Source organism: Lissotriton helveticus, chromosome 2_1 (genome assembly GCF_964261635.1).
Source record: "Lissotriton helveticus chromosome 2_1, aLisHel1.1, whole genome shotgun sequence".
In the NCBI taxonomy this organism is placed as follows: domain Eukaryota; kingdom Metazoa; phylum Chordata; class Amphibia; order Caudata; family Salamandridae; genus Lissotriton; species Lissotriton helveticus.
The window spans coordinates 537,654,253-538,230,968 of NC_136059.1; the positions used below are offsets into that span (position 1 = coordinate 537,654,253).

Consider the following 576,716-nt stretch of genomic DNA (forward strand, 5'->3'; position numbering starts at 1 on the left):
TTCATGCTCTGCATCTGAAGGTCCAGAAAGGTAAAACATAAGAAATTGCATTAGCAGGCAGGGGTTGCTTATAGTCGGCTCTGCTTCATCACTTCCGGGGCGATATAGAGTAAATGAGGAACTGCATAACACTACCTAACAGTATGCGGAAGTACTGCTGAAGTAAAGATTCCAAATCTAGGGGCCCATTAGGATGGCGGGCGCCCGCCATCCATGCCAGAAAGACGCCCCACTATATTAAGATGGGTGGGGGGTCCGTGGCGGACAGAAAGACCGTCCACCGGTTTTCCGCAGGTCAACTCGTCGACCGGGTGGAAAACATGCATATTATGGTGGCAGTGTCTGGAAGACACCGCCATATACCCATGGTACCCCCCAACGTTTGCATGCACAAGGTGGCAGGTACTGCGCGGTGCCGGTCACGTTGTGCGTGCAAATACGCAACATGCTGTTTGTACATTGCGGCGGGTGCTGCTTCCAGCACCACCTGCCACAATGTAAATTATGCGAGTTGCGCTTGCCAGTGTGGCGGGCGCATCATAATGTGCACAGCGGACCGCCTCACCCCTGGTGGGCGGCTCCGCATACCGTTACGGTGGCAGGCGGAATTTGTCCCCTATTTTGGTGCCTGGGAAGTATCACAAGCTGAGGAATCCTTGGTTAGATAGAGTATCCACCAGAGAGAGTGTTACCGAAGTAAATAACAAGTTCGTTGGGTTAGCCATGTTCATCCAATGGTCTGTTCAAATATCATTCACATTTTGACTCCGAACACTTCCGCAACTGGCTCTCTTTCACTGTGAGTGATGATATTTTGCCTGATTACTGTTATATTTATGTTGAAGAAAGAGGCAGGAGTTTACTAGAAGCCTCGTGCAGGGCACAATTCATTTTTGCAAGTAACACATTTTGAGATGCTATATTCAGAGCATTACCTGGCATCTATGTCATCTGGTCGGCTTCGAGGCCTCAGTGCTCTTGGTCACCTGGAGGGTTTTCCCATATGCTATCTGTAGCGTGGAGTGGGAACGGGGTATTTAGACAAAATATTGAAATGTCGACTGACACAAATATTGAGTTTTAAATATCGTGACACAGAAATATTGACAGCAAGAATATCGAGGTCAAGAATATCGAATTTAAGGTAAGAAGTATCAATAAAAAATATATAGAAGTCATTAATATTGTTTGCAAAAATATAGTTGTTTAAAAAATCAATTTCTTTAAATTAATGTTATGTATTTTAATATATATTTTAAATGTATGTGATGTCTTTTTTGTATAAGTATTGTTTATGTTTTTTAATATATGTGTTAAATTTTTTGTAGTTATGAATTTTATTTTAATTACATTTTGCGTTTTTTTGCTCTGTAGCGGGTTGTGGGTTTAGAGGAAAATAGGGTGGGAAGTAATTGAATTATAATAAAGGAAGAACATTTTTTATTTATTCATATTTATTTAATTGAGATTTTATAGTGTTAATTGTGTTTTTTATTTTTGGGGGAAAAGTTTATGTGTTTGTTATGGGGTTTATAGGAGTAAAAGGTAGGAAGTAATTTGTTTTTAATTGATTATTAATTAGTAGTTAATTAATATTAACTAATGGATAATTATGGTAAAAACTAAATTTTAGGTGCAAGTTGTGGGGTGTACAGGGGTAAAGGGTGGAAAGTAATTTATTTAATTAAGTAATAATTAGTTGATAATTAATAATTGATCATTTATTTTGTTAATTGTTTCATTTTATTTTTTTCGGGTGTGGGTTTTGTGTTTATAGGGGTAAAAGTTCGGAAGTTATTTATTTTTATTTAATTAATAATTAGTAGTTAATTATTATCATTTTGTACTTAATTGACAATTAAACATGGAAATTGTGTAATTAATTTTAGGTGTGCGTTGTGGAGTTTATAGAGGTAAAGGGTGGGAAGTAATTTGGTTTAATTAATTATTAATTAGTTGATAATTATGATTATTTAATTGATCATTAATTAGGGTAATTGTTTATTTGTGTGTGTTTGTGGGTTTTGGGTTTGTAGGAGTAAAGAATCGGAGTAAATACATTTTACTTACTTAATAATTAGGTAGTCCTTGTAGCTGGTGCGTGTTACCGGGGTTCAATACTTAATAATTAGTTGTTAAATACTCTTAGTTATTTAATTGAAAATACATTTTAATTGTGTAAATAATATTTTATGTCTTTTAATTTGTTTTTTGATTAATAGGTGTTTAATTGAAAATTAATTATGTTAATTATTCAAAATTTTATTTTATTTTAGATGTGGGTTGTGAGGTGTGTGGGATTATAGGATAGGAAGTAAATAAACTACATTTATGTAATAATTATTGTTTTTGTTATAAAATTATTTCTAAATAAAAAAAAATTGTTTGAAAATTATTTCTTATTTTATTTAACAGAATATAGGTATTTGTGATATGTATTTAACATGATAATATGTTTTAATTTTTTTAATTTGTCATATTAAATATATTCTTATTTTTAACATATTTATATATTTTTTTAATTACAATTTAAAAAAATGTTTTATTTTGTTGATGATAATTTGTTTGTTTTGTATTTTGAACTGACTGGAGTGGGAATAATAAATTGTATCCCTTTTCAATACAACACTTTCCCTATTGTTGCACTGACTGGAGTGGGAATAGTAAATGTTATCCCTCGCTATTCAACACTTTCTCTCCTGTTACACTCACTGAAGTGGGAATAGTAATTTTTACACCCCACCCCCCACTATCCAACACTTTCTCTACTGTTGCACTCATTGGAGTAGGAATAGTAATTTTTACCCTGTGCAATCCAACACTTTGCCTACTGTTGCACTGACTGGAGTGGGAATAGTACATTTTATCCCTCGCTATTCAACACTTTCTCTCCTGTTACACTCACTGGAGTGGGAATAGTCATTTTTACCCCTGAGCAATCCAAAAGTTTGTCTACGGTTGTATTGAGTGGAGTGGGAATAGTATATTTTATTTCTCCGCTATCCAACACTTTCTCTACTGTTAGACTGACTGAATGGGAATATTACATTTTACCTCTCTGCTCTTTAACAGTTTCCTTGGTGTTGTATTGGCTGGAATGGGTGCAGTAAATAATTTCTAAGTGTAATTTATTACTTTTACTACTGTTGCATATTTTGGAGGGAGATTTGGAAATGCTATTTTTAGCTAGTCTTAATTTTATTTGTTGTGCTAAATGGGAGTGGTAAATTATTTATATATTTACTTTAATAGTTTGTGTAAATTGTAGTGGGAATAGTATGTATATTAAAAGTTATAATTAATTTTGTATTGTTAGAATTTATATTATGTTTTGCGTATTTGAAATGATAATATTTTAATTAATTAGAAAATCCTTTTTACTTTAAGTTTTAAGATTTTGAAATAGTTTAATGTTTTAATTTAATTGTTTTAAAGTAAATATATATTTTTATCTATTAATTATTATATGTGTGTTTGACTTTTTAAAAGTAAGTTTGTTATATTTTTTTATGTAAATTAAATCTAATTAATATTTTTTTAAAAACTTGATGTTATTTAATATTTAATATTTATTATTTTATTTTATGTGCATATAAAAAACAATAGTTTGTACAACTATATTAATGACCGATATTTTTTTCTGATAATTTTGAACTTACCATTATCAATATAGGATGTCAATATTTTTGACATCGATATTTATAACTCGATATTGTGCTTTGGGGATATTTTAGGTGTCGATATTCTGTCAGTGAACTGTGGGAACGGCCCATGTGGTACCATCATGAATACAGTGCTGTGCCAAGGATTTTAAACTTGGGCTTCTTTTTCATTTACCAGGAACACATTATGATTTCCTGGGTAGAGGTTGTAAAGCGCCTTATCAGCTGCACGTCTCAAGAAGGTGGTCAGATCATAGGATGTTGGCTCCAGTTGCCAATCCAAGATGAAGAAGGACCTGTTCCATTGCTGGCAGCTCCTTTTAGAACTATATATAAGAAGGCTTATCCAGGAATAAGAGGCATCACAACATATTTGTTCTTTTTTTCGTTGTGATGTTTGCTCCATGCTTACATTTTTGGCACAGATTTTTTGTTCTTCACAGTGTCACCTGTGGCTGGATTCAACCTATGGATTTCGTTCCAGGCTCTTTTCTCCTTTCTGATGTCAGCAGTAGTTTGCTTCCTAATACATTTCTTCAATATTGTTATTCATCTTCAATTCAGTCTTATAATATTGTTAAGGGGGTTTCCCCTTCTTAAGTTTGTCATCCTGTAACACCATTCACATATACAAGGAGTAGGTGTGGCGCAGCAGCCAGAGTGGCTGACTGAGGAGCGCTTGGCTCACGGTTCGATCATCGGCAGAGGGACACATCAGACCACCCAGTCTTTCACAATGATTTGCACATCTGACTAAAAGAAATTACACTTCAGTCAGTGCCAGAGCTAGTTGGCCAATACTTTACTTTGCCAGTGTTTTTTCCCATTACATTCTTTATCATTTTTATTTTCTTCATCTGCCTTGTGTTTAAAATATGCCTGCTAGCTATAGTTCCTTCTTTCCTGTGAGCTAAGAAGAGTAAGATTTTCCTGTGATGAGTATTAAAACTAAACATTGATTTCTATCTCTTTTCTAAATACATCTCTCTCACTGTATTAAATTATTAGTTAATTCCAAGCATATGGCCACCACGTTAAAGCAGTGGAATATTTTATTCTAATTTATGGAGCATATGCTTGCAATAAAAATAAAACAACCATCGCACCAGCTGCTCATGGTTAGATCTACTGGCTTGGCCTATGCTTGTTGACTTGCACTTAGATTTATCAGACAGTATGACTTTCTGTCGCAGATGCGGTCTTTTTTGCAGAGTTCAATTGCGATGCTAATAAAGTATGAGGAGATGAAAGTAGCTTGCTTTACAAAAGTCTTGAGGCATCTAGGCGGCTGGAGGCACTTGTATTCTTCAATAGAGTCATGCCCATTTCATAACCCCTCTACAGATATTTCTGTCGAAATAATCACACATATTTAGCACACAATAAGGAGGCAGTGCACTTGTTTTTCTCAGTTTTATTTGAACATTTATATTCTGATGAGGTGACATCAACCAGAATATAATGCAATATTTTGTTTTATGAGCAAGTAAAAAAATGAAATATATTTAATCATAGTAAAAAAGAGAAACGTGTTTATTTGTTTTCACTTCCAAATTGCTGTGCTTGAAACGTTTGAAAATCTTCTGGGATGGTATCTGAAAAAAAGAAAGTACAGCATCTCACACCATTGAATTAAAGGCAGTCATTACACCTTTTATAGAAATTCCACACCTCGATAGACAATAAACAAAAAGGCTGTCTTTCTATCTTTATATTTTCAAAATACATAGGTAATTTATTCTAGATTGTGTACAGTACAGCAATACAGTATGGGGTGTCTAGCCTGCCCTGCACTAACTGCACTGTATGCAACAGGTGACATGCACAGATTTGTTTGTGTTCACCTGCCTGGGGCCTGGCTCCTGGCTCTGTGTTCACTCTTGTGGGTAGCAGGAGCGGCTCCTCTGTTGAATCGGAGGAGCGTTGCTCCACTTAAATTACCCCCAAAGATGAAAAATAAAATGGTTATTCAGGACCATTTTTTTTTCATCCTCAGAGTGTCAGGACGGGGGCATGACCGCTGCTGAATGACAGCAGCAGGGAGAAGGGTGGGCTGTTTGTGCACCTTTCAAAGTGCGCATGTCCTTTTGGCAAGCTAACTTGAGACGGCCATCCAGACATGCACAGTTATAAACCTCTAAACCAGCTGTCTTAAGACAGAGTAAGTGCAGACCTCCAGGGCGCTGGGGAGCGCCGAGTGAAGCCGCTCCCTCCAATCAGGGCGCTGCTCTCACAGCGACATCCAGTTCCTTTGAAGGGGTCTGGAGCGCTGGACATCGAATTCAGTTCAGGTACATTTTGTTTTTAGTATTACTATTTGCCCCTAACTTCCTGTAGATGCCAGCCGCCACTGGTGGGTAGGTGGGGTGTTCTCAGGGGTACAGAGAGCGAGACAATGAATCAGGCACAACTCACCCCTTGTTATTCAACTAAAAAGTAGCCATGTTCAAGCTCGTACACGCCCGAAGCACAGAGGAGAAGGACTCACTACTTATACTACGCATGCCAGGCCCACCAAAAGATACTTATACCTGTGCAGAGGGCATTTACCTCACTGCCCCGTGGTCGTGCTGTTATTTTGGTGACACACTGTGAGGGAATGAGGTGCTTGGTTCTGATATAGTTGTGAGCGGACAGGAATGTCAGCACTGGCATCATGTTATGGTGAGAATTGTAGCTGGTGTCACTGTAAAGAGCAAGCAATGGCAAAGCTAGTAGGTCTTGTCTTTGTGATGTCCTGGCTTTGCCAGAGCCTTTTATCAATGCTGTACAGCAGCGGCTCCTAACCTGAGGTCCGTAGACCCCTGCGGTCAGCAGCAGCAATTCAGGACGTCTGCGGACCCTTGTGACGTCTGACCATCATTTCTGTCAATAATCGCAAGCACTTTCAGCTACTTGATTGTATGAAGATGATTCCTTCTAAGAGGATTACAGTTATATCAAGTTACAATAATACTTACTTGATAATCGCTGTATTGCCTTCTAATTGTGATGGATATATGTATTCATCAAATCAATGAAGATATGTTTACTTAGAAGCGGATTTCTAGTTCAGGACAGAGCAGGTGTGAATGCACACAAGGGAGAGAAACACAGGAGGGCGAAGGGAGACGCACATGAGCCCGAAAGCACCAAGAACTAGAGGAAAGGAGGCAAGAGACAGGAGGAATGGGTCCTAAAAAATAAGGGAGAGACAGAGGGAAGGAAAGTGCAGAGGAATGGCAAGCGAAAGAAATACAAAGGCAGAGAGAAGAATAAGGAAAGAGAATTGGAGAGTAGCCTTAGGACCTTAGATAAAGAGAAGCTCAGGATGGCAGTAGAGATAGCTATGTCTGAGAAGGATGGTTCTCCCTCCAACACTGCAGGCGTGCCTCCTATACGGTTCAAAATATCTTGTGCACATAAATATAGAAGGCTAGGATAATTTGGAATGTTTTGTGAATTTTGAAATTACGAATAGTGCACAGCCTTTGAATGCTGTGTCCAAAACAGCCACTGTAACAAGTTGCTTCTCCAAGAAGAAAGACAGTCACTGGGAGAATACCTGCAGTAAATAAGAGGAACTATGAGCACATAAAGGAAGCTCAGATAAGACTGTTTAGGCTTTAGCCAGCTAAGCTCTTCAAAGATTTAAATAAAGCAAGAGAAGAGATATTGTTCCATTTGAAAACTAGATTCATGGTGTGTGGTACGTGACTGGAATTAGTGTATGAAAGGGAAGGAGGCGGAGCATTTTCATGCCCTTAAGCAATTGATGATAGCAATGTGACTCCAGGAGGAGTGATGCACCCCACTTACGCAATACTAGTCTGACTTGACAAAGAAGGGTCTAGATAGACATGCAGGGCTGTCTGACAAGGACCTAGCAGGGTTAACAAGAGTCTGCAGTAACATAGATCTGATTACCATATGTATCAAGGACACCCTGAATAGTCAATTCTAATAATTCCTAGGTCAGGGAAAAACAGCATATGAAAGATAACAACCTAGGCAATTACAACTGGCTTGTCATATACATTTAGCAGAGAGGAAAGAACAAGTTATATCTCACATTTAATTGTTTATTAATATATTCAATTTAAAACATATAATCCATATAAAGAGGTATATTTCTCAAATAACAGCATATCAATACAGTTCAACAATAGAATGGCATCACAAATTTACACAAACACAGAATAATTAAAAAAAAATGAGTTAAAAAGTGGCACAATTCACGACGCGCGTTTCGGCGACCAGCGCCTTCTTCAGGAGTAGGCACGTACTACAAAATCTCTAAGGGGTCGATTCCGATCCGGTAAAATCCCCGTCCGTACGATTCGTATCCGGAGCCGTTTCCGTACGACTCGTACGGACGCCGTACGACCGGACGATTCCGATCCCGATCGGCCGACCCGGGCGCGATTCGTACGGTACACGTCGATTCGTACGGAAAAGCGCACGATCACCTACACACCGTACGGCGCGTACCCCCCATGATCGCAGGGGTACGCGCCGTACCCCTGTGATCATGCGGGGTACGTGCCGTACACCCAGCGTACCTGGGGTACGTGCCGTACACCCACCGTACATGGGGTACGGTGCGTACCCCATGTACGCTGGGTGTACGGCACGTACCCCGCATGATCACAGGGGTACGGCGCGTACCCCTGCGATCATGGGGGGTACGTGCCGTACCCGGGGGGGGCGTTCCGTACCTGTTTCGGCGCAAACTCTGCGTTTACGACTGTTTTCAGCTCCCGTAGGAAAAGGGTCGTACGGCGCGTACCCGACACGAATCGTACTTGCTGGGTCGTACAAACCAGCCGCGAACCGTAGTGATGTCGCGTACAGCCGGTTCCGAGTGTAACTCGTACGGAGATCTGAGTCGTACGGAGTCCTGTACGACTCGTACGGAGTTTGGCACCTGGTACGAATCGTACTTCGTCGTACGTACGGGACGTCTACGGGTACGATTCGTATGGGGAAAAAACTCTCCGTACGACGATTCGGAGCGCATTTTACCGGATCGGAATCGACCTATAATGAATATGCTACTTACCAGTATGCATCTGTTCTTGGCATGTAGGGCTGCTAACATTCATATCTTAGCATTAGATCGCCGCCTAGTGTTGGATCCGGATGATCGCACATTGTTGTCCTGGAAGAGTCTTCGAAGTATCCTGAGATAGGTGGCTCCTCCCCTGGACTACAGTGCGCATGGGCATCGGCTCCATCCCCAGATTGTTTTTCGCCATTGTGGCAGAAGATGGAGTGAAAAGTGTAAAGGATGTCCATGCTAATGACTGAATACAATAGTATATCTGCAGCTGCGACAGGCACCGGGGAGGAGGGTGGGCGATATGAATGTTAGCAGCCCTACATGCCAAGAACAGATGCATACTGGTAAGTAGCATATTCAGTTCGAGGCATGTGGGCTGCTAAATTCATATCTTAGCATAGAATACATAGCAGTCCCTCCATCAGCGGCGGTTGCCCGTGCCAGCTGCAGAAACCTGAAAGAGAGTTTTGAGAACAGCCTGTCCTACAGCAGCTTGCTGCTTGGAATGCACATCAACACAGTAGTGTTTTGTAAAGGTATGTGGTGTAACCCACGTGGCTGCTCTGCAAATGTCCTCTAAAGAAATGTTCCCTAGGAAAGCCATGGATGCCCCCAATTTGCGTGTGGAGTGCGCCCTTGGGGGTATCGTTAGAGTGCGTTTGGCCTTTTGATAACATATTTGGATGCACTTAACAATCCACCTGGCTATTCCTGCTTTGGAAATAGGGTTGCCTTTGTGTTGTGGTGCGAAGGCAACAAAAAGTTGTTTTGTCTTTCTAAAGGGTTGTGTCCTGTCTATGTAGTACATCAACGCCCTCCGTACATCTATGGTATGGAGCATTCTTTCCGCCACCGTTTGTGGGTTTTGAAAGAATGCCGGCAAGTCAATAGTTTGGTTGAGATGAAACTGTGACACCACCTTCGGAAGGAATTTGGGGTTAGTGCGTAGCACTACCCTATTTGGATGAATCTGAATGAAAGGCTCTTGGATTGTGAGCGCTTGTAGCTCACTAACACGCCTCAGTGACGTAATAGCTATTAGGAAAGCTACTTTCCACGTTAGGAACTGGAGTTCACACGAGTGCAGTGGCTCAAAAGGTGGTCCCATCAGTCTGGTGAGGACCACATTGAGGTTCCACACCGGAGCTGGTGGTGTTCTTGGGGGAATGACTCGTTTCAGACCTTCAAGGAAAGCTTTAATGGCAGGCACTTTGAAGACAGAGAGATGCTGCCTGTTCTGAAGATAAGCCGCTATGGCGGATAGATGTATCCGAATGGAAGTGTACGCTAGATTGCACTTGTACAGATGTAGCAGATAACAAATGATGTTAGGGATAGATGCATCTAGCGGGGTGATGTCATTAGCCGTACAGTAAATGACAAAACGCTTCCATTTTGCAGCATAGCATGCTCTGGTAGTTGGCTTCCTTGCCTCCTTGATGATGTTCATGCATTCTGGAGGTAAGTTAAGGTATCCGAACTCTAGGACTTCAGGAGCCAGATCGGCAGGTTGAGCTGTTGCGGATCTGGATGCTGAATTTCTCCATGGTTCTGCGTCAAAAGTCTGGGCGTGAGGCGCAGTCTTTGATGCGGCACCACTGAGAGTTCGAGGAACGTGGTGTACCATGCTTGGCGCGCCCACGTTGGAGCAACTAGGATGAGAGTCATCGCGTGCTGCCTTAGCTTTCTTGCCACCAGCGGTATCAGAGGGGCTGGCGGAAAAGCGTACGCAAATTTGCCTGACCAGTTCATCCATATCGCATTCCCCTGCGACTGTGGGTGAGGGAACCTGGCGGCAAAGTGTTGGCATTTTGCGTTTTCTCTTGTTGCAAACAGGTCTATCTCCGGATGACCCCACTGCTGGAAGTACGGGTGGAGTACAGATGGGTGTAACTCCCACTCGTGCATTTGATGGCTGTGTCTGCTGAGCAGATCCGCCATTAGATTGTCCTTGCCCGGGAGGTGTTCTGCCATGAGGAAGATGTTCCTCTGAATGGCCCACTTCCACATGCCCTGAGCCAGATGAGACAGCTGTGGCGAGTGGGTGCCCCCCTGCTTTTGAATGTAGTACATCGCGGTCATGTTGTCCGTTCGGACCAACACTACCTTGTTGCACAGATGTACAATGAAGGACTTGAGTGCCATGAAGATTGCCATCAGTTCCAGATAGTTGATGTGCATCTTCTGTTGCTGCGTCGTCCATAGTCCCTGCACAGTGTAATTGAGCAGATGAGCTCCCCATCCCTGAAGAGATGCGTCCGTTGTCAGGGTAATCTGTGGCACTGGCTCCTGGAACAGTCGGCCCTTGCAAAGGTTGTGTGGAGTCCACCAATGCAGAGAGTCGTATGCCCGACTGGTAACCAACACTAGGTCTGTTAATTGTCCTTGAGCCTGTGTCCACTGATTTGCTAAGCACTCCTGGAGCGGGCGCATATGTAGCCGTGCGTGAGGGACTATGAAGATGCAGGAGGCCATCATGCCTATCAACTGCATGAACACTCTCGCTGGAAGTGAGTGTTGTGATCTGAACTTCAGGATCAGAGACTGCATGCTGTCTATCCTGACTTGGTTTGGTTGAGCCACGGCTGTCAGGGTATTGATCGTCGCGCCTAGAAACTGCCGGACATGCGCCGGTTGAAGGTGTGACTTTGGGTAGTTCAACGAGAAACCTAGATCGTGAAGGAGGTGAATGGTAGTCGACATGTCCGCGGCACACTGTTGTTCTGACTTGGCTTGAACGAGCCAGTCGTCCAGGTAGGGGTAGACATGGATGCCCTGCCTCCTGAGGTGCGCCGCTACTGTCGCCAGACACTTTGTAAACACCCTTGGGGCTGTGGTGACTCCGAAGGGTAGGACTTTGAACTGATAATGTTTGCCTTGGATAGTGAACCTGAGGTATTTTCTGTGGGACGGGTGTAGTGGTATGTGGAAATAAGCATCCTTGAGGTCTAAGGTTGCTAAGAAGTCCCCCTGGTTTAATAAGGGAAGAATCTGTTGCAGTGTGAGCATATGGAAATGTTCTGACAGTATATACAGGTTTAGGGGACGTAGATCCAGAATGGGTCTGAGAGATCCGTCCTTCTTTGGGATAAGGAAGTACAGGGAATACACCCCTGTGCCTTCCTCCTCCACTGGCACGAGCTCGATTGCGCCTTTTTGCAGCATCACCACTACCTCCTGCTGCAATAAGTGCAAGTGCTCTGCGGACATAGGCCTTTGCCTTGGCGGGATGTTGGGTGGAGTGGATTTCAACTCTAGGCAATAACCATACTGGACTAGTTGACGCACCCACCTGTCTGTGGTGATGTTTCTCCAGACGGGCAGGAACTGCTGCAGTCTCCCCCCGACAGGTGTTAAGTGGTCGGGGGGCAGTGACAGAGAGTCACTGTTTGCTTGGGGTAGAGGAGCGGGAGCTGTTGTTTCCTCTGCCGCGACCTCTGTTGCTGTTATTTCTGTAACCTCCCTTGTTCTGTTTTGTGAACGAGGATTGTGCTCCACCTTTTGAGAATTGAGATTGTTGACCCATTTGTCCTCTGGTGACTCCACGTGCACCTGAGCGACGAAAATTGTTGCCACGAAACTGTTGTGACTGTAGGGCCCCCATGGACTTAGCAGTTTCTGTGTCCTTTTTTATCTTTTCGAGGGTGGTGTCAACATCTGGACCAAACAGTCGATCAGGATTGACTGGCTGATTAAGGATGGTTGTCTGAATATCAGGTTTAAACCCAGATATGCGGAGCCAAGCCTGTCGTCTCAGCATGACGCTAGTGTTGATCGCCCTAGCTGCTGTGTCTGCGGCGTCAAGTGCACACTTGATGGCTGCGTTGGAGATCAACTTTCCTTCCTCTATAAGCAGTTTTGTGCCCTCTTGAAACTTTGGAGGCAGGTGTTGTACAATCTGTTCTAGGGTGTCATAATGCGCCCTATCGTAACGTGCTAAGAGTGCTTGTGTATTAGAAATACGCCAAAAGTTGGCAGCTTGTGCAGCTACTCTTTTGCCCCCTGCCTCTAGCACTTTGCACTCCTTATCCGGGGGAGGAGCTTCACCCGTTGTTTGGGAGTTGGCCCGTTTGCGGGCATTGGCGACCACCAGGGAGTCTAGCGGCAACTGTCCCCGAATGTATGCAGGGTCTGCAGGTGCTGGTCTGTACTTTTTTTCAATACGTGGATTGACCACTCTCGCCCTAGTGGGTTCCTTAAAGATGTCCGCAGCATGTTTGAGGACTCCCTTGAGCATAGGCAGTGTCTTTACAGTCCTCTCAGAAACTGAAAACGTGTCAAAGAGAAAGTCTTCTTCAACCGGGTCAGCATGCATGTCCACATCATGATTAGCAGCTGCCCTCTCAATTAGTGCATGAAAACCTGCAGAATCCTCTGTTGGGGATGCACGTGCACTGAAAGGCTGTGGGTCTTGCCCCACACCTTGGGTGCCTTGGTCACCAATGTCATCATATGCATCTGTGTGTGCATCTGGTTCATTTACTGGGAAGGTGTATTGGTCATCCTCATTGTAACCCTCACCATCAGAATGGTCTGGTGAGGGAGTAGGGCTTCTTCTTGGAGGAGGCTGGATAGGCTCTATGAGGTTAGAAGCGTCCAGAGGAACTTTTTTCTTCTTTAGTGGAATAACATAGGAGTCTAGAGGCTCTGATGTGATCCTTCTTTTGTATATTGTCAATTTGCCTGTGTTGGCGTCGATGAAGTGCTCAGAATCGTCCTCGGATCCGAGTTCTCGACTTGAAGGTACCCCTGCCGTAGAAGAATCCGCCTTCTTTGGAGTCGATTTTGTAGAAAAAGCCTTCGGAGCCTCTTTCGGCGGCAGAAGGAAGAGAAGCTTGCTTTTAGGCTTGGCCGGAGCATCCTTCGGCGTCTGAGGCGACGGCAACGGAGCCGACGTAGCAGCGGCCTTTTCCCTGATTCTCTGCAGCGAAGCGGCGATGGGAGATGCTTCATCCACAGTGTCTTTTGGCGCTGACGAGGACGTCTTGACCTTCCCCTCGGATCCGACGTGATGGTGGCCCTTCTGAGGTTTGGGCGCCGATGTCGTCGACGCCGACCCAGAGTCCTTGGACCGATGCGCAGACGTGCCAGCAGTTGATCCGTGCGCTTGAGTCGGTTCCGTATTCACTACGCTGCTGGCCTTGGCGTGCTTCGACGGTGTCGCAGCGGTTGATCCGTGCCGACCACCCTTTTTAGAGGATCCCTCCTCCGGCGACGATTTCGTTCCAGCGGAATCGATCGACTTCTTCGGCTTCTGCGGACCGGAGCCCGACGGAGCCGATGCGGCAGCGGGTGCAGTATGTTTTTGTGGGCCGGCCGCCATTTTAGGGACGCTCGAGTCCATAAGTTTCGGTTTCGTTTTCGGGTCGACCATTTTAGGTGTCGTCGACACCGCAGGTTTCGGTTTCGGTTTCGATCCGGCTTGCCCAGCAAGTACGTCCGTGGCCGGGCCTGATGGCGGGGCCGTGGCTTGCGGCACTGGGTCTTGGGTAAGGCCACTTGGCGATCCCGTGACCCGATCTTGATCTTCGAAACCTTCGGGGCATAGCTCGTCTCCAGAGCTATCTGCCGCGGCCCCATAAATCTCTTCGACGTCCCCTACCTCGTCGACGTATTGAAGGTCTTGACCCGCGACTCCGTCGTCGTCTTCCGGATCCGCCTCGACCTCCGTTTCGGGTGGGGAGATTTGGAGAAGATGACCCTGTTCATCTTCTTCCTGGTCGCCGAAGATGTTTTCTGGATCGGGGGCCGCTTGTCTGGCCTCCAGGCGCACCGCGCGCCGAAGCTTGAGAGTCTTTTTCGACCTGAATTGAGCGCAAGCCTTACACTTGCCGTCGTCATGGTCCGGTGAAAGGCATTTGTTACAGACCGGGTGGAGGTCTATATGTGGGTACTTGGACCCACAGAGCGGACAGTACTTAAACGGACTCCGCTCCATGCTGTAAAGTTGTCGTCGTGTCGCGATGAGAAGGCCTCGATGTTCGAAGAGTGTAGACTCCGTTGAATCCGACTTCAAGAGTTGGAAGAACCCGAGACCGTGCGCGAACAATACCGACGCTAGAAAATACAAGGCCTTTTGGCCTGAAAAAGTTAGTTTTTCTCGGTTCCGACAAAGAGAAGTCGGGACCACATCCGAACCCAATGGCGGAAAAAAACAATCTGGGGATGGAGCCGATGCCCATGCGCACTGTAGTCCAGGGGAGGAGCCACCTATCTCAGGATACTTCGAAGACTCTTCCAGGACAACAATGTGCGATCATCCGGACCCAACACTAGGCGGCGATCTAATGCTAAGATATGAATTTAGCAGCCCACATGCCTCGAACATGTTATCAGCTTAACAGGATATGGAGCCAATAGTCTTTCATTCACGAGCAATTAAAATAGGTAATATCCTAATTTTTAATGTTTGTAATTCATCCACGAGACTTCAGATATATTGATTTTTCATGATCACAAACGTTTCTATTTTTATTCCTTGTGACAGTATTCTTATATAGACGATGTTACAGTATCTTCTGTCAAATTTTCTTTGGACAAGTTCACGATTGAATTTTGGTTTGCAAAGCTTTTCCGACCATGGGGATTACCTGACAATTTTCAAAATTATGATATACCTCCGGAATAGGGTGTTGATAAAATGCGCTCTGCGCCGTAACAAATAAAAGAGGAAAAACCTCCTGATGTGAGGACAATTTCCAATGTTCAACCGCCAGTTAAAAGAAGCGGTTCGAATGGACCGGAGGCGGGAAACTGCTAGCGTCTTCGTTCAAAAGGGGATAACATAGATCTGAGCCAAAGAGGGAGAGGAATTCTCAACAGACTGGTTCCAAAACAGAGTGTAAGAGCAAAGGCAATTCCCCACAGGCAGAAAGGGAATTTGGTTCTGAGTTAGGAACACAAGGTTAAAGTAGGACAGGGAGGACTGCCCAAGCTCAAAGTGATTACCTGTTGTAGGTGTTACAAGGAGGGTCACTAAAAAATGGGCTGATAGGTGAAAGACCCTGTACCAGCTACACCAATTATAGCAAGCATATTGACTATGGGGAGGAGACCTCAGAGGGCCACTTTCAACTCAGCATAGTGGCAAAGGGCATTTGGTCTGGAGACCCAATTGCCCTTGAGCATATCCATCCAAATACCATGGGACTTGAGATGGAAGCAGGCATCACTGGGAGGAATGTTCCTGCCCTGAGGGACACAGGTGCCTATAGGACTATAGTTGAGGAGAAGTATACCAAACCAGAGAAAATCACCCTTGTGCCAATGGCACTGGCTTGGTAACCAGTGGGAAAGACATGGTCTACCTAATTTTTGCTAGATGACATTGAAATGATGGAAAGGCACCATATCGGAGTTAGGGGTGAGACGGTAGCAAGCTGAGGGATGTCTCTTGAGCGGTAATTTGACTGTCCCTGATTTTAGTGCCAGCACCAGAGCCTATGTAGCTTGGACCACATCAGCAGTGTTGCCCAAAGCACAGACTGCATGTCAGTCACAGGAAGAGACTTGGTCCATTCCCAGGTTTGCAAGGACAAAACAAAGGTAGAGAGATGGCCACTGGCAGACTCTGGAAAAGTACAGGCAGTAGTATCCATTGCCGGTGCTGCACAGTGAGAGGAGGCTAACACCCTTTAAGCAGACCAGATATTGGAGTACAGGTCACTACCAGAGCTGTGAGGTTTACAAGTTCTTGAAAGAAATTCCTGGGAGAAGTTCCACTGGCTGCTAGCTGAGTGCCCTATACTTGTGAGACAATGGATGGATGTCCAGAAATAGATGAGCGAGGGGGAATGGCTAGAACACATTATGTTGGCTGGGGGGATGGGCTGCTATATAGTGAACACAAGAATCCTGAGTCAAGAGCTAGCAACAGGCTAATGATTACCCTGGAGCATAGTAACTTCTTTTTGTCACAGGTCCACAAAGTGTCTTTAGCAGCTCACTTGGGCATAAAGAAGACCGAGGATAGGTTGGACTCTTTGTTCTATTGGCCAGAGAGTGCATAGAGACACAAATATATTCTGTATAACCTGTCCAGCTTGCCAACTGAGTGTAAGCAGAGAGTAGGACCAAGGAGCCATTGGTGCTACTTGCAGTAGTAGGCGTTCCATTAAAGCAGCATTAAAATTGTTAGTCCGTTGGTCTGTTTGACCCCATCCTCAATATCAGACAAAAAGTAGATCTTGGTTGCAATGGATCACGCCACCAGGAATCCATATGTGGTGTCTCTCGGGAGCATGACTGCTAGGGTAGTAGCCAGGGAACTCCTAGAGAATTTCCTATGACTGTGTATTCCGACCAGGTAATACCTGTTATGTCCTCTTATATGAGAAAGATGTCGGTAGTGCTTAATTTGAGCACGTTGGGCCCACCAGCACTCATTTTTAGGGACCAGCACTTAGTTTCCCTCATTAGACTTTGACCCAGAGCAAAACAGAAAAAACTCAAAGAGAGAAAGCAGAAGCCTGCAAGAGTGAGACAAAAGGTCAGAGTCTCAGGTGGTGAATTGAATTTTCTTGATGTAGAATCAAAACTACTCAACCATAGTGTTCTGCACCCTTACATGCAACAGTGCCGGCCGGGGGCTTTGGAACAAAACTTTGGGCTCTGGCACTCGTTCCATTACATATTAGGCACTTGATGTGAGCACAGCTAGTGTGAAATACCACTTCTCCACAACATACCACCTGCAAACCAATGGGTCAATGCAAATGTTAAACAAGACCCATAAGAGCAAGATGGAAACTTTGCTGGAAAAAGTAGGAAGTAGGATCTTCCCCTACCATGTCTCTTGTTCACCTACAGAGAAATTCCACAAAAATATATGTGTTCTCTTTGGGCACCCACTTCGATTAGTCAGAGAAGGCTATGTAGGAACTTCAGGGTCACCCCAGAGGCTATGGTGGACTATGTGACTGGCCTTAGGAGATCGATGGCACAATACATCAACCAGGCAAAGTAATTCAGGCAAGCCAAGAGCTGATGAAGGATTGGTATGACCAGAAAGCAACACTGACTGGGTGCCAGGAGGGTAGATAGGTGGTGATGCTGAAGCTTATTTGTCCTAGTGGTATGGGCCACACAAAGTAGTGCAGCATTTTCTTTAGGTGATGTACTTGATGGACAGCATGTTCCACATGAACCAGCTGAAGTCATACCTCTGGAGAAACTATACAGTGAACATTCTAGCAATGACAGACGGGGTTGCGTAGAACAGTGAACCAAGCCCTGACCTGTTGCACAGTGATGAGAAGGATGGTCCTGTCAAACGGGTACAACTTGCCCTTGATTGACCTTTGAACAGCAAGAATAATGTAAGGAGTTCCCTGGATGATTTTCCCATCCGTTTTCTCTAGCACCAGTGTTGACACCAGTCTGTGTACATGACATGAATACAGGGATAGGTTGCCAGTGAAGAGCAAGGTTCACAGTATGGGCAAGGGTACTTAAAGCAACAATTAAGTGATAAATCGAATAAAGAAGTGGGGCTGGTTCACTTTAAAGGCTTCATCCTTAGAAGTTCCTGGAAATTTCAATGCTTTTACTATTCAAACAACATTGTCCAAATTAAACATGCTATACAAAGAACACTTGTGGTGTTTGCCCCTTGTGGGTCAAGTATTATTCTTTTCTGATTGTGTATGTTAGTATAGTATGGCCCTATCCCTGTCGTTACATACCATTCTGTGCTCACCTGCGAAGTGTGATACTCAACTTGTTAGTGATGTGTGATCCTATCCCTCTGTGTGTGTATTCATGTGAACAATGGTTGATCCTATTAAAGTGTGTGATATGTGACCTTATTCTCATTAGTAATGTGTGACACTCTTTGTACATGTAATGCTTGATTATATGTTACCAACCTCCACTGCTTGGGCCCATACCCACATTTTATACATATTTACACCCAGAATGGCATTGTGGTAATCTCCACCAAGCAGCATGAGCATGTAATGAACAATTAAAGCATGAAAGGTAAAGACAGGACACAGGAATAAGAAACAACAGTTGATTCCAAGATACACCACAGAAACCTTACCGTTACAGCGATATTTTAAGTTCGACCAAATGATGTTCTCTTGGGAGAAGCAGAAAACTCCAAGTCTCCCTCCACGCATAGTTGTGTCCACAGTAACCCCTGAGTCAGCTACCAGATCAGGGCCTTCATAGAATCTTGCCCTTTAAGAAACAAAAGTAGTAGAGCATACTTTAGTTACTCTATACAGCCAAGTGTTTTCCCACTTATTCCTACTTGTAGAGCTGCTCATCATTAAGATGACCTTCCTTAGACGCGCATGCAAATTCATACCTCACACTGGGCATGTACTTCCCCTATTGCATTGTTGGAATCTAAACAACATGTGAAGAAATGCGTAATATGTATGAAACAAATGTGATGCACATTTACAAATGTACGATCTGAATAAAGATACAAAATGTTAATAAAATCATTTACCCAAAAAAATAAGCTGACCTAGCCAAGGATAAAGGGCAACTTATTTTCACACATTTGTGACTTGTATGGTTTTCACACTTCTTATTGTAAATAAATTGTAGCAAACACCACTTCGAGAATACTTTCAACAAAGCCTACTATAGATGTAACTGTGTTTAATCACGAAATTATTTTCACATCATTGGTTGTGAAATATCTAGTGCAAGACACTTAAAGTCACTGAGGAACAAGGGCGTACTTTGACACTTCAACCACAAAACGTAAGAATTTGTGGAATCAATTTAGTAAAGCCCACAATGTATCAATCCCAGAGTACGCTTCATTTTCTCTTGCAGTCCAAAAGATTGCCCATGCCCACTTCCATCTGATGACTATTTCATCTTTTGTCTCTAATTCCCCTTATTCAATATATGGGAAAACTAAGATCTCCTTCATCCATGATTTTGATGAGACGTGTGTGGGAGGATCAGTGTCATTGTGCTAATCTCTATAAACCCAAGGCTCATGGGGAAAAATCTCATGACATTGCAACATTCTGAAATGTTTTCTACATATGTCTGGTGCTCTGATTCCCACCGAATATCCAATGGGCCCAGGGCATGGTACAAGACATGGCATTCACCTACACCTTGTTCTCTTTGGCCTTAACCCCAATATCGCATGGGCTGTGCCACAGGCACAGATTGTGGGGGGATGTTCAAAACGTAGATGTTTTGATGTGGTTAGGGTTTGTTAACATCACTCTAATTAATTCCTTCTCCCTTTTGTTTCACTTGTGAAACACGAGGTGACTGGCTAGAGGTTTGTCTGAGGCCTCTTCAGATTACTTTTATACTGAGGATTCGAATGTTTTCAATCCCCATGTAAGCCTTGGAAAGGTACAGGTGGCCAAACTTTTAGTTGATTTCAAACACAAGGTCCAAAAAGCAAAGAAGACTTGGGGAACTTGGAGAACATAGGGGGCCTATTCATAAAGGCATTTTAGAGCATGTTTAGTAGTACTCCTGTAGTACTCTTTTATGTACTCTGTCATGCCTTTACAAATTGGCCCCAAAACATCTAAAGTCAGAGTATAATAGGGATATAAGGGGATATTAATATTCATACAGAATTAGTTCAGATAGAAAGGACTGCACCCTCTTTGCACTTTCACTCATAAGCAGTTGGCGTTTCATGGCTGATTCACAAAGGCACGTAAGACTATGGTTAATATTAATCCTGTGGAACTAATTCCTGTACTCATTAATGCTTTTGTGAATTGATCCCAAAGAATATGAATGACTCAAGAGATGATCGTGTCTGATGACTTAGATAATATATATCTAGGTCAATTTTTTTTAAACTGCTTTTGTGTGGAATCTATATGAAGATATCAAAAACATAATTTCAAAATGACAAATTACAAAATAATATGCCAAAAATACAAATGCTCAATTAAAAGTTTTTTTTTAATGTAGCTATGTTTTAACCACTCACATTTCTTTCTATTTCACAATTAGCTTTCTTATCCAAAACTGCGTTTTAACTTTCTTTTTTGAAATTCTCTATCTACTTTCAGTGCAGGCACACTAATCTCCTTTTCCTTTATGCGATTTGAAACCCAATTTTCCTTGCTACCCTGCTCTTCCCACGTTAGTGCATCCCCCTTGCTTCACTAGTACTAAACAGGTTTGTGAACATTTAAATGTTATTATTTTAAATGTTCCCCTTTCGTCTGTTTCTCGATATGCTGACTGAATACTGAGTGAAGCCAATAATCCTAGAAGAAGTTGACTCTAGGTTTGAAAACACATTCCATTGAATTGAATTGTATGGAACATTTATATAGTGTGAACAACACAATATCACCTCGGGTCTTGTCAATGCACCATAAGCCTATAGGCTATATACAGCCGTTTTTCAAGCCTCTCTCAAAAAAGATCAAACAGATACTAGTAATTTAAAGAGAATAAACAATAAGGTGAATTTATCCCTTAAGGACTAGAACCCTCACTCACCCGTGGGTGACATGCTTCATCATATGGGTTCCTCCTTACCAGTAGGAAAACCTAGTTCCACTGGGAGCTACAACTTCTTCACTGTGATGAAAGAGCTCAGAGATGTTTTATTGCGGTTATTCCAAGGGATGGATACTAAATCCCATATGTGAGTCTTAAGGGGTAGTGAGGGTGCAGCACAAAAAAAGGGGAAATGATTTTATAGTTAAGAAAAAAGTGTGAGAAGGAAGATAAAACTGCCTAGGTAAGATGCACAACCTCGAATTTATTCACGTGCTCTACCTGACAGGATTAAAACGCAATGCAAATCAGTAGTATAGATTTAAAACTACTATTAGGACGAGGCCATTTATATAGTGCCATGCTACCACTATTGAGGTCAACAAAGCGCTGTGTCGCTCCTGTCTGGTTTGTGCAAGCTGTATTTTGTGCATGGTTGAAGATTCTTAGTGATCTTCATCAGAGTATCATTCATAAGGGTCAGATGGGAGTCCAATTTTGCAACTTATTATTTACTGTAAGGCACGCTGGGCACCTCCATCTAAGAGGTCTGGAATGTATTGTTCTTACAAAGTTTCTCTAGTTGACTATGTTCATGGTCAGGTTACTACGTTTTGCTATATTAATTGCACATTCCAAATACTGATTTGCTAGCAGAGATGAGGAGATGCTCACATGACGGGAGCAGCAGCCAAGTTTCAACTATTCCTCTGAATTCTACATAATTAGAGTGCTTTCAAATTCCAGAAATAGGCCAAAATTCAGTAGTCTGAACTGAAAAAATTGTGTCTGAATTTTAATGTCAATCTTGATCAGAAGGCCCTCTGAGGGTGAAATCAGTGCAGCTGGAGTTGTCCAAGGGCTGGCTCTGCACCCTGAATGGATTGATGGGCTATTCAGAAGGCCTTGGAGAAGACACACTTTCCAACAGGCAGTCAGTGAAGTGCTTATACAGCTGAAGTGATGTGATATTCTTGTCAAAGATGTATAGTAGTCATCTGGGAGCAAACGTCTGAAGTCTGCAAAGCAGGGTGGTTGGAACTCCTAAGTCCTCTATTGACATTATTTAAGTGGAAGAGTAGTGGTATGTTTTCGAAGGCAGATTTGAGTACTTAGTTTACCTGAGGTATTAGCAGAGATCGTTTTACAGATTCACTCTAAGGTACGTATGTACCTTAGTGGATGGAGACATTTTATTTGTCTCTGGTTTGCAAACAACATTATAGGATAATCGAAGTGTTAGAAGAGACAAATGGAGTAATACTGTGGAGCAGGACATTTCCTTTATCAGATAAGCACCTACATTGAGCCAAATGTGTTGATAAGTGTTGACAAAAGTGATAAAATAAAGAGACCAGAGATTTAGGTCTGGGTATCCCTTCTGCTTTATTACAAGTGCCATAGGACAGAATGCACTTGTAATAAAGTGGACAGGATATTTGTCATGTTTGTGATGGAGTAAGTAACCCATCCGACAAACTCTAAATTAGTGCCATAGTCTTTTTAAGCTGATAACGATAATTACAATTTTCTGAAGTTTCGAGATTACAAAAATGGCCTGATTTCACGGTTTATCATAAACATTGGGCCTTATTACAGGACTACTCTGGGCGCACAACAGGTCATTGGACCTATTTTTTTGTTCCATATAGAAGAAGAGGTTACAGATGATTGTGGGGCCCCTTCTGCAATAACACATTTGTGGGAGGACATTCTTTCATCTCAAGGTGGGAGACATTTGCTCCTTCATTATCACCCTATTACAGACAAGGGCACTGGAGCAAACCACTTAGGGAGTGACACACGATTAGTAAGCACAACAAATCTTTTGAGAGGAGATAGGGGGCCCCTGGAACCATTCTGCATACGTGAGTTGCATCATAATCGGGTCCTTTTGCACTTAATGACATAGAGGCTTTTAAAATCGATGGTCCATCTTTCAATACTGCTTTGTCCCCATAGCAGGAGTGAGTGTGCGCCGGTCTGGGGACAGCACATTATTTGCAATATGTTGATTGGTCCTGGTCTGTGCCGAGTAAATCCATAATGTAGTACGGACCCGAAGGCCATGTCAGCGAAAGAGTGCATCATTGCCGGAAAGTAGGTCAATGCTCTCTACAAGGGTTTTTGTTGTTTTTGTAACACATAATGGAGTAAAACATGGAGCAAATTCATTTCAAACTGTTCCTCTGTTTTATATATTAAGAGGCGAAAATAAATGTTCTCTATTTTTCAAATGCAATATATGTGGCTCAGTTTAAGGCAAAATAATTTTGTAAATTTTTTGTTGAATTCACAGCACAAATAGTGCAAAGACATTGTCTTATATTTTCTCAAAAAAATGTTGTTTGTGAATTGATTTATTTCTTTAAATCACCATGTATCATTTAAAGTGTTAATTCTTGGTTTACATGGTTTCATAATCTGTTGACTATTTTTGCCCAGATGCAAAAATCTTTTATATGGATTATTTGCTTCATTTCATACTAGACATGCAGCCCAAATGGCGTAAAGAGACACCACCTGTTTAAAGTGTTTTGTGATCTTGTCCCCAGGTGTGAATTATAAGTGCAGCCATCTCTCTTGACTCATTTTGTGAAGGAAGAAATGTGGTAGCAAATATTAGCAACTAGATACATTTAATGCAATAAAGTAATCATAAGATCCAATCACAATTGGAGTTGATGGGGAAAAGGTATTTACCGCACCTGGTAAATTAAGACACCGCAAGGTGAGGTATTTACCTTCTGTGGTAAACGGCTCCTATTTTGATTATTCATTTGGAAGCATGGCAGGAGCATTTGCAGCCTTCTGCACTAAATGACATCTGTATCTGTGTTTCCCGTGCATTTTTCCTAGGTAAATTCTATCAGTAATTATCTTATTATTCGGATCTTAGTAATACGTGTTACCACACATACCAGTGTTCTCAGGACCTTAAAATCTAAAATTAATAATAAACTCCAAAGAGGGAGAGGAACTAAAGTTTAAAAAGTCAGTTAGAGAGAGCAGAGGAAATGTTTGAGAAGCTGAGTGACAGTGGGTGATTTATATCATCTGAACGATCTAATTCCAGAATGAGCATAGAGTGAATTTCATGTTTACAATGAAGGCCAGCCTACCCAGATGCAGCACAAAATAATGCAATAATATACTTGTGATTATCGGATGGGAATATGTTACACTCCACTACCTGGGGATACAAGCATATCATGCACAGCCTGATGTAATACAAGGTAATTTTGCCTGAGTTTTCAGAGCACTGAAGGGCTGTGTCAATTTGTGAAAGTCTAATACAAGGAGAAGCTCATTAAGATGATAATGCTACCTTGCTTACTGCACTTAAGAAAGCTAATTAACAAAATAAAAATATGCATGACATTATTTGTAATTGTTTACACAGTAGGTCTTTAAAAGTGCACGACAAAAAAATGTGCATGTGTTCCTTACTCTGTAAAATATTGTGTGGAATTAGTTTTAAACTGCTGGCTGGCCGTTTGTATCTTTCCTTATCTAACAAGATTTAACATTACAAGGACGAAATCTGCTGTGTGTGTTTTGTTAGAAGTCCAAATATTCTCAAGTTGTTATATTTATGCAATACTTCCTTCCGGCATTACAATGCATGCAGGGAAATATTGTACAAAGAAATACATGAATGCATTATATTTCAAAGTTTTTATTTTACTTCTGGTGGAAAAGATTATGTGAATCCAAGGAAAGCTCACTAGGAAAATTGTGTTTATTTGTATTTTGAAGATGCATGTGTGGGACAGAAAAAAAGAGAGATAAAAAAAATTGTGTAATATCTCGGTTGTGTTGTGTTGACAGACTGTTATCTATCAAAAAGTGTCACTTTCATTTTTTTATCTCTATACAGAAATTATTTGCATTGTTTAAAATCCAATAAGAAGACTCAAATTCATTGGCTAGTAGCTCATCAAGCTCATTTCAAACAGAATATTTTAGCAGAGCACACTTGGACTCATTTTAGAAAAGCATATTTTGTGGGTAAACTTTGGTCTTGTGGTGCAGAACACTGTGTTCTTCAATCTAATAATTTGACTATTTGATTATACTCTTTTGATTTCACTTGCATTATGTGTTTTTTAGGAACATTATTAGCATACTATTAGAAAAGAATCCAGACGGGGAGAGGGATGAAGACCTAGCAGAGAAGGCCCCTGAAGGCGAAGGTTGATCCCCACACTCTAAATCAAGTCATATGCCGAATACTAGTGCAGACAAACCCTCTTGGCACACCCTCTAGAGCCTTTTTAGTGATTATGTTAACATGAAGTTTGCCGTAGTACAATGGATATACTCTCTCTCGCTCCTGCACCAGGAATACTCCTTCCTTAGATGACCACAACAACAACTACTTCTCTATATAGACTGTGATCACAGGTCTCCAGAACAGCAGCGCACACCAGAGACAACAGTTCACCACTTCACCATGGAACTATGTAACAGGTCTCAGTGCTCAACCCATCGCCCAAAATGACAATGGGGTAAAATCAAACTTTTCAAGTGCCCTGGTCAATGCTAGACTACCAATTGAAAATGCGAAAAGTATCTGAGATGCTATTACTAACAACTTACTGTAAATCCTACCTACCATCAAGATATGGAACAATGATGTCAGTACAGCAGCCCTAATGGAACTCATTCCTGCAAAAGAGAACATTCTGTGCAGGGAACTTGACCAAGTAAGGTGACGTTGCATCGCACTTACTTATAACATATTCTATGCACCCATAGAGTGACCTAAGGCGAACTCCTTTCAATAACGTGGAGTAAAGTGCATCCCAGTCTCCTCCTTCCTCTGTGTAGTCATCTACCTTCCTCATAAGAAAGCATCACTCTCCACTTTCCCCTATTGTATTTCCTTGTCTCTCAGAGTTGCTTCCATGGGTTCTATTAACACTGCATGAGATGACTCATTGAACAGCTATGCTATGCTGAAAGCTTTGTGGCAAACATGGATAAACTCAGCTTTGTTCATCTTGTTGGCAGTCCAACTAAAATATTTAGTCATTGCCCTGACCTGATATTGTCTTTTTTACCTAACCTTTTAAGTTACCATTTAATGGTCTGATCATGTCCTCATAGCATTCAACATCCTTGTCGCAATTACTACCAGTAATATTAAATCTTAGTACTACTTGTGCTTGTCCCAGTCATTCATTACTTCATTAGATGTATTCGACTATCAGAGAAAGGAAAACTTTAAGAAATACTGTTAATGCAAACCCCACCTACCCTAGGTTCCATAAGAGAGCTGAAATCTTCCTTCACCAACTAACCATCTTTTGATGGTTTGGGCGTGGGCAGATGCTGCACAATGACTGGGACATGGACAAGTAGCACTCAGAGTGACGACAATTACCAGTAAGTAATCATGATATTCCCTTGGCATCTCTCATCCCTGTCATTACTTCCTGAGCTGTATCAAAGCTGAGAGGCCTTCAGTAGAAATTAAACAAGAGACACCAAATACAACACCCACCAAAGCGACATGAAATAAACATGAATATCACATTCATTATGAAAACAAAAGGATTTTCTTCAGGTTTAACACATCTCAAGAAATCTGAATCAAAATTTTCATTGTAGAGGAATATCTCTAGCAAACGTTAACCCCTTCCACGCTCATGACGAGCTCAGCTCGTCATGAGGTACGCCTGTCGTACGCTCATGACGAGCTGAGCTCGTCATGATACGCGGGATTTGCGAATCTTTAGCGCACAGCCGGAAAACACTTAGCGCGGATGGGGTTAATGTTTATTGAATGTGTGACGAGAAGCACAAGTCCTGGCACTACATATCTCTCTCAGAGAAAAACTTAGAATCTCCCTTCATGATGCAGTCATAGTTCTTGTTGACCGACCTTGAATCTTTTCAGGAAGAGGAACATCTTGCTTTGAGGAAGCCCACAAAATGGTATATTTAATTCATCTGCTTGTGATCATAGATGAAACTTTCCTACCTTGATCAGGCTACAAAGAAATTGTTTGATTTTGTAATGGAGCTGGACTAGTCAAGATATATTAACAAACCACCAAGGTTAAGATGAAAGCTAACCCGAAATAATTGGAAGAATGGAAGGGCTAGAGTAGTCTAATACAGAGATACCATTCTTGAAAAGAGACACAGTTTCTGTGATATGATTTCAGAGAAGAAGGCCAACTAAAACTCTGAATTGCCTGAGCTAGATGGAACGGAAGCCTTTTAGGATAGGATAAAAATGTATAAAGCGTGCTAACTCCAAATAGGTGTCAAGGCGCTAAGCAGGACTACAGGGAGGCAGACAATCACAAATTATGATACAAAAAGCCAGGTCTTTAACATCTTCTTAAAGGAGGCAAGTGATTTAGCCGAGGTGATAGAAAGAGGTAGAGTGTTCCAGAGTTTGGCGGCCGCAACGCCCCCCCCATTTGGAATGATAAAATCTAGGCAGGACAAGCTTTTTCTGAGTGGAGGACCTCAAGGATCTGCCTGGGGTGTATCAGTGGAATAAGGTTGCAAGGTGTGATGATTCAATACCATGCATAGACTTGTACACCAAATTCAGAGCCTTAAAGATGATGTACTTCCTATTTGGAAGCCAATGTAGATGGAGTGATATTTGGGAATGTTCAGGATAAGTCTTGCCGCAGTGTTTTGAACAACCTGCAGCTTGTTCAGTGAGCCTTTACTGATATTAAGATATAAGGCATTGCAGTAGTCAAGCCGTGAGGTGACTAGGGCAATGATGGTAGGTCGATGAAGCTCTTGGGGAATATAAGTCAACACTTTCTTTTTTTTTTTTTTTTTTAAAGGACCTTTATTGTTTCAGCAAGGAAATACAAACATGGGCCTACAACCATTCTGGCCGGCCGCTAATCAAGTCGGTAATAGAGCAATACATTATAAAAAAAGACAGCGGCACGGAAATCAAGGTCTGAAGCGTCCAGGATAGAAGACACGCGTAAACTTACAATGTGAGAGCAAGGATCCAAGAAGGTCCATTTTACAACAAAGAAAAATAAAAATAAAATCAATACCGTACAGTCATACACGCTCCTACGATAGCGAACAAAAAGCAGAAAGCCCGCCAGCAGTGCAAATGCATTCAAAGTAACAGGGGATAGGGCCTTTGGGTCAGGATAGTTATAAAAAACACATACAGTTCAGTGCGAGCTATGCCCCATCCCTCAAAGCGAAACACACTGTAGGAAACATAAAAGATGACGACATCGAAAAGAGAAAGACAAAGGGCCATAAAGACAAAGAAAGGACAAATTAACAATCCCATCCCCCTACCCCCCACCCTGCACCCCTGCAGAAGGTTACGGCCTACCCCCCCCCCCCCCAGCAGCGTGCCTGTCGCCCTAATTAAGAAACCCGAAATATAGAGAAGAAGAGAGAAAAAAGAAGAATAAATGTTGGAGAAGGACCATAGACCCGGCCACCCGCCCCCCCCCCCACCCACACCGCGTGCAATAATCGTCAGACAGCAATGGCAGAAGGACTACAAAAAAAAGTAATCATGTATAGCACAATCAATTATATCCCCGCTGAGTGTCCCTTAAATCACCGTCAAACAACAATAAGTCCCACCTTGTCCCAAAAGATCTCACCCCTGGCCTCTTCTATCCATAGTACCAATGTATATCTCGCTCTCAACCGGCATACAAAATAGCATGAAGGGTTCAAATGTTCCAGGAGGATCGGGAAGTGTCGTTGCTCCATAGGACGTTAGCCACCAGTACCCCGCCGAAGACGCATGGCGGAAATCTGTTTGTATCAATATCAACACCGATAACAACCTCCAGTCCGAACACAATTTCGCCAGCCATGGAAAAGGAATCACACGATGCGGCAAGCACTGAAACACCGCCGGGGCAGTCCAAAACACGGATCGACGTCGTTCTGTCACTCGCCAAGCAGACAAGGGCCCCAATGAGTCAATCACAGGTGCAACAGGTGTACCCACAGCAGTCTCATGAACCAAGGCTATCAGTGACTCTACGGACTTAAACGTAGCGGAGGCATTCGTCAGTGACACAGAGGCAGGCAGAGCGGCGCCTACACGAGAATGAACCAAGCCTACGTGGAACGGCGGAACAACAATGGCGGCCATCCTTCTTCCCAGTTCCTGGGCCTCCCGGATCAGGGTCATTTGCAGGGTTGTTAATGCAGCCAGTACATCTCTGGACGTGGGCCCTTTCTCATGATGCCAACCCCAGGGACTCTCTTGTACAGCGGTTTCTCTGCCCGGATGAAGGGTGCGGAAAAGGGTGCCATCCGCCATCTTAGCCGTTACGGCCTCCTCCTTCTCCATCTCACCTCAGGACCGGGCCCCACACCAGGATGCAACAGGAGTCACAGGAGGACCCCAAAAATGAAAGCAGGCATCTCAACGGAGGGTCACCAAAGGGCTAAAGAAATTCCGTGTCGCTCCCCGGGAGGCACCCGTCAGTCCCGGGAGAAGTTGTTAATGCCCTGGCCTCACACCGAGGGGGGCCGAGGATCATGGTTTCCCTCCGGTCCTGCTGTAGCGCACTTCCCGCAGAGCAATCTGCTATTCGGAGGAGGTCGGCACTGTCGCCTTTGGCCAGCAGACCCCAGGTTCCCTCCGACCGACTCCCCTCCGCAGCCAGAGGCCGCTGTTGTTGCAGTCGCGGCCGGACACTCCTCTCACTCGAGATCCCGGTCCCGACACAATGAAGGCCGCCAAACAGTCGGGGGCATTTCTTCGGGTCTACCGCATGGAGAAGCCTCAGGAGTAGACGGTAAGTGAACGGTGTCCTTCGCCCACTTAGATATGCAATTATTGCACCAGATAATTGCCAGGATATATGTGCGGGGTGAGAGGGCTCACGGAGCCGAGCGTTTATGCAGCCATCTCGATCGCCATCTTGGCTCCTCCCCCCAAGTCAACACTTTCTTAACCATTTTAAGGATATAAAAACAGGTGCTAACCGTACGGTGCACCTGGACGTCGAAGGCCAGCCCCTTGTCAAAAATAACACCTAGGTTTTTGGCAGTTGTTACCAGAACAGGAAGAGGGCCACAGGTATCAGGCCACTAGACGGCAGACCAGATTAGGGGCTGAGTGCCGAAAACCAAAACTTCAGTTTTCTCCATGTTGATTTTAATAGAGTTGTCCTGCATCCAGTGTATTATGCTGGTCATGCAGGTACTAAACCTTTGAGCTACCAGCTGCAAATCATCAGAGATTGAAATCATGATTTGCGTGTCGTCCACATAGGAAAGGACTTGGAAGCCAAAAGATCTCACCAATGAAGCCAAGGGGGTCACATAAAGATTGAAAAGAATAGGGCTAAGCGAGGAGCCCTGGGGACCCCACAAGGAAGTCTGAAGTATTTGGCTTTGAACCCTCCGCAGCTGACTACATTAGTCCTGTCGTGCATAAAAGATTGAAGGAGCTGTAAGGCCTTCCCCGTGACACCAACATCCCGCAACCGCTGAATCATGCGAACTGGGTATATTGTGTCAAATGCTGCCGAAAGGTTGAGCAGGACCAGCACTGCTGACCCGTCCTGATAGACCTGCATGCGGATACAGTCAGAAGCTGCAATCAAGGCGGACTCAGTGCTGTGTCCTGCCGGAACCCATTCTGGGAGCTATCCAGAATGTCGTGTGTTTCGATAAATTTAATGAGTTCCAAATTAATACATTTTTCCAACATTTTGGCAGGGGCGGGGAGAAGAGAAATAGGCCTATAGCTCTTCAATTCTAAGGGGTCAGCATTAGGTTTCTTAAGGAGGGGTGAGACAGTGGCTTCCTTCCAGATGACTGGATAATGTACAGATACAAGAATGTTATTATAAATTTTAAACAAAGACTCTGCTATAGGATCGGGCCCCAGCTTAAGTGTGGAAACTACAAGGATCAGTAGGAGACCCAGATTTGAGACCAAGAAGGAGTTCCATAATACGCGGAACTGTAATAGCTGGGAACAGTACCAGGTTATGCATAGTAGGCAGGACTGCCAGAGTGCTACCCGTAGCAGGCTTAGTTTCCTCAGAGGAGGGAAATTCGTGAAACATTTTCAGGAATTTCTGCTGAAAGTGGAGGGCTATGTCATCGCAGAGGTCTTGAGTAGGATTAAGGAGTGAAGCTCCTGGGGGTTCGGTAATTTCTTTAATGATTTTAAAAAGCATGCTAGATGAATTATCAGCAGACCTGATTTTATCAGTAAAATACTGGGATTTCGCCTGTAAAATGGCATGTTTATAATCCTTCAGCAAGGACCTCTATCAGTTTTTCTTGTGATCTTCCGTTCTTGTTTGCGACAGAGCTGCCTAAGAGTTCTAAGTTCATTTGAAAACCACGGGACTGAAGGTTTTATTCTCTTAGTGGTACAGCATTTGATAGGAGCGACAGTGTCAAATGCATTGGTAATCCAATCACGAAGTCTTTAGCCGTTATAGGATAAACATTAAAACTGCTGGCTAAGGTTAAAGTCAGAGCCTTCCTCCAGTCCGTGGCTGTAACCTTTTGCATTTTTCTACTGAAGATATTTTTGGAAGCCAGATTGGATGTGATATTAGTACAGGAGGGAAAGGTGATAACGAACTCAACCAGCCCGTGGTCAGCCCAGCTAAGAGGCAAAACGGTTTTGACCTTAAGATAGCTGTGATTGATAAAAATTCTGTTCACAGTGTGGCCGGCCCTATGTGTAAGGGAATGAATAAGTTGCTCGAAACCCATGGACTCATTAGGTCAAGAAGGTATGCTGAGTCAGTATTCAGGTTACAATCAAGATGAAAGTTGAAATCCCCAAGAATTGTATAATGTGTCATAATAGCATATGGTTCTAAGATCTGACCCCATATTTCAAGAAAGTTTGCCCTAGACGGCGATAGACCAAAAGCCCTGAGAAGCCGCCGGCTCCTCCGGATTTGATGCAAAAAGTGGCTGCTTCAAGAGGTGAACCCGGAGCTCCCATTAGCGGGGTGAGGGTACAGTTGAGAAAATCTTTAGCCACAAGGGCTAGGCCACCACCCATTCTGCGGGGACGGTCATAAGGATTGTATAGCCTGGGGGAACAGCATCGGTCAGGTCAGGCCCGAGTGTTCCTTAGCCCAGGTTTCAGTAATAAAGAGACAGTCCAGATCAGGCGTAGTGAAGCAATTTCTGTCTTCTGCTTGATCATAGAGCGGGCATTAATAAGTGCTGGAAATCGGAGGTTCAAGAGTATGCATCTTTGCAGCTCCCAACACCTGCGACCAGTCTAAGGGAGCCAGAGAGGAAGCCAAACCATTAATGGGATGAAAATTGCACAAATGGCAATCGTTTACACTGTATGCCTTTCTTATCAGACTCCACACACATGGAAATAATACAATCAGTAGAGGAGGTTGTGAAGGATGAAGAGGAGGGACTAACAGATGGAGAACTCATGGATGAGGAACCACCAGAGATTTTCAGGGAGGCCAACACAAAACGACCATAGTAATCGCTATTACCAACTGGACAGGACTCATGAGATCTAGAGATTGGGGGAAAGGCATACATAAACTTCTTGGAGCAGCTCACAGAACGAGCATTTGAACACTACCTTTCCTTCTCTGGATTGAGTGAGCAAAGCATGGGGAGATAAGCATTGATTCTCCAGTACTGCATCTTTTATAGATTCACATGCTTGAATCTTCCCCGTCGTCATGGTAGGAGTTCCATGGTAACAGTAATAAAGTGTACCATTCAATGGCCATAGAAATTCAATAGCCTTTAGCAACCTTTTATCATTGTTTAAAACATCCAAATTTCAGCCTATCAGAGCATATACCATAGAGTCTCCATCCCCTGCAGGGCCACCATATCTCAGATTTCTTACCGCACGTTGTGTGTTAGGGAGTCTCCCTGAGCTCTGCTCCCTAACAGTATTTCTAATTTGCCTTTCCAGCTTGCAGTTCATTTCTTTGCTACATCTCTTCTTCTGAGGTACAGTTCAGGAGTGTGAGTACCTATTTTTCTTCATTATGTCTGAGTCTAAAAAAGGGTTGTTTAGGCCTTGCAAGACTTGTGGAAGGTCCAGACTTTATTCCGAAGGCCCACATAACAAGTGCCTTTACTGCCTGTATCCTGACCACAAGCCCAGAGAATCGAAGCACTATCATACTTTTTCCACACAAACCCTCAAGGATTGTGAGGGTAGGCTGCCTCTCTAGCTGTAAAGAAGAAAAGGCTGCTAAGGACTCTGACTCTGAAGGGGTGGAGAAGCCCCATACCTCCTCCAAGAAAAGAAAGGAAAAAATGTCTTCCTCTTTGCATAGAGCTCCTAAAAATTCTAGATCTTAAATTAAAGAGAGGCCTGAAGAAAAGAGGGTTAAAAAGATCAGCTTGCTCCCTCTTCCTCTGCTCCACCATCAGCGCCTTATACTCCTTCAGGAATTCTTCATTTGCGAAAATCTGCGCGTCAACGACACCGTCGATGAAGAAATTGCAGTCTACAGCCTCCGATTGCAGTACTCTGGCCAGGCCTTTCATCAAACCTCCACACCAGCCAGAAATGAGGATTCACAGACCCCTGCTACGGTGGTCCCACTTAAATTCGTCCCCACTTGCTCCAAATACTTCTATCAATGGAAGTCATATCTTCCAACAAATGGGTGTTAGACATATTCCACCATGGTCACACCCTAGAATTTGTTCAACAGCCTCCGGATTTACCTCTGCGAAGAACTTCTCATCGTCATCTGCAAGTTCTCAAGAGGGAAACCAGATTCCTCCTCTCCATCTAAGCAAGCAATCAAAGAAGTGCCGTGCAGTCAGCACAATCTAAGTTTCTACTCTCATGTCTTTTTAATAAAGAAAAAGACAGGAAAATAGAGGCAGATAATGGCCCTCAGGTGGCTGAACAAGTCCATCAAAGGTCAAATCTTCTTGATGTTGTCACTCCAGGAGATTTTGCTTCTCAAGGATGTGAGGGATTATATGTGCTCCCTTGATCTTTCTGGCCGCGTATTTCCATATTCCCATACATCCGAAACATCGACGGTTTCTCAGGTTCGAAGTGGCAGTGTGACATTACCAATTCAAAGTGCTACCCTTTGGGTTAAAATCATCTCCAAGTGCTTGGCGCCAGTGGAGGTCTTTCTCCGGCGATCTGGTCACCAGGTATTCCCTTACCTGGACAACTGGTTGGTTACGGCTCCATCCTTCCAAGCCACCAGAATATCTACAATTGCCTGTGTTCGGCTCTTTCGCTCCCTAGGTCTCAAACTCAACGGGGAAAAGTCCTCTCTCATTTCTTCCAGGTCGCTAGTTTTCCTAGGAGCAACTCTGGATACCACGCTTTCAAAACCCTTTCCCACGAATGAGAGGATTTCATGCCCCCAAAAGACAGTGCAATCCCTATCTGCAAAAAACTGTGTTTCAGTAAGGACGTACAAATCAATGCTAGGGATTATGTCATCCTACATCCCGCTCATCCCACACTGCAACCTATGGATGAGACCTCTCCAGAAGTAGCCTGATGCTCTATGTACTCAATCTCAGGGCTCATTCGCAGACATTGTTTCAATCACACCAGAGATTACCTAGGCGATATCCAGGTGGGCAGTCAGTGACAACCTTTCTCAAGGTCTATCATTTCTTACGGCAAAATCGAAGTTGGTAATGACGTCAGATGCTTCCATGGACGGGTAGCCAGCCTACACACAGGAGTTGAAGATTGATGGGAAGTGATCAGCTCAGAAAGTGCAGTGTCGCATAAATCTGTTGGGACTAAAAGCAGTCTTTTGGGGCCTTCAGGCTTTCTTGCCAAGGATCAATGCAAATATCTCCTTCCATATGTAGGCTGATGAGACTCAGATCTACATAAAAATCTCATCTCTTGCAGAGATCCTCACCATGAATGAAGCCCTGAAACTGACCGTCAGATGGCTCTCCTCCAATCAACTAAAATTAATTGCCAAGAAAACTGAGTTCCTCCTAATCTCCCCACCCAAGAACAACCCCGACATCCAGGCATGGATTAATGCCATCACAGCCTTAAACTGTTCCCCGACCATTGTGGATTCAGCCAAATCTCTGGGAATTACCTTGGATTATAACCTAAATATGCGAGATCACATCAACACAATGGTGAAATCGGCCAGATTCCACCGGAGCTACCTATGGAAATTGAAAGCATTTCTAGATGCTGCGGACCTAAAACTCGCTGTCCAATCATTAGTCATCTCTCGACTAGAATACGGTTGCTCCACCCTCTCTGGCTTACCTAAGATCTCGCTGGCTCCCTTAAAAGCCTGCCTTAACGCAGCAGCCAGACTACTTACAGGCTCAAAAAAATTCAACCACATCACTCCTCACTTGAAAGCGTTAAACTGGCTCCCTTTCAAGGCGAGGATTCACTTCAAGCTAGCATGCATCACGCACAAGGCCCTTCACTCTAACTCCCCTGCGTATCTGGCTCAGAAGCTTGTGTTATCGGGAGGAAACAGAAACTCAAGATCGACCAAGGCCCTCCTACTCCGGCCTGCACGTTTTAGGAGAATAAAAACTTACAATCGAGCTTTCACCGGAACTGCACCAAGAATATGGAACTCCCTCCCTCCCGACATTAGGAAAATCTCTTCCTTTGCTCGCTTCAAAAAAGAGGCCAAGGCCTTTCTTATGGGTAAATTCCTTGGATAATCTCGTTTCCCTTAGCCACCTGAGAGACTATTGCTTTATCATGTGTCTTTGTACATTACCTCTCTTGTTCATTGTATTATTCTTGTCCTGATGTACAGACTATTTATTTCCCCAGGTACATTACCTGTTTGCTACCCTCTCCCACCTTTCACCCCCCTGATTTTCTGTAAACTCTCCTATGTACTAATTTATTATTGTTTTACCTGTTTTTTTTTTGTTGTGCTATGACCCACCATGACCCTGTATTACTCTACTTGTGTCTGTGAAGTGCTCTGATACCCTCACGGGTCATGTTCGCGCTCTATAAAACCTTAAAATAAAATAAAAATCAGGAAATTTCAATCCTTGTTCGCATGGACAACACCACCACCAAGTTCTATATGCTGAAACAAGGTGGGACAACATCTCATGCCCTCTTAGTTCTGGCTAAGCAGATCTGGGAATGACTGATAGCCCATGAGATATCAATACAAGTTCAACATGTTCCAGGAGTCCAAAATTAATGGGCCAACTCCCTCAGCAGAGACATGTCACGAGTGGGAGCTAAAGGAGGATCAACTACAAGGGGTTTTTCGCCATTGGGGGTTTCCAACCCTAGATCTGTTCCCTACGTCTCAACAGAAAATGCAGGTTCTATGACCGTAGATTTCCTCAGCCAGGTTCTCTAGGAAACACCTTCCATTTCTCTTGGGAGGGAACGTTTGCTTACACATTTCCTCCATTTCCTCTCATTCCAAAGGATCTGCAGAAGATCAAACAGGAGCCTTGGCACTTCATCCTCATTGCCCCAACGTGGGTGCGACAGTATTGGTTCACAGAGCTGTACCGCCTAACAGAGCCCTCTCCATTCCTGTTCTAGCCAAAGGAGAATCTCCTCTCCATGAACTAGGGCCAAGTAGTTCATCCACAAATTCACACGCTTCGCTTGCCGGCTTGGCTTATTATCACACGGAATTCAGGGCCCTACCAATTTCTGAAGAATGTCAAACAATACTGCAGAAAGACCGTGCTCCTTCCACAATCAAGTGCTAATCGGCCAAATAGAAACGATTTTGCTCATGGCGTGTCGTGCACTTTTGTGATCCTCTCTCATCGCATCTGGAGGACGTTTTGCCCTGTCTATTGTCTCTCGCCAAATCTGTCCTGGCACATACCTCCATCAGGGTGCACTGGTGGCAATATCCAGATACTTGTCCTTGTGGTATAACAGGCTGGTGAAGGAGTTTATGAAAGGTCTCTTCAGGGTGTACCCCTCTGATACGACCTCCTCCGGTGCAAGCACAACTAAACCTCATCCTGTCACAGCTTATAAGGTCTCCCTTTGAACTGATACACAAATGCGATTTAAAACACCTTTCGTGGAAAGTTGCGTTACTGTTGGCCATCACGTCAGCTAGACGCATTATTGAAATCCAGGCCTTTACTGCAACAGAGCCTTACCTGCAGTTTCATAAGGATAGAGTAATTCTTTGTACCAATCCTTCTTGTATTCCTAAGGTACCTTCCATGTTTCATCTACATAAACCAATGATTCTGCCTTACTTCTTTCCTGCTCCATCTTCGCCTGGTGAATAAGCCCTCCATTCACTGGACATTAAACGTTTATAGTTCTACTTGCAAAGGACTCAGTCTTTCTGAAAATCTACATAGTTGCTCATCAACTTCTCTACCCCCAGGAAATGCCAGGCTTGAACACGGGCATAGATTCCTTGATGGGTCTCATCGACTATAGTCTTCTGTCATGAGAGGGCAGGCCGCCCTCTGGCTACCAAGGTCACAGCTCATTCCACGCGCAAGATGGCAGCTTCCTCAGTCCTGTTCTCCGAAGTGTCCTTGTCTGACAGGGCTTTGACATGGATCAATGTCCATACCTATACAAAGCATTACTGCCTGGATGCATGGCAGAAGGTGGATGTATCGGTTGGGCAAGCTGCTCTGCGACGTCTGTCGCATAAGCTATGAACTTCTTAGTATCTATTTCATCAAATACTATTATTTTGTGATCAGTGATTAGTAATTTTCGAATACCTTATGATTTAGGCATATATATATATATATATATATATATATATAATGTTGACAATGACTATTGTTTATATTTTCTGCTTTGGGTCGCATGGTGGGATGATTCACCTTACCCGTAGACCTTTGATAACTGCTTACTATTCTGATTGAAGCATGTGCATCTATAAAAGATACAATACTGGAGAAGTTACCTGTACACTGTGGTTCTTCAGTATTGATCTATTTTATAGATTCACATGCAGCCCACACTCCTCCTCTTTCAGCTTCAACCTCCATACCTATTTTGTACCTCTAATTGTAGCCATGCTCGAAATCTGAAGTATGGGGGCCCTGAGGGGAATGAAGACTCTATGATCTATGCTCTGATTGGCTGAAATTTGGATGTTTTAAAACAATGATAATAGGTTGGGGCGGGATCATGACGGCCCCCAACCGTCATCAGCACGCGCCCACCGTGATGCATGACGGACGGGGGCCGTCATCAGCATAGAAGGGGTTTTTGCAAATTACCATGAAGTTGTACCTCATGGTAATTTGCGAGCCCTATTAGCGAAATCGCTATTTTTTAAACTTTAATGTATTGCATTTAAGGAATCTCAATTTGAGATTCCTTAAATGCAAGTAATCGCAATTTAGCGAATTCTCAATTTGCGATTTTTGCATTTGGGATGATGCATCCCAAATGCAAAAATACCGGTCGCAAAGGGGCAGATTCTGAAAATCTGCCCCTTTGCGAGCGTTTTTTAGCTTCATGCATCTGGGCCTGAGTTCCTAAATAGCCATGTTTTAAGATTTTTTCTAAACTCCATCAGAGTAGGTATCTTTCTAAGAGAAAGCGGGAGAGAATTCCAGAGACTAATGGTGCTATGAATGAAACTCCTGCCACCCCAATTGGTTGTCCTAATTCTGTAGGTAGGCATTAAGAAGGCAGTAGCCGAACGAAGTTGTCTCGAAGGGGAATACCAGTTAAAAATCTGCCAAAGAAAACGTGGGCCCACTTTGTATAGGGCCTTGTGTGCTAAACACACAGCTTTACATTTTATGCGATGAGCAACTGGCAGCCAGTGCAGTTTTTGTATTCCAGCCCTAATGGACTGGTATTTAGGAACATTAAGTACCACTCAAGCAGCAGCATTCTGCACTGACTGCAGTCTTCTAAGTTGACTAGACTCTAAAGTAATAGATAAAGCATTACAATAATCGAATTTAGACAACACAAGGGAAGTTAAAACCGTTTTTCTAGCGTTTTCCGGAAAAAATGGAAGAATTTTGCGCACTGTTCTAATAGTAAGGAATGCAGAGGACACCACCTTGGAGACTTGGAATTTAAAATTCAGCTTTTCATCGATTATGACCCCCAAATCTACAGCTTTCACTACTGGCGTAGGAGGAGGGCCCAGAACACTTGGCCAACACACTGGGGACCAAAGGGGGCTAGTTTACCAAAAAGCACGACCTTGGTTTTACTCGAATTGAGCTTCAAACAATGTTTGCTCATCCAGGAACTCAAGGAAATCATGCATTCGTGCAGATTATTGGCATGATAGACCTCCTTATCAATGGTTGAAATAACCAATTGAGTGTCATCTGCATACGAAGTCGGAATCATGTTAAAACCTCTAATCAAAGGTGCAAGTTCCGACACATAAATATTAAAAAGAGTGGGGCTCAAAGAGGAGCCCTGAGGCATCCCACACGGCAATGTAAAAGGTAAAGATTTAAAATCCCCTAATTGCACTATCTGAGACCTATCCGATAAAAAAGATGTTAAAATCGACAGAGCCTTGCCTCCCAGGCCAATAGCTTTCAACCGTTCTGTCAGTAAAGTATGGTCCACGGTATCAAAAGCTGCAGACAAATCAAGGAGCATCAGAGCTGCTGATCCCCCGCCATCTAAAGCAGCACGAATCTCCTCAGTAGTCTTAACTAAGGCAGTTTCAGTGCTATGGCAAGTAAGCCAAATTGGCTATGATCCAGAACATCATTATTCAAAATATGAGTGGAGAGTTCCGTATTAAGAATCTTCTCAATTATTTTTGCAGGCAGCAGAAGTCTCGCAATAGACCTGTAGTTAGCGAGATCCGTTACATCAAGATTAGTCCTTTTTAATAATGGGAGTATACAGGCCTGTTTCCACAAGGTAGGAAAAGTACCTTGTGAAAGCATTTGATTATAAATGCCGATAACTGAGGACTAATAATGTGGCTGATAGTATGCAATAGTCTAGGATGACAGGGGTCATCCGGAGAACCCGATTTAGTTTTAAGGAGGAGGGAAGTGACCTGCTCTGGGGAGGTAGCAGTGAAGTTTAATAATGATGTTATGACTTTAGCTTCCTGATCTGGGTCAGGAATTTGAGAAATGTGTCCATCAAATTGATTAAAAATCTGATCTACCTTAGTTTTAAAAGTCTGGGCCAGTAGGTTACAAAAATCTTGTGTACAGATCGGACTACTATACTTTTTCGAGGTAGTCAGATCCGATATAACTGAAAAAAGTTCCTTGCTGGAGTTCCCTGCCCTTTCTATTTTCTTTTCTGCGTGTAGAAATCGCTCTTCTCGGTAATAATTTTATTTTTATATTTTGCTAACATAAGCTTATATTGTTCTTTTTCGACAGTGTCATAATTTTTTCGCCATAATCTTTCTTGTCTCCTACAAGCCTGTTTCTCAAGTCTTAAGGCTTCAGTAAACCATAGGGCCGAGGGTTTTTTCCTATTTCTATTGACCTTAGACATGGGAGCTGCTTTAGTGAAGTTAAGATCTAGCCAATAATTATAACTTCTTGCTGACCCGTCTATCTCCAACTCAAGGACCGGTGAACTTTGGATTAGCTGGATTTCTAATACCCCTGGGTCAATCTTATTCCATGTGTAATACACCCTGAAGCTGGCCAATATATAGATCAGATCTTGAGCTGGAGTTAGCTGACACTTTGAAAAATTGGCCTCTAATGGAGCATGGAGCAGCCAGTGTACGAGATATGGAAACACTATCACACTGTGAAAATGTTTTTTGTATGCATAGCATCTATGAGATAAAGCAGTGCTTTTTAACCTGTTGACTTTTGTGGACCCCACTTAATCATTAATGGAGCCTGGGTACCCCCACTGATTCATTATTGGAATCTAGGGATGGCCACCGAGTTATTATTGAAAGCCAGGGGCCCTGGGCTAATCATTTTTGATGATTTGAACCTCAAAACAATAGACACATATACAGAAATAAATATTGATCTAAGAAATACACAAATGATTAAATATGTTATTTCATTCACAAATGTAAAAAATCCAAATTTTAATTTTAATAGGAAGCTTGGAGCTTTTCTAAATTCAATTGAGGCCACTCATTGTCTATACTATATATTGTTTAATTCACTTGCATTACTACCATGAATCAATCTGAGAATACTAACTTACTTTTTAGCCTCAAATTTCAGATTCCTTTGCATTTAGATAACCCTTCCAAATTTGCAAATGTACATTTTGCTTCTTTATTTATATTCACTTTATATATCATTATTTCATTTTCTATGCAGTCACTGATCCCTTGAGTGGGCTTCGAGGACCCTCCAGCGGTCCCTGGTCCACAGACTAAGAACCACTGAGATAAGGAATTAAATGTGACAAAAACTGTGATGATTGAGTGCACTTTAACAATGTAAAATAGTTTATCTTGAATTGTAGAGGAGGTGAATGATACAACAAAAAGCCATTAGCAGGAGGTGGAGGATGCATATTCTTCTGGGTCATCCAAGATGTGTAGATAACATTTCCTAATGAGTTGAGCACTAAATGTTGAGATGTGTGTGTGTGACCTGCCAGTAATAGGTTCCAAGTCCAACAAGCATTTGTAATGCAATAGGTCTCGCATCAGGAAAGTTTGAACTATTGGTATTGTAAATGACACATTTTTTGCTTATGTGTTGGTTTTGAACATAGCAAAATTAATAGCTTTTTCATTTACAATGCCAATAGTTTTAACTTTCGCAAATGTGACACCTATAGCATTTGCAATGCAATATGTGTTGTATTTAAGTGACTTAGATGTATTGATATTACAAATAACAATGGCTTTTAATTTTTAAAATAATTAATACTTAAATAAAAGGTATTGTAATTTATAATGGCAATAGCTTAATAGCTTAAACTTTTGTAAATAACTTTTGTGAAGATTATGTTCAGTGTATTTTATTGTGACAAAATCCAAGAACAGAAGTGAAATATCAACATCTTTTTGTGACATTTGTAATAAAGCTTGAATCCTTGACAGAACATATTTGAATCAGTTGTTGTTGAATGGTTGCACAGATTGATGATGTGGTGGCTCTGAATGATGTTGTGGCGGCGACGAGTGATGCTGTGGTAGCGCATAGTGATGTTGTGGTGCCCCTGAGTGATGCTGTGGTGGTGCCGAGTGATGCTGTGGTGATGCGATAGATAGTGAGGGCAATAGATAGATAGAGGGAGGGCGAAAGATAGATAGAGGGAGGGCGAAAGATAGATAGAGGGAGGGCGGGAGATAGATAGAGGGGGAGAGAGAGATAGAGGGAGGGTGAGAGTGAGATAGAGGGAGGGCGAGAGATAGAGGGAGGGTGAAGGATCGAGGGTGGGCGAGGGATGGAATGTGGGGCGGGGGATGGAGTGTGTGGCGGGGGGATGGAGTGTGGGGTAGGGGAGGGATGGAGTGTGTGGCAGGGGAGGGATGGAGTGTGGGGCAGGGGAGGGATGGAGTGTGGGGCGGGGGTGGGATGTAGTGTGGGGCGAGGGAGGGATGTAGTGTGGGGCGGGGGAGGGATGGAGTGTGGGGCAGGGGAGGGATGGAGTGTGGGGCGGGGGAAGGATGGAGTGTGGGGCAAGGGAGGGATGGAAGGATGGATGGAGTCGGGGAATGGATGGATGGATGGATGGAGTGGGGGGATGGATGGATGGATGGAGTGGGGGGGATGGATGGATGGATGGAGTGGGAGGGATGGATGGATGGATGGAGTGGGGGGATGGATGGAGTGGGATGGATGGATGGAGTGGGATGGATGGATGGATGGATGGAGTGGGATGGATGGATGGAGTGGTGGGGATGGATGGATGGATGGAGTGGGATGGATGGAGTGGGATGGATGGAGTGGGGGGCATGGAGTGGGGGGATGGAGTGGGTGGATGGATGGATGGATGGAGTGGGGGGATGGATGGATGGAGTGGGGGGATGGATGGATGGATGGAGTGGGGGGATGGATGGATGGAGTGGGGGGATGGATAGAGTGGGGGGATGGATGGATGGATGGATGGAATGGGGGGGATGGATGGAGTGGGGGGATGGATGGATGGAGTGGGGGGAATGGATGGATGGATGGATGGAGTGGGGGGATGGATGGAGTGGGATGGATGGATGGAGTGGGGGGATGGATGGAGTGGGATGGATGGATGGAGTGGGGGGGATGGATGGATGGAGTGGGATGGATGAAGTGGGGGGGTGGAGTGGGGGGATGGATGGCTGGATGGAGTGGATGTACTGCATGTACCCTTGAAGGCGATTACTGTTCACAGATAGTGTTGGGTGCCGTGCAGGGGTGTAACGCAAACCCCTGCAGCCCCTACGTCGCAGGAAAGACCCCAAGCTTTCAGGGGGGCCCAACCGTCAGTGGGCCCCTATTCACCCCGAGGCCAATGAACATCTGTCTGTGAGATGCGGTAGACTAGGGGGTTCCCGATCACCTTCTGCACGGGCTCACGCGTGTGTCACGCCGCTGCTTGGTGTTTGCATCTTTACTAGTGCTACGATATCGACCGTTTACAGGTGTGTATCCTAACAAATATAATTGCATCCACTGAGATACCCCAAATATACCTGCGAATGGTATGTGGTGAGTCATAATAAGTAATAAGAGCTGCGTGGATCATTCTAGACGGAGTAGCGTGGCTGTTCCTGGTAAAGAGTGCTTGGTGCAAGATTTAATAGCGCCATTTTTATGGAGTGATATACCCTAAGTACCACGCACAGATCAGTGTAGAGGTTATGTAAACTGCAGAGATGGTGCCGCGTGCAATTATCTTCCGGGGCTACGATGTACCCTGAGCTAACGGAGCTGGCACATAAAGGATATACCCACGCCACGGGAGCAAGCGGTATCCAGCTGCATGAGTGCGCAGAGACAGAGTAGGTGAGGGCAGGCACTCTGCACAGCTGGCGTCTGCCTCCCCCTCCTTGCCCACCTCCGGAGATTGACAGCCAAGGAGCTGGCAGCGGACACACTCCCGATTGACATCTCGGCGGTGACGTCAACGCTGACTGTGGTCGCCATGGCGACGCCTTGGCAGTGAACTGTGAAAGTCTGCAGGCCCCGCCTCTGCTCTTCCCGGTGCCCTGACGTCAATTGACGTCACCGAGGGGCGGTGCCGGGTGCAGGCCCCGCCCCCGGCCGAGGCTGAGCTCTGCCACCGGAGCTGGAGCTGCCCGCGCCGCTTCCCCGGGCTCCCGCACCCCGGTGCTGCCTCCGCTGCTCCCAGGCCCCAGCATGGTCATGGCCAAGACCCCGGTACGGGTGGGCTACTACGACTTCGAGCGCACGCTGGGGAAGGGCAACTTCGCCGTTGTGAAGCTAGCGAGGCACCGCATCACCAAGAGCGAGGTGAGTGCCTGTGAGGACCTATAGAGGGATTCCTATAGATGATGCACATTCATCCGTAGACACAGATACATGCAAGCCGGGCCCCTGGATCACCGAGAGGGAGGTGAGTACACGTGGGGAGCGAAACAAACAAAAACAAGAGGGGAGGTAGAGCAGAGATAGGGAACAAAAGCGGAGATTTTGGGGGAAATTATGAAACGTGTGAAAGTTGCGGGAGATGTGTGTGCGCGCGTGTCTGTGCGTGTGTGTCTGTGTGCATGTACACGCGATAGGCTGACTTGCTGGGAATGTGGACAGGAGATGTGCACGGCGCCGGGCTGGACGTGCGCGCCCACGAGGTGAAATCGCCGAGGGTTTGCGCGTGCACATCCACTGTCTCAGATTCCCAGGAAGTGGCCACCAATAGATACTTCGCTGGACTACACCAGCTCGACCTTAAAAGGATGACAGACTTTCAGACTAGCTAGGTCAAAAAAATGTGTAACAATTTTGATTGGGTAACCACAATTGTATATACAATGTTCTATTTAGCGTTCTTTGGATACAAGTACCATACAAATGACAGATTATTAATATTATTACTGCTTGCCACCCACCCAACAACCCTTGGAACTTCTAATATCAGCCTGGGAGCCCGTGAGCTCGGCTGTTTGCCTACTTGGGAGACGCCGAGGGGAGAATCTGTGTGCTGACGCCGGGAACGGGACTGCGAGGACCAGAGGTGCTTGCGCCTGGAGAACGCGCGCACCTGGTGCCTCTTCCCGCACCCTCCTCCTACTTAGGTCAGCCCCCTGACGCGTACGCAGGACGCGCGCGGACGGAAGTGCGGGCGAAGCCCGGGCAAAGGGCGGGCCTTCTGTGGCCCTCAGAGGCACGAAAAGGCCAGGCAAGGCCATCCCCCTGATATCTCCATCATTGAGCAGCTAAGGTACTGTACCTTTTGTGGAAAAATATTGTGGATCATTGCTGTACATCGTCACTGAACATTCTTCGGCCAGTAATACCAGCCATCTTTACCCTCCATTTTCTCACCGGTCACCAGACGGGGGTCAGTAGGAAAACGGTTTTGACCCGTTGCTGAATTGCCCAGGAACCCGGATTGGTAGGAGGGGTTACTGTTAAAGAAGAGGACTGGATCTTCCTTACATAAACCTAAGTAGCGGAAAAGTTACTCTGATACACTGGTGACCCAATTGAGGTCAATGCGAACCTAGTGCTGGTTGTTTGAGAGGTTATCTCATATTTGATTTGGACCCTAGCTACTGTTTGCATTTGGTCTATGAACTGATTGGAGCAAGAATCTGCCTATCGTTGTATGGAAGTGTTTCTCCCCCGTCTTGTTAGTACTGTGTATTGCTTTCGTAGTCAATCCTTTGAGTGCCGTTTTAAACTCCTGATAGCATCTTTATCCTGCTGTAAACATGCCTAGAAAACTGGCACCTGTAGCTACAGAGTCGCTTAACACCTTAGATTCTTACTTAGTACAAGTGGTCAATAAAATAAATAATGAAAGAAGGCAATCCCTAGGTCTGAGCCAATCACCAATTCTGCTCCCAGCCAGTCCTCTCTCTAATGCACCAATGTCTGACACACCATCACTAGACCCCACTACATATATACCGGACCTTAATTCTCAAGACACTGGCAATGATGATGAAAATTCAGACCTGCTAGTTGACTTGTCAACAAATGCAGTGTTTGACCCTGACCAACAGCAAAATATTGTAGTTGAAGTTCCCTCACCCTCGTTGCCCGTAGCACGGGCTGTGAGAACTTGTAGAAAATCTCAGCCAAATCGTGGGGGGAAACAGCTAGGAAGAAAAAAGCCGATCACACCACCTAGGCGCAAAGGGAAAAATGTGGAGTGTGATGTTGACGATGAGTTAAGACATATCATTGACGACGACCTATTCAATAGGATCTCAGACATGATAGATATGAAAATCAGGACTATCATTAAGCCATTGATTGGGAAAATAGACAAATTAACTGCTGAGGTGAAAAAGATGGGTGGGTCGCAAAGTAAGTTGGCTGACGAATTGGAGAATCTAGTTACCCATGTCACTAAACCAGTAGCCATAGCTGAGGTGGACACTTGTGCGGACATGGGTCCTACGGAAGGCCCACTACAGTCTATACCGCTAGGGCAGCTACCACCACCTGCGCCTAGCCAGGAAGCAGTAAGAGAGTCCCCCACTTTACCATCTGTTGTGCCAGCACCACTGCATTCAGGGGATTACTCATCACAATTCATCATGGAAGCCTCACCAGTAGTACTTGTATTGGCCAATGTCCCTGCTCTATTACATGGCAAAATAGAATCTATTCAAGGACTAAAAGATAAAGCTTTACACTGGCTCACTAATAATATGCACATGGCATACCAGGGGTCTGACCAGCTAGCAGGGGAGATCGTAATGACAAGGAGGGTACCATGGATTTGGAACAAGCCAAAGAAGTTTAAGGGGGACTGCGTAATATTAAACTTTGCTAACGCAGAGGTACTCCCAAACGTCCTGGCCAACATCTTTCCCCCCCAACGAAGAAGTGGTTCCATAATCCCCCTTACCCTGAAATTCTTTTATAGTGAGGACCAGATTGCGACCTTCTCCAACAACCCTAGACCTAGAAGGAATACAAATGTCACTAACTGGGGAGGGGACACAAGATCCAGATATAACAATGACCGTTTCCATCCTATGATTAGTCTTGGGACAGGGCAATGTAATTATCCGACTGGGCCAACTGCCAGAACACCCAGGTTAAATTGGCCCATTATAAACAGGTGGGGACCAAGCACCCCGGGATATGATCATAGAGGTCAGGGAAATGGGTTTATAGCCCGGTCGGGAAATGAACAGCTCTCGATGCGTCCAAATACCCCACAACCCATGTGGAACACAACAGCTAGCGGATGGGGTCAGGCGGCCACCCCTTTTGACTGGGGATTTGGAATGGGGAATAGGTATGGAGTCTTATCCAATTTAAATGACTGCGACTGACATATGGAGGACATTGATTTGGTGAAAGATGCTTTAGATCAGTCACCAGTCCAGAGCAGTCAACTTATTAATGGCTTAGATCCCAGTGAGTTCATCTTTCAGACAGGGCAAGAAGACCAAGTCACATCAAAACATGAACATCTCCCCACTTTAAATCTGCCTGAGCACTGTGCGAATCAGAGCCTTGCCAGTGATAACCCACAGAGCTTTTCGAAAGTGGGAACTAATGAAGGGACCCAACTGTCACGAGCAGCTGAAGGGGTATTGGGGCGGTACTCAGAGCTTAAGACACCTATAGATTCTTGCAAGATGATAAGCTGGAACATAGCGGGGCTAAATGCCAAACGACAGGATAAGGCATGGTCAAGTTTTGTTTTAGGCCACCATATTATTGCTCTCCAGGAGACCTGGGACACATCCGCCAATATTTGGTGGGATGGGTTTATCAGCTTTACCAAAGCAGCTGTCCCCAGTCGCATGGGGAGAGCTAAGGGAGGCCTTTTAATTCTGTTCTCCTTAGACTTAAAGGGAAGTTGTAGGCAGATTATCACAGATGCTCATAACATCTTAATGGTAGAAAGAGTGACCAACAACACTAGCAGGACCATATATATAAACTTTTACAACTCAGGGAACAGTGACCATAGAGGATGTAACATCACTAATTTAGATAGCATTTTAAAATCAGCCAGCCAGAATACCAAGCATGACTTAGAGTATATTTTATTAGGCGATTTTAACATTCACCCATGTAACCTAGTCTGTAGGAGAAGTAGCGATGACGGGGAAGAAGGACTAGAGGGATCCCACTTCGAACATACTACCGAGGGAGAGGAGCTAGAAGAATTTCTTGCTAACTTCGATTTGCACGTAACCTGATGGTGGCCCCAGACTGCCAACTTTTACCGGTGCCCACCAAGGTACAATAATAGATTATATCTTTGTTTCCCAAGGTATTTTAAACCGGGTTATTGTCTATCGTACGGTACAAACACATTTTAGCGATCATAACCCGGTAGTACTCGAAGTGGCTTGGGGAGTTCATATGGGATTACCCCCAATGATAGCAAGGCCCGTTCACCCCCTGAGGACTTCTGACCAAGGCAGGCGAGTGAAATGGGCAAAGGTGGTCCCGGAAAAATTCTATGCAGAAAATTTCCTTAAGATCAAGGACCAGGTCGAGATTTGCAAAAATCCTTGTGCCCAGGGCCAAGAAATTGTAGAGGCATTTGAGGCAATATGTGGGCAGGTGTCACAGGATCTTTTAGTTAAGCCAAAAAAAGGAACCCCAGGAAACAAGCGCTGGTTTGACTCAGCATGTTCTAAAGCCCACAGATCACTACTGGCAGCCCTAAAAAATACTCCTAGGGTAAAAGATGAGATCACCAGACTAAGGAAAACTTATAAGCTAGCCGTAAAAAAACGAAAGGACACCATTAAACGTGAAGCGTGGGAAAATCTCCTCTCAGTGGCAGTCCTGAAGGGAGATTATTAAACAGCCCTTCTTCTCAGATGACAATAACGAATCCATGGACTGTGTTATCCCCGATGAAAAATGGTTGTCTCATTTTAAAAATGTATACGGGGATAATGACGAACCAATCAAAGGTGTTCCGTTGGTAACCTTAATCGCCCGTCCCATCCTTTTCAACCATCAAGAAGTGGAAAAAGCTATCTTGGCTACTACAAAGCATAAGGCACCTGGTCCCGATGGAGTCCCTGCTGACTTTTTTATGTATTCACCAAAATTGTGGGCAGAGGTTTTGACAAATGTGTTCAATGCAGTCAATGGCAACCCAGCACCTGCCTCATGGGACACCTCCACCATTGTCCATATTTTTAAAAAAGGCCAGCGGGATGATCCCGGCTGTTATAGGCCTATATCCCTCCTGGATTCATCTGTCAAAATCTTAGGTAGAGTCCTCTTATCTAGGATGAGGGAAAATGTTGAGAGCTGTGGTGGGTTGTCTGAGATCCAATATGGTTTTAGAGAAAGAAAAGTGACCATTGAACAGTGCGCTAACTTGCACTTGCTCATCTCCAAATATACCGTGGCCAAGGAGGGGTCCGTGTTTTTAGCATTCATGGATCTCTCCTCGGCTTTTGATTTGGTCAATAGGACAAAGTTGTGGGCCATCCTGTTGGAGATGGGCATTGACGAGGCAATGGTCACGTTTATGGCCACTCTGCACCAAGAGCTCTTTGCAGCCGTACGTGTAACGGATGAGGGTAGGTGTACCCCCCTCTTTAAATCATTAAAGGGGGTACGGCAAGGCTGTATATAGCCCCCTTGCTCTTCACCATTTATATCAACAGCCTGGGCGCACACCTAGGGGAGCAGGAAGCCGACGTCCCGCATGCAGGAGCCGTTAAAATCCCGGCGCTCCTGTATGCGGATGACGCGGTACTGATCGCTCGCACGGGTGTTGGCCTCCAGCACCTTTTGAATGCCTTTGGTTCGTTTATGGAGCGATTGGATCTTAAGGTAAACGTAACCAAGTCACATACAATGGTGGTGGGCCGTGAGTGTAGTAAGAAGAGAAATAAAACATTCACATGTAGGGGGGACACGGTTTCCAGGGTATCTACATTTCCCTATCTAGGCGTACTGTTTGATCAGAAAGGGACCTGGGGCCCGCAGGTAAGAGCAAAGAGGTTGGCTGTCATTAGAACATCATCAGCACTACTGGGCTTTGCTGGTAGGCTAGGGGCTAGGCCTATGGAAGCTCTGTTAAAAATCTATAAGAGTAAATCTGTGGCCATTGCGCTATATGGTTCCGCATTGTGGGGGTATGTAAACTTGGAACCAATCCAGAGAGCAGAGAATAGATTCATCAGAACCTTGCTTTCTGTACCACAGTCGACCCCAACCTACTCCATCCATAAAGAAGTGGGCCTATATTTCTTGTCTGACATGCTGAGCATGGCCCCTTTGATCTTTTGGTTAAAAACGTGGATGAACGAAGAACTCCCATTAAATCATAAGATCATGTCTGACGTCCTGTCTCTGGACAAATCTAATAAGATCCCCTGGTTGGCCTATTTGGCTAAGGCATTCTCAGATCTGGGACGTCCGGAGCTTTTTTCCTCCCCTGAGAACATCAAGGTACATGACATCGATTTTGTAAAAAAGTCCTTTATGGGAAGGAAGGAAGCATGCCGTGAAGAATGTGAACTGGCGAAACCGTCAGTGAGGGAACATTGTCTACTTGTTAACTCATTTTCACTAGCACCTTACCTTGGTTTTGTTACAATCCCCTTCCATAGGTTCCTTTTAACTAAGTTTAGATTTAATTTGTTACATTTTCATTTAGGCTCTTTTAAAAGTTGGCAGAGCCCGGAACTAGCCTTGCCCTGTAGCTGCGACCAGTTCTCTGTACAAGATACAATGCATTTTGTCATGTTTTGTGGGTTGTATTTAGAGCCAAGAAAAAAATACTTGTTGCCCATTCTTAAAGAGGCTGGCTCCACCCAAGTGAGACCGGCCCTGCTCTTTTTACAATTACTGCCGAATCCCCACATTACTTTTTGTATAGCTAAATTTCTGGTAGCCGCTTCAAGGGTGAAAGCTGTCTGCCTAGATTCGCCTTAAAGCAAATGTGTTACTATTTATACTCATCTTTGAATGTAATACTTTTTTAACCGTCTGTAATACTTTTTAATTGCCTGTCTGTATCTACCGTTTTTTAAGAAAAAGAAAAAAAAACCTTGTATGAAATGTTTTTAACTTTTCCCCCTCTTTGTATGGCTTTTAAATAAGCCGAATAAAGATATTCTGACTGACTGACAGATTATTAATATTATTACTGCTATAATTATGATTATTATTAATATTATGTGATTTATGTTGTTTCAAAACAATGGTTGATGGGGGCTGATTTATATTGTAAACTGCCTGTCTAGCAAACATCTGTTCTGGCAGGCTAGACATTATCTGCTGCCCATACAAGAGGCTGGACGTATTATGAAAGATTTTGTGGCCATACTTGGCATATAGGTCCCAGCAATGTTACAGAACAAAGCAGTGGTCTAAAGGAAGCTTAGACAAGTGGCACAACTAAAGGACAGTACAGTGGTAGCCTTATCTTAATTTAATTGTGTACAGGTTTGCCATTACCCCCCAAAGTGAGCCTGCATGTGCTGCACCTGTGAACAGAAGAACATAAGGAAAAGAGAAATACGCAGGCACCATTATTCGATCACTCACACATCCCTTGACGCCTCACTAGCTCTTCCCTTACTACTCTCTCCCGTTTCCCTGGCGTTACCCTGGCACAAGTCCTAATTGCCATTTGCAGGATTTACTACTTTAAAGCAAGGTGCCCTGCCCTTGCTTTGTATTTCCCTTTTGTACACAAAAGTAGTTTAGACTGAGTGCATGTAAAACTCAAGCACTCAGCATGTTGCTCTTCCTATGGTTAATCAAGATTTCTGCTTTGAATATTATACTGGGGTGTAACACACAACCTTGATGTTTTCTGCTGTACAAGATCAGAGAAGCTGAGTGGTCCCCAGGCAAACGAGTAAATTCAAAGTATTTATGTGGAGAAGGTACCATTGATATGATTTCCATTACTTTAATTGCTCATGAATTTTTAATAGGATTTCCATTATGATAATGTGGTATTTTATAGCCGCCTTTTCAAAATCAATTAGCGTCATCACAAGAGCAAATTTTAATTATAACTAAATAGAAATACACTACAGATAGAAAATGCACAACACTTCTCAAAACAAACAGCTTGATGTACAGCGTGAGAAAGTGTATTATTAGTTGGGATGGATGGTAGTCCACCACAAGTAATAATGGCACTTTGTTAGGTCCAGTAAAGGGTTCAGTAATTTAAATATGAGCTCAGTCCCTAGTAGCTCTGGCACAGAGCAGACAGGCTAAACTTAAAAAAATGTGTAAAGCATTTAGAAGTACCAAAACAATTAAAATGTTAAAAACACAAGAAAATAAAAATTAAATTAAATTTTATACAAATAGAGAATATATTAATGAACAACATGACACCAAAACAACAAAAAACCCAATAAGACGAACCAGATATATATATATTTTTCTTTTGTAATTAATAGAAGCACAAAAAGCGGAAAGCACCAACTGTGGGTAACTGGTTGCGCTTGATGGGAGAAGGGTAAGGTTTAAGGCCAACTGCAATAGAGCCTTGGTTGGATATGAGGACCTGCTTGGTTCCCCTCAAAGAGTTACCTTTGAAAATTATCAAAAAGGTACAGTCCTTAGTAGGGCAAGACTGCAGGCTGGATCCGAAGACGGGCTCACTGGCGATGGGATGATTAAGGGTGTAATCTTTGTGAAATCGTCGCGAGGCGGGGAAAGCTCAGAGTGGGAAAAATCCAGAGTTTGTTCCCAGAAAGCTGTTGATGTCGATTGGATGCTGCTTGGCTCTGGGCCTAGGGAAGTTTTCGACCTTAGGACTTAGACTCGTTTCTGGAAGTCATATGTCCTCAGCAGGGCAAAGCTGCAGGTTGTAACCAAAAAGGGAACAATGTCATTGGATGCTGGTTGGCATCAGGCCAGCTAGATCAGATTTGGGGCTGCAGAGAAGATTGTGGCGGGAGCTGCAGCAAAGTCGTGTTTTTCCAACCTTGCACCCTTGGCAGATTAGCTGGCAGGTTGGTCTGTGTCCCTCGATGGTTCTACAGGCAAAAACGTTAGCAAACCTTTCTAAGTTCCATCTTTAGAGGTTTGGGCGGGAGGAGTACACTCTGACACCAGCAAAGGGTTCTAGGATCTCAGGAACAGGAATTAGCAATCAGGAATCACTCCCAAAGAAACCACTGCCAGGGACCAGGACAGGCATAGTTGAAACTGGTCAGCTGGGCTCTTTCAAGAAAGTCAGCTTCTTGCAGCTTTCGTACCCCTGTAGCTCAACAGGAGGTCAGAGAACTGACTCATGGAGTCCACTTCGTTGTCCTGGGTACAAGTGGGAGCAGGTCCAGCCCATAGGGTTCGCCTCATGGTTGTATGTCGGAACGAGTTCCTATACAACGACTACCTTAACAACGCTGTCTCTACAACAACCACGTCTTAACCATTAATTGCTTTACCACGCATTCCTTTATCAAGAATTTTTGTGGTAAAGGCATGCATGGTTAACAGCTATCCATGGCTACGTTTACCACCCCACCCACCACCCCCTGAGCACTAAATGTCGGGACGAGTTCCTATACAAAGACCACCTTAACAACGCGGTCTCTACAACGACCGCATCTTAACCAAGAATTGCTTTACCACGCATTCCTTTACCATGAGTTTTTGTGGTAAAGCATGCATGGTAAACAGCTACCCGTGGCAAAGCTTACCACCCCCCTACCTCTCGCCCTGAGCACTAAATGTCAGAACGAGTTCCTATACAATGAATACCTTAACAACGTGGTCTCTACAACGACTGCGTCTTAACCACAAATTGCTTTACCACACATTCCTTTATCATGAATTTTTGTGGTAAAGGCATGCATGGTAAACAGCTATCCATGAATAAGCTTACCACCCTCTCCCTCTCCCCCTGAGCCCTAAATACACCCCCACCCCCTAAAAATTTGCCTGATCCCCCACCCCCTAAAAACTACCCGAACCCCAACCCCCTTAAAACTACCTCGAACCCTTCTTATCTTTCCTGTGCTCTTTCAATCAATCAATCAATCAATCAATCAATCACGGCATTTATAAAGCGCACTACTCACCCAAAGGGTCTCCAGGCGCTAGGGAGGGGGGGTCCGCTACTGCTCGAACAGCCAGGTCTTGAGTTGCTTCCTGAAGGCGAGGTGGTCCTGGGTCCGGCAGAGGTGGGTCGGGAGGGAGTTCCATGTCTTGGCGGCGAGGTAGGAGAAGGACCGTCCTCCTGTGGTGGCTCTTCGGATGCGGGGGACGGCGGCGAGGGCGTGGCCGGTCGATCGAAGCTGGCGTTTGGGAGCGTAGAATTTGAGGCGGCTGTTGAGGTATCCCGGGCCTTGGTTGTGTAGGGCTTTGTGTGCGTGGGTGAGGAGTCGGAAGGTGATTCTCTTGTTGACCGGGAGCCAGTGCAGGTCTCTCAGGTGTCCGGAGATGTGGCTGCGACGGGGGATGTCCAGGATGAGACGTGCTGAGGCGTTCTGGATCCGCTGGAGTCTCTTCTGGAGTTTGGCGGTGGTTCCGGCGTAAAGGGAGTTGCCGTAGTCCAGACGGCTGGTGACGAGGGCCTGGGTGACCGTCTTCCTGGTCTCGGTGGGGATCCACCGGAAGATCTTACGTAGCATGCGCAGGATGTTGAAGCACGACGAGGAGACGGCGTTGACTTGTCTGGTCATGGAGAGGGAGGAGTCCAGGATGAAGCCCAGGTTGCGTGCGTGGTCTGTAGGTTGGGGTGCGTTGCCCAGGGCGGGGGGCCACCAGGAGTCGTCCCAGGCGGAGGGTGAGGATCCCAGGATGAGGACTTCCGTCTTGTCCGAGTTCAGTTTCAGGCGGCTGTTCTTCATCCATTCGGCTACCTCTATCATCCCTTCGTGTAGGTTGTCTCTGGCGGTGGCGGGGTCGTTGGTGAGGGAGAGGATCAGCTGGGTGTCGTCGGCGTAGGAGATGATGTTGAGGTTGTGCTGGCGTGCGATGTCAGTGAGGGGGCCCATGTAGACGTTGAAGAGGGTTGGACTGAGCGAGGAGCCTTGATGGACGCCGCAGATGACTTCGGTGGCTTCCGATCTGAACGGAGGGAGGCGGACTCTTTGTGTTCTCCCGGCGAGGAAGGAGATGATCCACTCCAGTGCCTTCTCCTGGACTCCGACGTTGCTGAGGCGCTGTACTAGGGTACGGTGGCAGATAGTGTCGAAGGCCGCGTAGAGGTCTAGGAGGATGAGGGCCGCTGTTTCTCCTTTGTCGAGCAGGGCACGGATGTCATCGGTGGCTGCGATCAGGGCGGTCTCGGTGCTGTGGTTTGCCCGGAAGCCAGACTGCGAGGGGTCGAGGGATCCGTTCGTCTCGAGGAAGGCGGCCAGCTGCTTGTTGACGGTCTTCTCGATGACTTTTGCAGGAAACGGGAGCAGCGAGATGGGGCGGTAGTTCTTGAGGTCGGTGGGGTCGGCTGAAGGCTTCTTGAGTAGGGCGCTGAGTTCGGCGTGCTTCCAGCTCTCCGGGAAGGTAGCGGTGTCGAAGGAGGTGTTGATGATGTCCCGCAGGTGGGGTGCGATGACAGCGTCGGCCTTGTTGAAGACGTGGTGAGGGCAGGGGTCGGTCGGAGATCCGGAGTGGATGGAGTTCATCGTGCGGATGGTGTCTTCGGTGTTGATCGGGGTCCAGGCGCGGAGGGTGGTGGTGGGGGGCGGGGGTTCGGTTGTGGCGTGCGTCGGTTGAGTGCTGAAGCTGTTGTGTATGTCCGCGATCTTGTTGTGGAAGTAGGAGGCGAGGGAGTTGCAGAGGTCTTGCGAAGGGGTGATGTCGTTGTTTCCGGCGTTGGGGTTGGAGAGCTCTTTGACGATGTTGAAGAGTTCCTTGCTGTTGTGTGCGTTGTTGTCCAGTCGTTCCTTGAATGCGGTTTTCTTGGTGGCGCGGATGAGTTGGTGGTGCTTTCGAGTGGCGAGCTTGAGGGCAGCCATGTTGTCCGGAGTTGGGTCTCTGCGCCAGGTTCTCTCGAGGGCTCGGCAGTTCTTCTTGGAGTTCTTGAGTTCGTCGGTGAACCATGGGGCTTTCTTGCTGCCGGGTCTGCTAGGCGGGGTCCTCAGGGGGGCGAGGTCGTCTGCGCAGTCGCTGATCCACTTAGTGAGGTTGGTGGCCGCCTGGCTTGGGTTCAGTGTGCTGGTGGGAGGGTTCATGCTCAGGGAGGTCGCGAGTTGGTCGGCTGTGATCTTGTTCCAGCTTCTGCGTGCAACCTGTTGCTGGTGGTGGTGGATCGTGGTCCTTCTGAAGCTGAAGTGGACGCAGCTGTGATCCGTCCAGTGGAGTCCGGTGGCGTGGCTGAAGGCGATGTCCTTGCTGGATGAGAAGACGGGGTCGAGTGTGTGTCCGGCGTAGTGGGTGGGGGTGGTGACCAGCTGCTTGAGTCCCAGGTTAGGGAGGTTGTCCAGCAGGGTGGTGGTGTTGCGGTCGTTGTTGTTCTCCAGGTGGAAGTTGAGGTCCCCGAGGAGGATGTAGTCAGCAGAGCAGAGGGCGTGCGGGCTGATGAAGTCGGCGATGTCTTCGCTGAATTGTGTGCGTGGTCCCGGGGGTCTGTAGATGAGGGTGCCTCTGAGGGTGGTCTTGGGGTTGATGTGGACCTGGAAGTGAAGGTGCTCGGCGGGTGCGAGGGTGTCGTCGGTGTTGGTCGAGATGCGGATGGTGTTCCTGTGGATGATGGCGACGCCTCCTCCTGGGTTGTTGATGCGGTCCCTTTGGATGATCTTGTAGCCGTCTGGGATGGCGATGGCGATGTCGGGCGCTGAAGAGGCGTTCATCCAGGTTTCCGTGAGGAAGGCGACGTCCGGTGAAGTGGTGTCGAGCAGGTTCCAGAGCTCGACGGCGTGTCTGTGGACGGAGCGGGTGTTGAGCAGGATGCACTTCAGGTGGGTGCTGCTGGTGTTCGGCTTGGTCTTGGTCGGTGCTGGTGTAGCGGAGGTCTGGATGCAGGTGAACTTGCAGGAGTTGCAGCAGAAGGGTCCGTGGGTGCGTCTCGGGGTGGCTTGGTAGCACCCCGGGGTTCTTCCGGCGTTGAGTGCGTAGAGTTCTGTGGCGTCGTAGGTCCGTCGGGTCGGCTTCCGTCGGTGGGGGCCAGGGGTCCTGGCGCTGGGCGCGGTCCAGGCGCGGACGGGCGCAGACGGGCTTACCTTTGGCGCACCTTTCGGCGCTCAATCGGTGCTCCCGCTGCGCGCGTCCGCTGCGCGGTCGCTCTGGGGGCGTCATAAGAAGGGGGACGGGAGGGCGGGTCAGCTGGGCTGGGCTAGCGTCTGGGCCAATGGGCCGGTGGTGGGCGGGGCCGCAGGGGGCCAGCGGCGGGAAAAGTGGCGAGCGGCCGGCCCAGCAGTGGCTGGGCCGCACGGGGGCTGGGGGGCGACGGTGTCGGCGTCGGTGTCAAGGAGGCAAGGAGGCTGGCAAGGAGGCTGGCGATCAGCAGGCGTGGGGAGCAAGGGGGTGACCCGGCCTTGAGAAAGGCACAGCGGTCACTCCCGCGGTCACCAGGCTCTCCCCTTAAGAGGGGGACGGGAGGGCGGGTCAGCTGGGCTGGGCTAGCTGGGCTAGCTGACGCTCCTCTCTTCCCGAACCTCAGACCGACTTTGCCTTAACCACGCACATGCATGGTTAAGTCAAAGTCATTGTTCAGGCAAGAAATTGTTCGGCATGCGGACTTCCGGAACTCGTGGCTCCAGCCACGGTGTTCCCCTCGCCTCACAGGTCTCAACATCAGGTGCAGTTCTTTTTCTGTCTGGCGCAGGTCCCGTGTGGTTCTGAAGAGGGTACCCATGGGTCCTACATTTATGCCTGGAACTAGCCTGCGGGCGGAGGTGACTACTAACCCCTCCTTAACAAATAGATAAAAAGTCCCCAGCGGTAATTCTACCCGCTTTTGCAGGAGTTCTTTTGTGCCCTATCATCAACAATCCCACAGTGCCCCTCTCTACCTAAAAACAAAATGTCAGAACTTTTGTTTCCCTGTTCAGAGCTCCTGTGCCCACCATAGAGGTGTGGCCAGGGACATGAGCAACCCCTTCTCTGTGGTCACTCAAAACTGGTTCTCTGGAAGCTCCTCCTGGGCCTGATGCCTGACTGGCTAGGGGGAGAAAGAAAAGGGTAGACCCAGGTCTTATCTACATCTGCCTGTGACAGGGTAGGCCTCCTTGACATTAATTAAGTTCTTAGGTACAACCCAGAGGGTCATCCCGTCAGAGGATCAAAACACCTCACCACACCCAAGGCCTTTGTCTGAGGTCTTGGAGCAAGTTCACAACTCATCAAGGAGCTATTCAGCTCCTGGGTGACCATTTGGAATCTCATGCAAGTGGGATTCTAGAAGCTCTAGGCAGGCTAAAGGTGACTTTAATAGAACCTTTTTAAAATGTAGTACAAATCTGTCTTTACCCATTACATTAAAGCTTTTACATGTCCTATTTTTAAATATCATGCACCCTGCCTTATTGTGCATGAAGGCTGACTTAGCGGTGACTTAATATTTAAAAAGAGGTTTTAGGCTTGTCAAAGGGGGTTATTATGAATTTGCATAGCCAGGTTACTGGTGGCAGGCCTGTAGTCATGTTTTGCCTGTCATTTTAGAAGCAAAAGCCGGTGTAGGTAAATGCTGTGTAGAAGTAGAGCCTTTTTGGACATCTTTTTAGGGGTCAGTGCACATGCACTAGGGCCTGGTTAGCAGAGTCCCAGTGCACAGTTAAAAAAACCAGCAGCATTGATCTAATAAAATGGAGGGGGGTGGGGGGGTGATCATGCAGAAAAAGGCATTTTCTTACATAAAGAACAGTATCTCATAAAAATGCATCAATAAATAACACCGAGCAGAAATTATACTGCCATAACAAATTCATACAAGTGCTCCTAACTGTGATTTGTGCTATACCATATGTAGCCCAACAATTATCCTTTTTAAGTGACACTTCGTGACCCCTTTCACAGGTCAGATGCTCTTCTCTATCTGTGATTCTTCGTTACCTTTGGTTTCCTCTCCATATTATAAACGCTTTCCAAATGTTGCTTCCTGATTACTTCCCTGCGTCGTTGTTGACCATATGGAGACACTGGCCAGGGATTCCAAAAAAGAGTGTTTTATCCTTCTTGCCTTTGCACTTTATTAACATTTCGTGATGATCGCAAGCGCCCAGACACCTCTGCTGACCCCCGGACACTGTCCCTCGTTTGGATCTTCTTGCTGCACCATAGTTTCTCAAAGAGCCCACTCCATCCCACGCAGGGCACGAGTCGGGGTACCACGCGGGTGGACGGCATCCCCCTACTTATTTCCGAGGGTTTTTCAGGGTGGACGCCGTCCACCCTGCTAAATCAAAACCGCGTCCACTATTAAAAAACGGGAGCGCGGTGCGCACAAAGTAAATAAAGCATTTCCGGGTCGGCGAGTGGCTGGCTGAATCCGGAAGTTACCAAGCACGCCGGTGGTCACCACGCCCCTGCCATTTGTCCGTAATTTTAACCGGGCACAGCTTGCCCCCACCTCCCTTCTTCACTCCGATGCTGTATGAAAGGACAGACCCCCAGCAGCACCGTAGAGGCACAGCGGGATGGCAACCCTCACACCTCCAGCCCTTGATGAGCTGTTAAAAGGTGCTTGAAGGTGACAGAGGGGGGCTGCAGGTTCAGGAGCAGGAGGCATCCATTCACACGCAAACAACCCTGAATGCGTCTTGTATCTGCTATTTAGAGGGGGGCTCACACATTCCATTTCTACCCAGGGCCCCAAACATCCTAGACTCGGCCAGATTACACCCCTGATTACACCGAGGCAGCACCTGCTTCTCTTCACCAAGCTTAATTACTGTCACTAATTTGTAAGCAAACCTCGGTTCTTCAAACATGCATAATGTAATACAATAAAGAAATGGCACAATCGCACCCACACTGATTAACAAAGTATGGAGGACAATCAGTTCAATCAGTTCTCTCGGAGTATCTCCTGTAAGTACTGTATATCACAGTGGGGGATGGCATTTTGGACAGAGAGCCTGTCTTCTCGTTGTCTTGTGCAGGAGGGGGTGAGAAGCCCAAGATGATACTAGAATACTGCATGCCCACCCCTGTGCCCACCCTGGTGGATCATGTTCCCTCTCCTGTGATGACTCCTGCTCCTGTCCCCCCATGTTGTGGCTCCAGTCCACCCCCGCCTGTGATGGCTCTTGTCCCCCCCTGTGGTGGATCCTGTCTCCGCCCTGGGTGGCTTATGTCCCAGTCCTGGAACGGCCCCTGCAGCGAGGGTGAAGTTCTTGATGGGCCTCTTCTCAAAAGGGCTCAGCTCAAAATTAATATGGAAAGGTGGGCGTGTAAGTAAGTGAAGGGATGTGTGAATGGCTGGATGAATTAGTGAAAGGGTGAATGGATGAATGAAAGATTGAATAAATGGATAATGAGAGAGGATAGATGGATTGATGAGTGAGGGGAAGGATGGAGAGAAAATGTAAATAGCTGGATGTATGGGTGGAAGGGTAGCTGGATGATTGATGAGGGGAAAGATGGATGAGGGGAAGGATGAGGGATGGAGGGGAAGGATGGGTGGATGGATGGAGGGGATGGATGGATGAGGGGAAGGATACATGGATGTGAAGGATGGATGGGTGAGGGGGATGATGGATGAAAGGAAGGATGGATGAGGGGAAGGATGAGGGATGGAGGGGAAGGATGGATGAGGGGAAGGATAAATGGATGAGGGGAAGGATGGATGGATGGAGGGGAAGGATGGATGGATGAAGGGCAGGATAAATGGATGGGATGAATGGATGGGTGAGGGGAAGGATGGATGAAAGGAAGGATGGATGAGGGGAAGGATGAAGGATTGATGGATGAGGGGCAGGATAAATGGATGGGATGGATGGATGGGTGAGGGGAAGGATGATGGATGAGGAGAAGGATGGATGGATGGATGGAGGGGAAGGATGGATGGATGAGGGGCAGGATAAATGGATGGGATGGATGGATGGGTAAGGGGAAGGATGGATGGATGAAGGGCAGGATAAATGGATGGGATGGATGGATGGATGAGGGGAAGGATGGATGGATGACGGGAAAGGATGGATGATGAGGGGAAGGATGGATGGATGGATGGATGATGAGGGGAAGGATGGATGGATGGATGGATGAGGAGGGGAAGGATGGATGATGAGGGGGTGGGTGAAAGGATGGATGATGAGGGGAAGGGTGGATGGATGGATGGATGGATGGATGATGAGGGGATGGATGGATGATGAGGGAATGGATGGATGATGAGGGGGGGTGAAAGGATGGATGGGTGATGAGGGGAAGGATGGATGATGAGGGAATGGATGGATGATGAGGGGAAGGATGGATGGGTGATGAGGGGAAGGATGGATGGATGATGAGGGGGTGGGTGAAAGGATGGATGATGAGGGGAAGGGTGGATGGATGATGAGGGGGTGGGTGAAAGGATGGATGATGAGGGGAAGGGTGGATGGATGGATGATGAGGGGATGGATTGATGATGAGGGAATGGATGGATGATGAGGGGGTGGGTGAAAGGATGGATGGATGATGAGGGGAAGGATGGGTGGATGATGAGGGGAAGGATGGATGGATGATGAGGGGAAGGATGGGTGGATGATGAGGGGAAGGATGGATGGATGATGAGGGGAAGGATGGATGGATGGATGATGAGGGGAAAGGATGGATGGGTGATGAGGGAAAAGGATGGATGGATGATGAGGGGAAGGATGGATGGATCGATGGATGGATGATGAGGGGAAGGATGGATGGATGGATGATGAGGGGGTGGGTGAAAGGATGGATGGATGATGAGGGGAAGGATGGATGGATGATGAGGGGAAGGATGGATGGATGATGAGGGGAAGGATGTATGGATGGATGGATGATGAGGGGAAAGGATGGATGGGTGATGAGGGAAAAGGATGGATGGATGATGAGGGGAAGGATGGATGGATGATGAGAGGAAGGACAGATGGATGGATGGATAGATGATGAGGGAAAAGGATGGATGGATGATGAGGGGAAGGGTGGATGATGAGAGAAAAGGATGGATGGATGATGAGGGAAAAGGATGGACGGATGATGAGGGGAAGGATGGATGGATGATGAGGGGAAGGATGGATGGATGATGAGGGGATGGATGGATGGATGATGAGGGGAAGGACAGATGGATGGATGGATGGATGATGGGTGGGTGAAAGGATGAATGGATGGAGAGTGGGTGAAGGGATGGATGGATGGGTGGGTGAAAGGATGGATGGATGGAGAGTGGGTGAAGGGATGGATGGATGGATAAGTGGGTGGGTGAAAGGATGGATGGATGGATGATGAGTGGGTGGGTGAAAGGATGGATGGATGAGTGGGTGGGTAGATGGTGGATGGGTGAAAGGATGGATCAGTGGATTGGATGGTGGATGGGTGAAAGGATGGATGAGTGGGTGGGTGGATGATGGGGGGTAGGTGGATGAGTGAAATGATGGATGGATTGATAAGTGCAAGGGTGAATGAATGGACATATGAGTGAAAGGGTGGGTGTAAGTATGGATGAGTGAGTGAAAGGGAGGGTAGATGGACAAAAGGATGAATAGATGTGTGAAGGAGTGAAATGATAGATGGATGAGTGATAGGGGCAATGGATGGATTGATGAGTGGATGAGTAGATGGATGGATGGGTGGATGGATGGATGGAAGGAAGGCTAAGTGAAAGGGTCGATGGAGAGAGAAAGGGAGGATGGATGGATGACTAAAAGAGTGGATGGGTGGAAGGATTAGTAAGTAAAAGGATGGCTGGATTGGTGAAAGGGTAAATGGCTGAATGGATGAGTGAATGGATGGATGGGATGAAGAGTGGATGGATAAGTGTACAGATGGATAGGGTGAAAGGGTGGATGGATGGATGGATAATGGAGGATGAGTGAAAGGATGGATGAGGGGATGGATGAAGGAATGGATGAGTGAAATGATAGATGGAAGGATACATGATGGATAGGTTTGCAAATGGTTGAATACTTTTGGAAATGGCTGGGCTTACTTATATACTATTGCGCGACCTCTGATGTGTCTGTAAAACGTACCTATTGTCCTGAAGTTTTGTCCTGAATTTTGACCTCCTGTCCAGAATTTGTGTCCTGAATTTTGACCCTTTGTCCTGAATTTTTACACTCACCGTCCTGAATTTGCACCAATGCCAGTTGGTCACCCTAATTCTTTGTGCGGTAGAACCGAGGCTCTTTAACACAGCAGCATGAGAGTGACGAGAGAGAAACCTGGCAGAGTGCTGCCAAAGAGCTCTCCCACTCAGAATATTTCATTATTCAAGTGATCGTGAACAATTAAGGGTAAACTGAGATGTGAAAAACTAAACACAATGTGATGCGGCTGCACGAGACTTGAGGAGTTAATTAAGTATTAGTACTAGCAAGTGTGCTGTAAGTTAAATTAAAACATTTTACATGCACTGTGCGCCTCGTGCGTGTAGAATCAGAGTCCCACTAGACCCGGCCCTGCCAATTAAGTGCCGGCGCTAAGCACTGGCACAAATTAAGCCCTGCATTGAACAATTGACACCAGGCTACAAAATGTAAGTAGTATGATGGTGTACCCTTGTGTGTTCTTCCGTGTGTCGCTGTTTCCACATGGAATGTTTAATGATGACAGCAACGCCCCCTTCTAGTTTGTGTTGTTGGTCTGAATTGTATAATTTTGTGGAATGGGGAGGTGTAGGATGGCGCTGGATTGTTCATTTAAACATGACTCCATGATGACGTCTGACTTGGCATTACGTATGTCAGTATATTTTTAATTTAGGCTCAATCCTGTCAGTGTTTGGATAATTGCACTACTGGATAGGGGGCCCAAAGATTTGCAAAGGTTCTGCCCGCTTTCTTCAAGGGGTCCCCACAAAATGACATCATGAGCTAGGCCCACCCCGATTTTATAGTAAGTAGTCTCTGTAAAGGGGGAAACAACCATTACAATGCATGAGTCATAATAGGCCCTTTTTTTAGGAACTATCACAAAAATAAACAGTATTAACCCTTTAAGTGCTGCCGTCGGCCAACGGTCGTCACGGGCACTACCTCCCCAGTGCTGCGTGCGACCGTTGGACGTCCAGTTCAGCACTGGATAATGGACAGCGCAGCACTGGGGAGGTATGTTTACGAAGCTCCTAAGGTGTTAATACAAAGTAAAGCAATGTTTATATTTTGTTGCACTGAAGTAAATGAAGGCAAATAAGTCAAACTAAAATATACCAAAACTAAATACATTTCCTAAAATAAATAGAAATAAATAAATCTGCTAAAATAAATACAATGACCAGTTAATATATCTAAAATTTAGGCATTGACCCAAGTTAATGCCCTGGCAGCTCCATTGTCTTCAGCCAAGATTCCCAATGTTAGACTAATGTTCTGATTTGTTACCTTTGCTGCAAATTGTAAAGCGTTCTGATATCCTTCGGGATCAAGTTCGCGCTATATAAAACTTTATAAATAAAATAAATAAATCTAGCCACAGCTAGAGAGAGGCAGCTGGGACAAAACTATTTAATACAGAGTCGCTAGTTTCCAATAGGTGGGGAGATAACATATAACACTCATCGATAGAATAACGTGAATATGGAGCCCTACTGTGTGTAATAGTCATTGTCGAGTGTGGGAAGCAGCCTCTCTGGGAACCTGTAATGTACACAAAATCTTGCAGTCAAACTTTCCTGTAGCGTTTTGAAAATGTGTTCATGTCACCTTCGCCAAACTTCATCCACATTTGGGCTGCTAATTCCTCCATGCAGGGACCTTAAGTCACAGGCTTAAGTACCAAGCAGCTTCAATTGTTAAATCTTGCATTATATGCAAATGATAGATCTGCCTTACATGTGATGTCACTTCCTGTTGTGATGTCACTTCCTGTTGTGATGTCACTTCCTGTTGTGAAGTCACTTCCTGTTGTGATGTCACTTCCTGTGACCACACCTACCTTGGAGAGTCCCCCCACTTCTTTTTTTAGGACTTGTGCCCTGATCCCACGCAGTCCGATGCAGCCGGCCGCTTCGTCCCTTGTTCTGCTTTGCCGCTCTTCATTTCTTATTGGATTTGACCGGCGCGGCATCCGTTGTTTCTTCTTCTGCAAGCAGTTTCTCCCACCTCCTTCATAGGTCTCCTCTCGCAGTCACATGTTGGGCTCTTGTGCCACCTTCTGGTCATCATCTGAACTGCGGCCAACGTTTTGCCGTTTACTTATTTCTATTTTTTGTGTACCAATGATTTCAAAATGCAGTGCAATCCTGCTCCACTTGTCGGAAATGGGCTGCCTGGCCTAAATTTTACAAAAATTATCTGGGGGTCCTGAACAGAAAAACACAAGACAACGAAAGAAAAAAACCTTACTTTTAAATTTGCTGGAAAGGAGGGTCAAAAGATTTTTGAGCATTTACCTCACTCACCTTCTTCCCAAGGGTTAATTAATTGCAGGTAAATATGAAGCGCGCTGAGAGGCAATTGACAGATTGAGAGCACACTTTATTGATGCGGATTGTCATAGTGAGACATACGTTCTACACCAAGGTTCAATTGTCAAACAAACCAGTTGATTCCTATGTGGCAACACTAAGGATATTGGCTTCATAATGGGAGTTCGATGGCACTTTTAGCTTCACATTAGAGATCAAAGTGTCATCCTTGGTTTCAGTAAGATTCAAGAACAACTTCATGTCACAGAAATTTCACTCTTAAAGAACAGTGGAAGACTTTGGAAATATCAATGTGATCAGTCAAGAAATTATCCAGGACACAGTCATCTAGCACAGATATTTGTATCGTGCAACAGAGGGTATCATCAGAGATTATTGAGTATAAAATCAGGGGAAAATGTTTTGTCTGGAATTAATTTGAATCCTAAAAGTTTTCATCGTGGCTCACGCTCTCATTCTGCCAATTACAGCTCATGCACTTCTAAAGATCAATATAACCGTAGAGATCTGTTACTCTTCAAATATTAAAGTTTGGGACATTGGAAATATTGCTATAGTTCGAGAGGTTTAACAAGGCATTGATGATTTCCTCCTGTTTGTTGCATTTAAGTGAATGACATCGAAGTTGCCGTTTTGGCGCTCTCCGGATCTCCATATATTGTTGTTGATGAGTTGTTTTTTAAAGATAAATTAGGTGATAGAAGTCTACATGACCCTGATGTTAGAACATTGTTTCTACTGTGGTAACTCAATTCACATGTTTGGTTTCATGGTTTCCACTGTGGGGCACATTCTCAAGAACGTGTGATAACCAGCGCAAAAGTTACTTAACACAACTTCCAACATATCAGTGTATCGCGGGAAAATTACGCCGTGTTAACCAAGAATTCTCAACACGGCGGTACCATGCAATAGTCTCCAGATAACGTGTCAAATTACTGCATTAAAATCAACGCCACGCCGCAAAAATGCAAAACGTGAATGAAAAAAAAGCTGCGATGAGGCCAATCGCGATACTGAAATCAGCGAAAACCAGCTACAGTCCTGCAAATCCCACACATCTGGCGGGAAAATGCACTATAAAAGCTACAAATACAACACACCAGAAACAATCCAAAGTGCGTAGCAACATGGATGCACCCTGACCAAGCGCAGAGGCCGACGCGAACCCCCCAACCCCCACAGACCAACAGCAAGGAACAACGGGGTTGGAGAAGGCCAGGGAGAAGAGGGAGAGGGAGACGGGGTGCAGTCCGCAGGAAAACCACATCAGCGTCACAGAAGTGACCGAATATTACCATCAACTGGCCCACAATTAGACTACCAGGAATGCAGTCAGAGTGTCGTGGAGGCCAATGGAGGAGGCCATGAGGCGCTGGCATGATGTGAAAATCTAAACCAGGCACAAATCTGCTGCCAGCAGGAAGGCATCATTGGCGACAGGAGGCGGGAGTCCTGTGCCACAGGAGGAAACGGAGGCCACAGTCATCAGTGTGGAGACGTGCAAGGAGTCGGGAGTGTGGACACAGCTCAGGAGGACCTGACACAAGACCCACAGGGTGAGTAACGACCAAGGACTGGGGGGACGGTGTAAGATGGGCACAATGGTACACATGCATAACGAGGTCTAGCACACTGCACACCCACAAAGACCCAGGATCATGTCCATGTTCCCCACAGCACACTCCAGCACACACAAGTAGCATGAACAGCACACACACATTGACGACAATGTGGTACAATGCGCAAACATGACTCTGCATAACAGAGGACACAGCAGGGTCTGTACATGTGCCGAAACAGGCTTACTACACCTGACAGAGCTGGAAACTGTGAAATGGAAATGTACGCGTACAACCGCACATCCGTCATGTGGTCCAAATGTACATCTCCCGCATCCAAATCCTGCACCTCCCAAACAGTCACAATGTACATTGTCATACCGTCTGCATGTAAACAAGAACAATGTGACAATATACATGTCAACACAATGTCAACATGCATCTCTCCTTCACATTAAGAGGGACACACAACACCACCAGCAGAGCATACAGAAGACCACACATCAGTGATGCCAGAGAGGACCACAACATCTTCGACAATGACACCCTGCAACAGCCCAAGCACATCCCACACAGCCCACTACACAGCAGGAAGCACCTGCAAGCACGGCTGGCTCACACTTCACCGTGCCACACATGGCACCCCAATGCCAGGTGTCAGAATGCCGAAAGGAGGTGGCTGAACAGGTGCGGGTGGGGTCCGAACCAATGGAAGGCGAACTAGATCACAGACGTGGGTTTCCATTATCCTTCAGGGACCACCTACACCCCACAGAGGAGAACCACACTGCCATTGACACATGCAGATGCACATACCCAGTACATAACCACGCCCATGGGCATGCAAACATCAGTCACACAACCACGTTGGCTCTGCCTACGACGGCTCAGTCCACGGCACTTACGAACTGAGTGGTTATCGACAAAGCTATATCTCCAAGCTCCAACTCGCTGTCTGCGGTGACATGGTTGCATCCGCTGTACACAGCACATAGTTATGTGTTAGGGCCCGGGGCCTTCATGCATACAACAAGACCACAGGGACACACGCAGATGTCATGTCGAACTGGCTACGGGCATGCGCGCCCAGCCTCTTTATTGGCAGGTTCACATGTACAGTGATGCCTGTGCTGGATGTGTGTGGGGTGAGTGTAAGCCAGCCCGCATGGAGTGTTCGGTGCTAGCAACAACCTGAATAGTGGACACCAGTGCAACGGAAACATAGAAACCTGCATAACACAGTCAACTTCTGAGCAACATGGAGGGAGCCGGAGCAAGTACAGAGGTCACCCAACATACAAACAGAAGTGTCCATGAGTTGCAGTGCACTGAGGTAGGGGCACTAGAGCTGAGCGCACCCATGTGAAGAATATGTCTTGTATTGTGTCCCTTCGGGACATTCCTGATGTAGACGCAGTGGGGTGTGTTAGACCTGCATCATCTTCCACATCAACGTCCCAGGTCTCCCACACTGCCTGAGGTGACATTGCTGTGCAACCTATCCACAGCTCAAAACTCAATCAGTGACGGTCCATGGGTTGAGGTGCACTGAGTTAGTGGCACCTGGAGTGCTGAGTGAGTTACTTGCAGATGATGGCATCCACGACAGATGCGAGCAACTCCGTAGTCAGTGAGCCCTGGTGGACCACAGTTGAGGCCGGAGGCAGCAGACAGCGCAGGACCACAGACACATGTCATTGATGCCCCCAAGGCCATCGTCTCAGAGGCCCTCAAATATTGAATCAAACTGGCTCCCTGACTTGAGCTGCACAAGTTAGTGGCCCGGATGCACAGCGGCCGGCACAGGCACCCTGCCTCGGGACGGTGACTTGCGGTGTACTGAGGTAGGGCCACGCGGACTGGGCGGATCCTCATTGATGTCGAAGGTGAATGTACAGTGATGTAAAGTCTGCATTGCCATGTGTACCTGGCCATTGCATGATCAAGACTCAGTTCAAAATGTGTGACCTACTTGAGCTTAGTGTGGCCGGGAGCAGAAGTCCGTTTGGGCCCACAGACACGTGTGGTTGTGATGCCAAGCACAGACTTGGTGGCACCACGTCGAAGGGAGTATAGTGACTTAACCTCAGACTTAAATGATGTTCCCTGCCATGGTGTCATCAAGACTCAGTTCCAATTGTGTTTCCTACTTGTCCGCTGTGTATGTCGGTGGAGTACGTCAACGAGAATGGAGTTATGCGGGTCTGTGTCACGGAGGCCATGATGGTCTGAGGAGTCTGCCAAGGTCATGGGCCTCGGGCCTAGAGCTTACGTGGTGGGCCCTCTTCGACACACGCCGGTGTCTGCACCTGGGCATTGAGGCCTGGGTGCGAATGGGCGGGCAAAGAGGTTTCAGGGACCAGCGGCCCGGGGTGCAGCAGACGCATAGGATCACAGGCACCAGCGCTCATGGCGCCGGCATCGTGGCAGAGTGAGAGGCGCCGCCCTGGCAGAGACGTTGGGCATTCCGGAAGAGGACTACGCCAAGAGTTACGTGCCTTTTATTCACACACCTACGCTGGCCTGGGGTACGCCGGGCCAGCCTACTCTGCTCACGCTTACGGGGGGAACGTAACAAACTAGTTTTCCTTGATCACCCCCACTGGCTGGAGTGAGATTGTTGCGTCCACTGTCCACTGCACTGCATACACCAGCGGGGTCTGTCAACATGGATATGTGTGTGGTCTGCATACTAAGTCTGTCCAGCACAACCACGCCACACTTGGCATTGTGTACATTCATATTCAACAGTCACTTGCCTCCTTCACACATATCTGGTCCCCACCTCTTCCCACATCCTGCTATTGTGTGGCTGAGATGACATGCTGTTGGTGGCTAAAGTACATGGCTGGCCCAGGTTACAAGAGTAAGTTGTGCTGTCGTGTCTGGTGGGTGCATGTTGTATGTGAGGTGTGCATCCCCAGAGTTGTGAATTGCATGATTGTAGAGTTGAGGTGTGTGGTGTGTTCATTTGGTATTGGCCAACGAGCAGTGCATTTCCATGTGTGCCTTCCTGGTAGCGCAGGTTGATGATAGACTGTCAGAAGGTATAGGAATCATGCACACTGCCTGGGGTGTTGGCAGCGATGTTGGGGGGGATTCCTCTATGGTCCAATATGGCCTGGACATTGGTGGGATACGTGTTCTTTCTGTTGCACTTATTGTGTGCAGTGTTGCCAGGTGGCACAAGTAGGACATGTATGCAGTCAATTGCCCCTGACACGTTCGAGAAGCCAGCTGTGGCGTAGATGCCTTGCTTGGTCTCTGGCTGTTCCTGCGCAGTGTGTCGGAAGTATAGACAGTGGGGTACCAAGCTGATGGAGTCACCCATGATCATTGTGAGGGACTTGGATTGGGCTGGCTGTGTGACTCCTCCGACTCTGGCGGTTGTTGGTTGGGAGGTACCAGTGGCCAACAGGTGCATCACGGCAAGCAGCTTGGTCTGAGGTGGGATGTTGGTAGTCGGCTGTGTTGGTACCGTCCGCTTGTGTACAATGGTGGTCAGGATGTGGGTTGTCCTTTTGAGCCTTTAGTGGGCACTGACATTCTCTGGTGTTGGGTCTGTAAGGTTGGTGCGTTTTCGGAGGGTCGCTGTTTTTGTCTGCGCTGCCTCTGTGTTTGTCCGGGGGGGGGGTGTTGGGGATCCAGGGGGATGGGGCGTGGTCCTAGGGGTGGTGGAGGTGGGTGTTGTGGCACTCTTGGGTGTCCGGGCCGCATGTTCAGGAGCTACATGGCATCTGTTGTTCTTCAGGTGTGGCTCTGGCTTTGGCTCCCGTTTGTGGGACAGGCTGTGGTCCGACTTTACACCAGGTCAGAGCAGGTGTTAGTTTCCTGCTGCTAACGCATCTTATTTCCTGTTTTGTGATATTATTGATGATCTGGCTGGTCATTGAGAATGTTGCGGAGTGGTGTAGTCACAGCTTTTTGCTCAGGGACGCCTACTCTGCATCTCATTAGGGATAGTGGCGAGGGTCATTTGTGGCGATGATTTTTGCGGCTGCTATCGCAGGTAAACTGGTGCTATGGGCTGTTAGCACCAGCTTGTGAATGGGGTGATATGTTTATCGTGACTTTGGCTGCGATAAAGTGCTGTTAACTCGGCGATAGCTCCTTGAGAATATGGCTCTATTTGTTTAACAGTAACGTACATTTTGGCAATGTAAAGTTTACATTGCCAAAAAGGTCCGTATTTATTGTGTTGGTGTCACCAGGGCAATATCAGAATGATAGTTCGACCAGAAATGTACAACCCCATTTTATTATATTGAAAGGTCCTTATCTGATATTAGGAACATTCTTGCTGAATACTAATATCTGTTTAATTGCAAATTAAGGAAGGCTGAAGGTTTTCAGCTTCAAACTCAAGAACAAGAAAAACATCTACCACACTTAAACATCACAAAGACTTTGCCTGAGCACGTTCACCAAGAGTTTGGCCCTTTTTTGTGTGCTCCCAGATAAGCTGGGACTGGGGCAGTTAGGAAAGGAATTCTAAACACCCCTGGGAGTAGAAACCTCCAGAACCTTCTCCTACTTCAAAGCTGGCACCATGTACCAAATATAAATGTTGAATCCTCAGACCCAACACTTCAATACACCTCTGGACCTGTGGAGGACTCAGAAGGACTGTTGTGCTGCTCTGCAAGAAGAATTTCTACTCTGCTGCCTTTTTGCCCTGATGCCTGATAGAGAAGGCCTGGACTTGCATCTTGTACCCAGGATCACCAGAGTGGCTCCAAAGGCTAGCTGTCTTGGCTCCTGATCTGAGCCTCATGAACAGAAAAGGCTCTATCCACCTTGAACACAGCATCTGGACTCTGCCTGCTGTGAGTCTTGCCCTCTCCTACGTGGTGCCACTACAGTCCTGGACCCTAGGAAGTAGATCTGATGGTTCTCTGCCAGCCCATCTGTGGTTGCTTGGGCAGAACTGACGGAGTCGTAACCGCTTCTGCGCAACACACTCCCAATGCAGGACCTCGCATCACAAGCCCTCCTCAACGGCATCCTCAATGAAGACACAGTACCTTGCATAGCAAGCCCAGTGGATGGTCTAATTAGAACCAAAGCTGCACAGTGCATCTCCGATGCAGGACTTCCCATCAAAACCCGCTGCCTCGCGACGCATCCTCAACATGGGATCTCACAAATCTCTGCAGCCAGGATTTAAGTTACTTTGTTCAGCTGGGTTAACTTAGTCCCTGTATCTGGCCCGTGCTCCACTCAGTTGGCCTGAATACGTGACTTTGTCCCAGTCCAGCGCGACCAAATAACCACAGTTGGCACTATTTTTTATCTAAAACTTTAAAACTGCATACCTCCTGTTCTACTGATTGGATTTTTTTCTTTGGTGTCAACTAATTATTTCAATTTTACTCTATTTTTCTAAATTTATGTGGGATTTTTCTTGTGTTGTGATATCGCTTTATTACTGTCTGAAGTGCTGCATACATACTTTGAACATTGTCTCCAAGTTAAAGCTTACTGCTTTTTGCCAAGCTACCAGAGGGTAAAGTACAGGTTGATTTGGGGTTTGCTTCGGGACCATGAGAGGAGCTTAGGGTGTGAACCCAAGTACATAATCTTTGCCATCCTTTGGTCTAACAGGGATAAATGAAATCTGGGCCTGTTAAACATTGTGTAACTTCTGCTCAGAATTCTCTTCCATTTCTTTCCTTGGTTCAAGTTTGTTAGAAGTTAGTGTGAGACAAGGGGCCAAAGTTTGATGCAGGACCCTCTGGATGCTCCTTTCATTTTGGCCAGTATGATAAGCAGCACCTGTTTCTACATATTTAAAAGACTTACTTGGGGAAAGAAAAAACATGACATCTTCAAGTGTTCTGACCTAATAGGCCTTCTGTGGTTACCCCCATTTTTGGTGTACTCGCACCCAGCATTTCACTGCCCTTTAGGCTAGGTCAGTGCTGGCAAGGAGCCTATATGTTAAAGTACTAGCTATAATTAACATATATGCACCTATCTCTATCATCTCCTCCTCCATCACACTTCCAGGCACTGTGTCCTAAGACATGAGTCACTCATGCATGTCACTGAAATACTTCCCACATAGGATCGCAACAAATGCATCACTATGCAAACCATGCAGTCTCCCACGGCAAAGGGTGCTCACCACCCAAGTAGGTGCTTCTGTTCCCCACACTAGCGTCTGAAGTGCTATATAAATAGTATAATATCACTGGCATCAGGTATCGAAACCTAGTAAGGTGCCCCACCACCCTGCAATGGTAGACTGCCAGACAGCTGCCATATTACTGCAACAGACTTGTCTGGTGCCATCAGCGGCACAGAAGGTGACTGAGGATGGCACAAGTTGGCAAGGTGAAGTGTACGCATGGTGTATGGATGGCCTGCCACCCCAGCTAAGACAGTTCAACTGAACCTACAAACGCCAATGGCAGGAGGCTCATGCAGGTATGGGATGATGTCAGCACCACCGCTCAGTCTCTCTCCTGTGTAAGAGAAAGATCACATTCCAGCGCTGCCCAACCTCCAAAAATAAAACCTTAAATTCAGTTGGAGACTTCCTTTGTCTTGTGCTGCAATTAAGTGTGCAAACCATAGACAAAGAACGTGTCTCAGTTTCCAAGAAAGAGGGCTAGCTCTTACCAGTAGCAAACACCAGCACAAATTAACCACTGCTTCAGAAGTATAGCTTAAATTCATTGGCAGAACCCTTGTGAGGACACTGCCAGAATTATGGAAGGTCTGTTGGATCTCTCCAAAACACAAAACATGTTATAATTGCAATGAAGCTATCACATAGAGATTGACTGTGAACTTTGAATGGAAGCAACCTTCTGCTACATTAACTCCAGTGTCCATGAACTTACCTGATGTATCCAACCTGAGGCCTGTGCTGAAGAAACCATCTGTAAGACACCTTATCCTTCCAGCCCACATTTCTGGGGTCCTTCCATAGCAGCCTGACTTGATCAGTGCTGTCTCCAGTGTGCCACAAGGAGTTCCTTAAATGCTCGCCTGGTCCAGTTTTGGATTTAACAGCCTAGAGAAGAAGAGCCAAGCTTAGCAAGAACAACAAACCTGCTGAATTTCACTAGGTAATAACATGTTATTAATCATCAGTGTCTCAAGTACCCACTTCATCATAACTCTTCTCAAACTTTGACTCACAAGTCCAATGCTTTTGATTCCAGGAAGCACTGCCAACCTAAATGGTTCTGTATTCTGCCCAATAAATCATGCAGATTTTACTAATAAGTGACTTTTACTGAAAAATGACCAATGTTTATATTTTCATTCATTAAGGAAAATATTAATGTACGATTATGTTACATATCAAGCAGCAGCAGGATATTTTGCTACCCAAGCAGCAATGCCTGGTGTAGAAGACTTACATAGGGGCATATTTATGAAGGAGTGGGCATCGCGCTAGCACCACAGAACATGGTGCAAGCGAGACACAATCCCAAAATGTGCTTTATGAAGCCATGCAAGACCACATTGCGTGGCTCTGAGTGGATTCATAAAATGCAACATATTGCAAATTGTGTTACTCTGCCCTAGGTAAACATTCCATGGGAGTTGCATGAGTGTTCCCACGTGACTCCCATGGTTTTTGACGCATTCCCAAAATTATCAAAAGTGGTAGACCTGAAAAGGTGGCAAAAAGATATACCTTCCTAGGGGAGGTGTAATGTGGAGAAATATCTTTATTTCTACTTATTACTTCTTCTTTCTATGTGTGCTGCATTCTGCAGCACAATGCGAAAGAGGAATATGCCTCTCAGGATTGTTCCTGTGCAGGAAGGTGCCCCTTCCTGCACAAAAAGAAATCATGCATGCAACAACCACCCTCGCACCAGAGTGCAAGGGTGCCTGCATTGGAGCTAGACAGCCAACACAACGCCATTGCAGGGACAAACCCCCACATGCATCATTGTGACATTTTGCACTTCTTAATTTGCGAAAAATAAGGAATCGCAAATTAAGAAGTGCAAAATGCTATGCATCATTATTTTCGGTATTCATTTGTGATTCGGTAAAAATCGCAATTTTTACCGAATCCCAAATAAATACCGAATCCTTAAGTTAATTTTCGCAATTCCCATTGATTCCTATGGGCCAAAAGGCCCATAGGAGTCAATGCAAATTGCGAGTGGCACTTAGAAAATTTCATGGGTGCAGGGGGGGGGTCCAAAGGACCCCCCCATGCACCCCTGAAATGTATTTTTCGCATCATGTTTCACACACACATGTCCTAAGGACATGTGTGTGTGAAACATGAATGTTGAAAAAAAAACATTTTCAGCTTTTTAAACACTTTTTCCAAATTTACCGAGTGGTTCAACCACTCGGTAAATTTGGCACCCTAATTGCGATTTTACAGTTTTAAATTTAATGATGCATTGCTTTTAAGAAATCGCACATCTGCGACTTCTTAAAAGCACCCGCAATTTTAGAACTCGCAAACATGTTACGAATTCTAAAATTGCTTCATGCATCCCAAAAAGCACTTTTGCATTCGCAAACGGCCGATTTTAAGGAATCGCACCGTTTGCAACTACAAAAATGCTTGATGCATGTGGGGGAAAGTCAGGAATGAGCCATATTCTTTTAAATATAGCACATGTCTGCCCTTTCCCTATCACCCAGCCCAGCAAGGTGATTTGCTGTGCTGCACTATGTGACTATCTTATAAATATGACCCATAGTGTTCTATGATTTCTGCGGTTGTAGGTACTAGTACTGGAGTAACTCCGGCACACACTTAGAGGTACTGGAGGTACTTAGACCACCCAGTCGCCCAGCACTGGTTTTGCTTTGCTATACCAAGGCAGGTGTCCAAGGGACCTATAACTATCCCCAGTCTCTCCAGATGAGGTAATCGTTGAAGTATAGGGGCAGTTCCCATTCTCCTGGGGCAAATCCCTGTAAAATTGTCTCTGCAGTTCCCTCTGAGGTGTACACCACTGGCTGCATGGAAGTGTTGAAAATAGGGTGTGGTTCTCACTGCTGCTCTCTGCATACAGGGAAACTCACTTGGAGCTAGAGCTATATGGCTACCCGTGGTAAGCACGGCTGGTCTGGTAACCGAAAGCGGCCCTGGCAAACAGCTAGCCTGGCCCGGGGGTGGGGAGGTGCTGGATGGAAGCACCACTCCTCACTGCTGCACTTTTGTTATGGGGCCAATATTGCAGCAATGCTGCAAAACCGGCCCCGATAACAAAAACACCCCCCAGGGGGTCCAAAACCAGCCCCCGCCCAAGGAAACGTCCAGTGCCCGCTATGGCCAGTCCGGCCCTGGCGGTAAGTATAATACCTCCTCTTAGGTAATGGGCCCCTGTGTGGCGATCCAAAAACGTATACTCAGCAATATTAACATGTCCTTAAAAATCACACAAGATGAAATACAATACTTCAAATGTTCATATTGTGACTTAAAGCTCACAAACATATTCACCCCAGAATGCTTTAAAGAATATTGGACTTTTTTTGTTCAATATTTACCCTGTATGGGGCTATTTTCATTATGCATTGCATAGTCACCAAACATTGATTTTTGTCACCAGGATTTCTCATAATTTGTGAACAGGCCAAATTCTGGATGGGACATAAAAGGCAGAACATATAGCTTCAGTCCCCTCTATCGGTTTCTCCACACCTTCGTTGGGGTCTGCCCACATCTAATTCTCAAATGTATGTAGGCATTGGTATTTGTAGAGCGAAAACCTAGCTACAACAAGTAGCACCAAATCACTCTTAAAGTCATAAGCCCTAATTGCTAATCAACCAATTGTTAATTAAGCCAAATAACTCTGTTTCCAATTGACTTATTGGTAAGAAAAGTGATTTTTACTCAATTAAATCATCTATATAGATCTTAAGCAACCCCAGTAGCCACCTCTTTCCTTGCTAATTGAATGCTCTGGTCAACACTGAACATCAGCACTGACTGACTGCTCTAGTATACATATTTACAAGTAAAATAGAAAAGAGATCAGGTGGGTGGCATTATCACCTGACAAGACAGGTATTGCAGGTAGACCTGTACCTGTCTCTACCTTGGATGGACGATAAGCAAATAATTTTTCTATTCAACTACCTAAAACAAGATATAGGGCTCAATGCACCAACTTCCTTCATTCCAGGCAATGGAAATCCTTTTCAGTGGATGCACTGGCTAGAGCTGTATCTACACGAGCACAGCTAGGCAGAGCCAAAGGGAAGACTAAGCTCGATTGAGTTGCTACTCTGGCGCTCTCAGTGCCATGCCGTTGGAAACCATGGACCGAATGCTACCAGTACTGAATAATAAAATGAGAGCTACCAATATTGCTAGTAAGGCTAATCCATGGTTCTCCAAAAAGCTACAAGAAGATACATTGAGATCCAGAGAGGCAAAACACCGCTAGAGTGCCACCGATGATCCCAATTCTAGACCGTATTCACACATCAGCCTTGGCAGTCTATAGAAAGGAGATTCAAACAGCAAAATATAACTAGTTCTCTCCTCAGTTAGCTAAGGCAGCTAAGGCTCCCAGGAGTTTTTTGAGATGGTCAAGCAGCTTGGCAGTTCCATCAGCCAATCAGGAGGGCTGTGTTCCCTCGCACCTTCTATGCAGTGCACTCTCTAACTTCTTTGATGAGAAAACTTAGAGGTGGGATTTTGGCAGACTACATGGGCTCTGCAGGCCACAATTTCATAACTTTCTTTCCAATGAAGAATGGCCGAATCCTCACAACAACCTATCATTCCATTTCAATGAACTATCCAGCTCAGTCATGCCAGAAGCTATCCCCATGGCTAAGTCCTCAGGTTCACCTTCAGACCTTTGACACAGGTGGCATTAGGCATGGTGGAGGAAATCACTGAGATATTCAACCTCTATACACATATCGGTATGGTTCCAGGGGAATGAAAGGCTGCAAAATATCAGACCTCTGCTGAGAAAAATCTTCATTATTTCCTGTAGACCCAAATAACTATCGACCCATTTTGCTGCTGCCATTTCTTACAAAGGTCTTTGAGAAACTGTTATTCACTCAGCTGCAAACCTATGTGGAAGATATTAATCGGGTAAATCCCCTTAAAAGCTGGGTTTAGGGCCAGTCAGAGCACGGAGCTTCTAATCTTCTCAGACCAAGAAGATTTACAGCTCATGAAGGACAGGGGGGACTGCCACTGTGGCCCTATTGGACGTGTCGGCAGCATTGAGCACAATTGACCATGCCATATTAAGGCACATTTTAAGAAAGATGAGATGTGATCCATTGACTACGATGGTTCTGCTCATTCCTAATGGGCCATAGACAAGCCACAGTCATGCCACCTTAATGGCTCAAGACCTCCTTATGTGGTGTTCCTCAGAGGTCAATTTTGTTGCCATTTTTGTTCAACATCCGTATGGCACCCCTGGCGGTAGTACTAGAGAACCAGGGGTGCAGTTCTACATGTATGCTGGTGATACGCCACGTATATTTAGGCAAAAAGATGGAAAGAACGCTGAACAGTGTCAAACATTCACCCCTGTACCGAGATATGTGCCTCAATCCATCCTTTTGTTTGCTCCCAATGCCATTCCAGTTTAAACCCAGCCGTATGTAAATCAGTCTGGACACTACTCTCCATGGGAACAGTCCAGCCCGAACTGCCAGGCTAGTTCCTCCTTGGACCGAAACAAGCATCCTGAGACTGGTTAGTTTGACTCCCGTGGCATGAAGAGCATGAGACCCACGTTTGGGCATGCCAAACCCACTCTGGGTAACAAATGCAGAAAGAACAATTAATGGACAAAATGCTGAACAGTGTCAAACATTCACCCCAGTTCAGAGATCTGGGGCTAAATCCATCGTTTTTTGCTCCCCATGCCATTTCAGTTTAAACCCAGCCATTAGCAACTCGGTCTTGACTCTGCTCCTGGGGTGGCGTAGTGAGCGAAAGAACAATGGATTTATCCCAGATCTCTTGGCTGGGGGAGAATGTTTGATTTATTCAGCATTCCGTCCATCATTTGTTGCCGCAGCGTATATTTACGATGCACCCAAAGGAAAGAACCGATTTCAGTACCTCTGTATCTCAACCAACATTAGCACGCACGTTGGTGGGTATTCACACATGGATGTCTGCAATTGTTTAAACAGAACCCCACTAAAACAGAGGTGTTGGTAATTAGAAATTATATTGGTAAATTAGATCATTTGGCTTTGCCAGAGTCTATGTGGTCATGCCATTAGCCTGCCAGGATTATGCGCAGCCCTCGCTAGAACATTAGGTAACTCAGGTAGCGAGAACCTTCTTATGGCAGCACAGAATGGTGAAACAAATTCTCCCATTTATGGATCATACTAATCACATGCCAGTAACAAAAGCTCTAGTTATCTCACCTTGATTTTGCTAAAGCTTGTTATTTGGGGATTACAGAGAGGACTCTGTACCTGCTCTAGATGGTTCAGAATGCGGCGGCCCTCTTAATTCCGGGCAGCTCACGCCTTCAGCCCATCTCTCCAGTTTTAAACCAGTGTGAATGGATGCCAGTATGAAAAGGAGTTCCATTCAAGGCCATGGTCATCACCCATTGCATTCTCCACGGCCCAGCCCTGCAGATCTTAAAGTAAAAATTCATGCAGAACAGGCTCATTAGAAGCTGGCGAGCAAGAGGTCTTTAGCTATTCAGATGAAAACCTTCAGGACAGAGCTTACTCTGTCAGAGCTGCTAGGAAATGGAACTCTGTTCGACCCCCTACCTGTTTTCTCTTTGTAAGGAATCCACAACCTATTTATTTAAGCAGGTCTGATTCTAAGGCACTCAGCACACACGGATGGCCTGTGCCTAGCCTATTTATTTTATGTCTCTTCTGATGTTTTATCTTTCCAGTGCCATTAAGCCCATGTGTACATGTGCTTAATATTAATAAATACTAATATGTTACAAACATCCATGCAATGGTTTCTTATTTCCGATACAGTGTACAAATAAAGGCATCATGTTCACGTTACTCTTTTAGCACAAACCTTATTTCATGGAGCAAGATGCTAATTGTTCTGTTAATTTCGCTGCTTATAAACAGTGCTAGTAACCAGGTTTAAAATGTGTAAGGCAGTGAAATCCACTTACTTGAATTAGTTTATAATATTTACATTCTCATTGTTTACTCCAACTATTAATTCTTTAACTTCTATCTCAACCTCTTCGAAATTTACTTTAATTAAAGCTGAACAATACTGCCTATAATATCAGCTTCTGACGCATACTTGAAAAGACCTCTATTTTGTGACGCTTTTTAAGTCCAGCCTGGGCAGCGCATTTGCTGCTCTGCGAGCCATGCTGTATTGGAATATGTACTTGAAGCCCCGTCGACTCTTCAACCATATTTGTTATTGTGTTGTGTCATTGTCCTTTGTAAATGCTGGCTTCTGATTTGTTTTTAGGCTTGTTAGTTCCTCCTTAGTACCGCCTTGTCTTCATTTGTAACCTCCCATGAGGACTGGACCTTTTACTTCGGTTGTTACACAGTACGTCTTCTGTAGTATGTAAGCACTATTTTCTTTAATGAGTTTCTCTTACTGCAGGAGGGTCAAGCATTTGGAATGCAATAGGACTGCTATTTGTAAGAGTTTAAGCTATTGGCATTGTAAATGACAATGCCTTTTATTTATGTTTTAAAAACCAAAACATAAATAGAAGGCATTGTCATTTACAATGCCAATATCTCAAACTCACGTAAATGCAAAACCTATTGCATTGCAGATGCTTGCTTTATGAATAGGTCCCTCTCAGGTTCACACTACTGATATCTTTTTCTTGGTTCAGTTTCTTTGGAATTATTTTCCTAAGAAAAAAGTTAAGAGCAGATTTGATTTTTAACAAATTTAGCTAGCGATAATCACTAAAATGTGCACTTACCTTTAACTGAATGCCCGGCTCTGCAACTGCTCTGAAAGGCGTGGCCTGCCAGTAAGTCTGTTCAGTCTGTTTCCACATGACCACATAGAAGCTCGAGCTGTCTTGATAGCCAAATATAAAGCCAGCATAATCATCATCGGTCACCGTGTTGACATGGAACGTGCCTTCAAAATCGACCCCGTTGAACGCGGTGTAACCTGGGGAGTGTGACACACATTGAATTACTCATAGAATGTGTCATGAGTCTGGTCAAGTTTAGCTCTAATGTATATTGCACTATACGACTGCAGGGAATTTGAACATACCAACTGCCAGGCCGGGATCACTGTTCATAGTCTGGACAATTTCCATTCCCTGAAAGAGAAATTGGAGTTTTGCATAATATTGATAAAGTGATAACGTTTGAATGAGTAAGAGCCATGGACAGGCAGCGTAGCTTATTGTAACTTTCTCCATCAATTTGCCAATATAAGTCATCCACTGCAAATTTCTGTAGTAATGCGGCAAATAAGCAATTGAGCTCTCTTTGAAACTAATGCAATGTGGGTACCATTTAACCATTCGGCCAATGCCCGGTGGAGCTACCTGTTAGCTGAAGAGGAGACGGGCTGTGGATCCCCCCTCGGCCGTCACCTACCCAGCCGGACATTGGGCAGACGTTCTTTCGACTCTCTGTTGTACCCCCCTCCCACCCCTTCACCCTACCCTCTTCCCCCTTTAAGCTCCCTTCTTCTTGCTTTCTATCCCTTTAATGTGTTTCTGTTGAGACCTAGCTATTTGACCGATGCCCGGTGGAGCTACCTGATAGCTGAAGAGCAGATGGGCTGTAGATTCCCCCTCAGCCTTCACCTACCCAGCCAGATCTTGGGCAGACTTTCCCTTTGTCTCTCTGTCCTCTCTATTCCCTACCCCTTTTTCCCTTACCCCCTCTGCCTTCCCTTCCCCACTCCATTTTCCTTTTCTTCTATGCTCCTTAAATGTTTTTTCTGGTATCTTTGGTAACTTGTAACTGATGTAAGTTTGCAACTATGTGGAACCTCATGTAAAGCGCTCTGATACCTTTGGGTCTAGCCAGCGCTATATAAAACTCTTTAAATAAAAAAATAAATAAATAGAATAGTTAGAAGAGCTAACATAGTGAAGGCTGTGTTTGCACCTTACCGCAGGAATTGTTATACACATTTAGGTAATTGCATCCACATGGCGAAATCGATGTAGTCGATTACCAGTGGGGGGAACAGCGTTTATAACGCAACTTTTACCAAGCAGTACCTTTACCACGCAATTTTTCCAACGCAAGCGTTACAACGACTTGCGCGGGGGGCGCTGTAGGATAGGGAATAGTTTAATTTACTATCCAACTCCTTCCCTACTATCCATGGGGACTGGAGTTGGAATAGTAAATTAAACTATTCACTATCCAGCACCCCCCAACGCAAGTCGTTGTAACGACTTGCGTTGTAAAACTTGCGTGGTAAAGGCATGCGTTGTAAAAGCATGCGTAGTAACGACATACATCCACCAGTGGCGTCCAAGAGATATAGTGCAGAAATAAAGCAAAGCTTTACTTAAAACCCAATGTGATGGAACCTCTCAGGCTCATGCTTTTTGTATTTCAATTAAACATAACTGTATGACCAACAAGTTTTTTTAAAGAAAAAAAGTCAAAACTATATTCTTTAGTTTGCAACGCTATACTTTGCTTATGCTACACTAATCACCGAAACATAGAGTCAATATAATCTGTGCTAATTTAGTTTATATTGCGCTGTGAATAATCTTAGTATAGTTGGATATGATTAATGAAAATAAGTCACTTTCACACCCACAAATAGCGGAATTTGAATCAAATGTATACAAATTAAAGAGACTTTTTTTTAATCCCAAAAATGTGTCAAATTTGGCCAACAACTCATTCTCTAGTTCAATTAAACAAGTCAGAAAGTACATGTTTCATTTTGGGTAGTATCTGGCATAAAAGATTTACCCAAGCCCTCACTATCTAAATAGCTAAAAAAAATGAATTGCAGTAATACCTGGTTCAACACTATCCAATTTGGATCAATTTGGGCATCTCCTTCGGGATCGAGGACAACAGTCTGGTAGGCTCTGAAATCTGTTAAGGTAATTTCTGCATTTTCTGGGCACACATCAATTCGATCTATGACCGTGTCTTGGTCAAAATCTGATTCGCAGATATCACCCACACCATCACCTGGAATAGCAAAGCATCAAAAATCAGTATTGAGATGTATAAGCGACAGGGATGTGATCACCTGCCAGATTAGGAAAAGGCAGGAGGAGCAGCTATTATTTAGAAATATGCACCAATCTTTAACATTCCCAGTGATATATATATATATACAAATCTGAAATATAGGACGATAAGAGAACATGCTGAGAGCTCAGAACAAAGATGACTAATGGCATTAACGTGGAAGTTGCGAAGCACATTGGGCTAGATTTACTAAATTGTACTTCGAATGATACAGCCGGAAAGTGATAATTTTAGATGCCTAGTGTGAGCAACAATAAGGATGAAATTCCAAGATAATATGTGCAGCTGGTGCCCCTCCCATTTCTTATTTTTGCTCACTGTGGTTCCCCTTTGCTTTGATTTTTGGCAACAGTTTGAAAGGCCCCTAATCCCTAAATGAAGCCTCCATTGCTGTCCCAGTCCTAGTTATAAGGGGATACCCGCATCAACTAGCATAGACCAGCCAGTGGCGTAACAAAACTCAAGGGGGGGGGGTCCCCCTGCAAAGTGTATGGAGGGGGGCCCCACGCTCCGGACCCAGTCAGAAGCTCTCAGCTGCCCCTGGTGCACAGTACCTGAGGGGCCCCGTGGAGATTTAGCCCCCGCACAGTGGGGGCTGTTGTTACGCCACTGAGGCTGGCTGCAGCTTATTCTTAGTTTTTGGGTGCTGAGGTGCAGTGAGGGAGGTTGCTTCCACGCGTCGCCAGGCGAACTGAAGTTCAAAAGCCTGAGGTGGATAGCTGCCTAGTCATGTATGTTTTTCACAGGTATGTTTGTTAAAGTTAAGTATAATGTTATTGTTATGTAATGTTTGCAAATATCATACATGGTCAACACTGGCATAGCTCTTCATGGAAAATAGTGTGCCGAAGTTATAACCCCAAAATCGGTCCTAGGATGTTTGTTTCCGGTCCAAGGATGACCTGGCTTAGCAGTACGAGCTGGACCGTTCCCATGAGGCACAGGGTCAAGACTGATTTGCATATGGCTGGGTCTGAACTGGGGTGGCAAAGTTAGCCAAAGAACGATGATGGATTCAACCCAGATCTGTGACTTGGGGCGAGTATCTGAAAAGTTTCAGCGCTCCATCCATCATCTCCTTGTGTTTGCTTTTTTCGCCCTAAGTTGGCAGGGTATGCCCAGATGTGGATCCCTTGCTCACTTTGCCACTTGATTCAAGCAAGCCTGGCTGATGAGGGGTGATACCCCGAAACCGGTCCCAGGATGCTTGTTTCCGGTCCAGGAAAGACCTGGCTTGGCAGTTTGGGCTGGACTGTTCGCATGAGGCACAGGGTCAAGACTGATTTGCATAGGGCTCGGTCTGAACTGGGGTGGTGAAGTGAGCTAAAGAACGATGATGGATTCAACCCAGATCTGTGACTGGGGTGAGTGTCTGAAAAGTTTCAGCACTCCGTCCATCATCTTCTTGTGTTTGCTTTGTTTCCGGTCCAGGGAGGACCTGGCTTAGCAGTTTGGGCTGGACTGTTCCCATAGGGAGCAGGGTCAAGACTCATTTGCATATGGCTGGTTCAAACTAGTGTGGAGTGGTGAGCAAAAGAACGATGGATTAAACCAAGATCTTTGTGTCTGGGGGTGAATGTTTGCATTGTTCAGAATTCCATCCATTGTTTGTTACTTTTGCTTTTGTCACCCTAAGTGGGAATGTATGCCCAGACGTTGGTCCCTTGCTCATAGCGCCACTGGATTCAAGCTGACCGTGCTGATGAGGGGTGATGCGCTGTCTTGGGCCATCAAAACCATCATGTGCACTGTGCATGTTCTCCACAGGCTGTAGTATACAGCCTTAGTGGAGAACATGCCCAGCCTCCCAGTCCCCACCTGAGCGCCGAACCACGGCACTCAGACCAATCATAAACGCTGCTTAAGGCATTGATATGATCGGTCAGGGGAGTCTGCGAGCTTCCTGGTTTCTACTTGGAGGAGAGGCGGTGGCTGGCGATGGCTATCACCAGATAAGTTTACTTTTCTTTCTTTCTTTTTTCCTAACCCCCCCAAACCCTCCCCCGCCCACTGCCACTGTTCCCTGCCAGCCGCCACTGCAAATGTTTTATGATAAAGATGATTAATTCGGATTCTGTGGGTACATCCTTGATCCTGAGAGGATTTTAAGCTGTATAAAGATGAATGAAACAATGAAATCATTGTGGGAATTCTGCTTCCTGGGCATCAACGTGAATGGGACCGGGAAAGGGGTTACATAAGTGCTGCTAAGGGGTCCTTTGTTACTATTGTTATTTTGTTATTTTATTATTGTTATCTCTTATTGTAATGTACATTGGAAACACATATGTGTGTGGAGTAGTTCTGCACAGGGTAATAATTACCTACAAAAAATGTATCCACATATTAAGAAGCATTGATGTAATTCAAATGTGCTGGGCTCACAGGTTTCCAAAGTTTATGTGCACAAGACGCATTTTTGAATGGTATGTATCAATCTAGGCAACAAAAACAGTAAACATAGGTAGGGACTGAGCTACAACATTAGTTTTTGGTAAAAAATATACAATTTTATTCAAAGTTATTAACACACATATAATTTCATGTTATACAATCAATATCAATAGTGGCAAATGAAACACAATAAAAGTAAAAATTCAAAGCATCATTAAAAAATCACATTCAATTAAGTATATGAATATACATAAGATAGAAACAGAGTAAAAAAAGGAAATGTGGCAAATTATATCTCTACGCGCGTTTCGGCGGACCAGCGCCTTCTTCTGGAGCAACCACGATAGTTCTAAAAGGAAAATTTTGACATGTCTACATTTTTTCATTTCGTTTCCTTGCCTTATTGGCAGTCACAGATTGTAAAATATCTTTATATAAGTGGCCTACAACTATGAGATTTTTATTAGGAACTTTGAATTATATACCCTTTTTCAAGTTCCATGTCTCCAATCTGTGGAATCACTACCCTGACACAATATATCATACATGTGATTATACACCACAATGAATATGGATTGGATCTTCCACCATACTCCCCAAATTCGGTCACTTTCTAATTCCCGATATATGTTGGTCTTTTATCCCAAAATGTATTTTACAATCTGTGACTGCCAATAAGGCAAGGAAACGAAATGAAAAAATGTAGACATGTCAAAATGTTATGGAAAGATTGAGACTACTGTTAATAACATTAGTAATTAGAAATTTCATGTGTTAAAAACTAGGATCTAAAGAACATATATAATTTTATTGTATGGCATTTTCCTTTTAGAACTATCGTGGCTGCTCCAGAAGAAGGCGCTGGTCCGCCGAAACGCGCGTAGAGATATAATTTGCCACATTTCCTTTTTTTACTCTGTTTCTATCTTATGTATATTCATATACTTAATTGAATGTGATTTTTTAATGATGCTTTGAATTTTTACTTTTATTGTGTTTCATTTGCCACTATTGATATTGATTGTATAACATGAAATTATATGTGTGTTAATAACTTTGAATAAAATTGTATATTTTTTACCAAAAACTAATGTTGTAGCTCAGTCCCTTCCTATGTTTACTGTTTTTGTTGCCTAGATTGATACATACCATTCATTTGTTTTTCCCTGGTCTAGGAACTACATTTCTGTGTATTCAGGGGGTCCTTGTTAAATATATGCACAAGACGCATTTTTGCCACTGGTCAGTAATAGTGTAAAAAGGAAATCCCCAGCAACAGCCAAGCCGCTTCTCTTGATTCCTACCTCTGTTTAGTGCCATCGCTATTGGTTCACAGTGGACAGGAAGTTGTCCATTAAGACTCCATACTTAGGATGTCTTACGCTGCGCTCTGCTGCCACCGTTTAGCGGGCAGTCCTGTGCTCTACCCTAAAACTGGCAGGAGGTCTCTGACTGCACCCCCTCCCCCAGCCCCCCCATAACAGATCAGCAGAAAGCAATCACCTGAAATGCACTGTCTAAAGGGGTTGGATGGTATGGTAAACATACGTTAGTAGCATGGCATGGCATGGTTACTGAAACTCATTCCTGGAGGAAGGATGAAGTACCCAAGAAGCTTGCCCGAATGGCAGTCAGTCCAGAATGATGATGAATATAAGATAGCATTGCTGGTGCCAGCTCGCCCTGTCCCTGGTCTCATTTCAAATGCTGGGTAATGTAGATCAGCGGTGAATTTACAAAGTGCACATGTCTATGAATGAAGGCACAGTGTGGGGAGCTTACTGTTGTCATCCTCCTGCCCCGGGTTGGGCACCAGCCTGCAGTTGTCGGGGCCCGGTGGAATGATATCTGGAATCCCGTCGTTGTCATCGTCATCATCACACTCGTCGCCCAGTCCATCCTTGTCTGTGTCCAGCTGGGCGCTGTTGATGACGTTGGGGCAGTTGTCACTGCTGTCTTGGTGCCCATCACCATCGCTGCAGAGTGCAGAGAGAAGGAGCAATCAGTCCTGAGCCCAAAGAATGACATGAACGTGCCTGCAACCACAGCACCTTGTGCTACATGCTCACCCGTGTATGTCCCGCATCAATTCACAATTTATTATACACTGATTACTTAATAACTTAAATGTTTATGTGAAGGTTGACTTTATTAGTAGGAGTTTACAGTGAAACACTATGGGTAAGTGCACTTACTTTTATGGTCGGTTTTTCTAACTTTAAGCACATTTTCTAAACTGGAAAATTGCTACCATGATCAGATTTGGAAAAGTAACAGAAGTGGGGGCCTCGAAAATGCTTTATTGTGCATTACTGGCGCCCTCCAGTGGTCGTTGCAAAGAAAAACACAGATCAGAGAGGGGTCGACTTGAGAAGTGCATGGCGAGTGCTCGCGTCTCGCCAAGGGTGTGAAATGCTATTCAAATGCGACTGCAATCTGGATAATCGTTCTACTGAATTAGAGGGCCACAAGGGCTACTTAGGATGTGGAATCAATAAGGCGCCATGCATTATTGATTACAATGATCCCTAGTCCTACCCTCGGGACCTGCCTCTCATATGTATGTGAGTTTCCCTATAACCAGTGAGATAGGCAGTTTGGGCTACCACCATCATGCACTAATATGTCGAAAAAATACATGAGCGTATGACACCAAGGCCACTCTGTCAGATGGCCTATTAACACTTCCCGATGTATATGTAGGCACTGGAACAGCCATGGGTATGGCTCTCCTGCACAGAGACCATGGCCACCCCAGTGACCACAAGAAACAAAGGGATGCACCGGGAAAGCCACGAGGATGCCTCTCCTACACACAGGCCACGGCCATGCCAGTCACGTGACCTTACTGTTTGGTGTCCACAAACTCGAATCCCGTTACTATTTATTTATTTGCTTTGCATTTGTACATGACGATTCTGCCTTTCGGACTTGGAGCCCCCCTCCTGCTTCTGTCAATCAAGATGTTTGTTCAGCTGGTGGAACGGTTGCTCGCACAAACATCTGTTGATTATCCGTGTATGTCTGCATTATGACTATTTCTAGGACCAAATTTGGTGTTTGCGAAAGACAGGTATAAGAGGTATTTGTATATTTAGCTTGTGAGTTGTCCTACGCCTTTTGTATGTTTTTTCAAGCCCCCGAGTTTTACTCTATTGGAGAAAATGATACCACTTTTTTGCGCGTAAGACTTTTTTCAGATGGGGCAGGGTATTATTGCCTATTCTTCATGAAAATGTTTGTACCCATTATCTGGCCTTTCACTCTGCTTATCCTTTCATTATTTTGTAGTTTCGGGATGTTTTGTTGCAGGTGTTTGGGACACAGATAGGGGAATTCATTTACTCTTTCTTTGCTGAATTTGAGCTTTTTCTCTGTGAAGATTGTTTCTCTTGTGGGTCTTCAAATCTTAAGGGCTCATCCCAGAAAAAATCATCGAGCATAGAGAAGTATTGGAAGTTGTACTTTTTTCAGGTCATGGTTGATAGTGGGTGCTACAGAAGGTATTGGTATATAGACGAAAAGGAATCAATGACGGTGGGTGTCTTGCCACTAATATACTACATCACTGCAGTGGCTTAGAAGATTATCCCTGACTTTGAAGGCTTTGCCATAGAACTGTTTGATTATGTTAAGGAGGTGCCGGTTTTTATATTTTTCGTGGGAGGCATTTGTAACACTGTGCAATGCAGTCTAGTGCTTGGAGGGGTGGAGCTAGGAACAGGAATGGGAGGAGTCGGGGGACTGGCTAGAGGGACAGTTAGAGTAGGGACAGGGACCTGATAACACGTGAATAATAAAGCTCTTGAATAGTTACACACGTGTCTGTCTTCATTACAGGAGAGACACGACAGCTGGCGACGAGGGTGGGATTGGTGCATCTGCCACCCACAGAACCCTGAAGGAGTGCCCTGTCCCGAGCAGCGTGAGAAAAAGAAGAAACGCTGCTGTGGGAAGCGAGGCTGCCGCCTAGATCGAGAGGCCAGCAGCACATGCCCCTGCTCCACAGTTAGGCCACTGTGTAGAGCCCAGAAGGAGCGGAAAATAAGAAGCGCTGGGGCGCTGAGAAGAGGTGCGTCCGATTGCGCCAAAAACGCGACTCACCCCTGTCATGTACTGCTACCTCAGCTCGGCAATGAACACACAGGAGACCAGGTACAGGTTTACAGGTCTTTATTCTCATACATGCTCAGGGTGCATCGCACGTCTGTCCTCGTCGTCATACTGGTGTGGAATGCCCTCTTCCTGTCCGTCCACAGGAAGTCGTGTCCAGTGACCTGGACACTGCCCTGTGACCCACAGGGTCCTAGTGCCCTGCGTTGGTGGTCAGGTCACTACATCTCCCCCTTTGTCACAAACAGAACGTCTTTGTCACATGTACAAGTCCTTGGCACCGTTCCTCGTGACGATGCGATAATAGGCCGATGGTGCTGGAGAGAGGGAGAGAGAGAGAGAGAGAGAGAGAGAGAGAGAGAGAGAGAGAGAGAAAGAGAGAGAGAGAGAGAGAGAGAGAGAGAGAGAGAGTCTCTGCATTTCTTCTAGTAATCTTCTTGTCTTCTTGCACAGTCTCTACATTTCTTCTAGTAGTCTTCTTGTCTTCTTGCACTCCCTTTTTGGTCTTTGATCTCTGCTCTGTTCTTGTCCTCCGTTTTCTTCTTTTAGTGGTGTTGTCTCTCTTGTTGTCCCTTGCTCTCTTTCTTCTGTTGTTGTTATCCGTTCTTCCTCTTCCACTTTGAATTCCTTGAAATGGGAACTGTTTCTTGTTATTCTTCGGTTGTCAGAAGCTGCAGTCACCATTGACCCTTTTACATCAGTCACAACCAACGGCTCTATTGAGAATGGGCTGTCTGACTTCTTTTGTTGTTTCTGTCGCACTACCACCAGATCCCCTTCAGTCAGCTGGTGTTCAGATGCATTTCTCCTTTTGTCAGCATATTCTTTCATTTTCATTTTTGCTTGGTGATCTCTTTCTGCAATGTCACTTCTGTTCGTACCTTTCGTTGCATCTATCTGAGGTATCCTTGTTTTGCTTGATCTCCCTAACACCAGCTCTGCTGGGCACCTGCCAGTGGAGCTGTGAGGGGTATTCCTGTAGTCTCTGAGCACTTGACAAAGCGCTTGTCCAGTTGATATCTGTGTCAATTTTGCCCGCTGGATGGCTTTCTTGATAGTCCCCATGAATCGTTCTGCCATTCCGTTGGCCTGTGGCCACAAAGGAGTTATTCTTCGATGCTTGATCCCCAGATACTCCAAGAATCTACGGAATTCCTCTCCAGAAAATGGAGGACCATTGTCCGTTTTCAGTGACTGTGGTGAGCCCCAGGCAGCAAATATGTTGTCTAGCACTGGCAGCGTAGCACTTGCCGACGTCGACGATACTTCTCTCACTATTGGAAACCTTGAAAATTCGTCGATGACCACTAGCAGGTATTTTCCACTCTCCAGTGGCCCATAAAAGTCCGCTGCCAGCTCTGTCCATACTGCAGGTGGCAGTTCCGACATTTTCAATGGTGTCGGTTTGGCAGGAGGGCCTGTTATTTGACAGGTGTGACAGTGCGATATCTCTTCCTCCACCATGTTGTCCAATCCCGGGAACCACACTTTTTCTCTCAGCATCTTCTTTGTCGCTACAATGCCTCGATGCGACTCGTGTGCTAGCTCAACTGTTCTCTTTCTTAGCCGGCGTGGTATTACAATTCTTGAGCCCCTCATCAGAATTCCCTTTTCTGTTTCAGACAGCTCTTCACTTATCTTTTTGAATGCCAGTAGTTCCTCTTTATTGACTCCTTCTTCTGCGATGGTGTTGTTGTTGATGTGTCTCCATCTCTGCTGCCGTACCACCTTTCCAATGGCCTTCATTGTCGGGTCTCCTCTTGTTTCTCGCTCTAGTTCATCATTTGTTATTGATGCCGGAGTGTTCTGCCTCACGATGAAGTTTAGATATTCTTCTGCCATCGTGGGGCCACCTTTTTGATAGGGAAGCGGGTGCCGGGACATGTAGTCCGCTGGATTTTGATCTTTCCCTGGTTTGTGGACAATCGTGAAGTTGTAGTCCATCAGCCTGATCCCCCACCGTTCAATTCTTGGCGGTATCTTTGCGTTTGGGTTTCCGTATATTGTTACTAGGGCTTGATGATCTGTGATTATCGTGAATGGTTTTCCGTATATGAACATGTGATAGTGCTCACATGCCCACACTACTGCCAGACTCTCCTTTTCTGGTTGAGAGTATGCCCTCTCAATGTCCGACAAGCTCTTGCTTCCGTATGCCACTATCTGTCGAGGTGAATCTTTTCCGGGCTTATGTTGTGCTAGTATGGCGCCAAGGCCTACCGGGCTGGCGTCTACTGTCAATTCGGTGCATAGGCTCGGGTCAAAATAGGCTAGGTGGTCCACTGCCGTTACCGATGCCCTTATTTCTTCGAACGCCCTTTGGCACTCTGTGGTCCATTCAAATGTTTGGCCCTGCTTCGTTAATTCTCTCAGTGGCGTGCTCACTGTCGCGAAGTCCTTTATGTATCTCGTGCAGTAGCTGGCAAGGCCGAGGAATGAGCGCACGTCAGCGACATCTTTTGGTTCTTTTGTTTTTTCAAGGGTGTCTATTTTGCCACGATCTGGTCTCATCCCTCTCTTCGAAAAGATGTGTCCGAAGAGTACTAGTTCTTCTCTGCCCAGTTCGCATTTCTTCTCATTTACTGTTAGGCCCACCTCTACTAGCTGCGAGCACACTTCTCTCAGGGCCTTATCGTGTTCCTCATCACATTTCCCAAACACCAAGATATCATCACTATAGTTCAGACTGTTTTTGATCGGTCTGATGATCTGCCTGATCGTTTCCTGGAATATCTCTGCTGCTGATGATATTCCGAAGCTTAACCTCTTGTAGCGAAATAATCCGAGGTGCGTTGAGAAGGTCGTTATGTATCTGGACTGCTGGTCCAGCTCCAGTTGGTGGTACCCTTTGCATAAGTCGAGCTTGGAGAATTTCCTCATTCCGGTCAGGCAACTTATCATGTCATCTAGGTGCGGCCCTGGGTGTCGTTCTCGTTCGATGGCTGTGTTGGGTATTCTCATGTCCACACATATTCTAATTTGTGCGGCGTCCTTTTTTGGTACCGCCACTATTGGGGACACCCATGGCGTTGGCCCCTCTGCTGGCTCAATGATGTCCTGTTCTAGTAGTGCCTTTATTTCCTCCTCTACCTGAGGTTGTAGATGGATGGGCACCCTTCGGTGATGCTGGGCCACCGGCCTGATTGATTCATTTATGTGTAAAGTTATTTGTCTTCCTTTCAGCTTTCCAAGTCCGTTTGTTAGCTTTGGGTACTCTTGTAGTATGTTCTCTCTGTCCGACATGTGATACATCATCTTTAGTAGGCCCATGATCTTCGCCGTCACGTTGCTCAGTAGACATGGTGCGGGAATGTCTCCTCTTAGCACATGTATTTCTTCTGTGACAGTCTTGCCTTTGTGCGTCATGGTGTCCGTGAATTTTCCCATGTTCGTTACTGGATTCTGTGCACCCCAGGTGAATACTTTGACATTTGACGGTCTTAGTGGTGGTTTCTTCTTCATCTTATCATATTCCGTAGCACACATGATGTTACATTTGGCCCCACTGTCCAGCACAAATTCTGTTTGATGGGGCCCTACGTCGATGGTCACCCAATCCGTCTTTTTTATTGACTTCCTATCCACTAATCTGATGTGTTCCTCTTCATGCCCTTCATCCGTGGACATGAGGTAGAGGCGTTCTACCTTTCCAGCTGCTCTTTCCTCTTCTTCCTCGTCTCCCGACCCTGCCGACGAGCTTCTAGTTGTCGCTTCCATGTGCCGTACATGCCTGCTTGTTGTCGCTCTTGGTCTTCCTCTTTCAGTTTTGAAATGCGCCCCTTGGCACATGGTGGCAAAATGGCCGCTTTTGTTGCATTTCCTGCATGTCTGACCGAATGCCGGGCATGCTCCTCGGTGTGGAAAATCCAGACCGCATCGGTAGCATTGAGAACCTTCTTTCCTTGTCCCTTGTTCCTTTGATCCTTTCTTCCAGTTGCCCATCTTTCTTGTATCTGTCATTCGGTGTATCTGTTCTCCTCTCCGGTCCATCTGCCTGGCTTGCACCATTGCCCTTGCTTCCGCTCTCGCTAAATCTAGAATTTTTTCTACAGTGATAGGTTCTTTAAGTAGTCTCGTTCGAAAGTCTGTGTCACGACAGCCTTCTATCAGTCTTAGGCGAAGGGCCTGTTCATTGTCATATTTTCAAATTCACAGTGGGCCACTAGCTTTCTCAGCCTTGTTGCGAAGTCGTCCATTGACTCATCCAGCTGTTGAAATGCTATGTTGAAGTTATATCGTTCAAAATCGACATTCCTTTGGGGGTCGAACTTGGTCGTGAGACACTTTATCAATTTTTCGTATGTTTTTATCTCGCTCGGGGGCAGTGTTATGAGGAGGTCCTCCACCTCATCCCCCACTAGGTTTAGGAATAGTCCTAGTTTCTTTCCGTCCACTACATCGGTCGCCTCCATGTATCGCTCGAATTTCACAATCCACTTCTCCCATCGTATTCCCACTTGTGGCTCTGATGTGCTGAAAGGCAGTGGTGTGCGATACTGCGCACTTTGTTTTGTTTCTGGCATTTTCTCTCTTTTCTTGTTTCTTTTGATGCCTTTGTACTTTTATGTCTTTTCCTTGCCTTTCTGCTGGCTGCCTTTTGTTCCTTCTTATTATTTCTTTCGTAATTTCTTTGCCCTTTTATTTTCCTTCTTCTTTGACCTTTTTTCACTTAATTCGGGGCTTTTATCCCTTATTTATGCCCTTTTCCACTTTTTTGCCTGTTTCCAAGATGGCCACCCGTTTTTCTGCTCTTCCCATTGGCCCGGCCGCCTGACCTTAAGATGGCCGCCAAGTCTCGCGATCTTTCGAGCCCAATTCTCTTTGTGCCTGACTTCAAAATGGCCGCTCCGCTTTGCTGCTTTCCTATTGGTCCAGACCGCCTGACCCCAAAATGGCTGACGAGACTCTCGCGAGAGCTCGCGCCTATTTCTCTCGTTCGCGCGCTTCTCTTCAGCACTTACCCGATCAGGTGGGGGGCTCAGATGGCGATCTTTCCCTCAGTCCGCTGTCAGTCGGGGTGGGCTCCCGCTTCAACGAGGGGCTGCTCTTCCTTCTGTTTCGGCGATGCAGGGTGGGCTCCTGCTTTCCAGTTATTCTTTGTGCGAGGAACGCACACGCGTGGGATCGTCAAACACCTTCGTCGCCAGTTGTCATGTACTGCTACCTCAGCTCGGCAATGAACACACAGGAGACCAGGTACAGGTTTACAGGTCTTTATTCTCATACATGCTCAGGGTGCATCGCACGTCTGTCCTCGTCGTCATACTGGTGTGGAATGCCCTCTTCCTGTCCGTCCACAGGAAGTCGTGTCCAGTGACCTGGACACTGCCCTGTGACCCACAGGGTCCTAGTGCCCTGCGTTGGTGGTCAGGTCACTACATCCCCCGATGCGTGCAAGTTGGCACGCGCTGAACGAGCAGAGGTCGGGAGCCCACCCCAACTCTGCCTACCACCATAATCCACGAAGGATTGCCCCCTGATGCTGCCTGGTGCCCCCAAGAAAGCCCCGCTGATCAGCGCTACCGAGCGCCAGAAAGACGGAGTTGGAGCGGTACACGACATCGGGATCTCACCCCCGATGCGTGGGATTTGACAAGTTGTCGCCAAGTGAGCGCGGGACCCAGAGAAGCAAGGTGGGAGCCCACCCCCACCTCACCTGAAACTCCGCAGCTGGGAAAGCTGTGTGGAGCGCTGAGCTAGTGTGAAGCTCTGTGCCTGGAGGCCGTGTCGAACACAGTGCTGTCGGTGTTCGCGCGCTGGAGGTGGTTACGCCAGATGCGTGAGGAAGTGGAGATGTGGTAGCGACGTCGGGAGCTCACCCCGGTCCTACCTGCTGAGAAGACATCCTGATCGTGGAAAACGGAGGCCCCGACATCCTGCATGGACCTTGCCCGACCGGTGAGTGTCTGAAGCTGCCGGTGGTCGAATGCCCGGTGAAGGAGTTTCAAGTGCGTCGGCCATGTTAAAGTCAGGCTGTCCCCACCAATCCTCTGTTGAGGCCAAGGAGCGGCCATTTTGAAGTCAGGCAACTCCCAGTTGTGCCATCAAGCACAAGCAAGTGCAATACTTCACAAGAAATAAGCACAAGTATATGCACAAGGGTGATAAAGAAACGAGCACGAGCCAACGTAAGAGGCCAAACAAGCATAAGAATGCAAAGGGTGAAACAAATAATCAAGCACGAGCAAATGCAAGGAGTGGAATGAAAGAATAAGCATAAGCGAATGCGAGAGTTGAAATAAGTAACCAAGCACAGGCAAACACAAGAGATAAGTGACTGACAAACACTGACAAGTGCAAATCGACAGCAAACACAACAAGCACTGACAAATGCAAGAGCTGAACCTAAAACAAGCACAAGAAATAAGCAAAGATAGCATTAAAGACAAACAAGCATGAGCGCAAGTAACAAAAGATGCAGTGAATCAAATGTATCTTGACACCAAGCAAGAGCCAAAGCAACGGTAACACGCACCCAATACCGACACATGCGAAATTAAAGATAGACACCAGCAAAGACAATCAGAAAGGCAACAAGCAAGAGCCAAGACAAGACCGAACTAAATAAGCACAAGTAAATGCAAGTTTCACATGTAAACAAACACAAGCAAATGCAGGTCTAGAACGTAACAAGCACGAGCAAAGGCAAGTACCAAAGTAAACTTCAGCACCACGTGAAGACAAATAATTAAAAGTGGAAGAAACTAAGAAACAAATGATCCAGAAGTAAGAGTAAACAAATATCAAATAATCCTTCTCTCATCAACCCAGTGGCTGAACAACCTGCACTAGTCTGGAACGAAACGTAAGAAGAAGATATCGACGTTGCCATGTATCATTGCGGAAGCGCCACCGACCACTTGCAGTTAGCACGCAACACCAAAGAAAGCGGGAATTTGCAGAGCCACGAGTCACGCATGGTGCAGCTGAATGGTGACCAGTTGACCTCAGGAAATCCAGGCTTAACTCACTGAAGCATACCGAGACAGTCGCGCCAGGGGCGGACAACATACAGTAGTCACCCGGGAGCGGCGAATCTTAACAAAATCAAAGGAAACGACCAAACAAAGGCTATCGGCCGAGGAGGGTCAGCAAAAGAAGACAGGAAGCAAAGTGAACAGTCCTGTGACATTGTCATACCAGCACATTCCACCATCATGTCGGTAAGGAAAGAAACACATAAATCTAGCCCCTGCATTGGAGTACCACCCCCAGTGGCACAGATCGGCAACCAGAATTTGGGTCTCAAATGGAACTGGTGGTTGGAATCACTGGATGCATTTCTTGACATAAGCGGAGAGCGAAGAGATAGCAAACGTCTATTACTACTACTTCAACTGGTGGGTCACGATGGCCGACGCCTAATCAGAACCTTTTCAGCAAAGGACACAGAGACATATAGAAAACTCAAAAAGACGATACGTGCTCATTTCACCACAAAGGAAGATGTAGACCATGAACGCATCGTCTTCAATGCAGCACGGCGGGAACCAGGGGAATCATTACCAAACTTCATAACGAGGTTACAAAAGTTGGTACGATACTGTCAATTCAATACATTCACAAACGAGGAAGCGATTCGTCTCCGGGCTATTGAGAGCTGTTCAAAACCAGACGCACAGCGCAAGATACTTCAAAGGCAATTCTCGTTAAAGGAAACCATCAGGAGGGCTGAAGCTGGAGAGCGAGCCAAAACACGAGAAGTGTCAAAGGAATTGCATTTCAACGCAAGAAAGGAAGACAAGCGAAAGGAGACATCCCTCAAGTCATAGCATGAAAACCAAGAGGCAAATGAAACCATAAAGAGAGAGAGACCAAGGGACATGAAATACTCTGAGTCAACAACGCGAAGACAAAAGACTGGGATGATCCAGGATTATGACAGCCCCACTGACAGAACCTCAAGGAGTCATTCAACAAATGGTTCTGACTATTCTGAGGAAGAGTCAAGTGGGACAGATCACACGGATGAAACCGATGACCGCCTGCGCAACAAGTATGAAGGAAAGACAAGCTACAGAACACCGGACCAGTCATGTCAACTCTGGGAGCCGGTACACAAACACACCCGAGCAACCCGCGCTTCACCAATCTTCATAGACGAGTCAGAAGAAGTCTGTAGCCGTGGAAAACACCACTCTCATGACACAGACACCAGGGCCCCCAACAAGCGAGAAGAAGAAATAAACCGTATAAGATGGGGTGATTCACTCAGACACCAGAACGGGATGGACAAGCACACTCAGGACACTCGTGACAATGAGGGAAATGAGAGGAGACAAGTAACATCATACGAGTGGGGCAGAGACAAAAGACCTTGGGATCGAACAAAAGAAATAAACGCTTGGCTGTCAGACAATCTTTCCACTGCAACAGCGCGGAAGACATGTCGAGAGACATACCCCAAGAAATGTCCCAAAGACAGTTCTGACTCTCTGAGCAATTCGTCACAGCTTACCAGTTCAATAGGTGTATCAGTCAAAACACACTTGAAAGAATGGTCCCGAAGGAAATCCACAAGAGACTTCCCTAATTCAGAAGACATGTCGGTACGATCACTCGGGTCAACAGAATCAAGTTCACGACAACGCCCATGGCGCCGATCACCTGCCCGGACATTGGACTCAGAGAATGTTATACCGGTCCAAAGCAACTTATCTCACGCTGATGGCTCGGAACATTCAATCACCCTGTCAAGCAACCTGTCCTGTCAGTTGCAGTCATATCCAGACCTGAGTAGGGTACCGTCACCCCTGACAGGGTCTGCGAGGTTGACTCCAAGGGTTTTCAGAAGAAAGACAACCATATGGGACACTATACACTGGCTTGGGAAAGGACCGTCTCATCACTCCGTCAAGAAGGCAAGGAGTGTTGACAAAGATAGATCCTCACCACAAAGACAAAAGGGGACGAGAGCGGAACTTGCTCATGCCTCGATGTTCAAAGAGTTCCACATGTACAAACGCGAGCGGGAGCAGATAGGACAAATAGAGCCAGCAAACGAGTCCCAAAACCGAACCAGGACACTCAGTTCAGATAGTGCCTTATCGTCCCATACGCAGGACTGTGAACATGAGGGCATTGCTGCTCCTGACCGAAAGGACAAAAGAAGTGAGACCACAAGTGGATGCCTAGAAAAACAAGTGTCACAGAGGAGAACAGCCTGCCACTACCGAGCTGAGACATCAGCAGTCACACAACAAAAGGGAGCCATGCCAACTGCGGAATCCGAGAACAAGCTGTTCACGCACAATGTCTCGCATTTTCAAGGATGCACTCCTGTAGTCAAGGATGCTCGTGTTGAGATGACAGAAAGATCGACCAAAGACAGGCCCACCACGGATTCGACATTACTAATGTTTGAAGAACGGACTGAATCTGAGCTCATGCATGGAGACATATTCCTGCGGCCCAAACAGACTGCCGCCGATTCATGTGGCTGAGTGAAAAATGACGAACACAGTAGAAGTTAATTTCATTTTGTTAAGAAAGGGGGAGATGTAACACTGTGCAATGCAGTCTAGTGCTTGGAGGGGTGGAGCTAGGAACAGGAACGGGAGGAGTCGGGGGACTGGCTAGAGGGACAGTTAGAGTAGGGACAGGGACCTGATAACACGTGAATAATAAAGCTCTCGAATAGTTACACACGTGTCTGACTTCATTACATGAGAGACACGACAGCATTATGCTCTCGGTTGAATCAGAAGTTTGACTGGAGTCAAGAAAGGCAGTATACAACAGGGCCAACTTCTGAATGGTGTGTCAAAAGATGGATGTTTGATTTTTTTTTCCAAACAAAAGTTAAACAATGTTGGTCAACAGTCATCCTTGATAATGTTTATTGGACATAAAATAAACAGATAGTGCAGATGGAACAATTCTTCTGCAATCACATAATTTCACATTTCTGCAGCCTCTAATCTTTTCAGTCTATGCCATGCTGCAGTCTTAGACAAATAGGGTAATTGTCCTTTCACCACCTTGCCTGTTTTTTATCCTGAAATGTAATATTCTACTAATAATGAAGGTGGAAATTGTGGTAAAATTCCAGAAGGGCATGAGAATCTAAAAAGAGGAAGGGATCTAAGAAAAAGAATTGGGCTCCCTCAGAGGAGTAAGGGAAGACGAGTAACACTGGGTGGAACACTTTGTTCTTGAGATGTCTGAGGATTAATGTGGTAACTTAATTATCTTAATTGTATCTTCCCCTTAGCTGCTCAGCCAAGATGGATGTGGTGTATGTATGGAATGTGGAATGCCTGATAAGAGAGTGTGTAGAATGTTGGTGTGCCTGCTGGTTGGAGAGAATGACAGTTGGAGTGAGTGGGTTGAGTGGCTAAGATGCTGCTCCTGGTGGGATTCCCTTTGGACCTATTGAAACTTGTAACATCTTATGAATAAACCCTCTACATGAAAATATACCTCCTGGCTACCTCTGGTCATATGTACTATATACCTTACAACATTTTGGCGACAGTCTTGAAGAAACCCTACGTGCTACAGCCACAAGAATATAGGAGGTGAGGAAACTTACAATTTTTCTGAACTTTAATCGAACAAGAAACAAAGCAAAGCAATTTTTAAAATAAGTAAAAGGAAAAGAACGCCCTCCCGAGTCCCACCAGTGTCCTCTACCTCCTGGACAGCCTGCTCAGGGCGCTTCACGTTCCATTTAAATTCAAGTTTCCTGCTTGCTGTGGAAATGTATCTATTTGTTTAGTGCCAACCCAGCTATAATCTCTGCTATCAGGACTGGCAAACCACTTATCTATTTTGATCTGGAATTCGCCTCAGAGACTTGATTTATTATGCACCATGTGTATTTATATTTGAAGTAGTGCCATAACGGAGCCTGTGTCATAACAACGTGGTTATCTCTAGTACTCCAAGCTATTAACTGCCTGATTTCTTTTTGGAGCACAATTGGAAGAATGCAACCTGCCGAATACAATACTTCTGCGAGGGAAAAAACTGCCTGTTATGTGTTTCAATTGGTTTCGGCTAGCTGTGTGCACTAAATTGGTACTGTTAGGCAATGTCGTGTAAGATATTTTAATTTTATTCAAAATTAACTTTGCCTTAGTCCTTCGTGTCCAATTGTTGCTAACTGCTGTTTTTGAATTTCGAAACTCTGTCACGAGCTCAAGCACGCACTTACCGTTTTGAAGCTGTGAGATCCTTCGTCATTCGCAGTCACCTCTTCACTGATGACGTTGAAGAATTTCCAACTGCCTTGGTGGAAGGTTCAGTGTGCTCGCAGCGCTGTGGCAGCAGCAGACAGCATCAGAGGCTTTCAACCTCTGACCTGAGACGTCACTGCGCAACGGCACGCAACGTAGGTCGGACATTTTGTCATCTAGTTTCCATAAGTTATGGGAACACATCGCAACGACTCTGCTGTTTGGTTTCAAATTTTCTTCATCTTTGTGCGGCGCTTGGGGATTATTTACAGCAGCATTGCATAAGTATCTCGGAAGATTGGAACAGACTTAACTACGCTGTGTCATGGTGAGAGCCTCATTGTCATGTAATTTCCTCACTCGCTGTTGTGCTTGTCCCTGATCTCGTCACTAAGAAACAAGCAACAGTTTGGTAGGCGAGTGAGGAGTTAAACTGGTTTTCACAAATAAACGTTTTTTTATTCTTCGAAGATTCTTTGCCTCCGTTTTGGATCGGGTGAGACACCGCTCACCAGCACCTTCTGGCTTTTATGTGGAACTTCTACTTCAAACAGTTATGACATGTGGAACAGATAGTTTCGACACTAATTATTATATTGTTGAAATACTGTGTGTACTTATTTCTTATTTCAGCACCATTTAAATGCTCCCATGTCTTTACGTTATGCAATAATATTGATATTGATACCTTTCTATACAATGTTTAATGGTTTGCATACAGCTTACTTACTGTTTGGTTATTTGGCACCTGATTTACGTCTCATGTTATCTTGCACTTATGAGTGTCACGCATGGTTCTTTAGGTACATTGTGTGTTACGTCAAGCATACTGGGTCAGTTTTTACTTGTTCTATGTTTTTTCCAGGTTGTGGTGCCTTAGGGAGAGTTTAAGTCATGTTTAGTTTGCTCTTATGGCTAGTATTTTCTTGGCGCTAGGACTTCTACTTAGGGGATTTATTGTTTAGGAGCTGGACTTCTTATATTTATTACATTCTTCCAGTGAGGGTAGTGCACACCTTTTCACTGATTTCATTCCTTTTAGTTCTGTGTGTATAAGTAGCTTAAATGTAAATGTAAATGTAGTATACTTGTAAAGCGCACAGCTGCCCCAGCAACGGGGCGTCCCGGCGCTGTATAACTCTGGGGAACCCGTCCTGGCTTTCCCTGTGGGATGGTCCCTTGCTGGGAGTCCCCAAGGTGGAGCCAGGCATCCCCGGAATTGGTGGGGCCGTTGTGGAGATTAGGCAAGCTAATGCCCAGAGTTGCCGAGTGGAACCCCTGATTAGAGTAAGCACCGATGCGAGAATTATCGAGTCCGCTGACCAAGGTCCACGACCCTGCCGCGTCGGGAATTGAACCCTGGTCCCAGGCTGACTTCTGCTCTCAGGCCTGCCGCCTCTAACCAGTGAGCCACACTACTCCACTTACTTACTACTCTCTTTCACATCACCATTTACATGTGCTCATGTAGCAGTACGAGTTTTTTTTTTTTTTACGGTTTTTGAGTTCACTCTTTAGATAGTTGTACTCAGTGGGCAGTGAATCTTGTATTTTGCGCTATAAGCAGTGTACCTATCTCTGGTTTTGTGCGCTATGGGCTGTGTACCCACTTTTGGGTTTGTTGCGCTATGGGCAGTGTACCCATTTTTGGTTTTGTTGCGCTATGGGCAGTGTACCCATCTTGGTTTTGTTGAGTGAACCTATGATGCGCTGTAGGCTGTTTACTCATCTTCAAGTATGATGCGCAAAGGTTTTTAGTCCATAACTTATTCTGGAAATGTAATGTGCAATGGACAACTTTATTTGTACTTGCACGATGGGCACTGCACCCTACAAATGTTTGGGCGGTGTTTCCCATGAATTCAGGAATTTGTAGTGTTTATGCTACTGTCTTGCATCTTTCTTCTTATCAATTTCTTCTCCTCATGTATTACACTTTTTACGCTTTTTCTTCTGTTATCTCTTTTCTATGCATATTTCATGTTGTTTACTCAAAAGCTGTACACGCAATGTTTTACATGCAACGTTTTACATGCGATGTTTTAATGATTTCCATTAATTGTTTTTTTTTCCAAGGAAAGGGGATGTGCTATCTTGAAACTTCTTGCACTGTTTCACCCTCCCTTCATTCCAGTCTCTTCCTACTACTTAGTCATTTCTTTCTTCTCTGTCACAATACTTCCGTATTCCTTTTCTTACTGTGAGGTTACAAATTATTGTTGTTTATTGTTGTCTAAGGGAAGAGGATATGTGGTAACTTAATTATCTTAATTGTATCTTCCCCTTAGCTGCTCAGCCAAGATGGATGTGGTGTATGTATGGAATGTGGAATGCCTGATAAGAGAGTGTGTAGAATGTTGGTGTGCCTGCTGGTTGGAGAGAATGACAGTTGGAGTGAGTGGGTTGAATGGCTAAGATGCTGCTCCTGGTGGGATTCCCTTTGGACCTATTGAAACTTGTAACATCTTATGAATAAACCCTCTACATGAAATATACCTCCTGGCTACCTCTGGTCATATGTACTATATACCTTACAACAATTAACCTACCAAGTGCTTTGTATCTTACCCTCACCTGCATGTGCAAGGTTCCAGTTTGATTTGGGTTTTAGCCATGACCCGTCTAGTAACCGGTAAGTTGGGACTACAGTATCTACCCTATGGTTATCCATCGTGCAGCCCCTTTACTCGGGACCCCCGGGTGGGGAGGTCCTGCTGGGTCCACGGCGGACGAGGGACACATTTGCCCAGCCCCCATTGGTTATTGCTCCATTCAGTGGGTTGGCAGAGGCTTGTTAAGAGGTATGAAGTTAGTGCTACCACACCGCCTTATGCATTGGAATAGCATTTCACACCGCACTTTCATTACTGAAGGGCATTTTTGCACAGTTCCCCGCTGGAGTGGGCTGAAGGCATGTTATAGGCTCTCTTTAGGGTGGGAGGGTGCATCCCTTACCTCGTGTTTTTTAGTGTGAGGTAATTCTGTAACGTCAATGGAGTTTTCCATGTGATTGCCAATAAGGTTCGCTGTTATCATGAGATTGATGTGTTCCCACTCTCCGTTACCTTGGTGTGCCTCATGTATAGTTCAAAGAATCTGTTATCAGTCCAGTTGGATATAAGATTAACAGTGAGGCCATGTATGTGCGACTATTTCAAATGGATGATCCACATTTATGACAATTTCAAATGTAAGATCCATATCCATGCCACCTACACTATGCTGCCATTTCTTTATCTTTTTCGTTGTTTTCCAGCACTATAAGCTGATTGTAGCCGAGTGGTACCTTGTGGCAATAGAGAGGTGGGAATTTATCTCCACATGTAATAATTTTTTCTGACGTCTATTGACTGGTATGTTTGCTAATTAATTGCTAAAGAAACGAATTGTGTACCGTATGATACCTGTAGTACCTGTTTGGAGAACGTGATCCTTACATTTTACCCGCCATTCACGGTTTGTTTTTTCTTTTCAGATGGAGATGGTGTATTAACCACCCATCACTTCCATGACAACATAGGGACACAGTCAGTATAGACATCTGCTTGTTTTATTTTATTTCATTGTTGCATGCAGAGTCACTCGAACTTTGTTGATCCTGATGAATGCCTAAGAACTCCTGTAGGAGTCTGACACAGGCAGAAACATGTTGACCGCTATGGGGGTATATTTGCTCTGAACCCCCAGTCCTCTCAGTTTTTAACCCTATCCAAGGGTACCACCAAATAAAGTTATTGGGCCCCTGAGATAGTTTCAACCGGATCATTGATTTTTGTCTTTGCACTCTGTCCCTCACTCACCCATTTGCTTAGGGTTATCTCCCTCTCTAAAACACCTGGGCTCCTCTCCACCCACCCCCTTCTTTGGTGGAGAGTTGTAACCCACATCTGGGACCATGTGGGCCTGATGTGAGGAGGGAGCCCAATGATGAAGCATGTCACCTTTGGGTGAGTGAGGGTTCTTGTCCTTATAAAGGATCACTTTCTGCTTTCTTTTCTTTCCAATACATAACTTCCGATTCACAAGAGACATATTTTTTGTGAGTTCCATTTGTAGACAGGGAGTAGTAGATTCTCTTTTGGCATTGTCTCTCTTGGAGCCCTAGTGTGTTTTGGCCATCTAGAGCTTACCAAACTGGTGCTAATCAACCTTTGGATTTGCATTAACCACGATGAATGGCCACGATGTACCCCGAGACCTGAGGGTCACAATGGGTGTGGGAAACCCCAGCTACTCACAGGCGGTACACAGCCTTGGCAATATCACTGGCTAAGAGGCTGGTGCCATGTTGCTGTGCCGAGGGAGGTCCCTGAGCTGGGATCACGCTATTGTAGCCTATCACTAGATGGAGGCTGGTGCCATGTTACTGGGCCGAGGGAGGTCCCTGAGCTGGGATCATGCTACTGTAGTCTGTCACTAGATGGAGAAGGACAAAGATGTGAGGCCAAAGAGCCCGTGGATTACTGCTATTCTGGGATTCATCTGACAGAATCTTTCATATTACCACTCACATGAACTACAGCAGTGCTAGGCATGGCCCTTTATGTACTGTGACTGTTCTGTGGAACTGGAAATACCCTCTAACTGTAAATAGACTGGGGCAAAAAACAAAAGATTCGGGCCTCCTTTATGAAGTTTTGCCATAGGGAAGCACAGCAGGCCTTCCCTGTATCTATAAGATACAGCACATTCCTGTCCTTTTCCCCTGCGCCAGCGCACAATGGGAACACAGGCACCTTTGCACAATGGTGCAAGGGTGCCTACGTTGCGGGGATGATTATTTTTGTACAGGAAGGGAAACCTTTCTGTACAAAAATAATCACAAGAGGCTTTTCCTCTTTCTACGTATGCTGCAGATTGCAGCACACATAGAAAAAGGAAAAAACGAGGAGTAATAAAGGTATTTCTCCCCGTTGAGCCTCCCTAACGCCTCCCTGGGGAGGCGTAAACTTTTGCCATTGCCTCAGATTTACGATTTCTCGTAAATCTGGGGCAGTGTTAAAAGGACATGGATGTTGCTGGGATGTTGCCTCATAAAGAGGCCCTTGGGATTTTGCGTATAGCAGGGACACTGGTCTTTTCTTTCTATATTAATGTGGTCATGATGTGTCTTATGCTCAGATGTTGATTAGAAATAAAAATAAAAATGTACACCTTCTCTTTCCATTACACTGCTAGGAACTGTAGCCTAAGACAAGATATAAGAGCACCTCTCTGTGCACTCACACACAACTCAAAAATCTCCCCACATTGGAATACAACACTCTGCCAACCATGCACCGCCCTACGGTATAGCATGCTACCCATTAGATTAGGGGGCTCCGACTTTTCTGTAGTAACAACTACTTATGGTTGATGAAAATCATCCCAAGCTACTTATATTAATGCTGCAATAGTGACCACTTGAGGCAAGATTACATTTGTAGCCACCTCATGCAAGATTATCAGCAGAGATCACCTCATTGCATTAGACTCCCTAAAACTGTATAATTTATCACTCTAATAGTAGCTTAAAGTATATTTTGGAATTTCAGACATTTTTCTCCAAACATCAGTTCATGAACTCTGAAATCACACACATTTTCATATTTAAAATTTCCAAAACCTCTAATTTAGTAGACTGGGTGGCACACAAGAGCTACTTACAGGTAATTGGAGTATCCAGAGCTACTTATTGGAGAAGAATGTGTTCGATAATACTCTTCGGTGCCAAACAATGCGATATAAAGGCTACAATACAATCTTCCTGCGCCTCTCTCCCCCACTTTCTCTGTTACTGTTCCTATCTCTATTTTCTCTTTGGCCTCTATTTGTCAGATATTTTTCCCTCAGATGTCTCCTTCCTAATCATGTGCTCCTTTTTGTTCCATCCTTTCATTGCCCCAACCGAGGAGGAGATGCTTCACCACATATAGGACAGCCAGGAGGCAACTTTCCTGGCTGTCCTAGACAATATAAGATCATTACTGGACCAGGGAAAAGCCGTAGCCCTGATCCTGTTAGACCTATCTGCGGCTTTCGACATGGTCTCCACTAACTTTTATTGGAAAATCTGCATGAAAAAGGGATACATGTTAAGGCCCTTGAATGGCTGAGCTCATTCCAATGTAATAGAACTCAAACTGTACAGCTGGGTACCTTTTCTTCCACTCCAAAAAACCTCAACTGTGGAGTTCCGCAGGGAGCATCCCTGAGCCCCACAATATTCAATGCCTATGTTTCATCTTTGGCAAAAATTGGCATGAAATGGGGCTTCGGAATCTGCTCCTATGCGGATGACACCCAACTGACAATAGCCATCGGAAACAAGCATGATGACACCAGAGCCAAACTCAACAACTGCCTTACTGAGATGGCAAACTGGATGTCAGCTCACTGTCTAAAGCTCAATGCAGATAAACCTGAAATCCTGCTTCTTGGCGGCGCTAATTACATTTGGGACACATCCTGGTCGCCCCACTCTTTGGGCGGTGGCGCCGGCTTCAAAGCGGTGTGTAAAAAACTTGGGCATCATTGACAATACCTTATCGATGAAAGACCACGTGCGGATCCTGTGTGGTAGAAGCTTCGCTACCTTGAAGCTCCTAAAAAAGGCTATTCCCTTGGATCCCACTGGAAAGCAGGAGGACCATTACACAGGCACTGCTTGCTAGCAGGCTGGAAATGCACTTTTTGTTGGCATGCCAGATTACCTTTTTAAACGTCTGCAGGTCATACAGAATGCAGTGGCTAGACTAGTGTGCAATAAGGGCAGATACAGTTCTGCAACAAAATGCCTGAAGCAACTGCACTGGCTGCCCATGTGCCAAAGAGTGCGTTTCAAACTACTAGGATATGCCGACATGGCACTTTATCACACAGGCCCCAAGATTCTCCAGAACAGAATCAAATTTTACGTCCCATCCAGATGCCTAAGGTCACGCTCCTTAGCATTAGCTGAGACCAAAAGAATCAGTAAGAGCAGAACAGGTGGAGGCACTTTTTCGCACCTTGCAGCACTTTAATGGAATGAGGCTCCGCTGGAGTTACGACTAAGTGAAGAACACATGGCGTTCAGGAAAAAACTCAAAACCTACCTATTTCCCTAGCACTGCCATTTTTGCCCTCAATTAAAATAACCTGACTCATCACTCTCCAGCTACAGCCAGTGCCGTGATATCCCAGTGGGATGAATGTTGCGCTTTATAAAAAAATAAACATATGCATAAGCAGCTGTGAACAGGGGAAGAACAAACTGACTGTGAAAGCCACCAGAGCACCCCCCAGTCCTATTTTGGGATTGAATTTCTGTTACCATAGGATGATTTTGGCGAACAACTTTACACCTTTGCCAATGTGAATCATCGTCCTGTTTGCACATTCACTGTTTCCTGCACAATGACATTTGAATGTTGTAGTTTTGAGAATTTGGCCTCAAACGCAGGGACTTAAACATGTCTCCTTAGGTTTAGAATCCCCATTCTCAGTAGGTAATAGTTTCAGCTCAGGTTCTTTGCCGCTTTCACGTTCACCAAATTTAGCTCTTAAGCTCTCTCTCTGGAGAAGTCCTTGATGACTTTCTCTGCACCTTCCTGCCTGGCTGCAGCTATTAAATCTTTGTTGTCTCTGAAGATAAAAGGATCACAGAAAATGATGATACTTTTTCCTACTTTCTTTTTAAAATTCGACATCAATATTAGCAGTGAAGTGTGTGCTTATTGAATTAATAATTGAGAAAGAATTGATTTACACAGTTTTTTAAAATTTCTTTACAGTTATTTAATGCATTGAATGGCTTCCTTTTTCCTCCTGCAGAAGGTCTTAAACCACTGCCTAAGAAATTGAGTTTTCTCTGCTCGCTAAACTCCCAGCACGTGCACTGGAGGAACCGAGGAGTGGGGCAGTCAGAGGATAAAATGAGGGTGCGTCTAAATGAGCCTGTGTCTCCTCCATCCAAAGTTACAATCTCAACCCTTTCAACCGCGCTTTGATGTGAGCCTGTGATCCATGCCTTACCGAAGGTCCACTTTGATTCTCCTGACAGCTTTTCACTGCTATTTGAAAAAAGCATATTTACTTTTGCTGGTGTTCTAAATTCACATACCTGTCTTGGTTGGTATCGCAGGAGTCTCCAACAAGGTCGTTATCGATGTCCGACTAGAAACAGAAAGAGAACACAAGTCGTGATGCTCCTCATTAACAAGTTGAAACGAGTCTAAAGGTTTCAAAGGGTAACACCTTCTTGCCCTCATGATCAGCAGTGATGGGCCAGAAGTAGAAACTGAAGGCAGATATTCACAACCACCTTCAAAGGCATGTCTCGCCTTCGAAGGACAGTTCAGGGTATCTTGAATGCGACTGGAGGTTTTGCAGGTTAGCCATGCGCTGTGTTAGATGTGTTTATGCACGCCAGTTTGTAGACAATTGCAATTTATTTACCAAATGCATTGCACTGAGCACCCTCGATGCTGCAATAGCACGATGATAGATATTTTATTTCTACTGCAGTCACTTGTTTCAGTGCATCGCCTGGGGCCAGCCGCGGCCGGCAGTGGGAATAAATGCAGGGCGGTGAAGCCGCGGCCGGCAGTGGGACTAAATGCAGGGCGGTGACGTGGGGAGGAGGAGGGACAGGGTAGGGGGTAGTAATGTATGGATTACGGAGTTTTACAAGTAAGTAAACCTTTAAATAAATAAAACGAATTTCATTGAGTACACTGCATCCCAAAATGCGATGCAGTGCACGCAACAAAATTCGTTTTATTTATTTAAATGTTTACGTACCTGTAAAACTCTGTAATCCATACATTACTACCCCCCACCCTGCCCCTCCCCACATCACCGCTCTGCATTCACTCCCACTGCCGTCTGCGGCTGCCTGGAGCGTAGCTTGGTCAGTAAGACTGGGTGGTGTGAGCTTCAGATCTCCCAACAATCACCCTGGTTAAAATACCTTATACGAGAAGCAGGGCTGGTGGGGGCCTTAAGGAGCAGTAGGAAGAGAGAGGAGTGCGGATTGTGAGGGTTACTTAGAACTCAATGTTTTGTAAAATTATCATTTTGTTAAGACATTTGTAACAGAGACAGGTGTGTGTGTGTATGTTTGTCTGCATGTGTATGTAAAACTCCCAAGTGAAGTCTGACAAACACATCACCATAGTCAACTTAAAGCACCTGTACCAAACTAGCTACTTCTGACTATATTTATTAGAGGGGATTAGCACCCCAAACACCCCTCACCCGTGAAACTATGTTCCTTTGCATCGCAGAGGGTCTCACAGAATGTGTGCATATAACCTACAGGCACCCAAATATACTGTGAAATAGATGACCGTCAAAATGAAGAAAAGATCTCTGAAAAGCACCCCTCCCCTCTCTCCTGCTTCCTTCAACAGTTTGTGGCACTCCTGGCGGACCCTACCAGCACAGTCAGGTCAGCACTGTTGTTTTATCTAAGCCTTTCTGCTAAAAGGATCAGTTGATAACCAGCGCTCTGCATTCCTTCTTCCGGTCTCTTCTGATCAATTGATCATCAACTTCAAGGGCCCCCACAACACACAGATAAACAGAGGGCATTGGCCCCTCACTAGCTCATGCAAATATGTCACTCAAAGGTTTAAGACAGACAGCTACCCTCTCTATTGGATGAAAAGAGAGATTAAATGCATAAATGGTAATATCTAAGAAGACTCCTTTATGTTTTCTGTGAGAGGACTTTTTTCATTCTTCCGTGTAGATATTTTTGCAGTTGCAGCATTAATAACCCAAAGCACCAGTGATTCAGCCTGGATTATAAGCCAACCCTGTGCCTGACCACAAACACAGCCTATCATTAACCAATGACGCACTCAGACAACCACAGCTGTGAAGAAAAACAGAAGACCAGCCTTACATGAGATGAAGCACGCGGCACTGCGCACTCAGAGGCTCACGCCTGTGATGAATCTTGAGGATTGTAATGAAACAGCTATCACAAGGAGTGGTTGTGAGGGACATTTCCTACATTATAAGAAATCCCATTTACTTGTACTGTAAAGGATCATGACCATGGTTAGGGCCTCTCTGATGCCAGCCCTCTAACCAGTCCCTCTGTGAGAAGATGGAACCATGCAACGGCGTGGAGGGAGCAGCTACGTTCAGTGTCACGGAGGTGATGGTGCGGATTCTCGCTCGTGGCCTGGAAGAGACAATTCTTTCTGCCTACAGTTACCCTATGACTCCATGTTACAAGGACACATTGTTTCCAGGCCTAGACTTTCATTGACACGATAAGGGCATTCAGAACATGCAGCCCTAGCTCAGCTAAACTGAACTCTCTAAACTATCACAGCTAAGTATTTCAAAAGGAAGGGCTGATTGAGTAAGGTGTGTCCATGAGATGCGGTCCAATCCCACGAGGGCTGACCCAACCAAACATCCCTGGTGTGCGATCCATGGCCAGGAAACCCTTTTGGAAAAGCCTTGTTTGAAAGGAGGGACTCTCCCCTTTCAAATGAGGCCTTCCTGAATGCTGGGGAGGCCGTTTCCGGCTTCTTTTTCTCACTGGAGTCGAATGCGTCCTTACCTGCAGCTGCCCTCAGCTCTGGTGGGGATAACTGTGACATCAAAGCGCCTCACAGAGCTGACGTCACAGATGGACAGGAGATGTAGAATGCCTCCCGCATCTCCCCCATGGAAACAAAAAGAAACCTACAGTGCTTTACACCGAAGGATTTAGTGGGGCCCTCCCTGGTGTCGGTCAATGGACATGCGCTGCACCAGGGAGGTAGTGCGTCTGTCGACCATAGGCCGGTACACACACCTTAAGGGGTTAAGATTCTCATTCAATATTTTAGCAAACCAAAAGGTTCCTCTTTTGGTTTTGTTATCTTATATCTGGGGCAGCACAGTGCACACACCGACTACACTGTACCGCAGTGCCATTTAAATACTTCTACTTACCTGGTTAGGGTTGCTGATGTCAATGCAGCTGTCACAGGCATCACCGACACCATCATTATCTTTGTCCTTCTGATCCACGTTGGGAACCCTCTGGCAGTTGTCCAAGAAGTTCTTAATACCTGGATGTAAATAATGTATAGTTGGTTCTGGAACAATAGTAACACTTTCTTTTTTTGCACTTAATCAGATATGTACAGTTGCCACTGTTACTAGTGTTGCAGCCTCGGGGTACAGAGAGGTCCCCAAACATCTCCCCACTTGCTTAAAAACCATGCAAAGCATAGTACCTGAAGACATACAAACACAGCAAACAAATGCCCCTGGCAAGGCTATCCAATCAAGCTGCCCTTACACCATATCAAGACCAGATAGTCAAAGAGGCACTGCAGGAGATACATAGGAGTCAAGCACAGTCTGAACCTTCAATACAGAACAATGAATTGCTGATGACCACTTCCCTAGCATTACCCCTAGCACATGCTAAAGATACACTGCTAACATCAACAACAGGTCCAAATAAAGAAGAGGTGATCATTTGAATCTAAAATCTAAGAAAGCCAGAACTGTCCACACATCACATCTTGCACAATGAAATATTTCGCACTTCCATCTTACCACATTCCAAATGTGCCAGCGACTGATGTGCCACAGACTGCCCTAGACACAAAAATACAGCTAGCTTAATAAAGTCCTAAACACCGTCACATAGTAGTGTCCAGCAGGTGAATGTATGCTAGTTTGGGGGAGGTTCAACTCTGGGTGGTCCATAAAGCTCCAAAGCAATGACTTCATAAAGCACTTGAATGACTTGGACTTGATAAACCAATGGTAAATCTAACATGAGCAGATGTTTCACAGGTAAAACCTGTGAGTCCTCGTGCAATTGTGTCAGTGTCGGTGGGCTGAAAAAAAAGGCATCGGTTGTCAATAATTTTTTAACCAAAAACTAACTCCAAAATGTACAATACTCTAATGGACCTGACCTCACTAATTCTTCACCTCAATGACCCTTGAAACTTTCTTCACCTAAAGTGTTCAAAAGTTAATAAACTCCTGTCCTCAACCTAGTGCACACATAAGAACTTTAACATAAGTACCACAGTACTGGTAGCTCCCCTTCCCTTCTGAAAACAACTAATCAAAAGAGGAAATCATCATAGCTCCTTGCCAGCTCTCAATCTAGAAAGAGGAGAGGGGAGAAAAAGACAGTTTAAAAGTAAACTGCAAAGGGTTCCTTACTGCATCCAAGGCACAAACACAGATTTTCCCATCTGTCCACAATGCCTCCATATATCTCCAAATGCAGACATTTTAAGTCGGCACTGAAAAACACCCAATCGACCAAGAATCATCACCATTCTGCCAACATTTAAGAAAACAACATGAAAAGAATAGTTTCTCAATTCTTGTCACATCTAGCTATCAACAATCTTGTTGACACCACCCAATCAGATATGAGATCTGTCAATGGCACCAAATCCACCCTGTTTTGCTGATTTGCATTCAAGAGGATTTAGATTGAAGCCAGATCACGCTTCTCTTAAAACACAATCTACAAAACATATGGATGCCAATGGCTCAGCATTAGTTATGCACCACCCATAATATGGTTCCACTCAATATTTTCACTGCCATGGTATGAACTCATTTAGGCCATGCCGCTGAAAATAAATGTGGACCAATAGCACATTTCATATAGAGTTTCTGTATTAATAAATACATATTCACACATTTATTACTGCAGCGTAAAGATCAAATTCCGAGTTATTATCTCAGTAGAGAACAAGTGACAAGAGAAGAATACCCTTACCCTATCACAGACTGCATGTCACAATTACTATACACAACAAAACAACTCTCCTTAGAGTCCCAAGTTCTATTCAATGTGATTTCACTTTACTGCACAACTCATTCCCATTTACACAAAATTTCGTTCGCCAGAAGGGATACAGAAAAACAATTGTCATACCATCTCCATCCATGTCATCGTCACAGGAGTCTCCTTTTCCGTCCCCATCAGTGTCCCTCTGGTCGTTATTCAGTACCATGCGGCAATTGTCGCAAGCATCTCCAAAGATATCCTGGTCGCTATTCTTCTGGTCAACATTGGGAATGTATACACAGTTATCCTAGAAGAAAAGACAAGCACGTTTCCTTTGTGAGCACCAAGCCAAAGCCAAGCATTTAATCATCATTTTTTCTACTTGAGACACCATGAGAGGGCACCCATTACTAGTGGCGCTGGCATAATGTGAACCATTGTCCATGACCATACGTCTACATATGGTCTAGACCATAGACATGGCTATAGTGTGGCAGATCCTGGTACGTATGCACAATCCTTTTGTTGTCTGGGCTAACCTTATATGTAAACCCACATTGTCACCACAGCATCATGCATCAGTCTTTGCTGCAGCAATACTGTCCCTCACTACAAGAAGCCAGGTAAGGATGCCTGAGGAATGGACTAATGTCCATTCTCTGTTTTTGCGTGTGTGCGTGTGTCATGTCAGTGTTCCTATTGAATGGATAGAGATCTAACATTTGCTGACTGAGTCTCCACTCTAACAAACCTACATCTCTCATTGTACACATGGACATTTGTCTGACACGATCTGGAGCATCTCTTCATATCATCATGATATCGCCATGTGTATCCCTCCTTCCTATGGGCTCATGTCACACTAGGGATGAATCTAGATATGTGAGGTAATCAACAAGTCTTATTTCATACCTTCAACTACTAGATAACTCTACAATAACTACCTAGTCCCATCTTACAAACCATTCATTACTGGACACCTGGGGGCAAATTTACAAGCCCCTATCGCCACCACAATATCACTTTTCAGAAGTTGTAGTGGCGATAGAGGCCTCGCCTTATTCACAAGGCAGCGTTAAGCCACTTAACCTGGCTTAACGCCGCCTTGTAAATAAGGTCCCCTTTCCCGCTATACTTAGTGTGAAAGGGCTGGGGAATGGGTGTTGCGGTGGGCATTCCACCACAACACCCATTGATTTTGAAGCTGCCCCATATACACAAGGGCAGAGTAAATATGGGGCAGCACCAAAATTAAGACCAGGCAAAACCTGGTCTTAAACAGGCGCAACAAGAAGAAATGTTTTATTTTCCCTCGTTTATGCTGTTTCTATGTGAACTGCGCTGTGCAGCACACATAGAAACAGCAACAGGCATTGATTGTTAGTGTGCAGGAAGGTGACCCTTACTGTGCCTAAACAATTAAGAAAAAAAAAAGACTTTTTGCACCTTCTATGTGTGCTGCATTAAGCAGCACACATAGAAGTCACAAAACAGCATTCAAAGATTGTTCATTGTAAATATGCCCCTTGGTATCTGCTCTCATACTTATTAGATTTCAAGAGAGAGACGAGAACTGGGTGATGCTGACTTTGTTCTTGGCAGCAGGAAGAGGAAGGCATCCAGATCCTGGTTAACAAGAGAGGGGAGAGGTGCACCAGAAGGGCCTCAGCGGACTGTGGAGAGGGTTGAAGCTTTGTTCATTTTTCAAAAGGAGATGCCAGGTGGAGGACAAGAGACCAGTCTCTAAGGTAGATGTCAAATGTGTTTCAACAAGAGAAAATTAGACCAGCTCTATTCATGTGGAGTTACTGCCATTGCCAGCATATTCAGGAGACAGTGTTTGCTGCACAATTGCCAGTTGATTACGTCATTCGGCTCTGCAGTGACTCCATACCCCCAGGAAGTAACAGAGCAGAGCTGCATATAAGCACCACTTCTGCATGTTGCCAGTGTTGTCAACTTTGCCCTTCAGCACCCTCAAACTTGGAAAATTGGAAAAATTGGTCGGACAGTGTGCCAGATTCTCACTTGTGCCCTAAATGTTAGAGGCCACTCTACAAACCTGGAGGAATCTGCGGTTAAATACAGTATCCACCAGAAAGGCCATTACTGAAGGCATGTAATTTGTTCTTCTGATAGAAACACCTAACTGTAGATTCTTTACATCAACAACAGATGCCATATTAGTAACTGCCAAGGTGGAGGATCTGGGGAGTGGACTGAGGTGGTACGTGGTCTGGGGTGTTGGTAAGCTGATATGAAGAAAACGGATGGAGACTGGACCAACACCCGCAAGGTTTTCCAACCAAACCTCATTGGTGACCTGCATGCCAACATCAAAGTCATCAACAACTGGATCACTACTGGCGCAAACACCCTATCAATCAATCAATCAATCAATCAATCAATCAATCAATCAGTACATTTGTAAAGCGCACTACTTACCCGTGGAGGTCTCAAGGCGCTGGGGGGCTGCTACTGCTCGAAAACCCTAGCCCCCCTGAAAAATGTCAGACACTCAAGAACCAACGCAAAGCTGACTGGTACAACAAAGAACTTAGAAACCTCAAACACCACTGCAAACAGCTGGAGAGAAAATGGTGAACCAGTCGGGACACCACCACAAAAAACACTTACAAGTCCGCTCTCAGGAAATACCACACCCAACTCAACGAGGCAAGAAAAACCGCCCTAGCTCTCTGACTGGAAACCAGCTCCAGCAACTGATGCAATCGTCAAAGGTGCCAGAGGACACCATCAGTCAGACGAACTCCTCACCTCGGAGGCTGTCAAGATCTGCCGACAATTTGTCCCTTGACCACAGCCCCCCGGGACTTCGAACTTGGAGGCCATAGATTCTGATATTTCGCAGAGACCAGAGATTTGACCAACAGGGCTCCGCCGCGAAGCAGCATCACAAAGTTACTCAGCACTGAACTCTGGGATATTGGTCCCACTGAACCGCAGAATGTAGAAACTCTGCTGATACCGCAAATGTATCCGTCTCCACAGGAGGGGTCCATCACGCAACCTCTTAGCTAAATGCACTAGTTTGGCTTGTTACCTTCTAATTTAGGGCAACACATGCTTCAGTTTTAGAAGTATAGGGTGGGGGTGTTGGGTTGGGTGGGTTTAGACCGTTGACCATTGTTTAAATTTGTGTTTCCTACTATTTTATCTTTTGTTGAATACATGCAGCACACTACTAACATACTAATATACATGCTTCTTGACTCCCTGCACAATGCCACAGATGCTGGAGGCATGCTTTTCCAAAACTCCACACAAGTCCCGCACTGGTTCTGGGTCCTGTGACCCCAATGCTCGATTTGCCTCACATGGCACACACTTCTCCCGGGAATAGTTCCCTCTGCGTCCTATCATGGAACGTCAATGGACTGCTTGAATGCATTAAACACACTGCAGCGCTGAAATACGCCCAAATACATACCCCGAGGTTCTCCTGCTCCACGAGACCCATCTCTTGGGTACTCGATGTCCCTTTCTTGCACGCCATGGGTTCAACAGGGTGTGGCATTTGGGCTTTGAGAGAGGGTCAAGGGGGGTGGCTTTCCTGCTCCGAAGAGGCCTTCCATTCTTCCCCACTCATGTTAGAGGTGATCCACAGAGCCGATCCATCACCTTATCGGGGTCCTTGGAAGGGAGCTCTCTCAACTTGATCTCTATATATATCCTGCCAGCCTCAACCACACCAACACTGATCCACCTAACCAACATAATCTCTACTCTGCCCCCAGGCCAGGTAATATTGGGTGGCAACTTCAATGCTGTGATGCAGCCAACACTTGACTCTACCGGCGTTCCCTCTTCCGCTCGCATAGCCCATGCAAAAAGACTGACCAATTGGGCGACCATGTCGGGCCTCTGTGATGTGTGGAGAACATAGAACCCCCTGGCTCTCCACTACACTCATACTTCAGCAGCGCACCACACACAGGCAAGAATTGATATGATCTTCATGCCTTCCCCGACTGCCATAGAGTAACACACATAGTATTGTTCCCAGAGGAATCTCTGACCACTCACCTCTACTTATGCATCTGGGTGAACCTAATGGCGTACTCTGCCTGGTATGGCGCTTAAACGCCTGGTTTCTACAAAGCAAGGAGATTAAAAGAGATATTGGAAAAGAACTGCGTCAATACTTCCTCACTAATATCGGCTCGGTCCTGTCCCAAGGCACCCTCTGGAAGGTAGGTCAAGCCACCATTAGTGGAGTGGCCAAAGGTCGGACGCAGCACATAAATCAAAACTCCTGGCTGACTCTATTGGAGGCACAAGCAACCCGTCTGGAATCTGGCCTCGCGGGATCCCCAGATAAAACTCAAGACAGACAACTTGCGGCAATCAGAGAAGAAATCAAGCAAATCTTGCTGGAATCGGCTAAATTGCTTTGGCGCTCTTCCATCGCTCGTGTCTATGGGTGGGGGAGAAGAAAGGGAGGCTGCTGCACAGGGAGGCCTCCTACTCCTTGGCTAATCACATAGTCCCTGAGTTCCGCGACCCTACTGGAGCCATCCAGCGTATGTCCCCTGCAATCGCACAAACGTTCAATCAATCAATCAATCAAAGCATTTGTATAGCGCGCTACTCACCCGGAGGGTCTCAAGGCGCTTGGGGAGGGGGGGTCCGCTACTGCTCGAACAGCCAGGTCTTGAGCTGTTTCCTGAAGGCGAGGTGGTCCTGGGTCAGGCGGAGGTGGGTCGGGAGGGAGTTCCAGGTCTTGGCGGCGAGGTAGGAGAAGGACCTTCCCCCTGTGGTGGCTCTTCGGATGCGGGGGACGGCGGCGAGGCTGCTTATTATGCTGAACTGTACTCCTCCTCCAGGCCAGAGGCTTCCCATTCGGGCTGCTCGACCGCAAGAGCTTCCTTGATTAATACAGTCTGAGGCAGCTGACTTGGATCTCCCCTTTACCCCTGAAGAAGTCCCTGCTGCGATCTCATCACTGGGTGCCCACAAATCAGCGGGCCCAGATGGACTCTCCCAGAAGTATTACGCCGCAAACCGTGACCTTCTGGTTCCCCACCCCTCTGCCCTATTCCAGCATGCTGTTGACACCGGATCCTTTGCCCCCGAAATGGATATAGCCACAATTGTAGTTATCTCCAAAACCCAACCGCCCTCATCAACATGTACAGAATACCGTCCAATTTCTCAAATTAACACTGCACTCAAGATATACGCTACGATCTTTGCTCAACGCCTACGCCCTCTCTTAAATAAGCTGATCCACCCGGATCAATGCGGCTTAAAACCGGCGCGAAGTACCAGACATTGTTTGCGACGCCTCCACTTGGCCCTTGCTAACCACTAAAGGCTTAACCCTTATCTTGCACTCCTCTTAGTCGACTTCGAAAAGGCCTTTGACACAGTCCACTGGCTTTACCTGGAAGATGTGCTTATAAAGACGGGTCTGGGTCAACACTTCTGTGACACGATCCGAGTCCTGTACTCCCGCCCCAGAGCAAGAGCACTCATCAACAGGGCTCTTTCCGAGAGGTACAAGGCTCCCTCCTCTCACCTCTCCTTTTCTCTTTGGCGATGGAGCGTCTATGACAAGGTCCAGGGATGGGAATGGGGCAGTCACCACATAGATAAAATTGTGTTGTACGCGGATGATGTCCTGCTTTTCTTGGCGGACCCAGCCCGCTCAGGCCCTAGATGTCTCCAAATCCTCCAATCCTCTGAAAGGACCTCAGGCCTCCGGCTTAACCTAGCAAAATCGACTCTGGTCCCCCTCCACCTCTCCAGGGATTGTTTTGACTGGCAATCAGCCATCCCTATTAGCGACAATCACTTAAATATCTGGGCATACGGGTCTCACTGCTCCCTGAGCTAGAATGGGCACTAATATCAACCCCCTTGTTAAAAAAGACAAAAATGATCTCCGTCGCTGGCAAAATCTACCACTTAATCCGCTCGGGAAGGTCGCGCTGTTCAAGATGATGATCCTCCCTGCTTCTTATATATCATCCAAAACACCTGCTTCCATTTTCCGTGAAGTTGGTTCAAAGAAATGGACAGCATGGCTACCCGGTGTCTATGGGGAGGTGGGAGGCCACGCATGGCCATTGCCCGATGTTAAGTCCCTCCTTTCGATGGCGGCATGAGCATGACCAACCTCTACCTGTATTATTTAGCCACATGATTGCTCGTCATCCATGACTGGTTCACGGGGGGTTGGTCTGATACGGCCTGCAAAACTGGGCTAGGAGACATGGACTTCTCCCGCATTCAAGCCATCTTATGCGGCTGCCCAATACCCCAAACACTCCTAATGGTGACTCTGGCAGTGCTGCCGGCCTGGTGATCGGCCCCTCAACACACAGACTAGGATAACAAACAGACGCAACAGACAGCTCTTTGGCAGGGTACATGCCTGAGTGAGGTGGCGGCACTGGAGGGCTTCAGGAGTTGGGAGTCACATTGGTATATCACAACTGGGTGACATTTGGGCGAGTGGTCCCATCAGAACATTCCAAGACTTAAAAAAGCACTACACTCTCCACACCTCACAGTTCTATAAATATCTCCAGCTGCAACACACACATTTCAACAGGCAATGCACTCCCTGAGTTTAGCCCTCCAGAGGCGCAAATCATGATGGGTAACCTGCGTAAAGGTGGCATATGATGGATATACCGCACCCTCACTAACAACGGCCCCACATCACTCGACCTGCTCCGACTCAGATGGGAGCAATGGCTGGGCCCCTTAGAGAATGAAGATTGGCCAGGATGCACTTATGGCCCCCAAGACCATTACCACCTCTGCAAAACTCCAGCTGATTCAACTATACTACCTGCATACCGCCTATCTCACCCTGGAGCATCTCCATAAGGCAGGCCTGCCCGTCTCACCAGAGTGTACACGCTGTAGGCAAGCACCTGCCGATTTCTTCCTCATGACCTAGTTCTGTCTCCGAATTGCTGCGTACTGAGGTTAAATTGAATCTGAACTCATAAATGTCATAGCGTGGCAGGTGCCCCACAACCCACTGCACCTTATCTTGGGAGTCATGGAGGGCCTGGATGGGTCCCGGACAGACAAACTGTTTCTTGGAATGGCTACTATGGCGGCCAAACACGACATCGCATCGCTTTGGTCTCAACCTACCCCTCTGAGTATTGCCACATGGCGTCGTGGGATAGACTGGTGCGCTGCTCAGGAGAAACCCTTGTTCATAGCCAGAGGTTGCCCAAAGAAGTATGAAAAGATATGGGGCAAATGTTTGCATCAGTTAGATTGATATCATCTCAATGTTTGGGCATTCTATGTGGTCGCATTAGACAAGTGAATAGTCGTAATTTCCGTGCATGTATATGAACTGACCACATGGTCAGGATATTTGTAGTCAACTATGATGATTACCTGTGCTTCAATGTCCATTTTCCTTTTGTTTTGTGAATTTTAGAAATCAATAAAATTGATTATAAAAAAAACATCGTCAATGAAGTCTCCAACTCCTCAGATGTCATTGGGGTAACCACTGGCAGGTCCGAATCTTCTCCATCTCCTCCCCGTTCTGAGTCTCTGTCACCGGATTCCTCGGTCTCGCTCAGCACAGCTTCCCATCTGTTGGAGTTGGACTGTTGGACTTCTGAATGTCTCCACAATTTTGTTTTGACAGGGTTGTCTGCGAGTGGCTCTGCACCGTGCTTTGCCTCTTATGTGGCCACCATTTTGACAGATGTCCCATCTCTCTGTCCTTAGAGAGGTGGCGTCTGCGACTCTCTAACCAGTCCCACACCTCTCTTGTCATTGTGAACAGGTCGCCTGGTCAATGATGCAGAGTTTTGTGGAAAAAACAGTGCATATCTGAGGTACAGTTTCCTAAGGTGCTGTATAACTCCTATGAAGGTTTCCCGTTGGCGTTGGACTGCTGTGGCTTAGTACGGATAGATGTTAGCATGCTTTCATTCTATCTGCAGTGTCCTTGTATCCTTGCCGTTTGCAAGATGGTGCCCCAGTCTCAAATGTTTAACAGTATGGCAACTATTTCCCTTGGCGATGCCCCGGGAATCAGTGGCCTCCCAAGAACTGTATGTTTTCTCTCCATGGTGTGGAGAAGTGTGGCTCAATGGTTAGAGCGGCAGACCCTGATGCAGAGGTCTGGCCCGGGACCAGGGTTCGATTCCCGCCTTGGCTGGTCTCGGCGGATCTTGGGCTCATAATTCCTCGGACCTGATTTCTCGCCTCAGTGCCTACTCTAAGCATGGGTCCCACGCTGCAACTCTGGGCAATAGCTTGCTTAGTCTCCACAACGGCCCTCTACAGCGCTAGGGATGCCTGGTTGCACCATGGGGATGCCCAGGAGTGGACATTTCACGGGGAAAAACCAGGAAGGGTTCCCTAGTGGTATGAGTACAGTGCGAGGACACTCAGGAGTATCATTGCGCTTTACAAGTATGGCCACATTTACATTTAAACCACTTTGAGGTTTTCCCCTCCAACACCACTGAGGACAACCACTCTTCTAGGAACAATTCCATGCTTAGGCCTTCCCCATTTTCCGGGATACCCACTAGACTGATATTGTTGCAGTGGGATTTTCCCTCAGCATCGTTGAATTTGTCCATGAGATTGGCTACTTACAGTTCTTGTGGCTGTTTTGGTCTCTTTAAAAGCTGCCAGTATGGCAGCTGTGTGTGCCTCTAGCCTATTCTGCTCTCTGCTACCTGTGGTGAATCTTATTGTGTTGGGGTTTGGTAGGCTTTGGACAGACCATCTTGCATTCTCTCTCCTCCATAGTGGGTTCTGCTTTGACTTCCTCTTTGTTAGGGGAGTTTATCCAGCGAATGCTATCTCTTTCCCTCCTCGCCTACTCCAGATTGTTTTTTAACTGTTCGGGGCCACCACTGGCAGGGCAGGAGTGTCACTCAAGGAGTGATGTACCCCCCTTTGGGCACGTTCCATCCTGGGGACCTGCCATCCAGCGCCTGTGGAGGTCCTGCTCGGGGGGGACACACCCACCCCAGCTGTTCCAGCCACCCGCCGCGGACATGTGCACCCATCTCTCCTCACAATTGCTTGTTCACACATTCTGGTCGTTCAGGCTATCTCACACATGGCAGCATCCTGTCACAATGCCTCTCTGGGTTGTCTGTGTTTCCCCTCTGTTCAGTGACTTAACACAGGCCCCACAGCACCTGCGGTGCAGAGGGGCACAATCTCCAAGGGGACCCCTCAGCACAGTACCTTACAGTGCCACCCAACACCTACCTGATGAACGCCCAGAGGGGTCAGACAGCATGAGGACCAGAGCAGCTGTCCGTGTGGTTCCTGTGCTGCAACCCTCGGGAGTTTACTGTCTGTGTTTGTTCTGTTTGTTGAACGCAGTAGTTCACTAGTGGAAGCTAAATGGATTTGGTGTCATTTGCGGCGCAGGGAACCAATAATTGGCTGAATGTACAAATTCAGACCTGTCCTTGCTGTGCCTGAATTACAGCCTAGAAAGGCCAATGTGAAGGACTGTTTTGTCTTTGCAGAGAGCACACCTGACTTTATTGGCTTAAGGAGATGTAGATGCTTTACTGGATCGGTGACACATACACCTCCATACTGCGGCTCGGTTTTACTTTTGGGAAACCACAAACCCCTGTCACTTTTCAAACATGTAAAAAAAACATGTTTATCATGCAATGTTTGGTGACATACTGGTATAGAATTAAGTAATTGGGCAACCACAGTTTCAAAGGTAAAATATTAGGCTATTTCAGGGTCAGTTTTAGCAAGCCAAGGCTCTGCCTCACTGCATGGATGTAATCTGTTCTACTCACGTCTGTGGCTAAGTACTACTAAGCAGCACTGTATGTGGATACTTTTCTTTTTTTATTCTAGTCCGTTACTGTTGTGTGGGTGACGTCTAGACTGACATGGTGCTTCTAAACCATGGAAATCAACCCCTCTTGTTAGCAGTACAAAAGCACTACAAGCCAGTGGCAGAGAAACTCTCCCTCCACAAATAACCTGCTCCTAAAAGTGTGATGCTTATTTTGTTATCCGACCAAAGTACTAATATATCTATTTGTAAAATAAGGAAGCAGAGGGGCTAACAGAATGGCATGTCTAATTAATATTCAGTAGGCAGATTGCAAATCATGATTGAAATGAAATGAAAAAGAAACTTAATTAAGCGCACTGTGGCCAAGCGGCTTCCTGGCGCTGGGGGGGGGGAAACGGATTCTACACTGCAAACAGAGGGACTAACCGGGGAAGGCCTGGAGAAAAAGAAAAGTTTTTAATGCCTTTCGGAAAGCTGGGTAAGTAGGGATCGATCGGATAGATAATGGAAGACTATTCCAATACTGGGGGGCCAAAACCGAAAAATGGGTGCCACCGATACGGACTTTACGGTAGCGGGGAACTTGAAGAAGAAGTTGAGAGGATGAGCGAAGAGTGCGAGAAGGAGTATAGGGAGTGATCAAAGAAACGATAAAAAGAGGGGCAGAATGGGTGAAGGCTAAAAAGGCTAGACAGGCTAATTTAAAGGAAGAGCGAAAGCGTACAGGAAGCCAGTGAAGGGACTTAAGAACGGGTGTGACGTGGGAGAATTTGGGAAGGTGGAAAATGAGCCGGGTGGCCTGATTTTGGATGGCCTGAAGCCGGCGCATTTCAAAGGCGGGGATGCCGGAATAGAGGGCGTTCCCGTAATCGAGACGAGAGGTGATGAGGGCTGTAATGATGGATTTGAGGGCATCAGTGGAAAAGAAACGGGAAATTTTGCGAATGAGACGGAGGGATAAAAAACAAGATGAAATTACAGCACTGACTTGGGAGTGCATGGAGAGGTCATTGCTGACCTTAATGCCTAAAGTGCGAACAGAGGGGACTGGAAGAGGGAGAGTACCAAGAGAAAGGGGCCAATGGGAAGGGGACCAGGGATTAGAGGGACCACCAGTGAGGACAAGCTCCGTCTTGTCGGGATTTAATTTGAGGTGGTTCGTGATCATCCAGTCCGAAATAAAGACTAAGGAGGAACTAAAAAAGGAAGAGGAGTCAGGAGTAGAGAGATCAAAAATGAGCTGGAGGTCATCAGCGTAGTTGTACACGGAGACCCCCAGCTCACGGAGGGAAAAAATAAGAGGGTAGATATAAAGATTGAAGAGAAGAGGGGAAAGGGAGGAACCTTGGGGAACCCCACACACAAGAGGGCGGGGAGGAGCGGAAAAACCAGCAAACTGAACTGCTTGGGACCTATCCTGAAGGAAGGACTTCAGCCAGGAGAGTGTTACCCCCCTGATGCCGGCTGCGCTGACACGGTCGAGAAGGATGTCATGGTCAACCGTGTCAAACGCAACCGACAAATCGAGGAGCACCAACGCCTGGGGGAGATTGGAGTCGACCCTTCCCTTAAGCTCGTCCAAGACAGCAGTGACGACAGTCTCGGTAGAATGACCCGGGCGGAAACCCGCCTGGTGGGAAGCCAAGAGGCCATGCAATCATGATTGCCTTGGTTTGGCTACCTTCACAGTGATGGTGGCCTGCGAGGGAAAGCAGACCATAAGAGGTGTGCAAAATTTACTTCATTTGTTTATGTGTAATTACGAGAAATTTAGGAAAGATTACTCGAAATGCACAACTGGCATTTAGAGCTATATTTTAGTATGAATTCTGTTTTCATTTCCATTTTGGGCAAAAGGACATATTTGGTGCTAAAAATAGTGCAAAAAATGCAAGTGCTGCAAACAGCAGTGACTCACATTCTTGTTGCTCTTGTAGTTCCCATGTGTTTGCACTAAATGTTTCTCACAAATATTTTGAGTAACAAGCATTACATAAAAGTACTGAAATTATGTGATACTACACCCGCATAACAAACTTTAACCAACACCCCTGTGAGTTCAAAATGGATTTCTTTTTTCAAAGTAGCATGAGTTTCTTAAAGAAATGGGGCTGCTTTAAAAAAGTATGTTGTCCAATTTTTAAAAGCTTCTGTGAGAGTGGGCCTGGACCTCTGCCTACAGCTACTGACACTGCGACCATGATTTGCAAAGGGGAGAAGGATCCAAAGAGGACGACCCATTTGCTTTCCAAATCAGTTACTATGACTTGGGAGTCAGTAACTTGTCAGTGGTTTGTGACCAGAATTAGTGTTGCAAACTAGTGATACCTACGTTACTGATTCGCAGTTTGGAATGGATGCCTCAGACCCGCCCCTTCAAAATCTTAAATCTGTAATAATTTCTAAACCGCTAAATGGGTTTAGAAAATTAGAAAAACGTTTTTACCAGTCGCAAGCCCTCTGATTTAGTGAAAGGTTTATATGTCTGGCCCATTAAGACTTTAAAAATATGGATTCCCAAATATGTGATTTTAAAAGCTTGTGGGCAGTTTCTAGTCTCTAGGTCAGACATTGATTCCACCAACACTTTTCCAATTGACATGTATGGTGTTATTGATGTTGTCTATAAAATGTGAATCATATAGTTTAAATATTGTGGATGCTACTGCCATCTTGCTCTTTCAAACATTTTTTTTTTAATTAAGGGATCTGAGGTACAAAGAATGCTGGTTTAAGGAATTTGTCCCAAATCGCAGCAATTTGTCCATAATCTGCTTTCCTTAATAGACACGTAGAAGTCAGGTACCATCTTGTTGCAAATCTTCGCTTATTTTAGCATGGATAATATCTGATCTCAGTTTTCCAGTTGTATGTAATCTTGGCCAAATATTTTCTGTATCCCGTCCTAGTATTCTTACTTTACAAATCTGGGGCCACCCTCACTTCTATATTCCAAATCCCTGCTCTTGTGTCCGGGCACCCTCCCTTCCCATTCCAAATCCCTGCTCTTGTAAGCTTTTTTTGTCTTGCAGTGCTATAAATAATCCCACTACACTTGTCATGATGCGCGTCCACATAATACATCATGGCTGTTAATGGGGAGCGCCTCATTTTAGAACATCTGCACTTAAGCAGCTAGCTTTTATACTAAACACACATCGTTTCATAGGGTTTTCACATTACTATTCTCCAAGCAGTATGAGTTAGGAGCTATTTTTGCAATGAAATAGAAATTCAGTGAAGCCATATAATTACATTTTTATCTTCATTGTTTTATAAGGCTCCCCTAAAACGAGTTTCAGGTATTTTGGAGAGATATGTTACCCTGGTGATTGGTAGCACCTCAACCAGGTTCAGATATACTACTTTTCAATTGATAGTTGTGTTTTACTTAAGCATTAAGATCGTGTAAGAAGTGCTATGTAACAGTGTAATTTCAAAATCCAGTATTTCCCTGATATCACGGGTCCAGTAGTAGAGTGTAGCTGGCTTACCAGTATATAGATAAATATTTATTAATACCCTTTAAATGAAATGTTCCACTTCCTAAACTGCTTAAGTGTTTTGCAACTCACTCGTGAATCAAAATTAGTAATTTAAAATAAGCCTGTAGATATTTTTGTTATCTCAGTGCATTTGATGTCGGGGAGTACAGTGCAGGTAAGTATTTTGAATAGAAGTATGTCTAATCTTAGTAGCACTTTTTCTACACTAGGCTTTTCCAATCAGTGTAGACATTGGTCCTGTGAATTATGTTGGCATGGAAGAAGGCGACAGTAGTCCCGGGCCTGTCCTTTTCCTGCCATGAGATGTAGAACCTAAATCTTGGCCAGAAACTAGCCATCAGACTCAATACAGATATTTTTCCAATGAAAGAAAGATCCAAATGTGCGGGGAAAGCATTCTAGTACATTACACTGGCATCAAGATATTGGTAACTTGTGGGTGAACAAAAAGAGAAATCACCATCAGATTGGAAAAAAAATGCAAAATATTAATTTTTTTATCATAACCAGAGTAGAATGCTACAAAACCTTACAAACCATCACCCATCCACACACACATTGACTCTTGCTCTTCAGAGGGATCAGTGTGCTATGTAAAAGGATTCTTTTAGAATAGTACTTTTAGAATAGTGCTGCCTCGGGGTATTACAGCACCTGGTATCAGCGTGGCACAATTCATGTTAATAATTAAGTGATTGTATGATACCGGACAACCAGGCTTTTGCATCTGAAAATGGGCCAAGCATGGAACACCGCTGCAGCATGTCCTTCTGCTAGAGTGGTCTTCAGACATGGTACAATACAACCAAAGCCCTGGGGTGAAAACATAACTTACCAAAGAAGCACCTTAATGGATCGAAGACTGGCTCTGAGAAGCGGCGGAACTCTGGGGGTTCTGACAATGGGACACCATAGGGATCTCCAAACTGGCGATGCCATGGCCAGGACAGTAATAAAGTCCTTTTGCGACACTACAGTAAGAATTTGAACTACATCGCTCCCAATTTTTTAAATACTTACATTTGTGACATGCCCTGTGGCTCTAGTTTAGGAGCAGGGATGTCATTTAGGGATCACCAGGGGTCGCTGCTCCGACCACTGGCTAGCTCCTTGCGACCCCAGGCCCTGCCTTTGTGCACCCCAGGACTCAGAGGTGGCGAAATCAGTACACGGAACGCTGGGGCAGCTCGTCTTTATGGACGTCGGATGTGTCTCCACTTCCCTTGTTTTCTGTCAGTTTTTTTTTATTGTACTAATGGTGAATAATATTGCATAATTCCCTATTAGGGTTATAGAAAATGGAGTATAAATAGCAGTTATATGGCAACTGAGGTGATTAAAAAAACATTATTTTGAATGATTTTTTTTGTGTGTGCTTACGGGTGATTGTGTGTTTATGTGAGAGAGAATGTGCATTATTGAATGTATATGTGTAAGCAGAGTATGTTTAGTTGTGAATGTGTGTGTATGTGTAAGCATGTGTGTGTGAGTGAAAGTGAAGGTCAAAGGGCTTGTGATGTCACTTCCGCTACCCCTGGCATGTTGGTGAATTGGCGCCCATGATTTGGGACGACAGTAAGACCTCCATAACTTTGGCCCTTTGGAAGCTAAACTCCCGACAAAAGAGTTCCAGATGCAATTTTAGGAGCGGCTCCACACCTTAATGACGGGAATTAAATAATTAACAAATCAAAGAGATCTTGCAGCCCACACAGTTTGTTCCTCAGGTTACAGCGCTTCATGGAGACTAAGGCGATGTGCAACATGGCTTCAAAGGTTCATGTCATGTTCTGTCTGCCACTGTTTAATCTTCAGTTCTACTTAAAAATCTGGTTGTGATATTGTCCCTAGAGTCCCCCACTCCAAAATCTGAAGGGGTAAATCGCACCCATACCCCACATACGGTGTGCAAGACTGCCTTTCTAACATGCATGAGGTTAATCCAAGGGCGCCCTGCTATTAATATTCTGTGATAGACTGAGGTCCTTTACCTGCTCATTTACAATGCCGTCTCCGTCTGCGTCATCATCGCACGCGTCTCCAATACCGTCTCTGTCTGAGTCCTCTTGGCCAGAGTTTGGAACATTGACACAGTTATCCTACAGAGGGGCAAAGAAAGTGAAAGAACAGGACATCAATGCACGACACTCATCCATCTGCCCGGAAGATGTTTCCTCTTACATACATTTAACTACAACATTATAATGGCAGTATTTTTTTTAAACATTGTTGAACATTGAATCACTGCTACCCATTTCAAAGTTTATCAAGCGACTCACCTTTCGACAGTTTCTGGCCAGGCATTTTTGTTCTTGATCTGGATAACCATCAATATCAGTGTCTTTCCCGCAGATATATCCATCGCCTGCCCAGCCAATGGCGCACTGAAAGGATAATCAAAGTTATGTGCGGGTTTAATGTTTGGTTACACCTTGCAGCTGCACTTTGTAGTAGATTTAAGCAATGCCAGTCTACATATAAGAGCTTCCATGCAGCTATGTCTGGGCGTCTACAGACACATATATAGCACGTACAAACAGCACCAACATACTTACTACACCAACCTGTAGGAAACGGTATAGCATACCGGCAACTTTTCAGAACATCTTCTAACCCTATTGTATGGGATTCAATTTTGACAACATAGGGTCTTTATATAGGGCCAGATGTATCAAACTGTTTTACCCATTCTGTGTCCATAGGAAAATGTGTTCATACATCCTGCCCCGAGTCTTCTATTGGTGATTAGTCATTTTTTATCTTATGTGTATTTATTCTAATCATTTTATAATTAATACAATGAACTTTGCCCCTATAGTATGGCAAACCAAGCTTTAATCAACATGTATCCACCGATTTATGGGATTCCCAGCCCTGCAGAAATAAAAGTCAGTGTCTGCCAGCCTAGTCCCTATCACAGAAAAAAAACATCCTGTGCAGAACACTGAGGCCTTTGGTGATAGATGGAGACCTTTCCTTGAATGTAAACTATGCTTGACCTCCCCTGCTGTTTGCAAGCTCATTTTCTGGGGGCAAATGATTACGTTTGTGATAATGTAATTGATTTGAGGTAGAAAATGTATATGTAGATAGTGATACTTATTGCCGATAGTCACCTAGTACCAGCCAACACTTAGGGCCAGATGTAGGTAGGCTTTTACCGGGTGGTAACGGCCGAATTCGGCCGTTACCACCCGGTAAAAGCATTTTGACATGTAGGTCCCTGTAATTTACAGACTCGGTAAATTTACCGATAGGTAAATTTACCGAGTATGTAAAATACCGAGTCGGTATCATTACTGATTCCGGAAAATTGGTATGTAGGTGGGACTCTTCTGAGTCCCACAAGCAGTACAACATCGGTATTTTACCATCAAATACTACTTGATGGTAAAATACCGTTTCTGGTGTGCATGCACATGTGTGCATGCACACCTATGCCATATGACAGGCAGACCTGCCCTTAGGGCAGGTATGCCGGCCACATGGCACCCGAGCCTCTTTTGGGGGTGCTAGAGGGTGTCAAAGTGACACCCCCTGCACCCTTGTGACAGTCGGTATTTTCCGATGTGGTAAATACCGACCGGTATATGCCCAATCAATCCTATGGGCTTCAAAGCCAATAGGAATGCATGGGCATTAACTGGTCGGTATTTACCACATCGGAAATTACCGACTGTTTCCGATTCGGTAATTGCACATCTGCAATTACCTACATCTCGGTATTTTTATTTACCGACCTCTTAAATACCGAGTCGGTATGACTCGGTATTTAAGAGGTCGGTAAATAAAAATTACCTACATCTGGCCCTTAATGTCTTAGCTTCTATTTTTGACTAGTGGAAAGACCTGTAATTATCTGTATTGATAAAGTGTGTTGATCTCACCACAACTGCAGTCTGAGGGAGAAGTCTGTAAGAAATCTGCCTGCTTTATGAGCATGAAATGGCTTTCTAAATTGAGTATTAACCTACAACTAGGTTTTTCGTCCTAATCTAATTGATCTACTTGGAAGAGGCAGGGCGCACACTGTAGAAATGAAGAAAGACGATGAATAACTTTAAAATGATGTTTCACGTGAAATTGCACACTCAGATCTTTGGGATTGCCTATAGTACTTCTAGATTTGTAGTCAAGTGTTAGGGGAATTGTGCTAAAATATTCAATCTTTTGTGTCAATTGTTTCAAATTTGTCTTGAAGTGGGTGAGGCCCCACCGACTCTGGTAAGGGTAAAGCCTGTCTGGTACATGATAAAAGTAGTCGTATATGTCCATAGAGCCCGTTTAGAACAGCTAGAATTGTTAACCAATTTATGTGAAAATTGTGATGCAAAATTCACCATATAGACTCTTTTTTTAAACGGTTTTCGGTGGGGAACTGACCTCACCTCCATAAGTAGAAATTAGGCCTCTTTGCTTCACCCTCTCAATTATTGCATTTAGGGGTAGTTATGTACATTTCACTGGTTTCAAATTTCACCTATGGGAGAAATGCACCTTGTCCATCAAGCCCTTCCCCCCCCCACTGTGTGTTATTGCGGCGACTGCATCCACAAATCATACACTCCTTCTTGCGGACCTAGGAGGAAGGAGTGAAGTGATTGCACATTTATCTTTATGATAATGAGAGCCTCACATTGCTATTTAAAATCATAGTCCAATACAATAATATTCTGATGTGAGGGTTTACAAAGAAAGAATAGAGCTTGTAGTTACATTGATTCACCTTTCCAAAATGTATTATAAGTAGCACAATTTCCCCCATGCGATGTGGGGGACCTTGATCACCATCGGCCTTTCCCGTTAGGCAGTGGCATTAAAGCAAACGCATTGCCCTTCGAGACCTTCTGCTAAGATACCCTGAAAATGGGAATGGAATATTAAACCATCGACATAGACATGTAGGATGAGGGGTTCAACAAACTGAAATAAGAGTTGATATTGGAGTTCAGTAGATGGTATACAATGATGATGCGAGTTATACATGTTTGTTATTGTTTGTTCTTACCAATTGTGGCTCAGAACTGTAACCAGACATGAATGCTTAGTGTCCAGTTACCGCTGCACATATTTAGATGTCATTACTTACCTTGATGTATACATGTCAATGTCTATTGGTACTTTAAAAGAAATATGAACAAAGAGCTATTTAAAAAAGTAGGACAATTTCTTTTGTCAGTTGCAAGAGTTTCTGCTTTTTAAATCTGTAATTAAACTGTTTACAGAGTATGTGCTCTGATGTTTCATTTAAGTTCACATGGCACTTAAATTGGTTGAACTAGTTAAGTATTCAAATGGATGTAGCCAAACAATTCTTTAACTTAGGGAAGGGGCTTCATTTACCCCTACCAGAGATTCATAGAAGTATTCCTGACACACAAAAATGGTTTTACTATTGTGGACTTCTGTGCCACGAGCAAGGAGAAATCTGCCGTTGTAAACTTTACGATGGCCAGATTAAGGTGTAGTTTACCTAAAAACTTTGTAAACAAACTTGTGAAATTGTTGGCATTCACATAGTACAATCCAAACTTTCCTACCCTATAAATGGTTGAAATTGTACTTGACCAAAGGGCTGGAAGAATTCTCTTCCCAGGGTGGGAAGTGGGAATGGGTCACCTCCAAACTTAAAGGATGTGTAAGGCGTGTGTTTACAGGGAAAAATGTTCTTTGGGTTTATACAAAAAGTACATTTATGTATTGAGGAAACAGGAATGCAGGCAAGATGGTACTTTAGGTTCTCAGTAGTCCACTTGGAAACCTGCACCTGCTTACCTTTCCAGGTATTGTAAAGGGATTATTTGTGAATCCCTGTATTAGTAATGTTGCACCTGTTTACAGGGGTACTACTACAAGTGCTATGTTACTAATTTTCTTACTTAAGTAGGTCATATGTCTTTCTTTCATTACATTTCTGGTTTTCTGGTTTTCTGCCACTGGTGTGTGTTAGTTGAACCGGAGGCCAGAGTTCAAGGTAACTTTAATGCATAATACGATATAATCTGCAAAGAGATGATACCAACTCCTCAATTCAGTTAAAAGAGACCCAGTGGGTCAAACATAGATGTTATTCAGTAAGGTATTGAGGCTTGGGTACATCACAGTTAACAGGGATGGATTTGGAAAGAGATTCACCTGTTTTTATCCATTGGTGTCTGTAAGAAAAACAGGATTTAATCAGGTGAAGAGCAGCCTTAATTATTCCAAGTGTTTCTCGGATGGGATAAAAGAGATTTTCATTGCCCCCGCATCAAAGGCAGGATTTAAGTCTAAAAGAATTAATAGGCAAATGTTTTTGATTATAGAGTTTTAGGATGGCATCTATCACTGGCATCAACGATGCTTTAGAGCTCTCTCTCCTAAGTGAAAACCTAATTACAATTGATAAACAAGATTATTTATATTTAAATAAACTTTGAGCTGAAATGCAATACATTTTTTATCTTTTTCATAACAAATAGCAGTCTTGTGTTTTTTTCAGGTGTAAAATGCTCATTTTCAAGAGGTTAGGAATTGAAAGGTACCATCTTCCAGGGGTAAATCGATGATTTCAAGCCAGTTTGCTATCAGAGCAGGAAAGATTTTTTTGCCAGATTTGGAGGGGTAAGGGCTACATTATAACATGAGGGTTTCCAGTGAATCGCTATGTATTTGAGTGAATCTTCTGAAACTTGTCTGAAATGACCTCATGATGTATTTGTTTTCTTTGTGACAGTGACGTGGAGGAGCAAACTCCAGTGTGAACACAATAATTTTGCCTTAATTAAAGTGTATTCACTTAAGTGCATGATTTTTTCAACATTTAAATTAATTGTGCCTGTTTTTAGCCTCATTCAGTCGGTCATTAAAATGGTTTTGTTTGGCTAAAAGAACATTTTCTTCTAAGATGATTTTTAAGGTTTTAATGAATGTCTGTTGAAGGTTCTTTTTTGTGCGATTAGCAGAGTTTCTGGTGTCTGACCTTCTTACCTTCTTTTTCAGTTTCATGGGAGATAGGTAGTTGAGTGAGTATGAAGAAAGGTCTTTGGAAAAGAAGTAAGGATGTGTGAGCAAAAAGCATATCTGTTATCTTGGTTTAGGAGGAATTAATTTTACATTGGTTTCAAGCATTTTCTTTAGACCTTCAACATTTAGGCATTGTAAATCCATCCGTCTCAGTGCTTGAGCAATAGATTAGACATGCACATGTAATGGAGTGATTTGGATCCCAAGGTGGTTTGACTAGTTAACCTTCGGGAATTCATCAATGATCAGAGAGTCTGCTTTCCCAAAGAGGAACTTAAGCAGCCTTCTTTGGAATGTGTGACATTTTCAACAAATTATAGCAAACAATTTTTAACTAGGAAAGGATTTAAATTTGAGGTGGCTAGCTCTTTCTTGTAACCCCAGGGAGCTTAAAATATTCCAGAAAAAACTGTTAATTACTCAGATGTTGGCATTTGTCACTAAATCCTGCTTCAACAACCAGTGGATGGTATAATGTGAAGTCTTCAATACTTTTGACAGCGGACATATATTCTAGGTATTGAAAAACATTGAAACATGCTGTTAATTTTTGTGGAGGAAAGTCTAAAAAATGAAGGCAACATCACTAGCCAGTTGTCCAAAACTGTCATTTCTTGCTGTCTCATATCCAGGAGATATTTTCATTCATGCCTTTGAAAGGTATCTGAGCACCAAGTTCCAGTCAGTACTATAAGATTTGTTTTAGGTTCCAAGATGTAGTTTGCTATTTTCGTACTGTGTGCAATTGCAGTTCTATAGTTATAGAGGGCAATATAATTTTATTGAGAGTCTTTTTTCCACTTGTGCTAATAGGGAGGCTCTGATATGAAATAGGAATAGAGTTTTAGTTTGTCTTTGTACGTGTGACAACTGTGTGAGTTTGTGTGGTAGTTCTGAGGCTTGTAATGTCTACTATAGATTTGCCAGTGAAATTTATGATGTCCAAATATTTTGGTTTCTTATGTATTTTCTGGTGAAAGCGTGTATTTATTGCTAAGGTGGGATGAGGTGTTTTAAAAGCTACCACATCAGTTTTTGAGGTGTGTACCAAGAAGAGAGGTCCTTTTTTTGATCTATGTACAAAGCCAATTTGGATTCCATGGTATCTGTTTTTTTTAATTTTAATTTCTTTATGTGCATTTTTTTTCATTTACATGGGTACAGTATCCACGGGTTGTGTAATACAGGATATGCGGCGAGCTTCAACCAGCAGTCATCGTTTTACTTTAAGGAAGCATCACATTTTAAACATCTGTCTTGTACCAAATAATTTCTGCAGAACTTAATGCATCTACATCCGGTTCTATATAACATTATGTTTCGCAACAGGAAAAAAGATAAAGGGGGGTGACATAGATTATATCATATTTTCTTGAGCACCATTGTATTCCTGCAAACATATACATTGGCTGATCATCTGTAGTTTTCGCTGGACCTACATTGTCTGTAATCGATAGATTGGAGTAATTCATTGCTATCTCAAAAGCGAACTAACTTCAACAAACCAAAACACACACCACTATGGTCCAGGTTAACAACTGTATCTCGAAGGATTTCATAGTATCTGTTTGCGATACGTTTGTGAATTTGCTTATGGCACTTAAAGGGTTATTGGTGACTATTGTGCCATGCATAGTATTTGTGTTCTCTGGGTCCTTTGTTGCCAGGATAATATCCTCACAGAACTTGAGAAAGGGATCTCTGGTCTATTCAAGAGATATATTTTTTCCATTTGGAGGGAGTTGTGATTTTGTTTAAGGCTTGGTTGCTGCCTTGGCCTACAATTGTTTTTACAGCAAGAGAGGTACCGTTTCTGGTCAATGATTCTCGAAGTTTAATGAGTTGGTCGGAGCAATTTGGAGAAACAGTTCCATTTGCAAGTGATAATCTGACTGAGTCGTACAGTGGACTGACACAGCTTGGCTTGGCACCTTGAATTACAACATCAGACGCACAGGCACTTTGGATATGAGATATGGGCTACATGGGTTCCACAAACGGGTAGATCATTTCAGTTGGTCAACATGCTGGAATGAGGTTCAACATATAGAAGGGAGAACCTCTAGATTGGAATGCTCAGCAGCATTCAAGAGTCTTACCAGTGTGAATTGAGATGCTTCGTTTGATATCTTTGGGTGTAGTTTGCTTTGTTTGCATTTGGAAAAGATGACCGAATTATGTTTTCCCGAGTAAGTGTATTATGAGTGAAGAAAATATGTTTTTCTTGCCCTTTTGGTTGAACTCAAATATATTTCAGCAATGATCATTTTCGGGTTCTAATGCAATGTTGTATGCTTCTAAGGCCTCTATTATGAGTGCCCCAGAGGAAGGTGCAGTAGTTATCGCACCCAATGAAGTCTGACACCATAAATAGCAGCAATTATATGTTTTTCCCTAAAAATGGAGCACTCCATGCTGAGTTTAGTCTTTTCCACACTAAGATTTGCATGCTTTGGTATTTACCGGGCATCCCTCTCCCCAAGTGAATTTCCACAGGTTTTCCATGCCAAACGTTACCTTGGGAAAATTGCAGGGGTGCTTTGTTTGCCAACAAGAGTTATCAAGAGTTTCGGAATTGACTGTGACACTGAACGATGTGAACTAATTCCTTTTTTTGTCGCATTTTTGGACAGTTGTGAGAAAAACATGTTTTTATGTTAATGAAGCTTTGTGAACTTGATTTAGAGTCAGGAGAAAACCTGAATTGTGGCTAATTTCACAATTATCAGTTTGGAAGATATGAACAGTACCTGAAGAACATACATTTTCAGTAGTTATATAGGTCAAGATGAATTATAACATGTACATAAACCGAGATATAAATCAGCAAAAACTGGTCAATATTATAGATCTGGGTGCAACAGCGACATGAGTGCAAAGAATTAAACGCAAATTGGAAGAAATAAAATATTGTGCTCCATGGGGAGCAAACAATGAACCAGAGTACAAATTATTAAAAACTCCTATAAATCAGGCTGCATCAATGGCGTGATAACATTAATAAATGTGCAAAGAGCCTGAAGGCAAACAATAGTAAAATAGTAAAAGGCACAAAAATGATGAGTCGTAAGGAGCAGATTTCAGACCCAAGCTACGAATGAAGCATAATATGACAGGAGAAAAAAAGTAATTGATTTGCCACCTGCCCGTATTACAGTGGCAGAAAAACAGTGATGGTGCTCACCTTGGTCAATACTCTTGCCAGTCAAGATCAAAGTGAGCAATAGCTGAAGCGGATGGGTGAGCCTGTGGACCAAAGCCCCTATTATATGGCCGTGACAGGCACGCCTGTTAGAAATACGAACTGTGAAAGAACTCCCTACCAAGGACACTGAGTGAGGGCTCATCAAATAGAGCATGGAGTGTGTGTAACAAGGGGCAGTAACAGATTACTTCAGGTCACATCTAGCATCTTGAGGTCACCGCCAGATGGGTGGTGGGGGAGAAGGATCACAGCACTTGGTGAGGGGTGTAAGGCTGGTAAAATATTGCCCCAAGTAATACCCAGTGGCTGTGATTAATACAAGCATTCCATCTATAACTTTCTTCTTGTATTTTTCATTGTGGTGCACTTAATTTGATGGAACTGTTTGCTCATCAGGGCTGGCTTCAGCGCTAGTGGCGCCCCGTGTGACTACCATTATTTGTGCCACCCACAGACTTCCTTCTTTCACTTCCACCCTCCAACAGGGTCCCTTATCTATCCATAGCCTCTCTTTCACATGTATTTCATTTATTTTATAGCACTAATCATGCCAATGTTGGGTGTCAGAGCACTTTACATCACACACATTATTACAGAGACAATAAATCGTATGTGTGTAAAAATGTTACTTAAGGTAATGAGGAGTACAAGGTGTAGGAATCAAAGGCCACACATACTAGTAGGCAGTATGTTTTAAGAGTTATTTGGAGAAGCACATACTCTGGATTTAAAACATACCACAGGGGATGGGGTTGGTTTACTAATAAACATTTTTTCCTACTCAAACAAACCCTTTTAAGTGACATTAGAATAATGAAAGACTGGAGAAAAAGCACAGTGTTCTAAACCACACCATGCTGTTTGAATGCGGCTCTTTGATGACATTTAATAAGTCACTGTTCTATATTAGGATCAGTAATATTAATCACCAGAGATATCCTTGACACTTTTTATTGTTGGCTGAAAACTGAGGACACAAGAAACTCTGCAGCAGGTGCTTTTAAACCAATAAGTTATTTCTAAGCATAGCACTCCCTCTGAGCTCAGCACCAGGTGCAGCTGCACCGGTTGCACTGCCCTGAAGCCGGCCCTGCGCCCAAACGTGGGTCCCATGGCCACTGTGCCACAAAAACCAAGATGCACCGTACTGAAATTGGCTGAAACTTGTCTTGGATTGCTTGAGTTCTGCTTCCGAAAGGACCTGGGCTGGCAGTTCAGGGTGGACTGTTCCTACTGCAACAAGACCACAGCTGATTTGCATATGGCTGGGTTTAATCTCAGATGGCATGGTGGGTAAACGAAATGATGGATTGGGATGCATCCCTGAGTAATTACTAGTGGCTGAGGTCAATCCAGGCATTCCACCCATCACATTTTGTTTTCTTCTTGTTGTCAACTCCAGCAGGAACAGTGCTGCCAGACCCAAAATGGCGAGCTCGACCCCGATGTGCATAATATTGGGTCGTATTCCACATAAGTGTGCCTGGTGGGGAGAGAGCAAGGTTAGGCAAGTAGCAGCTGGTGCCTGGATGCTGCCGTCTGATGGATGGTGAGATGCAGGCTCACAACGTTGGGGGGGAGCGCCATCTGAGAGACTCTAATGGCCCTGCAGGTTGTTCAGGATTACAGGAGACATGTCGTATGAGAGCTCACTGTTTCCACTTCGCAAGATACGAGACGTCAGGTGGAATGTCATTACATCTTCTTACTGTCTCACAATGTATCAGAGGTCACCTAGACTGCACCACCCAACAACGTTGAAACATCAAAGGCACGATTCACAAATAGCCTCTGCACTTGTGGCAGAGTCCCCGCAGTCATGGTGGGTTGTCCGCACTCGTTACAGGATGTCCGCAATGAGACAGTGTATTTTGGTGGTCCCACCATGACTGCGATGCCTCCACCATTAGTGCAGAGACCCTTTGTGAATCATGCCCTAAGTTTATAGAAAGAGTAATCTAATTATCCACTTGGAGTGCCGTAGAACCTAAGGCCCCGGACACCATTAGTAAAGTACAGCACCCATTGTGTACACTGCTCAGTAACCACTGACTGCCCTATGACCAGGGAAAAGGTTGTGCATGAAACATTGAGACAAACTCTGCTCTGACATGACCTGAGCAGAGACAGCACTGTATTACTTCAATTCGTTAGCAGACCCCAACATTAGAATTGGCCACGATATGGGACTGCGGTCTCATGTATGCATTGAAGAAGAGTGCTGACCTTTGGAGAACTAACCATATTATGTTTGTAATGTTTGAGAGGAAAGAAGTAAGTCTTCTTTGGTGGATCCAGATTTCCAGGAATGACGTTGGCGCCATGTTCTTGCAGTTATTTTAGCAGCACCATACATTTGACCCTGCTCGAGACCAAGGTGAAGGGAAGCTGTATGCCACCCGACATTCAATGAGGATGGACATTTTCCTCTGAAGTCTAGAAGGGTTGCTGAAATCCCTCAGTAGGAGCAAAACTAAAGTTGCTGAGATGATTGCTGGTTTCCATATTTTAAAAGAACTGCTATGTGTAATTGCTTGTGACTGTCATTTACAATGCCTTTGAAATGTTAAACAGACCAGAGATATTTCACTAATTCGACATAATCATAATGCATGAGACAGACTTAAATTTTGCCTGAGGCAAAGGAGGCTTCGACGACAGAGATGACATGGAGAGATGAGAATAAGAAGTCCAAGTCGTGAATCCTGATGTTACTGGAGGAGCCACCTGACATCGAACTCAAAAACTGCAATTTCAAACCCAGCTCCTCTTTCCAGTATCAAAGCTTTCCTGAATATGTCTCAGACTTAATCTATTTCCAGGGGGCTGGAATATCCATGACAGACTGGGCAATCTATGAAGCACAGATCGGAATATCTCTATTGATCCCTGATTTTTTCCAGGATATGGTTTCGTATGAGACCAACTCGGGGAAGTCCTTGTAAAGGTGCTGTGGTCTGACCAAAGCAATCAACACCTCCCACACTGACCTTTACCACACACATCTGCTTCTGCTACCTGTTGAGTGGAGCACTAACGAATCGCCTAGTAATCTAATTTCTTCAACAGGTGAAAGTCCAACATGTACACCTCCTAGCTGTGGTTTTTACTGCAGTGGCTATAAGAACTGCGGGTTACGCTGAAAAGGGCATGATATGCAGAAGTGACTGCTCAAGTACATGCGCACTGGGAGCCTTAAGTATTTTTTAAATTTGATTGATAGCAAACCTACACAGCCCAAATGTGGCAACCGCGCCATGAAGCACTGCTCACATAATTAAAATAAGAAAACGACATCAAACATGACAATGCATTTATAAAGCAAAAATTGGTGGGTGAATCCTAAAATGGAAAGTTGAGACAAGGAGGCACCAAAGTTGGAATTAATATCTAAAATACTGCCGAATAAACGTTTTCAAGTCTAATAAAAACTGCAGCAACGACGCCTATATAAGGAAATGATGGTGCACTTACCACACAGGTAATATCCCCGCTCCTCTCCTCTATGCACTGAGCATGGATGCTGCAGGGGTTCAGGGTCCTGTCTTTGCAGCTTTTGTTCGGCTTGCACCCTCTGACCTGGTCACCGGTGTACCCCGGTTTGCAGCTACCACAACGGAAGGAGCCCTAAATGGGACAAAAAGCAAACCAGCGTCACCAATTGTATTTACAAATAAAGGAAGTGGATCATCACAATTGGAAAAATCAAATGATGCTATACTATCAGCTTGTTTGAAAAATGATAGTTAAGCCTGTTAGGTCACACAGAGGCTGGAGGAATGTACCGTGCACTAAGAGTAACATACAAAACGCCATACCAGAGATCCACAAGAAAAACCAGCATCACACATAATGGTAGAATTAGTGCATGATGGCACATGCCTTCACAGTCTTACATATCTCATCGTAAAATATACACAACGTACACATTTTAAAACATTTAACATTAATGATAAATATATATGTTGCTGTCCCTTAAAGCTAGTCAATATTGATTTCAAGGGCATAAATAGCAAAGTGCACCCTTACACCTGTGGCCATCAAGCTATCTGTCTCTTAATTCTTCTGAGGATGAACATGGTATATTGCACAAGTGATCTGCTTTAGTTAACTGGTTATCTAAGGCATTCCTGAAGAAGGACTTTGTGCAGCCCTCTCTCCCGACACTTTAGACAGGCTAGCACAAGCAGCAGTGGGGTTTGTTTGGTGTCTTTTTACTGGGCGGATTAGTGTGTCCAGTAAGTATGTTGTGTACAGAAGAGACAATGATCATATCATAGCAGCTTAGGTTGAACTGCACCGGACAACAGAGGCGGACCACACTAGCGGCAATGGGGGGTCCCTTCAATATCTGAGATATTGTTACTCATTTGTCTGTGCCATTTCCCTATAAAACTCCTTTGATAATAAAATCCCCTCTCATGTGCTGGCCACTCCCTTAAAATCAAGCCTGAACATTCGAGGTGCTCTCTTTGCTGCAGCCATGCAACAGCCCATCACTGCACCTTTGTTTTTTTCTTTTTTTATGCTCTATCTCTTTAATTACATTATTCCAGCATTAGTTACAGAGTTTCCACTTGACAAAAAGTATCAGCATTATAATCTTTTTGCTCAAACCAAACTATAATTAAAAAATAACAACCAAATCTGTTGAAATTGTCTTTTGAATTGTTAGCTATGCCCAGTAATAAGGTGGATGGGTTTATAAATCTCCATATTGTCACATACCTATAAACTCATTCATTGTTCCCTCAATATCTCCCCATAGAATAAATAGTTTATAGAAAAGCTATCCATTAATGCATATTCTTAAACTACACCATTATTCATCCAGTTGTTTGATTTTAGACTCGCCCCCACCGTTCTGAGCAATTTCTCTTTATCGCCTATGGAGTATGAGCATCTCCTTCAGGAAATTGTACAACTGGCGCATCCGATGCTTGTGCAGCACTTATATCCCTGGTTCTTTGGTAGCCCTTTCACATACATCCCTCTACATCCTTCATAGCCTCAGGTCAAGATTAAGTGTTACTCAGGACACTGTGGACTTTAGTTACAGTTTGACTTATGGGATATTCTGTCAAAGTGTGGTGGACAAGTACCATAGGCTATAATGGTTGTGTAATACCGCAGGAGGGACATCTGCCACGTTTGTGACGAGGATCCAGTCTGTTAAGCTCTGAATAAGAACCTATGATTTTTTAAGAAGATATTTATGCCTCAACATTCTGGGACCATACCCCACAAAGAGCTTCATTCTACAGCTCCTTGCAGGGGAGCGAACCTATGCTCCCGCAAGCATTCATGCTGATGACCATCATGCGGCACTCACTGCACTAGGCACATGGGTTGGAATCCAATCCAATCCTAACTATGAGAAGTTCTTCTTGCATCTGGTGACGCAAGGGGCAAAGCAACATAATGATATCCTTCACGCACGTCTGTATAAACTAACTAGGACCTGTGCGTTCAGTGTTAGCCTCTTGGCTCTGGAATCGTCTTCCCTTCCACCTGCTGCAGTTATTGAACCATATGGCCATCAAGAAGGTAAATAGAAAGTAAATAGAGTGCGACTCTAAAAGCTTGGGCTGAGGCTTGCAGACTTTGCTTGAATCATAATCCAATAGAAGTACAAAAAATCTACTCCTGAAACCTCGTAGATTCCGGAAAGAGAAAACATACAAGCCTCCTTTTCAGGAATGGCACCCAGGATCTGGAATGCGCTCCCCCCTGAAACCAGGCTTATCTCCTCCACTGCACTCTTCAAGAAAGAGGTGAAAACCATCCTTCTGGCCAAGATCTCCTGAACCTCATAGGTGCTGGATCAGAGACTCTGCATTGCTTTGTACCACTGTTCACATTGTCCTTTGGCACTATACTTCTACTTGATGGGGACACTACTACGCTACTCTCGTCTACCGACCAATATAGGATACACGCTGGTTTACTGATCCACTCTCCCGTTGCCCTCACTCAGTGTTCTCTCTATACTATAACACTGGTATAAGCCATCCACACACCCAAGGTGTACCTGAACACCCCTGTAGTGGGATCAATGACTTGTGCTGTCTTATATTACTTGTTTACCTGATTGTATATTGATATGTTTTATGTATGTTATTATTATTACCATGTTAATGACTATTACACTGCTCCCATTATCTCTGTTCATTCCTACTGCCCCTACCCTGTCTATGTGAAGCGCTCTGATATCTGTAAGGATCTTGTTCGCGCTATATAAAACTTTGAATAAATAAATAAATAAATAAGAACACTCTGCAAACCCGTCTCTTTTGCTAACGCTTGCTTTCTTTATCTGTTCCTTGATTTGCTGTTCTCTTGGTTCACTAGGTTGCAGCGCCATGAAGCCAGTGATGACGGTGTGCTATGCAAATTCAATTCATTGATTTTATTTATAAACTTCAATGAGGCCACTTGAGAAAGTCAATTACTGCACCTAGTGTGTTTCACGGGGGGGAGTTGAACTAACTCCAAATGTTTTTCCCTGGCGAGTAAGGCCGGTTATTAATTACTACCAGTTGTATTTTGTGACACAGTCAAATATGTCTCCCCTTGTAACACATGTGAAGATCTCAACCATAAGCCTCATTGTTCATCAATATATATCAATAAGGATATTAAGAGACCCACTCATTCAGTTTCAACATTGAACCTGAATTTGAACTATCTCTTTCAATGTGTCCCAATGAATTCAATTGTGGGGTTGAGGTCTGCCTTTCATTGTGTTTGGATGCATTTTAAGGGACAAGCCACAGGGGTGTAGTGACTAAGGCCCTGCATGTTGACCTCCACAGGTCTTTGGGCAGTAAATGGTTACTAGGAATTTATTTGGTGAGTAACGTAATTTACTACTGATGTTTCAGAGCCATTAGCTCTATTCCGCTGCTCCCTAAAGACCAGATATTGCTAGTTGTGTCTTCGGGGGTCATTATGATGGCAGAGAAACCCCCCTTCACTGGCACCCTGCCAGTGGTGGGTTCACCGCCATCGTGCAGCCATTCTCCGCCCACCAGATAAGGATGGTGGGCGTTGTGCTGGCGGAAGAAAAGCCCGTCCACCACGGGTCCATCACAGGCAATGGTTATGTTTGCCTGTCAGACCTACCCTGCATCCACAAAATGGTGGCGGTGCCTAGCAGGCACAGCCTGCCAGATTTGGATGCTGCATCCCTGCCAGCTTGTGTATGGTAGTTCAACCCCCATTCAAAGGCTGGTGGTAATGTACTTTGGGGGCCATTGTGGGCCCCCCTTTTTGCTGGGGCTTGTTACTTATGAACTTTGGGGGCACCTTTGGTGCCCCACTGCAGTTTCCTACACCAGGTGGCAGGCACCGTGTGGCGCCTACCACGTAGTGCAGGGATTTATTTATTTTATTTATTTACAGACTTATAACGCGCTAGGAACTCGACTCCCTAAGGAGTATCTCCGCGCCTTTGGCATCATCTGTGAACAAAAACCCAACCGATTGTGTAACAAATGCCCTAGAGAGCTAATAGTTAAACAGGAACGTTTTTAATTTTTTCCTAACAGGAAGATGTTCCTTACACACTCTGATGTCATAGGGAAGATCATTCCACAGCTTTGGTCCAGCTACTGACAGACTGACGGATATCCATGACATGCATTTTTATCATCAGCACCCGTCTCATTGGTAAACATGCACAATGCGACCACTACAGTGGCGGTCGCATTGTAATTACATGTAGGCGACCGGTACCAATTCCTGGGTTGATGGTGGATGGAGATAAGTCCGTCTGCCAACGTAATCACCCCCTTCGGCAAAGGGTAGAAGGGTGGTGCAGGCCAGGTTACCCTGTGATGAGGTTTGGGAACTCAGATGAGGCATGACACAAAGTAATAAATGTTACAACCTGGCCTGTTTGGCACTGCCCCACAGCCCAGTCCACACAAGTAAACAGATTTCACTGTGTCTAAAATCCAAGATGGGTGAGTGCTGTTTTGAAATGACACCATCTCCGGGCAACAAGAAGTATATCAAGATATTGTATCGCGTAATGAAGACAGGGAGTCCTTCCTTTGACCAAAGCTGTGTGATCAGGAATATTTGGTCAGATTTGCAGGCAGGGCGCCTAGGACAGCTTCCCTGCACATTTGTGACCATTGTATGAATTGTATACATTGACTCTGTTGTTTCAATAGACGATTTCTTTCAGCTACCATCTCATTAGATCATAGCTGTTGGATGAGGCAGACAGTATCCTAAGTCTCAAAATTCATAAAACCAGCAGCAGCAAGTCATATTAAAGACCCTCTGCGTCAGGTGGAAGCTGCATGGCATACGTCATCACCTAAGCGCAGAACAGAGCTGTTCGCAGAGGACAAAGCGCGAAGAAACCTACACTCTAAGAAGGACTCCACGCTTCCTATGACCAAAGGGAGAAGAAGAAGTCCAAGAGGAAAACAACTCATGACAGCGTTTACAGAATCAGAGGACGCAGGATCACTTTCGTGCAAAACACCTAACTCTAAAGACCTTCGAAGCAATTAAAAAAGCACTTAATGAACAGCCTCTCTCCTGACGTCTAATGAACTCTGAATCCGAGTATGTCCCCACGTTCATTCCATCTCCCCCCAAATGTGCCCTTTCCTCCCTCTGCCCTCATTCCTCCCCCCGGCATCTTGAAACTGGGTTGTTTTGGCATATGTTGCGCATAGTGAGTAAATACATTTAAATACATGGTGCTGGGGTCGGTTTGGTGAATCTTAGCTAACAACAGAGAGAAAACAATGAAGGTAAATGTTCAGACTGAGCTGCATCATAAAAAAACTATAGTATCAGAAACGTTGAGGGACATTAGAACTGCCCCAACCCTCATGCAATATAGAACGAAGCTTTAGACTCCTCTTTCCACAGGACACTGTCCTACAGGCTATAGGAACGCAGCAATGACATGCTTCTTTGTAAACTACAATAACTTCCCCCCTGGGCCCTTGCACATTGATCAGCACTCTGTGGCTGGGATCTATGTCTGAAAATCCAAAACTCACACTTCGGACGGGCCAGTAATTTCCATTTCTGTGGCCATTGGAGTTTACAGGCCACTTGTAATCGTGGCCATTGTCTGATCAAATGTTAGCGCGCTCGGCTTCGCTCACTTTTCGTATTAATTACACGATAGTGGTGTAAAAGATTCATAGGTGAGTACATCTTTCTGCAAGTCTACATTCAGGCTTGGTTGAAGCCAAACGTGAGTCTGCTTTCATAAACCAAGTTCATTATGTTGAATAACTAAGTCAAGTTCAAGTTTATTTTACGTTTATTCGGACCGTTGGTCCACAAACAATACATGTCGATAAAAGGTTCATCCAACAAATAAAACAAAGCATTTCATTAACACACATAAAACCTCCTAAACATATTTAGTCTAAAAACCTACAATTATCTGATCTGAAAATTACTATTTATTAAAACTCGTTAAAAAGATATAAAACTGCCTTCACTTTTTGCATATATTTCCCCATAGCCACAGCAATATCTAAGTGGGCCATTTCTGTCATCAGTGTCACAGCCTGGGTCCTAGTTTAATATCATATTTCATAAAAATTGGTTTTAAAAATGTAATACGTAAGTCCAAAAATTTCAAGCAATCAAATAAGATGTGTAGCATATCACATTTGGGCCCCAAAGAGCAAAAGCAGATTCCCTCCTCATTGATCATAGCCCGCTTTACAGAATTGTTCATGTAACAAGGGTTTACCCCAATTCTTACCCTCCTAACCTCATTCCGTAATTTGCGGTCCGGTAACTTATCAGTGTAGGGGAAACATTTATCATTATTCCATGCGTCAATCATAAAACAGATCGAAGTTTTACTAGCGAGATAGTTTTTGTCCTGTGCATGCGATAGTTCTTTCCCCGCTGACCTGAGTAACTTTTTATCAATATTAGCCACGGAGACAGTAGGGCCTATATTAACGCTCATCTTCTTACATAACTTTGTTAATTTCCCCCTGATCTCTCTTGCCCACTTTAGTTCACTATCCTGAATTTCATTTTTGCACCATTGTGAAATTTTGGTAATTGCGCCTATTTCTAGTCGTTGCCAAAATCGCAAGAGAGCCATACCAACTTGCGTACCCCATGAAGTCAGGCCTAGTTCCAATCTTACTGCCTGAACCATTGCTGACCGGGGGAGCATAAATAACTTTTTTAGGTTTTTACCTTCTTCCACATCCCCGTTTTCCTTACCACTTAGGAACAGCATTTCAGCACCATACAAAAATTGCGGGGGTACAATAGCAGCATAAGCTTTTAGCACTGGATTGTCGGTCATAGCACCATAGGTTTTGTTAAACAATATCAGACCGCTAATCGAGGCAGAGGTTCTTAATTTAGCTGCCTCTAAGTGGGTATTCCATTTCAGATTCTGCTTGAACCATAACCCCAGATATCTATACTCTGTTACTGATTCCACTTTTTGTGACCCGATCTACCATGAGAACTCAGTTTTCCTCCGGCCAAAGCTCAATGTTTTAGTCTTGTCCATATTTATCACAAGTTTTTTCCTTAAACAGTAGTCGTTAAATACATTTAGTTTCCTTTGCAAGCCAACCTCGGTCTGGTCCATAATCACCAGATCATCAGCATAGAGTAAACATGCTATCTGCTTGCCATTTTGTTTCGGGCTTGCCCCAGTTGTATTTCCCAAAATTAACGGTAGGTCAGCTAGGAACAGGGAGAACAACAGGGGAGCTAATACGCATCCCTGACGCAGGCCATTTCCAATTTCTATTTTCCCTGATAGACTACCATCCAAGTCCAAAATGATCTGTGCCCAGTTTTTAGTATGGAGCATTTGTAGCAGCCGCAGTATATCATTAGGAATTCCCTGACTAATTAAAGCCTCCCATAGCAGCTCCCGGTCCACTAGATCGAAAGCTGCACGGAAGTCAACAAAACAACAGAATAACCTACCCCGAGATTCCATTGACTTCCGTGCTATGGCCCAAAGGGCAAAGCAGTGATCGATTGTAGAATGGCCGGATTTAAACCCACCCTGTTCCGAGGGAATGATTTGGTTTTCCTCTGCCCAATCTTTAAATAAGTTTAATATTATTTTTGCAAAGAGTTTTTCCCCAATATCCAGGAGATTTATCAGCCTATAGTTTTTTGGTAATTTATGGCTGCCCTTTTTATGAATAGGCCTTATAATTGCGCCCTTCCAACTTTCTGGAATAATTCCCGTGTCCAGGATTACCAGAAACATTTTAGCAAAAAACTCTGCCCACCATTCTGGACTTGTTTTAATTATCACTGCCGGGAGGTTGTCTGGTCCTGCAGCGCGGGTAAGTTTCAAGCTAGCTATAATCTCCGTTATATATCTTGGGGTAAAGTAGTCCTTTATATCGTCCCTCACCCGTGACCAAGCTAAGGTTCTTGGTATTGATTGTGTCGGCCATCTTCCATAGATTTCTTCCAGATAGCCAACCCAATCATCTTCGGGGACCATACAGGCCATGGAACCAGATTTCCCGCCCACACTCTCTTGAACTAATTTCCAGAAACCTCTTGCATCCTTGGTTTCAATCACCTCCAACATTTTTGCCCAACATTTCTCTTCATACCTTCTTTTTTTATTCCGAATTAATGTTTTATACTTTAACCTTAATTTCTGAAGTGTTTGGTATAGATCCACTTTGAACGTGGCTCTTACTCTTCTCTCCTTCTGTCTTATCAGTGCCTTAGCTACCCTGCATTCTTCGTCAAACCAGGGTTTCCTATTTTTATTATCAACATAGCTACCCAATCCTGACTTTTTTGACTTGAATTCCTTCTTGAGGGAATTTGCCAGCTTACCTATGGTTAATTCAAACCATGGGATTCCTGCATTAGGATGAATACCTTCAGTTGGATTTGACCTTTGAATTTGCTTAAGCTTTTCCATCTGTTCATCTGATATGCAGGTTGTTAATCGTTTCGGGTAGTCCACATTGACCTGTAGAGCCCTATCTCTACTTTTACATTTCGGCATAAGTATTTCTAGCTTCAAAGTGAAGTGGTCGCTACCTGTCATATTCACCACCTCGAAATGTCTTATTTTGTCAAAACACCAGGCCTGACAAAACATGTAGTCAATTGGGCACAGTTGCTGGCCCCTCATAAAAGTCCTTCCCGCTGGCCGGTCTTGTTGAAATCTTCCATTTGCACATACCATGCCCAAGGACCCCATTAGCTGACTAAATGACTCATCCTGCTGTGAGAGTTCCCCCCTTGGAAAGAGTGCTACTTCGATATTGTGGGCTTCTAACAGTTGTTTGTGCCAACTATCAATCTTTCTGGGGTCTAATCTATGATTAAAATTGCCTACTACTAGTACTAAATCCTTCTGATACTTAACGCTAGTTGACTCTAGATCTTCTTTCAGTTTACCCAGAATCTCCTTATAATCATGAGCCTTTCCCTTCTGTGTATACATATTTATGATGCATATTCCTTCATATCGGGGATCTACCTTCTGCAATAAGATTCTGCAACCTAGTGCCCACTCACAAAGTAAAGTTAGCATTTCAACCCGTCTAACTATCTGTGTGGAGATTAGCGTTAATTGACCCCCTGATGGCCTCCCCATATTATTTTTCTTTGCTGCTTTAGAATATTGGGAAAATCCTTTTGTAACTAAGGATTTTAGGGTATCGTCACACAGTCATGTCTCCTGAAGGCACACAATATCGTTATTCTTTATAATTTTGTCAAACTCTGTCTGTGCCGAAATTTTCTTATAACCATTTATATTCCATGATAGGACTGAAAGGCTGTGTGACGACCCAGACTCCTAATCGATTTCACTAAGGAATCCCTCCTCATCATACTCCCTTGGTTCTGGGGATGCTAGGGCTTCATATCTATTTCTACTTAATACACCTTCACCGTACCCTGCAGCTTCACAGTTGGTTACAGTAATTGCAATATCCTCCTTATTATTCCAGTTCGAGTTAATTAGCCTTATCTGCCGTACCCCTAGGCCAGCGTGGTTCGTCAGGAAATACTGTCCCTGTATTTCCTCCTTCCTTACCAGTCTGACGCCCTCATTTTGTAGCTCATTTTTCGCTTTTTCCACTGCTTCTTTCACCCAGGTAGAGTGAAATAGGACCTTTGTCACCTCCCCTCCTGTACTACATTCAACAAACCCTACTTCTTTGAGGTCCTTTATCCCAATACTCCTAAGACTTGCACATTTTCCCATTATAAGTAAAAGTTGAGATCGATTTAATGGGTTTAGTTTCCTAGCTTTTTTCCCCCCTTTGCCACCATTTTCGGGTTTTAGAAAAATCCATAGGTCATTAGTGGTTGTTTGCCTGGCCCCATATTTAACCCCCTTTGAGCTAGCTTCCCTGATCATTGATATTTGATCTCTCATGTCATCTTCCATCGCCACCCTACTACACCTTGGTTTTCCTCGAGATCCTGATGGCTTTCTTTTCACACTTTTCTCCTCTCTATCCTCTCTATCCTCTAACTCTCTTATTATTTTCCATTGTTCTTCCTGTTCCATATGTGGCTTTACTTTATTCACCTCTGATCTTTGAGTTTTTTCCCTCTTATTAGCTCCTACTTCCATCATTTCTCTTTTCCTTCTTCTCATGTTCCTAGTAGGGTTTTTTTCAAGGCAGCTTTTTTTACCGGTAGCCTCCCTTCGCTGAGATCTACCCGTATGATATCTCGTTTCCCCCCATTTTTTCACAATCATTGGCTGCCTGGATATATATACTGAGGGTTCCTCTTTCATTACGTTTGGAGCCCCTAACACATCTTCCTCCACCTCATTACTACCTTCCCCCTCCTGGCTTCCACCTATCGGTCCAACCAGAGCCGGCATTAAACCTCTGATTTGGGTCAACTCACCCGAATAACTAGATTTATGACTCAGGCACGTAGTTCCTCTTTAGTCAGTCTGAGAAATGGAAGAAGTGTATTTCATGTGGGATCTCTTTGATTATTTGTCAAAATATGATGGATAGCCATAGGATTTAATACAATTGTAACACAGGGGATGGGACATGTACCTCATCTGTGACAGAGTATTCTGTATGTCAAACTCTAAGCAAGACCCGAAGTTCCTCTTGTATTTCACCAGGTGTTTTCAGCAGACATCCAGGGCCTCATTTATGAGGTTTTGCCATAGGGAAGAGCCGCAGGCCTTCCTGCTGCGCTTCCCTATGGCAAAAGAAAAGGGGAGGAATGCGCCGTATCTATAAGATACAGTGAATTCCTGTCCTTTTCCCCTGTGCCGGCGCACAATGGGCTGCGGTGTGCGCCATCGCAGGCACCTTTGCACCATGGTGCAAGGGTGCCTGCATTGCGTGGATGATTATTTTTGTACAGGAAGGGAAACCTTTCTGTACAAAAACAATCACAAGAGGCTTTTTACTCTTTCTATGTGTGCTGCAGGATGCAGCACACATAGAAAAAGGAAAAACGAGGAGAAATAAAGACATTTCTCCTCGTTGTGCCTCCCTTACGCCTCCCCTGGGGAGGCGTAAGCTTCTGGTGCTGCCTCAGATTTATGATTTCTCGTGAATCTGAGGAAGTGTCAAAAGGCCATGGATGTTACTGGGAACGCCCCCAGCAACACCCATTGCACGTCCCTTTAACGCGGAACACTGTGTTAAAGGGACTGATGTTTATCAGGCAGAATTAAGACAAAAAAAGTGGCTTAGTGCTGGCTGATAAATATCGCGCAGGCTTCTGCGCCACGGAACATACTAAAAAAGTGACGTTCAGGAGGCGCAAAGAGTCTCATAAATGAGGCCCTCAGTTCCTCTGTCTCTCACTGAGATAGTTATTTAGAGTTTGATGGATGCAGGAGTCTCGCCAAAGACTGGCAGATGTCCAGTTCTCCCTTTTTACATTCATTACCCTTTTAGCGAGGACAGCCGCCAGACTTTAAATCACCCTCTAAATTATTTTCATTCACTTTTGGCATTTCCCAAATAAAAGCTTTCAGTCAAACCTGCACCTTATGGTATTCACAATGTTTGTTTTATACATTTTGCAATCGTTCAATCTTTCAGTCCTACAGCCCCCCTTGGTCAGGTCCGCTCGTTGTGAATAACTAAAACAGAATCACAGATGGCGATCACAAACAATGCTTCTTTTTACTGATCATATTGTTGACAAAGATTGCAGCTGTTCTGTTTGTGTCCTGCACGTTGATTCTTAAGTCAAGCAATTGCAGTCTGCACTTACCATGGTGTTTATGCATTGAGAATTCGGATCACAGCCGCCGTTTCGCCCATTTTCACACTCATTAATGTCTGTGCACACCTAATAGGAGGACGAGATGGAAAAAAGGGTTTATAGCAGGAAGAAACAGAAGAGTCCATTGTTTTAAGGAAGGAAGGTGGTGCCCCTCCCCCCACTGTTTGCTCCTGTTGGTAGATCTGCGGTGCAGACTGTGGGTGCGCACAATGGAGTCTGCTGAAAGGGATGGGTGCTTGCGGCATCCTTTCACCCACCTGAGCCTGATTACAAGTACCCAGGGACCAGATGCAATGATAACCACACCTGATAAAATCCAACACCAAGATGTTCGTAATTCATTGTGTCCAATCACCTTCATCTAGTGCAAGTTTAGTCTGCAAAAATGGGCCATAAAATGTGTATTTTCAATCATACCACCCAAAATCCACACGTCCTGGTATTACCTGGGCATTTTTTCCCCTTACATTCTCGCAGGTTTCACATGCCAGGATTTAACATGGACTGAAGACTTTATCTCACCTGGTAATAGAAGGGGTGATAAGCATTTTATTATTTATATTTAAGATTCCCTTCTCAATCAATGTACCTGAGCCCTGGTAGTCCGGCCCTCCGTCTGCTGCTACAAGAGGAGCTGTGGATGCTCCATCTTTGAGGTGTAGCTGTTGAAAAGTCTGCTTCTACTCTTGTGACACCGGGTAGTATTGGGACCCCCAATGTGGACCTACTGTTCCTCTTCCTTTCTGAAAGTGTTTTCTTTTTGGCCTTATAATAAGCATGCCAACATGCTTAGCGTAACATAAATTCATTTCTTCATGGCATTGACTATGGAATGGAGACCCTTCAGTACTCGGGTGAAGTTTTACCCGGCTTTAGAGCAGTGCTCTTCAAGCTTCTTAATGCCAAACCCCCCATGTTAAAAACAAAAATCATTGGGTCCCCCCTCAATTGATCACAATGAACTATGCAAAATTGGCAATTTTTATATATGTCTAAACATATTTAAACATTGCAATTATGTTCTGATACCCCTTTCACACACACTCCCGGTCAGGATATATATGACAAAAGTTGTTAGTGGTGGCCCATTACAAAGTGACTTTCTGAAGCTTGTGAATTAAAACATGGCATGATGCTTCTCTTGGCCAGAGCCTGGTGCCACCCCCCAGACTTCTTAAGACCCCCACCCCCCAAGACCACAACCCCCAGTTTGAAGACCTCTGCTTTAGAGGGAATTATCAAATAAAGAACAAGGGGCTAGATGTAGGTAAATCATTTTTACCGATTCTAAAATACTGAATTTTACCGATTCGGTATTTTAGAATCGGTAAATCTGATGTAGGTAAATTTTCGGTATTTTTTACCGAATCGGTATGATTCAGTAATTACCGAATCGGTTTTTACCGATTCGGTAATTGCCCTTCATTCCTATGGGCCTGGAGGCCCATAGGAATGAATGTCAATTACCGAATCGGTAATTACCGATTCGGTAAATACTGAATAATTCAAGGGTGGCAGGGTGTCACTTTGACACCCTGTTGCACCCCTGATTAGGGCTTGTGTGCCACGTGGCACACATACATGCCATTAGGGCATGTATGTGTGCCACATGGCACACAAGCCATGTGTGCACAGGTGTACATGCACAGATTTGCATATACACAGGTATTTGTTATTTACCACCAACTAATAGTTGGTGGTAAATAACGAATCTTTAAAGCCCTGTGGCACTGTTTACAGTGCCACCTACATCTCAGAATACAGATTCGGTCGGTAACAGCTGAAAATCGGTATTTTCGGCCGTTACTGACCGGTATTTGGATACCTACATCTGGCCCAAGGTGAGTGGGGGCAGCAACCAATGAAGGTAGTGCTTGAGGTTCCAGCTTCCTCCTTCAAGGAGGAGTGGGCTTAAGCTACTTGCTGATTGGATGGTGAAACATAACAATACCTCACCTGCTTATTGGTCCTCGCATAGGTTGTCCCGACGCCCTGTGTAGCTGGTCCGGTGTATCCTGGTGGGCAGGCTTCACATTTGAAACCTGGGGACGTGTTCAGACAACGAACTCCAGGAAAGCAGGGTTGAAACCGGCACTTAAAACAAGGAAAACAGGTTATTACACTGCTGACTTTATGACAGGTAACTGGATGTCGCAGCGTTCATGGCAATAACACACCGACACGGAGGTAGGCTTTCTGCTTCTTACTTTATTCCCTGCCAGCCTCACACTGGCTTACAGACTACTCGTTTCCTGTGACGTCCCTTCCTCTTCCTGCTTGCCTGTCCTGTCTCGGACAAGGGTCAGGCGGAACGATGCGACATCTCCCCTGTTTTGCAAAGTCTCACTTCCTCTATATCTCTTCAACCAGACGTCGAGGTTTTCTTATTAGACGTTGCGGCCGTTCTCTGTGTCTTGGTGCTGGACTGTGGTGATTTGTGATTTCCACCATTTGCATGGGACTGTGGTGGCTCTGGTCACTACTGTCACTCTGATTGGAGGAGTCACCTGAGGGTTGATTCGACATGGTCTCATGTCGGCTGCGCCGGTTACATTTTTTAAAGTGTGAGATGTTTCTCGTTATTTGCTTGTGGTCAGCTTTGGCTGTGACCATGGTTCCTTTCCTCTTAGTGACTTGCATGGGAGTGTCGAGATATCGACTGTCTGCCTTGGCTCGTCGATCACCTCGCACTATCACCCAATCTCCTTCTTGTATGTCAGAGTCTTTGGCGTGTCTGCGTTGGTCGGCATATGTCTTCATTCTGTGCTTTTTGTTGTGATCTATTTCCACGAGGGTGTTATGATCAACCGTGACATTTCGTTGTTGAGGAGTTTCATTCAGCATGGGCAGTCTTGTTCGAGGTGTCCTTCCCAGCATCACAGTGGCTGGGCACTGGTCGGTGGTGTTGTGCGGCGTGTTTCGATACGCTCTTAGTACTTCATTCAATGTCTGTTGGATGTCTCGGTGAGTTGACTCTGCTTGCTGGATTGCCCTCTTTAGTGTCCCCATAAATCGCTCCACCATGCCATTTGCCTGTGGCCACAGCGGAGTGATTTTCTGGTGTTTGAAATTAAGATGGGTTGCAAAGTTTGTAAACTCATGGCCGTTGAAGGGAGGTCCATTGTCTGTCTTTACTCGCAGTGGGAGGCCCCAGGCAGCAAATATCTCATCAAGCACTGGGATCACTGTCGTTGCTCGGGTAGATGATATTAGTTGTGCGAATGGGAATCGGGAGTATTCATCCATGGCAACAATGATGTACTGTCCTGATTGTAGTGGTCCAAAGAAGTCGACCGCAATTTGTTGCCATACTCCTTCCGGCAGCTCTGACATTTGTAACGGTGCTGGCGGTTCTTCTCGGCTGACCACTTGGCATGTGATGCAGTCTTTCAGGGTTGTCTCTACCATGTAATCAAGGGTGGGGAACCAGACTCGTTCTCTCAGAGCTTTCTTGGTTGCATTGATGCCTCTGTGTCCTTCATGTGCCAGGTTGATGACCCCTTGGCGTAGTTTAAGTGGAATCACGATTCTCCCCCCTCTTAAGAGGAGACCATTGTCACTGATGGAGAGTTCATCACGTACGCGTTGAAATGCGGCCAGATCTTGTCGAAGTTGAGCTGAGTCAGGGGATGACTGTTTCATGTCCCTCCATGAGTTTGTGCGGATGCGGGTCATCACGGCCTGTACGAGGGGGTCAAGTGCAGATGCCTCCTGGATGGCTTCAACAGGAACGGAGGGAGGACATGCTGCGTCAACAACAAAGTGGAGATATTCGTCAGCCACAGAGAGTGCAGTGCGGGCACCAGCCAGCGGATGTCTTGACATGAAGTCAGCTGGGTTATCAGCTTTTCCAGGTTTGTGGACGATGGAGAAGACGTAGTCTTGGAGGCGCAGGCCCCACCGCTCAATGCGTGGTGGCATTTTTGCATTGGGGTTTCCAAAGATTGTAATAAGTGCCTGATGGTCCGTGATGATCATAAAATGTTTGCCGTAGACAAAAAGGTGGAAATGTTCGGACGCCCACACCACAGCTAGGCTTTCTTTCTCCGGCTGGGAGTACGCTTTTTCGGTATCCGTGAGACTGCGGCTTGCATAGGCGATGATGTGTCGCTGGTCTGAGTCTTCGCGGTATTGGGCTAGAATGGCACCCAGGCCCACCGGACTGGCGTCCACCGTGATTTCAGTCTTCTTTTTCGTGTCAAAGTACGCCAAGTTGATGGCTGACCCCACAGCTTGTTTGATCACAGAGAATGCTTGCTGGCACGCGTCCGTCCATTCGAATGGCTGACCTTGACGAGTAAGTTCCCGCAGCGGGTAGCTGATCGTGGCGTAGTCGCGGATGTAGCGTGCGCAATAGCTTGCCATGCCAAGGAAGGAGCGTAGGTCAGTGACGTCTCGGGGCTTCTGAGTGTCAGCCAGGGCCGCTACTTTTTCCGGGTCTGGTCTCATGCCCTCCTTTGAGAATATGTGTCCATAAAAGTTTAAGGTGTCTTTGTGGAATTCACACTTGCTGGCATTAAGTGTTAGGTTCGCGGTCATCAGTGCATGGCAGACTCTGTCCAGGGCAGTGTCGTGTTCTGTTTGGTCTTTCCCAAATACCAGCAGATCGCCACTGTAGTTGAAGGCATTTGGGATGCCTTGAATGACTCGCCTGATGGCTTCCTGGAAGATCTCGGCGGCCGAGGAAATGCCAAAGTTCAGGCGTTTGTAGCGGAATAGGCCTTGATGCGTGGTAAAGGTCGTGATATATCTCGACTTGTCGTGGAGCTCCAGCTGGTGGTAACCTTTATTTAGGTCGAGTTTGGAGAATACTGTGGCGCCATTGAGTTTGGTAATCATGTCGCTGATGTGCGGCCCGGGATGGCGTTCTCGCTCGATGGCGGTGTTGGGTGCGCACATGTCGACACATAGCCTGACTTTGTTATCTTGCCCCTTTTTGGGGACCACCACGACTGGCGATACCCATGGGGTGGGTCCCGTCGTGCGTTCTATGATGTCTGTTCGGAGGAGATCTTGGAGTTCGTCGTCGACGGCTTTTTGTAGATGGAATGGCACCTTCCTATGATGTTGAGCAATGGGTGTCACATTTTCATTGATGTGGAGTTTTACCTTGAAGTGGTTAAGCTTCCCGAGTCCTTTGAATAGGTTGGGAAATTGCAACAATGTCAGGAGCGTCCTCCGTCATGTAGAGGAGCTCTACGAGTTTGAGTAGACAGTCTGCCAGATCTGGTCCTTCCACAACATGGATGTAGGCATCGATTGTCCGGTCCTTGAACGTGAGAGTGGTGCGGAAGCGGCCTAGGCAGGGTAGTGGCTTGCGTGACATCCACGTAAATATGCGGACGGCTGCCGGTTCCAATTTGGGTTTGTGTTTCATATTTTGATGTTCTAAGGCACAGATGTAGTTTAGAGAGGCTCCAGAGTCCAGGACAAATTTGGCTGGATGGTCTCCTATCAGGATGTCGAGTTTTGGATATCGCTTCAGTCGGTCCGGGTCTGCTACCATACATATGTACTCATCACGGTCTGGGACTGTTACCATACATATATATTCATCACTGTCTTGTGATGTGGGGGTGCGTGATGGTGATTCACTGGAGGTGTCTCTGCGTGACCGATAGGATTCTGTCACTTGACGCCTGGTGCGGTGACCACTTCCGGAGCGACCTCTTGATTGATGTGAGTAGGCTGACTGGGTGCTGGAGTTTGATGAGCTGGAAGACCGTCTTCCCCTCTCTTTTATGGCTCGGGCGTGATGACGTGCCTCATGTCCTTTGGTCGATGATCTGTGACTTGGTTGTTTGGCTTGACATGCAATCTCAAAATGGTTGTCTCTCCCACAACGGTGACATCGTTGCCCGATTGCTGGGCATTGTCCTGAGTGCGGGTAGTCCTGTCCACATCTATAGCAGGTGGGCGTGGCTTTCACGGACCTCGTGTGTCGCGAGCTTCGTCTTGAAGGTTGGGACCTGTGAGATTTGGATGTGGACTTGGTAGTCTTGGAGGACCTGTGTGCCTTGAATTCGCAGAGCGTGGTCCTTGTGATCAGATGATTTCTGTGTCCCCATTCGCTTCGCGTAGTCCTCCGCTTGATCATTGATTCTTGTCAGTTCTTCAATTTCTTCCAGTGTATACGGTTTTTTAGGAGTCTCCGGCGTAAGGTTTCAGATTGGCATCCGTCAATGATGCGGAGTCTCAGAGCATCTTCCGTTTTGAAGTTGTCGAAGTCGCAATATCGTGCTAGTCTTCGTATGCGCATGATGAAGTCGCTCATGCATTCATCTTTCTCCTGCGTGGCAAGGTTGAACGTGTGGCGCTCATAGTCTATGTTGCGTTTGTGAAGAAAACGTCTGTCGAGGGCAGCTTTGGTTTCGTCATAGGTAGCCGTTGCTGCGTTGGGCAGTTCTTTGATAATTTGTGCAATGTCTGGGCCAATCAGGTTTCTCAGAGCCACAAGTTTTTGCTTATTGTCTTGCACTAGGGATCCGACCATATAGTCTTCGAAATCTTCACTCCAAGTTTTCCACGATGGACCCATACTGTTGCCTGGCGTCAGTGGTAGTGGCTGTGGTTGGCGCATGAATGAGGCTCCGATGGGGTTATTTGCCATTGTGGGCACGTTGGTTGGGGAAGCTGGGCCTCCTGTACTTGGAGCTGGGCTTCCTGAACTTGCTGTGCCTGATGTATTTGGAGCTGTGCTAGCAGTGCCTGAGGAGCTATCAGGGCCCTGATCGGACATCTGCAAATGATTGGCTCTGAATGGCTGGGTGAAGCGTTGTCCGGGCTTTATTTACGTATTGCTGGCTTCACACAGTTCTTTATTTAGTATTATTCAGCTCCTTGAGCTTGTATGTGTCTTGGCTGCCTTTTTATTTTAGCAATGTCCTCGAAACCGAGTGGCGCCTGACTTTAAGATGGCCGCCATGGAGGGTGCGTGAGTTTGTTTGTAGGCGGGCGCCTGACCCCAAAATGGCCGCCGCGCGGGACAGTGTGCCTCGTGTCTCTGTCTCTCTGTAGACGGCGCGCGTGAGGGAGACGGCGGGGTTTGGACTCACCCTCGCTCCACGCGCTGTATCCGGCTCTGACTCCTCACTCCTCGCTCGCGCCTGGGATCGGGCACTGCTCTCCGGTGCTGCGCAAGCCCGACTGCTCACTTCTGGGAGCACGTGGTGATCGCGCTCTGACACACGCGCTTCTCTCTCCCTGGGCAGCGGTTGGGGTGCTTGGGGTGCCGTTCCGGCACATGCACTCTGGCTTCTTCGCGCCTCTCTCTCCTGGGGCAGCGGCGGTGAGCGCTTCACTCTGGCAGCAGTTTGGTGCTTCGTGGCTTTGGCGGTGTTTTGATTTCCGCTGCAGGGTTCGGTGGTCGGCCACGTTGGGTGGCTGAGCGATGTGCTGCTTGTGGGCTTTACAGATATCCCATCCTCGTCGCCATTGTCGCAGCGCTCATGGCAATAACACACCGACACGGAGGTAGGCTTTATTCCCTGCCAGCCTCACACTGGCTTACAGACTACTCGTTTCCTGTGACGTCCCTTCCTCTTCCTGCTTGCCTGTCCTGTCTCGGACAAGGGTCAGGCGGGACGATGCGACATTCAGTGGGCAAGTCTACTGCTGATTGAACAGAAGGTGCCATGTAATATTCGAAGCATTCGTGTTTAGTCCTGACGTCACTTTTATCAAGTATCGCATCATAAAATGGTAATATTAGACCACTGGGTCGATTGTCAAAAAACACAGCACCTGGGCCATTTACAAGCACTAGGTGTGCCAGACATAAGGATACAGACAAAGAAGTGTAGTTTCTTCTGCTCAGCGCTGCCTTTGATTGACTTCAGATAACAAAGACAAGTTTTCATGACCAAGTTTGTGAAATGATAATGTATCCTTTGGAAGTCAAGTTATGCTACTGTCACTCTGTCAGAATGTTTTTGTTAAAGTTATCACCAATGTCGGAACTTTGGTCATGGAAAAATGGGAACTTTAAATGAGCTAATGAGAAGTATCAAGGGCATTGGTAGGATGATTTAAAAACATTTATTCAAAAAGAGAGGGGAACACCATGGTATTAGCAGCACTCACACCCACCCAGCTGACGGCACCTACAGGCCATTCTGTCACAGTGCCTGGAGGTCTGACCGGGAGGAGTGGATGCACGGAGGTGAGCGTTGGATTTCTAAATTTCTACTGAAGTTGCCTAAGCAACCAGAAACCTGAAGAGTGCTGTACACTAAACTTCTCATTAGCATACATGAGTCTGTTGATTTATTTCACTATTTCTTTTCTCACTGAGGAACAAAGCTAATATTACTACACCTATGCAAGTGGGCCACTAATCTTATTTTACCTTTAAAAGCCTTATTTGATTTTGGTGACAGTCCGGGGCACAACACACATGTTTTTTGCTCCTGTCACACCAGCTGTTTGGGTATAATGCTTGGGCTTACCTGTGAAGATCACGTGGTTTAAGCGAAGAAAATTGTGAATTTGTGAGTCCTACGGCTGAAACTTTGAACACACCAAGTTCAAATGGATCACTAGAAAGTACATCAGTGCATTCTACAAAGGTGAACATGTACATCACCTTCTGACTACTCACTTGGTGGATGCAGTATAGCTGGGAGGGCCTAAACACCAGATCTTCTGATATGTAATTCATGTTTTATCATCAGAGACAACCCAATGACTACATTGACGAGGCACAACAATACTGTTTGCACCTTGGAAAACTGGTTTTAAATTACGTCCCGCTGGACAAATGAATGACCAGGCACAAAGTCCCCCCTCTCTGTTCAAGATATTACTGGAGACCATAGTGTAGGGTGAGAATTTGTGAAATATGGATTCAAAGCCACAACAATCACCAGTTAAGGGTCAACTTAGAGCACGCAGTGACTACACATTTCTGGCATTGGTGCATGCAGTTCTTTTACTTGACCCTGCCACACCTCCACAGAAGCAGCAGAGCTGGTGACTTGATGTGCTTCACTCTTTGTGGGAAATAAATTACTTTACTGTTGAGCCGGGCTGGAAACATTTGAGATTCCCCAGTCACTTCATTGCAGGCATGAACCACCTCTGCATGGCCACCACTAGCTTACCGTGGAGCAAACATGAACATCAAAATACATCCACTGTTCAGTACCTCATCGACATCTGTGCACGTAACTCCATTCCCTGAGTAGCCATCCGGGCAAGGGCCACATTGATACCCATCTGCTGTGTTTATGCACTGCACCCCTCGGAAGCAAGAGCTGGCGTCGCATTTGGGTTTCGGGGGCTCTGTCGGAATTGGATAATTTGGACTTAAACCTGAAAGCACAGAAATAAGCAAAATGAATTTAAAGCACACACCAATCATTTATTTTAGTGTTTTATTTAGTGCCACACATGATGCCTTACAAGCCCTATAGAGTGGTTTGATTGGTTAGTAAATAATATTGAAAAACCAGGAACTCTTGAAAGAAGCTATTTGTCTTCTGGAGGTCTAATTTCTCCCGTTTGGCGCATTATTGATGCTCTGTTGTGTGTATGAGTACCACGCCTGAGTGGTGGCGGGTGAGCATGGAGGGCCTCAGTCTGGTGAGTAGCACTGTTTTATATGCTATACAACATGTTAACATAGAGCGTGACCAGCGATTTCAAGGTATCCTCTAATGTGTGTTAATCTATTGCTGTTCCGTGTTGATGATTTTCAGTTAAAGGGTTGATTAAACAAGCTGCTCTGTTACAGTTTTCTCAAAACCAGATTAGATAGTTTACATCTATCCTCCGGACTGAGCTGAGAGGAATCTTAGGGCATTTAACCCTCAACTCCAGAGGACATCTGCCATATTAGTATGATCTGAACAGCGCGTTCGAACCTTGTAAGCAGGGCTTAATTTGAGCCAGTGGTTTCCGGTGCTTGGCACCAGCACTTAATTGTCAGCATCGGCACTTATGACAGCCTGCCACATGGTGGTGTTGTCTGTCTAATTTAGAGAGGAGCACAACCACAGTTGTTTATTCATTCAATGTACATTAAAAATGACTAATACCAAAACCCAAGCCATTCGTATAGCTTTGGGGGCCTGGAATAGTCAGAATTGTCCCACTTTCAGGAGTCTGATGGTTAGCACTAAGCACTGCTTGTAAGCCAAAAAGAGCTTGCTTCTTGGTGCATAGTAAGAGAAAGATTTACATGACTCGAAGAGGGGTCAAGGCTCAATCCAGAAGTTTTATTTTGAAATTGTTGAAGCCTGTCTATGAGCTTTGGGAGATAAATCAATCCTGCATTATGTGTGCCCAGTTGTGTCACAACTAGAGCTCTGTCAGCTTTACTCCTTTGGTATCATGGCTAGGACTGAGTGGTGCTTGGAAGGTGGAATAGAAACATCCTTTACAACGCAACTGTTACAACGCACTACCATTACGACGCAACCATTACAACGCAAGTCATTACAACAAATTGCGCTGGGGGCGCTCTAGGATAGGGAATAGTTTTAATTTACTATCCAACACCTTCCCTACTATCCAAGGGGACTGGAGTTGGAATAGTAAATTAAACTATTCACTATCCAGCGCCCCGCAACGCAAGTCGTTGTAACGACTTGCGTTGTAAAACTTGCGTCATAAAGGCATGCGTTGTAATAGCATGCATTGTAACGTCATACGTCCAAGGTGGAAAGTGTAATATTTTTTAACACAAACTGTGCAGCAGCCATTGATATACACGCATCCTATGCACAACATCCGTTGGTTGCCCTGAGGCAACAATCTCCCGATGGTTGAAAGTTGGATAATTTGACCACTTATTTTGTTTGGGGTGTGATGCTTACATCTGAATCATGGTTATGGCTTTTGTTTTGGGGCACAAACTGTATGGAAGTGAGTGTTTTCAGCTCTGTGCAGTACTGCGGTACTGTTTTGCAACATGAAACCGAGGACATTTTCCTAAATACTCTGGTATTTATGGTTCATGAACTTGGTGATAATTTCCTCGCTAAAAGTGTATTTTTTTCAGGTGGATCTGGGTATTGTCTGAGAACTGGCCATTACAGTTGAATTCATGAGCGTTTGTCAATTGCAACTGGAAACAGTAAAAGAAAGGCTCGCAGAGAAACTGTGCATAACGCCTTTAACTTAGAGCATGGGTACTCACAAACATTTTCTCAAGGGCCATAAAGATTGGACTATGATGGGACAAGAGCCGCATCTATGTGAGCAAGGTAGCAATCTGGAGGTTATAGGGGGGCGGTAAGGTGGATATAGGGGAAGCTAAACAGATACATCTTTTGGCTGAATTGCACAATGTGAGCACAGAAAACCTGGGATTAATCCCAGCTTCTCCAGTTTACCAAATTGTGTGATCCTAGGCACTAGTTTTATTTAACTTTCCCTCCTTTTTCTTTTATTATCACTTATAAGAGGTCCTCAAAATACATGACTTCAAGATGTGCACTGTACAACACCTTCTCCTGTGTTTTATTTAATAAACTATAATGTTGTTTATGTATAATGGGAACCGAAACCACCCAAAGAGTGCACATAATAACTGACTTGCCTCTTAGTTCACTATTGCATTGTAGTCAGTGTGGGAGGAAGAATTAATATTTCTAGATTCATATTTGAAAACCATCACTTAAAAACATACTTCTCAATGCACTGATATAATCTGATATACTATGGTGAAATGGTTCTGCATGTTAATGAAATACACTTTTCAATTTTGATGAAACCTTATCATATTTTTACACTTTTGCTGCAAAATCGCTTAGAAAATGAAGATATTCCTGAAGTTAAGCATGGCAGAAGAACCTAGTTTGTAGTGAGGGCTGGGCCTTGTTACTCACATTGCTACGTTAGCATAGGCTTATTAGAAGTTTAAACGCCATTTTACCTTTTTGCTGCTTTTGCACACAACACTGCATATAACTGTTGATGTAAGTTAGGCTGCGTGAAATGCTTCACATGAGAATGGCTTGTTTTCAGCATCTCTAGACTTACATTGTGACTCTAGTCTGCACACTGAGTGCTAAAGCCTCCAAAGTTATCATAACAAGGTAGCTGTTGTTCGGGCTGATCGGCTCACGTTTTAGCCATAACATACATGCAGCTGCAGCCAACGTGATTCTGGCGCCTTTAATAATGATTTCAGACACTTGGAAGAATCCAGTTTTTCCAGAGCGACAGAGAGCTTTTGCAGATTCTAGAGGTATGGAGTCTCCCACACAAGCCTAAGAGACCTTCTATATTTTATAAAACATACAGCCAGATTCATGAAAGCAAAATCGGCACGCAAAGGGCCAGATTCTGAGAATCTGGCCCCTTGCGAGCGCTATTTTTGCATTTGGGATTCATCTTCCCAAATGCAAAAATCGCAATTCTAGAAATCGCTAAATTGCGATTAATTGCATTTAAGGAATCTCAATTTGAGATTCCTTAAATGCAATTCATGAACCATTTTAAAATTGCGAATTCGCAATCTGGGGCCGCTATTTACCGCGAAGTCTAACTACGTGGTAAATAGCAAAAACTTTAGTGCATTTTTCTAAGTTGTATGTTACACACACACACATGTCCTTTGGACATGTGTGTGCGCAACACCAGTGTACATTTCCATTTCAGGGGTGCTACAGGGTGTCCTTTGGACACCCTGGCACCCTTGAAATTGCTTCCTTATTTGCGATTCGCTAATTGCTAATCGCAAATAAGGAATGAATGGGAAAGCCATTCCTTATTTGCGATTAGCAATTAGAGAATCGCAAATAAGGAAGCAGTAGAAATCACTAAAAATATTGCGATTTCTACATGAATCCCGTTTTACGAGTCTTTAATAGCGATTCCTTAAAAATCGCTATTAAGGACTCACAAAACATGACAATGATGAATCTGGGGGATAGTTCCTAGCTAGGGAGGGTGATTTACTAGGGGCTATAGGACCTATTTTCACCATCATTGTAATATGATTTCTCCCTTTGTGTTTTATGGAATTGTAACAATGCTGATCATAATATTTCTAATCATATGTCTGCTTATGTTAGCAAAGATGCTGCATCTTAGAGCACGTCATTAAAATAAATATTTTAACCTTACCGTGGACTGGTATGAGAGTATAACAAAAGAGTGTTCTTGCTTCCCACCATTCCTGAGTATAACCTAAGTCGCATGTTCTTGGGTTGTCTAATCATTGGTTCCTTTGCTATAGGACGAAGAGGTAATGTGACACTGATGCTAGCTGGTCAGGGTTTCTAGGCACTAAGGTGAATTTTTTGGTACACCACAATTCACAGAGGTCCTGGGTCTCTGTGCACAGTTCTGTGTAGGAGCAGAATCCCTGCGACAAGTTACTTCCTTTCTTTAACTTCTATTAATCTTTAAATACAGGTTTTCCTGCATATTTCACATCATTTTAGTGTTTTTGCTGAGTCGAGTGAACAGCAGCCCAGTGCTGCTGTTGATCAGGGGGCTGCATGGAAAAGTCAGGAGGGCTGCATGCGGCCCCCGGGCTGTAGTTTGAGTATCACTGCCTTAGACGATACATTTGACCAAGTTTATATTGGCTTGAAACAGTCATGAAAGGTCTGTTGCAGTCCATCAGCCTTTAAAGCACTCTAATCAATGTAAGTTATGCGCCATGTCATATGGTGCAGAGAAATTCAGGAAAATTGATACAGCCTACCTATCTTTATCTTGAGTGATGGGAAAAACATCCCTGATATTCGCAAGTGTAGCTTCAGTCCATCTCCCTTTGGAGGCTTTGAATCCTGAACCGTGGTCATGGAGCAGATGGAAGTACCGTTTCAGGGTTACATTTCAAAATGTGATGGCCTTGCGACACGAGGGCTTCAAGCCAGCTTCAGTAATCAGTATACCATAGACATTTGATGTGGTTGCCACCACAATACCTTTTTTAAAGGTACATTTCTATATAGGGCTGCTGAGATTGGTAGGCTACTTTTTGATTCGAGAAGGAGAAGAACGTGGCAGAGGCGATAACAGAATCTCGAGTAGAACATATCCAGTTCCCAAGCCAAGATATACTGATACATGCCCGTTCATGAGAACGTTTTAATTCCTATAAAGATATTAATACAAATCAAAAAGAGGAGGGGATCGACGCCCACCTGATCATAAAACAAGGGAAAGACCTTGTGTAATTGATGAGCTATATCACCCCCTGAGGTATATCAAAACCTAAAACAACAGTGATCGTCTGGAGGAGGCCTCCCCGATGGCTGTTTCCCCTGGGAGACTCCTACAATACCCATAGGAGACTTGTAACTATAAATCTAGAAGCCGGTGACCCCAAAGAGATGGCATGTTCTGATGAAGGTGTTACAACATCAAGTGATATAACACCAAAACGCGTCGACGCATTTTTACTGTATTAGAATCCAAACAAGGTCGAGGGAGTAACAGATATTCATGCATTATTGTTACTGTTTACTGCACCACCAATATTTAAGAAAGACCAGTGGATCTAGAATAACAGGGGCTGGAGAATCCAAAGGCCACAGTGGTAGGGGGTTTGTGAAAAGGATCCAATTGTATTTTTTGTAGGGTATTTGTACTGATTGTTTCTCCTTTTTATCTCATGTTATATAATTCTAATGAATGTGATATTGTTTCTGATCATGTATGTAATGATTTGTTATTAACTGTTTATTTAACTATATGGTATCTGTTCAAAGAGTTTTCTTTGAAATTTTAACCCATTCTTGTGTGAAGAGGAGTCTTCACTTTTTATAATAATAAAAAGATTGTGAACGTTCATTTTTAGTGTGGAAATCTATTTTTAATTCTCATATATTTTTCCCGTGAGTTCTGTAGAAGAAAAGTGTGCATGACTGGGTAGAACCTATATAGCAGCACAATACGTACTTGCTTTAACGTACACCCAGGGATTTCCCTTTGACTACTTTTTGATTCTGCCTGCACTTTATCATACACAGTTTTGACATGGTACAGCAGATGTGACGTCCTCTGTAACCCGCCCAATAGTGCCACACATTCTCTGCCCACTGAATGTTTGATTTGTCAGGATATGATGAGGGCCTTAAGATGAGTGTTGTCTCACCCACCTCATTACCTGTCTGTCCAACAAATGTGGTGCCCTAATTGTGTTTTCAATTAAACACATCTGTTTTGAATGAATGAATGAATGAATGAATGAATGAATAAGCATTTCTTAAGCGCGTAGCTACCTGAAGGCATCCCAGCGCTGATAGCAGTACATTCAAGAACTCCGAGCGGCATTAGGGAAAAAGTAAGGTTTTAATTTGTTTCCAGAAGGTCAGGTGGTTAGCCTCAAGGTGGACCTGGAGGGGAAGAGAGTTCCATAACCTGGAGGCATTATAAGAAAAAAGACGGCCTCCACTTCTTGACTTTCTTATTTTAGGGACTGCAGCCAAATGTTTACTATCCGAACGCAGGGCCCTGTTTGAACACTAAGACAGAATGATGGATCGATTAATGGGCGGTCCTTCACCTGCTAATGTCTTGTGTACAATATACAGAGCCTTAAACTTGATTCTCTCTTGTATGGGAAGCCAGTGGAGAGTGGCAAGGGCAAGGCTTTGCCGATTGGCGGTTAGGATTCCTCACATGCTGCACAGGTTTCGACAATCTGTATTTTTGTAATGGTAGGGCGTGGTGCTCCTAAATAGAAGGCATTACCATAGTCCAGCTGGGAGAGAATAAATGCCGGACCATGAGTCTTCTGGCAGGGAAAGGTAGGAGAGGAAGAACTTTTCGCGGCATCCTAAGGATTCCATAACAACTCACTGCCACCTTCTGTGCCTGCTCCTTAAAGTAAAGATTGCGGTCAAACCAAATGCCTAAACTCTTAATCTGGCCCTTGGGAATAGGTGCAGGACCAAGGCAGATTGGCCACAGTGATCGCTCATTAAAAGCAGGATACTTGCCAAGGAGCATCAGCTTCATTTTAGCCCCATTCAGTTTCAAATATGAGCGCTCCATCCAGATTGCTACTGTTTCCAAGTACAAGTCTAGACCAGGCAATGTGTTTTCAGGATGATTGAGAGACAACCAGCTGTGTATCATCAGTGTAGGTAACAATCTGAACTCCAAAAGGCTTCACTATCTCTGCCAACGGGCTCATACAAACATTAAATAAAGTGGGGCTCAAGGAAGACCCCTGTGGGACAACGCATCTGAGGGGCATATGTTCTGAGATAGTATCATCTTCAAAAATTTGAAAAGACCTACCCTCGAGAAAATATTGCAGCCAGTTTAAAGCCCCCCTGTAACTCCCACAACCCTAAGTCTCTGGATCAGCAGCTGGTGATTAACAGTGTCAAAAGCTGCACTAAGATCTACTAGAATAATAGCAGCACAGCCTCCGCCATCTAAAATGTTCCTAGTTTCTTCAACCACTGCCAAGAAGACAGTCTCGGCGTCTTGCTGGGGTCTGAATCCAATCTGTGAGGGATGTAGGCAGCTATGTCTCTCCAAAAGTACAGAGAGAGCTGAGTTGACATGCTTCCCCGCAATCTTACTGATCCCTGGCAATAATAAAATAGGACGGTAATTCCCCAGCAGGTCTGGGTCAAGATTGTTTTTTTTAACAATGCTTTTACCATAGCGCATTCTCAAGGGGGAAGGGACAACTCCCGTCAAAAATTAGGTATTAATCAATGCTCGTATAACTGGGGACACCGTGTCAAAAACTTGATTTAAAATGGCCGGGGTAACAGAGTCTGTGGGAGAGCCAGCTTTTAATCGGTCTAAAATGCTTTGAAGTGATATCAGGTTCAAAGGAGGGATTTCCTCCAAAGAGTGTTCAAAAGTTTGAGACCCATTATCCATTGGAGGTGAATTTTGCTTGGCCACGACCTGAGGGAAAGAGATATAAATATCTTGTATTTTGTTAAGAAAAAACTCTGCCAGTTGGTTACAGCAAGATGAGGCATCATCAGAGATTTTGCAATACGAAAACATTTGCGGGGTAGTTAGATGCCAGCGTAATTCTCTCTTCATAATATAGAGCTTGAGCAGATTTAATTTCTTCTTTGTAGATTTTGATCGCTTACCTGTATTTAACTTTATTGACGAGTCAGAAGTCCTTTCTCCATATACTCATCAATTTTTTGCAGGTTTGCTTAAGCTCATGGAGCTTAGGGGAATACCAAGCAGTTTGATTAGCACCAACCTTATTACAATTCAATTTTCTTGGAAGAACAAGGTCTAGCAATGAATCAAGCCATTCATGAAGCTTGTCATTGGCACTAATAGGATTAGAATCAGGTATTGGTCTGGTGTTTTTAAAGGTTGACACCCAAGATTCAATTGGAAATTTAGACCATGGACGAATCTGTCTTCTGGCCTTTGAGGACGGCATAATGGCCGCCTGATGAGCCCAAGTGAATGGAATCAAGAAATGATCTGACCAGGGCACCGGTATAGGGTCCCTGACCAGAAGATTCTTCCTATTTGAAAAAATGGGGTCAAGTAAATGGACTTTCGAATAGGTGAGACCAATAACTTTTTGATTAAATTGGAATTCCCCCAAGCCATCAACCAACTCACAAGTGGCTGGGTGTGAGAGGGGTCATCTAAATGAAAGTTAAAATCCCCTAACAAAGTAAAATAAGGGAGTGAGCTAGCTAGATAGCTAGATTGGCTGCCACATCAGGGAGGACCTTCCAAATTGTCCATAGGCACCTGGGGGTCGATACATTAAAATCCCAGAAAGAGTGTAAACATGGGATAGACCGATAGCAAAAAGAAGGCTCTCGCAGTCAGGTAGCAGGCCTGCAGAATGTGGCAATTTAATTTGGTTTCTAAATATGATAGCAATGCCGCCTCATCTGCCTGATTCCCAAACTTGCCTCTGAATAGCATACCGAGGGGGAGTGCCTGAACGATGTCAGGGTCTGCATCACTATTCAGCCATGTCTCTGTTAAAAACAAAACATCAGGGCCTCCTGTTCCTCCAGAAATAGCCGGATTTCTGCCGAGTGTTTAGGAATTGATCTGTAGTTGAGTAAGAACATTTTAAGTGCATTCTGAGAAGGTCTAGCAGTTGGAGGTTTGATAAAAGAACAAAATTTAATAGGACAGTGGCGGCAGTAGTTGACATGGCTAGCAGGCGAAATAGAGTGAAAACACTTACTCAAGATTGTCCCTCTTAGGTGATTGAGCTGGTCCGTGGTATATGTATACTTTTCCCTGGAAAAACCAGCAGGGGGTATGGCCCATGGTCCCGGTCAGGCGCTGACGGGTGCGGACGGGTGCAGACAAGCTTGCCTTTGGTGCACTAGTTTTGTTCCCGCTGCACGTGTCCGCTCCGTGGTCATTTAATTGGAACTCGGGCGTACGCGTCGGTGTCCAAGAGTGGATCGCTGACCTAAAGTGTGCCTCCCTGTGCAAAAATGCAATTACAATGCCCCCCCGGAGCTATGACACAGCTCCGACAGCAAACATTTAAAGCAAATAAAATTAGCTCCCGAGCCTAAAACAGCTCGCGTTCAGTCAAATGCGCCATGTTGAAAAATATCTTTATGAAGTTATGTGCCAGTAAGCAAATTTTGCATGCACTACTATTAAATTGCTCTTTGACAAAATTCGTATTAAGTATAGATTCTAACAAATAAGAGCATACACTTCAGTCTTTGTGGTAAATAAAGTGTCTGGCCCTAACACCTTTCCTTGAAGTATAAGACCTTTTCCCACTAATGACCACCACTAATAACACTAGTTTTCCACCTCCATCCCAAGTGTTTCCCAGCCAGCAGCAGCTTTGGTGTTCTAAACCTTCAAAAACAGCTGTTCACCCATTTGAATATTTGAAAGGTTCAACAATAAAGGATCTGTTGTTAATTGAAGAAGTGCAGGAATTGTCTGTCATTTATTGGTAAAAACACATTTATTCCCAATCGTATACTTACCGCAGGCCTGGCATTCAGCAAGGGTGTTCCGCAAAAACACTGTCTCTTTCACCTTAAAGCACAAAGCATGGCAACATATTTTTATGGATTTACTACACTTCATTTGGACACATTATCTCAAGAAATATCATGCTAATTCGGATATAATTTTAGAAAAATACTTTTTTCACCGTGTTGGTGTACTCTGCTGAGGTAAGATGAATATTACATGACATCCTGTTTTTGTTAATTTCTTACCATGTTTCATTTGTCTCCCATTCATTTTCATCTCTTTTTTTCTCAATATTATAGGGTTGTTAAAGAGTTGATTGAAGGGGAACACTTTCACCATAAAACAATGAATAATTGAACTCTTGGTGGATTTTAGACTTAGTGTGGGTCTCCGGTCCCGCTCTATCGCTGCCTTATTTTTCCTTAGTGGAGTCAGTTAATAATTTTCTACTTAAAATTTAAAATGTTCTTTATAGCCAAGGGACTAGTTGTATGACACTTAAAATACAAAAGGGCCTCACCTGCTGTGACATTAGTTCCTTCATATCTCCCAGAAGTTGGTTAAGTTGCGTCATTTGAACAAGTAGCAGCCTGTTCGTGTCACCTGTGGAAGACATCCATATAAGAACCAATAAACAGCGTGCGTGTACAGACGCCATTTTGAACATTCATATACCAGTAAAGAGTAGCTAAGATAATTTGTTAATGCACACCGTAAATATCGTCCCTACTGTCACATAGCTGCCAAGGTTTCAGATTGCTTATGAGTGACTTTTTCATAATTTCATTGTAATTATGAGTGACATTCAAAGACTATGAGCGACATTTTCTCGCAAGCAAAATCAAGCAATTTATATCTGCTACATTTTCGGACTCCTTAAGTGTATCATTTCTGTGTTTATGTGTGATATTTGATTGCCTTATGTGTCACACTTTGAGTGATATTTGATGGTGAGTGCATGTCCCTGGCACCACCAGTTGCGGTCTGCATAGCTCGTGGGTGTGGGTGTGCAGGGTTTAATTTAAAAATACTTATTTAAAAACATTAAACTTACATTTCTTCCGGCTGGCTACCGCGTCTTCACTGCTCCTGCTCTCCGGCTTTCCTGCTTCTGGCAGGAACAGGAAGCTGGCAGCCAGGCAGCCAGGCTCCCTCCCCAAGTCCAATCACAACGCTGCAATCAGCGTTGTGATTGGTCGGGACGCCGCCCAGCCAGCGGCTTATGAGGTGGACATCTTCTCCATGCAGGCTGCAATTCAGCCTACATGGAGAAGGGCAGAGTGCGCATGAATGGTTTGGGTGACCCTAGGGGGCTGACCAAACAGTCTTTACGCACTTAGGAGTGGGTAGGCACACCACTCTTCCCCTGCCCTAGTTGCAGAGCAGCCCTGCTCACCCTCCCGCCCTCAACCAAACAAAATGGTAATAACCGCAAGTTATTACCATTTTATGTTTATGCTTCTCGCACTGTGAGAAAGCAGTGGGGTGACGCTCCTCTGCCCTAGTGGAGGAGCCGCCCCTGAACACCACCCTCTACACACACTGAACACAAGTGCGAGCCTCCAATGCCACAAAAAGACCACAAAAATGCCACAAAAAGACTTAAACCTGCTCCTTGGTTCACTCCTAACCTCAAATCTAGGAAACTACTTTGTCGCAAATATGAAAGAGCCTGGAGACAAGATTACTCCCAAGACAGGAAGGCCAGTTATAGAGCGGCTATTAGGCTCTATAAACAGGAGCAAAAAACAGCACAAGCCTCCTACTATGGCAGTAAAATTGAGGCAGCCGCAAATGCCCCAAGGGAAATTTTTAAAATCGTTAAATCCCTTATCTCTCCCCCAACGGAATGCCCCTCCGTGGAGGGTGCCCAGGATCGCTGCAACAACTTGGCTAACTTTTTCTCCCAAAAGATTCAGACTATATACTGTTCTTTTGGAGAAGCTGACAGCACCCCGGACCCCTCTTCCTTTCCCTTCCTATCCACTGCTACTCCTGGCCAGCTAAATACCATTCCTCTCTTAGATCTGCCTACTCTGGATAGACTTATCCCTCAGATCACTTCTGGCTCACCTAGTGACTCAGCATCCCCCCAGACCCTTCTTAAGGTAGTGGACATAATTCGCCCGGTCATATTGGACGTCCTCAACACCTCTATCACCACAAAATCCGTACCTCCGTCATGGAAGTGCGCAATGGTGAGGGCTCTGTTGAAGAAGCCCAACCTGGACCAGAACAACCTAGCGAATTACCGCTCTATCTCTTTGCTCCCTTGGCTGAGTAAACTACTGGAGAGGCACGTAAACGACATCTTGATGAGCCATTTGGAATCAAATGGTCTCCTGCGTGCCTCCCAAACAGGGTTTCGCCCTCGACATGGAACTGAAACCGTTCTCTTAGCGGTAACGGAGGAAGCTAGAACTGTGTTGGACCAGGGTGGAAAGGTCGCCATTATCTTATTAGATCTAAGCGCTGCGTTCGACACAGTTAACCATGTCACGCTTTTACAACGTCTGGCGGACATGGGTGTGTCGGACGCAGCCCTAGAATGGCTGACATCCTTCCTGGCTGACCGTTTCTTTCAGGTCTTCGAGGGCGAGGTGGCATCTCCTAAACACCCTCTCAGATGTGGGGTTCCTCAGGGCTCCTCCCTGAGCCCCACTCTGTTCAATGTTTACATGGAGCCTCTAGACAGGATAGTCCACCCCTTTGGTGTGCGTATTGTCACCTACGCAGATGACACCCAACTGGTGGTCTCCTTAGACCACCAGGAGGGATCGTCTAACACCCTAGGCTCCTGTCTGGAGGCGGTCTCCAGATGGATGCAATCCTCATGCCTAAAACTTAACGGGGAGAAGACAGAGGTCATCCTGTTGGGCAATCCCTCCCTCTCGGGCTTTGCATCCTCCTGGCCTCCATGTCTAGGCCCACCCCCTACGCCCAAACCTCAAATAAAAAGCCTGGGGATTTGGCTTGACACCGACCTGAACTTTTCGGTACAAGCTACGAAGACTGCGGCTACCTGTTTTGGGTTGATGAGGATGCTACGGAGGGTGCTCCCTCTGCTCCCATTTCAGGCGAGGAGGATCCTGGTCCAGGCCCTTATACTATCTCGCCTGGACTACGGGAATGTCCTCTACATGGGAGCTCCTGCCTATACCATCCAGAGGCTCCAAGTCACCCAAAACAGTGCAGCCCGTCTACTTTACAACCTTCCCCGATGGCAGTCAGCGAGGAATGCTTTGAGGGAACTTCACTGGCTTCCTATTGCTGGAAGAATACAATTTAAGGCCATGTGTATTTTACACAAGGCCTTCCATCGCACTGGCCCTGCAATTCTTCAGTCCCTGGTCATTCCCTATGCGCCATCTCGTCCTCTTCGTTCTAGCTCCTCCCAGCTGGCTACTCCCATCAGAGTCAAGAAGGCTCGTTGGGGTGGCCGCTCCTTTTCACATACTGCGGCAAAACTCTGGAACACTCTTCCTCTGCCTTTGCGGGAAACTTTAAACCATCTCTCTTTTAGGAAAATTCTAAAAACACACCTGTATGCTACCCTCTGCTGACCTGCCTTGAGCCCCTGCTAATTAAGTTTCTGTCATAAGCGCTACGAGGCCTCCGGGTAGTTAGCGCTATACAAGTGCTGTTTCAATTCAATTCAATTCAGCTCAGCTAAGTTGTGTTGATGTGCCAAAATGTATTGACTGTAGTGTTGGATATACCAGCTCCTGCACAGTAATGCAATTCACAAAGTTGTTTTAAGACATGTTTATATTCATTGACACTACTAAGGCATGTGATCTCATGCAGTGACAGTGTTCTAAAACCAGCATTTAAAGTAGCCAACTGACACAGTTAATAGGTAATCAATCGGACTGCAAAGTCAGAACTGGCAGAACGTGTAAATCACATGGCAACCACTGCTTGGCCTTCAAAAATATAAATAGTGTTTCTCATTCAGTGGCAGGAGGAGGAATTGCAGATATATCATTTGTTTTATGTACTTAAATTGGATCTGCAAACATCAATGTATTGGATTTATTTTGGACGCACTACAGTCAGCAAGTGTTAAGCCGCCCCATCTACTGGGCCCAATTCTGGAACACTCTCAGGCCTGGTCGGTTAAGAGCACCGCTTGCCTATTCAGCAGAGCTCATACAGCTGTGTTGACCAACAGAGCTGGCTGCCACTAGGTGTCACTCTCTGATAGCTAATTAAAAAGAGTTGAGCCATCCACAACAAGGAAGGGACTTACAGCTAGATTCATCAAAGTGAAATCGGCTCGCAAAGTGCCAGATTCTGAGAATCTGGCCCTTTGCAAGCGCAATTTTTGCATTTGGGATTCATCATCCCAAATGCAAAAATCGCAATTATAGAATTCGCAAATTTGCGAGGAATTGCATTTAAGGAATCTCTATTTGAGATTCCTTAAATGCAATTCATGAAACATTTAAAAATTGCGATTTTGCAAATTTGGGCCGCTATTTAAGGCGAAGTCAAACCTCGTGGTAAATAGCGGAAACTTAGAAAAAATGCACTTAAGTGCATTTTTCTAAGTTGTATGTTACACACACACATGTCCCAAGGACATGTGTGTGCGTAACACCAGCATCCAATGTCATTTCAGGGGTGCAACAGGGTTTCCATTGGACACCCCTGCACCCTTGAAATCGCAAAATCAAAATGCGAATCGCTAATAGCGATTCGCACATTGATATGTCTTCCCATTCATTCCTATGGGCCTTTAGGCCCATAGGAATGAATGGGGAGTTGTTCCTTATTTGCGATTAGCAATTAACTAATCGCAAATAAGGAAGCTGTAGGTATCGCAATAAATATTGCAATTCCTACATGAAACCCGTTTTGCGAGTCTATAATAGCGATTCCTTATTATTCGCTATTACAGACTCGTAAAACATGCCAATGATGAATCTGGCTGATAGAGACATCCCGCTTAGCTGTCTCTTCATCTTGTTTGCGTGACCTGCAGCTGTTGCCACGTGTCCTCAGCCTTGTGCTGCAAGGGTTGTCTGTCAGAGCGAAGAGCCCGGTATAAACGGGCGATGAGTCTGCGTCCCCGCCATACCCAAAAGCGTCACCAGGGTGTGCGAGGGTTCTGGAGCCTCTTGGAACGTGGGTGGGCCACAGCTAAGGGGCCCTTGCAGCTTACTTAGCATATTGCAGCAACTGTCCACTTCTCAAATGATATGCTGCAATAGCGTCTCTGAGAGAGACAAAGGGGCCCTCGGTATACAAATCTGACAGCACAATACAGCCGCCGCCTGCCATTTCTCTATTTACATCACCGAGGCCACCTGCGCAAATGGGTAAATTAGCAAAAAGTCGGGATCAGGGGCAAACGGCGCCCTTCTAAGAACGTGCTTCTCACGTTATTGATCTATATCACCACTGGGTACGTTTTTACATCTGCCCTAAAGGATAGTTATATGGTGCCATAATATCCCTGGCACCGTACTGGGTCCAATTGAAAAAGTCCTCTCAAAACGTTCTAAATCTACTCCCAAAAGGGTGTCACCTAATCTTAAAGTAACTTTCTGACTAAAGATTCCTAAACTCCCTTGCAGTATTCTTGGAACTACATAAAGTCATACATTTGCAGCAGTACTCCTTCTCCCCCATACATACAGACAGATTCTAACTAGGGCGACAGTTTGGCGGCGAGGTGCATTTTTCTTTTTGCTCCACAGGAAAAAATAATGTCCCACTGAAGAAACCCCTGCTCTAAACAAACCCCCATGAAATGTGGGGGTGTTCACGTCCAACAGTTACTGCCCACCTTTTTTGGAAATAGCTTTGCTAGTGTTTAGGTTGTAAAAGGTCATGCACAATGCTTCTGAAGGCCCAGAAACCTGCAGCTTCATGGGTGTGCATTTTACAAACATCTAAAGGAAAAGCCACCCTTCCCCCCTCGTAACTCCATGCCCTGCAACTAGATTCTTCCTTGGATCACAGCTCCCATCTGGACTAAGTCTTGGAAGGGGACTGAGAAGTTTTTTTGCAAAATTGGACTTCACTATCTCTAACCCTGCCTATTTTTATATGAACAATATGAGCCTGGCCCAGATACCGAACCTGTGTTCCTGAATCTAACAAATTCAGGGGAGGGCTCTCCTGATGGTATCTTTGAATGTAAAGGAGTGCCTCAGCCATAGAGTGATTTTGCCCTTAGGATACTAAAAATCGTATTGAAGGACAACTGGAAAAATACACTGGAGCCTTAGGATGGATTTCAAAAGTATACAACAATAGCATCTGGTGGACCTTCGCTGACGGGACAAAGAAGGGGGTGAGGAGGTTTACGAGACTACGTACTATCATATAAACCAATGACCATTCATTGCACATTCCAAAACATATATAACATATGGGGCCATATGTAGGTAATATGTGTTTTGAGATTCTCAAATTGCGATTTTTAGGGAATCGCAATTGGAGAATCGCAAAACGCAATGTAGGTAGGATTAGCAAAATATTTTGCGAATCCTACCTATTCCTTATTTGCGAATCGCAAATTGAGATTCGCAAATAAGGAGTACCTTCCCATTCATTCCTCTGGGCAAGAAGGCCCATAGGAATGAATGGGAAGACATTCTCAGTGTGAGATTCTCAATTAGAGAATCGCAAATTGAGAATGCAATTTCAAGGTTGCAAGGGTGTCAATAGGACACCCTTTTCCACCCCTGAAATAAACATGTGTGCACATGTGGCACACATACATGCGCTAAGGGCATGTATGTGCGCCACATGGCACTTTGAAAAATGCAAAAAAGTGCATTTTTCAAAGGAATTGCAAATTACCACCAACTTGAAGTTGGTGGTAATTTGCGATTCCTTAAGCCAAAATCCCACAACTTGGGTGCTTCCTACATTGCATTTAAGGAATCACAATTTGGGATTCCTTAAATGCATTCGCAACATATGAAATCACAAATTTTGCAATTCCTTATTTTGCGTGTGGGTTTTTGTGTGCTACAAAGCACACTGCCCAAATTGCGATCGCAAACGCAGAAATTCTGCAAATTTCCGCATTTGCGATAGTAATTGGGCTACCTACATATGGCCCATGGACTCCACACTGCTGTGATGCTTATATCATTTCATGTAGTGTTGAGTATCTTTTGGGTGAGAGTAATACATCTCGAGCGGTAATTGGCTGTGCACCATTGCATTACGCTTGCTGAGGACGGTTGCGATACCTGAACTCTGTACGGGCTCGCTCTGCTGCAGGAGGCAGTCTTGAAGGGAAGCCACCTGGGAGAGGGATCCACCGATCACCAGCTTCAGCTCCTCCATTGAGTCCTGCAGATCAAGAACAGAATCCAAGAATGTCAGCAGTTACAAGAACTTGTGTCCATGTGGCTATGAAAGTATCACATGCATTGCACCCACAAGAACTAAGTCATGCCTGCTTGTGTAAGCCTGAGCCCACGCCAGCCCCTCCATGAGCCACAGTGGTGCTTGGTGGCTTCCAAAGTAAAGAGGGCGACGACCTTCTATGGTTATGTTAACAATATGACCTGGGAGAAGAGTTTAAACTATAAGCAGGGCCATTTCATTGGAATTATGCGACAGGAAAGTGACAAATTATGCAGCAGGGATGAATAAATTATGCGGCAAGAAAAGCCAAATTATGCGGCACAATGCAGCACATTTCGTAATAGTGTTACTTCATTATTTCATAATTTTTAAACTTGGTAATATTGTATGGGCCTTGGTTGCGCTTCAGTACCAGTTTAAAACCCAAATATAGCAATAAGCAACAGAAAGGTGACCAGTCCAGCTTTGCAAAGGGCATTCCACTGCGCTCAACACGTGTCTCTGCATTTTTAATAACTTATAAGGTAGAAACTATTTTTTTGTTAAAAATCAGATTATGCGGCAGATGGTGGAATATGTGGTAAATGCAGCAAATCTATAGTTATTCGAAAATCGCTGCAGTCGCAAAATCGCATAATTCCCGTGGCCCTGACTATAAGGTTGTGATATGCAGACTATGAAGAAGTAGCAAGTCCTCTAACAACTGTGTTCCTCCTCTATTCTGGAGCACAGATCAATCTTAAGTCAGTCATTGTACCAAACACAATTACAAATTCTGTCAAAAAAACTATTGCTCTAGATAGTAATCTATTAGTCGAGGGAAAGACGCTAAGGGATTTTGGAACTTGGTGTGCTCCAGGAACCGTCCTGATGACACACTGAGGACATGTACGATTCCAGCCCAGACGTGGTTTAACCACTTTAGGGCCCTATATTCAGCAGTAGAAGGGCCTCTTAATGAGCCTTTTTCCCTTCCCCCACTCTCATTGGATAGAGCCACAGACCTCTTTACTGCACGAGAGGTTATGAACGTTATTAAATCCCTGGTACCCTTGAAAGCAGCTGGCCCTGACGGGCTTCCAGGGGACCTACTCCGAGCCTACCCGAGCGAATGGGGTAAACTGGTTTCTGTGCTTCTGAATGCCATCCTAGAGGGAGGCCCTGTCCCTGAGTCCTGGAAAGGGGCAGAGGTTGTTCCAATTTTTAAAAAGGGCTGTCGGGATTATCCAGCGAACTACAGGCCGATAAGCCTGATAGACTCAACTCAGAAGGTGGCGGGAAAAGCGATCCTGGGGAGGCTTCTTCATTGGGTGGACGAAAACCACATATTGTCTGACTATCAGGCAGGCTTTCGTTCCGGTACGGGAACTATCGAGCAAGTGTTCAGATTGATGCTTCTACATTGGAAGGTGGTGGAGCTGGGCAAAGGCAGTCTTTACTTGGCTTTTATTGACTTAAAGACTGCCTTTGACCTGGTTCCTAGGGAGGAACTCTGGAGGGTTCTGCAGGGTCTTGGGCTGTCCCCCTATATTCTGTCGCTCCTTATTAAATTACATACTGATAATTATGCACAGGTACGGTGGGGCCAGAACGGGGAAAAGACCGATAGGATCCCGGTCCTTAGGGGTGTCCGACAGGGATGCGTTTTAGCTCCCACACTATTTTCCTTGTACGTAAATGGTGTGGTAGAGCACCTGCTTGACGAACCAGCAGATGCACCCTCCCTGGGGGGCGTGCGGATTCCTACCCTGTTGTTCGCAGACGACACCCTCCTCATCTCTAAAACTCCCCAAGGTCTGCAGAATCTCTTGAACCGCTTCCAGGACTTTTGCTCAAAAAGAGGGCTGGTCATAAATGTGGATAAGACGAAATATTTGATCATGCACCCTCCACGGAAACTTGGTCGTCACCCAGTCCTGAACTCTGTTCCTCTTGAAAGAGCTTCCGAATTTGATTATTTGGGAATTCGTATGAGTGATGCCATGAGCTGGTCACCCCACATTAACAAAACGATCCTTAGTCACAAAAGGGTGGGGGGAGCATTGCTAAGGGAGTATCGTAATTCATCAAAACAATGTGTAGCTCCCGTAATCGACATTTATAAAGCCAGAGCCGTCACGGCATCATTATATGGGGCGGAGTTATGGGGCCTTGGAAATTTGGAGGCTCTATCCAAGGCAGAGAACAAATTTCTGAAGGATATTCTGGCCATTCCCCTCAGTACCCCAACAGTCCCGGTGCTACTGGATGTGGGATGCAAACCTATCATGGACCAGGCTCGCCTCCGGCCCCTCCTTCTATGGGCACGTCTGTGGAGAGTCCCCGAACTGAAAACCTATGCGGATGGATTGTCAGAGGTGATGGAAATGGGTGGTTGGCACAAGATCAAGTGGTTAAGGGACATTAAAAAACTTTTGGGGGAATTGGGTTTGGGGTCTTGTTGGACTACAAAATCTGCCCCACCGAAGGCAACCCTAAAAAAACTATACTGGGAGTGGGTCTCTGCCCAGCTCATCGGCAATCCACGTCACTGCAACTCCACCGCAGCATATTTGAAAATCAGAGACGTGGTTGCCTTTGAGCCCTATCTGGACTTGATTACAATTCCTGCAGATCGGGCACTTTACATCAAATTCAGAGTGGGTACCTTACCCCTAGGTGACCTACTCTCAAGATGGAACATGCCTGCGCAGGCATCACCCTATTGTGCCCTCTGCTCCACTAGGCGTGAAACTGTGGCACATTTCCTTTTTGAGTGCCCCGATTATTCCCGTCCAAGAAATCACTGGCTTAAACCTCTTTGTAGACAACTGGGAACTCGCCAGCATATGGTGGCGCTACGCATTTTATTATCTGACACTTCTTCCCTCATAGTCTGTGGCGTTTCCAAATTTTTAAAATGGGCCTGGTTGATCCGCTTGAAGAGACTTTCCATTGCAATTTAATTCTTTTTTAACTAATATATTCTGTGTACTAATGGTACCTCCTTTTTTTTACTTGTTCTTAACTTGAATCAGTTTTTTATATTTACGATGTGCTGTTTTATACATGTAATGCTTTTATGATATATGCATATCGAAATAAAGCTATCAACCAACCAACCAGTAATCTATTAGTCTCTTGCTGTTTTCAGAGCGGCACAAATGAACACATAATAAATCATATTTGACCAGCTACCCATATCTTAAAAGAAGCTACAAAATCTTTCAGTATTATCACTGTACCATCAGGACATTTTCAGAAAGTGTGCTACTTACTTGCCTATCCTCTGGACACATCATTTCCAGTCCCTGGGCTTGCAATTGACAACATCACACGTTCTGAGAATTGTAGTTATATTTTATTCCAATGAACCCTACTGACACACCTGATAGAAAGGATGTTATCAGAAAAGCCTAGGATTGGTAAAGGGATTGTCTGATGACCTAGTGCAACATTCATCCCTGCTAAACATATGCCTATCAGGGAGCCCAACTTTATGGAAGAAGTACTTGTGCACGCCTTCAGGGCCTCTAGCTTCTTTAAAGAACTCTTCTATGAGAGTTTGTACGTATTCATGCACTTTGTCTCACCTGCCCCACAAGCCCCTCTGTTTCCTCACTTACCATGGGCTTTTTTTGAAACGTCCTTAACTCCACGGAGTCCGAGCTCAGCGGCAGGCCAGAGAACGCGCGTGGAAGGTCGCGAACGGCGTCCACCTGCATGCAGTCCAGGTACATCTCAGCAGTGCTGGACCGCTGCTGGAGGCCACTGAGGCGCAGAAGGAGGCTGTGGCGCTTCCCATCAGCCAGCTGGATGTTGCTGAAGATGACGGAGTTCAGCTTGCCATCGCTCTTCAAGTAGCGAAGGGAGGCTGATGGATACAAAGACATGATTGGCTAACACCAGGTGTAGTCCACAGTGCGAATACACAAGATTAAAGAGTTGGATTTCTCTTGGAGTTCACCTCATGGATGCAAGAATTCACTTAAAACAGCAAACTCTACCTACTAGCCCTATAACTATTTCTGTTCTTTTAATATTCCGTTGACTTTGTTTACTCCATGAGAGCTGATACTCAAAAATTAAATGTTATATTATCTGTTTCTGATCAACTATGCACCACCATGCATTCTCTGGGCTTCTCAAAGCTGTGTGGATCACAGGGCCGGATGTATGACATTACAACGCATGCTTTTACATCGCATGCTTTTACAACGCGTTTTTTACAACGCATACCATTACAACCCATAGTGCTTTTAGGCGCTGGATAGTGAATTGGTTAATTTACTATTCCAACTCCAGTCCCCGTGGATAGTAGGGAAGGTGTTGGATAGTACATTAAACCTATTCCCTATCCTAGAGCACCCCCAGCGCAATGCGTTGTAATGGTTTGCGTTGTAAAAGTTGCGTTGTAAAGGCACTGCGTGGTAAAAGTTGCGTTGTAAAGGTTGTTTACCCACAGGCCCGAATCCCACTGACCTGTAAGTGCAGCAAGCGCATATGAAGCCTATAGGGAGAAATCTTTTAATAAATCTGCAACACTTCCGCAGAACATTCTCCAAAGAGGTCACTCTGTAGTGCTTTTCTGGAGCAAGTGTGCTCTCTAGTGTTGCACAGATCAGTTTGGAGAGCATTCCAAAGCTTGGCTCAGAGGACCTGAACCGTGCATCACCGAGCACACATCTTCCTGAATCCAAGCAAACTGATGGTAGGAGCAGCCATCATCCCAAGCTGTGAGCAGCTGTGTAGGATATTTGGGAAGCACTTCATTTACTTTGGTCTCTTGGTTCAAATAATTATCAGTAATCGTCATTACTCCGAGAAGAAGACTTCCTCATCACAGCCCTACGTTCAAGCCCTTAAGGATTGGCCCGCTTCCAATGTGCAAATTATCTTGTTTCTATACCGTAAGAGGATGGGGAAGGAGACCTTGTTATTTATAGGCAAGTTGACAAATAAATACATCTGCTGTTTCAGGATTCTAAGAGAAGAACTTCCTTGTTTGGAGAAATGAAACAGTCGAAGGTGAGGACTCGGTCAGGATTTGTAGAGCGCGGCTGCTTCACCCGTCAGTGTCTTGTAGGATCACTGACATAATATCGACGACACAAATATCGAGATACACAAATATCGAGTCAAAAATATCGATTGACAAAATATCGACTCCCTATCTTCAAACAGGTAAGTACCAAAATATCGACTCCAAAATATCGACTTACAAAAATATAGACTGTCAAAATATCGATTTTTTAAAATGTCTTAAAAGTAAGTTAAAACTAATATAGTAATAAATATATTTAATATAAACTTAGAAATAATTATTAAAAAAATATAATTTTAATAAATAATTTATATAATTAAAAAAATTATATCACCAAAAATTACACACACACACATATATATATATATATATATATATCCGCTTCGCAGTCCCTCCCCACAATCTTGGGAATTAGGTAGCAGCACTCCGGGGTTAGTTCACAGTTTCAGGTTTTATTGATCAAAACGCGCTTTCGGCACTCGGCCTTCGTCAGTGTTCAGAGTGACAGTGCCGCGCAAGGTTTACAAATGCTTTGCATGCAACACGTGATGTTAACTTAGACACAAAGATAGGACCAAAATAATCCTCATGGTCGCCATCTTTGAATGGGTAAAGTAAAGTCAATGTAGATTACCGCTCTATATTACCAGCAGTACGCAGCTACATATATGTAGATAAATTCAATTAAAGCATATAAAGAGTCAGAAAATTCATCCCTCATTATCTGCTTATAACATAATGCCCACAAATGGGCTTTGCATATGTACAATGTTCACAACTTCCCCATTCTCATTCGATGAAATTGCGCCCTGAATGGGCTATACGAAGTTCTAAATATAGATACAGTAACGTGTTGAGAAGTGCATCTCCAAGGCAATGCATTATTAACATATATAAACAGATTAGAGCAATTTCAGGCCAACCAAACAATATTTACAACTATACAGATCAGTCCACTTCATACTTGTTTCAGATCAAATGGACTGCCAAGTCCTCATGTATATTCAACCCTGTTGGTATCTTGCTTTGTAGATCGATAATGTAGCGCGACTCTAGTCGTCTTAGTTTGCGTAACCTATCACCTCCTCTTACATGGGCAGGGACTGAATCCAGACAAAAATACTTCAACAGATCCCTGTTGCGTTTATGCTCTTGATCAAAATGTCTGGCCACGGGGTAGTTCACATCTGCATTTTGTATGGCCCTTTGATGCTCAAGTATCCTCAATTTAACAGGATTCGTTGTACTGCCAACATACCTTCTGCCACAAGGACATGTTAGACAGTACACGGCATAGGGTGTTGTGCAGGTGAGGAATTTACCTATTTTTTTGGGTTGTTTGACCCCGGGTACAGAGTACTGTGTCACGCGTCTACTTCCTTTACAGGCCTTACATTTCCCGCATGGGAAAAACCCTTTTAAAGGTTCTGACTTGGGTTTGGATGCTGTGCCTTCATGATGACTATGCACCAGATAGTCCTTAAGTGCTCGTGCCTTTCTAAAAGTTACTAGAGGGTAACATGGTAAATCTTGCTTGATTGTGTTATCAGTGAGCAAGATGCTCCAATGCCTCCGCATGATGCGTTTTAATTCAGAGGCATTGCGTGAAAAGGTGGTAATCATTCTAAACGTACCCCCACCCGTCTTTGTACTCTCAATGTTCTCAGGTTTTTCTTTTTTTAATAGATCACCACGATCCAGTTCACATACTTTCTTCATAGCCTGTGTGAGAACGCCCTCTTTGTAACCTCTAGTCCTAAATCTCTGGATGCTACTCTTGGCTGCACTGTTGAAATCCTGTTCCTTAGTGTTGTTCCTCCGTATCCTTAATAGTTCCCCATAGGGTATACTATTCACTAAGCTTTTCGGGTGACTGCTGGTCGCGTATAGAGTCGAATTCCCAGCAGTCTCCTTACGGTAAAGCCTTGTGTGTAGTCTGCCTTCCTCTACAAAAACTGTTAGGTCCAAATAATTTACCTCAGTTTGGCTACAGGTACCGGAAAACTTCAAGTTATTACTGTTGTTATTAAGCACCGTAATATACTCTTTCGCTACCTCAACCGACCCCCTTATGATGATAAAGAGGTCGTCAATGTAGCGGTGCCAACACTTGACAAGTTCATTCCACTTCTTATTGGCTGGAGACCAGGCCACCTGCTCCTCCCACCACCCCACGAATAAATTCGCGAAGCTGGGGGCGGAGCAGGTACCCATCGCCACGCCAGTAAGCTGTTTGTACAATTCCTGGCCGAAGAGAAAAATGTTATTGTAGTTTTTGTAGAGGAAGGCAGACTACACACAAGGCTTTACCGTAAGGAGACTGCTGGGAATTCGACTCTATACGCAGCCAAGAGTAGCATCCAGAGATTTAGGACTAGAGGTTACAAAGAGGGCGTTCTCACACAGGCTATGAAGAAAGTATGTGAACTGGATCGTGGTGATCTATTAAAAAAAGAAAAACCTGAGAACATTGAGAGTACAAAGACGGGTGGGGGTACGTTTAGAATGATTACCACCTTTTCACGCAATGCCTCTGAATTAAAACGCATCATGCGGAGGCATTGGAGCATCTTGCTCACTGATAACACAATCAAGCAAGATTTACCATGTTACCCTCTAGTAACTTTTAGAAAGGCACGAGCACTTAAGGACTATCTGGTGCATAGTCATCATGAAGGCACAGCATCCAAACCCAAGTCAGAACCTTTAAAAGGGTTTTTCCCATGCGGGAAATGTAAGGCCTGTAAAGGAAGTAGACGCGTGACACAGTACTCTGTACCCGGGGTCAAACAACCCAAAAAAATAGGTAAATTCCTCACCTGCACAACACCCTATGCCGTGTACTGTCTAACATGTCCTTGTGGCAGAAGGTATGTTGGCAGTACAACGAATCCTGTTAAATTGAGGATACTTGAGCATCAAAGGGCCATACAAAATGCAGATGTGAACTACCCCGTGGCCAGACATTTTGATCAAGAGCATAAACGCAACAGGGATCTGTTGAAGTATTTTTGTCTGGATTCAGTCCCTGCCCATGTAAGAGGAGGTGATAGGTTACGCAAACTAAGACGACTAGAGTCGCGCTACATTATCGATCTACAAAGCAAGATACCAACAGGGTTGAATATACATGAGGACTTGGCAGTCCATTTGATCTGAAACAAGTATGAAGTGGACTGATCTGTATAGTTGTAAATATTGTTTGGTTGGCCTGAAATTGCTCTAATCTGTTTATATATGTTAATAATGCATTGCCTTGGAGATGCACTTCTCAACACGTTACTGTATCTATATTTAGAACTTCGTATAGCCCATTCAGGGCGCAATTTCATCGAATGAGAATGGGGAAGTTGTGAACATTGTACATATGCAAAGCCCATTTGTGGGCATTATGTTATAAGCAGATAATGAGGGATGAATTTTCTGACTCTTTATATGCTTTAATTGAATTTATCTACATATATGTAGCTGCGTACTGCTGGTAATATAGAGCGGTAATCTACATTGACTTTACTTTACCCATTCAAAGATGGCGACCATGAGGATTATTTTGGTCCTATCTTTGTGTCTAAGTTAACATCACGTGTTGCATGCAAAGCATTTGTAAACCTTGCGCGGCACTGTCACTCTGAACACTGACGAAGGCCGAGTGCCGAAAGCGCGTTTTGATCAATAAAACCTGAAACTGTGAACTAACCCCGGAGTGCTGCTACCTAATTCCCAAGATTGTGGGGAGGGACTGCGAAGCGGATATTATGGTCGGGTGCACCCCCGACGAGCAGGCACCAGCCTGGGAGTGCGTCTGGCAGGTGCAAGTGTAGCTGTGATATATATATATATATATATATATATATATATATATATATATATATATATATATATATATATATATATTTAAACATATTATTAAATAAACATATATAACATTTTAGAAAATGTTTAAAATTTATTGTTACAACTATAGTGAGTTCAACATTAGCAAAAGTGTTGGATAGCGTAGAGGTAAAATTTACTACTCCCACTCCAGTGGGTGCAACAGTAGGGAAAGCGCTGGATAGCGTAGAGGTTAAAATTACTATTCCCACTCCAGGGATGTATGACGTTACAACGCATACTTTTACAACGCCTACCATTACAACAAAACTTTTACAACGCAAAAACTTTTACAACGCATACATTTACAACGCAAGATTTTACAACGCATATACCTTTACAACGCATACCATTACAACATAAGTATTGGTAAGTATATAATAATTTTTTGAATATAAATTAATAAAAAATATTATAATATAATTTAATATAATTTAATTTTATTAAATAAATGTAATTTAAATGTAATTTTACTTTATTTTTACAAAGTACCCCTGTACCCCAAAAACCCAAAACTGACCCTGAACCCTAAAAATACCCCTTTACCCATAAACTGAAAACTGACCCTGAACCCTAAAAATACCCCTTTACCCGAAAACTGAAAACTGACCCTGAACCCTAAAAATACCCCTTTACCCAAAAACTGAAAACTGACCCTGAACCCTAAAAATACCCCTTTACCTACAAACTGAAAACTGACCCTGAACCCTAAAAATACCCCTTTACCCCAAAAACTGAAAACTGACCCTGAACCCTAAAAATACCCCTTTACCCAAAAACTGAAAACTGACCCTGAACCCTAAAAATACCCCTTTACCTACAAACTGAAAACTGACCCTGAACCCTAAAAATACCCCTTTACCCCAAAAACTGAAAACTGACCTGAACCCTAAAAATACCCCTTTACCCAAAAACTGAAAACTGACCCTGAACCCTAAAAATACCCCTTTACCCAAAAACTGAAAACTGACCCTGAACCCTAAAAATACCCCTTTACCCAAAAACTGAAAACTGACCCTGAACCCTAAAAATACCCCTTTACCTACAAACTGAAAACTGACCCTGAACCCTAAAAATACCCCTTTACCCCAAAAACTGAAAACTGACCCTGAACCCTAAAAATACCCCTTTACCCAAAAACTGAAAACTGACCCTGAACCCTAAAAATACCCCTTTACCCAAAAACTGAAAACTGACCCTGAACCCTAAAATTAAAATATTTATCAATTAATCAATTATAATTAATTACCAATTATATTTTAATTAATTAACAATTAATAATTAATTAACAATTAATTTTTAAAAAATATCAATAAATAAATTAACATATTTAATTAATTATAATTAAATTACTTCCCACCCTATTCCCCTATAAACCCACAACCCACTACAGAAAATAAATTACTAAAATTAAAATATTTATCAATTAATCAATTATAATTAATTACCAATTATATTTTAATTAATTACCAATTAATAATTAATTAACAATTAATTCTAAATTATTATCAATAAATAAATTAACATATTTAATTAATTATAATTAAATTACTTCCCACCCTATTCCCCTATAAACCCACAACCCGCTACAGAAAATAAATTACTAAAATTAAAATATTTATCAATTAATCAATTATAATTAATTACCAATTATATTTTAATTAATTACCAATTAATAATTAATTAACAATTAATTCTAAATATATATCAATAAATAAATTAACATATTTAATTAATTAGAATTAAATTACTTCCCACCCTATTCCCCTATAAACCCACAACCCGCTACAGACTTATATTACACAAAAAATAAAAATTATTATTAACTTACCTTAAATTCGATATTTTTGTTGTCTATATTATGTCTAGTCGATATTATGTCCATTCTATATTTTTGATTCGATATTATGTCCATTCTATTCGATATTAATTTTCTCTAGTCGATATTTTTGTTGTCTATATTATGTCTAGTCGATATTTTGTCCATTCTATATTTTTTACTCGATATTCTGTCCAGTCGAAATAATTGACTCGATATTATGACTGTACACCGTCTTGAGGCGCTGTCGGATCACGCTGCTTGTTCTCCTATTGGTTGAACATCCAGGTCGTGAGGTCCTTTCTGAAGTGCTGGAGCGATGGTGAGCTCTGAGGTGCAGGAGGAGGTCGTTCCAGGTCTTGGCCGCCAGATGGGGAAGGAGCAGCCTTCACTGTTTGTCCAGCGGATGCGACGGGTGGCAGGTAGGGCGAGGACTCGTCACCGTAGCATAAGAACTGTGACAAGGAAGGTTGGTGGCACAGCAGATGTGGATCAAGCTGGTGGTGGCTGCAACTGAGACCTTAAACACTTCAGGGCAACTTTGGGTTCTACATTAAACTTTCACAGCTTCCAACCGTGTGCATCAGCAACAAAATACTGTAACCTGGGGTTTAATTCACTGGCTGCTTCAAGTGTGAGTGACCTCAATCAGATAAAGGTTTACTATATTTGAAATAATTGTGTTATCTTTCTGGAAATATTGCTTGACATAGTCTGAGTGTGCTTTCTCGATTTCCTTTCTATTTCCATTGAAACAAAGGCAAACTTTATTTTTCTGGTTGAGAAAACAAATAATTCATTCGGATCAATGTGATAAGGACAAAATTCTTTGTTCCCAATTTTAGGAACATATTTTGTATAGTCTAATGATAAAAAATGTGTTTTTGGATAGATATTACTTGACACTTAGAAACAGTGAAGCTAATTATTCTGTACATGAAGTACAAGTGGGCAGTTTGTGCTAGAACATGCCCCCCACATTCTTCACATTTTATCGACTAATAACCTAGAAGCCATGTTTCTGACAGCATCCTAGCAATAGTGCATCCAGGTTTGGATGAAAAGGTTTCTCTATAATATCTGAGGCAGTGTCTGGGCCCTCAAATAGACTAGCAAACTGGCAAACCCCTCTGTCAATAAATGAGACATTGATAAATCCAACACGTATTTCTATTTATAAGTGAAAGTGCATTTTCAATGATTGGCGCCTTTTTGTGTGTGGGTATCTAGATGAGTGGGTAAATGTGAAAATGAGTCAAAACAAGGAGGAAAGTATGGATGAGTGAGTAAGTAAGTGTACAGGTGGATGAAAGTATGGAGGCTGGATCATCCATGAATAGATTAATAGGTAAATGAGGGCTTGGATAAATGCCTCCTTTGTATAGGGTGTGACAGTATCTCAACAGAGTAAGATGAAAGGGCCATAGTGGCTCAACCTGTTCAACTCACTATCAACAGGTTTACTTACATGTATCTAGCATTACGGGCAATCTTATGCACACAATATACAAAGAATTTACTTTGTGGTGTCTGGGCCAGAATTAGGCAAAAAAATCGTTATCATGCTGTGTACTCTATGACCAATATTATGCCAATGTGGGTGCCGTCATTCCAGGAATGCCCTCATATGCCAGGAATTTCCACCATTAAGTGAGGGCCAACATTAGGCTACAAGTAATCACCATCATGACTTGGATTGCCATGGTATGCTAAGAAACAAGGCCATTATGCCTGGCATAATCAGAATAGGGTGTCATTGTTAACGTTTTTTCTGAAGTGTAATTTCGGATGACAAAGAATTTGTGTGAATTATTCATTTTAATGATGCATGTGAGCGTAAAAGATGCATTCATGATTTTGCACTTAAAACAACATGGTTATCTCATTTAGAAGTGTGATTAATATTGTAGTATAATTATGCCACATTTTTGTGTAAGACACCCTTATTTAAAATGGATGCCGCTTCACATGTCCTGCCCATCTTGCTCCTGCTTATCCCCCTCCCAATTGCGCGCCTCCTCTCCCCAGTTTCCGCAGAGCGCAGTGCGCTATGACGTAAGTGGAGTGTAGTGTTAAAGAGCATTTATTTTTCATGAAATCTTCCATCGTATGACTGATGTGTAATTTTGAAGGGTTTCTATTGCTAGTTCCGATGCAGGCACTTCGAAGAACATAAGTCTATGAGCTATTGTTGAGAAAATGTTTTATATTGTGTTGTATGTCTCTGGAGTGCAGTTGCTGAGGAAGCAAGCGAAAGATTTCTCTTACCTTAAGAAATGGGTTAGTGTTAAGAACCTTTCAGATTTAAGAAATTGTTTTTGATTTGCCAATGTGACCTAACTGACCATGCCATGCTGAGTTTGCAGTTTTGTTAATTAATATTAGGGCTCCCGGTTTTCTGTTTTTACGGATTTTTACATATAAATACAGACGGAAATGTATATTTCCTTTGTCTGTATTTATATTTAAAAACGGCAAAATACTAGCAAAGTCTGCCGCGCTGCCGTCGGGTATTTTGCTACCGACGATGCTGCTGTCCCGTGTAACAGGTGTCTTATTTTTGTAACAACAAAGCCACCCCTTAAACTTCGTTTGTCAAATGAAATCAAAGCATAATTGGAGAGTGCAAGAGGCCCCGCCGGAGGACATCCAATCTCGTTCACAGAAACAGCCATCAAGAAAAGAAGACCCGGGTGTTTTCTGCTGACCTCAAAAAGCTGTGAGTCTACATGGTTGTAGTTGCTTAAACAGAGAGATAAACAGACAGACTTCTGCACCAAAGACAGCTAAGGGGTTGTCTACGGTGCTGAAACACCACCACAAAGTAACACAAGTCCACGAGATACCATTAGGCAAGAGAGAATATTTCATTTTGTATACAAATTTATATAAAAAAATAGGCTAAAAAAGTCTATTAGTTTATTTATGTGAATATTGCAGGTGCCTTTACACCATATTACAATATTTAAAAGCTTAAAAATGTCTCCTTTTGGAACCCCGACTTTTTTTATTGTATATCCCCAATTCCCATACTTTATAGTACTGTGTCAGCTGTCTTCTGTAAGAACGTGCGTTTTGCCTAGATTGTAAAGACCGCTGAGTGGCTTTACTCAATCACATCAATATAAGATTTAGACTATGGGGGTTTGCCATGCCTCTTGTGGTAATGTTTGCTTGTGGAAAAAATTCTGCCGATGGCATAACCAAGATGTGAACAAGGAGGAGAGGGTACTGGGTGTGCCACTGGAGGTGTGAGAATTTGTGAGGGAAGAAAGCATGTTTAGGATATGACTCGGTTGTCTGTCTGTGGGGCTGTTTAGGTGTGAGGAAGGTTAGAGGGGGAAGATTTACTAGGGATATAGAACGTTTTTTTTCTTTTTGCATTTTTATCTCGCGTGAACTTTATTCAAAGGTACTGAGCACTTTAAATTAGTACCAGTTACATTACACAAGGACACATAGGTGGCATGGACTAGGATTGGGGAGGTTAAGGATAACGCTGCAGAAGTGAAAGATGAACCCGAAAGGAAAGTCTTGGAGCGAGGCCTGGAGAGAGGAGGCATGCCCAGGGAGGCAGCCTCCTAGATCAGCATAGGTGATCCTTCTGCATAAACCTCCGCAGTCCTGCAGGCAGCAGACAGAGGGTGCAGGCGCTTTGAAGATGGATAACGTAATCGCACACGAGGCACTTTGGCAGCCTAGAGAACAGGCACAGTGTCAGGGCGCCCCAGCAGAGCTGACCCAGATTTCACATGGCATAGTCAGTGGTGCTCGGATGCTCAAGGGCCCTGAACGCCACCAGGCACACCTACACTGCATTTCTCGGCCCACTGCAGACCCTACTTCATCCTTAGCAATGACATAACTCATTTATCACTCCACCCTGCCTGTCCCAGCCCTTCTGGGTTATGTTACTGGTCCTGAATGCACCACAAACTGCGAGACTGAAAACGGGGGAGTGTCTTACAGCAGCAGATCAGCGAGTAACGTGATTAATTGGGTGATAACGACCTGAAGGCCTATCTGTCCCCAACCCTAACACTCAGTGCGCCACTTATTCGGTCCCTGATTTACCCAACTATTGTGTGTTCGAGCACCTGCCTGATGAACAGGTCCAACTCTCACTGGCTGTCCAATACACCTTCCTCCCTTTCCATCGAAGGCCAGCTGCGTCATATCACGACAGACTGGGCGCACAAGCTGCCAGTCACATGATCAGTTCTAGTTGTGCCCGCCCACGACCCATCGCAAAGCCCTAGGGAAGGATGGTGAGTTCCGGATGCACTGGGCTGTGTTTAAAGAGTGCACAGTGTTCATTGCATCTCTTCTGACTCAGACTTAACTCATTCTGGGGGACCAGGCGGGGAGAGACCGGACTCGTAAGTGGGTTCCACCGCACAGGAAGGGCTGCAGAAAAGACACGCGAGGCATGTGCTTTTACAAGTGGGTAATATAATTACGTAGAGAAAGAGAAACATATCCTTTATTTTAAAATATCAAAATAGGACTATAGCCTCCAATTTTAGATTTTATTTTGTGGACAATTTGGGTGACATGGCCTTGGCAGCTATGGGTTAGCCAACTCTGCTTCCAGTAAAAACAATTGGGCTCACTCAAGCCACGTTAGAGCTAACGTTTAGCATGGGGCTCACTCTGTCACAACCAGTATGTATGTCCTACAGCCTCCTTCCTGTGTCAATTTAAATAAATGTGGAAAAATACTAGCTGTTGCGTCGTCTTTTGCTTGTCGCAAAAATAAATGTGGATAAATACAGATAAAATGCCCAAAAAATAAATATGGATAAATACAGACGGAAATGGCAAAAAAATAAATACCATAAAACCGGGAGTCCTAATTAATATGCATCAACTGTGTATAAAAACCCCTGGTCCAGATAGATCGGGGCACCTTTCCATTTTCCTTCTGAAACTGTCAGATTATTTAGGATTCTGTCAGTACTCTTTATGAGTTTTACACTTAGAACATAGATGCAATGTGAGGAGGAGCACACACTTCGGGATGCTGAGGATTCCAGTGGATATACTAGAATTTCTGGTCAGCTTTTGTCCGCGCTCTTTGGTTCGCAGCAGGAAGCAGATCACAGAGTGATTATTCAGGCATTTAGACTCTCTCCAAATTCAGCTGCATCTGGACTGAAATCTCTGTTCAGCTGAGTGGTGAGATGGAATCCTCTGAGCTGTTCTGCAAAAGAAGATGGTTCTGATGTAGGAAGACTGCTCGCTTTCTCCTCGTTTCTAAACCCTGCTTCCTTAGCCAGAGAAAAAAAATCCTTGTTGAACTTTAAGGAAGAGTGGCTGGTGACATGTTGTCAGGCACTGGTGAGATTCCCATATGTCTGAAAGTAGAACACCAAGCAAAGAAATTCCAGCTTTCACAGGTTGATTTGGCAAAGGCTTTCCTGCAGACCCTGGATAAAGACCCAGGCTGACAGACTGAGTTGTCCTGCTAAGGAATCTTCTGGAGTGTGATGGGGATGAAGCCACCGTTTATCCCTCAGCCAGCCCCTGCAGGACTGGGGATTGTCTCCCTGAGGATGAGGTCAGGAAAACACATTTTTGTTTCTCTGTTGTCCTTGTCTCTCCTTAAACTCATCTTTGAACCACTGGATGTGTTGCCTTGATGACAAATGCTGAGAAATCCCTAATCGGAATTTCTAGAAATTGGTTTGTTTTCAATACATCTGACCATCTGGCATCTAGGAGGTGTGATTATCTGCTTTGCCCCGATTAATACCCATATTTTTATATCTATAACATTTTCAATGTGTTCTCTACTACTAAAAAAGAATTAAAAATGTGTAAATTGCAACCACGAGTAGGCAGAGACTATGCATATGTCTTTTTTTGTTTTATTTTACTTTTCAGCAGGCCTCAACAATCAGTTTCCAAGAGGCTCAGTCAAAGTGAGGTTCACAAGGATTAGCTTCACCTGCTAATTTTACCATACATTACCAAGAACACAACTGTGGCATAGCCATTTTAGACTAAGAATGGCTGTAGGCCAATGTGTTGTTCTTAAGGTATTCCCTGCAGTTTAAGCATTAATGCATAAATGGTTCAGCACCAGAAACTCACCTTTATTCAATCTCCCCATTACGGCAAATTCAAAAAACCTGCTATTATCCACCGGAGAGTAGAGCCCAAAGATGGTGGCGGTTGTCTTGGGCTGCAGTTTGAACGTTGACAGCACATATATTTCACTTAAAGTTGGATCTCTCATTTCTTTTTGCAGAAACTGTGTCACTTGCCTCTGGGCTGGAGCAGAGAGAAGATCCAGAACTGAAAGGCAAAAATGGAGAGACATAAGCAACTGCCTAATCTGTAGGTACCACAATCATGAACTGGTTAAACGTAATATAACCTAGAGCTCAGGTTCAAGAACAACGTGCATATCAGCGAAGAGATAAAAACCAAGCTGCTCCATGGCACTGGTCTCTTCAGTGGGTCCAGTAAATATCAACAGGAGACTTTCAGTGATGACCGCGTGTGCGCTTGTCTGCTGTATAGCTGCATGTGTGTTGAGCGGGGCCGTGTGTGTTCTTTGTCTCTGTGACTCTCTGTGTGGTGTCTCTGGGCATGGACACCCCTATGTCTGTTTCCTGTGCACAAGGGAGGCTACACGTCCCTGTGCACTGGTGCCTGTAAGTGCATTGCTGCGTGTGTACAAGGATGGGTGTGTTCGATGCAGTGGTTGTCATGGAAATAACAAGGTGCAGGTACACCTTATCGCAGAGTACCTGTTTGTTGCTGAGAAGTGCCACTACTCGCCCATTAAAAGCACTGAAGCAGAGCTGAGAAGTGCCTGTACTATCCCTTCAAAAATAAAGAATGTCAGGTACTCAGTACCTGACAGTACCTGCCCATATAAAGCTCTGAATTTATGTCTACGCGTGCATTAAGGCTTTGTGCCTCTTTTGTCAGTACAAAGGCCAGATCTATTGCCGATAAGTGTTTTAAAGACCATGCTTTGGTGCCAGAGTGAAAGGAGGGCATTCCATGTATAATCACTGTCCTGAGGCAATAAAGAGCAGTGGTTGACTTACTAGAGTCAAAGAGCAAACAGCACATCCACAAAAGTGGCAGGATTCTCACACAGTCAAGGCGCAGGTAGAAACTCAGCAGTGTGTACAGTGGTCTGCCAGGGCAGTCAATGCGTCTCCACCAACAGGGCTGTTTCTACCACTGGAGAAAAGGTCTAGGAGCATATCTATCAGTGACCGTCACTGATGGTGTAATATCTACCATCAAAATGTAGGCACTGAAATGTACCATAAAAGGTCCAGGCGGATTCCACCTACTCCTGCTAGGCCAAAGGAGGCCAGCCTTTTGAGAGGGGTTCACTCCCGAACCCCTCTCAGGCTCCTGAAGGCTCTCAAAGGCCGCAGTACCCAGGCCGGGCGTGGGTCAGACCCTAGCCAGACTGGCACCCTGCACATGTAAGGGTGAGAGACAAAAGCCAAGGTAGGTTGCTGCCCTCGCAGCACAAGAGCGAATCTTCCTGCCTCGTATTACCCGGATGGCCTCACCTCTCTATGCAGGCCCACAGGCCCATCACTTTTCCTTAAACATCAGAGACACAATTTTGGCAGATTCTCTGTTGCCACCTTCTTTGAATCAAGTGACAAGACATTATATTCTGGAAACACAAGTCCGGTTTGACTCACATTTTCCTGTGGAAACAATTTTAGGAGGTGCCGTCAAGGTGGGTTTCTCCTCGTTAGACCAACTTGCCAAACAGTTGGTTATTTCATAAAGAAAATAACACAACGTGGGTAGGTAGGTTAGGTAGTGCGCTAAGCAGTTGAGTGACTGGCTTTAAATATAATACAACATCAAATTTTTAAGTATGACAAGGCACAGTCACCTCAAGTGCAGCAGTAAAAGTTGGCGCAAGCTTTTTGCAGCAGTTGTTATCGCTGTACTTTTTATCAGGGTGAACACTTTTAATCTACTTTACCACCACTGTCTGATGTTAACACCATGTTCAAAAAGCAATAAATGTGGGAAAATGGTGCTCAAAACTGTTTGCACCTATGATGCCACGTTTTCTACAGTGTGCCTTTAAAGGGGGGCAAATCTACAAAGCCATAAGGTAGAACATCAGGAATTTACTCCTGCAGAATTATGTGTAGTTTTACAGCAAATGTTTGACTTTTTAGGGATACATAACGAACAAACCCCTTCCCTGGAGGCACTATAGAAGAGTGTGATGTAAGAGGGCGTACGTCCACAACTGAGGCACCCCGAGGCAGACGTAAGAAACCCACTTTATCAAAGGGCTCTGCCAAGGCTACACAATACTGTGTGAAGAAAATCCAGAATTTCCACCAAAATGCCAGACTAAATAGGGTGGTTTACGAAAATAGAATCTGTGGATTTTTGGCAGATTTTCCATTAGTGCCCAATGACCAGCCCCTAAACCAGGCCAAAATAATTTTAACTTGTGATGACTCAGGTCCCCGTAAATCCTGTTGAAAGTCACCACCGCTCGGAAGCCTTTGCAGGGGGTGAGGTGGAGTTCAGGGGCGCATGGTAAGAGGATAATCCTGTTTGTGACACCTCGCCAAAATACTGGCTACCTGAATAGTGGGTTTTCAAAAAAACAACTACTCTTGGCAATTATCTAATAGATCTATATGTGAACTACTTCTGCAAATAATCAAACGATAGTACTTCACCAGTCCTGAAAAGAAAAAAAACAAAAGAATGTGTGTGTGTGTATATATATATATATATATATATATATATAAAACCCGATGGTTTCGTGTCTGTTTCTTTTCTGAGAGCAAGCTAATTTGTGGATTGCTGTTATAATATATATATATATATATATCTTTAATTAATTAAAACATCATCAGAATGTACATTGCTTGATTCTCAATAATAAAAAAACAATATATCAGACAGTGATTCAAAATATTAAAAAGACATCAAAGAGAGATAAATTGAATCACTGTCTGATATGTTGTTTTTTATTATTGAGAATCATGCAATGTACATTCTGATGATGTTTAAATTAATTAACGATATAAATATAATACACATTCCTTGTTTTTTTCCTTTTCAGAAATGGTGAAGTACCATGGTTTGATTGTTTGCAGAAGTAGTGCACATGTAGATCTATTAGACAATTGGCAAGAGTAGTTGTTTTTTTTATACTTATTTTAGTACCCAAGCTCTTGGCTATAAGGGGTCGCACTCGTATTTTTACACTTATACCTGAATAGTGGAACAAAATATGAGTGGGGATTGGTGGGTGGGGGTAGAATTCGGATTAAACTATCGCAAGGCTTATATATTGAAAACTGAATATGAAGTTGGCCTTTGAACCGCTGAGTTTAAAAAAGTACATTTTAATTTGTACAAGTTAGTTCCTCAGAACCCGGGATTGAGCAAGCAAAGTAAAGTAAAACTATTTGAACATTCGCCAAGTAAAGCAAGGTCGCCAAAAGATTTACTAAAGTGAAGCTGACAATTTGACCCTCATTTGTAACTCGTCAGCTTGCTTTCGAAATATCTCTCTCCTGCAGCAGCATTGCATCAGCACCAAGAGGCCACTAGATGGCGATAGTGGCTGTCTGTAAATACCCCAATAATATAACTGAACATGGCTAAACAAAGACTCCGATTTCGAAGGAAATTACTGCGTACTGTAAGGCGCCACTACACAGGTGTAGCAGGTTAGCTGTCCTGCTTAATAGAAGCCACCTGGATGTGCATCCACTGAATCTTGAAGCCAGGCGTGGCCAGAGCCCATCCGCTCCCCGACAGCAACCAGCGCCAGAGACCCTCTCCGACCATCCACCGCTACGACTCAGTTGCGCTCCTCGCACTCAATTCCAGAATGAACAACAACTGCCAGCTGTCCACGCCGAACATCACCCATGGCCAGTTCTTCTGCCGCCACTGCAGTCAAACCTTCACCACCCTCCGCGCCCCCACGCAGGACGTCAACACCACCAAAGGCCTGAATTGCATCCTCCTCAATGTGCGCTCCCTGCCTGACATGCTGTAGAAATATGGGACCTCCTCAACAATCTCTCACCAGACGTCACCTTCTTCACAGCAACCTGGACAAATGCCTCCTCCGCCCCCGACATCGACACCACCAGCCCTGACGGATACAAGATCCAGAGGAAGGACCGCCCCAACCGCCCAGGAGAAGGACTCACCATTGCACACAAGAGCTTCCTCCAACTCTCCACCTCCAGCATGAGTGACTCCCCCTCCCCTTCCACCACCGAACACCTTCACTTCCAGATCCAGACCACCCCTATTTTATTTATTTATTTGTAGAGCGCAACACTCATCCCAGAGGATATCACAGCGTCATGTAGCGAGAAGTTGTGGGTGGACTGCCAGTCTGATCACATGATCTGTTGGGGGTTCCCCTGGGACTACGCTTCACTGCACCCTCGCCTACAGGCCCCCCAGGCCTGGCACTTCGTTCACCACTACCATCGCTGACCTCATCACACCCCACGCCATCGCCTCCATGGACTACATACTCATCGGAGACCTGAACTTCCACCTCAGCGACCCCAACTCCACCGTCCTCCTGGACAACTTTGTCAATAACAGACTGAAACAGCTTGTCACCACCCCTACCCACAAGGCAGGACACACCCTCGACCCCATCTTCGCAGGAGGGAACGACATCCACTTCAGCCACACCACACAGCCCCTCTGGACGGACCACTACTTCTCTTTCAACACTGCCACCGCTCACAAACCCACTCCACGCTCTCCACGAAGGAACTGGAGCAAGGTCCCAGATGAGCACCTTAACTCCACCCTCATCCACGACCCCCTCCCCGCATCGACCAACGTCAACTCTGCAGTGAAGGAACTACACCGCTGGATCACCAACTGTGCAGACAAGCTCGCCCCCTCTGACCCCAGACAGACAATGCCCCTTGTAGGCCACCTGGTTCACCACCGACCTCCAAGAAGCCAAACGCTCCTGTAGACATCTCAAAAAACGATGGAGAAGCAGCAGAACCATTGAATACCTGACGAAGTACAAGAACGCCATGACAGAATACCACCAACTCATAAGATCCACCAAGAGGACCGTCATCCGAAATAAAATCCTCACCCCAGCAACTCAAATGAACTCTTCAGTATCATCCAGCAATTCACCAAACCCTCCCAGCGAAGCAGTAGACATCACACCCACCCAGGACCTCTGCAACAAGCTCAGCTCCTACTTACACCTGAAAATCAAGGCCTTATACGACAACTTTAGCAAACAGACTCCAGAAACCGCCCATCCCTCCAGCGACAACAGCCAGCCCACCATCACCACCTGGACGCCGGTCACCACCGAAGATACCATCACAACCATGAAGGGCACTCACTGAGGAGCCCCCACGGACCCTTAACTGCCGCACATCTTCCACAGAGCCGCTGCCACCATAGAACCCTAGCTACGACGGACCATTAATGCCTCCTTCGAATCTGGCACTTTCCCCTATGTCTGGAAACGTGCAGAAGTCAAGCCCCTCCTCAAGAAACCCTCGGCAGACCTGATGGACATGTCAAACTACCGACCCATCTCTCTCCTTCCCTTCACAGCTAAAGTCACTGGGAAGATCGTCAACGCCCAGCTGACAAACTTCATCGAAGAGAACACCATTCTCGACTCTTCCCAATCCAGATTCTGCAGTAACTACAGCACCAAGACCGCCCTCCTCGCTGCCACAGACGACATCTGCACCCTCTTCGACCAAGGCCACACCACGGCCCACATCCTGCTGGACCTCTCCGCAGCCATCGACACCATCTCCCACAGCACTCATGCAGCCTGACTCCATAACGCCTGCATACAGGGAACTACCCTCGACTGGTTCCGCTCCTTCCTTGCCGGCAGAACTCAAAGTATCAGACTCGTACTGTTCCTCTTCGAACCCACAGAGATCAACTACGGAGTACCCCAAGGTCATCGCTCAGTCCCACAGTCTTCAACATCTACAAGGCCCCCCTAGCCGCCATGGTCAGACAGCATGGACTCAGCATAGTATCCTACGCCGATGACACACAGCTCATCCTCTCGCTCACGAAGGACCGGAAACCACCAGACTCAGTTTCCAAGAAGGAATGAAAGATGTCGCAGCTTGGATGAGCAGCAGCTGTCTGAAACTCAACTTGGAGAAGACAGAAGTCCTTGTCCTTGGACCCATCCCCTCAGCTTGGGACAACACCTGGTGGCCTGCCACTCTTGGCCACCCCCACCCCCATGGACAACGCCCAGAACCTCAGCATCAAACTCGACTCCTTCCTCACCATGACCTGCCAGATGAACGCCGCCGCCTCCAACTGCTTCAACACCCTCCGCATCCTCTGCAAGACCTTGATGTGGATCTCCCCAAAGCCAGAAAGACCGTTACCCACGCACTCATAACAAGGAGACTGGATTTCGGAAAAACCCTCTATGCTGGAATTAACAAATCCCTGCTACGCAAACTCCAGACCATCCAGAACACTGCGGCCACACTTGTCCTCGGCATCCCATGACATGAGCACATCACCCAACACCTCTGAGACCTCCACTGGCTCCCCGTAGAGAAGAAAGTAACCTGAAAGCTACTCACCCACGCCTATAAATCCCTCCACAACATCGGACGCAAATAACTCAACGAACCAGTCCCTTTCCACATACCCAATAGAAACCTCTGCTCCACCGACTTCGCCCTAGCAGAAACCCAGCGCATCCACAGAACCAGAGCAGGTGGAAGAGCCTTCTCATACATCGCAGCCAAAGCCTGGAATGAGCTCCCGGCCAACATCAGATGCACCCCTACACTGCACAGCTTCAGGAAGAGCCTCGGCTGACTAGAAACTGCAGGCCCCCCCCGCTGCTTGAGATCCTCATGGGTGGGTAGCGTGCTATAAACTCCCTGAATGATTGAATAAAGAGGAGTAGACTGCTCCTGGTCTCTTACACCCATATTGCATTCCTGTATGTGTGTCGGTCATTGTGGTCGAGGTGTGGGGCCTACACAACTCACCGGGTACCTATTGAAGTGAAAGGTACCCCCACAACACTGGCGACAAGGGTGGGATGCGCCCTCATGCACCCTGAAGCCACTGCACAGTGAATCAAAGGCCATTGTGATGCCCCACAGCCACAAAGAGCCATCCCTTGCCTTCCCACGGCTCCTGCCCGAGTACACGAGGAGCCGCAGCACCTACAGCCAGCACAGAAGCCGGAGTGCTGCACCAGCTGTCGGCGTACCTTTCTCCCCCTTCACCACACGCCAGAAGTCTAGCCATGCTGTGGCATGAGGAGACAGCAGGCCATCCCAGGATAACACGCTGGCAAAGCCCTGCCTTTCACCAGCAGAGCCCGCAGCATGAAGGCCTGCTTACAGCCCAGTCATCCCCAGCTCATTCGCATTCGCCCACACCACTTTAGCAGATAAGAAGCGAGCTGGCAAACAAGCATTGGCTCAAACAGTCTACTGGAAGAGAAGGGAAAAAAAAGGGAATCAGAGGCAAATAACAAAAATTACAATAACTTATAACAATACAATACAATACAATACAATACAATAACGGGATACAGCTTGGAACACGCTGACAACCAAGCAAGAGAGTCTCCAATATCATAACAGATGAGGCAGTTTGTCCAAAGACCACATGTCAAACTCCAAATACAGGCCGACATGGCAGAAGAAGCGAAGGCAGCTCAACCCCGAGACAAGCCACCACACAACATGCACTCACTGGGGTATTACCACCATTCAGTGAACTTGCAGACCCGGCGATTGCATCCCCTGAATGGAAGACGTGGATAGGGCGGCTTGACAACTATTTCATCGCCACGCGAGAAATTAATGGCGCCATTAAAAGATCCATGCTATTCCACCAAGCTGGAGAGGAAATCTACAAATCGTTCTAACATTTACCTGACACTGGTCCAGACACAGACTATGACGCAGCTGTGAGAGCACTCAATGCTCATTTTGATCTGCAATTGAACCTGGACTTTGAGAGATTTAAACTACGCCAAGCCCGCCAGTAGGAAGGATAGTCAATAAATGCGTTCTACGCCAGACTGCATGAGCTGGCAAGTACCTGCACAGCAGATGACCAATTCAAAGAAATTCAGACCCAACTGATTCAAGGATGCTGCAACAAGACACTGCGCAGCTTAATCTTGAGGCCACCAAACATCAGTCTAGACAATATCTTAATCTTAGCAAGGTCACACAATTTGTCGGCAGCCTGAGCCAAAGAGAAGGATCTAGCCATTACACAAACGCCTGAGAAGGCCACAACCATCAAGGTCAAATAAGTTGATGCCATCCGGACAAAGGGCAAGAGTGACGCCACCAAGGGGTGAAGATTCCAGCCCACAAGGCGAAGAATAGCACCCTGTCAGCGAGTGCCTGGACCAAGGCTGCATGTGCTCCAATTGAGGGATCAGCAACCACTTCACATCAGTCTGCCGGAGAAAGCCCAGGAACAAGAACTCCAGGGAAAGCAAGCGATCCCTGACTTACCTAGCACACCAGGATGAAACAAAGACTCTGTCAAGAGTCGCCGTCTAAAAGATTCCTCTCCCAGAGAAAGAAGAGACATTCCTCAACTCATTCACGAGAGAACTAAACATCACTGGAGACCACAACCCATGTGTGTCGTTCGTGTTGATGGGTCTGAAGTAAAAGCCATCAGCTACTGGAGCATCAGTCAAAGTGATGGAAGACCAACAATACAACTGTCTTCAAGCAACACCTCAGCTATTTCTGTCACACACCAAGGTCTTCACATATGGAAGTCAATCGCCCTCACCCCTCTGTGGGCACATTTCCATACCATTGCAATCCAGTGGCCAAGAAGTCATGAAAATGTTCCACGTAGGCGACAAGGAGGCCAACACACTAATCAGTAGCCATACTGCACAATATCTTGGCCTGTTGCTTTTTGACAAAAGCATGTCGCATCAAGTCGATGACCTGCCGGATCAATTTCCCGAATTGTTTAGAGCGCTCGGTTGCCTCAAGTACCCTCCGGTAAAACTACACATTGACCCTGAGATCGCAACAGTGGCACTTCGTCACCGATGCATTCCATTCCATCTCCAACCTCTGGTAGGGCGAGACCGTGAGAAGCTCAGGGAACAAGGAGTGATAGAAAACATTTCTGGACCGACTCCCTAGGTCTCCCCAATGGTACTTGCAGAAAACCAAAGCAACCAGGAAAGCTACGCCTGTGTATTGACATGCAACTCCCAAACCGTGCCATCAGGCCGGCACTGCCAAATAAGAACCACTATGGATGACAACATTGTGGAAGTTAATGGCTTGCAATGGTTCTCTAAGTATGATTTAAATGCCGGCTACCACCAGCTGCTTCAAGCTGAGGAAAGCAGGTAAATTACCACCTTCAGAACGCACATGGGACTGTCCTGGTACAAACGCCTATATTTTGGCATATCATCAGCCGATGAAGTATACCAGAATGCGATACGTGAAACCTTTTCTGGACTGCCAGGTTTCCTGAATGTTAGTGACAACATTCTTATCCACTCCACCAAAGAGGCTGAACATCACAAGCATCTTTAAGCAACCCTGTTACGCCTATGGGAGCATGGAGTCACACTGCATAAGGAAAAGTGGTTATTTTTCCAGTTGTCTATTGAATTCTTCAAATGCGTATTCAATCAGGATGGAATACAAGTTGATTCCTGCAAGTCACAAGCAATCAAACAAGCACCAACTACAGTATCGGAAGTGCGGAGCTTCCTGTGGCTGGTGGGAGATTCATTTCTGATCTCGCCACCCTTGCAGAGCCTTAAAGAGCCCTCACAAAGGCAGTCGCCAAGTGGGTTTGGGGCCGTCAGGAAGAAGACACGTTCCTGAGGATCAAAGATGACTCCTCGACAACGCCATGCTGGTGTATTTCAACCCAGACAAGCCCATTGAACTGCTGGTAGACACCAGTTCTTTAGGTCTGGGAGGCGTACTTGCTCAGAAGCAGTAACCAAGTCAGTGGGCAACTTTGGCATTCATCAGCAAAGCGCTGGCACAGACTGAAGCTCGCTATGACCAAATTGAGTGGGAGGCCTAGGCAATCAAGTGCATGTGGACACTTTCACCAGTATTTAAGCGGCCACCAGGCTCTAGTCCCACTCTTGCATTGGTCGGCTCCCCATCCACCCCGAAGTTTGAGAGATGGCCTATTCAGCTACAAGATTACCAAATGGAGGTGGTCTACTGACCGAGATTTAAAAACCCTGCTGGCTTTCTCTCTCGTCACCCTGTATCTCCTGGCACTCAGGATGACAACAATGGAAGACTATGTCAATATGATCTCAAGCGCTGCTTGTCCTAAGGCAACGAGCCTGATGGACATCAAAGAAGCAGCCGAAACAGACCCTGTCATTACCTGAGTGAATGCTGCCATCCAGAATGGAACATGCCAGTACTTTCTTCAAGATGGCAACAACTGGCCCGGGGAGGACAAGGAAGGGCTGATAAGGATGTGGAGGGTGCAAAATGAGTTCAGCACAACCCAGGACGGAATCCTTTTGTGTGGATCTTGCATTGTCATCCCGACTGCCCTAAGACACCATGTGACACAGTTGGCGCATTGAGGGCACCAGGGCACCATGAAGATGAAGTTCGGGATGAGAGAAAAGGTGTGGTTCCCCTGGCTTGAGGACAAGGTTTAAGAGGTTGTTCAAAAATGGCCAGCGTGCCAGCTGACCAACACGCCTGAAAAACCTGCACCGGTAATCACTGTAGAGCCATGCATGGTACCGTGGTCCAAGCTGAGTCTGGATTTTAGGAGCTTCCCAGATGGGAGGGCCACTATGATCCTGATGGACAATTAGTCCAAGTATCCCATTGTGGAGGTAGTTGATTTAACGGCATTCACCCATGTTGCCCCCATCCTTGAGAAGATGTTTGCCATCTTTGATTTATGCACGGAGTTAAAGAGTGACAATGGGCCACCTTTTCAAGGTGCAGAGTTTGGAGACTTCCTCAAACACCCTGCAAATACGTTATCGCCGCATCACCCCCCAATGGCCACAAGCCAACTGCAAAGTCTGTGAGTTAATATTTGATTTTATCACACAGCTCCTCTCTACCCAGAGTGCGAACAATGCAGGTGGTAGGAATAACATCGTTCCTACCCTCACCGCCAAATAGCGCACTCACGTCTACTTACGGGTGATGGGGGGCTTACAAAGACCCCATAACGCATACTCCAAATGAGCTCCGATGGCTCCAGACGGGACAAAGGACTACATTTAACCCTTTATGCGTAAAATAGATGGTTCTGAGTGAAAGAATACCAACAAGACTGGCTCTCGCCACATGACCATGCCTGCCCATTACTAAATGAAGGATTGGGAGTAAACACTAGGTGCACGGTTCTGCGGTTCTGCGCTTAGGGCCTTGGCCAATCCCGCTTTTTTCGAGCAGGTGCTTAAGATGAGCCAGGTCAAAGAGCTTAATACTCCTCATTCACCACCATCAAGTCTGTAACTCAGTCAGAGACATTTCCAATAGTTAGATTTTTTGGAGATTCCTAAAGAGCATGTATTCGGGTTCTGCCATCAAAGTCGGATTCTAAATATCGCATCGCTTTAGACCTTCCATTCAGAGCATTTGATTGACGTTTGATCTTCAGATAAATGCCTCAGCCACCATGACACATCAACTTCCGGCTCTCTCCTATTTTCTCTCTTTCGAAAGATGCTCACAGTCCATTCTATGAATATGGAGCAGCACATGCTGCATAGAGCTCAGAACTACACCACCCACAAGACAGAATGGCACAGGTTTGTTGTTGAATCTGGTGTGAAGTAGCTAACAAGAGATTCCTGGGTGGGGTGGAGTGGGGAGCAAGATTCTCCGTGTAACCCGGGCCATTCTCCAGTATGTACTATGTACCAAGGAGAGAACCTAGTGCTTGGTTCTCTCTTCACCCTTAGCTGGTGGAGTGTTACAGAGAAGGCTACGTGTGCTCGCGCTTCCAGAGATTTAAACAACGTCTTGTTGCATTGTTCCATTGTCCATACGTCTTTTCAGTCAGCTACCAAGATTCTGTGGCCATGGGCATGGATTTCTGATCTGCTACCTCAGACCCCAAGATGCCATTCTTTGCTGCATTCAAGCTTAGGACATACTCTGGCAACCAGTAACATATGTGATTGGAGAAGGTTGTGATTTCATTTTGTCCGTCTTTGGATTCTTCCAGGTGGATTTGTACCTAGGTGTTAGCGTCGTGTGTGCCCCTTGTAGTCCTAGGAACTGGTCTAGAAGGCACATATAGACGTTGACAGTAATGGTGAGAGTGTTCAGCTTTGAGTAACTCCAATTTCCCAGCCAATGATTTTTCGAACACAAATCATACCTGCTGACTGAATTCACTCAGGTAGGAGTAGATCCAAAGTAGGGTTCTCAGTTATCCCTGCCCAATCCTGGAGGATATTATCATTACGAGAAATAGGGTGTTGTACAAGCAAAATAGTTTGATAGATGAGAGATCTCTTTATCTGAAAAGTAACTATTTTGTAATTGTGAGATTAGCTAATCAATTAGAAATACCGGGGTCACTGAAATTAAATTAAATACTCATGTTTTTCCCAAACACGTTGTCCCTTCTATTGGTGGTTTATCATGTCAGATTTACCAATCAAATATTCTACCCATCTGTCGCATTTTACAATTTTCAAGCACGATGTTCTTGTGAACCACAAACTAAATTTGAGACCCAAACTCAGAAGCCTGTTACTTTCTTGGCGCACGCACCCCAATTGTATCCATACCTTAACAAACGTGTTCACAAAGCCCTTGTAGGCATTATTATGTCTTTCTGCAAAGTCTGCCATATACCTGTACCTGCATCCTGAGCTCTTAGTATCTTCCTTGATGGTCAAAGATGTTCGAAGTTCTACCTTGTAAATAGGGGATCTTCCTTAGGCCAACCAAATAGCAAATGTCAGCCTATCCTTAACCACCCTTTTTCTAAGCAATCCAAGGACATTGTGTTTAACCTTTAAGGAAACCTTGGACTTAAAATGCAACCGCCCATCAACACTACGATGGCCTGCTCACAAGCAGCCACGACTCCGCTTCACTAGCATGCTAACCTTGGCATACTTTATCCTGCAGCTGCCTCCATAGCTGTGGCCCAGCAGAGATGTCAAGACCATCCCCAATATATCTGTCTGTGTGTGTACTGCCATTCTGGTCGTCTCACCCTTGCCCTGTAGGGCATTGTAAAAATTCTAGCCCTTTAAAGAAACTGAAGATTAGATCCACCTCGTTATCCACAACAACTCTGTCTTAAATAACCAATAATCTGAGTTACACCTTTGATGAGTCTGTCTTTCAAACGTTTGGCCACCACCTCCACATACTGTCTGCATTTATTACTTGAACTACCAAGAACATTTGGCTACTTAAGTCACGGCTTAGTACTAGATGATCTGGAAAAGTATGGGTATTGAAGGCCATGTCCTTTGGCACTGGAGGCAATAGTTTACTTTTCCTCCTTTCTATCCAAAATAAATCCAATCTAGCGTCAAAGTGGTGTGCCTTGCAGTGCTCTCCAGACTCCAAGGTTTTTTAATAACTACGCTTCTCCAGTGTGCGTCATTGTAGGCAGCCTAGGCATCTCCTTCTGCTAAGAGGCCCATGATCCTGAGTACTGTCTTGGAATGGCCTTCTCCCTGATACCCACCAATGCAATACATGTATCCAGTTTATTAGATTTTATTTACACCCATTCTTGAGTGCACAATTAATTTTAATTTATGACAAGTGCAGAAAGGACCAACCTTCTCATTACCAAGGGACGGGCCTCTAGTATCTACCTGACAAAATATAATTCTTTCTACTTACCCAGGTTCCACATCCTTCCCAATCTACCTATGATTCATAAATAAGTGAGGCTCCCCTCTTACTTTGATCTTCAGAAGGCTTGGGGCCTGGTTTATCAAAAGGTTTTACCCATTTTGCATCTTTGGGGAAATGCATTGATACATCTGGGCCTAGGTTCTTTCCAGATGACACAGTGGCAATGCACATTTGTTCAACCTCACGAGTCCTCCATATCACACTTTACTGCAACTCTTCAAAAAAGTATCATCCCTAAAGCTAAGTATTCTAACTGCATCGCATCCATCTAATGTTTCTACAATTACTACAATTAGCAGTCAACAGACTTGTCTTTGCCTCAACTGAATCCATTTCAATGGGTACATATACCCTCTGCCATCCTAAATCCTTTTAAAAAAAAATATTTTTATTATACAAGCTTGAGAAAACATCATCATATAACCAAAAAAAAGTAAATCATGACTACAGAGTACATTTTTACTAAAATTACAAAAAAGGGAAACCAAAATAAGAGCGAAAGGAGGAGAGAGAGCAAGCAGGTAAAGACCAATACCAAAGAGAAACATAAGGTGCATAAGCGTATAGCACACCAAGCCACTCGATCAGTGGAACCCAGATCTTCTTACCCTGCTCCTGCCGCCTTCTGCCCCACCTCTGGAAAACAGCGGATTCCGAGTTATAATGAGCCAAAATCCTCGCTCTCCAGTTAACAAAGGTGGGGGCGTTCGGGCTAATCCAATCTGAGGTTATACACAATCTCACAAGTGACACAGCGATAAACAAAAGAGCAGATGCATGTCTTGATCTGTCACACAAACCAAAACTATCACAGCCGAATATGACTAGCTCTGGAGATAAAGCGGCTGAGATATTGAGGCTAGAATTAATGAAAACTTCTACATCCTGAAGAAATACAGCAAGTTTGGGGCAGGAGAAAAACATATGCACATCATTAGCGGCTATTAAGCCACATCTCGGGCAACAATTAACCCCTCTGCATCCCCATTTAGAAATTTGTGCTGGGGTATAATAGAGATCAAATAATGCCATATAGGATTGTGATCTTAGGCTACCTGATATTAATACACTACTTGACAGTGCTAAGGTCTGAGTGATATCAAACCCGGTCTTACCCAGCTTAGTCTCCCACTTAGCATTTTGGAGAGCAAGATCATCAGGTAGACCGGAGAGCAGGTACTGATAGACTGCACCTATTTTTGACCGTTTCAATGTCAATTCCATAAGCACTAAACAAAGTTGTGACTTGACCTTTTGATTTTTCAACATAACATCGGATCTGCAGGTATTTAAAAAACTCATGTGTATTAGGTAAAAATGTATCCTTTAGAAATGAAAAAGAAGCCATTGATCCTTCAGACCCTAGATCCCCAATAGACGTAATCCCCTGAGTCATCCACCTGAATGTAATTTGATCTTGGAAGATAGAGGGTAGCAGTCTCGCAGCCGTGAATGGTGTATAATAGTGGATATTGGGGATCGACCATTTCCTACGAATCTTCCGCCAAACTGAAAACATTGAAACAATGACTTTGAACTTGGTCTTCTTATAATAACTGGGTTCAAGTACCCGCAATAATAACCCCTTAGCATCATCACCTAATCCTATCTCAAAAATAGATGGCCTACAAAATTATGGCAACACAGCCCTGTCCCCAAACAACGGTAGGGCAAGGTGCTGGAGAAGAGCTGACCAGCAATACAGCACCAAATTCGGCACCGACCAACCCCCCCGATCAAGCGGAAGGTGCATCCACTTGGCCGCTCTTCGTGGTTGGCGACATCCCCAAAGGAACCTATTGCAGCACCTTTCAGCCCGGGCCAGACTATATTGGGAGAATTCTAATGGAATGGTTCTGAATAGATATAGGAACTTTGGCAAAACCAACATTTTGAGGACGTTCCCCCTACCATATTAAGACAAATGCAAATTATCTAACCTTGTCAGAGTAGAGTCTACGGAGTCAATAATCGGCAAGATATTCAAATCTGCAATATTATCAACTACGGCAGTGATTTTAACCCCAAGATAAGTTGCGTTTTGCACAACTGGTGTTTCAGAGGGTCCCATGGCCGCTGATTGTACAACCTGCATTTTTGTGACATTAAGTTTATAGCCGGAAAGCAGTCCATATTTTTGTGCTGAGCACTCAATAGTGGGGAAAGCTGATGCAACATTACTGGTCAGGACTATAATATCATCGCGTATGCCAACACCTTGTATTCTAACTTATTGACCCTAACTGGAAGTATATCCCCAAATCTCTAAATTTTACTTAAAAAGGGGTCAATATATAGGGCAAACAAGAGGGGTGAACAAGGACACCCCTGCCTTGTGCCCCTGCTGATGCTAAAGGATCTTGACAATAAGCCCGAAACCGAGCGAGTAGCCTCCGGAGCAATATAGAGTGAACGAACTGCTTGGGAAAACTCAGGGCTAAAACCCTTCCACTGAAGAACTGCCCATTGGAACCCCCAGTCGACCCTGTTGAACGCCTTTTCGGCGTCCAACAGAATCGCTCCGAGTGGAGATTTTGTAACTTGGGCCCAGTCCAAGAGTGCAATTACACGGCGTATATGATCAGCCATGTCGCACCTAGGGATGAAGCCGTGCTGTCGCAATGAAACTAGAGGGGAAATCACTGAGGCTATTCTAGTGGCTAAATTTTAGAATACATTTTGCTGTCAGTATTAATTAAAGATATTGGACGGAACGATGAAGGGTCCAACTCTGGTTTGCCTTTTTTTTTTAAAAGAATAATATTGGTTCGGCGCCATGAATCTGGAATATGACGCGTTGGGCCCCACGTAGAATCGTTAACAATTCCTGCCTAATCTCTGAGCGAAACTGACTATAGAATTCCAGGGGGATAAGGTCGGGGCCAGCAGCTTTGCCATTAGCCAGTGAGTTAATCTCCAGCTCCACCTCTTCCCATTCAATAGGGGCAGAAAGAACTACATTCTGCTCCGCTGTAACCTGGAGGGAGATAAGACCCTGTAGAAAGGCCTCCACTTCACTTTTGAATTCAAAAGTTGGATCCCTGGCTTCCTCTGTATATAGGGAAGTATAAAAGTGACGAAAGACCTCCATGACCCCCTCTGGTGTGTCCTGAATATGGCCTTGAGGATCCTGTATCTTGGTTATACTATTAGCAATCCCTCTCTGCTGGAGTCGCTTGGCCAGAACCCTGCCTGATCTCTCCCCGAACTCAAATATCGTAGAACGGAACTGCAGATACTTCGCAGCAAGGTCCTGACCAAAAAACTCCAGCAAATAGGCCCTAACTTTAGCGACATGTGACTGACTTGAGATATATCACGGCCCTCCTTGATTGCACAAGTGAGTTGGACCTATGCAGCCCCCAGTTCTTCAATCCGCCTGTAAGTTTGATCCCGGACAGACCGCTGCCAGAAAGACGAAAAGCTCTTCGTTTCACCTCAGACTGCTGCTTTTAGCGTGTCCCAATGATGGTGCAGGAGGCGGTCTTTCTGTTGATGCTCAGAAATTCTGAAATCCATTTACTCATATGATCTATATAAAGCTGTTCTAATATTATTTTCTTTTAAATGTCCAGGTCCTAGGCACCCTTGTCATGCGAGCAAGAGGGCAGTCAATAATCAGCGGGTTATGATCTGACAGGATCCTTGGCGGGGCTGATATAGAAGTACCATACACCAGCTGATCAGATGTAAAACAATAATCTAACCTAACCATTTTGTTATGGGGAGCAGAAAAATATGTATAGCCATCAGAATGTTTATTGTGATGAGACCAAAGATCCGTCAAGCAGTGCTCTTGAAGCAAGGCTTGGAGTGCCCTAAAAACTCTCCGTTTCTTACCAGTATAATTTTGGCCCCCAACTAAATTAAAATCGGCGGGTAAATTTATATTAAAGTCCCCACAAAAGCAAATAGGGCGAGGCCAAAGGGCCAACTCTACATCGAGGTGCAAAGCTGCCTGGTCATCCAAATTGGAAGCATACAAGGTACAAATGGTTAGAGGTCTACCGTTAATTAGTAACTCAACAATTACCCATCTCCCACTGCTTGAGTGGTATTCCTACATGAGCCTGAGCCGCGTCTTAGTAAAATTGCGACCCCTCTAATCATAGAAGTCTGACGAGAGCACCCAATCAGATCAAACCCAGGAATTTTCAAATAATCGCGATTACTCCAAGGGACATGGGTTTCCTGCAAGCACAATACCTCTAAACGAAAGGCCTGAACAATACTCGCAAACAAAGCTCTTTTCTTGCCATTGTGTAGCCCACAGACATTCCAGGAGCCTATACGGATTTTACCCTGCACCATTTATGCAAAAAAGAAGAGAAACAGAGCCCCCTGAACTAGTTAAATACATACAAAGCCACACCCAACCCCCCCTCCAGTACAGACAGAAAATATCGCAATAGTAACCATATTAGACAATGAGTCATGATTATACTGTAGATTCAAGCTGGCGGCCGGACCCTCGGCCGGACAAGCTGCCTAGGGCACTCTCTCCCAACCAGCTCACCAGCGTGTCTAATTGCTAACTATGGACCCTTAGCAGCATGAAAATCTTATCTATAGCTGCACTACAGTACCTTGCCTGTTAAAAAAAAAAACGTAATCGGAATGCTACTTTGGCGTTTTTCTGCTTTACGCTGCCATCATACCTGCTGGATTTTTTTGTGGCGTGTCGGCGCTTTGGTATGCTGCCCCAGCTTCAGCGCGGTCCTGCCCCGAGCATCTAACGGAATGCCGCCGAAGGGGAAGACTGCTGTGCCAGCTGTTAATTCCGACAACGCTGACATTGCCATGGGTCGCGTGTCACTCTCTCGGCCGGGTGGCACCGGGAAAGCAACCACCGAGGGGAATCAATCAGCGTTAGCACCAGCACCGATCCCAGCAGCAAATCAAAGTGAAGATGTCTACAAGGGATTTCACTAGCTATCCAACATTGTTTTGAAAAATTAACAAAACTTAGGAGTCAGTTAGAAAAATCAGACTCAAACGTGTCCTATTGGACAACCAAAGGCAATCCAATTACAATAGCGAAAGAAGGAGAAAAGAAAAAGAAACACACAATACACGGAAGGTTCTAGCTATAGAAATTGAATGTATCTACTTAAAAAAATTGAGAAGGGTGCAATTTAAACACAGTTAATATCAGCAGATATAGTTTTGACAGAGATGTACAACTGAATTAGGGCATACAATTCATAACCAAAATGTCAGCTCCAATGAGTCAATAAGCAAACGTTATCACAGAGCTAAATAAATATTGCTTAAGAAAAGTGACTTTTTCATGGAGTTGACGAGACTGACGACGTTTCGTTCTCTTTCGTTTCAATCCATAAGACGATCTTCAGGAGAATTGGCTTTATGCAGGATATAAGACCTTCTATATTGAGTACAGGAGAACAATAATTAGATCTTGAGTGAACGTGACGCTATGAACAACCAGCAAACAGGTCACTCGTTTGATTGAGCGAACATGTGCAGAGGAGTGAAGCCAACAATGGGTCTTCCTATGTTCTTTGAAGGTACTGAAAACACTTCGGTTTATTTGTTCAAGAAGCAACACGTACCGCGGCCGAATTCGTAGCTGTACGTGTTGCTTCTTGAACAAATAAACCGAAGTGTTTTCAGTACCTTTGTCAGTTAATAGCACCCTTCCAGGCAAAAGGGGCCAAGGTTTTCTTACTCTTTCCTTCCAAACTAAAAATTATTCATAAGGGCCAGACAAAATGTTTCTCTTCCGAAATCCAGGCCAAAGAATTTCTGAACTCACTTTAGTCTTTGCAGCACTTGCAGCACTTGTTATGTGCAGGCAAAACATTTTTCTTTCGCTTCTCAGGTTTTTAAAGGGCTATAAGGGGTAGGGAATGCAATCCTGGAGTATGGAGGACTATGTATTTTTTCTTATTCCTTTTTTTCCTTTCTTTTTCTCCTTCCTCTTTCCTCCTTAAGATCGCACCCCTCTGTATTTTAGTGGTGAGGCTGTTGGGGGAACTGTGCTTTAGGACCTGCTTCTCCATCACAAGGACCCAGGTCCTGGTGCCCTACGTTGGGGGTGGTGGGGTGGGTGGCTTTCTGGGGGGTGGGTTCAGGGTGGGCACAGGTTGGGAGGGAGGGTTGGGTGTGCTGCTGGAGGGAGGGGCGGGTGGGGAGGGGGTTGTGGTAGAAAAATTTTAAAAAAGCTTGAAGCCATCCTAAATCCACCAGAAAAAAACATGAAACTGCACTTGAGAACCTCTTCCTTCGTAAAATATAAAACTGAGAAGCAGTCCTTAACCGAGAATGCCCCAGTCTATACAAAATTAGGATTGTCTGTCTCTCCACCTAGCACAGGAAAAAGTGTTCCACAAAGTCAACCTTAGCGAGAAGAAAACCAATTGACCCTGCACTCCAAAGAAGCCTAGCCCCTTCTTTCTGCAAGAGAGTTGTATTAACCCTGTAGCCACCATCTATTGTTTTGCCATTGTGCAGCATTCCGTCCATCATCTTGTGTGTTTTGCTGTTCACCCTATGTGGGAAGGGTATGCCCAGACGTGGGTCCCGTACTCACTAGGCCACTGGAGTCAAGCTATCCTGGCTGAAGACAGCTGATAGCCAGAAACCGGTCCTAGGATGCTTGATTCCGGTCCAGGAAAGACATGGCTTGGCAGTTCGGGCTGGACTGTTCCCATGAGGCACAGGGTCAAGACTGATTTGCATATGACGTGTCTGAACTGGGGTGGCTTGGTGAGCAAAATAACTATGGATTAAACCCAAATCTGTGACTGGGGGTGAATGTTTTGCCATTGTGCAACATTCCGTCCATCATCTTGTGTGTTTTGCCACCATCCATTGTAATCACCTTTATTCATTCCCTTCTAAAAAAACAGCGCTGTTTTCCCTCCTTTCTTACTTCTTGTACAGAACACCAATATCACAATATTGAAACAACTCGCACTTTTTCAATTTCATAAAAGCTCCTAATGTCACGCGGCCTGATCAATGTTTTAGAACATGCGCATATCAATAAAAAAATGAAAGATGCATGTTAATGCAATCATTGGCACATATTGTTTATCTAGCACTATTGCAAGTCAAATCGTTTTGGCACTGCTGGACCGTCTGGTTAGGCGAGGGAAAAATGCGCATAATAATAATAATAATCCACATTTGTAAAGCGCACAATCACCCGCAAGGGTCTCTAGGCGCTGGGGGCCGTCGGGAAGATTAAGCAAGCTATTGCCCAGAGTCACATGGTGCTAAGCTAACCTGCCGCTGGGGATCGAACCGTGATCCCCAGATTCCAGAGTCAGTCGCCCTAGCCACCCTAGCCCTCTTCCCCACATGAACTACGAGAATGTAAATTGGGCTGGTCCAGTGGTGCTGTAATGGATCTCTAACAAAAGATGACACTAACATTTGTCTTGATTACTTTTGTTATTGAATATTTCTTTTAATTTGCATATGTCTGTAAAACTTGGGCGAAATTTCTGCAAGAATAAGCAGAGCATTCGACATATACATGGAAGTCTACATTTGTGTAGATCACCTTTTCTATTCTTGTGAATCTGATAAAATTTAAATATCTGCAAATTGAAAGTAGGAAATTTAGGATAAGTAGAATTCTGACTTTGTCCAGATTGCAGGTGAATCTGACATGAAGCCTAATTGACAAGCAAAACTGAAAAGTAGTAAAATATGGAATGTGCGCCTTGACTGTGCAGAAAATGCACGTTGAGCCAAATTACAAAAATGTGTAAATGGCAAGATATGCATGAAATTATTTGCGAAACATGAAAAATATGCATTTTACAGACAAACACCACTACAAATTTTTTTTTTAATTTTAGATTCTTGATGATAACAATTTACATCAGCCGTAACATTAACATGTGAAGTGTGGAGAGTACACTCAATAAACATTTAAAATGAATGCAAGTCCAAAGAACAATGTTGCATCTACAATGCAATCACATACTGTACATTAAACCATTGTTATATGGTCTCTCAAAGCTCCGCTGTCAAAGCTCTGCTGTCACTGAATCTTATGTATCTTCTTCATACTTAACCAATAAACTCAGTGTGTGGAAGCGCTGGGCCTCACACGCATTCTGTACTCATTGGTGTTTAAGTTTACCCTTTTTCCTTCTAGCAAAGTCTTATGTCTAGAATCTTCTCTCCCCCAAACCATCTTCTCATCAATCAACACCCACAAACTCATGGAGGTATAGCATCCTTGGATCAGTGAGGTCTTGAAGCATTGCTATCCATTCAGCCAACTTTTCGTACGTCACCTTTCAAGTTTCCCTACTGACTTCATCTGGCTCTCTTCTGCTGTGGCCCATTCTATCGCGTTCGCGTCCCTGGACCAGGTATGTAGCCTTGGTGTCCATAGGCTCATCCAGTGTATGACCATTCTTCATCACGCCAGTACTGCCCGTAACGTTTCGGACCAACTCCTGGTCTGTATGTTTCGCGTGAAATCTGATGCCATTTGTTGTCTGGAGGTGCATGTTGCAGCATCTCTATGTGATTGTCACCATATTTGTGCCTGTGATCTTCTTCCTGTGGGTCTTCTTCCTGTTCGAGAGTCGTCCCAGCAGGCACGGTTTTTGTGTTATCTTACCACGCTCCGCAGTGATTGGTTAAAGCTTCCCTGCCACATCTGAATAATAAGTTTGAACTCGAGGACATTGCAGGTGCAGAAAGTCTTTGGTCTCATGACAATACGATAAACTAGAGGAGCATTCAGAATAAATCTTACTCAAGTTAGTAGGGCTAAGTAAGTCATATGGAAGTAATGAAACTTACTTCAGTTAAATTGTGGATTATTAGATGTTTTAGCCCAGGTGCAAGCCTTGTTCCACTCACCTCAGTAAGCAGTTCTCCGCAGTCTGCGATCCCTCCCTCCCTAGCCTCAGTGGTTCCGCCACCTCTAGTCTGTCAAAGAGCTCCATGGAGATTACCCACCAATCTTTGTCCTTGCGCTGGTGATAGCATCACAGTCAACATCTGGGTGTCTCTTGGAGTCAGGACGCTTGTCGCTGACAGTCTGTACTAAGTGTGTCAATTATAGAAAAAAAACGAACCTGGACAAAGTCAAAAATAGTCTTGTTCTCCTGCAAATGTGACAAGCTTGTTTTCAGGGGGAAGATCCCCTATTACGCTGCAGTTATTTCCCACGCAGTATGTCGAGAGGGGCAACCCCTCCACAGCTGCATGCCAGCTGCAAACAGCGGGCATCTGGTGATGACTTTCACCACTCTGTCCCAGGTCACACATGGAAAGTGGCCCGGGATGCCCTTTCCCATCACCAGATGACGTCTGTGCGTCCTCTGAAGAAGTCGCTTTTCCCAGTTACCATGCAGTCCATGCGGCTGCTGGGGGTGAGGGGTGGGGCATGTAAGATAGTTTAATACCTGGGACTCCGCCCCCTCTCTCCTATAGTAACACTAAGACGTATAGCCCGAGCCTGCTGCGCCTCCCAGCCCACATCGAGATCAATCGGTCCAGTTTATTAATTAGTCATTGCAGAATGGAGGACACAGATCCCTGAAGAGCATAGAGACAGAGAGACAAAAAAAACACACATATATGCATCACAGCGGAAGCGCGTGTCAGTGTACAATCGAGTGCTTCAGCCACCACTGCTGAACCCATAGTGACCACAACTTCCTCAGGTGTTGCACGTGTGCTCACGTCCAAAATGAATGTGGAAATACAAAATAGAAAATAAAACATCTCAGTCTGTACACGTGAAAGGATTACAAAAACAACCTGTATTTTTCGGTGTAAAAACGATTAAAACACATTTCGCACCTAAATATGTGTCGCATGTCTCCTTGTACCATGTTCCATGCTGAGGACAGTGGCTCCTCGTTATGCTCAGCCCGACTATCGTCCATCACTCTTTCCTTTGTACATCACAAGGTAGTAGTGTACAACACTATTTTGCATTACTTTGGAGGTACTTTCCAGCACAAAAGAAGCAATTCACTGGACAGTAAACCCCATTTCGAAACTTGGTGCCTGTTTGAGTCACTTTTGTGTTAGTAAATCTGGCCCACCTTGTCCACCTCTTCTACACCGATATTACTGATGGTGGGATGACTGACACACTCTTTCTCCACCCACCTTGTTGCATGGTTCAAAGCTACACAGCTGCGTCTAATATTTGTTTTCTTTGTGAATCACACTTGTTTTCTGGGTGCAAACAATCCTTTTGTTAACCACACCTTATTGGTGCTGCATCGGCAATACATGCTTCCTTTTTTTAATTAACTTTTACCCAGCCAATGGGATCAGAGCGCACCAAAGCCCTCACCCACTCTGGATTCATTCACATTGGCCTATTTAGCAGCTCTAACTTCGAATAACCTCAATTGCCTACTCCAGCCAATGGGATCAGAGCACACCAATGCCCTCTCCAATCCGGATTCATTCACAGTGATCTAATTAGCAGGTCCAATTTCAAATAACCTCAATGGCCTACTCCAGCCAATGGGATCAGAGCACACCAATGCCCTCTCCAATCCGGATTCATTCACATTGGTCTAATTAGCAGGTCCAATTTCAAATAACCTCAATGGCCTACTCCAGCCAATGGGATCAGAGCACACCAATGCCCTCTCCAATCCGGATTCATTCACATTGGTCTAATTAGCAGGTCCAATTTCAAATAACCTCAATGGCCTACTCCAGCCAATGGGATCAGAGCACACCAATGCCCTCTCCAATCCGGATTCATTCACATTGGTCTAATTAGAAGGTCCAATTTCAAATAACCTCAATGGCCTACTTCACCGTAGTTAACCCATTGACTCCGACTCCTTTTTTTAGAATCAAGAACTCTGGAGCCTTCCTGTGACCATTGTCTTTCAAGACTAGAAGAAGGAACTAATAATGAACTAGTTAAATGTAAACCTTTTTTATGTGTTTTTAATTTCTAGGCTTCTAAAGTTAGAAGCTAGAAAGCTTTTTGCTCTATGAAAACCTGCCAACAGCTGAAGGGCTGCATTCTCCGGATCCATCTCTGTATAAAGGCACATGCAGGGCAGTCTACCTCAGGCTGCCCTTTAAGCATGCTGTAAGAGAATCCATACCTGAAATGTGCACTCTTATTAAATAGGCCTAGAATCAGTATTTCAGACTGTGTAGATTAATCACTTCCCATGCTTTCTTGGTGTATTGTGGTTAGTCGTGTACAGATGTGCGCCTCTTGAATCATCACTGAACACAAATTGTAAGTACTCCATTTCACGCACACGCAGATACTGTTAGGTTCAAACTAATGACTGGTGATTGCCCATAAAAAAGATCATGCAAGGAGTAATACTCAAATACTTTGAAAAACCTTGGAATCTGGTTCAATGTGTAAACCCAACAAGTTTGGTCTATCGGTATATCAACCCTCATGGCACTTAAAAATGTTCTTTTTATCCACGACATACACTCCATTCAGTAATTGACGCTTTTTATTCAATCTCCCCTGGACTGTGTAGTTAACTGAATACTTTCAGGTCTGCTGGACTCCCAGCTGACACAGGTCCAGAGAACTCTGTATATGGTGGTTAGACTAGTCTATGGTCTACAAAAATTAAATAATTTTACAGCATCCTAGAGAGCTCTTTATTGGCTCCTGGTTACACAAACGATTCAAGGGTCCTTGCTTAATACCCAGTGCCTTGCATCACACTGCTCAAAAGTCCTATCCAATATTATCACTCCCTTTCTACCTCCCAAAACTCTGTGGACAGGCTCCCTTACCTTTGCGACCAACCCTCATTTTAAGAAAGCCCATTGTGGGGTGTAGGTCATTTAGCGTACTGAACCAGTGGCTCTAGAACAAGCTCCCTCTTTTCCTACAACAACTTGGCGACTTCTCTACCTTCAGGAATTCATTGCAAACTTTTCTGCTATTCCACACCCAGTACCCTTCATATCTTTTCCATTGGGTTTGTGTAAGGGCAGGACGGGGAAACAAATACAGCCCTGGCAAAAATGATCAAACTAGTCCTGCTCCATTTGTTTAGTCGCACAAATTCTCTCTTTCCATCCATCCATTCTCTCTCTCCTTCAATCAATCAATCAAACAAACAGGATTTATAGAGCGCTGCTTTTCACCTGCAAGGGTATTCAGATGCAGAGAGCCATGCTGCTTGAGTGGGATCAGTTGAACAGCCATATATTGAGTCCTTCCTGAATTCTTGAAGAGAGGGTGTGGTTCGGAGGTGGAGGCAGATGCACTTCCAGAACTTCGCAGCAAGGAAAAAGAAGGAGAGTCCTACACCTTTGCTTCGGGGGATGAGCGAAGTAGAAGGATGCGGAGCACAGGAGTCTGGAGAATTGGTGGGAGCTCAGGTGGTGGCTGATGTATGCTGGTTCTTGATTGTGCTGGATTTTGTAAGCATGGGTCAGCATCTTGAATTCACATTTCTTGTGGACGGAGAGTCAGTGGAGCTATCTTGAGGTGTGGCATACTGTGGGTCCATTTGGGGCGGTCGAGTAGGAGTCTGGCCTCTGATTTCTGTTTGGTCTACAGTACTTTCAGGAGGTGTGTGGTAATTCCTCTGTATGGCGCGTTGCAATAATCCAAGCACCTAGGTACGAGGGCTTCGGTGATGGCACATCTGGTGCCCTCTGGGAGCCATTTGAAGATCTTTCGGGGGAGGAGACTGCTTTGATCTTGCTTTTCATGATGAGTTTGCTCTCCAGGATGATGCTGAGGTTCTGGGTGTGGTCTGTGGAAGTGGGTAAGAGAGCTAGCTCAGCAGACTACCAGGAGTCATTCACGGGGTGGTGTTGTTCGCAAAGATCACTACTTCTGTTTTGTCTGTGTTGAGTTTGAGGTGTTTTTTTTGTATCCAGTTGGCAAGCTGGTCATGCGCAGACAGAAGTTGGTACTCGTGGTGGATGGGTTTCAGATAGAGAGAGGATGAGTTGGGTGTCATCTGCGTAGGATATGATGTTCAGTCCATGGGTTCTGACGATGTTGGCTGGGGGGATCATGTAGACTTTGAACAGAGTAGGGCTGAGGGATGAACCTTGAGGGACGCCACAGATGATGGTTTTGTGTTCAGAGGTGAAAGGTGGTGGGCAGCTTCTCTGGGTTCTTCTGGTGAGGTGGGATGTGATCCATTTGAGGGCGTCCTCTTGGATTTTGCTCTGATGAAGCCTCTTAAACAGGGTGTAGTGGGACATGGTGTTGAAGGCTGCTGAAAGGTTGAGGAGGATCAGGGTAGGTGAACGGTTTCTTGAGGAGAAGTTTGACTTCAGCGTGTTTCCATTCTTCTGGGAAGATGGACGAGGTGATGGATGTGTTGAAGATGGTGATCACCGCATTGCTGATAGTCCTGTTTCCAAGGTTGAACATGTGGTGGGGACAGGGGCCTCTGGGTGTTCCTCAGAGGACAGAGTGTATGATGGCTATGGTGCTCTCTGTGGTGAGGTGGCCCCAGGCGATGATCCGGTGGTCGGAGTTTGCTTCAGCGGAAGCGTGAAGGCTGAGGATGTCGGAGGCTGAGGGTTGTGGTTTGAAGTTTTTGTAGATGGTGGAGATCTTGTCATGCAGGAAGTCCGCCGGGGTATCAAAGAGTTCTTGGGACGGGTGATGATGCTTTCAGTTGCTGATGGGTTAGAGAACTCCTTTTTTTTAATAAATATTTTTATTTCCAAAACAACATTACAATTACATTCACCACAGATACAACCTATTCGCACTTCGCCTGGGCACACCTACAACCTGCTTAGCGTTCTGAATAACATCACTTGCACGGCATCACTTCCTTCCTCTCTTACTCAGTCCATTTCCTCCTGGGTGTCCTCCCACCTCCTCAGTGATATCGGGGGTAGATAACTCCTTTTTGATGCTGAAGAGTTCTTTGCTGTGGTTGCAGCTGACTCGATGAGGTTGGCTAGGGCATTCTTTTTTGTCCCTTTCAGTTGATAGTGGTTGAGTGATGGCTTGAAGTTCTGTGGGATCCTTGCTGGTGCATGCTTTTCTTTCTAGTTGTTTAGAATTGGGTTTTGTGATTCTCAGTTCCGAAATGTACCAACTGGCATGTTTGGTGGATCTCTTGAGCTTGGTGGGTTTGATGGAGGCGACTTTGTTGGCGCAGTCAGTGATCCGGGCAGTGAGGTTTTTGATGGCCTTTTCAATGTTGGTTGTGGTGTAAGGGTGGGAGATTTTGAGGGTGTCAGTCCATTGGCTTTTGGATACTTTGTTCCAGCTGAGGTGTGGGGTCCTGGGAGGCTTGGTGACTTGCTGTGCCCCTGTGATGGGGAAGTGGATGATTGGGTGGTCCGTCCAGTTTTGCTCGGTGACATGGCTGTACTTGACTCTGTCGCTGCCTGTGAAAATAGGGATGAGCGTGTGTCCTGCTTTGTGTTTGAGGATGGTGAACAGTTGGGTGAGGCCGATGTTGTTCATGCTTTGGAGGTTGTTGGCTGTGTTTGCATCATTAGTCGTCAAAGTGAAAATTGAGGTCTCCAAGGAAGATGTAGTGTTTGGTGTCAATGGCTTGTGGTGCAATGAATTCGGGGATGGCAAGTTGAGGTGCTCCATGATCGGGATGATGTCGTCTGCGCCAGGGGTGCAGTGGATGGTTTCTTTGTGGATGATGGCGATTCCACCTCCGTGTTTTTTGATGCAGTCTCAGTGTGCTATCTTGTAGCTGTTGGGCATGGCAATTTTGGCTGCGGATGTCGGGTTGAGCCAGGTCTCAGTGAGGAAGATTACGTCAGGGTTGGACAGGTGCAGACGGGTTTGCCATCGGTGGGTCAGCGGTGTGGCTGCACTGCAGCCTCCATTATGTAGGCCGTGGGAGGCGGGAGGGCCACTGGGTGGGATTAGCAGGAAGCATGAAGTGGAAGGGGAAAAAAAATCAGCAAGGCGGGAAAAAACAAGCTGGCAAAAGGGCTGAGACAAACAGCAGACTGGATTAAGAAATAATATACTATGGTTACAACAGTGCACAAGAAACAAGGGTGACAACAAACAGCAGAATGGCTTTCACAGTAAAATACGCTACTGTTACAGCAGTAAACAGCAGTGGATAAAAAGAAGGGTTACAGGGGGGCGTGGCTTGAGGCGTCAAGATGGCGGTCACACTCTAAGAGTGCTCCGGACCCCCTCCGTCATCCGCCTTGCATCGGCCCACTGTTACTGCCCATCGACGTCCCACAGTCTCTGGATGACTCCAGCATCCTCCCTGCTTTGCCCTGACCCCCCTGGGGGCCTGTCTGGTGTCCGGGCTGCCCGTGCTGGCCTCTGCACTGAGCGGCTTTCTCCCGACCAACTGGCGGCCCCCACGCAGCCCGCTCCGGAGGCCTGATTCCTTGGCTGGATGCCCCGGCTGCCCCCCTTCCCGCCCTGCTGACCTGTGCTCCTTGTCGGTGGTGGCTGATGCCTGTGACGGAGAGATGAGCTGCGGCCCGAGACAGTAGGGCGCCCTCCAGCTCCGGTACCCGTGACATTGAAAGGCGGATTAGGAGGGGCCTGGTGGGAGCTCGAGAAGCGGAGCGGCGCCTGGGGTTTCCACGGCGAAGGCGGGAGCAGGAGAAGATTGCCGCTGGAGGCACCGGAGCGGCACCTCCCCTTGCCGTGCCACCTCTGCGGCGGACGAGGTGAGGCGACGGGGGTTTGCAGTGCGGGCCCGCTTCCCCCCCGCGCCCTTCGGCGGTCGAGTCAGGCTGCGGAGAGGAGGGGAGAGGCTCCGGATTGACGACGCTGAGGGCCTGTGCACCGTGGTGCGAGTGGGCCGCCCGGGCCGACCCCAGACTCTGGATTTGCCCTGCTATCTGGTGAGCCCTCTTTTACCTCTGCATGCGTCCCCTGCGGAGGTGCCCCCATCCCTCTTGCCCAGCAACGCATCTTGCGCCCCTTGACAGCCTGCGGGGCAGGGTGTGTGAGAAGTGCTGAAAGCCCCGCAACGGTGACGGAGGGCTGCTGGTATCAAGTTGAAGGCGGATGCTAGGCCCTGCTGGGCAGTGAGCTGCCCCCCTTTTACTCTTTGTGATACAGGGGGGGACAGTGCTCGACTCTGTAGGCCGTCGAGTCCCCTGGCCTACCCTCGCCTGCGAACTGAGGTGTTCTCCCCCCCCCCCATTGATTGCGGGCTGCGACGGCGTTGTGGCTTAGCATGAGGCAGATCGGCTGCTGGGTCGGGTGGCGGACGTGTGTACCTGCCCCCTCTTCCAGCCCGTAGACCCAGGTTCTTGAGGTTGGGGTGATGGAGCGAGATTCAGAAATGTTTTTCATTTCATCTTGTGAAGTCACACTTCCATAAATAAAATAATAAGGTTAACAATTGTGCTATGTGTGTATTAATTCAACCTAGTTTTAAGTTGCATCTACACAAAAACACGCGGGAAACTAACATGTGTGCTCATAATCGTGCATTATGTTGCATTTCCTTGTTTGTGAAAATAATAAATTAATCGTGTCTATTGTCATGTCAAAAATTAACTGCAGCTGTTTAGAATAAATGGCATGTGCTTATTTTGCTTCCCTGTTTATGTGGTGTCACTCTATTCTCTATATTCTCTATAGGTGCATAAAGAACTCTGCTGGATAAAATGAAGAATGGTAGATATAAAATGCTGCTTTATTTGTGCATTATAGCTAGGTAACTTAGACTAATGGGTTAATCATTAGCAATGGAGGGTGGCAACAGAACAAATTATATTACTCGCATTAATTATTCTTTTGTGTTTGTTTATATGATAGTTAATGAAAAAGGCTTTGGGCCTAGTGAATTTCCGTGCTTGCAAACATCTGCTTGGAGCCAGAGTGAGTCCATGTTGGCAGCGTTTTCCTCCTGACCTGAAGTAAATTTGTCGTGCTGAGCTGACGGTCTCTTGATCGAACAAGGCCAAGGCCAGGAACCGGCAAAAAGGCTGGTAACAACCACGTACCCGAGGAAGCCAAAAACTTTCTTTGTAGCAATTGTTGCGAACTGGAGGAAGCTGCGTTGTTAGAAAACTAGAGACAATGGTCGCTAAGAACGTGACGGAACTGTGATTCTAAAATTGTGGTGACACGTCGACTGTCACTTTTGGACCAATGGGACTCCGATTTCAGCAGAGAAAAATATAATTTTTCAGATTAGCTTAGCGTAGAAAGGTATAAAAACTCTTGCCCTGTGGAAGAGTGACGCTTCTCTTTGCAGACCTTTGATGAGGGTGTCGTGCAGACGAACTTTTCTTGGAATACGTAAGAACCCTCAAAACTTTTATTCCTTAATTCTTAATTATAGTTAGCATTAGTTAGGGACTTAGGTTTTGAAAAATTCCAAACTGATAATTTTCATTTGCAATAATTTTTTTGATTCATAATAAAACTGTCATAACCATTTGCAATGATTCAAATAAAAATGCTTTAAAAAAAATTCTAATACATTTTCCAAATGAGTAGCTAATAAAAATCTTACTTTGGAAAACAAGCTGGTCTTGTTATTTCATGGGTTTTGGTTACTTATAGCTAGATCGTATCGCCACAGTGGCTTAATTAGCTTGTAGGGTTGTAAAGTGTGATGAATTCATTTACCATGGTTGTATATAAATGTATATAATTTTGTGAATAGGTTAATTAGGTCACATGATTCAGTTGGTTATAATATGTCATGTTAGATTTATGGGCCTTAGGAGTGTTTATTGATTGATGGTGTATATAGTGGAGTTGGGTAGTGTAGCTTATGACATATTTCCTATAGCCCGCTGGATCAATTTTTCTGGTAGCAGATTTGATGGTTGCTATGGTAACCGACATGTTACATGGTAGTTGCATAGGATCAATGATTAACACATGTTGAGTTCGTTCATTTGTGTTATGTGTAGTCGAAAGGTTTTTTCCTGCAGTGTGAAAAATCCTAGTTGTACCAGTACAGAGTAGTGTGGCCAGGGTGAAGTCACAAGCCACATAGTCCATTTGATCTGTTTCAGAATAGTGGTATCGTCGTGTATCACAAGTGTTGTCGTCGTGCAGCACGTGTTAGGGATATAGGTGTGTCAGATAGAATGTATGCATAGTGAGGATTGTCTATGAAATCGAAACTTTGAGTATAGGGACAATGCGCCCGTTCTAAAACTCTCTGTGGGAAAGTAATAGAATTAATTCGAGCTTGAGTGAAGGGTAAGGTAACGTCGCTTATTTTACTGACGATTCATGTTATCAGTGGTGGGTTAGAGTCCCGCCAGGATTTCATGTGTGTATGGTTAGGGATACTTTCCGTTTGAAAGTGCGTAAATGGTCCTGTAATTCCGTTCGAGTCAAACTTTGAACCGCTATTTTATGTGCATTCAGAGGGAAGCGCGTTCGTTATTACGTGTGTGAAGGGTAAAGTAAAAGTTTACTTTATCGACGAATGTATATTCTCTGAGAATAGCGTTGTCTATTCCACGCAAAGAATTTCTCGTGTGTCTGTAAAAACTATCGCCTTAATTAGAGAAACAGACAAATGGTTTGTTGTTGATTAATCGAATTTCATTGAGAAAGGCGTCTTTAAAATGGCGCTGTGAAAAGTTTTTGTGAAGGAGGGGTGAGCGCTGAGAGTGAGACGCGAGAAACCGCAGCGGCTGTGTACGTCACACGGTCCGTGCAGGGATTGGGTACTATACGTCACAAGCTGTACTCTGATTGGCTCACGTGACTTTGTCGAGCTGAACGCTGATTGGCTTTAGTGGGAAGTTCTGTTTTTACTGGTTGAGCAGGGTGGTGATGTAGCTCGAACCTGATTGGCTTGTTGGTGTGTTTCGCGCACGGATTGGTTGATGTTACGGAACAACCAGGAAACATTTACGATCATTTCTGATTAAGCGGATTTGATTTAAAAATTACTTATTATTATAAACATGTTGAGAAAAAGACTTCGATACTTCAAAAATTTTAATTTTTTATTTCACCCGACAAGAAAATTCAAACGCGAGGTGGTAAATTACTTCATAAGTACAAGACACCTGCAGCGTATATGGAAGGTGAATATGGTTACCATACTGTTCTGTGGTTTGATGTTTGGAAACATTACACAAAGGACGACGGCGTATTGGCTTGGCCGGATGATGGTTCATTTAACGTCAAGGTTTTAAGAAATTTGAGAGAGAAAATGTCAGCTCTAGTACCACGGCCTAGACCAACACAATTTGAAGCTTTAGTTGAATGGGAGGATGAGATGTTTCAACTTCAGAAAGAAGCGAATGGGATAAAAAGACCTCCAAAAACACCGAGTTACAGACGAGAAACGCATGAAGATAGAATGCGTATGTGGAGACAGGGAGATATGTGCGATGGTCTCTATTTAATTAGGGGAATGGTTTTAGGGTCTCCAGGTGAAAAGGGAACTGAAAAGAAAAATAATGTAGTTATAGAAAATGAATCAGAGGATCCAGTCTTGGAAGAAATTTATACGACAAATAATAAAAAAGCCCCTTTGAGACAGCCTCGTTCATGGTCCACTCCAACGGTTTCTGCCGGAACCACTCCTAGTGCACCCCCAATAAATGATTCTCCAAAACTGTACCCAAATAATTCCGAATCTTTTGGAACTCCAGAACAGTTTGAGACAAGAACTAATTCAAGTGCTTTAATTGAAAATAGAAGTTTTCCAATGGAAAGGGAAGCCCCTAGAAACTTAATGAGAACTGACAGAAATGAGGAAGTTGCAAATACTTCAGAATACTTACGATCAAAAGAAGAATTAATTAGACAGATAACCAAAAGCATGGAAGCAGTGACTGTTCCAGTAACGATTGGTCCTGTTCAGCCTGTCTTTGATCAAAAAGAAATTAAACAGCCAGGTTTAACAATTCCATTAAATGCAGAAATTCAAAAAGTAGCTGAAAAATTTTATTCAGATTTATCTGAAATTAATCGCGAAAAATCAAGGATGCCTTACTTGACTTTTAATCAAGGTTCTTTTAACCAGACACCAATGGGTGCAGAGTCAGATGCTGAGTCTCCTGAGAAAAGAGAATGGAATTCAAAACTTGATGTTGCAAAATTAAAAGCAGATTTGGAAGAATTAATAATTGGCACAATTGGTCCTGACAGTTTAAAATTTTACAGATGAACTCCTGTTCATTAGTAAAAGCATTCAATGGAAAATAAAGAATAAATACGATCAGTTGGAAGAACTGGCAGCAGAATTAGAAATTGATTTGAGCAAACAGAAAAACCTGGGAAAGCACTACAGATTAAATTTTACAGAAAGGACATTGAGAATTTCAATACAGGAGGGAGAATTACACACATAAAAGAATTGATTGTTTACATCAAGAAATTGGGTGACTTGAGTAAATGGAGAGTGAAATGGACCAAAAAGAAGGAAGATGAGAGGTTGGATAGGTTGGATAATCTGTCTAAACAGTTTCCGATGAGAGAAATTGCAGGTGGAGGGTATGTACATGTTTCCTGGACAAGACAGGACATTTTGCTCTTTACTAATGATTTTCCTCGCCTGAGAGAAAAGCCCGTGGAATGGTACCGACAGGTAGACAGGTTTATTAAAGTTTCAAAAGTTCTGTGGATTGATCTGGATGGCTTTTTCGACATTGTCGTCCCATCAGATCTCTGGACAGAATGCAAAATTGCTGTGAGTTGGCCAAAAGCTGAACCAGATCGAGTTAAAGAGACAGGTGCTCCAGCACCCGAGGTCATGGAATATTATGAAAAAGTGATTTACTGGTTAAAACAAAAAATTGCCCCAAAGGAGGTTGATTGGGTTAAAATAGACAGGACAAATCAGGAACCGAAAGAATCAGTTCATTCATTCTATGAAAGATTATTGTTGGTTTTAAAACAATACAGTGGCTATGAAAAAGACATGAGCCACTTTATTTACAGATTTGTTTATGGTCTTAGACCAGAAATTGGAGAAATGATCAGGAATAACATTGTCGGATGGCAATCAAATTCAGTTGATGATATTTTGAGGAAGGCAAAATACTGCAGTGATGAGTTGGAGGCTAAACAGAAAAAGTTAAAGGAAAAAGCGATGTGGGCACAGGTGAAAGTGGCTGAGCAACAGATTGCAAGCCTTGACAATAAAAATGGAAATTTTGTGCAAAATCAGAATCAGGGTCAGGGAAAGTTTAAAAATAATTTCAATAATTCTAACAAGCCAAAGTTTAATCCGAAAATTGAAGAATTAAAACAAAAGATGCCTTGTTTTAATTGCGGCGAAATTGGTCATTGGAGGAATGAATGTAAAAATCCACCAAGAAATTTTAAAAATGCATCATTAAACCCACAGATGCAGAATGATGTTGATCTGCAGCAACAGCTACAGCTACAACGTCAGTTAAATGATCTGAGTCTTCAGGGACAGCTACAACAGCAGTTGACCCAGCAGCAGAATCAGATTCCTCTGCCTCCTTTCCCTAGCTGTGGGGGAGGTCAAAAATACAATCCAGATATTGGATTCAGCGGATGTGATCAGGTAATAAGAAATCAAAGACAAAATTTGCAAAGTGCATCAGGACAATTTTTGTTAACAGGAAACCAAGGAAGTGATTCTGATGACTGCTTCTGACGGTGCCCGAGAGAGGGGGAAGAGTGTGTGATTGGAGCCACTCTTGAGGTTGACCAGTCTGGTCCATTTGTAAATGGAAAGGTGAACGATGTAGAAATCACTTTTCTTGTGGACACTGGTGCTACCCGTTCTACTGTTAGATCAGTGGAAATTGAAAACCTACCTCTCTCTGGGGATACCATCCAAATAGTCGGAGTTACCAATCAACAGATGAAGACTGATCTTACTGAGCCTGTGAATGTAGAAATAGGCAATTTCATAGACAAACACAGATTTGTAGTTTGTAATAGCAGTCCAGTGAATTTACTTGGGAGAGATATATTGTGTAAAATGAATTGCAGAATATATTGCTCACCTGACGGAATTGAATTACAAACCATGGAGGAGGATGGGTTGTACAGATTGACTATGCTAATGATTGAGGCAGAAGAAGAAAAATTGTTTCCCACCTTTGATAAAGAAAATTTACCAGAGGAATTGAAAAAGACAGTTAAATCTGAGATTTGGGATTTGACTGGAAATGAGATGGGTCTGATGAAACATGTCGATCCAGTCAAAATCACAGTGAAGCAGGGAATAGATGTTCCAAACATTCCTCAATATAAAATGAAGGCAGAAACGATTGAGGGTGTTATTCCTGTGATTGATAAATTCATCAAGCAAGGTGTCTTAAAAGAAATTGTGAGCAGTCCTTGTAACTCACCGATCATGGGGATCAAAAAGCCAAATGGAACGTACAGAATAGTTCAGGATTTGAGAAAAGTTAACCAAATTGTGGTGCCTTGTTGCCCAGTCGTTCCAATCCAGCTGTCATTCTTTAACAGATTCCGCATGATGCAGAATGGTATACTGTCATTGATCTTTGCAATGCGTTCTTTACTGTTCCATTGCATCCAGAGAGCCAGGAAATCTTTGCTTTCCGGTTCCAGAGTAGGACCCTCGCATGGTGTAGAATTCCTCAAGGGTATACAGAGAGTCCTTCTATCTTTAATGAGTTGTTGAAAAGATCTTTGGAGGATTTGAATCTACCTGGCAGATCGACATTAGTGCAGTACATTGACGATCTGTTAATTGCAGCAAAAACAAGAGATAATTGTGTGACAGACACGATTACTCTTTTGAATCATTTGGCAGACGAGGGACATAAAGTGTCTCCTGCAAAGCTGCAGTTTTGTAAACAAGAAGTAAAATACCTTGGTCATAGAATTGCAAAAGGAATGAGACAGGTGACAATCGAGAGAATCAAAATGATTCAAGGAATGCAACCTCCAAAAACGCAAAGACAGGTGAGGATGTTCCTGGGAATGGTTGGTTACTGTCGGCAATGGATTAGTGGATTTTCAGTAATTGCAAAACCACTGCAGAGGTTGACGAAATCAGATGTAAAAGATCCAATTGTCCTTACTGAATCTGAGTTGGAAGCTTTTGGAAAATTAAAAAGAAGCCTGTGTGAAGCTCCAGCTCTGGGCATGCCAGATTACGAAAAGGGTTTTGAACTGTATTGCAGTGAAAGGGAAGGATGTGCTTTGTCTGTGTTAATTCAGAGACATGGTAACATGAGAAAGCCTATTGCTTACTTCTCAGCAGTTCTTGACCCAGTTGCAAAGGCCTTACCAGGTTGTTTAAAAGCAGTTGCAGCAACAAGTGTTAGCCTGGAGCAGAGTGAGGGAATAATAATGGGATTTCCTGTAAAAGTCTATGTACCTCACTCAGTTGAAATTCTCCTTACAAGGAGTAAAACGCAGCACCTGACAAACAACAGATTGACAAAATATGAAAAAATTATTCTGGGATCAGATAATATGTCAATCGCAAGGTGTGTGAATTTAAATCCTTCCACACTGTTACCTGACACTGAAAATATTGATGAAAATAACGCGGAGCATGAGTGCTTGGATGTCATGGAGTACTGTACCAAGCCAAGGCAGGACATTAAGGATGTACCATTACCTGAATCAGATCACGTCGTCTTTGTGGATGGTTCGTGTTTAAGATCAGAGGGAGGTGTTTTGAGAGTAGCATACTCGGTCTGCACAGTTGCAGATGTTGAAGAAGCTTCATGTCTTGAAGGAATTCGTTCAGCACAAGTAGCTGAATTAATTGCTTTAATTCGTGCTTGTGAAATAGCAAAAGATTTGAGAGTTACCATAATTACAGATAGCCAGTATGGGTACGGAGTTGTGCATGATTATGGACAGCTCTGGTCTCAGAGAGGCTATATGACGTCAGCAGGTTCCCCAATCAAAAATGCAGAATTTATCAGGAGATTAATTGATGGCATACAGTTGCCAAAAGAAATTGCTGTTGTAAAATGTGCAGCACATCGAAAAGGTGGGGATTTTATCACCAAAGGCAATGCTTACGCAGATGAAATTGCTAAGTTTTGCGCAAGAAATGATTATGCACTTAATCGGGGGGAAAACAAAGAATATGGTTCAAGTTGATTGATGCTAACATCTGTTGTTGAGACATGGGAGGAAATTAGGGACATGCAAAATGAAGCTGATGATGAAGAAAAAGACACATGGTTGAAAGCAGAATGTAGGCCACGATATGAGGATGGAGTTTGGACTTACAAAGATGGCAGAGTAGTTTTACCAAATTGCATGATTGCTGACATGGCCAGAATGTATCATGGTCCTGGTCATATTGGAAGAGATTCTATGATTAGGCTTTTCAAAGAGACCTGGTTCAATACCAAGTTTAGAACGATTGCAGAGTCTCTTTGCCAAAGGTGTTTGACTTGCCAACAAATGAACCCAAACAGGAAATCAGCTGTGGGAACAGGAGTCATAGGTCGGGAGGATGGTCCTTTTACCAGATTACAGATGGATTTCATTGAGATGCCCATACACAACTGTTTGAAATATGTTTTGGTGATTGTATGTTTGTTTTCAAGATGGGTAGAAGCTTTTCCCACATGTCATTGTGATTCAATTACAGTGGCAAAGTTGCTTCTGCGAGAAATAATACCAAGGTACGGTTTCCCAGTCACTATTAAGAGTGATGGAGGGGGACATTTTGATAATAAACTGATGAAATTGATCTGTGAAGCATTACACATTGAGCAGAAAATACATTGTGCATACAGACCAGAGGCATCTGGAGTAGTTGTGCAGATTAATGGAACTATCAAAAATAGAATTGGAAAAATGTGTCTTGATACAGGCATAAAGTGGACAGATGCTCTTCCACTTGTTCTGATGACTTTAAGAAGTACACCAGATAAAAAGACAGGTTTGAGTCCTCACGAAATCCTTATGGGCAGAGTCATGAGACAAGCTTTTGTACCAGTAGGAAAACTGTTAAGCATTAATGACAGTGCGATTTTGGAATATTGTAAACGGATGTCTGACGTAGTGACTTCTGTGTCTAATCAGGTGGGAACTGAAGTACAATCAAAAGACAAAGTACAGACACATGATCTGAGACCTGGAGATTGGGTGAGAACAAAAGTTCACCGAAGAAGGAACTGCTTGGTCCCGAGGTGGCAGAAACCGAGGCAGGTGATCCATGTAACAACAAATGCAGTGAAGTGTAGAGGATTGAAAAGGTGGATACATCCAAGTCACACTATTCCAATACCTACACCTGAAAACTCTGATGAAGAAAGTGATACGACAGATGATTCAGATTCTGAAGAGGAAGTAGAAAGAAATCCAGATACTGAAGATCGACAGAGAGGTCGACATCTGGAAAAACAATCTGTGAATGGAGATTTGATTGGAAAAGACTTGAAGATTATTGAAATAGATTCTGGAGATGAAGATAATCTGGTAGACAAAGAATCAGCAGAAGAAGCAGACAAGGAAACAGGTGAAGTGAAAGAACCTGATCAAGATACAAGAAAGGAAAAAGAAATAACAGAAGAGTCTGATCAAGTTCAGAAGCAAGACCAGGAGAGTATCGAAAAGCAGAAAACAAGCTTTGAAAGCAGGAACAAGAAGTCCGGAACTGGGAAGTTAAAGGTGATTGAAGAAGAGGAGGAGGACGAATTACCGAGTACCAGTGATGGGAGAAAGAGTGCTGTTCCTAACGGAGTAAGACTGCCGATTAGAGAAAATCCTGAGTCAAGAATCGAAATTTCTGACAGTGACTCTGGAGAGAGTGATGAAGAGCGTCAGAAGGAAAGAGTGAAGAAAAGATCGTGGAAAACAGAATCTAATGTGACTGAGCCAAAAAGAAAAATCTTGAGAAAAGGAGAGACCTGGCCAACTGAAAACGGAGGGTTGAGGGTCAGGTTAGTGAAAAGATCGAAGGAGCAGGTGAATGAGATAACGAGTCAGGAGGATCCTGAAAGGAAAGAAAATAGAAGTGATTTCTAGAAAAACAAAAAGAGTTTTGAGACCAAATCAAAAATACAAGTCTCCTGAGTGGGCTTATATTATAATCCCACCCGTAATTGAGATAAACAGTAGCAGTCAGGAAGAAATTGAGGACAATAGTGACAATGATTGAAGTACTAACCTGTTAGAATTTAGGATTAAGTTTAGGTCTCTGTTCTTGGCGTAAGGCTGAAGAAATTGTGTTAGGTGACACAAGGTCGAAGAAATTGTATTTAGTTGGAGAATAACTTGTGACGCAAGGTCGAAGAAAGATTGTTAGAGGGTTTTAAAAAAATAATAATAATAATTAAAAGGGGGGTGTTTAGGTATTTTTGAAATTTTAAAAGATTTTTGTTTTCTTTTTTTACAAATAAGGTTTCTTTGAGAAAAAAAAAATGCCTTTTGTTTTGACGCGTGGTACTTCAAAATGTTCCATTTTCAAGAGATGCTGTAAGATGACTCTGATATGTATGCTCATATTAATTCTGCTCTGGTTAGTTCTAGCTGTCATCTTTCCTTTCGGGATCGATAAGGAGAGGTACAAGGTCAATATGACAAGCAAAGCTTCGGTTAGTCAAGACAAACATAGTGCAACACACAAAGCTAACAAGGTTATTGATCACAGACCAGATGTTCATCAGGACAGGTCTGTTGGTGATTTTTCTAGCAATACATTTTCAAGGCTTTTGGAAGAGTACGTTAAGGTAATGGGTGTCAAAGATTGCTATATCTGCGTGAAGTTGCATGCTTCTGTTTCTGAGGGAGTGACATATAATATGCTTCCTCTTACTTATGGCATAACCTGCAGTGTGATAGCTAGCTTATTTTACCAAACTGGTCGTTTGGAGTATTATTATTCCAACTATGACGAGATTTTTGCTAACCTGAAAATAGAGAATGTTTTAAATAAACATAAAAAAGCTAAACAGATGAGGGAATTCTTTTTAGTAACTAATGAGCTTACTTACGAGTACGCATACAGAAATAACTTAACTTGCAAATTGAGAGCTGAGGAAAAGACTTTCCTGAATCTTGTTGAGGAGAGAAGGGCAATTTATAAAAGAAACGAGATGGTCAAACAGACCAAATCGAAGTTCTGGCAGAAGGAGGATGCTAAGCTTAATGGCAAATCTTTTGACAATGTTGCAATTCACATTGACAAACCAATTAGTGGCAAGCTTTGCATTAGAAGAGACAATACTCTTTTTGATAATTATTTTGTAGGAGCTAGCAATTGTGAGGATACTTACCAAATCATGGGGGGATGGGGATTCAAAGGTGGCAAAGATCCAATTTTTCCTGGGATCGATTTTGTCTGTGGAGATAAAGCTTATTATAATCTCCCGGACCATTGGTACGGGACATGTTTTGTTGGTCTTGTTTTTCCGAAGATTTTTCATGTTGACAGAAATGCAGAAGGTTCTTTTGAAATCAGTAGCCAGGCAAACAGGTATAGGAGAGAAAGTTTCTCAGAAATTTTGGGAGACATCTTTGAGGCAGTGATACCCTTAGTAGGTATAACCCTGAATGCAGGAAGAATCAGAAAATTATCCACAATTGTTGACAGATTGTCCACTGACACAGCGGGTGGTTTCCAGTTAGTGGATGTGGAGGTCATTGCGGTTAGATCGATGGTGATGCAAAATCGCCTTGCTTTAGACATACTCCTAGCAAAAGAGGGAGGAGTCTGTGGCATTTTACATGTACAGCATTGTTGTACCTACATTCCAGATGAGAGTAAGAATATTGAAATGTACATTAGAAACATCACAGAGATGCATTCAAAAATAGTTCCCTTAGAAGAGGATGATTTTTCAGAACGTCTTTCAAAAAGATTCCAAGCTATTAAAACCTGGTTTCAAGAAATTGGTGGTTCAGTTCTTGGCAAGATTCTAACGCCTTTGTTTGTGATAGTTTTTGTGATAGTTTTGACAAAGATCAGTTGCATGTTACACAAGAGAAAGAAGCACATGAGGGAAAAGAAAAGAATTTACAAAATCAAAAAGGAGCAAGAGAGAGAAATTGAGCTTGAGGAGTTACGCAGAGCTCAATATGACAGTTGTAAGGCTTTTGCTGAAACAAGTCTTTAGAAAATACTAACAGAGTGAAATTGAACCATTTTCATTTGAGGAAAAATTTTCCAAATTTTTGGGTGTGGTGATTGGTTAATCACCAGATGAGGGAGTTGATGGAGCGAGATTCAGAAATGTTTTTCATTTCATCTCGTGAAGTCACACTTCCATAAATAAAATAATAAGGTTAACAATTGTGCTATGTGTGTATTAATTCAACCTAGTTTTAAGTTGCATCTACACAAGAACACGCGGAAAACTAACATGTGTGCTCATAATAGTGCATTATGTTGCATTTCCTTGTTTGTGAAAATAATAAATTAATCGTGTCTATTGTCATGTCAAAAATTAACTGCAGCTGTTTAGAATCATTGGCATGTGCTTATTTTGCTTCCCTGTTTATGTGGTGTCACTCTATTCTCTATAGGTGCATAAAGAACTCTGCTGGATAAAATGAAGAATGGTAGATATAAAATGCTGCTTTATTTGTGCATTATAGCTAGGTAACTTAGACTAATGGGTTAATCATTAGCAATGGAGGGTGGCAACAGAACAAATTATATTACTCGCATTAATTATTCTTTTGTGTTTGTTTATATGATAGTTAATGAAAAAGGCTTTGGGCCTAGTGAATTTCCGTGCTTGCAAAAATCTGCTTGGAGCCAGAGTGAGTCCATGTTGGCAGCGTTTTCCTCCTGACCTGAAGTAAATTTGTCGTGCTGAGCTGACGGTCTCTTGATCGAACAAGGCCAAGGCCAGGAACCGGCAAAAAGGCTGGTAACAACCACGTACCCGAGGAAGCCAAAAACTTTCTTTGTAGCAATTGTTGCGAACTGGAGGAAGCTGCGTTGTTCGAAAACTAGAGACAATGGTCTCTAAGAACGTGACGGAACTGTGATTCTAAAATTGTGGTGACACGTCGCCTGTCACTTTTGGACCAATGGGACTCCGATTTCAGCAGAGAAAAATATAATTTTTCAGATTAGCTTAGCGCAGAAAGGTATAAAAACTCTTGCCCCGTGGAAGAGTGACACTTCTCTTTGCAGACCTTTGATGAGGGTGTCGTGCGGACGAACTTTTCTTGGAATACGTAAGAACCCTCAAAACTTTTATTCCTTAATTCTTAATTATAGTTAGCATTAGTTAGGGACTTAGGTTTTGAAAAATGCCAAACTGATAATTTTCATTTGCAATAATATTTTTGATTCATAATAAAACTGTCATAACCATTTGCAATGATTCAAATAAAAATGCTTTAATAAAATTTCTAATACATTTTCCAAATGAGTAGCTAATAAAAATCTCACTTTGGAAAACAAGCTGGTCTTGTTATTTCATGGGTTTTGGTTACTTATAGCTAGATCTTATCGCCACAGTGGCTTAATTAGCTTGTAGGGTTGTAAAGTGTGATGAATTCAATTACCCTGGTTGTATTTAAATGTATATAATTTTGTGAATAGGTTAATTAGGTCACATGATTCAGTTGGTTATAATATGTCATGTTAGATTTATGGGCCTTAGGAGTGTTTATTGATTGATGGTGTATATAGTGGAGTTGGGTAGCGTAGCTTATGACATATTTCCTATAGCCCGCTGGATCAGGGGTCTGTGGGGGGGGGGCTGGAGTCTTGGGCCCACTGGGGCCACCTTGAAGGCCGCTATTGTCTTGTGGGGCGTGCTACCCTGGTGAACGGACACCCCCCTCCATCGTGGGGACTGCGAGAAGGATCGGCTGCCATACCGGGTGACGGCGTAGGCGCTGCTGAGTGCGTGCCCCTCTCCCCCCCCAGGCGAGCATCTCCACCTATATTTAAACAACAAAAGAGAAAGGGTAAAATGGGTTACTCTCATACCCCTGAGGATTCAACTACAAAACAACAAAAGAGTACCTTGATACAAACTAAATAAGCAAGAGGAGAGGTCAAAATTATTATTAGACCACCACCACCACGCAGAAGTGGATGACAAAACCAGGGGGGTGTGTGAATATACTGCAAAGCACACCCAGTGAGGAAAAAAGGAACCCTCAGGCACCCGCACTAGGCAGGTAGCCAGTCATCTTCATCGGGTTCCTGTTTGTTAGTACGTGAATAGTACTGAAAATATAGTGCTAATTAAAATGAGTCATGACTACCCCCCCAACAAAAGACTTTTTTAATAAAAGGGGTAGTACTAGCCCAATTAAAAAAAAGTGAAACGTCGGACATGCAAAAGGTTGTGTAAATTTGAACCTAATGTCCTAAAAAGAAGGTCGACATGTTTCAGCTATCGAACCAGAACTCGGTTCAGCATTCATCAGGACCAATAAACGTTCTTACCTGTGAGGAGGTGCACCCTAAGGCACCTACTACAAACCAGGTAAATAGACAGAAAGGGGATTACAAACTTGTAATTGATGACCTGTGATTCTCAGGTGCAACCACTCCCCTGTCGGAGTGATCTAAATTCTATAAAAGAGGCAGCAGGCTTCCTGGACACGTGGCAGGGGTAAACCTTCACGCCAGCGCTTTCTGGCTGGCGACTCCCCGTAACCACACCTAATTCAGTCACATCCACGGCCCCTTTCTGTCTATTTACCTGAAACATGTTGACCTTCTTTTTAGGACATTAGGTTCAAATTTACACGACCTTTTGCATGTCCGACGTTTCACTTGGTTTTTAATTGGGCTAGTACTACCCCTTTTATTAAAAAAGTCTTTTGTTGGGGGAGTAGTCATGACTCATTTTAATTAGCACTATATTTTCAGTAGTATTCACGTACTAACAAACAGGAACCCGATGAAGATGACTGGCTACCTGCCTAGTGCGAGCATCTCCACCTGCCTATTGGGAACATAGGCAAGAACCGCACTTCTCAGGCCACTGGCCCCTCAACTCAAACAAAAATCGACCAATTTACCAAGCCTGATTGCGATCCAACAGCCGGGGCTGTAGCGGCACCTGAGGCGACTGGAGGGGACCTCTCCACTATCCTGCAGGCGATCAGTGCATCACAGACCTCAGTGGAAACCAAGATTGGAGAAGTGAGGGTGGATGTGGCACTCATCTGGCAAGACCTCCACAATGCCATGGCCCGTATTGCGGAGGCGGAGTCCCGTCTTTCCACGGTGGAGGACGATGCAGGCACCCTTAAATCCCAGGTGGCCCGCCTGCAGGCCCAGACCATGGAATTACATTGCAGGGCCGAAGACGCGAAAAATAGGGCCCGGAGAAACAACCTACGCCTCCTGGGTTTTCCGGAGGGAGTGGAGAAGGGACGCACTGACATCTTCATCGAGACCTGGATCCGGTCCTGGATCCCCAAAGAAAAGCTCTCCCCCTGGTTTGCGGTGGAGCGAGCTCATTGCTCCCTTGCTCCTAAACCCCCTCCTGGGGCTCCCGCCCGCCCTATTATACTCTGAGTATTCAATTTTTGGGACAGGGACGCGATTCTGGAGGCCGCCAGGGTGCAGGGTCCAGTGCACTTCCAAAATTTCAAGATCATGGTCTTCCCGGACTACTCTAGGGAGGTCCAGACACAACGCCGGTCTTACGAAGAGGTCAAACAAAAACTCAGGGCCATGGGCCTCTGCTATGGGCTTCTCTTCCCGGCACGCCTTAAGGTGTATTTTCAGGGGAAAACCCTCTTCGTCGACACTCCACAGGCGGCATGGACCTGGCTTTTGGAAGAGCGGCCCCTTCTACCTGATCAGGCCACCCCCCCGTCCCGACAGCAACGGACCGCCACGGCCGGGAGGTGCCCAAGGCGCAGCGGCGCCGCACGAGGTCCAGACGGCAGGGTAGCCGACGGGGGGTGAGCTCTTGGTCACTGGGGGCACGGTCCCGGCGCTCCCCAATTCAAACCTTGAGCCAAAGGGCCTCCTCCCCCACCCTGGTGTCCTCCCTTATCGACATGGGTAGCGCCCCACGATCAGACATTACCCGGCGGAGGGCCATGTCGGACTCAGACCTGTCGGGCAGCCCTGTGATTCGTGGCTCTGGTGGAGAGGACTGGTTGTGATCAGGGTAAATGTTATCTGCCGCATTCTACCCTTCAGGACCTGCAATGATGCTCCTATCTCTGGCCCCGCGATGGGGGCTCTCCCTTGGCTCTGCGGGAAGATCCAGCCAAGGGTTACCTTTTTACAGCCAGCCTGGACTCGTGCCATCTTGTGACTTTTGGTTATTCACTCCATGTTTCTTAATTGTGGGCAGGCATCCGTATATATGGAGGGGGGTCTGCCTCAGCCATGCTCCTGACTGATTGTTTGCTAATCGTTTTAGAATAGCGAATCACCTGTTTGTGGTGTAGTTCGTAGTTGGGGTCTTGGGCGACAGATGCTTCCACTTCAGAAGTGTAGGGTGGGGGGAGTTGGGTGGGTTGGGAGGAATGGGGGACCGTTGTTCCTCAATTGTTTGTTTTGTTTCCCCGCCTACGGTCCGCAGGTTGCAGTTCTTCTTGGCACCCATGTCTTTCTGACTGATCCACAGTTGACACGCAGATTACATCTTCCATCAGTTTGTTAAATGTAAATGTAAATGTAGTATACTTGTAAAGCGCACAGCTGCCCCAGCAACGGGGCGTCCCGGCGCTGTATGACTCTGGGGAACCCGTCCTGGCTTTTCCCTGTGGGATGGTCCCTTGCTGGGAGTCCCCAAGGTGGAGCCAGGCATCCCCGGAATTGGTGGGGCCGTTGTAGAGATTAGGCAATCTAATGCCCAGAGTTGCCGAGTGGAACCCCTGATTAGAGTAAGCACCGAAGCGAGAATTATCGAGTCCGCTGACCAAGGTACACGACCCTGCCGCGTCGGGAATTGAACCCTGGTCCCAGGCTGACTTCTGCTCTCAGGCCTGCCGCCTCTAACCAGTGAGCCACACTACTCCACTACTCCTTTGTTATTTTTGGCCGCCCCACGGGCTGCCATCGGGGACTCCCTTCGGTAGTTCAGTTCCCTCATTCTTTGTTTTCCACTCTTGCAGAGCAGATCATCACCTTCCATGGCCCCGCTTCTGGGCACGGGCTTGGGTGGGTGTTCCCCTCTGGGTGGGTAGGGTCCCAAGTAGCTATCCGCCCCTCCACAGTCCATTCCGTAGATGACTTATACCCTCACTAGGCCTATCCACATCCTCTCATGGAACGTCAATGGCCTTTTGGACTGAATTAAGTGCACGGCTGTCCTCCGTGCTGCTCACTGCCACACACCGGACATCCTCTTCCTCCAGGAAACGCACCTCCTGGGTAAACAGTGCAACTTCCTAGCTCACTATGGGTTTGACAGGGTTTGGCACTCTGGTTTTACGCGGGGATCCCGAGGGGTGGCTATTTTACTGAGGAAGGGGCTTCCCTTTACCCTGGCTAAAGCTGCGACTGATGCACAGGGCCGCTATGTGGCCGCCTCAGGAACCATCGAGGGGCGACTCCTGTGTCTTTACATTTCCCCCCCACTCCTGCCTTCAACACTTTGCCACCTCACACAAGTGATCTCCTCCCTTCCGCAGGGCCTTATGGTGGTTGGGGGGGGTCTTTAACACCGTTCTGCAGCCCGAACGTGATACGACGCCCCCGTCCCGAGTCCGGGTCGCCTCCGCGAAACTCCTCTCCAGTTGGTCCTCGGCCCTTGGCCTCTGTGACCTCTGGCAGGTCTGAAACCCCCGTGGGGAACAGTACACCCACACGTCGATAGCCCACCATACTCACTCCCGAATCGACCTCCTCCTGATGCCGGCCACAGACTGCCAGCTGGTTTCTGGAGCCACAATACTGCCCAGAGGGATCTCGGACCACTCTCCCCTCTCCCTCCGTCTTGGATCACCTCCGCCGGGCCCCCGAGCGATTTGGCGGCTAAACGCCTGGTTCATGCGATGGTGGAGTCCCTTGGTCAGGAACTGCGTTCCTTTTTTGCCACCAACGCGGGCTCAGTTCTCTTGCCGGGGACGCTGTGGGAGGCGGGCAAGGCCATTATCCGGGGGGTGGCCAGGGGACTGGTCCACGCAAAGCGGTCGGAGCAGACAGCTCAGCTTGTACAGCTGGAATCCCGGGCGATGCAACTTAAACCAGCTCAGCTCACTGATGACGTGAGGGATTCCTCTCGGCAACTAGCAGTGGTACGTGAGGAGATCCGTCGGATCGCGCTGGAATCTGCTAAGATGCTTTGGTGTTCATCGGTTGCCCGTATTTATGGATGGGGGATAAGAATGGCAAGCTCCTCCACAACCTTGTGTCTGATCCCAAAGTCAACCGTATCATTCCGGAGATCCGTTCGAACACCGGGACCCTCCAAGTGACGTCCTCAGCCATCACACGAACCTTTGCTGCTTACTACGCGACCCTCTACACCGCTCGCTCCCCGGAGGCCTCGCTGACCGACTTGTTGGACGGGACTGGTACCCGACTGCCATGTCTCTCTCCAGAGACTGCGGAGGCCTTGGACCGCCCCTTCACCCTGGAGAAAATTCAAGACGCCGTCTCGCTCTTACACGCCGGTAAAACGCCAGGTCCAGATGGGTACCCTCAGGAATACTATGCGGCTTTTCAAGATATTTTGGCCCCCCATATGGTGGCTCTTTTCCGCCATGTGGCATAGACAGGATCATTCCCACCCAAGTCAGATGTCGCCACAATCGTGGTTATTCCAAAGACGCAGCCGCCCTCCCTGAGCTGTGTGGATTACCGACCGATCTCACTGATCAATATGGAGATCAAGATCTTCCCCACGGTCTTGGCCCAGAGACTCCGTCCCCTTCTGTAGGACCTTGTCCACCCCGACCAATGCGGGTTCATGCCTGCCAGGGGCACTCGTCGGCGCCACCAGGCTCTGGCCCACCGGGAGCGCCTAACCCCGTATTTGGCACTGCTCTTCTTAGACTTTGAGAAGGCCTTCGACACGGTGAATTGGGAGTATCTGCAAGATGTGCTGGACAGGATGGGTTTTGGTCCCTCGTTCCGCCATCTGATCGGAGTCTTATACACCAATCCCAGAGCCCGAGTGCTCATTAATGGGGAGCTTTCTGAGGTATTCCCGATGCAACGGGGAACGCATCAGGGATGTCTGCTCTCGTCAATCTTATTTGCGCTGGTGATGGAGCCCCTGGCGGCCCTTATCTGACAGGACCCGCTTATTCGAGGCTGGGCCTGGGACTCGAGCCAGGTGGACAAGATAGTCCTTTATGCAGATGATGTTCTGCTTTACTTGGCAGACGCAGATAGCTCAGGCCCCAGATGCCTGGCGGCTTTAGCCACCTTTGAGCGGGTCTCCGGGCTCCGTCTTAATCCGACAAAGTCAACTTTGGTCCCCCTGCATCCCCCCAGGGACTGCTTTGACTGGCAGTCGGACATCCCCCTTAGAAGGCACTCAGTCAAATACCTTGGCGTTTGGATAACTCTCCTGCCAGAACACGAATGGGCTTTAAACGTTAAGCTTTTGGTCGTCCGGATGAAGGCGGATCTCAAAAGGTGGCAGAACCTTCCCCTTAACCCCCTGGGCAGGAGTGCCCTCTTCAAAATTATGATTCTCCCCCGTTTTCTTTATATATTGCAAAACACTACTATTCACCTCCCAGGTAGTTGGTTCCGCGAGCTGGACCGCGTCCTCACCCGGTTTCTCTGGGGAGGAGCGAGACCACGTCTATCTCTGGCGCACTGTCGTATTCCCCCCTTTGATGGAGGTATGGCCACGAAACTTATTGTCATCCATGATTGGTATGCGGGCGGCTGGTCCTACCCTGCATACCGCTTGGAGCTCAGCACGTCGGACTTCCCAAGGATCCAGGCGTTTCTATATGGTAGCCCGGTGCCGCAGGCCCTACCCTAGGTCACCAGGACGGTGTTTCTGGCCTGGCGTACGGCTCTCCGCCACGTGCGGTGGGATCGGAAACTGATTCGGCAGACGCCGCTTTGGCACGGGTCCTGGATGCTGGAGGTCTCGTCCCTGCAGGGATTCCGACGCTGGGACCTCATTGGAGTTTCAGTGCTCGGGGATGTCTGGGTGGGAGACCGCATTCGCTCCTTTGCGAATCTACAGCAGCGCCACGTCCTTCCACACTCCCAACACTATAAAAACCTGCCACTCAGACACGCACTTCATACACATGTCTCGCCACCTGTCTCCCTTCCAGAGTTCAGCCCGCTGGAGGCTCAAGTGATGATGGGAAATCTGGGGAGGGGGGAGGGGGGATGGGGGGGGGGGTCTCCCATATCTATCGGTCCCTGGTGAACAATGGTCTCGCTTCCCTGTATCGTCTCAGGGCTCGCTGGGAGGGATGGCTGGGCCCCCTGGAGGAGGCGGACTGGAGGGATGTCCTTATGGCGCCCAAAACCCTGACCGCATCCTCCAAGTTGCGCCTAGTCCAACTTTATTACTTTCACGCGGCATATCTCACCCCGACACGTCTATTCCGGGCCCGGCTGAGATCCTCCCCAGCGTGTGCGCGCTGTGCCTCTGCCCCTGCTGATTTTTATCACATGGGATGGTGCTGTCCAGTGCTGGCACCGTTTTGGGGGAGGGGGGGTGGAGCGGGAGCTCACGCAGGCCCTGGGATGGGAGGTTCCCCATGATCCGCGGCGTATGCTGCTGGGGGTGTTTGATGGTTTAGATGGCTCTAGGGCGGACAAGCGCCTGTTGGGGACAGCTGTGGCAGTTGCCAAGAGAGATACAGCGGCGCACTGGTCCCAGGCTAAGGCGCCCTCTGTAAAAGGCTGGAGGAGAGGGGTGGACTGGTGCGGGATCCAGGAGGAGGCCCTATTCGAAGCCCGGGGATGCCCTGACCTATTTAGTAAAGTGTGGGGCAAAGGGTTCAATATGCTTCCACCCTGATGGTCTGCCTATATGTGTTTTACTCTGTGCACAACTGTATCTACTGTATGGACTGCCGGGTTATGCCCTGATGGAACGCTTTTTTCTCTGCCGCCTGTATGGAAAGTCATGATTATCCTGGTAATTAGTGAACTGCAACCAATGAATTTGTATGCTGTGATAAAAACTTTCAATAAAATCGATTATCAAAAAAAATAATAAAAGTAAAGGTTACAACAGGTATGGAAGCAGAGAAGGAATAACACTAGCACAAGGAACAAGGTACAGTAATGGGGCTAGTAAGCAGTACAGTGCAGAAGGAGCAAGCACAATCAAGGCAGTGAGGGATTGGAACAGGGACCTGCTCTCCTCTCTCTTCTCCCTCTCTGGTCGCTTTCTCTCTACCTTCTTGCTCCCTCTCTCTCTTTCTCTATCTCTTGAAGCCTCCCAATGTCTGCTGCAATTAACCTGGGGGGAGGGGGCGGGAAAGTGACAGAGGAACTAGGGGCGGCCCTGAGCTTTCAAAACTGGCACCCATTGGCTCCCGCCCGCTGGGAAAATACCCGGTGGAACAAAAGGCCTGTCTGGCCATAGTTTGCTTGTGTTGTTAACGCTCAGTGCTTAGCTCCCCGATGGGAAACATCATTTACCACGAATGCATTACCACGCGTTACGTTTACAACGGGTCACTTACCACGCAAACGTCTTTTCACCGCGGGTGCATTCCACGAACGTTTTTACCACGCAACGCAAGCTTCATTCCTTCCAGTCTTCGTTCCTTCGTCCTGCGTGGAGACGAAGGAGAAAGGGACAATAAAAGGGCGGGTTGGGGGGGTCTCCCCCCTAAAAAACAAGCGGAATAAAAAAAAAAGAAAACTTTAGAAAAAAAAACGCTATTCAGTGCCAAAGGAGAGAAAGGAAAGAGCCTCAACAACGACGTGGCGTGTACATCAACATAGAAGTCCTATCTCTATTTTGAAAGACGTGTTTTGATGCTGGTTACGATAGAAGTATCGTAACGTAAATATGGCGGTGTATAGTCGTGCGTGCTCAAATGCTGCGTGGTAAAGACACATGCGTAGTAAAATTCGCGTGGTAAAGCCATGCGTGGTACAGGTAAGCGTTGTATAATCATATATTCCTCCCCGATGCGACGCTTCCCGTGCGTGCAGGTGCGCCCTACAAATGCATAATTAAATAAATGGGAGGAAAAACGAGGTGCTCGTTATCATCCGGTCTCACCACAGTTGTCACGAGCACGTGCAAAATCATACGATTTCTGACCCTGATGTAGTTTGCTCTGAGGCATGTTAGCACGTGACCTCCGGTGTATAAATGGCCCCAGATACATGCTATCACCCTGCACGGATTTATCCCATGCTGCTCGTGTTTTAGTTTTTAATTTACACCCAACATTACTGTATGTGGCATGGAAGCGCTCTGGGTTACTTCTATATTAAAACACTGTTGGGGAGGGGGTGGGAGGGGGGGGTGCAATGAGTCATGTGATGCCAGACTGACCCCGCACAAGTCAAGGCCTGTCGGCAGACACAGGTGTGAGGCAGATGTAGGTGCCTTCGCCTCACAGGAGTTAACACCCTCTGCATCCTTGGTCCACAGTGGCTGACTCCAGCGGAGTAGGGTTGAATACCTGTCCAAACACCTGCTTGTACTGCAGCCTGTCTTGGCAAGGCGCCTGACTACTCAGCTCAACTCCTGGGCGCTTGAAAAGAGTCATTTCGAAGGCACTGGAAAAGAGGACGGAGGTAGAGGGTAAAAGGAGAATTATTAACCACGTAGCTGCTTTGGAACGCCGGAAAGAGCGCGTTTTGGATTGTTCTGCGCAGTGTATGTCTAGCCGCTGCCTGGTTGGGCTACAGGGGGCATTTCGAGCCATGTTTATATTTCCCGGCTGATTGCTTCTCTTTGGGCGATGGATACGTCAGGCTTCCTGGGCTGGACTCGTAATATAAATTACTTTTAAAAGACACTCGTGGATTCGGGGACGGCCACAGCCAGAACCCGTGTGTTGCTGTCATTGATAAATAGCTCCGACGAAATACAACTAGTAGACAGCGCTTCGAAGCCCGTTTCTGCGGTCTCTAGGCACTTGGGAACAGCACTTGTGGGAAGTGCCAAGAAGCACGTGATCGATTCCACAGCTGGAATAGCAGTGAACCATCGGCGGCGCTGCGGTTTTTGTGAATGACCCCCTCTCAGAGGCACGTGTGCCGGGAGCCAGACAAGCCATCATAAAAATAACAAAACAACTGCTGGGGAAGAGATTTGTGTTCCGTGCAAAGGTACACGCACGGACTAAACTATTAAGGGAAACTGCGTGTGAGGTTTTATACTTTCTTTAAAAACAAAAAAAAGATAAGTTCTGCCGTCAGTCCAGACAGGCACTTCCTCCGCAGACGGCCTTTTATAAATACACCACTCTGGAACCAGCCTTTGGCCAACGGATACTTTCTGACTATGACAACACGGTATGGGCGGCTTCATCGACGTGGCTTCCATGGGTGCGGCAGGTGCAGTGCCACCTGTTCACGGATGCCTGCTGCCCCCATGAACCCTGATTGCATTGTATTGTAATTGCATTTATATAGCGCTTACTTATTGCAGTATTTCACAGTTCAAATAGCAGCGGGGGACATTTCCTTCCTTGCAATTATATCCCATGACGCCACTGATGGGCTTGTCCGACTCACAGTTTGGGGTTTTATGGCGCACCTTGTAACGACCATGTAGAGGTGCTGGCCGTCCACACAGGAAGCCATGTCACGAGTGGGTGCCTAGGAGCGGGACGGAGCTGTGCATTTTCAACTAAATGGTTTTGTCTACAGAGCAGCTTTGTGCCTAAGAGGCACAGCTGGAAAGCATGGTGCAATGGCCACTGCTCCATGTTTCCTAGCTGTGCTGCCTGCAGGTCCAGCATTAACAGTAGCGGGCGGAAGTAGGTGTTTCTGTAGGGCGGTGACGTGGGGAGGGGCAGGGTGGGGGGTAGTAATGTATGGATTACAGCGTTTTACAGGTAAGTAAACATTTAAATAAATAAAACAAGTTTCGTTGCGCGCACTGCATCACATTTGGTGATGCAGTGCGCTCAACGAAATTCGTCCTACAGAAACACCAACTGCCGACCGCTACTGAGCACTAACCTGCATAGCGGCTTATTTACAAGCCCCTTGCGCACCCGGTGCATCACTTTTAACATGTGGAAAATGTAACATACCAGCGGTGCAAGGGGTTTGCAAACAAGCCCTATAGTTTCTAAGTAAAGCACTAATGCAGAGTGCATCAGAGTTACAGGACGAAATGTTGTCCTGGGGAAAATCTACTGCGCCACAAATCAAAAAGGGGGGTAACTGTTCCAAGGCTGGGTGCAGAAAGTCACCCACAGACAGAACAAGACAAGCATTTACATGCAATAGGTCTCACAATGATATCGTTTTGAGCAATTGGCATTGAAAATGTCATTGTTTTTTTTTCCTTTCGTGAAGCATTAATCAAGTAATGGTGTTGTAAATGACAATGTCTTTTACCCCTTGTTCATCCCCGCAAAGCTCATCAGCATGTGCCCGTCATAAAAAGGAATATCTGACAAGCGCATCTGAAATATTTTGCAACAATTCTATAGTTTCACCGCGGTTATAAATTCAATTGTAAAATAAAATGTATATTCTCATAATATTAGCACATTGAATACATTCAAATAAAATGTTATTCTTATATTTCTCAGATCGCTTTGAATATTTTTGGCGAGTCCACAATTTCCCTCCGAGATATGAAAATGCTGATTATACCCGTAGGGAGCTGCGCGACCAACAACCCGGGTTTTTCTATTAGTTCCAACAGAAAGTAGGGCTGTGCAAGGACAACTTTTGGAATTTGTGATGAAGCCCATTGTACAAGCACTTGAGCGTAATCCTATGATGGTCATTACAATTTGCACAACTATGGCGGACACAGATGTTAGAATTACTACAACAGATAGCCAAAAGCGACAAGTCCCTGGTGATTCAATGGATATACATCAAGTGGTGGCTTTCGATTGTGCTGTCTGCACTTTTTACCTTTGGAAACAGGAGAGCTGGTACTGAGGGCATCCGGGGACCCGCTCCTCCAGCCACTGTCTGGTGGAGACCTCCGCGTCTGACCAGGGGCCCTACTGCCGCCTATGAGCTCCGACCCGGTGGGGCTGCCTCTTTCTGCGCCGAGGATCGGAGGTCTGTTGCCTGGACTGACGATGCCGCCTGGCTTCGTGTTGCTGCCCACCGAGGCAGAGCGCGTCGGGCTCAGTGGGTGAGTGTGCCCACCCCCTCTTCGGAGCTGGAAGTGGACCGTGGCCCGAATGGGCTGCATAAGCAGGCGGCTGCTGTTCGAAGGTGAGGAGCCGGTGATGCTGCACTGCCTCATCCTCTGGGGCTGCTTAGAGGGGACAGAGTACATGACATCAACCGAGCGCGGCCGGGGCGTGATACGCTTCACGCCGAACGCCCCGGGGAACGGGTGCTGCCAAGGCATTCAAGATAAAGGGTTATGAAGCAATTTAGAGCCCACGAAGAGACCTCAGTTCGGGAAAGGGCCGTCTGCTGGTCGTGGGCTGAGCCACACAGCAGCTGCTAGCCCCGGCGTTCCTTTCCTGGGCAAGGGGCATGAAGGCTGGCTTTACATGCGCTGCCTCGTGTGGTGCTTGTACTGGCGAGGGGGAGGGAATCCCTCATGCCTGGGGGGCTCCAGGGGAGGGTGAGAGGCGTATGTGAGTCTGTCAAGGCCAGCAGGCAGAGAAGAACAAGTAAAAGTATTGGAGATTTAGTGGAATTTGGAATGAATCGCAGACAGCGCATTCCAGCAGACAAAGGGAGACGGGATAGTGGGGGCAGCCGGAGCCATGCGCGTTTTGCCTGCCTGCAGCCCTTCCTCCTTTTGGGATGGGTCATCCAGGCTGAATCCTTTGCTTCATGGCTTGTTTAGATAACGGGCCTACTTTAGATAAGCAATTGCTTCACGACAGCCGTGAAGCAGACGATCCAGTCCGGATGCGCCGGAAGATAAGGAGAAAGGGCAGTGACCAAGAAGCATCATTTTCAATGGGAAGCCATCATTAAGCATAAACGCTGACGCGACCCAATGAAAATGATGGGCGGGGCTTCAAGTCCCCTTCTGAAATCTCCTCATCTACAATATATCTCGCCAGAGCGAGCACCGCCAGCGCGCTGCAACGCTAGGCGAGACCTAAAAAAGGAAGGGGATGTTCGGGGTATAGGACTCACTGTCTAGAGGCAAGCGCTAATCTTGTCTCATGATGCCCTCACACACCCCGAAGGATGTCATGCTTCTTCATCGGGCGTTTGCTCCTATTCAGGCCGGCGCTGCAATGCCCTACGGGTCCCCCGAAGGGTCGCTTTAGCTGGGAGATCTTTTGTATGGACTGCTGTTAGATGAGTGCGGGTGTGCGAAAAGAGGGTCCTCTGTGAGTGGTGAGTGGGTGCTTGAAAGATAAAACTGACTAAGGGATACCGAAAGTCAGTGAAGGTTAATGTGTGGGTTCCCTTACCAGAATAAAAGACACCTAAGATCGTGAGTTACTCGAAAGGACGTAAGGTGCCTTAGTAACTAAAGGTCAACATGTTTCACACCTGATCGGTCAGAGAGATCAATGGCGCTTCATCAGGAACAAATGTTGTGAATAAAAAAACTCTACTCGATCAGGGCTCGCCACAACTATGTGTAGCTACAATGTAGCTCACATTAAATAGCTTTGCCACTCCTGTCGCAACCTAGTAGGAGGTAGAGAGATGCTCCATAGGCTAGTGCGTGCGGACACCCGCACCGTTACAGGAGTTATCCTTAGGGTGCAACGTCGTACATCACCTACCCACCGGCACGCCTCAACAGGCGCCCAGCCTTGGAACAGTTACCCTCCTTTTTGATTTGTGTCTAGCACAAGGAGCACGGGTACTGGACCATAACCAGCTCCTAGTCCCCCCCCCCCTTTGCTTGTCATATATATAAATCTACTGGCGCCAACTTTATGTATTAATCAGGGGCAAAATAACCAGCCACTCCAGAGTTCCAGAGACTGAATGAGTACTAACCCTTGGAGTCACAGCTTGCACGCCTGTGTAGGAAAGTAGGATCTGCTTTTAAGGTTACTCCCACTTTTTGACTGGTACTAAGCTGTTATTGACTAGTCTGACTGGGATCTTGCTAACCAGGACCGGAGTCTCTGTGCTAACTTGGTTATGGTGAGCACTTAGGCACATCCCAGATTGGCTACTGGTGTACCCTTATAAGTCCTTATTATATGGCACTGAGGTACCCAGGGCATGTATTGTGCCACCCATGAGAGGCCACTCAAATTGTGACTACAGGCCTGCCATTGCAGCCTGTGTAAGCTGGTGCTAGCACAACTCACGACAGATACAGGTTGGTTTCCCTATATCTGAGGTTACTGCATTAAAACCTGTAAGTCACCCCTGAGGCACGCCTTTCAATCCTGAGGGCAGGGTGTTCATTTCTAAGTGTGAGGTGCCCCTACATGAGCAGGACACCCCTACAACTGTCGGAGTCCGTTCTCTCTCTCTCTCTCTCTCTCTCTCTCTCTCTCTCTCTATGTATATATATATATATATATATATATATATATATATATATATATATATATATATATATATATATATATATATATATATATATAATATGTATACAATATATGTAATATGTATATGATTACGATACATAGAGTGGCCATGCGTCATTACGCGATGACCAACTCTAAATTGGCTGCAACGAGCCCTGTCATGTTTGGTATCAAACATGTTGGAATCATACCCCCACATTGTAAACTATGTGGGAGGCATGATTCCATGCACTGTAAAGCTCCTGGTACCGGGAGCACTTAGAGCCTCCCATAGGAACTTTACAGTGCATGGAATCATACCTCCCACATAGTTTACGGTGTGGGGGTATGATTCCAACATGTTTGATACCAAACATGACAGGCTCTCCAACCTACTGTCTTCCACGGGGTTTCTTCAGGGTCCACTAGGAAGGGTCCTTCTTCTTTAAAATTGCAACCACGACTTACCCATTGACTTGTATTGAGCCAGCGGTTGTGTTCTCACTTTGCATACGGCCTCCTGTGGGGTTCCTGGTTACTTACCTCGGGTGGTTCCTTGGGTCCCTGGCACTTCTATGTCTTCTGGGTATAGTCTTGACTTGAGTTATGGTTCGCATACCACTATTTTAGTATATGCTTGGTCTCCCCCTGGCGACCACTGTTTATTCGGGCTACTTACCTGTTTTATTTGCAAAGTATTGTGCGCATTGGGTATATCTCCGGTCAGGAGATATTTGTATGTGTTAATGAGTGTCTTATAATAAATACATATTTTTATATATGCACTGTGTGTTATTTTTCACTTAATAGATACCAATAAGTTTATGCTCTGGTAAAACAAGCTGCTTTTATGGACTAAGCCAAAAGGCTGCTCTCCGCAGCTATCACTTAGAGAGCTTTCTAAGGTTGTCCAAGACCACTAAAATCACCATATGGGTTGGCTGGATTAGTGCAGGGTGCCCACTTACATAAGGGTGCACCATATACTAAGCCAGCATCTCACAGCCTGCTTACCACCAGTTTACACTCTTTCCACTTTTTCCAATGCACGTTTTTTCCAAGTGTTATCTAACAATAGGCACAGGAAAGAAGCTAAATCAGACATAAAACTGTCTGCGCCAAATCCCCCCCAAGACTCCCAAGGGCCGTATTATTGTCTCGTAGACAGCGCAGTTTGTTCAGAAACAAGCACACAGCTCCCTTTTACTCCTGCACACACTTTCATGAATCAGCACCTGGGGTTGACATGGGAGACAAGGAAATATATTATTTTTAGGTTTTAAGCAATAATTTTATATTCATGTGCCCCAGGCAGAGCTGAAGATCTTTTCACTCCAACCTGCATAGGTGTGAGTCTCACTTCCTTATGCGGTCGAAACGTTATGAAATACTTGTTCATAAATAAAGTGTCTACAATATAACTCCAAGAGATCAAGCACTATATATGTAAAGCATGTATAAATGCACAATAAGCGTTTGATAATCTATCTCCCCTCGTGTTAACATCTCGACTGAGGGAGATTGGGGTGGAGGGGCCTGCTCTTAGTCTCTTGGCCTCCTTTTTGGGCCAGAGGGAGCAGAGAGTGAAGCTGGGGGAGTTTCTATCTCCATCCCTGCCGGTCAAGTATGGGGTCCCACAGGGGTCGGCGTTAAGTCCGACCCTGTTTAACATCTATGTGACCCCGCTGGCCAGGCTTGTTAGATCATTTGGGATGGAAGTAGTTTCCTACGCCGATGACACTCAGATCTTGCTGTCTCTCGCCCAGTCTGTTAGCTCGTCTGCCTCCAACTTTAGACACTGAATGGAGGCAGTCGCCCAATGGATGATTAACAATTCATTGAGGCTAAATGGCGAGAAGACGGAGATCCTTGTGTTCGGCGGGAAAGATGACATCTGGTCGACGGAATGGTGACCTACATCCCTGGGGACTTGCCCTGTGCCTACTCTCCTAGCACGAAATCTGGGGGTCAGGATTGACCCGGCCCTTGCATTGGATTCTTAAGTCAACAGGACAATCTCCACTTGTTGGGGCACACTTAAGATCTTGCGGAGGATCAAGCATTATCTATCCGCACAAGCCCGTAAGCAAACTGCCGTCGCACTGATAGCCTCTCGGCTTGATTATTGTAATGCCCTATATGCGGGATTGAACAAATGCTTGCTACAGCGATTACAAATTGTGCAAAACGCTGCGGCTAAGTTTGTTTTAGATCTACCTAGGAGGTCGTCAGCCACTGCTGCCAGGAGATCCCTGCACTGGCTCCCAATTGAAGCCAGGATTTCCTTCAAGGTCCTCTGTTTGGTATACGGGGCCCTGTCCAGAAAGGAAACAGGAGGAATAAAAGATCTGCTGATTCCCTATGCTCCTTCCAGAAGCCTTCGCTCTTCCAAGAAGTGTCTTCTTGCGGTTCCCCGAGTGCGAAGAGCTAAATGGGGAGGTTGAGCCTTTTCTAGCCTTGCCCCTAGATTGTGGAATTCTGTACCCTGTGACATTAGGACTTTGCCATCGATGCAGTCTTTCAGAAAAGCCTTGAAGACCTGGCTTTTCGTCAAAGTTTATCCTTAGTCATCGGACTGCCTTTTATGATCTTTTTATAAGCAAATGTATTTGAGCACTGTTATCAGCCTCAAAGATGAGCCGTCCTGCTGGCTAGGTTTGTTGTACTCGGACGCAAGATGCCCAAGGCCTGCCACCAGACCAGACTATCATACATGTGGCTTCACACACAGACACTTCCAATAGGACACATTAAACAGACCACTTGCACCCATCCAGCACAACACAGATATATCACATATTGGACTATCACTGTGCTTACAACAGCTCTTCCAACTATGAAAAGCCATAGAGTAGTATTCACCAGAACATGTTGGAGAGAGCTCTTAACATGCATCAGACAAGGTCAGATATGCTATGCAGTCACAGTCACTGTACAGGGAAGCACTTGCCACACACAGGTACACACATGCGCATGCACACACACACACATGCCCACACACACACAAATATATATATATCAGCCGCGGCCCGTGGAGGGAGTTGCGGTGGGGCAAAAGGCGGGGCAGGGGAGGGGCAGGGTGGGGGATGCTAAAAACCGGAGTATGGATAATTGGAGGTAAGTAAACAATTGAATTAATAAAACGAATTTCGTAGCGCGCCCTGCATCGCAAAATGCGATGCAGCCCGCGCTATGAAATTCGTTTTATTAATTAAATTGTTTACTTACCTCGAATTATCCATACTTCGGTTTTTAGCATCCCCCACCCTGCCCTCCGGCCTCCGCCTTTGAAAGTCAGACTCATGCGCCCACCGCTCATTGGGTAAGACATAGCACCCTAACCAAGAAGAGGTATCACCCACCCCATCACAATACCCATAGCACATCATCACAGGCTGACACAGACTTTACCCTGTGGTGGCAATGCTGATCCATGGGGAAAGTCACTGAACTGCCAAGCTACTACAAGGCCATGTCAGTGTCATCCTTCACAAAAAGCAATAACACAACATGTCATAAAATAAAACCGGTCCAGTCTACCCTACCCATTAGAAACGTATTTTGTTTCCCAATAAAATGTGTGTACTTAACCGATGGGGGCAAAGGGGTATCCGGGCATTTGTAGACATGTCCCACGAAACAACAAGGTAATGTTTGTTTCTTAAACATTGACACAAACAGACTGCGGAAACCAGTTCCGGTCAACTGGAATTTTTATCATAGTTGACCCTAATGGTGTCAACATATTTACTTTGATCTGCGTCATTTATAAACAGTTATGTGCGAGGTTTGAAATTTAAGATGTATATGGAGAGTGTAAATGTCAAGTTATTTGTGCAAAACATTTACTAGTAGGAATTAGCCCTTTTCTAAGCACCTCCAATGTTAGCAAATAAGAGAGCTGAAGCGCGGGAGATTAGGAAAATGAGCCCTGGGCATTAAGCAACAATGTCTATTGGGGCAGATGGGGCAAGCAATTCGATCTCCTGATTTTACAGCCACCAAGCTAGTAGCAAGACCCCCATCCCCTCTCAACCGGACATATCCATGATTCCATTTTAGATTTGGTTTAATTTATGCAGCTGACACCCATTCATGCTGGGTTGTTTGTGTCTACATAGAAGAGGACAAGGGGCCAGCAGTAAGAAGCTTTTTTGCTTGCAAACGCCCCAAGCATTTTCTGATGTACCAAAACCTATTTGCGATCCAGTAAGCTATTACGGAATCACAAATAGGATTACGATTCAGTGTTAGGAAGGGGCGTGTTTTGGGCGTCCCTTTATAATACCTAATCGCAGCGGTATGTAAGAATGTTTTGGGACTGAAATGCGGTCGTAAAACATTTGCATTTTATCACCAACTTCAAGTTGGTGGTAACCTTTCGTGAATTGGAAGGGGTCCCCAAGGGACACCTTCCCCTTTGTGAATGGTAGTACAAAAATTTGTCAGAGCTGGCAGTGATGCCATGGACCACTGCCTGCTCTTAAAAAACTAAAAGAAAACTTTTCATTTTTCTTTTTTAAATATAACCCATTTTCCTTAACGGAAAACAGGCTGCATTTAAAAAAAAAAAAGATTGCTTTATTTAAAAGCAATCACAAACATGGTGGTCAGCTGACCCCAGCGCCCACCATCCCTGTGATATTAGCAATTTCCAATGGATTGCAAATTGCAAGCTACCTCATGAATATTCATGAGGTAGGTCGATTTGCGACCCACTAGGAATTGCTAAATGATACTCTTGGAGTTTCATACATTAGGCATATCGTTTACATAATTGTAATTCACAGAGAATCGCAATAAGGTAATCGCTAATAGGAATAATGATACATGTGGCCCGAGATGTATGACCATTCTGTTTTACGGGTCGCAAATTGCGATTTTTTGGGGGACTCGCAAAATGGAATGTACTAATGAGTCTCAGATACATTTAGCAATTCCCAATAGGGTCGCAAATGACCTGCCTCATCATTATTCGTGAGGCAGGTCATAATTTGCGACCCATTGGGAATGGACTACATTCGCAGGGATGGTGGCCTGCTGGAGACAGCAGGCCACCATGTCTGTGTTTGCTTTTTAAATAATGCAGTTTTTTTCTGGAATGCAACCCATTTTCCTTAGAAGAAAACAGGATGCGTTTAAAAGAAAGAAAATTAAAGTTTTCTTTATCTTTTTTATGGGCAGGCAGTGGTCTGTGGGACCCCTTCCTTTTTGCAACTGGCTTTCCACCAATTTGAAATTACCCCGCAACTCGGGATTAGGAAGGGACACTCCTGGCACGCCCCTTCCTAAGAGTGACTCGCAAACCCTATTTTGCATGTTGGCAATAGGTTACCGAATCACAAAATAGGGTTTGTACATGCTACACCCCTTTTTAGAGGGCGCAAACGGCCCGATTTTCCATTTGCGACCGCTAAAAACAGACGGACCTCTGGGCTAAGTTCTGGGATGTGCAATAAAAGGTTTTTGGTTTGGTGCATCACGAGAGCCCCACAAGTGTCATTAAGATTTGTGAAGTTCAAGCTTGTTAGTATGGCATCAGCTATTTCCATTGGTGGTATTCCTAAAAAAGAAATGGCATCTTCAATGAATTTATTTTGAGGACACACGCCTGCTCAAATAGCTTTGCCGGTATGGATGCACTACCTAAAAGGAGGAAGTAATCCATTTCAAAGCAGCTCTTAGCCCCCCCGTGTTCCGTTAAAATACTGTATTGCATGGGACTGTAAATGTCTGGGGAAAAATATGAACAGAGTATAATAACTTTTGAAATGCAAAGCATAGTGATGTCCCAGAGGTATGTCTCTTTCTTAGTCCAATATTCTAGTTACAGCTCCACACACAGGGCTGACAAGGCAATTACTGGATCCCAAAGTATAAACATTCCTTTATTTTGGGCTGCATAAAAAAGTAATTTTTAAAGGGCTAAAAAGTGCAATAGTGAGTGGTATGTGGCGGCTAAAAACAGCCAATAGTTCACCCAGTTATATGGGCTTGAAGTGACAGCCTACTTGAAATTCATTTTATGGAGAGTTTTCTTTTGGTTCTAAGCTGTTGCAAAAGCCAATTAAGGAGACAAAGGAGAAACAGTAAAACAAGTGAAATTGTCAACATTAGCAGCACTACTTAGACACTTTTGTAGAAGATGAAACCTAGTTAATGCAATGTATGTATATCACAATGTGCTACCAGGGTTGCTATATCACTCCTCATAGGCCAAGTACCATGCTTTTAGTCCAAGACTTTCACTTAACACATCACTGCATTCTTAAAGTTATCGTTTTGATTAGTTTCCATTGAACTAATTGTACAAAGACAACTGATTACAACAATTCATGAAACTAAAGTCCAGGCCTAAACACATGATTTGTAGTGGATATGGAGTCATCTGGTAACCTTAAATGTGCCACGTGTTTGTTCTAAAGAGATAAAGATACTGAATGTGTAATCCATCCAACCTTTCTTCTTGTATGTGCATTGTCTGTGCAGGGTCAGACTGGGACAGAGAAATAGGTCTGGATACCAAAATAAAAGTGTCCCCCATTAGTGAATCAGTAACTAAAATAAATGGGCCTCATTCTGCAACTCGGGACGCTTTTGAACTTAGAAAGGCCGAGCTGCATAGGTGTTTTCCAAGGTGTGGGAGGCTGCATACAGTTGTGCTTGCTGCAGGCAATGCTTGTGATAATATCGGGAAACCAACAGGAAAACCCGACCCACCACGCTCTATAACAGGCATACGAACAGCCCAAAACTGCCCCCCACACTGACCTGTCAGTCCGGCGCTTCTAGCACTGCCAGGTAGCCCCGGAGTCCAGTCCGTCCTGCCCCGTGTGTGTATGATGTGCCTCTGTACATATAGATGGGCACACGCATGCTTTCTGCCTGTTGGTCTGTGCACTCCGGTACTTTTGAATGCGTACCTTTATGCCTGTTGACCTGTGTTCGTAGGTGCCTGTGCATCTGCTGGACTGTGGTTCACGAGTGATGGTCCGGGTGTTGGCCCATGTGAATGGGAACACACATTTCTGTCTGGTGCGGTGCATGTATGATTGTAGGTCTGTGGACAGGGTGTACGGCACAGACCGGCACAGACGTCCCTCACCTATCTCTCTAGCCTTCTGTCAGCCCATCTTCCCCCCAGTCCATCTGTCTGTGTGTGTGTGCCGGTAAGTGTGTTGTCTGTGACTGTGTGCATGTGTGCTGTTTATGTGTAAATGTGTCTCTGTGTGTTGTCTGTACACAAATCTGCATATATGCATGTTGAACTGTGTTTATGCGTCTGGATATGTGTTGATGTGTGTGCATGTGTGATTGTATGTTTGTCGGTCCATGTGCATGTATGTGTAAGTGTCCATGTCCGTCAGTCTGCGTCCTGGGTGGCTGTAGGTGTGATCTGCATCTAAAAGCATGCATCTTTGTTGTGTCTGTGAGTATAGAAGAATATACCAAGTGGGCCCTGCAGACTTTGGGGGGACGTGTGTGGTGGGGTACATCGGCCTCGGAAGCTCTGAAAGAAGGGAGCAGTTGTGCAAGCATCATGTGTGTGCTGCTACTGTCTGAAAAGCAGTGTTCCCCGCGGGTGCCATACGTGCCAGTAGACGTGAACTGCTGAGCAGGCATTTTTCGAGGGTTTTGTGCAGACTGCTCTAATGAAAGCCAGAGCTGCGCCACTACAGGGCGCCCCGGGCTCGGAGAGGAGATGCAGCGCGCACGTGACGCACTTACATGGAAAGAAGCTACACACACTTTCATACCAGCCAAGGCTGCCACAGTTTGAAGCAGGACCCCGAATCATCTGCTTTTTAAATGTGTGTATTTTTCCATATGGAGAGATCTCCGTGACACCCCTCCACACGCCCACCCGTGCAGAACTCACATGTTTGTAAATACAAACTCACTGCACCGAGGCAAAGGCATACGCACCTATTCCTGCGTCTCTGGGCGTTAGAACACACACACGGCAATTAATAAACTATGTCATTGGTACAGGGTCCCAACAACGTCTTTAGTTGGGCTCGTAATAAATACCCTCACATTGTATTTACTTATTTCTGCAGCGCTTATTAGGGAGGGCCGACTTGTTTCTCTGAATGATCGTGAATGCACCCCCCCCCCCCCCTCGTTCTTCGGCTCAGTCTACCGGGCTATAATAAGCATAAACCCGAACAAAAAGTGCGTTAAACGCAAGCATGTACATTCTCAGAGATGGAACCCACAGTCTGTCATAAAGCGGCCACGAGCGTGAAAAACACCCCTCGCTCTTACCTTGGTACGTCGGGAGCGCCTCGAAGACTGGCGTTAGCTGCAGCAGGAACTGCAATAGGACGCACAGGGCCGCCTTCCCGGGCAGCATCTTCTCTGCAGACCGGAGCTGCAGTCGGGTGAAAGGTGAAGCGATGGCTTGACCCCTTTTCTGTCCCTTCCTTCCCGGAGTGAGCGGTGGGGCGAGTGGGGCCGAGGCTGGCAGGCAGACCCAGCTGTGGATGAGGAGAGCCGTGCCCCCTCTGGAGGGAGGTGCAGAGAGGGGTCTCGAGCCAGTCAGCGCTCGCACTACTTGCGCGGAGCGTTAAACACCTCCGTGGACCGGGGGGTTATTGGCGGAGCAGCTCACCGCTCCATGGAGGGGGAGGTGACATGGAAACCGCACTCGTCCCCTGCCTGGAGCTGGTGTCCGGGACATGCTACATTCCTCGCACAGGCGCCCTCTGACAAGTTACAGCTGCTCCATTTTGCCTGAATGCGCCCATCATTTCTGAGGGTTTGGTGAGTGTGCCTGTGCGCAGGGAGTTCTATAGGAACCCAGCTGACCGCAGACGAGTGCGTGCACTGAGGCAGGCACCAGGTGCAGGAACTGGAAGGCAGGGGCCACTTCACAGAGGCACGGCCTAACCCTAAGGACTCTGCCTCACCAGCAGCCCTTTCACCGATCGTGCCACTTTCTTCCACATTCCATGTAGTGACGTGACTCCTTCTCAATAAGCCATCATTATATGTCACCTCTGTCCTCCTCATCCCAGAGGCGTCCCCGCCTCAAACAGGAAGTTTAACCATGTACTAGGACCAAAGGTCCTTTAAACATAAGAATTCTTGTATATGGCTAGTCCTCCCACTATGTACTTTTCTCTCATTCGACAGACGAGCTAAGCCAAGCTGTGTCTTTTTTCTTTAGTTTGTTTAGAATCCCTTGTGGTGCAAAGGTAAGGTCTTAGACTCTTAATGTGAATATATTTCTACCTGTTCATTGCTACAGTCTTGATTGGGCAAGAGGGCGCTGCAAAAACGACTGGCAACTCTTTAGTGTGGAAAAGGCCGCTTTAATGAGGCAGGTACACATCACATTGTCATAACCCTGGACGAATGTATGACGTTACAACACATACATTTACAATGCATGCTTTTACAACCCAGTTTTTACATCGCAACATCATTTACAACGCATACATTTACATCGCATACCACTACAGCGATTTTTTTAAAACTACACTTAAAAAAATGTACCTTTACAATGCATTTAAGGTAAGTGTGGGATAGAGTAGGGGTAAAAATTACTATTCTAACTCCAAGGGGTGTAACAGTATGGTAAGTGTTAGATAGTGTAGGGGTACTATGCGTTGTAATGACATGCGATGTAATGCCTGCTTTGTAGTGACATGTGATGTAGTGACATGTGTTGTAGTGGCATGCGTTTTAATGGATGCGTTGTAGTGACATGCGTTGTAAAGGATGTTGCGATGTAATGCCTGCGTTGTAAATGTAGTGCGATGTAATGGTTGCGTTGTAAAGGTTGTTTCCCACCCTGGGCCAATGCCTTTACAAATCTAGCCTCCTCACTATACATGAATAACCTATTGGTTGTCCTGTCCCCCAACCCTAATTACTCCCCCTACAGCTCCCCCAACTTGAACTGCCTATCACTGTGTCCCAAACTCTCCAACCTGAATTCAATTAACTTCCTGTAACTGACATCTTTTGCTTCCTGTCTTCTGCTGGTGAAACGTATTCTCACCTTCTCCTTGAAACTAATTTACCTACCCCAACAACAATCAAACTGCTTCCAAACCTGAGAAACCTCTCTGCCAACCGCCACTCAGAGAAATCCCCACAGGGGTTCCTCTGCCCCTCCTCTCCCCCCCCAAAAAATGCTACCAACTGACTACCCTTCTACTGGTCATTCCCCGCTTTCTGGCTCCTTGCTGCATTTACAACTGAAGCCCCAAGCATTCTGCCAAAATGTCCCGAACCTGCAATAAGTACAGCTCCTACTCATCATAGACAAATGAACTCCGTCTCCCCAGAAAAACCGTGGCACATCATAACGCAACTCCTGGTGAGCCTACCTACCTACTCCTTTTTCCCTGCAAAACATATGCACTTCTCTGTTAATTTTCCACCTAGCTCTGTCTACAGCAGCTGTCCTGTCTGCCCTTGCCATTGTGTCCTGGGTATTAACCCTGTCCATAATATGTGCGTCCCTGACTAACCTGCCTTTACCTCCTTCATATCCGCTTTCATGGCCTTGATCAGCACCAGCCCTTTACTTCTAATCAGGTCATTCTCACCCAAATGAATTAGTAACTCATCCAGATGTCCATCCCTTCTCAACAATTTGCTCAGTTTCGGCAGCAACTCTCTCCTCAGCATACAACCCTTTCCATGCCACTGTACCCGAACAGCCAGGTGCCCGAACCCCAACTGACTTCCATAGTTCCTGGTGCCTGCTTGCCTCTCCGCCCACTATACAAATGAATGTCCTAATATCCAAACTGTCATATGCTCCCGTTCCACGCCCGGAACAGATCCTACAACTGATAACAATTTACACAGGGCCCCTTATGTATCCCCACACACCTACAAAACGTATGTCCCATGGCAGTCAGATGAACCTCTCCCCATCTTTCATATCTAGTCAATGGACCAACCTCTCCTGTGTGCTTCAATTTCTGCACCATTCCAGAATGAGTGAGTTCCATATTCAGCTGCCAGCAACCCCACCTGAAGTAACCCTTTCCTCAGCACGACCAGGAACTGACAAGCAGTCACTTGTGAACCATCCTGGTGCCTGAAAAACCTCCACATCCGAATCTGTGGGGGTGTCTCGGCACCCAATTTCCCAGTATACCGGGCATACACATTTAATGGGATAAGCCCTCTGGAGCACTCTGGACCCTTTGCTCTTTGATCTGCTTTTGCCCATCTGATATGAATCACAACCCTGTCTTCCTGGAGCTTCACGTCCTCCCACATAAGACCCTTTGTGCCCTTACCTCTCAGTAACTCAGAGAAGTGAAAAGCCCCCAAACATATTCAACTCATGAGTAACGAAAACAGCTCTGTTTCTCCAATATTATGACAAACTGTGAGCTGCGTGAACATCACTATGCGCAACTCTGACCACAGCAGTGGTCTACGCTCTCTGCCCCCATTTCCCTTCTCTCTCGCCCAAACCTCTATATCCTTGTCCCCAGTTTGACAACCAATGGGGCATAACTCCTCAGCAACTTCACAACAAACGCAATGCTGGCCAGCTGACATGCAATGATAACTCGGAACCAACCATTCTCAGTCATGTCCATAATAAAACAAGCCAGGTTCTGAGCTGGGATGTTGCATTGAGCTAAAAAACGGTGATGGATTAAAACCATGATCTCTTGATTTGGTAAGAGTATTCTGCATCATTCAGAAACTCTGTCCATCACCACCCCCCTTTTCCAAAATCGGTTTATCCACACTATGTGTGGGAGGGTATGCTCAGACGTGAGTCCCTTGCTCATTGCACCATCAGGATTCAAGCAAGCCGGGCCGAAGAAGGCTGTGATGCCAGAAACCGGTCCCCAGAAGCTTGTTTCCTTACCAGTATAAGAATTGGCTTGGTAGTTTGGTTTGCCCTGTTCCCATCATGCACTGGGACAGGAACAGACTAATTTGCATATAGCCAGGTTCTGAGCTGGGATGGTGCATTGAGCTAAAAAACGGTGATGGATTAAAACCATGATCTCTTGACTTGGTAAGAGTATTCTGCATCATTCAGAAACTCTGTCCATCACCACCCCCCTTTTCCAAAATCGGTTTATCCACACTATGTGTGGGAGGGTATGCTCAGACGTGAGTCCCTTGCTCATTGCACCATCAGGATTCAAGCAAGCCGGGCCGAAGAAGGCTGTGATGCCAGAAACCGGTCCCCGGAAGCTTGTTTCCTTACCAGTATAAGAATTGGCTTGGTAGTTTGGTTTGCCCTGTTCCCATCATGCACTGGGACAGGAACAGACTAATTTGCATATAGCCAGGTTCTGAGCTGGGATGGTGCATTGAGCTAAAAAACGGTGATGGATTAAAACCATGATCTCTTGACTTGGTAAGAGTATTCTGCATCATTCAGAAACTCTGTCCATCACCACCCCCCTTTTCCAAAATCGGTTTATCCACACTATGTGTGGGAGGGTATGCTCAGACGTGAGTCCCTTGCTCATTGCACCATCAGGATTCAAGCAAGCCGGGCCGAAGAAGGCTGTGATGCCAGAAACCGGTCCCCGGAAGCTTGTTTCCTTACCAGTATAAGAATTGGCTTGGTAGTTTGGTTTGCCCTGTTCCCATCATGCACTGGGACAGGAACAGACTAATTTGCATATAGCCAGGTTCTGAGCTGGGATGGTGCATTGAGCTAAAAAACGGTGATGGATTAAAACCATGATCTCTTGACTTGGTAAGAGTATTCTGCATCATTCAGAAACTCTGTCCATCACCACCCCCCTTTTCCAAAATCGGTTTATCCACACTATGTGTGGGAGGGTATGCTCAGACGTGAGTCCCTTGCTCATTGCACCATCAGGATTCAAGCAAGCCGGGCCGAAGAAGGCTGTGATGCCAGAAACCGGTCCCCGGAAGCTTGTTTCCTTACCAGTATAAGAATTGGCTTGGTAGTTTGGTTTGCCCTGTTCCCATCATGCACTGGGACAGGAACAGACTAATTTGCATATAGCCAGGTTCTGAGCTGGGATGGTGCATTGAGCTAAAAAACGGTGATGGATTAAAACCATGATCTCTTGACTTGGTAAGAGTATTCTGCATCATTCAGAAACTCTGTCCATCACCACCCCCCTTTTCCAAAATCGGTTTATCCACACTATGTGTGGGAGGGTATGCTCAGACGTGAGTCCCTTGCTCATTGCACCATCAGGATTCAAGCAAGCCGGGCCGAAGAAGGCTGTGATGCCAGAAACCGGTCCCCGGAAGCTTGTTTCCTTACCAGTATAAGAATTGGCTTGGTAGTTTGGTTTGCCCTGTTCCCATCATGCACTGGGACAGGAACAGACTAATTTGCATATAGCCAGGTTCTGAGCTGGGATGGTGCATTGAGCTAAAAAACGGTGATGGATTAAAACCATGATCTCTTGACTTGGTAAGAGTATTCTGCATCATTCAGAAACTCTGTCCATCACCACCCCCTTTTCCAAACTCCATAATAAAACAAACTACATCATTAGTCCTGCTCCAAGACTTCTCCTACACGGCCCTCCTGCATGTCCCCAACTCCAGAAATCCCAACCACGGCTGCCCATAAGCCCTTCTAGTGGATTGTGCCAGAAAATTGACTACCAACTGCAGCAACCCCGCACGCCTATCTGCCATAGGTTGTCCAGAATCTGCACCTTCCTCTGATCCACCGCTAAAGCAAGTCCATGGATCCTCTGCCACTGCAAACAAGATAATGTGTCGGCAATATCATTATCCAGTCCTGGTACGTTTCTCGCCCTGAACATAATATTGTGTCTCAGGCAACCCAGTACAAGCACTTTTAGTAACTTCAGAACATGGACATCTCTGGCTGACTGCTTGTTGGTGATCTGTACCACTGCCATGTTGTTAACGTTGAAGAGCACTTTTTTTCTTATCAGATTTCCCTCCCCATAGGACCAGCACCACCTTAAGGGAAAGAACTCTAGGAAAGCTATGCTCCCCCAACCCCACTTCCAGTTCTCCAACCTTTACTCTGCACTCCAATGCCCTTGCCCGTACAGACGCTAACCGTAGCCACCTGCGGCATCTGAATATATCTGGATATTCCACATCTCCCAAACCCTTCCGAGCAAAGCCATTGAACTGATCTAGGAAAAAATGCCAAATCCTCATTCACTCTTGCCTTTAAACAAAGCCTGTAGTGCCGTAACAACAAACCAGACAACGCCAAGCTAAGTCTCCTGCAGAATGACCAGCCCACTCTGACTATTCTGCATGCATCTCTAGCACTCTCACTTTGTCTTTTGCCAACATTGTATCAATAAGGAGGCTCATTACCCTCCTTTTATCCTTTAGAATTCGCTCCTCCACGCATTCTGCGTCAATTTCAATGCCTAGAAAGGTCATTGTTGTGTCAGAACCTAACATGTTTTCTTCTGCAAGTGGCATGTCTATTTCAGCCATGCGCTCCCTGAACCTGTCCAACGTGTGTTGGAAGCAGCTGAGCTATTCATGCCTACAAAGAAGAAATTGTTTAAGTAATGCATCACTGTGCTGAGTCTCGTAGCAAATGTGAACACCCACTGCAAAAATTAACTGAACTGAACTTCTCAAACAGTGTACAGGAAATTGAGCAGCCCATGGCCAGGGCCTTGTCTACATTCCATCGGCAGTGAACTGTATTCCCAGCTATTCGAGATCCCTGAGGCTCACGGGCAAAAGGTGGAAGGCTGATTTGATATCACTCTCTGCCATGTATGTCCGGTATCCTCCTGCAAAGTCTATGGCCAAGTCAGCGGACAAGTACAAGACTATTTACAGGTCATTAGAAATATAATCATTCACTGAGCAGCCCTCTAGCCAAGAAAGGTGTTGAATGAGCTTAAACTGACCTGCCTCTTTCTTTGGGACCGCCCTAATGGGCGAAACTATGAGTCCGTCCACAGGCCAGCCATCAAATGGGGCTGCCACCCTGCCCTCCCAAACCCCTCTGTCCAAATTGTGTTGCACCACACCTGGGTGTGCCTTCATTGACTTCAGATTTTCAGCCTACCTGCTTGTCCATGGCCCTCCATAGCCCAACTCAAACCCATTGTGAAACCTTCCCACAACACACGTGCACCTTCCATGTTCCTGTACCACTGTACCACTGAAGCTAAAAGTCCATTCTCTCCAACTTAATGGTAGTATGATCCTTTCACTGCAGGTCCTTCGGACCCTCTACCTCCCCAACCTTGCAGTTGCCAAAAAACCTTGCAGCTCTTGCATTCTCCCCATGTTTCTCCTGCATTGTATGAGTGGGTGTCTGGCCACACACTAGGAACATTTATGTTGAAATTTGCAGTATTCCCTCTCGCAGAATCCTCTGTTGAATGCCCAACAAGCTCTCCCCTGCCTTATTTCTGCAGTCCCCACCCCCCTTGGTTGTAACACCCTTGCACTATCAGCAAACCACTACCTATAAACACTGAGGGGGCTAGCCTTGTCGGTCCTATCTTGTGTAGCCACAGATCATTATCCAACTCACCCTACTTGCCCACTGCATCCTCTGCAAGACTTGCTCTAAATTCCTCATCATAACATATCCACGCTTAACTTCCAAACAAGATGTAAGTTTTTCTTATTACAGCCATGTATTTAAGCAATGCTACACGCCGCTCCGGGAACATTTCACAATATACACTAGCATTGGTCAAAAAAGCTGCTGGCCAACTCATACTCATCTTCCTTTGAACCTTCCTTAGCCCACACCTCCCTATGCAGAAGCTTACAAACTTAAATGTATTCCCCTTTCCAAATCCTCTCCTTCATTGCACCCATAAGGTGCGCCCCCAAGAGATTCGTTAACCCCATGTAGCGGAGCTTCTTCACCTTGATCTGTTTACTCTCTTTCTTATCTTTGTCCTTCGCTTCACCATCCATGTCAGTTGGGGCATCATGTCCTGTACTCCATTTGACCCGGCCCCCTTTTTTCTATCTCTCTTTTAGACTCTTTACGCTCCACTGCAATCTGTACCATGCTTACCTGGGTCACCAGTCATATAATGTTGTCTGTCCCCACCACTCTGTCGGTCACATAAATCCTCTTCCATAACTGCAAGCCCTTGTCCGGCCCTGAATCCCTTCCCACCCATTGAGAACCATAAGGGGTCGTCCCCTTGACCCTCTGACTGTTCTGTCTTTCCCAGTGGCTTCTCGCTACCCCCACCCACCCCAAGTGTGCCCATAACAGATCGATCTATTGCACACATCTTAACTGGTCTCAAGGTCAGCGCCCGTACCAAAGCCTGCCACCTCACCAGTGTTCTTCCATCCCTCGATCTGCCGCGACCTGCTCTCACAGACATCACATCCCCCTTCTCCAACCTGAAAGACAGTAGCTGGTTGCACATTGTTCCCCCCTTTGTCTGTCACATGCCTACCAAATCTATTCCTGCACACCGTCTACCTCTTGATCCACTATCTCCCCTTCCTCCAACTCATCATCCACGTAGTCCAAAGTCACCTCATCACTCACACCACTTTTCCGCCCTGGTCCACTCACTGCAAACGTGGCAACACGAAAAATTGTCCTCATCCCACCAAACATGGGGTTGCTGTTCCTCTTCTGCCGGGGAGGCCAGACTCAACCTTCACCAGCCTCGTGCTGAGGAGGCTGTCCAAGCCTTCCCTAAACTGCTGTGCTGCTGTCCAATGCTGACATCTGGTTGTCCATGCGAGAGTATATGATCTGTTCACCTGGGGGTCGCTGAGCCACACAGAACTTGTCCCTGTCAGCACCGAAATTTGCACTTGCAAACAAATCGCATGTGATAATACCCTATGTGCTGGCGCCAACCCATCCTGTTCTGCCTGGTCGTAATGATCAGCTACCCAAAACCAATGACCACCTGCTACGTCAGACCCTCACATCCCCTCCTTTCCAGTGACCTCTACGACCTTTGCCTCTAGCCACCTCGACCCAGCATGTTCAAATGCGCCCTGAGAAGCATCCTCCACAACCGCAACCACTACCTTCTCTCAGTCTTTGATAGACCCTGGGAGGCTTGCCCTGTTGCGCCTTTCTGCCTGTTAGCCCTCCCATCCACTCATCTGGTTGTCCCCTAACCTGGTGATCCCCCTACTGCTTCCCATCGCTCCACTCTACTCTAGTGAAGCCCGTCCTATCGCTGAAGATGAATTACCTGCAGGGCCCACTGACTGGCTTTTAAAATCCTGCAGACCCCCTCTGAGGCCCTTCGTACCTGACTCTCCCATACCTGGGCCTAGTGACACCCCCCACCCCTCTGGAGCTACGTCCAACCCCTGCGCTAACCCAGGCCTTTCCTGCCCCTGCTCTCCCATTGTACATCAGCCAGGGAGAAGGGTTCCTATGCAATCCCAAACCCCTGGGCTGCCCCAAGTCCTCAGAGCTGCCCCCTGTCTGCGAACCTGGCCTTGTGCTCCTCTCAGAACTCTTGCCCGTGACTGTGCTCCATGCCAGTAGGTGTCCCAACAGCGCTCTGCGCCATGACAGACTTTGACCTCTCGTGGTCATCATGACCTCTTCTCCTGAGGACCCTATGCGGCCCCTACTTGGCGCATACCTCAACTCGCCTGTTTTGGGCTGCTTCATGCATGGCAGCGAGTACGCCATTACCACTGCCACCACGTTCATCAATGCTCTGCGGACAGGCCAGGTCCGGGCCCCCGCTATCACATGCCCCACCCTTTTGGCCTTCCTCGATGCCTCTGCACATGCCCCTATTGCTGCCAGAAAGCCTTGCTCTCTCTAAAACTATTGCCCGGTCCCTAAAAGCTATCAGTCACCGTGCATATTTAGCAAAATGGTAGCTTGTAGCCCAATTCACTGGCCTTGTTTGAGTGGGCCTGCCTACTAGACCCAAAATACTGGCAGTCCTGTGGACTGTACCACTCCCCAAAATGCCCAGGGTGGGAGCGAAATAGTATTGGGGCCAGGCTTTTCGGGGATCCATGGTGCAGTGATCCCATCCATCTCCATTGCACGAGTTCACGCACGTTCAGTTTCAGGAGGCAACCCTGTTTCTTATTAACAAGTTCTTGGGAGAGGGGAGATTTAGTTACAAAGTAACTATAAAAGCAGGAAGGACCCTGCTCTAGCAGGTCTCTTTTCTATAAGACAGTATGAAGGGCAACAAAGCTCACACAAAGCAGCGTAATGTTGCGTTGCAGAATGATGTGGGCAAATAAGAGACAATACATATCTCCCACACCGATCTTCAATCCTTGATTAAGGAGGCTGTGGATTCTACGATGAGAGAGTCTAGAACAAAATGTTCTAAAGAACAGAATGATGATCCTGAGGAAGATCAAAAAGGAAATATGTTCAAGGACATTTGTGGCATTTGTTGGCGTACAAACCGCATGCGCGCTAGCGGGTTTTCCCGCTGTGCGCTGAGATTTAAAAATCCCGCGGTTCGTGACAAAGCCAGCTCGTCATGCGCGCAGGGCAGGTAACGCCCATGACGAGCTGGCTTTGTCATTAGCATCGAAGGGGTTAGAGAAACCCTCATTTTGAAGGGTAAACCCCAGCAAGAGGAGGGGTTTTATTATCAATAAACCACAGATGAGGTGGATGACCTGCCTCTCAAAGATAAGATTTTGAGAAAGACTTTCTACAGACAACCAAGGTTAACACAATTTTGGCATCATTGGCTTTGACTTCTAACATAGCGTCAGAACATTCCACTCTTTTGAATGTGGTGGATAAAAAAGCAAAGGCTATGATTAAAAATCCTATGCAGCCTCTAATATTTCACTGAGGGCAAATACTTATGCAGCCTATACTTCCTAGGTCGTACTCAAGGATTTTCAATTCCTGTATGACTGCATTAAACAAATTAGGATCCTGCTAGTATCTTGGAATATATGCAACTGATGTCCATGTTTCTTCATGATGTCTCTTTTTTATACTCTGTGGGAGGCTGCAGCTGGAGCTGGGGATATGGTAGCTGGCCTTGGGTTACTTTGGATGACAATGTGCAATTTCACTCAGAAAAATCTTATTCAAAAGCTCTCTTTTACCTGGACCAACGCTCTTCCGTAATGGACTGCATGAGATGATACATAAGGTGGCAGGAGAGAAAAAGGTTCTCAAACTCTAAAGCTAGGCTCTGGAAAGAAGAACTTTATGTCCAAACACAAACATTCTCCTCAGAATCTTCAGGACGAATGTCCCTTTCATGGAGACATCCATGGTCGGAGGGCTGCGTTTGGAAATAAAACCTGACCTAACATTTCCAATGTGCAGGATCAGTCTCAAAAATAACTATCTGGAAGTTGGGCGAGTTTAAGACTTTTTTCATGATCACTGGAAAACATACATTACAGTCCAATGGGTGGTCCAGGTAGTGAAAAGAGGGCACCGAATTTCCTTTGCCTAAGATCCTTCTCAACATTGTTTCAAACCTACTCTGTGGCCAAAAGAAGAATCAAAAGCTCTGGCAATGTTGCTATGAACTCAAGCTCTTGTAGGGAAGAAAGCAGTCATTCTGATTCTGGTGGACCAGAGGGGTTTATTGTGTCATATATATTTTGTTCCCAAACCGGACGGAAGGCTAAAGCCTGTTATGAACCTAAGAAATCTGAACAGATATGTTTCAGTAGAGACATTCAGGATGATTTCTCTACGAATTATCATCCCCTTGTCAGAGTACTTTCATGTCCCGAGTCCCCCTCCCAGTCAGTTCCTTCCGATTGCTGTGAGGAACCAACATTTCCAGTTCCAGGCCCTGCCCTTTGGACTTGCTACATCACCAAGATACCAGCTCTTGTTGTTGCACATCTTCAATTATGTGGTGTTATGGTTTTCCTGTATCTTGATAATTGGTCTCTTTCTGCCTCCTCTCTTTTGAAGGTTCAAGAGAAGGTGGAGTTTGTGACCAGAGTTCTGAATTAACTAGACTTCATTGTCAATTACCAGAAATTGAGGGCCTGAATTAGATCTTGATGGATGGGTTACTCCGTCACAATGGTGATGAATATCCCATCTGCCGTAATATAGATCCCATAGAATATATAGGGATTTATATTTTGGCGGAAGGGATATCCATTACCGGTGTGACAGAGTAACCTGTCCATCAAGAACTAAATCAGGCCGGAGTCTCCAGCCCACACAAGAGAAGATGTTTATTGGAGCCCAGATTAGCACTCTGTTAGACTGTTGAAGAGTTTTAGGTTAAAAAGGCCAGTGGGTCAGAGTCCAGTGCCATCTTAGCACCTTACTTGTGTTTTATAAGGTCTGCATAAATGTTTTTTGGAGCCTTTGGAGCAAGGAGAAATGGCTAGGTTTTTCACTCAAACTGCCTTTATCAGCTAATTAGGTGGGGAATTAGGAGCCCTGGTAGCTTCCTTTCTTTAGTTGAGATTTCTTTCTGATCGAGTCATTCTGATACTTGATCCCAAATTTATTCCTATGGTTCAATCTAATTTTCATTTGGCACAAGAAATTGGTTTTCAAGTCTGATTTTATGTCAGATCATCTCTTGATCTCTCTTGAGAGAGCATTGATTATTTATTTAGAAAGCACAAAGGATTTTCGATTCTCTTCCTCACTTTTTGTGTCTTAGTGTAAGCCAATTAGGTAATCTGCATCACTCTGATTCCTAGTCCTCCTCATCCTAGTCCACAACGCTCCGCCCCTCTCTGGTGCACCTCCAATAAAGGTACTTGTAGGATGCAGGAGATGGTGGGGTGTAGCATATATAGGAGGACAATACGTATGTTTAAAGGAACTTTGGTCTTAATGTGTGGTTAAACTTCCTTTCGAAGGCAGGATCAACTCGCAATGTAAGGACTGGAATGAGGAGGATGGAGATGAGGGGTAATGAAGGTTACTGGTAAGTGATTGAATCATTCGCCCCTGCACTGGACCGCTATCACCCTCTGTTTGCGTACTGCACTTCCACTGTTATCCCTCCTCCATTCAGCCTAAAACATAGCTTATTATTTTTAGTGGTTTCAATGACTCTCTGTACAACATAGACAAAACACTCTGTCTGTCCAGCAGCTGTGACAGTTCAGTGAGTCCTTCCCCATCCACCCCCATCTACACACAAAGGAATCTAGTGCCTGTACCTAACAAGTTAACCCACTCACCATTCACTCATCTTTGCCTGACTATTGTATTCTATTTTATTGTAATGTATTGCAATATTTCTGTAGCACCTACTGCCCTTATATGGGTAGCTGATGTCCTTGCCTGAATGGGCAGCATGCTACATCATGTCTGTTCTGTGGTTTGAAGTGTGTTGTCTTTATTTTAATCCTTTGTGGGTAGTACTTCAATGTCATGCATGATGACAACCGAGATGTGGTTATTGTGTTATGGGCACAACACATATCAGTGTGTAGGTTAATGAAACATGGGAAAGAGGTGCATGGTTTATGGTTTTCGGTAAGCTGGCAGCTTAGCGCAGCTCTTCAGATCCCTTTATGATATTTGTATGATCAGCACGCACTTGTCTGGTTACTTCACTGGTCGTCTATTTTGCGATACTTTTTTTCAAATTTCTGGTCCTGAGCAAGCATAGATTGGAGAGAGAAATGGCAGAGTGATCAGCTAGGATAAACTTTGTTAATATAATCGAGGGGGCGGAGCTTGCCGGCGGCGAAAATGGCTGCTTGAACCCAGAGCTCCGCGCAGCACTGCCCATTATCCTCCACTATCCTGCTATAGAGCTACTACACCTGCCCCAAACCCATCTCCCCGGAAGCATGAGCCCGCCAGGTCCCCAGCGGCACCAAAATTGTGACGATTTGAGGTCCCGACGCCCGGCTGCGACCGTGTGGGAAACTCCGCAGCCTAGGCCGGGAAGCCGCGGTCTCTGGTGGCGGCGCCGCCGGCCGACGTGACCCTGCGTGCGGCAGGGACGGGAGAGATTGTTCCGGCCGCCTGTGAGGGTGTCCCGGCGGCCGCTGTGCCCCCTCCGCTGATTCCGCCTGGACCGTCGGTGGGGCGCGGGGCGGACATCGCACTGTTCGTGGGGAGAGCCCCACCACCATCAGTGCCCCTGAGCTCCGATTCAGGGGAGAAGGATCAGCGCCGACTGCGTCAAGCCGTGGTGACTCAAGGTGGCGGAGTCCCTGAGGCCTGGGCAGCGGGGGACTTAACTCGGCATATCGGAGGCCTCCGAGGGCGAGCGGGAGATACTCCACAGGTACGTGAAGAGTGCTCTCCCCCCTCCCACGGAAAAACTATTGTGACTGGTGACGCTGCAGCCCTGAGCGCTAGTAGGGGAGCACACAAGCCAGCAGTGGAAAGGGGGACTTGGGGAAGTGAACTTGTAATACTACGGCGACCTTGCTGGAGTGGCGCTGGCCCCAGACGAGAGAAGAGTTCCCCCTCTGAGTGCCTGCCACCCTCCGGAGAAGTGCCCGAGTGACTGCGCAAGAACGGCCTTTGCCAGAGGCGACTTTCATAGTAAGGAGAGAGAGCATCGTGGTGGCAGAGGGTCCTACCGCTCCGGTCGCCCCGTCGCTCCTGTGTGCTCGGCACGCCCTGACGTGCTGCGACGCTGGTGCAGCGGTGTGTGAACCACAGGGGACAGCCGGCGCTATTTACAACCCCTTCAGCCAGGTCTACATAGTGTGATGTATTCCTATAGGTTCTGTATCGATCCCCCTATTCCTGACCCTATTCTGGTTAACAAGTTAACTAGCAGCCATCCCATGATGCAGAAAACCCCCATGATGCAGTAACCGTTATCTGATTAAGCCACACTACGGCACAGGAACGTGTTATCTGATTAGGTCATAACGCTTGCCATCTAATTAGACAAGCGATATTCCTCCAGCCCCTGATAAGGCATACGGAGTTCTCAAAACAAATCAAACCTATGACAACCTGGGAAAAACCCTGCGGCCATTGTTTTGATTTCACCGAGAACTTCAGCAAAAGAATGTGCTAACGACCAGCTCGTATGACATCCTTATTGACGTATCTATGTCCATCCTTACGTCAATCTCGGCACCTTACAGGTATAAATATTACCGATATTGCCCTATGCAAACACACGCGGTGGTGACGAGATCGGAGCAGCCAGACTTGCCGAAGCCCAGAGCAGAGCAGACCCCGCTGGCGCAGCCCCGCCTTCCTGACGCGCTGAGAACGAGACGCTGCCTTTCTCCTGCCGAGAAATCCAGCTCCGGCGCTTCCGGGTAGCCCTCGCAGGCAGCCTGGAATATCGAGACCAGAGACGAGAGATACCATCCCTCATTCATCCTAAATTCCAGGTACAGAACTGAATAACCCCTCGCAGAGAATTCTTGAGTCAGTCACTTGGCAAAACCAACTTAACTTAAACTGCTACTTTCTATTCCCGCCCACGTATTAGGCTTAGGTCAGGTACATTGGGGTAGGAGTAGTTAGAAACACCAGTTGAGTACGATTAGTCAAATGTATATGTGTATGTATCTATTTTATTCATTTTAAACCATCATATGGCTTAGAAACCATATCAATGTTTTTACAGTATTATTTTATACTTCTGCTTTTAATGTATGCACTTTACTTAACCATAAGTATTGCAATAATATCGATCCATTTCTCTTGTATGAGAAAAGAGACTGATCAATAAATACCATCTTTTATTGAACACGCCCGTCTCTTCCTTTTCTCTACAATCTGGTGAGACTAAGAATGCACGTACTGACTGAGTAAAATAAGTTGTCTTTTGTTTTCACACGACTCTAGAGATACACTCTTGATTAGGGGAGAGCAAAGTTGTCATGTTCTATGGTTGTCAGAAACTAAATCCCTTCTTGTCTATCCAGGGAGGTTCAACTCCTCCTTGCCTATTCGAGAAAGTTTCTAGTGAACTCTGAGCTAGCTGGCAAACCCAAAACTTTAAGTCTAATATCGACAGTAGAAGACCTAGTTAACGTCTGGTCTAGGCCTATACTATTGAAGGTATTATTCCAATGCGCAGAGCCTATTGGGATAATAGGAACTACACTACATGGCGCCCAAACGTTTGGAAAGGCGATAAAACTAACGCAAGACTTTTAGAGTAACTCAGTCGTGCTTTTTCACTCAGACCCCTTTTTTCCCATAATACTCCAAAGACGTCTGGAGTGGGTGAAAGGTCATATCCGCCAGACCTCGCAGGAGGAAACTCCTATGTATGGTTCTTGGTTTAGTCAACGTTGAAGGATACACTGTTCCAAAATATTGTGCATCTAATCTTTGTTTCCATAAGAACCTGATCTGCAAACAAACGAAATAACCTTCTGGACAGTACAATGTCAGACAGTGAAGGAGAAAGAGAGGCAGCTAGAATAACAGCTGAACTCGCAGCAGCTGATACTGCTATGCAAGAAGCAGACCCGGGTATAATAATCATCCCGGTCAACATAAGAAAATCTATAACTTTAAAACTTATAGAAAATGGACTGACACCTAGAGGTGGCACAGTCATATTCGTAATTGAGGCACACGAATATCGGCAGACAGAGGTATTCTACACATGGATAAACTTTCCAGCAGCTAACGCTGTAACAAAGGTCTTCCACTATTACAAAACAGAGGGACCTCCTGATGCGTACACTCCTTACGAGGAGGTGGAAGTACCACTAAAATTTCAAGAGCACCTGCTCTTGTTTAATGGCGCCCTAAAACATAATAATCACATCACCAGGCTCGGTCCCTTAGGTAGACCAGGAGCAACGTGGCCGGTCCTAGCCGGATACACACCACATCCAGACATCGACTGGATGTCTGCAGCAGAGCTTTTAACACAGCTAAAACAATTAATAAAATTACATAGACAATTAGTCCAATATGTGATGCGGACTTCAACAATCCAACCAGCAATTAAAATTCCACAGCTGACCCCTCATCAGGGGAACACAAATCAAATTACACCACAAAACATACAGTCCTGCCTAGGTAAAGTACCAGCTAAACGGGAACAAATACCATTCTGGCTAGCACAAAAAATCACCCAAATAGAGGCGGTGTTTCCAGACACCATCCCGTTAGAAAAACACAGGATTCTGACTATCTGTCTTCCAATGGGAATCGCACCACACATGGAGGACTGTGACACTTGGGGTACAGTCTTTGCTTCCATTTACACAAAAACACATGGTGTTCCATCCATTTCGGTAATACCAGATGTGCTAAAACAAATTCAAGACGAATACGGTCCAGAACCCGCTTTAACTCTTGGTATGAAATTACTAAAAGACTTCAGCAGGTCTCGGCTATATTATTAGCCAACATAAAGGGAGAAGCAGCAAACGTGGCGATCCGCCAGAGGTTAAAAGAGATTGATATAGCAGAACAACCAGCTGAAATTGCCAGAATTATAGAAAAATCCTATGAGGAACTAGGTAGAGATAGTTTAGGTGGAATACCAGTAAAACCACAACTGATTGAAAGTCCTGAAAAAATATTTTTTAATAATAATTCAACATCACAAAAAAAGAGCTGGGATGGAAACAAACAATCCAATCCTAAAGAAAAGAAATTCCAGTCCAGAGGAAGGTCTCCTCGGCGGAGAGAAAGATCTCCGAACCAAAGACACAGGTCACCCCAAAGTGATCCCTCTGGGAAAAGATATAACCTTATAAATAGGGATAATATAAAGAAGCCTGATAGATATCAAGAAATTGATACACGCCCTCTCAATCTTTTCAGACTTCCTCGCAGAAATCGGAAAGAAGAGGACGATCAGAACAAAGAGAAGAGCACGTCAAGTCCAAAGACAAGGAACCTGCTCATCTAAAAAAGAAATTACAATTTCCAAAAAAGAAGGTAGCCAGCATTAAAATAGTTAACAATGCCGAGAATACTGAGGACACAACTGAAAAACAGAGAATGGGCTCAGACAATGCTAGACAGCGCAGCAGAAGTGAGCATAGCTCGCAAAGTCCTTATGAATCATCTGGAGACAGTGGACACGAATGAATATCTTCAAGTGGAAACTGCAGACACCAGAGTTAGCAAACCTCACAAAATATATGAAATAACTTTACGTATAGAAGGGGACAAGACTAGAAAAATAAGGGGACTATTTTGGGATAATCTCTCCAAGGGCTATGACATCCTTCTAGCTGAAAAAGACTGGCCACCAGAGTTTGTCAGGGACTGCCCTCATGGCGAAGAAATAATTATGCCTGCCTTCTCAAATCATATCCCAATTCATAAAAAATACACACTTGCTAGAAAGTGGGCAGTAGCTCAAGCTCCTGCTTTATATAAAAATCACGTAGGATGGGATGAGGACTCTCCTCCTCACAAAATCCAGTTAAAATCACAACCTACTGCACAAAGACAGTACCCAATTAAGCAAGAAGCTAAAAAACAGGTAAAAGAAATCCTAGATCAATTAGAATACCAGGGGGTGATTGAAACTTGCACCTCACAAATGAACAACCCTTTGTTTCCGGTCTCCAAACCAGACAATTCATATCGTCTAGTTTTGGATTACAGACACCTTAACTCATGTTGCAAAACTTTTGCAGTGCAAAACTCGCATAGTGCTGCACTAATGAATAACATAGTGCGCAAAAAATACAAAACAACATTAGACATCTCTAATGGATTCTTTTGTCAAAACATAGCACCAGAGAGCAGATACTTGTCTGCGTTCTCAATAAATGGCACTCAAAAACAATTCTGTCGGTTAGCCCAGGGGTACAAGAACAGCCCGGGAGTATTCTCAGCGAGAGTAACAGAATTACTACAAACATATGATGACGAAGCATTATCTTATGTCGACGACATATACTTAACAGATGATGACTTGGATACTCACTTGAAGAGAGTGAACACCATAATACTTGGGTTCGCAGCAGAGGGTTACAAATTCAACTTTAAAAAATCCAGAATTGCCCATCTGACAGTCCTGTTCTTAGGATATGAATTATCAAGTGAAGGCAAAAGCCTGGCTGACAATTTCCTAGAGAAATGTGCCGTACTCCAAGCACCTAGAACACTAAAAAACCTACAGTCAATTCTAGGCTTCCTAAATTTCGGAAGAACATACATTGCAAATTACGCAGAAAGGGTAAAACCCCTTTATGATCTAATAAAACCAGATTTTAAAAGAACAAATTGGACTCAAATACACACAGAAATTCTGAGATCCTTACAAACAGACATGTTAATTAAAACAAAATTAGAAACACGTGATAACACACGCAATCTTGTGATTCGAGTCATCCCAGGAAGATGCGGATTCACATACCTGACCTCTAATGAGGGAGAAAAGGTACCAATTGCATTCAAATCACACTTGTACACAGAAGCTGAAAAGAAGTTCAGTATTAAAGAAAACATTGTTCATGCAGTTCAAACCGCAATAGCTAGAGAAAAAGATAAAGCTGACGGTAGACATATCACAGTCAGAACAGCAGAATCAGCCTTTGAGGCATTAACAACACCGTGTAATTTACCAACAACAGCATTGAATCCGGAATGGATACAATGGATGAATTCAATTACTACAGACAAAGTATACTACTATTTTGATCCAGAATTAAAGGAATTAAAAAATCTAGAATATGAAAGAACATTCCCTCTGCCAATCGACATTCTGCCCTTACGACAGTACGCCTGTGTAATCTATACAGACGGACATGCTCAACCCTCTGTTTGGGGAGAACAAGCATACAACCCCACATGTGAGATTACAAAAGAAGTGTGGCGCGGAGGTAAACTAAGACCTCTATTAACAAAAACACACTCAGTAGAAACTAATTCAAAACAACAGACTGAAATATTAGCATTGAAAATGGCGCTTGATAATGCGGATCGCGAATTCCCGACACTTATAGTGTCCGATTCATATTACTGCGTCAAATCATATAACAACGATTTGCAGACATGGATTCAAAACGGTTACAAAGATGACACAGGTGCAACAATAAAGCAAAAACTGCTTTGGGAACAAATAGTTCTGTTACAAAAAGAACTACCAAAGACTCACGTGACACACTCACTGAGGCATCAGCGTGATGGCGTTCGCGTTGCAGGGAATTCATTGGCTGAGACAGCCACAGCGGCAGCAACTAAATCGGCTTCCGTAGTCGAAAAAAGCGTACAATAAAATACATTGACGGTGAAACAGTGCTGGCGGTGAAAACGTCATCAAAAGGCGACTGCTCAGCGCTACCGATCAACTATCCACTCAATTATACATACATAATCGATGCAAACTCCGTCCCTTTTGCTCGAATCCCTGGAGTGGGGGATAGAGTAATTCCAAACATGGACAGGAGAACGTTGTTAATTGCAGACGCACATATGGGTGAGGGTCTCTCACACCTCAAACTAAAGGATTCTCTGGAAGAATTACAATCAGTGTACTGGTGGCCAGGCATGAGCCTGCAGCATCACATTTTTGTAAAAAAATGCCCGAACTGCAACAGGGATCGCAGTGGCGAGAGAAACGGTATACTACCGTGGCGTTTCACTCCAGAAAGAACAAACAGTAAAAAACAAAGCGTCCGATTAACATATACAGGCTAGTTTCCACTTATAATGTAGATCCCCAGCACTCGGCTGACGTCTGGACTGTTATACAAAGATTAGCGGGTCTAAATGGCATATACGCTAGGAACATGCTACGTTTGACCAATGTTTTCACATTAGCCCTCAAGCCTGTGGGGAAACATGGCCAAATGAGCATAGCACAGCGGGATTTTTCTCACTTCCTTCCTGAGGGATACGGGATGGTGTAAAGAAAAAACCAAGGCAGAAAGCAATCTATAACGGAAAGGGTATTAGGTTCGGGAGCTGGGTGGGTCAAACATCTAATAAGTGTCCAACGTAGTCTAAATAACCTGCCAAGAAATTCTCTGAAGGGATTCAGTCCGTACGAATTATTGTTTGGAACTAGGATGTTAGTCTTAGATCTCGACAGTCAGACTTCAGTGGTGAAGGAAAAAAGCTTTGATATCAAAGACCGTTTGGCTATTTTACAGGACTTAAACGAAACAAGAAAAGACCTGAGCAACATAAAGTTGAAACAACAGCCAACAACCACTGAAGAACCACCACCTGTCCCAGCAAGACCTGTCTGGATTCCAAAAGTCGGGGATCTAGTCAGAGAAAAGATCGCGTTAAAGAAGGAATTTGGGCCTACTTACAGAAAAGCAGTTCCTGTCTTGTCTATCAACGGGACAAGATCAGTTGTACTACCGCCGCTTGCTGGTAAAAAGGAGAACCGAGTTGTATCCATCGACCTGGTAAAACCACAATCATGTGGCCGATAACAAATAGTAGGCCAAGTGGACTCCCCATAAGTAGCAGAACACCAAGGTTTGCTACCAATACCGAGGTCCTAACTAAGAGGCTAATCACATTCGAAACGCCTACAGAAGAACAACAAGGACTATGCAACAATGCAATGGAACTTAAACCTCTGAAAACCCAAATAAAAACATTTAGCAGAGACACACCAACCTACAATGAAGTACCAAACGAATATGCAAGAAACAGTAATCCTGAAGCAATTGGAACAATTGACAGAACTGCATCCGGCTACTTCATAAACTTCGATGATTTCTCTGAAGACCTCAGTGAATCAAAAACACAGCCATCAACAAAAACCTTTAAAGATAAAGCTAAAGAACTTTTGAAACAACTGAAAGAAACATATCTGATTTCTCCATGGATCGAATTTTGGGTGGGTTTTGGTGCATTTATCCTCATACTTTGGCTCATCATGGTACTAACTTTAGGACGCTTCATTGAGGGAAAATATGCTAAAATGGACACAGCAAGTCAGAAAATCAACTTGATCCTCAAACCACACACATCTTCACACGTCGAGAAAAGAGAACTTTCTTCAGTCAACTTCAAAGCCAATCCTATACCGGGTGGGGTAGCATGGGACAACACTGACTACGAAATTTATGGTCCGGTTGAAATCCTGAAATATCCACACCAAATCAAGATCTCATTGAATGACTTTGTAAAACCAAGCTCATTTGCTGATGATTGGGACTTCGAAAGCATTGATGTCTGACTTAGTGATGTCTGCTAAATTTACCAAACATGATTATTTGCAGGGTTCGACAAATTATGATAGTATGTACTGCTACAACCACTATGGTAACCGTTTTCTACATAGATCTGCACAACCTAGAAATGTTTTAAATTATAATCAATGGGAACATTGTGCAACCCCTCCAAAAGGAAGCTCAAGAACCTTTTATGACAAATATTCATACTTTTCAGGTTTTAACACAAGTAATGCTGAAACATTTTATTTCAAATTGTCAAATAAGACAGGGACAAAGACCATGATAACAAACACGAAATTGATATATTCAGACTCATTTTTTGAACAAATGAATACTTTTGGTTTTGATTATTGCGACAAAAATGTTGAAGTAAAAAGTGTTTGGGGTACAAAAGAATGGCAAGTACGAGGTATAGAATCTTTGTTTAGAGCCTGCATGATCCCAGAACAAAATATATTTTTAAATGACACTGTTCAACAAACTACCTGTCTTGGCCTAGCCAAAATCAAAGACTTAAATAAACCGTCTATTCCAAAGCCAACAATGAACAGCAATAGCTCTACAGATGAAGAGATAGACGTAAACCATGTATTAAAGCAAAACAGAACACATCCTGATTGGAAACAGTGGTTGATCTGGCCCACAGATACTAATAACTGTCAAGACAGATTCCTGAACAAAACACAGGGGTTCAAATTGACCAGGCCAGACCCTAGATATTCCCAAAGACAACACCCAGGGATAATAACCACCTACAGTGTGGGCAAATTATGCCTTCAATGGCTACAAACTTCCACACTGGCAGAAATTAAGCAACACCTAACTTTACTTACTGATGGTGCTGACTTGCGTGATTTCATTATGGGACCACGCAAACAGCGTCAAAAACGTTTCATAGCAGCCTCTGTATATGCAGCTTACAACGAGGCCTGGAAGGTGACTCAAATTGAGACAGCAGAAAGTATACGGGAAATTGACCGTATTAATTTGGAAAAATCACTTTCTGTAGTGGACAATGGGTTAATGACTCTGTCCTCCAGAATTTTTTCTTTGGACAGCATTGTGTCTTCAGCAATCGACATATTATCGCAAGACTTACTGTTGTTACAACACGGTCAGTCTCAATTGCGTTCTATTGTACAGCTTGGCTGGACGTTACAAAATCTGCGTTCAGGCTATGTGCCTTGGCGTTTAATCAACACAACGTCACTATTCAATATCTTTAACCTTACTGATAAACAAATCAGTATGGCACAGAAGGGTGCTGATTATACAATCCTGAGCATTGAGAAACTCGAGAGATTACCAGTGACAATGTCAGAACGACCTGTCAGTGAATGGATAATACATGGAATAATTAATATTCCAATATCAACCTTCAGGTTTCAATACTGCCAAAAATATATACAGGCTGGCATGTACGAAAAGCTGGGAAAGGGGTACATTAAAACAACATGGAACTTGCCCTATTCACATGCATGTGTCAGTAATAAAGGACAGAAAGTGTTTCTTAGTGGCAATAATTGTGCAATGTCACTAAGCGGTACACTTCTGTGTAATGGAATTAGTTTGCATGGAGCCTGTGAAGGGAATTCATATAACCTTTCATGTCACCAGCAAGGCGCACCTGCAACAGAGATAGAACCATTCTTTCAAAGACTCTATAATGGGAGTTACATTGTAATTGTAGATCGCAGATGTTGTAGTCTTATGCCCGGGACTCCTTATCTCGTAACTACGACTGCGAAGGTCATGTGCTGTGGACGCTCATTGTTCCCCAGCTCCTTTCCAGACAGGGAGGCAAGGGCATGGCCTAACTTGAAAATTACTTCTATTCGAATAGATACTTTAAGCAGAATGAAAACAGTGCTTCTTCAGACGCCAACCAGACTCACGTCATCAAAAGAAACGTATGATCTCCAAGTCGCAAGGACGACTGCAGAGATTCACTCATTGTTATCAACTAATTCCCCCATACATTTCGCAGAAATCCTGAATGAAATCTTAAATATTTCTGATACCAGTGGAGTCTCAAAGGTATTTAAGACAGTATTTTCAATGGCATTAACACCATTCAAAGCCATACTGGGTATTTTTCCAGATTTCGTCCATTCGATTTTTGGCGGACTTCCCCTCATTTTGGGACTAATTGCAGGAATCCTATTCTTAGTCCTTATATTTCGTTATGGCAAACCGTGTCACAGACAAAACACCTGCGACAAGGGAAACAACAATCCGAGCCATTGGATACCGGGACCGGATATCAAAAATCCTGGGACTATCCCGGCTTAGAGACCTGAACATGACTTGGTTTCTTTCATTTCGACCAATGTGGCATCGATGTGTTTTACCTGTATTAAGGTGCTTGCTATGCGGAGAAGAATGCATGTTAGACACCTGTCTGACGCTACAATCGGATGCGCCAATGGATGCAGAAACATTGTTGAGTCCAATAACGGCTCATGCTTTGTGCTGCCCTCAACGGCTACCAATCTTGATGACGGCATTCGTGGAAACTTCACCACTACGATTGAGGGGTAGTGAAGTTCAAGATGAAAGCAGCATCGATCAGGTACGACCTTCTGTCAGCAATCCTAATCAAAACGTCAATGGAGACAATCATGCGCACGAATGCATGGTTACACCTTTTTCCGAGTTAGTGGAACTCTCCCAGGAAGCTGTTGACAGCTTTTTCGACAGTCTAAATGATATGATGTTCTCACCAGAGCAGAAATAGAGACTTTTGAGCAAGCTAGCACACGGCGTTCCCAACACCCTGAATTTGGCCTTCAACTTTAATAATAAAGTCACATGAACAAATTTCCCTCCAGTTCACGGACAGCAATTTTTTCAGCAGCCCCAAAATATTTTTACGAATTTTTCGGGACACTTATCTTCTGCTTAAAGTAAGAACTATTCTTAGAGAACTAAAATTTCTATTTTTAGATACTTTATAGACATTAGCTGCCCGCTGGTATGTTCATAATTATTTTATTCTGTGATGGAATGGTCTCGAACCTTTTTTCTGTATTAAGAGCCATTTCATGTGTAAATTCTCATATACCAATTAGCAATAATGTATACATATGCGTGATTACTTTAGCATTATTCTACAGCTTGAGTGCATATAATACATGTGACTGCCTTTTTCCGTATATTAGATAATTTCAAAATGCATTTATGTATTTTGGGGTGGTAAGGTATACACGATACTCTACAGTATGTTTTACTATGCCTAGATTCGTAAATATGTCCATAGTTAGCGTGGAGTGGGTGTGATGTATTCCTATAGGTTCTGTATCGATCCCCCTATTCCTGACCCTATTCTGGTTAACAAGTTAACTAGCAGCCATCCCATGATGCAGAAAACCCCCATGATGCAGTAACCGTTATCTGATTAAGCCACACTACGGCACAGGAACGTGTTATCTGATTAGGTCAAAACGCTTGCCATCTAATTAGACAAGCGATATTCCTCCAGCCCCTGATAAGGCATACGGAGTTCTCAAAACAAATCAAACCTATGACAACCTGGGAAAAACCCTGCGGCCATTGTTTTGATTTCACCGAGAACTTCAGCAAAAGAATGTGCTAACGACCAGCTCGTATGACATCCTTATTGACGTATCTATGTCCATCCTTACGTCAATCTCGGCACCTTACAGGTATAAATATTACCGATATTGCCCTATGCAAACACACGCGGTGGTGACGAGATCGGAGCAGCCAGACTTGCCGAAGCCCAGAGCAGAGCAGACCCCGCTGGCGCAGCCCCGCCTTCCTGACGCGCTGAGAACGAGACGCTGCCTTTCTCCTGCCAAGAAATCCAGCTCCGGCGCTTCCGGGTAGCCCTCGCAGGCAGCCTGGAATATCGAGACCAGAGACGAGAGATACCATCCCTCATTCATCCTAAATTCCAGGTACAGTACTGAATAACCCCTCGCAGAGAATTCTTGAGTCAGTCACTTGGCAAAACCAACTTAACTTAAACTGCTACTTTCTATTCCCACCCACGTATTAGGCTTAGGTCAGGTACATTGGGGTAGGAGTAGTTAGAAACACCAGTTGAGTACGATTAGTCAAATGTATATGTGTATGTATCTATTTTATTCATTTTAAACCATCATATGGCTTAGAAACCATATCAATGTTTTTACAGTATTATTTTATACTTCTGCTTTTAATGTATGCACTTTACTTAACCATAAGTATTGCAATAATATCGATCCATTTCTCTTGTATGAGAAAAGAGACTGATCAATAAATACCATCTTTTATTGAACACGCCCGTCTCTTCCTTTTCTCTACAATCTGGTGAGACTAAGAATGCACGTACTGACTGAGTAAAATAAGTTGTCTTTTGTTTTCACACGACTCTAGAGATACACTCTTGATTAGGGGAGAGCAAAGTTGTCATGTTCTATGGTTGTCAGAAACTAAATCCCTTCTTGTCTATCCAGGGAGGTTCAACTCCTCCTTGCCTATTCGAGAAAGTTTCTAGTGAACTCTGAGCTAGCTGGCAAACCCAAAACTTTAAGTCTAATATCGACAGTAGAAGACCTAGTTAACGTCTGGTCTAGGCCTATACTATTGAAGGTATTATTCCAATGCGCAGAGCCTATTGGGATAATAGGAACTACACTAAAATAGAATCAACACTCTGGGAACGGAACCCCTGGGGAACTATTTGGTACTCTCTCCAGCTGAGGGGCGGCTGAACGGCTGCGACAATGGGGAATGGAGACAAAACACAAAGCAGGCTCCCATTTGCGCAGAGGCGAATACAAACACAGAGTCCCCCTGTGGAGCACAGAGAGCCTGCGCCGCCTGCGGACGAACGGGTGCCTGACAATGATATTAAGAGCATGCTGCGCTCAATTAAACAAAGCCTACAAACCAGCATATCAGCGCTGGGTGCTAAGATGGATGCCATGACCTACAGGATGGATCGGATGGCCGAGCGCTTAGATAAGCATGCTGAGAAACATGACATGGCCGAGCGGAGGATAACAGAAGTCGAGGAGGCGCAGACCGAACTAGACACAGCACACAGGAAAATCGAACACCTTATGCACTCCCTTCAGGACAAGTCGGAGGACTTGGAAGCGCGTTCGCGACGCTGCAACCTTCGCATAACGAGGCTTCCGTAAACCACGCAAACAGGCAATATGGAGCTCTTCGTGGAAAAGTTACTCACAACGCTTCTGGGAGATGGTGTGTTCTCTTCAATGTTTGTGGTGGAAGGGGCGCATCGGTCCCTGGGCCCCGGCCCGGAGCCGGGCGCGCCCCCCCACCCGATTATCGCTAAGTTGCTTAATTACCGGGATAGGGACACGGCTCTCCGGCTTGCTAGAACACAGGCTTCGCTGCAATTCGAACGGTCGGCGATTTCAATCTACCCTGACTTCACGGCGAAAGTTCAGGAAGCGCGTAAATACTTCCTCCCCCATAAGAAGAGACTCAGAGAACTTGGTCTGGACTACGCCATGCTGTACCCTGCTAAGCTACGAGTCAACAGGCAGGGTCACTCACACATATTCACAGACCCCAAAGAACTTACGCAGGCAATGAAACGGTGGTCTAGGGGCCAGAGAAACGAAGGCGCGGATAAGCCTGCTGACGAGGAGACTAGCCACCTTGATGAACAGGAATGACTGGGTCACTAATTCATTATTGGGCTCTGCTCCGGGGATGCTGTTTGAAAGAATGAGTGCGGCGGCGCACGGATGGCCCGGGAGTGGTCGGAGCCCGGGCCCACTCTTCGCACGGAGGAACACTGTACAGATAAGTAGTGGGGATAGTGGCGAAACATTGGGGACACTTGGTTGGTATAACTGCGCTAACATGTCCTCTGGGGCGAACTAAATCGACACATGTTGCATTGAATATGGTTTAGGGGTGCGGGGAAGGATGGCTGCACGATAAGGTAATGGAGTGGACATTATTGGACAAGCTGATGCCCTGGTAGGATGCTCTATTCCCATTTACGGCGGTGCATTGCGGGGGGAAGGGGGAAAGCACGACATAGTGCCTGGTTGACATTGGACGTCACGAACTGTTGGTCAACCTCGACCCCCGAGCGCAATGCACTACTGTCATTCAGGTTGCTAATTTGAGGGAGTTGGCATTGGGGCAGCGTGGGTGGGAATGGGATCTGCATGGCCGAGTAGGGGGGGTCAGCTGTGGGAGGGGGGTGGAGGGATGGGGAAATATTTGGAAATGTTAAGGTTTGCTCTGCCTGCTCGCTCTGTCTTTATTGATCTTTGAGATTGCTACTGTATTTTATTGCATCACCCCACCACTGCGATGGCCACTTCAGATTGTATGACGGTGGATAGGGAGGCTAGGACACTTAAGGCACTGACGTGGAATGTGCGGGGTCTGAATGATTATAGGAAACTCAGGAAAATCCTGCGCTATTTACAGCGACACAACATTGACCTGGCCTTGCTCCAGGAGACGCACCTCCCTCTCACGAGTAAGATGCTTCTTAGTAGAGGTCATAGACGATAACTGCACCGCTGCCGGATTCACAACCCACTCCAGGGGGGTCTTAACTTGGGCTAACCCGAGATCGAAGCTGACACTGTCTTTGCTGAGGGCAAACCCCGAGGGCCGATTTCTAATCACTAGATGTGTGGGTAGGGGGCACGATCTCACGGTGGTGAACGTTTATGGCCCAAACTACGACTCCCCAGAATTCTATGGTGCCCTTGCACAGCACTGTCACGCATTCTCTACTACACAATTAGTATGGAGAGGCGACTTGAATTTGGTGTTAGACCCAGAGCTGGATAGGTCCACAGGCCCTGCGCGCAGACCTACAGCGGCGGTGTTTAAAATACACTCAGAACTAATCCAGCTAGACTTAGTAGACGTGTAGAGAAGTAGGCACACTACTAGAGGGGGCTCACACATTACTCTGTCTTTTATGACATACACACAAGAATTGACTACTGGTTGGCGTCATCCTCGATTATGAGACTCGTACAATCCTGTGTTTTGCTGCCGCGCACCCTTTCAGATCACTCGCCGCTCCTCCTAGTCCTCGAGACGCCCGAGAAGCGGATTCCGCCATTCACGTGGCGTTTCCCCCACACTCTCTGCTGGATGAGCACTTTCGGGGTGAACTTGCGGAGGAAATCAATCAATTCTTCGGCACCAATGTGGGCTCGGTAGATTGCTTTCAAACAGTATGGGAAACCTTTAAGGTTTATATCCGAGGAATTGCTATGGCAAAGCACTCGAGTGTCCTCAAAGCTATACGCCCAAGGTTATCACACTTGGAGACCAGACTGACTGAGCTGGAGAAAGCCCAATTGGTGAGCTCCAGTTCTGCGGTGGTGGACGACATTAAGAACCTCATAGCAGAATACAATGAGGAAGCTGACAGGGAAGTACAGCACATGGGGAAGTATGCAACGGCCCACTCGTATGGAGAGGGATAACATCCAGGGTCACACTTGGCCAGGATAATGCGTAATTCACGACGCCCGCAAGTAATATCAGAGCTGGAGGCAGCCGATGGTCACCTCCTCACGGAAGAATCAGAGATTATAGGGGAGTTCAGGAACTATTACTCCGAGATCTACTCCACACGCACCACTGGCAATGAGGAAGCTATGGACGATTATCTGGGCTATATTCAGCTGCCTGTCTTAAAGAGCTCCGACCGGGAATTCCTAATGCAGCCCATACACAGGGATGAGATCGTGGACGCACTTGCGACCATGCGCTCGGCAAGTGCCCTCGGAGCGGACGGGCTCACAGTGGGCTTTTATAAGGCGTTTAAGGACCTATTGATTCCTCATCTATCTACCCTGTTCGACGACATTGGCGTGGAAGGGCGCATGCCGCGGGCTATGCGGGAAGCCCTAACAGTCTCCCGGCACAGTAACACAGGTTCGGAGCAAGATACTCGTATCTTGCTCCGAACCCGTGTTACTGTGCCGGGAGACTGCCAACTCCTATTGGGGAGTACATCTTATCTAGTGGGCCGCTGTCTTGACTTCTGACGTGGCCTTTGAACACACATCGTACCTATCATTTAGGAGCTCCACTTTTGTTGCAGAGCGACCCTCGGTATAGAAACCACCTCCAACTGTATTACGGTGACAAGATTTCTGTACCCACCAATATCGATCTCCACTAACGGCGATAGGCCACGCCTTACTCTTTCTGGAAACAGGCATCTTGAGTAGCTTTACTCAGCACTTTATCTAGACCTTTCGTTACTTTTACGGTGCCTGTTCAATTCCACGTCTACTTCAATATTCCATATCCACATCACAGACCTAGCCCTGACGAAGTTACAATACGTAACGAAACGCGTAGGCTGTGTATGTTCGTTTTGGTATAATTACCCAAATAAAGAAAAGAAAAATCAAGACCACACGTATCTACGTAATTCCTTTGAGTGTGCCTTCCATTCTGTCTTCATTCCTGTTTGTTGTATTTGTGCCCAGGGACAACGGGCACAGGAGTGTGCTGCACCACCCTTATTCTTATTCGGACTAGTGCTTTGGTTGTGCTAAACCTTGGTCTTGTTGTCCTGTTGCTTCTGTTAACATATGGCCGAGCCACTGGCGTGTGCTCTTCGGGAGTACCATGGCAACGAGGGGGTGAACTTCCCTACGTACAAAATCGTCATATCTACGTATGCGGATGACATATTACTGTACGTCCGCGACCCTGAGTCGAACCTCACCTCAGTGTTACGGGAGGTGGTACGATATGGCGCACTCTCTGGCCTCCGAGTTAATTGGCCGAAATCAGTGGCCTTCCCCCTGACTCCGAAAACTACTCGGTTTGATATGGAATACCCGTTGCATTGAACTACGGAGCCGGTCAGGTATTTAGGGATTATGCTCCACTCGGATCCGGAACTTCTAATCCGAGAAAACTATGGTGTTGCATACAGTAAGCTGGAGGATGACGTAGAAAAGTGGATCAACCTACCGTTGTCCCTAATGGGTCGTATAGCAATCATGAAGATGGTGATCCTCCCTAGATTCTTGTTTCTATTTAATGACATCCTGAATGTACTTTCAAAGTCCTTTTTTAACAGCCTGACACAGCTCCTTATTAAACTCGCTTGGGGGTGTAAACAGCCGAGAGTGAAATGGACGACCCTAATACAGCCGTACGAAACGGGGGGGGTTGAACGCCCCAGACTTGGAAAGGTACTACAGAGTAGCGCAAGCATCACACATGCACACGTGGATACATGGGAAAGCGGCGATACCACATGTCCGATTGGAGCGACTGTTCGCAGCTCTGCTCCCGCACCCTGCCACGGTGTTTTGTACGACTGACCGCAGGATAGGCATACTGAACTCGATTACGTCCACTAACCATGCCTGGAATACACTACTGCAAATGCAACAGGGTGCGCTGCTATTCTCCCCCCTAATGCCCATCGAATGGACACTATGGCTGTCCCCGATGGCGGAAAGAGGAGTGCTCCAGGCTTTGCGGAAATTGGTTATTGTTAAGGCAGGAGACCTCTTCCTGAATGGAGTAGCTAAAACCTGGGAGCAGGCAGCAGAGGCTCCGACCTCTAGCACACTAATCACACGCTTTCAATATCATAGAGTCCGTGGCGCCTTGCAAACCCTCCTGGGTCCTGAGCTGGCGGAACCTCCAGAAGTGCCGGAACTCACCTATGTTATTAAATCCCCCTCCCCCCGCAAATTAGTCACAAATCTATATAGGATGGATCGAGAGTGCGACAAGCTATATCATTCCAAGGCCAGGACTGCCTGGCAAAATGACCTCCAAATTACAATAGACGACGGTATGTGGACGTATTGCTGTCAGAACACCAGAAAACATTCATTGAATGGCAGACACAGGCTGATCCATTTCAAATTTCTTCCGCGGGTATATTACACCCCGAGAGGCTTCATAGGCATGGGCTTCGTCAGTCTGCAGAATGTGAACGCTGTCATGCTCCAACTGCGGACTTTCTCCACTTGTCGTGGCGGTGCCCGGGAATCCAGCAATTCTGGGACAGGATATTTACTGCACTGAGTGGGATATTGGGAATGGAGCTGCCGATCGATCTGGCTCTGGCACTCTTAGGTCACTCAAGAGGCCTCCCTGTCGCGGTGCGGCGACTGACCAATATGGGTATGCTGATGGCTAGACAAGTGGTAGCAATGTGCTGGATGAGAGGTCCACTACCGTCCATCGTGAGATGGGAACAGGACCTGCAATATTGCTGGACGCAGACCGAATACTACAGTGAGTTACTCCCTCCCACGAGTCGACCGAAGAATTTCTGCAGCCTCTACCAGGATTACCTCAGGGTTAAGTACGCGGAAAACATATTACCCGCGGAGGTCCCGGAGAGACAGGAGAGTTTAAGTGGCGAGACCCCAGAATCCGGACTACCTTGAAGCACCGTGAGGGCGGGTAGCCGTGGTCTGATGTGGGGGGGTGCAGCGGTTCTGGATGGCAGATACAGCACGCAGTGGTGGCAGAGCAGACGATACATGATTCACTATGGGAGTGATGACTGGCCAACCAGTGGGACAGTGGCAGGATCTGGATCTTAGACACACAACATACTACGCTTCACCATGAAGGGGAGAAGCGGACGGCAGAGCATAGAACCACCTTTTAGATAAGGTAGAGTAGGGGGGGGGGTTTAGTTCCTAAGGTAATGGGGTGTTGGGGAATTTTGTTTGTCAGGAACCTTATAGTCACCATAGTTGTGCAGGTAACGGCGGAGCGGCCCTCGGGACAAGTGCAGTGTGGGGCGGATAACACACATATCTTCATGGTGAAGCACACAATGTGCGGTTAAACACACGCAGATGCCCAACGCAGCGAACATGATATTGCTTACGGTGCCGCCGGACCCCCGGGTTGTCGGCTTACAGGCTGTGTACCATTGGTGTTGCAAGTGACCTCGCTCCTGCTCCCGCTGCCGGCCTCCGGGTTGTGGCTACAAGCTGTGTATACCAACATTTTTAATATAATCTGATTGTCATTATGAGATGCCATAGTATGTATCTTGTTGGGACCAGCAGCTGTGGACTACATTAAAGTCTTTTGTTGGTCGGCAGCAAGTGACAGACCTCTTCCAGGCCTGTACATTTTGTGATGGGTGGTTTATTGTTGTGGATGTCTCAGCGTGTGGGTGGTGGGCACAATCCACAACAGTTTTGTCTTATGTATAAAAGTGTCAAGCATTATATGTGAATAATTATGCAACCTATGTGAACTACAATCGACTGCCTGCTCGCTTAGGGTTCTGGTGTTAGTATTAGAGTGGGCTAGGAGGGTAATACATTGTATTGTATTGTTTTTGCATTTATATAGCACTTACTACCCTTGACGAGGCATTACAGTTATTTACACTGCGCAGCACCTGCACTGGAAGGCAAGGTTAGTGTTTTTGTTTTCCATTGGTTATTGTTGGTTATTGGGGTTACCCAATCATAAACTCCCAAAAATCTCTTTTGGGGGAAGAGATAGACAGAAATGTTATAGAAAGAAATGTAGGAGACTTTAGCCCTTACTACATGAATTGCATAACTAGTATCCTACAATCCTTACAAGTAATCCCAATGTTGGGAAATAAGTACCCATAAAAAATTACATTTCTTATTTTTCTTTAAGACCCTCACCCACTCTATTAGTCACATGGATGGGCTCAACCATGTCACAGGGAGCACTTTTGATATTCTCCTAGTAGGGTTATAGAGATAAAATTACCTATGGGTCACTCCATATGCCCTTTATTTTGGGTGCCCTTTGTATAGCTTAAAAGCAATCTTTATGGATGTTCATGCACATTATTGTACGTACATCCCTTTAATGGTAGACATGTTTCCGCTGTTCACTGGCCACTATGGGTTCCAGGCTTTCATCAGGACTAATGTTGCACCCCTAAGTTTGCTCAATTTCCAGTCCTATCCCTACCAGTCCAGTGGATAATTTTTATTTAGGACAGGAATATATAGGAAAATATGAAGGTTTACTTAGCCCAAACATCTAGCACCCGGTAGTGCATCGCAGGAAAGAAGTGATGATCTGCCCTTATAGTCACACCTTCCTCAAGGGATTGTGCCCTGGGATTTGACTCTCATGGGCGCAAGTGCAGTGCAAGGCCTCCTATGGAGTTAGTGTGAGGGATACAGACTCAGAACTCAAGGAATCAAAAAATGGCCACATTAAAATGTTGGTACAACACACAGGGCGTCCCTGCCCATGCCTCGGAAAAATGGGTGCTGCAAGGCATCTCGTTCCAACACTTATTGTATGGGAGAAGACAAACTCTCCCTTTTCTCCGGCGATGAGGGTGGTACTTTAAACATATGAAACCACCTTAAAAGCAATAGTCTGGAATCAGAGACTCCTGGGGCAGACTTCACCATGAGTGGGGTGAGTATTGCACCATGCAGTAGCATTGAATATATTCTTCAAATGGGACACCATACGTGTCTCTACGCTGGGGATGTAATGGAAGGCACCACGCTAAAGTTGCATTCGGCATGAAGGAACTCTCCGAATACAATCACCTGGAAGCAAAAGTGCTCCTGGGGGGAGTTAGGAGTTTATAAAGCTAGGGATTGCCCTCAAAAATACATACAAATTTGGTAGAGATGAGTGGATTACTGAGGGATCACTATCATGCAGGTGGATCATTGCACTAATACATAAGAGGCAGAAATTCATAATTATATGGGTCAGAGGCTTTGATGCAGGCTGAGCGGAATGCCCTACAAATGATGAGTGGAGGCTGGATTCAAAATGGGTTGGTGTTGGGTGATACTGGGAATGTACAACACCGTGTTGCGATGTTACTGTGTTGTATTGTAATACATATCACTAAAACCAATAAAGTGCGTTTAAAAAATTTAAATAAGCACAATAAAGAAATGTCTTGTAGTGCTTTTTTTTTAAAAAGAAAAGAGTACTTTAATCACATCAAAACATAATACGGTAGATACAGAAATGGTAGAACTACCATTACCAGATTCATACTACCGGGTCTATGGAGGGTTCACTAAAAGAGCAGTGGAGTCCTTGAATCAGGTGAATCCGCAGGATCACTATGATGAAGTGGAGCAGTTGTTTTATATTCCGTATCCCTTAGGACAGTTTGTAATTGTTGACCATGCAGTTCTTGTATGTAGTTTACAGTTACCTCTAAAAGTTCCACCAAAATCTGTTTAACGTACTTAAAAGTCAATGTCTATCAGGCAGGTATTGGTTCCTATCCAGGTGCTAACCAGGCCCAACACTGCTTAACTTCTGAGATCAGACGAGATCAGGTGCTTTCAGGGTGGTATGGCCGTAGGCCAGGTGTTAGTTCCTGATGTGGGACGCTCTTGGGGTTTCTAAACGAAGGTGTGCGGAATTCGGCAGCACGGGGCTCACAATCACTGGAGCTTTGAAGAGGAGCCCCACCTCCTTCTTTCCACATTCAGGCGTTGAAGAATACTGAGCTTGGTGAATTTACTCCGGACTAGTGTTTCAATACTCATGGCGGGGGAATCATTTTCTAAAGTACATGGTGCTGAAGCAACATCTTCAGGATACGGCAATTCCGTGAATGTAGTCATCACATGTTGTCTGCCAGACACTGTAGTGGTCACTGGAGTGGGTGCTCTTCAGGCTGATCGTGCATATCAACCTGGGTTTTGATCACACAGCGAGGCCAGGAAACCCTGAGATCCTTGCAGGTCACCTCTGGACATCCTCCTTTGGCAATCTGTTTCTTCTAGGCCATTCCCCACTCCCGACTCAGAAGCTGGGCATCTCCTCCTTGGGCAGACAACCATCAGTGGGTCATGTCATTCCCCTTCTTCGCTCTCGGCAGGCAGCTAGAGTCCCAGCTCTCAGGCAGACCCACAGCCTCTCTGGCAAGATGGTCAGATTTCATGCTATGGTTAATCGCCACCGGGTGACTAGCTATCAGCAATACTGTCCATGGATCACTGCAGCTCATTGAGTGCTGTGTTGGAAGTTCCTACTTTTAGACATGATTTCCAGACATAGGATGTGGATCCATTGTCTACTCTTCAGGAACCAGTTTGGGGTACGTGTATAATATTATTTCTTCTTGAGAAATTGTTAGTGTAAGGAGACATCTCTCAAATTAGGTTGTGATGATGGTGACTCCACGCAACAGTATCCATAACACAGTCACAATCGCTCTGCACCTAGCTGTCATCAGTCCTCTTGATTGGCCGATCAAGGGAAGACAAAAATCTATGGCACTGCCTAGAAACTTTGTGCCATCTAACAACTAAATCCTCCAATTCACCTGAATTACCCTTCCATCAACCAAATGTCAGTGCTCAAGAAGGACTGACAAGCAATTTCCTGCTAAATGGATCATATACAATTTCTAAAGAGAGCCCTGATCCCTCCACACCTCCGTGTCTGAAGCCACGCCCTTCAGTTCAGGATTGGAGGCAATACTCTTGCACTGTCTTTGGAGGGTGTATCAAAACATCCATCTTGTGCCGTGTTAATAACAGGGGCAATCTAAAATGGATCACACTGGCTGCAACATACACACACTCCCAAAACATAGAGTTGTGCTACGAGGCACCAAACACACAACAAACACTCAACGTACACACAGGTACGTCAGGCATGACATGCAAGCAGAACTTTACACGCGTGGGCATGTATGCATCGAGCTCTTAGTGGAATAGGTAGAAAGGCCTGTCCAAACAAAATAGATTGGAAATTGGTATGCTGCCACCAACACTCCCTGTCAAGGGAGTAGTCAGAAATATAAAATATTCTCCACTTTGAACGACATGGCTCTGACCCAGCGAACAAACTGAGCTGGCCCTCTCATTCCTATGCATGCCTGTGAGACTTGTTCTCCTGGGGAAATAGGTGCAAAGAGAAGCATTTAAAGCACGATTTTAAAAGAATTTGGTCAAACACCTGCTTTTTTCATTACCTCTTTCTTTGCTTTTTCTGTCTATCATTCATTGTTTCCTTTCTATTTATCCTTTGTTCTTTCCTTATATCATTCTTCCTTCCCACTCTCCCTTCAATACATGTTATTTCCTTATCTCTGTTCTTCATCCATTCTGTTTCACCTTCTTTCTATCTTTATGTCCTTCTACATATTCATATTTCACTTTTTTTACTCCTCTCTCCCATTCCTCATTCATTCTTTTTTTTCTTCCCTTTTTTTATCATCTTCCAGTCCATCCTTCTCCCCTCTTTTTCATTATTTGGTGTCTTCTTTAATTCTTTCTGCATTTCGCTTTTTCCTTCCTTTCATTGTACTTCCATCCTGGGTCTTTCTTTCCTTCCTTTGTCACTCATTCCTTCTTTCCATATTTTTCTTCTTTGTTATTTCAATCTGTTTTCAAGCTTTTCTTCTGTCTTTCCTTTCTTTCAATTTTTATTTTCTACTTGTGTTCCTTCCTTCTTTCCTTCTTACTGTCCTTATTTGCATCCTTCATGCCTTTTTTCCTTCTTTCTCCCTTTCCGTCTTTCCTACTTTCTATTTTTCTCCTTCTTTCAATTCATAATTACCCCTCTCTTTACTTCTTTCGATTGCTTTTCCTTTCTTCCTGACCACATTTCTTACTTCTTTCCAATCTTATGTCCATTCTTCTTTCTCGTTCTGTCATTTCATTGGCCTCTTGCTTTTTTGTTTAACATTTTCATAATTTCACTTCTGAATGATAAGCTTCTCATTGTTCCCCATGGACGCAGCTTTCAAACTTTACTTATTTTCTTATTTATTCAAACATGTTTCTCAATAAACTATTATCTTTTTAACTCCACTTGTCTTGGACTCCTACATCCTTTAATAGTTTTGTTATTTGGTTAACTTTCTTACTCATAAACTTATAACACCTTAGGTGCTGTTCTCAGTCTTTTTTTTAGAAAAGGTACCAAATATGAGGCAAGGATTGCCCTAGGTAAAAGCTGGTTTACCCTTGTGGTTGGTTCTGTTTAGTCAGAGTGGGATCTTAGTCACATCTCAGATCAAAAATGGGACTTCTCTTCCACATATACTGTAAACTCTGGGTGGGAGCGGACTTTATCTCATAATCTTCCATCTTTCATGACCCCCTACTCTTTCGACAACTTTGAGTAAAATAGGCTCTCCTTACAAAAGACCAAGCAAGCAATCCTGGGACTGGTGAAAAGAGAAATCTGTATCTTGCTCGCGACACTTTAAAGCGATACGATGAAGGTCATACAAGGTCACCAAGGAAAGCAGGTTGAGCAATGCAGTTGTGCAAGCAGGAGTGAGCTGTAAGGTTACAGGCCACATTCATAGATCTTCAGCGCAGGTAGCAAGTAGATGAATAGCGTCTTCTGAAAAAGGTAGAGGTACAAAGGAAGGCAGGGTGTGGTGGGCCCCCACCGCAATACTGGCTCGCATGAGAGAGACAGGTTAGCTGTGCCCAGTTTGGGCAGATGTAGGTTCTATTGGGCAACAGCAATCAACATGCTGCAGGCGGTGGGTGTTCTCTACTCTAGTCCTGATTGGCAGCTTGCTTGGGTTTTCCTCTTCTTGAAAAGAGCTGCATGGGAGCAATACCCCATTCCTGGCACTTTGAAACTCTGTTTTCAGTGTCAATGATACACACGGAAGGCAGTGCCAGCCATCAAACTGCAGACTACAGGCTTGTTATATCTCTGTGACACCTAGTCAATAACAGTGCAAGGCCATGTGAGGCTACAGAAAACTACACCCGTGGAGGGGAGTAAAGCAAGCAGCATGTACAGGCGACAAGCCAGGCCAAAAGCTGCAGTGTGTAAGCTATACTGCGCTCAGAAGGAGCACACAATGGTCCAGTTAAAACAGTCAGTAACATTTTCTGCACATTGTAAATACTCCTATGCCACTAATTAGTTCAAGCTGCCCATTCAGACGTCATTCAAAAAGAGTTCACACTACCTCAAAATAAATGTAGCAGCTTAACAATGTTTCTTGGTAGCCTCTTATGCGAGGGCGAGTCTACATAACTATTTACAATCATTTTTAAATGTCGCCTTTAGTTTTTTTTTTTATCTCTTTCTTTCTTCAACTTTTTAACTCAGTTGAGTAATATCTACGTAAAACACTGGGACACAATTTTTGTTAGCAGCACTTTAAATAATCTGCGTCACAGTCACAGTGGATGTGAAAGTGGGTGCAAGAAAGTATGTGAAGCAACTTTAGTAGTTCAGAATGCCCTACGAGCAAAGTGGATTTGGCCACAACAAGAAGCCAGTGGTGTAAATGATTCTTCTGGAATATTCTTCCAAGAGAAGCATATTTGATCATTTTCTCTTTGTTGTTTCTCATAAAACAGTTCATGCAGTTTAACTACTTTCCTCATAAGCGGTGATATATCGGTCCATTGGGTGTTCGAAGAAGCGAAATCGTCTTTGAAAGGAAAATATTGTTGCAATAGATGTAAAGAATTTCACAGCATGGATTGCAGGTCCCGTGACATTAATATACAAGTGCTCCTTGTTACACTTCCCAGAAGCCATAGGAATGAATATAAAATTCAGATAGTTAAATCATCGCTGCTAATTTATCACAGATGAGGTACTGAAACATTACTTTAGAAGAAACTAAACACCTTGTTCAACATGGTGATACTGTTAACATTTGCAGCGCAGTCCCGTAAAAAATACACTTTTAGAAACGATATCAACAACACTTTTTAGTATAGAAAATCGTTTGTTGAAACAAAAATAAAACAGAAATAGCTTCTTTTTTTTTTAGATGTGAGGATAGTCTTTACTTAATTTTTGTAATATAAAGAAGAATACAGCCAACACGTTTCATCCCCAAAACAGCGGGATTTCTTCAGGGCAAAGCCTACTGAGCTAGTCATATACTCTCTTAATAGGAGCTCATCGATTCAATATTTTAAAGATTATTTCTCATTTAAGCTTCTCGGTAAATTCTATTGTCTTTCCTTCTTTTCATTATTCTTTTTATTAAGGTTCATGAAACAGCATAAATATTAAGCAGCGCAGCATTGACAAGAGAAACAGCTTCCTTAAGCACTTTCACCTAACTGAGAAAAACCATCAACAACAGAATAATGCTGACACCATGCCGACTTAAGTCGAGTAAGATTTATTTTTTTATTTTTAGAGTTTATATAGCACGAACTAGACGCAAAGATATAAGGCTACATCCTCTCCCCCCATAAAAACACCACTGCTATGTTAATGATTAAGTCAACCTATGGAGCAGTCAGTTTTTTTCATTTTGTAATGATGTCATTGTCTTTGCACACTACTGCTCCTATCAATGCCTAATCATTAGCTTAGCATAATGCATTATCAGCGAATTAACACCGCAGTGTAGTGCACCCCCATTAGAAACGACCACTACATCCAACAATTAACTTGACCACAAACATTATCCTGAATTGCAATTACAACAACTTGCCTTTTCCACCCACATTGCCTGGACTGGGGATAGCGTAGTAAGACTGCACTTTGGAGGTAATGGCACTTCAAGAAATGGAAGCAGTTGGGGTAACACTGAGGTCGATGAAAAAGTAAGTCAATCACTGTAACAGGGTCAAGTTAGTGACAAGCATCCAGTGGTGCATTTTCCATTTACAAAAATTTCCTCTCAAAGGTTTATCGCCACACAATGTGAATGAATGCTATCAATTGCTTCCGCCAAACTAGTGAAACAAGGGGATAGGAAAACAACTTTTTCAATACCTTCCTGTGTTGAAGGGAGAGACCGATAGTCTTTCAGACAGAGTTAAAACACACCCACTCCCTGCTATAAAATCTTTTTAAATATATGTTTGGCAATCCTAGCAGTAAGAGAACCCCTATATCAGAAAACATCAAACTTTTCTTCTGGATTCAACGGGACAACACACTCTTCCATGCCTCACCACATATACCACTAACCACACACAAAAGACTATATTGGCCAAGTGTAGAAACGGGAGAGGGGAAATGGAATAAGAGAGAAAACAGAGACACTGGATAACACCACTCTCGCTCCTCAGTCCAATGGGCAATGACATTTGCAGTTCAAAATAGATGTCGAAAGACAAGATGAGATATCATATTAATCTGTAATTAGGGCATTGCACATAACCTTAACAGTGGGATGGATACACCTTAAAAGTACCTCTATGTGACTACCTGTTTGTGTTCTGATGTGAAGCTGAATTTCCTGAAAGTGAATCAGAACTAGATTTTAGTTACTACATAAATGTTAAATAAACCTCCTCTTCTACCAAAAAGCTAGCTACTTTCTGCTTCAGGAATGTGCTCTCTCTGATGATAAAAGATTTGGGGCTCGATTTAAATGTGCTAACCACCAACATTATAGTTCATCTGCCGAATTTCAAAGACTACTCTCTCTCCCCATGGCCAAACTGCTCTGGTGGACAGCCGGATTTAGGGCTGTCGAAGAATTGGCTATATGTCTGCCCACCCAATTAGGATGGGCGGCCATATAGCCAATTTTTTACTGCCCGTCACCAGGCAAACCTTGATAGTAAAGGGCAGTAAAAAACAAACAATGCCTACCTGGCCAGGGAGATGACTCCCACGGCGATAGGGTAGGGCATTTTGTTCTCTATTTTCTAAAAGAAAATCACACTTTGGTAGCTACTTTTTTTAAAACAAAACTGTTTGGTGCAGGGCTCCGTGAACATGTGCAGGGCTCCGTCAAGTTCACGGAGCCCTGCACCAAATTGTAACAGGTCATTTCATGAGTTGGCGGGCGGATGTGCAGTCAGGGTGACGGAGTAAATTACTGCGTCGCTCCGACTGCAATACTTCCTTCCGCCAAAATATATTATCGGCCCTTGATTTCTAGTCAGTACTTTCCTGTACTCCATACTACCTCCGGAAATCCCTTAGGCAAGTAATTGTAATGCACAGTTTGTTACCTCTTGTATTTTGTTGGCTCACGATTGTCACTTTTGTAATGCACCGTTTGCTACCTCTTGTATTTTGTTGGCTCACGATTGTCATTTTTGCGTCATTTAATGTAACGTTTGCTTTTGTATTTTGCTCACTTGTAATGTTCTCATGTATCAGTTCTGTTCCTATTGTGTAGCGCTCTGACACCTTCGGGTAAAGTCCGCGCTATATAAAAACGCATAAATAAATAAATAGTTTCAGTAGAGACTGGCGAATAAAGAGTATTCTGATTCTAAGGCCGACGTCTTTGAGAAGTCTAGTATTGCTCGTTTTTCAATACAACTTAACTGCTCCTCAGACATATTAATCAACCATATTATTGTGTTTCCAGACATCCTCTCTGTTTGTAACTCTATTGTGACTGCTATTTTGAAATGTCCTCTTCTATTGTTCCCTCTAGACAGCGCCCTGGGCTTTGTCTTGACAGCAACGGAGAAAGCTGCTGCTGCAAACACCTTGGTTAGACCCCTGGTAATGTCTACACTTGCACTTCTGGTTTGACCTATTGTCACTTTGGAGGTCAAAATGGAACTTTTGTGGCGAAAACATCTGTTTACAGAACCCACGTGCCTAGTGAGAGAGCGCAAACTGCACACTTACCTGTAGTAAGCACAAATCATGAGGAGAAATGCCATGAGTGCTAGTAGTATCTGCAATTATATTCTGAATGTATAGCTAATGTAGAGATTTAAGTAGAAGTGGAACTAATACAGAAATGTGTGACACTATATGATTTTATTAGATGTGATTATTTCTGAATCCATGTCGTGTAACTGCTAAAATGTAAGATGGCATGTGGTTAAACGCAGAATGTGGTAGGCCTCAGGGCCAGAGCTAGAAGGGAAGGGGAAGGTGTTTCTTTTCACGACATAGATTGTACTAATGTTTGGTCATTGCATTAATGAGCCATGATTTATAGATGTGTTTACTGAATAATAGAATAAGAGTATTAACATGCTTTAATTAATGAAGAAGTTGAATGCTATAATCATTATGAGAAATGCTGTAGGCCTGAAATGTTTTAACATTGATTTACACGTACATGTCTGGGCCGAGAAATGTTGCGAACCTTTTTGGAAGTCTATGAGAGTTGGGTTCTTGGCTGCAGATGTCTGTCTGCAAGAGAAAGGGAGGATCCGATTATAAATAATATGAATAGAGGTCTGTTCAGTAGACGGCCCAGACATGGAGGAGGGTTCCGGAATGTTTAAGGGGTATCAGCGGGCCGGAGAAGAGTCTGAGAAGCAAGGTCAACTCCAACGTATGAGGCCCAATACAAAGCAGCATGGAAAAAGCCAGAAGCTACACCACGTGAGGGGCGTCTCATGAGGGGCGTCTCAAATGTTGTTGACTGTTTTGTATTAGGGACAGCACCCCTGGGTGGAGTTAGAGCAGATGCCTGAGGACCCTTTAGAGAGCGGATGGGTAGGCAGAGAGGGGTCATGACTGGAGAACTATAGGTTTTCACCAAGAGACTAAGAGTGAGTGACTTCCCTTGGGGGTCATTCACTGCTGACACCTTTTGTTAGGTTGAGACTTGGTTAAGTAGGGATACCATCTAGAGCAGGGTAGGGACAGCCTAACCTGTGTGTTTTCCTCCAACTTAAATGAAGGAGAGATATGCGTCAATGCTGATAGCTTTATTATTCTTAGAACTTGTGTTAGTAATTTCCGTTGCTCGTCTGAGGGCTTTCAGAGAGCACATGTATGTAGTTGGACCTGTGTATCTCGTGAATCTCATTCTGAGATGCCTGTATTTGCAGCTTATCCTATCCTTACAATAAACTTTTGAAAGCTAGAAGTTGTTTGTGATCTTTTGGAGCGGGGTCCTTTATTGGGTGAACTAGCTTGGTAACAGAGGCACTTTCTTCCTTCAATGACAGGCAACAAAGGTTCAGTCGACCAGATCGGGGTTTAGATCAATAGTGATAAGGTATCGATCAAAATCTCGCCCTTCCAGTTGGTAGCTATAGAGGATGGTTGCCTTCTTGAGGACGGTGACCTAGGCCAGGTTAGCTTACCCCAAGGCCCCTAGAAATCGATGATCGGAAGAACCGCCCGCTGAAGAAGATCCGGATGACGTGAGACAGAAAAAGCAGCAGTATCGGTCGAGAGTGAGTATAAAGGGTCATGCGTGTTAGATTGCGGTGTTTTTGTATTGTATCTATGTTGTAATGTCTGGCGGAGTTGAATGTCTGTAGAGTGACTGTGGAACAGGTTGTGAGCGCGCGCAACCGGTGGAAATCTTAAGTGAGAGCTTAAGTGGTTCGGGTGTATCGGACACCCAGAGTAATTGTCAAACAGTGTGAAGGGGGTCATGAGGTACCATTGATCACCCGAAAGACCGAGATAGGGGGAACGTAAGAGTGAGTGCGTGAGTAACGGACGCTGGTCGGAAGTTACTGTGTGTGTAAGCAACCTATCAGAGAGACGATAGACATTTCGTCAGTTGTGTTGACAATTACATATAGACTGTGGACGTACAGTCGAGGGAAGTGACCGCTTGGTCGGAAGTAGTCATTTTTCGGTGTATGAATGGGACGCATGCATGACCGGGAGACGAGTTGAGAAAGGAGGGGTGCTGCTGCGAAGCGGAGAAAAGTGACGTCAGGAAGTGTCGCGCAGTGATTGGCTGACCGGAGAAAGACCGCGCTGTGATAGGCCAGCTAGCAAAGACGTCAGAAAGTGTCGCTCTGTGATTGGCCGACCGGAGAAAGACCGCGCTGCGATAGGCCAAGTTAGCAAAGCCGCGACAGGATTGGTGGATTGTCATCAGGAAGTAAACAGAGTAGCGAGGCTGGATATTGTGCGTATAATTATGAAGTGTTTTAAATGGCTGAGAGCGGCGTTTAAAAAAGAGAAGCGGGGATCGGATGAAGGGGAAGAAGCCCCGCCGGAGGGTACGCCGGCTCGTTACATGGCAGTGAATGTTGGGCTGCATACGATCCTTTGGATATCAGAGTGGAGTAAGATTACGGAAGGAAATGAGGAACTGACGTTCCCGAAGTACGGGACGTTCAGATTAGAGGTGTTACATCGATTAAAATCAGTCATGACCTCAAAGAGACCCTTGCCTAGACCGACCCAGTTTGAAGCTCTTGATGCATGGATTAGGGCAGCGCATGAAAAGAATATGAACAGACGACAAGAAAGGGTGAAACGATCGGTAAGGGCAGTGCAGGATGCCAGGTGGGATGCGGATGCTAAAAGATGGAGAGTGCATAACATGGAAGTAAATAAACTGTACCCGGTGTTAGAGGTGCCCGGAAATAAAAGCCCCCTAGAAGAAGATGATGAGAGCGAAACAGAGGACAGCCTGATAAACAGATTATTGACAGACAGGCCACCCCCGTATAATAGAGCAGGGGGAGAGGTCGAGCATAGTGAAAGAGAAAAGGGGGGCAATGCAGGAGAGCATGGACCGCTTCCCAGTTCAGAGTGGGATCCTGAGGCAAAGAAAGAGTTGTCCCAGCCTAGTCAGGTGCAACAGGTAGTCGGGAGGTTTGTGGTACAAAGAGCGCCGGAAACGGAGTGCGCCACATCCTACGGATTACCAGCTGCACTGCAGGTACCTGTTACCATAGGTCCTATAGTATCGATATATGACCCAGAGAGAGCAAGAGGGGAAGAACGGGTACGGAAGGACAGAGAAAGAGCAGGGACGGCAAGGAGGAACGATACGATTAATTCCCCAAGTCAGATGCCGATACCAAGAGAGTGGAGCACCCCGATGCACACAGCAGGGGATCCAGGAGGGGACCCTGGGGGCCCTAGATGGCCAGTGGATCTGAGGGGATCTGGACGAAAATCCTTTCAAGAGCTAAATGAGTACATGAAGAAGTGGGATGAGGCAGTGGAGGCTCACAAGAGCATCATAGCTGCAGAAGCTGAAAGGGAAAGTCAGGACAGCAGAGCTCGGACTCACTGCGGGGCTGGGGAGAGCAACCCGGAGTGGGACGGGAGAGAGAGAGATAGTAGGGGAGTCACCCATTGGGCCCGGAGTGGGGATAGAACAGACCTGGAAAACGGGGGCCCCGGGAGTGGAGGGGTGGCGTGCCCAATACTCAGTGAAGGGGAGAGGAGAGCGCAAGAGTACAGAAACAGCTTTAAGTGTCCACACTGTGTGCCCGGCACCAGAGAACAGAATGGGAGTTGTGAGAGGTCGCACCATAGTCCCTGTGATGACGGAAATGAGCGCAGCCCAGGGAATATGGGGAACCAGGAAAGATCGTATCGGATACTGAGCGATACTAGGCAAAGGGAGAGTAGCGACCAGAGGGAAAATAACAGAGAGGCGTACGGTGAAAGGAGAGAAGAAGAAGAGAGTGGGCAGAGCAAGAGTGGGGGTAACAGGCCCGTGTTCCATCACCTTCCAAGATCGGATGGCCGAGCATGGGACCTGGAGAGATGGGAGCAAGGGAGAGCACTCATTAACTCTCCCGAGCCCAAACGTAGAGCTCGGAGTTGGGATGGTAGGGAGACCAGTGAGCCCCCTTCGAAAGACATATTGCGAGCTGAGATAAAAGCTAAGAGACTCGATGTCGCCAGCTTAAGGTCAGACCTGGATGACATGGTAGATGGTACCCTGCCTTTAGAAAGAATGGAAATGTATGAGCAGGATGAAATACTGTATATGGCAAAGGACATCACTCGAAAAGCGAGAGCAATCCATGAGAAGTTAGTCGAACTAGCAGGCAAATATATGGTGGACCTGTCAAGAACCAAAGCATTACAGGGTAACCACAGGCTACATTATACAGATCGAGACCTAGATGAGAGGAGAACGATTGGGCTGAAAACGCACATAAGGGAACTGATCACTGGAATAAGGACATGGAGGGCACTAGATAAGTGGGAAGAGAGGTGGTCCAAGAAAGGGACCGTCAGGAGAAGCACGCTTGGTATGACACCAGGAAGGCTGCAGGGAATAGAAGCATACCCTTTGCGTGAAGTCGCCAATGGGAACTATGTGCATGTCCCTTGGAGTAGGGGAGATTTAGCTGCTTTTACCACCTCCTTCCCCAAATTGCGGGAAAACCCAGTGGAGTGGTACAAGCAAGTCGAGAGATTTGTAAAAATCTCAAAGGTCCTATGGATAGATCTGAACACGCTGTTCGACATTGTAGTACCAGGAGATCTGTGGACAGCATGCAAGGTTAGCGCTGAGTGGCCCACAACGGAGCCGGAGAGAGATGCTAAGACTAATGGGCCGTCCGAGATTGTGATGGCAAAATTCGAGAGAGTGATGACTTGGCTGAAAGAGAAAGTGCCAATGCAAGACATAGATTGGGTCAGAATAGACCGAACCAGACAGGAACCCAAAGAGACCGTCCACGAATATTACGAGAGATTGCTGAAGGCGTTTAAACAGTATAGCGGCCTGGATGTAATGGATCCAAAAGACATAGGGCAATTCGTGTCCAAGTTCGTCCTGGGACTGAGACCGGATATTAGTTTAATGATTCAGCAACACTCGATTTGTTGGCAAAATAAACCCCTAGACGAAATACTGAGGTATGCCAGGTACTGCTGTGATGAGATAGACTCCAAGGCTAGGAAACTAAAAGAAAAGTTGATGGTGGTACAGATGCAGGCAGCAGGAAAGGGGGGACAGCAGCAACAGCAGCAAGGAATAGGTACAGGAGGAAAGAAGCAGTACAGTCAGAACAAGGGCAATGAGGAGAGTTCCACCTTTAGACCCAGATTAGACATAGCTGCCTTGAAGAAAACGACTAGGTGCCACCAGTGTAACGAGGTGGGGCATTGGAAACGCGAGTGTCCCTACAATGTAGAGATAGGAGAACAAGAGATAGAGGAGGAAGAGGTCCAGAGCGCGCCTACAAGAGGGGTGACGCCATACCAGGGAAAGGTGCTCAAAGGGGGGGGGGCTCCTCCCCGAGCCCAGTTCCCGCAACCTCCTCGAGTAGGGACTATGGGTAAGACCTATAGACAGATGCCCCTGTTTGTAGAAGGAGAAGAGTGCTATTATGTGGACCCATTAACCGGACAGAGAGTGGAAAGAGAAGACTGCACCCTCGGGGCAGCCTTGGAGGTGGACCAGAGGGGACCCTATGTCGAAGCAGAAGTAGCAGGGTGCCCCACGACATTTCTGGTGGACACAGGAGCCACTAGGTCCACGATCAGATCAGCTGCAGTTCCAGACCTGCCCATGTCTGGAGAGACCATACAAGTGGTGGGGGTCGCAAACAGGAGAATAACCAGCCAATTGACAGAACCAGTACAGGTGAAAATAGGGAAGTACAGCGATGAGCACCAGTTTGTGGTTTGCGATTCAAGTCCTGTGTGTCTGCTAGGCAGAGACCTGTTGTGTAAATTGAATTGTACAATATACTGTACACCTCAGGGAGTGGAGGTATTGACCAATGATGATGACGCAGACTTCAAAGTTGCAAACTCAAGAATATGCGTGGAGCTGTACCCTACTTTAACAGTAGATGAGCTCCCCTGGGACTTGAGAGAGACAGTGGCACCAGAAGTATGGGACTTCACTGGGGAAGAGATTGGATTGGTCAAAGGGGTGGACCCAGTGAAAATTGTAGTGAAACCGCATGCTGAGTTCCCAAGAACACCCCAATATAAATTGACTCCAGAAACGATTGCAGGCATAAAGCCCGTGATCGAGTCCATGATTAAACAGGGAATACTGAAAGAAATCGTGGGTAGTCCATGCAACTCCCCGATTATGGGTCTGCAGAAACCAAATGGGAAATTTCGGATAGTGCAGGACCTTCGAAAGATTAATAACATAGTCGTTTCGTGTTGTCCAGTGGTACCGAATCCATCAGTGATACTGTTTCAGATTCCATTCCAAGCTGAGTGGTTCACTGTGATTGATCTTTGTCAGGCTTTCTTTTCGATCCCTCTGGACGAAGAAAGCCATTTTCTTTTCGCATTTAAGCTGGAAGGTCGCGTTCTAACATGGTGTCGTATTCCTCAGGGGTATACAGAGAGCCCATCGATCTTTAACCAGCTTTTGAAGAAAAATCTTGAAAGTCTAGTGCTGCCCCAGAAGTCAGTTCTGGTCCAGTACATAGACGACCTCCTCGTGGCGTCAGAAACAGAAGAAGCTTGCAGGGAGGACTCCATTGCTTTGTTAAATCACCTAGCTGCCAATGGGCACAAGGTGTCCCCGGGAAAGTTGCAGTACTGCCTGACAGAAGTGCAGTACTTGGGACACAGAATAGAGAAAGGCAAGCGAAAGGTGTCACCAGACAGGATAGAGGCGATCATGAAAATGAATGCGCCTAAGACACAGAGAGAGGTCAGGATGTTCTTAGGGATGGTGGGTTATTGCCGACAGTGGATCGCGAACTTTTCACTGAAAGCAAAGCCCTTGCAAAAACTGACGCATAAGGAGGTGAGCGATCCGGTACCATGGGACAAAGACTGTTTGATGGCATTCCTACAGCTGCGAGAGGACCTGTGTCGTGCTCCGGCATTGGGAATGCCTGATTACAATAAACCATTTTTGCTTTACTGTTGTGAGAGAGAAGGTTGCGCGTTGTCTGTGTTAGTCCAAATCCATGGGAATGCCCGCAGACCAGTTGCTTATTTCTCGGCTACTTTAGACCCAGTAGCCGCAGCGTTGCCCGGATGTCTCAAATCCGTTGCTGCAACGGGTGTCAGCATTGAAAGATGTGAAAATATCGTCATGGGGCACCCGTTAGAGGTGTGCGTGCCCCATTCTGTTGAACTGTTGATGACCAGGACCAAAACACAGCATCTGACCAACAGCAGGCTCACGCGCTATGAGCAAGTTATTCTTGCTGCAGAGAATGTGACCCTCAGGAGATGCTCTGTTTTGAACCCTGCCACCTTGATGCCACTCCCAAATGATATCGAGGATGATGATGAATGTACAGACCATGACTGCCTCGATGTGACTGAACTATGCACCAAACCCAGACCCGACATCGTAGATGAGCCACTGACCGACCCAGATGAAATTTTCTTTGTCGATGGCTCATGTGTAAGAGACGAAGTTGGGCAGTTGAGAGCAGCTTACGCTGTTTGTACAATTACTGGAGTTGTAGAAGCTGGGTGCCTGGAAGGAGTACACTCCGCTCAGGTAGCCGAGATTATTGCCTTGACACGTGCTTGCTTGGCAAGCAATCAAATTCGAGTCACCATATACACCGACAGCCAATATGGTTATGGGGTGGTTCATGATTACGGGCAGTTATGGTCTCAAAGAGGGTTCATGACCTCTTCAGGCTCTCCCATTCGCAATGGAGAGTTTGTGCGCCTGTTGTTAGAGGCGTTGCAATGTCCAGCAGGTATCGCAGTTGTAAAGTGCACCGCACATACCAGAAATGAGGACTTCGTTTCGAAAGGCAATAGATATGCTGATGAAGTTGCGCGGTATTGCGCGGAGCAAGGGTACTCTTTCACAGAGGTGGAAGTGGGTGGAATAAATGTAAGGACTGAATTAGCCATGATATTGGAAACTGTTGATACTTGGGATGAACTGTCAAACATGCAAGAAAATGCTCCTGATTTTGAAAAAGAAACATGGGAAAAGGCAGGATGTGTAATGGGTGAGTCCCATTTTTGGGTCTCAGCAGACGGCAGAGCAGTGTTGCCCAATGAGATGGTGAGTCCAATGGCCAGACTCATACATGGTCCCGTACACTTAGGGAGAGATGCTATGCTGAGAGTGTTTAGACAGACCTGGTACAATCCTAAGTTTAGAATAGCAGCAGAAGCAGTGTGCCAGCGTTGTGTGACCTGTCAGCAGCTGAACGTAGGGAAAAGAACACCAGTTGCACTGAGTCACATAGGAAGGTCTGGAGGTCCATTCAATCGAATGCAGATAGATTTCATTGAAATGCCGAGATGCAACCGCCTCCGCTATGTCCTGGTGGTTGTTTGTGTATTCTCCAGATGGGTTGAGGCATACCCTACACGTAGGTGCGACACCCTCACAGTGGCTAAGTTACTGCTTAGGGAACTCATTCCGCGCTTCGGGGTGCCGGCCTCTTTGGAATCAGATAGGGGAACGCATTTCAACAGCGAGCTTGTGAAGATGATTTGTGCGGCTCTGAACATAGATCAGAAATTGCATTGCAGTTACCGACCAGAAGCCTCAGGAATTGTGGAGCAGATCAATGGCACGATCAAAGCCCGAATTGCAAAAGTGTGCTCCTCAACGACCCTGAGTTGGCCTGACGCCCTGCCATTGGTCCTCATGAGCCTTCGTAGTACCCCAGACAGAAGAACGGGGTTGTCACCACATGAGGTGTTAATGGGGAGAGCAATGAGGCTGCCATCTGTCCCAACGACTGCACTGTTAAATATCACAGATGATATGATCCTGGACTATTGTAAGGGGCTGTCTGACGCCATTCATTCTGTGTCCCTTCAGGTGCAGGCTGCCGAGGTTCCATCGTGCCAGGGCCCGTGCCATGACCTGTATCCTGGGGACTGGGTCCTGGTGAAAAAACATGTGAGAAGAAGCTGCTTGGATGTTCGTTGGCGTGGGCCTTTCCAGATCATCCTGATTGCGAATACGGCTGTGAAGGTGGGAGGCCTGCCCAATTGGATCCACGCGTCACATACGCGAAGGGTTCCAGCACCTCGGGAAGAAACAGCTCCTCTCTCGGATAGACGTCCAACAGAGGACCGAGAAGCCATAGAGGGGGCTAGCCAAGCTGTAGAGGTGCCAGCGGAAGCAGGGAACGAGTCTGACCAAGCTGAGGACGGTCAGTACAACAGCGAAACAGACGACGCTACAGAAGGAGAAAGTAGCTGGGAGTACGAGTCAGACACTGACAGGTCTGACAGAGAGCGAGAACAGACAAGAAGGAGACGGAGTAGAAGGGCACGTGGAGAAGCTAATTGGCCGCAAAGAAGGAGCTCTAGCCTGAGGTCAACTCCAGAGATAACCCTTCCTCCGATATCAGAAGACTCAGACCCGGAAGAAGGTGCTCAGGGCGCTGAAGCACCGGACCGAAGAAGGTCAAGGAGAGTGCGTGTGCCTAACAGAAGATACTCCACACCTGAGTGGACATATCTGGCGACAAATGTCTTTGAAACAGGAGACAGGGAGGATTCGAGCGGTGGTGGTGTCCAGTTCTGAGCCCATCGTCACCGTGGAAATACGACTGTTGGTACCCGGAGTCGAACAAGAAGGGTCACTAACATTCATGCTCCCCAGACCTCCCCGCCTCAGCAAGTTAAAACACATGTTTCTTTCAGAATTGCAATTCCCCGACTTTGGTACAACGATAACAGCCCATGAAGAGCACAATCTTCGTTTGGAAATACTGAACTTTGCTATCGAAGCTGCAGGCACAAACCTGATAGTAGATGCTTAAAGGACTTTGTAAATAAAGCAAGCAGAAAAAGAAGATTACCTAGCGCCCAGGAAGCAGAGAATATTAGGGAACTTCCCTTGAGTTGATGGAGAAGGGCTAGGGTTGTCTTTATTGAATTGTTAAAGGACTTTTGCGAAGAATGTTGTCAGCTTCCAGTTGTGTGGATTCTAAAGACAAAAGGATTAAAAAGAGACTGTAAAGGAACGAGAAGAAAAGAACTTTTTGCTAAGATAAGAGAGAGCCATATTGTCTGACGAAATGGAAGCCGGCACCCAGAACCGCAGAGCTAAATGTATAATAGGTACACTAATAGTAGGAGTGATAATATTAATAGCTTTAGTGGTAACAATTTCTTATGTAAAGGGACATGAGGAAGAGGCGAAGGTAACTGATGTGAAATCTGTAGAAACGCTTACACCCACTGTTGCTGGTGAGAAAAGGGAAAACACTCAAGAGAAAGCGTTATTAGCTGCAGAAGCCCGCAGATTACACGTAGATGAGTCCCAAGGAGACTTTAGGTCAAATGCTTATGCTAAACTCTTATATGAATACGTGGATGCCATGGAGGTTAAGGACTGTTACGTCTGCATGCAGTTGCCGGCGTCTGTAGATGAAGGCATTAGATATCATCACCTCCCGCTGACATATGGCATTACATGTAGCTTATTGCTTAGTATATTTTATGAGAGAGATAGTTTTGAATACTATTTCTCCAACTATGATTCAGTGTTGCCAGAAGTCCCAAATTATAAGCAGATGAACAAATGGGACTACTGGAAGAGTGAAGACAGGTTGGCCAAGTTCTTCATTCCTTGGATTACCTTAGATACTTCACATGCCCGTAGAAATAACCTGACATGCAAGGTGTCAGAAGTCGAGAAGAAGTTCATAGGGCAGGTGGATGATCGTTACAGGAGACAAAAGATTTTGAAAAAATCAGGACAATGGAAAACAGATTGGACCGAGGAAGAGAAGGCACACAAGAGAAAGGGTAGTAGTGGTCCAATAGCTTTAGATAAGACGCAGAAAGGAAAGCTATGTCTTCACCGAGCCAAAACGTATTACGAAAATGTATACGTGGGAGAAGTCAGCTGTGAACATGCTTTCAATATAGAGTACTATACTAAAGATTTCCTGAAGGGAATGCAAGTGATTCCAAATGTGTATTTTGTATGTGGAAGAAATGCCTACGTGAGACTACCTGACAACTGGTATGGATCATGTTACCTAGCAATTGTCTTCCCCAAAATATATCATGCACAAGACTTAGTGATCATCGAGGGCAAGACATCATCGAGGGGAAGGAGAGATATAGGAGATGCAGAAATGGTTGGAGATGTCTTTGGAGCTATGTTCCCTCTTTTGGGACTAATCCTTAATGATGTTAAAATTAGACGACTGGCAACAGTCGTCGACAGGTTGTCTGCCAGCACTGCTCAGTCCTTAATGCTGGTAGAAGGAGAGATGCAATCGATAAGGGCTATGGTTCTTCAGAACCGTCTTGCGTTAGACGTCCTACTAGCAAAAGAGGGCGGAGTCTGTAAGGCTTTGAAGGTCCAGGAATGTTGTACTTACATTCCAGACAATTCGAAGCCCCTTGAGAAAGTTATTAGGAACATAACTAATATTCACAAGGAGATCGAAGACTTGAGTAGAGAAAATGTCTGGGAAAAGGTGGGCCACGGAATGAGTGAAGTTGGAGGGTGGATCTCCACCTTAGGCAAAAGCTTTGTGTGGTATATACTAAAACCTATCATCATAATATTGATCTGTGGGATCATATTGTGGGGATTGGTGAGGGTATTCAAATGGTACAGAGCAAGAAGGTCAGAAAGGGCCCAAAGAGAGCAGCTGCAGAGATTGGCTGCCATACAAGATAATCAGTACAGGAGTCTGAGGGCTCTGGAAACGCAGAGACAAGTTATGCTAGCAATAACTGCAGTTTAAATGTTAGTGATGACCCCGAGAGGTCATCAAAGGGGGGAACTGAGAGAGCGCAAACTGCACACTTACCTGTAGTAAGCACAAATCATGAGGAGAAATGCCATGAGTGCTAGTAGTATCTGCAATTATATTCTGAATGTATAGCTAATGTAGAGATTTAAGTAGAAGTGGAACTAATACAGAAATGTGTGACACTATATGATTTTATTAGATGTGATTATTTCTGAATCCATGTCGTGTAACTGCTAAAATGTAAGATGGCATGTGGTTAAACGCAGAATGTGGTAGGCCTCAGGGCCAGAGCTAGAAGGGAAGGGGAAGGTGTTTCTTTTCACGACATAGATTGTACTAATGTTTGGTCATTGCATTAATGAGCCATGATTTATAGATGTGTTTACTGAATAATAGAATAAGAGTATTAACATGCTTTAATTAATGAAGAAGTTGAATGCTATAATCATTATGAGAAATGCTGTAGGCCTGAAATGTTTTAACATTGATTTACACGTACATGTCTGGGCCGAGAAATGTTGCGAACCTTTTTGGAAGTCTATGAGAGTTGGGTTCTTGGCTGCAGATGTCTGTCTGCAAGAGAAAGGGAGGATCCGATTATAAATAATATGAATAGAGGTCTGTTCAGTAGACGGCCCAGACATGGAGGAGGGTTCCGGAATGTTTAAGGGGTATCAGCGGGCCGGAGAAGAGTCTGAGAAGCAAGGTCAACTCCAACGTATGAGGCCCAATACAAAGCAGCATGGAAAAAGCCAGAAGCTACACCACGTGAGGGGCGTCTCATGAGGGGCGTCTCAAATGTTGTTGACTGTTTTGTATTAGGGACAGCACCCCTGGGTGGAGTTAGAGCAGATGCCTGAGGACCCTTTAGAGAGCGGATGGGTAGGCAGAGAGGGGTCATGACTGGAGAACTATAGGTTTTCACCAAGAGACTAAGAGTGAGTGACTTCCCTTGGGGGTCATTCACTGCTGACACCTTTTGTTAGGTTGAGACTTGGTTAAGTAGGGATACCATCTAGAGCAGGGTAGGGACAGCCTAACCTGTGTGTTTTCCTCCAACTTAAATGAAGGAGAGATATGCGTCAATGCTGATAGCTTTATTATTCTTAGAACTTGTGTTAGTAATTTCCGTTGCTCGTCTGAGGGCTTTCAGAGAGCACATGTATGTAGTTGGACCTGTGTATCTCGTGAATCTCATTCTGAGATGCCTGTATTTGCAGCTTATCCTATCCTTACAATAAACTTTTGAAAGCTAGAAGTTGTTTGTGATCTTTTGGAGCGGGGTCCTTTATTGGGTGAACTAGCTTGGTAACAGAGGCACTTTCTTCCTTCAATGACAGGCAACAAAGGTTCAGTCGACCAGATCGGGGTTTAGATCAATAGTGATAAGGTATCGATCAAAATCTCGCCCTTCCACTAGCATTGCTGCGGATTTTAGAGGATGTATTTTCCCATAATTCAGCACAGAGTTTTCATGCACACCTACTCTCCCGCAGCAACTACGGAGCCGACAAGCTTTTTGCTAGGGCAGAATGTGGCATGACGCCAAAGTGGGAGCAACGTATTTATTGCACGTGACTCAATCAAACAGAGAATACGCGCGCAATGAAATAAAGTGACACAGCACCTGTTAGTGCCAGCCGCGGCTCGCCCAGCCTGTGTCACATTTGCAATACATAGCCGACATGAATCACTTGCCTCGGGCGAGGGGGGGGGGGGGGGCGAGGGTGGTTCCTCCAGCCCTATCCTTGCTTAGGGTAGAGCAGCTAGCTGCACGTGTTCCGGGCCAGAACAAGCAAACGGTATTAGTCATGACTGCTCTTGCTTCTACAGATGGTGGAGATAGAATCTCAGAGGAAGGATCGTTCAGCGGTCCAATGTCCCAAAGTAAAATCTTATTAACAGCGTGTTTTTGCGCGTGCATGCATGTGTGTGTGCATGGCTGTGATTAGGTCTGTGTCTGTGCATTGCATCCACGATTCTCCTTTTTTTTGTCTCCCCTGCTATTCGCCCTCATTCCTCCTTTTTTCGTCTCTCTTCTCTGCTGACACTTGCAGCTAACATGACAACACACACATTAGTGAGAGAGCTTTTCTCTTTTGCACTATTTATTTATACTCATTTAATCTAAAAATATAACTGGTTTACTCCAATAATATTAATTTGCAGAAGATTTCCTGCGACTTATAAAGAAATGTTCTGCGTTTTTTACGCCTTCTACGATTTGAAAAAGCACTGCGTTGACCAATAACGTTGTCGATTTAGGAGGAATAATTTTAGCCAAACGTCTTTATATTTTCAGTTGAAATACTAATGTAATATAGAAAGGCCCACTTGTTCTCGTGCCAGTAACAAATATACAGCTGCACTCTGAAAGCCTCCATCAGAGAAGGTACAGAAGAAGCCTAATGCGAAGACAAGCACTAAAATTAGTTAGTTTGCTATTTAACCCTTAATGTGGGGCACTTGGTAGGGCTGCAGATTTAGACTGAGTACCCTAAAAGTCACACCGGACTGTGAGGGACTCAGTTACAGCCAGACAGGCGCAAATAGATAATCAGTTCTTCCCTTATTAGTAGTGCTGTCGTTTTACTGGGGTAATCCAATCCAATCCAATCTAAAAATTCTTTATTTCGGTCTTTTAGACCATAAAAGATGCATTGCATATTACATTTAAACATCCGTGTTAAAAAAATTATAAAAACAAATTACATAAAATTGATTACCAGGTTGTTCCAAACATGATAAAGATTTAAAAAAAACAGTTCATAGTTAGGAAAAACATTTCATGGCATGATTAGAGGGCACAATCCATAATTGTATGAACAAATTCATATTTTCGGCATTTGTGCATTTAGCAATTTTTTCCTAATCTGCCACATAGCCATAATACATTTCGCCACTGCAAAGACTATGTGGGGAAGAGTGCTAGTTCTTAATACTCTGTACGCATGCATATGGCTCTTGAAACCCAAGTTCCTACATAAGGGGACCAACCAATATTTCCTTGGTCTATGGTATGCAGGACAGAAAAAGAAAAGATGGGTATCTTTCTCATCATGGGAATTACAACCTGGGCAAGTTTTGTCGTCCCGCTGTAGCCATTTACAGGTGAAGTTTTTAATAGGCAGAGTGCCAAGTCTCCACTGTATAAACAGTTTTCTGGCTAGAATGGGGAAGATAATGTCCATAAAACCTTCAAACTCATATGAGTTTTTGGATTGCAAAAAACGTTCAGTTAGGGTGCCGTTGTTGGTTGCGGTCAGGAGGAGATCTAGGCTTTTCTCCTTGTGAATTTGGACTAATCGTTTACGGGAAAGCCTTTGACAGCCTAGTTCTGGGGCCTCCCATAGCTCAGGCAATTTTAAACGATACAATTCTTTCTTAACAAAAGCCAGCCAGGGAATTCTATCTCGCTGGTTCAGGTCCATTACATGGGCAAGATCACTCCTATAGTGTGCAAGCTCGCTGGTGGACCAGAGCCTGTGCCAAAAACGTAATGGCTTGGACTCCAGCTCAACAGCGATAGAGGGTAAACCCACGTCCAGTCTCAGGGGAAACAGAGGTGTACCACGTGGAAGGGCCAGAAGTCGTCTGAGAAAGTTGTTTTCCATTCTGGCGAGATCTGGACCTGCTCTATGCCCCCATAGCTCATTGCCATAAGATGCGGCCGCCTTGGCTTGCGTTTTATACATTTCTAGTGCAGGACTTATAGGTTTGAAGGTTGAAGTATTTACAACCTTCAAGATTGCACCAGATAGTTGGGACAACTTTAGCCGGGATCTTGCTATTTTGGGGTCCCAGGATAGATTCTCGTGTAGTGTTGCCCCCAGATACTGAAAGGTTGTAACCCTTTCCAGGCTGACTGAGCCCAGAGTGGGATTGGGTCTGGTTTTTGGGGACGGATTGAAGATCATTAATTTGGTCTTCTCTGTATTGATCTCTAGACCATGTTGTCTACAGAAAAGACCAAAGCCATCTAGAATCCTTTGAATCCCCATTGGGGTTTTGGAAAGCAGAAGGGTGTCGTCAGCAAACATAATAGCTGGCACCCTCCTGCCTGCCAAAAGAGGGGCGTCATTGTCTTTGACATTGTCAAGGTGAGATATAACGCTGTTGACAAAGAGGCAAAACAGGGTTGGCGCCAGGACGCAGCCCTGCCTTACCCCTCTGAGAACAGGAAACATTGACGACAGCGCTCCATCCCTCCCGCACCTGACCTGCGCATAGTTACCATCGTGAAGCTTAATTATGACGTGCAACAGTTGAGTTGGAACCCCCAACTCCCTTAGGACCTCCCATAATTTTTTACGTGGGACCAAGTCAAAGGCTGACCTCAGATCCACGAACACCATGTATAGCCTCCCCCCCTCAATCCTCACCGTTTTCCAGTAGAGGAGGATGAGGCGGAAGATCTGGTCCATGGTGGACGTGTTTTTTCTGAAGCCAGTCTGAAGGGGACTCAAGATTTCATTTGCCTCCATCCAATCAAGAAGATGGTCCAGGAGGAGACGAGAGAAGAGTTTTTGGGGAACATCTATGAGGCTGATCGGCCTGTAGTTGGCTGGGAGAAGAGGAGAACCCTTTTTATAAATAGGCACTATCTCAGCTCCCAGCCAAGTACAGGGGATCTCCATACCACATGGCATTAAAAAGAATAAGGAGGTACGGGCCCCAGATCTCAGGGAATTGTCTAAAAAGGTCACCGGGCAATCTATCCAATCCCGGGGCCTTCCCCATTGCCAGTCTCTATACTGCGCCGCTAACCACCTCGCCTAGAGTAAATTCCAAACCAACTACAGGCATGGATATGTCATCAGGGGCCACTTCATAGGCAGGCTGTTCAGTGCCTTTGTACAATTTGCCACAGTGGGCTTCCCAGGCAGATGGTGCAATGTTAGGCTCCACTGCAGCTTTGACCTCTCCTGTGCCATTATTCACCAGGGACCAGAATTTCTTCGAGTCCCTGGTTTCTAATGCAGAGGAGAGATCCTGCCAATGATTCCAATCCCACTCCGTCTTTGCCAGAGCCGTGGCTTCCTTGTACTCGCGCCTAAGTTTGGCGACCGTGCCCTTGTCTAAACCTGCTTTAATTGAGGCGATTAATCCACATTAGGAGTCAGAGTCACCTCCTGCAGAAATCTTTCTTTACCCAGCAGTTTTCAGGGGATAATACTGATGGTAAGATAATTCTGGGGGTTAATGCGCTTGCTAGAGAGTTCTGCGTAGTGTCTAATCACAGTTTTCACTCAAAGCAGCACAGAGGTTCATGTGCCTGCTGTAAAACACATCTGTATCATGCAAATTGCAGACATGTATTTTATGTGGATAGGTAAGTAGTTTGCTGCTTTTGACAGATGTCCTTTTGTAACTTACAGTTCATACGTTGCAAACCTGCTATTATAGCATAAAGAGCTGTGAGCGAGTTTCAAGGAACTGCTTGCAAACTGCAAGCATAGGTTAGAACTTTATTTTGTTCTCAATCTGCTGAAAAGGGCTCCACTTCTTTGTGTAGTAATAAAGCCCTATAAGTTCAGACGAACTTGATTCAGGGCTACGATGTCTGCACTGACCAGCTGATGGGGCTAAGGCGCTCGACCTGGGGAACTGGGTTCTAGTCTCGGTAATAACGCTAAACATCCGGTGAGTCTGGGTAAATCACTTAATCTGCCCGTGCCTAACAAAAATGAACGTGTGTACTCATGTAAAGTAACTGGTGTTATGTAAAGCGCCCTGATACCCGATTCGGATTTGGGTCAAGTTCACGCTATATACAATTCTGCAAAAAGAAAAAAAAATCTTCCTCATTCTCTTCCTGACAGGTAAGAACCAGAGTTATACGTGTGCTTTCATGGCCATATTGCTAATAATTCCAGCTATGTAGTGATTTCCAATATCTTGATTGATGTGCAGTATCTGCAGTCAGACCTGTGATTTATGCAAACACCTTGCCTGCTAATCCTCTTATAACTGTTCAAACCAAGCTATACAACAAGTCCCAACATGCAAAGTGTTGTTCGTGCAAAAGCCAGGGCCAGTGTCAAGTTATGACGTGGGGCTTTGGCAGGTCCCTTGGATGATTCTTTATAGCCATGCTATGTTTTATTTCACAACACTCTACTGTGCAGTATCCCACACAGCTGCCTTTAGCATGGCCTTCCAATCACTATACTGTGCCGAATCCCTTACTGCTGAATTTAGCATATCCATTTAATGCTATACTGCGCTATATCCCTCACAGCTGCCTTAAGCATGGTCTTCATCACTATTCTGTGCCTTAAAACATGAAACAACATTTTTGCATGGACTTCTACCACCATAATGTGCCTTTTCTGTTACAGCTTCCTTTAGCATGGTTTACCGTATTGTTCGTTAAACCTCTCCACTGCCTATAGCAAGGTCTTCCATCACCGGGAGCTTAGAGGGCCAGGGAAGGAGCTACCTGAGGCATTAGCTCCGTGTGCTTCTTATGACGCTCCCTCGCCATAGGGCACTCATCCTGAACTTTTACTCCACCACTTTCAAATGTCACCATCCGCCACTGCTTAGTGCACTTTTTATGTTCAACATCAACTTTGCGCAAACTCATAAACACCTCACACTGGGCTTTTCTGGGCTGCAATGACTCATTCTGCTTTTGTAAAAAAAGTTCTCCATTTACCTGAGAATACGCAGTTATGTTCCGCATCTGTTTTTAAGGAGCAACGGGTCTCGGATATTACTCACTACATGAGGAAACATTGCCACATTTATCGGTAATCTGAGATTCATTTAAGCTTGTCCTGCTGAAGTGAACTGTTCTGCAGAAATGTAAAGTCTGGTGTCCAAACTGAGTGGAACAGTTTTCCAGATTGGCTACCTCCCTGCTTCCTGAAGGAAAGTAGTCAAACATCTGTCATTCTGCATAGAAGAATGCGGTTCCAATGTCGTAACCCAGCATTAGTCAATGTACTATCGCGTTAACAGACAGGGCGGCTCCGGCGGTGTGGAAGCACCACACTGCATAGCCGAAGAATTTATAACAGGGAGGGAACACATCACCATCTCCCCATGGAAGAAGTACATGGCAGGGTACAATGCAGTGCAGCAGCTTCATGAGGACCGGTTGGAACACGTGGGAGGTTGTTGCAGAAACACCAAACACCAGGTTTAATGAAGAGTGGGCTTTAGTGCTTGTCAAGGTGAAAGTGGCAGATTCGTTGTGGTGCAGATCATGATCTTTTTTCTGAATGAATGGAAATAACTTATAGAGCGTGACTGTGACTCCACCGAGGTACCCCCCCCCCCCGCCCCCCGCCCTGCACCAGGGGGGATTGTGGATTCCTCCGAGGTTCCATCTAGCTTCCTGGACAAGCTCTTCTTGAGATGGTCCTCAACAGAGGTGTCCATCACCTGGGCTAGGCTCTGTGACTCCTGGTCAGAGCACCTCTTCGCCACACTAGGTGGCCTACCGCCATGTCTTCTGTGCAGGAGCCACAGCTGCAGCTTCTCCTCTGGTCGTAGGCTTCTCCCACCCTTGAAGAAAGCAACAACACAGCCTCCTTTCAAACTCCATCATCACATTTAATGTCCTCAGTCAACCAGAAAAGAGATCCCAATGGAAGGCCATTTCAGGGCTCCCTACACGGAAATCAGGACTGTGGGTCATGAGGGGTGTGGATTGAGAAATCACAGGCTACACATCCCAAGTGGGGTAAAACCGTCACTGGGTAGATAAGAGGGTTACTCTCCCTCGAGAGCTCCACCAGCTTAGCCAGGTGTTACTGGGGACATTGTGAATTGCAGTCCAGAAGTCAGACATCAGTGAAGCCACTACAGGCTTAATCAAGTGTAGGTCCCAACCAGGGCCCCTCTAAGAAAAAGTTCCCATAACTGCCTCAACCCTAGTGAATGTAACCGCCATCTTCAGCTACGTGTGCGGTGCCCTCAAAGAGCAAACCATGCATTCAGCTCATGGTCTCCACCAATATACCACACAACAAACGCTCGGGAGGTGAGGATGGTACATCAGTTGTGGAGGACTGAGTATAGTGCACTAAACGGGTGAACAGATATTTCCTGAAGAGGTACAGGCAAAATGTCGTGTTCCCCTGACGAAGAAAAAAACAGCCATGACTAACCGTTGGTCTTTTATCAGCTGAATGAAGGGTCGCGATCACACCCAATTCAGCAGAGTCTAGTGCTGTACTGGTGGAGCACAACCAGGAGTTTCCCAGGCCCAACTGTGGTGTCACCGTCAGGGTGCGCCAGAATATTTGAAAAGGAACAGGATGGCCCAGCTTGTCTGCACCTCCACCTCACCCCCTAAGAGTGTCTAAGCACCACATTCAACAAAGGAAGAAATCCCAGGCAGTCCAGAAAACCATAAGAGAGCAAAAAAAGACGACGACAAATCATTCTGCAACATTACTGTGGGATTCTTTTCTGAGGACACACCTAGCCGGAAGTAAGCCAGAAAGACGCAAATTAATTGAAAGAGCAGTCGGAAGCTACCAAATGAACTTTACCATTTCTAGTGGTCTTCATTTTCCCTTTGTTAATTGATTGAGATCACTCTAATAAACAATTTGCGTTGGTGAAACACAGAACATGGTCAATATGAGAAAACACTGGCAATGTTAAAGGCCTAACATAATAGTCAACAAGCGGCCCCCTCACTGAAGATGCATATTAACCCATAACGTATTTGTGAAAAATGCTAGTGGTGCTACCAAGAAGTCTAACTCTCACAGGACACACACAGAGAGTACTGAGGAGGAAAGGCAGGAATTTTCTGAATCAACTATGCACCTACTCGAAACTGGCCACGCGTAAAGTTTTACCCAGGCCATTTTACCAAATTTTCCAAATGAAATAGGGAAGAAAGGTGCAGATGTGATATCATCAAACCAAATCCACACAATGTGGTCATTTTCCAGAACTCGGAATAAGAAATGGGGCCACCACTGCTATAATAATTTAGGATTTACCATCACCGTTTCTCTTCCTCTGCATGCCTCTTCTGTATACGTTACTCTAAATCTCATGCCTATCCGTCTTACGCTCTTTTTGTAAACCATAACTATCTTATTAATTCCAACAAGCAATTTCTTCTCACATTGCCCACTCTAATGATCACATCTGCGTCAATAATGTACCACAAAGAAACTGCCCTCAATGTATGGAATGAACATGAAAAACAAATTCCATTAACTAATGAACTGACTACTAACTTTGGGCCCCCAGGTAGCGTGCTACTCACCGTAAAGTGCTTCAATGCCTTGTTAGTGGTAGAAAGTGCTATATAAATGCAATTTAAATTTAAATCCCCCCACACTCTAAGACTGAGGGTCCATGTGTACCGGTGTAGAAACAAACACAACAGTAAAAACAGCTTTTATGTTAATACATCTACACGTACCTAACAGCTACTACTGTGAATGTGCCGGCCTGTGTAAGAAACAGATGCTACTGTGAATGGGTATGCAGGCCCCTTGCTGTCAGCAAAGTGCAAGTCACCGAAAGGTGCAGACTGTCTTTCATCCCTCTGAAGTAGATGCTTTCAGGGAAGGGAGGCCATAAACTGCAGTTGGTAATTCAATATGGTGAGCTGTTAGTACCTCCTTCGGTACCCTAGACACAGCACATGGTCTTATGATTATCCAGTTTTGCAGGAATGTGAGCGAGTAACCAAAGAACAGTAACACAAAGTGCCCCTCCCAGCGACTGGGTCTGGCAATGCCAGTAGGCACTTTTAATAAGTGTGTTAATACTTCCTGAATTTAGCTGGGGAAGGAAAACTGGCAGAACAATTAGTCTCACAGCTTGTGCAACTTTTCAGTCTGTGGCCGATTCTCAAACCTTTTTGTTCATATACATGAAAATGTAAGTTTACAAAACTTTGTATTCGCATCTACAAACCACAAATTATGGCTCGCAAAAGCAGGATCTGGTGATTTTTATGGTCGTAAATGGACTTACCACTGTGGAAAATAGACTGGTAACATATGTTTCGGAGTCACAAGTGAAAAAACTTGGGGGAAGATTTACTGAGATTTTACGCTGTGTTAGCGTCACAAAAGAGACACAAATCGGCGCAAAATCTTTTTTCTAATTTACTTTCCAGCAATAAAGCTGCTGATTTTTCTTATTACATACTGGGGATTGATTCATTTGCCCAAGATCACAGGATATTGAGCCGAGACTTAAACCTGTTTCCCCAGTTCCAAAGTCGGCAGCTCTCCCTTCCCCATGCAATAGCTGTGTTAAACCACCACCTACAAGTTAGAACACAAAAACGATCTATTATTAATCACATAGGCAAAACCTATTGCATTTACCAATGCTTATTGGCACTTTCAGTCTCTTCTCAAAGGCAGCAAAACATGAACAGCTCCTAGGGAAATTACCATCTGAGTCAATTTTGTGATGTTGTGAGCATATTTAGTGTACTGTCTGCTGCCATACAACATGAATGCTATATGGACTTAGATCATTTGCCTTCTTTAGGTCTCACCTGACACAGCCCATGGCTGTCTCTTCAAGACATTTAGTAAGTGGATTTTAAAAGTGAACCAGAGGCTTTTGCTGGCCTCCAGCCTGCGTTCACGAGCGTGTGTGCGTGCACAGCTGCCATCTGTGTTTTATTTGCTGTAATCAGGCTCCTCTGCTCGCACTCCCCCCTCCCTCTTCGTCAGTTTCATTTGCCTCTTTGCTTAACTGGACGCCACGCATCCATGACGCTGCAGCCACGTCTTAATTATCATTTATGACGAGGCACTCCAGTAGTGCTCTGGGGTATTTATTCCTTTATAAACTACTCAGTGAGTCTCTGGTCTTCAATACTCAACATACTAAAATCGTTAGGTAGTTTGCATTCGTGCTACCAGTTATGTATTCTCAAGTATGGTATTGCTAAGGCTGTCCTTGCTGATTCTCCATCTGTCTTTCCTCCGTTCGGCCTTCTTGGCTCATAAAGCACAGCGCTCTCCCAAGTGCTGGCTCCAGACGACCCTTTCCATGGCCCGGGGCTGGCTTTAACACTTGTATCAAAACATTTGAGGCGCTCTAGTCATCTTCATTGTTTAAGACATATTAGGGGCATAATATGTATTACGGATACAAGAATATACCGCACCATTAACCGTGTACCAGTTCGCCGGACATTAACATGCAATTTTTGCTTGTGGGCTACTGTTGTATGTGGCTATGTAGTCTTGTATCCATTCGCCACATCGTGTTAACACACAATTTTTACCTGTGGGCTTCTGCTATATAAGGCTATATATAGTCCTTATGTGCATAAATTATAAAAGTGCCACATTTACTCTCGGTTCAGGTCACGGGAGCAGAGAGTCATTAAAACTTTTTTTTATCCTTTTCCTAAACTACAGATTATTAGTATTGTATTTATCATGCCATTTGCTTAACTGGACGCCACGCATCCATGACGCTGCAGCCACGTCTTAATTATTATTTATGATGAGGCACTCCAGTAGTGTTATTCTATATGCAGTTTAATGTCATACCAAGCCTTGTTATACTATAGTGTGTTACTTTAAGCTATGCTTTGTTATGCGGTGTAATGTAATAATATGTCGCTGTACAGTGCTATACTTTTGTATGCTGCGCCATACTTTGTTACGTTGTGTCATGTTATAAAATGTAGCAAAATGTAATCTGTGGTACTTGTCTCTCCCTCCGTTGAGTTTAGTGCAGCAAGCACACAAACCCACTGTACTGTTAATGTAATTATTTTCACAAAATTTCTAGATGGGGTCCACTCATGATTCTCTCATTTTGACTGTGTGAGACACAGTTCCTTCATTTGTATCGTACATGCTGCCAAAAAAACATGCTCAGTTTAGACGGCTGGCGTTAGTGGAAGTAAGGTATCAAATATGTAGTGCCTACCAAGCTCAACACATGGTTAAGGAGCTACGTAAAACATACTAGTGCATCAATTTAGTGAGCTTGTGGTCCCCTTTGAGTTTTTCCAAGTGATGATGAACTTCTACACAATTAAGCGGTGCATAAGAAGCCTACTTCTGGCACGTCCATGTCACTGACTGACTATTTGCATTCATCGGTGACTGAATAACAGAAACAGGTTGAGCACCAAGGCAAGAATCAATGAGTAAGTGCAGAAAAATTCCCCAGGGAGCTTCCTCAAGAACATCTTTCTAATTCAAATTCCATATTTTTAGAAAAGCGATAGGGTACATGTCCGACTGGAATGCCACTACTTGGAGGTCAGTGAGAATTGGAGTGTCTCAGCCTTTAGGGTTCGGTCCTACGAGGTGCTCAATTTATGGCAGGGGCTGGCTAATGCCTAGCAACAAAAGGTAAGCCTTGAAACTCTCATGCTTGCTCGACATGGATAGATTGTGTGAGTAAAAAGATCTATTACCGAGACCAGAGCACTGAGCTGTCCACTGTATAAGCAAACCAGACCTCATGGCGACATAAATCTGGAGCAAATTCTGAGTGGGTCCGTGTTTTCTAAGGAGCTCGGAGTGAGTTTCTGCAGTACATTCAGCGTAGTCTGAGTACCTGTAGGTATAATTAGGAGCAGAAGTCTGAGGAGCCATGCCTATTGATGGGGCAAAAAGCTCTGTGTCAGTGTTAAAACGAATACCACGCTAGTGGGTATTATCAAGAGCAGGTCTCCGAATGAGTCTGGACATCAGTTAATATAGAGTGCGTAGTGAATGTTGGTGTTGTCTGCTGCAGAGTTCTCAGTGACCTGGCCTTTCAGGCACCTCTTTATATGTCAGCTGTTTCATTTGATGATTGTTTGATGATCAACCGACACCTCACCGAATACCTGGAACAAAACCACCTACTCGATGCCTCACAATCAGGATTCTGTGCCAACCACAGCACTGAGACCGCTCTGATTGACCCCACCGACATCAGAACCCTCCCTCGACTACAGAGAAACTGTAGCCTGATCCTCGTTGACCTCTTCGCAGCATTCAACACTGTCTCCCACCATGCCCTCATCGACAGACTTCACTGCATTGCATATGACATGACATGGCGCCCTCCTTCCTCACAGGACGCTTTCAGAACATCTGACTGCTCCCCTTCACTTCTTCCTCACTTTTCTTCGCCCCCACCGTCTGGTGCAGCTGCAACTGTGTGACATCTTCTCCTACCTTGCGGCCAAAACATGGAATGACCTGCCCCTCTACCTCCAAACAGCACTCTCTCAGGCAGATTTTAGAAAGAAACTCAAGACCTGGCTTTTCGACGAGGGAGACACAGCAACCTCAACATCCAGATACCCCTTGGGGTGATAGTACTGTGCTATTTAAATACTGATTGATTGATTGTCTAGTCAGAAACAGGGTTTTTTGGAACTCTCAGAAAACTCTGACGTCACTGGCTAGAACCCCCACAATTTTTCCAGCACCTCTGAACAGGAGAAAAATTATTTTGGGAGTAATCGCTCACCATTTTGCCTCCTTACTAACATCTACCAAAGGTGTCAAAAGCCTTCCCAGCTGAATACATAGTGTGTTTGGTTGTAAGTTGGTCTAGAAGGGCCAAAGCTGTAGCCAATCATACATTTTCGTTTGTAAAAGGAGTGGAATAGAACCTCAACTATGTTCAACCTAGTGGGGTTGTAAGGAGGGTCAGGGGTTTATTGGGGAGCCTAAAACATCACACAGCCTGAAAGTCAAAGAAAAAAATATGTTCAATGCTATGGTAACGCAAATGCCAATTGGATAATGTACAGGCTATTTTGTATTATTCAAACTTTGTTTACTGAACGTGCATCGGAAGAGGCATGGGTACTTCTGTGTGTGCATATTGTGCATTTTGGTCAAATACACTCTAATTTCTACATATAACCACAAAAATACACTTAAAGCATTCATGAACTCCCATTCTGTATGTCCTTTTGGCTCTAACAAAGATTTTATTTTAGTTCTTAGCCAAACAAATGAGATTGTTGTATTTTAAATTAATATGTTATGATTTCCCAAAACTTACGAATGCTTTCTCTCCCTCCAAAGGGGAGCTGGTGTAGCAGGGACATATTAGTTTTCGTTTTATGATCCCTGGAGGTAAAAAATTGTCCTATTGCATATTTCCGCTTTGTAGCTTTACACAAGAGAGAGGGTGACCCCCTTCTAGAAGGATTAGTCACTAATCTCTTTTCACGCACAGTACGCAATTTATTAAAAAAAAAGTAAAACACTGGGGTGCATTCCTCTCCATCCATTACATAAGTAATCATTTCCACCCCAAGATGACAACACACATACACATAAGCTTAAATTCAAGGTATAGAGCCCTACAAACACGTTTCCTCCCTTGTGAATCCTCTATTGGGCAGGAACCAAAGGAGGCCTCCACCCGGAGCATTCAACTTTGTTTTCATCTATTGCAGTCCCTGTCTTTACATTGAAGTATCATGGCTGAGGTCTGGAAAATATGGATTCTGGAGCTCTGTGGTAAAGCAGACCCTTCCTTTGCTGTCACTCTAGTTACATCTACTCTCTGAGCCACACTCACCAGTTCCGCTAACCCTGTTCCCTCCCCCTGCCTGCATCTGCAGAGTTCTTTGTGGAAATCCTGGACCCCCGAACAGACACATGCTTGTCTCTTTATTCCACTACCATTATTACATCTGTATTTAACTCACCTTTGGCAGAGAAGACAGCATCGCCAAGATCCGGATTCGAATGGCCTAGTACTTGTTATTCAGAACCTCTATTTAGACTCTAGGGTGGAAAGTGACATCATTGTATAATCCTTGCTTTGCTTGGTTGGGCCTGCTGGCATGAGCCTCCTGCTCTGTGCAACATCTCGCATATGCAATAATCAGCGGTTCGACTTCCCTCACTATGTTCAATTGCAGTACTGCAGCCTTTCCATTCTTCAAATGCCCTTCCAGAGCAGGGTTGAGCTGACCTGGCCTATGGGACACTCTAGCAATGCCAGAAGGGCTGGCCTGACAGTCCAGTGTGTCTGCCAGTTTTCTGGATGTTCATGTGCTTGTTTTATTGTCTGGGGGAACAGGTTTTCCTGTTGATTTACTTGATATTAGCACAAACAGGCCTCCACAAAGCACAGATGCAAGTAGTCTCTTCTACCTTGAAAAACACCGGTACAAGTTCACAACTGCCCTGATTTCCAAACGGGTGCAACTTTTTTCTGATTTGCTAATTGAGTCACTTTTATTTTGTTGCCCAGGTTTGTTTTCTGACTCTTTCCAACCCAGTCCCAGAGCTGTCATTTTCCGGTCAGTGTGCCACATGAAGCCCTGTCCATTCAGTGCCACAATAACCATGGACTACCACTGCAGGAAGGAGGCCTGCCTTGTCTCGGGCAGCTTCTCAGAATGGTGACACTACTTATTAGGATAAACAAATGGGAGAGCTAGGACTGTGAATGGGCCGTCCTTGTACCCTGGTAAGTATTAATAAATAACTTAGCGGACCAGTCTAGTAGGTTGTCCAACACTGTAGTGCCTGGCACCACAAGGGTTTGTTAAAAGAACCCTCACACACCAACCTAGTTGGTGTCATGCTTCATCATCGCGTTCCCAGCCGAGTAGCCGAATGCTACTCAGCTGTGCTGCAAGAGTAAAAGACTATGCAGTTCGTCGGGGTGGGGAGCAGGATAGAGAGGGAGAAAGAGAGGGGAGGCAAAAGAGGAAAGGGATTCCTCTTGTTGGAACTAGGGCCCTCACACACCCAGCAAGCTAGGTGTCATGCTTCATCATATGGACCTGCTCCTCATCGGGTCGGTGCTGCACTACCCGACGGGCACCCATAAAGGGGCTCTTTGGCGGAATCTTTTGTTCCTGGCCGTATGGTGCGGTGCGTGTGAGGGGCCTAGAGGTGTGGATGTGAGTGAGTGAAAGTGATTATTAAAACAGGTTGGATAGTTCAAAATATGACTTTATTCAGGCTGGCTATCCACCTGACTAAAAACAAACGAAGAGTGGCAGCTTGCTGATGTCAAAGTTCAGCTCAGCTATGCTCATCTTTGTAGGTCAACATGTTTCGTGCCTCACGGTCCTAGTGATCCTCGGCAATTCTTCAGTGCGGATGCTACCTACCACGTCAAGTAGTGTGGAACAGTCTCTCCATGTAAGTCGGGTAACCTAAATCGGTGTTACCACCTGCTCCAGTACGTGTTCGGAGCAGGACCAGGACACCTAGATCGGGTGTCGTATACTACATCGCTGGAATCAATCAATCAATCAGTCATTTGTTAAGCGCACTACATACCCGTGAGGGTCTCAACGCGCTGGGGGGGGGGGTAGGCGGGGGCTGCTACTGATCGAACAGCCAGGTCTTTAGTGTCCTCCTGAAGGTCAGCAGGTCTTGGGTCTGTCGTAGGCTCAGTGGGAGGGTGTTCCATGTCTTGGCGGCAAGGTGGAAGAAGGATCTCCCGCCGGTGGTTGTTCTTCGGATACACGGGACGGTGGCGAATGAGAGGTCGGCAGAGCGTAGCTGATGGTTGGGGGTGTAGAAGGAAAGCCGTCTGTTGAGGTAGGCTGGGCCGGTCTTGTGGAGTGCCATGTGTGTGTGTGGATGAGGAGCTTGAAGGATATCCTCTTGTTGACGGTGAGCCAGTGCAGGTTTCTCAGGTGGGGGGTGATGTGGCCGTGTCGTGGTACATCGAGGATCAGTCGTGCCGAGGTGTTTTGGATGCTTTGTAGTCGATTGATGAGCTTGGTCGGGGCTCCCGCGTAGAGGGTGTTTCCGTAGTCGAGTGTACTGCAGACGAGGGCCTGGGTGACTGTCTTTCTTGTATCTGCCGGGATCCATCTGTAGATCTTGCGGAGCATGTGGAGGGTGTTGAAGCAGAAGGAGACGGCGTTGACTTGCTTGGTCATTGAGAGCGTTGAGTCGAGGATGATTCCCAGGTTGCGTGCGTGGTCGGGGCTGCCCCCAGTGCTGTTGGCCACCAGGAGTCGTCCCAGGCTGACGGGTTGGAGCCGAGGATGAGGATCTCCGTCTTGTCCGAGTTCAGCTTCAGACGGCTGATCTTCATCCAGTCGGCGACGGCCTTCATTCCTTCATGGAGGTTGGCTTAGGCGGTGGTGGGGTCCTTGGTGAGGGAGAGGATCAGTTGAGTGTCGTCGGCGTAGGAGATTATGTTGAGGTCATGCTGTCGGGCGACGTGTGCAAGCGGGGCCATGTATATGTTGAACAGTGTCGGGCTGAGGGAGGATCCTTGGGGTACGTCGCAGATGATCTCGGAGGCTTCGGAACGGAACGGGGGGAGGCAGACGCTCTGGGTTCTGCCGGAGAGGAAGGAGCTGATCCATTCCAGAGCCTTGTCTCGGATCCTTGCGGCGTGGAGGCGTGCGCGTAGTGTGCGGTGGCAGACGGTGTCGAAGGCGGCGGACAGGTCTAGGAGGATGAGTGCTGCAGTCTCCCTGTTGTCTAGCAGGGTCCTGATGTCGTCGGTGGCGGCGATGAGGGCGGTCTCAGTGCTGTGGTTGCTGCGGAACCCTGACTGGGAAGGGTCCAGGATTCTGTTCTCTTCGAGGTATCGGGTTAGCTGTCTGTTAACAATTTTCTCGGTGACCTTAGCCGAGAAGGGGAGCAGAGAGATGGGTCGGAAGTTCATGAGGTCTCTTGGGTCTGCCTTAGGTTTTTTGAGTAGGGCGTTGATCTCGGCGTGTTTCGAGCTCTCTGGGAAGGTCGCGGCCTCAAGGGAGAGATTGATGACGCTGCATAGGTGGGATGCGATGGAGTTGCTTGCTTTGTTGATGAGGTGGTGCGGAAATGGGTCTGACAGAGAGCCGGAGTGGATTGTGCTCATGGTCTTGATGGTGTCATCGACGCTCACGCTGGTCCAGGCTAGTAAGGGGACGTGGTCGATGGTGTGCGGAGGGTCTGTTGTGTTGCTGTCTGTTGGGGCTGTCTGGGTGCTGAAGCTGTCGTGGATGTCTGCTACCTTGCAGTGGAAAAAGAAGGAAAGGGAGTCGCACAGGGCTGGCGACGGCGGGATGTCGTTGGTGTTGGAGCTGGGGCTAGAGAGTTCCTTCACGATGTTGAAGAGCTCCTTGCTGTCGTGTGCGTTGTTGTCGAGGCAGTCTTTGAAGGAGGTCTTCTTGGCAGCCCTTATGAGATGGTGGTGGTTGCGGACAGCGTCCTTGTGGGCTGCGTGGCTGTCTGAAGTTTGTTCACTGTTCCATTTCTTCTCTAGTTTCCGGCAGACTTGCTTGGAATCTAGGAGTTTTGCTGTGAACCAGCTGGCCCTCTTGCTGGTGTCTCTGTGGGGGGGTTTCTTCAGCGGGGCGAGGGTGTTGGCGCAGTCCTCGATCCAGCGTCTGAAGTTGTGGTCAGCGACGTCGGTGTTGGAGGGTTCGGTGGGCAGGTTGAGAGCGAGGTTTGCATGAAGTTGGTCTTTGGTGATTTAGCTCCAGCGGCGGCGGGGATCTGTTGGGTGCGGTTTCTGGAAGGTGAAGTGGATGCAGCGATGGTCGGTCCAGAGGAGTTCGGTGGTGTGGCTGACGGAGACGTGCGGGCTTGAGTAGCAGACGGGGTCGAGCGTGTGGCCGGCGGAGTGGGTGGGCGTTGTGACGAGTTGTCTCAGTCCGAGTTTGGCGAGGTTATCGATCAGGGTTGTGGAGTGGTTTTCGTTGTTGTTCTCAAGGTGAAAGTTCAGGTCTCCGAGGAGGATGTAGTCGGTGGAGGTCAGGGCATGCGTGCTGATAAAGTCGGCGATGGAGTCACAAAACTGGGGGCGCAGTCCATGGGGTCGGTAGATGAGGGTGCCTCTGAGGGTGGAGTTGGGGTCTGTGTGGATCTTGAAATGCATGTGTTCGGCGGTGCTGAGCGCGTCGTCTGTGCTAGTCGAGACCCTGATGCTGTTCTTGTGGACGATGGTGATTTCTCCTCCGACTTTGTTGGTGCGGTCTCTGTGGGTGATCTTGTAGCCGTCTGGGATGGCTATGGCGATGTCGGGTGCGGAGGAGTTGTTCAACCAGGTCTCTGTCAGGAAGGCGATGTCCGGGGAGGTTGTGTTGAGCAGGTCCCAGAGCTCGACGGCGTGTTTGCGTGCGGAGCGGGTATTCAGTAGTATGCATCGGAGGTGGTTGAGGTCTTTCTTAGCGGGTGGTTCGTCGGCACTGTGGATGGTGTAGCTGCAGTTCCAGCAGGTGAAGGGACTGTGTGTGTGTGCCTTTAGGGGCGGCCTTGAAGCAGTGTGGGTCCGTTCAGGGTTGAGAGAGTGCTGGCGTCATAGTGGCGGCGGTCGTCATGGCGGGTGCGGGGGCCAGGGGTGCTAGCGCTGGGCGTGGTCCAGGCACGGACGGGCGCAGACAAGCTTGCCGTGTGCCAGCGGCACGACCACGCAGCGGCCGGCATGTATGGGGAGGTGGGAGTGAGGAGCTGCTGGGAGGCGGGAGGCGGGGCAGCGAATGGGCAGTCAGGGGGGCAGAGCCGCCGGGGATTCAGCGGTGAGGGGCGACGAAGGAAACAGAAGGCAAAGGGCACAACAATTGAGGGGTAAACGAGTGGCACAGAGGGCAAATTGGTCACAAAAGGGCAAAAGGTCACAGAAAACGGGGGAAGCAAGTGGCACAGAAGGCAGAAGATCACAAGAAAAGGGCAGAAAGGTCACAAAAAATGGGGGGAAACGAGTGGCACAGAAGGCAAAAGTTCGAGACAACCAAAAAGGACATATACTCGAGGGAAAACGCAAGCAAGGAGAGATATTCAAGAAGAGAGGGGGTAGGAGCAAGGGAAGTAGACAGAGAAGGGGGAAAGATGAAGGGGAGGGTGAAAGACAAAGCAAGAAAGAAGAGGGGGAGGGTGACGGGGGCACAAACCGGTAGACGCATAATAGCTGCGTCCAAAGTCCAGTAAACTGTGATCCCAGGGGAAGTCGCCTTATTCCGCTATCTCCGTTGCAAGAGGCTCCCTATTACGCAGTGGACTCTCTCTGAGGGGTCTCTGAGACTTCAGGCCTATCTACGGGATCCTTCCCCAAAGAGGGGAGAGGGAGTGCTTTGGCAAGGGGAGCCATACCAAACCTCAACTGTGAGTGGCTCCCTTAGCGCTGTGGACTCTCAGAGGGAACACTGAGACTCCAGAGTATAAATATTGGATCTTTCTCCAACAAGGGAAGGAGTGCTTAGTCAAAGGGCACAAGGGACAGGGGGCAGGGTTCCGTAGGAGGCAGGGGGAGAGATTCAGGGGAGAGGGAATAGTAGCAGAGGAAGTAGACAAAGAATGAAAGAGGGAAAGCGGTGGGGGAGGGGGAGAGACAGAGCATGAAAGGGGGAGGGTGAAAGGAGTATAAACCGGTTGACGAGTAAGAGCAGCGTCCAAGGTCTGGTAAGCTGTACAAGGGTCAGGGAAGGCAAAGGGAGGGAGACAGCGAGTTGAAGAGTCCCACACAGAAGAGATACAGATAGAAGAAAAGGAAATGTATACACTGTAGAGTCACATAGGAGAGAAATGCAAACGGGAAAGCTCAGAATCACATAATAGTGATATTAAGTACCAAGAACTACTATGTATACTAGTGGTTAGAATTGTAACTTTGCAAATAGTAAATTCACTCAGGGTTCCATTTTCACATCGATCAGACTAAAAACTATTGAATATTACTCATCTACAGGGTGAACAGAGAAATAAGACATCCAAGGGGGTAGAGAGGGGGAGGGAGGTGAGATAGGTGATAGGAGAGACGGGGTTCTAGGAGGGGAGAAAGAGATAGATAAGGCAGTCCAGTTCAGGAGCAATGTCTGAGGGTCAGCAGGATAAAGTTCAACGGACCAAGGGAGAGGACAAGTAATAACAAAATGGTGGCTCCGTGTCGTGAAGGACATTCGCGGTCCGCCATTTTTCTCTGTTAGTTCCCAGACACATCAAAGTTATAGGTATTAGAATTGAGACTTACAGTTTCTGCCATCTAGTTATGCGCTGTTGTGCAGTGACAATCTCAAAGCATGACTTGTAAAAATATTTCTTGCAAGCTCAGGTTCCTGAAAATGCCAGGCTGTGTCTTATCTGGTTTGCCCATGCTGGCACTGATCAGTACCTACCCAGTTAGCGCGGGTCAGCGTTTCCTGCATCTCCAGCTACTTCACCAGTAAAAGTATGCGCCTGCTTATACTGGACACAGGCCTCACCAGGGGAGTCAGCAAGGGACTCACAGCCTGTAATGTGGCAACTCACTCAGGAGGCAGGCATCCAATTTCCCTGTCACCTCTATTAATATAGCCCCCACTTTTCTTCAATCCAGGAGGGAGAGTGCTAGCATACGTGCAGCTCCCAAGCATTTAGGGCCTAGTGCAGAAGCAGAGTAGCACCGAGAATTGGGGCTACATACACCCGGGCGTTAGTTTAATGGTGTCAGGCTCATGAAGATCCGGGCTGTTCTGCACACCCCCAGAGTCTTATGCAGAGGCTCATCACAGGCGGTGCCTCTCCAGCAGGCCCTTGCACTGATTCGCAGCCGATCAGGCCACACGATAGTGTTCCTCACCTAGATTCGGATCAGGCCCCCGCAGCGTCTCCCCCGCCACAGGGCACGCAGTGACGGCACGTTTTAGTCAATCAGCAAAGGCTCCCTGCGCCTTTCAGGAGGAGCGCTGCCGAGCAGGGTGTCCGGTCACCTTTGCAAGCGAAGCCGGTGTTCGCGAGGGCCGGGTGACAGCGAAGACGCGACCCAGCTGAAGAAGCATGTGTACACACACACAAAAAATACATCCCCCACTGTGCACAGACAAAGGCATGTGCAGCAGGGTTTCGATACCTATGTCAGGTTGGACACAGGGCCAACATTTGAATGTGGTATGAGATTGAAAGAAAATGCAGAAATTCACTGGAAATGTTTAAAATGAAGTTATGATTAGTGCTGTTTATAACTCCATATATTATGTTTAAATTTATGGTTAGCATCAAAAGCCATGTCGTGCACAAAAGCCATGCAAACCATATTCCCACATACAATGCTTATGACTTCACAATATTTATACCATTAACTAACAACCCTTAAAAGCACAACATGGTTAATTAACACCAGATAGTCAAACCTATAAATAATACTACATTCATAGTTTTATATGTCATAGTGCTAAGAATAATGGTATATTTATTCTCAACCATAAGGATATTTACACATTTGTAATTGCATCTGACAGATCAAAGGTGAGGGTCAGGAATATTGTATTTTTTGTGCAAGTTATTGTATGCATGGTTGTTGTACAAGTTATGGATTGCACAGCAAAGCATAATTTGCAAATGTCTGTCTTTTTTTTTGCTTTAATTTGTAACCATAACTCTTCTTTAATTGTGTTCAAGTAAAATGTTGAGGGTTTTTAAACAAATGTTAAGGCATTATAACCAAAGCTAACTGCAACTTCACTTTGGTTTTCAATACATACACATATATTACCTACTGGCGGTCAGTCACCAGTAGGTAGTTATAGTTACGACCATATTGCGATAGAAAAGTGGTTTTTGACTTGCCTATATCTTTGGCGTCATTTGTCTTCAAGAAATATCCCAAAAAAGTATCAGGTTAGGTCTTGTTGTGCATGGAAAGTTTCGGGGTGATCTATCAAGTGGGGGCCGAGAAAAAGGGGGTCAAAAAAGTGTGTTTACCCACGTTAATTCCCAGACACTTTAGACACACCTGCAGCCCGAACCGCTGGGCGTAATTACACCAAATTCGGCAGAAAGCTAGATTTGGTTCTGCAGAATGTGCTTTTTGTTAGTTGGTGTAAATACGTTCAGTAGTTAAAAGAAATCCAAACTTGTATCTCTACTCTCGCAAAGCCTTCAGGAATAATGACAAGCTCGTGCAGTGATTTGCAGAGCTCGGATTGACTTCAATCACTTCAACCAGGAAGTGTTGGCAGCAATCTTAGGACTTGGCTTCATCCAAGTCCCCCATAAAAAGAAGCAGGTCCCCACCCATGTAGCCACCAAGGTAGCCACCCACTCAACCCTCCACCCAATCAGACTCAACCATCAATACAGCCACTCACACAGCCACTCACACAGTCATTCACACACCCATACAGCTTCTCACACACCCCCTTATTCAACTATGCATGCACTCACACACACAGCATACAGACACCCACCCCACACTGAGTCACACACTCACTCAGATGACATATGTTAGAAACAGGAAAACTCATTACTAGTATAGAAAGAGTATTAATTTAACTTATGCAGTAGCTTACTATAGATTTTTAAATCTCAAAAACATTTAGAAAACACTCACAATCACTAAATGATGTAATTTGAGATGTCATGAGTGATGTCACGGACCATGTCATGAGTGATGTAATATGTGAGGTCATAAGCAGTACATTACGGGGCGTAAGTTATAATTAGCAAAGGTTAACTATAATTGCTGAATTTCATTGGTTTTGTATGAGTGAAATCTGAGCCTAACTATAATGTCCCTGTAACCTTTGTTTTGTTTCAAGGAGAATATATATATATATATATATATATATATATATATATATACATACATATATATACATACACACACACACAGACACACGTGTGAAAATGTAAAAAAAAAAGGTAGAGGGACTCCATTTCATCTGCACCTATTTACAAACTTAATTTAACACATAATATTTTTATAGAGTTATAGAGCAAACATTCACTCGTGGAGTCTCTTGGCAGGATTGAATTGACAGACATGTATTTGTTCTTCCCTAACTCAAGGGAATGAATTTTAAGGTTGTCAGAAAGGTTACACACTGAGTAGATCTGCAAGGATTTGAATGTGTGTAAACGTGGTTACGCACATATCCTTAATGTGGATGCATTACTCCAATGAGGTAACAGGCCCAGCTAATTTCTTAATTAAAACTCTGGATGCTATACTTGTTTTTAATGTAAAAGAAATAGCGCATAAAAATAACTATGCCAAGCTAATTAACACAACAAACACAAATAGATCCATTGCTATTCAAGGCTGCAAAGATGAGCAAAAGGTGGAAACAACATTCAAATTTTTGGATCTGCTAAATGAATTTTGTGGTTTATTTTTAATTAAAATACACACGGCACTTTGTTATTTGTATGTATTACTGTATTTAGAAAAAAAATACATATAGTGACCTCAACTACAAAATGTATCAAAAAATGCTTTAGAGCCAACATTAAAACAGAGAAGTTTATGCACACTGCTTTGGTAGTTAATGCATGCCATTTTTATTTTACGCCTGTTGTTTGAGACAATATGAAGATTATCTTATAAATAACTAATGCCATATTTACAGAAATTCACATTAAAACAACATTTAAACGATCCTTTCTTACACATCATATTCTATGTAACAACCCCCTTGTTTACATTAGTAAAGGTTTATTCTGGAATTCTTGTGGATTGCTGCAAACCGTTCAATAAGAGTTTCCATATTGATTTGGGCTGCAAGTGTGTATTCAGTTGCTAGAGTTCCATGATCGGACGTCTCCTCTGTTACTGTTGTACAGAGATATGACTTTATTAACTTTAGTGCTGACAAGTTTTTATCACATGATGCATTACTGACTGGTAAAACACATGCAATTTTACACAGCTTGTATAGTTCAAAGAATGGAACAGCACAAGGTTCAAGAAAGTTTGTAAACTCAAGAATCGTCCTCACCTCAAAGAAATCTGAAGTCTTTTTCCTCTCTAGAGTTTGGCTTGTTTGCTTAATTTCAACTGTTAAATCATCAAGATTACAGCTGTAGTAAGTTGCCATTGGGAATAACCTCTCAACACTGAGAAAAGATTGTGATCTGGGGTTCAGCGCTTGGACAGCTTCCATAATCCGTAAAGAATCAACTGAAAAGCGGAATTTTAGTTCTTTGAGAACCCTGTCAAGAACTACTTGCACAAAATGTGTACGGTAATCTTCCTTTTTGCTGATTTGAAGTCTATGTCGCACAGATTCCATTATAATACTGTCAAATAAATGGAAAGGCAGATGGCAATCACGTTTCTTGTTAGAAGGTGTATCAACATCATAGGGTGCTGCTATACCACATTTAGCGCTTAGCAGTAGCGCTTCTTCCCAAATCTTGTATGTAGCTCTTGACTGTGTTGAAAATGCTGTCTTCCAGGATTCATTGCGCATTTCCTCGAGTTCATGTATTACGGTCTTCGCCAGGAGGACAGCAGATCCCAAGTCAGAATCTGTTGCTTGTAACATGTCTGATAATGTTTGTATCCTTTTCAATATGTCCTCAAAGACTACAAGGGCAAGAATAAAGTTGAAGTCAATGGTCTGACGAATTGCATTTGCTTCTATGGCCCTCTCTGCATTTCTCCCTACTGCCAATACATTAAGTGTTTCCAAAAGAGGCTCAAGGGTCAGGAGCACAGTTTTGCATGTAGAATGTTGACATATGCATCCTGCATCACTTAACTGTTTTTTTAATTTCTTTATTAGATTTTTTCCCATTTTTATGCAAGCAGGACAGAACACATTATTATAACAGAGAAACAATGAGAGAAAAACATTTCAACAGCAAAAGCAAAGATCACAAATCCTTCTCAAAGATAAGAGACAAACATCACATGAATGCATTTGTTCATAATCGATAAGAGGGAAAGAAGGCCAAAGCAGTTACCCACGGAGTATATTTAAAGTGCCCCAGGAACAACACATGATCAATCCTGCTCCCCTTGAATCCACTGCCGGACAGGTGCCCAGATCTTCAAGCCTAAAGCTCTTTTTTTCCAGCCCTTCTTTCTATATATAGCCATTTCTATATTGTACGTAGCTAAAAGACGGGCTCTCCAGGTAAGAAAAGAAGGGGGATCTGGATTGACATGATCTTGAAAACTGGGGGAAAAATGCTAGATGATGACAAGGGTGTATACAACAGGATTTTCTGGATCCCTAATTGACGCTTAATTATCCACCATACCCCATACGCGGCTTTCAAGGTCTTGAACTTAGTTTTTTTGAAGTAGCTAGGCTCTACATTTTAAGAAGACAGCCACGACACTCCACTCCCATTACGAATTCGTATATTGAAGGTGAATGACTCACGGGGATTTGAGCCTTTACACCAATTATCAGCGGGATAATAAACTGTAATACTGATGCAAGATAATAATACAAAAAATGCGGGGTGCCCCACCCACCCCTGGCCTTTGGAAGCATCATTTTCTTATAAGAGCTACGCTAGCGTTTGTAGCCCCACAAAAATCTAGCTGCCATCCTTTCTAATTGTTTAAAACAACTAAGAGGGAATTCTAGAGGGATTGTTCGAAACATATATAAAAATGTTGGTAGTATCATCATTTTTAAAACGTAACACCGACCATATAGGGATAAATGAAGATGGTCGATACGTTCAAGCGACGAGTTTGCTTTTTTCAGGGCTGTGTTTAAATTTAGTTCTGGAATGGCAGAGACTGGAGCGGTAATTTTAATGCCCATATATGTCGCTACTGCCACTGTATTGAGCTGTGCAGGAGGATTCTGACCTACAAATAAAATTTGAGTTTTAGATATATTTAATTTGTAACCCGAAAAAGCACCAAACTGGGTCGCTAGATCTTCAATTATTGGCAATGCCCCCTGAATATCAGTTGTGATCACTACAATATTATCCGCATAAGCGAGAGCTCTATAGCTGGTACATGCAACTTGCACAGGCGCTAGGTTCTCCGCTTGATTCAGTTTATTTAAAAAGATATCAATATAAAGAGCGAACAAACGTGGTGAGGACGGGCATCCCTGTCGGGTGCCTCGAGAAATGCTAAAAGGGGCAGATTTTTTCGCTCCAGTGCTCTTAGGGCTGCTATCATTGGGGGCCAAAGCCCTTCAATAAAAGCAAATCCCAGAGATACGAACAGACCACCCTGTCGAATGCCTTCTCAGCATCCAGCAGGGTAATCCCAAGTGCCGTATTAGTCCCCTGAGCCCAGTCCATTAACGCAATCACCCGCTGGACATGATCTGCAGTATCCTGATTAGGGATAAAGCCATGTTGCCTATATGATACAATTGAGAAGATTATACCTGAGAGTCGGGAGGCTAAGATTTTTGAGAAAATCTTGCTGCCAGCAATGATTAAAGAAATCGGCCTATAAGAGGCAGGATGAAGTGGAGATTTATCTTTTTTAAGAAAGGCCATAATAATCGACTGTCTCCACGAGACTGTTGCTATCCCTTTCTTGGCTTCCAAGAAAGTAAAAAGTAAATCTTGTTTTAGCACCTGGCAAATCGCCCTGTAAAACTCCAACGGGATACCATCTTGTCCCATAGGCTTACTGGCCGCGAGGGAGAGGATAGCCATCTCTATTTCTTCCCATGTGATATCTTCATTTAATGCTGCTGCCTGTATAGAGGTTAATTTAGAAATATTAGCGAGACCACAAAAATTTAAAATAGATTCCGATGAGTAGAATGAGACTTCCTCCTTGTACAGTTTGCTATAAAACGAACGAAAGACCTCCAAGATTCCATCAGGCTGATCATGAATTTGTCCCGTCTCATCCTGTATATGATTGATACAATTTAGATTTTTCACAGCCTGCTGGGCAGAAAATCTGGAATTTATTAAGGACACGGAAGCTAATATTATGCAAATCTCCTTTATTACCACAGCTCAGTAGCAACAATTGAAGAATACAGAACGTCAATGAACATTCTGAGTAAGAATAAAGTTCCTTAGAAACCATCTCTCATCCTTCTTTGTCCAACTGCGAAGAAAGATCAACGTGAGATAAACTTAAGGATCAAAAGTTAAAGATCCAAACTCCATAACCAAAATCCAGAAGTAAGCAAACAAATTTATTCTGAAAGAAAAAAGTAAACATCGTAAAATCAATCAACTGGGAGGGTTTGAGAAAAAATAGGTGGGATAATATTAGCCTCCGTGTCCTTAATAAAATCTAGATTTTCTGCCCAGCAGGCTGTGAAAAATCGAAATTTTATGGCATGACACAGAGGCCATATTATGCAAGTTTAAAGTGCACTAAGAACATTATCAATCACATTAGGTATTGGTTTGAAATAACACGCTCTAAACATACTATCATTAGACCAATCTGCAGCCCTAAGGATGTCTTGTAACCCTCCTCCTAAACAAAAGGCTTTTGAGGCTGAAGCACCTCTTATGGAATGAGCACCAAAAATGGATGCATCAACACCACTTTCATGCATAACGTTTTTAACCCACCTGGCTAGGGTTGGGGAAGAGACTCCCTTATGAGGAAATCTATAAGAAATTAACAGTTGTGATTCATTCATCCTTAGATGTTTCGTCCTTTTCTCATACTCTTTCAAACAATTGACCACACAGAGTCTATCATTTGCAGAGAAACAAGGATAGAAAATAGAAGAGGACAAGGTCTTCGTTCTTTTATTTAGGTAAAAGCAAACTCCTTCGGGTTGAAAAGCCCTACTTGAAATGTCTAAAGCCTTAACGTCTGAAGTTCTACGAAAAGATACCAGACATAATAAAACAGTAATTTTAAAAGAGATGCGTTTAAGCGAGAGAGAAGAATTATCTTCCCATGACGATAAAGTCCTAAGAACAAGAGTAACGTCCCACAGTGTGGTATATTTTGGGCCAGGAGGGTTTATAACCCTCATGCTTGTCATTATCTTTTTAGTTAGAAGATTTTGTCCAAGTGATATTCCATTAATTAAAGAATGACCGGCTGAGATCGCGGATCTATAAACATTAACAGTTCTGTAAGACAGACCTGAAGTAAAAAGATCTGAAAGATAATTGATAACATTGACTAGATCAGTTGAAATGGGATCGTAACATCGTTGAATGCACCAGCGAACCCATTTGTTCCGTGCCAATCTATAAGCTTTCCTTGTGCCAGATGCCCATGATTCTGAAATGAGTCTGAAAGCATTTGACGAAAGTCCAGGGACTCTCCATTGTCTCCTGAAATCTTCCATGCCGTCAGAGTTAGAAGGCCCTGCTCTACAAGGGGATATGTATGACCCTCTGGGTCTAGGAGGATTTCCTTGAAGGAAGGAATTAAAATTGGAAAATCTATGCTCATTTCCAGAATGATCGGAAACCACGCCTGGGATCTCCAAAGAGGAGCTATCACGACCATGCTCTGTTTGTAACGTCAAGCATGAAGGAGAAGGTGAGGGAGCATTGAAAAGCGGGGAAAGGCATAAGGTGTTAGGTTTGTCCAGTCTTGCAAAAAGGCATCTACTTTCGTGGCCTGAGGGTCTTGTCTCCAACTGAAGAACTCTTTCAGATGGGTGTTTATACGGTCCGCAAACAGGTCTGTTTCGAATGGGCCCTATCTCGACTGGATGGTTAGAAACACATTTCTGTTCAGTCTCCAGTTGCTGGAGTCCCTGAAATTTCTGGAGTACCAATCTGCAACTTCGTTTTTCAGTCCGGGAATATGTTCCGCTACAACTGAAATACCTTTGTTCAAACAGTAGTTCCATAGGCCCTTCGCTAAGTCTGTCAAATCTTTGGAGTGAGGGCCGCCCAGTTTGCTGACATAGCGAACTGCGGACACATTGTCCATTCGTAAAGTTACGCAGCAGTTCATTGAATCTTGAGTGAAACAACGAACCGCAAATGAACCTGCTAGTAACTCTAAGCAGTTGATATGCAATTCTTTTTCTTGTTGGGTCCAGCGACCCCCTGTTGACGAGTTCCCACATCTTGCACCCCAGCCTTCCAAACTCGCATCTTATTCTATTATTAAATCTGGTAGTTCTCCAAAAATGGCTTTCCCATTCCATGCTTCTAAATTCTTGAGCCACCAAAGTAGTTCGGTTTTCGATTCTTGGTCTAATGAGATTAGTTGGGAGTACGATCCGTTGGATCTCAAGTGTCTCGATTTCAGTCTCTGTAGTGCCTGATAATGTAGGGGTCCTGGAAATATCGCCTGAATTTTGGAGGAAAGAAGGCCCAGGATTTTCGCTAAATATCTCAGGGGGAAAACTTTCATAAGAAGTGTTTTCCTCAGTTCTTTTCTCACTTTGTCGCTCGGCAGACGGAGTTCTGTCTTTACAGTGTCTATCAAGAAACCTAGGAATTGGGTCTGTTGAGACGGAATTATACATGACTTTTTTAGATTTATAACAAAACCCAGGAGTTGCAAAAGGCGTATTGCGAGATCCGTATGAAACAAGACAGTCTTTTTTGACTGGGCCATTATAAGGATATCGTCGAGGTAAATAATCATCCTCACTCCCCTTTGTCTCAACCAAGTCGCGACGGGTCGAAGTACTTTGGTGAAACACCAGGGGACGGATGAAAGGCCGAAAGGGAGGCTGCAAAATTGATATAAATGGCCTTCCCATGTAAATTGAAGAAACCTTTGATTGGGTTTCCAGATAGGTATCGTTAGGTATGCGTCTTTTAGATTGAGTCTTGTCAACCAGTCCCCTTTTCTTAGTACGTCTCTTAGGAGGTGAATTCCCTCCATTTTGAAATGCTGGTAGACCACCCATTGGTTTAGTTCTTTCAAATTTATCACCGGTCTTTGCTCTTTGTTTTTCTTTTCCACCAGGAATATATTGCTGAGGAAACCCACAGAAAAGCTCTCGACGATTGCGCCTTTTTTTAAGAGTTCTTGAACTTCTTGAGAAACTAACGTCTTGTCCTTGCGTCTCATCCTGTATATTATTGATACAATTGGATGCTTCTTTTTGCCTAATATTTTTAGCTAGAATACATCCTGATTTTTCCCAAACTTCATAAAGCTGTGATCTAAAGACTGCCACCTGTTCTGCAAGCTTCATAGCAAAGATCTCGTATAACCTAGATTTGTGTATGGAGAGACTAGGGCCCCGATGTAGGTAAATCCCATTTACCGAATTTGAAATACCGAATTTTACCGATTCGGTATTTCAAAATCGGTAAATGGGATGTAGGTCCCAACATCTGGATTCGTTACCGAATCCTTAACAATTCTTTAATTACCGATTCGGTAAATACCGAATCGGTAATGCCCATTCATTCCTATGGGCTTTGAAGCCCATAGGAATGATTAGGCATTACCGATTCGGTATTTACCGAATCGGTAATTAAAGAATTCACAAGGGTGCAGGGGGTGTCACTTTGACACCCTCTAGCACCCCCAAAACGGGCATGTGTGCAATGTGGCACACAGACATGCCCTAAGGGCACGTCTGTCTGTCACATGGCACATGTGTACATGCACAGATGTGCATGTACACAGGAATCGGTTTTTTACCATGGATTTGTATTCCATGGTAAAATACCGATTCTGTAAGCCATGTGCTGATGGAACATAGGCTACCTACATTGCATTTTTGGTAATTTTACCGAATCGTTATCATTACCGAATCGGTAAATATTACCGATTCGGTAATGATAACGAATCGGTAAAATTACCGAAAATGTGCCCCTACATCTCCATAGCCCTTTACCGATCGGAAACGGCCGAAAATCGGTATTTTCGGCCGATTCCGATCGGTAAAGGGCTACCTACATCGGGCCCTAGATTTGATATGTTCAGTATCTTGCGAGGAGTTAATAGCTATAACTAGTTAAGCTTCCCACTCCTGCACTGCCTTATAATCACTTAACTGTTTTAATGTATTACCTGACTTTTGGATATTCGTTTTTGCACAATTATAAATAGAGAATGAACTACAGAACTACTGCAAAACATTTGCTTCTGCTCCAAGAATACCAAACGGACTGTTTTTAAGGCTGCCTCCAATGTCTTCTCTGACTAAAGCAGCCATAATTGAGACAAGCTCATTTTGAATGGTTGGATGCAAATAATGTATATTTTGTATTTCATTAAGCTTCTCCTTAACAATTCTGTCATGCTCTGCAATTAAATATAAGATTTCACGTATATGTCCATGGTCCAGCTCATCAGTAGTGAAGCAATGCTCTCCTTGCCCAATTTTAGTTTTAATTGTTAATCGGATAATTTTTGCAATTGTTTTGAAGTAATGTCGGTTTTCTTTAACTTCTTTGGCGAAAGCTTCCTTAAGTTCTTTCATGAGTGGCATCTCTTTCATTATGTGCCTTTCAAAATCCTCCCACCTTGCATAGGCTTTTTTGTGTGTTGCAGATTTATCATGTAGTGAAATTCCCTTTTCATTTCCCAAAGCATGTTTCCAATTGGTGAAACCTACAGTAACAAAAGTGTTTTTTTTTAATTCTCTGCTTCCAGGACAAAGAGAAGAAGACTGACACACAGAAAATAAGCGACCAGGGAAACAGTATGCTGCGTCCTTGGTAACCGAGTACTCCAACCACTTATATGTCTGAAACCATTGTGGCCTGAAAGATCAGAAACAAACTCCCATTTTTTTGAGAGGGTACTCCTTTAGGATAGGCTGTCTCGGTCCTTCTGTAACACACTGTCCAAGATCACTTGGACCGGATGCTTTTTGATTAACACAATTAATTGATGCTTCAACTGTAACTTTACTACTGTAACTGCAATGGACTCCTCCATTAGAAAGGACAGAGGGTTAGTCGGTTTCCCTTGCATCACTTCGAATGATCAGTGGTAAAGGTTCCTCATCTCCTAATACTTCTCCTTTACTTGAAGTGGCATCGGTTTCCATTGAGTCCTCCCACACAAATTGAAATCTTTTAAAGCTCGAGTAGGAATATTGTCCTCATGTGGCTGTTCCTTTGCACTGTTTTTAGTGACTTCATGTGGACGTTTGATGAACTTGGAATGTGATTAATACGTTGTTATATCCATTTCAAGTATTCTTGCATTGCCAACTATAATCAAAAGAAGAAAACATCATTTAGAAAATAACCCACTAGAAATTAACACTGGACTGATGCATAAATACTAGGCTACCCATCCAAGCCTTACTCTTCCACTAGCATGGTATGGGACTACTGTAAATGGCATTTTTGTAAATTATACTTAAAACACAATATTTCAGTCAGATTATATTTTTGCTTATGATATGACATATCTACCCTCCATCTCTCATTTTGTGTGCATATATTTTACTTTCTCTTCCAAAATGTTATACACATCGTTTCTGCCAAAGCAAATAAGCAACTGTTCCATATCATCAAGCCAATACAAATTAAGGATAGAATTTCAGATGGTGGTTAAAAACTCCAGAGAGCAAATCACTTACCAGTTGTTAAGAACACTTCTGAACACTGTTGATATTGTATAATATTCACCGATTTTAGTCCCCACTGAAGCATTATGACACCTGTTGTTAACAGTACAGGGGAAATGCATGTGGTTAGTAAACACAGGAGCTAGGAAAGTTTTACCTACAATACCACCCAGGGGTGGAGGGACTCATTAAAACAGCACTCAAATGGCGGGGATTTTAAAACAAAGACACAAATGGCCCTATCACTTTGACGGACTGGATCTTTTACTTCATTGCCTTATCAAATACCTTACACAAACAATCCTGAACTCTTAGCATATAAAAATCATTAAAAGAATTACCAGTTGCATACAACTTGCATACTCAAAAGGTAGTTTACAGGAAACCCCAGACTTGCATGTTATAAGAGGGCGAAACATGCATTGGCTGTGCTATGAACAAATATTTGCGAGACTGATGATAACATGTAAGCAATTCTGAGAAATAACATTGAATGAAGAAAGAAAAAACCCATCAAGAAGAAAAAAAATACTCTGTAATTTAGAATTTTTTTATATGGGCTACTCGAAAAGCAACACAACATAAAAACGTAGTCTATAATTCACAAGAAAGGGGCCACATCAGTATCACTGTGTGGGAGTTTGCCCTATTGTCTTAGTTACTAATATAAGGCATTCAGGGAAGAAATCTGGTCATTCTTCTCTTTAACATAATTTGTCAAAATTCCTTATTGTATTATTGCTTGTCAGATGGCCAAGTTTTCAGACTATTTCAAAAGTGTATCCATGCATCATATTAATAATTATCAATCATCCCTAACTTTTCAAACCCCTCTCTCATTCTGTCTTTTTTTCTAAAATGCATTCCCCCTCTCCTGTTTGCTTTCTTGAAGATCTTTCAATCTTTCCCTTTTTTTACTCACTTTTTCTTGCACTCCGTGTCCCTTAAGAATTCTCTGCGTTCCTTTTTTTCTTGTAGGTTAAATAAACATTCTGTAACAGTTTACTAACTATTAAGCTGTTTCTAATGAACAGATGTATTGCTAAGTTATATTGGGGACAGGGAGTGATTGTCAGGCGTCTACTACTCTTGATCTGTGTGTTGCGTACACCTTTGAAATAAATCTGGTTGCACATTGAGCTCCAAGTTAGAATTTGGAATTGCATCTATTTTACGTCAATGGTAAAGAATTATTAATAGTCTTTGAAACTGAAGAGAAAAGGCCTTTTGTGAAATCAAGAGACTTTCTAACAAGCTAGTCAGTATGGGTAAAAATGGATCACTCATTACTGACAACATAATACTTGTATTTATATTGAGGCAACCAGTTTATCAAGGGATTTCAAGTTAGAAAAGGTAAGCCGGTTACTGGCCTTGACTAAACACTTCAGGTTTGTCACACCTTTTCAGTGACCTTCATTGACCACCAAAGTGCACAAAAGGAAGCATCTTCTAACATGGACATGACTACTGGCTATTCAGCTATCAGGCAAGTCTGAGCCCTCCTCTCACACCTGCCCAGGCCCCTTAAGGCCTTGCTAGGTGCACCCCAAATCATTCTCCTCCATCTTGTGAGTAGCAGCCTACTTGTGCCCCAGATTGCAGTGAGCAGAGTCCAGGAAGTGGTAAGGAGGCAGACTAGTGCTGTCTCTTCCCAAGACAAAAAGCTGTTTAAAAAACAATTTTCACTTTCTGTGTTTACTGTCCACGCCTGTGGTTGTTACAGTTAAAAATTGTAGTTTTAGCCTGCCGGTAATTGCATATTTTATCACCTGTGTTGTGTTTTAAATTTGTGGTTTTCTCTGCCCATGATTGCCTCCATTTAGTGTGTTCTATTGTGAGATTTGCAGTCCAACCTCTGTAGTTTGTCCCTCTCATTCCTTAGTGACAATTCTGTTTTCCCTCCAAATTTCTCCTTTGCTCTGTGCTAAGACCTGTATGTTAAAACAGTGCACTCCCAGCCACCATTTTGTGTTCACAAGCAATTGAAACCAGCCCCACTGCCCCCCTTCCCCCCCAGCAACAGGGATTTTTTTCTACATAAGAGGGTGCTTCTGTGCGCTGTTTAAACTGTGTTTTACTATGGCCTGTGCACTTCATTTTTTGGCCAGCAGGGGGAGTAAAGTTGTATTCAAAGAGTATTGTTAGATTTCAAGTTAGTGAGGCCCTTACCTGCTGAAGTCCAAAGTGTGGATTGAGCCTGTCTGTCTCCTAGGAGATTCTGAACAGGAGAAGCAACTTCCAACTCCCTGGCCAGCAAACCTTGTCTGAGGTCGCGGGGACCTTATATGGTCTGCTAGTGGTTGGTACATGTCTACACTGATTGGTGGTTGTATCTGGTGTTTCTATTGGATTAGGGTTAATGTCCTCATTGGTTGGGTATTTGAGGGTTCTGATTGGTTTCTGGGTCTGTGATTCAATCATTTTAGGGTAGGGGCTAGGGTTAGGATTTCTATTGGAAGTAGGGACTAGGGCTTCCTATGTTATTGGTTGTTGGGAGTAGGGTGGGACTAGGGCTAGGGTTAGACCTTTAATTGGAAGTAGCGATTAGCGCTTCTGGTGTAATTGGTTGCTGAACTAGGTGTGGGACTTAGGGTTAGGCTTTCTATTGGAAGTAGGGACTAGGGCTACCTGTGTCATTGGTTGCATGGACTTGTTTTGGGACTACTGGTAGGGCTAGGGCCTTTATTGGACGTAGAGATCAGGGGTTTTGAACAGATTGGGTGCTTGGACTGGTTCCAGATTTTAGGGCTAGTGTTGTGATTGGATAGTGTTAGGGCTAGGGTTCCCATTGGCTGAAGGGGTCACCTGATTACTAGGGCTATAAAAAAGGCCAGGCTTAGGGCATCTAAGCCAGGGCGTCGAGGCTAAGGGCAGAGAGGACAAGGGCAGTTGCCTGTTTGAGAGTGTTAAGGGCAGAGAGGACAAGGGCAGTTGGCTGTTTGAGCCTGTTACGGGCAGAGAGGACAAGGGCAGTTGCCTGTTTGATCCTGTTCGAGACTGGTCGGGACTAGGGCCAGAAATGCTGCCCTTTTTCTCATTTAGAAATACCCAGCCCACACCATCCAGAGCAAGACACTCACACCAAATGTACACCACGCACAACACTATGCACAGATTAATGTACCAACCTGCACTACAAACTCAACCAAACCACATCTACACACCCTACTATCCCAACTACCACACATATCCACCATCACCTACAAACAGTACACAACTCTATCCTATACTACTAACCAATACACTCATCACTAACACAATGCCAATCAACACCATACATAACTACATCCCATTCAGACACACTCTCCCTGCTGTAATTACACCTAACAGACCTTCCATCAGTTGTCCAACAAACACCCTCCTCTCCCTTCTACCATAATAACACTAACGCACAACACACACACTGCACACCACCTCACTTTGTAACTCTTGCAACACATATACTTTCAATGTAATTATGGATCTACATATTTATCACTTTCTTCTAACTACGCATTTCCAATGCACTACCCTATTTCTCAGCATATACTTCGCCCAATATATCTTCTAGCCCAACCTTCTGACTCATCTCAAACTTCTTCTATTACTCCTTCCAATGCACTACCCTATCTCTCACCCTATACATCTATCAATATATCGTCTACATCCACTCTCTCATTTATCTCAAACCCCATACCACTACTATGATTGCCAAAATACCCCTTTCTAGACTCTCTCCTACTCTACCGCTCCTTGTATCATCTGACACCTCTTTTACTATACCGATCCCCTAAAACAAACCTTTCTAAACTCTTTCCTCTGAGTCCTCCCCTCCAAAACTCCTTTTTACTCATCCAAAAGCCTCCTCCTATTGCTAAGACCTAAAAAAAAAAAAAAAACCCACAAAACAAAACACCTTTCACTCTTTTATCTCTCCACTATCCTTTTCAATCGAAATTAACAGACTGGACGCCCCCAAATGTCCTTGGAAATTCGCCTTACTTAACGCCAGATCATTGGTGAAACCCAGTACAGAAATCTCCTCCCTGATATCGGACGAGAGAATACATGTGGCTTTCATCACAGAGTCTTGGACAGATATGGGATCGGGACCCAATATAGTTAAGGCCACCCCCCTGACTATTTCTGCTACACACTCAACAGACAGCAGAAACGAGGGGGGGCCTTGCTATCATATACCATTCTTCCATCCCTGCCTCCTTCAATTCCCTAACTATAGAAGAATGCGAAGCATTAGAATTTTGTTTTAAACTTTCCCATCATTACACCTTTAGAGGTGCCCTGCTTTATAGAGCACCAAGCCAGAGAAACCAGTTTCTCACTCAAATAAGTAGTGTACTAGAACGAGGCATCTGTTGCAACTCTTACACTATTTTAGGTGATTTCAATTACCATTTGGAATTGCCTATGGACCCTGACACATCCAATTTACTAGACCTCATGAGAGGAGGCAATTTGGAGCAACTAGTCAGCGGCGCAACACACCTGGCGGGCCACATCTTAGATGGCATATTCTCCAACAATTCTTTACTTTCTATAACCAAAATACTGCCGCTAGTATGGTCTGACCATTCTGCAGTATTGTTTAAGCTTGTAACACCTGATCGCAAAATACAAAATGTATCCCTAAACCGCTTAAGAGTAGAGCATGGAATAAAATTAAAGCGGAAAACTTAGTCCATACACTTACTGATTCCATTACCCCCATTCCTAACAATTTAGACGTCGCGACCAGTTTATACACTAAATGGCTGGAAGCTGCGGTGAATAAGTTAGCTCCCCTTAAATGCTTCAACCCCACCAGACAGCGTCCCTCCGCCCCATGGTACTTGAAGAAGCTGAAGGACCAAAAGCTGGCCTGCAAACACCTGGAGAAAAAATGGAGGGGGAACTATGATGACAAGGACAAAAAGGAATATAAAGCAAGCTTGACACTTTACAAACAACTCCTTAAATCCACTAACCAAGAATTCTTTAGCACTAAAATTACCTCAGCAAAAAACTCACAGAAAGAACTTTTTTAAATTGTTTAATCACTGGCTCACCCCCAGACTCCCCCACTTGTGGCCAGCCAGGAGCTCTGTGACAAAATTGCCCAGAATTTCTTTAACAAAGTCAACAACCTTTTCCTCACATTTTCAGAATCACGCTCTGACCACAACATCAGTCCTACTGATTATCCTCTAGCAACTCATCCTGATAGGCCAGCTCTGAACTATTTTGCCAACTTAGAGGTAGCAGATACCCTTAAAGTCCTAGACAAAGCCAAATCAGGTTCTCTTAAGGATCCCTGTCCATGTTCAATTGTTAAGATGGCAGCCAAGCAGGTCGCTACTCAACTGACCAACATTTTCAACAACATTTATCAAGAGGGATACTTCCCCAAGGAATCGAAACACGCTTCCATCCTACCCCTCCCGAAAAAGACCAATTTGGTTGCCGGGGATCCCAATAATTTCAAACCTATTTCTAGGCTACTGCTTCCCGCAAAACTGATTGAAAGCAACATGAATTCTCAATTAAATACATTTCTACAGGATTCACAGGCCCTGGACCCAACTCAACATGGTTTCAGAGAGGCACATAGTACAGAAACTGCTCTTTTGAAATCCACAGGAGAAATCAGAACCATTTTGGACCGTGGGGGGAAAGCTGTACTGATCATGCTAGACCTATCTGCGGCTTCGACACGATCTATCATACCTTGCTGATGGACCGGTTGGACAAGCTAGGGATAAAAGACAAAGCCTGGAAACGTCTTAAGTCGTTCCTCAACAATAGAACCCAAACAGTATCTTTGGATGGTTTTGAAGCTAACTCCATCTCCCTGCCTTGGGGTGTGCCGCAGTGGTCATCATTGAGCCCTACTCTGTTCAATGTACACGTGTCATCGCTAGCCCCCTTGATATGGAGTTTTGGGTTTGACCTAACATCATACGCTGATGACACCCAAATAGTGGTAACACTACTCCCCGGGAATCTTTATGAAACAGCAACTAAGATCAAGGAATGTATTAAAGCAGTAGTAGACTGGATGTTCCAGAACTGTTTAAAGCTGAACTCGGGGGAAAACGGAGTTGGTTCTTTTCGGAAATGACCCTACATTCTGGACACCTAGTTGCTAGCCAGAGGAGATGGGCTCATTACCAATACCTATAAAAAAGGTCAAGAATCTGGGAATCTAGATCGATGACAAAATGAGTTTCAGAGACCAAATCAACCAGGTTGCCTCTACCACTTCATACATCCTTAAATCATGCAAAAAAATCATGCCCATGTTACCCAAGGATGCACAACAAACCGTAGTTTCTGCACTCATAATGTCTAGACTATTACAACAGTCTATACCTTGCGGTACATAAAGGATCAATGAACAAGCTGCAGATGCTACAAAATACGGGGGCTAGACTTCTAACAGCCACACATAAATACGAATCTATTTCGGCCAAAATAAAACAACTCCATTGGTTAACAATCGGCAATCGTACCAAATTCAAGTCAATATGCCTTGTTTTCAAAGCACTGCATGGCATCGGGCCAGACTTTCTAAAACAGCACCTCACCTGGTAAAAGCCTAAAAGAGCCTTATGGTCTGCCGATCAAAAACGTATTGGCATCCCTCGAGTCAAAAAAGCGAACTGGGGAGGAAGAAGTTTCACGATCAATGCGGCCAAATTATGGAACTCCTTACCATTGCATATCTGAAGCATCTCCAACCTTTTTCCTTTTAGAAAGGCAATAAAAACATGGCTGTTTTCAAGGTGACAAGTTCTTCATCTGCTCAATCCACAGCAGGTCTTCTCTACAGCGCCAGGACACCCACGGGTATCAGTTTGCGCTTTACAAATACATATAAACATAAACTAACATGTTCACTTCTCAAATTCCATATTAAACTATACTAATATACTACCCAAATACCTGAATAACATATCCACTACTCAAATTACTTCATTTTTTTTTTACTATACTAATTTTCAACAGTAATCCTTTATGGGTTCCGGAGTGGCGTGCTACTCACCATAAAAGTGATTCAACACCCATCCCCTTTTTCTTTCTTCCACTTTTATCCCTCCGCTATCCTTCTCACTCCAAGTAACTGACTAATATCCACCACTGAAATTACTTCATATTTCACCATATGAATTCACCACTAATCCTTTGTAGGCTTCCTGAATAGCGTGCGTCAACAAGCGCTATATAAATACAAACCTTTGTCCTTCTCTATTCTTCTGCTATCATTGCAAATCCAAATAACTGACTAACCTATCCACCACTTAAAATGTACTTGCATGTTTCACTATACTAATTCAACACTAATCCTCTATGAGTCCCGGAGTAGCGTGCTACTCGCCGAAAAAGCGCTTTGACGCCTCGTCAGGGGTAGTAAGCGCTATATAAATGCAATTACAATACATGAACAGACTGAAACGATCAGCTTCTGAGAATTGCCTAAAACATTCACTACTTTCCATCAGGTGTAGACAAATAAATATGAAAACATACTTTGCCAATAGCACTTGCAGATGCAACTGGAAGGAACAGTGTCACAACTTTAGAAGAGATCCAAGCACTCCTTCAAGTGGTGATGTAATATTCTCCCATCTGAAAGAGTATGCTAAATAGTACTACCAGTAATTAACCAGCAACAATGATTGCTGCAAGTTTATATTAAGCCAATACTGCTCCCTTTAACCCCTTCCAGGCTGATGACGAGCTCAGCTCGTCATGAGCATTACCTGCCGTGCGCTCATGACGAGCTATGCTCGTCATGCACCGCGGGTTTTTTAAAACCGCAGCGCACAGCGGGAAAAGCCGCCGCAGCGATGCGGTTAAAGAACTTCCTAAAGACACAAATGAACACAATCATAAACGAAGACAAACTTCAAAAGACAAGCAGATGAATGGTTAGACACATTCAAATACACTAATGGGTACACACGCAAAGACACAATAGCATGCAGATACAGACACAAGCAGGGGCAGGGACAAGGAGCAAAGCTGTCATACAGGTACCAGTGCTGAAAGGCATGTTCAAGATAATGCACAAGTAGCAACACAGAAAATGGCTTCCAGCTAAGCAAATGCAGGTAAAGGAAGATCCAGACATATACACACTTATATCAACATTTGGAAACACGAAATAACTATTTTGCAGCTGAGAGAGTAATAATGTTGTTTGTCTGTGAGGTTGTGACAATAAAAAAGATATTTAAAGTAAGAAATAATGAAAGAAACAAATTTCTGTAAACTGATAGTGGAGCGTCTCCGTCATAGGTAAGCATTTATAGTGTCTTAGGTGGCAAGGTCAAACCTGACATCTATTGTACACACATAAATGACTATTTCTGAAACTCTTCCCATCGTGTTGTACAGGTCTCTGCAAGATAAACATTTTACCCCATGCTACCTTACCGGCAGTGGAACCTGTCTTCTGCAGGTAAGCAGGTCATCAGCCGACTCACATATTTTACTTTGTGGGCATGGACCAAACTTTCTATACTACACGATAATCGAAAAGGAGCCAGAATTCTGACATCCCCCAACATATCTCTATTTGTTTTCAGTATGGCTCATGGATGTTTTCTTTCCTCCTCCATATTCTTAATGGATTTTTGTTGTTGACATTTTTGGTTCCAAAGTGTACCATCATGTGCATATTCAGGGTTTTTGTGCAATTCTAAATATTCCATAAACTCTTTCTGGTTAGTGTTCGTCAGACTTTCCTGGGGACTATGGTGGTTTTGAAAGGTAATATTACACAAATATTACTTTGTCAAGATATTATCTCGTTCTTTTAATGGCAACTCAAAGGCCACCTGCACTCAAGCCTTAATCCCAGTGTGGCACTTTGCTTCAATTCTATAGCAATTAATTGACTGCTTTATCTGGCTTTGAACAGCACGTTATACTATGCCGTACAGAGAAGGGTCTTTGTTGCCATTCTAATACAGTAATCTTTGAGACTGTGGTCAGTGTTCGGTAATGAAAAAAGCATTGACAACATGCATGGCACAGATGGATTAAACATTTCATCATTATTATGCTCCTTCTTCATTGGTCGATGAATTGGAAGGGGACACTTTCATATTTCTACCCTGAGACTGTCCAAAATGTTTAGTTAATTGCATTCAGTAAAGATAAAATACTGCTATGCATACTGATTCATTCAGAGTAAAGTCACATCAAGCATGAGAGAAAAACAGCAGATAAACAAAAGTACAAAAATAAAAATGCATAAATGGTAGTGATAATAGTAATAACTTGATTACTTACCAGTAATCTTCATTACGCTTAGTCTGAGTTTCCTAGCCACTTTCCTAATGTTTTCAGCATTCCCATATGCAAAGCAGGCACAATGGTAAGCACAATAAAGTTTCTTCTTGATTTACCCTGGTTATCTTTATAAAGAATAAACTCTTTATTAGTCCTCTTTCGTTTTGGAAAGCAAGGACAACCACTTCACCTCTCCATATTACTTTCAATTCGGTACACCGCTTCCTGAAACACCAAGAATTAAAAATATACAGATCATGGGTAGGAAAATGAGGGAAATGTTATACTCTGATGAGGGACCAACCAAAACGTTTTCCACATCCTATAGTTTATTTTGTAAATGTATGAGACAAAATCAAATGATGACAGATAATACTTCAGTTCTTTATACAATATCTTATAAACTTAAACACAGGCTGCCACTCTAGTAAACATGTATCCCCTTCTCCTTTAACCTGTAATTGACAATGATTTACAAGGGTGTAAAATAAAGTCCATGTAGCAGCTTTACATATTTCTTTCCACAAAATACCTTTTGATTCAGTCTAAGAGGTGGTCATCCTTCTTGCTGACAAAGCATATACACCAGAAGGAATGTTTTCATTTACAGATTTGTATGCATTGAAAAAATGGCAAATTAGACTGTAGCAGTCTTTTTCCTCAATTGGTTTATTTATACCTAAAAAACTTGTTTTTACAAAAATAATAATTTCTATGTACATAAACCAAAATTGCCCTTTAAGATCTAGGGTGTATAATTTTACTTCTTCTGGAGAAGAAGGATTTGACATAAAGCCCGGCAGTATTATATCTTGTTCTAAATGGAACTTAGAATTGATCTTTGGAATACATTTCAGTGCAGGCCATGACATTAGCCTGAGGAAATATGTTTCCATAAGGAGGATCCTTAATCAAGGCTTCTACTTCTCTCAAGTGTCTAGCAAAGGTTATAACTAGAAGGAAGGCAACTTTAGCAGGTTATATGAAAACCCTATTGTTTGTAAAGGCTCAAAAGGCTATCCTCTAGGCCTTTTAAAACTAAATCCAGGCTGGTGAGGGTGAATAAACAATAGGTGTTTTATAAGAAAAACGTTTGTCTTCCTGGCAATTTGTCTACCAAAGAAATGGGACTTTTTAAATGTTAGATAGCTTTGAAAGGAGCCCACTGGACTTTTAAAGTAGAGGGCGAAAGAACATTTTGAAATCATCCTTTAAAAATTCTAACACCTTGAATGGATTACATAAAATAGGAACTAGATTCTTCTCCTGACACTCTCTTTTTCAATTAATGTAATGTCATGAGTAGGATTTTCACTGATTCTCTGTGACTGCCTTGTATATCGGAGGCAATGTCTTCCGAACACCCCAATTGTTCTAGAGGCAACCTTACCTAACAAGAAAGCGGACATATGTTCTGTAAGCCATTGCTATCTCCTTCTAGACAGGTTGTGCATTCCCATCAAGGGTTAATGAAATAACCTTTGTGACCACATTGTCTCCAACACAGAGGGCTGAAGATTAGAAACATCTTGTGTACTTTAGTGGGATGGAGAACTAACCTTTCAAGACCTAGGTTGTCAGATTTAGGTGTAAGCCGACCTGCGGAAGAGGTGTGGCTAAAGAAGTGGACTAGGAGAAATTAGGAGAAGATAAGGAAGAGTTTCGAATGATAAAAAGAGTCCTCCTTTGTGGTGTAAAGGTATAGCCATGGCATTCCCGTCTTGTCTATAATGAACTCAAACATGTTTGGATAAAGGTGAAGAGAAACCATACAGGAAAAAACTCCATTCAATTTGTATGCATACTGATTTGAGTTCCTGCTATAATGGTGACAATTAGGAATGATAAACTCTCCTTATGTGCTGCATTACATCCTGCCATTGGGGTCTCTGAATTAATTTACCCCTTTGTGGCTGTATCTCTGTGGCTTCTTCCACATCCGAACTGAAAGCATATTTTTCTGAAGCTTTTTGTAATGCATCATTAACTACCTTATCAGTGATGCCTCTCAGATTACTTTGAGATACTGAAATCATTGCCTCATTTTTTTCCACCTCAGTGTGATTCTTTTTGAAGAGCACTACTTTTGGGTTCCATTGAAGAACTAAATTGAAACCACAAGTGGATTTTAAATACCTTTAGGATTAATTTCTCTCTCACTCTGACCAAATATAAAAACGTATCAAATTAGCCTTCAGCGGCACGCCTACTCCTAGGAATGCATTCCAGAAAGAACACAATCGAGACACTCCTCTAACCTGGCTAAGCACAGCTCCTAATGGAAGGTAAGACTCTCCCTCGGAACGGGCCTTCAAGTAAGCTTGGTTTCCCGCCAGTGCATTAACCTCATTCTGAAAGCTGCATTCACTGCTACAGTAAGTGAAGAAACATAGCATCTGAAGTTAATGTGGTGCCTTTAAATTATTCGCTTAGTGTTGTACTACCTTTAAGTTTGTAACTGTGACGCACTTACCTTAACACAGAAAATGGTCAGCCTCTCATTTGTGATAGGAAAATTATTGCTTAATAAAATAGAAAAAAAAATCATTCTTTATATACGTAACAAAGGTAAACAAAGAAGAAACGCATTCATGCTTACTAGAATGTTTGCCTCGCATATGGGAATACTCAAAACGTGGCGAGGAGGTCATGACGTGTGTAGGACTTGGCCCTTTTCCCAGAAACTTTTCGCTTTTTATTCCTTTAATTTAGGGTGCCCCCTATTGTAACAAAAGTGAATAGGCCTTGTGTAGTGGAGATGGTATACAATCTTTACCACGCATTTTTTACCACGCAATACCATTACCACGCATCTTTTACAACGTAAAGACTTTTACCACGAATACTTTTACAACGGATACTATTACAACGCAAGTACTTTTACAACGCATGTACTTTTACAACGCATTTCGCAAAATAAAGAGCTATTTTAAGGGTTAAGGGCTAGGTTTGGGTTTTTGGGTAAAGGGGTATTTTTAGGGTTCAGGGCTAGGTTTGGGTTTTTGGGTAAAGGGGTATTTTTAGGGTTCAGGGCTAGGTTTGGGTTTTTGGGTACAGGGGTATTTTTAGGGTTCAGGGCTAGGTTTGGGTTTTTGGGTACAGGGGTATTTTTAGGGTTCAGGGCTAGGTTTGGGTTTTGGGGTAAAGGGGTATTTTTAGGGTTCAGGACTAGGTTTGGGTTTTTGGGTACAGGGGTATTTTTAGGGTTCAGAGCTAGGTTTGGGTTTTTGGGTAAAGGGGTATTTTTAGGGTTCAGGGCTAGGTTTGGGTTTTTGGGTAAAGGGGTACTTTTAGGGTTCAGGGCTGTGGTCCATTCAGGCGCATTCTAGTGGCCAGGAGCTGGCTGGAACCCTCAAACAATGTAACAATACTAGCCTGCCAGCCTGCCCATAGCCAGAATGGTGGAACCTCCTAGAACCTCCTGGAATCTTCTGGAACAGGTGAGGTGACACCAACTGCCATTGCCAACTGTCAACTAGCACTATATAAGGAAAGGGAGGGAAACTTTCCTGTCAGATTGAGGGAGCACAGACCTGGGGAAGAACCTACGCACGAGTTTTAGGCAGTGGGGCCTAGTCAGGGACTTATGATACTGGGAGTGACAGGGCTTAGGTGTTGCCTTCCAAGTGTTGAGGAAACCAGAACCTACCCCCTGATCTAGCCCGGCGGGAGGGGAACCCAGAGTCCACCTGAAGGAGACCGGCTGAGGAGATTTGATACCAGCCATGAACTCCAACACCCCCCCTTTCAAGGAACTCAGAGACTGCTATTTACAAGGGCGCAAGAAACATAAAGCGCTGAGAAGAAACCAAATCACCACAGGACTAGTGAGAAATCAACTAGGTATTGGCGCTGTGTCGCTCCCCGCGCTCCCTGATGCCACCTGGGACCCCTTTTTGCTGGTTTGACACGGTTGTGTGGCCTGTCCTGTTGGTCCTGCTGACCTGCTTCCAACTTAAATAAACTGTCTGCTGGCTAAGCGTCATATTGCCCCTCAAGCGCTTTCTTGTGTGCCCCCTGGAGGAGCGCTGGTCTCCCTAGAACTGCGGCACCCGTACAAGCGCTATATTTCTGCTCCAGGCGCTGGACTGTCCAAAAGTGATTTGAAATGAATTGCGCTGCCAAGAGCGTCGCTCGTAGTGCTGGAGATCAAACCTGCTGACTAACCTCCAGCGAGGCATCTGCCCCAAGCGCTAAACTGCGCCACGTGTTTGCTCCGTGTGAAGCACTGTGAAGAGGAAGATGATGCATGCGAGCGCTGACATCATTGCCCCCGAAGCGCCAACTGTGGACTCACCGCCGCAGCCCAGTGAAGCGATGCCTGCTGTCCCCGGCGCTGTTGTGTAGCGCCGCTGCCGTCTCAGGAATTGCAGACCCCGCCTCTGCCTGCGGAAGCCGTCGCGCACTGGCATTTGCCTCAGGAAGCCCCTCGCTTCTAGGAATAGTGGCGACGGCTCCTGGTGAGAGGGGAGGGCCGCCGGAGTACGCAGTGGGCCGCGCTAGGCCCGACGAAGCCAGCTTGCCGGCCTCACGTGACGGGGGCGTTGGAAGTGACTCCGCCCCCGCCACACTTTGATTGGCCGCCGGCATCGTGCCCCCGCAGGCCGCGCTGCCATAGGCGGCTGCGGGAGCACCCACGCCCTCATTGGTCTTCTGCCTCTGCCCTGCAGATCGCAACGCGATTGGCCGAGGAGGCCGAGCCCACCTCCCCTCCAGCCTCTGGATTGGTTCCCGGGCCTTGGAAGTCCGTGTAGGCCCGGGACCAGGAAGATATGCTGCTGGAGGGCCTCGGGGAGATTAGGAACCCTTCCCCCCGGCGCCGGAAATACTTTGGAGGGCCCTGGGAAGAGCGAGGGTCCTCCACCCCACCAGAATCGGCGCAAGAGCTCCTCGAGGAGCCGAAGATTAAGGTAACTCCCGGAGTGGGGGATTGGAGGGTCTGAGACCGCCCCTCCTCCTGGGGAACTCTGTTATTGGGCCCCGTTGGCCCGAATTAGTCAAAGAAGGCCTCTGAACTGGGTCAGGATATCAGTTAGGCCCCGTGACTGGAGTTAGGAGAGTTAACCCCTGACTAGGGGCCTGTTATTGCCTTTTTAAATGTAATACCTACTGATGTGGCTATTCTTCCCTACAGAAATGTTGATGCATTGCCTGCCAGTGTAAAATGAAATGCTCTACCCTGGTTTATTGATATCCAAAGGTCTGACGCAATGAGAAGTTAAATAGGAGGAAATGAAATGCCTATGCCTGATTGCAGAACTGTCCTACTCCTGCTTCACAGAAGGTGTTACCCCAGCCTAAGGTTGTGACTAATGAACGCCCATAGGGAAGGGTTATATGCCAAGTGCAATCTTCCCTAAGTACACCTCCAGGAAATGTTTAATGCTGGGTAATGTAACATTTTAACCTTAATTGAAATAAGTTATTGCTATTGAGAATATGAATGGCTCTACATGAAATGTTGTTCTCACCTGCGAACAGGATAATTTCTAATGAAAGGTCCCTACTAGTTTAAGGGGGTGTTTACCCTGGTATTGGACTGTGTTAGAGGTCCCAAGGCCCACAGTTTATAGGCCTCGATTCATAAAAGGTTAACCCCTGATTAGAGGATGTAATAAAATGCCTACAGTACCAGGATGAAGAGTATTAGCGAGGGCTAGGCCCAAACCCAGGGATTATCCATATTTCGCCTAGAGTCCTGCTCAGCCTAGGCCTTATGCATGGTTTACCTGTTATTAAATGTTTACTTCTGCTCAAAGAAGTGGTTACCTCCTGGATGAAATGTTGGTGCATAACTAATAAAAATTTCTACTTCTACTAGGGAACTGCTTAATGCTCATTCCTGCTGGGAGTGATTCTTAAAATGTTTAATCCTGCACAAGGGGATGTTTATCCTTAATGAAATGTTTTCTCCCCTTTGGTGCCGCATTTACTGGAAGCCTTCAGTTATTTATTTACATGTTTACTGCTGTGAAACGCTCACCCTTGTTTGGTGAGAAGTGGGTAAAATGCCTACAGAACTAATATGATGCAATGTCATTTGGTTGCCTTTGTGATGTATTCCTTACAGGTTCTGACAAGGAGCAAGGCTAAGGTCAGGCCTGTGGGTATCTATACTTAATATCATCTAATATTCAATATTTATCTGATATTTAATATTTATTCATCTGAGTATTTATTACAAAGTGTTGAAACCTATGTATTCTGAAGGAAAACTAATGAGATATTTGATACGGTAATTCTTGATTTTCCTTACTCTTCTCTTTATAAAAGTTATCTAATTTTTATACAAACTAACTGGAGTGGCGTCACTCATTGCGTGCCCAGTTTTCTGTCTTAGTGGATGTGTGTGCTGTGTGGTCGCTTTACACATAAGCTTTCGGATGCCTATCCGATCGTGCCATGCTACCCTCGGGGAACTGGTGACCCCAGTTCCAACATATTGGTGTCGAGCGGTGGGATCCAGGACCTGTGACCATGCAGCACCCTCCAGTGGGACAGGGTGTACAGCAATTAGGCTACACACCTATTGTGTGTGCAACCCTGACTAATTAACCCCTCCACTGTCTAGCCTGTAGAGTGTATCAAGCCCTGTTTGACCTAATCCTGTCACCCACGTCCTGGTATCTTTTCCCAGATTTATCTGAGTCCCCACCTGGCATAATGGAGTTTTGTCAGGGGATGGGGGTGCCTGTTGGGCGGAGAACCGGGAAGAAGGAACTCCGTACCGCTTTGAGGGCATGGGTAGTAGCCCACCCAGAGGGGAGAGGGGATTGGGGACAGGAGGGGTAGGTCACACCCAGGGAGGCGGGCACACCAGAAGACCCAGGCCTACTCAACATTGTTGTGTCTGACAATGTGCTACCGGGAAGATGTTCTGGGGCAGGGAGTAGAGTATCTGGGAGGTGTGCGTCGTCGAAGATGCTAGAGCACGAGAGGGAGAGTGAGAGTCTTGCAATGGATGAAAGGGAGCTGGCGCACCAGCTTCAGCTAAAAGAGTTAGAGCTGGAAGCCTTGGAATTATGTGCGCCAGGTACTCCTAATGGTGGCAGCGTACCCGTGGTTCGGGGTTCAGACCAGACACAGGGTGTAGAACCTGGACTGGGGTTTCAGGTTCAGGAGTTTCCTGACCTGGAGGGTGGGGTACCGGTAACTAAGGACCCTACCGGTGTGACTTCCAGGGGTACCTCTCCGGGGAGGAGGGTGCGGAACCCTGGGAGGGGGTGCGGAGGGAGGAAGGACTCTCCTCTGGCACCGGTCCAGCCACAGGGTGCAGATCCCGGGTTGAGTGGCCAGGTTCAGGGGTTGCCTGACCTGGCGGGAGGGATCTCTGTAATCAGAGTCCCCCCAGTGGTGACTCTCAGGGGTACCACTCCAGTTGGGAGGGTGCAGAACTCTGAGAGGGGGTGCAGGGAGAGGGAGGACTCGCCCCTGTCACCAGTTCAACCTAAGGGTTTAGACTCTAGGTTGAGAAGGAGAGTGGTCCAAAGGTACCACGGGCCTGGGGCTACTGCCCTCCACTCTCAGAGAAAGCAAGGGCCAGAGGCTTCTGGATTGCCTAGAGGTCAGTCCTGGCCGCATCCCCCTAGGGAACACCAGTGGGGTGGTTTAAATAGTGAAGAGCTGGCGGATGCCATTGAAGTAACGGGCCTGCGTCCACCTTTTTCCGCCCCAAGCAGGGAAGCCCATCAAGGTGATGATCGGTCTACCCTGGCTTTTGGCTGGGGAGGAGATGTGTAGGACTTGGCCCTTTTCCCAGAAACTTTTCGCTTTTTATTCCTTTAATTTAGGGTGCCCCCTATTGTAACAAAAGTGAATAGGCCTTGTGTAGTGGAGATGCCCTGCGTAATGTTAAACTAATGTTAAGGTGCAGGTTCCCTCTTCCCCTAACATGGCTGCCCCTGACCCCTGCTACTGCAGCGTGGTCCATTCAGGCGCATTCTAGTGGCCAGGAGCTGGCTGGAACCCTCAAACAATGTAACAATACTAGCCTGCCCATATTCAGAATGGTGGAACCTCCTAGAACCTCCTGGAATCTTCTGGAACAGGTGAGGTGACACCAACTGCCATTGCCAACTGTCAACTGGCACTATATAAAGGAAAGGGAGGGAAACTTTCCTGTCAGATTGAGGGAGCACAGACCTGGGGAAGAACCTACGCAGGAGTTTTAGGCAGTGGGGCCTAGTCAGGGACTTATGATACTGGGAGTGACAGGGCTTAGGTGTTGCCTTCCAAGTGTTGAGGAAACCTGAACTTACCCCCTGATCTAGCCCGGCGGGAGGGGAACCCAGAGTCCACCTGAAGGAGACCGGCTGAGGAGATTTGATACCAGCCATCAACACCAACACTCCCCCTCCCCCCTTCGAAGAACCCAGAGACTGCTATTTACAAGGGCGCAAGAAACATAAAGTGCCGAGAAGAAACCAAATCACCACAGGACTAGTGAGAAATCAACCAGGTATTGGCGCTGTGTCGCTCCCCGCGCTCCCTGATGCCACCTGGGACCCCTTTTTGCTGGTTTGACACGGTTGTGTGGCCTGTCCTGTTGGTCCTGCTGACCTGCTTCCAACTTAAATAAACTGTCTGCTGGCTAAGCGTCATATTGCCCCTCAAGCGCTTTCTTGTGTGCCCCCTGGAGGAGCGCTGGTCTCCATAGAACTGCGGCACTCGTACAAGCGCTATATTTCTGCTCCAGGCGCTGGACTGTCCAAAATTGATTTGAAATGAATTGCGCTGCCAAGAGCGTAGCTCGTAGTGCTGGAGATCAAACCTGCTGACTACCCTCCAGCGAGGCATCTGCCCCAAGCGCTAAACTGCGCCACGTGTTTGCTCCGTGTGAAGCGCTGTGAAGAGGAAGATGATGCATGCGAGCGCCGCGAGCGCTGACATCATTGCCCCCGAAGCGCCAACTGTGGACTCACCGCCGCAGCCCAGTGAAGCGCTGCCTGCTGTCCCTGGCGCTGTTGTGTAGCGCCGCTGCCGTCTCAGGAATTGCGGACCCCGCCTCTGCCTGCGGGAGCCATCGCGGACTGGCGTTTGCCTCAGAAAGCCCCTCGCTTCTAGGAACAGTGGCGGCGGCCCCTGGTGAGAGGGGAGGGCCACCGGAGTACGCAGTGGGCCGCGCTAGGCCCGACGAAGCCAGCTTGCCGGCCTCACGTGACGGGGGCGTCGGAAGTGGCTCCGCCCCCGCCAAACTTTGATTGGCCGCCGGCGTTGTGCCCCCGCAGGCCGCGCTGCATAGGCGGCTGCGGGAGCACCCACGCCCTCACTGGTCTTCTGCCTCTGCCCTGCAGATCGCAACGCGATTGGCCGAGGAGGCCGAGCCCACCTCCCCTCCAGCCTCTGGATTGGTTCCCGGGCCTTGGAAGTCCGTGTAGGCCCGGGACCAGGAAGATACGCTGCTGGAGGGCCTCGGAGAGATTAGGAACCCTTCCCCTCGGCGCCGGAAATACTTTGGAGGGCCCTGGGAAGAGCGAGGGCCCTCCACCCCACCAGAATCGGCGCAAGAGCTCCTCGAGGAGCCGAAGATTAAGGTAACTCCCGGAGTGGGGGATTGGAGGGTCTGAGACCGCCGCCCCTCCTGGGGAACTCTGTTATTGGGCCCCGTTGGCCCGAATTAGTCAAAGAAGGCCTCTGAACTGGGTCAGGATATCAGTTAGGCCCCGTGACTGGAGTTAGGAGAGTTAACCCCTGACTAGTGGCCTGTTATTGCCTTTTTAAATGTAATACCTACTGATGTGGCTATTCTTCCCTACAGAAATGTTGATGCATTGCCTGCCAGTGTAAAATGAAATGCTCTACCCTGGTTTATTGATATCCAAAGGTCTGACGCAATGAGAAGTTAAATAGGAGGAAATGAAATGCCTATGCCTGATTGCAGAACTGTCCTACTCCTGCTTCACAGAAGGTGTTACCCCAGCCTAAGGTTGTGACTAATGAACGCCCATAGGGAAGGGTTATATGCCAAGTGCAATCTTCCCTAAGTACACCTCCAGGAAATGTTTAATGCTGGGTAATGTAACATTTTAACCTTAATTGAAATAAGTTATTGCTATTGAGAATATGAATGGCTCTACATGAAATGTTGTTCTCACCTGCGAACAGGATAATTCCTAATGAAAGGTCCCTACTAGATTAAGGGGGTGTTTACCCTGGTATTGGACTGTGTTAGAGGTCCCAAGGCCCACAGTTTATAGGCCTCGATTCATAAAAGGTTAACCCCTGATTAGAGGATGTAATAAAATGCCTACAGTACCAGGATGAAGAGTATTAGCGAGGGCTAGGCCCAAACCCAGGGATTATCCCCATATTTCGCCTAGAGTCCTGCTCAGCCTAGGCCTTATGCATGGTTTACCTGTTATTAAATGTTTACTTCTGCTCAGAGAAGTGGTTACCTCCTGGATGAAATGTTGGTGCATAACTAATGAAAAGTTCTACTTCTACTAGGGAACTGCTTAATGCTCATTCCTGCTGGGAGTGATTCTTAAAATGTTTAATCCTGCACAAGGGGATGTTTATCCTTAATGAAATGTTTTCTCCCCTTTAGTGCCGCATTTACTGGAAGCCTTCAGTTATTTATTTACATGTTTACTGCTGTGAAACGCTCACCCTTGTTTGGTGAGAAGTGGGTAAAATGCCTACAGAACTAATATGATGCAATGTCATTTGGTTGCCTTTGTGATGTATTCCTTACAGGCTCTGACAAGGATCAAGGCTAAGGTCAGGTCTGTGGGTATCTATACTTAATATCATCTAATATTCAATATTTATCTGATATTTAATATTTATTCATCAGAGTATTTATTACAAAGTGTTGAAACCTATGTATTCTGAAGGAAAACTAATGAGATATTGATACTGTAATTCTTGATTTCCCTGACTCTGCTCTTTATAAAAGTTATCTAATTTTTATACAAACTAACTGGAGTGGTGTCACTCATTGCGTGCCCAGTTTTCTGTCTCAGTGGATGTGTGTGCTGTATGGTCGCTTTACACATATGCTTTCGGATGCCTATCCACTCGTGACATGCTACCCTCGGGGAACTGGTGACCCCAGTTCCAACAACGTGTCTTTACTCTGCAGGACTACAGGCTACAGAGAGTCCCTCAATAACACTTAATTGAACAGAGACAAATCCATACCTGTTACTATATTAGCACAATCATCATTAGGAAAACTGTGTAAGCTTGTTTTATGCTATCTGCCATGTCATTCAGCGTATCATCCGAGCTGGAAGCACTGTGACAAACAGGCAAACACGGCAGATTGCTTAAATATCCAGATTGCTCAAACATCGTTTGAATATGTTCTACAAAGTATTGGGATAGTAGTGTTCCCGAAGGAAACGTCCGCACTATTCTTTAAAGTACATGTATGTATATGCAGATAGTACACGAAAAATATCAAAAAACATTCAAAGTAATCAGTATCTCTTGGGTGCTAAAGAAATTCAAGGCACCTACTACCCAAAGGTGCTATAGGCAGACACAGGATGTGTATGCCACTTTAACTTTTGGAAGAAGTTCTAAATTACAACAGCACTCCAAATAAATGTATATATATCAGTTTTGGGCTCTAGTATATTGCCCTCAGCACAAAAACAACTTGAGGCTGTTGTTATACAATAGCCTAGCGAGCTAGAACAAGAATCACAGTAGATGAAAAGGGGTCCACAATTCTTAAGATAAATTCAATTGAAGTCCAAGTTAGTTCTCTTCAATGTATTCTTTATTCAAATTCCATAAAAAGTTCTCCCAGCACGTAAATCGCCAACACGTGTTTCGTCTCACACAGAGACTTCATCAAGGCTGGAAATGTTAAATAATCGTTTGAATATGTGTTCACTAGTACACTGACATGGCAGACATACGGCAGAATCAGGGCACGTCCAGAACGTATTAAAATCCCAAGATACTGTGTAACTGTGGAAAGAAAAGTTGTAAAGTAAAATACTCTTCTCACTTCGCACCTCTGGGTTTCCGGTTGTGATTTCCTGCTCATTGCTTCAACAATTAATTTCCTGTTTCCTGATCCGGCAACTGTATTAGAAGGACTATTGGCACATGACAATGAACATAAAAATAAAACTGCTGCAATAAGAAGGACTATTGACAAGTTACAATGAACATGGAAATAGACTGCTACAATAAGGAGACAAACATTAGCATTATTAGTTTTAGTTTATTGTGGTAGCTTATTATATTAATTTATTATATTAGATTGTTATTTTAACTTGCTTTAGTTCATTGTGTTGGGTTTATTGCAGTGATGGCAGATCAAATGATTGCTTCCCCTCCACCTTTCTTGGCTTCTCTTGGAGATCCACCTGTGCCGTGGAAGTAGTGGAAAACACTGTTTCTCACGTACATGTTGGCAAATGGTGGTGATCGTTATGGTCCACCCAGATGTCAAGCAATTCTTCTCCATCATTTAGGCATTGAGGGGAGGAGAATTTATGAAGATTTGCTGGAAGTATCCTTACGGATGGGTGACGAGCAACCCAAAAATGTTTTCGATATGTCCATGCAAATGTTAGTTTACCCCAAGACCAATTTGGTACCAGAACAACATAAGTTCTTCTCCAGAGTGCAAAAGGTGAGGGGGCGAGGCCAAGATAGTGACCTGAACGGACCCAGAATCCGGAGGCTCCTTGTCGCGGGCCCCTTTCCCTAGCCAAGTCATCAGCAAAGTTCCCAGTTGTGCCATATAGACGTTGGCACAGCTTGTGGGAGCGAAGCGCCATCACAGAGAACAGTTACGAGCCAGTGAGCTTCAGGGCGACCCTCAACGCAACCAGGCGCTCTCCGGCGGAAATGGCGCCCAGGCCGCAAGCCCAGTGGAGTGAAGGGGCGGACAACTGATACCGGGCTCCTGAGCTGTGGAGGCACCGTGGGATCAGAGGCTGGCTGCCAGGGCGGCGCCCTCGTTGACAATGAGTGGGAGCCTGCAACGAAGGGGGTGTGAACCGGCAGCATCGATCGGAGTAAAGCCGCATAGTCAAATCACAGAGGAAAACCACACAACCTTCGCTTGGGACGGGCAGTAGGACCGTCAAGTCAGAGGCAGCTACCCCCGCAGATGACCTACAAGACAGCGGGTGAGAGCCGGTGCCGGGGGCGCAAAGAAGCCAGAAATTCTCACCTTGGCGCCAGCACGAAAATCAAGAGCGTAGCTGGTGGGCCTCCACAGGATTGGGCTTGGTACCAGTGTCGGAGGTGGGTAGCGCTGCATAGTGCCAGATTCTGACGGCGTAAGAAGTATGGCTGCTGGAGTTCAGACTGCCCGTCCCCCACGCAGCGATTTTAAGCCGCAAGCACAGCGCCCGGGAGCCAACCACGGGAGGACTTATCAATGGCGTGCATGATAGGGCGAGTCTAAGGTGGACAGCAGGTCGGGCTGACAGGCCCAACGCAGAGCATAGCAACAGCCTTTGGCGGGACTTAGCAAGAAGTTGCGCTGCGGGGCCCAAGAACTAGCACACTGGAAGCAGGCTCACATGGGCCGAATGGCAAGGCCCACTCGCAACGGCAGACAGCGCACAAGGTGCCAGTCTGCGAGGACACCGCCACTGAGGCCACGACCTGTAGCGAAGAAGGTGGTGCTAGATTTGGGTGCCACCTATCGCGACTCTCAGCACCCCCCTATAGGGCGATAGAATGCTAAAGACGGGCGAAAAGGGCCCCCACCTGAACAGCAATCAGACGTACGGCTTGCGGGCCCGCCCAGGCAGACAACAGGCAGCGCTGCGTGGGTGCCGCGCACAACACTCTACAGCCGGAGGCCGCAAGGCGAGAGGGTCCGTTAGTGGTGAGAGCTATCCTCTACCTCCATACCGCTGCCCTACGAGCTGCCTGGGACCACGGAGATCAAACGGAGCGGCAGCGCCATGGTGGACTTACGAGAGAGAACCCCAGAGAAGGTGATGCGCCTGCTCACACACTGCAGCCCTCAAGTGCAGGCACCAGAGAAAAGGCCGCAGAGCGGACACTCAAGCCCTTCCTCGGAGCTAGCGAAGCATTGCGACGAGGCACAAGGTACCTGGCGCTCACATAGAAGCTCAGGAAGCAGTCACACATCCGCAGAGGCCTGGGACGGAGAAAGGGCCCCGCAAGGCAGAAGTTGGAGCGAGGTCGGCGGCCTTTTCCCCCCTCATTGTACTTGGAGGGGTTCCCTGGTGGCACCTTCGCGGACAAGAAACATGGAATATGGGTTTATTTGGGGTCTGCAATGTGCCAAACCAGTTGCTTGAAAGTCAATAAAACAAAGTTAAACCAAAAAGGTGGATGAAGACTTAGGGCCCGATGTAGGTCGCCAAATACCAGTCGGTAACGGTCGATTTGGGCCGTTACCGACCGGTATTTGGGATTGGACATGTAGGTGGCCTGAATTGTATCGATTCGCTAAATTTACCGATTCTGTAAAATACCGAATCGGTAAAGTTACCGAATCGGTAAATCAAGATGTAGGTGGCACTTTAAACAGTGCCACAGGCCATTACCGATTCATAATTTACCACCAAATAATATTTGGTGGTAAATTATGAATTTCTGTGTACATGCACATCTGTGCATGTACACCGGTCCCATGTGGCACACATACATGCCCTAAGGGCATGTATGTGTGTCACATTGCACACAAGCCAGAATCTGGGGTGCAACAGGGTGTCAAAGTGACACCCTGTTCCCCTTGTATATTCGGTAATTTTACCGAATCGGTATTTACCGATTCGGTAATTGCCATTGATTCCAATGGGCCTCAAGGCCCATAGGAATCAATGGCAATTACCGAATCGGTAATTACCAATTTTTACTGATTCGGTAATTGAATCGGTAAAAATACCTAAATCCCGATTGCCAGTTCTTAAATACCGAATTGGTATGATTCGGTATTTAAGAATCGGTAATCTGGGATTACCTACATCAGGCCCATAGCGTCTTATGTTGCAACCTTGAGAGGTTTAGCATTGTCATGTCGATTAGAACAGGTAACAGATTCTCTTATTAGGGATCAAATAGTGCGATGCACCAACAACAAGAGGGTTAAGGAGAGGTTGTTAATGAAGGACCCTAACTTAGAAGAAACCATTCATATTGCAAAAGGCATGGAACATACGGTGATATGGTTAAAGGAGAGCGATAGTACAAGCAATGAGAAACGAGACAGTGTCATAGGTGAAGTTGGAGCTGTGCAGCCAGTGAAAAGAATCAAGATAGAAATGGTGATCCTAAAAAATTGAGTGAGGAAAGAAACAAAGAGTAACCAGAGATGAGACCGAGAAATACAAATCGGAGAGAAATAAAGTGATTCCGATGTGGTGCTCCAGGCCATATCGCATCTAGTACAATGTGTGCAGCTAGAAATGTGGTGTGCAGAAAATGTGGGAATAGGGGACATCTAGCTATAGTGTGCAGAACCAAGATTGAGGTTAGGGATACACAAATAGTCCAACTAGTTGATCAAGAAGTAAACGATACTTGTGAGAGTATTCAAGAAATAATTTTGACTGTGGAGGCAAAGAAGGAAGCCATAAGCGAAGAGGCAAAGGTCAAGTTACCAGGAGTGAAATTAGAAAGTGTTGACAGATACCTTTGCCATTTGATGCCTGAGGCTTGAGCCGGGCAGACGCTTTTTACTCTGTTTTAATAGCTTTGTGTGAATTTACTTCCTCTGTGTCCTACCCCCCTCCCTCTGCACAGCGCGCGGATTTATCGCAGCGCGTGTCTCCACCGAATTGAGGGTGGAGGCATTGTTCTTAATTAATCTTTTAAATTTACCTCTGCACCCCCCGTCTTCCGCGCTGCACGGACAGCACCTCAGCCTCCCCCCAGAGCAACCGGCCAGTTCAGGGCGGGCTTGCCTGGGACACGGAAGGAAAACGGTGGCGGCCATTTTGGGTAGGGCTAGACAGTATAAAAATAGTGGAAGGACTCTGCTCTCGAGATACCTTTGCCATTTGATGCCTGAGGCTTGAGCCGGGCAGACGCTTTTTACTCTGTTTTAATAGCTTTGTGTGAATTTACTTCCTCTGTGTCCTACCCCCTCCCTCTGCACAGCGCGCGGATTTATCGCAGCGCGTGTCTCCACCGAATTGAGGGTGGAGGCATTGTTCTTAATTAATCTTTTAAATTTACCTCTGCACCCCCCGTCTTCCGCGCTGCACGGACAGCACCTCAGCCTCCCCCCAGAGCAACCGGCCAGTTCAGGGCGGGCTTGCCTGGGACACGGAAGGAAAACGGTGGCGGCCATTTTGGGTAGGGCTAGACAGTATAAAAATAGTGGAAGGACTCTGCTCTCGAGATACCTTTGCCATTTGATGCCTGAGGCTTGAGCCGGGCAGACGCTTTTTACTCTGTTTTAATAGCTTTGTGTGAATTTACTTCCTCTGTGTCCTACCCCCCTCCCTCTGCACAGTGCGCGGATTTATCGCAGCGCGTGTCTCCACCGAATTGAGGGTGGAGGCATTGTTCTTAATTAATCTTTTAAATTTACCTCTGCACCCCCCGTCTTCCGCGCTGCACAGACAGCACCTCAGCCTCCCCCCAGAGCAACCGGCCAGTTCAGGGCGGGCTTGCCTGGGACACGGAAGGAAAACGGTGGCGGCCATTTTGGGTAGGGCTAGACAGTATGAAAATAGACGGCTATGACTCCGCGCAGCGGACGCGCTCAGCGGGCACGCCATACTCACGCCGGAGTCAAGCCAGAGTCCAGCCCGTCTGCGCCTGTCCGCGCATGGCCGGGCACAGGGGCAGGGACCCTTTCCAAACGGAAGGTCTATTCTGGGGAGGAAATTCGTCAACTGAATGGGGGCACAACAACTTTAGACCTAACTATACTCACTCGCATAGAGGAACTAGCCATCCAGGCACCGCAGATAGGTAGGTCCCCAGCCCCCCCCCATACCCTAAAGTTGGTTAGCCTAAACACTAGGTCATTGTGCTGTCATAGTCTTGAAATTTTCACCTTATTGCAAGACGAAGACATCGACATCCTGACCTTGACTGAGACCTGGATGGGGGACAACTCCATACCAGACATTATAGCCGCCGTCCCTGTAAATTACGACATTCACTGGCAGAATCGTACAGGGAACACTCGAGGGGGAGGAGTGGCAATAATATTCAAGAGACATCCAGCAGTAACTAAAATACTGGCTGAGTCAGCGGATCTGGCCGACTTGCTGGCGATAAAAATCATGCTTGATAACATGTGTGTTACAGTTCTCACAGTTTATCGCCCCCCTAATGCCACCCCAGGCTTTAACGACTCCTTTATGTCCTCTGTCTCCGACATGTGTTCCAGATATAGAAACATCATAGTCACAGGAGACTTTAATTTTCACTGGGACAAAGAACAGAAACAGCCAGCAGCTAGTTCCCTAGAGACAACTATGTCCTCCCTGGGCTTTAGGCAGCTCGTAAACGCCCCTACTCATATAAAAGGCCACACCTTAGATCTGATATGGACCACAGATTCCAGGGTGGTATTAGCTGGAATCCTCCCCTGTATCTGGTCCGACCATCATCTGATCTACTGTGACATCCCTCTGGATACCTTACCCTCCCGTCCAACACCTAAACCCAGACTGACTCGCCAGTGGAAAAATGTGGACCAACACACACTGACCACGGCACTCAGGGGAATTGTCCAGCCGACATCATCTAATAAAGATGTAGACCAAGACTGTAAGGACATGATGGACTATTTAGTAACAGCCATCGATCAGTTAGCACCCGAGAAACTCCAAACAAAAAATAGTGGAATAAAGGGAGCCCCATGGTTTACACCCGCCTTGAGAGATCAAAGGAAGGCTCTGCGTAACATGGAGAGAAACTGGAGGAAAAATAAGGATATAGACTCCTGTGAACAATATAAGAAGGCGCTTCGCAGCTATAAAAAATCCACCCAGGAAACTAAAGCCTCATTCTATGAGATTCGTATAAATAGGGCGACCAATGTTCAAAAGGAAACGTTCAAAATCCTGAAGGAATTAACTAAAAAAGCTCAGGATATAAACAGCAGCATAAACTGTGATACTTTCCAGAAATATTTTCTGGATAAAGTAGACGCCATTATGCTCGAAATAAAAAATATGGGGCATGGCCCCATCGAGCAACAGGCTATCCTAAACCCTGCTGCCAGCTGCCTAGCATCATTTCCCCTTATGGACTCACTAACCCTCGAATCGCTGATGAGGAAGACAAAATCAGGTTCCCCAGCAGATCCCTGTCCTCCTAGCATTTTCTGCTTGGCACGACCTATGTTAGAGGACCATATCCTAGCCACACTGAATAAATCCTTGAGCACCGGCAGGCTCCCCACTAGCTTCAAAGAAGCTCGTGTAAGACCGTTGCTAAAGAAAGTGGGGGCAGATCCCAACGCCTTAAAAAATTATAGGCCCATATCCCAGTTGCCTTTCCTGTCCAAAGTTCTTGAGCAACATGTGCTTAAATCTCTGTCTAGCTTCCTGGAGTCTAACCATCTACTCCATGAGAGGCAGGCAGGCTTCCGCGCACATCACAGCACCGAGCTTGTCATGCTCTCGGTGCTGGACGAGCTCAGAAGGATGGCTGACAGTAAGAGACCGAGCGCCCTGATTTTGTTAGACCTATCAGCGGCGTTCGATACTGTCAGCCATACCCTTCTACTGGACAGGCTGGCTGGGGTTGGGATTCAGGGCTCAGCTCTTAGGTGGCTGGAATCTTTCTTATCTGGGAGAAACCAGAGAATCCAGATGGGAGATAGCATATCAGGAGTGGGAGGTCTGACCTGTGGTGTCCCCCAGGGCTCAGCGCTATCCCCACTCCTGTTTAACCTATATCTGCAGCCTCTGATTAACACACTAGCGGAGATGGGCTGTCGGGTGTTCAACTATGCCGACGACACACAGCTACTGTTGGGCATAGATGACACCGTACAAGCCCAGTCACACGCCCAGGACATACTTAGATACACAGTTCACTGGATGGCTACTAACCAGCTAAAAATTAACCCGGAAAAAAACAGAGGTGCTGATAGTACCATCCAAGTGCTCGTCCTGGAGTGACATGTTCTGGCCCCAGGAGCTGGGCCCAACTCCACAGCCAGTCACTACAGTCAAAAGTCTTGGCATTAAGTTAGACAGTGCTCTTTCAATGACCAACCAGGTTTCCACTGTAGTCGGTACCTGCACTGGTCTTTTAAGACAGCTGCGCAAACTAGTTCCTCTCCTCTCCGAGCCGATGCTTCGCACAGTGGTTTCTGCCACCATAGTGTCAAGACTCGACTATGGAAATGCGCTCTACTTAGGCCTGCCAAAGACGCTAATTAACAGACTCCAAGTAGTCCTAAATGATGCCGCCAGGCTCATTTTTAATCTCCCGAGGAGAGCGCATGCCTCCCCACTATTAAAGAGTCTACACTGGCTGCCAATCGGGCAGAGGTCCACCTTTAAAAGCCTCTGTATAGCCCATAAAGCCATCTATGGGCAGGCCCCGGCCTACATCAAGGAACGGATTGAGGTATATAGACCGGAAAGAAATCTTAGGTCTTCAGACGCCCAACTTCTTGTTTGCCCACGTTTCAAACTGGCTACAATGGGAGGGAGATCTTTTTCGGTTGTGCTACCGAACCTATTGAACGCCCTGCCTGAGGCACTCCGTAAGGAGGGTAACCTACTCCGTTTCAGGAAAGTCCTGAAAACTAACCTTTTTAGAACAGCACACAACCTAGCGTAAATCCTGTCCCTTCCTCTACCCCTCTCAGTACTTTTGGTTATTATGTCATGAGGTAAAAGCGCCCTGAGACCTGTAGGTGATTTGGCGCGATATAAACCCGCAATAACAAATAACAAATAACAGAGAAACCGCATTGTCACGTTCTCTTTGATGGACAACCCATAGCGGTCTCTAGGAGTCTAGTCACTCTTATTTCTAGGGAGCCATTTGAGAACATATGGTGCTGTGCTGATGGTTCCCAACGGTGTAAGTCTGTTATAAGAGCTGTGGGATACGCAGGGAAAAGATAGAAATGTTTGGAATGTTTTAAGGGCAGATATGTCTATGGAAGGGTGTACATTACTGATTATGGATCAGATTTGGTAGGTGTTAGAAGGCGACCTCAGGGGAGGGCAGGAGTGTACCTGACCACCCTGGGACCCACCTCCCTAGTTCCAAAGACGAGCACTGGCGGGAGACTTCTCAGAGGGAGAGTCTCGAATCTAGGATCGTACACACTCTACAAGCACCACACGACAAAGAGACACCACACCGTAGCTTCTTAAGAATGTTTCTTTATCTCGTGATTCAAAAGGATCTTTATGATCGGCAAAGGCAGGTATTTACAAATAGGGCAAGGGCCCATAGGTCTCGGTCAGGGTAGGGGTAGCGGGACAGTCTTATGGTGCAATGTCAATATCGGTGCGTATCCGGCGCACATCTCTCAATCCTCGAGCCGGGGGATACGATGTGATCTTCGAGGTCCAGCCGGACCAGGAGAGTCAGGGAGCCGCGAGTCACTCAGCATGGCTCAGGTGTTCCAAAGTTGCAAGGGAGCCGCGAGTCACTCAGCAGGGCTCAGATGTTCCAAAGTTACAGGGGAGCCGCGAGTCACTCAGCAGGGCTCAGGTGGTTCCAGCAGAAGTCCTTCTCTGCCCGGCGAGCCGCGACCACGTCAGCAGGGCTCTCGTCGTTCCAGAGTCGAATCTCCCGATAGTCCCGGAGCATCCCCAGTTATAGGACTGTTCCTCTTTGATCTCCGGAGCTCTGGTATGCGGGGGTCTTGACACCTGGGGGCCGCTTGTTGGGGTTTCCTGCCACGTGGCCCTTTGAACCATTCATGTCAGGTTCGGGAGGAGTCCCAGACACACAGCAGGCGTGGAGCCAGCCCTCGGGGCGATCGAAACCCATCTCTCGAGGGGAGGTCGGAGGTGTGAGAGAAACTGCTCCTCCCTCTCTCACGCAAGGGGAGCGCGCTGTCCTCCAGCCAGGGGGGCGCCTCTCGGCCTAGGCCGCGCTGGTTCGGGCGGCCATCTTAGATGCCGGAAAGTGGGCACAAGGGCCTGTGGGCCGGGAAGATGGAGGCACGGACGGGGCAGTCCGGGGACGGTGTGTGTAACATGGAGGGAAGGGTTGGCTATGCCGGGGGACCCCGGGGTCTGTTGGGGGGGTACAGCTCGGAAGGGGGTGACTAAGGGTCAGGGAGGATCACGCCACGAGGCCCCCCCAGCTGAAAGTCGGGGAGAACTACACATCCTCTTGGGGGTTCTCTTCGCTGAGGCGGAAGAACCTGGAGAGGCCGTCAGCGTTGGCGTGGTTGGTACCAGGGCGGTGCTCTACAGTGAAATCCGTCCCGTGGAGGGAGATCGACCATCGCAGCAGTTTGGGGTTCTCGCCCCTCATCTGCATCAACCACCGCAATGGTCGATGATCCGTCTGGACTCGGAAATGGGTTCCGAACAAGTAGGGCCGTAACTTCTTTAGGGCCCAGACTACTGCGAACGCTTCTCGTTCGATGGTGCTCCACCTCTGCTCTCTGGGGAGTAGCCTCCGGCTAATGAAGGCTACAGGTTGGTCTAGACCTTCCTCATTCATTTGGGATAGTACGGCCCCAATGCCGTGTTCTGAAGCATTGGTCTGGACCACAAACTCTTTGGAGTAGTCAGGGGCTCGTAGCACGGGGGCAGTACACATGGCTTTCTTGAGGGCGTCGAACGCCCCTTGGCAGGCTGGGGTCCACTGCACCTTCTGGGGCTGCTTTTTGGACGTTAGTTCTGTGAGGGGACCTACGAGGCTGCTGTAACTCCTGATGAACCTCCGGTAGTAGCCGGTGAGGCCCAGGAAGGCTCGGACCTCTGTTTGGGTGGTTGGTGGTTCCCAGGCTAAGATGGCGTCGATCTTAGGCTGTAGAGGGGCGACTTGCCCGCTTCCGACCTGGTGTCCCAGGTAGACCACCGAACCCTGCCCAATCTGGCATTTGCTAGCTTTCACTGTGAGGCCTGCCTGGCGCAGGGCCATCAGCACCCTCCGGAGGTGCTGGAGGTGCTCACTCCATGCTGAACTGAAAACCGCAATATCGTCCAGATATGCGGCGCTGAACACTTCCAGCCCGGCCAGGACTCTGTTTACCAGTCTCTGAAAAGTGGCCGGGGCATTTTTCATCCCGAAGGGCATTACGCGAAAGCGATAGTGCCGATCCGGGGTGGAGAAGGCGGACCGCTCCTTGGCTCCCTCTGTGAGCGCAATTTGCCAGTATCCGCAGGTTAGGTCAAAGGTGCTGAGAAAATGAGCAGACCCGAGACGGTCAATGAGCTCATCGGCGCGGGGAATAGGGTGAGCGTCGGCTCGGGTGATGCCATTGAGCCCCCGGTAGTCCACGCAGAACCTCAGTTCAGGGGCGACACCAGGGGCAGCGGCTTTCGGGACCAGCACCACGGGGCTGGCCCAGGGGCTGTCTGAGGGTTCGACCACCCCCAAGGACAACATCTTCGAGACCTCGGCCTGGATGCAGGACCGGACTCGATCGGGGACTCGGTAGGCTCGGTGTCGCACCGGCTGGCTGTCTCCGGTGTCCACTTCGTGGACACACCAGTCAGTGACTTTGGGGATGAGGGAAAATAGGTCCGAGAACTGCCCCAAGAGCTGGCGGCAGTATTTGCGTTGCTGGAGGGTGAGGGCGGGAGAGAGGTTCACTCCGTCTACGGAGCCATCTTTCTCTTTGGTGCACAGGAGGTCAGGGAGAGGCTCGGTTTCCTCTTCCGCCCCGTCATCTGTGGCCAACAGTAAACTCAGCTCCGTCCGCACGAAGTGAGGCTTGAGGCGGTTCACGTGTAGAACCCGCAGGGGGTTCCGGGGGGACTGGACGTCCACCAAGTACGTGACTTGGCTTTTCCGCTCGATTACCTTGAAGGGCCCCGTCCACTTATCCTGGAGGGCGCAAGGTTTTACTGGGGCCATGACCCATACCTGCTGGCCCGGCTGGAACTCGACCAGAGTGGCATTCTGGTCGTACCAGCGCTTCATTTCCTCTTGGCTCGCTTCCAGGTTGGCCTCGGCCAGCTCCCGGAACTTCCGAGTCTGGTTTTGGAGGGTCAGAATGTACCGGAACACCTCCTGAGGGGGGTCTTGGGGTGCCGTCTCCCAACCTTCTCTGACCAAGCTGAGGGGTCCCCGGACAGGGTGTCCATACAGTAATTCAAACCGGCTGAACCCCAAGGATTTCTGGGGGACTTCCCGGTAGGCGAACAAGAGGCAGTGGAGCAGGACGTCCCACTTATGCCGGTGGGGCTCCTCTAGGCCCATGATCATCCCCCTTAGAGTCCGGTTAAACCGCTCTACTAGGCCATTTCCTTGGGGGTGGTACGGAGTGGTGAACCGATAGGACACTCTGCACTACTGCCACAGGGAGGTCATGTATCTGGAGATAAAGTTCGTCCCGCGGTCACTCACCACTTCTCGGGGAAATCCTACACGGGAAAAGATTCCCATCAGCGCCCGGCCCACCACGGGGGCCGTGACGGTGTGTAGGGGGATGGCTTCAGGGTATCGAGTGGCATGGTCCACTAGGACGAGGATGAAGCGGTGACCTTGAGAGGTCTTGGGGTCCAGTGGCCCCACAATGTCAATTCCAACCCGCTCAAAGGGGGTACTGACGACGGGGAATGGTTGGAGGGGAGCCTTGTGCTTTCCTCCGCTCTTTCCACTAGCCTGGCACGTGGGACAGGACTTGCAGTGGGCCTCTACGTTCGCTTTCATTTTGGGCCAATAGAAGTGTGTGACCAGGCGGCTATACGTCTTGTCTTGGCCCAAGTGGCCGGCTAGGGGTACATCGTGGGCCAAGCCCAGGAGGAAGTCCCTGAAGCGTAGGGGTAACACCAGCACTCGGGCCGACCCTAGCTCCGCTGACTTCTGTTTGCTGTACAGGTCATTCTCCCAGTACAGCCAATGTGTTCCGGATTGGTCGCCCGCGGCCTGGGCTTGGGCCTGTTGCCGGGGTCCGACCAGGGAAGGACACGTAGCTTGTTCCCGGCAGAACTCCTCTCGGCAGGGGCCCCCATTGTGGCGCCACTGCCCCAATTCGGGCAGATCACCCAGCTCGGTGATCTGTGTGGGGTCGGGGTGGATGGGTTCGTTGTCAGCGACACCTTCTCCTCGTGGGGAGAGGTCGGAGGTCTCGGCTGGCTCGGCCCTGTCATCCTCCACAGGGGGGAGGCTGGCAGTTTCGTCCTCGACTTCCCCGTCGGGGGGCAGTCGGGCGGCCATAGATCGGGTGGTGGCGCACACCCACTCGGGGAGACCCATCATCCCGAGGTGGGTTCGTCGCTCGACCTGCTTCTACGGGGAACTTTCCAGGTCGTTCCCCAGGAGGCAGTCGACCGGCTGGGAGGTCCTTACTGCTACTTTCAATTGACCTGCTACTCCTTCCCACTCGAATGGTATCAGATCTTCCTTACACAAGCTCTCAACGTTATCTGCTGAAATTACAGGGCACAGGACATTAGGGAGGATCTGGTCTTCTCTCACTAAATGGCTAAGGACACCTGTGATGCTGGCTCCGGTGTCACGGAGGGCCTCCACCCGGTGGCCATTCACTGTTACTAACTGGCGGTACTTCTTGGTGTTGGTAGGCAGGGCATTCCCGGGGACCATCTCCCTATCTCCCAGGGATACTAGGGTCATGGCAGTAGGTTCCCATCCCTCGGCGTCCTCAAATTCCTCCCCTAGAGCTACATTTGCTATTTGCCTAGCCGGGGGAGTAGTGGTTGGGATACGTGGGGTCATGGGGCACTGGGGATCGCTGGCGTAGTGCCCGGGCTTTTGACATCTCCAACATGTGATGGTCACTCGGTGCTGTCTACCTGGGGGACCGGTAGCAGCTGGTGGAGGTGTGGGGAAACTTGGCGGTGGGTTTCTCACAATCCGGCCCCCCAATCTTTCTGTGGGACTCGGTGGGAGGTCATGGCAACTTCGTAGGCCTTGAACCATTGCTGGATGTCGTCATTTTTGTAGTATTCCTTGACCACATCTTTGGGGATGTGGACCTTCGGCTCTGCCGGGGACCCGGTCTCTCGGTTCCCCGGGGGCCGGTTCTCTTCGTTCCTTGCCTTGAGCTCGAGCTCCTTCAAGCTTCGCTCGTGCTCCAGCTGAAGTCTCTTCCCTTCATGCTCCCGCTGGAGTTTCTTCTCCTCCAATTCGCCTTGTACTTTTATTTGTTCGATCGCAAGTTTCTTTTTTGCCAATTTTATTTCGCCTTCGATCTTCAGTCTGGCCATCTCAAGCTCCTGGTGGCGACTTCTTTCTCGATCTGCGAGCGTTTCCGGGGATAGGCCCCCGTTTGGCACGAAGCTTCGTACCTGGCTGCTGCTTTTTGTCTGGGGGAGCCCCGGTTCGTCTGGCTGCGCCGCCGCCCCTTCTGTGTGGGGGACTCCGGACTCCACCCAAGCTTTCAATGCTTTCTGCATGTCTTCCTTTGTTTTGAGGCCGGTGGTAGCGATTCCCAGTTCTTTGCAGAATTCTTTTAGTTCTTTGTGTGAGTACTCCTCCAGTTGTTGTACACGGAATGCGGTACTCGCGTCGACTTCACTGGTACTCATGATGGTCTCTTTTGTCGTCTTTGCTCGGTAGTGCGTTAGTCGTGTACTGTACGATCTCTAGATTGCGGCTCGTATCCCGTCGCTTGCCACCAATGTTAGAAGGCGACCTCAGGGGAGGGCAGGAGTGTACCTGACCACCCTGGGACCCACCTCCCTAGTTCCAAAGACGAGCACTGGCGGGAGACTTCTCAGAGGGAGAGTCTCGAATCTAGGATCGTACACACTCTACAAGCACCACACGACAAAGAGACACCACACCGTAGCTTTTTAAGAACGTTTCTTTATCTCGTGATTCAAAAGGATCTTTATGATTGGCAAAGGCAGGTATTTACAAATAGGGCAAGGGCCCATAGAGTCTCGGTCAGGGTAGGGGTAGCGGGACAGTCTTATGGTGCAATGTCAATATCGGTGCGTATCCGGCGCACAGCTCTCAATCCTCGAGCCGGGGGATACGATGTGATCTTCGAGGTCCAGCCGGACCAGGAGAGTCGGGGAGCCGCGAGTCACTCAGCAGGGCTCAGGTGTTCCAAAGTTGAAAGGGAGCCGCGAGTCAGTCAGCTGGGATCAGATGTTCTCGAGTTGTCGGGGAGCCGCGAGTCACTACGCAGGGCTCAGGTGTTCCGAAGCTGTCGGGGAGCCGCGAGTCACTCAGCAGGGCTCAGATGTTCCAAAGTTACAGGGGAGCCGCGAGTCACTCAGCAGGGCTCAGGTGGTTCCAGCAGAAGTCCTTCTCTGACCGGCGAGCCGCGACCACGTCAGCAGGGCTCTCGTCGTTCCAGAGTCGAATCTCCCGATAGTCCTGGAGCATCCCCAGTTATAGGACTGTTCCTCTTTGATCTCCAGAGCTCTGGTATGCGGGGGTCTTGACACCTGGGGGCCGCTTGTTGGGGTTTCCTGCCACGCGGCCCTTTGACCCATTCATGTCAGGTTCGGGAGGAGTCCCAGACACACAGCAGGCGTGGAGCCAGCCCTCGGGCTGGCCGGAGGGGCGATCGAAACCCATCTCTCGAGGGGAGGTCGGAGGTGTGAGAGAAACTGCTCCTCCCTCTCTCACGCAAGGGGAGCGCGCTGTCCTCCAGCCAGGGTGGCGCCTCTCGGCCTAGGCCGCGCTGGTTCGGGCGGCCATCTTAGATGCCGGAAAGTGGGCACAAGGGCCTGTGGGCCGGGAAGATGGAGGCACGTACGGGGCAGTCCGGGGACGGGTGTGTGTAACATGGAGGGATGGGTTGGCTAGGCCGAGGGACCTAGGGGTCTGTTGGGGGGGTACAGCTCGGAAAGGGGTTGACTAAGGGTCAGGGAGGATCACGCCACGAGGCCGGGTCTAACAGTAGGTTGGCATCATCAGCGGGAACTGAGCATAATGATCAATTCCCAATGCTGTGGAAGCGATAATATTGTATGTGGTGGAAGAAGTCTATGTGGGGGCCATGTGGGCTTGATGAAAAAATATCCTAAAGTGTTTTCCGACAAATTGGGTCTGTTGAAGAGGTTCTCACATAAAATTGTTCTAAAGTTAGGTGTAAAACCGGTTGTACACAAATTGAGAAAGGTTCCTAACATGATGAGGGGACCTTTGAGGGAAGAACTGGATAGACTACTGAAACAACAAATCATCAAGCCTATTGAAGCCTCCGAATGGTTAGTTCCAATTGTGGTGGCACCTAAGGGAGAAGGAAAGATTAGGTTGTGCATTGACTTATGTGACTTGAACAAGTGCATTTGAGTGGACAGGTAACCACTACCAAACATTTCCGAAATGTTGACCATGGAGGGTAAAGGAGTTGTGTTTAGCGTCCTGGACATGTCATCGAATACCATCATGTTAATCTGCACATGGAATAACGTCATCTGACTTCTTTTGTTACTCTGTCTGGTGCATTTTGTAACAAGAGGATCCCTTTCGGACTTGCTTCGGCCTCAACAGTTTTCCAAAGGGTAATGAAGAATATCTTCAGAGACTTAGATCAGATTTTATATTTTAAAGATGATCGTACTCATTGTGGGAAAGACTGATCGTGACCATGATAGGTTGCTTGGGGAAGTGATGTTGAGGTTGGAAAAACATGGCTTGACTGTGAAGAAAGAGAAATGCCAAATTAAGAAAGAGGAAGTAACATATTTAGGACATACCATTAATGCTAAAGGTATGAGTCCAAAGAAGAGTATTGTAACGGCAGTTGAGAATGCACGCAACCCTAACACCAAAGATGAATTGAAGTCGTTTCTAGGTTTGGCAGAATACTGTGCAAAGTTTGTGAGGAATGTTACAGAGATTGATGAACCCTTGAGAGGGTTAATGAAAAAGGGAGTAGGGTTTGATTGGACGGAGGAGTGTGAGAATGCCTTCCAATCAAAGGAGTGTATCGTTCGTGTCCCCACCTTGGGTCATTTTGATGTGACGAGTAAAATGTATATCATCACTGATGCTAGCAAGGTTGGGATTGGTGCAGTTTTAACACAACTTAAAGATGGAGTTGAGAATGTGATTGGGTTCGCATCCAGGAGATTGCAAGTAGCAGAAACTGCTTACTCTGTGATTGAAAGAGAGGCTTTAGCCTGTTGCTGGGGAATCAATAACTTCAGGTTCTATGTGTGGGGAATTCCTTTCAAACTAAGAACCGATCACAAGCTTTCAACTTATATCTTCCAGGGCGGAAGAGGTTTGGATGGAAATGTTACACCACGCATCACTACATGGTTGTTAACTGTGATGGAGTACAACTTTTAAATAAAATTTGTGAAGAGTAGCATGAATGTGGTGGCAGACTATCTGTCGAGGATGCCTGTTGATATCGCATCCAGCAAGGAAATGTTTGTGGATGGGGAGTTCGCTATTGTTGAAAGTGAATGGATGTTGCAAGGGAAGATGAGGATGTTATGAAGGAAGTGGAGGAGAAGGTTGTGTGTGGATGGGAGGACAGTGATGGACAGAGAGAGGAAATGTGTGAATTCTTTAAGATCAGGGACGAGTTGAGCATTGTTGATGGAAAGTTAAGGAGAAGAAACCAGTTTGTTCCTCCCAACACTATCCGACCTAGGATTCTTGACATTATTCATGAAGGACATCTTGCCCATGGTGTCATGAAGAGGTAGGTGAGTGAGTCGTTCTGATGGTCTGGTGTTGATCATGACGTGGAGGAAACAGTAAAAGATTGTGTAGCATGTGCAAATAGTGATAAGACCAAGATGGTCAGACAATCTCCATTAGAGGTGTTTGGTTTTCCTGACAAGCCCTGGGTGAAGCTGGCCATTGAGTTTCTGGGACCCCTAACTAGACTGGGAACAGCAAACATGTTCATTCTAGTTTTAGTAGATTAACACTCCAAGTGGTTTGTGATCAAGATGGTGTCAGAAGTGAACACGTCAGATGTCATCGAGTTCATGGAGGAAACCTTCATGGATGAGGCAATACCAAAGATTATCGTGTTGGATAATGGGGTGCAATTTGGTTCTAGGGAAATGACATCTTTCTGGTATGGGCATGGTGCATGAGAGGGTAGCTCTCCTTCGACCTCAAGCCAATGGGTTGGTGGAGAGAGTGAACCGGTTGGTGATGGAGAATGTGCAGCTGTCCTTGGCTAACCACTTATCGTGGAAGAAGGAATTGAGGAGATTGATGTGGTCACATGGGACAACTCCTCATTCCAGGACAGGAATTTCACAGTTTGTTTCCTTGAAGCAGAGGTTTCCAAACTCTGTGTCGCGACACAGTACTGTGTCGCCTGCAGATGGTGGGTGTGTCGCGGGATGACGCCGGTACTGTGCAGTTCGTACGCCAGACATACGTGGAGAAAGGAGAGAGAGACCTTTAGGAGAGCGTCTGCGCGGACAGCACATGCGCACTTTGGTTTGCAAAGCCATTCCCGGCAGGAGTGTTAGCCCGGGGACGAGGAGCGAACAGCGGAGAACAATCCGGTGGCCGCCACACTAGGCTGTCTGTAAACCCCTGCACCAAGCGCATCGAGCCTCCGGCTGGCCAGACTAACCTGCTGCACACTTCCTTCTGACAACGAGTGCAGTACTTCAGCTGCAGGTTGGCGGCCGCGGGCACAAAATTCACGCCAACTTCGTGGCATAGAGGCCCATGCAGTCCAACGGCAAGGAAGAGGAGGACGCCGACTCGGACTACAAGTAAGGACGTGCCAGGGCCAGTATACAAAAGTGGTAGTACACCTAAAGATCAATGTATGAAAGCTAGACCTATATCATAATGCGAAGCCGCTCACCAGTATTGCTCTTCCCCTCAACCACAACCCCCAGGACTGCACCCTGCTCAGGCACAGACCTGCATGCAGGGGTGCTTCTGAGATTTTGTCATAATTTCGGTATCTGCCTATGTCGGAACTTCTGAGGACCGAGCAGTGCACTCCGAGGGGTTGTGAAAGGGGGAATCCATGACGTGCCAGCCTTCTTTCATCGCTGCGGATTCGGAAACTCAAGTCGAGTTCCCTCACGCTCTCTTGGTGTTGAAGATCCACTCACACACTGAAGAGCGAAATTGGTTCCAAGTAAATGAGAATCGCATGTGGAAAGCCCGCCTGGTCCTGAAAGGCCTGCTCTGGTCAATACTTCTAAACTATTCCTGGTTAAATGCTGCGCGGACAAGGCCTGCATTACTTCAAGTGAAGTGGGTTTGGCCACTGAGGAGGTTCTAATGTGGGGTGTGTAGGCTCCGACTTGTACCACAATCTGGAGCATTAATCACCTGATAATCAATTCATATCCCAGGTATTTCTGTTGGTTGAGTTGGAGACTTTTTGAGGTATGGGACGAATCTATAACTTTACAGTTAACAATGTCGCAGCTGGTGGGAGTTACTGTGATGGACACAAAAAAAATAAACGCAACTTTTTGCTAGCATACTCTACCACAGATGTGCTCTATCAAATGGTAAAGGTAAAAGGTCTCCCGAAAATGACTGTTTGATTGTTGTAGTGTTCTTTGATTGGCACACTTGGTTGGCGTCTGTGATGCCAAAGTAGGCATGGTTTATTATAGTGTGCAGAAGTCTGTAAAAATGACACTTGGTGATGTTTGTGACCTCAGGGTTGGTGGGTTCCACGTCTTCACAGTTGTCTCGGTCCCATTTTTAATGACATGACAGTTCATTGTGTCTGTCTTCATCAATCAATGAAAGGTTTTCGTGACATATGGTGTGTCCCCATACTTTTTGATATTTACAATTTCTTTGACATATGTATTTGTCCTTATCTCTTATATGCAGTTAATTTTACCTCAAACTGCTGAATGACTCGTCTTATTTTCTGTTGGCTTTTGGCACGCTGCGCTGAGGAGAGCAGTCCCGCCTGAGTTCAATTCGCAGAGACCGGCTGATAAGTTGCATGATTGCTTTACCACTCACAATTCCCCCTTGCTGGACAGATGTTTGTATAACTCATATTCATCAAGGCAGCAGTCGGGCTTTGTGCATGGTTGAAAGGGTTTGCAGTGTGTGCACCCTCCCTTTTTGTGCCGTAAATTACTGGGGCATGTGTCAATGTGTGCATGATTATATTCTTATTTCAGGAACAAACCTAACCTTACACCCAGTTTTGCCAGTCACTGTCTTTGTTAGAACAGATTCACAATTGCTTTAATAATCTTCCTAATTTCTCAAATTTGCTTGAAAATGCACAATTTGCCCACTTTTTTTCAAAATATTATTGAGGGAGAACCCCCCAAAACCCACTTATGTGGTTCGGGCTCGCACGTTACGCTCGCTACACTGCATTACCGTGTCGTAAAATGATGCATGTCTAAAAAGTGTGTCACCAACATGAAAAGTTTGGAAAGCTGTGCCTTAAGGGGAAAGCTGCTAGGTACGAAAGAATGTCCTGAGTGGTTGAGAAGTGTAGTGAAGGTCGTAGTTATGTTAATGGACTTATAGAGCGCATAGCTGTCCCAGCAACAGGGCGTCCCAGTGCTATGTCAAGCAGAGTGGTATCCAGGAGGCTATTGATTGGAGAATTACCACGTCATGACCAGTTTCCTAAAGATCCAGTGGTTGGACGTGCTGCGTGCGGAATAGAGTTCCACAAGGCCGGTGCCATTGCCCTAAATGAACGGCCACCCGCTCTTGCATTGCGTACCCGAGGTATTCGGGCCAGGTGCAAATCCACAGAGTGCAAGGCCCGTGCAGGAACGTACCGGAAGCACATATCACTTAAGATGTCAGGACAAAGGTCATAGAGTATCTTCTAGGTAGTGCAGAGAGCTTTGAAGTAGACTCTCTGCTCTATACGTAGCCAGTGGAGTCGGCAAAGAAGGTCCAAGACATGGCAATATTTTGGAAGTGCAAAGAGAGCGCGGGCGGCCGCATTCTGTGACCGTTGAAGCCTTTTGGCCACTGACTTGTTGATGCCGAGGAGCAACCCGTTACAGTAGTCTAACCTTGACAGGACGGTGGACTGAACAATCAACTGTCAAGTATGTGCGTCAAACAGTCCCAAAATCGGCTTTAAGCGATGTAACAAGCCAAAGCAGGGACCCACCACTGCCTTTGCACGCCCCTCAAATGATAGGGCTCCATCCACCAGAAGTCTCAGGTTCTTGACCACCGAATTAGGTTGAGGGGGTACTCCAAGGGCCACTATTGACTGCCCCACAGATGAGCGTCTTTGCCCACTATGAGAACCTCTGATCGAGGATCGAGAGGAAGTAAAAAAGAGAGCTCTATGGTTGCAAGGGAAGAATGTGGTATACTACAACAGAATGAAGGGTGTGAGAAGGTGTGGTATTGGTCCTGGTGATTGGGTAGTTGTGAGGAAAAGAGATTTTGTTCCTAAGGGAGAAAGGAAGTACTCTACTCTATGCAGAGTGAAGGAAGACAAGCGCAGTGTGGTGGTCCTGGAGAATGGCACTACAACAAGTATGGGTGATGTGTTAAAGTCATGGGTTAATCCTCTGCCATATGTGCACCATTGGTCGTGTGTTGCGTTAGTTATGATTGTCTATAAAATCACTCTGTTATAACCTTATAGCATGCAATTATTTTTGGAGTTCTATTATTGTTGCTATGTAGTTGTTCTAAGAGTTTTAATCCACAAATGTGAATTTCCTGTTCAGCATATTGTAAGGGAGGAGATTTGTGGAGACATGCAGAACTGACAACATAGAATGTTATTATGTCAGATCTGAGAAGGGAATGTTAAGGCATGGTAACTGAAGAAGATGGTGAGCACTGAGCTCAGCTGGAGATGCTGTGTTAAAAATAAAGCTTTATAAGACGTTTATGCTGTCCCTGGATCTTTACACACTCCTACCAGCTGGCAAAGGCTGCTCCACTCAAAACTCAAGCATCGATGCAACAAACAGCGGGATTTACCTCAAAAATACCATCCCGACACTCCACTGTGTAAAATTGCAAGTAGAAGCAGCCATGACCGCAGGTGCAGTAATTAGTCCATCCAAAATGGCCGCCCAACATGAAACTGCGTGACGGAATGAGGTCACAACCAGGCACTGGCATCCAAACTACAACACGCGAACAAGCTTTTTCAAATAGGCAAGCAGTGACGTAGAGCCGCTATACATAAGATTACCTCATCGGAACAATTTGTCACTGCAGATGTACAATAATCGTTGTGAAGGAATCCTCAAGTGTGGAGACATTCCAAATGTTTGTCCAGTTAACACAAGCAACAGTTTAATTGCTCACCAGTTTAATGCTCGCCAGCACCCTCGTGCATAATCCACACCCATGGTATCCAAAATAGAAATGTAGACAATGTTCACCTCAGCCACATCAAATAGGAAGCGGTATTCTCATTACATCAGCGAGCCGCTTCAGTGGGTTCAAGCGACAGTGGGAGGTTGAACCCCACTCCTGGTACCAAAATGTAGTGTGCAGCCACAGAAATCTCTCAGAACATCCAGCCACAGTCTGAAAAGAAGCTGTAGACTGATGGTGTAGTTTGAAGTACCTTTAATATACAATTGGACCCACAACCACACCGGACGGCTCAAAGAACAGCAGGCAACTGTCCATTCGCCTGTAGTTCTAGAACCCACACAATACACAACAAGGTCGCATTCTAGAAAATAATGAATAAGCAGAGGTACAGCTTGCATTGGTAAAATCAAATACTTTACAAGCACGTACATAATAATAACCTGAAGGGAATACTACACCTCCCAAAATGAAGTTTAGTGAAAGCCAAAATAAAGCACCCTAAATGTTCATCCCCCCATAAATGTCAAATCAACTTCAAGCCTGATTGAAGTACAAGGTGCACAGATCAAAAATTTAAATAACTTCTAGATTTAGTTGATTTTAATCATGTTTAACATATTAAAATTATGCAAGTGTTGTATAATCGTGTAATGTCAAGTAAAAAGTGTAATGCAAAATGGCAGAAATTATGCAAATTAAACCAGTACAACTGATTACCTGAATTATCTGCTTTGAGTCTTCAAGTAAGGATTTTCTGCTTCTTTCCATCCATTATTCTTCTATTGCTGGCTTTCACCCTTGTGATCGGCGTAGGTGCATTTTTCGACTTGCCGAGGCGTTCCATTCAGTTGGTGTGACGTCCGCTCCAACCACCTTGAGCCGATCGAGCGTCTCCTTCACCACAGGAATTACGTATGTTACACGTCATTGTTAGGCTCCAAGGTTATCACACCCTCGCCTAGTTACAGCCATTCCTATTTGAACGCAACATTTTGGATCACCTCATGTTGCGAAGTCACATTACGTACCTCCATTTTGTTTTCTAGTACGAACTACAGACACTCTCTGCTCACTAATTCACATCGAACAAGCTTTTTAAAAAAAAAAAAAAAAATACTTGAAGAATTGAAGCTTGGAGATGTAGAGATCCCGATCGTCGCCACTTGTTGAACTGAAGAATGACACTTTAGGTTCAAATAGTTTAATCCTTAGTGAGCAGGTACACAGCCAGACAGGTAGCAGAACAGTCATCAACTGAATTACCCAGAATACATATGACATATGTAGAACACAGTGACAGTGTTCCATAGAACATGGAATGAACACAATTAAAGAGAAATAACATAATACACAACATAACAACGGCTGATAAAGGTGTCAATTTCAACAGTGCATCTGTTACATTTGCAGTGCTCATTAGTGTCTATTTCTACAACAGCCACAGCTAAATTTGCAGCGCTTTACCAGAGAAATACAGTCAGGCCTTCCGTAGGTAAATTTTTCATCTTTTACAATTTCAACAGCGAACTAGTTCTTTGTTCAGGTGAAGAGTGGACGCTGTTCATTTTATGTGGAATTATCGTTTGGCTTCTATTTTGTAGACTTCATTTCTCATAGCCATGGCAGCTCAAAACTTTACACTGCAACTCCCACAAGCCTTTTGGCCAGCCGGAAGCAACAACCCATGCATGAAATGGGTGGAATGGAAGGCTTACTTTCTTAATGTCTTGGAACCCATAGATGATAATGGCAAAATGGCTCCTGCATGGTAAAAGAAAATCTTCTTTCATTCTGTTAGTCCTCGAGGCCTTAAAGTATATGAATGTATGACTAAAACCTCTGGTGGGGGTGATGCTAATGTTTTTCATTTAGTACTAAAGGATGTTGATAACCATTTCTCTCCTAAAGTCTGTATAGGTATCATTAGGTATATATTTTTCCAAAGAAAACAAGAAGCCAATGAAACTGTTGATGAATATGTTTCTGCACTTACTAAACTTGCAGTTGATTGTAAGTTTGATCACATACAGGTACACTTTATTAGAGACCAAGTAGTCATGCACACTACAGACCCAGTGATTCAAGATAGACTTTGGATAAATGGGGACACTGATCTTAAAGATATTTTAGCTATTGTCAGGAAAGTAGAATTATCTAGCCTAAGTGCTAAAGCTCTAAAATTAGATTCTAAAGTTAATCCTGATGAGGTTATTTGTAAGTTTAAAAACAAAGCCTTTGTCAATACCAGACCTGATGTAAAAAAAAAACAGTGAGGTGAACAAAAAGGAAGGCTTTAGATGCTATTGTTGTGGCAGTGCTTCTCACTTAACGTTCAGTAAATTTTGTCCAGCTATCAAGCTTAAGTGCTCTAACTGTGGCGTAGTAGGACATTTTGCTAAAGTGTGTAAAAAGACAAAGTATGTTAAAATGAAATGCGTTGATGAGGGCGATTCCAGTGATGAACGTGAGAGTGTAGTAAGGAAACTCTCTATAGATGGCACAGAATGTTTAGCACAAGATTTTGACTTTTTCTTTTGAACATTAATGACAACTCAGTCGTGATAGGAAAAAAACATTATGCTCTATGTATTTGGTGGAGTAAGGGTGCAGATGTATGTGGATTCAGGCTCCCCATATACTATCATTAATGAGAATGTATGGTTGACAAAATTCGTCAAGCACATTGGGTACAAATAAATTGATACTGATGTTCATCCAGAAAGGGTATCAACAATTTTGTCCATCCATCCACCCACCCATCCATCAACAATTTTGTCCATCCATCCATTCATTCATCCATCCATCCACCCACCCAGCCATCCACCCATCACCAATTTTCACCATCCATCCCCCATCCTCCCACCATGCACCCATCAACAATTTTGTCCATCCATCCATCCCTCCACCCATCAAGCAGCCATCAACAATTTTGTCCATCCATCCACCCATTCATCCATCCATCCATCCCCATGCACCCACCACCAATTTTCGCCACCCATCCCCCATCCACCCACCATGCATCCATCAACAATTTTGTCTGTCCATCCCCCATTCATTCATCCATCCACCCACCCATCATGCAGCCATCACCAATTTTGTCCATCCATCCATCTTTCTTGCCTTCCACCCTATCAGCCATCCACCCATCCTTTCCACGCATCCACCCAACCATTCATCCATCGATCCACCTATTTTTCATTCATCCACACTTCCATCCATCCATACACCCACCCATTCTTCATCCGTCCATCCATCCATTCATCCATCTTGCCTTCCACCCTACCATCCATCCACCCATCTCCCATCCATCCACCCTTCCATCCATCCTTTCATCCATCCATTGACCGATCCTTCATCCATCTGTACCCTACCATCCATTCACCCATCCTTTTCACACATTCACCCAACCGTTCATCCATCCATCCACCTATTTTTCATTCATCCACACTTCCATCCACCCATCCATACACCCACCCATTCTTCATCCGTCCATCCATCCATCTTGCCTTCCACCCTACCATCCATCCACCACCCATCTCCCATCCATCCACCCTTCCATCCATCCTTTCATCCATCCATTGACCCATCCTTCCTCTATCGGCACCCTACCATCCATCCACCCATCCTTTTCACACCAATTCTTCATCCGTCCAGCCATCCATCCATCTTGCGCCCATCTAGCATCCATGGACCCATCCATCTACTCACCCACATTACTTTCATGTTGATAAAAACGTTTGTGTGACATCGCACTGAAATGTGTGGTCTTTATTTCGTTCTTGACTCACATCTTTATTTTTTACATTGTTTTTCCTTGATAAAGAGTTCACACATTATTTCAGTGCGATTTCAGTGTGATGTCACTCAAACGTTCATGCTGACAACGTTACGTTTGAGTGACATCGCACTGAAATGGGTGAATTCTTTATTCTGGTATCTTTTTTTATTTCATTGCTTTTCCTTGGCAATTGATATTTTGGCATTGGTTTTATTTTCATTGAGTTTCCTTGTCTTTCTTTCTTTATTTTTTAAATAGTTTTTCCTTGTCTTTTTAGTGACATCGCACTGAAAGTTACTGAAATGTGTGTATCTTTATTTGTTTCATTTGTAACATCCTGACATCGCACTAACATTGCGTTATCTTTATTTGTTTCAAACGAATGTTACTGAAATGGGTGAACTTTCACATCCTGACATCACACTAACATTACGTTGCTGATGCCATACGTTGTGATGGCATACGATGTAAGTGACGAAGTGTTGCTGTGCCTTGCGATGTGAAGGTTAGTGCGATGTGTTAATTGCGGTGTATTGTGCTCGTGAAGTGATCACTTCGTTGAAATGAGTGTTCGCCGATTCCTCCTATTGTTGTCGCAAGACGTAGCAATGGAAAATTTGTCTCTGTATTGATTTGAGACATCTCAATAATAACTTTTTGATTGACAAATTTCCACTTTCAAATATCTCTGCTATGTTAGCCTTAGTTAAGGATGCCAAATATTTCTCTACCCTTAACCTTTCTGCCGCGTATCATCAGATTCCTTTGGCTGAGCAAAGTAGTTCCTTGACGGTATTCATAACTCCCTTTGAATGTTTTCAACATCGCTGAACGCCGTTTGGGTTGGCTTCAGCAGTTTTTCAGAGGTTGAAGTATCAACTATTTGGAGGCTTGGCGAACGTGAAATGTTTCCAAGACAATATTTTGATTTATGGTAAAAGCAAACAGGAACACGATAGTATTGTAACGAATGTCTTCAATAGTCTTCAACAAAGAAGGCTGACTCTTGAACACTCAAATTGCAAATCTGCTGTGCAATCTGTTACATATCTGGGACAAGTTTTGTGTGGTGAAGGGGTTTTTACTAAACCATCCATTGTTGAGGCTATTCAAAATGCTCCACCTCCACGAGTAAGGAGTAAGTGAGATCTTTCATTGGTTTAGTAGAATTCTATTCCAAATTTGTTAAAGGATTCTCTAACTGGGTGTATAACACAAGATAGCTGCTTAAAAATAAATTTAAATTCTGCTGGACAGAAGAGTGCAGTAAGGAATTCACGGACATCGAAAAGCTAATTGTGGAAGCCCCTGTTCTTAGAGGGTTTGACCCCGCTGGTGACAGTATTGTCACTGTGGATGCTAGTAAAAAAGGACTAGGGGGTATGTTGTCCCAAATTGATTCAGAAGGTAAGTAGTCCATAGTAGCATATGCCTCCCGCTCCCTGTCTCCTCCAGAGGAAAGATTCTCAGTCGTTACATTAGCTTGCAATTGGGCTCTGGAGCATTTTAGACTTTTCATTTGGGGTAAGCAATGCAAACTTCTCAGTGACCACAAACCTTTATTAAAACTATTATCCAATGAAGGCATATATAATGCCTCGGCAAGGATTGCAAGAATGTCTATGAGGTTGCAGGACTTTGTGTAAAAAGTTGAGTTTGTTCCTGGAAAAAAATGTAGTGGCTGATTTTTTATCAAGAATACCTACTGACATTAAGGAATATCATGAGAATGAGTGGGATGATTTCCAAGTAGCCTTGGTGCATGATGACAGTGCGATTAGCTTAAAGGAAGAAGAGTGGAAATCTGAGTATACTTAAGATGTGTGTCTACAACAACTTATGATGTTTGTGGAGCGTGGTTGGCCAGGCAAATGTTCAATTGGGAAAGATTTAAAACCATTCTGGGAAGTGAGGAATGAACTTGCTATTGTTCATGGATCTGTTTATGGGGGTGATCGAGTCATATCTCCTAATTCTTTGAGGATGAATATTGTTAAATTGTGTCAAGACGGTCACAACGGTATCGTAAGAACTAAACAAAGAATTAAAAAATGGTACTGGTGGCCGGGCCTAGACATACTTATTGAAAGACTTGTTAGAAATTGTGTTTGGTGTGCCAATTCAGATAAATCTTTGAAGACATTGAGACCTAACATGTGTGAACCCATCGTCCGCAAGAAACCTTGGCACACTGTAGCAATTGACATTATGGGACCATTAGGCACACCAGCTAAGTATAATATTTCCTTGATTGACGTTTTCTAAAGATGGCCTGTGATTAAAGTTGTTGAGAAGGTAACTTCTAAGGAAGTTTTATTGTTTATGGACAAAGTCTTTGTAAGTGAGGGTTTACCAGTGCAGGTTATCAGTGACAATGGGGTTACATTTTTATCAAAATTAGCTACGGATTATTTTGAAAAAACTGGGGCTGTGCATAGAACCACATCTCTGTATAATCCCAGTGGAAACGGTATGATAGAAAGATTCAACAGAGTGTTAAAGAACACTGTTCAGATGGCTATCAAAAATGGCGCCGACCGGGAAAAAGAAGTTTTTAAAGCGGTGTGGGCATATAGGACTACAGAACATGCGTCCTTAGAGCTAATTCCTTTTGAAGTAATGAGATGCAGAGCATCAAGAACAATATGTAATCCTGAGTTGATGTTACAAATACCAGTTACCACTGTTCTTATTGAGTTTGTACGGGACAGAATTATTAGAACACATTACAAGTACAAGGAAACTTTTGATCGCCACAAAGGTTCTAGCTCTCCTGAAGTGAAAATTGGCTTATGGTTTAAGGTTAAAAAACTGTGGAAGGACAGACTCAATTATCACAACTTTTAAAAATATCCAAAGTTTTCCACAATGCATTACAGCTTAGCGATGGTAAAGTATGGAATCTTAGGAGAATTGCTGTTTTAAAGGGCAATAAGGACCTGTATGAGAAATTTCAAAGTGTGGAGAAGGATCTGAATAGTCCTCAGAGGACAAACAATTTTTGTGAGGATTTTGATTGGGTCGTGGATGCTGTTCCCAGTGTGTATAGAGAGGATGTTCCTCAAAGTGGAATTGAGGCCGTTCCCAGAGTAGGGAGGACGTTAGTGTTGCTGAAACTGTTGGTGAAATTGATGCTGCTCCTAGTGTGAGTAGAGAATGTTGCTGAACGTGGAAGTGACGCTGTTCTCAGTGTGAATAGGGAAGAGGTGAATGTTGCTGGATGTGGAGGTGAAATTGGAATTGATGCTGTTCCTAGTGTGAGTAGAGAGGATGTGAGTATTGCTGAAAGTGGAAGTGAAGTTGGAAGTAGATGAGAGATTACAGAGAGTAAAAGAATATGGACTAGACCTAAATGGCTTTCCCATTTTATTTGTGACAATTCTAATGACAATGATTGAAATTTATTATTAAGCTTATTTGGTACTGCATATTTATTGTTATTGAAATTGTTGTTTATCTTTTTATTGTATTGTTTTTGTTGTTGGTTAAGAGAAGATGTGTTGTATTGGATAGTTCTATGCATCGGTTGTAATCTTCAGCGTGCTGTCTTTGGGTTCCAAATTCTCGGTTGGAATCTGGAGACAGTAGCTGCTGGGGAAGACGAGAGTAGAGGAGGTGGTTCTGTTCGCTCTCTTAGAAATAAACCAGTTTAATACTATTTCCGTCTAAGACCGTTCATTACAGCCACGTGTCTAAATCCAGCTTCCAGTGGCTTGTCCATTATCTCGACTACGCAGCTATGGACACCTCAAATCTACAACATACATCACCTATCAAACTTTTGTATCTATACAAATACAAAAGTCTTTTTTTAGGCTCGACCCACTTACAGCCCTAGAGACAATCCTGCTAAAATCAGGACAGTCACCCATTCTCTGTAGAGTAGTGGCACTAGCCCATTAAACTGTCTGTTCTACTGGGAAGCACCGGTATTGTCACACAAGAACAAGAACCCTCTTAACCAGTACTGGCCTTATTCAAAACCAACTTATTCCCGCCGCCGTTTCATTTCAGCCCTGCTACTTACTATTCCGCGTGCTCGCTTTTCACTCCCACTTCCCCATGGAGTGCTCGCAAAATATGATTTCCCTGTCTGCCGATAACTGACTTGTGCCTATGGGCTTTTATGTTTCCATCCACCTAGCTGAGCATCCGCTACCACCCCATACCTCCTCCTCCTCCCTTCCAAACAACGCCAAGCGATTTTAGTGCAGAAGGAAGTAGAGGGCGGGTGGAATCAAGTGCAGAGACTCCTTCCGGGTTAAGGGCAAACGATAACAACATGGCGACTGCCATGAAACTGAGCTGCTGGGGAGGAGACTGGGGACTTCCTTCGGTGCACCCCGAGTGCCTCGTCGTCATGGTAACACAGCTAACAAACCTTATAATATTCTTCGTGTTTGACATTGGGCCGTAGGGTGATGGTAAGGGGAATGTTCTGGTCTCACTGGAGCAGTCTGTCAGCGGGGACACCGGGGTTACAGTGTTACTGGGAAAGCCCGGATCAGGTTTCAATACCCACAGCTGTGAGGTTGCTTCTGGCTCAGACTAATGTCAGAATTTATTTTCGTTGCACAACTGGGTAAACCAGTGTAAATCAAGATAATACATATACGTGCGCGTGAAGTACTAGCAACAAAGATGTTTAAGATGCACTTTTTTGTTTTAGTCCGATACTATTAATACTATTAATGCTATAAATGAAAACAATTTGTATTTAACGTGTAATAAATTAAAGACATTTTAAGTTGCCTCTCGTAAGAAAAAACCCTTTCAGACTTATGTAGACTGAATGGAAGCTTGGTGACACTTCGACCACTGTTGTAATCAAAATCATTTGTTTCTGACCAGCTAATGATTACATGTAATTTTTCAGTCCCTAAGCTGGCTGTTAGAATATGGCGACCCCTCATAGTGGGCCCTTTGAGGTTGTACTTTGTGCGCAGGGTTAAAAAAATAAGATTTGGGATGCATTTAAATACAGCATGTTCCATGCTGTCAGCGTTATGTGCATTATGAAACGTTTTTTTTGTGTAAGGTAGGGTGTAGAGTTACAATATTTTTTCAGGTTTATAAATGAGGATGGATATTCGTGATAGTAAAAAAAAAAAAATCAGATTTGGAGATGGGTAGCTTAAAATGAGACCTCAGAAAGGTGTTCGTTCCTTTGGCAGACCGTTCAATTAAATATTTCACTAAACCAATTAGAGTTATTTTTCAACTAGAATAACAGCCTAGGATTCAATAATACGAAGACAAAAATTATATTGGCTGTCTCTTCCTCTAAAAAGAAATTAATCTGGGAAATAAACGAAGCCAAGTTCAAGAGATCAATTTTTCTAGTAGCTAGGTGCTAATATTTAATGTGCTGGTGCTCTTAAAGCTCACCTTGAAAACATGACGTCTAAAATTCCTCCAATGTTATATGCTTTTCAAAGATTAGCTTCTAACCTCTCAGATTCTTCACCGCTCCCTCTTTTGGAAGTAATAAGAGCAATATTTCTACCAACTCCTCATATGGGGACAAGGCTTTTCCTTTTAAAGCTAAGCAGTTGGCTAAACACAACACTATTCAATCTCACAGAAAACCTTTTTGCCTCTTAGTGTCAACTAGCCAACATCAAATCCAACTAGAGTTCAATCTCCAGGACCAATTATTAGTTGAGAAGGCAGTTATTTTATGCTGCTGGCTCCATCTGAATTCTGCTAACCCAGGACCGCTAAGATTCCATCTAAAAAAGTCACAGGATTAATGGAAGACACCATCATGATGGAACACAGTCTCTGCTTTAGCTACCAAAGGCTTCAATCGATGCATTATACAGACAAAGGGCTTGAGATATTCAGGCCTGAAAAGACTAATATCAAAGATGTCTGATCATGTACGTGAGGAGCTAAACCTTAACATATCTTTTCCCTATGGCGATACCAGCTCTGGAAAATGTCTTGACTTTTCGCCTGTCAATCCAGAAATAGCTTGCATCAGCCAAATCCTGTTCTCCTCTGGATATCTGTCATCATGGCTCTGTGCTGTTCTTTCCAGTCAGCGTGCCTCGGTTATTTGCTCCCTATTCAATCTTTTAGCTAATACTGGGAACTGCCTTCAGCATAGAAAGCGGCACAGAAGATACAGACTCTAAAGCAGGCCAATATGGCTCCTACTAATTTCACCAATTGTCGACCAATCTCGATGCTTTCTTTACTGGGCAAGCTATTGGAGGGACAAGTAAATCAACAACTCATGGATTATCTAGCGGTTAATAAGATTTTGATCCTTCACAATCAGGGTCTCGCCCCTCCTATATCACTGAGACTACCCTGCTAGCAGTTACTGACCACATCAGATGTTCTCTGGATGCAAATCAACCATCCATGCTTGTGCTGCTGGACTTGTCCACAGCATTTGATACTGTGTCTCGTCCCAGGCTGCTCCGAAGATGACAGATTTGTATACATGGGACTGCACTGCAATGGTTGGCGATTTTCTATCCAACAGAACCCAAACTATCAGTCTGGGCTCTTATAAATCGCACACCATGTTACTCGATAAGGGAGTGCCCCAGGGCTCCTGTCTTAGCCCTGCTCTTTTTAATATATATGTGGCTCCCCTTGCAAAGATTGTCAAATCCTTTGGCTTCAAAATACTATTTTATGCTGATGGTACGCCGCTAATAATCTCCTTTGACAGAGATCTGGCCAAAGTGAAAGATGGCTTTTCTGCTGGGATGAAAGCTGTAGCTGCTTGGATGATGGAGAATTGCCTCCAGCTGAACGTTGATAAAACAGAGATTATGTTGTTCGGTAAGGTCCAAAATCTCTGGGCCCCGATTGGTGGCCCACAGAATTAGGCATAGCCCGACTCACAAAGAGATAGTCATGAACTTGGGTATCTGACTCAATCAATCTCTTACCATAAAAGAACAGGTTCTTTCTGTTACAGGTACCTGCTCTCATATGATGCCCTTGCTGAGAATAGCCTTCCCTTTTCTCCCACTTTCAGCAAGGAAAACCTTGGTTCAGGCTCTTGTTATTAGCCGTCTGGATAATGGCAATGCCCTTTTGGCCTAGGCAAACGATATATTGCTATCTAAGCTGCAAGTTGTTCCGAACACTGGGGCCTGTCTCATTTGTAACCTTCCTTCTTTGATTGTGTCTTCTCCCCTTTGCGGTCACTACATTGGCTGCCGGTTTGGAAATACTTATTTTTAGAATCAGTTGTCTTACTCATAAATCTCTGATTGGGAAAGGTCCCTGCTATTTATGTGCCTAACATATTCATTATTGCCCAATTAGACTTCTGTGATCTAGGGACAAAGCCCTACTTACCATTCCATGGGTCAGAAAGTCTCCAACTGGGGGCAGGTCTTTCTCATACATTGCCCACTCTACTTTAATGAGTTGCCATTGCACATTCGCTTGTGCTCTGATCATTTTAAGTTTAGGAAATTACTCAAAACAAAGCTGCTTTAATGTTTAGATTCCTGTTGCCTATCACCTTTTCTGAGCTGAGATACTGCTCCCGGGGTGATTTGGGCACATTATACATTTCAATTCATAATAATATTATAAGCCCAGGACATTGAACCACTAAATACAAGAACAATTGGCACAATTTTCAATCAAGTTGTACCGCATTAAACGCCCAACCTCCTGGGAGCTAAAGACCTAAGGCTGCGATTGAGTTTGTTCGACATAGATAAATCCCATCAAAACTGGAAATCAGAAGGGAGAACACCATCTGTCTCTTCTGCAACCACAAAGCTAAAACTCTGGCACAAGTGCTATGCTTGTACCCAGCTATATATAGCGAGCATAAAAACCTATTCCTTCCACACTAGAGAATGTGAAATATCCGCACCGCCAAGTATTACTAAACCATGCTTCAATAGAAATGAAGGTCAATTGCTAACAGGCTTGGTAAAAATTATCGCTTTAATCACAGACAATCTCACAAATGTACTTTCCCCAAGGGAATTGTAACTCAATTACTTTATCACTGCACAATTCACAGTGCATTTTACGATTTTCTTTTATCACAATGGCGTGTATTAAACGGGTTTAAGTAACTATCAAAAAAGATTTAATTTGATTATGTTTACACTGAAGCACAGAAACACCGTTTTATTAACACAGTCCTTATAAATCCCAGAGTAATGACAGTTTTGGCGGAAAATACAATATTGCTCTCAGGAGACATTATTATGTGAATCCAGTTTTTTTTTTTTTGTAGTCTGTAGTTTTGATGCTATTGTGTTCATACTGAACTAGAAGCACTTCTTTTCATTAAAAGATAGTACTGGAGAACAGTATCATATATTACTTATGTGTAATGTAAGGGCCTTGTCAGGAGGTGTTGAAATTAAGACTGCTTTCATAGATTATCATTTTGTAACTTGAATATGCAGGAAGAATTAAAGAAATATTTTGACCATTTTGTTTGAATAACATTGAACTTTATCAGGTATTTTTTTAGGTCAAACCAGAGACCTTCCTCATTTCTTCGGGAGTGGGCCTCAGTGGTACCTAGGTAAAATCCACCCCTCGTTAGTACTAGTTTAACACCTGAAGCTCGCTGTCGGCAACTGAAATGTGACCTTTGGATGGTGTGTGTCACTGTATTGCATTATGCGTGGCTTGTTTCTATTACTAGCTTTTGATTTATTTAGTTGGACGCTGTGCTTTTTTTTTTTACTCTGCAGATTATGTAACAGATGATACATGTGGCAAATGCAGCAAACCCATAATTACGCAGCATATGTCTCGTATGACTCAGCTGCACCACTCCAGTGTCGATGCTATACAGTGAACAGGAGGAATATTTGCCATCTGTAATGAGAGGGAAGTGATGGGGCAGAAATATAGAGATTAAAACAGATGGGACTCTGCAATAAACTATATCAGCAATTCTGAGTGGTGGATTTGTCTGACTAGGTTGTTCAGAGTTGGAAGCTACCACTGAGAATCACCAGTCATCTCTTGCTCAATATCTGCTTGTTGAGGACCAGGAGTATATGGTACAATTGTTTTCTTGTAAGCATTTGGGAACTATGACTTTGATGTATTTATATGTGAGACAAAGAATATTGAATGTGATTCTGTCTTTTACTGGAAGCCAGTGTAGGCTGCTGATGGCTTTAATGTTTTGTCAGACCAAAAACCACTCTCTCATGGGCACCAACTGGAAACGTTTGATTTTGTTGACAAATACCCACACTACAGAGGTGTTAAATTGGGATAGGGTGAATAGAGAGTTTTTTTGATGAAAGGAAGTTACTCCCATTGCTATTACTTGTGACTTTAGTTAAAAGTCTGCATCCCACAAGGCTCCATCTTTGTAGGCAACTTGAAATCTATAGTGATTCATAATGTCGAGTGGCATCTCATCCTTGAGATTTTTTTAGGCCTGTTTTGGAGTGTTAGTTGAGGGGATCTCTGGGGTCAGAGACTAAGTTCCCGCTAAAGTGTGCGCCTGGGTACCCGTGCAACCTCTGACTTTGTGCCATGTACACAGAGATTAAAAGCACGTACATGGCAAAGAGCACTAACCAGGGTGGCATTACCATTTTCTTTTAACAAAATCACCCTGAGGGTGGTAGGAACACTTTCCTGCTTGGCTGTGACTGCCTCCCTGAGTTCCTCCATCCTAATCAGCATCACAAACAAGCAGTGGCAAAGCCAATAGGTCTTGCCTACGGAGACCTATTGACTTTGTCAATGTTTTTCAGCCATTTTATACAGTGGCATAAATGTTCAGCAACATGGCTGAATGTAAAAAAAATAAATAAACAATCACCATGACTGACACGTCATAGCACTTTATTTTACATTCAGCCTTGAAAACATTGACAAATCCAATAACTCACTCATAGGCGACACCTATCTCCTTTGACAATGCTTTTTTCACTACATACTTTGAACCGTACATATAAGAAAGAAGCACTTTCAACTGTGTTACAGAGCTGCCTTCAAGATCACTAAACGACAGAAGGGCAATTTTAAAATGAATGCAGATGACTTTACAGACCATTCTATTGAAGTGTCGTGCTGAATTTTAACACGTAAACCGATGGCCGGCTTTTGTAAAGAATGTGTACATGTAGAGTTTCTTTGCATGTTTTGTGACACCAAAAGCAGAGGGAGCAGCAACCAGATGCATAGACCATCACAGGCTGCTCCCCACTGGGCAAGAGACAGCTCCCATGCTCGAGGGTTGCGATGTTGCAGAAAAAAATGGGTGAGCCAACGAATACACACGATGAGTCGAGCCAAGGGTTTGCTCTGGCTCTAAAAGCCCATGCACGCTACGAGCACTGAAAATAATCTACATGGCAATCGTGCAACATACATCATTGGCGCTACTGCTTTCGAGGGCTGTAGTGGGTGTCTGATGAGGTGTCTTCAAAATTCAAGAATGTGTATTTCTTTTAACCTGCAGAAATGTTTCACCTTAGTACATCAGTTTATACCAAAAGAATATATTAAAAGCAAGTTTTTAAACATCAACTGAGAAGCGCTTCTGTCCCAGCCCTTATGACAATATTAATAGGAACTATGAAGCAAACCAAAATTCCCATTAAAGATGGAGCGAAAATATAGGCCATTAAATCAAACACAAATGAGTTTCTTTGAACAGTGCGCATCCTGAACCCATACATAGAATTTGTTCTTAAGACAATGAACAACAAGTACTGTCATGTACAGTGTACATTATTGACACCTGCCTGTGAAAAATGCAACTCAGCCCAATACCTTTTAACCCAACCATCAGAGATCAAGCAGTATGGCATCTGCTGCCATTTTACCCTTTAGGAAGGACGTGGGGAAACCCAATATACCCTTGGAGGCTTGGGCAAAAATAACAATACCAAGTGAAGTTGCCTGCAAGGGATTTTGATTGAAAAAAGAACTTCTATTCTAACAATTACACAGATTCAATATCAGTGAATTATGTGAACCTCTATGCGTTTATCATAGATTTAGGCATTAATGCACAAGAAATTAAATCAAGAAAAAACAAAAGAGCAAACACAGGAATATCTTTTGAAAAATATATTATCTTTTATAATTTTCAAGATTTATAGAGTACATTCAACACTACGGTTGATATCAAATGCATACAAATGAAAAAGGGTATATCTTATTTCCACCTCAGTTTCATGAGTAAAAATCCTCCCCCAATAAAATCAAACAAGTGACCAATCTTTCCACTAAAAAACACAGTCACTAATTGTACATTAATACATAGGGAGTTGGATAGTACAGTCGACGTTTCGGTCTTCTATCGTGCGAATCCTTTAGACCATCTTCAGGACGGCACAGTCTGCATTATAATAATAACGCCTAGGAGACCACAATGTACATTATTACCTTTGTGTCATACCAATCATGTGTAAATACAGAAATCAAAGATAACCCATGTAAACTATAAAAAAAACAACTTCTTTTAGGGATTGGGTACCATTCTACCAATCCTTTATGAAATTCACATTTTTAGACCTCTTTGTCTGATAATTAGCGAGATGTGTCTAAAATCTGATATTCACTTTCTATTTCAAAAGTCAATCTCTCAACATTTAGTTCAAAGAACAGAGTCCTTCCTAATTAGAATACATACAACCTTCGTTCGAAGTACTTGTTTGTACACATTTTGTCGAGCAAATTAGTATTGTGACATACAGAGAGCAGTATAACACATTTTACCATGCAGGTTAAATAGGAATACATTTCTTACTTCCAGAGACTTCAGAAGTTCAGACTTTGGCAGTGTTGCAGAGACTCCAAAAAAGGGGAGGGAGAGGATTTCCTGATTGTATTCTAAGACCAAATAAATGTGTTAATCTACCATTTTTAAGTATTGCAGTTTATACAGAGTATGCTATCGCTAGGCAGTGTATGGTTTACCTGGTATCCTCAAGTCTCAACACACTAATATTCGAGTCTTCACGTAATCTCTTTTTGACCTGATGTCACTCTGATATTCATAGAGTTTTGATATTGAATCAATCTAAAAAAATGACAACATAATGCTTAATGTAAGTGAGACTCATGTGTCCCTTTCACACATTGTGCCCATTTATGGGGCATCAATGTCAGAGTATGCCATATTATTTAATAAGTTACAGCAATAGTCATGTTGACATTTTCCGACAAAATCTATTCATATAGTCTGTATACAGATATCACTGTTTGCGAATATTTACACTGATACACCTGCATACTCTACTTTAGTTTCAAAATTGCAGGAATAAATTATAGTTTTTTGAGATACAAACCCAAATTATCTGGATACAACAATTACTTGAAGAGTAAAGTTGTTATCCTGAACATGGAAAATTAGAGTTATGTTTAAATTCCACGCTACTAATATAGAGGCCAGTTGTTGGTTGCATAATTTAAGGTGAATCAGCCGCAACTGCAATTATAACTGGACCTCGTGTTCAGTCTCATTTTAATACAAAGGAGCCCATGTTAAAAGCGGTAGTTTTTGACTGGTTGTCTGGTGCTATAATAACGCAGCCCCCAATATTAATATATGTGCCAGGCTTGCAGCGATAACATATCATGGCTTATATTTTAAAATGGCAAAATACTCACTTCTGGGTAATAATGGCATATTAAATGCACAGTCCTTGCTCTGAAAACACATCTTAGTGTGGTGGAAAGGAAGAGGGCAAGCAACAATTACTGGGGAGCAACGAAGGAGACAGGAGAAGCATTAAAAAACAAGCCCAATCCCCCTTAAAAGGATGCCCGAAACGAATATCTTACCAAAAGAGGGCCAACACAAAATTGACGGCTGACATCCAAAATTGTAAAAAAAAGCTATTAAAAAAACGAGGAGCAGGAGGTGCAGGAAGGATGGCAGCAACAATGGAAAGGAGGGTTCAGGAGCAAAGATGCCATAAAATATGAGCACGGAAGCTGAGCACATGCCCACAGTGTAACACGAGCAAGAAATAAATAAAAAAATAGCCCCCAAATAAACAGATAAACAACCAAAGCGTAAAGATACAGTACCTGGTCCCTGCTCCGTGGGAGGAAACGAAAGACAAAATGGAGGGACAAAGAGGAAGGATTGACCACTAGCAAGCAAGGATTTGTAAAGAATACCGAAACAAACAAGTGAAAAGCAGTGGGCGGGCTTTAAGTCCACAAACTAAATACAACAGGTCTCGAAGCTTGACCTAAAAATGTTAAGTATGGTTAATGCGCTGCATTTCGTAACACTTTGCTGCTGCAGTGCTAGCTTCTGAGGTAAACAAACACCAGTGACTGAAACACCTTTCATGCTCTATTTTTACAGTCAGGAAGGAGTATTCTGCTGAGGCACCTCTGATTACATGAACTCCGGCCTTCTTCTTCAAATATAGAATTAAATATGAGACTTTGTCTTCTGAGCCACTGCGACTCAAATATCCCTGCTACATTTGTTGACTAGCTGATATTTACACTGTATAAAACCAAATACATAATTTGGCAATTTCAAGTATGTATTTTTAAAGTGAGTGTGTTGCTTTCTTAAATCATATGATAAGAAATCAAATTCAAAGGGTAATTAATCAAATAGGTTTTCTTTTGCAGTTGAATGGGGGTATGAATAAGGGTAAACTGGCATTTTGCACTAAATGTTTCCAACGAGTGCATGGACTGTGTGCACTTTAAAAAAACCTATAAAGCAACAGATAAACCACACTTCATAATCTCTATTAATAATGTTCCTAATTACTCTAGAGCATGGGTACTCGCAAACATTTGTCCAGGGGCCAAATCTGTGGTGTGAACGAGGGCCGCACTGATGCCAGAATGGTGGTGGTAGGGGCCTGAGTCGGTCAGAGATTGTGTAAGGAGGTCTATTTTTTTTTAAAATAAACAGATAAACATTTATTTGCAGGTTAATAAATGTTTGGCCGTTTAGTTAAAAAAAATTCTGAATATTAGTGCTCAGCAACTAAACAGCAATTCATGCTGCTATTCACCAGGGTGGCCACATGTGAAGGTCAAGAGGGCTACAAGCGGTCCCGGGCCGTACTTTGAGTATCACTGCTCTAGAGTTTTGTACAGAGTTAAGTGGATGGACAAGGAGGAAAGTGGAGTTGCCACATTAGATGGCTGCCTTTTAGGGATGCAAAAATGCAAGGACAGTTTGAACTTTTGTAGATATGTTTCCTTGTATTTCATACATACTCCATGTTTGAAAATAGTAGCACCATATACCTCGAATGGAAATCTGCTAGTGTTATTTCGCAATGTTCCTCTTCCACTCACCCAATCAGAGAAGTTATTTTACTTCGTACAATGTAATGGAGTGCGTTTTTGCGTACTTAGTGTGCAGAAAGGAGAATTATTTTCAGGCCTGGCACTATGCAAGGCTTTTTGATTTCATTAAAATAATGTTACAGACATACGTATAGGGGGTTTCTGTTAGTCACATTGTAATGGTCTTGTGACTTTTAGAAGAGTTGTTTCCCTGTGCAGTCTCATTGTAACATATCTGTGAGGCAGTAGACTATGTGGTAATTATATGGAAATTGGCCTAATAGACATAATGTGTGTTATTGCCCATAATAGATGTTAATGGTTTGAGGGGGTTTGGGTGGTTGCGAGCGACCCAGGTACCCTCTAATAAACTCAGGTGAACAACTCAGAGGTGCTGAAACCAAAGGTAACCTTTCCTCTGTTGTTATATGTCCTTCCTTCCCAATTGGACAGGGATTGCTGCCGCAAGAACCAGAAAGTATCTTTAAACTTTGGAAGGAGAACCACCTCCACCCTTGGGTACTACAGTTTCCACTCAGTGCCTGGGTGTTGTGCCAAGCAGACAGGACTCTGGAGTATGCTTCTCTGGCGATTGCCCCATTTTGGGAGATTTAGTACTTTTCATCAAGGGGCTGATGTCTGTTACCAACTGGCAAAGAGGAACATTTTACCACCCTCTAAAAAGCTATTCAGCCTTTCAGGGGAGCCCATTAGGAGTCCAAGTTGTGGAACTGGATCTCAGTTAGAATCAACCGTGGACATACTTGCTTCTCTTTTGCTAATTGTTTTTTGCTAATTTTTTGATGGGCCTCTTCAGCGACATACTATTATAAGCCACCTCTGCCACCACTCCTCAGATACAATGGCCGCTGAGCCTGTTGCAGGCGAGGTCGCCCCCACATCGCTGCTCCTGCCCGCTGTCTGCCAGCAATCTGCCCGCTGCGCACTTCCTGCTGCTGCCTTTTTTCCCTGCATTCCGCCGTCTGTTTTCCCGTGTCTCCCCTGTTGCCTTCGCCCTGTTCTCTTTACTCTTGTCTCCCCCTCTGCACTCCGCCGTTCGTATTGTGGTAAGCCTCTGTCTCCCCTGTTGCCTTTTTGCCCCGTGTATTTTACTTTGTGTTCCCCCTCCCCTCTTGCCTTCTGTATCCCCTCCCGTGTGCTCCCTGCCCAGCCGCCGGACGACCCAGCCACCGCTGAGCCGCCCTCGGACCTCCTTTGCCACCACTGCCCTCTGGCGTCTCCGCCCCCCTCCCGACCATTGGCCACCCCGCTCCTGCCACCCAGATGACCCGCCCTCCCGGCTCCTCACTTAAGGGGACCAAACGCAGAGATAGGGAGCGACCGCTGAGCCTGTTGCAGGCGAGGTCGCCCCCACATCGCTGCGCCTGCCCGCTGTCTGCCAGCAATCTGCCCGCTGCGCACTTCCTGCTGCTGCCTTTTTTCCCTGCATTCCGCCATCTGTCTGTTTTCCCGTGTCTCCCCTGTTGCCTTCGCCCTGTTCTCTTTACTCTTGTCTCCCCCTCTACACTCCGCCGTTCGTATTGGGGTAAGCCTCTGTCTCCCCTGTTGCCTTTTTGCCCCGTGTATTTTACTTTGTGTTCCCCCTCCCCTCTCCCCTTTTGCCTTCTGTATCCCCTCCCGTGTGCTCCCTGCCCAGCCGCCGGACGACCCAGCCACCGCTGAGCCGCCCTCGGACCTCCTTTGCCGCCACTGCCCTCCGGCGTCTCCGCCCCCCTCCTGACCATTGGCCACCCCGCTCCCGCCACCCAGCTGACCCGCCCTCCCGGCTCCTCACTTAAGGGGACCAAACGCAGAGATAGGGAGCGTCCGCTGAGCCTGTTGCAGGCGAGGTCGCCCCCACATCGCTGCTCCTGCCCGCTGTCTGCCAGCAATCTGCCCGCTGCGCACTTCCTGCTGCTGCCTTTTTTCCTTGCATTCCGCCGTCTGTCTGTTTTCCCGTGTCTCCCCTGTTGCCTTTGCCCTGTTCTCTTTACTCTTGTCTCCCCCTCTGCACTCCGCCGTTCGTATTGTGGTAAGCCTCTGTCTCCCCTGTTGCCTTTTTGCCCCGTGTATTTTACTTTGTGTTCCCCCTCCCCTCTTGCCTTCTGTATCCCCTCCCGTGTGCTCCCTGCCCAGCCGCCGGACGACCCAGCCACCGCTGAGCCGCCCTCGGACCTCCTTTGCCACCACTGCCCTTTGGCGTCTCCGCCCCCCCTCCCGACCATTGGCCACCCCGCTCCTGCCACCCAGATGACCCGCCCTCCCGGCTCCTCACTTAAGGGGACCAAACGCAGAGATAGGGAGCGACCGCTGCGCCTGTTGCAGGCGAGGTCGCCCCCACATCGCTGCGCCTGCCCGCTGTCTGCCAGCAATCTGCCCGCTGCGCACTTCCTGCTGCTGCCTTTTTTCCCTGCATTCCGCTGTCTGTCTGTTTTCCCGTGTCTCCCCTGTTGCCTTCGCCCTGTTCTCTTTACTCTTGTCTCCCCCTCTGCACTCCGCCGTTCGTATTGTGGTAAGCCTCTGTCTCCCCTGTTGCCTTTTTGCCCCGTGTATTTTACTTTGTGTTCCCCCTCCCCTCTCCCCTTTTGCCTTCTGTATCCCCTCCCGTGTGCTCCCTGCCCAGCCGCCGGACGACCCAGCCACCGCTGAGCCGTCCTCGGACCTCCTTTGCCGCCACTGCCCTCCGGCGTCTCCGCCCCCCTCCCGACCATTGGCCACCCCGCTCCCGCCACCCAGCTGACCCGCCCTCCCGGCTCCTCACTTAAGGGGACCAAACGCAGAGATAGGGAGCGACCGCTGAGCCTGTTGCAGGCGAGGTCGCCCCCACATCGCTGCTCCTGCCCGCTGTCTGCCAGCAATCTGCCCGCTGCGCACTTCCTGCTGCTGCCTTTTTTCCCTGCATTCCGCCGTCTGTCTGTTTTCCCGTGTCTCCCCTGTTGCCTTTGCCCTGTTCTCTTTACTCTTGTCTCCCCCTCTGCACTCCGCCGTTCGTATTGTGGTAAGCCTCTGTCTCCCCTGTTGTCTTTTTGCCCCGTGTATTTTACTTTGTGTTCCCCCTCCCCTCTCCCCTTTTGCCTTCTGTATCCCCTCCCGTGTGCTCCCTGCCCAGCCGCCGGACGACCCAGCCACCGCTGAGCCGCCCTCGGACCCCCTTTGCCGCCACTGCCCTCCGGCGTCTCCGCCCCCCTCCCGATCATTGGCCACCCCGCTCCCGCCACCCAGCTGACCCGCCTTCCCGGCTCCTCACTTATGACGCCCCCAGAGCGACCGCGCAGCGGACGCGCCGACTGAGCGCCGAAGGTGCGCCAAAGATAAGCCCGTCTGTGCCCCTCCGCGCCTGGACCGCGCCCAGTGCCAGGACCCCTGGCCCCCGTAGTCACCAGCCCACCCGCCAGACCTACGTCGCCACCCAGCTCAACGCACTCAACGCTGGCCGGATCCCGGGGTGCTACCGAGCCACACCGAGACGCACCCACAGACCCTTCTGCTGCCACTCCTGCAAGTTCACCTGCATCCGGACCTGCACTACACCAGCACCGACCAAGACGAGCACCAGCAGCAGCCACCTGAAGTGCATCCTGCTCAACACCCGCTCCGTCCACAGACACGCCGTTGAGCTCTGGAACCTGCTCGATACCACAGCCCCTGACGTCGTCTTCCTCACGGAAACCTGGATGAACGCCTCCTCAGCGCCCGACATCGCCATCGCCATCCCGGACGGCTACAAGATCATCCGGAGGGACCGCGTCAACCAGACAGGAGGAGGCATCGCCATCATCCACAAGAACACCATCCGCATCACGACCAACACCGACGACACCCTCACACCCGCCGAACACCTGCACTTCCAGATCCACATCAACTCCAAGACCACCCTCAGAGGCACCCTCATCTACAGACCCCCGGGACCACGCACACAATTCAGCGAAGACATCGCCGACTTCATCAGCCCGCACGCCATCCCCTCCGCTGACTACATCCTCCTCGGGGACCTCAACTTCCACCTGGAGAACAACAACGACCGCAACACCACCACCCTGCTGGACAACCTCGCAAACCTCGGACTCAAGCAGCTGGTGACCACCCCCACCCACTACGCCGGACACACACTCGACCCCGTGTTCTCATCCAGCAAGGACATCACCTTCAGCCACGCCACCGGACTCCACTGGACGGACCACAGCTGCGTCCACTTCAGCTTCAGAGGGACCACGATCTACCACCATCAGCAACAGGTTGCACGCAGAAGCTGGAACAAGATCACAGCCGACCAGCTCGCGACTTCCCTGAGCAAGAACCCTCCCACCGGCGCAACGAACCCCAGCCAGGCGGCCACCAACCTCACAAAGTGGATCAGCAACTGCGCAGACGACCTCGCCCCTCTGAGGACCCCGCCTAGCAGACCCGGTAGCAAGAAAGCCCCATGGTTCACCGACGAACTCAAGAGATCCAAGAGGGACTGCCGAGCCCTCGAGAAAGCCTGGCGCAGAGACCCAACACCGGACAACATGACTGCCCTCAAGCTCGCCACCCGAAAACATCACCAACTGATTCACGCCACCAAGAAAACTGCATTCAAGGAACGACTGGACAACAACGCACACAACAGCAAGGAACTCTTCAACTTCGTCAAAGAGCTCTCCAACCCCAACGCCGGAATCAACGACATCACCCCTTCACAAGACCTCTGCAACTCCCTCGCCTCCTACTTCTACAACAAGATCGCGGACATACACAACAGCTTCAGCACTCAACCGACGCACGCCACGACCGAACCACCGCCCCCCACCACCACCCTCTGCGCCTGGACCCCGATCAGCACAGAAGACACCGTCCGCACGATGAACTCCATCCACTCCGGATCTCCGACCGACCCCTGCCCTCACCACGTCTTCAACAAGGCTGACGCTGTCATCGCACCCCACCTGCGGGACATCATCAACACCTCCTTCGACACCGCTACCTTCCCGGAGAGCTGGAAGCACGCCGAACTCAGCGCCCTACTTAAGAAGCCATCAGCCGACCCCACCGACCTCAAGAACTACCGCCCCATCTCGCTGCTCCCGTTTCCTGCAAAAGTCATCGAGAAGACCGTCAACAAGCAGCTGGCCGCCTTCCTCGAGACGAATGGATCCCTCGACCTCTCGCAGTCTGGCTTCCGGGCCAACCACAGCACCGAGACCGCCCTGATCGCAGCCACCGATGACATCCGAGCCCTGCTCGACAACGGAGAAACAGCGGCCCTCATCCTCCTAGGCCACTCCGCGGCTTTCGACACTGTCTGCCACCGTACCCTAGTGCAGCGCCTCAGCAACGTCAGAATCCAGGAGAAGGCACTGGAGTGGATCATCTCCTTCCTCGCCGGAAGGACACAGAGAGTCCGCCTCCCCCCGTTCAGATCAGAAGCCACCGAAGTCATCTGCGGCGTTCCTCAAGGCTCCTCACTCAGCCCAACCCTCTTCAACGTCTACATGAGCCCCCTCGCAGCCATCGCACGCCAACACAACCTCAACATCATCTCCTACGCCGACGACACCCAGCTGATCCTCTCCCTCACCAACGACCCCGCCACTGCCAGAGCCAACCTACACGAAGGGATGACAGACGTAGCCAAGTGGATGATGAACAGCCGCCTGAAACTGAACTCGGACAAGACGGAAGTCCTCATCCAAGGATCTTCACCCTCCGCCTGGGACGACTCCTGGTGGCCCCGCGCCCTGGGCAGCGCACCCAAACCAACAGACCACGCACGCAACCTGGGCTTCATCCTGGACTCCTCCCTCTCCATATCCAGACAAATCAACGCCGTCTCCTCGTCGTGCTTCAACATCCTGCGCATGCTACGTAAGATCTTCCGTTGGATCCCCACCGAGACCAGGAAGACGGTCACCCAGGCCCTCGTCACCAGCCGTCTGGACTAAGGCAACTCCCTCTACGCCGGAACCACCGCCAAACTCCAGAAGAGACTCCAGCGGATCCAGAACGCCTCAGCACGTCTCATCCTGGACATCCCCCGGCGCAGCCACATCTCCGGACACCTGAGAGACCTGCACTGGCTCCCGGTCAACAAGAGAATCACCTTCCGTCTCCTCATCCACGCACACAAAGCCCTGCACAACCAAGGCCCAAGATACCTTAACAGCCGCCTCAACTTCTACACTCCCACACGCCAGCTTCGATCGACCAGCCACGCCCTCGCCGCCGTCCCCCGCATCCGAAGAGCCACCAGAGGGGGAAGGTCCTTCTCCTACCTGACCGCCAAGACTTGGAACTCCCTACCGACCCACCTCCGCCTGACCCAGGACCACCTCGCCTTCAGGAAGCAGCTCAAGGCCTGGCTGTTCGAGCAGTAGCGGACCCCCCCTCCCCTAGCGCCTTGAGACCCTCCGGGTGAGTAGTGCGCTTTATAAATGCTTTGATTGATTGAATGGCTCGCTCACCACAATAAATCGCTTAGTGGATCATTACTACTCTTGGTCCTGCACATAGTCTAGCAAATTGTGCTCAAATACATATTGTTGGCACACCCAGAGGAAATTAAATAGAGGGAGCATTGGCCAGCAGTGTTTTTTGTGGAGAGTTGTGATATGAGATTGGTTAATTGCACTTTACACATTTCCTTCAGCTGCTGTTCATAAATGTGGCCACATAGGTAGCTGATATAATGTTTCAAGAGAAGACCAATTTTTACACAGAGAGAGGAATAGTTTTCATATTTTAACAGACATTGATAAAGAGGGTATCGAAATGCTAAAAGAAGCATTCACAAGTGAGTAGGTGTCATGTTGTCCAACCCTCTCGTCAAAACTCAGGCAGCGGCAAGATATTGGTTTTGGAGAAGTTCGCTAAGCATGTACACTTACTGGTTATAGAGGTTCACTTGCATTTTATATTCTATTCCCTGAGCCTGTCTGAACTTTAATGCATTCATAATGATTTAGCATTGTGCCTGTACACCATCACACCACAGCTGCCTACAATATACCAAGGATTATAACCATTGTTCCATGGTGAGCAAGTTGCTGGAGACTGACCCCCCACCTCACCCCCTGTAATGCATACTTTAGCACACCTACAAAAATGACTCTTCAAAGTATGGGGTGACTGTAGAGTTCTCTCTCATAGAATGTGCATGGGTTGCTAGGTAAGCTAGAATGTTATGTTTGAAGCACTTGAGAGAGAGCTGAGAACTGGTAGAAGATTAAGCTGAAGGTACCTGCTCTTGACTTTGAATAAAGGACTTTTCTTGGACACATTGCCTGGACTTCATCAGTTATTACACTTCAAAAGAGATTGTGCTGCAGTTTGCCAAAGACCTTAGATGTCGTATTTCCAGAAATAACTAAATTTCAACCTTACATTGGCGACAAAGGAACCCAAGATCATCTGTGCAAGGGGCAGATTACCAGGGTTCCTTCACCCCTGGATGATATGGAAATCATCCCTACAATGTAAGTAATCTCCAATCTAAAATTGATTAAATTCGATTGCCCATCAAAATTAACAGTGGAAGCTGTGGGCTGTGAACTGTTTTATTTTGAAGAAACCTAAAGGAGTAAACTGTTTTATTTTGAACAAACTTAAAAGAAGTGAACAGGGGGCGTGGCTTAGCGGGCGAGCATGGCGGACGTGGCTGCCTAAGAGCTCCCGCCGGCCCGCCGTTTATCCTGGCATTATCCTGGCCCTGAACCCCAGAAAGTGCACCACATCCAGGGTAGTGTTGGCGGAGGACACCGGGAACCGTCCGGTCCGGGAGATACCGCGCCGAGACCACCTACGGCTGTGGGGCGAGTGACTGCAGCGAGCGGCCTGGTGCCCGCCGGACAGGCCGGGGCCTCGATTTTGGCGTTCCCGACGGGGGGACCTGGCCCGGAGCCGGCGCTGCCGCTCCCAGACCGCGTTCCGGGGCTGTCTGCTACCGGCGGCTCACAGCGGAGTGCCCTGCCTGTCCTGACATTGCCGGTGGCGGGGGCCTGGGCCGGTGGGGGCCCTTGGAGGGGCGGCGGCCTACCTGGCCTTGCTGGAGCCGGGGCCTCGAGTTTGGCGACACCCGAGGACGTTCGCACTGGTGTCCGGACACTCTGCTGCTGTTGTCCCCCACTACGGGCTGGCGCATTACCCTCCGCTGGGACTGGCAGCGGCTCCATTACCGGTGAGAACTGTGTCCTCCACTCTTGTTGACCGGCGCAGTGGGGGCTGCTGCGGAGAGTTGTGCCAGAGGGGGTCGCAACATACCTTGGACCCTTGACCAGTGATTATCCTCCCGGGGCTTGGCTGGACCTGCAAGTGGTGTGGACGCGGCGAAGGGGCCGGAGCGGCAGGGGTGGCCTGGTGGCCCGAGCGCAGTCGGGACCTTGATTTTCGCAACCTGGGCTGGCCACGATCCGGGGTCCCTTGCTCCTGACGACCTACAGTGGGATCCTCGGCCCTTCCTCGCTGCGACTGGAGGGGGTGTCGGAAGCTCTGCGGCCTGCCAGGCCTTGGTGCAGCCGGGACCTCTGGTTTGGTGGTCCCCACCCGGAGTCGCCGGCCCGGATCCATTGCCCTATCCTGCTCCTGTAGTACCTGGGGCGGTGGCTGGAGAGCTGGTAGTTCGCATTGGGGTGGCCCATATCTGCGCCGTGCCAGGAGTACCGGTGGGCGCGAAGACGATTTCCTACACCTTGGCGGGGCAGCATTGCCTGGGGTGCAACCCGATCTGTGGGCCGGTGGTGAGGGACTCTCGGGCGGCCTGGTGTGTTCGAGACGCCTCGGCTGGGGCCTAGCTGGTGGACTATTGCGAGAAGCGGCCCTGATTCAGGTGCGTGTCACTGCTCACGGCCGCCATGACGAGGGGCTCGGCTGCCACTAAGACAGGACCCATTGACAAGTTCACCGGCCATGGTGGAGGAGCCGGGGCGGCTAGTGGGAGTCACCCTGCTGGACCGGACAACGCGGCGTTGATGGCGGCCATTACACAGTCCCGCGACATGCTGGATGCGAAAATCGGCGCGGTGGGGGCCGATGTGATGCTGCTGCGTCAGGATCTTCGCAATGCAGTCGCCCGCATTACTGAAACTGAGACCAGGGTCACAGCAGTGGAGGGCGATGTTGGTGCCCTTCGGAAGAAGATTGCCGACATGGAACAGATCCAACGGGGCCTGGCGACTCGTGTGGAGGATGCCGAGGGGCGGGCGAGGCGAAACAACCTGCGCTTCGTTGGCTTTCCGGAGGACTGCGAGAATGGACCTATGGACGCCTTCCTGTCCCGGTGGCTGGAGAGCTGGCTACCTCCGGACTCCCTGTCGCGATGCTTCATAGTGGAGCGTGCCCACCGCGCCCTGACACAGAAGCCGCCAGTCGGGGAGCGGCCTCGCCCGATCATCGCCAGGCTCCTCAACTTCCACGACAGGGACGTCATCCTCCGGGAAGCGCGGTTGAAGGACACCCTGCTGTATGACAATCATAAAATAATGATCTTCCCGGACTATACCAAACTGGTCCACCAACAGCGGCACTCCTTCCTGGCTGCCAAGGCCAAGCTGCGTGGCCTAAAAATTCAATACTCGCTGCTCTACCCGGCCCGCCTTCGGGTGATTTTCAACTCCAAGACCATCTTCTTTGATACACCGGAGGCCGTCTTCAACTGGACCGATGAAACAGTCAGGATTCGACCTCACGTCCAACCGGGGCTGCACTCTGGATCATCGCGTAGCTCGTCTCAGGACAGGAGCAACCCGTCTGGCAAAGGAAAGCGTCATCGCAAGTCCCGCTCCCGGCGGAGGTCCCTGTCCCGGGACCCCCTCTTGGGGGACACACAGCCTGATGCGGACCAATCTGATGGAGGCTCCTGATCGCCCGTCATGGGGACTGTCTGCTGGTTGCCTTCTTTATGTGACTATCCCTGGTGGAGGCTGAGCTGTGGTAGATGGGACATACATTGGCTGGTGCAGTATTGCTTTCTTCTTGGCGAATGCCGGGGCCGTCATGGGCTGTAACCTTCTGGTGGTGCTATGCTTATGACTCTAATGTGTGTTTGTTGGGGTTCAGGGCACGTACTTTGGGCTGCCTCCTCCTGCGGGGACTGGGTGGTGGTTCTGGGTGTGTCTGATTAGTTAAAGGGGGGACTAGTTGGGATCCATTGGTATGGCTGGCTTTGGGTGCAGTGTTTTGGGCCTGATGTACCGTATACCGCGACAGGTACTTCATTGTTCTTTGAAGTATGGGGGTGGGGGTGGGGGGAACCTGGGTGTTTGGTTGCTTGTGGGTTGGGTCGGGATCGGAGGGGTAGTAGGGCTTGGGGCTTCGGGATTTGTGGGGTCTGGGGTTCTGGTTCTGGGGGTGCACGTGGTCTCTGTGTGTTTTGCAACTGTGGGGTCTGGGAGGTGGGCCGGGGGTCGGGGAGTGTGGGGCTGGGAGCATTGTGATCATGGTTGATGTTCCTCACTTGGCGCCCAATGGCGCTTCCATGCGTGTCATTAGCTGGAATGTACGGGGATTATTGGACAAGATTAAACGGGGAGCGGTGCTTCGATGGGCTAAGAGGGACTTGGCAGACGTGCTCCTTCTTCAAGAAACGCACATGCTAGGTACAAAAGCCCTGAGCTTGCAGCGCTTTGGCTTCCATCAAGTGTTCCATGCCGGATTTACCAGGGGCTCCAGAGGTGTGGCCATTCTTATTCATAGACGGCTGGCGTATGTACATGAGCGTCAGTGGCTTGACCCCCAGGGCCGTTTTGTCTTTGTACAGGGGAAGGTCGGGGTGGAGCCGGTTGTATTTGGCTGTGTGTATGCCCCCCCCCCCTGCAGTGGGCCTTAGCTGAACGTTTGTTTGCTGTATGGGCCGAGCTCCCCCGCTCCATGGCTGTGATTGGCGGAGACTGGAACGATGTGATGGATGTGGCTTTGGACCGGCAGAGGAGGCCAGGAGTGGCACCTGTATCCTCCCCTACACGGTTGGGGGCTATGGTTGATGGTCTGGGCTGGGTGGATGTGTGGAGGCATTTGCATGCGGGACGGCGAGAGTACACCTTTGTCTCGGCTGTCCATGGCTCCCTTTCACGTTTGGACTGTGTGTTCGTCCCGAGGGCTTTCCTTGACAGAGTGAAGGGGGCAGCAATTCGGCCCCGCGGGCTCTCTGATCATTCCCCAGTGGCGGTACAAATTGACTTGTGCAAAGCACGCTCCCCCTTCCGATGGCGAATGTCCGCGTGGCATCTGCAGCGCCCTGATTATTCCCAACATTTGCGCAGCGCGATCGCCCATTATTGGCAGGACAACCTTACCGAAGGGATGGATGCGGTGACAGTTTGGGAGGCTATGAAACCCACCCTGCGGGGCACAGATATTGCTTGGTGTGCAGCTGCTCGCCGGACTCGACTGGGAGGCATTGCTGCGGCCGCGGAGCGGGTGGAGGAGCTCGAGGCTCGGCACGGCGAGGCACCCGATGATGTGGCACTGCGGCTACTCCTGCAGGCGCAACAGTCTTATTCCTCGGTCCTGTTGGATGAGGCTCGTCAGGCGTGGCTAGCCACCCGTAGTCGGGTCTACCAGTGGGGCGACAAGTCTTGCACCATGCTCCATAGGCTGTGCCAACAGAACCTACAGCCTCTTACGCTGCCGGGCCTTGTTGATGGTGCAGGAGTGGCAATCACAGATCCGGCGGCTCTTGCAACGAGTTTTGCGCGCTATTATGGGCACCAGTATGCCTCTCGGGAGACTCTCTCCCCTGCCATTATCGCAGACTATATTGCTTCGGTTCCCCCATCTGCTGTATCTGATGAGGTACGCGAGGCCCTAGACCTTCCCCTGTCGGCTGAGGAGCTGGGTGATGCACTGGGTCAGTTAAATGTAGGCAAGGCACCGGGGCCGAGCGGTTTCCCCAGCGAATTTTATAAGAAGTTCCATCTGCAGCTCGGGCCGCACTACTTGCGGGCCCTGGAAAAGGCACGAGAGCATGGCCGCCTCCCACCGGACTGGCGTCATGCCGAAATCGTGGTGTTTCTGAAGCCAGGTAGGCCCCCCGATCGCCATGACTCTTATCGCCCCATATCCCTCATCAACTTCGAGGCCAAGCTCCTGGCAAAGGCGCTGGCGAACCGTTTACTCCCACACATTTCGGCCCTTGTCCACCCAGATCAGGCGGGTTTTATGCCGCGCAGGGCAACGAGACACAATATACGACGGGCGCAGGCCGCGATACAGGCGATTGAGTCTTCGGAGGACCCGGCGGCGCTCCTGCTGGCTGATATTGATAGTGCCTTCGATTCGGTCAGCTGGACCTTTCTTTTTACCCTGTTGCCACTGCTGAATCTCGGCCCGGTGTTCCTCTCCTATATCAGGCTGCTCTACACTGAGATCACGGCCTCGGTGCGTATCTCGGGAACGACGTCTGCTCGTTTTCCGGTGTCCAGGGGCACGCGTCAGGGGTGTCCGCTCTCCCCTTACCTCTTCGCACTGGCCATGGAGCCGCTGGCCGCCAGGGTGCGCCGCGATGAGCTCTACCGTGGCTTCGTCTGGGGTGCGGATCACTCGGACCGCATAGCCTTATATGCGGATGATGTGCTATTTTTCATGACCGACCTGCAGCGTACGGGTCCTCGTGTCCTGGAGTTGATGCAGGAGTTTGGTCGGGCATCGGGGCTCTTCCTTAACCCGCGCAAGTCGACCATGTGGGTGCTGGGGGGTGCCGCAGTGGACTGCCCGTGGGCTGCATCCCTTCAGATGGCAGTTGAAGGTGTGAAGTACCTGGGTGTCTTCCTCTCTGCCTCGCCTGCAGTGGCATGGGACCGGAACATTCTGCCTGTATGGGATCGGGTCCAACTGGACGTCAAGACATGGTCGCGCATGCCACTTAATATCTACGGCCGGTCGGCCATCTTCAAGATGGTGGCTTTGCCCCGTCTGCTATATCAACTGCAGAATCATCCCTTCCAGGTTGACCCGCAGTGGTTCCGTACTGTTGATTCGGTGCTGGGCCGGTTTCTGTGGGCTGGCGGTGCCGCCAGGGTGGCGCTGCGCACATGCTTCCTCTCTACCTACTGCGGTGGCTTGGCGGCCGCAGATATTTTATCTTACTATCAGGCCTCCCATCTCCTTGTACTCAACGAGTGGTGGTATGGCGACCGTAGTGACCCGGCTTATGCCCTTGAGCATTCCCTGATGGGTGGCGCCTCCCTTCACACCCTGTTGTACTCGGCTAGGCGGAGGCGACTGCTTCCGCAAGTCACCCAAGTGGTCTTCACTGTCTGGCGGCGGGCCTTGCATCGGGTGGGCTGGTGGGGTCGGCTTACAGCCGAAACCCCGTTGTGGCGAAATGGTCTGTTACCGGCGCTGGCGTCTCTGTCCGGATTTGACGGCTGGGATGCGATTGGGATCTCGTCCCTAGGTCATGTCCTCTCTGGTACTACCCTGAAGTCCTTTCGGGAGCTTAGCTCCGAATTTAGCATGCCCAAGACCCAGTTTTTCCGCTACCTTCAATTCCGCCACGCACTTACCCCAAGTCTGGTGGGCCTGGAACAGCTCCCTGATTTTAGTCCTATCGAAGCTAAACTGTTTATGGGAGACCTGGGTGACAAGAAGGTCTCGCAGATATATCGCTCTCTGGTCACTCACTGTTCCCCTTCACTCGCAGCACTACGGGCCTCTTGGGAGGCTGATGTAGGTCCACTGGATGATGACGACTGGCGTGAGGCCTTGGAATCTCCCCGAGGTGCTGCTATAGCCATCCGCCTTCGCTTCATCCAGTTCAAATACCTCCACCGGGCGTATTATACTAGACACCGTCTATGGCGGGCAGGCCTTGTCGCGTCTCCCGAATGTCTGCGGTGTGGTTCTGAAGAGGGCACCCTGTTTCATACAGTATGGTCCTGTGAGAGACTGACTCGATTCTGGGCTGGGGTGTGGGACTGCCTATCAGAGGTGTTGGGTTGGGACCTGCCCCGTACCCCCAGGCTGGGCCTTCTTCATGTTCTAGAGAATGTTGGAGGCAATCTTTACAAGCGCCATTTGCTGTTGCTGGGGCTGGTGGTGGCGAAGAGAGACCTGGCGCAGGCCTGGAAGAGCGAGCGCGCCCCCCCCCTCGGGGCTTGGAGGGCGGGACTGGATTTCCTCATGGGTCTAGAACAGCCTGTTTTTGAAGCCCGGGGATGTCCCCGCAAACATTACAAAATCTGGAAACGGTGGGCGGATTACCGGGGCCTGCTCCTTGACCCCCCTGTGGACATTGATGATGCATTACAGCTGGATGTGGATCCCGCACTCTAGGCCGCTGGCCGGCTCCACCTTTGTAGATTGTCCCAAGTTGCTGGACTGTGATCGCGTGCACTGGGTTAGGGTGGGATAAGGGGTGGGTAGCTGTGGGCGGGGCTGGTTGGTGTTTTTGGGATTGGGTGGGTGGGGTAGTTCAATGCCATTTACTGTATAACGATGGGTTCGATGCTGTACTAATGATATGTCTCTTTTTTTTATCTGTCTTTGACAGTCTCCTCCTGACTGTGGAGGGCTGTGTTGAGCTATGCTTGAACTCATAATAAAATTGGTTATGGAAAAAAAAAAAAAAGAAGTGAACAGTTTTACAAATCTCCCAACTATGCCTATTATGCTTCAATGCATTTAATATCTACTAATTTATCGGCATCCAGAAGATTACAACTGCATGCTGTTTTATAATTGCTGCATTATCAAGGTCTGTGCATTGTGCACTGTGAAGAACAAACTGTCAACTCCCACGTTGTTTTGCTCTGCCATCCAGTAAGAGACTGTTTTGCTGTTTCTTTGGAGGCTCAGTTACACATTCTAAGAGCGAGAACTCTACACAGACCTCACCAACATGGGGTTTGGTACATGGGTTGGGTCTGCACCCTTCACAGGTAAAGACAGGTCAATTGATCTCTAACAGCTTCATTATTCAAAAGGGCACCAGACAGGGCTGCCCATTATCCCCCTTCCTTTTTGCCGTGGCCATGTAGCCACTGGCATGCCATCTCCACTAATGTGCTCTGGCTTTTGGCTTCCCAGAGCGGAGCATATACCACATCATTTCGCTATATGCGGATGATGCCTTGGTCTACCTACGGTATGTTGGGACCGTCCTTCATGGCCTCATGCGGCTATCCGATGACTTTGTGGATAGATCCTGGCTACTGCATGAATTGGCCCAAATACTGTTTGTTTCCCTTAGTGCCATGGCCAGCCCACGAGGACTCATCTCCAATGGTGCTACGACACTGTCAAATACTTGGGAGTTCAGATACATCACACAGAGAAGGACATTAAAGTGGGCAATGTTGCCAAGTGATCCAGCGCTCCTAATGAAAAACTGTCTCACCAATGCTACCTATCTCCACAATACTCACCATTAATCATGAATCACTTACCAAGGCCCATAAACTAACGTGACAATTTCTGAGCGACTGAATCATGTGACCTAATTAATCAGAACTATTCACAAACCTATTTACAATTTATATACAAACTGCAGTATGACATTTCTTACCATGGTTTTTAAACATTTATCATTTTAATTAAGTTACTAAGGTAAATGGATCAACTGATGGTAACAAGACCATGAATAAACAAGACCAGCTTGTCATTTCAAAATCTTATTTATTAACTATTTATTCAAGAAAGTGCATTTTATTTAATTCTTTATTTATTAGCATTTAATTAGCAGCTTTTATTTGAGGAACAGCATATTAGACTGGAAATTCAAAGCAAAATCAGTTAGCATGATTTAAGTAAAATAAACAGTTTCCATTCCCTAAGTTCTAATTTTCCCTGTCTAAACTTGCTTCACCTAAAAAGAAATAGACATTAAGTCTGTTATCCTTACGTGCGCCAACAAGTCCTTTAGCACGTCACGTCCTTCAGGATTCGGAAAGCGAGAAGCGCCCTCCTGCCCATGGGGGCAATTTTTATACCTTTCTTTGCCTAGCTAATCTCACTAAAAGTATATTTTTCTCTGCCATCCAGTGTTCTAATTGGCTGACTGATGTCAGCTCATATGGTGTCATCATCTTTCTCGAAGCCTAAATCAAACTTTTTCTTAGAGTCCATTGTCTCTTATTCACAAGTCACGCAGCTTCCTCAAAACGAAACATTTTGCAAATCACAGGCTGTGACTTCCTTAGCTTGGAAATCTTTGCCGGTTTCCGTCCTTGATTCAGTCCTTCCAAGAGCACTTATAATACAATTTTCAATTGCGTTTGCAATTACTTTCAATGTGATAAAAGTTTCCATGCAGGGGTCTTGCTTTCTCTGGACAGGACTCGACAACACCATCTTTAAAACGCTAGGCCTTAAGCCTCTCTCTTTGGAAACTAGTATTCAAACAAACACAAGACAATAATTAATTAAAGAATTGAGATTTATTCTGTTACCCACCCCCTTTGCTAAATATTAACCCGTTAATTAATGTTACCTAGCTGAAGCACATAAAGCAGCATTTATATTTACTTTCTCCTTTAGGCCACAGGATTCTCCTCGAACTTATGCCACATAAAGACGAAAAGACATAACATAAGCACACACAAATAAGCACATGCCATTAGTTAAACAGCTGCATTTAATACTGACAAAGACAATAGACAAGGTTAGTTTATTATTTCTCACGTACTTGCAGTTGCAACATACAGCACATATGTTAGTCCCTTGTGTCGTGTATGCATTTTAAACTAAGTTGATTAGTACATTTCATTTCATGCTGATTTAATACGATTATAATATTATGGAAGTTTAACTTTGCGAGTCAGAACAAAATATTATTCTGAACCTCGCTCCATCACAAGGCAGTCGGTTTCGTCTGCTGTTCCTTGCCCTTCTGCCAGTCGTTGCCCTTGTCCCCATTGGGTTATGAAGCGATTACTAAAATGGTAGTCCTACCCCGTTTACTTTCCTTTTTTGCAGCCCTCTCAATTGTGCTCCCCAAATAATTTTTTCGCAAGCTTAATGGATCGCTGCTCAAGCTGATCTGGAGTGAGGGTCCAAGTTGCTTTAATCATGCTCCAGCATCCACTGTTGGATGGCGAGCTTGGGGCACCTAACTTCAAGCTTTACTATGCTATGGCGAAACTGAAATGGCTGATAGCCTGGTTGAACGCTCCAGCCTGTCATGAGTTACCGCTCATTCCTAAGTTTTTGGGGTGGGGGGGGGGGGGGGGGAGTATCTACTCATAGCTGTCTGATGTCATTGTCTGTCCTTATTGTGAAACGAGACTGATGGCAGCGGTTCACGCCTGTTGGTGCCGGTTTGTGCACCCTAGAGCCCCCATCTTCCATACTCCCCAGCGATTGCCATCTGTGAACTGCCACGATTGATGTCTTTAGTTCAGCGCGCTGACTCAACCCCCTGGAGGGATGTAGGAGTGGAGCAACTAGGGGAACTTTCCCATGAAGGAACCACCATGTCATTCCAGGATATCATGGGCACTTACAGACTATGGGCTAGTCAGCTTTGAACCTTTCTTGCCATACAACATTCGCTGTGAGAAATGTGCAACATCGAGGATAAAGAGCCCCCTTCCACAGCAGTACTGAACACGTGCTGTCATCTGACAATGCTCGACATGTCATCACAACCTTTTACACATCACTCAATATTATGTTATATATAATGATTTGTATCGCGCTCTGTTAGTCGGGACTGTCCTGGCTTAGGGCCACATTCTTCAGTTGGTGAAGGGGATATCCCGTAACCCTAGATTCCACTTTACTCATTTCAATTATTTACTTCTTACCTATCTCTACCCCCCACCACCCCGTGCATTGAACGCATTGAACGCATGTTCTCGGCATTATGCTCTAAATGCCCCCATTGAAAATTACAGAAAGGTGGGTTCTACCACATTGTATGGGATTGCCCAGTGCTACACCCAATCTGGCAAGTGGTTACAGCCTCATGGCTGAGATGGCAGTGTATGATCGGACACCCACCATGAGCATCCACCTTGACTCGTGCTTTCACCATCCACACACAGACTTTCTCATAGGTATGATGGCAGCCCCCGAGACCCACAGCGACCCGTGGGTTCAAAGTCAACACATACCACGCCCTGCCTGAGATACACATCAGGCCTGACCACTTACACTCGTGACAGCACCATTGGTCTATCATGGAAGAGTCCCCTGCTGGGGTCTGGTTGCAATTCCTGCTTGGGTGTTACCCCTGATGGGTACTCCCCTTGGATACCCCTTACCCATAAGACACATACCTTCTCATATCATGTGGAGACTCCAGAGCTTCTTTCTTCTTTTTCCATTTTCTTTTCTTTTGTGAAATATTGTTCATGTGTTTGCTGTATACATTTTCTCGATGGGCAATCCAGAGCTGAAGGCACTGTCAATTCTCCCAAAAACTTGACTTGTATTCATGCTCATGTCTTACTATGCTTGGAGCCACATTTGAAGTTGATGTTGTACAATGTGTAACACTTAATAAACACAAGAAAAAAGCATGGGATGACATGAATCACTCGACTGCATCGGCTACATTCCCCTCTCCAGTCATTCCTATTCACCTCAACCTTGCATTTCCACCAGCACTTACACCGGGCCCTTTTGATTTCTGGAGGGAAGGAGGGTGTCTTACCATTTCTGACTTTTTTCATGGATGGGAGATTCTCACCTGTTAAAAATGCCAACAAGACTTTGGCTTACCAAATTCTGAGAGATACCATTACACTCGTCTGAAACATTGAGTTCCCCATTGTTGCAGGGTGTTTTCCAATAAAACGATGAAGTCTGATTATCAAAAGAAGTCTTCTTTTATTGCAAATTCTTCACAGCACCAATCCTACACTCCAACCTAAATCAGAAACTCGACACAACTGCTAACTTTCGAATCCCTATTACAGAATCCCCCCAAACATTCTAACTACCAAAGAGAGCGAACTTATGAGCAGAAGATCTACATTCTAAATGAAATGAACCATAGAATATAACACATCTTCCCCTTTTCACACAGAAAATAAACAACATAAACAATCATTGTATGTAATCTTTAAGATAATACGGGCCATGTGTTTTACGTTTGCTCTTCCTGGAAACAGTACTTTCATCAGAACAAACATTGTTCTCCATCGAAAGTGAAGGTGTAGAAACTGAACATGTAGAACTCTCTTGTGCCTCATCATCACAAGGAAAATTTGTTGCATCATTGGAAACATTGGAACAAGGTTCAAGATGTATCCAATCGAAGTTCATAAACGAAGATAAAATCTCCCAGAGAGTCGGAAAGATGCAGAAACGTGAATAAAAAAGATCCCATCCTCGTCGCCAAATGTTGCAGGGTGTTTCCCAATAAAATGATGAAGTCTGATTATCAAAAGAAGTCTTCTTTTATTGCAAATTCTTCACAGCACCAATCTTACACTCCAACCTGAATCAGAAACTCGACACATCTTCTAATTTTCGAATCCCTATTACAGAATCCCCCCAAACATTCTAACTACCAAAGAGAGGGAACATATGAGCAGAACATCTACATTCTTAAATGAAATGAACCATAGAATATAACACCCATCCTGACTTGGGAGTAGCAGCCACCAAAAATGTTTCTCCAGTTGAGAAATTTGTAAGACAAGTGAGGGGAGAGGGGTAAATGTACTATCTCTTTCCTCTACTCACTTTTAATTGATACCTCCCCCAAAATTCGGCCATGTCACATAGATTTTTAGACCCATACACTAGGGGAAACAATCTCTGACGAGCAATGGCGGAAGTTATAGTGCGACATACCTAGGTTCAAACACTATGGGGATAAGAGACCCCCATTATCAAATTCTGTATGATTGGTATCTCTATCCCACTAAACTCGAAAGAATTTACCCCAACATGTCTGACCTGTGCTGGAGAGGGTGTGAGTGGTTCGGAGATTTCATCACATATGGTGGGACTTTCCCATAATCCGTCTTTTCTGGTCTGATGTTTTAGCTCAAATTAAAGACATAGTGGGGTACCTGATCACATGTACACCAGGCTTTGCTCTTTTGGGGCTACGAGATGAGACCCTTAAGTGCCAAACCTCAGGAGATCACTCCATTATGTGGTTTTGCCTAGGGGCGACCGAGACAGTGCTGGTGGCTTTTTGGAAAAAACACGATGACACCCTCGGTGACCCAGTGGCATGCCAGGGTGTGGTAGGCCTTGACAATGTAGAGAATGGCTGATAGTCTCCTGGATAACTATAAAAACCTTGAATATACCTGGGGTTCCCTGGCGACCTTCCTCTCTGTTGGCCTTTCACTCACGGCCTCCCCCAATTGTACTCGGGCACTTCAGCTTTTTCAGATATAACATCATAAGAGAACTGGTGAAGACCCTGGGACTACCTGAGGTCCTATTGGTGGGCCTCAGGCCTGGTTTGCAAAGCCCACCACACAACACACAGGTCTAGTATCCTCACTCATGGTTTATAGCTTAGGGTTATATGGGGGATTTTGATGGGCCCTTTTTATGGTTCAGTGAGACAGATCATTCAATGACAGTGCTTTAATTGAACTGTTTGATTGCGAGGAGGATGGCATTACATATTGGAAACTGTATGTACTAATTGCATTTAGGCGCATACTTCTGATGTTCTCGTTGTGTATTCCTGCCTTTGTTTAGCGCTGCGCCCTATGAAAAACTCCATAAAGAAAGTTTGACAAAAAAAACCTTTCCATCAGTCCATCCATTAGGGAATTGGAATATTTACACGATCTGTCACCTCAGTCAACACCTAAACACAATAATCTGCAGCTTTTATTTCAAATCCGTAAATCAAGCAGTCGATAATTGATTATGTGGCGTGGGTTGCAAATATATGTTTACATGAGAAAAGCAGCAGATTCAATTTTATTTAGTTGAAAGTTAAGTAGAGACCACACAAGAAGGAAAGGAGGTGGGAAACAAGAGGCTTTAGATTATGGATTCATTGTTAAAGAGAAGCGATAAAGAGCTGAAAGGACGAAGGACTTGAATTAGAGTTTGGCGGACTTGTTACTTCATCACAAACGTGACGGATGTCCCATCGCTGTATCAGAAGTGCATTTATACCCTAATGCTATTGCTAGGTGCAGATGGGATACCCCCTCAAGTTTGTGACAGAGTACCCGCCCACCAAAGCCTAAATATTCCAAAAGATTTCTTTGAATAATAAAGTAGATTGGTTAGGCATAGACTATATTCTGCCACAAAAAGACCTCTGACAATATGCTAGGTACGTTAGTCGATTTTCACTGATTTATTACTTTACATTAAATGTGATGTGATAAAATGGCGAAAATTGCAGTAGAGTTTCATGATGTCAAATGCATAATTACACAAGTAGATTTTTAATAATTTGGGTGAGATTAAATTTGAATTTCCGGAATTGAGGGTAGAGAGGTATGGATCTCAGCTCTAGAGGTAGGGAATTCCATAGAGTTGGTGCAAGGATCGAGAACTTTGATCCTCCCCATTTCTTCCTCCGGAAGCGAGAGACTGTCAGGAGGGATTGTGAAGCTGAGCGTAGTACCCTGGTGGGGACATAGGGAACGACCTCTGATGTAATGAAAGCCGGAGCCATGCCCAGTCGTGCTTGATAAATGATGGAAGCAAGCTTAAACTGGACGCGTTCACGGACAGGGAGCCAGTGAAGGGATTTGAGAAGGGGTGTTACATGATGGTATTTTGGGAGGTTGAATACCAGTCGTGCCGCCTGGTTCTGTATTAACTGCAAAAGCCTTAAGCTATATGCAGGTATACCTGCATACAGAGCGTTACCATAATCCAGGCGGGAGATGACCATCGCCAGGATGATCATTTTTAGGGCATCAAAAGAAAAGAAGCGGGATACCTTGCGTATCGTGCGTAGTGACAAAAAGGAAGAGGACACCACAGCACTAACCTGGGAGTGAAGAGTGAGCTGAGAATTGAGTTTGATACCTAATGTTTTAACTGAGGTAGAGGGGACCGGGGGAGGACCAAGGGAAGGGTGCCAGAAGAGTGGGGACCAGGGACTGGATGAACCACCCGTCAATACCTGCTCGGTCTTTCCCGGATTGAGTTTCAGATGATTGTGGTTCATCCAGTCCTGGATAAAAATCATGATCGACTGAAAATTCGAGATGGAGGCCGGGGAGGAAGATAGATTGAAGACAAGTTGGAGGTCATCCGCATAATTGTATACGCCGACCTCCATTTGCCGTAATGAAAAAATCAAAGGGGCAATGTAGAGATTGAACAACAGGGGTGAGAGGGAGGAACCTTGGGGGACCCCGCACTGAACTCTCCGAAAGTCCGCAGAAAAGTCACCCAGGCGAACAGCCTGGGTGCGGTCTCTCAGGAAGGAGGATAACCATACCAGAGCGGTGCCTCGGATCCCCGCCGCCCTGACACGGGAAAGCAAGATAGTATGGTCAACCGTGTCAAAGGCGGAGATTAAGTGTGACAAAATAATAATGTTACTGTTTGCCTCTTATTGTGTTAGGATTGTATATAATATAAATCTGTAAACATGTGAGTAAAGCAGTGAAACAATACCTTCTATTCTAATCATGCGGCTTCTAAAAAGCCGCCTGCATTTCTTAAAACCTGAATATCCCAAATAATGACCTCAGAAATTGAAAATCCTTTGAGGTCTGGTTTGTACTATTTGAGTTTGCAGGCAGTGACCTATGCTTCCATGTATGAAAGGTCTGGCCACTCCATACTCATTTGCTGCCAAAAGACAAACCACCAAGTTTAATGGTTCAGTTTCCAGATATTCAGGGCTTTCATATTGTCTACAATTACTTTCACAATCTGTTCTTCCAAAAATTACCATTACAGTGGGAGCCATCATACTGGTGCCAAAGTGTTTGGTTTTGAAATCTTACAAGTGGTATACTATTTTCAGTGTAACATCAGTATGATTGACTTGTCCCCAAAGAGGGCTAAGTTCTAAGGCTTCTGTTTCGCTCAATCCCGCTTCTTCGGATGGTCGCTGTGCTGTACAGATGACACTACTATAAGTTTACTGATGTACTTTTTTTGTAAATTTATTTCAGGCTTATGCTAGGTTTGCAAGTGCTCCTGTGATAGTGGATGTTGTAGATCACAGCTGGATGAGTCCAAACGGTAATGGCAATTTAAGTACGTTTAATGTCTTTGTTATATTTTACAAGTTGACGTCTGATAAAAAGCACTGAAAGCTTCAGTGGATTTCAAATGTATGCATTAAATGTTTAATTATGTTTTTTGGACTGACAATACTGCGCATGCCACGGTCAGATCAATTGATTGGAAAAATTGTACCTTTCCTGTTCCGTACCAGAACAAACTGGATCTGTCAATAATAGGCCTCCTTCTGACAATAGGCTGATCTGTAATAACAAACCATTGCAGGACATTTCACCTGCTCATGGATATCCACAGCACTTGATTGTGAAAAGGCCTTAGACAGGCTGTGGTAGCCCGTATAAAATGTCCAGGTGGAGGAGACGGCTTCATTTCATTTGTCACTGTCCAATACAACACATTCTGTAAAGACTGCCAGGTCATTACCCCCTTTCTCCTGTTATTCAGCCCTGCCTTTGAGCCACTAGCCAAGGAAATCCTATTAAATGATCTTATTTAATTAATTCTAATTTACAGATATGAATTTATAGTCCCATCCATTTTAAAGATGTATCATTCTTAACTCAATCCTGAATTTCCCTGTCAGCGTTGATATCTTCACTGCAAGATTACCGCTTTTGTAAATGTTTTTATTGATTTTTAGTAAGACGTAACATAAATGCGGTGCATATTGGAGGTAGCATTGCAAGACAATAATATCAATAGCTAAACAATATGCATGGAGGTACACAGTATTATCATTGAAACTGTCTGATATAGAGTACATTATATCGAATATAACTTAATCTTAGTAGAAAATGCTATAAGCTATGTAACGAAAAACTGAATGCAATAACAGTGAAAGCAGGCCTGGTGAAGATATAAAAGGAGTAAGTGTATTTGCAAGAGGGAGGGAACCATCGCTTAATGAGCGAACAGTGATAGAAAGCCGACGAGCAGCTGTGCATTTGTGAAGATCAAGTAAATTACGATAGACTAAAGTAATGTAGTTGTGAGAGAACTAATTGTGTATTCATGGGGGTCAGTTATCGCCTTTTACATTTTCTGTAAATGAGGCCAGTAGGTCATCCCATAAACTCGCAATAGTGGTTTTCCGTAAGCCTCTAGCTTCTTCTCACCTCAAAGAAGTAGATTCTGCTGCAGCCATGGTAAAACCATATTTACCACTAGGACACCACTGGCATTGACTAGACTTTCTATGTCATGGTAATAGAGAACTTAGCTGGCAGGAAGGCCAGGTCAAGGAATTTGTTTGCAACTTTAGCAGATTTGTGGTGTTTATAAAGTCCAATATACAGCTTTCTAGGCTATAGAGGTCTTGATGGGCAGTAGCGGTCGATAGTATAGTCAGTCTAGATGTCATTTCAGTAGGAGGCAACTCCCGAGCAATCCTAGAGCATATGCTTTAGGTCTGGTCCAGGGGAATCACAGCGGGGCAGTTAGAACTCGCATTTACGTATATTTTACTCAGCCTATCGGTAGTCAAGTCGGCACGATGCATAATATTTTGTTGTATGTATTGAAATTTGGCATTTCTTGAAATTTAGTGTGGATAAGCAATGGGTTTCTCCCTTTCTTTTTGTGTAAATGTGCCGCCTACACAAGTTTCTCATTTCAATCCCAACGATGCTAATGGGTCATCAGTCTGAACTGGAATTGATCTGGCTATCCAAGGTATTAACTTTTGTCCTGTGCCTACAATAAGTAATGTCTGCACCAGTAGGTGAGTGGGATTGTTCCGTGTTTGTTATAGCCCAGGTGGGGGTGAATGTTAGAAGAAGACAATAAGTAGAAAGTGTTCTAGAGGAAGACCAAACTGTGTGGATAAAGTTTCTAATGGAATAAGAGCCCTGTCGTAAAAGAAGTCTCCCAAGTAAATTATCACTGAGTGTTCCCAGGCTTCAGCTGCAGTATGAGATACATCTCGCTGAAAGGAATAGATACTTATCAGCAGTATGCCAGAGACATATGGTATAGTCTGTCATGAGAAGTTCAGTGCCCAGTCGTAACTAACCTAAGCTATACGTAGAAGTCTTTTAAGTGGTTTAGGTAAGCTAGAGTGCCGGATGAATCGTTTCCGTATTTTGTCTTTAACACCGCGTAGGTCTGCACCAGACACCTCGGATAGGCGAGGGGCAGCCAACCACCAGGCTGGTCATTGAAGTTGCGCCAACAAATAAAAGTGTTTGAAATCTGGAGCACCCAGGCCTCCGTGGTCAGCAGGGAGTTTGTTTCACCAAGGAAACCCTACACCTATATCAGTCCATATTAGATCACCCAGCATACTATCTAAAGTAGAGGCTTTGTGGGAGACAGACAGGCAAATTAGAGAAATAATAAAGTATTCTATGTAGCTTTATCATTTTTGCAAGGGCCACTCTGCCTGGCATCAACAGAGGGAGCGTTCTCTAGAACGAAATCTGGGACCTAAGTGATATCTGTTCTCATCACATTTCTGTCTATCAGGTCTTTGGTGGAGTGGTATATATCAACAACTAAATAGCAGAAAGTAGTAGGTTCCAGTTTGATATGTTTTTTTTTTTATGACACATTTTATTGTGGTTTTATTGGTAGTACAACACGGCCTAATATGGCGCATATACAAATACAACAGACATTTTGCAATTCTGAGTGATACCAATGAGACATAACTTTAAAACCAGGCACAGACAGAATACTACTCCCTGAACCCCAACAGAATAACAGTCCACAGTATTGGTGTGATTAAAGCTGTGGGCTACTATTGTGTCCAAGTCTATATGACCATACCTCCATTTCTATAAGGTATACAGAGGGTGGGACAGAGGACAAATCAATACCCGAATATTCTGCCCACCGCTTCCAGATTTTGTTATGCTTCCTGGGGCAGCCCCTTGCCATAAAGACTGCTATTTCCATCCCCATACATCTGTCCATGGCATGCTTCCACCCTCCCACCGAGGGCGGGAAGACCGTTTTCCAATGTTGGGTGATATCCTGCTTAGCTAACGTCAATCACAAAAACAAAAGGTGTTGTTTGTATCAATTGCCGGCTATCACTCTGTGCTATGCAGGAGGACTAACTTGGGTTCAAGGGGGATCAGCCCTTGTGTAGTAGGCCCGATGCACATATTTAAACTGGACAAGGCAGCGACCTGATGAAATAGTGGTGCCCTGGTGTTCACGCTAGTTCCTCAGTCCAATCATCATCACTTAAGTCCTCAATGTCTCCCTCCCAATTTCCCTGCAGTGCACCCAGGGTGGTGTTGCTGTGTGTACTCCGGGTTTGGTCTAATTGTCTAATCTTATGAGCGCACATGTCCACCAAAGCCAGCCTGCCTTCTAATGGATTAGACTCCGGTAGATCTGTCAAGTCCTTTATATATGGTGTTAGAGCGTGTCTGAGTTGTAAATACTTACGGAATTGGCTACAATTAAGCTGATACTCGTCCTGCAGCTGTTGGAAGGATTAGAGCGCTGTCCCCTTCATAATGTCACCTAGTGTGGACAAGCCTATAAGGTCCCATGCGTTGAACCCAGGCAACGCCACCACCTGCCGAATGAATATTCTGTGCTACAGTGGTGTCTCCCGAGTCAACCTTTCCCACCAGCCCAACCGCTGGATAGTCCGTTTCCATAATTGAATGACCACTTTGGCCGCTGGGGCAGGTGGTCTATTCCTGCATGACTATAGATGAAGTCTAGCATTGACCCGCTGTCCATCGCTTATCTCTCTACAGCATTTGCTGGATCTATCTGCTCACTATACCACCACTCCTTGATGTTGAGTAGGTGGGAGGTAGAGTAATAAGCATACACATCTACTGTGGCTTTTCTCCCACAGTAGGTGGACTGGACACAGGTGCGGAGGGCTACTCTAACTTCGCCTCCCCTCACAGGAAGTGATTGAGTACTGCATAAATTTGCCGGAACCACCATCGTGGAATTCCATTGGGGAAGTTTTGGAGCTGGTATAACAGTGGCGGTAATGATGCCATTTAAAAAATAGCGGACTGTCAGAGTAATGACAGTGGCAAGGGAGACCATGCTCTCACCTCCTCCCGGACATGCAACAATAAGGGGTTGATGTTATGCGTCCAGGAAATGGTCGGGTTAGTGGAGATCTAAATTCCGAGGTACTGAGCTGTCCAAGTACCTCTTCCTTGATCACCACAGACAGGAAACAGTACAGATTTTGACGGGTTCATGTATAACCCTGAGGTCTCCCCAAACACTCGTAGTATCTGCAGGATTCTTGGGCCTGTGAACCTCGGGTCCGTGAGGAAGAACAGAACATCATCTGCATACAGTGCATTCCTGTCGTATATCTCAGTGGATCATTCAAACCTGAGCACCGGGGGGTCCTGCCTCACCCATGCAGCCAGTGGCTCAACAGCAAGCACAAAAAATAGAGGGGTAGCGGGCACCGCTGTCTACTACCTCTGACTATGGGGAATGGGTCTGACAGCACCCCATTCACACGCACGAATGCAGAAGGAGCAGTGTAGAGTAGGCGGATATATGTCAAGAATCTTGGGCTAAAGTTAAGAGCCTGCAAGAGAATGAATAAGTATTCCCAGCTGATCAAATCAAACGTTTTATCTATGTCCGCTAATAAGATGGCTGCTGGTACGCCAAGTTCTGGCACCTTTGCTAGAGCATTATGAACTCGCCTGCTGTTATGACACGTGTATCGCTGCGGCATAAAACCCGCCTGGTCAGGATGGACGAGGTCTGAGATGTACGGGAGGAGAAGATTAGCTAGGACCTTACCCAACAGCTTGGCTTCTATATTTAATAATCAGACCCTCCAGGATTTCGCGATTTCGCGATTTGCCGCGAAATCGGCACTTCTGTAAAAATGCCGCGATTTTTACGAAAGTGCCAGTGAAATCGGCACTTCTGTAAAAATGCCGCGATTTTTACGAAAGGCCCGCGAAATCGGCACTTTTGTCAAAATGGCGGGATTTTTACAGAAGTGCCCGCGAAACCTAAACATCCAGACCCCTTTCAAGGGGATTAAAAGTGCAGAGTGGCGAATGGGGCGTTGCCCCACTAGCCTCAGGACGAGGATCGGGCTGGAAGACAAGGGAGACACCACACGCAGTGCAGCAGCCTCAAAGGAAGAAGTGCTCACTGCCCCATGTGCCGACCAAAAATTGTATATTGTCTGACTCGGTTTTGTTTTATTCAAGCCAGGTACGACTCCGAGGTCGAGGTCACACTCTCGCCCTCCAGCCTCTCACATGCATTCATCCCTCCCTGCCACGGTCTGCCGCAGTACTGTACAAGTAAGCTGGCGAACGCCGATAATGCATTAGTAATACGACGTATGGGGCATCCGCCACTTCTGCGACAGAGTGCCATGACGGACAACCTCTAAAGAATTCCTTAACACAACTTACCTTCACTGTTCCTTGTCACGCATTTATCAGTGAAAGATTATCTCATCCTGCGAATACAGGTTCTAATCTAAAGAATATACTTTTGCACTTTGACCGACTGAACTCGATTGAGCAGCCTGACGTGGAATTCGTCAGCAGGGTGAATACAGTTTTTGTGGCATGAGGCAATCACACTCATCACAGATGCAATCAAGACATGCGAGGCGCCTTCATGCACTTCCTGGTATCACTTCAAACTTTGCGGTTTTCATACGCAGGTAATTGGCTCATAGTGTGAAGGGAGATGTAACAGCCAACTGCTTCCCACAGAGCGCTCTGGACCTATGGAAATCGGTCAGTGCCGTCCAAACACTAATCTTAATCACGTGTCTTTATGTTTAACTGTTTTACAAAGCAATGTTATACGTTTATAAAATAGAACTTGTGTCCAGAGACAGAAATATAATAATGTGGTCACATAGTTTTAATCGGGGGTGCACAAGATTATAACTTTGGCAATAACATTTTGTGAAAATTCACCTGCTAAAGTATGTTTGTCGTGTTATTTATTTATTTTAAACTTATTTTAATAGGTTTTTATAAATAAGTCTTCCATGTTCCTGAACTTCACAAGTTTGGAGAAATTGTTAAAGGAACTTGGAAGTTTCACAACACTACTCTCCTAGTTGTAACGTGAAAACTGTATTTATGGAAATCAAACTTCCGGGGGAATTTGTAAACTACTATTTTGTAACTATATGTCAAAAAGTATTTGCCTGACAGACGTGTGTGTTGGGTGAATTTTGGCTGCCGAAAGGAGGCATCAGGCATGGTTTCTGTTCCCGGATGGGCCCTTGTCTGCAGACATGCACTGCCCGGGGCCCCGAGGGGCGCTAGGATGGCTCAGTGTCCGCAGACAGCAGTAGCTTTAGAGAGTTCAAGGGCATCAGTGACCCTGCGGCACAGGCGTCAGTCGCACTACAGACCAACACACACAGGCATCAAACACACAGACCACAAACACACCAGGGACCAACACACACAGACCACAGACACACCAGGGACCAACACACACAGACCACAAACACACCAGGAACCAACACACACAGACCACAAACACACCAGGAACCAACACACACAGACCACAAACACAACAGGAACCAACACAAACACACACAGACCACAAACACACCAGGGACCAACACACGCAGACCACAAACACACCAGGGACCAACACACACAGACCACAGACACACCAGGGACCAACACAAACAGACCACAAACACACCAGGGACCAACACACACAGACCACAAACACACCAGGGACCAACACACACAGACCACAAACACAACAGGAACCAACACACACAGACCACAAACACACCAGGGACCAACACACACAGACCACAAACACAACAGGAACCAACACAAACACACACAGACCACAAACACACCAGGGACCAACACACGCAGACCACAAACACACCAGGGACCAACACACACAGACCACAGACACACCAGGGACCAACACAAACAGACCACAAACACACCAGGGACCAACACACACAGACCACAAACACACCAGGGACCAACACACACAGACACACCAGGGACCAACACACACAGACCACAGACACACCAGGGACCAACACACACAGACCACAGACACACCAGGAACCAACACAAACACACACAGACCACAAACACAGACCACAAACACACCAGGGACCAACACACACAGACCACAGACACACCAGGGACCGACACACACAGACCACAAACACACCAGGAACCAACACAAACACACACAGACCACAAACACACCAGGAACCAACATACACAGACCACAAACACAAAAAACTAAGATATCTGTGTTGTAAGAAAAACCGCCAAATAAAATGCCGCTAAATTGCCGCTAAATTTCCATATTTGTGCCGCTAAATTTCAATTTTTGTGCCGCTAAATTTGCTAATCCATGCCGCTATATCCTGGGGGGTCTGAATAATGAGATTGGTCGATATGAGGAGGGTTCATTAGGGGGGCACCCTGATTTGTAGAATACCACTATTACCGCATGTCGCCAGTTGGGTGGGAGGATCTGCATCTCGGAAGCCTCCTGCAGCATCTTTAACAAATGTGTTTCCAGCTGGGGCATATGTATTCTCAGGAACTTGCCAGAGAACCCATTATTAGGGAACCCATTAGGTCCCGGGGCTCGACATGGGTGCAGGCTTGCCAGTGCTTTAGCGAGTTCCTCTTCAGTGATCGGTATGTTGAGATGTGTTTGTGCGTTATCTGAGACCAATATGTTGCTTATAAACTCTACTATCTGAATACGGGTTAGGACCTCTCACCTGGCATATAAGTTTGTGTAATATTCTGCGATGGCTTGAGTGACTTCGTAGTAGTTGGAACACGGATGTCCTGCAGCACAGGCACCGGCGCTGCCGTCTGCTCCACCTGGCATAGACGCTGTAGCATTCTGCTCGACTTGTCGCCCCACTGATATATCCTACACTGCGCCGCTTGCCACGCCATCTGGGCCTTATTCATAAGTAATTGATGCAGTTGTTGTTGTGAGAGAAGCAATCTACGTCGAGCCTGTGCTCCACCGCCCTCTCTAATCTCTGCCTCGAGATCCCGCTGCTGGACGTCTAGTTCCACTACCTGGTTGTTGCGGCGGCGCTGGTCCCCTGTACAAAAGCTGATGTCTACTGCACGGAGCGTGGGTTTCAGGGCTTCCCACAAAACCACGCCAGTGGGGGTCATCTCGACGTTAAATGCTAGATATTCCATGATTGCTTGATCAAGCTTAGATTTGTATGATGGATTACGCAACTGCCAAAGTACTCAACAAATACTGAACAAGTTCATAATCAACTCGTATTCCTGTGCACTAGTGTATGCTGCAACCAGCCAAAATTTCCAGTGAATAATAGCTCATTTATATGTTTGACAATCTTTTCTTTATTCGTAATTCATAGTTCAAAAGGACATTCCAATGTTGCTCCACATTAAATGTTCCCATCAACAAGATTGATCATTTCTTTTCTTTCAATTAGTTGCCAAAAATCTGGCCTTCCATGGCCTCCCAATGCATTTCGGCGCAAGCCAGCGCCTTTATCAAGGGATCTGTAAGTTTAAATAATGATGATTACTACTACATAGTAAGGGACCAACAAAACTACATGCAAAACATTGCTACTGATGTGATAAAATACCAACATGCATACCAAATGGTTAAATTGATGCAGGAAAATAATGTTATCCAAAAGGTGCCTACACACACTAAATATAACTGTAAATACTTAACATGATGGTCGCTTAGCGAGAAGGCAAGATCAGGGAAAAGTTGCGGGGAAAATGTTTATCGCTCATGGCAGACTGATACTGGTTTAAGGGTAGGTAAGTTCAACCGTGCAATGTCTCCTATAAGTATGCGGGCGGCATATAAGCTATGCGTGTACGAGTAAATCAAATATCTCATAACCTCAGAATGGAAACAGGAACTAAGATATTTAAAGACGCTATCGCTTAACTAGGCGTTTTAAATCACGCGCTTACCAAAACAAACTAAGAAAACGTTCGTAGGAGTTTTCTACATTCCGGTTCACAAGTGAAAGCTTAAGCCGAGATGTTAAAGGGTGCTATCGCTTAACTAACCGCATATTGCAACTGGCTTACCAGAACAAACGGGGATTCTGCTCGCGAAGGTCCGCTACACTCCGGTTCTGACTAAACGGAGTGGCGGGAAAGGTTAAAGGAATTAGGTGGGTGGGGTTTACTGCCTACGCTGCTGCGCTATGGCTTATGGTACTTGTATGCTCATTAGTATACTAAGTCAGTGCAACAAATCAAGGAACATCATGCTGCAATTATAAAAGTCAGAGAATAAACATATTTACAAATAACACTGAAATTCCACCCTTTCATTAAGCCCAGACGGTTTTAAAGCCTGAAGACGATATATCCAGTGGTTCTCTCTCCTTAAAAGCTGCGTTTTGTTATTAATGCCTTCGTGCTTTTCTACATTTTCCAAAATGCATGCTTTCAGTTCGCAAAGATCATGACCAGCTTCCATGAAGTGTGTTGCAACCGTGGATTTGAGCATTTTTGTGGGAATGTTACTCTTATGCTCATTTAGCCGGATTTTAAATTTGCGCTCTGTATGACCAACGTAATGCAATTGACATGGACAGCTTAGTACATAAATTACGTTCATTGAATCACATGTCCCATTTACATGTAAGTTGATGTTCTCTTTGTACTCTGGAGGTGATAGCTTATTGCCCTTCTTGATGTTACCGCAGTTAGTGCAGTTGAGGCAAGGTAAAGTTCCTTTCCAAATTGCATATTGGTTGGTTTTAGATTGCATTTTCAAAAGTTGACCCATATTTTTCGAACGTGTGTGAGCAAATAATGGATCTCGCTCAAATGCTCCCTTAAAATCCGGTTCGACCCGTAGTATGGACCAGTGTTTCTTAATGATATTTTTGAAGGCATTACTGGCTGTGGAGTATTTACTCACACATGTTATACGCTGCTCATTGGAAACTGGTTTGCTGGCAAATAAAGTTTCTCTCGTCGTATCCTTAATTCTTTCGATGGCCTCACTCAAAATTGATGGAGGATAGCCTCTTTTTTGAAATCGAGTGGACATTTCTGTCATCTGAATTGTTACCTTTTGTGGTTCAGAGACGACTCTTTTCACCCTCATAAATTGGGAAAATGGCAAGTGTCTTTTCAGGGCTGGAGGATGAAAGCTATCAAAGCTCAATAAGTTGTTTCGGTCAGTGTCTTTTCTATATAGCGTAGTATCAAAACTGGATTCTCCTCGAATAACATTAACATCTAGGAAGTTGATGTTTCTTTCTTGAATATCCCAAGTAAACTTGATGCGTTCATCTATCAAATTCAATTTAGAAATTTCTGATGATAACACTTCTCTGGCACCTTCCCAAACAATAAAAATATCGTCGATAAATCGAACATATAGTCTAGTGTGTTGCTTCCACGTATCTTGGCTCAAAATGTTCCTCTCTTCGTAGTTCCTCATAAAGATGTTAGCGTACGTCGGCGCAGCGGAATTGCCCATGGCTGTACCACTCTTTTGGATATACCAAAGCTCACCATGTTTGAAATAACTGTGCATAAGAGTGAACTCTAAAAGTTCCATCAAAAAAACTTTCATGGTATCATCATAATCACTGCATAACAACACTTTTTCCACTGCCTCTATGCCTGCTAGGTGGGGTATCGACGTATATAGTGCTTGAACGTCTATTGTTGCCATGTAGATAAGTTGTTCTTTGTTAATTGTGATGGAAGCTAATTTTTTCAAAAAGTCTGTGGTGTCTTTAATGTAGGATTCTGCTTCCACTGCAAACGGTTGAAGATATTTATTGAGGAATTTACCCACTGGTTCATGTACACTCTTAACTGTTGATACTATGGGTCTGCATGGAGGTTGGAAAAGGTTTTTGTGAATTTTCGGCGTCATATAAAATGACGGGCTCCGTGCGTCAGTCTGTGTTAAATATTGTTTGGTTTTTTCTTTAATGATGCCATTTTCTGTAGCTTTGTTCAAAATCAGAGCAAGGATGTCTTGTATTTCTCTGGTAGGATTGTATGTAATACTCATATATAGATTAGTGTCGCTCAAATGTTCACTTATCTTTGATTCATAATATGACCGATCCATAATGACAAGTGCTCCACCCTTATCCGCTTTCTGGCATAGTATAGTTTCATCATGACTGATGTTTTTAATGATCTTTAATTCACCCGGTGATATGTTATGATGTTTCTTTGGGTGCAGGTTGATAGCTTGTAAATCCTGTTTACAGAGGATCTCAAATAAGTCTATAGCCTTATGGCTCACTGGTGCCATATATTTACTGGGTACTTTGAGGCCTTTTAGTTCATCGGGTTCTGGCTTTGTGCCCTCTGTCAATACATTATCAAAAAAGTTTCTGAGTCGCAATTTGCGAGTGAGCTTAAAAAGACTCACTTCTAGTTCAAGGACATCAGTTTCCGTTGTGGGTATAAAGGACATACCTTTCTGCAATGTGTGCATTTCTTTATCGGTCAAGGATTTGTGTGATATATTGATCACTAAATTATCTTCATCCATCTTTCCTGTTGTTATTTCCTCCTTTTGGGTTTCTCTCTCGTGGTAGGTAGGTCTTTCTCTTTTTCTATGTTTATTTCCCCTCCTGGGTCTGCCCTTTTGTCTGGGCCTGATTCTAAAAAAGACGTTTGAGCAGAGGTAGTTGGAGTTTCCTTTGATCCCTGTACCTGTGTCTTCTGTGCTCCACTTCTTGCTGACGTGTCACTCCCTGTGGCGGAGGTATCAGTTTGTGAATTTTGTCCTCTATTAATCCTTCTTTTAGCGTAGACTTCCGCCCATGAATAAACCTCCTCAAGTTTGTAATCGAGGGTGTCGCGACGATACTTTCTAATTTTGCGCTCGTTCACTGCTTTGTTAATTGCTGATTTATATCTTCTAATGTCTTAGCAATTTCCTCAGGGCTCATAAATTTCTTCAATTCTTCGTTTACTGCCACAATTTCTGTGTTAAGTTCTTCAAGTATTTTTGACAATTCCTCAATAATTAACAGGATCAAGTCTAAACTACACTTATTCAGAATAGCATACCATTTATCCACAAATGGTTTGCTATTTTTACATAATGAGGGTTTCAGAGGGATTCTAAGTCCTCTCGGAATCCGTTGAGATTTATGGTACCTAATTAGGGTACTGGCATGAAGTCTTTGATTTATTGTCTTTCTCGTTAGGTATAACAGTTGTTTAATATGCTGCTCCTTAGTTTTGTTGGTGGCGAACTCGGTAGTATCTTCTTGTATCAGAGAGTATATACGAGTGCTTGCCTCTTCATCAAATGCGAACGTGTCCGCCCTGCTTTCAGTCATGTGAGAGATTTCATCGTATTGCATTTTGCTTACGGTGACATTAGCCACCTAAATGAAGATCTCTGAGACCTAATATGTAGTGTAGGGTCTCTGGGGAGTGAATTAATCACCAGTAGTAGGGCACACTTTGGCTAGTAATGGCATGACAATGCAAATTCTGGGTGTGTTAATACAACCAAACTTATGGCAATCTCTCGAGAAAGGATAAAGCGGTGCTGCTAATTCTAAACATCAGGTGGTACGTGAGTAGCACAGGAACAGTGCAGTTCAAACATAACCTGGAACATAGGGTACAACAAAATGAGGACAACAAAAGGAAAGGTAGGGGAGAGTCGCGTAAGACCTGCCGCCATATCTGAATTCGCTAGGGGCCTCAGACACCTCCAAGACATAGTAGTAGCAGGGATCCATGGCCCAGAGGCGGTTACTGTCCGAATGTCAGTGTTATTCCATATTTACATCAGTGTGGGGAAGTGGTAAAAAGGGGGGGGGTATTACTCTTTGCGATACTCCCCTGTGACGCAATTGGAGAGCTCGTGTCGAGTGTCTGCCCCTGAAAAGTTTGGAAACCAAAGCAAGTCCTCCCTGCGCAGTACCGCACCCTCCGCCCTCGCCCAGTTGAACAGGGATCTATGCCAAGCAAGGGGATGTGGTGGCAGGGGGGACTTCCACCACCTGGTAAGCAAGCGGTTGGCCGCTATCAGACCAAGGTCTAAAAACCGTGTGGCCGCTCTGTATTTCTTGTTTTTGCTGAAGAGATGTAACACATGGGCTTCCCAGGTAGGGGAATGGTGCGGGAGATGCAGCTAATAAGAGTAGTGGACACAGTATTCCAATAGTCAGTCAGGACTGGGCACCCCCAAAGCATATGTACTAGGTCAGCATTCGCTTGCCGGCAGCGGGGACAAGCTTCATCCATGCAAAGGAAATACCTGTTGATGCTGGCTGGGGTAAGGTAGGCCTGAAAAATTGTATCTGTCGAAATCTTTGATTCCGGGGGATGCGGGTCGGACCACCATGAGCAGCCTGCCATTCCCTATCTGTAAACGCCCTACCCAAAGCCCCCTCCCAGTGAAGCCCGAAGTTGGGTGAGATCTACTTCCGTGTGTTGGCGAAGTGAAGATGCGAACCAGCGCGTAAGATGTTTCCACCTACCCATTACATAAAGATACTGCAGAGTGTGATGTATGGGAGGTTCCTGAGCCAGCTCACCCCATTTGGACATTAACGTAGCTATAAAGGTTCTGTGTAGCAAGAACTGCCCAGATGTATATTTTCCCCCGCTACGAGTTCCTGAATCGGAATGAGTGAGTCTTCTTGAAAGAGGTCCCCCCACAACCTGTATCCCCTCCGAGATCCAGTGATGTAGCTCAGCCGCCGTCGTGTAGGTGTTGCCCTGTTGGGTTCCCAATTGCGGGATGGCGGGTGCGTATGGGATGGTGGTCCTAGTGAAGAAAAGACACCTATGGAAACATTTGTGCGCTACAGTGAGGAGAAAAGTATCTGGGGGCCTAAGTGTGTAGCAAGGATGAAAAGTCTGGAGGAGGATTTTCAGTGATAGCGGTGGTTGCATAGAGGCCGCATTTAGTAGGCAACAGGAGGACATCCACCTGGCAATCCATTACAGCTGGGAGGCCAGGTAGCAGTGTTCGAAATTGGGCACCGCAAGTCCGCCCAACTCATTAGGCAGGTAAAGTTTTCCCATGGATACTCTATGGCGTGAGGTTCCTCATATCAAATCCCGCACTACATTTTCCCATTGCTCAAAGAAGGGGGGGCGAGATGATGAGGGGCAGGGTGGCAAAATAATTGAGGAGGCGGGGGAGGACCACCATCTTAGCCAAGGCGATTCTGCCAGAAATTGCCAACGGGAGGGTCTACCAGAACCATATCGGAGACTGAATCGCCGTGGTAGCTCAGACAACGTTTCCGTCAACGAGGTCAGCCTTGGCCCGATAAACCAGGGACGGGACGTTCCCTAAGAACAGAGAGAGTATGGACTTTCTTGGATTGACTCGCAGCCTGGAGGCTCGCGCAAAAAGGCTAAGGGTCCGATCAAGGAAAGGAGGAATATCATGAAGGTCCCTGGTGTATAGTAATAGGTCATCCGCGTATGGCGAAATAGTGTGCACGCCATCTCCTAGCTCAATCCCCATATCTACGTGCGTGCGGACATGAGCCGCCAGCGGCTCCACCGCCAACGCAAAAAGAAGCAGGGACAACGGACATCCCTGCTGTGTCCCATATCGTACCCGGACCGGATCTGAAAGATATGGGCCCGTCCGAACCCGGACTGATAGATCACTGTATAGCAACTGTATTAAGCCGAGGAAGTAGGGACCAACCCCAAAACGTGTCAGAGCAGCAAATAGGAAGTTCCAGGCCAGTGAGTGGAAGGCCTTCTCAAGCTCTAACACCATGCAACCGGAGCGCGGCCAGGCGGTTGGGGCATATTCCGTGACCCGAAAAGTAGCGGCGCAGGTTCAGGGCAGTACTACGCTATGGAACAAATCCATTCTGGTCAGAATGTACCAGTTCAGGGACTAGTGGAGCTAGTCGGTTGGCCAAGACCTTCGACAGAATCTTATAATCCGAATTCAATATGGCAATCGGCCGGTAGGAGCCAGGAGACGTAGCATCCTTACCGGGTTTCAATAAGGACACCACATTGGCCGTACGCATGGATGGGTCAACAGCCCTTCGAGACTGCCTCCAGGAACAACGAGTGCAGTTGCGGTACCAAATGTTCCGCATAAGTTTTGAAAAATTCTGTTGGGAGTCCGTCTGGTCCTGGAGTTTTACCCAAGGACAAGGCACGCAATGCGTCCCGTATTTCTTCCTCTGCTAAAGGAGCGTCCAGTTCCAGGGTCTGATCCAATGTCAGAGTAGGTAACTCCACAGCGGCCAGGAAGGAATCCACATCGCTAGTGTTACCTGTCAGGAGGGTGTCGTAGAGGCGAGTGTAGTGTTCAGTCATAGGTGCCTGGATGTCTCCCTGTGTGGTGCGCTCTTGGCCAAGGTCGTCTAGGAGGAAACGTATGGGCCGCTGGGGCTGTTCCTGTCTAATCAAGTAGGCCAGCAGTCGTCCGGCCTTGTCTGCGTTCGAATGTGAGCGGGTTGAATGCGCCAAATAGTTATGGCAGCGTAGTCTGTCCTAGAAGTGTCTCCCGCTCGGCATGGCCGGCATCGAGGTGCTGCTGTCGTGTCAGATCGGTGACAACCTGCAACTCGAGCTGGAGCAACCGGTCCTCAATGTGTGTCAGCAAGGTGTACAACTGCCTGCGAATACTCCAAGTCTGGCCCAGACAACCACCTTAAAAGCCTCTCACTCAGTGAGGACCGAGGCTGTGGAACCGGTATTATGTGCAAAGTAGTTGGCTATTGTGGACTCCAGCGAGCCTCGGAAGGGGGGTCCTCCAAAACTGCGGTCTGTAGGCGACAGGTCGGAACTGGAGGAGGCGACGCTCTCCAGACCAGGTGCATCAACAGGGGATTATGATCGGAGTCTGTCGCTTTTATCAAAGGGAGGAGGGCTGCGTATGCGAGTACACGGTCAAGGCGCACATGTAGTTTATGGACTCGGGAATAAAATGAGTGTACTCTGGACTGAGGATGTTTTTCCCGCCAAACATCTGAAAGGGCCCAATTACCTAACTATGTGTTTAGTAGGCGAGCATTGGAGGAGGCTGTAGTATTAGTGAAGGGGGGAAGGAGCGATCAAGGGAGACATTGAGTACTGCATTAAAATCCCCCCCAGGAGCCATGGGATGTCTCTCCGTCGGAGTAAAATCTCTGAGAGATCACTCAGGAAGGTGCCCTGGGCAATATTGGGGGCATATAGGGAACCCAATAATATCGGTTGGCCGTTCAGTTTGCTGCCTATCAGGACATATCGCACCATTGGGTCTGTTAGGACTTCCTTTTCTTTCCATGGGACCCCTGCCTTAACCCATATCATCACCCCTCTAGCCATGGAAGAGTAATTGGTGCTGTATATCTGGCCACGCCAACATCGGCGCAGGCGGGCAGCTTCCAAGGCTGTCAAATGTGTCTCTTGTAAAAATGCAATACTTGTCTTATGACGCTGCAAGTAGGCATAAATGGCGAATGGCTTAGAAGGTGTCTGTATGCCCTTGACATTCCAGATCAGGACGCTAAGGTCTGTCATCAAGGCAACTAACGCCAGTATGCCCAATCCGAATACTGCGGGATCCCCACGAGGGGAGCTCCCGTGGATGGGGAGGACGGGAAGGCGGCAAGTCTGTGGTGCCGGCAACTCATACAGGGGAAGAGACATAATAAGATGAGGTCGTAAGCAACCTTGCAACAGTAAAAGAGCGGAAGCCCAACAGGAGGAACTGCCCAAAAAAGTATGCCAAGTCATGGCTATTGAACTGTCGTTGTTGATTGACTTTGGGGGGGGAGCAGGAGGGTGCGATCAACGAAACGAGAGGAATCAGTGTAAGGACCATCCCCTTCAAGTTACAGCAGTGGAGCAGGATATGGGGCATCGTAGAAATACTATGGTGTGTTAACAAGCCTAGAAGTCGCAATTCAATTTAGTGTCAGAACTTCGGGGAGAGTAGGGAGCCTGTAGAAAGAAGCAAACAATGCATAATCTGTCCCCTTCAAATACCCCCAAAAAACACGTGGAAAAAGAGGGGGGGGGGGGGAAAGCCCCATCATACAAAATGCAAGCAACAAACAAATGTGTCTTGGAGTCCTGCTGCAATCTGATCGGACTGTATATCAAATGTCAAATAATGCCATCCACAGTCTGTGGGGTGATGCCCTGGAGCGGGGGAAAATCAGTATATAAGGACCATTCTGGTGTGGAACCCGGAGCTCTGGACCTGGGTGGAGGGCCGCCAACGCTCGCAGGGCTTCTTGACGATCCAGCCTGATTTGGTCTGGACTGGAAGCGGTCACTGCATGTCCCATGGTCTTGGCCTTGCCCCCTCTGTGCCGACCTCCGCAAAGACGTTCACAAGGTCGAGACTCATCAGATGATTCAGGTGCCGACGCCAGGCCCTGCTCCTCAAGCCAATCCCAGGCTTCAGCAGGAGAGTTGAAGTACTTCGTAGAGCCATCCCTGACAACGCGCAGACGGGCTGGGAAGAGCAAGGAGTAGCGAAGATCCAGGTTGTGAAGCTGCTTTTTGATGGCAGTGAAGGTGGCTAGCCTCCTTTGCACCTGAGCCGTATAATCAGGAAAGAGAGCGACTGAGCTGTTTTGCACCTTAGGGCCGGGGTGTTTGCTGAACTCTCACAGTATAGCGTCTCTGTCCCTAAAGTACATGACTCGGAATAGGAAGGGGCGAGGGCGCACCCCAGGAGGGGGCCTGCGAGCAGGTATGCAGTGGGCACGCTCCACCACGAATTGTGGGGAGAGTGATCCTGGAGGCATGAGCTCCTTCATCCAGGTCTCCGTGAAGGCCTCTGGGTCCTGCCCCTCCAACCCCTCGGGAAGATTAACTACGCGCACATTATTGCGACATGAACGACCCTCCGCATCATCCACCTTGTCCTCCAGAGTGCAAACTCGGTCCAATAGGTCTTGGAGTGCCGACGAGCAATTCTGAAACTGTGGTCGGAGATCTGCTAGCGTGGTTTCCGCTTCGCGAAGTCGGTCTGAAAGTTTGTGTTGGTCGGATCGAAGAAGTGTGAAATCTGAGGTGATAGTGTCCATGTGGCCTTCCAAGGATGTGCGGGTCAGATCCAGGGCACTGCCGATGCGTTCCACCGCTGCCAATACAGAGTCCAGTTTGGTGGCGATATCAGGCGGATTCATCGCAGTCGTCGATCCGGAGGCCGCGAGTGATGACCCAGCCAGGCCCCCAGGAGGGACATCACGAGAGCGGTTGTTATGTAGGCGGCCAATGACAATCTGCTGCTCACTCTTCATTGGAAAGGAGGCTGGGCCGCTAGGTCTACGCGATGCCCTAAAGTCAGACGCCTCACCTGGGACTAAGAGTAGATCTCTCCAGAATGCGGTCTCCCATCCACCTACAATGTGCCTCTCCGCGTGGTCAGTGACCACAGGAGCCCTCCAGAAAACAAAGCTCCCTCCACAGTTGGCCCAGCAGAGGAGCAGCCCCGTGAAGAGTGTATGTGTCTGAGTTCGCCGGGTGACGCCCCGGCCGATAGCTAGTAAACAGTGGTGGGTAAAATGTCTCCAGTCTCAGAGGGGACCTTCCGATGGCAGTACGCAGCAGACCGCCACCGCCGCCACGTGGCAAGCGGAAAGGCAGGAGAGGATAGGGCACCCAAAGGTATGACCAGCGCTGGACTCCACTACTCCCTAGCGCACCCTCAAATGCCAGATCCAGCACGCCTTGAAGCCTAGCACACCGGAGAGGGGATCCGCGGGCAGCACAATGGGTGAACCAACCTGCTGCAGTGCAGTGAGAGGCCTGCAAATCCCACGCAGAAACTCCGCCCTAGAGAATGCACCACTCGGTGTAAAGGATGGCTTCTCATAGGGCCACGTTTCCCCCCTGATCACCGCCAGGACGCAGAAGGGGCCACCGTTAGCCACACAGTAGGGAGCGGTCACTCCGGGGGGTGAGGGGGAGGTAGTATCGGGCGCCAGTAGCAGGCTTGGGCGCAGAAGTTGTATGAATGAGGCCACCTCCCAGGGCCCGCAGCAGTCGCAGTGTCCCAGTCCCAATCCCATGTAGATGATGGCCCCTATGTCCGATCGACCCCCTTGAACCCACACCCCCATGTAGAGCTTAATGCTCCCAGGTAGCAGGATTGCCCCGTGTAAACAGGCCTCGCAGGGGCCTCAGGCCCAATCGGCCTCCGCGGCCCCCACCGCCCACCAGGCGCACAGGGGCATCAACTACACAAACCAGCAGGAGGCCCTAGGCCCGACCGACCCCCGTGGCCCCCTACCTCCACCTGAAGAAACCTCTTTTCGTCCCTCGGAGCCTACCTCGGCCGGGAAGGTCCCATCGGCCAGCTCCAGCGTTGCATCAGTAGCCTCTGCAGTGGCAGCGAACGCCCCCGGGTCCGGGCCCCCCACACAGCCAGCTCCCGAGTCGTTACCTCCAGCCAGAGGAAACCGTAGGACGCCTCCCGCGGCACTCCCGGGGAAGAAGGCGGGTGCACCAGGTAGTCACGGGAGCGTTGCAAGAGCACCCCTCACTCGGAGGCAGTGGAACCTTCTGGTGCGGGTCAGCCGCGTGGCTGCGCGACCAGGCCCAGGCCTCTGCAGTGGAGCAGGCTGCAGCTCCCTGGGCCGTCGAGAGGCAATTTCAGGGCTCGGGGAACCCTCCTTCGGTGGCGCGCTCTCCAGCAGGCATGGCAGGTAAACCCAGGGCCGGGCAGAGCCCCGAGACAGTAAGATGCCCTGGATAATCCGAGGATGAAGCGCGGAGCATTAGAAGGACGCGTCCACCATCTTCCGCACCTGGCCACGTCCCCCGCGTCACCCCAGTCAATTTGTTGACTCTTAGTTGAAGCGATGTCACTGTGTCTTCAAACATTGACACTATGGTTTCTGCATCATTTATGCGGTCTACCGCTTTCCTGAGCTCCTGTCGTAGAAGTGTGACCTATGATCCGAAGACAACGATCTTGGCATCCAGCATGTCGCACGACTGTGTGATGGAGGCAAGTAGGGCAGAATTGTCCGTGTAGACCCAGCCCCGTCCGAACTGCCGGCGGCCACCTCGTTTGTGGTGGTGTATTGACCCAGGGTGCTTTGTTTTGTTGGAGGGGCCAGGGATTTGTCCTTCATCCTGATGGATTTATGGGACCCCCACCTAAGCCAGGCAGAACCACAGTGCAGTGTAACTGACTGGTGGGGGGGGGTCCTGTGGTTCCTTGTGCTTTCACTTCCAGGCCTTTCTGTATGCTCGTCTGCCAAATCTGTGTCTGAGCATCGCCAGCTGGGCCTCACGGAGACAGCCAGTCCAGGACCGCAAGCAGCACCGGGCCTAGCTCGGCCGCTTCTGTCGCCCAGGGACTGACCGCAATGCAGACCCCCTAATGGTATCTCACGTGCCGGACCTCCAGCCCGCACTCTGCTGGCGTCACAAGCCTCCCGGCCACCTCATGGTACACGGTGAGGCCGCCGGGATGCAGACTCTTCTTTGCCGTAGCCGTGGGTGGTACGGGCCACCGAAGGGCCAGACAGACATGGAGCTCGGTCCAGCGTGAATACGCCTGAGGGCCGCGCGCCCGTTAGATGTACTCCACGGTATCGGCGTCCTATGCAGGTGAGCCCCCACTGGCCCCTGGCTCAGTCAGGCCCGCATTCAGGGTGGCGGATTCGTCTGAAATTTGTCGGATAATTGATGGTCCGTAGCGCTCTTAGTTAGTGTCCACCATGATGGCACATCCGGCCATGCCCGGGGCATTTGCTATGTTGACCGTCTATATTATTGACATTTTGGGGCAGTCTGGAACTAAAAGAATACCTCTTAAGTATCAAGATTATGTTATGTTATGTTATGTTATGTTAAAATGCGTTTATATAGCGCACGGCTACTCTAAAAGAGTGTCCCGGCGCTTTCCACAACAGCTACAGTGTAAAACATAACACAGAAAACAGATCCCAAAAGCAGGAAAAAGAAAATCCACCTAAACAGAAAGATTAAAAAGCCAAGTTTTCAGGTTCCTTCTAAATTGAAGCAAATTGGGAGTGCTGCGAAGTACCAGTGGGAGCGAGTTCCACAACTGGGAGGCCTTGAGGCTGAAAGAACGCCCCCCCGTACGAGCCTTCCTCACCCGTGGGACCACAACAGTAAAGAGGGATTCAGAGCGAAGAGAGCGGGCGGGACGATAAAACACCAATCTCTTCTGTAGATATCCCGCACCTGAGCCAAACAGACTTTGTGCACCAGCGTCAGGGCTTTAAACATAATCCGTTTACGGATCGGCAGCCAATGCAACGTCTGCAGCAGCCCAGAAGCCCGTGTTCGTCTATGCAAACCAAAGATCGCACGGGCTGCAGAGTTCTGTGCCACCTGCAGGCGCTGGACCAGATAGTCCGGTAAACCTAGAAAGAGAGCATTGGCATAATCGAGCCTCGACCCGATTAGCGCCTGCACTGTAATCCGTCTGTGCTCCGCAGATAGTAAAGGGAGAAACTTGCGGAGCATTTTCAGAATACCGAAACAGGTGCCGGCCAGGCCGAGAACATGCGCTCTTAAAGAGAGCTTGTTGTCAAGCCTAACACCGAGGTTCTTGGCAACCTGGGAGGACTGCACCGGAGGGCACATAGCGGCCGGCCACCACTGCCGCCATTCGGGATCGATGGCACAGCCGAAGAATAAACCCTCCGACTTGCTGGAGTTGGACTTCAGGCTATTACGCTGGAACCAGCCGAAGACCATATCCAGACAGTCCCGAATTCTCTCCCCCTCAAATGGCTGATCTTTGCCACATGTGAAGAGGAGTTGCGTGTCGTCGGCGTAGGACACGATCTGGGCTCCGTAAGCCTCCACCGCAGCCGCCAGGGGGGACATAAAGATGTTGAATAATGTCGGGCTCAACACAGATCCCTGTGGAACCCCGACTCCCAAAGGCGGCATCTCGGCGGAGCTCTGGGACACCCAGACCGTCTGGCGGCGGCCTTCCAGAAAAGATGTAAACCATCTGAGCACCGTCCCCCTTAGGCCGATGTCATAAAGCCTGGCGAGAAGCGCCTCATGGGGGACGGTGTCGAAGGCCGCCGACAGGTCCAACATGACTAACATGGCCTTGCCACCCACATCCAAGGTCTCCCTGATGATCTCCGAGACCTCCACCAACGCTGTTTCCGTACTGAAATTCGGACGGAAACCGGATTGGGATGGATGGAGCAAATTGTTGGATTCAAGAAAGCTCGACAAGACGCCATGGACATGTTTCTCCGTGATCTTAGCCAGAGCCGGGAGAAGTGAAATTGGCCTGTAATTGGCCAGCACCTCGGCATCAAGAGGTTAATAGTAAAAAAACAGAGTGCCTGACTTTAATACAGGCCATTTACAATAAATGACATGCCTACTATATGCTTCCCTTGGGAATGAGTCTGTCCAATACCTTGCTAGTTCTCTCACCATAACAGTTTAAAACAATGCCAGGTCAGCTTGAACACATATTTGACAACGTATCCCTTATACCATATGCTACCAAGTCCTTTTCTTTATAAATTAATTGAAGGTATGAGTTGCATTAATATCCCAGATGGTCTCTAGAATTGACCAATTGATGCACAGAGTAAATCATTGTCAAACAAAAATAAAACCAATGTAGGTTCAAAAAGTAGAACTCATAACTTTATCATACCCTCTGTTTTTCATTAAAAACATGACCCAAAATAAATTCATGATAGCAGTAAAAGGGCTACCGGAAATCAGGAGTTGAGTGGAAAATAGTGTTGATAACAGTGAGGTTTTAATTAATTCCTGTAATGTCGTAGCTTTGGCCCTGTATATCAGTCTTCAGTACTAAACCAAAACTGATATTAAAGCTAAAAGGGAAGATATCTTACATAATAGTGCCTGCAGACAAGTGGAAAAGTCCTACCGACCGTTTGGATCAGACTGCAGAGCTCATTCACTACTCTCATGGGGCAATGCCACGAACCTTACTTACAGTCAGCCTTTCAGAATCTGAACAAGGCTGTAGATGCTTAACCCGAAGGGTATTCTAATTCAACTGTTATTAGAACATTGGAATGTTGAGAGCCCTGTTGAAGACTATGGAGCGAAAGCGGCCTGTATGAACTGGTATGAGGCCACTGCTCTCAACATTTCAATGTCCTAATACACAGCTCCTGTCGTTCTCTTTCCCCTGCCTCTCGAAAATATCTTAATGCGACAAAGGAAAAGAAAGGCAGAGGCCATGCATAAGGACACACGCAACCTCCACCCATCCCTCTTCCTGTAGCTCAGTGGTACTAGGGCTTCAGATGGAGGGAGGGGTGAATGCTGCTCAGCTCCTGGGCATCCCTGGCTTGGCTGAACTGCAAAAAGCAGTTCAGCCAAGCCGGGGAGAGCCAGAGGCTGACTTCATCCCCTTTTCACAGCTCTTGCTGTGAATGTTCAAAATCTAACATCCTTGGCCTTGTGCACGGCTGTTAGCTGTAGAACATTCATAGCAACAGTTGTGAACAAAGGCTTCAGAACCAGGGGATTTCAGTCCACTTGGGCTCTGTGAGGCCTTTTTTTTTACTATTCAGCACATTCTGCCTAGATGGGGCGGAATGTTCTAATAGCTTTATAGCTCACCATAACTGGGCTATACTGGCCATTATAGACCCGCTCTCCAATTAAAGGCCGTCGCCTTCAGCTCGGACCTTTAACGCTAGAACAGGGCTCTGATGGCTGGTATAGCCCGCCACTGCTGGCTATAAAGCTCTATCAGACTGCTAATAGATTGACTGACATTGAATGGAAATTATCATATTACCCCTAGAAAACACCCCAAAGCAGCAGCCATCAAGAATAAACTGCTAATCCTCATAGTTATCTCTTGCACTACAAACCGAAAAGTAAAAGGTAAGTCCATAAATGTGCACCAAATTATGGAACTTTTATGTCAGACCATCCATTTAAAACGAGATGCTGTACATAGCCTAAGTGAAACACCTCTAGTGACTTGGCAAATCATTTACAACTATTTCAGAAAGCCTATGTCAAAACGATTGAGGGGAAAACTAAATCTTGAGGTACAGAACCTTCCTTGAAATGTTGCTGCTGCCTTGTATGGTAAAGATGTATGACAATGTGCCTATCACTATACCAATGTGCAACACCCCACATGAACTGTTCACAGTTATTAAATTGAATACCCACCTTTACCAATAATCTATTTAAATCCAATACTTCTGGCAGTATTAGAGCTTTGGGAGCGACTTCATGACTGTCCCTTCAAATTTCACAACAAACTAGAACGACAACCTTGTGTCCTCCTTCACCTCGTTTGACGATATAGTATGATGGTGTTTTTCATGGAGTTCAGAAAGAAGCATTGTAACATACTTAGAAAACACTCATCCCACAGTGATGACCTGGAGTGTAAAGTATAACTGCCTTGCAGTTATACTTTAGTGAAGAGTGATCTTCTAAGACTCAACGCAGAACTCTAACACTATGAACTTCTGTATATTATATTGCGTATTAAAAAACAGATGAAATGTTACACATCCTAAAAAGTCGAGACATGCGCAAGTTCCAGCATTTGGATTCTGATGGAATGCCCCACACAGAAAATCATAACCTATTTTGCAGATCGTTAAAAGAACTGGGAGCCCCACATAAGTGCTCTTCATAGCAGGTAGGCAGATTCTACCATTCCCAGGTTGGATGTCCAGGGCTGATCCCTCGACTTCTCACATGAAACCTCCTGTGGGGAGTGAAACACACCTCAGGGGCAGTTAGCCTTCATGACTGGTTAGGCATTGCCTTCTAACTATTTCTGGAGTAGTGAGCTCCTATTCTTTCTGTGTCTAAGTAATCTGACGTATTGAATCTATTCCTCCCTCATGGTCCAGTCTTTGTGCCCATTTATTTAAAAAGGGAATGAAAATATCCTGCTTAACTATTGCCTTTTTAATATATTAATAATGGCATCTCGACGAATAAATACATAAGATAAAAAGATCTATGGCTCAAGTAAAAAGGGAGTAAAAAAGAACGGAATAAGGAAAAGGACAATGGGAGCATTATTTGAAAATGAACAAGCATTTAAATAAAACAAGATTGCATTAGAAAATAATAAGGTTAATATTGAACACATCAAGGTGGCTGAGTAACTTTCTGAGTAGTAGGTGTTGGAGAAAAGGAACTCTTGGCACAGGTATCTAAAAACATCGTAACAGGGGTCCATAAAAGTAGTAGTTTTTGCTTCAAGTACATGGGAAAAACAAAGGTTGGGTCGAGTCTGTGGTTATGGCAAATAGAGTACCACCAATCCAAGTATGAAAGTTTGGAAGAATCTTTCCAATAATTTTTTGTTATATGTTGAAAAGCAGAGGCAATTAGCAGATCAATGATTTGCATTTGTGATTTTGGTATAGTCCACCAGTTAGCAAGACTACCCAGGATGATATTAGGAAATGTCAAGGAAGTGTTGGTTTTAAAGATGGTATTAATTTGGAACCAGACTGCTTTCCAAAACTGCAGAACTGTTGGGCTTGAATAAAATAAATGATGAAGATCTGCCAGTGTTAGTAGCAATCTATTGTAAAAAAAAAAAGAGTTCATATAGTACTGGCTGCTCTGGAAGATTTCCTAATTTTCGTCCAGATTTTAGCCCATATAGACATGGGCCATTGTATGCCTAAATCGGTTTCCCAGGAAAGTTCAACTTCAGTTTTGGATCTTTGTAGGAGTGGGGATAGTAAGCAGGAGTAGAGGGTAGAGGCGTTGGGTGATCTTGAACTGATATTAAGCCAGGGATGGTCCAATGGTGGCAAGAATCAAAGTGTGTGTAGGAATCTAGTATGGCGGAACGTAGTGCTAGAAATTTATTTAAGAATGATAATGGTAAGCGAAAAAGGGAACGCACTTTTGAAAAGGTGAGAAAAGAGTTGTTCTCAAATAAATGATGTACCCACAAGATACCTCTATCTCTCCAAGTTTTCCAATAAATTGGTTTTCCTTTGATGCAAATGAGTTTGGTATGCCAAATGGAGGAGTTGAGAAATGTATTTAAATCGTGTGGTTCAACATGAAGAAGTTTATTTAAGCTAGTACATGAATATTTAAGAATAGGTGTATGTAAAATCTGCGGTTTCCTCATAAAAGATCAATATTCTTGAAAAGGAAACGGGGAAAGGGAGGAGCTCTCCAAATCAACCCAGAGAGGAAGATAGTGCGAATGGATCGATAACCACTTGGATAACTGTTTCAGTGAAAATGCCCTCAGACAGGATTTTTGAAGTCTCAATTAACTCTATCAAAGTCTCTGTTGCTGACCAGCTTGATAACCCAAGGCCATTTGAAAAGGCATTCCTCCTCTTTACTGCGCATTCATTGACCTTGAGAGTGCCTGCCACCTTTTCGACATGCCACTCTTGTTTAATAAATTGCACATGTTGGAAATGCTTTCTGAGATGCCGAAGCATGCATTTTCCTAGTATGTGGACAGTGGTGTGCATGCATACAATCTGCATGATCAGAGACTTGAAGCAAGGGGTCTGCATCTCCTATTCTTATTCAATCTTGACATTACTGATCTAAACCATGAATTTACAGTCTGGATTAGAAACTAGCTGAAAATTGGCAGACAAACCAGCATTCTTCTCTGCTGATGATATGTTGATTCTTAGCCATACACCTGTGGGGATGCAAAACCAAGTTGAGTGAATGCGTACTGTGCATAGAGTATGTTGAAACTAAACTGTAAAAAGAAAAAGGCAATGACTGGCAGATGAAGCTCCAAAAACCTATCTGGGCATCATGGGCTCTCACCTCTTGAGACAGTTAAATGGATATATTGGGCTAGCTCTCATGGACTAGCAATTTTGGAAAAACCCTCCTGATAGCCTAAAATCACTAATGGGAGGTTATTGAAATTCAGTGCACCTGACAGTAACCTATTGCTGACACCTGTTTTTCTTGCGTATGAAGTGAAAGGTATCCTATACCTACTGCGTTATGTGATATATTATGTGTATATGTTAAGCCACTTCCACCACAAGGCTATCCTGGAGCAGAGCAGGTGTATGCGTGCCTAGCCCTGCCTATGTACTTTAAAAGCCAGGTCTGCAGATTCTTGTGGAATTCAAGAACTGAAAAGGAGTCTCTGTTGTGGAGTGGGAGGTTGTCCCATGCTTAAGGACCAATGTAAGAGAATGCCTATCCTCCTGTTCTGGTCCTGTATATGCGTGGCATGTGTGCGAGTAGGACTCTTGCGGAGTGTTTGGGTGGTTGGTGAAAGGAGATGCAACTGTTCAGGTAGGTGGGTCCTGAGTTGTGTAGTACCTTAAATGTATGTGTGAGGAATTTAAATTGAGTGCATTTGTGTATTGGGAGCCAGTGTAGTTTCCTGTGGTATGATGTGAGTTCTGTGATGGAGTTTAAGGATGAGTGTGGTTGCCGAGTTCTGGAAGATTTGTAGTCCGCTAGTGAGTTGCTTTGTGATCCTGGCATAGAGTGTGTTCCCATAGTCCAACTTGCTGGTGACTAGGGCGTGAGTGACATTTTTTTTTAGTGTTGGTTGGGAGTCCTTTGAAGATCTTCCTCAGCATCTTCAAGCTGTGGAAGCAGGATGCAGTGACTGCATTGACTTGTGCAGGCATGTGGAGTTTGCTGATTATATTGAGGTTCCTAGTGTCGGTACTGGCTGTGGGCCCGAGTTTGACCAGCCAACAGTTGAAGTCCCATGGTGAGTTGTTTTTGCCAAAGATCGCTACTTCTGTCTTGTCAGTGTTAGCTTGAGACTTTATGAACTGCAATTTGGCCTTGAAATTGATAATCATTGCAATTGGTTAGATGTAAGTTACCATTTTAAAACTAGCCGCTTGAATGAGAAAGTCAAGTCCTATTCAAGCCATTCTATGGGAACTCTCTCTGATGTCTGTCAAGGCTAAAGTGGTCCAGGGAAAAATGCATTTAACGATTTAACATCAGATCAACAGACTTTGGAAGCTGAAAGATCTGGCAAAGATCCTATTGTTCTCGACTACCACGGTCTGTTGAATAATCTTTTTATCTACTGAAGAAAGTAATCTTCCAGTGGCCGTACTGTGCTAGAATGGCTTACCTAAATGAGAAAGCTTTATACTCCAGCTCCCTGCAAGCAAACCAATCTATAGCTCACCACAGTACTGCACTGTACCCAGGCTACCTGATCTGAGCGGGCTGTACATGTTATTTCGATCAAATCAGGTCCCATTTTTAAGTTTGACAGGCTAATGGCAAGGCGCTACTCCAGTTCATTGTTGGTGCAAGCTTTATTTATTTAATTTATTTATTTATTTAAAACACTTATAAAGCGCAGCTGTCACCTTGCAGGTATCCTGGCGCTGAGACAACTCTCTAAGATGAATGCAGTAGGAGATGATCAGTAGAGTGATTGGCGTTTAGCATTTTGGATAAAGCCAGGTTTTAATCAGTTTCCTAAAAGGGAGAAGTTCTGTTATTTGGCGGGCATCCAGAGGCAGGCTGTTCCAGAGTTTTGATGCAGTAACCCTGAATGATCTTCCTCCTGTCCTGGCTTTTTTAAATCTTGGAACTTTAACCAGACAGGCTGTTGTGGATCTAAGAGCTCTGGTTGGAATATACCATTCGAACAGAGATTGCAGAGAAACAGGACCGACTCCGTGCAGAGCTTTAAAAACAAGGCAGAGAGATTTAAAAGCAACTCGCTGTTTCATAGGAAGCCAGTGGAGTTCAGCCATTGCCGCAGTAGCCGAGGATCTCCTAGGCCATCCCAGGGCCAGTTTGGCGGCAGCTGATTGAACTCTTTGGAGTCTGTCCAACAGTGCAGACGGAGCCTCAAGCAGCAGCGCATTACAATAGTCAAGGCGACTAAGAATGGTGCATCTGGCGATTAAGGCCCGGGCCTGCAAGGGTAAGAGTGGGAAGATCTTGCAGAGTGAACGAATCAAAGCCGTGCAGGTAAGCACTGCTTTCGCAACCTGGGCTTCCATGGTGAGTTTGTTGTCTAACATAACTCCCAGATTGCGAACGGTGGTGACCAGCTGTGGTTTTTCCAGAGTTTCAGGGGGCCAGAACTCAGCTGGAAACGGGCAGGGGATACGACTTCCGGCACAGAACAGAACCTCGGTTTTGGCGGCGTTGAACTGTAAGGAGTTCATGTGAAGCCAGCAAGCTGTGTCTCGCAGACAGTCATGAAACGACTCCAGAGGAATCGATTCCTCACCCTCCCAGGAGAGAATGAGCTGAGTGTCATTGACATAGTTGATTGCTCTTAGCTTGTGGGCTTTGATTAACGTAATTAAAGGTTTTAAATACACGTTAAATAAAATCGGGCTTATGGACGAGCCCTGAGGCACCCCGTGGATCACCGGGGAGAAGGCCGATTGATACGGGGGAGGGACACAGCCTGCTTCCTGTCCCGCAGGAAGGAGTGAAACCAACGCAGGGCAGTACCGCCCACCCCGGCCTCTTTTAGTCTCTCCAGCAGGATCATATGGTTGACCGTATCGAAAGCGGCAGACAGGTCCAACAGGATCAAGGCAGCCGCCTGACCCCTGTCTGCACGCATACGAAGGTCCTCCATGGCAGTGAGTAGAGCTGTTTCCGTGCCATGGGCTGGACGGAAGCCGAATTGTAATTCGTCCAGAAAATGATTCTGCTCCAGGTGTTTGGAGAGGCATGAGCTCACCCAGCGCTCGGCAATTTTTGCCGGGAAAGGTAACAGGGAGATTGGCCGATAATTCTGTAGACACTCAGAGTTCAGGGAAGGTTTCTTCAACAGTGGCCTGATAAGAGCCTGCTTCCACCGGGCTGGAACTAGGCCACTGCTCAAGGATTGATTACAAATCCTACAGAGAGTGGGAAAGAGTTCCTTTCCAGATGACTTCCAGTATTTAGGGGGGATGAGGTCGAGAGGAGAGCCCGAGGAAATCCCATGAGCTAGTCTGTTAAATTCTACCTCAATAATGGGGGGAAATTCCCACATGAGATCCATGGGCTGGTGCTCTAGGCTCGCGGCTCCAGGGTCAATGATGTCAGTATCAAGGCCGATGGAAGCGACCAGAGTGGGGGGAATGCTTAAGTTACGAATGATGGTCTCAATTTTATCATTGAAAAACAACGCCAAATTGTCGCACAGAAGTTGAGTGGGAGGGGTAGCTTTTTTGCGCAATCAGGATGGATAAGGCTGTTTAAGATCTGAAAAACACGTTTGGAGCTGTTGGCGGCTCTGCACATTGTGGAACAATAGTATGCGGCTTTGGATTTCACAATCGCATTTTTATATTCCAAGAGTTGAGTTTTTTCAGATTTGCTTGTTAGCATCAAGGTAGCCCAGTCTCCATTTTCTTTCAGCCTGCTTACAAGCCGATTTAAGAAGCTTTAGAGAGTCGTCAAACCAAGGGGCAGATGCTCTCCCCTTGTGCTTACATGTTTTTAATGGAGCTAGGGAGTCAATGGTTGTCGACATCTTAAGGCAAAAATCCTCATAGTTATCCTCAGCCGGACGGTGTGGGGAGAAGCTGTCCTCCACTTGGAACATAGCATCGGTAGATCTGCGCCTTTCCAGAGCCTTCCAATCTCTATAGTTAACTTCAAAGGGAATACTGTGTGCTAGTATTTTAGTTCCCTTACAGTTAATGAAAAATTTAAGGAGAGAGTGGTCTGTCCAGGCCATGGGCAAAATGTCATTCAAGAGTACTAACTGAGGGGTGGAGAGAATAAAATCAAGTATATGTCCTGCCCTGTGAGTGGGTTCTCGGACTAGCTGTTTCAACCCCACGCTCTCACAGGAGAGCAGAAGGTTATGTAGTCCAATATCTAAAGAACCATTAGGCCATAGATTGAAATCCCCTAGAATAATTAACTTATTGTGGGGGATCGCCATGTTGGACAGGGAAGTAAGTAGCGATTGTTGGTGCTGGGCACTGAAAGCCCCCGGTGGGCGGTAGCAGATGATTGCCGTGAAGGTGACTCCTGTTTGACTATTGATTGAAAGTCCGAGGAGCTCAGTCCCAACAACCGGGTCCATATCTAAGATGTTAACGTGCCAGGAGGCTCTATAGATGATTCCCACTCCACCCCCCCGACCTTTGGGTCTGGGTAGATGCAGGATTTTGTAGTCCTGCGGGCAAGCCCAGTCTAGCTTAATTTCACAGTTAGGGTGGGTCCATGTCTCGGTACAAAAAAGAACATCTAACTGATGAGTTTCTACTAGGAGTTGAATTTCAGCGGCATGTTTTGGCAGTGATCTTACATTGAGTAGTCCGCCAGATATCAGACCACTGGTCATGAAGTCACTCAAAGGGAGGGCGGTGGCGGCAAAAGAGAATTGTCCTTCACACGCATGCTCCCTCAGATGGAGCAGAGTCTCCCAAGAGTACAGTGGAGGAGAGGCCCCATGGTTAACGACGAGTCGGGCAGGGTGGCTCGCGCTTGTCGCGGCCTGGTCGCGGACGGGCTCAGACGGGCACGCCTTTGGCGCGCTGCCGGCGCGCCTGCTGCGCTCGTCCGCTGCGCTTCCGAAAAGTGAACATTTTTAATGGCAGGGCTGGGGGAGGAGATGGGGCGTGGCTTGTGTGGGGGGCGTGGCCTATCGTCTCGAGGGCGATGGCGGCGCTGAGGAGACCCTCCCTGCAACAGCGCTGGAACCGCTGTGCAAGTACCCCCAGTCAAAGCAGCAATCAGAATAAACACACAGGTAGGCACACAAGTTTAAAATCAGAATGAGTGCAAAGGGCAATTTTTAAAGTATAACTGAAGACTCCCGGCTTTCCGCCTCAGGAGAGCTGTCTAGGACGCCTGCTCGCAGTCAGCGCGGCGTTTTGTAGCGGCGAAAAAGGGGCGTTGCTTGTGTGGGGGCGTGGCCTATCGTCTCGAGGGCGATGGCGGCGCTGAGGAGACCCTCCCTGCAACAGCGCTGGAACCGCTGTGCAAGTATCCCCAGTCAAAGCAGCAATCAGAATAAACACACAGGTAGGCACACAAGTTTAAAATCAGAATGAGTGCAAATGGCAATTTTTCAAATATAACTGAAGACTCCCGGCTTTCCGCCTCAGGAGAGCAGTCTAGGACGCCTGCTCGCAGTCAGCGCGGCGTTTTGTAGCGGCGAAAAAGGGGCGTGGCTTGTGTGGGTGGGCGTGGCCTATCGTCTCGAGGGCGATGGTGGCGCTGAGGAGACCCTCCCTGCAACAGCGTTGGAACCGCTGTGCAAGTACCCCCAGTCAAAGCAGCAATCAGAATAAACACACAGGTAGGCACACAAGTTTAAAATCAGAATGAGTGCAAATGGCAGTTTTTAAAATATAACTGAAGACTCCCGGCTTTCCGCCTCAGGAGAGCTGTCTAGGACGCCTGCTCGCAGTCAGCGCGGCGTTTTGTAGCGGCGAAAAAGGGGCGTTGCTTGTGTGGGTGGCGTGGCCTATCGTCTCGAGGGCGATGGCGGCGCTGAGGAGACCCTCCCTGCAACAGCGCTGGAACCGCTGTGCAAGTACCCCCAGTCAAAGCAGCAATCAGAATAAACACACAGGTAGGCACACAAGTTTAAAATCAGAATGAGTGCAAATGGCAGTTTTTAAAATATAACTGAAGACTCCCGGCTTTCCGCCTCAGGAGAGCTGTCTAGGACGCCTGCTCGCAGTCAGCGCGGCGTTTTGTAGCGGCGAAAAAGGGGCGTTGCTTGTGTGGGGGGCGTGGCCTATCGTCTCGAGGGCGATGGCGGCGCTGAGGAGACCCTCCCTGCAACAGCGCTGGAACCGCTGTGCAAGTACCCCCAGTCAAAGCAGCAATCAGAATAAACACACAGGTAGGCACACAAGTTTAAAATCAGAATGAGTGCAAATGGCAATTTTTAAAATATAACTGAAGACTCCCGGCTTTCCGCCTTAGGAGAGCTGTCTAGGACCTTTCCTCGGGAGTTACAAAGTGCACCAGGCACATGTTGCTCAAATGCACTGGAATGGTGGAGGAGAGTAGGTTGTGTAGCTACCTCAGGTACCCACCAATTAACCTGTCAGCAGTAAGGTCTGATTCCACTGTTAGTGCACTACCAGAAGGAAGACTTTGTAATGTAATGTGAAAACCTACTTAGGCATTGAATTAAACAAAAGTATTGCTCGAAGTTATTATTTCCAATTAACTGTACATTTTGCAACTTTAAGCATATAAGACGTTTTAAGTTATTCTTATTTTAAACCGAAATAAAACTCTTTAGTCCAATAATGCTACGGGCAAAAACATGGGTATTTGTATCTTGACCATGTAAAATTACATTTGAAAGGTTCCATGGCAGTACAGCATGCTGTTGTGAGGCATATGGGTTTTGGAGAGGCCTTTCTAGGGTATGTGCAGACCCTTTATACAGTATCAATTACTTGAATGGCCATAATGGTGCTGGTCTCAAGTCTTTGAGGACAGCCAAACTTGGTTACAAAGATCTAATATTGTGATATTTGTGATCCTCCCAGTGTTTATTCCAAATTATACAATTACTTGTCCCAAACTCATTTTTTTCCATTTTGACAGTAATGGGGAAAAATAGCTACACTACTGAACCCAAATTCTAATTCTCCTGTAATTGCAGTGTATCATATTTGTTTGGGATCAAGTGTTGTGGATTGCTTTTTTAAATTTACTAAAACAGCTTACAGTTAGGAACCCTCAGACCAAGAAGCCTGGTCCCCCATCTGTCTAATATTGTGTGAGCTGTAAAGTAATTAAGGAGTTACAGGGAAATGTCAACCAATCTCTTATGGTCTTCCAGGACAGTGGTCCTAACTTCAAGTTTCCTTTGGGCCAGCTACAATTTTACCATGCTCGAAGTGACTTCCTGCCTCTTAACCTAATAATCCACTAAAGGTCCCTCCATAGGGTAACTTTGGCCTCAGGGCTCAGTGTTAAGCAAAAATAGTACACCCTTTTTTTCCTAAGTTAAGAACTATGTGACCATTCGATGTATTGATTATCTGCTAAGGCTTTACACTTTTTCTGTCTTTCTAACCTTATACCGCCTCCTGGTTAAGCAGTGACTGCTCCCAGGGAGCACTTGGTCACTGAGTTTGAATGCAACCGTGTTGTGAGCACAAGACTCTAATGGTAAATTAAAATTACTCCCAAGGGTAATGCACAGTAACATCGGACTGCTGTCTGAGCCTAAGAAAAGGCTTTACACTAATGGTACTCAATGTGCATGGAAACAGATTAAAAAGAAATAATAAAGGGGCCTTCTCTTCCTTCACAAATGTACACACAATCAGAGAAACAACAAGTACACTCGATCTAGGTTTCTTAGCCAGGTGTGATGATTGTAGCCTAACCAGGTGGTTTGCATTTGCATAAGTAGACTTATTTTTGTTTTTCTCCACAAAAGAAATCCTATTTCCCTGGCATTCTTTTTCCTTCCTTCATGTGTAGATGGCCCTTGTCGTTTCACCTTGCCTGTGAATTATGTTGACATTTTTCCAATTGAATCTTAATCATATTTATGGGTAGGATCAATGAGCCCTCCTCTAACCTTGTTATCATGTTAATTTGCCTCAAGTTCAGACAGTAGCCATAAACGAAATAGCTATCTTTGTTTGAGGTGCTAAGCCATGGCCAAGAAAGCATTTGCCTGCTTGTGGTCGCGGAATGACATCATTTGATTCGGCTAAATGCACCCAGACAACATTCACAAGTCGGGCACTATCTTCTGGGGGCTACTTCCACTAAATCATCAGTGCATCAGTCTAGTGGGAGCAAGCTGTTCAGGCCTCCTCTGGTCAGTTTCCTGCTGTCACGTTTCACTAGCTGAATGGCCATGAAGTTGAGATATTTGAGAAACTGCCACTGTGGTCTTCGGTGATCAAGCTCTGTCTGGACTCTGGGTTGGGGAGTAGAACAACAAAGATGGAGGTTGCTGATATTTTCTGATGTCCTGCTGTACTTAAGGGACAACTTGCACTTTGCAGATCCTACAGTGGTTTCATAAGACAAACATTTCTTCGAACTCTATAAGACTATGTGCAAGGTCCTAACCATAGAATTAGGTGATATTAAATATAATCCATTTCCCCCATTATGTTGATTAGGGTTACACCCTGAGCAGATTGATGATGAATTCTATGGCGTAATTAAAGTGTGCCTATTGATGGCCATCGTTGCTTCGCAGGGGAGCTTTATTTCAGGCAAAGCATCTCTCTCTGATTTGGGGGTTAAAAGGCATTTTTGAGCCATGAAGTTGCATCTCAGTCCAGTACTCTACTACACACGTAGAGGGGTGGAGAGGACAAAACCACAAATAGTGAAATTTTACAAACAGTGACAAACTCATATGTTTGAAAAAACTGCCCTCACTCACACACAAATGTGTATGACATGCTTCATCATCGGGTCTGCTGCAACGCCGTGGCGTAGCCACGTACAGGGCGGAGCTCAGTCCAGTACCAGTGCCAAAATCCATGCAGTAGGAGGAAAACTGCATCAGCTGCTTTGAAATTATAGAACAGCAGACTTGTTTCATACTAGAAAAGATTTCAGCATTATCAGGGTCAGCGATAGCAGTTCAGCGTTGCATATGGATGTGGTCTTGGACAGTGGACAACTCAGAAAACATGCATATCAAGTTGGAAGTTACAGGTCCCAACACTGGGTCATATTATGGAGCTCTCAATGTATCTAATGAGAGCAGGGCAGTTATATGACAAGTAAAGTCTCTTCCTAGCAAGAATTGTGCGGTCCCTGCTAGATTTTCTTTTTGTGGTCCTAATGGAGCAAACAAAAGTAAGGGCGGCTCTTCTAGTAAATAGATTATGGCTCCTTCCCTCGCTTCCTAAAGTATGATTATCCCTCCAATCTTAGGTCATCTTTGTGGTTTGGTTTCTGTTCTAAGGGTATTCTTGGGGAGAGGAGCGACCACGAACCTGGGGAACTGGGTTCGAGTCTCGGCAATGACGCTGAACCTCCTGTGATTCTGGGTAAATCACTTAATCTCCCCATTCCTAACAAAAATGAATGTGTCCTCATGTAATGCAACTGGTGCTATGTAAAGCGCTCTGATACACGATTCGGGTCAAATTTGTGCTATATAAAATTTTGTGTAAATAAAAATAAATATTCACAAAGGTTCCTGCCCTTTCAGTTAACAGAGTGGAAAATAGAATGGATCCTATATTTCCATACTTGGCTAATTGTGCAGTGTCTCTTTTGTGCATCTTCCTTTACAATTAAAAAGAAAGCTGTCTGACAAGTATGTGCAGAGTACCAGGCCTGTTGACTGGTACTCTTATGTCAGTCTCCCTTTGCCTGGCACCCGGTTTATTCTGTACAATTTCATTTAGGTTTAGCCACATGTGTTTACTTAAGAGAAGAACTTGTGTCCATGGTTCCTGCTCAGTTTCCCATCTCCCTTGGCTTGAGTGGTAGATACACTTTCACTCCATCGGTTATGGGACCTTCTCTGAGCCACCCATCGTGTTTATTGTTAAGGTTCAAAGAAGGTTCAGAGAAGAAAAGGCAGAGGAGATCCGGGTGGTTCAGGAACTGCCTTTGATTAAGCCCGTATTGCCTTTTTTTCCCCCAGAAGTCCCCCAAAGTATTAGTAGACCCTGCTATCATAGTCACGCTGTTTTTTCCACCCACAGGTCTAGTACAGCCCAGTTACCACTTTTCCAAGAGCTGTTGTTCTAGGGGTCTGCTAGGCTTGTCAGTAATGTATTTTGCTGAGATTAGACGTATTTTCATTTCAGAGCTTTGCAGCGTTAGGACTCGTTCGAGAATCAGGCTTTAATATTTCACAAATGATGGATCTGCCTGATCGACTTCTTTAGAGGTTCCAGCATTAAGAGTCAGTTGTTCATTCCCATGTTCTTTCCTAAGAATTTCCTTGTGTCCTCTGTGTCCTACAGTCTATGCCATTTGAACCTCTGGCGGGAAGTTCATTCAAAATTTCTCAGTCTAAATGATGTTCTTGGCGATAACTCTGGTGTAAATTTGGCAACTCTTGGCCAATTTGTGCAACAATGTCCACTTTTTATTTTTCCTTTGGGGCATGTTCGTGTTCAGGGCATTTACATACAACATGGCCACCATGCTTATTTGTTGGGCCCTCGGTGCAGTGGCTAACAAAGATTGTGCAGCAACAGCTTGTTTTTTGGTTGCAATTTTCATAATTGCCGCACAGTAGGTTATTGAGAGATCAAAGCATATTTTCTGAAACCTAGCTTTTGCCCCGAAGTGCCATTCTCCACCTCATAAGAAATATGCAAATGTTTAGGGTCCAGGCAATTTTTAGGGCTCGCCTGTCGATGCGCTTGCGCATAGCTGGCGAGCTATATTGTGGCTTAAACAGAGCTTAACCATCTCGGCGATTTGTTGCTGTGCCCGAGAAAAACAAGCTCAATGCGCAAGCGCATTTGCAAAAAGAGCGTGCACATCAAAGCCACTAGGCATCTCAAGCTTCCCCCAGCCGGCATTTCTCCTCCCCTAGATATTTACTGCACGGCCGGCCGGCACATCAAAGGCTGCTGCTGCCGTGACTCACATTTCTCCTCCCTCCTCCCCTTTCACTGCCCAGGCACGGCTACATTTGTTTGTTTATACGACACTTGTATTATTTTATTGGGCATTTATTTAACTTAACATGGCTGCACAAATTTGTTTGCATACTTTTGCTCATTTTCGCTGTTTGACCAGCAATGTATGACTGTATAAACTTGTTTATTACAGACAACAGGAGCATTCTTTTCTGGATAAATTTAACCCCCAAAGAACCCGCCCCCACCATGCGAGGAGCTTTCAATCAAACAGCAAGCATAGCAGCTGTTTTCCCGGCCGCTTTTCCCCCATTAGCTTTTACTTTAATACACACTTTAGCTCCTTCTTCTTATCTCTTTTCCCCTCTCGCCAGCCACATTTCTTTGCTTCCCTCTCTACCCCTCCCTCCACCGGCTTTCCTTCTTTTTCTTTCCTTCCACATCTCTCCATCCAATTCCCTCACCCTGCTGCTCTCTGTCTTATCTCCTCCCTCTTCCTTTATCTTCTCTTCCTCCCCGGCACAGAAAGCTCTCGTGACCCGCAGCCCCTTCCCTCGCGCCCTCTCCCTCCTGTCGCCCTGATATCTATCACCAGTCCCCGCGCTCACATCATGCTCCTGTCTCTGCCCGCCTTTTCTTCTCACGGTCTCCTCTTTCTGTCTCCATCTTTTACGAACAGCCGTCTCCCTCCCTGCCCTCTTCCCGCAGTCTGCCTCTTCCTTCCCCGCCATGATAAACTGTTATTTTCCATGATGTGCAGAGCAGCACCGCCCGGCCCAGCCCCACTCCCAATCTCGTGTCTAGTTTCAACGGTGCAAAGTGTGTCTGTACTTCTCTCACGTTAAGCTTTAACTGCGTTTCTCCACTGTGGCCCACGGCTGTGTCCGTCCTGTTTTCAGAGCACAATTTTCACAATCGCATGTCCACTGTTGGTGCTAACGGTTAATCATTCCTGCCTTCGTTCTGTGCTCACCCCGACCCCTCTAGCTCTCCATTTCATCATACTCTTGTCTCTTATTTTCTTGCCCTTTGTTTCAAGCTTATTTAAAAGTTTTGTTTTCATTCTTCTGTCCTTTTCCTGTTTTGCATTTTGTCTTCATACCCGTTTCTTCTTTTGTTGGTCCATTTTTCTTTCTTTTTTTCCTTATTTGTAATATCAATACATCTAAGTCACGTAAATACAAAACATGTTGCATTACAAATGCTATAGGTGTCACATTTGCGAAAGTTATAACTATTGGCATTGTAAATGACAAAGCTATTAATTTAGCTATTTTAAAAAATAACACATAAATAAAAAAATGTTAATTTATAAGACCAATAGCTCAAACTTTCCTAATGCGAGCCCTATTGCATTTCCAATGCTTGTTACTTCTTCTTGTTCTCTGGGTGACTGTAAACAGAAACTGGTTCATTGTGTTTCCCCCTTAGTGGAGACTTGGCCTGGAAATTAAGCCTGGACTGTTCATACTGAAACACGACTAAGTTTTATTTGCACAAGATGAGGATGGCGCCTGTCTAAAATTGCATAGTGAGCAAATCACGATGGACAAGAATGTGGCTCTGAGCTACTGTCAGTGGGTGTGACTTTTGCAGGCATCTCAACTCTTGTTTTTGTGTTTCATTTAAACACCATAAGTACGATGGATATGCCAAGATATGAGTTTCTTGAACGCTGTGCCACAAGACTTGAGGTGCACCTCGGTGATGAAGCTCAAAAGGAGCTAAAGCTGGTCTGGGTTTGCTAGTGGTCTCATTCAGAGGGGATGTGGCCTGTCCGTTCGGGATGGACTGGTCTTATTGGGGCAGTATTAAGCTGGATTTGCATTGACTACTTCTTGTCTGGAGTAGCATATTGGGAATAAAATGGTGGACAGGAATGCAGTGCCAACCAATTGCCAATGGCTGAGACCTTTACAATCATAGGCTTAGGAATGTGGGATAGTGCACCGCTTAATCCAACGTTTATATTGTTTTCTGTGCAACCCGGGTATCGTTCCCCGCCAGGAACGTGCTTAATAAACCTTGTAGCAGCAATACTAATTACCTTTACAATCATACATATCTGACTTCTGTATTTTGTTATAATGCCCTACTTTAGATGAATATGCCAAATTGTGAGTCTCTTGGTCGCTGTGCCACGGGGCTCAGTGACATGGCTCGACAAGGGCGAAAGTGCACTGGAGTTTCTTGGAGCCCCATTGAGAGGGGATATGTCCTGGCAGAGCAGGCTGCACTGTTGCTATTGGAGTAAGACCAAGTCTGATTTGCTTTAGGCCAGTTGATGTTTGGAATGGCATAGTTGACAGTAGACTTGAATGTTTATTCAAGGGATTGTCAATGGCTCAGACATTTGCCATCGTTATTTTCTTTCAGCATTGCTCAACAGAGTATAATTCCCTGGTTGACCTCAGAAATAATACACCTTTGCAGTTCATCCTCTACTATTGTTCGTTATATCTAGTAAGTGCACACTTGATAAAGTGCAAAATGCCATTGTGATTTATTCCTTTAATTTGTTTTTGCTTTTTGTAGGTGTTGTGCCAGTCCTAATTTTGGAGGACACCACTATTGCACAACCAGTGCAAATCCTGAACTTCTTAAGGAAAAAGGTTGGTCTGTGTGCATGTGTGGTATTTATGGGTGCGTGTGTATTGCTAGATGTGTAGACAGTTCGAACACCAATGTTAACACTTCACTGGGATTTACAGTATCAGTCTAAACCTATAGATACAGCAACAGGGACAACAAAATCCAGAATGAGATTTCGGAAAAATGCAGGTGATTTATATAAGATCAAATCTCCAGAAATGCAACCCTAAAAATATGTTTGGGAACACCAGCAAATTACAGCTATTGGTTAACGTCTATGTGTGTAGTTACAACATGCATGCACAAAAATGCTCAAAATAAAATGTAACCAGTACAAAGAGGCAAAAACAAAATAATAAGCATATATTGTGCTAACATGTAGTGAAAAATCATGCTGTGGATTTGCTCGTACAAAAGGGGGTGATGATGGACGGAGCATCTGAATCAATCAAACACTCACACCCAGTCAAAAGATCTGGGTTTAATCCATCACCGTTCTTTAGCCGACTCTGACACCCCAGTTCAGACATGGCTATATGCAAATCAGTCTGACCCTGTGCCTCATGGGAACAGTCCAGCTCGAACTGCCAAGCCATGTCTTCCCTGGACCGGAAACAAGCTTCCGAGGACCGGTTTCTGGCATTTCAGCCGTCTTCAGCCCGACTTGCTTGAATCCAGTGGCAAAGTGAGCAAGGGACTCACGTCTGAGCATACCCTGCCACACTTATGGCGGCCAAAAGCGGTACAAAAGGGGGTGGTGATGGACGGAGCATCTTAATCAATCAAACACTCACACCCAGTCAAAAGATCTGGGTTTAATCCATCACGTTCTTTAGCCCACTCTGCCACCCCAGTTCAGACATGGCTATATGCAAATCAGTCTGACCCTGTGCCTCATGGGAACAGTCCAGCCCGAACTGCCAAGCCATGTCTTCCCTGGACCGGAAACAAGCTTCAGAGGACAGGTTTCTGGCATTCCAGCCGTCTTCAGCCCGGCTTGCTTGAATCCAGTGGCAAAGTGAGCAAGGGACTCACGTCTGAGCATACCCTGCCACACTTATAGCGGCCAAAAGCGGTACAAAAGGGGGTGGTGATGGACGGAGCATCTGAATCAATCAAACACTCACACCCAGTCAAAAGATCTGGGTTTAATCCATCACCGTTCTTTAGCCCACTCTGCCACCCCAGTTCAGACATAGCTATATGCAAATCAGTCTGACCCTGTGCCTCATGGGAACAGTCCAGCCCGAACTGCCAAGCCATGTCTTCCCTGGACCGGAAACAAGCTTCAGAGGACCGGTTTCTGGCATTCCAGCCGTCTTCAGCCCGGCTTGCTTGAATCCAGTGGCAAAGTGAGCAAGGGACTCACGTCTGAGCATACCCTGCCACACTTATGGTGGCCAAAAGCGGTACAAAAGGGGGTGGTGATGGACGGAGCATCTGAATCAATCAAACACTCACACCCAGTCTAAAGATCTGGGTTTAATCCATCACCGTTCTTTAGCCCACTCTGCCACCCCAGTTTAGACATGGCTATATGCAAATCAGGCTTACCCTGTGCCTCATGGGAACAGTCCAGCCCGAACTGCCAAGCCATGTCTTCCCTAGACCGGAAACAAGCGTCCGAGGACCGTTTTCTGGCATTCCAGCTGTCTTCAGCCCGGCTTGCTTGAATCCAGTGGCAAAGTGAGCAAGGGACTCACGTCTGAGCATACCCTGCCACACTTATGGCGGCCAAAAGCGGTACAAAAGGGGGATTTGCTCAGCGCCAGGCTTTAACACTTTGAGGCCTCATTAAGAGATTAATGTTATAATCACCAGAAATGAATTGCCGCACTTATAAATACTGTAATTGACAATGCTGCTATCTACACACTTATAGGTTCCATGGTAGGAAATAGTAGAGGAGTGGTGCAAAATCAGTAAAAACTATCACACAACCTGTGAAGTGCAGGTATTATTGGTGTAAAAATCACTGTTGCATGTACTGCTGTGAACACCAGACAGTGAATCATTCTCAAGGAACAATACATTTCTGATCTGCAACAGAGTGTGTAAAAACTATGAAGGCACTGTGCTTTTTACTTGACTATGATGGCCAAGCAACTGAGGCTCATTAGCAAGGGATTAGTCAGTGGAAGGCACGCTCAAGAATGAGTGCACCTAACATGTTGAGAAAACTATTGAGCAAAACTCCTCTTAACACCCCAACCACCAGCCTGTTGAACTAAAATAACACTGTAGGGCATCATGCAGAAGTGCTCGGATTCAGTAGCAACTACCTCAAGCAGTCATCACATCTCAAAAAGTGAGGTGGGGCGATTGAATGTCAGAATATTGAGTTTTTAGTATCTTGCTACCATAATATCAACAACAAGTATTTTGAGACGGTAACAGTGGCGTAACAAAAGTTGAGGGGGCCCCCCCTGCAAGGTACACGGAGGTGCCCGCTCTTCGGGGGCCCTCCCGCACCGCAGGGGCTGCAGGGAACTGTGTTACGCCCGTGGACGGTAAGTATATAATGGTAAATCTAGATTTACTATTTTGTAACTCCACATCTATGTACCTTCTCCTACCTCATGGGTTGAAGGTGTCCTGAAAAAATATATCGATGCCATACCCTGACAGCCTTGTGTCCGTGCCTTCTTCCAGGGACTTGTCTTTGGGAGCTGGATGTGTGTGTGTGTGTGTGTGTGTGTGTGTGTGTGTGTGTGTGTGTGTGTGTGTGTGTGTGTGTGTGTGTGTGTGTGTGTGTGTGTGTGTGTGTGTGTGTGTGTGTGTGTGTGTGTGTGTGTGTGTGTGTGTGTGTGTGTGTGTGTGTGTGTGTGTGTGTGTGTGTGTGTGTGTGTGTGTGTGTGTGTGTGTGTGTGTGTGTGTGTGTGTGTGTGTGTGTGTGTGTGTGTGTGTGTGTGTGTGGATGTGTGTGTGTGTGTGTGTGTGTGTACACACAAGAACCACTTAGATCCACATATATATCATAAATATATACATACCTTTTTGATATTATGGTTGTCGATATTTTTGCTGCTATAGTAAAGGCTCAATATTCTGGTACCATAAGGTTGTATCAAAAACATCAACAACCAAAATATAGAGACAGTAAGTATATATTGGTGAAAACGCATTTTCTATTTCATCTCTATATTCACGTACCTTGAAGATGTATATCATCAAGGTACATATGTGTGTTGAGTATCATTAACCTAAACGTACCTTTTCGATATTTTGGTCATCAATATTTTTGCTGCAATATTAAAGACTCTATATTCTGATAATGGGCATGTCAATAAAATGATCTGACCACTTCAAATAAAATGCAACTATTGACATCTTTGCTACTCCTGACAAAAGAGGATGAAAGGTGGAGGGATTTAATAGATATGGGCTGTTTCAACGTAGTATTGAAGATGTAATCTGGGCCACCCGAAAGGCTGTTTATGATGTCAACTGTATTTGAAGCCCATATTTGTTATATCCTTCATCCAATGTCATGTGCCTATCCTTTTGAGAACACATGCACTCATTTTGTATGGCTGTGATAGTGTGTGAGTTAACGGTGAATCACCAGTACTAAATGCCACTGTGTGTGTCACAGTGACTCCTAGAAGACCATGCATGTTAATTAGGAGTAGGAGAAATCATAGTAAAGGTTACATGTGACTTGGACCTGCAACACATCTGTCAAATTTGGCATTTGGGTACTGATTCTCTTAATCATTTGAAACAATAATGCGATACTCTAACACACTCCCCCCATAAGAAGAGATATCCATCACATTCAGTAAACAATGCATGACAGAAGTCTCCCTAACTCCCAAAATCTCTTAAGACACCATCACCACTGCTTCAAACAGGAAAACCATTACTGCATACAGAAGTACAGATGGTAGGGGCACAGCACTCCCAATACAGATTCCACTCTCAGCATTTAAACTTTGCATAGCCAACACGGTGCCAGAGAGACGCTGTCCTATCGTAGCCACTAATGAGCTGCATGACACCTAATCTTCAGAGGTCCATCAGTGGCTTGACAAAGGGTGGCAGTGTAAAGTTTGCATTTACCAGTGGCGGCTCCTCCGCTAAGGTGGAAGATTGTTGCCCCTCTGCTTTACAGCAGTGCAAAAAAGGAAAAATACACAATGTTAATATAATTGTATTTCTCCATATTAAAGCCAGCTTTGGCGGTGGGGCGGGCTTGGCTGTCGTCACAGCCAGTATGGGGAGCAGTGGTGGGCACTCTCTTAAGTGCGCATGATGGTTTGGCCAAAATGTCATGCTCACTTAGCATGTTCTTCACCCAGCTGTATTGCACTGCTTGGGTGAAGAAAATGCATAGGCTCCCAGCCCCTGTTTGAGTGCTGAACAACGGCGCTCAGTCAAATTACGACATTGTTGTCATGCTGGTGACAGTTGCGTCATGATTGTCTTAGGGGAGCCTGCGTGCTTTCTGCTTCTAGGACTCGTCTGGAAGAAACGCTAGAAGAGACGGCTGTGAAGAGGTAAGTGTATTTTTTTTTTCTTTCAATTCCCACTGCCCCTCCACCCCACCCCCTGCCATCCCGATCTGTGCCACCGGCCACGGCATTTACTGCAATATCTTGGTGGCATATGTTAGCCTGCTGGACTTCTGTGGCTTCATGCAAGATTATCTTCACTCCTGTCCTCAGAGAGAACAAACAGCTAGCTTTTGTATTGCAATTTGTCTATCCTATAATATCTACTGCTTCTTTTGCAATGCATTATTGTGGAATAACTGTGTCTGTCTTGATGTCAGAAGGTAGCCTCTAACACCCTATGTTTTTTCTGTCGATTGGATTACTTTCTTTTCTACAGCTTTGCTGCGTTACCCCTTTTATGCTTGATTCATAATTTTGCCCTCCTACGGTCCTCTACTACTGCTATTCTTTTAGTATATCTGGTAATCTTTTTTACAAGTTTGTGTTCCTCAACCTCATCATTATCATAACCTTATTATCGATCACAAAGATCTTAAAAAATACATCACAAAAATACATACATACCTTACAGGCACAAATAGGATTTTAAAATGCCAAAAATATATATCAACTTATAAAAAGGAACACTTAAAATCCCATGTCAGAGTAACAACCATATAAAACAATACATATCATTAATATATTAAAACAATTATTACGTACTATAAACTAAGTACATTGCACGGGACACTTTGAGCGTTTGACCCATAAATCCAACAGGAATTAAACTAGGCCAAATACCCCAACTCTGCTAGTATCTGTGCTAAGTATTCTAAGCACCTCTAAATAGTGGCCAGGTCCAGTGAAACTACACATGGGCCCTCAAATTCTTATAATCTGTACAAAAAATAGCAGATGGACTAAGGATTCAGGACTTCCTTAACAAGCAGGACATCTAACAATAGAAAGAGCATTACTATGCCACTTGCTAGAAAACAGTTTGGTGGGGAGAGTCTTGAACTGAGTTGAAAGAACAATTTCCGTGCTAATGGAGGAACAATTTCATCAATGGTATTCTCAAAAAGGGGGAAGGATTTAAAATCTATGAACTCTCCAGTGAGTGAACCCATATGGCTTGACCCATTCTTCACTAGGACAAACTCACAATAAATGGCCTTAACCATCCTTCTCAAGATCAAGCATCTCCTCCGAGTTAATTCAATAAAAAGCAGTTCCTCAGTAATTCCCCAAGGGAGTAAAAGCGGGGAATTTTATTTACCTTGTACAATGTCATAAGATGCCCAGCGCCCACTCGGTAAGGGGTAAGCTCCTCAGTCGTCCATAGACTATGCCACAGGAATAAGTGCTTATAGTCCGGCTTATGAACAATTTTTTGGGGGCCAAATCAAGGAATATAGGAGCCAGGGGAGTACTAGCCGGTAGATTAAGAAGTGATCTTATAAAGCAATGTTCCATCACAGAAAGGCAATCGATGTTCCCACTTCCCCGTAGTTCTACTCCATACATAACTGATGGCTAGGGCTTTTGTACGAGATATTTCTAATTCTGGGACCACTTTCCTAGACATCATTCTTCTGTGGATTCTAGTTATATGGGCGGCCTGCTGGATTAGAGACAGGTGAGCTTTCTCTATAAGAAGGGTCCAGCAAAGATTCAGTCCCCAAATAATCCAAAATAGAAACCAGTTCAATAGTGCGATCCCCTACATGCATACATCTCTTGGGGCTCTTCATAATACCCTTAGAAAATAGTATATCTTTCATTTTTAAATCATTTGGCTCCAGACCACGCTCATCACAAAAAATATTTAAAACCATTTAATAACTGTTGGAGCCCTTGGGGAGACTTTCATATCAGTAGCATATCATTGGCAAAGAGAACGGCCGGAGCTCTACTCTCTCCGATTTTTGGAGTATCACACGCATCTCTATCGAGAATACCCTCTACCCCAATGATAAATAACCAAAACAGGGTAGGTGCTAAAGTGCACCCCTGCCAAAGTCTACATTCAATCATAAAGGGCTCTGTTCAGTTCAGTTCAGTTCAGGATTCTTTATTTGATGATTAAAAATCACCATAAAAGCACAAACATACAATATATATATATATATATATATATATATTTTTTTTTTTTTTTAAAAGAACCATTAAATTAGCATATGAATCCCAATATTAATACAATCAAAGTCACTGAATATAAAAATGACATTTGTAGACATTAAAACCCATCGCTAAAATGTTACAGTCCTCCCCCCCCCCCTGGTTGCCCTTAATCGAACCGCCACTTTGATGAAATTATTAATACAGCACAGTGTGAGAGGGTCAGTCGCTTGTTGTAGATAAACCAAGGCCTCTTGGGCACATTTCATATTAGCTTCTTTTAAAATATCAACCAAGAATCTATGCCTAGGCTTTGAATAAAATGAACATAACAATACAAAATGAAGGGAATCCTGCGGAGACCTATTGTCGCAGCCGCAAGTTCCCTTCTGCTCAATTGTAGTTGAAAACCCTAGTGGTGACGCCAATAAATACGGTAATAAATTGAGCGTAAAACGGCACATTAAAAACCTATCCTGGGCATTGTGTATCAGGTATAGATATGGCTCCATTCCCTCTGTGATCTTAATAAGGTTATAAGCACACACCGTGGTTTTAGCCCTTTCTAACTCTGTTCTCCGTGTAACTTTGTGTGCCAAGAACGCTTTTTTTACAATCATTTTATGCTGGGGGATAATCACTGCCGGGTCAACAAAGAGATTCCCGGAGCCCAGGGTTTCTAGTGCAGTCTTAACATAACTGAGCCACGGGATTCGCATCCATTTGTCTCTGCCCAGGCAGTCATTCAGGATTTCCCTGCTTAAGGTCGCCTCTGGATTAACCCAGATTTTTAGCCAGGCTAAAATTGGCCTGACCTTCACCAAATCTTCAAGGTAGGGTATCCCCAACTCCCTGTGTGCAATTTCTGCAGCTAAACTTTGTGGAGCTTTCAGGACGGATCATAAATATTTGTTCTCATCCCGTTGCAGTTGGCAAATAATCACAAAGCCCCATACCTCTGCCCCATAAATGACTTAGCACCATCTCCCCAACCTTCGCCCGTAACCTGCGATTGCACCGTTCGTAACATTCATCTTACGGCAACGTTCCTCCACCAAACAATTCCATTTTAATGACCCGTCAAATAGTAAGCCTAAATACGAGAATGATTTAACTTTCTCTATTTTATGGCTCCCTATCATGAAGGTACATTTAGTGCAGGGTTTGTTGCCAGCTGACAACACGTAGGATTTACCCAAATTAACAGACAGGTCTAATGAGCCCATAAAAAATACAAAATCATCAATTAAGATCTGTAGACTCTTTGGTGTACGTGCGAGGAGGACCGCATCATCTGCGTAAAGTAACACAGGAACATGACGCGACCCTACTCGTGGGCAATCAGATCCCAACTGTAGGAGGTACTGCTCCAAGTTATTAATGTAAAGTGAGAATAAAAAAGGCGCCAAGATACATCCTTGGTGTACCCTGCTCCTACAAGGGAAGGAGTCTGTGCGTCCGCCCTCCATGTTGTACCTAACTTGTGCTGAGGTACTACTATGCAGCTCTCTTAAAATGTTGATAAGGCCAACCCTCATCCCCATTCTGGTCATCATGTCCCAAAGCTTGTCCCTATTTACATGATCAAAGGCGGCTGCCAAATCCATGAACCCCATATAAATAGATTCCTTACTAGCCTTGGTATATTTGGCTGCCAGCATATAGAGGTTCAAGCATTGGTCGCTCGTGGACCAGCCCATCCTAAAACCGTACTGAGTATCTGAGATAATATTGTTTGCCTCTGTCCACTCAGTCAACTGGTTTAGTATCCCCTGCCCAAGATTTTGGCAGATACATCGATCAGTGAGATCGGTCGATAACACTGGGGGTCGTCCCTGTTGCCCTTTTTGAAAATAGGGACAATAATAGCTGTTGACAGGAGGGCGGTAAACCACAGCAAATTGCTGTGTTTATAACCCTAGTCATTATAGGGGCCCACAATTCCACCGAGCTTAGGAACAGATCTGGCGGGCTTTATTTTTAGTCAGACCCTCAATCCCGACCTTGATTTCCTTAATTGAGAAAACTACGGGCTGGCCCTGATCAACATTCCCTACCTGTTCGTCAGATGTTCCCACTTCGTGATTATATAGACCCCTATAATGAGTCATCCACATATCAGGCGTGATGTTTATTCCTATTTCAGGGGCTTTGTTGTCCTGGAATGTAGGTCTATTAATAATCCTCCAGAATTCTGACATATCCCTCTTTTCCCCCGCCTCTCTTAGATCTGCCCATCCTTCTGATTGTAGAGCTAATTTCCTCCTGCTCAGCTCGCTCTTGTATTTTTTCCTGCATAAGGCAACTTGTAGGGCGTCCCTTGGTCTCTTTTTTATGCTATTTTTAAGCTCCCTCAGGGCCTTGGAACAGTCCCGATCAAACCAGCGCGGATGACAGCGAGTTCTTTTTACCGGACACTAGTTTTTAACAGACCATCTACCAAACCGGCAATCTGCTCAAATGCTAGAAGTAACTGCGGCCCTTCTACTGTCCTATCTAAACACGCCTCGATAGCTGATTTCCCACTCTCCATCAAAGATTTATAAAACCTTTCTCTATCTATTTTGGACCACCTAAGGCGTCTGCCCAGATCAGTGACCCTCTCAATTATCGCATCGGACTTTCTCCCTCTGGGGCAGGCCCGATAAAATACATCTAGTACTAGGGGATTATGATCACTAAACGGGTTCCAATCGATCCCAACTCCAGCGATTCTATTTTTAAAAGCCCTAGAAACTAAAATGTAATCAATATATGAGGAACATCCTCTACCCTTAAAAGTTGGTGGGAGGGTACCATCCTGCAGTATATCCACCATATCAATGGTATGAACCAGATCATGGGTATACAAGAGTTTGGTTAAAGCATGACCTTCCACTGAGTGCTCAAAATGAGCCCCATTATCCACTGAACAGCACGACCAGGCCACGTCAATTGGGAAGAGAGCAGGACAGAGGTGACAATTAAGGTCCACCATAACCAGAATGTTTGGAGCATGGGTCCCCATCCCCCCAACAGTATCCTGGCACAATCTACACTCCAATTCGCTTATCAGTGCATTACAGCCTCCACCTGCTACATTATTATAAACGTTAAACATGGTCAGTTTTAACCCTTTACCATTGAACTGTACCTCTTGAATATCATGTGAGTTACAGTTTAAGGTCGACCATGTGCCAAGGAGGTTCAGATCTACATATGAAGACAATCCTCCCCTAGCCCTACCAGATCTAGATATCTTTGCGGGGACAAAAAAGCATTTATACCCTTGGATATGTAGGGAGCTATTGTCATCCACCCATGTTTCTAGAAAGCAAATTATATGAAACCTGCTTATATATTGGCGCCATTCTTTATTTTTAAATTTAGAAGCCAAACCGGCTATATTCCTGGACACTATTCTGACTACATCGTCATCTGCCTCCCCTATTTTACCTCCCATTCCTATGCCTTGTGCGGATTCAGTTTGCCCATCATCCGCAGCCACATCGTCAGTCACTATGTCCTGAGAACATGTAAGCTTTGGGTGGGGGGCATATGCATTACCATTAAACGTTGGTTCTATAATCATTGGAGGCACCTTTTGTAAACCCGACAGCATCGTCGTCTGCTGTGCCCCCAAAAAGAAGTCAGTCAACTCCCTCCATGCCCGCTAAAGCCGAGAAGCGGTTATAAACCGGCATGGAGCGGTTAACCTGTTGGTGAAAGAGTGGCCTGGGGCGACCGTCCTGATTTTGAAATGAGGGCCCAAAACCAGCATTCTGATGTTGAAGTAGGGGCCCAATATGATTGCTCTGATAATGAAGCGGGAGCCTAAAACTAGGTACCGGAGCCACTATACCTCTGGGGTAAAAGTAAGTCAAATCGCGTACAGTGATTGAATTACTGCCATTTTGAGGGAACCAATTTGCGATATGTCTGACTGCTCTATCATCTCTGAAGTTTATTATAATGATGTCACCCATTATATCTTTGGTTCTTTGTCCCAACCAGGGGAGACGCCTGACATGAAGAATTTCACCATTTATGTTTGGTGATAGTGGACAATTCTGTCTCAGCCAAAATATAACCTTATTTTTCAGCTGATGCTGATCTTCTCTACTACCCTCCTCTAAAACTGGCACTCCTGTGAGCACCACCACAAACGGAACTGCTTCCGGAGGCAGTTCTACTCTGTGCCTCTTAGGTGGAAATATCCTAGCAGTGTTTTCGTGGCCATTTGGTTTAGGGGCATTTCCTGGGAAATTTGATTTTCCACCTTCCTGTGCCTCCTTTTCTTTCTTTTTGGTATTTAACCCTGCTGTTTTGGGGGGCAATGGTTTCGGAGGTTTTGGTTTAGCCAAATTAGTGGTTTTTGTTCCTTTGTGGGCTTTGGTAGTTGGGGTAACACAGGGGTCAGGGGCGCTGGTATTGACTTTGATAAGTCCATAAATGCCCCTTTAATTTCCCGATAGCCTGTTCTAAATTCCCCAGTTGGTGGGCTATTCCTTTTAGCCTCTCTACTAATGGCAATATGAGTGATCTCATTAATTGATCTATGCTACCCATTGGGTCAGTGCTGGATACATCTTTCGTTGGGAGATGTGACGGAATAACTATTGGAGGAGTTGTAGGTGCGTTAGGTGAAGAGCTTTTGGAGTTCCCAGAGTTAATGTGAGTAATTCTATTTTTCTGTAAAGCACTCCCCCCTCTTTCTCCTTTTTTTCGGAGGTGGGCCTGGGGCTCGGGGGTTTTTGAGAGTTTCCTTTGATTTATGGACTGGGTCTACTCGTGATGGTGGGGTATCTGGCAGGACTTCTACCTCTGGTGTCAAGTTACAGTGAGAAGCTGAGTCATTTATGAGCGAATCATTGGTTACAACTAGTGGAGGGCTTCTGTCTTGCAGGAGTAGCGGGATACTATCATTAAAGGATGCCTCGCTCCCTCACTTCCGCAATGAGTAATGGGAAGTGATGAAGTCGCTAGCTGTAGCGGGCCCAGGGATGAACGCTTATTCTTGATACGTTCAATAGAGCGACGTCTCTCAGCCCGTCGCTCTGCAAGAGCGATTTCCCTATCAGTTCCTGTGACAACCCTGATAACATAGTTGTCAAGTATACCTTGATTAGCTCCTCCTGCCAATAAAGACCTGTCCTTAGGGGGAGACGACATCATGATGGACACTAATCACTGTAGGGGCCTATTCAAACCACTCTAACAAAGTTATCTCAAGCAGGTCAATAAATATGCATTTTTAGCAACCAAGTTGAATGTCTTGAATGAACCAGCTTACTACAATGTTACGCAAGGTGTCCTTATCATGGAATGTTCGTCGATAAGGGGGGGCCCAGCCCAGTCTCCTACGGTCTCTGAGGGCCTCAGAGGTCCCGCCCTTTGCCCGGGCTTAGCCCGGCGTGCTCCCGCACGCTCCCGCGCAGCGGTAAGATGTTACTGATTAGTAGCACTTGTGACGTGGCGTTGGCGTGGCGGGCAGGGAACGCGGACCAGGTGTGGCAGGTCAAGCAGGGACTCCTGGGAGAGCGAGTCCCTGTAGTGTTTCTCTACCTGCCTGCCCGGCTTCACAAGCACGCAGCTCCTCCGGTCTCCTCAATGCAAATATCCCAGGCAATCAGTGAAGCGGCACCAGCGAAGCGGGTGCGGCGAACAGTCACTGGGATTCACTCTCTCCACATAGGCAGAAACGGTCAGCAAAGGTGTCCCACTGCTTGGAGGGAAAGGCGGGATTTTAAAATGCCTCAGTGTGCCGTGGGCGTGGCGGGCAGGGAGCGCGGACCAGGTGTGGAAGGTCAAGCAGGGACTCCTGGGAAAGCGAGTCCCTGCAGCGTTTCTCTACCTGCCTGCCCGGCTTCACAAGCACGCAGCTCCTCCGGTCTCCTCAATGCAAATATCCCAGGCAATCAGTGAAGCGGCACCTGCGAAGCGGCACCGCCGAACAGTCACTGGGATTCACTCTCTCCACACGGGCAGAAACGGTCAGCAAAGGTGTCCCACTGCTTGGAGGGAAAGGCGGGATTTTAGAATGCCTCAGTGTGCAGTGGGCGTGGCGGGCAGGGAGCGCGGACCAGGTGTGGCAGGTCAAGCAGGGACAATTCCTAGGCAGTCATGGTAGAAACAGATATATAGGCAGAGGGTATCACAAAAAACCAATGACAAATAACAATGTCCATAAATGTAAGTATCATATTTTTAATACAACACTAGTTAAAAACAGTAATCATAATACATTCTAATTATCACTCAAAATCTCAGTTCATAAAATGAGGTAAAAAATACAGTCAGTATAAATAAAATTATACACTCAAAAATCAATCAAGTAGTAATCATTTTGAATGATTACTACTTGATTGATTTTTGATTGTATAAATTGTATTGTTTTTTTGATTAGACTATTATTGTCCGATTTAGTATTGAGAGTATATCTTATTTTTACTGACTGTATTTTTTTACCTGATTTTATGAACTGAGATTTTGAGTCATAATTAGAATGTATTATGATTACTGTTTTTAACTAGTGTTGTATTAAAAATATGATACTTACATTCATGGACATTGTTATTTGTCATTGGTTTTTTGTGATACCCTCCGCCTATATATCTGTATCTACCATGATTGCCTAGGAATTGTTTTTTCATATATGTTTTATTCCCTGTCCTAGGAATCGCACGATCAAAGTTCAGGGGGCCTTTGTGTTCGAGGCATGTGGGCTGCTAAATTCATATCTATTGCATAGATCGCCGCCTAGTGTTGGGTCCGGATGATTGCACATTGTTGTCCTGGAAGATCTTCGAAGTATCACGAGATAGGTGGCTCCTCCCCTGGACTACAGTGCGCATGGGCATCGACTCCATCCCCAGATTGTTTTTTTCCGCCATTGGGTTCGGATGTGATTTCGACGTCTCCTGTCGGAATCGGTAAAAACAGTTCTCTGAAGGCCAAAAGGCTTTCTAACCTCGTCGGTATTGTTGGCGTTCGGTTCTCGTGTATACTCCGACTCTTCGAGTCGGTTTTCGGGGGAGTCGCGTGACTCTTCAGTCATCGAGGCCCTTCGACGCAGCAAGACCCCGACGACACTACAATGGAACGAAGTCCGTTCAAAAAGTGTCCCGTGTGCGGTTCGAAGTACCCACACATCGACGTGCATCCTGTATGCAACAAGTGCCTGTCGCCGGACCACAACGAGGCCAACTGTATGGCCTGTTCGAAGTTCAGGTCGAAGAAGACGCTCAAGATTCGGCGCGTGGCGCGCCTCGAGGCACAGCGATCGGCACCGGCACCTGTGGACATCTTCAACGACCCCGAGGCAGACAAGCAAGAGCTTCAGCTTCAGATCTCGCCTCCATCGGCGGAGGTCGAGGCCGACTACGGAGAAGCCGTTGAGGGCCTGGACCTAGAGAAATACGTCGAGGAGGTAGGGGACGACGAGGAAGTTTATGGGGCCGCGGAAGATAGCTCGGAGGAAGAGCTATGCCCCGTCCGTACAATAACTAAGGCTCAGGTCACGGGATCGCCACTCGGCCTTACCCACGACACTCACCATAAGTCCTCGGCCCGCCTTCTGGCCCGGCTACAGACATTTCAGCGGAGCCTCCGTTACAGAAAACGAAACCGAAGCCGAAACCATCGGCTTCGACATCATCTAAGATGGCCGACACACCATCGAAACCAAAGACGGCGGAGACACCTTCGAAACCGTCGTCTTCGGAGGCTTCGAAGCCGAAAAAGGCTGTCGAACACGATACGGCACCCAAGGGGGCCAAGGAGGCCGCCTCGAAGAAGGTCGTGGTGGAGTCGAAGTCGAAGAAGACTGTCGAGACACCTTCACCCAAAACTACCGCGGGCCCAGGCACACGGACAGTCGAAGTGGCGTCAGCGAAGGCCACCGAGCCGAAGTCTGGAACCACGACGCAAAGGGAAAAATCTGCCGATCCGAAGCCGGCGGCGTCAACGCCTAAGGCCAAGACGGACCGGAGCCTTGCTGTCGAGGGTGCGTCCGCGCCCACACAGAAGTCGTCACCGCTCGGATCATCACCTGGTGGTGGATCGAGGCCCACGGTCGGATCGACGAAGCCGTCCGCTTCTTTTACTAAGCAGGTCGCGGACTCCCTGAAGAGGGTACGGGACAAGGCGTCGGAGCCGAAAACGCCCTCGGTACCGAAGGCGACTGTTCCACCGAAGAAGACTTCAACGCCGATCCTCTATACTCTGCCGCCGAAGGTGGCGCCGAAGGCTTTCACACCTCGTACGGTGCCCGATGACTCGGAGGGGCTGCGGCAGACTCAGCGTAGTGGAGGCTCGGCTCGACCACTTTCGCAGGACGATGAATCGGAGCATTTTATCGACGCCGACACGGGCAAATTAATGCTCTACAAGAGGAAAATTACATCCCAGCCGGTGGCATCCTATGTAATCCCTCTAAAAAAGAAAAGGCCTGCACCAGATACTCCAGACCTTGTGGGACCCATTCCTCAACACCCTGGGAGGAGTCCAACACCTTCACCCACTTACTCAGATGGGGATGGAAATGACCAGAATGAAGAGTATAACTTCCCTGCCAATAATGACCCTGATGAGCAGCAGGACTCATGGGTAGACACTGGTGACCAGGGTGACCAGCAGGTGGTTAGTGACCCACAGCTTTATGGGATAAAGACTTCTCCTACTGAAGAGTCGGCGGCATTTAATGCCTTAATTGAACGGGCAGCTGCAAATCACAAGGTGGAGATGCATGCCGACCCTGTGGAAGTTGACTTTTTGTTTGATACATTCTCTGCATCGAAAAAGACTGTTAAAACACTGCCAATGCTTAAAGGGGTTCTCAAACATGCCACTGACATTTTCAAAGAACCCACCAGGGCAAGGGTGGTCAACCCACGTATAGAAAAGAAATACAGACCGGCACCTGGGGACCCTGCTTATATACGGGGCCAGTTGCCTCTAGACTCTGTGGTCGTCTCCAATGCACACAAGAGGGCGAATTCACAGACAACGGGTGAAGCTCCTCCCCCGGACAAAGAGTCAAAAGTGCTGGAGGCAGGGGGCAAAAGGGTGGCAGCGCAGGCAGCAAACCTATGGCGCATATCCAATACACAAGCCCTGTTGGCTAGATATGATAGGGCGCATTATGACACCTTGGAACAGCTTTTGCAGCACCTTCCAGACCAGTACAAAGAAGGAGCTGAAATGTTGATCCAGGAGGGCAAGCTCATTTCTAATGCTGCGATTAAATGTGCGCTTGATGTTGCAGATACAGCGGCAAGGGCGGTGAACACTAGTGTTATGTTAAGGCGTCAGGCATGGCTCCGCATCTCAGGCTTCAAGCCCGAGATCCAAACAACTATCCTCAACCAACCCGTCAATCCAGACAGACTGTTTGGCCCGGAGGTTGACACCACCCTTGAAAAGATTAAAAAAGACACTGAGACGGCTCAGTCCATGGGTGCTCTTCAGTCTCAGGAATACAGGGGCAACACTTTTCGTCGCTCAAGTACAAGAGGTGTTCCCAGAGGACACTTGGCACAGCAGACAAGTTTCAATAGAGGAGGCGCCCAGGCCTCTTACCCCAAACAAAATAGAGGTGGTTATAGAGGAAACAGCGCCAAGGGCAGAGGCAACAATAGTTCCCGTTCCTCTGCTGCCACCAAACAGTGACTCCCTGTCACTGCCCCCGACCATCCAACACCTGTCGGGGGGAGACTCCAACAGTTCCTGCCAGTCTGGAGAAACATCACCACAGACAGGTGGGTAAGAGATCTTATCCAGTTCGGGTATTGTTTGGAGTTAACGTCCACTCCACCCAACATACCCCCAAGACAACGTCCTATGTCAGCAGAGGACTTGCACTTATTGCGGCAGGAGGTTCTCGTAATGCTGCAAAAAGGAGCAATAGAGCTCATGCCAGTGGAGGAAGAAGGCACAGGGGTTTATTCCCTGTACTTCTTAATACCAAAAAAGGACGGCTCACTCAGACCCATTCTGGACCTGCGCCCCCTCAACCTATACATACTCTCAGAACATTTTCACATGTTGACGCTACAACAGGTTCTTCCACTATTAAACCAGGGAGACTTCCTCGCAACCTTGGACCTCAAGGATGCTTATTTTCACATTCCACTCCACCCATCCCACAGAAAGTACCTCAGGTTTACCATACAGAACAGGCATTACCAGTTCAAGGTCCTACCCTTCGGAGTGACCACTGCACCCAGAGTGTTCACGAAGTGTCTGGCGACCGTGGCGGCGCACCTCAGGAGACAGAACATACATGTCTACCCTTTCCTGGACGACTGGCTCGTTCAAGCCAAGTCGGCTCAACAGTGCGCCGCGGACATGTCCCACACTATTCACCTCCTTCACAGTCTGGGGTTCTCGTTAAACTATCCGAAGTCGCACCTCCAGCCAGCCCACGTGCGGCAGTATCTGGGCGCGACCATAAATACTCTGGCTGCCAAAGCACAGCCAAACCCAGCGAGGATCGACAACATCCAGTCGCTAATCCAGAGGTTCAGACCCCAACACTCACTCCCAGCGAGAGTGTTTATGCAGTTGATAGGCATGATGGCCTCCTGCACCTTCATAGTCCCGCACGCGAGACTGCATATGCGTCCGCTCCAGGAATGTCTAGCGCATCAGTGGACGCAGGCTCATGGACAGTTGAAAGACCTAGTGTTGGTGACCGGTCGGGTATACAACTCTCTGCATTGGTGGAATCCACACAACCTTTTCAAGGGCCGACCGTTCCAAGAGCCTGTACCACAGATCATCCTCACGACGGACGCATCTCTCCAGGGGTGGGGAGCACATGTGCTCCACTACAAGGTGCAGGGACTATGGACGACACAGCAAAGGAAGATGCACATCAACTGTCTGGAGTTGATGGCGATCTTTATGGCGTTAAAGTCCTTCAAAGTGCATTTGTGCAACAAGGTCGTGTTGATCCGGACGGACAACATGACGGCCATGTACTACATCCAGAAGCAGGGGGGTACGCACTCTCCACAGCTGTCTCATCTGGCTCAGAGCATGTGGAAGTGGGCCATTCAGAGGAACATCTTCCTCATGGCAGAACACCTTCCGGGCAAGGACAACCAAATGGCGGATCTGCTCAGCAGGTACAGCCATCAAATGCACGAGTGGGAGATACATCCATCGGTACTCCACCCGTACTTCCTGCAGTGGGGTCATCCAGAGATAGACCTGTTTGCCACAAGGGAAAACGCAAAATGCCCAAGCTTTGCCGCCAGGTTCCCTCACCCACAGTCGCAAGGCAATGCGATATGGATGAACTGGTCAGGCAGATTTGCGTACGCTTTTCCCCCAGCACCTCTCATTCCACTGGTGGCAAGAAAGCTAAAGCAACACTCGATGACGCTCATCCTGGTTGCTCCAACGTGGGCACGCCAACCATGGTACACCACGTTTCTAGAACTTTCCGTGGTACCGCATCAAAGGCTGCACCTCTCACCCAGGCTCTTGACGCAGAACCATGGCGACATTCAGCATCCAGACCCGCAACAGCTCAATCTGGCGATCTGGCTCCTGCAGTGCAGTCCTAGAGTTTGGCTACCTTAATCTGCCTCCTGAATGCATGGACATCATCAGAGAGGCAAGAAAGCCCACTACCAGAGCTTGCTATGCAGTGAAATGGAAGCGTTTTGTCATCTACTGTACAGAGCATAACATAAATCCGCTAGATGCATCCATTCCAAACATCATTTGCTACTTGTTACATCTTTACAAATGCAATCTAGCGTACGCTTCCATTCGGATACACTTGTCAGCCATAGCAGCTTATCTTCAGAACAGGCAGCACCTCTCTGTTTTCAGGGTGCCTGCCATTAAAGCCTTTCTAGAAGGGCTGAAGCGGGTCATTCCTCCCAGAACCCCGCCCGCTCCGGTATGGAATCTCAATGTGGTCCTCACTAGGTTGATGGGTCCACCCTTTGAGCCTCTACATTCATGTGAGATTCAATTCTTGACATGGAAAGTGGCTTTCCTCATTGCCATCACGTCTCTCAGACGTGTTAGTGAGCTACAGGCGCTCACAATACAAGAGCCATTTATTCAGGTTCATTCCAACAGGGTGGTGTTCCGCACTAACCCCAAGTTCCTTCCAAAGGTGGTGTCACAATTTCACGTCAATCAGACAATTGAACTGCCCGCATTCTTTCCGAATCCAGAGACGGTAGCGGAAAGAATGCTCCATACCTTGGACGTTAAGAGGGCGTTGATGTACTATATTGACAGAACACAACCATTTAGAAAGACACAACAACTATTCGTTGCCTTTTCAGCTCAGCACAAGGGCAACCCCATTTCCAAGGCGGGAATAGCCAGGTGGATCGTTAAATGTATTCAGATTTGCTATCAGAAAGCTAAACGCACTTTAACGATCCCGCCCAGAGCACACTCCACACGCAAGTTAGGAGCCTCCATGGCATTCCTAGGAAACATTCCTTTGGAAGACATTTGCAGAGCAGCCACGTGGGCCACACCACACACGTTTACCAAACATTACTGCGTAGACGTACATTCCAACAGCAGGCAGCTGTAGGACAAGCTGTTCTCAAGACTCTATTTCAGACTTCTGCAGCTGGCACGGGCGGCCGCCGTTAATGGAGGGACTGCTATATATTCTATGCAATAGATATGAATTTAGCAGCCCACATGCCTCGAACTGAATATGCTACTTACCAGTGTGCATCTGTTCTTGGCATGTGGGGCTGCTAACATTCATATCGCCCACCCTCCTCCCCGGCGCCTGTAGCAGCTGCAGATTGCTTCTTGCATTCAATCATTAGCATGGACATCTTTCACACTGTCATACTCCATCTTTGCCGCAATGGCTAAAAACAATCTGGGGATGGAGTCGATGCTCATGCGCACTGTAGTCCAGGGGAGGAGCCACCTATCTCGTGATACTTCGAAGACTCTTCCAGGACAACAATGTGCAATCATCCGGACCCAACACTAGGCGGCGATCTATGCAATAGATATGAATGTTAGCAGCCCCACATGCCAAGAACAGATGCACACTGGTAAGTAGCATATTCATTATTCCCTATATATATAGGTCAAGCAGGGACTCCTGGGAGAGCGAGTCCCTGCAGCGTTTCTCTACCTGCCTGCCTGGCTTCACAAGCACGCAGCTCCTCCGGTCTCCTCAATGCAAATATCCCAGGCAATCAGTGAAGCGGCACCCGCAAAGCGGGTGCGGTGAACAGTCACTGGGATTCACTCTCTCAACACGGGCAGAAACGGTCAGCAAAGGTGTCCCACTGCTTGGAGGCAAAGGCGGGATTTTAAAATGCCTCAGTGTGCCGTGGGCGTGGCGGGCAGGGAGCGCGGACCAGGTGTGGCAGGTCAAGCAGGGACTCCTGGGAGAGCGAGTCCCTCCAGCGTTTCTCTACCTGCCTGCCGGCTTCACAAGCACGCAGCTCCTCCGGTCTCCTCAATGCAAATATCCCAGGCAATCAGTGAAGCGGCACCCGCAAAGCGGGTGCGGCGAACAGTCACTGGGATTCACTGGGATTCACTGGGATTCACTCTCTCCACACGGGCAGAAACGGTCAGTAAAGGTGTCCCCAGGGCTCTGTTAGTTGACCCTGTACTCCCCCCTTAACTTGGTCCTTATTTGCTGAGTGTAGCTGCATCAAAATATCCAATAAATTTGGTGGGATCCCCTTCTCTGCCACCACCTTTCAAAGTTTTCATCGAGATACCAGGTCAAAAGCTGTACGCAAATCCACAAACACTGTGTACAATTTTCCCCCTTTTAATAAAAACTTCTTTCCAAAAAATACAAAGGAAACGAAAACCTTGGTCCAATATTAACAAGAAAAAACGCTTGAAAGTCAGACAGAATATTTTCTTCTAAAATCCAATCCTGAATGCGGGCCACTTTTCTACACAAATATATTAGGCTAATGAGTAACCCTTATCCCCTTTCCTAAAGATCGGTATGATCTCAGCCGACTTCTAAGAGGGGGGAGTTTCCATTCCCAAGAGGATGGCATTGGATAACATATTGATATAGGTGCTCCACACTTCTAGATCTTCTCTGTACAAATTATTAGGGATTCTATTGGGGCCGGGAGCTTGTGGTCACTTGGTCATATAGGACGCTCAGTCAGAGAGTGGTGTTACTGTATGTTTACTTTGGACTTAACAGCTTCTAGGGCCCATACATTTTGCTTGACCCAATCCCATCGGATCGTTCTTAAATCATTAGTATGGGATAACTTCCCCAGGTCACTAGGACCCCTAGCGATGACTACTTTCTCCCCAGGGTTAGATAAAGATAGATTCAAAGCATTGTGGTCACCATTAGATCTTTTGACCACTTTCATATAAGACACAATGAGCCATAGACTGAGGTCAACCAAACAATAGTCAATTCTACTTGCATTGCCAGGTCTATTAAAAGTAATTGCTCCATTAGAAAAGGATTTGGTCCTACCATTTGTAGCCCTCCAATCATGCTAAAGCATTAGGGACAACTTTTGTCCTCCTCCTTTGGTCCATCTAATGGTTGGTAGCTCTCACTGAAGGATTTTCAAAAATATATCTCTCCTCTGTCAAATATGGTGGAGTGGAAGCAGGAGGCTCAAATGAGCAATTAAAATCCCCAGCTACCAGTAAGGAGGTGTTACTTGTATATTCGGTAAGGGCGTAGTCAAGGACACCTATAGTATTGGTTTCCTCTGGGCCTGGGCCCACAATCATTAAAAACTCTGATATTCAGCCCTGAGTGCAGAACGGGGTCAAATGCCAGGATATCCAAAGAGTCAACAGGGACTATTAAGACTTTGAACCAAAGTGTAATTTTGACCCAAATCACTAGACCACCGAAGGCGTCTCTTTCTTGGTTGCGTTTATACCATAATAAGCATACCCACACCTGTAGGGAGTGGTCAAACTCCCATGTTTCTTGGAATAAAATATAAATATCCTTATTCCTATTTTAGCCCTTATCTGCTGTTGTACTTATTCTACTCCCAGTGATTCATGATTTATGCTCTATTACTGTTTGTTTGAGGAGGATGTCATTGAACTGTTAATATTTTCTTCTGTATTTTATTGTTTTTGTGCTGGTTCTCTATACAGGATTATACTCATAACTGTGTTGTGTTTGTGCTAACACATTTCTGGTAGAGTAAAGCTTTTGAAAATTAAGAAATTAATACATAATTTAGCCTATGTGTAGCTACTCAAACCTAGTTTAATTTTAGCTATCAATCATAGAACTATACTTAGGCAACAGATTTGTCTTGAGAACTTCAGAAATTCAACGGATCACTGTTAGAGTAAATAGTGTTATTAGCATAAATATTTGCCCACTGTCGAAACCCCTTTTAGAGGGCCATGGTGCATACAAGGGCTAAGGGCCCAACAGTGGTGGTTGAGGCCGTATTACTCATGATTTCCTGGGGCCCGGCCTACTATGGATTCTGAGCAAATGAGCAAAGTACCCCTTCTGCACTTGACTCTGTGGTAAATGTCGTCGAGGAGTCCAAGACTTCCTTTCGGGGGAGGCGTGGATGCAGATAAATTAACACAGGCTTACAACTCAAAATACGCGCAGCAGCACTCAATCATTGTCCAGCCAAATACTCACTTTTATGACAGAGAGAAGTATTTTATTTCTACTGCAATCACACAAAGAAAACGTACAGCATTCACAAACAATTAAACAGTCCTCCCCTGAGGTCGGCGCTCTAGTGTCTCTCTGGAGCAGTGGTCAAAGTGCATTTTTAAAAAAGGTATGGGAACTGTGATGCTGTGCACAAAGGTGGTGGGGTGTGAGCATGGGGGTGGGGATCAAAGGTGTGGCTAGAAACATAATATTCTGTAGCTTTTTTTTCAGTATTTCACATCTAGGTAAAGCACAGCTTAAATTAAAAATAAATGTGACCTCTCACTGAATCAAAGAGCACCCTTTGAAGTGTACAGAGGAAGCCTGGTCCTCCCGTCACCAGTGTATGTCCCACCCAGCTTACAGGAATGCAGCAATCCACAAATCTGTCTGGTGGATCTCTTCCTCCACTCCATGTTTCACCATGCAGGCCTTGACCTCCCAAAAAGGATCCCAGGGCCCTCCATGTATTGTACCATTCACAGGCACACATGCATCCAGTGCATGTGTGCAGCATGCACGCTCTGCATAGTACTGTATCCTCCGATTGCTGAGCCATTCAGAGGCACACATACACCCAGCACATGCACCTATGATGCATGGCATCCTTCATGTATCGTACTACTCACTGTTACACATTTGCCCAGCACATGCATTTATCCTGCATGCACTGCACAGCACTAGGTCCTTCAGGTGCTCTACCACACACAGGCACATGCACCTTCAGCACAAGCATATACCATACACCCAGCGCAGATACACCACTTCTGGGATGCACAGCACTTCACATTAACCTGAGGCAGGGCAAGGATGATTTAAGCACACAGCAGTCAAATTTTTAAAAGTGAGTGAACTTGTAGGCATCACTCCAGTAACACACGTTAAAAAAGGATCCGTTCCCGCCTGCTGATCACTACACAGTATGATGCCTCCACTGCACTCATGGTGTTTTACTCCTGGCGAAGGCATTAGCCTTCCACCGCTATGACGGTGACACTTTGTGCGCCCGTCCCGGTCCAACAAGACCACAGTCCACGAGACAGGCTTATGTCATGGCATACAAGCGTGAAGCAGGACCTCTCCACCTTTCTACCAGGCACTTCTGCATTCTCATGATGCACTCTGTTTTCCAGCTTTCTCTTCATCCCAGACATATATTGTCTCCCATAGACTTGCTTTTATCATCAACTTCCTCAATTCATTAGGAAGACGGGAAGTCTAGTTGTTTCTATATGGGAATTTTGATTGCAACTCATCTTGGTGAGTTACAACACTGTCTCATTTTTATGACACTTATTTATGGTAGTCTATCCAACAAAATACATTGAATCATTATATATAGCCAGTTACCTCAGGCAGACTCAGACACGTGTAGGGGACACTTTGTCTCCTGGCTAGGACAAATTACAGAAATTAAAATGCTATTTTTCCTATTTTATTATATCTCTTCTAAACAGTGTCGGTAAAGGTTCCTTGAAAAGCGTTCAGATGTTTGCAAGAGCACATCTTCCATTTTACAATGAAAGAGAAAATTGTAGGGATGAACCGGAAGACTTCCCTGGCATCTAGGCATGGGGCAATATCGTGTCCTGGCACATAAAGATATTACACTGCTGCCCAGTTATGGGTATTTAATGATTAGATCTCTCTCACTTCTGAGAAACATTGGCCCTTAATAGAAGAGGACGTGGCAGGCCAGGGTCTAAAGCATTGTTTGGAATTACCCAAACATATTGGAGAAAAGTATTAAGACAGGAAGGAGAAGCTCCTTATAAAAACATTATGAATTGGTCATGGTGGAGGTTATGAGTCAGATTTCCATGTATGAGGTGTTGAGAAATTCATTGTAGACTTGGGAGCTGTGAGGCTGTGAGAGTGGGCCTTCCATTGTGATGAGCAATCTCCTTCCTGTCTTAATACTGTGCTAGGCCACGCCCGGCCTACTTAGTTTTTCATCCCTGGAACCAACTGGTACGTTAATATGAGTGCTCTAAAATGAGAGATACTCCTGGTGATGATCTTTAACGTATGCAAGAGGTTGAAACCCCTTTGACTCGCATACTTCTAGACTCATTTACCCTTTTCTTTTGTATAATTTGCTGAGTCATAAATCAGTTGCTCTCCTATATGCACATGACCTCTTTCAGAGATTGTTGCCTCTGGGATCACGCCTTATTCTTTTAGCACTTTATTAAATGTTTATAATTGAATACATGTCTCAGTAATTCACTGCAGTGTATGTGTATGGCATAAAAGTATAGGTGGGAAATTAGGCTAAGGTAGCTATTTTATTTTCCATAAACTCTTCTTCACATTGATTCATTGAAAATCATTACATTGATATGGAATGTTCTGGCTCTGGAATTAATGACCTATTCGGCTAAGCATTTGCCATCAGTGAACGAAATCATTTTTGTGGTTTGAGTGGGAAAATTGAGAGTTCCTTTAAGTGTACTTTCATTTCGTCTGTTGGTTTTCTTGTTAAGGCTTTCCAGTATTCACCCAAAGGAATGCTCCCTTTGTTTAACCTTTTAAGAAATCACAAACTGCTCTGTTTAGGATGTGCTAAAATATCTGTAGGCTGAACAATATATTTATAAGCTTTTAACAATTACTCCTAAGATACTGAGAATGTTATTTTAGTTGAGAGATTTACAGTTGTTTTTTCTGTTGTAACATTACTGAGTTACTGTCTGGCCTTTCGTTTACGGTTAAGCTACATGAAATGCAAGGGGCCAGTACCGTGTGGGTGGAGGGGCTGATCTTTACAGCATGTTTCTCACTTCATGAGATCATTGTCTGTGGACGCAGAGGCGAATTTAATAAACCTCAAGATGTGGCCATCGTTTGGCAATTGCAGTTTCTTGCACGTGGAGTTAAGAAACCTTTCAAATTATTTTTTGAGTGTCTGACTTTCATTGTGTTCAAAAAAGCAAGTGCATCTCGCTAGATAATTTCATGTCTTCCTTCCATCTTTGATGATGTGCTCCTGGTCTCCTTGGAGGTAACAACTGAATTGTATCCTGACTACACTACTGAGACAACAGGGGGCATAGATTTTTTTCTATTGAGAGTTGCTGATGCAGTTCCCACATTAAACTAAAAAGAGTCATTTACTGACTAAGGGGCAGGATATACAATTCCCATTCACAAACCAGAGCTGTATATTTGCACGCCAGCCAGTTTGTGAATGGGACCGCAATTTGCAATGCGTTCTATGTACTCATGAGTCGCATCTACACAACTTCCAGAGAGTGATCTGAAAATAATTCTTGAAGGGGAATCTGCCACAGGGATGCCTTTCCCCTTGGCAGTTCAGGTTTAGCCCCAAGTGGATGGTCAGTAACCTTTGAAGGGGTTCCAATTGTAATTGAAGTCACAAACCATCGATATATTGCATTGTGAATCCCAAATAGGATGTGGATGCCTCGTGCTCACTCCCTCCTATTTGTGATTTGTAATGAATTGCAAAAGACCTTTTATCAGTATGAAACTATCTTCCGACTCTATAATGTACATTAATACATTTAAAAAAGTTGTATTTCGGTCACAAACACTGTTTTTTTTACGAACCTCTGCCTTTGCAACAGTGAAACACATTTGAACATGAGGCGCTAGATTGTCTAGTCCTGGTGTACAATATGGCTTAAGCACATTGGCAAAGCTAATAGCTCTTGCATAGACTAGACCGATATGGGCGTTGGCAATACTTGTTTTATAATCACCAGCCTGGTTAGGTACTCTTAATGAGCCCCACCAGTGGTGTCTCTAGAAGGGGCCTGTGATCTTCGTCTGTCCTCGCCCTCTTCAAACCCCAACCTCCCCGACACCCACCTCGTGCCACACCACCAGAGCTGCAGAATGTACTAGGAGGTGACACAGTAAAAAAGGAATACAGACACTGCATTTTGCCACACACATTAATTTGTCCAACCACCTATATCATTATAAAGTAGGAACAGTGGGTGCAGGATGCAAGCACAACTAGTCGTCAGATTATGGTGGGGTGGTAAACCGAGCACACCGCCAGACCCTTCCCAAATCATGCAGCCTAATTTATGAAACAACACAAACGCTTTCCATAATTCAGCATTTCTTTTAAATAGACCTCGTCAGAAGTGTCTGAGTTACTCAAGTACTGATGATCTTTAGTATGTGGTCAGTCTTGAAGCATCAATAAATGCAGATGAAGAATGCAAGACTTGAATGCAATGCTGTTTGGCAATAAGTGCAATCCATATTCTATTTTAATGAAATTATGTCTGGCTTTTGCAGAAGTACAATGCTGATTATGACCTGTCTGCTAAAGAGGGAGCAGACACCTTGGCCTACATTGCGCTCCTCGAAGAGAAGCTTCTACCAGCCTTGGTAAGGACAGAAAGTCTCTAGGTTTTCGGGTATTTGTACAATAACCTCTCTTGTGTGCATGCGAAAGGGGATGTTGTATACGTAAGTCACATAAAAGAGGGTGGGTAGGAGACAAAGCTAGGCTGTTCGCACATGCACCTTGAAAGGCTGACTATAACCAATAACTTATTCCAAACAAGCCCATCTTTACTTATGCTTTTACTTATTGAATTGCAGTATTTACTAAATTGTACCAGCTGACACGTGGCCGCTCATTATCAACATGTGCCATTCAATATACTGTTGATAAAGCACCACTGTGACCAGCCTGAGTCCAATAGGGCCTGCTGTGTAAATCAAAAGTTTGCCATCCGGCATTACCATACTGTCCATACTACAGACGGATAAGACGGGACTACACGTATCTTAGCAATGATCAGCATCGCCTTAGCTCCTAGTGACACCTTTCACCATAGGCTTAGGGTTATGTTCATAATTTGATGTACCTAAAAATCGTTGTCATTGATAACGATGATGAAGTTGTTTTCATAAAGCGCAACAACACCCTAAGAAGAGTGTCCTGGCGATACCAGCCAGATCCAGTGATTCGTTTACTATGACTACCTTGTCTTCAAACTTTATGAGACCTAAGGTGATTGCCTGCAACCCTTAAATGAAGAAGAGTGGCAGAAGAGAAGGATCTCCTGCCTTTATGTATCAAGCTTATTTGTTGAACAGTGAACAAGAAGCATTAGCAGACCATAAAGGCCGCACTAAGACTAGAACCGAAATGGATCTGCTTTCTTTTCTGAGCCCATGATTTATTTTTGGGAGGGGGTGAGGGGGAGGATTTTTTTTAAATGTAATTTGTTTTAACTAATGCAGATCTTTCAATATATGGGCAGCGGGTCCATTAAGCTTAACACCTGTCAACAATCTAGCGACCCAATTTTGTACTCTCTGTAAACCCTGAATTGGTGCCCCAGGTATAGGGCATTACAATAGTCCAAGCGCAAGGCATGTTTACAATCTCAGGAAAGGAATGTTATTAGTATTATAACTTTCAAATATTTTTATTGGCGGTTCCTCCGCCATTTCATCATACATTAAATCGCCACGTCCATATCAACAAATATTCCAAGTAAATGTCTCAGTTGCAAATTTTGTTAACTTTTTTTATGTTAAGTAATCCAGTCTATTTATTATGCATTAGGCTGATGACTCTTTGCTAGTACACAAAATATAAAATAGATCTACTCCAACAATGCGACAATGCCAAGAAAGTGCTTAAAGCTGTGTGTTAGGATAAAAGTGATCGTGGATAGAAACAAACATGTCAAATGTTACGTATAGCGGTAGGGAAAACAAAGACTAAACGGGGGTGTCTGATAAAAAAAGATTTTTTCCATTCCAGATAATTTACCCTTTATCATTTTCAGGAGTGTTATAGGGTCATCAAAGGAATGGAAGGAATCTCATCTACGGTTCCCCTCCCAGTGCTCGATTACGTTTGGCAGTAGAGCGCTGCTGCCCAGTTGTTCTATGGTATGGAGCTCCCATTCAGTGAATGCAGGTAGTAGTTGGGAAACAACCCTTGCGTAGGTTTGCTTGCGCATTACCCAGCAGTGCACTTTCTATGGGAGTATGAGTGACCTACACTTCACAGCCTCCTTCTGTAACATGACGTGAACAGTTGGAAACGTTTTGTATTTGATGTTGAGGTTGTTATTTTTTTTTAAAGCACTGCTAACACCATAAAAAATTCTTCCTGCGTCTAATTTTCAGCACAATTCAAGTTATATATACTGCAAGAGGGTGGAGAAAGAAAGTAACAGCTCGCCATGCTGCAAATGACCTGGGTAAATCAGTTCCAGAGCGGAGAGGCCTGTAAAAAAATAAAAATAAATAACAACTATGTTTAGCCATTGACGTCTTATCAATGCTGAGAGATGCTTATTGTGGCAACTGTACAACGGGCTTTCCGTTTCTGTTTTCTATGGAGATTTCTACACGGTACAAATGCCTTAAACATGACTTGCTTTCCCATCGGAAACCAAGTGAAATGTGGCCAATGCTGGTGAGATGTGTTCCCAGGGTTCTGACCGCTGCATTTTGGAGGTACGGCAGGTTTTTAGAAGGTTTATCAGATCGTCAGGGTAAACTCCATTGGAGTAGTCCATTGTGGACATCGTCTTTAAAATAATTGTGTGATTTCTGTCCATGTCCAGTTAGGGAAAAGTCACTTGATAGAGTTCAATTGTGGGCTACTGGCAAAGCCAATGATGGTGCATGATCAAATACAAACCCTTTTTGTACAACCTGGCTAGACTCTTTGTAGGGGGACACAGAGGTTACATTCCATCCTGCGTTAAATTCTGTTTTGTTAAATTTATTTTTAAACAGTGTTGACCTATCCATGTATGGAAGCTAGCAGAGGCGTTAAGCTGCTCGTCTGCATGTAAAGACATCAGTACCAGGATAGTTTGAGTATCGACTGCATAATTGTAGGATGTGGGTTCAGATGACTGCAGGATATAATATTTAACAAGTGCCATGAGCATATACTAGACCTGAGGGAGTCAGGATAGAGCCCTGTGGGCCTTCGCTGGTGATATTGGATGGCTCAAAACAGAAAGGTCACTGGGAGAAATTTTACACCATGCAGTTCATGTCCCTCTATTGAGTTATGATATACATATTTAGCAATTGCTTAATGTTGCTGACACAATGTTAATGGTGTACAGAACTAACCTGCTATATAACCAAAACTAGCATAGAAATGAGAAAGTGTTCTAGAAAGTGTGCAAATCATCCCCTTCCAATGGCCTGGTGAAATGCCAGCATGATTATGTACCCCGAATTGTTAACTGGTTGAGGGTTGACTTGCACAAGAGAGATCCAGAGCCCTACTTCTCAACCACTCCAACAGTTACACGAATAGTCTAGAAGGGGTGTACGCTTTGTGGATCGGGCAGAGACCACAAGCAAGTCTAGGAGGTACTTCATGTGATCCTTTTTTTTCTTAAGGGCTGTGAGGAACCTGACATCAAACATTCGAGCTAGGTGTGTTGTGTGCCTAGATTTCAGGAGATACCAAGACATAGAGACTACAGGAATGGGTCCTAGACATAGTAATGTGAACATGATTGACCCTAATTGAAAACACATTGTATTGGAGGAAATGTAAGGAGAGATCTTTCTCGCATTACTTCTCATTGATTTGTTGTGACAATTTCTAACTGTATGAAAAATAAGTATTCCCGAGCATAGTTGAATGTACTGGAAGTGTGACACAGGTTTTGTGGTTACAAGCCTAACATTTATAATACCAATTTCTTTTTCTGTTTTTTTTACTCTGTATTGTCCTTATGGGTACTATGACACAGCTTCACGTGTTCTGGGTTGATGCCGAAAATTATAGCAGCATGACGCGGCCATGGTTTGCTTCTCGGATTCCGTTCCCACTAAGTTTGTATTTACCTGGGAAGATGTCCCGCCAAGCACTAAACCGGCTTCTGCTGACAAGAGGCGAGCCACCACTATTTAGAGTCGGCGACGTCGAGGCACAGGTATGTTGGGACCAATCATGCAGTCCAAAAGAAGTCTCATGCTAAATAAAAATGTGCCAGTGCCTATGTTTTATATTTGCTTCTTATTTTCAACCAAATGTTTATTTTTCACTAGATATATAAAGACGCTAAGGAGTGCCTGAATCTTCTTTCCCACAGATTGGGAAACTCTCAGTTTTTCTTTGGCAATACGTACGTATGAATTAAACCTATTGAAATACATTTTTCAAATACAATATGTATGTGATAAAGTATGCTGATTAACATTATTTTCCTGTTGCCGGAAATATAGCCTCATTTTCTTTGGTGTTCATTTATAACCTTGATGAGTGGTAAAATTCTCTGGGGTAATATCTGGGAATAAAAGCACTTTTATTAGTGAATCAGATATAAGATCGTTGTGCATGCTACTCACAGTGCTCACTCTGGTACTTTTAGAACTCAGGTACCTTCCCTTAACCAAATTCAGCTCAATCTGTCTGACTCTTAAGATCAAGGACATTGACATTTATATAATGCATGACATAGTTTTACTATTACTTTTTTGACATTCATATCAAGTTGGGAAATTTCGAGAAGTGATTGCCAAAGTTCACATCCTTATACCAATAACAGAATTACAGTGCATGGACTCGCCTTCCCTTTGAAGAGAAGGGTTAAGTCCTGTTGTAAGAACGTATTATGGACAATCAAAGTACTGTAGCTTTCATTTAATTGAATATGCAGTAACATGGTCCTGAATCACCTTAGCTGTGTACCAGTTACACTCTGCATTAAACTCTTCATTGGGTTCTGTTGGAATACATTCTGGCAACCTGTGAATATTTTTAGTAGAACATAACTGTTGATGTGCTTGTTTGTCAGAAACCAAGGTGACATACTTTAAGTAATATAGAGAAGGTACCTTGCAGTTTCTCTCATGACAAAAGTTCCCATCATTCTGAGGGATCTCAATTACACTTATTCAGAGAATATGTAAGCCTCCTCACTTGATGGCATTTGAGTTTGTTCTTCTTCCCTTCAAAAGGAGATGCAACGAAGTACAGTGTCAAGTAACTTTGCCTTGTCTACAGTGTGGCAAAAAAATGCTATTAGAAGCAAATCTTCCTTTAATTAACCTGTTCTGACTAGGGTGTATTAAAGATTTAAGAAGCTGCTGTAATCTTTTTGCATATATTTTGCAATCAAAATGGATTAGATAAATTGGACAATAGTTTGTTGACAAAATGGTATCTTTCTCATCGTTGAGAAGGGCTTTAAAAGTTTCCTCACAAACTGAACCTGTTACTGCTCCCAAATCTGTTAATGATCAAATAGCCCGTTTTAGTGGTTGAATGGCATTAACACCCGAGGTACGGTAGATTGTGGGCAGATACCCATTTGGTCCATGTGCTTTATTCCAATTGCATAGCATTCTTGTTTTCCAGCACTTGATAACTTTTTTCTGCCAATAAAGTTGGAATTGGAAGTCCATTTAGAAAGTCTAATCAGGATTTGTATGTGGCGTAGATGTTATTTGAGTACAGGAGAAACTAAAATTTGTAGAATTATGGTTTAAGACCCATATGTTTAAACAGTAGGAAATAGCGGTAACAGACTGGAGGTACAGATCCCTTTGCCGGGATATCCTATAAATAAAGTTTAATGATTACTCAGTCGCATTCTTTACAGTTGGAATGACTCCAATGTGAAAAAAGAGATCCGCCATTTTGTGCTAAGCTGACAAGTCATGAATTTCGTGGTCTTTCCTGATCCTTAGACCTCTCTTTTCCTGTGTCCTTAGACCAACAACACTTGATGCCTTTGTCTTTGGCTTCTTGGCCCCTCTGTATAAAGTGCACTTCCCGAAGGTCCAGCTACAGGAACATTTGAAACAGCTGTCCAATCTGTGTCGCTTCTGTGATGACATCCTTAGGAGCTACTTCTCACAGAGTGTTACAGGTAGGATGCCACATATTTCTTAAAACGATGGTTTACGTTGTGGGATCAGCAGTCTTTATATAATTACGTGGCAGGAGCACATTTACTTTTGTAATTGCTTACTGGATGTGATTTGAACAGCACAGCAACATGTTCTTAACAGCACTATCGTGATGTCTGTTTTGCAATTGATGCAACTTATCACTAGTATAGGACATTTGTTGTACTTATAAAATCTTTTATGTATTTGCATTAAAATGTGTTGTAATATACTTTTTAATCTTTATGCAAGTTGTGTTTTGCTAATTGGAAAGATATACATGCCATTTATTGCATCTGAGAGTTAGACTTGGCCTTTTTCTCGCTTGCTGTTGCAATTTCCAAGCATGCATGGTATTGTTGTGATGTATTTAACACTTTAAGGCATATCCCACTTTGTCCTTTATTAAAGAAGATTCGATGTCTCTACATTTGATGTTTAAGTCAAGTGGATACCTAATTGGTAAATGAAATCCTGTTTCTTCAAACATTCTTTTTATTAGTAAATACGTTCATTCATTTAATACTAAAACTAGCCAGCCTCTTGAAACAACTAAAGACTACCATCCTGTCAATACTCCAACCAAGCAGCCTTTTGAAACAACTAAAGACTATCATCCTTTCAATATTCCAATCAACCAGCCTTTTGGAAACAATGCAAGACTCTACATTCCCTCTAACAATCTAAAATACAGGCTTTTCATAAATAACTCAAACCCTTCAATAATCTACCTATCAGCCTTCAAGAAACAACGGAATACCTTCTTATCCCTTCAAAACTCCAAACCTAATTGCCTCTTGGAAACTACGACAGACTTTATCATCCCTCCAGTACTACAACACACTGGTCTTCAAAAAAGAGGACTCACAGCTTCTCATGCCCTCACTATTCGAACCTATGGGCCCCTCCGCAACAATATACTACTATGTAGCGCAAACTCTAGGCCCCTCAGAAACAACTTCAGACCTTCCCGTCTTTTCAGTACTCCTACCTATCGATAGCTTTAAACAGCATGAGACCCTCTCATCCCTTCAACACTCCAACCAAGCAGTCCCTCAAACAAGGCAAGACTGCAAACCAATTACCAGGAACAGCCGAGCAAGGTACGAGCCAGGTGTCTGACTTGGCTCGATAAGCCTGTGCTAGAGCAGATGCATGAAAATGTTTGGCATGTAATTTGTGCAACAAACATCATTAAAAGATATCTCTTCAAAATGTAAACAGGTGTATTGCTTTAACATTCAGAAGTGTTTGAAGGTGCTACATCAGAGCACAATCACTGCATTGAGAGGCATTTATTAAAAGCCATAGGTTGAACTTAGTTTCAACTTCGAAATATTCATGCTCCCTCTCTGACAACAATGCTATTAGAGAAATAAGAGGCACGTTAGGTGTCATGTGCACCCTATGGATGGCTGAGATTATTTGGCAGCTCTGGACGTTATGTCACATCACACTATTTGGTCAAGCAAGGAAGACGGGTTTAGGCCCAGATTATCTGGTTTCACCCTGTCCAGTCAAGCCACTAGATGGGTACCGCTTTCAATCTTTTATTTGACATAAAAGGTGGTCTTACCTTAAAATTTTGGTGCATGAGGTTAAATGGCGGGTTACTAGTAGAAGTCACATGAAATCTTGCTTCACTCCTCGAGCTGAGCTGAGCCAGAGCCAGGAATCTGGCTTGAGCTTTCAGTGACTTGCCAACCTCTACATCCCTTCAACACTCCAACCAACCGATCTCTTGAAACTGCTGGAGATTGTCCCATCGCTCCAGTTCAGTAACCTAGCTGCTGTCAGCAAGCAAACTACTCTTCTATTACGCCAACACAACAACCATTAAACACAGCCCCCCCAATGTCTCCGATCACTACGTGCCTAGCTGCCCCATCATTACCATATTGTTGCCTTCAGTGGTAAAGTTACCCCCTCTGGGAGGATTATTCGGCACTAGAAAAGAGTGTATAGGTGCTACAAACATTCATCTCAGCAAGGTACTGATGATGCCTGTCCCTGTGCACAAACGAGTCCATAAAACGCAACACACGTCAGCCTCGCAGAAGGTGCCTAGTAATACATTCCAGGGATCACTATAAACACAGCTTTATATTTTTCAGTTTTTTACGAAACAAGAGTCAGCAGAGATGAATAGTTTAATGAACATTTCACTTCAGAACGCTTACAGACAGGTGCTGAGGATAGGGCAAAGAAGCATACACCAAGCTATTGACCTGCAGCGCAGATTTGTGTCTTGCACCATGGGTACTTCATCAACCCAAATCACATTCACCATCCGATACTGACCACAACATATGGAACGGAGCATTACAAAAGGAGAACGTTCATGTTTAATTAAGACCTGTGTTTGTTTTCTAAGAACGCTGAAACCAAACTTGAAAAACAATAACAGTATAGCTACATTGTTACCCACCGTTCTTAGCCAATCAGAGGCAGGAGCCCGGATTGCATTTTGAAATCACGCGGCCATTCTAAAGGCACATCGAAATCAACGAAGGATCGATGCGCACACCTGGTTTTCCACAACCAAAATTGTATACAGAACTTGGGTAGCGCGCGCAGGTTTGAAGTTCCTCATGACAGCAGCGACAGAGAGTGAGGAAAGGGAAACTGGTTGCATTATAATATAATACAAACACTGGACCCATTGATTATAACATGACAGAAACGTAACTGCTAGTCATGTTTGTAAGGGATCGCCGCCCGTATTTTTGACACGATAATTATGTCTGGAACTGCAACAAGAATGGGTTGTGTTAACCCCTCATATTTGAATCGCACAGAAACATTTTATGTGCAAAGGATAGTTTTGGAGACATGCTATTTTTACGAATTTACACAAACGTCCTCACTGACCTTGAATAAAACAGAGCGGGCTCTCGAATTATTGCATGACTCAAAAATTCTGACAACAGAAAATCCTGCAGAGGGAAGGGGTTAGTAAGGGATACCTATAAAAATACCCACAAACATAACAGCAAACAGTAGTGGAACTCCTTGAATGATGATAACACAACACTCTAACTACAATGCAAGGAAAATTCATGAGTCGCAGGTTCGGAAGCCTTCCATCGCTGGTATAAAGATAGGATGTAGCGCGCCCGTCATGGGACGTGATCGGCTCTTTACAGGGCGGACAGAAAGCGGGGCTGGCTTTATTAGCGGCAAAAAAGTCCCCAGAGTATCACGCCGCCAGTAAAGCATCCAGTCCCTGCATGCACATCTTCTGTCCCACTACATGCACACCTGGAATCCATATCGATTCCAAACGGCACTCGCCATGGCGAGAGCAGCGAATGCGCCAGGCCTAGACCTAAAAACAATCAATAATAAAGTGGGATGTCTATTTCGAAGATCTGATTCTGCAGCCATGACATTAGGTGTGTACTTAACATCCCTCAGGCAACAATTACCTAAATAATTAATACAAGTGGATTGATAGCTGCATTCAACCTGAGTAGCATTTCTAAATAATCATTGTTTGTATTAGCAAGTCGCTATACATGTTCATGGTCCGGTTTCATCATGGACATGATTCTTCTCCATGTTGACTTTTTTAAATATAAATAATTAAAAAAAATAAAACAGATTGCCCCTGCTGGTTGAAAAAATATATTTGTAGCATGTGTTGGAGATAGGTACATATGGTTAGGTTACTCCTGCCATCTGGTGTTAGGCTCGGATGTTTGCAACTTGTTTTTCTTTGAAGAAGTCTTTTGAGTCGCAAGGTATTGTGACTGACTATAGTCTGTATTGCGCATGTTCATCGCCTCCTTTAGATAGGTTTTCTGCACCATTGGGTTCAGTCATCGACCTCAGAGCGCTGGGACCAAAGCTTCGATTCCTGCCACAAGTCCTTACCAGCGCCCTGATTCATAACCCTTCTGTTAGATCTGGGGGTCTCTAGTTGGCAATGGTATTCACCTTTGTCCAAATAGGGACCCTTACTTCTAAGTCATGATAAGGGGATTACACTCCTTAATAACCCCTGCTCACCCCCTTGGTAGCTTGGCACAAGCAGACAGGCTTATCTCAGAGGCAGTGTGTTAAGCATTTGTGAATATACGCAGTAATACAGTGATAACACTACAGATGGACACAACACAGGTTTTATAAAAATAAGTATTCTTTATAGAGACTTAAACACAAGACCACAAATGACAAAAATCCACAATACTACACTTAAGATTACTTAAAAGATGATTAAAGTCTCTTAGTTCAAGCTGATGGTAGATGCTACAAAGTTCTCAACAAAGTACCTGGATGCGTAACGCAAAGTAGTCAAAAAGACTCGCAGAAGGGGAGATGCGTCGGTTCCGTGACCCTGGGAACGGTTGCGTCCTTCCTCAATGCTTGCGCAGAGTAGGGGACTCGTCGTGAGCCTTACCGGTGCTGAGGTGATGTGTAGATTCTCGGCCTGCGGGCCTGTTGCGCTGCGCAAGATGGCGCGTTGATGCGATGCGATGACGATGCGATAATCCAGTTTCGATGCGAGAAGATGGCGCCCTTGATGCGGCGATGCGATGACTGTTTTTCCGGGTGGGGTATCAATACAGTGTTCGGCAAGCGAGGTCCTTCCAGGGACGTTGGAGAACAAGGAGTCGTGTTTCTTCAGGGTATCTTGTAACTCTTGTTGCTGTTGTGCGTTCAGCTCATCATTGAGCACCAGTTGATCTCGAGTAGACGAACCCCCCGGGGGGTCCGAAACCAGGTTCACTCCCGACGGAAGGGGGCCGAACCATTTTTTGAGCAGATTAATGTGGTAGGTCTGCGTTTTGGAAGGGCTTATCTGTAACTTGTAACATGTTCTACCAATCGCCTCAACCACTTTATGGGGTCCAACCCATTCCGCTCGGCACTTCTGAGTGGAGGACGGTAGGAGAACCAAAGCCCAGTCGTCTTTCTGAAGTTGCCTCCATTTCTTTCCTCTGTCGTAGGCTACTTTCTGTCGCCTCTGACTTTCTTCTAGGTGTGTATAGGCCAGGTCTCTTAGTTTTCCGAGTTTGGCATTGAGGCTCTGGGCATATTCCAATGTAGTGGCGGTCTCTTCTGGGATCTCATTCTCCCATGCCTCCTTGGTCATGTCCAGTAAAGATCGTGGCTGTCTGCCGTATAGTAGTTCGAAGGATGATACTCCCGTGCTACTCTGTCGTTGGCCTCGGATAACATACAGCGCGAGGGGCAATATCTGGTCCCACTCGGCCCCGCTGACTTCCAGCATCTTCTGGAGCGTTGTTTTCAAGGTGCGGTTATAGCGCTCGGCCAGGCCATCGGTTTGCGGGTGGTATACCGAGGTGCGAATCTGGTGTATGTTAAAATTTTTACAGACCTCCTTCATGAGCTTTGAGATGAAGGGCGTGCCTTGATCCGTCAGGATCTCTTTGGGAAATCCCACTCGGCTAAACAATTCTATCATCTTCTCAGTGACGTGCTTTGAGGTGGTAGCTGTTAAGGGGAATGCCTCCGGAAAACGTGTGGCATAATCAACGACAACCAGCACGTGTTGATATCCCTTCCTGGTCTTCGGGAGAGGCCCAATAAGGTCCATTCCCACCCTTTCGAAGGGTTTCCCTAAAATGGGCAGGGGTTGTAAGGGGACAGACAGGGGTTTGGTCATGTTCTTTCTTTGGCATATACTACACTCCTTGCAGTACACCGCAGTTTCTTTATAGATTCCGGGCCAATAAAAATGTCGGAGAATGGTCTGGGTGGTCTTCTCCGCTCCGGTATGGCCTGCGACCAGATGACTGTGCGCGAAGAATAAAACCTGGTCCCTAAAGGATACAGGCACCAAGAGCTGCGTTGGTTCGTCTTGCTTTCCTTGTCGATATAGCAGGTCTTGTTTTATCCGAAACCGGGGGTACCTGGTATGTTCGTTGCCTTGGTCTTGGTGGGCTTGTTCCCACGCATTGAAGAGGGTAAGATCATTAGCCTGGGCGAAGCGGAAGCTCCTGTCCAACACCCAGGGTTCCGGGGACAGCAGGGCAGGGAACGGGTCTCTGGTTCGGGCTGATCTGGGAGGGAGAACCGGGCCCTGTTCTATACTCTTCTTAAACATGTGCAGGAAGCCTGGGTTGTCTGTCCCAATAATCAGGTCTTCTGGGAGTGAAGATAGGACCCCTACTCGTATCATGTGGGGATCCCCATGCAAGGGCTGTATCGGGACGTTGGCTACGGGGTAGGGCTTAACGTCTCCATGTACACACCTTATGTTCACTATCTCCCGGAGTAAGTACTGAGACCTTGCCACATGTTGGGTCCGGATCACGGACTGTCTGCAGCCTGAGTCTAAGAGGGCCTGAATAGAGGAACCGTTCACCCTGACACTTACTCTGTACAAGCTCCCCATCTCAGCTGAATATAACACCGTTTTGGGCAGGTACCCCACCTCCATAGGTTCGTCTTGTTGTTGTCGTTTTAGACATAGCCGGGCAACGTGGCCCCAGTTACCGCAGTCGAAGCATTGGGGTCCTGGGGGCCCGGAACCCTCGGGCCTCCAGGGGCGGGCCGTGGTGGGTCTGCCGGTCATGTAGGTCGTTTCTCCGGCTTGGGAACAGGTTTCGTGGTTTTCTCACTGTCCCAACCGGGGTTCTTGGGCTGTGCCCGGGCGAAGGTGGCGGCCATGTCAATGGCCTGTGCAGTTGTTAGGTTGTGGTGCTGGCGAAGCCACCGTTGGGTGGCGTAGGGAAGAGCCTTGAGGTACTGCTCTAAATATATGCGGTCCATGATCTCCTCTTTGGAGCTGGTGGAGGGGGTGAGCCATTTGTCAGCAGCCATTTTCAGTCTCACAAAAAGGGTTTTGGGGTTATCTCCCGGGGCACCCCATTCCTTTCGAAACCTCAGTCGGTACGCCTCTGCATCTAAACCTAGATGGTCCAGTATAATCCTTTTTACCTCCGTATACGGGGTGTCTCCTGTGGGATTGGCCACTTGATATGCGGCCTGGGCTTTGCCCACGAGGAGTGGGGCTAGGAAGAAGGTCCACTTGCTGATGGGCCATCCACACGCTCTGGCCGCTCTCTCGAAGTTCAGTAAGAACGAATCGGGATCCTCACCAGGGTGGTATTTCTGGAGGGACACTGCTGCCGAGCCATGGGGAATGAGTCTTTCTTCGCTGCCTCCTCGGTATAGAGGGTCTACCCAGGGCTGTGAGGTTTCTGGCCGCTCTGCTAATGCTTTCTTCCGGATCTCCCTGTCGGCTTGTGCTGAATTCAATTGTTGCTCCACTACCCACTCTAACCGCTCCTTGCCCTTCACCAATTGCTGTACCACTGTTTCCATCTTTTCTATACAGATGGTATCTGTGCCCGCGTTCTCCACCACTGTAACGGGCGCGGGAGAAATGGGCAGGAGGCGAGTTCTCATTAAAGTGGGCTTTAATGAGGCAAACAGGTAATCGGTACAAGTCTTGCGGGTAGGGACTGTTCTGCGGGGTGAACAACTCCGATTACTCCTTCTACTTCTGGGCTTGTTCTTCTCGCTTCTCAGATGCCCGTCTGGGCTCCGTCGGGTCGGGGCTCCGTCGACGTCCGTCGGGCCTCTCGATAAAACAAACACAGCAAGTCGTGAGGAAAGTGCTCGTAATATGTACAAGTGCTCAGGGAAAAGGAGTGAGGAAGCAAAAGCCCGTGTCACACTCTCTAGACGTCCGGCAGGTGAAGGGGGTCGGTGCTCAGGGATAGGGATACCGGGATAAGGGATACCAAGGACTACTCGGTAGAACCGCCCTTACGTCCAACCCAGCCCCTGATCTTGCTCCGTACCTGGGCTAGCCACACACCTCCCCCGGGTGTGTGGCTGGGCGGCTCGTGGGGACGTTGGCCTCCTGGCTTAACCTCCGTCTCAGGCGCCGCTTCCCCACTGCTCTCCTCTTCCTCCGTTCTTCTCCTCGTCTCCTCCGCACTCCACTAACCACTCCGCTCTTCTTCCTTCTTCCTCCACACTTCTTCGCTCCGGGTGAACAAGCACACCGGCCTGTCTGCGTCTCTGCATTTGACATTCGAGCGTCCTCGTTTAGACCCGCCCATTCCACATCTGACTGGAGATTAAAGGGCCAGTGCACATCTTCCTCACCCAGGGAGCCCTTTCCGTACTCGACCTCGGATAAGTCATTCTGTGAAGGGCAAGAAAGAAGGGGGGAATGTGTTGAGAGTCTCTGGAGGGTCCCCAAGTCCCTTTCTGGAGGGGCACGTCTGTCCACCCCGTTACACACACCCTTTTGTACCGCTTTTGGCCTCCATAAGTGTGGCAGGGTATGCTCAGACGTGAGTCCCTTGCTCACTTTGCCACTGGATTCAAGCAAGCCGAGCTGAAGACGGCTGGAATGCCAGAAACCGGTCCTCGGAAGCTTGTTTCCAGTCCAGGGAAGACATGGCTTGGCAGTTCGGGCTGGACTGTTCCCATGAGGCACAGGGTCAGACTGATTTGCATATAGCCAAGTCTGAACTGGGGTGGCAGAGTGGGCTAAAGAACGGTGATGGACTAAACTCAGATCTTTTGACTGGGTGTGAGTGTTTGATTCAGATGCTCCGTCCATCACCACCCCCTTTTGTACTGCTTTTGGCCGCCATAAGTGTGGCAGGGTATGCTCAGACGTGAGTCCCTTGCTCACTTTGCCACTGGATTCAAGCAAGCCGGGCTGAAGAGTGCTGGAATGCCAGAAACCGGTCCTCTGAAGCTTGTTTCCGGTCCAGGGAAGACATGGCTTGGCAGTTCAGGCTGGACTGTTCCCATGAGGCACAGGGTCAGACTGATTTGCATATAGCCATGTCTGAACTGGGGTGGCAGAGTGGGCTAAAGAACGGTGATGGATTAAACCCAGATCTTTTGACTGGGTGTGAGTGTCTGATTGATTCAGATGCCCCGTCCATCACCACCCCCTTTTGTACTGCTTTTGGCCGCCATAAGTGTGGCAGAGGATGCTCAGACGTGAGTCCCTTGCTCGCTTTGCCACTGGATTCAAGCAAGCCGGGCTGAAGACGGCTGGAATGCCAGAAACCGGTCCTACGAAGCATGTTTCCGGTCCAGGGAAGACCTGGCTTGGCAGTTCGGGCTGGACTGTTCCCATGAGGCACAGGGTCAGACTGATTTGCATATAGCCATGTCTGAACTGGGGTGGCAGAGTGGGCTAAAGAACGGTGATGGATTAAACCCAGATCTTTTGACTGGGTGTGAGTATTTGATTGATTCAGATGCTCCGTCCATCACCACCCCCTTTTGTACCCCAAAGTATAAATCCAGCAAAAACATATCAACACAGAGGAGACAATCCGTCAAAAATGGAAGGGAGACTCACGCCAATGATATCAAGTCTAACACGTGTCCCCTCCAGCTGAAATGTGGGGAGAACTACCCTTTCCCTGGGGAGTTCTCTTCCCTAAGGCGGAAAAATCTGGACAGACCATCAGCGTTGGCGTGTTCTGTACCAGGGCGGTGTTCCACCGTAAAGTCCATACCTGTAGGGAAATGGACCACCTCAACAACTTTGGGTTCTCACCCCTCATCTGCATCAGCCATCTGAGGGGCCTGTGGTTGGTCTGAACCCGGAAGTGAGTCCAAAACAAGTATGGTCTCAACTTCTTCAGTGCCCAGACCACAGCAAATGCCTCACGCTCAATTGCACTCCACCTCTGTTCCTGTGGAAGTAACCCCCTACTGATGAAGGCTACAGGTTGGTCGAAGCCCTCTACAGTAATCTGTGATAAAACAGCCCCCACACCATGCTCTGAAACGTCTGTCTGTACAATTAATTATTTTGAGAAGTTGGGTGCCTGAAGCACGGGTGCTGTGCACATGGAAGTCTTCAGGGCATCAAAAGCCCTCTGACAGGTGTCAGTCCAGTTCACTTTCTTGGGCTGCTTCCTGGAAGTCAGCTCAGTCAAGGGTGCAACAATGTTCCATACCCCTTGACAAACCTCCTGTAGTACCCAGTGAGTCCTAAAAAGTCTCTCACCTGTGTCTGAGTCTTTTGGGGGTTCCCTTGCCAGGATTGTATCAATCTTGGGTTGTAGGGGCGCCACCTGGCCGCTTCATACCTGGTGACCCAAGTACACAACGGAACCCTGCCCGATCTTGCACTTACTTGCTTTGAACGTGAGGCCTGCTTTGCGCAGCGCCATCAACACTTCCCAGAGGTGCTGCAAGTGTTCTTCCCAACTGACGCTAAACACTGCAATGTCATCCAGGTAGGCAGCACTGAAATCCTCCAGCCCAGCCAACACCTGGTTGACCAACCTCTGAAAGGTGGCAGGTGCATTCTTCATCCCAAAGGGCATAACCCGGAATTGGTAGTGCCCATCTGGTGTGGAGAATGCTGACCTCTCCTTAGCCCCATCAGTCAAGATGATCTGCCAGTACCCAGACGTCAAATCAAACGTGCTGAGGTACCAGGCAGCCCCTAACCCATCAATGAGCTCATCAGCTCTGGGGATGGGGTGTGCATCAGTCCTGGTGGCTGAATTGAGCCCTCTGTAGTCCACACAGAACCGGAGTTTGGGTGTGGCACCCAGCGAGGCAGCCTTTGGGACCAAGACCACTGGGCTGGCCCAAGGACTGTTTGAGGACTCAATGACCCCTAAAGCAAATATCTTGGAGATCTCCTCCTTAATGTAAGCCCTAACCTTGTCAGTCACTCTGTAAGCCTTGTGCTTCACAGGAGGACTGTCACCAGTGTCCTCAATGGATAGAGCGGCAGACCCTGATGCAGAGGTCTAGCCCGGGACCAGGGTTCAATTCCCCGCCTCGCCGGGTCTTGGGCTCAAAAATTCCACGGACCTGATAATTCTCGCCTCGGTGCCTATTCCAATCATGGAGTCCCACTCTGCAACTCTGGGCAATAGCTTGCTTAATCTCCACAACGGCCCCCACAACGCTAAGGATGCCTGGCCTCCACCTTGGGGGTGCCCAGGAGTGGACACCTCACAGGGAAAGCCAGGATGGGTTCCACAGCGGTATTCGTACAAGCGCCTTGAGACCCTTGCGGGTGAGTAGTGCGCTATACGTATCAATTTACATTTTTTTACATTTACATCATGGACGCACCACTCTGTGACACCAGGATCCAAGGAAAATAGATCAGAGAATTTCCCCAACAGTTGGCGACAATCTTGCTGCTGATCAGGGGTCAGGGTGGCAGAGAGGCTAACACCATCCACTGACCCATCTTGCTCTGCTGCAGACAGGTGGTCAGGAAGAGGCTCGGTCTCCTCCTCCATTCCATCATCTGTCGCTAGGAGCATGCCCACTTCGGACCTTTCTAAGTGGGGCTTCAGGCGGTTAACATGAAGGAACCTCAAAGGGTTCCTTGGAGACCGCAAGTTCACCAGATAGGTGACATCACTCTTGCCCTCCACCACCTCGTATGGACCGGTCCACCTGTCCTGGAGCGCACAAGGCTCCACAGGGGCCATGACCCAAACTTTCTGTCCAGGTTGAAGCTCAATCAGAGTGGCATTCTGATCGTACCACCGCTTCATCTCTTCCTGGCTGGCTTCCAGATTCGCCTGAGCGAGATCCCTGAAACGCCGAGTCTAGTTCCTGAAGGCCAGCATGTAGCTATATACATCCTCGGGAGGTTTCCTGTGAGATTGCTCCCAGCCTTCCTTGACCAGACTTAAAGGTCCTCTTACCGGATGACCATACAAAAGCTCAAAGGGGCTGAACCCTAGAGACTTTTGTGGCACCTCTCGGTAGGCAAACAGAAGGCATGGCAAGAGACGTCCCACTTATGCCTCATTGGTTCTTCAAGACCCATGATCATGCCCTTAAGGGTCCGGTTGAATCTTTCAACCAGCCCATTACCTTGTGGGTGGTAAGGAGGGGGTGAACTTGTAGGTAACACCATACTCCTTCCACAGAGACTTCATATAATTGGAAATTAAGTTTGTACCTCGGTCAGACAAAACCTCTTTGGGGAACCCCACATGTGAGAAGATCCCCATCAGTGCACGGCCCACCACAGGGGCCGTCACTGTCCTGAGCGGAATGGCTTCCGGGTACCGGGTAGCATGGTCCACCAAGACCAGGATAAACCTGTTGCCCATGGCTGTCTTGGGGTCCAGTGGCCCCACAATGTCAATGCCCACCCGTTCAAAGGGGGTACTGACTACAGGGAAAGGTTGGAGAGGGGCCTTGTGCCTCCTTCCACTTTTCCCACTTGCCTGGCAAGTTTGACAGGTCCTACAATGAGTATCTGAACTCTTCCTCATCTGGGGCCAATAAAAGTGGGAGACAAGCCTTTCAAAGGTCTTGTTCTGCCCCAGATGACCATTAAAGGAACATCATGAGCCAAACCCAGTAGGAAGGCTCTGAAGCGCTGGAGTACCACCAGCACACGGGCTGACCCAGGCTCAGCAACCTTAGGCTCGCTATACAGGAGACCATTCTCCCAGTAGATCCAATGTGATCCTGACTGATCACCTGCTGCCTGGTTTATGGCCTGTTGCCTCAAACCCACAAGAGAAGGGCACTTCTGCTGCTCTTCACAAAATTCCTCCCTGGAGGGACCCTCTTCTTGCTGCCAATGGGTCAGCTCAGGTAGGTTCACGAGTTCAGAAACCTGCTCACCAGTGGGTTCCAGGGCATCCCCCTCAAGGTCTGCCTCCTCCTGGACCATGGGAACAATAGAGGCTGGTTTCCCGCGCCCCTTACCTCTTCTCTTTAAGGCAGGTCCCTAGGCCATATTTTCAGGCTCCAGGGTCTCTTGAACACCCTTAGCTGCCATAGACCAAGTGGTCACACATGCCCACTCAGGCAGACCTAACATCTCTAAATGTGCCTTCCTCTCCACCTTCATCCAGGGGGAGTTTTCTAAATCATTGCCTAACAGACAATCAACAGGCATGGATGGCCTCACAGCTACTTGAAGAGTACCAAAGACCCCCCCCCCACTCAAAAGGATCTTGAGCCACCTTGCAATGGTTCTCTGTGTTGTCAGCGTCAACAACTGGGAAGGATGCATGAGGGACTACCTGCTCTTCAGAGACCATGTGACAGTTGACAGCTGTCACACTTGCTCCTGTGTCTCCGAGAGCCTCCACTCTATGGCCATTGATGGTCACCCACTGCCTGTATTTTTTATTGTTCTCAGGTAGCTGAGTTTTAGGGACCATCTCAAAGTCTCCTAATGAGACAAGGGACATTTCTGCGGGACCCCACCCAGGGCTACACTGGCCATCTGACGGGGTGGTGTATGGGGTGGCACATGCTGTCCTTTCTGAGGACACTGGGGATCATACCAACGGTGTCCCACCTGCTTACACTGAAAGCAGGTAACAGGCCCCCTATGAACAGGTTTACCTGTCGGAGGTCCTGACTTCTTTTCAGGGGGAGACTGGGAACCCTTACCTTGGTTCCCTTGGGAATTACTTTGGGGACCTTTTTGGAACTCCCTCTGTTTACCCTAATCCCCCCCACTCTTCTGCTGGGGACCCTGCCCACTTTGGCGGAGTCTCCCACAAGACCCTTGTGGACCCTGGTACTGACCCAGCGGTCCGCCTCTTCAGCAAGCTTTCTAGGGTTGGTCAACTTGCTATCAATAAGGTGCTGGCGTAGCTCTGGAAAACAATTAGCAGACAAGTGCTCCCTAGCAATCAAATCATAGAGAGCTTGAAAATTATCAACATTGCTACCCCTCACCCAACCATCCATAGCTCTGCAAAAGAAAGACACATATTCTACCCAAGTGGTTATCTCCAGTTTCTTACAATTGCTGAACCTCTGTCTATAGAGTTCTGGAGTTAACCCATACCTTGTCATCAGTGCTGCTTTCATGTGGTGATAAGACATCGAATGCTCACTGGGTAGGTCTAACAAAGTATCCCTCACCTCAGTCAGAAAGCGGCCCCACAACCCCGCTCCCCAAGCCTTCTCAGGGACCCGGTGGGCCAACATTGCTATCTCATAGGCTGCAAACCACTGACCAATATCTTCACCTTTGTGAAAATCTTTGATGACATCCTTGGAAATATGTACCCTGCCTTCTGAAGGCACAGATGGTGTGCTGCCACCAGAGGGATTGATTTCTAAGCCCTTGGCCTTGATCTCGAACTCCCTCAACATCCTCTCATGCTCCATTCTCATTCTCTCTCTTTCCAAAGACAACCTGTTATTCTCTGTTTCCCTCTGACCCTCCATCTTAAGCTTAGCCAAATCCAGCTTGAGTGCCCTATTTCTCTCCTTGTCTTCCAGCTGCCTGGGGGACAGGTCTTTGGAAGAGATGCTGCTGCCAGGTGGGGACGGCACCCCTCCCCTGGCTGGAAATTCTGGCCCATCAGTTTGCCCATTTGCATCCCCAACAGGCTCCACCACAAGATCAGAGGCATTTCTTGCTTCTACCCAGGCCCTCAGCGCCTTCTGGTAGTCTTCCTTTTTAGGAATGCCTGGTGTACCAACTTTCAGTTTCCTGCAGAGATACTTGAGCTGTTTCACAGTGTAGGTTTCCAACCTCTCTTCCTCAAAATCAAGATCCGTAGATGCAACAGATGCTGGTTTACTCATGGTAGTAAAAATTGGGAGTCTTCAGGAAAAAACTAACAGTCCAAGGAAAAAGGATTCTATAAAAAAAAAGTATGTGGTCGCGTTTGGTCTGCACTCACTAGTAGTGTACACCAATCACTGTATATAAAACACAAATGCAAAGTCCAAATCCCACCGCTGCCACCAATGTTAGATCCGGGGATCTCTAGTTGGCAATGGTATTCACCTTTGTCCAAATAGGGACCCTTACTTCCAAGTCAGGATAAGGGGATTACACTCCTTAATAACCCCTGCTCACCTCCTTGGTAGCTTGGCACGAGCAGACAGGCTTATCTCCGAGGCAGTTTGTAAGCATTTGTAAATATACACAGTAATAAAGTGATAACACTACAGATGGACACAACACAGGTTTTATAAAAATAAGTATTCTTTATATAGACTTAAACACGACCACAAACGACAAAAATCCACAATACTACACTTAAGATTACTTAAAAGATGATTAAAGTCTCTTAGTTCAAGTTGATGGTAGATGCGACAAAGTTCTCAACAAAGTACCTGGATGCGTAACGCAAAGTAGACAAAAAGACTTGCAGAAGGGGAGATGTGTCGGTTCCGTGACCCGGGGGAACGGTTGTGTCCTTCCTCAATGCTTGCGCAGAGTAGGGGACTTGTCGTGAGCCTTACCGGTGCGGAGGTGATGCGTAGATTCTCGGCCTGCGGGCCTGTTGCGTTGCGCAAGATGGCGCCTTGATGCGATGCGATGACGATGCGATGATCCAGTTGCGATGCAAGAAGATGGCGCCCTTGATGCGGCGATGCGATGATGCCCTGGCAGCCTTGCGGCGACTCTGTACTTTGGAGCTGCGACAGGCCCTGCAACGCGCTTCTCCGGCGATGCGATGGCGACTCTCTCGATGGCGTCACGCTTCTCTGGCGATGCGACAGCAGGCAGCTTCGATGAACGCATGATTACAGGGAGATGCGACGAAGGTTCGCTTCTCCTGCGTTGCGATGATTTCAGCTGCGGCGGCGATACGCTTCTTCTCGATGCGTCGCGCTTCCAGCGGCACGCAAGTGACTGGATTCAGAATTCCCAGCAAGGAAATTCAGGAGGGAGCTGGAGGTGAAGTCTTTTGGCCCTGAGACTTCAGCAGGAGGCAAGCACAATTCAAGCCCTTGGAGAATATTCTGTAGATGAAAGTCCTTACAAAGTTCCTTCTCCTTTCCCTTGGCAATGAAGCAACCACTGCAGGCCAACCCAGCAAATAGCACACTGGCAGAGGGTCAGTCCAACTCCTGCAGCTTCCTTGGTTCTTCTCCTTGGCAGAAAGGTTTCTTGTTCCAGAAGTGATCTAAAGTCTGTGGGACTGGGTCCCAATATTTATACTCCAAAATCCTTTGTTCTCTGAAGGCAGAGAGGCCTCTGCCTAGTTCAAACCAGTTCCTGAGCATTTGTTGACATGACTCTCTTCTTCCTTTCACTGTGCAGGGCAGAGACATCAGCCGCCCCACAGGAGGTGGAGCCAGCACAGGGGAGATAAGATACAGCTCTGAAGCACTCTGTTGATAGGCTTCCTCTTCTCCTTTCACTGTGCAGGGCAGAGACATCAGACAAGCCACCGGGGGTGGAGCCAGCATTGTAGAGGGAAGGCCCAGCCCTATTCAGGTCCCAGGTCCTCCCTCCCATCTGGATGTAAATCTCCCTATTCACCACTGGGCTGTCCCAGACTGTCTCCTGGAATTTCCCCAGCCCTGTCGCACACAAACCCAGACAAGGAATACACAACTCAGCAGAGGCGGGCTTAAATAATTAGGCAAGCAAATACCTGCTTTCTAAAAGTGGTATTTGCAAACACAGGATATTGAAATAAACTTTACTAAAATATGTATTTTATTATTCTGAGTTCAGGCATACTAAGTTCGAATTTCTACCATGTTCCATGAGTCAGTTAGGATTGTAAGAATTTAACAATCTCAACTGCCCATTCTGGCCTAGGAGAACAGGTAGGCTTCAATAGTGAAAAACGAAAATGGCTGTAATTCACTATTAGAACATGCTACACACATCAGAGCATGTCCTACCTTACACTTACAATGCACCCTACCCTTGGGCCTACCATAGGGGTGTCTAATATGAAGCAAAGGGAAGGTTTAGGGACTGGCAAGTAGGTGCACTTGGCTAAGTCGACATGGCATTGCTAGACTGCACAGAGGACTTGCAAGGGCAGGCCTGAGACATACTTTACAAGGTGCTTCTGTGGGTGGCACAACCCGTGCTTCAAGCCCACCAGCAGTATTTGATCTACAAGCCCAGGGCACACATGGTGCACTGTACTAGGGGCTGACAGTAAATCAAATAACCCAATTGTGGAATAACCAATCAGTACATCAATTTAACATCGGGAGCACTTGCACTGTGGCACTGATTAGCAGTGGCACAGTGCCCAAAGCATAAATCCAGCAAAAACATATCAAAACAGAGGAGACAATCCGTCAAAAATGGAAGGGAGACTCACTCCTATGATGTCATGTCTAACACCTTCCACTGAGGATACAACAACTAACCACTGGTTTCCTTCACATACTTAGATCTGTCCGCCTAGGCTCGGGCCTAGTCGAACTTGGCTTCTAACTTCGCTGCCCTATTCTTCCACTCATCGACACAGAGTGATGGAAAAGATTCCCTTCAGTTCCTACCCCAAGTGCCACGCCAAGTACTCCATGCAAAATCAACACTTCTACCTATCCCCAGAACACAACTAGGTGTTGTGTGAAGGTTGCCTGGCCTTCACGTCTAAAATGGCTCTTCAGCAACGATGGGAACACCACTGGACCCATTCCACCATGCAAGCGTACAGAGAGGAAGATGTGCCCAATATTTTCAGTGAGCAGTCACTCAAGCCCCAACTGGAAGAGGAATTTGAGGACGCCAAAGCGCTAGATGTGCCTATGGACAACCCCATACTACTCGCCAGCAGTGAGGAAGGCTCCGACTCGTCAACATCCAAAGAACGCATGATTACTCCCACGAAAATCCGTACAGACCCCCACTAGACATGTTTCTCCATCTAAGCAGACACCGAAAGATGTCGAAAAGCCAAAGGCACCAACCACGCCAAAGTTAAAGCTTGCCTCAGTGCCAGTGTCGAAAATGCAAGCTTTAACCTTGGAAAAGCACCACAAACATTGGTCCCCATAATACCATCTGCACCTAATGATAGTCCCCAGCTCAAGAAACCATCGGCTCCGAAAATGCAGTTGAGGCTGAAAGTAACCTCGGTGACAAAAACAGCAAAAACACAGTTGGAACCGAAACAGCGACCTGTTGAGCCTTTACCTGCAAAATTGCAAGAAAAATTCAACAACAAACAAAAAACGTTGTTCATCAATCCCGACAAAGGAAGGGTAGTTGCAAAACCACCTCTCCCACCAACAGATACGCTCCATCAACTTTTGAAGAGGTGGTCATGGGCCCAGACCCACCCAAAGTCCAACGTCAGAAATGTAAAGACAGAGGCACTAGTCCTTAACTGTTTCCTCAATCCCCACCTCCTCCACCTGCTACTACACCACTACCGCTACCTTCGATCAATCTCATGCTACCAGCACCTGCTGCTTAACCAGTTCATCCACCATCACCTGATCACTCCCCTCGCGAACAAGCACGAGCATCCCCCACACCATCATGTGTAGGGAACCTTAGCACAGGGATCAACATTTACCCTAAAACAATACCATACTTTCCTAACCCAGACAATTTTGATAACACTGAGCCCAAATGATACCCCTCAAAACACTCGCTGCCAGACGACAAAGCAACCTACCATGAGGTCCTAAGTAGAGCTGCACACTACCATAAGGTAGATATGCACGCACTCGAGGATGAGGGTAACTTTTTAGTGGAAACATTAAGCAGGTCTCAACGAACAGTACCGTTCTTACTACTGCTAACCGATATGCTTAAGCCCACAGTAGAAATCTTTAATCAACCAGTAAAATCCAGAGTTCCAACCCCAGGGATAGACAAGAACTTTAAGCCTTCCCCTTATGACCCAACATACATCAAGGGCCTTGTTCCATCAGATTCTTTGGTGGTAGGGAAGGAAATAGTTATATGAAATGGCAGGAAGCTAACTGCAAGAGAATTGGTGATCTCTTCGACATAGAGGGGATAATGGATTTTCTCCTACTCTCTTCTGACTAGGACTTGCCTAGAGAAGCCTACTGGCAATATCTAGCCTTGTGGCATTGGTTCACGCAAGCCCATACTCCCCCAAGGAATGGTAAGACATAATATATAGAGCTAAGGCCTCCTACTGCAGCACCGCTGGGAAAGTAATGTTTCCCAAAATAGCACTATACTCCAGCTAGGGTAGCACACTGGAAGCCCAGGGCGGGCAACCATTGTTGGCACCAGTGTGACCAGGTGGGTACTCTCACATGTGCTGTGGCACTGTCCGAAGATAAAGCCCTTCTGGGATTCAATATTACCCGATATAAATACCACTTATAATACAGATATACCCAGATTCCCTAGCTACACACTCCTGGGACTCCCGAACGCCCTAACCTACCCTCTCAGGTCATGCCGGAGAAGGGCCATTACCATGGCACTAAGGGCTGCCAAACGTGTCGATATCTAAATAGGGAACTAGGTTGGAATGGCTATATAAGCTGTGGGAAGTGATGGGCATGGAGGAACTGCAAGCATCACGCATAAACTACCCCGTTTTAACAAAACATGGGGCTCCACTGTACAATTTCCCTCTCTCACCTTTCTTCCATTCCACTAACTAGTACTCACTACTCTACCTTCTCTTGACTATTACTATAACAATTCACCCCATTCTCCTCCGGATGTAGGTGGTGGCTAATTTTCTATTTGCAAAACTTAATAAAAAGATTTAAACAACAATTGGAATTGGTTTGTCCATTACTGCTTAGCCAAACAAATCCAACCACTTTCTCCAACAGTGCAAGATATTGTTTATCTATTTAATTTACAACAAGCAGGCTTGACATTTACCTCTCTTATACTACACTTAGCCGCACTTGCTGCATACATGCAAATCAGGCAACATATATCACTGTTCAAAATCCAAGAAATGAAAGCATTTATGGAAGCACTAAAAGAGTCATTCCACCCTCTGCCCCACCAGCATCAGTTTGTAACCTCAATTTTGTTCTCCAGACTCATGGGTCCACCCTCTGTATCTCTTAGTATCTATCACATCTCTAAGGTGAATAAGTGAACTTCAAGCGCTCACTCTAGAAGAACCTTTCTTCCAAATCTATCCAGATAAATTAGTACTTAGAGCAAACCCTAAATTCCTTCCTAAAGAAGTTTCTGCATTCAAAGGAAATCAAACAATTGAGCTAACAGTATTCTTTCCTAAACCAGATTAAGTAGCAGAATTACCTGTCTCCCTCACGTCTTTGGCCCTATCAAGGCTTTTGTAAACAGGATGCTATGTCTAGAAGCTTGTCTTGGCAAGCTTTCCAAGATCAGTCAATTCTTTTTTAGGGTCTATGAATTTGGTCAAGAAACTGGCCATCTTCCCATCAATTTTGGGGTTTATGTATACCTTACCCTCTATAGAGGGTCTGGTTCATTCAACCCTGAGGGGACCTCTCACCTTTTTGTCAAGATGTTTTCACAGTTTATTGCCCTCATGTTGGGCTAGATTTCCATATGGAGTCCACTCTGAGAAGTGGGTGGTAGATATATTTGGGTTCCAGCATAAATGAGATACTCTTATCTGCTGGACCTGCTGGGTCCCTATCCTCTAGCCTTAGATGTTTGGCCTCGGCATATGGGCACCTGGATAGAGCGGGACATGGATCCTCACTAAAGTTGTCATTAGGACCTTCTGTCGTATTGGGGGCCTGCCAAAGGAGATTTTTGTGTCCTGCATCAAAAGGTTCAGGGCAGGATTTGGCCAGGTTTCCTTAAGCAAATCACTGTTAGGCACTCAAAGGGGTAGGAATGGACTCCTGAAGCCAATTTACTCTTTGCCTTATGCACTTCTTGAGTGTCCTGGTGTTTTTAAGCATATGATGCCCAGGATCTTCCCCCAGCAGTGGGCCAGTGACTGGGCTGCATCCCAAACAGGATGATGTGTCTTCCCAGGGGCTCTAGGGCCGAGCATACTGCTCTTTGGAGCGCGGAATTCAAAGCATTCATAAGTTCTTCACTGTGAGAGAAGAAACATTGTTCCTTAAGATGGTCCTCCTAGAGATTGCCTTTACAAGACTCTGCCATTGAGATCAGAGTAAGATTTAGATTACTCCTTAAAAGGGTAAAATAGAGGCCAAGGTCAGGAACTCTACTTGAAAGGTCCAAGTGGTGACTCCTTCACCAACGCCCTTAGGTTTTTTAGGACAGCTGGAAATCTATGCCCACCTCTCAAATCCTGCAGAAAGCGGCAACATGTTGGTTTTTGCTTGTTGCTTAACCATCATTTATTAGTAGAACAAGTAGAACAGGGGCGTGGTAGCAACATTTGTAATGTGCCCCCCCATTGCACAGAATAAAAAGCTACTGAATAGAGCGTTCCTCTCTACAGCACCCCCTGGTGGCCTGGAGAGCAACCACACCATGCACAAAAGCAGAGACTGCCCACTACGACCTGTAGCCGAGTCTCCACTTCTCGGCCATTGATCAGGACGCATGGCGGCTGAATGACGCACCACCCACATAAACTTGATCGGACAGGCATGCTAATTGCTGGAGGGTCAGGCACATTAGGCTGACCGTGTTTGTGAAATAATGCCTGAAGTAAACATGAGAAAAGACTATGTTTAGCGCACAAGCACAACCTCCCTTCAACCAACTAAAATAAGGTACCAAATGAGTACATTGCACATAAGACATCCACCCTAGTGTGGGAAACTGTCCCTTTTTCATGGTCATTCCCAATTTTTGCTAAATTTTATTGCTGTTTGTTTAGAATCTGCAGACTGGGGCATTGCTGTCGAGTGCCCAGTGTATGTGCTCTGACCCTTAAACCATGTAAAAATTGGCTTATCCAGGATTCTGTTATTTAAGTCTCCATTAAAATCATAGTATATGGTGTAGAAACTACACGCCTGGTATGGAAAGTTGTGGACTGCAACACTTATTATGCCATCCACTAGTGTGACACAAGCAACCATGGCTTCAGGCCTACCATTGGGGCTTGACTTCTGCAGTTTACACCCCTGTGTGGGTCTTGCAGGCCAGAAAGTAGGGTCCCTGGTATTTAAAAGTAGGACATTTAGAAATGTAATGTTGTTGTGTCTCTGAAGTGACAAGTCCCCAAAAATTATTTTCACTATGGATGGCTCTACTTTCCCATGAGAAATTATTGCACAGATTAAACTGTTGTGCTATTTACGGTTTGAGACCACCTAGACAAAATATTCAACACTATTTTTAATATCCTAAAGTGCTTAGAGACTAATTTGCATTAGCTTGACAGCAGTTGCCCAGCCAGTGCTTGACCTTAATGAGGCGTGGAAACTGCTCCCACAGCAGAAACAATGGCCTGGATGTGTGTCTGGGGTGGGGGGGTTCCCCTTTCAGGAAGACCAGAAACGTCATTAAATTGTAAAGGATCTGCCCTTTCAGAAGTATATATAAGCTGACACCTGGGAACGGCAAACCTTTGCTCTTCCAACCAGGCTGCCTCCAAACCCAGTGGGAGGGAAACTACCCCTAGAATCATTTCCGAATGTCCACAAAGAAGTAGGCTACTCATTTTCCAGGACACCCCTCTGGGCAGGCATTCAGACTCTGTACAAGGGAGAAAGGGTTTGCATATCTTGGATTTTAGGAATAAGGTGCACTGTGGGATTGTTTGCATTAGAGCAAACATGAACTTTTGAAAACATGGTTAGTGTTGCCCCTGCAATCTTTTACCCCCATGGTTATTGAGGTGCCAGAAGTTACCACCATCCACTGGTTAGTGTCAACCATAAATAAAGCACCTCGCTGATACTACATCTTGGATATATGAAAGATCAGAAAAAGACTAGACCTGCTGTCCGTGACCTGAGAGAAGCCCTTAAAGCGTGGACCTGCTCCCTTTTATACCCAGGACAAAGAAGTGGATTCAAATGGTCAATTGACTGATCTCATGTGTGGCTACATGGACACACCAAGCTGAAAGTAGCTTTTTTCCTCAAGTAGCCAGTTGACTAGTACCAACTTACCTAGGAGAATTAGAAGCAACACAGAGAAGTTTCTCTAGAAACGCTAAAGAGTTGGAAGTTTTGAAAAGGTTGAGGCTTCCGACACCTCGAGATCCTTCAGTGCAACCTCATGGCAAAGGTGTCTGATTTCGATACAGGTTTGATGGCTAAAGCTTCAGGCTTGCCCCGCTAGAGAGCTCCATAAAAACGACTGAGGAACTGATTTAGATCTTGGTTACAGTTACTTTGTCGCAGCGGTGACAGATATCCCATCTGCCGAAATATAAATCCTATTATGTCCTATGGGATTCATATTTCAGGGGACGGGATATCAGTCACCGTTGTGATGGAGTAACCTGTCCAGCAAGATCTAAATCAGGCCCTAAGTCAGAAATGAAACTCTCTGATCTGGACAAAAACCCTTGGTGTATCCGACTTGAGCTCAATGACAGTTGGCCTGATATTGTGCCTAGGTCATTGTCTACTTCTTCCATAGATTAGTGCTCTTTGGCGCTATTTTTACCTAAAATTTTTAAAATGAATATCTCCGATTGCCCTTATTGTCATTTTGGTATATTAAATTCTACATTTACTTTTCTAAATTGGAGTGAGATTTTTATTGTGTTGCGTTTTCAACTTTATAACTGTTTTGGTACTTCTAAATGATTTGCACATTTTTGATGAGTTCAGCCTATCTGCTCCTTGCCATAACTACCAGGGGTTGAGGCCAGGTTTTAATTACTGAAACCTTTGCCTCGCCCTAAGAGATTAGTTGGTGACTTTGGGCCTGATTTGGAGTTCGACTGATAGGTACTCTGTCACAAACGTGACAGATATTCTGTCCACTGTATTACAAGTACATTGCGTCCAAAGGCTCTTGTAATACAGCAGACGGGATACCCTTCTCATATGTGACAGAGTAACCCATCCCCCCAAACTCCAAATCAGGCCCTTTATAGTTGTGGTTGTCTACCATCCACTCGAAGTAATAATTCACTTTCTTACAACCAGCAATATAGCAAATGCCAAGAAAAGCACTTATGGCGCTGCTGAGCAGCAAAGAAAAAGGATGTGCTTTTTTTTTTTAGGTTTGTTATATTCGAACTGTTGGGCCCTGATTAGGTAAGTCGCTTATGTTTTTTTCTGGAGAGAGAACATGTAGTCCTTTAGGTAGATATGATGTTGGGTTTGGTTGGCTATTGAGAGAAAAGAAAATTAAAGAAATGCATAATTCTCGCCTCCGGTGCTGACACAGAAACCTGAATCAACAGGCGGATGAAAGATTAAGACAACTACCCAAGAACGTGAACTATTGAGCCAAATATTAGACAAAATAAGCTGTTGTCAATAGAAGTGCAACAAACATTTCACCCTCTGCCTTGAAAATTCTACACTTGCCCTGCAAGATGCACAATACGCGTAGACAACTTCTAAGAACTAAGACTTCTAAAAGTGCAACCAGTCATGGTGCCGTCTTTATCCGCCTTCCAGATAATACAGAATCTCCCACACGGTGGCTCAAACACAGCGAAGCTAAACATAAAACAAAACACCACCTAAAAAGGGGTTTACTTTACAACATTCAAAGACTCTCTTTTTAGAAAAAGGCTTGGGTTGTATTTATTAAATGCTCTCAAACAGAAATGCTTTCCTAGATGTCAAATGAATAACATTCAAATGTATATAGAGACATATATTTATATGGAAGCAATATTAACACACTTGGTAAATGCAACAGTTAAATACATGAATAATAATAATGAATAAACAAGCAGCTAATAGTACTGGACGTCCTGCAAGAGATCAGAAAGATATATATATGTACACTAAATACATCAAATGATTACTTTGGATGTGCACATCACAAAGAAAACACCTCAAATTCTCAAAGCCACTGGCCACACATCACAATGGCAATAATCAAAACTCAACAATTCACCTGGAGCAAACACTGCATCTTAGCCCACTCCGGAACGGGGGATTTAACAGCCTCAGCAACCAAGGTTCCACTGTACCGAAGTAGACTCGTCCGTCCCCATTCGGATTCCAAAGTTCGGGTTTCTAAGTCAACAACCCTCAGCTTTATAATCTCAAAACACACACTAGAAGGTTCAAGAGTCTTCCGCTCTACGCCAAGGAAACTTACCTGGCCAGCTTCCAGGCAAGCATTCCACGGCAGGAAGGAGTTCCCACATTCCCTCTACATTCTCACATGTTCGAGCCTTTATCTTGACGAAGCTTACGAAAACCTTCCCGGGTACATTAAACAATCTCTCACAAAACAATCCTTGAACGTGATTAACCCAAACAACTTGCACAGAAAAGCTCAAGCAAGGCAAAGTCAGAATTCAGGATGACATGAAGCCATGTCAAATCCAATAGTAAGAACTTCATAATACTTGATCTCTCAATGTACAACATAATGCACGTTTGTGCACCACTGCTTATAGCATCACATACTTCAACTCTCAATGTACAACACATTGCACATTTGTGCACCACTGCTCATAACACTGCGTGACCAAAAAGTACATTCCACACCTCTCTCTCTCTCTTTCTCTCTCTCTCTCTCTCTCTCTCATGCTTTCAAATGCACATCCCACATGTTCTGTTCTTGGCAAGGCTGTTTTACTGTGACAGCTCGCACTTCAAAACTACGAGAAGAGAAACAAGGCATATGCAGGACGTGGTACATTCAGGCTAAGATAAAATAACACACCAAAGCCAATTAAAATGATGGTTGTCAAAGGTCATCACAGGGTGTCAGACCACAAGAGAGCCTCTAGCACAACAGGTGCTTGGAACATAAGGCTTATGCTTTTTTCACAACTCTGTTTGTAATGGCAGAGAGATTCCAACCATACTCAAAATGATCTGCTTCAGGCACTTTCTGGAGGGAGCAGATTGCCACGACAATCCGAATGCTTTACCGTTCCAGGGCATTCGTTTGCGGGTCTAGAGGAAGAGTGCCGAGATAGTGCTCTGGGCGAGAGGTACTAACTTATGTGTTTGCTGGCCAAGGTCCATCTCATCATTGGATATATGTTGTAAACACTTCATGTGAGTTCCTAGTTTGGCTTTTAAGCAGGTAGGTTCTTTGCTCTGTTGTGAACGTTTTTATGGTGCACAACTTTCAAGTTTACTTTTGCTTTCTCTCACGCCAACTGTGCAAAAAGCTGTAAATCCTTTCTTCAAACCTTTCCTCTCTTTGTGTGTTTCTTATCTTTATGTTGTAGGCTCTGCTCCAGTTTCTCAAGATGCAGGAGATGCAAATCTGCAAAAACTCACTCAGCTTGTAAATAAGGAATCCAACTTGATTGAAAAGGTTGTTTCCTGTGTAATTTTTCTTATTTTCATCTTACTCATTTGCAGTTATATTGTGTATTTTTGTTTGTATCTTGATGACTTCATCCTCATCTTTGACCAGGCAACACTACATTGTAGTGTGCTCTGCTTTCCTTATTGTGCCTTGTGCGTTTATATGCTTATGCACATAAGCTGAATGTGCCTGCTCTGAAGGATGTACATGGCAGGATTGAGAGGTATGATAAAAAGTAAACATTTTTACATATTTTGTAAATAATCCACCACCGCATTAACCTGTGTAATGTCTGAATGAGATTGTCTATTGGGACTAAGCTTGTAATTGTGCTGTTTTTGCATGTGTAAAATGCTATGGTGTCCAGTGAGCTTTGAAGGTTTTGAGACATAAGTGCATTGCCCAAATTGCATGTGTCTGGGCAAATGGTACCAGACCAGGCTCCTCCTGTAGTTTCTGAAAGGGCACTCATAAAATATACCACCACTTTCATGTTGTGCCACACAGCACTAAATGTTGCCACCCCAATGAACACTGCTTACAATTTTTTACTTTTCAGTAAAAGTGGCTCAAAAAAATCTGAAAAGCATAAAATGCGGTTGCACATGGCTTAATTCTTATAGCATTTATCTTCACTTCTGTATTTCAGTACCTTTCATTTTCCACCCTATGACTTCAAAGTAAATTCTTAATTTTTTGTTATAATTGACAAGTCTCCTTGCAACGGCTATACTGTAAAACATGAAAAAAAACATGCACAGATCTTGTAATCTCATTAAGTGCTGAACAACCTCGACAGATTTTATAGGTGAGTTATGTAGACCTTTTAATTTAGAACAGCATATGGTTTATATCGATCTTACTGACCAGTTCGGCTCTAATTCGATTTGGAGTCTGGTCTTGCTGCACCTCACCTCTCCGGGACCGTCATTGATGTCAGAGCAAATCAAGGCCTTTAGGCAGACTTTTCTGCACATTGTTAGTAAGCTTCGCTCTTCTTCTGGTGTGTCTCCGGGCCCCATAGATCCAGTGGAGCTACCAGCAGAGGGGTCACCCTCTATGTCCGTTGACCCTGCTTCAGGTTCTGCAACGGTTTTGGTGCTGACTTGTGTTACGGCACCACAATCTGCACCCCCTTTAACTTGGATGCAGGGGCCAGAAGAGGGTCTTCTACCTAAATTGCTTTCCAACTTCTTAGCCTGACACACTGATTTTACCACACAGTTGCATGCAGACTCTACATAACATTTTCGGCTCAGATTCAGACCAAAGTCAGACTTTGATGATGACGAGGACACATTTGTCACACAATATGTTGAGGAAAACTGGTACAAAAAGCTACTGGATGCCAGTAGCCTGGATACCTCCACAGACACTGGAATATTCACCCCTCCTGGTTTAGCCATGAAGTAGAGTTCATCATTTGCTGTAGTGATCACATGAGCTGCAGAGGTCCTCTAACTACACTTCCCAAAGGGGTAGGTTAAAACTAATGTTCTTATGGAGGTCCTTCAGCCTGGCACGGTACCTTCAGAACCACTTATGGCCTTTAAGGAAGCATTTACAGATATGCTTTTTGGCACTTGGTAAAAACTATGTTCTGGCCCTCTGGTCAATACACAGGTTGCTCGTCACCACAGACCCGCTCCAGGCAACCCTGACTTTCTTACATAGCATCTAACTCCAGAGAGCTTGGTGGTGCAGGCGTCAACCCTAACGTTTTTCGTACAACCCCTCCTGACTACTGCAACCATGTGAAGGCATTTGGAGAGCATATGGAAGCGTCCCTCTGCCCTTCTTGCTCTCTGTTCAATAAATTCTCATTGCCTCCTTCTGCACTACATCCATGTGCTACGGGACATGGTCAATCATATCTTACTGAAGGTTGCTGACATGTTATGGGCATCTTTTATGCACACTATTCAGGACGATCGAATGTGACTAAACTAAATACGACAGATTGCTTGGGTCGCCGATTGGCACGAGCGTGAGGTCCATGGGCTTCTATGGGGATGTCCAGGCATCCTTGTTGCATATGCCATTTGATGGTTCTTGCTTCTTCGGTGAGGAGGACCTTGAACACTTCAAAGAGTCATTTCACAGCTCGTTATTTGGGTCTCTCCACAGCTGTCAGGCAGTTTCCTCAGTAATGTTGTTCCTTTTGTGGTTAGGCCAGGGTATTTGCATATAGATAAAGCCAGACCCCGTCGACTTCACAATAGACCCCTCAGTCCTTTCGAGTTTGGGGCTGTGGATTCCTGAGGCATAAGGGACATCACCCAGCTCAGTCTCCCGCCTCTCCAGAAACAACAACTTCAAAAAAAAGCTGTAGGGGCATTGTTCTACTCTGCCACACCATTTTCCCCCTCAGGGTGGCTGACAAAGGACCACATGTCTACTTTGCAGCGGGAAGGGCAGGCTTTATTATCCAAATTTTCCATAGAGAGGGTTCTGGACTCAGAAGCAGCAACTGGCTGTTACTTCCTTGTTCCAAAGAATGATGGAGGTGTTCGTCTGGTTTTACATCTTTGCCCTCTTAACACCTCCCAGCAAAAGGACAAATTCAAGATGTTCACTCTAGCCAGCGTTCTTTCTGCCCTGGATTCTAGAGACTGAAGTGTAGTCTTGGACCTGTAGGGTGCTTATTTCCATATTCCCGTCCTGCAGGCCCGCAGGCAATATCAACAGTTCACAGTGGGCGAGGAGCATTTTCAGTACTTCCTATTGACCTCGCCTGTGCCACTTGAGTGTTCATGAAGGTGATGGTAGACCACCTCCAGATGATGGTCAACCTTCTAACATCGTTATGGTTCACTGTCAACTTGTCAGTGTTACACCCAACTCCTTCAGACGCTCCTAGACATTCGGTCTATGTTTCAGCCTCTGTCCTGGATCTTAGTAAAAATGGCTGAGGCTACTGGGATTGTTGGTCTCCTATATCCTCCTGGTTGATCATGCCAGATGGCTCATACAGGCTTTGCAGTGAGATCTGAAGTCCCAGTGGGCGAAGCACCCTGGAAATCTATCGTATTCAATCCATATTTTAGAGGCTACTGCAAAAGTTCTGCAGGTGATCCGTTTGGTGTTGAAGGCCTTCCTGCCAACCATCAGAGGGAGACTGGTAGAGGTGCTCATGGACCACACCACTGCCATGTGATACTGCAGAGTGGGGTCTTTGGCTCTGTGCCAAGAGGCTCTACTTCTCCCTGGTCATAAACCACCCACCCAGAGAGACCTAACTCCGCCACGGATGCTTAGCAAATTATGAGTGAGACAGCCGGAGGCAATGTGAAGAACCTTAGCTCAATCTCTTTACCTACACGAGAATGCGCAATGTAAACATTTTTGCTTGCTGTAATTCCCAAGAAGGCTCTTTCTCAGAGTGGCTTTCTGCCAATAGTGGAGCTGAGGACTCCTGTATGCCTTTGCACCCCTGCCTTTTCTGGCTCAAGTTCTGAAGAAGAACAGCCAAGCCCAAATAATTTTAGTGGCGCTGGTTGGACCAGGACTGTGTGGTTTTGGTACTCCTGGGCATGCGCATCTGTCCTCCGATCAAGTTGCCTGCTTTGGAGAATGTTTTGTCTCGGCAGCAGGGCAGGGTCTTGTACCCTCTGTCTGGGGAGGTGTGTAGCCCACTAGCCTCCTGTAGGTCCATAAAAAGATTCTCCTTGTTGTAATAATGGGATACATCATCCCTGTCATCTCCATGTATCCCCATGTTGACTTTGTTCAGAGTCTGAATGTGGAGCATCCTAAGAAGCGGCAGTGTTCTGTTCGAGTCAGATTGAGGTTGGCCCGGCTGCATGAAAGGTTGTGGAGGGCGTAACTTTGATCGAGGTTGTGTCTGGTTTGTACCAGAATCCGATAAGACAATGGGTTATTCCTCCAGCTTTCCTGGAGTGTCGGTATTGTCGTGGCAGGGATGGTGTGTATAGTGGCACAGGATTCATAGTCTGGCTGCAGATGTATGACATTACCACGCGTGGTTTTACTATGCGGGTCTTTACATCGCAGTTTTGACCACGCATACCAATAGGACGTATTTACATTTGCATTGATTATCAATGCAATTGCTATGAAAACGACAAGCACACACACCATCACCATGCACCTCATTACATTAGATATTTTGTAATATTACTTTGAATTGTTATTAAAATTTGCAGTGTTGATTAGTTCTCAAAAATTGAAAAACGTAAATAAATGTTAAAATTGTGTTTTAAATGCTATAGTTTACGTACTGAAAAAAAAGCCACCACCAAGATGGCAGGTCCTCACAACAGAGAAGCTCAGATTAGTAACGGCAAAGATTTTTACATTAATTCAAGGTTCAGTCACACTGTTAATGTGAAAACCCCATATTTTATTTTTATAAGTACTTATACCACATCTACTACTGTGCATGTTCTGAGTCCCATGAAACAGTATGTGCTCCTGATCTCAGATCATGCTCTCCTCTCAGCGCCCCTTCTTATTTCCAGCTGCTTGGCTTGCGGTTACCATGCTTACAGTCCTAGTCTTGCCTTCGGCGCAGGCAGGTAAACAGTAAAAGGAAAGTGGTTTTTATTTATTTTCCTTAGCTGTTGTTGGATTTTGGTTGCCATATACATGGCTGTAAAGACTCAGCATTGTCTTTTAAATAAAGTTTTATTGCATACCAAAAACACTCCACAGCTTATCAAAAACACCGCTCTGCTAGAACATACATCCACCTTCAATCTCCTGCGGCAACTGTTCAATTCCAGCACAACGTGCTGGTAAAACAACAGTTCAAACCTGCGATGTAGTGACATGCGTAGAACCAGTATTTACGGTGTAAAAAATGTGTGCTAGTTGTTGTTCGTAGTAAAATCTTCGTGGTCAAGGCTGTTTCCCCTGGCTGGGCATCGGCCCTGGAGTCTGGGTAGACCCCGCATTAGCGTGAAGAGGTGCTGACCGTGTCAAGTACAGATCCACTGATTGTAGTATGACGGGAGGCCTTCTCGATCCTTGGAGCCCAAATGCACACCAAAAGGAGTTGAAGGGTGCCGTAGAATCCCAACATGGCTTCTATGAAAGTCTCTACTTCTTGCTGCTTCGCCGATGGGCCTGTAAATTTGGGTAGCATCGGGATGAGCTGTGGCATCTGTTTCTCAGCAGGAGACCAGGACCAAGACCGGGAGGCTCCTTAACTTTCTTGTAATTACTCCAGAGGAGAGTGGCAGGATGAGGGAGAGTCACACTTTATCTTCTTGTGTTTCTTTTTCCACTTGAACTTACCTGATGACTTGGATTGAGAAGAGGACCTTTCACAGGAACAGCATTGACAATGGGAATGGGTGTGCGTCCTCGATTTGGACTAGGCCATATGCATTTTTTAACAGTGCTCTGCAACATAGAGCTTGGTTTTCTGGCATCAGATTGCACTGGTATTCATCTAGGCGCAGTTTCTCCAGGACTTACAGTTGTGTGAAGACCCTCGGCACCAGAGACGTCCCTCATGGGAGTCTGTCACATACATCTGCATGTGACTGTTCCTACAAGGTTTAAACCATGTAATCTTCAGTGAGGACATGTTCCCTAGCAGTGTATGAAGGTTTCAAAGGAAAATTTGTCAAAAGAAAAGTTGAGAGAGCGAGCTCCAGAATTGCCTACCAAGTTGCAGAAAGAAAGAAACTTATGTCAGCTCAGAGGGGAAGCTTCAGGTGCGGGATGAAGTTGATGCGGTTCCGCAGAATTCCTCCTGCTAGCGCACAAGAGAATTGCTGACAAAAATCTCCAGATCCAGTTTGGGCCATTGGGTTATTCACACAATGAGGAATCTGCAGTTAGATTGAGTATCCACCAGAAAGAGCTTTACTGAAGGTAAGTAACTTTTTAATGTAAGTTTTTTTGAAGGCGAACCATTACCCCAACGGGTGTTTTGATGCTCGCTGGAAACTTACTGGAGGGCCTAACTATAAGAAGAGACAGAAGCGTAAAAGAGTTAGCATGGTAGCGAAGGAGTGAACTGTCAGGTTTTCAAGACTTTCTGATGGTTGGAAAGAAGTCTGCTAGATAACAGGAGTTGTTTCCGGTACTTTGTTGCCAGATGGGAAAAGGATCTACTCCCAGAGGGGCCTGCTTATCGTTAGATGAATGGAGAAGATGCAGATTTTCTGAATGAAGTCTGCTAGAAGCGGTATAGTACCCAATGTAGAAAGGGCTGGTGCTGTAATAAGCACAGTGACAAATGCAGAGTCATAAAGAGAATTAGTTTGAGGAGGCAGTGGAGGGTGGGAAGAATATGGCAGATGTAGGCACATCTGTGAAGGTTGAGGAGGAGGCACATGGTAGAACTTTGACCTACCTAAATACAGACAATGAGGGCCTTGGTCAGTCCTGAATACAAAGAGATATAATCAAGGTGAGTATTGTATTGTAATTCCATTTATATAGCGCTTACTACCCCTGACGAGGCGGCAAAGCGCTTTTTCGGCGAGTAGCACGCTACTCCGGGACCCATAAAGGATTAGTGTTGAATTAGTATAGTGATATATGAAAGTAATTTAAGTGGTAGATAGGTTAGTCAGTTATTTAGATTCAGAAGGATAGCAGAAGAATAGAAGAGGAAAAAAGGTTTGTATTTATATAGCGCTTGTTACTCTTGATGGGGTGTTTAACTGCTTTTTTTGGCGAGTACCAATCTACTCCGGAAACCCATAAAGGATTAGTGGTGAATTAGTATAGTGAAATATGAAAGTAATTTGAGTGGTGGATATTAGTCAGTTATTTGGAGTGAGAAGGATAGCAGATGGATAGAAGGGGAAAAAAGGTTTGCATTCATATAGCACCTATGATCCCTGATGGGTGTTGAAGCGCTTTTCTGGCGAGTAGCACGCTACTCCGGAACCCATATTTAGATTCTGAAGGATAGAAGAGGAAAAAAGGTTTGTATTTATATAGCGCTTGATACCCCTGATGGGGTTTTGAAGTGCTTTTTTGGTGAGTAGCCCTCTACACTGGAACCTATAAGGATTAGTGTTGAATTACTGCAGTGAAATATGGAAGTAATTTGAGTGGTGGATATGTTAGTCAGTTATTTGTATTGAGAAGGGTTGGGGAGGGGTAGAAAAAGTGAAAAGGTTTGCATATATATCGCAATTGTAACCCTGATGGGGTGTAGAAGCGCTTGATTGGCGAGTGGCATGCTACTCTGGAACCCATAAAGGATTAGTGGTGAATTAGTATAGTGGAATATGAAATTTGAGAAGTGAACATGTTAGTCTGTTACTTTGATTGAAAAGTTTAGAATAAAGGAAGTAGTACAACAGGTGATCTCTTTTGTGGACTCTTACAGACCTTTGTGAACCGGCCCCTACGTGGAACTCATTGTTAGTAAAAGTGCAAAAAGGGCACGTCCTTTCAACTTGTAGTAAAAACATATGAATACTCCATGAACATGTCCGTTTTAGTGCAATTCTAGATGCATTCACAAAAGAAGGAAAGAGTGCGTAAGAGTACTACAGCTGTACTACTTTACATACTCCAAAATGCCTCAGTGGACAGGCCCCATCTTTTATTTATTATGTATTAATAAAAATGCAACAGCCCTCCCACCAGAGACACGCCTATCACCAGTGCTTGAAATGGAAATGCAGGCACTCTGAACCAGAGTACCTGCTTGTTTCTGAGAAGTGCTGGTACTCTCCAATTAAAAGTATTGCGTTTTTCTTGAGAAGTGCAGGTACACTCTCTCTCAAAATAAAAAAGCGCCAGTTCTCCGTACAAGTCAGTACCTGCCCATTTAAAGCATTGCCTATCATTAAACAACAACAGACAATACCTGGATGTAGGAAAGGAGCACTTACTCAACAGTCGGCAGCAGAGGGCCTGTGGACTTCTCTTCATGGTATCATCTGCCAGTACATCTCTTTTCATGCAGTTTTCAGGAAGCCAGGACGAGTCATGCTGACAAGACTAATGCAATGAAAACGTTTGGAAACCATTTGAGAAATCTGGGTGGAAAAAGAGAGGATTGTCAAACCAGAAACCAAGATTTTGTGGGGGTACGAAGGGAGGATGGCCCCCATAAAGAAGAAAGTGCCCATCTGCTCCCGCCCGGTACCGCACTATACATCATTTGGGCTCTCCTTACCCAGGAGAAAGTACAGTCTGTCTACGAGTGTGATGTTGACAGACGGACAACTCCAAGAAAATCAAGAGTTGTATATTGGGTCGGACCGGAAAATTTTGTGTGTTCGGGTAACTGAATTACCAAAGAAATTTTTTGTGATGAAAAAGTGCAAATAATAAAATTAGGTAGTAGTTGAGTGGATAAGAACATTATTTTATTAGGTTCCCTCAATACTCCCAATATTAAAATATAAGAAAACAAGCAGATTTAACATAATATCTGCAAGACATGTTTCAGCAAAAGTGACTCTAAATATGTCACTGCTTTCTTCAGGACCTTAATGTTAATGGCTACTGCACAAAAAAATTGAAAAATATCACCTGTATACTTTTCTCGGTGTTGTTCAGTCCTCTCCTCCGTGACTAAAGGTGAAAGGCACTTTTTCATCACAAAAAATTTCTTTGGCACTGTAATTCATAGGGCGGTACCGGGCGGGAGCTGATGGGCACTTTTTTCCAAATTCAGGAATTTAAGTGCAGTTTGACACATATTTTCACATATTAGTCTCACCTTTGTCCATCTCACAGCACCTTTTCTGATGTTTACACAGTAAGATTGTAGCATTCTCTGACCCCCAGACATTTTTCTTGTCTTTATAGTGTTGTTAGGGCTCTTGCCTGTTGGGTCGTTAATCTAGCCGTAGGACCCTTTTCTAACGTTGTATTTTATTACCCCATAAGGAAGACCATACCGAAGGAGGGTCTCTCTTAGTCAGTACATCTGTGCTATCAAAGTTCAACTTCAGTGTAGTTACCCTCATCCAGCAGACTCTGTCAAAAAACCAGGTGCATAAGATGGCCTGAGCACAGCCCTTCTTTCTTCCTTGCTGATGAGAATTTGAGTGCTGATGGCATAGGCCATCATTGTTATCCTATAAAAGCAATTTAGGTGAGCTAGGAGGGTGATATTTATATGTTGAAACAGTGGGACTGAGGAAGGACCACATGTGATTCTATAGGTTACGATCTAGGAATACATTTGAAATGAGGGAAGATGAACAGTCCGAGAATGTTTGTGTAAGAACTAACAAAGGTATCCAAGGGCAGGACCCTGGGCTCCCATTGCAGAACATTGATTAATGAATGCTGTCGAAATATCAAATAGGATCAAGGCAGAAGTGCAGTCCTGATCGAAGGTCACCAAAATCCATCCAACACTTCGAGGAGAGACGACATATTACTGTGTTGATATTTGAAACAAGATTGAGCAGATCAAAAATATCCATAGATTCAAGCAAAGTGGAAAGCTAGGAATTTACATGTGTTCCAAGTTTGTGGGGGGGAAATGGAGCAGTGAGATGGGTCAAAAAATATTAAGTGCTTCGTGGTCAGTCTTAAGTTTCTTTTTGAGTAACCGATAGAGCTTGTTTTCCGGCAGTGGGCACTACTGCGAAGGCTAAAGAAGCATTGTTGCATAAGGGCAAATGCAAATGCAGTTAAGTAAGAAGAAAACAAAAGTGCTGGAAGGGAATGGAAGGGTTATCTGGTTTATTAGACTTATAGAGAGTAGCCTTTATTAGACTTAAAGAGAGTAGCCATTGCCTAAGGGCTGACAGGAGGGAAGGAATGAGATCAAGAAAAGACATAGTGTATAAATGGCTAAAATCCTGTGAACGTTGTATGTTAGACCGTTTGGAAACATGATTGGCCAGATTTCACTGTACAAAAGTCTACTTTAGCCGAGTGTTTAGGGTCTTGAATACAGGATAGATAAACATTGGCACTCTTAATATTAAGCAGCTTTTTGGAAGTTCTACTCAATAGCATTGTTTCACCTGTGGGCAGTAAACCAGATGATCGGTATTACATTGTCCAGCTTAATTCAGAGTAATACCAAAGAACTAAGGGTTTGTAATCACGGAACATAACCTTTTTGAGATGGGCAATCTCGTTGAGAGCATTGGATACCGATGAGTTAAACTTTAGTCCACTGTCTTTCATTGTTGAATCAAAAATGAAGAAGAGGAAAGAGAGTGATAAAGTTCAAATGAAAGGATTTTAAATAAATGACGAAGTGACTAAAGTGATAGGGTGGGCACCGTACTGGGTAGGCAAAAGGACACAATATGACCTTTGGGCAAATGGACTGCAGTGCTAGAGTCAAGAAGAGAAGAAATGTCAGGCAGGTGTGGCTTGTCTATCCCGGTGTTAATATCAGGCAGGTGGGGTGTGGCTTGTCTATCCTGGTGTTAACGTCAGGCAGGTGTGCTTGTCTATCCTGGTGTTAACGTCAGGCAGGTGTGGCCTGTCTATCCTGGTGTTAATGTCAGGCAGGTGTGGCTTGTCTATCCTGGTGTTAACGTCAGGCAGGTGTGCTTGTCTATCCTGGTGTTAACGTCAGGCAGGTGTGGCCTGTCTATCCTGGTGTTAATGTCAGGCAGGTGTGGCTTGTCTATCCTGGTGTTAACGTCAGGCAGGTGTGCTTGTCTGTCCTGGTGTTAACGTCAGGCAGGTGTGGCCTGTCTATCCTGGTGTTAATGTCAGGCAGGTGTGCTTGTCTATCCTGGTGTTAATGTCAGGCAGGTGTGGCTTGTCTATCCTGGTGTTAGCGTCAGGCAGGTGTGGCTTGTCTATTCCGGTGTTAATGTCAGGCAGGTGTGGCTTGTCTATCCTGGTGTTAACGTCAGGCTGGTGTGGCTTGTCTATCCTGGTGTTAACGTCAGGCAGGTGTGGCTTTTCTATCCCGATGGTATTGCCAGGCAGGTGTGGCTTGTCTAGTCTGGTGTTAATGTCAGGCAGGTGTGGCTTGTATATCCCAGTGTTAATGTCAGGCAGGTGTGGCTTGTCTATCCTGGTGTTAATGCCAGACAGGCGTGGCTTGTCTATTCTGGTGTTAATGTCAGGCAGGTGTGGCGTGTCTATCCTGGTGTTAACAGCAGGCAGGTGTGGCTTGTCTAACCCAGTGTTAACGTCAGGCAGGTGTGGCTTGTCTATCCCGGTGTTAATATCAGGCAGGTGGGGTGTGGCTTGTCTATCCCGATGTTAATGTCAGTCAGGTGTGCTGGTCTATCCTGGTGTTAACGTCAGGCAGGTGTGGCTTGTATATCCCAGCGTTAATGTCAGACAGGCGTGGCTTGTCTATTCTGGTGTTAATGTCAGGCAGGTGTGGCGTGTCTATCCTGGTGTTAATGTCAGTCTGGTGTAGCTTGTCTATCCCGATGTTAATGTCAGGCAGGTGTGGCTTGTCTATTCTGGTGTTAATATCAGGCAGGTGTGGCTTGTCTATCCCGGTGTTAATGTCCGGCAGGTATGGCTTGTCTATCCCGGTGTTAATGTCAGGCAGGTGTGGCCTGTCTATCCCGGTGTTAATGTCAGGCAAGTGTGGCTTGTCAGTCCTTTGTATTAACGTCAGGCAGGTCTGGCTTGTCTTTCCTGGTTTTACCGTTGAGCAGGTATGGCGTGTCTATCCTGGTGTTAACATCAGGCAGGTGTGGCATGTCTGTCCTGGTGTTAACGTCCGGCAGGTATGGCTTGTCTATCCTGGTGTTAACAGCAGGCAGGTGTGGCTTGTCTAACCCAGTGTTAACATCAGGCAGGTGTGGATTGTCTATCCCGGTGTTAATATCAGGCAGGTGTGGTGTGGCTTGTCTATCCCGGTGTTAATGTCAGGCAGGTGTGGCTTGTCTATCCTGGTGTTAATGTCAGGCAGGTGTGGCTTGTCTATCCTGGTGTTAATGTCAGGCAGGTGCGGCTTGTCTATCCTGGTGTTAATGTCAGGCAGGTGTGGCTTGTCTATCCTGGTGTTAATGTCAGGTAGGTGTGGCTTGTGTATTCTGGTGTTAATGTCTCCCATGATAAGAATGTTAGATGATTTCATGATAAACAAGCATTTACAATGCAACGGTCTCGCCTTTCCAAAAGTTAGAGCTATTGGCATTGTAAATTACAACATTTTTATTTATGTGTCGGTTTTGAAAACAGATAAATAAATGGCATTGTCATTTACAATGCCAATAGCTTAATCTCTCGCAAATGCGAGACCTATTGCATTTTTACACACACACACACACACACACACACACACACACACACTGGTGATGATGTCCCAGTAAGTCTCACGGGAGGGGTCTAGCTTAAAGCTTAAGAATCGTCCCGTGAGGTTACCAGAGCTGGAAGCAGTTACCAAAGAATGGCGGGTTGAAGCCCAAAATAGTTCTTTGAATTCTTTTTTTGATGGAAAAGTGTTGGTGCTTGGGGAGACCCACAGATGTTTGAGACCCATGTCGTGCAGGCTCTTTTTCACCGAACGAAGCCAAGGGATTCGTTCTGAGCCCCCCATGGACCTCACCTCTGCTAACTCCTTAGCAAATAGTGTGAGATCCGGGCAGGTCCATAAGCGCCTCCAAGTAGCCACTACTCGGAATCTCGCCATGTCTGTGATTGGTTGGCAACCCATATCATGACAAAGGGGTATCGATGGGGAAGACTGTGGTAACCCTACCAAATTCCATAAAAATTTGCACTGGATTTTATAAAGACTGGAGAGGTCCATATATCCCCATAGCTCAGCCCCATAGAGTATGGCAGCATTTATTTTGGTGTCATAAATTCTCAGGGCGGGGATGACCCGTTTAGTTATAGATTTCTTCTGCTCGCGCAGAAGACAGCCAGTCAATTGGGCACATTTTAAGTGTTGCGTCGCGGTTTGATCTTTCCACGACAGACGGCGGTCCAAAGTGCCCCCAAATAAGTCATAGTTTCAACTTGTTCCAGGTTGACCCCGCTCATTTGAACGTTACTGCGTATGATGTTGTTCCTGGTTAAAACCATGAACTTGGTTTTACCCACATTTACCTGGAGGTAATTTTTCGCACAAAACTCCTCAAAACGGTTCAGGGCCCGCTGTAGGCCTGCCCGGGTCTTGGATAGGAGTAGGGTGTCGTCGGCGAAAATAAGCATGGGGAATTTGGTCCCTGCCAAGGTCGGGGCATCAGTATGGGTGGCCGAGAAGAATTTTACAACTTGATCTATAAAAAGCAGGAAGAGAGTGGGCGCGAGGACGCACCCCTGACGAACTCCTCGGGTTACAGGGAAGGAATCCGTATGTTGTCCCTGTGCTCCCCACCTTACCCTAGCATAGTTCTCTTCGTGCAATCTAATAATCAGCTCCAGTAGTGCTCCAGGCATTCCCAATTCCCTCAGTACCTGCCACAATTTACCCCTGGGTACCAGATCGAAGGCTGACTTCAGATCTATAAATGCGGCAAAGATGGTACCACCGCCTAGCGAGACCACCTTCCAGAAGATCATACAGAATCGGAGCACCTGATCAGTGGTGCTCGTACCAGTTCTAAAGCCCGCCTGCATGGGAGATAGTATGTTTTCGATGTCCATCCACCCCTGCACTCTGGCCAAGATCATACGGGCAATGACTTTTTGGAGGCAGTCGGTTAAGCTAATCGGGCGATAATTGCCCGGATTAGATCTGTCTCCTTTTTTATATATAGGAAGAATCTCGGCCCCCTTCCATGTTTTGGGAATACAAGCCCCCTTTGCTATAGCATTAGCAATGTTTGTTATATATGGTACCCAAAGAGCAGTGTTTGATTTAAACAGGTCGTCTGGTATTTGGTCCAAACCAGGAGCTTTCCCCCGCTGAGTTAAACCAAGGGCTAATTCTGTCTCGATATTGGAGAAGATCAGAGTTGGTTCGCAGAGGGTCATTACATACAACTTATTCAAAATAGGGGGAGGGTCAATGCCTTCTGAGCTGAATTGAGTGGAGTAATGGGTTATCCAGGCTTCTGGGGACACATGGTTAGTTGGAATACGGGAATCACCATCCTTCCCCCATTTTACTATGTCCCAAAATTTAGTCTGGTTGTTTGACTTGGTGGCCTCCAAAAGATCAGCCCAATAATCATCCTCCCACGCCCTCTTTGCTTCCCACTGTACTCTTTTGTACCGTTTCCAGCCCCCTTTAAGGAACCTCACCAAACGGAGGAGGCTGTGACAGGCCCTGGCTGTGCAGCAATGTCCGGGATCAATGGTAACCAATAACCAAGACAAAAAAGGGGTTGTGACACCTCTCTGCACGAACATGGGATCAGAGGTCAGAGTTGATGAACACATCGTTCCACAGATTCCGAAAACATTAAGTGCGAGGCGACACCTTTCACTCAGAGCACACAGAGAAACATGACATGAACCGGGATTTCAGGGGGCAGAAGCGCAAGCGAGTGTTTATAGTATTCAGATGCAAACCCCAACACAGGTGCCCCCAGAAAACACTCGACCCTTGCAACAAACCAGACCTACGGCATCTTCTTCAACACATGTGCTAATGTTGTACTCAAGCGCCTTAAAGCACCCGCTGCTGGCCAAGGTTACCGCTCAGATTAATAGGCATGCATTTTTCTTTGCATTGTGATTTTCTTACCTGCTTATCTCCGCACATTAGATAAGTTGAGTACAACTTGCATGTCTGCGTGTTCTGCGTGCCGGCGTCAGTACACCTGTGACTTGGTCTCCGCTCTCTGGGTGGTCGCCGGTGTGGAGTGCGCCTTGGTGTGGGGGGCTCGTGCCGCCTGGAGCCTTGGTCTTCCTCGAGTGCCGGGTTCCAGGGGTGGTTTTCCCCGCATAACCCTTACTCCGAGCAGCCTCCTCCCTCCGGATCCGATCTTACGGCACTATCCTTCGTGCAAGGGTCACCCCCAATCTGCCTCCATGTGTGTGCGGGTCCCTGCTACTCGGGGTCTCTCTCGGAATCGGATGAGAGCTGGTCGTCTCTCAGTGGGGTTAGTGCCTGCTGCAGGTCTCCCTCAGTTGAGGGATGCCTGTCTCTAAGGAGTGAGGTTCCCTTCCTGTCTCTCGGAGGGTGAGGGTTCCAGGAGCTGCAAGTCCCCCAGAGGAGTTCTGTCTGTCTCTCGGCAGGTGAGGAGGCCCACCTGTCTCTCGGTGGGTGCGATAGCTGCTGCCGTCTCTCAGGGATGAGGGTCCCTCGGTGGGTGCTGGTACCAGATGCTGCTGGTCTCTCGGCAGGTGAGGGTCCCTGCCTGTCTCTCGGTGGGTGAGGGTACCGGATGCTGGAGGATGCTCAGAGGAGGGCTGCCCGTCTCTTAGCCGAAGAGGGTCCCGCCTCTGCTGCCTGTGCTTAGGACACGGAGAGACAGATGGTGCATCTGAGAGTGAGGGAAGGTGGGACGGGCAGTCAGTCCGAAGGCTCGCCCTCTCCCCTCCTGCGCCCTCCTCCCTGCCAGCCATTGGCGGGAGACCAGCTCATCCCTGTGCCCCAGGGAGCCCGTGTCAGACCTCCCTGCCCCGGAACCTGCTGGAGAAAGCACAGCTGAACGCGAGCACCCGCCCAGCCCCCTGCAGGGCTTTACACACTCACTTTTACTAAACACAAACCCACAGCAGCACACACTAATAGAAACTAAAACAGCCGCTGTGCACCCCCACACTCGCTGAACCTCACTGTGTGCCTGGAGCCTGGTGTTCTACTTCAAGGGGTCCTAAGAAAGCGAGCTCTCTTGTTACCAACCAGCAGGCACAAAGAGCTGAGCTCGCAACAAAGTACAGCGCACTGAGGCAGCCTCTCACCGATGGGTGTGCTCTGCAGGCCCGAATCTTCACCGCGCCTTGCAGCAGTGCCAATGAATGAGTGGCGGGTTTGAATGGAGAATCTCGGTGTGTAGGGGAATCAGGCAACTTGACTAAAATAGTGAATTTATGGAAAGCGGACTTTTGGACTTCGTCTGTTAGCAGCATTTCACCCCTACTGACGCAATGAGGTCAGGAGCGTGGCATAACACAGAATTTCTCTTTTAGCCCCGTCCTTTTCAGACTTTTCATGACTTACTGCTGCGGTAAAAGGTTCCTTATCTTCTTTATGGGGCCATCTGGACCCATACAGAAGATAAGAAACCTTTAACGCCAGCAGGAAGTCAAGAAACCCGATCTGAAAAGGACGGGGCTAAAAGAGAAAGAAGAATGTCACTAGGACCTCTTCTCCAATGGCTGGCCACCGTTTTGCATGAACGGTGACGCCAGCAAATGGAAAAGAGGGGCGGGGCTTAACCTTGCTAGTGAAACTCTCCCTACATCATTAAATCTCGCCAGCTGGACTGCGCATGTGCGCAGTCTTTCTCAGGCCGAGACCTAAAGGGCCAGGAGCTCAAGCAGTGAGCAGCAGGACCAAGGAGGATGATAAATCGAAGCTTCCAAGAAAGATTTGGTGGGAGATATTGCTAGTTGCATCTAGAGTACTTCACTGAACAGAAGGGGTGTAGTGGAGATGAGCGAGTTATTACGTGTGTTTCTGTAAACTATTGTGTTGCCACATCCGAGTCTGTATGACTGATTGATGTGTAATAATTATGTATGATGGGGTAAAGCACATTCGATATCCGGCACAGAGAATCTCACAACCATGTTTCTGCAAGAAATAAAATGTTATAACTGGAAGTTTAAAAAAGTGTAATTCACCCGAATGGTGTGGGACAGACCCAACATTAAAAGACAATTAAGTTGTGTGCAATTTCCTGGAGTATGGCTGGGAGGGAGGTGGTAATGATTGAGTAGGGATTGAATGATGTAGTTGGTGGGTGAAGAACGAAGAAGAAGCATGTCACATGAATAGGTGAAGTAGGACAAGGAAGATGCAGCATTCTCTGCCCTGGGCCGACCATGGCACGATGGGCGCAGAAGGACTTGCATTCAGGGCACCCGCTGCATGTCTCAGCTGCACAACCACACCAGCATCTGGCTTAAAAGCCTTAAGGGAATGAACAGTGAGGAAGGGAGTGTTTTGCTAAGTAACTGGATGCTCCTTCCTTTCCTTTTTGCTTCACGCAGTACTGATTGTTGCAAGGAACGCAACCACTAGGCAAGATGGAAAAGCAGAGTCCAGGATCCACTGTGTTCCATTTCTTGCCTCTAAACTAGGCTACTAGAAAAAGAGAACTGAAAAATATGACACACATACACTAAAACAGAGTTGAAAGGTCACAAAGGACTGTATGAAAATATTGAAAGGGTAGGTGCTATTTCCTGTTTAATTCAACCTGGCTTCCTTAGGTCCATTAAACCAAAAGGAACAGCTGGTGTTCAAGGGGGCTTGATGTTATTACTTACATACGAAAATAACGTGTTTTATTAAAAAAATAGAAATTCCCCAAAGAAACTTTAAGCAGAATGGTCGATCTAAAACCTGAGTCACCAGCTATGGTGGTCTGTGCAAACATTATCCTCCCATACTCTTCTGAATGCCTCACCCATTATATCACAAATGATCACTGGGAATAATAAATTGTGCAAGGCATAGTCAAAGGCCTGGCTTGGTACCCTGACTTTGGGTAAACACAGTTCGAGGTCTACTGAAGGCTGGTCCTACACTCGGAGCACTATGGGCAAAGTCAATCCATGTGCACAGCGATCCCCTGGAGTAGAGGTGTTGAGTTCAGCATTATTTTCAGGGCTGTTCCTCCCATCTACGTGTGATCAGAGCCCACTGGTCGTGGCCAAAGGAAGTGCTGATCTCAGCACCTTTTACCACTCAGCACAGTCCCTGTGCAAGGCCAATCTGTCTGCCAGAGCCTGAACGCAATGCAACGCAATGGTGTTGCGGTGTTGCCCACCTTCAGGGATGTCATCGTTGGTGTAATTTGTGGTGTGATGAGGTATGATATGTGATGTCACCAGTGATGTCATGTAATCAGTGGTAAAATAACATCTAAGTGATTCCTATACAATGATAGAAAAGCTTGGGTTTTCTCATACACACTTGGAATCCTACTCTGGAAAACGCCTAGTGGAGCATGGTGAAGACATCAGAATTGTCCCAATTTGTCTCCATATACGTGTGGTGAATAAAGGTAGTCTATCAGGCTGGTGGAGCGACAATCCAGGGCAGTCAGATAACTGCTGTTTCCCTTGTCTGACACCAGAAAGATAGGTTGAGGAACATGGTGAAACAGCACCTAGTTTTTCATTATTTCTGTTGTCCTCTAAGACCTGGTGTAGGTGGCTCAGCAGCAACCTGTCATTCCTTTGCCTCCATCTGTCAAAGAACACCTTGAGCACAAGGGAAGGATCCACTTCCTTTGGGTCTTGGGTTATTTTCAATTTGGAGGCAGGAGCCAACTCGCTGTACACTTCTGTGTTGTCTCAACAGCTCCCATTCTAGCTGTGTAGGTTGATTGTAAAATGGGCAGGCAATTCACAACAAGAGCTTTACTCACAGTATACCAGCTACTTCACAGTTCAGCCTGAAAACAATACATTATGATTATAAATTGCCATTATACTAAGACGTGAGGGAAAAGAAAATATTACACCTAAGCCAAAGAAAGTGTAAATCTATGGAACCAATAATTTTGTGTTATTTTGAAATATTGATGAAGAACATTGCCAATGATTACTGGTAAAGTGAAACAGGTATGTTGTTCTTGGAGTTTATGGAGTTTCATCTTTACACCTCATTAAACTTAAATTTTGTTACAGATGGATGACAATCTTCGAAGAAGTCCTCAGCTTCACCCTCGAAAACTGTCCATACTAAAGCCCACTCCAACAGGGGACGAGAAGAGTTCACCGCAACACTTGTCACCTTGACACTTTGCCATATCTGCCTTTTAAACAACTGAACACACTGGGTCCTTCTTTACTTGAAACTAGAGTTGACAGATGGTCGGGAAAACCCAAAATAGGTGCATGGTCTGGAGAGCCTACACACAGAGGATTAGTCACTGTCCTTTGCTGTTGGTCATCATCGGAGGATATGGAGCCCTCTTAAACCACACACTAGAATACGGTTCAAAGGGATGGAAATGAAAAGTATTGCACTGCGCTTAATGCCTTAATCTTGCACAGTTTTGACTGACCATATTTCTGTTGTCTTAGATATTTAATTTTTTAGTTATATGACTTTATTTTCATTATTTTGTGGGTTTGATTGAGTTGCAGACAAGTTAACCGTTGGTAATTCAAGGTATAATGTTGTATACTTTGATAGGCATTTCTCCTGCTGGTTGTACTTAGATTGAGTTCTGTGCTGTCTAACCATCTAGATAAACAGTGGTAGATCACAAGCACTTTAAGAGTATTCCACACTATATAAAATTAGTTGAAAGGTTATAAAATGTAATGGATTCATGAATTAATGGAATTTGTTTTAATATGCGGATGTGCTGTGGACCTGTTTTAGAATGTTTGCTCTTTCTGAAGGGTTCTAATCACATTGCAGCGCTTGATCACTGGCCTGACCTTGTTTAAAGCCCCAAATTAACGGTGTCCTTGGTCCTGTATCCCTGGGTCCTCGTTGTTACTTGTTTTAAATACATTTTTATGTATCTCAATTACATTATTTTTGCTTCAACACTTCAGTTGCATTCATTTCTGCTGGGCGCACTTTTCAGTCGTTTCATTGGTATTCTTTTTATATATTTGTGTTAGTTTTCTTTCGTTTTCTTGCTCATTCTAAGGCGAGACCCCGTCTCTCATTCTCCATCTATCAACCTCTTTCCTCCACCCACCTTATGAGTCCCTTAGCTCTCCTCTCTTGAGTTACTCATGTTCAACCCACTTTCCTTATGTGAAAGGATTCGAGGACATGCCTTGAACCATCCTTGCTCCCCAGTTTTCCCCGTTGAGCAGCCCTCCTCTTCCCAGCTTCTCATTGTTCAGAACCTTGTTTTTATTAGAACTACTGTGCATCCAGCCTTCCTATGCTTTCCATGCACCTTGTCCCTGCAGCACCCGCTTCTCGCCCATCCCGTCTTCTACACCTCGGCTACTCAGTCTTTCTTCAGTTCCAATCCTCAATTATGCTAAAAATGGAGAAAACTACCATATTCCCCCTTTGTTCCTCGTTCAGGGTGAATGTTTTCCACACTCTCTCATCTAGCCTATTATCCATCTCCCAATTATATTGTATCGTTTATAATAGTTTAAAATGAATGCAAACCTGATGCTGATGACTCTACATTATCGGTGCTGATATGTATTGAAAGGAAACTAATGTCGCCCCCTTTTTAAATACCTAAGGATGTGTAAAAATGGTTTTAGAAGTTTGTGCACCACCATCCTTAAAAGCGGGGAATCCCAAATGCCGTGAAAATTGCTAAAACAAAAAGTCTGAATACGCTCCTCACCATAGTGCAACCAACGTATTGTGAGCGGAGTGAAGTGATATCTCAGTTTAAATCACATGCCCTGCTGCAGGCTTCTTTTCCTGATGGATTTTGTGTTATCTTGTTAGTCTCTCTGAATAGTGTTTTCAGAATATTAGCAATGGCATTTAGGAAGTCCAGATTCCATGAGGAGAGGAACTTGTGAATTTTGAGCTCGAGTAGTGAATTTTGAGCTGGATCTCTAACTCTTTTAAATGTGAGAGGAACATTTGCAAATCGTTTATAACCATTGAACAGGTTTTTAAGAATCCATAAACTGGAAAACTGCCTGCAATGCACACTGTTATACTTTCACTCCTAAGCAATCCCCCCACCTTGTTTCAAACAGAACTAAGACACATACCTGCCTAGACAAACTGAGCTGAGAGCATCCTACTCCAAACCCCACTTGGAAGGGACTGGGACTAAATAAAATCAGAGAACACTGCCATTCATTCCTAGTTCAGCTCTCTGCGCATGCCCATCTAAGACTAAGAGCATTCTCCCACAACTCATTGAAGCTGGCCCATTCATAAAATATAAGACAATACAAATACATCCTATTCAAAGCGCATTTACTTAGGCTAGAACAGAATCCAATATGCAATTAAAACCTCAGAACAGTTTGCAGAATTCCTCCTTACACTACTGAAAGTGCTTCGATGCTGTGGCATATTGGGCTCTATGCTAAAGCCAGTAACCAAATATAGCAGAAACCTAAGAACATGCAATAAATAAACCTTTTCACCACCACCCAGCATCATAGTAAATCAAGCGGTTGCAACTTCTGCCACTATTGAATGACACTGGTCAAACCTAATGAAAGTTTCTTTCCAAACAAGTATTTGGAAAAAGTGATATCAAATGATTTCATTAAACACACTGTTAAACAGTTGCACGGATTTGGTGCATGAACTGTTTTAACGGGCTGTGTAAGATGTTGTACTTTTTAGTGCGGATATCAGATATTGGTTTGGCGTTAGATACTAGCCAGCTGCTTCTTTCGACCTGATATTTATGGTTGTCAGAGAAGCAGAGAGTTGTCCAACAAACATGGTCTGTTTGAATGCCCATAAGGCCATTTTTGTTTCCTTAATGTGGAAAAAGAAATTTGCTCCGGTCTACACTACCAGTCATTTGGGTGAAAGGCCTCCAATTACTTAACTTCTCTCTTTTTTTCTAATCCAAAGGGTTTAGTCAATGGAGAGGGCACTGTTGTGACTTATGCGAGTGTGGTCTGTGTAGTCTGTTGGCTGCTTCATTTCCATATAGTGGGTGCTCTGTTGACAGGGGCTCAAGGTTTTGTACTATTTGGTCTAACCCATAGAAATGCGCTGTAGTTCAGGGAGATGTCACTGAAAGGCACTCACTCCAAAGCACGTGTGTGGTCTGATGACCTTCCGCAAAACCTTTGTCAGTATATCAGTGAATATATAAATTTAGTGTGATCCAGATGGAGGGACATTGTGGGGCGAGGGGATGATACTAAAAGATGGGCTTGGAGTAGAGTATTGCATTGGATGAGGGCTGGGGAGTGAGGTCTGTTGTCTAATGTTAGTGGTTGTTCTAAGGCTGAGGAGTACCTTTTCCATGGTACTGCTGGTTGCATCCACAGGGTCTTTGAAATCCAAAGTAAAATGTTGTTGCAAATATTCATTGAGGCTGAGGGGGTGTTCTATGAGATTTTGGTATTAAATGTGGAACAGGGACCTGAAAGGTCTGCAGACAAGGTGGAAGATATCTGTCCGGGCTCCAGATAGTGTGAAGTGGCATGTAAGGAGTTCAAAAGATTTAAGCACTGACTGCTGCAGGAGACTGGATGGCAATGTAGACTTGAAGATTTAATTTCAATGCTATCTCCAGTCTTGTGGGTCATCATAGTGTTGAATGTGGTATCTAAAGGGGAACTAGGCTGTCAAAGATATGCATGGGTGGAACCAGATTTCTAAGATGAATGGATCATCTAGTTTGTGTGTTAATTTGGTATCCGTTGTATTGTTTTCTTGTCATGGTTTGTTGATAAGCATCACATGCAATGTTTGTCCTGTGAGCTTGTTATGAGAGGGGGTTATGGAAATTTGAGAAAGAGTGGTGTGTGAAAGCTCCTTTCTCTGTTTATATGAATGCCACCCTTCTCTTACATACTGTATATACTACAGAGTGGCAATTTCCCATGCATAAGAGCTGTTGAAGACTGTCTCAAATCTATGCTCCATGTAGCTACTACTTTACTTACACCCCCACTGTTTCTCTCACCGTGTTTTATTCTATTGCAATGCTACTAGATGATTCTCCAGATGTGTGCCCTGTTTATTTTTCTCTTACTGTTTTATTGTATTGGAGCCTTCCTAGCAGCCTGATTAGTGTTCTGATATCTTCCAGATCCTGGTCCATACTCTAAAGTGCAAACAAGAACTGTTCACCTCCTAACTCCCTTTTTTTTTTTTTTTTTTTTTTTAATATTTTTATTTTCCCCTTTTTCTTGTTAACTTGCACATTGAATTACAAAACAAAACAAGACATTTTTAAATACATTTTACAGAGTATCACTGGTTTGACGCATTTCAAATCAATAACCAAAGTACATTTATAACACCAAATCATATAACAAAGAAGGGCCTAGCCTTTAATCTTCATCAATTACTATGCCATCCTCTCTTTCCATATATTTATTGGTTCCCAAATTTTCAACCCCAATCTCCTTCCCCTCTTCCCCTTCCGAGCATATATAGCTCTCTCAAGATTATAGCTAGCTAGCAAATTTGATAGCCATACTTGTAAATCAGGGGGTACCTTGTCCAACCATACTCTTGCAATTATTAATCTCAGTACTGCCATTGCGACAAACATAAATTCTTTATGATCCAATCCAACTTGATTATCTACTCCAAACAAAATCATCCTAGGCGTTAGATTAACTCTTATAACAAGAGTATTGTTAATAAAATCTTCTATACTTCGGAACAAGGTATATAACTGAGGGCAAGTAGCAAACATATGGATAATGTCGGCAGCTGCTGCATTACACCGTGGGCAAGTAATTCCAGTGGACCCTCCCCACTTAGCTAGCCTCGCTGGAGTGTAATACAGTGAAAATAGCGTCTTATAGTGTTGCGATTGCAAGGGTCCAGAGCACAGGATGGTACATCCCAAGTTTAAAGAATCTTGAAAGCTTCCTGCATCCTCTCCCAGCTTTCCGACCCACTTAGTGCTAACTTTCTCCAGATCATCCATCTTCCCTTTGGTTAGTATTGCGTAGAAAGATCTAATTGTGCAATCCCCTCCTGCTTTTATCTTTTCCAAGAGTTCATTTTTATTAAACCCCTCCCTGCCACCTTGCTTGTGTAATAAAAAACTCCGTACCTGCAGGTATTTGAAGAAGTCCTTTCTCTCAATCCCATATTTAGCACAAAGATCTATGAACTGGATTACCCCATCCCCATCTATTATATCCCCAATCTGCTCTATCCCTTTCTGTGTCCATCCCAACATTATTGAGTCACCAAAAATTCCCATCGGGAAGGAACAGTTTTTGTAAAGCCTTACATACCTATTATATCTGCCCATTCCCATTCTCTTAAGAAATGTATTCCATATTCTAGTTGCTGCCATCATGGTCTTGAACCTTGTTCTTTTATAATATCCAAATTCTACTCTATTTAACAAATTATTTTCTGCCTCCGCCCCCAGTATAATAGCATACACTTCCGTGGACATGGTCCCAACCCTTGCATCACTTCCTCCACCCCCAATTATTCCCTGCATGTATTGTAATGCAGCAGCCATCTGATACATCCGAAAGTCAGGGGCTCCCCAGCCCCCTCTCTCTCTGGGTAAAGTCATGTACTTATACGCTCTACGGGTCTTTCCATGTGCCCAGATAAATCTGTTCAGTATCCTTTCTATTAAATTAAACCATCTGGCTTCGAAAACTAACGGAATGGTACGAAAAAAATATAAAAATTTAGGTAAGATTAGCATTTTGACAACATTTGTGCATCCCATAAGGGAAAGGTGTAGGTTATTCATTCTTTCAAGTTCTTTTTTAACTTTGCCTATTAGAGGATCCAGATTTAACTCTACTACTCTCTCCACCTTTGCAGTTAGTGCTACTCCTAGATATACTGCTGAATCAACCACCCTGCTATCCCCACACGGAGTATATCTATTCTTAATAATCTGGGTCTTTGTTCTATTTAAACTGTACCCTGATAGTTTCCCAAATTTCTGAGCCTCTAACTCTATCTCCTTTATAGCTAGAGTAGGGTTCGGAGTTAAGATTGCCACATCATCTGCGTAGGCTAAGGACTTCACCACATTTTCATTTCTTTTCATTGGAGGTATCCTTACATTCTCCTCCAACCTACGTAGTAAGGGTTCCAGATATAATGCGAACAATAGGGGAGAGGAAGGGCATCCCTGTCTGGTCCCCCTGGCTATTTTTACTACATCTGAGAGCCCCCCATTCACCCTTATCCTCGCTGCTGGATTCTTATACAGTACCTGGATCGCTTTTATAAAGGATTCGCCCAACCCACACCATCTCATTACACACCAAAGATATTTCCAGTCCACCCTATCGAATGCCTTCTCGGCATCGAGGAAAAGTGCTGCTGCAGGATCTCCTAGTATTTCTGCGTGGTTGAATACTGTAATTACCGTTCTTACATGTTGCGTAGTCCCTTTCCCAGGTATAAAGCCATGCTGGATAGGGGTCACTAACTGCTCAATCACTCCTGCAAGTCTCTTTGCTAAAATCTTAGAATATATTTTAATATCCGAGTTCATTAGTGTAATTGGCCTGTATGATCCTGGCGTTTCCGGTGACTTTCCTTTTTTTAAAATTACTATTATATTAGCCCCCCCCCCATGACTCTGGGCTAATGTCTCCTACCTGTGCTTGTTGCATGATTATACACATATCTGCTAATAGTTCGTTTTTGAAAACCTGATAAAATTCTAGCGGAATTTGGTCTGGCCCTGTTGCTTTACCTTTCGGCAAGCTATCAAGAGCTTCCTCCAACTCTCCTAGCAGTATAGGACTGTCCAATATTTCTTTATCCTCTTCTGAAATCGCCGAGGGGGGTATGTTATCCAAATACTCCTTAATCTCCCCCAAGTTTGGTACCTCTTCTGAAGTATATAAATCTGCATAGAACTTCCTAAATACTTCTCTTACTGCATCAGTCTCCATAACCAGATTTCCCTGTATATCCCGTATTTCTTTTACTCCTGCTTCGGCTGCTCTCTGCCTAGTTCTAGCTGCCAGCACCCGCCCTACCTTCTCACTAAGCTCATATGTCTTTTCCTTGTTGGACAGGAATTTGTCTACCGCCTGTCTAGCCAGGCCTTCCACTGCCTCTGCCTTTAATGCTATTATTCTAAGCAGACAATCCTCCAGAGGACTGTTATTCCTTATTAGCCTACTTAGATTCTCCTCCTCCCTTAGTAAATTATGCTCTACCAGCTCTCTCCTTACCCTTTCTCTTTTTTGTCTACCCATCACAAAACTCAAGGTTTCACCCCTTATTCCTGCCTTAAATGCATCCCAAACTACTCCTATAGCTGCCGTCCCCCTATTAATCTCCCAAAACTCTTTAATCCATTTTGACATGTGCTCCTTATATGCAAGATCCCTTAAGAGTCCCCTCTCAAACGTCCATTGTGCAGGTGATCTCTGTAAGTAATTATTTTCAATGGTAAGTATTACAGGGCTGTGATCTGAGATCACCCTTGGAAGTTTCTCAATCTGTGTCCCAGCTAACAAGCTACTATTTATAAGAAAATAGTCCAGCCTAACCAATGTTTTATGTGGGGCCGAAAAAAAGGTACTTCCATCAAGATGTGGATGTAATTTTATCCAAGGATCAATCAAAGAATTATTCCTAACCATATCCGCCAGCGCCCTGAACACCTTCCTTTTTCTCCCTCTATAAATTGCATCTCTCTGTGTAAACGAGCTCTCCAAATCGTGTATATTGAGATCACCACAACAGATTATAGGTTCAGGCCACTGAGCCAACTCTGCATCAAGAAACTGAAATACCTCAGGATCATCTTCAGTGGATCCATAGATGGTGGCTAATGATATTTTCTGTCCCCGAAAGGAAATTTCCGCTATAGCCCATCTTCCCCATTTATCCTCCTTCTTTTTCCCCACTACCATATCCCTGTGTCTACCCAAGATTGCCACTCCTCTAGTCCTAGTTTCTTGTTTAGAGCTGGCCAATACCCTGAACCCAAGTTGTTCCATTAGATACATCTTGCTCACCTCAATATGGGTTTCCTGCAGACATACCAAATCCAACCGCAGGGTTTTTAAATATGCAGCTACCTTCATTCTCTTATTCAAATCATTTAATCCACACACATTAATTGATGCTATCCTACATACCATTGCATTAACAAGTGTATATACCAACTAAAACAGACAGTCTTTTTCAGCCTCAAACCAGTCTGTATATCTCCTCTGTATCCCACCAACGTGACAATGTGCAAAATCATAATCATAATCAACCAGTTGTTATTCTCCCCCCCCACACCCCCCTCCCTTACCACCCCTGCTCTACTCACCCCTCCCCAACCCCCCCCTTCACAGGCAAATAGGTCAGCCGACCTATGTGTGCCCGCCTTGTGTTGTGCAAATCGCTTCCTTCTCTCATCTCTCATCCAACTATTTAATTTTTTTCGTGCCTCCCACTGATCCCTTTATATCCTATATACTCCCCCGGGCACTCATGCTCCTTTTTGTTTCTTCATTTCCTCTAGAAAGATTCCTGCTTTGATTTCTGAGTTAAACATCCAGGTTTTCCCTCTGACAATAACCTTTAATCTAGCAGGGTAAAGTAAATACGCCTCAGAGCCAAGAGCCTGAAATGGTGCAATCAGCTGCCTCATCTTCCACCTCCTCTCTACAGTGAAATGGCAGAAGTCAGGCCTGGCGAAAAAGGTATTATTCTCAAAAGATCTCCTACTCTCTGGCCTTGCTTTGGCTAGGATCTCTTCCCTGAGCAAAAAATTCCCAACATAGACTAAAATGGCCCTTGGCTGATTTTTTTGCCCACCTCTGCCTGCTCCCCCTACTTCTCCCCCCCTCTTTACTGCAAAAGGGAATCTGTGCGCCCTTTGTATTTCTGTTTCCCACTGCCACTGGGACTCTGGGAATGCGCCCCTCAACAGATTTATCACAAACTTCCTGACGTCCTGCCCCTCTGCCCCTTCCTCCACACCCAAAAGGCGGACATTGTTTCTCCTCTGCCGATTCTCAAAATCCTCCATCTTCCAGCGCATATCCTCTGCCATTTTCTCATGTTCAGACTTAAATGTTTGCCAGCTCCCCACGTCGTCCTCAAGCTTCCCTGTCCGCTCCTCCACCTCTGTAACTCTGTCAACCAGCTCATCATACAGTTTATTGACCTTCCTCAGGCTGTTCTGAATTTTCTTTGATGCCTGCCTTGCTCTGCGGCTTTCTGTTCTTGCTTCGTGTTGCATCTGCCTCAGCGTTGAGAATAAAGTCTGGAAAGGGTCTTGTGGGGGAGGGATATTGCCACTTGTGGTTCTCTCAGCCATATCTTCCTCCTGGTACACTTGAGAGGTTGCTGAGTAATCCCATAGGAGACGTTTCTCTACTTTAGTGTGTTTCCTCTTTTTCATAGTAGACTCTTTAACAGAGGTGCTTATGCCTGACTCCGTGCCTTCACCCTCCTCTGTACTTGATTCTGCTGACGACAATGACTCAGAATCTTCATTTACAGAGAAGAACTCTCCCTCCCCTTCTAGGGATGTACAGTCTCCCCCATGGATCTGTTTAGTTACATTGGTCCCCTCCTCAAGGCTTGGTTCTGTAGAGCTTGCTATACTTTCTCTGCTCCCCCAGGAGCCAGTCACTTTCCGGGACTCATTAATTTCTTTTTCAACCTGCATTAATGCGCCAAGCATGTCTGCTGTAGTGCCTCCCCTGGTGCCTGTATTCCCTTTTTCGACTTTTCCACTGACATACACCCCTTTACCTCTATCTTCCGCTGGTATTTCGTCCACAGCGCGAGCTCCTGCAAGCTCACCGTCTGTCTGCGGTGTTACAGCCTTCTGCGCCTCTCTCCGCGCTGCCTCGGCCCGTTGCCTAGCAACCACCTTCGCGACTTCCGTGTTCATGTCAGTTGCGTCCTCGAGGACGTTTTCAGCAGCAGCAGCGGGAGTGTCAGCGTCTAGATTGTGAAGATTGCTCGAGTTTCCTGCATCCACAGATTCCGTCGCTGGTTCCAAGGGTTTTCCCGCTAGCATTTCCGCCACGGTGGGTTGACGCATAATTATGTCCCGAGCCTTTTGCTCGTCTCCCTTTGCCAGTTGTGACATGCTTTTACCTGCCGTACTGGTTACTTTTCCGATCAAGTTCTGTTTCCGCATGTCACTCTTCTTACTTTTTCCCGCTGATGGAGGAATTAGTTTTTTGATCGCGCCTGTATTCCTTGCTGGCAGGGGATCCCCTTTCCCACTACCAGCACCCCCTGTCTTCATTGCAATCGGTGTGTCGGGGGATTTCCTTGTTCTATCGTTTACTTTTTCCTTTTCCTTTTCTTGTTTTTATTAGAACTACTGTGCATCCAGCCTTCCTATGCTTTCCATGCACCTTGTCCCTGCAGCACCCGCTTCTCGCCCATCCCGTCTTCTACACCTCGGCTACTCAGTCTTTCTTCAGTTCCAATCCTCAATTATGCTAAAAATGGAGAAAACTACCATATTCCCCCTTTGTTCCTCGTTCAGGGTGAATGTTTTCCACACTCTCTCATCTAGCCTATTATCCATCTCCCAATTATATTGTATCGTTTATAATAGTTTAAAATGAATGCAAACCTGATGCTGATGACTCTACATTATCGGTGCTGATATGTATTGAAAGGAAACTAATGTCGCCCCCTTTTTAAATACCTAAGGATGTGTAAAAATGGTTTTAGAAGTTTGTGCACCACCATGCTTAAAAGCGGGGAATCCCAAATGCCGTGAAAATTGCTAAAACAAAAAGTCTGAATACGCTCCTCACCATAGTGCAACCAACGTATTGTGAGCGGAGTGAAGTGATATCTCAGTTTAAATCACATGCCCTGCTGCAGGCTTCTTTTCCTGATGGATTTTGTGTTATCTTGTTAGTCTCTCTGAATAGTGTTTTCAGAATATTAGCAATGGCATTTAGGAAGTCCAGATTCCATGAGGAGAGGAACTTGTGAATTTTGAGCTCGAGTAGTGAATTTTGAGCTGGATCTCTAACTCTTTTAAATGTGAGAGGAACATTTGCAAATCGTTTATAACCATTGAACAGGTTTTTAAGAATCCATAAACTGGAAAACTGCCTGCAATGCACACTGTTATACTTTCACTCCTAAGCAATCCCCCCACCTTGTTTCAAACAGAACTAAGACACATACCTGCCTAGACAAACTGAGCTGAGAGCATCCTACTCCAAACCCCACTTGGAAGGGACTGGGACTAAATAAAATCAGAGAACACTGCCATTCATTCCTAGTTCAGCTCTCTGCGCATGCCCATCTAAGACTAAGAGCATTCTCCCACAACTCATTGAAGCTGGCCCATTCATAAAATATAAGACAATACAAATACATCCTATTCAAAGCGCATTTACTTAGGCTAGAACAGAATCCAATATGCAATTAAAACCTCAGAACAGTTTGCAGAATTCCTCCTTACACTACTGAAAGTGCTTCGATGCTGTGGCATATTGGGCTCTATGCTAAAGCCAGTAACCAAATATAGCAGAAACCTAAGAACATGCAATAAATAAACCTTTTCACCACCACCCAGCATCATAGTAAATCAAGCGGTTGCAACTTCTGCCACTATTGAATGACACTGGTCAAACCTAATGAAAGTTTCTTTCCAAACAAGTATTTGGAAAAAGTGATATCAAATGATTTCATTAAACACACTGTTAAACAGTTGCACGGATTTGGTGCATGAACTGTTTTAACGGGCTGTGTAAGATGTTGTACTTTTTAGTGCGGATATCAGATATTGGTTTGGCGTTAGATACTAGCCAGCTGCTTCTTTCGACCTGATATTTATGGTTGTCAGAGAAGCAGAGAGTTGTCCAACAAACATGGTCTGTTTGAATGCCCATAAGGCCATTTTTGTTTCCTTAATGTGGAAAAAGAAATTTGCTCCGGTCTACACTACCAGTCATTTGGGTGAAAGGCCTCCAATTACTTAACTTCTCTCTTTTTTTCTAATCCAAAGGGTTTAGTCAATGGAGAGGGCACTGTTGTGACTTATGCGAGTGTGGTCTGTGTAGTCTGTTGGCTGCTTCATTTCCATATAGTGGGTGCTCTGTAGACAGGGGCTCAAGGTTTTGTACTATTTGGTCTAACCCATAGAAATGCGCTGTAGTTCAGGGAGATGTCACTGAAAGGCACTCACTCCAAAGCACGTGTGTGGTCTGATGACCTTCCGCAAAACCTTTGTCAGTATATCAGTGAATATATAAATTTAGTGTGATCCAGATGGAGGGACATTGTGGGGCGAGGGGATGATACTAAAAGATGGGCTTGGAGTAGAGTATTGCATTGGATGAGGGCTGGGGAGTGAGGTCTGTTGTCTAATGTTAGTGGTTGTTCTAAGGCTGAGGAGTACCTTTTCCATGGTACTGCTGGTTGCATCCACAGGGACTTTGAAATCCAAAGTAAAATGTTGTTGCAAATATTCATTGAGGCTGAGGGGGTGTTCTATGAGATTTTGGTATTAAATGTGGAACAGGGACCTGAAAGGTCTGCAGACAAGGTGGAAGATATCTGTCCGGGCTCCAGATAGTGTGAAGTGGCATGTAAGGAGTTCAAAAGATTTAAGCACTGACTGCTGCAGGAGACTGGATGGCAATGTAGACTTGAAGATTTAATTTCAATGCTATCTCCAGTCTTGTGGGTCATCATAGTGTTGAATGTGGTATCTAAAGGGGAACTAGGCTGTCAAAGATATGCATGGGTGGAACCAGATTTCTAAGATGAATGGATCATCTAGTTTGTGTGTTAATTTGGTATCCGTTGTATTGTTTTCTTGTCATGGTTTGTTGATAAGCATCACATACAATGTTTGTCCTGTGAGCTTGTTATGAGAGGGGGTTATGGAAATTTGAGAAAGAGTGGTGTGTGAAAGCTCCTTTCTCTGTTTATATGAATGCCACCCTTCTCTTACATACTGTATATACTACAGAGTGGCAATTTCCCATGCATAAGAGCTGTTGAAGACTGTCTCAAATCTATGCTCCATGTAGCTACTACTTTACTTACACCCCCACTGTTTCTCTCACCGTGTTTTATTCTATTGCAATGCTACTAGATGATTCTCCAGATGTGTGCCCTGTTTATTTTTCTCTTACTGTTTTATTGTATTGGAGCCTTCCTAGCAGCCTGATTAGTGTTCTGATATCTTCCAGATCCTGGTCCATACTCTAAAGTGCAAACAAGAACTGTTCACCTCCTAACTCCCAATCGCTATGATACTGTCACATGCACTAGCAGTGATGCTTGCAGCAGCTCAAATGCTGTTTTTCAGAGGCTGTTTCTTCAGGGCTGCAAGTCTAGGAATACCATGGGCATGCCTGGGTAGCGGCAACTTGTTTGAACATCTCTTTCTTTGTAGGAAGCGGAACAGGATTTTACAGCTCCTCACTTTGACTAAGCATTAGTCTGTTATACCCTTGAATTATCATTTCAGATCCAACAAATGATTGAGTTTCAAAACAGCCTGTAGCTCTGACATACCGTTTATAGGATATGCTTGAAACTGTTCCCACAGGGCCATTGTTAACTATAGTATATTTACATGTTTGCCATACTTTCCAGACATTTTTTATGCTAGTTCAAGGAAGAGAGAATGCTCCTTTCTTACTGCCTAGCTGCTGTTCTACTATACGTTCACCTGACAGAAAGCATTGGGTCTTAAAATGGTAGTCTCCAACCCTGAGTACATGAACGTGACCCCTTCCTATGGATAATTAGTGATCATTTTATGAATGTATTTTGTTAAGATATTAGGCTGAAATAAATGCATGTATTTATAAATCTGTGTTATGCGTAACCAAATGCTTGTGAAAGTATGATACCTCAACAGCATGCCTACTCCTAAACACTAAAGGGAATCTCCTGTCTGTCATTATAGAAAGGTAGCCATCTGAAAAAAACCTGTATTGCACGGTTCCTTGATGTAATGCATTATCTCCTTAGAAGTTGTTTGGTTGTAGGACATAACCATACTAGTGCCTTCGCTGGTCTACCGGTCAGAGAGCTGCCATTTAATTGTATCCAGACTAAATGAAACTATTTATTTCATTGTCTTGTAAGGCATCATTTATCATCAGAGCAATGTTGAAAAGTGTGTTTTGATGGCTGGTCTTCAGAATTATGCTTCAGTAGACCAACTCTGTTTATTATTATATTATCACTTTGCACTGAATTTAAACTGCAGTCATCTTGTGCCTATCAAATGCTAGCACACACCCAACATCAAATAGTTTATGTGAGGATGTTGTGACTGATTCTCACATTGGTCGGCATCTTCTGCTTTCACCTGATATGAATGAGTCATGCAGGCAATTGGCATTTAGAAACACCACAAAGGCGACTGCATTGTATCTTAAAATAGAAATGAATGTAATTCTGTTTTAAGTAATAGTAATGTAAAATGCAAAATAATTGTTTGAAAGTGAACATATGTGTCCTCGCCACGTTATTAGATTGTGTTTTGATTTCAAAGTCCAAATTTTTTTAATGAGAGGAAGTAGTGATTTCTAATACCCATCCAATGTACACGTTATAGTGAAACAGCTGAAGAGTTGCAAAATGTTCTTGAACGTTTGCCAGGGTTCATCTCGAAGGAAGTAAAATATTTTAGAAAATTAAAACATAATATTGCATTTTAATATGTGATAATGATACATACCAAGCAAAAGAATGATTCCATCATTGCATAATTTATATTGATCACACATAATGTTAACATATTAGTGGCTGCTTTAGGCACCTTCTGCTAATCTGTGATCGGTTTGTGGCTGTGCTTGACCATACTTCACTGCCACAGTCGTTTTTGAATCTTCAGTCAACAGTTTGCATAAGGTGAAAATACAGACTACAGAAATGACAACCATAAAATATTTGGCTAATAAAATATTTGCATGCTTATAATGACACTATGATGCATGTGCCTTTAAATATACCTGACCTGGATTTAGAATATAAACACAGTTCAGGTCCATAACTGTAAGGGATGGGAGTTTGGCTATGTTTTGGTTTTTCAAACATCAATATTTTTGTAGGTAGATATTTTCGTAATGGCTTAATTGTAGTCATTTACAATTTTTAAATCTTTATTCCTGTAGTTTTTCTTTTCCAAGTCTTTGTTTAAACAAGGACTTACATTTTTAAAATGTCCTTCATCTTGAATTTAATGCAGTGTTAGTTGGAGGTCCTCCTTAACATTTCCCACGAAGGAAAGGAAGTCTTAGATTGCTTTGGTTTAAGTTATAATTGAGGTTTATTTCTTGTAATACGGATCAGAAGAAATTAAAGTAAACTCATAATGTTGAATTTTCTTACCCTGACAGCATGTCAAAGTATTAAACTGTACTTAGTGTATTACCTTATCAGGGTTGCTTCCTGCTTTTCTTAATTTTGACAGGCAGATTCTGTACCAACAATGTTGACCTGCAACCATTTATTTTGCTGCTGTCATTCAATTGGTGTGAGCAAGATGTCTTGCTTCATTGAAATGCAAAGAAGCTCAGTTAACTGTAAATTTAGGTCACCTGTAAAACTCACAAACTGTACTCTTTAAATGTATCTTTAACTTCATAGGATGTACCACCTTCTACTAATGGGTTATCTATTATGAAACACGTACTTCAATGACCAAGCAGCATCCTCGGACTATCAGATTGAAATATTCCTGCAACCCCTACAATGCATGTATGTTTAAATAGTGTTTTGAAGAAACCTAGTTTAGTGGGTTTATGCAGTAGGAGGTGATAGTGCCATGTGAAGGAAGGTGTAAACAGCTATTGTAAATAAAGTAGGAACACAGTTGTGTCTACCAACTGTGATGACTTAGGACACAATGTATTAAAAAACAACACAGCAAATGTTAATAACTACTTGGCTTCAAATTCTAATCATCTATCCTCATTTAGCTTAATACACAAGTATATGACCTCTTAAAACTGTTTAAAGTCGTAAATTTGTAGTGACCTATGGTGAATTCATTTGACATGAACAAACCCTTCAGTAACCCATTTAATTACATGGCTAGGTCACTCAATTTCAGGCATAAATTGGTAGTTTGTCCCTTTTGAAATTTATATAAAAGTATGGGTTAATGTCTGTCAGATGCATCTGCATTTTGTTTATTGTCCTGTGTGCCCTATACTGGACTAGCATAAGGCCCGTTTGGGAGGCATTTGCAGTCCTTAGATAGCACAACTGCAGATTCATTGATGTTAAGCTTTGTATCAAAGTAAAAAACTTATCCCACCTCAGCTATGCCAGGATACAATATTTCTTAAAAGCAACATGAAGGAAAATTGGAACTGGGGCAAAAGCAAAACACTAAACTGCTACACTCTAATGTGGTTCTATATCCATCAGCCATCTTAAACTCTACATCATAAAGTAGTCTGTTGAAGTTGTGGCTGTGCTATTTTCATATGATAGGACAAATTAGGCTGATGAACTTAAAGTAACGTAAAGTGAAACCTTCCTCTGAAATATTTTGTGGCTTATTGCCTCATTCTTAACAGCTTGTTAGACTCTTTCTATGTACAATAAATGTTTATATTTATAAATGCAGAAATAAACTGTAAATACTGCACTTTTACACTTACTTGAAATTGTAAATCAAAGAATGTGGTTTTTATGTTTGTATATTCCTTATGGCACTTGCCAAAGGTTCAGAATGCACGATTTGTGACTTATGTATTTTTGTGAATTTACCATGAATATTTGTTCTAGCTACTTAACAGCATTATGTTCATGTTCTGTGCGGTACTCCAAGTTGCAGAGTTGTGCACCATAATATCAATCAAGTTAACATGTAAACTGAAAGCATGTGTGACATTGTTTGCAATCAAATTCATGGATTTGGATTTGCAATAGATAATGATGTACACCATTTTATATTTTCTTGTATAGTGTGGAATTAAATACATATATTCAAGCTGAAGACACGTTCTCCGTGAGTACTTTTCCTGCAGTGGCAGCTGGTAGACTTTTCAAGCAGGTGTGTTATGAATGCACTGACCAAATTGTATCAATATTATGTATATTAGGAACCAGCCTACATGTAAGAGGTTGATCCAACCTACCAAAAAATTGAAAATTGGGCTAAATTTCACTTTCTGTAGCACAACAACCTGTAGTGATCAAGCCATAGTTATGAAGGTCGTCCTGAAGGTACACTCTAAAAATATTCTAGCAATTCATGGTCTTCTCAGTAGGCCGAACTCTCCTCAGGAATACTAGGGTATCGCTTTAGGTCTCTCTAATCCTCTGGATACATTTTGCATTTAACAGCACATTTTCTACACTGAGTAATTCTCTAGAAAGTGATAGATTTTAGAGACCATGCAAACATCCAATCTATCACCATTTAAAAAAACCATTAACCATATCTTTTAAATGTATTACATACTTTAACTAGAAGTATTTATACCACTATGATGTGGTGGTACACCACAATTGAAACTGCTTCCCCAGAAGCAGAAATTAGATTGAGTACTCTCTTTGCTTGCGAATAAGTAATCTTTTCCACTGAACACCTGCTGTTCTGTAATTGAGGACCAAAGACCGATATTCAAATATGCTAAAATTCAACAGTATTAAATGCATACACTCTACAACTACTCAATTGAGTGTGCAAGCTAAAGGGTTAACCAGTTCTTTGGGATCTATCCTTTTTCCTAACGGTAAAAATGTAGTCTCGAGTTCAAACAATAATCTGAAAAAGGATTTCCCACTACCAACCCCGAAAAAAGGCAGAAAAGCAAGGTTATGCTACTTGGGAAAAAATCCTGCCACCTAAAGCAAAACGTGGAATGTCCATCCTGGAAAACCTAATGGCAAATGATGCGGCACTGTCTATCATATAACAAACAGTAGACTATGAAACAGGTGTCTTGTGTGCTACTGGGATCAAGGTACCCATCTCAGCATGATCTGTTTCACTTGGACTCCCATATTCAAAGGGAACCATTGTGAGACCATGATATTAATTGCACAATAATTTGCTGAAATACAAATGTTGCTTTAGGGGACATCAAGACAGCTGGGTCAACTGACAAGAGCAAGTAATTTGGGGAAATCAGGGTTAGTATAAAGAAAGAGTATTGAAGAAGCCAGACTAAACACTTATCTGATCGATGCAACTTAGAACTGCATCTAAAACGATGAGTTCAAATTTGGAGAACCAAGCATGGTGCTCAAATTTACATTTGTTTGGTATTCTAGAAGGGGATGAAGCAAACACTCTTTTTTTCTCAGTGAAGGCTTAGTACTTAGACAAAGAAGTTCAACAGGCTTTTGACTTTCCTGTAAGTGCCTTGGACAACTGAAATCCAACATGAAGCCCTGACATCTTCGTTTTATGGAGCTTCTTACTGAAGGAAAAAACCTATGACCAAAGACTTGCACTACAAATCCTCTGCCTTTTAATATGTTTAACCATAGCTAATATTATTAAAAAGCGCCTTACAGTATTAGAAAATTTCTCTTCAGTATTTTGAACGCCATGTTGCAAGAGATGGCATATTGTTCTCAAGTTCCACAGAGAAGGTCAAAGATCTTTTGACTAAGACAGTATTCTCCTGAGGCGGATGCCGGGAGAACGATCGCTTGCAGTTCTTAATTTTTGAGTGTGATATTGTGCTTTTAACTTACCGATTCTCTCCCCGGGCACTTATTATTGTTTGACACTCCCTGGGCATCCCCCGCGCAGCGGATTTAACGCTGCCGCGGGCTACAATAAATGATCTTGCCGTCATTCCCTGGGAACCCCCAGGCCACGCCCACCATTATTAGGCAACGCCCCCCCCCCATAGGTTACTTAAACACGCTGAATACAAGCGCGAGCCTGAGACAGTATTCTCCTGAGGCGGAAGCCGGGAGAACGATCGCTTGCAGTTCTTAATTTTTGAGTGTGATATTGTGCTTTTAACTTACCGATTCTCTCCCCGGGCACTTATTATTGTTGGACACTCCCTGGGCATCCCCCGCGCAGCGGATTTAACGCTGCCGCGGGCTACAAAAAATTATCTTGCCGCCATTCCCTGGGAACCCCCAGGCTACGCCCACCATTGTTAGGCAACGCCCCCCCCGCCAAAGGTTACTTAAACGCGCTGAATACAAGCGCGAGCCTGAGACAGTATTCTCCTGAGGCGGATGCCGGGAGAACGATCTCTTGCAGTTCTTAATTTTTGAGTGTGATATTGTGCTTTTAACTTACCGATTCTCTCCCCGGGCGCTTATTATTGTTTGACACTCCCTGGGCATCTCCCGCGCAGCGGATTTAACGCTGCCGCGGGCTACAAAAAATGATCTTGCCGTCATTCCCTGGGAACCCCCAGGCCAGGCCCACCATTGTTAGGCAACACCCCCCCCCCCCGCCATAGGTTACTTAAACGCGCTGAATACAAGCGCGAGCCTGAGACAGTATTCTCCTGAGGCGGAAGCCGGAAGAACAATCGCTTGCAGTTCTTAATTTTTGAGTGTGATATTGTGCTTTTAACTTACCGATTCTCTCCCCGGGCACTTATTATTGTTTGACACTCCCTGGGCATCCCCCGCGCAGCGGATTTAACGCTGCCGCGGGCTACAAAAAATTATCATGCCGCCATTCCCTGGGAACCCCCAGGCCACGCCCACCATTGTTAGGCAACGCCCCCCCCCCCCCCCCCCTCCTCTCGCCTATAAACCATGTGCACCTACCGGACGCGCAGCGGGCGCGCCGTCTGCGCGCCAAAGGCGAGCCCGTCTGCGCCCGTCCGCGCCGGGACCGGGCCCAGGGCCATCCCCCCTGGCCCACTCGTCCTTCAGACCCCCATAGCCTTGATTAAATACACCTCCTCTCAACATCTAGAACTTAATCCTTCGGTCAACCTACCGCACTCTATACCTCAATCTCTATATACTGACCCTCTGATAGGTCCTTTTAAATGCCTTGCTTGCATTAACCATACCCCCTCTGCTAATACCCCTAAACAGGTTCTAGCAGCACTCATTAATGTACGTTCCCTCCCAAAACACAAACTCAACATCCTAGAGTTTATTGTGTCACACAATCTCGATTTATTGTTCATCACTGAGACTTGGGTTGACAACTCCTCTGGCCCGGACTTCAAAGCAGCCCTCCCTGAAAACTACTGCGTCCACAGATTAGACAGAACCAAAATAAAGGGTGGCGGTATAGCTATCATCTACTGAAACCGCTATAAAGTTAAAACCACTGCTCTTAATTATAGAGATTGTGAAGCTCTTTCCTTCTCTATTAGCCTCTCTGGCAACCAGTCATTCACAGGCACTTTGCTCTACCGCCCTCCCGGCCCTAGATCTAATTTCCTTAGCAGCCTTAACAACTTAGTCGAAACTACAGCTGGAGCTCCTCAATACACCATATTAGGAGACTTCAATTTTCATTTAGAATCCCTAATCGACAACGATACCATTGCCCTCATCAGTGATCTTTCAGCGGTAGGACTTCATCATTGTCATTGTCACCCAGCCTACCCACAAAGCAGGACTCACCCTTGATGGGATATTCACCAACAACCCTGACATTCTGATTTCCCCTCCTACTCCCCTTATTTGGACAGATCATTCAGCAGTCTGCTTTTCTATTAAAACCAAGTCCCCTCTGTTAGACCCGTCTGCTTCTGAGAGTCCCCTCACCACTATGATTTCTTTTGTTCCCCTGTACCTCCCAAAATTTGTCGCTTTTTATTTGTCTACCAGGACTTTTTATGTGTTGTCTCATGGGGTTAGATGTTCCTTGATGCCCAGTTGCTCACAAGGTTTGTGGCACCTATTTACAAGGCACCTGGCCCAAACCTGTGGCATTACAAACTGGGGTTGTCAACCTGTATAAATGAACCTAAAATGGTGGACACATTGTTTCCTCATGTGAAGTGACTCCCATTGGAGCCTTCATGAACCCTGGCCTTTTGAGGTTTTGGCGCCCTTTGGTTGGCGCGCATTTCTGACAGGAATTCCTTTATTTTCCTCAGGTACACAAAATGGCTGCTCTAGAACGCCAGTACGGTGGCTGTGAGTGTCCTAAATACCCCTCAAGAGTGCCATGTCATTGTCACAGCCGAGGAAGGTTCTAGAACCTTCTGGCTCGTGCCAGTACCCCAGTGCACTGGCTATATAAGGCCCAGTCCCTGGCGGCCATTTTAGGATGGAGATTAGTTCAGACTAGAGAAGAGATTCCAGACTTGACACCAGATTGACACCTGCCCTGTTGACCCCTGAGGTGGCTGGTAGCGCAGGCAGTAGAGCAGCAAAGGGTTGCTGGCGTTGTGTCTGACTGGCGTTCCAGTCAGCTACGTGAGAAGTGATCTAGCGCCTACAGCGCCTGCCCAGCGAGTACCTCATTGCCCCCAAAGACTGTGGCCAGATTCGTGTGCCTCCCCGCCCCCCCCCCCGGTGGTGAACTGTGATCGATTTATCGAGTCGCGAGGCGAGAGCAAGTTCGCCGCGACCGCCAGCTGTGCCCCCTTCGCGACAGGTGCCTCTAGAGGGGAGCTCGGACGTCTCCGAGCCCCACCAGCGTAGAGCGCTTCCTGCGCAGATTGAAGGTGAGGTGGTGCGCCGGGGCGGGGAAAGGCCGGCCTTCGTTGGGCGGGACTAGCGTCTCTGTCACTCCCCGGTGACCCGGGAGCTGTAGCTGTGGGCGGGAACCCCCCTGTATGCGGAAGTCGGAGGGAGGTCCGTGGAGCCCCTGAGAGCCCCGTCGCTAACGAGAGAAGTGCTGTGCCCGACTGAATCGTATTTGGATTGCAGCCGATGTGAGGTGGGCCCGTTTCCTCATAGTGAATGCAGCGTTGTGAAGGAACTGTGAACCGGCATTTACCTGACTGTGCGCGAAGGTTGTGTGACCTCTCCGGCAGCCCGTTCGTCAGTCTAATGACTTTGAACTGGTGCCGCCTGTGCTCAAGTGGTGCTAAAGCCCGTAGGCGCGCATAGACTTCACCGGCAAAGCAGAGATCCTATCCCGGTGACCGCCGAGTGCAAATGATGTATTTACTGTGTTTCCTTGCCTTCTAGATATACGCGCATACGCCTTGAGTGATTATTAAAGAGTCCCAAACCTTATTTTGTGCTCAGAGAAGCCGTATACCTGGTCATTGAAAACAGCATAAACTGTAAGAGTTATCTTTCCCATTTGAAACGTATTGCAAATGTGATGAACCTAAAGTATTTAATTGGTGGCAGCGATACCAGAAGAAACATGTGGTTGCTTATTTAAATGAACCAGTATTTATTCTGATATTTATTCTGATATTTATTTGTGGTATTCATTCCTAAAGTTTATTCTATTGATTGATGCTATTTATTCCTGACTTATTTATTAATACTATTTATTACCGAATTGAAACCCAGAACTGTATGACCAAAAGAAATGTATATGTGCTTTCCCAGTCAACCCTATTTACAACAAAGAACTTTTATATAAAGGAATCGTATTTTTCTACAGCAGTGGTGTGGTGTCCTTCTTTTTGGTGTGGATGTACAAGGAGTTATTATTGGGTCAGAGCCGGCTTAACATTACAGCCTTCACTTGCCTTGTCACTTGAGCCAAGCTACCCCCTTTGTGCTGGGCTTGCCCATCGCAGCTCCAACATAAAATTGGTGCTCAGCGGGTGGGATTGCGAGCCGTGCTTGTTTTGAACCCCATAATAATTCAGTGTGCACCACAGGTACACACCCGGAGTTTTCTCCTAGCGGCCCTCAAATTCAACGTTTTGCTTTTTCCAAATTCTTTCCTGGAGGTGGGTGGAAGTGACCCTCAAAGTTCTTATCCTGGTCACCTACTTCGGGGTGGTTGTCCACACTTTTCACTGACAAGATGGAATTCGAAATGTCAGAGCTGGAGACCTATACTGTGGCACAGCTCAAGGATTTCTGTCAGGAGAGGGGAGTGTTTGTCAGGCGAGGGGCCAAAAGAGAGGAGCTCCGTACTAGTCTGCGAGCATGGGTGGAAGCACACACGGAGGGAACGGTGGAGGAGGAGGAATCGGACAGAGGTACTGTCATTGATAGGACTGCGGAATGTCCCCCGGGGGTGGGTGAGATGTCAATCAGCCCCAAGGCAACCTCACGGGAGGGCAGCAGTGTGTCATCGAGAGGGTTGTCAGAAACCGAGTTAGCTGACAGGAGAGAGGAAAGACTGTTAAGGTGGGAAATAGCAAAAATGGAGTTGGAAGAAAGGAGGGAGGGGAGGAGGTTGGAACATGAGTCCAAGCTGGAGATGGAAAGGAAAAGGATGGAACACGAGTTCAAGCTACGAGAACTCGAATTCCAGGCCCCTAACATCACTCTGAAGGGTGCCGAGTCAAAGGAATTTGCCAGGGAGCCCAGGCCCCATTTACCTAAGGACGTAGTCGCCAGTTATACCGCTAGAGACGACATAGCCAAGTGGCTGGCAGCCTATGAGGTCTCCTTAAGAGCCCATGGGATCCATGAGCAGCATTGGGGTGGTGGATTATACCGGTACATGCCTCCGACAGGTAGGGATGCCCTATTGGCCCTAGACCGGGAGGAACAGGTTAATTACCCCGCCATGAAGGTGGCGTTCATCAGGAAGTTTGGGTTGACCCCCGAGAAATACCGGCAAAGGTTTAGGGGCAGCCACAAGCTGAGCTCACAGAATTGGGTTGACTTCCTGGATTTTGCCAAGAAAGCCCTGGATGGGTGGGTCCAAGGTAATGAGGTGGAGGACTATCGAGGGTTGTACGACCTGATACTCAAGGAACATCTACTCGAGAAATGTCTTCCCGAGCTGAGGCAACACCTGGTAGACAGCAAACTTTCTTGCCCCCGTAAGCTTGCTGAGGAGGCGGACATTTGGGCAAGTACCCGAGTGTCCACGAAGGGGACGGGAGGAGATTCTCAGAAGTCCGGACAGGGCGCTCCCCAGAAGAAAGTGGGGGGAGATAACAAGAAGCAGGAGTTCTCCAAAGGCCCCCAAAATACCTTTAAGGGGAAAAGTTTCTTCTCCACTTCTAAGGCTAACCCGCAGAAAAACCCTAATCCTGGCCAGAGTCAGCAGCCAAGGGTTATCCATTGCTATGAGTGCGGTGGTATTGGACATTATAAGGGAGACGTGAAATGCCCAAAGAGACCACCCCCTCCCACTGGAGGAAAGGCCCCGGGAGTCACTAGTGTAGCGCTCGGGGAGGAGATGCCCTTAGTTAAGGGGGGGGAGTGGGCGGGTGTCACCTTAGTGTCCCTGGGTGATCGGGAGGTGGTTCCAAAGATCCAGGTGCCCTCAAATACTACCAAGTATGGGCAATGGGTCACCATCAATGGCCATAGAGGGGAAGCTCTGAGAGATACAGGAGCCAGTATGACTATGGTAAGGAGTCATCTGGTGTCCTCAGAGCAGGTGATTCCAGGCGTACTTCATCCAGCCGCGATGGCTGACGGCAGAATGGGCCACTATCCTGTGGCCGAGGTTCCCTTTGAGTGGGGAGGGGTTGCAGGTTCACTTCGAGTTGCCGTAAGCCCCGCCGTGCCAGTCGATTGTCTGCTGGGCAATGATATGGAGCACAATGCTTGGAAGGAGGTGGAATACCGGACTCATACTGAGATGCTGGGTACACCTGATTGGGCCTGTGTGAGTACCAGGTCTGCGGCTGCTCGGAAGGAGAAGTCGCGTGGGTTGGAGCCTGGAACAATGGCCCACCCAGCTGCTGATGAGGGAACATTTCGAGGACAGGAGGAGCCTGCCTCGATGTCCATGCCCCGTGAGACGGATAAGCCACCTGTGGAGGTGGACCCGGAGTCCGCGGAGGAGGACATGGTTCCGTTGGAGGACTTGCCTATCCCCGCTGAGTGGCGAGTGGAAGGAGGACCATCCAGGGAGGAACTGAGCAAGGGACAAAGGGAATGTCCCACCCTCGAGGGTCTGAGGCAACAGGCTGAAGCCCAGGCAGCAGGTAACGAGTCTGGGAACTATCGTGTTTACTGGGAGGATGGTCTCCTCTACAGTGAACCCAGGGCGCCAGTGCACGGATTGTCACGGGCCCCGGTAGTCCCACAGTGTTACCGAGCCTTCCTATTAGAGTTGGCTCATGAGATTCCCTTGGCAGGACACTTGGGTCAGGACAAGACCTTTGCCCGGCTTGTCCCCCACTTTTATTGGCCTCGAATGAGGGTGGCGTCCGACACATACTGTCGGTCGTGCGTGTCATGCCAAGCCAGTGGGAAAACAGGGACGAAGCTGAAGGCTCCCCTGGAACCACTTCCCGTCGTTGGCACCCCCTTTGAAAGGGTGGGCATCGACATTGCTGGGCCCCTAGATCCACCTACATCATCCGGTCACAGATTTATCCTGGTCCTGGTGGATCACGCCACAAGGTATCCCGAGGCAATTCCTCTGAGAACCATTACTGCACCAGTAGTGGCCAAGGCCCTGATGGGGATCTTTACCCGAGTGGGATTCCCCAAGGAAGTTGTGTCTGACAGGGGGACCAACTTCCTGTCAGCATATATGCGGGCCATGTGGAAGGAGTGTGGAGTGACTTACAGGTTCACCACTCCTTATCACCCACAGACCAATGGTCTTGTGGAAAGGTTCAACCAAACCTTGAAGGGTATGATCAGAAGTCTACCCGAAAGCCTGCGGAGGAAATGGGACGTCCTCCTACCCTGTTTTCTCTTTTCCTACAGGGAAGGGCCGCAAAAGGGAGTGGGCTTCAGCCCCTTCGAGCTTTTGTACGGGCACCCTGTACGTGGACCTCTCAGCCTGGTGAGGGACTCCTGGGAAAAGTCTCCCCGGAAAGTTCCCCAGGATGTGGTGAGCTACATGCTGGCCTTCCGAAGCCAAATAGCTAAGTTGTGGAAGCAAGCTTCTGGCAACTTGGAAGCCAGTCAGGCAGTCATGAAAGCGTGGTATGACCACAACGCTCACCCAGTGGAGTTGGAGCCTGGCCAGAAGGTGTGGGTGATGGAGCCTGGAGAGCTGAGTGCCCTCCAGGACCGTTGGACAGGCCCCTATGAGGTATTGGAGAAGAAGGGCAAGTCTACCTATCTGGTGGACGTAAAGACCCCTCGGCATCCGCATCGGGTGTTACATGCCAATCGCCTCAAGCCCCACTACGAGAGGCCGAAGTCATGTTGGTTATGGTGACTGACGGATCGGAGGAAGAGGACACGGAGCCTCTCCCCGACCTTTTTGCGTCTCAAGAAAAGGATGGGTCAATGGAGGGAGTGAAACTCTCGCCAACCCTGACTCCTGAGCAGCAGGAGGAATGTCGCCAGGTCTTGGGGTCATTCGCTCCTCTGTTCTCCCTTGTCCCGGGTAAGACCCACCTGTGTACCCATGACGTGGACACAGGGGACAGCCCACCTGTGAAGTCAAAGTCTTACCGGCTGTCTGACAAGGTGAACGCCAGTATCCAAAGCGAAGTAGCTAAGATGCTGGAGCTAGGAGTCATCGAACCTTCAAGTAGCCCTTGGTCTAGCCCGGTGGTGTTAGTTCCTAAAGCTGCCCCACCTGGCACCACACCAGAATTGAGATTCTGTGTGGACTACCGAGGACTAAATTCGGTAACCAAAACGGATGCTCATCCGATCCCTCGGGCGGATGAATTGATTGACCGGTTGGGAGCTGCCCAATATCTCAGTACCATTGACCTCACTGCAGGGTACTGGCAGATTCCCATGTCTAATGGAGCCAAGGAAAGGTCAGCCTTCTCCACACCTGATGGACACTACCAGTTTTGCGTCATGCCCTTTGGGCTCAAGAACGCTCCTGCCACTTTTCAGCGGCTGGTGAACACGATCCTCACAGGGATCGAGTCATTCTCTGCTGCTTACTTGGATGACATAGCTGTCTTCAGTAGCAGCTGGGAGGATCACTTGCAGCACTTGCAAGCCGTTCTCCAGGCCCTGGAACGGGCTGGCTTGACGATCAAGGCCAGCAAATGTCAGATTGGACAGGGGTCGGTAGTGTACTTAGGACACCTGGTGGGCCGGGGAACGGTGCAGCCCCTTCAGGCGAAGATTGAGGCAATCATGGCCTGGAAACCCCCCAAGACCCAGACTGAGGTCCGAGCCTTCCTGGGCCTCACAGGTTACTACAGACGATTCGTGAAGGGGTATGGCACTATCGTGGCACCCCTTACAGAACTCACGGCCAAAAAGCAACCCAGGAGAGTCATTTGGACGGAGGCTTGCCAGCGAGCCTTCGACACTCTGAAACAAGCATTGTGTAAAGCTCCAGTCCTGAAGGCTCCAGATTTTTCAAAAGAGTTCATTGTCCAGACAGATGCATCCGACATTGGCATTGGGGCGGTGCTATCGCAACTCAATGAAGAGGGTCTGGATCAACCCGTGGTTTTTCTGTCACGAAGACTGCTTCCCCGGGAACAGAGGTGGAGTACCATCGAGCGGGAAGCCTTTGCGGTGGTCTGGGCACTGAAGAAGCTGCGACCATATTTGTTTTGTGCACACTTCCTTGTTCAGACAGACCACCGACCCCTTCGTTGGCTCATGCAAATGAAGGGGGAAAATCCCAAACTGTTGAGGTGGTCTATCTCCCTACAGGGAATGGACTTTCGGGTGGAACACTGGCCCGGAGTTGACCACGCCAATGCAGACGGTCTCTCCAGGTATTTCCGCCTTAGTGTTGAGGACTCCCAAGGGGTTGGGTAGCTCTCCCCACTTTCAGCTGGGGGGACGCGTGTTATACCCGTCTGCTTCTGAGAGTCCCCTCACCACTATGATTTCTTTTGTTCCCCTGTACCTCCCAAAATTTGGCGCTTTTTATTTGTCTACCAGGACTTTTTATGTGTTGTCTCATGGGGTTAGATGTTCCTTGATGCCCAGTTGCTCACAAGGTTTGTGGCACCTATTTACAAGGCGCCTGGCCCAAACCTGTGGCATTACAAACTGGGGTTGTCAACCTGTATAAATGAACCTAAAATGGTGGACACCCTTTTTCCTCATGTGAAGTGACTCCCATTGGAGCCTTCATGAACCCTGGCCTTTTGAGGTTTTGGCGCCCTTTGGTTGGCGCGCATTTCTGACAGGAATTCCTTTATTTTTTTCAGGTACACAAAATGGCTGCTCTAGAACCCCAGTACGGTGGCTGTGAGTGTCCTAAATACCCCTCAAGAGTGCCATGTCATTGTCACAGCCAGAGAAGGTTCTAGAACCTTCTGGCTCGTGCCATTACCCCAGGGCACTGGCTATATAAGGCCCAGTCCCTGGCGGCCATTTTAGGATGGAGATTAGTTCAGACTAGAGAAGAGATTCCAGACTTGACACCAGATTGACACCTGCCCTGTTGACCCCTGAGGTGGCTGGTAGCGCAGGCAGTAGAGCAGCAAAGGGTTGCTGGCGTTGTGTCTGACTGGCGTTCCAGTCAGCTACGTGAGAAGTGATCTAGCGCCTACAGCGCCTGCCCAGCGAGTACCTCATTGCCCCCAAAGACTGTGGCCAGATTCGTGTGCCTCCCCGCCCCCTCCTGGTGGTGAACTGTGATCGATTTATCGAGTCGCGAGGCGAGAGCAAGTTCGCCGCGACCGCGATCGTCAGCTGTGCCCCCTTCGCGACAGGTGCCTCTAGAGGGGAGCTCGGACGTCTCCGAGCCCCACCAGCGTAGAGCGCTTCCTGCGCAGATTGAAGGTGAGGTGGTGCGCCGGGGCGGGGAAAGGCCGGCCTTCGTTGGGCAGGACTAGCGTCTCTGTCACTCCCCGGTGACCCGGGAGCTGTAGCTGTGGGCGGGAACCCCCCTGTATGT

General features: G+C 45.6%; 2 protein-coding genes across 4 annotated transcripts; one reads left to right on the forward strand and one right to left on the reverse strand.

The window, feature by feature from the left end:
* Positions 1-5,061: 5,061 nt before the first annotated feature.
* THBS4 (thrombospondin 4) lies at positions 5,062-261,187 on the reverse strand. The gene is made up of 22 exons (XM_078675199.1): positions 260,884-261,187; positions 195,514-195,717; positions 182,308-182,555; positions 178,582-178,684; positions 171,888-171,970; positions 171,376-171,427; positions 161,631-161,797; positions 154,442-154,579; positions 152,474-152,551; positions 140,720-140,872; positions 129,315-129,419; positions 129,027-129,134; positions 113,872-114,031; positions 111,903-112,021; positions 109,066-109,118; positions 87,472-87,665; positions 83,054-83,232; positions 81,323-81,371; positions 81,018-81,214; positions 73,983-74,155; positions 18,746-18,885; positions 5,062-5,257 (listed from the first exon to the last, which is right to left on the reverse strand). The coding sequence occupies exons 1-22, from the start codon at positions 260,969-260,971 to the stop codon at positions 5,196-5,198; spliced, it is 2,853 nt and encodes a 950-aa protein (XP_078531325.1). The 5' UTR covers positions 260,972-261,187; the 3' UTR covers positions 5,062-5,195.
* Positions 261,188-398,324: 137,137 nt separating this feature from the next.
* Positions 398,325-564,917, forward strand: MTX3 (metaxin 3). Of its 3 annotated transcripts, none has more exons than XM_078675201.1 (9): positions 398,325-398,450; positions 431,329-431,398; positions 471,336-471,412; positions 497,856-497,948; positions 501,314-501,496; positions 501,612-501,688; positions 503,280-503,437; positions 529,358-529,446; positions 548,038-548,918. In XM_078675201.1, the coding sequence occupies exons 1-9, from the start codon at positions 398,370-398,372 to the stop codon at positions 548,146-548,148; spliced, it is 939 nt and encodes a 312-aa protein (XP_078531327.1). In that variant the 5' UTR covers positions 398,325-398,369; the 3' UTR covers positions 548,149-548,918. The 3 variants fall into 3 exon arrangements, 2 of the variants coding, with proteins under 2 accessions (XP_078531327.1, XP_078531326.1); XR_013607047.1 differs by lacking the exon at positions 529,358-529,446 and adding an exon at positions 558,465-564,917 and having other exon boundaries at positions 398,336-398,450; positions 548,038-549,410; XM_078675200.1 differs by having other exon boundaries at positions 398,336-398,450; positions 431,329-431,413.
* Positions 564,918-576,716: the final 11,799 nt, after the last annotated feature.

Bases quoted from the DNA above. Each gene is read 5' to 3' on its own strand.
- THBS4 (XM_078675199.1), bottom strand. From the start codon at position 260,971: ATGCTGCCCGGGAAGGCGGCCCTGTGCGTCCTATTGCAGTTCCTGCTG. The intron at 152,552-154,441 runs GTGAGGTATTGT...TCCTCCTATTAG, and splicing joins ATGCGAGGACCAATAAGCAG to GTGTGCACAGACATTAATGA. The intron at 81,215-81,322 runs GTATGTTCAAAT...CACACTCCCCAG, and splicing joins TGATCCCGGCCTGGCAGTTG to GTTACACCGCGTTCAACGGG.
- MTX3 (XM_078675200.1), top strand. From the start codon at position 398,370: ATGGCGACTGCCATGAAACTGAGCTGCTGGGGAGGAGACTGGGGACTT. The intron at 501,689-503,279 runs GTACGTATGAAT...CTGTGTCCTTAG, and splicing joins CAGTTTTTCTTTGGCAATAC to ACCAACAACACTTGATGCCT. The intron at 529,447-548,037 runs GTTGTTTCCTGT...ATTTTGTTACAG, and splicing joins AATCCAACTTGATTGAAAAG to ATGGATGACAATCTTCGAAG.